Source organism: Dermochelys coriacea, chromosome 10 (assembly GCF_009764565.3).
Source record: "Dermochelys coriacea isolate rDerCor1 chromosome 10, rDerCor1.pri.v4, whole genome shotgun sequence".
Lineage (NCBI taxonomy): Eukaryota > Metazoa > Chordata > Testudines > Dermochelyidae > Dermochelys > Dermochelys coriacea.
Genome location: NC_050077.1, coordinates 66529041 through 67105756, shown reverse-complemented (window position 1 = coordinate 67105756; position 576716 = coordinate 66529041). Strand labels below are relative to the sequence as shown.

General features: G+C 41.5%; 13 protein-coding genes, 6 long non-coding RNA genes and 1 pseudogene across 57 annotated transcripts; 7 read left to right on the top strand and 13 right to left on the bottom strand.

The window, feature by feature from the left end:
* Window positions 1–24856: 24856 nt before the first annotated feature.
* Window positions 24857–45088, bottom strand: LOC122456057. 2 transcript variants are annotated; one of them, XR_006274682.1, is made up of 4 exons: window positions 44839–45088; window positions 32715–32881; window positions 25981–26156; window positions 24857–25281 (listed from the first exon to the last, which is right to left on the bottom strand). It is a non-coding gene; the product is annotated as an uncharacterized LOC122456057 (long non-coding RNA). The 2 variants fall into 2 exon arrangements; XR_006274683.1 differs by lacking the exon at window positions 32715–32881.
* A 5271-nt stretch (window positions 45089–50359) lies between these two features.
* Window positions 50360–71838, bottom strand: GATM (glycine amidinotransferase). Its single transcript, XM_038420563.2, has 9 exons — window positions 71692–71838; window positions 69651–69869; window positions 62001–62196; window positions 60152–60342; window positions 58007–58144; window positions 57551–57715; window positions 55575–55638; window positions 55339–55455; window positions 50360–51408 (listed from the first exon to the last, which is right to left on the bottom strand). Exons 1-9 carry the CDS (start codon window positions 71758–71760, stop codon window positions 51296–51298), a joined length of 1272 nt encoding a protein of 423 aa, XP_038276491.1. The 5' UTR covers window positions 71761–71838; the 3' UTR covers window positions 50360–51295.
* Window positions 71839–78285: 6447 nt separating this feature from the next.
* LOC119862974 lies at window positions 78286–87792 on the bottom strand. Its single transcript, XR_005295443.2, has 4 exons — window positions 87694–87792; window positions 82676–82851; window positions 79088–79325; window positions 78286–78554 (listed from the first exon to the last, which is right to left on the bottom strand). It is a non-coding gene; the product is annotated as an uncharacterized LOC119862974 (long non-coding RNA).
* A 2073-nt stretch (window positions 87793–89865) lies between these two features.
* On the top strand, window positions 89866–119074 carry SLC27A2 (solute carrier family 27 member 2). The gene is given in 15 exon segments (XM_038419354.2): window positions 89866–90079; window positions 90505–90570; window positions 90573–90962; window positions 90965–90994; window positions 95969–96050; window positions 96052–96142; window positions 96144–96177; window positions 97489–97647; window positions 98806–98930; window positions 106041–106235; window positions 106935–107025; window positions 109134–109332; window positions 110413–110510; window positions 116356–116486; window positions 118245–119074. Coding segments are annotated over 15 exon segments (2082 nt in total). The 3' UTR covers window positions 118422–119074.
* A 1741-nt stretch (window positions 119075–120815) lies between these two features.
* On the bottom strand, window positions 120816–132590 carry HDC (histidine decarboxylase). 3 transcript variants are annotated; one of them, XM_038420461.2, is made up of 12 exons: window positions 132401–132590; window positions 130528–130700; window positions 129880–129993; window positions 128408–128530; window positions 127125–127259; window positions 126128–126271; window positions 125800–125866; window positions 124743–124905; window positions 124552–124642; window positions 122983–123081; window positions 121952–122053; window positions 120816–121752 (listed from the first exon to the last, which is right to left on the bottom strand). In XM_038420461.2, the coding sequence occupies exons 1-12, from the start codon at window positions 132426–132428 to the stop codon at window positions 121006–121008; spliced, it is 1986 nt and encodes a 661-aa protein (XP_038276389.1). In that variant the 5' UTR covers window positions 132429–132590; the 3' UTR covers window positions 120816–121005. The 3 variants fall into 3 exon arrangements, with proteins under 3 accessions (XP_038276389.1, XP_038276390.1, XP_038276391.1); XM_038420462.2 differs by lacking the exon at window positions 129880–129993 and having other exon boundaries at window positions 132401–132570; XM_038420463.2 differs by lacking the exon at window positions 128408–128530 and having other exon boundaries at window positions 132401–132569.
* A 15994-nt stretch (window positions 132591–148584) lies between these two features.
* Window positions 148585–188601, bottom strand: GABPB1 (GA binding protein transcription factor subunit beta 1). 5 transcript variants are annotated; one of them, XM_043493887.1, is made up of 9 exons: window positions 188577–188601; window positions 177117–177224; window positions 176148–176315; window positions 175407–175601; window positions 174346–174457; window positions 173864–173977; window positions 168022–168207; window positions 164900–165015; window positions 148585–150363 (listed from the first exon to the last, which is right to left on the bottom strand). In XM_043493887.1, exons 1-9 carry the CDS (start codon window positions 188577–188579, stop codon window positions 150211–150213), a joined length of 1155 nt encoding a protein of 384 aa, XP_043349822.1. In that variant the 5' UTR covers window positions 188580–188601; the 3' UTR covers window positions 148585–150210. The 5 variants fall into 5 exon arrangements, with proteins under 5 accessions (XP_043349822.1, XP_038274339.1, XP_043349823.1 ...); XM_038418411.2 differs by lacking the exon at window positions 188577–188601 and adding an exon at window positions 188338–188490; XM_043493888.1 differs by lacking the exon at window positions 188577–188601 and adding an exon at window positions 188274–188455.
* USP8 (ubiquitin specific peptidase 8) lies at window positions 188051–235719 on the top strand. 14 transcript variants are annotated; one of them, XM_043493876.1, is made up of 21 exons: window positions 198346–198740; window positions 211914–212089; window positions 212925–213069; window positions 213793–213878; window positions 216233–216380; window positions 217089–217146; window positions 218443–218602; window positions 219013–219175; window positions 221287–221431; window positions 221619–221848; window positions 223535–224113; window positions 225852–225926; window positions 226645–226725; window positions 227104–227366; window positions 228200–228412; window positions 229357–229567; window positions 231198–231434; window positions 232010–232152; window positions 232587–232719; window positions 233065–233299; window positions 234105–235719. In XM_043493876.1, exons 2-20 carry the CDS (start codon window positions 211986–211988, stop codon window positions 233248–233250), a joined length of 3360 nt encoding a protein of 1119 aa, XP_043349811.1. In that variant the 5' UTR covers window positions 198346–198740; window positions 211914–211985; the 3' UTR covers window positions 233251–233299; window positions 234105–235719. The 14 variants fall into 14 exon arrangements, with proteins under 14 accessions (XP_043349814.1, XP_043349821.1, XP_043349819.1 ...); XM_043493880.1 differs by lacking the exon at window positions 234105–235719 and adding an exon at window positions 206520–206578 and having other exon boundaries at window positions 198459–198740; window positions 218458–218602; window positions 233065–234003; XM_043493875.1 differs by lacking the exon at window positions 234105–235719 and adding an exon at window positions 206520–206578 and having other exon boundaries at window positions 198459–198740; window positions 233065–234003.
* Window positions 235720–237000: 1281 nt separating this feature from the next.
* USP50 (ubiquitin specific peptidase 50) lies at window positions 237001–251651 on the bottom strand. The gene is made up of 8 exons (XM_043493889.1): window positions 251463–251651; window positions 248121–248153; window positions 246535–246735; window positions 244931–245126; window positions 242740–242946; window positions 239722–239864; window positions 238406–238538; window positions 237001–237282 (listed from the first exon to the last, which is right to left on the bottom strand). Exons 1-8 carry the CDS (start codon window positions 251513–251515, stop codon window positions 237091–237093), a joined length of 1158 nt encoding a protein of 385 aa, XP_043349824.1. The 5' UTR covers window positions 251516–251651; the 3' UTR covers window positions 237001–237090.
* A 7236-nt stretch (window positions 251652–258887) lies between these two features.
* LOC119863061 (migration and invasion enhancer 1-like) lies at window positions 258888–263059 on the bottom strand. The gene is made up of 4 exons (XM_038420811.2): window positions 263011–263059; window positions 260670–260756; window positions 260210–260286; window positions 258888–259159 (listed from the first exon to the last, which is right to left on the bottom strand). The coding sequence occupies exons 1-4, from the start codon at window positions 263057–263059 to the stop codon at window positions 259076–259078; spliced, it is 297 nt and encodes a 98-aa protein (XP_038276739.1). The 3' UTR covers window positions 258888–259075.
* A 2791-nt stretch (window positions 263060–265850) lies between these two features.
* On the bottom strand, window positions 265851–380464 carry TRPM7 (transient receptor potential cation channel subfamily M member 7). Of its 5 annotated transcripts, none has more exons than XR_006274781.1 (41): window positions 380147–380444; window positions 345198–345277; window positions 336169–336207; window positions 331756–331954; window positions 330856–331069; window positions 330206–330330; window positions 328229–328400; window positions 324364–324538; window positions 320385–320508; window positions 319436–319508; window positions 318977–319077; window positions 318090–318224; window positions 316323–316376; window positions 310685–310825; window positions 310142–310276; window positions 309011–309291; window positions 307499–307727; window positions 306071–306226; window positions 305848–305991; window positions 305065–305193; window positions 304096–304380; window positions 301543–301717; window positions 300837–300963; window positions 296984–297168; window positions 295405–295537; window positions 294215–294933; window positions 292038–292114; window positions 290814–290873; window positions 287172–287265; window positions 286430–286500; window positions 285422–285459; window positions 284129–284154; window positions 283474–283524; window positions 283314–283379; window positions 282355–282638; window positions 281809–281891; window positions 281269–281474; window positions 280608–280659; window positions 280408–280514; window positions 270174–270305; window positions 266650–266786 (listed from the first exon to the last, which is right to left on the bottom strand). XR_006274781.1 is itself a non-coding variant. In XM_038419651.2 (40 exons), the coding sequence occupies exons 1-40, from the start codon at window positions 380147–380149 to the stop codon at window positions 266656–266658; spliced, it is 5679 nt and encodes a 1892-aa protein (XP_038275579.1). In that variant the 5' UTR covers window positions 380150–380455; the 3' UTR covers window positions 265851–266655. The 5 variants fall into 5 exon arrangements, 3 of the variants coding, with proteins under 3 accessions (XP_038275579.1, XP_043349808.1, XP_043349809.1); XR_006274780.1 differs by lacking the exon at window positions 270174–270305 and adding an exon at window positions 268119–268259 and having other exon boundaries at window positions 266651–266786; XM_038419651.2 differs by lacking the exon at window positions 270174–270305 and having other exon boundaries at window positions 265851–266786; window positions 380147–380455.
* LOC122456109 lies at window positions 289657–290959 on the top strand. The gene is made up of 2 exons (XR_006274782.1): window positions 289657–289842; window positions 289994–290959. It is a non-coding gene; the product is annotated as an uncharacterized LOC122456109 (long non-coding RNA).
* Window positions 380465–398576: 18112 nt separating the features above from the next.
* SPPL2A (signal peptide peptidase like 2A) lies at window positions 398577–447476 on the bottom strand. 4 transcript variants are annotated; one of them, XM_038419655.2, is made up of 17 exons: window positions 447082–447476; window positions 442009–442128; window positions 438337–438522; window positions 437452–437541; window positions 430141–430274; window positions 423061–423212; window positions 417139–417235; window positions 416069–416170; window positions 413893–413974; window positions 413510–413584; window positions 412340–412396; window positions 412094–412147; window positions 411565–411664; window positions 410197–410274; window positions 409681–409841; window positions 407529–407562; window positions 398577–401220 (listed from the first exon to the last, which is right to left on the bottom strand). In XM_038419655.2, exons 1-17 carry the CDS (start codon window positions 447442–447444, stop codon window positions 401189–401191), a joined length of 1917 nt encoding a protein of 638 aa, XP_038275583.2. In that variant the 5' UTR covers window positions 447445–447476; the 3' UTR covers window positions 398577–401188. The 4 variants fall into 4 exon arrangements, with proteins under 4 accessions (XP_038275583.2, XP_038275582.2, XP_038275586.2 ...); XM_038419654.2 differs by lacking the exon at window positions 407529–407562; XM_038419658.2 differs by lacking the exon at window positions 412094–412147.
* An 11901-nt stretch (window positions 447477–459377) lies between these two features.
* LOC119862916 lies at window positions 459378–475187 on the bottom strand. The gene is made up of 5 exons (XM_038420448.2): window positions 474705–475187; window positions 465659–465830; window positions 461950–462051; window positions 461321–461429; window positions 459378–460978 (listed from the first exon to the last, which is right to left on the bottom strand). The coding sequence occupies exons 1-4, from the start codon at window positions 475166–475168 to the stop codon at window positions 461355–461357; spliced, it is 813 nt and encodes a 270-aa protein (XP_038276376.2). The 5' UTR covers window positions 475169–475187; the 3' UTR covers window positions 459378–460978; window positions 461321–461354.
* Window positions 475046–475902, top strand: LOC122456214. Its single transcript, XR_006274956.1, has 3 exons — window positions 475046–475174; window positions 475369–475459; window positions 475855–475902. It is a non-coding gene; the product is annotated as an uncharacterized LOC122456214 (long non-coding RNA).
* A 161-nt stretch (window positions 475903–476063) lies between these two features.
* Window positions 476064–497369, top strand: LOC119863060 (annotated as a pseudogene).
* On the bottom strand, window positions 483249–502410 carry SQOR (sulfide quinone oxidoreductase). 2 transcript variants are annotated; one of them, XM_038420445.2, is made up of 10 exons: window positions 502026–502410; window positions 493913–494163; window positions 492935–493105; window positions 492280–492333; window positions 490071–490265; window positions 488661–488870; window positions 488013–488196; window positions 486882–486949; window positions 484409–484587; window positions 483249–483475 (listed from the first exon to the last, which is right to left on the bottom strand). In XM_038420445.2, exons 2-10 carry the CDS (start codon window positions 494144–494146, stop codon window positions 483418–483420), a joined length of 1353 nt encoding a protein of 450 aa, XP_038276373.1. In that variant the 5' UTR covers window positions 494147–494163; window positions 502026–502410; the 3' UTR covers window positions 483249–483417. The 2 variants fall into 2 exon arrangements, with proteins under 2 accessions (XP_038276373.1, XP_043350577.1); XM_043494642.1 differs by lacking the exon at window positions 502026–502410 and adding an exon at window positions 494419–494513.
* A 2532-nt stretch (window positions 502411–504942) lies between these two features.
* On the bottom strand, window positions 504943–505622 carry LOC122456217. Its single transcript, XR_006274958.1, has 2 exons — window positions 505519–505622; window positions 504943–505300 (listed from the first exon to the last, which is right to left on the bottom strand). It is a non-coding gene; the product is annotated as an uncharacterized LOC122456217 (long non-coding RNA).
* Window positions 505623–508306: 2684 nt separating this feature from the next.
* LOC122456215 lies at window positions 508307–520698 on the top strand. Its single transcript, XR_006274957.1, has 2 exons — window positions 508307–510414; window positions 517784–520698. It is a non-coding gene; the product is annotated as an uncharacterized LOC122456215 (long non-coding RNA).
* BLOC1S6 (biogenesis of lysosomal organelles complex 1 subunit 6) lies at window positions 520389–528024 on the bottom strand. Of its 6 annotated transcripts, none has more exons than XM_038420346.2 (6): window positions 527850–528024; window positions 527394–527487; window positions 526721–526865; window positions 525147–525234; window positions 523784–523870; window positions 520389–523031 (listed from the first exon to the last, which is right to left on the bottom strand). In XM_038420346.2, exons 2-6 carry the CDS (start codon window positions 527464–527466, stop codon window positions 522912–522914), a joined length of 513 nt encoding a protein of 170 aa, XP_038276274.1. In that variant the 5' UTR covers window positions 527467–527487; window positions 527850–528024; the 3' UTR covers window positions 520389–522911. The 6 variants fall into 6 exon arrangements, with proteins under 6 accessions (XP_038276274.1, XP_043350578.1, XP_038276273.1 ...); XM_043494643.1 differs by having other exon boundaries at window positions 527941–527997; XM_038420345.2 differs by lacking the exon at window positions 527850–528024 and having other exon boundaries at window positions 527394–527776.
* Window positions 528025–550281: 22257 nt separating this feature from the next.
* Window positions 550282–576001, top strand: SLC30A4 (solute carrier family 30 member 4). 6 transcript variants are annotated; one of them, XM_043494640.1, is made up of 9 exons: window positions 550400–550757; window positions 551203–551723; window positions 560057–560203; window positions 568192–568345; window positions 568617–568818; window positions 569118–569223; window positions 572580–572714; window positions 573851–573963; window positions 575621–576001. In XM_043494640.1, the coding sequence occupies exons 2-9, from the start codon at window positions 551327–551329 to the stop codon at window positions 575633–575635; spliced, it is 1269 nt and encodes a 422-aa protein (XP_043350575.1). In that variant the 5' UTR covers window positions 550400–550757; window positions 551203–551326; the 3' UTR covers window positions 575636–576001. The 6 variants fall into 6 exon arrangements, 5 of the variants coding, with proteins under 5 accessions (XP_038275523.1, XP_038275525.1, XP_043350575.1 ...); XR_006274955.1 differs by having other exon boundaries at window positions 550401–550757; window positions 573851–575515; XM_038419595.2 differs by having other exon boundaries at window positions 550282–550757; window positions 573851–576001.
* The last annotated feature ends 715 nt before the right edge of the window (window positions 576002–576716 follow it).

The window sequence follows — 576716 nt, the reverse complement described above, 5'->3', positions numbered from 1 at the left end:
GCAGATCTGGTGAGAAAGGTACCATTTTTACATAGTCACCATGCACTTTAAATGAGTTAATTTGGCAACCTGAGTTTATGTTAATTTAAACAAAAAAAACCTTAGTGTTTAGTAGTAGCAGCTATAGACAATGAACATGATGAAAGGATGTGGAGATTGGCAGTTACCATCCAGTTTTCCTATACTAAATTGCCTTGTGCTGATTTGATACAACAAACTTCCCAACACAGGAGACTGCAGATGACAGAGTTCCTTCAATATATGACTTTCATAAAGCAATCTGTCAGGGAAATAAAGACATCAGTGGTAGGATAAAATGGATGGATGGAAGAATAAATTGCTTCAAGTGGAGGTAAAGAAGATAAACAGTCACACAGGGGAAGGAGAAGAGAGACCAGGTGACAAAAACAGAACAAAGCAGTTGGAAACAGTTGCTATTTTAACTAAAGAGAGATTAATTTTTGAGGTGAGAAATTAGAAAACCTTGAGAACTAGTGGCTGCACAATAATGAGAGAATGTTGGATCTCCCAAACTGTACCAAAATGCACTGTGCTCAGATATATTCTTAGGATCAGGTTTACGAAAGAGCTCTGCTCCACTTCTGTACCTCAATGAAGTGGCTGGAGCACTTACAAAAATCTGGCCCTGTCATTCAGGTGCCTAGTTAGCAGCTGAGGTCTCTTGAAGATCCGGACCCGAGTTATACCCTATTTGTATCAATTATAAGAAAAAACAAACTTTGATGGAGAACGCCAAAATAAAGTGGGATGGTTTTTGTTTTTGTTTTTTTAAGAAACATTGTTTTTATGCTCTTCCAGCAAGGCCAAAGCAAACAAGGAGTCAGTTGTGCTTTAGAGCATGAGCAGATTTTGACTTTTATATCGGTGCACTCAAATTGGCTAGAAGTAAAACCACTGCTCAAGCCAGTCTGTAAAGCCTCAGGGTCATAAACTTTTCAAAACCAATTTTACTGCTCATGTCATATTTAGTAATACAAAGAGCTGATGTGCAAATAATGCCAGTTACCATAAAAAATAAGTATGTTTGGTAACTAGCAGCATGGACATGGGGGGGAGTCATAGCTCAGTGGTTCAAGCATTGGCCTGCTAAACCCAGGGTTGTGAGTTCAATCCTTGAGGGAGCAAAATTGGGGATTGGTCCTGCTTTGAGCAGGCAGTTGGACTAGGTGACCTCCTGAGGTCCCTTCCAACCCTGATATTCTACAACTCTATGATATTAAAACTGCCTTCCAGTGTGAGAGTATTGCAGTACAAACCACATTCTGCACAATGACAAGCTTGTCTGGGTCACCACTGAGTCTACTTTCCCAATGCAGCCTTTTTAATTAAAACATCCATGGCATAAACCTCTAGGCACATCCAAGCCTAAAACCAGAGAGATCCCAGTAATTAATGTTTGTTGGTCGCCAGCTGCTCTACATCTCACATCAGAATTTTTTACTCAGCCAAAAAAGTTACTATGTAAATGACAGATTCACTATCTCATCCCTTTCACAAATTATTGGCAGACATAAGACAACTATCCTGTTATTTAGGGAAGCAAGTTGGAAGCCAAGCAGACAGCATATTCCCAGTTTCCATAACAAACATTGCGTTATTACCTCCACGAGTGTCTAAAATTTTTCAGGTCATGGGCAAGAAATCTACAGTAACATGCAGATATAGGGCCAGAAATTGTCCTCTTGGGAGGGGCATGTCTATGAAAAGGGGAAGGCAAGATACTTTGAAAAAAACTCTGGAAAGTTGAGGTATCTACAATTGGGGAGCTGAGGGGGTAGAGATGAAACCACCCTAGCAGGGAGAGGATGTGGGACTCCCAATCTGTGGATGTTCTTTGCTCCACAAGGAAAACATTGCACAGACTTTAAATTGCCTACGGTGCTGGCCCATCCCATCCCAGCTCCTTTGGGAGGTTTGAAGGGCCAGAGGTTGAGTCCATGCAAATAAAATTTGTAGGATCAACACTGGTGTGACAAGAAAATCCTTTTACTAGGGAATGACGCCCCAGAGAGCAACTCCCCCTCAGCCACATCCTCCTCCTCCCCATCCCAATCTGCCTAAGACTCAAAACACATGGAGCTGATTCTCCGAAGTTGGGAAAAGGTGCTCAATAGCTCAGATATGCCCTCTCTTGAACAGATTGGATGCTAAAAATGGGTTTTCTGCTCCTTCTTTTCCCTCCATTTCACTGTGTCTTTGTGGCCCATTCTCAGCTACTTATTCATAACCCTGTATGACCGTTGCTATGATCCCAGTACAAAGTAGACGTAACATGGCATACATCATGCCCGATTCATCAGCAGCCAGGACAAAGTTAATGTCTCAGTGCAGCAGTGGAGGATGTGGAGCAAAGAAGGATCTCTGAAAGAGACCTTGAATTAATGGCCCATTCCCCAGATTGATACTGGCCCAGTGATATATTGTACATATCACTGGCAGAGCACACATCCCAGGGAATAACTAGAATCCATTTAAAATAGATAAACTCCAGTCTGAAATGCACTTGCAACCACCACTGGCAAAAACCATTCTGTAATCAATCCTACCAGAGGTCTAAGCAGACACCGGGGATACTCTGATTCTTTTTCAAACTTTTCAGAGTAGCAGCCGTGTTAGTCTGTATTCGCAAAAAGAAAAGGAGTACTTGTGGCACCTTAGAGACTAACAAATTTATTAGAGCATAAGCTTTCGTGAGCTACAGCTCACTTCATCGGATGCATTACATCTTTTTCAAACTGTTCTCCAAAACTTTCACCTGCAACAGTCATAGGCAAATAACAGATCTGATTTACTCACCACCTGCATAAATGGAAGGGAAGTTAGCTGAGTAGTTAATCGTCAGTGTCTGGTCTTTATAACACTGGCCTACTACTAGTTTAAGCCTGTTCAGTCAAACCCTTCCCTCTGGTCTGTTGTGGCATTGCCAGTGGTAAGATCAAAGGCTGGATGTTCAGAGAGAAATAATGCTCTCTTCCTGGAGTAGTGGTTAGGAGAAGAACATGAACACACACAGGTTCTGCGCAACTAGACTTATGTTGCCATACTTCTATGCACTTAGACAACATGGGTCCATTCAGGCCATTGTGTTCTGAGGTCCTCTCCAGGTTAACATCCGTAGTATCTGGAAATAGTATGATGTATCCACTGCAATAAAGAGTGTGGGGACAGGCAGATAAATCTGTCATATTACACACACACACACACACACACGCACGCACACACATACACACACACGCAGAGCACATTTGGGATCATGGAGATGCAAGTTCCAATGCTGCCCAAAGATTAACTTCTTTAAAACTTACTTCTTAAATAAAGATGAGTCCAGGAGCCCCAAGAGACTCTGAAATGGTCTCTCACTTATCAATCAGCCCAAACTTCTCTCAAGGTAAAGCTCCACCTCCATGCCAGATCTCTCTCAGAGGTAAGCAGATGTGGAATACAGGTTTGCAGTTCAGATATTTAAAGCCCTAGGAGACAGTGCCTCTGGAGTTGCTAGCTTGGGTCCTCAGCCTGTCCTTGCCATCAGGGGTGCTGGAACAATTTTTATGAGGCCAGAGGTGGGAGGAGGGGGAGATAGGGTGCTGAGAGTCATTGAACCAAACTGTAAACCATGTATATAATAGGAGTACTTGTGGCACCTTAGAGACTAACAAATTTATTTGAGCATAAGCTTTCATTGAGCTACAGCTCACTTCATCGGATGCACAAATACATCCAATGAAGTGAGCTGTAGCTCACGAAAGCTTATGCTCTAATAAATTTGTTAGTCTCTAAGGTGCCACAAGTACTCCTTTTCTTTTTGCGAATACAGACTAACACGGCTGCTACTCTGAAACATGTATATAATGGAAACCACTTCAAACCAGAGAGTGTGACAGGGTCCTCAGCACCCTAGTTCAAGCACCTGTGCTTGCCATTTCAATCACTTGCAACTAAAACTGGTCAAAATATTTTCATCCAGCCATTTGGTCAATAAAAAAATGTGGGTTTTTTCCAACCAAAATTGACATTTTTGCAAGCAATTTTCCATTTTGTCAAAAAAAATCATTTTCAAAGAAAATTTCAAACTCAAAAATTCTCATTTTATTTTGGTGAGAAAAATTCCATTCACTTTTTTTAAAAAAACCCACTCCCTTCCTTTCCTGGGTGTGGGGGGGATTAAATGGAGGGGGAGAGGTTAAAAAGTGAAAGGGGTTTATCTCTCCCGCCAGAACGATTTTATTTGAGAAGTTCTGAAAAAAAGATTTTAAAAATAATTTCTCATTTTTTGGCAAAATATACTGCACATGCCTCTCAAAGACAAAGGCGCCTTTTTAGTTCAACTGCATGGCACTCCATAGATGGACATCAATTAGGCATGCGTTATCTGTAACACAATCAAAGTGACTTTAATGGGGGCCATAAAGAGTTATTCTCCCAGCTGAAATCTAAAACTGCTAAGTTAGTTAATAGCTGCCCAGCTGTTCCACATGGACATTCTGACAAGCAGGTAACAGAGGGTCCTGCTGGTGAAATAGAGTTTAGCAAAATGTTTCCTCAGTATCCACACTGGAACAGATTGCTGCCACATTGGAGTGGGTGATGTTTGGTCTGCATATTGCCCCAAGAGCAATGAAACCAGTTCGATACCTAAAGCTTCTAGAAATAAGAATGCTAGATGACTTATGGCCCGTCTATACTACAAAGAGAACCAAGCTGATACATGGCTCTCTGCTGTGAGTAGAGGCAATGGGAAAACATTTCTGCTTGCCTGTGTGATCAACCCAAATTGAGATGCCCCAATCCTTATTTCAGAGTAGCTGCTGTGTTAGTCTGTATCCGCAAAAAGAACAGGAGTACTTGTGGCACCTTAGACACTGACAAATATATTTGAGCATAAGCTTTTGTGGGCTAAAACCCACTTCATCGGACCTTTTTGCCAATCCTTATTGATGGTCTTAACCAGAATATGACTAATGTCCAGTTCCAGTTTCCAGGGTTGATTTCCATCAGGACTCTCAGGATATAACCTGTAAATTGTTCAGCAAAAGGGTGTTCCAAACCTTCACCTTATCAAATACCTGCTGGCATTAAAACGTGTTTGGTGTATGCTTGTATGATACCACTACCACCACCACCAACTGACTGCTACAGCTTCCATCTAATGATCTCAAAAAATTTAAACTTCACAACAACCCTGTGAGATAGGTCAGCAATCTCATCATCCAATGGGGAAAAACAGGACAGGGAGAAAATGGCCTGCCCAAAGTCATACACAGCAACTCTGTGGAGGAGCAGAGAATAGAACCGGGGTTCTGCTATTAATCCTTGTTTACTCACACATCAAAATTCAAGGAAAAGAGACTAAATTTGCACTCTAATCAGACTTTTTTGGATTATACTACTGTATATTAATTCCTGTTGCCTGACACAAGGCACTGTACATTTTCAACATCTCAGTTAATCAAGCAGTCTTGCAGCAATATGTGACGCAGTTTCAATAAGCCCGGTTAAGTACTTATGTACACAAGGAAGCTATTATAAGTAAGAGGATGATGAAATTATATTTTGCAAGAACTAACCAAAGATTTGAGTGTCAGGTGTGTTTTGGAAAATTTAACTGCATTTGTAACATTGATCATTGCTGTTTGTGCAGTAGGACATGTTATTGTCTAGCGAGCATGGACCTGTTTAGCTTGAAAGTCAAGATTACCCATGTGGTATTGGAGAGTCAAAGACTCTGGAAAAAATACCTTCTTACTTCTAAGCTCAGACTGTTCTCAGATCTACAGTTTCTTGGGAGCATTTTGAACTGGTTTTATTGGTTATTTGTTGGTTTTTAGTGCTGGATCAAGTTTAAAGACCAGTCTTTGTAGACATTGTTTGAGGTCATTATTTAGATCCACAAATCTTGCAACGAGAGAGTCAGCTGACTTGGGATTGCAGGGCTCGGGCTGCGGGGCTAAACACAGCACTGTGAGATGTTCAGGCTTAGGCTGGAGCCTGGACTCTGAGACCCCCCCCCATAGGGTCTCAGAGCTTAGACTCCAGCCTGAGGCCAAACATCTACCCTGCAATTTTATACCCCCCATACCCTGAGCCCCATGAGCCTGAGTCAGCTGACCTGGGCCAGCCATGGGTCTTTCATTGCAGTGCAGGTGCACCCTTAGGGTTACATTATCGTGGGTCCTACACAGAGGCGCTTGAGAGAAAGGACAGTGCAGCGAGATCATTCCTTCCCAGAACACAAAGGTAGGAGGCCACTATAACACTGATGACTGCACTCAGGAGCACAGAAGCAAGGTGGTTAGGTGCCAACATTGTTATCTGGCCCCAAAAAGCATGGAGCAAGTATCGGTTACACCATTTCTATGGTACAGCAAGTCTCACTGCACAGCTGAGCTTCTGACAGCCTTTTGCCTTACAAAGGCACCATTGCTCTGATTTCCAGAAAAGCTGAACGATACCAACTCCTATTGACCTCGACAGGCGCTGTGTGAACACTTAGTAACTTTGGAAAAAAGTTCAGGGCAACAACGCTTCCAGCACTGCTGCCTGGGCATTGTATTTGCTTCCCTCTTACTGGTGTGGCTCAGACAATGTCTACACAGCTATTTCTAGCACGCAAGTGCGAGCTCGGCTACATAAGTCTGTCTACCTGGGCTGGAAGGCTGGCTCCTAGATGCGTGTAGATGTATCCTTCGGGGCCATAACCAAGTCTTTATTGAGCCTTTTAGATTAGCTTTACTCCAACACACAAAGTTATGAGTTAACATGCACATTACACCATGACAATAGCCTAAACTTAACAATTGCTTCCTGTAATTGTCTGAGGCCACTTGTCATGCAGAAAGTCATCTCATGATAAAATCTTTTTGACCATTTACCATCATTAATCTTTGCTGTCACAATGAATTAGGCGCTGAGGCACATTAATTACAACATTGATGACACTCTAGCTTTAATTATCATGACCTCACAGTAAACAGTGTCAGATAATCAACTTTAATCACCACACATGACTATTGGAGGAAAGTGCTATTGAACTGACAGCATGAACTGACGTGCAGCTAGCAGGCTCTGCAGTGACAAGCACAACATTATATCATTACGTCCCCAAATTACTCTCTATTTCCATCCACATTAGTCAGATCTATGGGCCGCTTATTCCTTTGCCTAGGATATGGCTTAAATTAGGGGTGACCAGTTTTGTCAATACCTAGCAACCTAATTTTATTTATAGAACACTTTAGACTAAAAAGCAAAGTCTTCCACTGTCCTTTTATATCTTTTCACTTTGCATTGAACAGCTACTTATTCATTTTACGTCCCAGCCAGGGGTATGTTTTTATAGTTTGTGGTTCCCATTTCAATATTATTTTATGTTGTTTTCTGGAAGACTGAGGTTTCAGAATAAACTCAAACACCTGGTCCACATGGTTTGTTAAAACCTGGGGAAAATGGCTGTCAGCATAGTACAGACCTTGAAACTTCCATAAAATCCTTTCTATGGGTCTGATTATGGAAGTGCTGAGCGCTAGTAGCTCCAAGAACCCACCAGATTCTTTTTGAGATTTTCAAAATGAGTATCCAGTTGACAGTTTGACTGTCTGCCTTTACCATTATTATTAATGCTGTGGAAGTGCACAGGGATTCTAATCAGGGTCCCATTGTGCTGGGCACTCTATGAACTCAATAAAAAGGCAGTCGCTACTTTGAGGAGCTTAAAATCTAGATAGTGTAAATCTACCATCTTTGCCAGTGGACACCACCATTGCCCTGGAGGTGGAAAAGACTCCTGAGATCCCTAGCTACAAAAATCAGACAATGATGGTAGCCTAATGGATCAATTGTCCATTCAAGAGCCAGTCTGCTCCCACAGCCCTAAGATCCTGTTCTCCTCCCCTTCTAAGGTCACAGACTGCCATTGTGACACTGCAGGAGTTGGGGCTATTAGTATAGATTACTGTATGGTTGGGTTTGGGGGTTTTGTTTTGAATAAGGGCAGCCTGGGCTTCACACTTCAGAGATGGGGCTGCTCCCTCAGGATTAGGCCCCATGAACAAAGCCCAAGTAAAATCAAAAGGAGCATTGACCATGGGAACTATGTGGGGACTCGGTTCCAAAAAAATCCAATTGCAAGCCCGAATGACTCACATAGCTCTCGGACATGTCATCTCTCAGACTCGTGTGCTGTTCAGCATACCATTTAAAAAAAAAAAAAAGAAAAGTGAATCTTTTTGAGGATTGAATATTCAAAATGCCGATGCATAGAAATACACATGCAAGCTAGTGAAATACATGGCTTTATTCTTTACTCATTCTATAAAAACAAGAAAATAAAAAAAAGGATTAATGCAAAATTAAGGTTGGCATTTTAATCATGCAAGAGTTAGAAAATTCAGAGTTACGATTTCCACAGCAACCATTACTTAGCCATACTGCATGTGAGCATTAAACTTAAATCCAAACACAGAAGTTATTTTATAATATATATTTTACACCTATATATAATATAAATACATAAACAGACATACATGGTGCCAAGTTAAGACCACTGTGGAAACCATTACTCAGAATGTACTGACTTTTCAGCAGTTAAAAGAGTCCAGCCATAAATATAGTTTTGCCTAGACGTTAGTTAATGTGACAAAACAGATTCAGCTTATGAATCCCACACATCCCAGAGCTCAGTGTGTTCAATTCAAGGTTCCACTTTGGCCTGTTAGCATCTAGTATAATCACAAAATTTTGATCTGAATTCCAATCTCGATTCTGAAAAACCTCTACCCCATAATCCAGAGATTTTCAGATTTGTATTTAAATTTTGCTCATTGTAGAGCCATCCCTTAACTGCGAAATTCAGATGCAGATTTGAGAATGATCAGATTCGGGACTCCAGTTCAGAGCTATTGCTAGGTTTTGCATGGAACGTTACTAGGAATCAAGTAGAACTCCTTGTCTAACTACAGCAATCAAGACTGGTGCAATAGCTAGTGATAATCGGGACATCCTGTGGCTGTCTTTGACTGTGAAACCACCACTGAGTGCTGAAGTCATCAGACCGCCTTATGCTCCATTTTCTGCTAAATGTGTCGCTTGTGCTACTTTACACATCTTCAGCAATACATAGCTGTAACATTCACAGAGGCTGCAGGATTCCCCACAAAACAGAAGAGCTGTGATATCCTGGTGCCCATATACTCGCAGAAAGACTTGTGTGCTACTGTAGAGTGGAATGAAATGGGCAGGCTGATAGCTGGGTGTTTAGAAGTTCCTCATATCTTGCAAGGCCAGTTCAGAATACATCAGTTTATTGGTTTGGGTCAACAGGAATCTTGCATTTTTGAAATGTTTTTCCCTTAAGTGATGACAGCAACATCCCACAGCTCAAACACGGCAGCAGTCCAGCTCCCTCTGGGTGATCAGTTTATCTTAAACATGAGAACCAGATTATTGCAGAGTTATACAGAGCAACAAGTTTCATGAAGCACAATTTCCAACCTCAAAAAGTTAGTGGATGGAATTTTGGGGTGGGGTTTTCAGAGGTGCTTGGACGAGTTAGGTGCTCAATTTGAGATGAATTTCAGTAAGGGATGGGTGCCTTGAATAGGCACAGTTTTACTACAGGGGATAAATTTAAAAGTAATGATATTAACCCCCCTAAATTATGATCAAACGTTTGAAAGATCTGAATGTACATAACAATTACAGGTAATCCAGAGCCATCTGGGAAACCATAAGCACAGATCTAACCAGTCATGGATATAAATATTCCTACTTGAAGGTGGATGGGTAACTGTCTGTATATGTAACTAGGGCCTAGGCTGAATGATCCTAATTCCTTCTTATAGCAGTTATGGCTGCGAGCCTTCATCTCTACCTCATGTTATATAAACATCCACATGTTAGTACCATCCCCACCACCTCCTTGCGCCAAGTAACCCTTTCCCAGAACTATGGCTCAGATCCACAAACAATATTTAGCTGCCACTGGCATTTTAGCTGTTGTCTAAGCCCATAAGTGCCCCATCATCCAAATGCACCAGGTCAGCTGCTTAGGCACCTGAGGCCTCCCCCCCCCCCCCCAAGCATTTTGTTCCTGGCTAGTTTAGGTGGCTCCCTGCTCAGCTTGCTGGCTTCTGAAAAATCCCTGCCTTAGGTTCTGAACTCTCCCCATGCATTATAGGGGAACCTGGCTGCCTCCCTCAGGGCTGAGGCTTCAACTAGGTGTCAGTCCATTTGGGTTAGGTGTTGCAGCACTGAGCAGAGCAACATGGATGCATCTTTGAGGATTTGGGCCTAACTATGGTCAGAAAGAAGGATTTACCCCCTGAAGACTGATTTTTAATTTAAAAAAACTATGACAGGCCTGGCAGCAATTCAACCACTTCATACACTCAATGCAGAGAGAGAGTGTGGATATCTGATCAGATCTTTTCAGCTGGATTCTCACTTTCTTCTCCCCCCGTCCCCTTCTCTCCACCCCATCCCCTATCCTTCACTTCTTCCCTAGCTCTTCTGTTGATCTGTTACTTAGCTCTAGTCTTTTCCCACTTCTCTATTGGCACTACAGAAATATCTTGATCCTCCCAAACCATATCAGGTAATGCCCCAGTCTGCACCCACAAAGATGAAGGCACAATTTAAGTAAGAAAAGAAAGAGACTGGTATGACAACTGCCAGCATGGTCAGATCTTACATTACATTGCTGGCCTGTTCAACAGGTGTCTGTGGAGCGATTACTGACCAACTCAGCCAAGACTGGAAGTCAGCAAGACAGATAGTGACTCCATGGAGCTTTAGTCTTTTAAAAAGTCCAGTTGAATATGTTCTTGGCTCATTTCTCAATGGTTATATCTATTTTTGCTAAAATTTGGCAGATACAAATTTGTGAACACAGTAGCCAATGGCAGAAATATGACCATGCAGGAAATTAATTGCAGTCTGGGTTTTATCTGAAGCTATTAAGTGCATTTGGTTTAGTAATGACTATTTCTGTCTCAAGTCACATCTCTGGGATATTGAAGCAGTGAAAGAAATACAGACCACCTGTTATAAATGAAACTTCTGTTCCTTTCTATGCCTTTGCATAAACACCCATCATAAAGTGATGAACGTTTTATCTGTCAAATCTGGTAAGAGATGCATAAAAAGTATACAGCTGTGAATCCCTGCCTGGCTTTATGAAACAAGAATAATTGTAAAAGGGTTCCTTGCTTATTTTCAAGGAGAAAACCAGTGGCTGCTATCAAGAAAGGGAATGAAACCAGCTACTTTTGTACCCTCCTAGCCTAGTTGCTGATTAGGCAAGGCTTTCATGTGAGTCAGTCTCCCAGCCGGATGTCTACAGTCGGCAGTGCAGAAGCCCCTCCTGTAGTGAATGTGGTGGAATTACAAGGGATAAGAGAAAAGCAGATACTGTAAAAAAGACCTTGACAAGCAGGAAGAGTTATTTACACTAGGTTCTATCATTCATTTTGACAGCCCTGTCTTGCCTGTGAGATTAATAGCTCTCCACAGTTGTGCGTAACATTGTATGATTAAGTGCACGGTTTCTGCTGTAATATTTTTAATTGGATGAGGTCATGTAGTTGCATATTTTGAATTTATAAGAATGTTGTTTTTAAGTCTTTATTATTTTACTGCTAAGCCCTTGGAGAGAGAGATTTCAATGGGTGGGAAAAGAAGATCTCATGACACCAAAGGGCTAACGCTGCTAAAATTCACATTAAAATCTAATATTAAGAATCCCCAACTCTAATATAGCACTTTTCATCTGTAGGTCTCAAAGAGCTTTACAAAGCAGGTAAGCCTCATTGTGTCTCTTGTACAGACAAGGAAACTGAGGCATGGGGCGATGAAGTGACAAGTGGCCACATATTTTGGGTGCTCAATCTGAGACAACTTGTGCCTGGTTTTCAGAGTGCTGCATACCGGCTCCCATTTACTTCAGAGATGAAATACAGGGGAGAAGATAGAGAGCATTTTCTCCACCTAATCAGAAGATGCATTACCCAGGTAAAGAAACATCTCATTCTGTGACGCTGCTTTCTTGATAGGGGGCCCAATCCTGCAATCCTTGCTCAGGCAAAAATCTCTTGGCTGTCTCCGAGAACTTTACCTGAATATAGACTTCTGGATAGGGCCTGGGCTTATGCATTTGTCAAATACTAGTGTGTTGGGAAGATTTTATGGCACACATAACAGTGCAGGTAAATGCATCGGGGGATTCACAGCCTGGAGAGATGGGTCCGATCCAGACCCAACAAAGCTTCTAGCTCAGGCCCATCTCTCCCAGGAAGGGAATTTAAAGTGGCCTCAGCACTGATGAGATTACATCAGAGCTGTCACTATTGCTTATGGACGGATAGAACCAGACCCCAGTCCAGCAGAGAACGTAAGCACATGAGTAGGGCCATTGACTTCAACAGAAATACTCAGATGCATCAAGCGAGGCACACATGGAAGTGCTTTGCTCGGGCCCAGTGCAGAGACAGGCATGTTCTGGGCAATATATATTTTGCTCCCTTCTCTCACAGTCTAAAGAACTAGCTGCCCCGTATATAGAGCTGAATTCTACCTTTAGAGTAGATCGGGGTGGGCAAACTATGGCCCACGAGCCGTTTTAAGCTGGCCCGCGAGCTCAAGCTGGGGAGCAGGGTCTGGGCCTTGTCCCGCTCCAGTGCTCCAGCCAGGGCGCCGGGTTGGGGGCGGCACCATGCGGCTGGGGCGCCAGGTTGGGGCTGCACCACGGGGCTCCCGGAAGCAGCCGCATGGCCCCATTCCGGCGCCAGCAGGGCCAGGGGCCACTCCACGCATAGGAGCCAGAGAAGGGATATACCACTGTGTCCAGGAGCCGCTTGAGGTAAGTGCCGCTCGGAACTTGCACCCCTGAGCCTCTCCCCATGCCCCAACCCCCTACTCCAGCCCTGACCCCCTCCCGCTCTCCAAACCCCTCAATCCCAGCACAGAGCACCCTCCTGCACCCCAAAACTCTCATCCCCAGCCCCACCCCAGAGCCTGCACCCTGAGCCAGAACCTGCATCCCTTCCCACACCCCTGCCCCAGCCCTGAACCCCCTCCCGCCCTCTGAACCCCTCAGTCCCAGCCCAGAGCACTCTCCTACACCCCAAACTCCTCATCCCCAGCCCCACCCCTGAGCCCACACCCCCAACCAGAGCCCTCACCCCCTCCCACACCTAAACCCTAATTTTTCTGAGCATTTATGGCCCGCCATACAATTTTTATTCGCCGATGTGGCCCTCAGGCCAAAAAGTTTGCCCATCCCTGGAGTAGACACTTGGCCAGACTCCACCAGCGTCTCTGCATATGGCTATGTATGTCTAATACACATGTGTACATTGGAAGTTGCCTGTCCTTCCACAGAGGATTCATGGCAAGAGCTAAGCACAAGGAAATTCTCCCTCTTAAGCTGTAAAGTTAGACCCCTGGTGCAGGGCTTCAGTGTTTCTGCCAGTAGTTTTCGATAAACCTGAAGGTGTCATGCCACACTTATCTACCAACTGTTTGAAGGGAGGAGCTGTCTCTCTACAGAAGAGATGGGGTTTCACTTGCTCTCATTTTAAAATGAAAGCTATTACATGAATGACTGAAAGGACCATAAGGAATATCTGGGCTGTGGCAGCTGACTGGTGAGGAAAGGCAAGTGGCTATGCTGCAGATGATACTGTAACTTCCAATTTAAACTTGTTTTATATAGTGGCAAAGATTGGGATGTGGGGGAGAGAAGTATGGTACTTTTCCAAACTCCACCTACAAAATAAGCCCCACCCATGAGACCATCCTCAGCAGATTGTAGAGATTTCAAAATATAATCACACCTGCTGTCTGGGCTCAGCTCATAGGTGTGGGAACTAGGGGTGCAGGGGGTGCTGCAGCACCCCCAGTTTTACTGTGAAAAGTTTGCTGGTGCCATCAGAACAAAGCTAACATTATTTTGCAATTCTTGAGAAACCGGGAGGTGTGCTGCACCCGTGTGGTGTGAATGGGAATTGCGTTTTTTCACATTGCTTTTGAATACAGCTGGTTTACAGTTTCATTAGCTGGCTCTCAGCACCCCCTCCCCGCAACTATAAAAAGTGTCCCAGCGCCACTGGCTCAGCTCCTCCTCCAGGTTCAAATGCACCCCTGGGCTCTGCTGGGCTCCTGGAGTTTGACTTTTTGAACTTGGCTCCCCTTTGGGAGGGGAGATGATCTTATGGACTCCGATAGGCTCATTGGGTTTGGCTCCTTCTTGATTGGGCAGGTGACGTGTGTGTGTGTGTGTGTGTGTGTGTGTGTGTGTGTGTGTGTGTGTGTGTGTGTGTGTGAGAGAGATGTCGCTGCATCAGTTCCACTCAGTGCATGCTTTCGAGGCTCTCTCAACAACCCGAACAGCTAGAGGCTTTCATTGAAAAAAGTGAACTTTTTGATTCTGGAGAACAAGCCAGCTCCTCTCTCAGGTGGCTTCTTGATGGCACAGCCTGTATAAGCTCAATGCATGCCCTAGTTGCAAGACCAGAGTCCTTTATATGACCGACCATCCCCATCTCCAATGGAGCTGGCAAAATAAGAACTCCTCCATTCTAGTTAGGATTTCATATCAGGTCCCCAAAACTCCTTCACTTTTCTTACTCATGACTGTTAGTACAGGTCCAAAACCGAATTCTCATAGAATGGCAGCTTGGATTGAGCGTAGTGACTTCAATTCAGCATTACAAGGAACAGAGCTATCATCAGAATTGAGTATTTTCCTACTGGGACAAAGGGCGCCATTAAACCTGGGATATTTAACACCAGCAGTAAGTGAGGATTTGATCCTGCCAGTCACTGGGCACCTAGGAAGTGGTTGGAGGGGAGGCTGCTCGGCACCTCACCGATCAAACTCCTAGGATGGAATTTTCAATAGCACTCAGCATTGCTATTGCTGCCACTGAAATCAATGTAAGCCTGATTTAAGTCAATGGGAGCAGAGTTAGACCAACAATGAGCAGTACTGAAAATCCCTGCAGGGTAAACTGCCTCTGTATTCGTCCACTCCAGGACCACCCAGTCAGATCTCAGGCCTCCAGCCATCACCTGTCTCTGAACAGGGACCCTTGTTTCACTCCCTTCTGACCAGGGGGTTTAAAGCTGTGCAGCTCCCTATCATACACTGTGATATCCCCAGCAAGTCAATCTCCCTAATAGCCAGCACCTGTGTGCTGCTTTCTCTCCCATAGCTATGAACAGCGTATGCCAGCCACTACAAGCCACCACACAGATTTCTCAGCAGTACCTTTATTTAAGGTAAAAGCATTAGAGAGAAAACATGTAACCTCCCCCACAACAATAAACAGATTTAAATGCACACGAAAGGTACATGGAAACATCCATCATCTTATGGGGTCCTAGTAGGCCTAATTCCTTCCAACACTTCAGCAGGATTGGGGCTGCCTTGGATCCGTTTGCTAGATAAGAAATCTCAGTGTCAATGTAAACTCATGCTTTTTATACCAAAAGCCCTTTGTCTATTAGTCTATACCAGTTTGAACCAGTATATGGAAATCACCCAGGGCAGGGGATCTCTCTCTCTGGAATTGTTTAGAGTTTCAGCAACTAGCCTAGCTCATCCCCCACTACTTTTAGTTCCTGGAGAAGCTGTGAGAACCCTCCCCCATGGAGAACACCACAATCGTACAGTCCCCCAAAGATACTGCATGGGGTTGGAATATTTGTCATACGACCCTCAAAAATGGGTTTCCCTTCTAAGTATCAGGAGCACCATAAATGCCACAGGAAAGGGAAGTACAGTGGTGTGGTAAATATCTGTTTAGTAGTGCTGCCCGGTGGACAATCATGTTACGTAGTTACTTTTTCAGTCTAGCAGCTTACAGGAACAACATTACTATGCACATTTATTCTTAATTAACAACAACAGGGAGAGAAAACAGTCATTTTCACCACAAAGTTTTTTCTACTATACCAGTTTCATATGGAAGATATTCTGTGAAGCAGCTAACACAGTAGGTGCTATTGCTTCCATCTGAGCTGAGACAGAACAGCAAAGTGTAAGTATTTAATTAAGCGCCAGAGCTCATGTTTGAAGAGTTTCCTCAAGAGCATGTGCAAGGTGTTTAGCAAGGTAATCTTTCCAGCCTTCAGCTATGTTGCCAAGACCATTGTGTACTTGTGTCAAATTAACACTTACTAATACATTTGCCCCAAAATATTAATTAATGTGCATTTGAAGTATTTAAAGGTGAAAACAAAAATTAAGTGAACTATGGCCCAAACACCCTGCAATGAGATGTAACAAGCAAGTTAACTATGCCTGAAAACAAGCTTGCTGTTCACCCTTGAGTAGACTGAAAATCCAGTTTGTTTTGTAATCTGTTGTTCCCTAAAAATCAGATATTTCAGTGAGTTAATAAATGGCCAGCTTTTTTTTTTATTTAAACATCTGCAAGTGCATTTAGTATTTATAAAATCGAGGTACTAACAACACTGGCTTAAGCCAGATACTGTGTACACTTCTCCAAGCATGCGTTCCAAATCACAGCAATTCAAGCTTGCAAAAACCCTTCCCCTAAATCTCTCTGGAGCGGAGACTGACAGTTTACCTGATTATCTGATGGTCTTACAATAAGCACAAATAAGGACCAGTATAAGACCAACACACTGATTTTTCACTTGTGAGTTGAAACAGGATTTGAACTTCTGTCTCCAAAGCCAAAAGGCCAGTTCATGAAAACATCATGATCCTTACCTCTCTGATCATATCTAGCTCCATGAAATGTATCCATTGGCAATATTAAAAAGTGTATGATCTATTACCCTTGCCTGATCAGACCACAGCACCCCCCTCTTTAGAATCACTTCACTGGTTTCCCCGGGCCCATCTTAAACTTCTCAACCTATATGTCAGATTATCTTCTTCTTTCATCTGCCTTATAATGCCAGACTCAATAGCTCCTCCATACCATGAAACAACTTTCCAGTCCGAGTGTGCCAGGGCTTTGTCATTCAAATTACCCCTCAAGACTCATTTCTGTGCAAGACCCACAAACAAGAATCAAAATAGCCTCCCTGCACTAACAGTATATGAATTGGAAGGAGAGGAAATATGTACCGTCTCCCAGTGCATCTTGTTCAATCAATGTTTTAGACCATAAGCTCCTGAGAGCATCTTTCGGAGCATCTTATACAGTGATGAGCACATTGGCAGATACAGGGGCATGTTTTACATTGGGCTATAACCCAGCCTCCAATTTCCAGAGTGCAATTTTATGCCTATAAAACACTTGTATTCATTTTTGCAATCATAATGAATTGTGGGTGAAAATTTAGTAGACAGATCTCCAATTACTTGATTTTGGGTTACAAACAAGTAGATGTCTAACTAATAACTATTTGCGGACAATTATTTGCAAGGGCAAAATTGCCCCTACAAGTGAAGGCTAGAACTGAAAATCTGGTCTTAAAGAGTTAGTAAGGTCAACGTTTAGTTAGAAAATGTGCTGTAACATTTATGAAAAATTAACAAGACTATAGTACATCTTAAATAGAGTTGAAAACGTCATTAGGTTTTTCTCATTTATTTTTCATGGAAATGTATAAAAATCCATAACTTTTAGAGGGGAATGTCATATTTTAAAAGTCACAAATAGGAGTATGTAAAACTTTACCTGCTTTCCAAACCTACAGACCTGTAAAGCACTCTATTACTACTATTCAGTATGTTCACTCCTATTGCAATCTTGCATCTAGCTGAGGCTCCCAGGCACTCAGATTTTCCCTCCTAAAAGGCTCCCGATAGTCTAAGAGTGTATGCGAAAAAAAATCTTACTGAGAAAGGGGGACAGATGCAGAATGACTTATTAGATTGTCTTCAAAATAGTTAATTCATTTTATTACCCTAAGATTTTCTTTAGATATCAGGAGTGCTGGTGAATAAGTTATCCACTGAATGCAGACTTTTTTCTGTTTGCAAACTGATCCCAATTTCTATGAACATATTTTTATCTGTAACCGCCTGCCAAATAGTTTGGATGAACAATTTTCAGCTGTGTGTTTGAATATTGCTCACTTTGATTAGTCCCTATTCTTTGTTTGTGGTTTGTGATTGGTCTACTAAGTCACATAGTTTTTTTTCTGCTCCCTGATTGGATATCAAGCTGTTTAAACAGGAAAGTAAGGAATAATGAGTAGTAAATGGCAACAACAACAAATACTTGTTTGCACGTAAATATGGGGATTCTCCTGAAGAGCAGTCATTCCTTAAAAACTCATGAGAACAAAAACCTGAAGACTGCATACAGACACACACTCAAGATGATCAAATCAAACAGCTGTTCAGAATGGGAATGAATGTATGTGAATACTGTTTCTTAACTATTTGACCAGGTGTAGAAGTTAGACCTTTCCTTTTAAAAGTCAGCTTCTGTTTTCAATACGAACATTTTGAAGGAGGCATCGAATACCAAAAAATACTCTTTGAGGTCCAAGCTTCCCAGATACATTCTCTCAAAATCTTTAATACTACCACCAGGAAAAGTATTTTGATGCCATTTTGCACTGAAGTCAAAACTAGATATATAGGACTATGCAAGAATGAACGTAACACTAGTTAATATTTTCCTCAAAAAATAGCAGCGATACTACATCACCGATCCCCACCATTTCACACCCAGTGAATGCACTGGGCTGTGACTTCCTAACAAGTCAATACCCATGCTCATATTTTTCCCTGCATAACCATGAGTCACTCCAAGTATATTTAGCCCCCTGAAGAATCTTAAAGGACGACAACAAAATCAATATTTTACAGGAAACCAAAATCAAGATTGAATGCCCAGAGCCTGAAGCCTTAATCTTTGAATCTCATTTAACAGGATGAGATTAATATAAACGCATTCACCAGTCCAAATTGGAAATCTGTCAAATTTCAACACAGGAAACAAGACTTTATATTTAAAAAAAAAAAAAAAGGAGCAAAGCAGGATGTCAACATTACTGCTATGGTTATATGTGAACTGAGAACAATGTTGTTACATGCTATCAAATTATAAATACAACCAAACAACACAATCTCAGAATGTCTTTGTACAAGATTTGACAAGAAGCCCAGCTGTTCTCACCAGTAAAGTTAATTGCATCTAGGCAGCGTTGTTAGAATATTAGAAGTTTGCTCCCAGACATGAAGTTAAGTAGTCGACTTGTTTGCATTAGTAATGCATATGTTAGTTTATGCTCTCTGGGATTTTACTTAATGTATTTGACCTGCAAATGCCAAAGAGCAGCTTTGCTATAATTGTGAGAGCTTTCTGGAGTTCAGACACCTGGGAAAAACAGTTTCATTAATTTCTGTAGCACAAAAACAGTTACTCAGATATTTGAAGCTTCCAGCGTAACAACAAACTTCACCATTTAATTTGTATTTCTAAAGTTTAGCACAGCCTTCCTCCAAGGAATTTTTTTCCCAGTTGTTTAGAATGGCTGGTACAGAGGTTGTGTGTTTAATTTAAAAGGTATTGGTCTGCTGAAGTCACTTGTAAACACCACAAGGATAGAATATTTTCTTTAATTAAACAAATAAATTAATTGTCCTCACCTTGCACCAAGGACCGTTAAAGACAGGGCTGCTTTTCAAAGTACCCACTTCTTTATTCTCTTCCATGTCTTCTTATTTGAAAAGCTTTGATTTCCACTGAAAACACTTCAAATAACCCTCTCCACAAAACAAAACCACTCCATTCAGACTATAATGTTCCAGTCTGGGAAAGCATTTCAGTAAGTAGCACACAAGCTTTTTATGTTCACTTGGTCTAATCCAGGATTTCAGATCTTGGTTCCTTGCAGGTTTTCACAGGTTTGCTAAGGGGCACAGACGAGTGGCCTTTTCTTTCTCAGGATTTGACAGCTCCTGTGGTCAGGTATTTATCTCCTCAGCCTTGATCTGCAAGTAAGATCTCTCTCATAACAAATGGAAAATGCTTATCATCAGATTATTGCTCCTCCAGTATTATCACAGCACTGACACTGAACCTCTGATCACTTCAAGAGAAACTTGACAACTCAGTACTAATTCAATAGTGTAGTCACACCCCTCTGCTCTTAGAGCTAGTCTAGACCATAAAATCAGAAGCAAGGTCACCCAGCAACCAATCATTTCATGTCACTAAAGGTAATAAAGTCAACTTACATTCAACTTATTGCCTGGGTTGGTAAATATTTTTGTTAAATTAAAGTAACATGGGGTGGGGGGAGGGAGGACCCTCTATTCTTATCTGTGATAAATTTATAAAAAATTAGCCTGCCTAACAGCACTGAGCCTTCACAATCTCAGGCAAAAAAATCTCCAATATTCACCTATTGGCAATAAGGTTGTGTCCAGACTCCACAAACACTAAGGTCCCGATCCTGCCAGAGTTATGCACATGATTAATTTACTCAAGTGAGTAGTCCTATTCTACTGAATGGGACTATGTACCTGAGTGAATTTATGCACATGCACAAGTGTTTGCAGAATCAGACCTAAGAAAGACAATCCCTCTTTAACCCACTCCCCTCCACAAAAGCCTGGATAAATCGAGAGGCTTTGCAGCACAGCCTGATGGTCATCAGATTTGGACTCTGTCAAAAGGTGGTGGAGTAAGTGAGCTTTCGTGAGCAATATATTTATATGGAGGAAAAACAGCCTTGTTGTCAAAGGACACTGTCAACTTGAAATGTCAAATTTCAATGTGAAAATGTTGTACCTGCTGTTGTTGCAAGTAACAGCCAACACAACTAACTTAAAGCAGTTTGCAAAAGACTGAATGGAGAAACAGTCTGTTTATTTGTACATTTGGCAGCGCATTGTGAATTCCTAAAATTTCAGAGGTGACTAGTGATCTTGGGTGCCCAACAGGAGACACCTAAAGAGGGGATTGATTTTCAGAGGTTGTCTGCACCACGCTTTCTGAAAATCAGGACTCTTTTTGAGTGTCTCAGGTTAGGCATCCAAAACTGAAGGCATTCAAGATCATTCATCACTTTTGAAAATTAAGGCCACTTGTTTCTTCTTTGCAATTAGTTACTTTTATCAGTTTGTCCCACACTGAACAGATCCTTATAAACATTTACAGGGAAGCAATTAAAATCCTTACATAGGTTGGTTGGTTGTTTTTTAATTGCCAGGACATACTATTTATATATTGCTTGCTCAAACATGGAGTATTAAAAAAACAGTCAATTTGAAAATATTCACATTGAGAGTGTCCCTTTGAAGCACAGGAGTAAGAGTCAGGAAATCCAGGTTTAATTCCTACCTGTGCCATGCAGACTCTCTGAAGCCAAGAGACCATAGGTGCCTTGCCCAAGATCTCACAATAGATTAGATGTTCTTACTTTCATTAATCAAGTTTGTTTTTATGAGCAATTTCAATTTCCTGGCAGTTTTGTTTTATTTTAAACCATTCTTTAGGGTTTTAAGTTTAAACTTTACAAGATAATCGGTTGCTGAATCTAGATTCTGAAAGAGACACTTGTAAATCACTTTAATGAAGTAGCCTTAATACTGCAAATGGTATATAACAGCAGGATGAAATTTTTAAAATTGACTGCATTTATCTGAAACAAATGCATAGCCAAATGCTTCAAATAATTAATGAAATCTAGGAAGAAAAACCAGAAGTGTAAGGTTACAAGAAGAAAAAAAATCCATAGAGGAAGCAAATCTAAGGATTATGTGACGACCTTGGGAGAAAGGAACTCCTGAATTCTAGCACCATCTTTGCCACTGACTCTGTGTGACTTTGGATAGAAAATTTAATTTCTCTGTATCTTTGGTTTCCCCATCCATACAATGGGGCTAGTGGTGCTCAATTATCTCACCAGGGTGAAGCAAGGCTTAGTTAACTGCACAACACTTTGAAGATGTTAATTGCTTCTGATCAAACCTGCTGCCTCTGTCCACGGGCAGGCAGGCTACTAACCCCATCACCCTACACAAATTCAAGGTGAGCATGCACCATCTCAGCTAGTCACGTGTGCACAATGTGTTAGAACCAGGGTTCTGTGCTCTGTACCATTCATAAGGAACACAGGATTTGACAACTTAGTTGAGATGAATGGTCCATCCAATCTGGTGTCCTGCCTCCTGTAGCCAGCTGTATGCCTGAAACGTCAGAGTATCACTGTACCTCAGAGGCAGACAACCAACCAACCAAAGTACCATGATAAACTTGGAGATGAGACGAGGAGTGGGCTCTGACAGCAGCTGGGCTGCAGAAGTCCCCCCACTTCACCGCGCTGGCTGCTTCGGAGGTGAAGGAAGCAGAGACCTTGTAACTTCCCACAAACAGTGTTCCACCCTAGCAGCAGCTGGACTCCCCTGACTGCTTTACCCCTGGGCACTCTTTTAATCACTTCTGCTCCCAGATGTCATCAGAGCTGCATTCACAGTCCTTGCCTGCAAAGCAGGGTTACAGGGAAAACAGTCAGTATGTGGGAGTTTTCCAGATCTAAAAAAAGGGAGGGAGAGAGAGGACAGCAATAGCCACCCTTTCAATCCAGCTACAGTATCTGACTCCACCTCCTGCAGGAGTGGACTCCACAGGCCAACTATACAGTCTGAGGGGTTGTTCCTTGTTCTGAATGACTTTGAGTTCCTCTTTCTAGGTTCTTACATTGCTTCAACCAGCCTATCTGAGCAGCTCTCATTAGCTTCACCCAGTGAGGACTTGTTCATGCTATGGGACAATGTAAGTGGAGGTGCCAATCAATTTCCAATATCCGCTTGTGACGCATGGCCAGAAAGGGTTAAACATTCTGCAAAATAAATGACTCAAATTCAACCCTTAAAGACATGTGGGGAGATAATGTTTGTGTTTTTGTATATTTACATATATATGGGTAGTAGTCAACAATCCCTGTCTATGCTGTATTCTGATCATTCAGAGATCAAAAGAACATCCTAGCATTTAAATGAATTTTAAACATGCAGTATCTCCGTATTCATCTCTCTTTGAAATGTATAGCAAATCATCGGTGAATGGTGGAGGAACAAGCAATTGTCTTATGTTAATTCATATAGCTAAGTACCGGTGATGGACCCATTTCAAAGGTGCCCTGATTATCTGTTGTTCCCCAAGGAACTCCAACTTGTCAAAGAAAACCTGAAATTATATAAAAGATCCTTGGGTCCTGATCCTGTTTATCTCAGGTCTGCTTGAGCTTTCACGCAGGGGAAGCCTAAGCCACAAGGACTGAGATCCCAGTTCTGACTGGAAATATAAAGATTTGAATCTAACCTATGGACTATTTCTGAAAGAACTCTTTGCAACTACAAAGCTCACCATCTCTGCTGTGTATCTGAACCTCAAGAACTGAACTCATGTCTGTATGTACATTGATCTTTTAACCATATTTTCTCTTTTTTCTTTTTTTAATACATTTTAGTTTAGTAAATAAGAATTGGCATAGTATGTATTTGGGTAAGATCTGGAATATTCATTAACCTGGGAGATAATGTGTCCGATCCTTTGTGATTTGTAGAACCTTTTCTTTTATATGATGAAATAAGATTTTCAGAAATCTTCATATTTGACTTGGGTACCTGGATGGAGGCCTGAGGCTGGGCTACTTCAAGGGAACTGTGTTGTTGGCAACCAGCGAGGTAATAAAGAAGCTATTTTATGCTGTCTTGGTAAATCACCAGCTTTGGGGATTATCTGCCCCATTCTTTTCAGTTCACCCTAATTGAGTGATCTCAGCTGGCCCCCATTGGGACCCCGGTTACACCTCTTCAAATCTTAATTACCTAGTTAAGTCCAGTTTGCCTCTTGCTTTCAGGCAAAAAGGAGAGAATTGAAGGGCAGCAAGAAGGGGGGGAAAATGTGCAAACTCTACTGAAAATTCTCCTCTATTTGATCATCCTTCCAGCCCAACCTGATGTAGAAAAATTGGGGTGTAGCATGTACTGCAGACACACCAGCACTGGCACTCAAATAGCTTTAGCTATCAGGCATGTGCATGGGTCTTCATTTTTGCATTTGCCAGTTAGTCACCAGCAGCCAAATCTTTTGGAGGAATGAATCATCACAGGCTATATCTCCACTGCAGAGTTAACGCGAGTACTCCTCTCGCAGTAGCCTAGCTCGATAGAGAGCAGCCATGCTGTGAAACCACCCTTGAGCTGCTGTGCTTACATGGGCTCTGCACTCATTTGTGTGTTGGTCGAAGATTTCTGGGGGGTACCTTTCATGATTCTTTACCCTGCAGCAACTCAAGCAGCGCTGTGAATGCTTCCCTGTGAATTGCGTTAGAATTCATCAGTCCTTTCTGGGCACATAACAGGAATTGTGGGTAGGCATTGGAGGACTATTGGCATTTAAGTGACCCTAGCCTGCCTCCATGCTACAGAGTGGCTATATTAGCAGCTGACTAGTTGCGTTCACTTGAGTTTTAGCCTATATGCCCTCTCAGGCCAGCCAACTGAAGTTAATAGCACCACTGTAGTGGAATTAAGGGTTTGTGAGGGTGGACAGGACTCAAGTTAGGGGCAACACTTGAGTTATAACTCAAGTTGACTTTGCAGTGAAGATGAGTCCCCAGTGGCCCAAAAAAGAGCTATCCACTAGCCTAGCCCACAGGTAGTACCTTAGCCACTTCTCTCATTGCCCCTCCATCCTCCTTCTGAGACATTGTCAGATTCTGTAGGTCTCCCTGCAAACTATGTGGGGATTGGCAAGTCTGGAATTAGACTGGCTCATGTGCTGAAACCCTCTGTCTCACTACCGACAGCACATGCTGCAAGTAAGTTCTTGTTATCTCCACAGCTACTCTTGACCTTTCAGGAAAAAAGAGAGGGCCCTTTGTTTAATTCAACTGTATCGCTGTATTTCAGGTTGGCAACAAGCAGGGACATGGAGCTACAATTTTGGAGGCACTTGTTCTCTTTTGTAAGTGGCCCAGTCACACAAGTTATACCAGAAAGAAAAGCAGAGGCACTGAGCATGGAAAGTATGATCTCTACCACAGGTTCAGTTGATATTAACAGCCGGGTAGAGCGCGTGGCAGTGGAAGCCAAATCAAAAGGTCAACTTTACAGCCACATTGTTATTGACCTATGCAGGAGTGTCAACAAAACTCAGTGTGAATGACTGTGATGGCTGCCAGCGTGGCCAACACACCAGAGATTGAAGTGGTGACCTCGACAGCTAAAAGCATGAGCTGCCATAGCTTGAACTGAAGAGCCAAGGATCTGAAGCTGGGCTGTAAATGATTCACATCGGATCAGGCTCAGACAGGGACCTGTAACACACATTCACCAGTGTGGGTTACTGGAACATGCCCACTTCTTTCTTCCCCACTTAAGAATAATGTTTTACCTCCCGAAATAAAAATCACGCACAATATATACAAGCATAGCTATGTTAAGAAAAACAACATGCAGTTGTGACAGAGCACCGCAGCTTGTCAGAGAGGGCCTCATCTTCATAGTTACAGCACACAATGCTACCTAAAGCATTTAGCTATTAAAAGTGTTCTATGAGCACGAAATACTTGATACTATCATCAGCACCCTCATCAGCTGACCCAACAGTAGTGTTAACAGTAGGAGTTGCGCAAATAATTGGTAATGAACAAGTTTCACCTCTGGGATCAGCCAGCCAGCAGACAGTTTAGAACACACGTGAATTAGTTAGTCTCAATTATTGTCTGAAGTTATGATTGGATGGCCCGTTCCCAGACTGGATGATATAAGTCTTACAGTCAGATTACTGCTCCAGAAACCCACAGAAATTGTACTTTAAATTCACCTTCCACAAATATTTGCACATCCATTCACTTTTGGGGAGCATTTACACTTGTGAAATTTGCATGCCGAAGCCAATTGAACTGAATATTCATCAACACATTTTAGCATTTCCCCCAGCTTTAGCTCAAATGCTAGAAAAAGGACATCTGCACAAAAATATTATAAATAATATATATAAATGATAATAATACCATATAAATTAGTCCTTGTCCAGATATTCATATTTGCTGTTCACTGCAATTCACTCCTTTGGCATATTCCCTCTGTTTCCTTCCACTCCTTATAAAGAGCTTCTTGTCTGTGGGGTGGGAGGGGTGAAGGAAGGTCTTCCCTCTTGATCACAAATTCCCTACCGAATTCATTCATTCTAAAAACAAAGGAGACAGCGAGCCAGCCTGAAATTCTAAATTGCTTTGTTTCTGTTGTTGTGTTTAATTGGTTTCTCTTTAAAGGTCATTTGCAGTTCAAGATTCTCATTTGATGAATCAGTCTGCAAACTTTTCAGTCTTTCTGCTGTGCAAGAAATTAATTAGATTTGGCTGCATTATTTGGTTCATGGTAATGTTTTGATTTTTTAATGGCACCTTTACACTGAGTGCAGGGAACAAAAGGGTAATTATAACGATGACACAATTAATGGGTGTATTGGCCATAAAGATGCCTGGTAATTTTTAACAGAATAATTATGTACAGAATCCTGAACTGTTTCAGTGTTTGTTAGAAAACTAAGCCTATCCATTCATGGCACTGGGTCTGTCTGCCTTAATAATGTCCATTTGTGAAATGTATTGCTTGTAACACTGGATGGCAGAGGCCAAAAAGAAACTGCAGGTGAATTGCCCATTTTGCACAAGAGAATGATATCAGGTTTATCACATAGTAGGGAAAAGTGAATAACTGCCTGCTTAGGAAAGTGAACTGTTCTACCTAACAGGCAGCACTAGCAGGTAATGGCCTAGATTTTTCCTCTCTGACCTCTTTGGAAGAACTCTTTGATTTTGCTACATAATCCAGTGGGTAGGCCCTATACGTTAAAAGATCTGAGAGCTATCCCTCGTTGTGACATTGATTTTTGTTTGATCTAGGGAAAGTCACTTCCCCATTCTGTGCCATGCTTCCCTGGGGATACAGATGGACAACTTTGCAAAGAGCTTTGAGATCTACCTATGAAGAGTATCATAATTACCCTGGAGCACTGATCTCAAAACAACTGCTTAGTGTTCATGGAATAAGCCCAATAGCACTCTTGAGAGACAGGAACTTATCAATAGCACATTTTATAAACAGAGACAAGAAGAGGTTAAGGAATTTGCCTGATGCCATGCAGCAAATCAGAACTGGGAGTGGGAATAGACCCCAGGTTCCCAAATTGCTAATCCCATGCACTAAGCACCAGACTTCTGTGATGCAAGGAGACAGGAAGGAAGGGGACAGAGCTCTCCTGTTGCTGGTTGGTTATTAAAGAAAGTGGAATTAAAACCAAGTTGGGCTGATTCATTTCACATCTTGTTACTTTGTAAGATACTGATGCAATGAGCCACACAAAGAGGTTGAATTGCATTTTATTCTTTCTAACTGATGCATGAAGCCAGTCTGCTCAGCTGCCAAACCCTCACCTTCTACCTTGCTCACACTCAGACGTGCTGCACAAGCTACAGAAATCTGTCTGAAGCGCCATACATCTGACTTGGTCCATCAACGGCTACTAGCCAGGATGGGTGAGGAGGGTGTCCCTAGCCTCTGTTTGCCAGAAGCTAGGAATGGATGATGGGGATGGATCACTTGATGGTTACCTGTTCTGTTCATTCCCTCTGGGGCACCTGGCCTTGGCCACTGTCAGAAGACAGGATACTGTGCTAGATGGACTTTGGGTCTGACCCAGTATGGCCATTCTTATGACTTTGCGCAGGGCCCAGCAAAGTGTAGGAGTAGGTTTCTCTGTATTAAAACTACTGATATGTCCCCTGAGGAAGAAATCCACAAACATAAAGGTGAGAACTAGAGCTGGTTGGGAACTTTTCAACTAAAGTTTTTTTTGAGGTGGTGAGGGGGGTCAGAAAATGTCAATTGGTAGAAAACTCAGCTTCTGGCAGAAATGTATCAGTTCTGACAAAACTTTGGTTAGGAAGGTTTCCCAGGTTCAGGATGAAATTCTTGGTCAAAATCAGAAAGACAAATCCATCCCAGGACAGCCAATAGCCCAGGGGTCAGAGCATTCTCCTGGCATGTGGGAAGGCCAGTTTCAAGTCTCTGATCCAAATCAGGGACTTGAACCTGAATTTCCTATATCTCAGACGAGTGCCTTAGCTACTGGGCTATTGGCTATTCCATCATCTCTTTCTCTCTTCCCCCCTGTTTTGAAAGGCCTTGGGTCTGTTTTGCTTTGGAACAGAAATAAATGTTGAAACGTAAAAAAAAATTTCTGTGAAACAGAATTCTTGTTTGCCAGCCCACCCTAGGGATGAATAGACAATTACAAAAAACTATCTGCCATTAACAACCTTAGCCCAACAGAAGTGATCCAACCTCTTATAGTAGCCACATGATCCCCTCCTATCCCTCCAGTATGATGTTTAGTAATCATAGAGTTCTTCCATAAATGTTGGTAGGAACATAGGAATTGCCATAGAGGGTCAGACCCATCACCGAGCTAGTTCAGTGTCCTGTTTCCAGCAATAGGCAGTATCAGATGCTTCAGAGGAAGGCACAGAAAACCTTGCATTAGGCAGATGTTGGAGAATCTGTTCCCCACATTAGATCTTATCCTCATCCCTTTTTTTAGAGTTTAATTTAAACCCTGAAGCATGAGGTTTAATCTAGGTTCCAAAATGTGCTGGCATAAAGTATTAGAACTGTGGGTATGCTTGCTATCCATATAGATGTCCAATCTCTCTTTTGAATCTTGTGAACATCTTTGCCTCAGAGACACCCTATGGCAATGAGTTCCACAGTTTAATTATGGATTGCATTAAAAATAAATCTACTTCCTTGTCCTAATTTTGGATTTGCCACCTTTTAATTCAAAACCAATAAAAGGCTCCCACTTTGAAAATTTGGCAAAAAATTTCAATTGAATACTAGAAATCTATTTCCAATTGTGCAGAAATGCAGGAAGGATAACCTACTTGTTATAGTTTATTAAAGGACTAGTTTAGAAAACGTGGGCTTTATTCTTGGCTTTGTCACAGACTTCCTGGGGGACCACAGGCAAGTCACATTACTCTCTGGGTGTCATTTTTTTTTCTATCTGTAGAACAGGGATGACAATGCTTCCCCACCTCACTGTGGGTGTTAGTACTGAATATCAGATCCAAATTCTCTTTTTCTGGAGGACTGAGGCAGTCTTTGAAGGGCCTGCCATGTAGCTGTGGATTGAGACCTTAGTCCAAGCTGCTTCTACCTCTTGCTGCAGTGACACATTCCAGATCCTCCAAGATTTCCAAAGTCCTCCAGAAAAAAAGAAACAGTCAGCATGAAAGGATACCCCCCCTTGCAGCAAGCACAGGACTGGCAATCAGGAGACTTGGATTCCATTCCCAGCTCTGCCCCAAGCTTCTTGTGTTACCTTGGGCAATTATTGTCTCTTTGGGGGTACAGTTCCCATTCTGTAGATTGGGAATGGTAATATTCACCTCACAGGGGCGTTGGAAAGCACCCTCAGCTGGAAGGGGCTCTAGAAGTCGCAGAGAGGGATTGATTTCTAATCTAAAAAACAAGCAGAAAAACCTCCTGCATTTTTCTGAAGCTGTCATTATCCATCACAAAAGAGCAGAAAAGAGGGCAAACGATTCTTTTCTTTTGCTTTGCGTTTGACTTTTCAAGTTCTTTCCAGTTATGAATTTCTAAACATCTTCTTTTTAGACAGACAGTCCAGTCACTGAATTTAACCCCAATCTTACAATCCGCCACCATAGTCAGCAAGACTTCACAGGACTATGTTTCCATTAAAATGAGTTGGGGTTGGTACAGTGCCCTGATGGGACCTGTACACTATCAGAAGGGTGACCTTACTTTGAAAGCCCTGTACAGACACTGAGGGTATGTCTGAATTTCTATCAGAGGTGTGATTGCAGCATATATAGACATATCCAAGGTACCTTTGATCTAACTAGCTTGAATAACAATAGCAGGGAATCTGCAACAGCTCAGGCTGTACAATCCCACCTGGGTATAGAGTCAAGTGGCTAGCCTGTGCATCACGTATGCTACTGCAGCTTCACTCCAATTTCTATTCAAGCTAGCTAGATCAGAGCTAGCTCAGGGAAGACCATTGAGCTTCAAAGCTGGGAGGGAAGAAATTGCTTCAAGCTTGCCCAATGCCATGCAGTGCTGGCTGGTCAATGACATTGACAGCACTCCAGACCAAGGAGAAAGCTCCTGCAACACAGGGTAGCAGAGGAAGAGCAAGATCAGCCCACTAGGCAGACACATGCTTGAGGTTTGGGCCCCTGTCTATACAGGCCTTTAATTCCAGGTCCTGATCAGATTCCCCATTTATCTAAGCGGCCCTCGCCTTTCAGGAGCAAGCTGTTACTGTAAGTACACACATGTATCAGAAGAGGTTAGTCCACATCCAGTTATAACTTTGATGTCATTAGTCAACACTAACCAAGATTTGATTTTTCCCCCCTGCCAAGATAAGCTGCAGCAGGAACACACTGTCTCCTGATGTGTAACGTAAACCAGTTTGTTGATTAGAAAAGTGTTGCAAGCTGAACTCAAGGGATACGTATTAAGCTACAGCAGAAATCACTATGTCTGTAGGGTTTAAGTATTTGCTGTGCCCCCTGTCTTGATTTCTAAAGCATTTTGGCATTTGGCATTAATGAATTTCTTCTTGTTTAGAAAAGAAATCTGATTTTGTGCTGTACCGTACTTGTCTTTGGGTAAAAAGGCACAGCATGGTAACCGGAATATGCTGATATTTGTAAATAGCACAGTGTAATTCGCTACTTAGATTCACAAGGAAAACATAATGTAGAATTGTGAAAACTGACAAATAATCATTGTATTCCAGGCTACCTGGCCCTTCATGCCCAATGCCCAGTGTCCATTTACCATATTTTCAGGGGAGGAAGGATGGTTTTGTGGGTTAAGGCATAAGGCTGGAACCCAGACAATCTGGATTCTTTCCCTGGCTGTGGCACAGACTTCTCTGGGTGAACTTGGGCAAGTCTCTTAACTAAGTACCTTTAAAAAATCTGCTTCTTAGCTTTTTGTGCCTCAGTTTCCCCTTTTGTAAAAGGAGGATAATATTTTCCCATCATTCTGAAGTGCTTTGATCTCCTCTGATGAATCGTGCTTTATAAACAGGTTTGGAAGGAAGGCATTGGAAGCGTTATGAACATTTTGGGCCTTCAGAAAAGTCACTCTGCAACAGGTATGTGTGTAGTGCTGATGTGTCATTTTAACAGGCTGTTGCTCTGCAGAAAAATGCCAAGTCTTGCAATTGAGACCCTCACTCTCATCTTTGCTCAAACTGGGTGGGCAATAGCCATCTTTCACTGTCCTTTTAAGGTATGCCCAGTAGGTCAGGAACCATGTAAACCAAACCCTGGGCAGTTAGATACCCAATGCCTAACAAGTCAGTCATCTGGTGCAAGGCCAGCCAGCCAGGAGGACAAAGAAGAGTCCACTGCAGCAGTGAATGGCAGATCAGCGGAGGGAGGAGACAAGCTCATGCAAATGAACCCCCTGCACAACTCCTGAACCTTAGGACTGCGTAGGCCCCTCTCCTGAGCCATAAAGTTTGCAACAGTTACAACAGCACTAGGAGTGAAATAACCCCCTCCACTTCCCCCCACAAGGGATCACCAGCTTCCAAGCTACAGCTGGGATGTTCAAAGGAGCCTCAGGGTGTTCGACCACCTCCTTTTATCATCAATCTTCTTCATCTTCTTCTTCTTCTTCTTCTTTAAAAAAAACACGAGAGAATCAGATCCTAGTCAAGTTCCCTGTGCTGGGCACTCACTAGCTGCTGTGTTTAGATCCAAACCCTGGATCCTGCCATCTTCCAAGTCCACTGAGTCTGAGCAGTGTCCAGGCACTGTCCTGGTTTCTGGCCTCTAAGGCCCACTCCCGAGATGCAGACTCTCTGTCTGGTACCATTTCTAGGGAATGGGGCTCTGGGCCTCAGGACCAGTACTGAACCCCCACTTGCTCCACAAGTCTCCCCAGTGGCTGAAGATTGCTCCCTGCAGGGGTACTCAAGTTTAGGGATTTCTACACCAAAACACACTTTACTCACAGACAAACCACAGGAGAGTTACAGATCCATGCAAAAACCCTGCCTCAATTTGGGATTTGATCAGTGTATTTTCAGGGTCCCAGGACCCTCCTCTCGTCCTTCCTTCCTCCTACCCTGTCTGGTCTCATTGCTTTGGTAGGAGAGTTAGCTACTAAGAGCAGGTCTTATCCTTTTATATCTTCCAGTCACCTGTGTTGTCTGACCCTCCTGGTCAGCTTCAAAGTCCCCCTCCCCTGCCAATCAGGTGACCTATTGCTTGGTTACCACCCACCTGGAATCCAGGCTGGAAAAAGTGATTTCTTGCAGCTTTGGCTGCACTCTTTAGCATACCCATTGATCTGCCAAGGCAAAGTCTTTCAATAGTAACAACTCTTCATTGGTCAGCACTAGTTGCTCTGTGTTAACAACCCTTGGAATTTCAGTCCCAGATGGAGGTTAAAAGACAACGGAGAAGGCACTGGTTCATGTTACAAGCAAATGGATGCTCACAAAACATCCGTATGTATCTGTATCAAACTCCATGTACAAAATTGGCACAGAGTCTAAGATGGACTTTTCAGATTAGTCATCTTGATGTTCCACCCTGGTCTACTCTTGTGGTGAGGGTCTAGGGGAAGAGCAGGGCAGGAGATGAGAAGGTGTTTGTTCAGCGAAGTGTCTGCCTCCTCTTGAACTCACCTTCTTTTGGGTCTGAGGAGAAGAGTTGCAGATCACACGGCCTCTCTCTCACCCTCTCTTGCCAACTTGCCCTCGCTTCCTGTAGGTTTCAGATGGAACTGCCAATAGGTTACTCTTCCTGATGGTTTGGTCCAAAGAGAGGTTCCCCCCCCCACATCAGAGAATACCTTAAGAAAATTTTCAAACAGAGGAGCAACCGCATCAGATGACATTCTGGCATATCTAAATCAGAGTTTTAGAATTCTCCATCATTAACTCTTTCAGTTCTACCCATTAAAAGAAAAACATTTAGCAGTGACCAGAAGTGTGCTTTGGAGAACAAATAAAGAGGACAGGGTCCCTCCCTGGAACATTTTGCAAACTATCTTGCAGAATACAGTTAGAGTTATGCAAGCGAGTGTGTGCTGGTGGCGAGTGTAGTATTTGGTCTTTGAGGCAGGCATATACACGCTCATATAGCACAGTACAACAGCCACCATTGAAAAGTCAAACATCTGTATTGGTTCTGACATGTCAGAGCTGATTCCCCTTCAGCTCTACATTAGAAGATATCCATGTTTGCATTAATTTCTGTTATTCCAAGTTTGTTTCTATTTTACAAATCATTAGAACTTTTTAAAAGGGCAAGGGTCGGGGAGGGAGTCCACATTTGCTAACAGTTCCCAGAGTGGGATTTGAGATCCTGCAGTTATTTCCTGACCACGGGATGGGGAAAGTCTGTGATAGATTAGGTACTACTTGGTGATAAGCATGAGGCAAATATTGACATTTTAAGTGACAATAGATGGTGCTTTTAATGTGACATTAAGGATTTGTTATTGATTGTTTGCTTAAAAGAACATCAGGCATTGAATGTCTGTCACAGCAGTGACAGACATTTGTTAGTGAAATTTCTGCTTGTTGAACAAAGTACAGAATAACTAAAGCCCCACCCCCATCTTTTCTATGAAATCAGCTGTGCAAGGAGACCTAATTACAAGACCCCAGCTCCTTGTAAAATAGCTCAGTTTCACCATAGGCAGGACCAAACCCTGTTCCTGATACATTTATAAAAGCCCTGTAGTGATGGGGTCAGTTGAGATGGTTAATTTTTTAAGCACCTTGCTGATATGGCTGTGAAAAAAGCTAATGCGGTTTTGGGATGCATCAGGAGAGGCATTTCCAGTAGGGATAAGGAGGTTTTAGTGCCATTATACAAGGCACTGGTGAGACCTCACTTAGAATACTGTGTGCAGTTCTGGTCTTCCATGTCCAAAAAGGATGACTTCAAACTGGAGCAGGTACAGAGAAGGGCTACTAGGATGATCCGAGGAATGGAAAACTTGTCTTATGAAAGGAGACTTAAGGAGCTTGGCTTGTTTAGCCTAACTAAAAGAAGGTTGAGGGGAGATATGATTGCTCTCTCTAAATAGATCAGAGGGATAAATACAGGAAAGGGAGAGGAATTATTTCAGCTCAGCACCAATGTGGACACAAGAACAAATGGGTATAAACTGGCCACCAGGAAGTTTAGACTTGAAATCAGATGAAGGTTTTTAACCATCAGAGGAGTGAAGTTTTGGAATAGCCTTCCAAGGGAAGCAGTGGGGGCAAAAGATCTATCTGGTTTTAAAATTCTACTCGATAAGTTTATGGAGGAGATGGTATGATGGGATAATGGGATTTTGGTAAGTAATTGATCTTTAAATATTCAGGGTAAATAGGCCAAATCCCCTGAGATGGGATATTAGATGGAGGGGATCTGAGTTACCCAGGAAAGAATTTTCTGTAGTATGTGGCTGGTGAATCTTGCCCATATGCTCAGGGTTTAGCTGATTGCCATATTTGGGGTCGGGAAGGAATTTTCCTCCAGGGCAGATTGGAGAGGCCCTGTAGGTTTTTCGCCTTCCTCTGTAGCATGGGGCATGGTTGACTTGAGGGAGGCTTCTCTGCTCCTTGAAGTCTTTGAACCATGATTTAAGGACTTCAATAGCTCAGACATGGGTGAGGTTTTTCATAGGAGTGGGTGGGTGAGATTCTGTGGCCTGCGCTGTGCAGGAGGTCGGACTAGATGATCAGAATGGTCCCTTCTGACCTTAGTATCTATGAATCAGGGCCATAATGCAGACTGGCACAAAAAGAATGGTTCTTGTTTAGTCTACATTTGCTTTTGAAAACGACACCAGTTGATGTTCCATCAAACTGAGCTTTCAGTTGGCAGAACAAATAAGTTGTGAATCGTAGGAAATTTCAGCTCCAAGGGGATTTACACTGGGTTCTGCCCTAATTAACTGGAATTTCTTAAGGGTTTTTTTTCCCTCATTATATATCCTCTAAACTCTTGGTCACTGTCAGTTGCTTTTGTAGTTCTGAGTAAGAATTGCATTTTCATTAATGGAAACGTATATCCTTGAAATGTGATGTGATGGGTGGGGTGGAAACAGCTCAGTAAATCCCTCATTCATTGTAGTCTTGGTCATAATATAGCTATATTGCAAATCAAGATTAATTTCTTGTAAACATAAAGATAGAAATGAATCCTATGAATGGTTTTGAAAGAGAAGAGGGTAGTGGCCTTATGAATCCGGTTGTTGGCCATATGTATAAAGCTAAAGGCGTAGGGGACAAATTCTTTGCTGGCTTACGCCCCAAGCCAGTGGGGGGTTTATGAGGCACATGTCAAAGCTGAATTTTGCCCTACATGGGTATATCACAATAGCATACTACATGAAGCTTAAATTACAGGACACCGCTGCCTGACTACAGCTTAGGGCAAAAGAGCAGTAATTTTCGGTGCTCATCTGAAGAAATATGCCTTCCAGAGCTGGCATAAAAAGGCTCCCACCTCTTCTTCAGCAGTCAAAGATGTCTCTTACTCACCACACCTGAACTGTAGTGACCCAGACAAGGAGAGATCACCATGAGGGTGGATGTTCCAAGTGACATTTGGACATTTTCATTTAATCCGATTAAAATGTCAAAGGAGCAAGACAAAAACAAAGTCAGGGCAGATATTTTTGGGGAAAGTTAATGGTATCACCACAGCGCCCTCTAGTGTTCCTGTCATTGAGAGTTTGTCAGCATTCCCATTATAAAACCATATATTTCGCTGCTCTAGCCCAGCTTCATCCGCTTTAGAAGTCAAGAGCCCCACCTGTTTCCAGCTTGTGTTTCTACATTAGTTTCTGAGGCTGGGTACGGACCGATGTGCGAATATCCAGACCTCGATAGGCCATGATCCCCTTGGACATAACAAGCCAAAGGTTGGGTTAGGTCAGTAAAACAAATGGGAGATCCTGCCCAGGGGCACCCCAGTGCTCCAGGAAGTGGTTTGGTGACTCAGAAGGTGCCACTCTGCCTTCTGCACCAGTACTAAACCAGTTCTCCAGCAGGCAATGTGTTGTTTGGGGTGGGGGGAACCTTTCAGGGAAGACAGCAAACTAATGTACTGACCACGTGTCTTCATTCAGTCCCTTAATGCTTCTTACAGTAGAGGTGTTAGCCTCACAGGCCTGGACTTATGTACTGCCTATAGTTTTAGTTGTAAAATGTGTTTGTCACTTCCTGTCTCAAACGGTAGTTTGAATTGTTGTAGTAGTTTTTTTGCGCTGCTGCTTTCTACCCTAGAGGTAACTGCATTTTGGTGGTAGGTAAGGAACCCCTTTTATATCCAGTACTTATCTCATAGGGGAGTACGTGAGTTTCAATTAATTTTTGTAAAGCACTGAGATCCTCAAGTGAAAGGGGCAACGGATTATTTCATGATGAATTCAGAGCCTGAGAGAACATGGTGAAATGAAGCTTGTCATCTCATCTGTTCAGCGCTCTTGGTGAGGACAGAATATCGGAATCATCTTGTGGAAAAAAGGAGAAATGGGTGAGAGGGGAAGGGAAACCAAGGAAACTATGGGGAAAGCTATGGGATGAAGAAAGAAAAAAAAAAGGCAGCAGTTTATATGCCTTTATGGGGGGTAATAAAGTTGGGTCATTCGGGTAGAAGCAAAGCCAATGTCAGCGCTAACAGGAGCTGGAGTTATATCTAGGTTACCATATTGTTATATTAACAGCACCCAGAAGTGGAGTAGGTGCCTCCCAAAAGATTGGAACTAAGGAGCAGCACAATGCATGTTTTTGAAGTAAGATATTCACCTTTGATTGCTTAAGGGAAGAGAAATGACAGGGGGTCCCCTCAGGCTTACTAGTATTATAGTAATGCAGACATGACACCAAAATTAATGATCTTTCAGCAGATCCATTAACTCCCATCCCAGAGCATGGGGACAAGTTTTAAAATGCATCTGCAACCATATTGGATACAAGAGGACACAGACAGTATTGGGTGCAGTGTAATGGAGTGAGTGTCAGGTCAGTGTGGAATGCAGTGCCGTACTTTACACCCAGGAGGTGAAGTATATCTCCTTCAGCCCCCACTCTTTACCCCCAAAATCTTGAGGAATGCCCTCCACATGGCTACATGCTAGGTGAGTTCCATTGGTTCTTGGGGGCAGGACCCACTGGGCTGGAGAATAGCTACTCTACAACACAGTCACCTGCAGGCACCTTCCATACAGCTGTGAAGGCCAACTCCCTGCCCAAGACAGCATGGGCTGCCTTACTCCATGGACATGCAGAAGCAGCTGCAGAAGGAACCCATGAGGAGTTAATGTAGTTCCAAGCACAGGCACTCCTGCATGCATAACCTACTCGACAGCCCCGATGCAGTGTGTGCAGGGGAGCATGCCTCTAAGGGTTTGTCTACACTACGAAATAAGGTCGAATTTATAGAAGTCGGTTTTGTAGAAAGCGTTTTTATACAGTCAAGTGTGTGTCTCCCCACACAAATGCTCTAAGTACATGTAGTCGGTGGACTGTGTCCACAGTACCGAGGCAACGTCGACTTCCGGTGCTTTACACTGTGGGTAGCTATCCCACAGTTCCCGCAGTCTACACCGCCCATTTGAATTCTGGGTAGAAATCCCAGATGGGGCTAAAACATAGTCGTGGGTGCTTCTGGGTATACATCATCAGGCCCCCGTTCCCTCCCTCCCTCTGTAAAAGCAAGGGCAGACAATCGTTTTGTGCCTTTTTTCTTGAGTTACCTGTGCAGACGCCATACCATGGCAAGCATGGAGCCCGCTCAGCTAACCGTCACTGTATATCTCCTGGGTGCTGGCAGACGTGGTACTGCATTGCTACACAGCAGCAGTTTATTGTCTTTTGGCAGCAGACAGTGCAGTCTGACTGGTAGCCGTCATCGACGTAGTCCTGGGTGCTCTTTTAACCGGGCGCCTGCGCAAACATGGAAGTGACTCAGCCAGGTCATTTCCCTTGTTTCGGCTCATGAAGATTGAGTCCTACCGGCAGTGCACTGTCTTTTAATCTGCAGCTAGCAGAAGACGATGGCCAGTAGTCATACGCACCATCTTCTGCCGAGCACCCAGGAGGTGACGATGGCTAGCGGTCGTACTGCACAGTCTGCTGCCAGCAAAATGTATATAGATAGATGAAGTGGCTCAAAACAAGAAATAAACCAGATTTGTTTTGTATTCATTTTCTCCTCCCTCCCTTCATCTGTGAAGTCAATGGCCTGCTAAACCCAGTTTTGAGTTCTATCCTTGAGGTTTTGAGTTCTATCCTTGAAGCGGCCATTCAGTTTCTCGCAAAGCCACCCCTTTGTTGATTTTAATTCCCTGTAAGCCAACCATGTAAGCCATGTCATCAGTCGCCCCTCCCTCTGTCAGGACAACAGCAGACAATCGTTCCACGCCTTTTTTCTGTGCAGATGCCATATCACAGCAAGCATAGAGCCCGCTCAGATCACTTTGGCAATTAGGAGCACATTAAACACCACACGCATTATCCAGCAGTATATGCAGCACTAGAACCTGGCAAAGCGAAACCGGGCGAGTAGGCAACGTCAGCACAGTTACAAGAGTGATGAGGCATGGACACAGACTTCTCTCAAAGCACATGCCCTGGCAATGTGGGCATCATGGTGCTAATGGGGAAGGCTCATGTGGTGGAATGCTGATTCTGGGCCCGGGAAACAAGCACAGACTGGTGGGACCGCATAGTGTTGTGGGTCTGGGACGATTCCAGTGGCTGCGAAACTTTTGCCTGCATAAAGGCACTTTCACGGAACTTTGTGACTTGCTTTCCCCTGCCCTGAGGCGCAAGAATACCAAGATGAGAGCAGCCCTCACAGTTGAGAAGCGAGTGGCAATAGCCCTGTGGAACCTTGCAACGCCAGACAGCTACCGGTCAGTCGGGAATCAATTTGGAGTGGGCAAATCTACTGTGGGGGCTGCTGTGATGCAAGTAGCCAACGCAATCAAAGATCTGCTGATATCAAGGGTAGCGACCCTGGGAAATGTGCAGGTCATAGTGGATGGCTTTGCTGCAATGGGATTCCCTAACTGTGGTGGGGCCATAGACGGAACCCATATCCCTATCTTGGCACCGGAGCACCAAGCCAGCGAGTACATAAACAGCAAGGGGTACTTTTCAATAGTGCTGCAAGCACTGGTGGATCACAAGGGACGTTTCCCCATCATCAACGTGGGATGGCTGGGAAAGGTACATGATGCTCACATCTTCAGGAACTCTGGTCTGTTTCAAAAGCTGCAGGAAGGGACTTTCTTCCCAGACCAGAAAATAACTGTTGGGGATGTTGAAATGCCTATAGTTATCCTTGGGGACCCAGCCTACCCCTTAATGCCATGGCTCATGAAGCCATACATAGGCAGCCTGGAGAGTAGTCAGAAGCTGTTCAACTACAGGCTGAGCAAGTGCAGAATGGTGGTAGAATGTGCATTTGGATGTTTAAAAGCGTGCTGGCGCAGTTTACTGACTCGGTTAGACCTCAGCGAAACCAATATTCCCACTGTTATTACTGCTTGCTGTGTGCTCCACAATATCTGTGAGAGTAAGGGGGAGACATTTATGGCAGGGTGGGAGATTGAGGCAAATCGCCTGGCTGCTGGTTACGCACAGCCAGACACCAGGGCAGTTAGAAGAGCACAGGAGGGTGCGGTGCCCATCAGAGAAGCTTTGAAAACCAGTTTCATGACTGGCCAGGCTACAGGGTGAAAGTTCTGTTTGTTTCTCCTTGATGAAACTCCCTATCCCTTGGTTCACTCTACTTCCCTGTAAGATAACCACCCTCCCCACCTCCCTTTAATCAGCACTTGCAGAGGCAATAAAGTCATTGTTGCTTCACATTCATGCATTCTTTATTAATTCATCACACAAATAGGGGGATAATTACCAAGGTAGCCCAGGAGGGGTGGAAGAGGGAAGGACAAGGCCACACAGCACTTTAAAAGTTTAAAACTTATTGAATGCCAGCCTTCTGTTACTTAGGCAATCCTCTGGGGGTGGAGTGGCTGGGTGGCCGGAGGCCCCCCTACCACATTCTTGGGCGTCTGGGTGAGGAGGCTATGGAACCTGGGGAGGAGGGCAGTTGGTTACACAGGGACAGTGGTATTTGAAAAGACACATTTTATAGAACAATGGGTAAACTCTTTGACGGTGAACCTTGCTGTTAACTTTACATACATAGCACATGTGCTTTCGTTACAAGGTCACATTTTGCCTCCTCCCGCTGCGTGGCTAACAGTGGGGAACATTTCTGTTCAGCCATAGGCAAACAGCCCAGCAGGAACGGGCACCTCTGAATGTCCCTTTAAGAAAAGCACCCTATTTCAATCAGGTGACCATGAATGATATCTCCTGAGGATAACACAGAGAGATAAAGAACAGATGTTGTTTGAAGGCCAGCAAACATACACTGCAATGCTTTGTTCTACAATGATTCCCAAGTACGTGCTACTGGCCTGGAGTGGTAAAGTGTCCTACCATGGTGGATGGAATAAGGCTGCCCTCCCCAGAAACCTTTTGCAAAGGCTTTGGGAGTATATCCAGGAGAGCCACGAATGCCAGGACAAATTAATCATTAAACATGCTGGCTTTTAAACCTAGTATAGTATTTTAAAAGGTACACTCACCAGAGGTCTCTTCTCCACCTGGTGGGTCCGGGAGGCAGCCTTGGGTGGGTTCAAGGGGTACTGGCTCCAGGTCCAGGGTGAGAAACAGTTCCTGGCTGTCGGGAAAACCGGTTTCTCCGCTTGTTTGCTGTGAGCTATCTTCCTCATCCCCAAAACCTGCTTCCGTGTTGCCTCCATCTCCATTGAAGGAGTCAAACCCAGTTGGGGTAGTGGTGGCTGAACCCCCTAAAATGGCATGCAGCTCATCATAGAAGCGGCATGTTTGGGGCTCTGACCCGAAGCGGCCATTCGCCTCTCTGATTTTCTGGTAGGCTTGCCTCAGCTCCTTAAGTTTCAGGTGGCACTGCTTCGGGTCCCTGTTATGGCCTCTGTCCTTCATGCCCTGGGAGATTTTCACAAATGTTTTGGCATTTCGAAAACTGGAATGTAGTTCTGATAGCACAGATTCCTCTCCCCGTACAGCGATCAGATCCCGTACCTCCCGTTCGGTCCATGCTGGAGCTCTTTTGCTATTCTGGGACTCCATCATGGTCATCTCTGCTGATGAGCTCTGCATGGTCACCTGCAGCTTGCCACACTGGTCAAACAGGAAATTGAAATTCAAAAGTTCGCGGGCCTTTTCCTGTCTACCTGGTCAGTGCATCTGAGTTGAGAGTGCTGTCCAGAGCGGTCACAATGGAGCACTCTGGGATAGCTCCCAGAGGCCAATATCATCTAATTGCGTCCACAATACCCCAAATTTGACCCAGCAAAACTGATTTCAGCACTAATCCCCTTGTCGGGGATGGAGTAAGGAAATCTATTTTAAGAGTCCTTTAAGTCAAAAAAAAGGGCTTCGTCATGTGGACTGGTGCAGGGTTACATCGATTTAACGCTGCTAAATTCGACCTCAACGCCTAGTGTAGACGAGGGCTAAGAGCAGCTGCTCCCTAGCTCCAGGATATCCTGGCCCAAGCTGCACCATCTACTCGCATACAACCCAAGTGCCACAGAGCTCTCAGGAAGAGGCTTCTGAGGGAGGGGGAACTATGTTACAGAGCGAGCCCTTCCCCCTTCCAAATTCACCCCCAATCTTCAAGGCAGGTTCCAACAGTCTTAGTTCCATTCCTACAGCTTCAAATAGGAGGTAACGCCATGCTTACAATATTAATAAAAAGGGGAGTGTATATACACCTCTCTTCCCTGCAGTAACTGAACTAATTCTCTGAAGACACTAGGGATGAGTAATAACTCTGTACCAAGAGATTCCAAACCTACCATGAGTGGATAGCTCCAAGTGTGGTGGATGCAGCTATGCCAGTGAAGGGAGTTGGCATTCTGCACTTACACCTTTAAATATTGCGGCATTTCCTTGCTGCTTTGGGCCAGCTATCATTCAGAGGTTCAGTTCAGAGGCAGAACATTACAGAGAAAGTCATTGCACACATTTGTACTCTCACGCACAGAAACCACTTGCTTTTTTGCCATCTGAAATAGTCTGAAAAATATGTTTTTTGTGCGTGGGTTTGGGTGGAAAGAATATACACAAGGAGATGTAATTTATAGTTGTGCTCTCAAAATGGTGGGCTCAGGCAGAAACGTTATAGGCTTGATTCTCCACTGCTTTGTGCCATCTGATTTGGTAGCATGTAACATCCAGTAAGGTGGAGGACCATGGGAATCATGACCTATAACTTGACCTTAAACTTTTGCTGCAGTGCCTGTTTGTTTCCCACAAAGTTTGCCTGAACTACCCAATCACTTATTGGGAAGTTGTTTGGGAATTTATCTTAAATAAAAGAAGGTAAGGTTTGTTGTTTATCATAATTTTACAGAATAATGTTAGGTTAGCATATAGAAAAATGCAGGTCACACTTCTAAATTGCATTCCAGCACTTTACCAATTACCACATACAACCATTACTACCCATAGCTAGAAATCCTCGAGTCTTTTTGCTTTGTTTAAAGGAAAGAAATCACAGCCTAAATCTAGGCTCTCTGGAACAGTGTACAATGCAATGGTTTAGATTTCTCAGTGCATTTCTTTTTTAAGAAGGATGGCAGCTACTTGCACCGTTCCAAATTCCCTTCTGGATTCCTAGAAGACTTCTCATTGTTGCCTTAGTCCTTGAAAAACCCTAGACCATGTTTGACTCACATGTCCTAGCTGTATTGGAAACCACAAGCCAAAGCTGCCCAAAACTTTAACTCTAAAGCTCCTTAACTGGAAACTAACACATTTTCTTCTTTCCTTCAAGCAGTGCCATAACCCAGATCAAGCCCTTTGCCAAACTCTTATACAGGGTCTATTCACTTTCTCAGTTTAATTAACAGCAAACTGTCACTCATCTCTGACTTGACTGACATAATTGATACAACTAACCCCAACACCATGAGAATCTTATTTTGTTACCGATTCTCCTCAGAAATATTGAGTCACTCTGCTGGGACTGTAACCAGGGACTGATTGTCTGATTCATGCCCCTCATAGCATATTTTCCTCAAGAGTAAATGCCAGAGGTGAGTGCCTAGCACTGAAAATGCTCAATTCACTCGAAGCAATCACCGTGGGTTTAGGGGACATTCTGGGGCATTGTGAATTCTGAAATAACTTGGACACTAGGACTAGACTTTAAAAGGTAGCTAAGTATCTAAAGATGCAGGAAGATGACTAGTGGGACTTTCAAAGGCCCCTCTGTGCCTAACTCCCATTGACAATCCCATTAGGCACCTAAATCCCTCTTAAAGAGACACTAACCTGTACATTGAGTTTCATTTGGCAATTGGAAGTGGACTGGCAACCTGTCCAGAGCACAAGTGTAAGGTGCTTACTCAAAGCGGGAGCAGTGCTTTCTGCACTGTCTGAAGCTACCATGGGGCCTTCAAAGTTAGCCCCAGGGCATGCAATCCTCTACCCTTCATTCTTTATCTTTGAGGTGGCAGGTGGCTAATCGTAAGTAAGGACCATGTCTGAAAAGAAAAGAGGGGTCTTTCTAGCCACTACTGCTATCCAGGAATCTGAAGGAATAGAAGGGGAGTTTAATAAGATCTTGAGATTATGAACCACTTAACTAATAGACTGGCAGATCCCCACAACAGAAAGCAGCCATGATTCCTGCAAGTTCCTCCAACTGCTTCTTCTCACTAGAAAGAATTACCTTCATCCTAAACTGCTTCCATCTATCTCCCTATCACTGCTAGATATTGGGACAGCAAGAAAACAGTTTGACCTGTTGTACAATGGATACTTACTTCACCACATTGAGCTGGTTCTACTGTGGCAATGGGATTTGTCACGCTGACAAGTTACTGGTATTTTCACAAAGAGGTCTGTTTGAAAATGTTTGTCTGTCAGCCACAATATCCAACATTATTAACCAATAAGCCATAGATCACTTCAAAATGAATGTGTCCGGTAAATACACATAATTAGTTTTCACAAAGGCTTTTCCTGTCCATCAAATTCAGTCCTAGTCATTTTCTTGCAGACACAAAGCAGGAAAAAATTGTCCCAAATGTTGATACTTTTGAGACATAATGAGTGCAACAGAACTCATGTGCTAGAAACGGGTTAGCAGATGATACCAGGTTCTTTATATAAACACACTGAAAGAGTCTTGTCTGTTCCAAAAGATCCTACTGGCCTGGGAGAGACTAGGACAGACAATGCAATACAGTGATGCTCTCTCTAGGTGTAGAGAAGAGTCTTGTGCACCCCACTGGGTCACTCCCCACCAGCACAATGTAAAACAAAAGAGGAATTTTTATAGCAGGCCCAGTTTTCAACTTGGGCACCTAGGTTAGGATGACTGGGTTCACATTTGGGCACTTAGCTACTCAAGTATCCATTGTAAGCACCTAGATAGCATTTTGGAGTTTGGGTACTCAATATTAACAATGCCCAAAGACACAAAATTGAGGAAGAATACCTAAACCAAATGGGAAAAACATACCCACAAAGGCACATAAACCAAAAGGCAAACGTACTCTACTACTGTTCAGCCTAAAACTATCTTCCCTCTTCTAATACATCAACACACTGAACATATTCCAACAATCCAATCTTTTCAACTGTTACCCATTCTTCATATCTGTATTACATTAATGCCTAGAGGTCCGAAACATATAGTAAGAGACAATCTCTGCCCTGAAGAGATTACCTTCGCTCCAGGTCCTCTCTTTGGTGGAGATTAAGGTGTTTTTACACTTTTGGGGTATATACCATCAGTATTATCCAAGGGTAAAGAATATCCAACTTCTTTGAGCACCAGCACAAATACAACAAGCTTCCAACAGCCAAAGTCCAAGGGAAAGGGCTAAAGTGAAGCTTGCTTCAAACAAATTCCAGAGTAAAAGTGGGAGAAAAAATTGGCTCTCTGGATTAATTGATTCTCTGCAGCTGAGCTGGCTGGCTCAGACCATCTCACCCCTGCTATGCTGCAAATCCCTGTATTCAGGGCAGGTAACTATGATCCTTCCTTTAACCAGAGGAAGTGGATTAGTTTCTTCCTTTAACATACCTCCTACAGTTTAATCTGGGGGAGAAAAGTGGAGAATGTGTGTTGGGTGTAGCACACAATGCATTAAAAGCAAGAAAGTAAAGTAGAAGATAAAAGCACAAAACTAGTCTGTGTTGAAACACTTCCATCTAATTAACTTCCCATCCCATGTTCCTTAATACTGTTGCTCTTTCTTCTGACATCACCGTCCAGTTTTGACACCTATGTTGCCCCTCTGTTGAGCAGTAGAAGTAGCCTTGCAGGTCAGCTTCCCAATGGAGGAGAAATCAAATACATGGAATCTGGGGATAATCAAAGTGAAACTTGTTTTATTTACACTACATCCATTAGTCCTGGAACAGAGGTGGGTCAAACAACATCCAGGCAATCTTTTCTTTTAGCAACCTCAACCCAATGCCAGTGCCCACATCTCAGGGACAACTCTGCCTCAAGAAATATCTGTAATCAGACACCAAAGCTGGGAGCAAACTCCCTTGCACAGTCAAAATGTAAAGCAACACAGCTTGACTTTTCAAGAATAAACAGTTACTTGCACACCAAGAAAAAGAACTTGGAAGATTATTTGTAACAGTGCCACCTGGTGACATCTGCCATAATAATAACATACATTATGGCCCTTCAGTCAGTTTGCTCACTCTCTCTTTCATTCTCTGCATTACTGTTTCAGCGTCCAAAGAATCAGTTACTTTTCTTTTTTTCTAAGTAACCTGAAGTGCTAATTCTCATTTTTGGCTCAAAAAATGTTACTAGCCCTTCATGAAGAGATCCTGTACACTTGAAACACTGAACTGACTAGTCTAGAATAGATGCCAGAGCTCTAAAATGTGTCCTTGGTGGTTTCCCCTCCACCCCGCTCCATTAAAACACTCTTCCTATAAAGATTTATGCTAGGGAGCTTGACAGAGCAAGGTTCTGTATCTGTATCAGAGCAAGGCACTTATTGAAGGAAAGAAATGATTCAGTGGTGCTAGAACCATTCTTATAGTGGGGGTGCTGAAGGTGGAAACCATGTATTTGGGTTGTTATTACTACTTCAAGCCTGGGGCCCCGGGGGGTGGCAGCACCCCAGCAGCCTTAGTTCCAACACCTATGAAATGATTGAGAGAATAAGTGTGGATTTACACTGGTAATAGGGTGATACAGACGTGTATTTATACCAGTGTTTGCAGTGTTGTTGTAGCCATGTTGGTCTCAGGCTATTAGAAAGACAAGGTGGGTGAGGTAATATCTTTTATTGGACCAGCTTCTGTCTGTGAAAGACACGCAGGCTTTCAAGCTATACAGCACTCTGACCTGAAGGGGAGCTCTGTGCAGCTCAAAAGCATGTCTCTCTCACCAACAGAAGTTGGTCCAATAAAAGACATTACCTCCTCTCGCTCTCTGTTTACACTATTTACATTTCTAAACAGACGTAGGAACAAGGTCATTTGGTGGAGAAACATTGCCGTATAAGTTAGCACAAAATAGATTGTGTAGCGCAAGAGTTCTCAATCATGTCTTCCTCTAACCCATAATATGCTCCTGAATTCTAGTACAGGCTTCCAAACAACACGGTGCACTTATAGACTAGAGCTGGGGGTCTCACAAGAAATTTTTTGGTGGCCTCAGAGGGCGGCCACCAACTCTTGCTGGTGGCCAATGTAACAATTTTTTTCTAAAATACTCAATTAAGTTTAGGAAAAACAAATAAGTCTGGACAGATACATGTCCAAGTTATTGTAATTTATGTATGTAGACGGTTTTTTTGCAGACAAAATAATCTACAGTTGTCTCTATTCTTTATGGGACCTAACCAGAATAGAAACACAAATAAGGTGCTTTGCATGTTTTGCTTTTTTGGTGGTGGTTGGGTTTTTTTTAGACTTGCTAGCTAGTAAATCTGCTACTGTGGAAAGTGAAATTTGTTAAAATCACTTTTCACAGCAAACTTTACTCAGCCCTGGCAAGCTGGGGGACAAATTAAGCCCTGCATGGGGACATAGGCAGGGAGGTAGGGTGCAGTGGCAATTGGGATCTGGATGGAGGAGGCAGCAGGGGTCAGGGAAATGGTGGGAGGTGAGCCTGAGGCCAGATCATGGGGTCCCGCTGCATGGCTAGAGACTGGAAGAGGCACTGGGGGCCACGGGTGACATGGGGGGGGGTTGATCCTGGGGCTAGAGCATGAAGCCCTGTGGCTGGGGGAAGGCCAGAGCCTGCTACCTACCACCCCAGGGATGAAGCCTGAGTTCCACTGCCCCTGGGAAAGTGGAGAACTCCCACTGATCATCTGTTCCTACAGTGTTTGTGGCTCCAGAAGCAGGTAGGGACCAGCCCCTGCTGGCAGGCCTGAGGGAGGGGCCATTGCTTTGCCCCACTCTCTCCCCCATCACCACCCAGGAGGTTGTGGCCACACAAAAAGCCCCTGGTAGCCGCATGCAGCCACGGTGACTGCATTTGAGAAACCCTGGACTAGAGCATTGCACAGCATTCATTATTTAATCCTCACCACAGCCTATGGAATAGGTAAGTGTTATTGCCATTTTGCACATGAGGGGACAGATACGTTAAACAACTAGTCCACTCTGGAAGCCAGGGTCAGAGAGGGGATTAGAACTGAGAAGTGGCCAGGTAACCCTGTTTCATGTTTATGCCATCAAGCCATATTCCTCTTGAAATAGATGGCTATGACCCCTCTGCATGCAGATCTCCCTTCTTCACCCTGCCATCACTGCTAGGATTGAAGGGAAAGGTCCTGGCGATATGGAGGTAGAACTCCACTTTCTTCCATCTCCTAGCTGAGAGGAGTATTGGTGAGGCGATCCTAAAACCAGCAAAAACCACCAGGGTTAGGACCCCTATAGTGCTCCTGCCGGGGAATAGCCTCACAATGCCACTGAAATATACTGATAGCTCAGAGGATAGGAATGCTAGTGTCATAAGGGAAACTGCAGATAATATGAATACAGAGGATGCAGGATTCATAGCTGAAAAAAGCTGAAATATCTGGCAAAGTTAGAAATTTTGCATCTAACAGTGCTTAAATAATATCTGTTAATTGGGTGTGGGCATTTATTTTATTGTATAAAGACCCTAGCAAAACATCATCATGGGAACTACAAATTGAGATAGATAACTGTTCCCTTTTATATCATATAGTGACTCCTAAATATTTACATGCTGTTCAACTTATCCAAAAAGACCCAGGAAAGCATAAATCTGTTTCATGAAAAGTCAATCTATACATTCTCTCTCTTGAACAAAAGCAAGGCATTAAGTGAAGGCTCCAAGATTTCTGATTAAAAAAGGAAAAGAAAACCTGTCTAATTCCTGAAGTTGCCCTTCAAACTAGAAGTAGGCAATCAAAGCCAAAGGCCAAACCATTGCATCAGAAACCTTGAAATATGCTTTTGCCAAGGTCAAAAAGTGAAAGCATAGTGAAAAAATTTAATATTAAAAAAGGAAGCCTGAAAAAAAAGACAGAATTTTCACTCCTGATGTGTGAGTAGTTTCAGCTTCCTCATTTGAGCAGAAAAATCAATAAGAAGCTTTTACTAACCTACAGTAGAGACAGGATTGAACCAGCATTAGCGCTCACGTATTTGTCTTCAGAGAAATATGTGCCCTGCCATTTCTTTAAGACTCAGCAAAGCTTAGTTAAGGTTACTTATCTGGCTAGGGCCAAATAGGAGCATGAGGTTTCATGGAGATATATCACGTCAACAGAGAAACAGCCTGCAAGCAAGGGAGTATGTGAAACACAGTTATTACAGTCCAGACGAACACAGAAGGTGAAACCACAGGTTTCAGAGTAGCAGCCGTGTTAGTCTGTATTCGCAAAAAGAAAAGGAGTACCGGTGGCACCTTAGAGACTAACAAATTTATTAGAGCATAAGCTTTCGTGAGCTACAGCTCACTTCATCGGATGCATCCGATGAAGTGAGCTGTAGCTCACGAAAGCTTATGCTCTAATAAATTTGTTAGTCTCTAAGGTGCCACCGGTACTCCTTTTCTTTTTACAGAAGGTGAAAGTTAGTCTAGAGCTTTCCCTCAAAATGGCTAGAAAGTAAAACAAATTTGCAAAATGAACACAAACGTTAATTTTTTTAGGCCTTTCCTCAGTGGCTTTATACTCAATTTGACACCATTTCAATTTGTCTGTCTGCAATGCAGTAACTTTTAAATATCACATCCGATCAATTCCAAAATTACATGGAATGCTCTAGCTATCAATAAGCTGAACTCTACTGATTTTGGGGACAATCAGAAAGCCAAAAGAGGGGAAACTGGGGACACACGGAGTTCCTGCAATCCATTTAGAAAAGTTACGGCTTCAAGCACATCCTTAATTGTCTGTAAATCAAAGGACTGATGGGAGACCCACATTAAGAAGATGAGATTGGATGGGATGGAGATGAATAGGTATTGAGTGTATTCAGAAAGGGGCACTGCTGGCCCATCGGTGGACTGTGTTGGAGGATAGTCTCTGATCAAGTAGGTGGAAATACTCATGCCTGTAGTACATTGTAATGTGAACATGTACAGTTGATCACTTAGTGCTGCAGGCATACACATGTACAGGTGCATCACCTTCATTCACCTGGAGCTTATGGTGTCCTCAGTCATATCTTATGATCATATGAAGCTCTCTAGACAATGTACAATGCAGATGTGTACTTTCAGTACTGGGCCATGCAGAGAGATTTTAAAGAAGAATGGTTGTTACCCGCTCCCTCCACCCACCTACCTCAATTGACTAAAGGTCCAATCCTGCTTTCACTGAAGTCAATAGCAAAACTCTTAGGGGCTATCAAACAAGTAGGGCCAAGCCCCAGGAAAATCCAGAGATCCCTGTTACTACTGGAGCACATTTCTAAGTAGCACTGGCTTGCCAAGAAAAATAGACTCATTTAACTTTGCCTACTTTCCCCTTATCCTGTGCTAGATTATACTATTAAATTCAGTAAACTCCCTGATAAAGAAACATGACTACAGATGTGAAGGAGAGGACAAAATGCATTGTCTGTGTAAGGTTCAAGCTGCAATACAGTTCTTAATAAATGGGCATTTCTTCATAGCTCAAATCAGCTGTGAGTTTATCATACACAGAAAAGCGTATCCTGTCTTGGCTAGAGAATAAGCACCTCACATTTACTCATCTCTGTGTAAAACTTGCAACGAGAGCTTAAACTGTGAATGCAAAAAAGTTTATTAGCATAAAAAATACATGTCCAGTAATCAACATTAAAACTGTTTCCCAGCATCATGTGTGCTCTCATTACAGATCCAGCATTTGCTCATAAGCTTTAGTTTATTAAGAAACCATACATTTTATGTAAACATTCACAAGATGAAACTTGCAGACATAGCATCTCAGGTATCACGTGGGCACACAAAGAGTTAAATAAGAGAACCAGTTACAGCAATATAAAAGTGGTCAGTGAAGCATTATACATTTGGATAAAATACTCTAGAAGAGGAAAACATAGTAGAAACTTTTAGAACATGGGAGGTAAGTAAAAAAACCCAGATTTTTTCAAAGTATAACTGAGGAGATTAATATAATTCTGAAGTATTTCCCTTAATGCTTGTATAATCCAACTAATCTAAAGAGTGTTATACATAAAGATGTAATTATCTGGTTCCATGTAAGCTCTGGGTGGTTAAGTCTGTTTTAATAGTATTAAAAATTGTGATATATCACACAAACACTGATTGGAAAGAAAAACGAATGTTAAACTCAGGTCTAACATTTCTAGCTGCCTTTTTGATAGCATATTAAGTAGAGGTAGATGTCTAATATTAGTGGTCAAGCTATTCTAGCAAGAGCCCTAGGTGTATTGTCAAGTTTTTACTTTTGAAGCCAAGCTGAAGTGGCTTCACAAACAGAGGAAAATCTTTCAAAAAGCCAGCCAGAAGACCTGTGGTGCTGATGGGAGTAGTTTCAAATGCATCTACCTACTATGAAGAGTGGAATACCTGTTCAGACCACTGTAAGGGACACCATTGCTTAAACACTACAGCTCATGCATTCGTTTTAGCAGAAAAGTGGAAGTAAGTTTGTTTGTTTCCTATGCTTATTTCACACAAGCTGAACCATGGTTGCTCATCTGGCTGAAGACTAGTCTAAATACGACTGTAGGGTACCACGACGGCGAATGTCACATGTCCAGCAATGGAAACCACCTCCCAAGGAATTGGCATGGCGAATATTCACTTTAATTGTAGAAATACCTGTAAGTGAAAGATATACATTGGAGAACATAACAAGAAAAGAAAAAAGATTGACACGCTAGGCACTGGTTAGAATTTTAAACAATGCTCAGAGGTCGCACACGGCTGCATGTGTGTCGTATGAAATATTTCATACCCATTCGTTAAGAATTCCTCTGCTCAGTACTGACTCAACCTCTAGCCAAAGTACAGAAAGTTAGGAACTTAGTCTATTTATTCCAGCCACACCCTCAGCCATATACAGTGCGAGGAGTGAGACATTGTCTGGTGTGTGTTACAATGTCTTGGTCAAAAAACAAAACAAAAAAAAATCAGCCTTTGTTGTAGGAATGTGAAGAATAAGAAAAGCCAGTATGCATTTAGGATTGTTTTCTACAGGTGTCTCAGCATGAGTGATTGGAGTTTAGTAGATACAGAATATGCTCTTAAAATAGTGACTTCCTTAAAATCCGATATTCAAAATGTGCTCAGAGCTTACACCACACTTCCTTAGTGCACTGCAAGAGAAAGAGGCAGTTGACTTGTTCCCAGGAAATGAGTTTGAGCTTCATTTCTGAGCTACAGTTCTGCTCACACAAAACACCAAAAGGCAGACTGAGATCAGTGCATAGAAAACTTCTCAAGTGTGCATTCTCACTCCAGGGACTTCATTAGCTCATGAGTTTGCAGCACTCCAGAATACTGGCTGCTCAGAAGAGACAGTTAGGTTTAGTTTTTTCACTGCACCACTATAAAGTGACTGATAGCAAGTTTGTGAACTGGAAATTATTTGTTCTGAGTCCTGCAACTCAGTCAGTAAGCTCAAGTCTCAAGGATGTATCCTTGACTCGCACCAAAAGAGCTTTATCTTTTCAAAGCACTATACAGTAACTCCTCACTTAACGTCATCCCCGTTAATGTTGTTTTGTTGTTGCGTCACTGATCTATTAGAGAACATACTCATTTAAAGTTGCGCAATGTTTATAATGTTGTTTGACCGTGGGGGCTTGGAACCAGGGTGGGCCAGCAGCCCCCCTATCAGCTCCCTTTCACACTCCCCAAGCCCTTCCCATCCGCCGGCGGCTCCACGGATCAGCAACTCTCCCCTGCCTCCCGCCTGCAGCAATCAGCTGTTTCCTGATTCTCATACTGAAGTAGTCCTGCTCATGATCATTGCTATCATAATTTCATAGAAACATAGGGCTGGAATGGACCCTGAGAGGTCAGCAAATCCAGACTTCTTCACTGAGGCAGGACCAAGCAAATCTAGACGATGCCTGATTGTTTTAAAGAACAGGTTGGACATACAACTATGACGGGGATTCTGCAACCACTTTTGGAAGCCTATTCCAGGGTTTAGATACCCTTATAGTTAGAAAGTTCTTCCTAAAAAAACTGACCTAAATTATCCTTGCTGTAGATTAAGCCCATTACTTCTTGTCCTACCTTCAGCAGACATGGAGAACAATTGATCCCTGTCCTCTTTATAACAGCCCTTAATATATTTGAAGACTTATCGGGTCCCCCGTTAGTTGCTCCCCCCACCCCCCCCAGACTAAACGTGCCTAATTTTTTAAACTTTTCCTCACAGGTTTTCTAAGCCTTTTATCATGTTTGTTGCTCTCCTCTGGACTCTCTCCAGTGAATTGGATTCTGACCCCACTACAACTGATCAAACTGAAGCCTTATTTAACAGAAATTAAACAATGTAGTGGGGTGGTCACCTGCTCCTGCCCTTCGGGGCTTAAAACAGTCCAGGAGAGGGCTGGCCCTTATAAAGGCTGGGAGCCAGAAGCTCGGTCTGACTCTCTCTGGCTGGAGAAAGAGATAGGCCTGGCTGCAGGTGAACTCACCTGGGGACCTAGAGTAAGGCAGGGCTGGGAAAGGCCTCAGGAGCAACTCCCCAATCTGCAGGGCCTGGTCCCAGGCTCGTATAGGTATTGGGGTTGCAGAGGGGCAGTTTAAGGGTGATTAAAGGCAGCCAGTCCAAACCCCTTGTTGCTTGTGATGATTGGCTTTTACACTGCAGTCTGCCCCAGAGCGCAGGGGCTAGATGGTCACTGGCAGTAGCCATGACTGAGGTAACGTGGGGATAGTGGGTTAGGGTTCCCGGGGTGGGGAGACCCAGGGAGTGGGGGTGCTGCCAGGGGGACAGCACCCAAGGCAAGGGCACCAGGTCCTGGGAGGGACTGGGGGCCAGTGGTAAGGCGGATCACCGGCCTGTGGAGGGCGCTCTGGGCTGGAAATCAAGCTAATTCCCAAGGATGACCAGCAGGAGGTGCCGCCGGGTGAGTCCGAATACTTACAAACAAAAAACATACCGAGAGATGAAAAGACAACCTGACAGCTTCAGTCAAAATACTGTAGTTTTGTCACAATTCAGAAACCGTGAATGCTACTACTACTGCAAGTGCTTTGGGGGATAGGCTTAAAATTCAAAATGATCTGGAGAAGTGATCTGAAGTAAACAGAATGAAATCCAAGGACAAATGCAAAGTATTCCTCTTAGGAAGGAACGATCAGTTGCACATGTACAAAATGGGAAATGCCTGCCTATGAAGGAGTACTACAGACAGTGATCTGGGGGGGTCATAGTGGATCACAAGCTAAATATGAGTGTAACACTGTTGCAAAAAAAAAAAAAAAAGCAAACATGATTCTGGGATGTATTAGCAGGAGTACTGGAAGCAAGCTCTGAGAAGTAATTCTTCTGCTCTACTCTGTGCTGATTAGGCCTCAAATGGAGTATTGTGTCCAGTTCTGGGCACCACATTTCAGGAAAGATGTGGATACTTTGGAGAAAGTCCAGAGAAGAGCAACAAAAATTATTTAAAAAAAAAAAACACTATAAAATATGACCTATGAGGGAAGATTGGAAAAAAATGGGTTTGTTTAGTCTGGAAAAGAGAAGAGAGGAGATAGGATAGTTTTCAAGTACATAAAAGGTTATTACAAGGAGGAGGGAGAAAAATTGTTCTCTATCCTCTGAGGATAGGACAAGAAGCAATGGGCTTGAATTGCAGCAAGGGTGGTTTAGGTTGGACATCGGGAAAAAACCTCCTGACTGTCAGGGTGGTTAAGCACTGGAATAAATTGCCTAGGGGGGTTGTAGAATCTCCATCATTGGAGATTTTTAAGAACAGGTTAGACAAACACCTGTCAGGGATGGTCTAGATAATATTTAGTCTTGCCATGAGTGCAGGGGACTGGACTAGATGACCTCTCGAGGTCCCTTCCAGTCCTATGATTCCATGATTAGTTGCCAGCTATCTCCTCACAAGTATAAAATGCGTCTCCAGTGCTTATTGCTAAGATTTAAGTTTCTGCATACCCTTTTTCAAATGGGACTGAGGTACTTGGATTCATTGACTCCATTTCTTCTCTGGCAGCAAATTTTTACAGGCTGTTCCCCATCCCCTTCCTAATATGCAGTATGCAATAAAATTCATTTTAGATAATTAGTGAGAGTTCTCCTCTTTTCCACATGCCAGTAGTTGGAGGAATGAACTTTGCCCTGCCACAGAGTTATTCCCAGAAACTGTCACTCCTGTAACAGTTAATGGAGCTGAAACACCTTTGTCAAGTATTCTCAGCTTGTCTGAAAAGAATTCAAAGTACACAGAATATTTCAAACTGAAACTCCAAATTTTTTAATGGAGTTTGGCTACAAAGGATAAATAAGGCTATTGGAATGCATTAATGTTAGTTGTGTGCGCATGTTTTTTACAAAAATCTCTTTAACCATATTCATGTAAGTGAGTAGTGTACAGTAAGTAATTAAAATGACCAGTTCTCACCTCATGAATTCAGCAGTTGAGAGTTTTCATTTAAAGGTACAGCGCTATCTATACCACCTGTTAAGAGTGCAACCTTCATTCATAGGTACAAACATAACTGACATCTTAAGATGATCCATTTCAACCTTAGTGTGTAAACAAAATCAGGACATACCTAGATTTTCAAACATCTTCTGAATTGGAATCTCATGGGCATCCACCATCACTCGTTTTTCATCCAGCATTAAGACATTCATGGAGAGCCATTTTGAAGACATCCATAGTGGGTGGTCTAAAAGCATTAAAATTGTTCTCAGTACTGCAGTTATACATTTTGTATCATTTTTGTGTTACACACTGAAAACCAATGCGTCTTTAAAAAGAAGCAGCAGCAGAGAGAACTCAACATACCATCTGGGATAAGTGGCAATGGAGGATGAATCACTGTCCAGCCTGCTTTCTTGAAGAATTCAATCTGAAAGATATTCAATTTAAACACTCAGTATTTTATCACTGCCTCCCCAACTCTGTGCATTTTGTCCATGCTCTTCTTCATAGCACACCCTCCCTCTCCCGAATTTACCAAGCCACGACCCTCTCCTTATGCAAGTTCCTTCTATAAATCCACTTTTCATGTAAGCACAATTATGAATTCTTTCAAATTTTCGTCACTGAAATATCAGCATTAGTTTTTGTGGATTTTGCATACTACAGATATACAGCTTAAGAGATTTCATGTAAAAACAGTTCGGCCCTACTGATTAAAATGGATTTATGAATGGTGAATGGTATTTCATTGCATATTTGCAGTAGTATTTCTTTTGTGTGTTATTGCACAAAGGACTAGTTATATCAATGAAACTTCTACTTAAGGACATGGAATTTTGCAGAATATACTGCTATTCTTCCTATGAATCATGCTTCACAGAAAACATGGAGCAGGAATAAATTGAATCCTGGTGCAGCTTATTTAACAAAAGCACCAGTCTATGGGCATTCTAGGGAATAGTTTATTTTTACTACACAATATTTACTCTAACTATACAATGTCTTTCCAAAACAAATGGGACAATTTGGCTAAAGAAAACTCTCGAGATTGACAGATATTTATTAGTCCAGGACACAGAACAGCACATGCTGGAGGGTGCTTTTGCAGAATCTCCTTGCTAAAAAGGAGCTCTGCTTCTGTCCTACACAGGACTGTGTTATACCATCAATATACTCAGCAGAGTTTTCAGAAACAAAAGACAGACATTCCCAACAAATGTACTTACATAAACTGACCAAGTAGCACTGCCTCCTCTTGTGGTCAGCATTATGGGAAAAAAAAAATCCTGCTCTTTCACCTTCCAATCTTTGTGTGCACATTCATCTCTAGTACACAGGCTTGGCAATCTAAGCTGCAGGAGACTTTTGTGGGGAGGGTAGGTGAGGGCCTTCAAATATTGGCAACACATCCTGGTTGTTACTGAGTTTACAGAAGCATTTTAGATTGTAACTCTTTGGGGGTGGGGCAGTCATATCTTTGTTCTGCGCTTGTACAGTACCTGGCACAATGGAGTTCCGACTGCAGTCCCCAGGTACTAGCACATTACAAATATGTATGTTATTAAACTGAAATGTTCCCTTCTTCTCTCTGCCCTTGCACTGGTTAGAAGTATTAATCCCCAATCCCATAACAAAGGATGTGCTGGGTTTCTACGTTTGTCCTGGCTCGTTCCCTTCAAAGTATTTCTCAGATTTATTTCACAGCTGAATGGGGAAAGAGGTTTCTGAACTCTTCCTACTGGTACAGCTTCAGTAACTGTTGACAGACAAAAGGACTTTTAGAATAAATACAAAGAAAAAATACCCAGCCAAAGAACTAAGGAGTCTCTGGACTCAGAAGATGATACAAGTAATGTGCAAATGTTACAGAAGTAGAATAGCTATTTTATAGATTTTCCTTAAGATTCTATGCTGCCTAATATGCAAGGGGCAACTTTCATATATTTACAGTCTACCCACATAATAAAAGGGTGAAATTACATGCATCCCACATGTCCTTTCTAAAGGGGGAGGAAGGAGCGGTGCGGGGAGGGAAGAGCTGAACTGTTTCATTTTTGTTGTGGTCAGAGGTGGAGTTCCAATGGTAGAGCCAAATCAGAATTCAAATTTAAAGACATTCTTTACAGCCACCCAATCACTATGCAAATCCCTGCTCTCAGGTTGACTGAGGGCATCTAGCAGCTAGAGCACAAGAATTTACATGACTGAAAAAAGAACCACACGGTTATGAATCAGTAATTGCACAGCTGCCATTCACTCCAGGCAATCTGACTGCAATAGTTTTGTTCTCCCCCCCCCCCCCCCCCCACACACACACACACACTTTGTTACGGTCTTACCTGGTGGCATGGACGATCTGGATTGGACAGCACAAGACCAGGCCCAATGATGTTAAGCGTGGCATCAATGTGCATGGGGTTAGGATCCTTAAAGGACAAAGTATGCACTCTATATTCTGGTGCAAGATGTCTCCGCATCCACTCAATGCCTGAATTGTTGGTAACCTGGAAATGTGACCGATTGTAGATTTGGTTTTAGCTTTATAAGCTAAAACATACCGAACATTTGGTCTTGCTTACTTAAAAAAATGCTAATTATTTGATGTAGTTATTATAAAAACAGTTTGTGCACTCACTAACAACCTATCATGTCAGCTATGCTGTGTTCTCATCTTGCATGTCAGACATCCTATTTATGTAGGATAACTTTCACTTTCACTGTCAACTATACTGTTTTATCTTTAGAGAAATTCAGTAACTAAAATAGAGAGAAATTATAGGAAGCAGACCGTCTACCTGGCTTCTCTGCACAAAAATATCTCTTCCAGCTCTAATGAAGTCAGCAGCATCAAAGCATGGCTCAAATTCAGTTGTCACAAATTTTCCCTGAGCAGCCAGTTTATGTCGGTCTTGTACTGAGCGGATGGGGTAATCCTGGTTGTAAGAGAGAAGACAAAAACAAACAAACATAACAAATTTAGCCTGGTTGAATTACTAGTGGGAAAGCTTTGATGCTATAAGTATGTTGGAGTTCAAGAAAACCACTTTATCTTCAAGGAACATGCCAGATATCAATATAAACACAGCTATTTTCTGTTTTTGGAGTGAAAACAAAGAAAGCATGAACGAGGATCATTGGCGTACATGTTCAAGTAGCTGGAGTAATCAGCAGCTTATCAAGTGCATTCAGGAACAGGTGGTGCTTTAAATAAAGAAATACAGTCAGTTGTTGCATACAAAAAATGGACTGCCCTTGGCGGTGGTTCTCTCTGGACTGAGATTACCAAACTTTGACATAGGATGTGGCTCAGTTAACAAAAAGCCCTTGTGTAACTGCCAGCCTAACAAATTGTTGCACACACAGTGTGAATAGATAGATTGCAGGCTTAAAAGTCTAACAAAGCTGCACTTTGTGCTTTTGTCACATTTTAAAATGGAGAAGCCACAACCCCCTAGCCAAACACACAATACTTTAACCTATAAGGTAAGACCTTCCGAGATTTTTTTTAAATACTTATAGCATCAAAGAGATATAGTACCATTAAAAACAAATCATGTGAAACTACCCAGAGTGGGCACCAAAGGGCTGATGCCTTTGCTGAAAGACAGAATATACCACAAAGAACAAAAGAAGCTGAATAAATATGCCTTGAAATATGCTGTGAGGGCTGTCTAACCCAGCTCTGGCAGGCCACTAACACTGAGAAAGCGCCACCCCACAACCAATCTTACCTACTACAATGAGGCAGAAGGTAAGAGATTTCTCTTTTGTAGTCAGCCCCAGAATATTCAGGACTTTAGATAGCTACCAACACTGTGAAAGCCAGTATGTAAAACTGCCTAGAAACTGGCCTTTGGTAGATATAAGGTAGAAAGAGTCATTACAGAACTTCGAAGGAAAGCAGCTGCATGCTACATTAGCTGGCGCCTCTGCTTTTTAATTTTTAAAGCAATTTATAAATAATCTTCACAACATCTCTGCAAGGTAGGGGTTATGTTGTCCTCTTTTTACCGATGAGCAAGTCATATAACTGTTTGGCCTCTGTTTCCTCAAGACTACTGAAAGAAAGTCAGAATTGGAAGATGAGGCCACTCAAAATACTTCAAGTTAATTTTACATAAAAAGACAGCTGTAGCAACACGCCTTCGATGGTCTTTTCTTACAAATGATTTATAGAGTTATAGCCATTAACCAAATCTGTAATATGGACACTTTCCACTGACTTCTGCTGAATTGTAACTGCAGTAAAGGAAGGCTTGCACCCTAAATTAAGACAGAATTCCTCAAGTGAGAGATTTATGTCATTACACAAAACTCAAAAAGAAAATTTCAAAAGTCCCAACCAATTTCTTCAGCAAAGAATATTTTGATAAACATTTTAATTTTGAACATCTTTCACCTTAATGAACAGAGAAGGGCCCAAAGAGTCTTCAGTAATGGAAAATACAATGGATTATTCTAGCTGGTAAGTGTTAAGGACAAGGCCTGGTAAACTTTAAAAAGGAAAATAAATTCTTTACTTATCACAACAATATGACCTGATATTTTAAATCAGGTCTTCAGATTTTAGAAGTCTAGATTACTTTTCTCCACTTATGCTATTTTTTACATTTCTTTCCCTTTGGATAATGAAAATAGACTGTTCATTTATTTAGCTATAACCACTGTCAGTTTCACATTTGGTTCTCATTTAGGGCAGCTCTTGCTTTGGAGTTTGGGCTAGGAACACTGCATGAGAACATTTAAGCCCCATTTAAGCCTCACCAAACTTCCCACACACAATAAACCTACAACACTGATTTCTTTTTATTTCAATATTAAAAGAAATATGTTAATAGTTTTGTAAAGTTTCCCAAACCTAAATTGGAGGCTGAAACTAGCCAAAGCAAATTCTGTGACAATTATGAAGACAAGGTGACATTATGAAGACAAGGTGATACCTGGTCGTAGAGTTCATCGGCCATTGTGGGTTTGGGCGCAGTTGTCCACTTGGCACCCCGGTGGAAGTAGTCTTTGATGACTGGCCTGTATGCTCTGTATTCAAAGAAACGAGCACGCCAAGCCATTGGTGCTTCAATAATTTCATTTCCAACTACCAACAAGATGTCTCTTGGCATGGCAGCATACATACCTACAAGGAAAAAAACACATTAGAACTGATTAGGCTATTGGGACAGTTATTTCAGCCTAGGGATGCATTCCTACAACCAAGACAATCACTGCACTCCAGAATGAACTCACAGGAAAATGATAGAAGACTAAAACACTCTATTGCCTGTGGATGAACACTTTTCACAAAGCGACCACTCTATGTCTGACCTATCAGTCCTCATACTCAAAGGAAATTGGCACAACACTTTTAAAAGACAAGCCTGGAGCTTAAATTCATAATTTTGCTAGACATTAAAATCATGGACTGAACAGAGACAATGGATTTATGGTTTATTACAACAATCTGCAACCCACCAATCCCCCCTTTTTGTCCTATGACTGCAAAGGTGTTAATGGGCCACTCTACCTTGAATGATCCCTTAGAATACATGCTAACTACTTATGCTAAACAATCCTTTCCCAGACCTGAAGCAGAGCTCCATGTGGCTTGAAAGCTTGTCTCTCCTCAGCAGAAGTTGGTTGGATAAAAGATATTACCTCACTGCTCTGGGACTGACAACTATACTGTGTGCTACAGGCAAGAATGTCTATTATTTTAAAAAAGACAAGTTTGTTTAAAAAAAAAACACCACCTTTTAAAAATCTGTAACCACATCTAAAATTACTAGAATTGAAAGATTAGAGAAACATTTCTCTAATCTTTCAGTTTGTTCACTTTCTCCATTGGATGACACTGTGGGCTGTCATTTTTTACTGTTGCCCCTATTTGTGTGGGCTTCCAAACAGCCACAAAGAATTTTTTTTTAAACCATAAAAATTGGAAGGGCAATTCCTGATTATTTTTCCCCACTGGGTAAATTTCAAAATGGCAGTGTCCCTTTAAACCAGATAGCACACCTCACTGCAGTTAGCAATCTGAAGTTGCCCAAAGCCTGTTTCATTACCAAATCAAAGCTACCCACAATCTACAAATGTCCACAGTATCACTGGGTTAATGCAACTTAACTGGGGTAATTATTAATGAACTTCCCCAAATGCCTAATTTAAAACATTTAGGTGAGATAGAGGGGTTCGCCCCTTTTATAAAAATAGAAAAATGGAAGAGAGAAGTGAAAGATATTGAGGAATTACATTTGAGTAAGTGGTGAGCACAAACTCCAAATGAAAAATGCTAGACAATTTTTCTAACTAGGAAGTCAATATATCGTACCAAACCAGACCACTAAAGCACCATCAAAAGAGGTGACCGGTTCAGAAGACAATCCTACTCTACTGCAGGAAGATGGACAAAACCTTTTACAAGAAAAATCATTTTCCTGTCTAAGATGCTAGGAGTTTTCACCATCACTCCCTGATTCTTGAGAAATATCGGTTTAAAATAGAAACAAAAAAAAATAAATAAAAATCAATCAATGAAAGGACACATTTGACATTTAAAATAATGAGAGATCCTGCAGCTCGGTCACCACTAACAGCAAGCGGTGCAAGAGTTTCACCTATTTGTCATTTTGATCCATGTTGTAAGCAGTGTTTAGATTTCATAGAAGCTCTTGAATTAGAGGGAATCTCTCAAAGGCCTGCTAGCCCATCCCACAGTAAAATGGAAAGGATCTACCTCCTTGGACTAGATGCCCAACAGATACACTGCAAGTACCTCAGCTGGAGAATGCTATTTACCTGTAGACTCAAAGTCAGGTGTTTTATATTTGACTGACCAGTCAATTGGCTCAGGCCTCTTGACAATTACTCCTTCCATTTTCAGAATATTGCACATTTCTTCAATTTCAGCAGTAGCCTTTTTCAAGTGATCTCTGGGGAAGCTCTGTCCTCCAAACTTCTGATAGAATCCCCAGTTCTTTTCATACGTGTTGGCCTGAAAACAAAAGATGACAGAGAAGTGGCCATAAGAATTTGGCAGTGATATTTGGTTATACTTTATACAGTGCAGTTAATTTGTGGTATTTACACATTACGGTTCTTGTGAAAGGTTTCTCAACCTTGTTCCTCTATTGACTCCACATTTGCCAACTCCTATCCCTCATCTGTGCCTCAAAATGCTTTGCAGCTATTTCTGCAGTACTTCAGAGGAGGCACAGAAAGAATTGTCAGTGGTTTACAGGACCCTCTAGCATCTAGGGACTCGAGACAAAGGAAAAGGAGAAGGCTCATGACTGCAGATAATGCCACTAGGACAGGAGCTGGCAGTGCTTAACGCGTGTATTACATTTTAAATACTATTCGTGTGTACAATTGATGTGGTTTGTGCATCTATGTTCTATGGCCTGCCATTTGCACATGTCAGTTCTTGAAAAACATGTGTGCTTCAGTGAAGACCACTTTTTGGCAATCTGCCTATGAATGGTCAGTCAGGTGCGTGGCTCAGCCAAAAGTTACATCTGTGTCTGGAGTTAAATTTCAGTAGTACATGTTGAGAAGGTTCAGACATCCAGAAGATAAATAGCTCCAACACCAGTTACAGTCTGCATGTACTGTCTGCTGCCAAGATTAAGAGATCTACAAATAGCAGAAAGAGACCTGAGAATAAAAGTGGCCTGGAACGTGAGAAGAGCATAAACTTCTTCACAACCTGCAAGTTCAGCATTTATCTTTCAGAGAGAATTTTCAAGCTCTCTCTTTATACAGATGTGTCCACTCCATGTGACCTTATTACTTGTCACCATAAAAGGAGACCAGTAATCTAAGTTGAGAAATACTTCCCTCTACTCAGAAAGAGTTCTCCTCAGAGTGACCTCCAGAGCCAGCGCTAGGCATAAGCCTACTAGGCAATTGCTTAGGGCCCGAGCAGATCAAGGGACCCACTCCTTGCTTTTTATTATAAGAACCTGCCTTTTTTCTTAGGGGGGGAGGCAAAACTATTCCTGCTTAAAGCCCCCAGTGGGCTAGCACCACACTGGCTGACCTCACTGGTTGTCCTGACTAAAGCCATATACCAAAGAATAAATAAATCCATCTGTGTGTTATGGCAATCTGAGTTCAGTCATGGCCCTTTCATCCACACCATCTGTTACCATTTTTCATTTTACAAACATCTCTCAACCTGCATGCCTGAAATCTAATATTCTCTCAGAGTAGGAGCATTAAGACAGCACCAAAACTGAGAGTTTTGAAAAAATATTCACTCCACTGAAAGGAGGAACATAGTACTGGGGTTCACTTTTCTTTCACATATGCAAAGAGTTGTGTCTGCTACAGATGGGGGCACTCTGTACATGTGCAAAAACCAAAGAACTGCTTTGAAAAGCTGTAGCGGCAGTTGTCTGTCTGAACAAAGACTTGAACCCTATGTGAGTGCAAAATGAAGTGACTAAGAGCAGATATCCTTCTAAACTGCTTTTTTATGATTACTTAACATTTATTCTCCAGCATTACCCAAATGCCAATGTCAAGACAGGAACCTCATTATACTAGACACTGTGCAAACACATCAGACATGTAACTCCACCCTGAAGAGTTTATAATTTAAGAAGGCCCAACAGACAAACAGTCATAGAAGACCTGGAGGGGAAATGCCAGTGTTACTTGTTTCACTGATTTACTGTGCTCCCCTCTACCCTGTTCACCCCACAGAATTTTTTATTTTACTTTTAAATTTTCTTTGATTCCTTTCAGCCACCACATCTCAGTCTCTCACTTCAGTACTGTCATGTACTAGTTCTGTTGATATCAGGGATTCTGGAAGCGTCCTGAGGCTGATAATTGGCTCCCCCAGTGGGGCAGAAGGGGACTTATGCCCATACTTTGGGGAAAGAAAAGTGTTCTGGAGGGGGAAGGAGCAGAAGGTTAATTCATTTCCGCTTGTCAGACCCAGATTAAGACAGACACTATAACCATGTGCCTGGAGCCCCTGAGCCTGTGATGATTTTGAAATCTCAGCTTTCATTTTAGAAGGATTATGTTTCTAGCCCTCATGACGGTGAAAAAAAGCTAGAAAACATGACCAGAGGATCACTGGTGCAGTGGTCTGCCTCAGTCTGCAAACAGACAGAAACAACAGCTATGGGGGGTGTGAACTGCCCCATTGATCTAATCAGGCTGTTATCTCTGAAACCCACTGCTCCGAGAGGACTCTGCCTACCAGTAAGGGACTGTATGTATGGGCCCTCACAGCTGCCAAACCACTATGGCTCTTCTGGAGTGGTGTCAGGAGAGGTCACGCAGAGAGGAGTAGATGGAAGCTGGGATCTCCCTCCTCTGCAAGAGGCTCTAGCTCCCCTGCACACAGGGAACGACTCATGGATACCGCTGGCCTGCCTGAATAGGAGTGACGGTGAGCCCTCCTCAACAGTCCCTACCACTGCCTCCCCAAGGAGCAGCAGGGCCACAGCAGTGGGGTACAGCCTTGAGATGGGGCTGTGACCATACTGGGGGAATAGGCAATGGTGCCCATTGGAGGCTTGGCAGACTGACTTTAGCCAACCCTGCCGCTCGACTCTCTGCCTGCCTACTTACTCCTGCCATGGTCCTATAGCAGTGAAGGAAAAAATCCAGCCACTCACAAGGAAATTTTAAAATTCTATGTGTCCAAACACACTACTCAGTTCCCAGGTATGGAAGGGACAGAGGCCTCTGCAGGGCCATCCTACCCCCTGGTTCAAGCAGCTCCTCTTGCTTCCTTTTGTGAGTAAAGCTATTTTCTTTTCCAAGCAAGGTCTGGGTAATTTGATCACCTCTCAGACTTTACCAGCTGTTCAGAAGACATGTGCTGATCATGTGAAGTGCTCAGCATTCCAATGGAATCCAGTTCAGTTAACAAGACAAGTTTGTCATACAGGATGCATGCAAGTTATTTCCAGAGCCACCAAGAATATATCTGGGCACCAAGAAGACTAGAAAGTCCTTGCCCCTTTTCCCCCTGCTATACATTGTCTCACTCCGTTTCCCTCTCTCCCCTTCCCAAGAAATTACAGAACAGACCTATGAGCATGGATCACCACACTGATAGCATAATCTGGTTACAAAACTGTCTTGACCAGCCTAGATCACCTTAGTGTAAAGATGATCCTGTACTGACCCACACACCATCCCTGCTCTGAGCATAGCTGGGGAAAAGGGTGCATGGCAGGAATAATATATCACAGTGACTCTGGGCTGAGATTTCAGTCCCTGTGAAAACTTAGAGCAGTCTGAGGGCTGCTCTGATTGCACAGGGAGAACAGCTAGCAGGGCAGCACCAGAATCAGAGACAAGCAAAGAGCTTTAGAATGTCTTTGCACAGCACCCTATGACTTGTGCTCTGTGTGTTCTGCTGTACCTGAGAAATTGACCAAGTGCTTTTAGAATGTTTAGGTGCACTTTGCACATCTGCATAGTCCTCTGCCTTCTCCCAAAGCTGGCCACAACACTGAGTCCTCGGATACCATCAGGTAGTGCCCGTTCTAGGGATGGGTGATCAGGGCAGTTGTCCTGGGCACCAACTTTCAGAGGATGCCATCACACCACTGCGCTTTTTCTCCCTCTGCTCTGATTGGCCAGCCATTTTTGCTCAGCTCTGATTGGTCAGCTTCCCCCCCTTCCCTTCCCAGCCTCCTTCCTCCTCCACTGATTGGCCAGCCTAGTTCAGGTTTTGGGAGGGAGGGTGGATGGGTTGGCTCAGCCACTAGGTGGCGGGGGCCCACAAACATTTTTCTGCTCTAGCCAGCAACACGGCTAGAGCCATGCCTGCCTTCAAGACCAGTCAGACATTGTTTCCTGTGAGCTACACTGATCTTTATGCTTCTCACGATACAGCTCAAGAAGCAAGTATGGTTCATAGGCAGGACAATCTCAATAACCATACCAGAGGAACTTGAATAGCTTCCATCTCCTGAGCTCCTCTGCATCTCCCCTCTTTCACACTCACCCGGGTACGGACAAAGATTTCACTATTGGAAACAAGGCATCCCATGAAGTTTTGAATCTAGCCTTCTTGGAAGACTGCGGCCATCTTAAGCACATGGGACCCTGGATTCTGCCTTCTATCACCAGCCTTGCCTGTTCACATTTCCCTTCCCTGCTACCAAGTTTGAAATGGGAGAGTAATACCTGTGCTAGCCATATTGCAAGACAGGTGACAGACATGCAGATGAAGCAGCTATACCTTCTTACTTCTGGCTACCTACATAAAAGCTAGGATACTTCAGTAGAGCCTGAAAGAGTCATGGCTACAATGTTAAAAATGTTACCAAAACGCTATTAAAACTGCCCTATTTTTTCTTCACACTGTCAGAACCTGTTTAAAGAGAAGTTCTATCCTTTCTAAGCATCTTGCTTCTACCATATTTAGTGATGTCAGAGCCAACATTTGACATCACTTCCTGTGTAGTGAACTGTGGTTTCTAATCATGGTATTGTGACTTCACTAATGACTCCAGCTGGATAAATTTATATTTACTTACCTGAGAAGCAATAAACGGGAAGTACATTACTGGTGAAAGTCTATTATAAATATTCATATTGAGTAAAGAAAAGGAATATAATTTAATACATTTCATATCTAGTTACATATTTGATGTAAAGTTAATGTTCTCCAGTTATATGTTCAAACTAGATTAAGAGAGACATTCCATAAAGAGGAAAGAGACTCCTGTCAAAATAATGCAGAAGCTTGTTAATACAATATTTTATAATTAGCACAAAGTGAAATCTTTCTTCTCTACTTAATAAAGATATATCAGAGAGCCTCTTTACTAAGAATTCATTATTTTCACAAAATATACTACAAAATATTTACTAGCATATGCTGAAGTATAAGATACTTGTAGGGTTCAAATATTAGTTTAAAACTGAATTACCACATGCCACCACATCCAGGATGTGAGGAGGAGTTTTTTTTTTGTTTTTTTTAATTCACAGAGGATCTCTCGGTCATTAGTGTGAATTAGCAAATCCGTCATATTACCCTCTAACGCCATCTCAAATGTGGCGCTGATGCTTATGGAGATCCTTCCACATGCTTTATACCACCCAGGTGCTCATTCAGTGCCAGCTCTAATTATATTCATCTCAGACATGTAGTGGTACCATGCTTCTATTCATTCTTTCCTCCTTCTTAGGCCATGCACATCATTTACAGATTACAGCCAAAAGACCGATGTGAGTGCCAAAAGCAAGCCTCACAAATTGCAATAGGATACAGTGACTGCCGCCAGGGTTTACTGCACAACTATTTCAAATAAGCAGTTTGCATGAATATTTGAGACACACTATATCAGCAGCTGAACTGCGAGGAAAGAAAAACTATAGAAGCACAATACATGTGCATAAATGTGTCTTACTTGGGAGTGCTGTATTCGCTCACTAGACATGTTCCAGATACTCTTGCCCCACTGTCTTCCCTTTGCAGAGCAGTCTCGTTACACTATACTTTCAATTCCTTGAAGGTAGCAGTGTTATGAAAGTTGCCTGTGTTCTATGGGGACTTGTTTAAATACATGGAACTAGGATGCTTTTCAGAATAACAGGCCAATGAATGCTTCCAACAACATACAGTATGTATGTCTGCACTTCCTCCAGAGAATTTAGTACTTTAACCAAAGATGTGAAATTTTTGAGGTATGGATGAAATTCTATACTTGACATACCTCACTAAGCTATAGATATTGCAGCTGACACACGGGGCAAATTGTTAACTAAAACTAAATGCTCAAGCAAACACTAGAACTGGATTAAAATGTAGTAGCAACAGCAGCACGTATTTTAATATTTACCAGCCTTAGAAATACAGTAGTTTTAATGAAGTTAAGGGGATTTGGCAAGTGTTAAGAGGATAGAATTTTGCCCATAATAACACAAGTCAGCAACAAAGCAAGACAAAACTTTTCTCCATGCCCTTTAGAGTTCCTTCGTGACATATAGATATTACCTCAGATGTTTTTAAAATACGTTGTTGTCTGCTTTTTCTTTTACATTATAAATAGCATGTTCTGATTTCCTTCTTTTCCTGGAAGACCGGGAATCTTTTGGAGGGCCAGAAATGGGATATCAAAGCTGGAAGATGAAGAGCTGGAAGCTGCTGCTCTCCATGGATGAAATCCAGGCCCCATTCAAACCAATGGCAACATTTCCATTAACCAGTCAGTGATGCCAGGGTTTTATCCCAAGCGTCCACATGATAGGAAACAGGGGTAGTGAATGAATCTTATGTTTGGAGGTGGGGAGGACCATTCTTTACAGTTCTCCTGAAACCTGATGGTCTAATCTCTAAACTGCATTTCTGGAAGATTAAAATCCTTTTCATTCCCTTTCAGAATAAGTAAGTGAGCAGAAATCCTGTTAGAAGTTTGGCATCTGCAGTAGTTTAATTCCTCTTTTAAAAGCATTTCAGTTCATTTATAATTAATGGAAGATTTTAAACATATACACCAAAAAAATAAGTTGAAATAAAGCACCTGAAAATAGAACTAAATTTGAGAGCCAAGGGTTGGATCATGTTTGTTCTGCAACCTGAATTCAAAATACACTTGGAAAACAGACGTTTCCATACATTGTTGTATCTACTGTCTGGGATTTCCAGTGAAGAGCTTTCTATTTAAATAAAACAATCATCCTAATTTTCAGATAGAGCTTTATACTCTGTCTCAAAGACTACAGTGACAGTGGCCAGATTGGCTATGACTATAAGCCATGCACTCAGCCAGAAGGAACAGAAGGCAGATGCACCTGCCCAGAATAATCTTCCCCCTCTATGTTTTTATCTGGCCTAACTTGTACTGCAGAAACTGCCGTACTAATTCTACTAGGGAGTATGTCAGAACAGAAGTAGGCTCAAAACCCAAAGCCACAATACTGAAAAATACTGAACTTTTATGTACACAAATCTGGATGCTGCCTGAATCCTTATCACATTGCTGTTTTGAAGACAGTACATATAACTCCAGTATGATGCCTTGGCTAGTCCAGAATCAGGAAGTAAATGAGAACCTAATTACACTGGGTTATGGTAACAAGCAAGTGGTAATACAGGTGTTGATTCTTAGCATATGCCTTTGGCCAAAGAGCAAATGAGGGTCATCAGTAGAAGAGAAGAAAAAGGGAGCTTTCGAAGTTTCTGCAACCTTAGTTCATTTCCAGACTGTGCACAAGAGACTTGAATAATGCACATAATAATCAAGCTAATAATTGTCACAATTTTTATCAACTCTAGAATTTGAGTTAAAAAATTGCAGTCCTTCTAGTAGCAGCACTTTGGTTAAACATTGGTATTAAGGCATTTTGAACTCTACTTTTAAACTTATTTTTGTTAACTCTGTATGTACTCATGTACCTGAAAACTAAAAGAAATGTTACACATAAAAAGGCATTTTAGTTTTTTCATTACAAGAATTTTACCTTAACCTCCACAGAAAAAGGAGGGACAAAGGCATTTTCAGCTCTCCCCACAATTACTTCCTCCAGGGGGTCCCATTCATTGTATGAGCAGACAGGGCAGGCCTCGGGAACAGGGGCAGTGGCCTTATTGTCATCAACACCACAGGAATTCTGGGAGGCGGCAGCTGCCTGGGTGCTCTGGAAAGTTCGCTGCACCCATCCTGTAAAGGATCTTCCAAGCTTAAAGGGGAAGGGGGAGAAACAAATCAGCTCTAACACACAACTCTATCACAAAAATAAGAGGAGGATTAAGGACCCAGTGTATTTTACAGAATATTTTCAGTGCACTTTGCTTTACCCAAAAGGCTTTTTTACACCATAAAGGTTCTTTATTACCACTTTATTTATTATCATCACCTTTAAAGGAAAAAACACCCATGTTAGACAATGGTTAACTGTTTAATGGTCAAGCTTCAACAGTTACAGCTAATTTGGCCCCCTCTAGGTTCATAGGGGCAGGAATAGGAGAAATGAATGGGGCAAAGTTACCTTTGCAACAGCTGGTATTGTACCTGTTTCACTAATTTGGATTGTATGTGCCCTGCAGAACTGGGGACAACTGGGAATGTAAAGTACTGGGATTTGGGCACAATACAAATAAAGCTTTTCAAAGCTGGAAGTGAAATTGTAGCAAATTAAGCATATTCCATTAATTGTGCTAGTTCCACATCCAAACGTAGACTCTTGTAGCTCGAAAACACAAAGCAAAGTTTATAATCTGAAAAACTAGATCTCCACCCTCCAAAGATTTACATAGAAACTTCAGTCACATTAGGCTGGACCCTGCATACTAAAGTTTAGCTGGCACTAATACCTGGCTCTCCTAGATTCCCACTGCCTCTCCCCCACACTCACAATGCTCTAAGCAATTCCCTAGCCACCTAAACCCCACTAGTTGAACTAGTCCCCTGGATGGATTCCCAGAGCCCCAGCTGTTCACTTACCAGCTGCTAGCCAGCCAGTCGGACTATTCCTGCCATAGCAAACACACGAAGTGTGGCAGAGCCTGCAGGGAGCTGCTAATGTTCACACATACCCCATTACAGGGTGCGGGGTCTGGGTGGCTGCTGGGTCAGCACAACCCCTCCTCAGCCCAAGGGACCATGCAGGGTGGGAATCAGGCTCCCAGCTCAATCGGGCAGCAGGGTCATTGCCTGGCTGCTGGTTACGCCAGGTTGCTCCAGACCAGGTTAGCTCAGCATAAGGCTCTGGGTCTTCTCTCCCTAAACTGAGTAGCTTGGCCCCCACAGGCAGCAAACAGAAACAGGGCTCTGCTCAAGGACCGCGAGACCCAATGATAACCAGGGGGGCTCTGCCCAGCTGCTAAGGGGAGAAAGGAGGCTTCCTCCCAGCCAGAGGGATGTGGCTGCTATAACAACCATGAACCAGCTGGGTTCAAGGAGAGCGCTCACTGCTCCTACGATGCATACTATGCTAGCACCCCCTAATAACCCACCCAGAGCCCCCTTCGGCACCCCCAATGACCCCAGGATGGCTCCGTAACCCCTAATGCATCCTTCTGCACCACCACCAGAGGTCCCAAAGTACCCCCTTCTGCACCCTGAATAACTACACAGTACCCCCCAATAACCCCCAGTGCCCCATTCTGCACCCCCAATAAACCTCAGAGCACCCCCAGTAACCCCATAGTGCCGCCTTCTGCACCCTTAGTAACGCCTGGGCAGCTCCAGTAACCCCTAGTTCGCCCTTCTGTACCCCTACCACAGCCCCGAGAGTGCCCCTTCTGCACCCCCAATAACCTCCTAGTGCTCCCTTTTGCACCCCCACCAGAGCCCCCGCAATAACCCCCTAGAACCTCCTTTCCCCCCCCCCAATAACCCCCATCTATCTCCAGGGCAGCGCCGCACCGCACCCGCTTTGACTCCGCACACACGGCCCACCCAGAGAGCCGCCTCTGCACCCCCGGCTCACACCCTGCACCAGGTCCACAGAGCGAGCCCCCCGGGCTCTGCCCTGCAGCAGGGGTGGGCTCGGTACCCACCCGGGACCCGATGTAATGCGCCGCCTCGGCCCCCCTGCTCCCTCCGCGCAGGCACCGCACTCGCAGCATCGCTCCGGAGCTGGCCGCGGGAACGAGCCCAGCCCAACCCTCGCGCAGCGCCCAGCGAGGGCCCGAGCCGCTCCCCCGGCCTTTATAGCCGCTCGCCCACCCTCCCGCCTCCCGCTCCCTCCCTATTGGCTGCCGCGGGGCCGCGGTCAGCAGAGCGGCCCCCGGCTCCTTCCCTTTGTGCAGCCGGGCTGCAGAGGGGGACGCAGAAGAGGCCCCCTCCAGCCTCCCCCTGCCAGCCCCAGGGCACATCCCTTTGGCCCAAGCACTAACCCCCCCCCCCCTCCTTAGCCACTAGGGTGCGTGGTGCTCTGCCAAGATGAAAGGCAGCCCAGCCCCTGTGATCATTGTCATCCAGCCCCTTTTCAATCCCTATTGTTGCTCTCTACGGTGTCTTCCCCGCAGCTTGATTGACAATGCATTGGTCTGTTTCACTTCAACTAGCGAGTCCTGGCCAAATATTTTGATGGAGGTGGGGTGGGAGGGAAGAAGAGGAAGAACCTCTGGTCTGTTTTCCCGCTGCTCCTCTTTGCAATTTCATCACTTTCCAGAAATCTCTCATGCTAGTCTCTGCCCGATCAACTAATACCAGTGCTCTTAATTAGAGCTGTCCCGTATATAATGGAGGATTCTGAGATCTCAAATATATTTGTTTTTGGTCTAATTAGGAACAAACCCCCAAAAGGTTGAAATGCTCTGTAAAAGAAAATTCAGGGGGGGGAACTATTTTGGATTGATCTAAAGCTTTCATTTTGACAACACTGAAATGTTGGTTTGATTTCTACTTTACATCATACTATAAACAATGCAAAAATAAAATGATTTCAAAACAAAAAGTTGCTTCAAAGGGAAAAATTGAAATGTTTCATTCCAAGAGAGTCAGGAAGTTTTGACACCATTAGAACTCTCTCTCACCAAAACAAAGTTTTGGGAAAAATCAACACAATTTCACAAAGCTTTTGGATTTCAACAGAACTACATTCTCTGACACAGAACTGTTCCCTCAAATTTTTTCCCTCCAGCTCTCCATTTTGTCTCTTGTCATCTGTAATTCTCACCTGACATGATGACATTCTTTTGCAGGTCCTCACTCTTCAAGTTTACACAAGACAAGTTAAATTTTAAATCTAATTGGTTTTTACCTTTTACCTTTTCCAGAAGGAAAGATCAGATATGGCAAAAATGGTTCCTCCCCCCCCCCCCCCATATTATTTTGCGAAAGTAGTATGAATCTCCATCCTTCTCTCACTTTTAATCCCTTGACAGTGTCTCTTATTTACCTGGGCATGACGTAATACATGTTCCCTCCACTCTATGCCCTCATGTCTTTCCTAAGCCTCATCTACACTATAAAATTTTACCTTGTTCGGACATGGTTCTGAACAAATGAGTTTGCTGATGTGATACTGAACATAACTTAGGCCCCAATTCAGCAGAGCACTTAACCACATGAGTAGTCCCTTGAAATCAACGGCCATGTCAACACTAGGAAAAAAAGTTAAGGAGTACTTGTGGCACCTTAGAGACTAACAAATTTATTAGAGCATAAGCTTTCGTGAGCTACAGCTCACTTCATCGGATGCATTTGGTGGAAAAAATCTGATGAAGTGAGCTGTAGCTCACGAAAGCTTATGCTCTAATAAATTTGTTAGTCTCTACGGTGCCACAAGTACTCCTTTTCTTTTTGCGAATACAGACTAACACGGCTGCTACTCTGAAACCTGTAAGGAGAGCGATCACTTAAGGTGAGCTATTACCAGCAGCTGGAAATGGCCCACCTTGATCATCACTACAAAAGGTTCCCCATCCCCCCCCAGCTCTCCTGCTGGTAATAGCTCAACTTAAGTGATCACTCTCATTACAGCGTGTATGGTAACACCCATTGTTTCACGTTCTCTATGTATATGTCTCCCCACTGTATTTCCCACTGCATGCATCCGAAGAAGTGAGCTGTAGCTCATGAAAGCTTATGCTCAAATAAATTTGTTAGTCTCTAAGGTGTCAAAAGCACTCCTTTTCTTTTTGCAAATACAGACTAACACGGCTGCTACTCCGAAACCTCCACCAGATAGTGTGTTAAAGCTACAGTTTGCCTTGTCAGCACTAGGACTTTAATATCACACCTTTTTCCTAGTGAAGAAAGGGCTAATGGGATTGCTCCCTTCACATATTTTAAGTACTGTGCTGAACTGGGGCCTTAGTGATCAGTATAGACAAGAGCAACTAACATTCAGCTTTCCATCAGCTAAAAAAGATTCAAGACTGCTTGGACCAAGGTTTAGTCATTTTTAGCTGCCATGAAGCTGACCTTTTGTCCTGCCCTTTACCAACTGCAAAACTGCATTCTGCATCTCATCTAACTCTATATCACGATTCATCAATAACCACCTTTTCTCAGGCTCTATCTTTTCTGTTTCCAAAAGGCTATTCTTCCCACTAGCTTCAAAAAACCCTTTTCTTGTTCTTGCTTTCTGTCCCAGTTATCAACCAATTTCCTTTGTCCAGTTCATTTCTAGAATCTAAGTTTATTCTGTGTGTTCTCAAGTTTTTAGATTTTTCATCCTTCCCAATTCAGTCTTTGCTCAGGTCATTTTACTCAGATAATTCCTTTAAAGAGGGCTAATGATTGGCTTGCAGTTAAATCCAAAGGTCTCTTTTCTTTTCATGTCTTTCCTGACTTATCAGCTACTTTTGGAACTTTGGATCACTCTTTATCAACTTGGTATAGGTAGTTTTTCTGACTCAGCACTGCAGTATTTCTTCTCCTACTTACTGTGTTTGTCTTTAATGGAAGACAATCCTGGCCAGCTTCTTGCAGTGGGTGCTTTTTTGAATCCTGTAAACTTTTCTCTATACATTTTCCTGCTGAGTTACATTTTTTCCTATTCACAGTCTGTAGTAATGGCGCTTTCTCTTGCCCATGCCTCATAATTCAGTCTTTCCTTCCCTTCCTCTTGGATGAAAGCCAATCTTAATTTAAGTGCGGCCAAGACAAAAATCTTATTTCCCTTCCTAATTGTCTCTCTTAGGTCTCAACTTTGCAACCTTACATTCACACTGAATAGCATCTACCTGCAGAAGTAATCTCACTGTCCTAAATGGCACTACTCATATGAAGAAATATTAAAGATTGGGGAGATATGAATAGAGTACAGTGTAGATAGCATTACAAGTATATGGCCCAAAGAGGGCCCAATTCTCCAATCTTTCCTTCACTTTACTGGCTTCCAGGACACTTCAAAAAAAATCTCACTCTTCAACTTAATGCTATCACAGGAACCAGTCACTCTTGTATTTCTTTGCTCATCACTCCCTACATTCCTTCATACCTCTTCCAAGAGGCTAGACCCTCATTAAACATGGGCCTTTATCTAATGTTCGTTAAAGTCAATGGTAATTCTTCTCTTGACTTCAGGGGGGATTGGATCAAACTCATTGTAAGGATTTTTAGGGGGCCTATTGACAAGATGACTTAGGAGATCGTTACAGTATATCTCCCACTGGGTCCCCCTTTAAGACCATCTATCAGAACTGGAATAAAAGAAACCACCACATGAATGTAAACTCACAACAACACTTTATTTACTAAAGGAGAGGGAAGGAAGGGGAGGGAGGATGGATTAAGACTGGAGATTTGGAATAGAAACACACACATGCACAAACACTCGATAAGGCAAAGGTGTCCTTCTACAGGTGATGCTGATGGAGAGGCTGCAGAATCTGGATCAGCGAAGTCAGCGATGGACACCAACCCCCCGCCCCCCAATCCCTCACTGCATCCTCTATGCTTGTAAGTCTGAAGTAACTAATTGGACTGAAAAAGAAAAGGAGTACTTGTGGCACCTTAGAGACTAACAAATTTATTAGAGCATAAGCTTTCGTGAGCTACAGCATTCATCGATGAAGTGAGCTGTAGCTCACGAAAGCTTATGCTCTAATAAATTTGTTAGTCTCTAAGGTGCCACAAGTACTCCTTTTCTTTTTGCGAATACAGACTAACACGGCTGCTACTCTGAAACCTGTAATTGGACTGAGTCTGCGCATGCAGGTCTGCTTCCCAAAAGAAAATAAACCCCCAAAACTACAGTTCTGTTTAGTGAGTGGCTACCACAGGCCAATAACCAGTGTGAAAGGGGGTACCACACCACAGAGAGCGCGCGTTGGACACCTGAGCCCCCAAAGACTCAAGAGCCCCGGCCCCTCCCCTCATCTGCCTTTATAGGAACTGGTTGCTTAGCAACAACTGATTCCCACTCTTTCTACTTTCCTGCCTTTTGCTCAGCATAGGGGAACAAGAACCTGTCACAACATGGAGATCACCTTGTTCTTATGCCAGACCAAGATGAATACCTTAAAACCCAACGGGGGGGGGGGGGGGAAGGTGCGCACGCGAAAGCACCTTTCCCAGTAATTTGGCAGGGGTGAAACTGTGACTAACATCATGGTAGGCCATTCCTCCCAGTATACCCTTATGCACAGAGGAGAGATTCTACCTGTTTGTATGATTATACCCTCTTTCCCTCCCCTGCCTCTTGCACAATAAAGGTTTGATCCTACACCATTGAAGACAATGGAAGTTTTGCCATTGACTCCATTGGGAGCAAGAGAGAGCCCTAACACAGCAAAAAGCAGGACTATCCCCATGTATAAAGCGGTCTTTATAATCACAAAAGTATCCGGAAGCTGGATAAGACGGAAGGTAGCAGCTCTAGAACTTTTGAATTTTACAAGAAGTTGGGTGAATCAATTCTAATTTACTTTTATGTTCTCCTCAGGTGCCTTAGAGACTGTGTGCTCTTTAGGACAAGAAAGATTTCTTCTTTCCTGGTTGGAAACTGCCTACTGTGGAAGCTATTATATTATGGTATTTTTCTAACAACTTGTATAACTATTATTAGGACTTGACAGGTTAATCCCTTTTTCCACCGCTAAATGCAGGGTCAGATCTTATGACTTGTGAGCTACAGGTGTTGCTCCTTACGTATAATTCTGCAATTTAATCCATAAAGTGTTTGCAGGCTCAGGCCCTAAATCTGTACTGTTTTATGTCAAAGTTTTGGTTTGTTTAGTTTGTTCTATTCTAATCACTTCCCCTCTCCATGCCCCTGTTCTATCAAAAATAAAAGCGTCTAAGGGCAATTAGTAGCCACCCCTATATTTAGGTTTCCTAAAAGATTTTTGGCACCTTCATGGTTTGCATGAACTTGAAGTTTGGCAGCAGGATAATCCTGGGGTCAGGGAGGTCACTTTTACTTTCCCTATGAAAAAATCTGTTGACATTTAGACAAATTATAAGATGTCAAAAATTGCCACCCCACCATGTTTTGCTCCATAGAACTTGCTAGAAGTTGACCACTAAAATCCTTGAATATTCTATCCTCACTTAGCATGCCCCATAGCATCTCGCTTCAGCATGCCACACAGACCTGAGTTTTAGATTGCAACACAGACAAATGCCAGCAATGCCCCTCTGCCGTACATTGGCCAAACCAGAGAGTCTCTATGCAAAAGAATAAATGGACACAAATCTGACATTAGGAATCATAACTTTCAAAAACCAGTAGGAGAACACTTCAACCTCTCTGCTCACTCAGTTACAGACTTAAAGGTGGCAATTTTGCATCAGAAGAGCTTCAAGAACAGACTCCAACCAGAAACTGCTGAACTAGAATTAATTTGCAAACTAGATACCATTAACTTGGGCTTGAATAGAGACTGGGAGTGGCTGGGTCATTACACAAATTGAATCAATTTCCCCATGTTAAGTATCCTCCCACCTTCTTGTCAACTGTCTGAAATGGACCATCTTGATTATCAAGACAAAAGTTTTTTTTCCTCCTGCTGCTAATAGCTCATCTTAATTAATTAGCCTCTTATAGTTGGTATGGCACCTTCCACCTTTTCATGTTCTCTGTATGCATACATATCTTCTTACTATATGTTCCATTCTATGCATCTGATGAAGTGGGCTGTAGTCCACAAAAGCTTATGCGTAAATAAATTTGTTAGTCTCTAAGGTGCCACAAGTACTCCTGTTCTTTTTACAGACAGACAAAACTGATCATCAAACTGCTGTTGCTTTAGCCAAGGGAAAGGTACACTGGATTGGGAACCAGAAGGTCATGAGTATAAGTCTCACTACTGTTAATAAGTGCTGTACTTTTCATAGCACTCATTATTCAGAAGGGCAATACTGAACAGTCACACAAGCAGCAACTGGAACCCAAATCTCTATAGTGGCAGAGCCAGCTGTCAGCCATGCTGTTTTTAATCTACCAAATCTACGTTCTTGGTTATGAGGTCTGTAAAAATGCAGCTATTCAGGAATATATAATTATAAAGGATCCAAACAAGGGGAAACCAAAACAAATGTATCCCCTTTAAGAAAATCTCAGGGACAGAGCAGCCTTAACAAGGTTCTTTAGACCCTTACCTCAGGGCCCCCACTTCAGAGTGCCTAAACTTAGAATCAACAAACAAACCCTCCAAGCTTGTCAGGCTAATTCCCTAAAACATGAATGAATGAATGAAGAGACCACAGCAACCAATATAGCTGTTAACCCTCTCTCTCTACTGCTTAGCTTCCTCTTCCTGCTTAAATAGCCCAGGAGGCCTCTTTGATCACAGCCAAGCTGTTCTGGTTGCTTAAAGAAGTAGTACACTCCTCCATATTGTACCACTGTTTCATTGTCCCCCCCATCCTTCTCTAAAGGCAGGTTCCTCATGTTGCCCTCCATTGTTGTTAGTCTCTTAGCTTTAGTAGTAGTGATCAATGCTGAAGGTCCAGGTTTCAAAACCTGTTAATGATATGTGATGGGGTTGTTAGAAAACAAAACCCTGTGCAACTCTTTCTTAATAGAGCTAGGAAATTGCATACCAAAAAAAAAAAAAAAAAAAAAAAGTTAAAATAATGTTAGTAAGATTGCAAATTCAAGTTCAACAATTAGGAAATGCCTGAATTAAGGTTGTCCGTGTAAACTTAATTCAGCCCCCTGATAAGTATGCATTATGGTAGTCTTTAATTACATAATCACATTTTTTTCTACAGGGTTTGTGCCTCATTTAGTGAGCAAAAGGTGGAATCTTAATTCTAGCATTCCTGACTTATGAGTGCTTGGTTTGCAACCTTAACATTATATTAACAATATTTAACATATCAATCAACATGTTTGTATGATTTTTTTAAAAACAAGGATCTTGTATCAAATTGCAATTATCCTTGTTAAAAAATAATACAATATAGTTTTCATAGTAGCATTTTACAAATGAATGAAAATGAAGTAATATTACTTCCCAAAACGAAAGATAGAATTGTAAGTAAAAATTTCACAGGACTTTGATGGATTTTAGATAGCAAGTCAGATGTGATACTGCAATTCCAGTTAAAAGATGCTTCAGAATTATATCCTTGTAATGAAAGGGTTGTAGATACTTATCATATTGCTGTTAGCCTTAACTGCAAGAGTCACAGTGAGTGAAGCTCTAAGTATAAGCTCAAACTGTCCTTCACCATCACCATGTATGGTCTTTCCCTCTGGGGTCAGTAGATTCTTCGGTTAAAGATATACCTGTTAGAGAAACGGAAGTCTTAAAGGAATGCACTGTTGACTAATGAGAATGTCTATCCCACATATGTTCCACAGCACCATAACAGGTGAGCACACCTGTAATCATTTATAGTTGCAATGCCTAATGTGCTCTGTGGCACCTGCTGTGAAAGGCCAAGCAATAGATGAGCCTGTCTGACCAGTATTTTTGCTGTATTACTAATTTAAAGAACCTGGTGTCAAATCATCTTGTCTCAACTAGTCATGTTTTTATATGCATTTATTTTACAAGTTTAAATTGAGCTAAGTGGCTTTTAGTATTCAAGAAGATTGAGAACACTCTTTTGCCGAACAACTTAAAAATGCTTTACTATGAAAATGGGACATACTTAACAGAACTTTTCTCCACCTGCATTCCATCATATTGTACAGCTTTCTTCTTCTCTTAGCCCTGCAGAGCCAGCACCACTGTTAGGGGGTTCAAGTCTTTTTAGTGCATAGTCACTGTAATTGTTTATTAAATTCCAGCCAATTATACCTGAGGGTTTGAACACATGTCACTTGGGACACAATTTGGCCTGCAGAACCTTTACTATTGGAGATGTGGCGCAAGATGAGAGAACCCTGCCTGACTCTCAGATTCCAGGTTAAATTTTCAGGATTAGCAGTTAAAAAAACCAATAACATATTTTTGCTTTAATTACTTGTATATTTAAGATCTAGTTTCAAATTTCCTGAAGATCTTCAATTGTTTCTTTGGGATGCCCAAGTTTGCACAAAATGTATCTCAGAATCTCAATATTGCAGTTTAAGCAATTTCCCTTTTTGCCTCATCTTTCAATAGGTAAACATACATTTTAGTAATAATCAATGCATGTATTCTATTATGCAATATTTAAAACCAAATATATTAATTTAATATATTTTATCTGCAACTCTTATGAAAACACAATCTTTAAAAAACATTCTTATTTAAATGTTTCAGAATCCATTGAAAGGGATTCCCATTTTATCCAAGCGTTATGTAATATAAAACCTTGCTTAAAAGCCATATAGGAAATAATACTATGTAGGCTTCACGGGGACCTTAAGAGAAACTTCTTTACTTCCCTGTTCTTAATCACTTATAAAAATGAAAGGTGGGTGAGGTAACATCTTTTATTGAACCAACTTCTTTTTGTGAGAGAGACAAGCTTTCAAGCCACACGGAGCTCTGAAGAAGAAGTTGGTCCAATAAAAGATATTACCTCACCCATCTTCTCTGTTTAATATCCTGGGACAGACATGTTACAACTACCCTGCATGTAAAAAGGAAAATCAAAGAAAGAGCTCTTCTTTTATTGTAATTTATTAAAAATACAAGTGAAAAATAGAGCTGAAAAACTTTACTGTACTTTTTCAAGGCAAACCAGCATGTGTACCAGTTGGAGAAGGCAAAATATTTCTCATCTTGCATTCTAGAAGATTTAAATTACATAAAGGAAAAACTATAATTTCCTTCTTATCTTTAAGAAGTAAAAAGGAGAAAAACTAGTTAGATCTTCTCCTGTCTTATAGGGGATGACTTCTTTGCAGGTGTTTTACATGCAAGTTATGTAGCAGTAAGTTAAAATTGTCTTCATTCATCCCAGTAGTATGATAAAGATCTCTCTAATTGTATTACTTTATATTTTATACAATTAGTGCTTTACTTCTTCAGACCTTTTTGCCTTATAATTGTACCTCTTCAATTTCATTATTAAATATAACCGAAGCATGCATATAAAGCACATTTCAAGATGTATATTTCAAACTTGTGTATCAATTTCAATATTAATATATGTGCATATATGTAAACATTATTTCTAAAAAACATGTAAATATTTGTTTAGCTTCTACCACAGGGCGAGGTGACTGAAATGGAGTGTATTCCAACACAAAGAGAGTTTGTGATCATAATATGTGACATTTTACACTCTACCACGCTACAGTACCGACTGCTGAAACGTTCAGGCAGATCATACAACATAAGGCAAGTCACTCAGTGGGATATATTTCATTCATACCAACATTCCCATGCTCCCAGTAACATGAACTGCCTACACTTTCCAGTGGCCAGTACGGTATCAACAATACTTTCTGTCAGGGCTGCCAAGAGAACTTCATGGTTGCGGGGATATTTGAAATCCCATAAAATCTCATACTTATCCTCTTTCTGATATACTCCGCAGCATGTTTGGGCCTAAAATTTGCAAAGTGCTCAGATTTGTTTTCTGCTGGGTACTCATGGGAATTATTTGCCTTAACATAATGTGCCCATTAAGTGGACTCAAGGATTCCCAAACTGTAGCATGTGTATCACTGGGGGGAAATGAGCTTGATGTTCTACCCAGTCACTGCACACCAAGTTTTTAAGAAAGTCAGATGTGACCCAATAAAGCTGGGGAGCCACTGGGTAAAGAATATGGCTAGTGGGCCAAATTCTGTTCTCACTAACGAGTAAATACAGAATGATGTCAGTGGAGTTAGTCCAGAATTACAGCAGTGTCATTGAAAGCAACTGGAGTCCAGGAAAATGATATTATCTTCCTTTAACCAGTGAGCTGGAAGCAAATCACCATCCCTCCTATTGGAAGAGTCTTTGCAGGAGTTTGCAGCTCTGGCAAAACAACCTCTGTACTACTCTGCAGAGGAGCAATACATGTTCCCTTCTTGAGGAACCATGCTGCCATTGGCTCCCCACTCAGCCCAAGACCTACTCCTCCACTGCTGGGAGGGGACAGCACAAAGCACCAGAAATATTTCCCCTATTTCCACTGGGAAGCATGCTACAAAGAGCAGCTTTTTTCCTTCCTCCTCCCATCCCGATACGCTTCCTTTATACTGAGCCACAGGGTATGTCTACACTGCAATGTAAGACCAGCATTAGCAGACCCTGTGCTTGTTAACCTAGGGCTTGAGCCTCTCCACTTATTTGTAATCCCAGGTTAGGAATTGTTGAACCCTGGGTCCCAACCTGTGGCTCCAGTACCTATGCTGAATTATGTGGGCCCGAGTCCAACCACTCGTAGCGCAGACTTGCTAGTGCCTTCCCAAAATGTGGCCTCTCTACATGATGCAGTGTGGGAAACTTGACTGTCTGGAGGACAAAGGAAGTCAGCCCGTGAGATTGTGGAATACTTTTGGCAGACTCCGAGAGCATGAGTCCAGTGGGGTTGTATCTACACTACAAAATAATAGGGCTTGAACCCTGGGTCCCAGCTTGACTGAGTCTCAGATCCTCCACCCTCATGGAGACTTGGGACCCTGGGTCCAAGCCCTGGATCAGCATAATTTGTGTGTAGACAGAAGGAGGAGGTAGGCTTGAGCCTGAGCTTGAACCCTGGACTTACACTGCAGTGTAGACATACCCCATCAGTACTGAACACACACAGTACCCTGGAAGGGACCACTGCAGGCTTCTAGGAAGGCAGAGCCACCACCACTCTTCCCACTCCTGGCAGCTTCGTTGCTCATCTGTTCATCTCTGCTCCACTGTGCACTTCATGGCGGGTGAGAGCATAGGGCCCTGAGAAGGAACAGAGCCAGTAACACGCACTCATCTGAATAATTCCTTCCTTTGATAGGATAGACAATTTTACCTTGAATGGGAGCCCATGGTACTTTAGCACTATTCTCTGATGATGCACAGGCCTGTTACTCCCATTAATTGCCACAGAACATGCATCCTGTATGACTAAATTGGGATTATAACAAGCTGTCTCAATAGGGTTTGCTACAGCTCGGTAAATCTGGCTGTGAGACTAAAGCCTTCTCCGCCCCGCCTTTCTTTTTCTTAGAAAATACTATACTTTGATAAGTCAGTTCCATTATTTGATGATCTGCTGGCAGCCTCTGTGACTATGGTTAATATTACTGCTCCTTGCAAAAGTTACCTAAGCTAAAATAGAAGCCTGCTTTGATTGTAGGCTGGAAACAAATTACACACATGGTTTGATCCGGAACACTTTGCTGGGCCACAACTCTCATTAGCTTCAGTGGGCGTTCTGCCTGAGTAAGAAGCTCAGAATTAGGCCCTAACACTGGTCTCAGTTCAAAAATAACATTGTACTGGGCACGTGTCAGATGTCATCTGCCTTCATTGACAGCAATGGAAAAAGTGACAAGGATGACTTTTGCTGGAGGACGGCAGCTTTAAGTTCTGCAGTGTGGATGGCCCTGATCCATGTACCGTCAGCTGCCCTAGACCTCCCCAATCTACCACATTTGGGGCTTCTCCAGACACATGAAGGTCCCGAGTCGGTTGCAGGTGCCTTGCATTACCATAGACTCTACGGTAGGACTTTTTACCACTGGGGTTCCTACACCTGTATGTAACCTAGTGCCTGTTGGTATAGTCTTGGAGTGACTCTGGCTCTGTATCGATAACAAAATTACACTTTCAAACCCTAATTAACCTAATGCAAAACCTAATGAAAATATCTTTATAAGAAAAATACTGCTAGGCCTGCCTAGGTAGGATCTTTTTTTAACACAGTCAACCAAGAATTGTTGCTAAGATTTGGGTAATACACATTCTCTAAAGCAACGACTGTCAAACTATCTTAATGATATATTTATACCACACACAATGAGGCCTGATTTTCAAAAGAGATCATTGTCCACATTGGGAACAGCTGTTCAAAAGTGCTCAGCAAGCAGCGCCTCTGACTGTGACATTTATGGGCAGATTTTCAAAGAACTCAGTAACTGGTGTGCTGAGCTCTTTTGAGTATCTAGACCTTTATTTTGGTGTCTAAATGAGCTGAGCTGTTTTAAAAACCTGGCCCCACCAATTTCAATAGCTATTTCAAACTGTCATAGTACAGTGGAATCTTGCTAAAAGGATCAGTTTGGGCAATTCTCTTTTCAATGTTCTGTCTAAATGATTAACATCTCCTGATTCATAAAAAAAAAGTCCTACTAGAATCAGACACGTGTAGCAAAGCCAGGCCACCATCTTGCAACAATAGAGGGAATTCTGCAAGGTGAATTAGTGCCACAACAGGTAGACCAAGCTAAAACTCAAGCTGTAACATTACACTAAATTAGCACAAGAGATATCCAATAATGCCAGTATTATATTTTCTCCCTGGCTGTCCTGTGGCTTCAAACAAGGTTTCCACAATTTATCACCTTGTATTGTGATCACACACTGTGGGGGAAGGAAACTCCCCTCCCCTTTCTAGAGGAGCTCACCAGCTCTGCAGCAATCTCACTCCTGCCCATCCAAGGCACAAGAGGGTCTGTGCCAGGAATCCAGTCTTAGTCCAGTGCCAGAGGTTAAAGCTGGCACCTCTCATATGGCAGTGAGAACACTATCACTGGGCTGCTAGGGTTTCATATCAGTTACCTCTAAGATTTCTGAGATGAACTTCTTTATGGCTAACATAGTTTCTTTTAGGAAGAACTACTCACAGCCATAAATTATCTGAAAGCCAATTCCAAACTGGACATTAAAAATAACTTGAAATTGACTTAACCTTTGCTCAATCTACAGGCAAATGTAAGGACCCCTGACCAAGCCAGTTAAGGAAAGAAATACAAGAGAGAAGGCTGACACCACAGCTTTCTTCCACTTAGAAGCTTCCACAGAAAGTTCCAGCCAAGAGCTTCATGTGATAAGTAGGTGTAGGGAATTTATAGCTTCCCTGGGCTCTCTGGCCCCACACCATCCCCTTAATTTCATACATCCTGAATTCTACCTTAACATAAACTGCCTAGCATAAAGAAAAGGAGGGCGCATGTCTACCTAGAGTGCGCCAGGCTGCAGCTCCTATTCCGGCTCCTCACGAATATTTTGTTAAGATTTTGTTTGCACTTTTCCCCTCACCTCCTTATCTATGCACTCCCTACCATGGCCCCACTAAGTCACAGGACCTCCTGGTCAACCTCCTCCTGACCCTGGCTAAAGTGGCCATCTATAAAACCAGGGTGAGGAGGTTGGCCGATGGAGTCTCCTGTGACTGTGGGGCCTATTTCCGATCCTCCGTCCGTTCACGCCTCCGGGCAGAGTTCCTCTGGGCAGCGTCCACTGACTCCCTTGAAGCCTTCGAGGAGCAGTGGGTGCTGTCCGGGGTTCTCTGCTCGGTGTCCCCGTCCGGTTCCCTTCATTTGACCCTTTGACCGCACTCCTGTCCCTGTTATTCATTAGTTGTCCCCCGTAATTATTTGGTTTTCCAGGTCCTGTGGATCCCCCTCTTAGGCTGTTGACGAGCTTCGCCCTCCCACTTCCTGGATCCCAATAAGAAAAAGAAAAGGAGGACTTGTGGCACCTTAGAGACTAACAAATGTATTTGAGCATAAGCTTTCGTGAGCTACAGCTCACTTCATCAGATGCATGCAGTGGAAAATACAGAGGACAGCTGTAGCTCATGAAAGCTTATGCTCAAATACATTTGCTATTCTCTAAAGTGCCACAAGTCCTCCTTTTCTTTTTGCGGATACAGACTAACAGGGCTGCTACTCTGAAACCTAGCATAAATTGCCCTCTAGTGACCCCTGGTGGATCATTACTATATTAAATAACCGCATTACTTTGAGCCTAGGGGTTATCTGTACCGCTCAGCTGGCAGCATTTTTATTTCTGGGCCTGTAGGATTTGAGTTTAATTCCCACCAAGGCTCTAACACAGGAGAGCAATATGAAGGGGCAGCTCCACTGCTGGACACAGAGCCCTTCACGTACTATATTGACTAAAGCACTATTTGCTCCACTCTGGTGACCATTCTGCTGGAAGTTAAATATGACACGGTGCTTTCTGCAAAGAACAGTCATTTTATTTGTGATAAAACAACGAGCAGTTCATCAGAGCAAACTTTGGGGTGTGATGCAAGGGTTAATTAATTGGTTTAGCTTTTCTTTCATTTTTTCCTATCCTAGTTATATGTGGATAATGTAACTAACTCTAAATAAGCACCTGAGTGCTAACGCAACAAGCCCTCTACGGATCATTGAAATTAGTAATAACTAAAATCACCCCCTAAAGTAAAAACAGAGCAAGTCCTGCACCAGAGCAGAGTATGGAAGGGCAGTGAATAAACTACCTAGACAATGCTTCCTCTGTCAATAAGGCAGGTTCTAATGTCCAAGATTGAGTATAAATAAGAGTTGAGCTCTTGCTACCTAATCCCACTCCCACTGAAGACAGTGAGAATCTGCAGTGACTTCAACAAGCATTGGATCAGGCTGATAATCACTGTCACACAAACCATAATACTGTACTTAGCACTCTGCCTCTTCCAAGTACCATGCAAATGTTATTAACTAATCCTTGCCCTAGCCCCGTGGTAAGCTAATATACTTAGGATCAGTTGCAGAGGGGGGGAAACTAAAGGTTCAGTCCTGCTTCTATTAAAATCAATAGCAAAATAAAGGAGGAGTAGGACTGAGTCCTCGGGATATGTCTACACTGCAATAAAAGTCCTACTGCATGGCCGCAGCTGGTATGGGTCAGCTGACTTGGGCTCCTGGGGCTCCAGCTGTGAGGCTATAAAACTGCAGTGCAGTTGTTCAGGCTCAGGCTGGAGCTTGGGCTGTGGGACCCCATGATGGGAGACAATCTCAGAGTCCGGGCTCCAGGCAGAGCTTATGTCTACATAGCAATTTTTTAGCCCCACAGCCTGAGCCCCACGCAGCTGTCCTGGGCTCTGAGGCTCGGTGCCGGAGGTTTTTCATCACAATGTAGACATACCCTCAGAGACCAATAGGTTAGGGATCATATTTTCAAAAATGCTCACTAATTTTGGGAGCACCCATTTCTGGGGTACCCCGCTTGAGATACCTATGTGTTCTGCTATGGAGAATGAGACAAAAGTCCATTTTTCACTTTCCTCCTGGTAGAAAAAATATAAAACAAGCAGGCATGTGATTTTCATTAATTTTTATGCATGCATGAGAGCTTAGGATGAACTAGAGAATGCACTGTCTTTAAACTCTGCAGTCCTTATATTTTAGTATTCTTACTGTCAATATTTCTTCTGCATTATATTGTCCCTTTGACCTGAGCAGTAAGCCAGTATTGAGAGCCTTGCCAAGTTGTTTCCTTCAAGAGAAGAAACTGATGATATGAGTCAAATACTTCTTTGATGCAATCCTGTTTCTGTACATTCTTTGTAAATAAAATCCTGTTTCCCTGAACACAGTAGAAACAAACAGCATCAGGCTCACAATTCCATAGCTTGCCGCTCCAGTCAGTTCTATGCCCCAAGGAGCTCTCTCCTCTCCGCACCCTTTCAGGGCCATACCTAAGACTGCTCCTCTCGCTGTCTATTGGCTTTCTGCTTCTAACATGCACACATTTGCCAAACAATTCCCTATCCCCTGCATTTGCAATCAGTCCCTGGGAAACTCCTCAGACCCCATAGCTTACCTCTGTTCATGTTTTGCTATATGCCTGGTTACCTGGAAACCTTCTCCCCTGACCCTGGCTGCTCTTTCCAAAATCGTGTGTGGACCAGACACCGTTTCATTTCTCATTTGCTAATTGTTTTTTCACCCCCAGCATTCCTAGTTCCAGCTCCTATGATCCCATGTGAGCCTTATTTTGAGAGATTACATAGGTTTAGGTGGTGCATTAATCCTTGTGCTAGTCTGGACTGCTGTTCCCTGACTGGATGCAGTGCATAGTTCTGTCCTAGCAATTAATCTACATACAGCTTCAATGATATGCACTGAGCAATTATCTGACAAATCCCCACCCCCCATATCCCAAACAAAATTATTGAACAGGAATGGGGACTAAGAAAATAGTGTTGGATTTTCCTTGACACAGAAGCAGTTCCAGAAATCGTAGTTTGTGGCAGTTTGGGCATGCACTCCTGTAACTATTACTACAGTTATTTGGGGAGCTTCTTGGTAGATTTGCCAATGAATGAGCTGATGGAGGCGTTCTGTTTTCTAGACAGCTGATTATTGTTATCTGTAAAGACTAGCGCTAACTTTGGGTTGTCTGCACCTGGGAGTGCTTGGGGAGGGTGGCTCTTCCAACATACCTGTGCAGTATCCAAACACAATGCTGACACTAGCACTCTCTAAGCTCGAGGGCAGAACTAGCTACTGTACTTGGTTACATTTCAGAAGGAGTGGCCAGACATGCTGTAAGCACAGCTGAAGTCAGGTTGAATGAATTTGCAGTCACTGAGCTAGCGCTTTTCCTTTGGGGTTCCAGAAAGGAAGAGACGAATCGTCCTGATTGCTATAGAAGCGTCATTTGCCCTTGTCTGAGCCCCTGTAGTTGGCATGTACATTAGACAATGCTCAAAAAGCAAGATCTTAATTTTCAAATTATGGTATTGGAGCAATTTAGCAATACACATTCATGTCCCTGAATCCTTTACTCTGTAAGTATTTTGAAACACAAAATTCCTTCTCCAATCCCACCCTTGCCCTCTCTGCTCTCTCACACTAACATTTTATTAACTTTCGCTAACCATCGTAACCCTGGTCCCTATTGAGAGAATGCCAATCAATGGTAATGCCTGAAATGAATGAAGTAACATGGCTGCAAACTCTGGTCCTGATTCTGACACTGGTGCAACTCAGGGGTAACGCTACTGAAATCACTGGGGTTGGCCAAGTGTAACAGCAGTGTGAAGTTAGAATCAGGCCATCAGTGTAACAGAAATCAGAGTCAGCCTGACCGCAATTCAAAAATGATGCTTTTGCTCAGAACGGCGCTTGTCTGCCCGGAAAGAGAGGAACCTAGGCAAAGTCATGGACTTTAGGACTTTGACCCCACGCCTTAAAATGCCACTGGCCTTGCACAGCAAGAAAATTTTCAGAGAGCCCCCAGCTCAGCACCCAAACAAAGGACCCCGGATACTCCATCTAGAATGCTACGCACTTTGTGCCCACCAAACCCCCATCATGTGTACACAATGGTGTGAATTGAAATAGGACACAGCTGTCCTGTGTGTACGCTATTGCTGCAGCTGATGTCCTGTGCCTCTGGTAATGTGCTTCCCCTCTACAGACAAGTCCTCGTTGTCTTCATAGACTTTCCCATATGCCTTATTTTCACAGCCTTTTGTGCTATAGTCAGTAATCATACTTTGCCCTAAAAATGTAATAAAGGAACCCGTATTTTTATTTGCTTTGTACGTTTTTTTACACGTTTCAGATATGATTTGTACTAAGTACTAAGTATCCGGTCCCCTTCCCTTTATAAGAACATGAGAATGGCCATACTGGGTCAGACCAAAGGTCCATCCAGCCCATTATCCCGTCTGCCGACAGTGGCCAACGCCAGGTGCCCCAGAGGGAGCGAACCTAACAGGTAATGATCAAGTGATCGACAATACAATTGTTAAAAGAAAAGGAGGACTTGTGGCACCTTAGAGACTAACAAATTTATTAGAGCATAAGCTTTCCTGAGCTACAGCTCACAATTTGTTAGTCTCTAAGGTGCCACAAGTCCTCCTTTTCTTTTTGCGAATACAGACTAACACGGCTGCTACTCTGAATACAATTGTTGTAGCTACGGAAATCAGAGATATGTAATCATGCGTACAAATCGCTGTTTCCGCTTTGTTATCCTGGTGATATGGAGCTACCTAAGCTGGGTGTGAATCATCCTCGCCAGCCCCACGTCGCCTGCAGCAAAGCAGGGAGGCATCTGTCAGCCGTTGGGGCGCCCTGTTCTGGAAGGGGAAATCGGAAAGATAACTCGGGGTGCTACTATCCTTATTCTCTGAAGATCAGCCTCCCTTCCCAGGTACCTAACCACTTGGGGGCGGAGGAGCGAGTCGGGTTTGGCGGTACCGCTTGGCAGGCGAGCCAGAACTACGAGAATACTTTGCTTTTTAACGACAGGAAGAGATCGTACTTCGCCAGGCTCTCCCAAAGGCATTTCCCCGATCTCTCACCACGTCCCGCTCTGGAAAAGTGACCCGGCCAGGAGTCCTCCCCCCCGTGCCCCACGCGGCAGGTTTCGCCTGGTCTCCGCAACCATCCAGCCCATGTGGCTGGTACCTGGTCCTGACTCCTCCTAGTTGCGATTCTCCCCCAGGCAGCCCACCCGCCCGCTCCCTCCGATCCCCCCCCCGCTCGGGCACCGCTTCCTCCCAGGGAGGATGGGAGCGCTGGGCCCGCCTCTACCCAGCCGGGAGGCGAGCGGCGGGCCACGGCGCAGCGCCGCGTTCCCGCAGCTCCGCTCGGTGCGCTCCGAGTACCTTGCGCTGAGCCCGGGCCGGGTCATGGTTCTCCGCCTTCTACACCGCGCTGGCGGGGCTGCTGCTCCTGCCGCTGCTGCGCACCTCGCCTGCCCCTACTTCTTCCGCGACCTGAGCTTCTTCCTCACGCTAGCCTGGGTGTCGCAGCGGACGCGCAGCTCCGCGGCGCGCAGCCCGCCGCGCACCATCCTGGAGGTGTTCATGCAGCGGGCGCGCAGGACGCCCCGCAAGCCCCTGGTGCTGTTCAGGGAGGAGGTGCACACCTACGAGCAGGTGGACAAGCGGAGCAGCCAGGTGGCCCGGGCGCTGGCGAGCACGCCGGGCTGCAGGCAAGGGGACTGGCCTGGCCTTTTCCTGGGCAACGAGCCTGCCTACCTCTGGATCTGGCTGGGCTTGGCCAAGCTGGGCTGCGCCATGGCCTGCCTCAACTGCAACATCAGGGCTAAGTCCTTGCTGCGCTGCTTCCAGTGCGCGGAGCCAAGGTGCTGCTAGCAGCCCCAGGTGAGACCCGCCGGCGGCCAGGCTGCTCAGCGCGGAGCTGCTCAGGGTGGGGGGACCGGGAAAGCGGCTGCCCACACCGGCTCCCTGGGCTTCTCCTGCTCATCGACATCTGCTCAGGGGGAGAGCTCACCTGCCCGGCAGCCCTCTGAGGCAGGAAAGTGGGACACGCCCCAGGACTGGGGATGGGGGGAGCCCAGAATATGAGAATTCCCCAAGGGTGGGGATGGGGGTAGCCTGGAATCGGAGACAGTCCCCAGGGGATTTCTGGGCTACCCCCATGAATGTGAGCCAGGCCCCCTGGGACCCGGAATATGGGACAGTCCCCAGGGGATGAAGGTAGCTTGGAATGTGGGACAGTCCCTCTGGGGACAGGGGTAGCCCAGGATGTGGGACAGTCCCGGGGGGGTGGAGCGGGTTGAGGAGAAGGGTTCTTCCTTTAACATGTACAATAACCTCTGCTACGACTTCATTGTCAAGACTTGGCCAATCCAGTGTCAGTAGTTTGGAACAAATAAACAGCGAGGAAACTGCAGCTTGGTGCAGGACAGAGGTAACTGGGTCAAAAGTCAGTGAACATAGTAAACGGAGTCTTATTGTAAGGTCTTTCTGATGCTCTGTCTCAACTCTCAACTCCCACAGCTTTGGTGAGGCATGGCAAGGGAGATGCCCTGCCCAGAATTTTTTTCCCCCGGGGAGGGAAGCGGGGTTCTGCACCTATTTAGCCCGTGCAGAAGAGCAAGATGCAGTCTGTAAGGCCCTAGTCCTACCAAAGCACATGATTAGCTTTACACATGAGTAGCTCTATCAGCATCAAGTTTGGGGCCTTAAACCTTAATCCTAAAATTGACTGTGTCTAGATGGTCCCCTGTGCCTTCACTGACCCCCACTGACTTAATGGGGCTCCAGATGGGCAAAGGAGGATCTGTCCAGATGAAAGAGGTTGTAGGATCTGTGCCATAGTGCTGCAGGTTTTTGTCAAAGAGCCAGGCAGTCAAAGATGTAGCATTTAAACATCCAGGTGCTTTTTGGGGTAAGCAGAGGATGCATCAAGTCAGCTGTAAGAATGAAACATACCTTCTGTAAGTAATTACATGGGGAACAAATATTTAATAATGGACGCTTCACTCTAGCAGAGAAAGGCATAACACACCACTCAAGAGCTGGAAGTTGAAGCTAGACAAATTCAGACTGAAAATAAGGTGCAAGTTTTTGATGGTGAGAGTAATAAATCATTGGAACAATTTACAAAGGGTGGATTCTCTGTAACTGACCATTTTAAAATCAAGATTGCATATTTTTCTGAAAGAACTGCTCTAGGAATTATTTTGGGGAAGTTCTATGGCCTGTGAGAGACAGGAGGTCAGAGTAGATGATCACAATGGTCCCTTCTGGCCTTAGAATCTATGAATAGATGATGTTCCCAAATGATTGCAATATATTTCATTTCCAATTTATTAGTAAGGGGAAATCTCCAGAAAGAGAGAGTTTACTTAGGTATCAGGTGTTTTATATATCTATATATAAAGATAGAGTATCTGCATTAATGTTTGCAGGGTCAAGACCATTTCTATGCAGATGTTTAAATGCTCCTAAATTTTATTAACTCAAAAACAAATCTTTCAAGCCTAACACAGGAACTATACCTCAGTACGAATTGAATTCCGTGCTACATTTGAACTTTCAAATAATCAATTTATCCTGCTTATCAGCATGGAAAAAAGCTAGTGTTTAGGACAGGAAAATGTACTTTTCCAAAAAGTATTCAGCTCTGGGAAAAGACCAAACCAAGGAGGTTTCAGCCCAAAGTGAGATTTTTTTTTAAGCTGAATGTTTGAAAATAGTGGGTTATTAATGACATAATTTCCCCAATCTTAGCTGTAATAGTCACTACTAGCAGCTGTTAAAATAATATAAGTAGAGGACCAAAAAAAAAAAAAGATTTCTCCTCTGTGAAACATTTACTTTGTTGTCCCTGATCTGAGTTTTGACCCTTAGTCTGCATTTCTGTGCTACCCTTGGTCAAAGGTAAATCTCTTCTGATCACAGCTATATCATGATCACAACTGTACCACAGCTGTGACCATCGTTGTTTACTTGCATGGATATTTGGAAATAGGTTTCCTGCAAAGGATATGATTCAATTATAAACAGGAGTAGAGTGTATTGTATTTACGTCTGTTTGGTGCCAGACCATGGCTCAATAGATCTACATGCAGAGAAAGGGGGTTCAGGTGCCTCTGCAGAACATTCCACTCCCTGCTACCCAACCCAATTCTCCATTCAGTCCAGGGTTTGTGTAGAAGGAGGGGATGGAGTGAGAGTGGGCAGGAACAGGAGGGGCAGGCCACCTGAATGCACATCATTTTCCCTTCCAGTCCTGCAGATGTCCAAAAATGTTAATACAGCCTGAAGCCATATTAACCATTTTTAGCTCCCCTGCCTGAACCCTAGAGGAGGCTATGGAGGGTTGGGGGGGGATCCTTGGCAGTACAGCACCAATGGAGTTATGTTGGCAGGGAGCCAGGGGTGTTGGTGGGAGCCAGAGTAGCAACAGAGGTCTGGGGTCTCTACACAGATAGCCCTGCGACCTTCCAGATTTGGGGGTAACTTTGGGGGGGGGCCAAATTTTTTACAGTCTGAGCCTTGTCTTGGTATATTTATAAATACCATTCCCAAGAACATCGACAGGCAACTACCCTAGAAATATTGGTTCCAATAATACCAATACCAGTTGCTAAATTCAAAGTGAATGGCAGAGCTGTTTGTTTTGGGATACAGCAGGTTGGGTTGCTGAATCCAACAGTAGGTTGCTTATTAGGAACAGTTCCGACTCTTTTGATGGCATTTCCACACAAGAAAAATGTACACAGCCAGCTTTTGCAACATTTCATGACTTGGGGGAAGGGATTGATATAAATTAAATGAAAGGACTCTTGCAAATTACATGAACATCTAAGAAATGGCGTGTGCAAGAATTCAGTCCTTTGAGTGAAGAGAAAAGGCCTGGGATATTGAGTCAGTCTCCTACAGTGAATACTGACTCTTTTATATCGGCACTACGTAACCCAGCTACCTCTTACAAGTAATCTCTCACTTTTGGTTTTAGTGATATAAAAGTTAAAGCGCTACGTAAATTAACTGTGGACATCAAATTGGACAGCATGTCAGGGTTTTGTTCAGACATTAAAAAAATAGTTCATGCTATAAAACATGCTAGAAATGTGGGGCCAGATTCTCAGCTGGTGTAAATCAATGTAGCTCCATAAAAATCAACACAGCTTCTTCCCCCAATCCTGGTGCTGGCTTGACACTCAGGGCCCTCAAGACATCCATTGAAGTCAATGGATCTATGACAGATTACGCCAGCTGAGAATCTTGTTTGTGTCTCTCTACACATCAGCAAATTTGATAGCATGTGCCTGGAGCCAAATTTTTCTCCCCTTGCTTTCATAAAACTCCAGTTGATTTGACTTCAGTGGGAGCATTTATGTGAGTAAATCAACCCCAATTTGTCCCTGGGTGTGAATGTTCCCTGGTTTGATTTGTGTGCGAGTTTTACAGTTTGATTCCCGTAAATTATTCTTTCTACAACATGAGTCTTTTAGAGTAGCAGCTGTGTTAGTCTGTATTCCGCAAAAAGAAAAGGAGTACTTGTGGCACCTTAGAGGCTAATAAATTATTTGAGCATAAGCTTTCATGAGCTACAAAGCTTATTGCTCAAATAAACATGAGTCTGTGATTCCTTCTCCGCCCTGCTTCAAGCTGTTTTGAGAACGGAAACCTGAAGCAGTAGCTGTTTGAGTGAAATTGGTGATAAGGGTCCATGTTAAATTATTGGAACTTGCTAGTTCAAAGGGGAATTGTCACACCCGAGATTTGAAAGGTCTTTTTGTTTGCTTTGCAGGGTGCTTGTCAGATTCCACCCAACATTATGAAAATGTAGACTCTCTTTTCTGTTTTCATGCATATAGCCATTTGCTGTTTAAAGGAGGACTTTGAGTTGCAAAAAAACCAGCCAAGACACTGGTGACTATACCAGCCAAAGCAGATAATCTTATTTTTCTAATAGAGCAAGTGAGCAAGTAAACGTTGTGCTGTATATGAAGAGAGCCTGTGCATTGTCATTTCTCACACGGGCCCCTTTTATTGTAAATGTCTACTTTTTTTTTCTTTTGCCATCCAGGCTCAGTGTGGATGAAATTCACTTTTATACAAGGATGGTGGGACGTAAGTGGTACGTAAGTCCTCTAAGGGGGAAATTCACCACCCTTCAGTGTCCATTTTGTCCATCCCCTAGCTAGCACAAAACGGCCACAAAGAGTGCCTAGAAGGTTCCCTAAGGAATACCCTCAGCATGAGTCTCTATTCAGCAGACACAGAGCTGGCAGGGCGAGCTATATATTCCTCCCCCCAGCCCAGGGATCATGTCCCTGGTGGCTGCAGGCAGGAGGAAGTGTGTCTAGGGCATTCCTACTCCCTAGTTCTTGCAAGGCCCATACCTCTCAAAGGTGAGCTAACCTGTACTGATGATTGAGTCAGCCCCAGGATCAGGGAGGCACAAAGTGTTTTTCCTCAGGCCTGGTCTACACCTAAAATTGAGACTGACCAAGTTACCTTGGTCAGGACTGTGAAAAACATCATGCCCTGTGCAATGTAGTTAGGTTGACCTAACCCTCATTGTAGTAGCAGCTCTCAGGCAGGTGGATTATCTACATCAAGGGAAAACCAACTTCTGTTGATGTAGAAAGCTTCTATACTACAGCACCATGCAGCACAGCTGCGGCAGTGTAGCTGTCACTATAGCCACTGTAGGGTAGCCATGGCCTCACTCCTTTTATTAGACACTGAACCGACATAGGCATGAAGCATTCCTGAGTCCAGTTAAATACAAAATCTCCCAGGCAAAACTTGGGACACAAATTTGGCCATGCAAAATTTTCTTAGAATTATTTTCTATTTTCTTTGCTCCGTAAGAATTGAAAGCAGCTGTTGAAGAAATATTGCCAGCCCTGAAAGAAGAAAACATCAGAGTCTTCTACCTAAGCCGACCTCCGACACAAAGGGGTTGACAGCTTCACTGACAAATGGAAGTGGTTTCAGATGAGCCTATTCCCACACTCTTGGAGATCAAATGTCACTTCTAAAACCTCCTGCCATGTATATTTATACCTCTGGGACTACAGGTATGTAATGGGGTTAAACATCACAGCGACGGAGGGGAAGGAATGATTAGAGTGAGATTTAATTTTTCCTCTTTTCTGCTTAGAATTCCTTACAAACCATCTTCAAAATCCCATTTCTGTCTGAACATATTCACCTGCTACTGTTACAAGGAAACCCAGAATTCTGGAAATGAAAGAGATTAGAGACAAAGGTTTTTTTCCTTTTCTTTGGCACTTGGAAAGCATTTGTGTATGGTCAAGTTCCCTTGTGTGTGGATCATCTGACACATCATGGAGGGAGAGCACATTTGGGAAGAAAAATGGGCAGATGTGGACTGTCCAATCTCCAAACCCTGCCGGGGGGGCTCAGAGATCGGTACAGCCCTAGAGGCTATTTTTAACCACTTTTTTGGTTTCATTGACTAGATCACAAGGTGATGGGGCCCATTAACTATCGCAAGCACTTTTGGAAGTAAACGTCTTCCAAGGTGTATGTGAATCAAATTGTATCTTGAATCAAACTGTACCCTCATATTTTACTATAGTTGACTCTGTGCTTTCTTTCCCATACAGCGCCACTCCCCCACCAGTGTGACCTACTCTGGCATTCCTGTATATTTTGCATCCTGGTGCTACCATGTCCCATTGATTAGCATTGTCCCCCCAAGTTTCTGTGATACCTATCATATCAATATCTTCATTCAATAGCAGGTCTTCAGGTTAAGCCATCTTAGTATTTGGACTTCTAGCAATTGTATACAAACACTTATAAAACTTGTTAATATTTAGTTATATACCTTCACGTGATGTAAATGAACAGGACTCTTTTTCATTTAACTCTTTCTCTTTAGTTTCTATCTGTACTTTATCAACTTCAAGCCTCTGATAGTTATGAGGATATAGAGCAGGGGGTGGCAGCCTTTCAGAAGTGGTGTGCTGAGTCTTCATTTATTCACTCTAATTTAAGATTTCATGTGCCAGTAATACATTTTAACATTTTTAGAAGGTCTCTTTCTATAAGTCTATAGTACATAACTAAATATTGTTGTATGTAAAGTAAATAATATTTTTAAAATGTTTAAGAAGCTTCATTTAAAATTAAATTAAAATGCAGAGCCCCCTGGACTGGTGACCAGGACCCGGGCAGTGTGAGAGCCACTGAAAATCAGCTTGCGTGCCGCCTTTGGCACGCATGCCATAGGTTGCCTACCCCTGATTGAGTATCCCCTTCACTAACTCCACCCGCTAAGTGATGTCCCTGTCCAAACCACCTTGGTCATTAGGTGTACCAATCATATGAAAGAGCGCACCTTTTCTATTGTCTTTACACAGGTCTTCCAAAGGCTGCAGTGATTACCCATGAACGCATGCTGTTAGGTTGTGGTTTGTTCGTTATAAGTGGCGTGACCTCTGAGGACATTGTGTATAATACCCTGCCACTGTATCACAGTGCTGCCCTCCTGATCGGAGTTCATGGATGCATCATGCAAGGTACAGTGCACCTTACAGTGTAAATGAGTTACTGTGCATATGGGAAGAAACAGCAAAATTCATACCCGGAGCCAGCTTTCCAGCCCTACATGGCAGTGTCACAGTTTCAGGGTTAACTGCACCTTTGACTCCACTCCTGGTCTCCTTTGAAGGCACCCACTTAGAAGCTTCAGGCTTCTTAGCCCTCACCTCTTTTGGATGGAGACCTGCATCATCCTCCCTCCAGACTGGGGGTTTACACTTGCAGTCCTTCTGCACTTCATTGAGATTTCCCCAGAATGACTAGGATCCAGCCTCTGTGGTTAACCTTTCTCCAGGGGCTACAAGCCTGTATACCAGTTACCGACCAGCCCTCACAAAGCAAAATACACTTGTTCTAAGGGAAAAAACATTACAGGGAAAGCATAAAAAATAATAAAAATTCCTATCCACAGGCCAAAAGCTTGTCTGTTTGCTGTATCAAAAAGAAAGCCCTTCAGACTCAGCCTTTTTATACCAAAAGTGCTTTCTTTGTCTGCTGGTCTCTGGAACACTCAGTTTGAAATAGTATAGGCAAACCTCCCTAGGGGTAGTACCTCTCTGCAGGTGTTTACAGCCTGAGTGAGTTGCTATAATCTCTCTCTCTCTCTCTCTCTCTCACACACACACACACACACACACACACACACACACACACACACACACACACCCTCTGTTTTTAGTTCCGGGAAGAGCACTGGTAACCCTGCCCCCTAGAGTTGCATACAATCTCTGGTCCACCGTGAGACAGAAACCACTGATCAACTTAACACAATGTGATTCCCCACCCCCCATAAAGATACTGCATGCACCTGCAATGTCCGTCACAAGCAGCTCCTCCGGTGCTTCACAACCACAGGGGTTACATGGTGCAGAGTGCCACAAAGTTCATGCACTATGAATACACCCATACTTTCTGATGGACAGAATTAAAGGATACAGCTACTTCCTGGCCATGGATTGTACCTGAATTTATTTTAGGAAAGGGTCACACACTTTTAAAATGAAGTTATATAATCGGTCATCCTGCAAATTTCCTGTACTCATCACTGAAACTACTAAGCAAATTGTACCATTTTCTCAAAATCTATTTATTATAGCCCAATTCTATTATTTCCCCCCTTCTTCTTCTTTGTGTAGGTGCAACCTTAGCTCTACGCTCCAAATTTTCAGCCAGCCAGTTTTGGGTTGACTGCAGGAAATACAACGTAACAGTCATCCAGTATATAGGGGAGGTGCTTCGGTATTTATGCAACATGCCAAAGGTAATATCTTCTATGCGCCAGAGTTTTTTGAAAACTGATTATAAATATTGTCTGGATTACCTGTGTAATACTTCTAATATTTTCATGGACTATAATGACCCTCCGATATTCCACAGATTAACCCAGGGGCCAGATTCTCTGTTCCACCAAGTTCATTTTGCACTGTCTAATGATACATCGGGATGGGGGGCGGGGGGGAGAATCCCCTGGCGGTGAATCTAAGGCTGTGTCTACACTAGCACTTTTGTCAATATAATGTATGTTGCTCAGGAATATGAAAAACCACCGGTCTGAACAACATAAATTACACCGACAGATACGCCGGTGTGGAAAGCACTGTCGGAGGGAGACACTCTCCCGTTCCCACCGCTCGTTGGAGTTGGTTTAACTGTGTCAATGGGAGTGTTGAGATGGAGCGACTACACGAGCAATCTTACAGTGGGGCAGCTGCATTGGTACAGCTGTGCCACTGTAAGCTTGCTAGTGTAGACATGGTGTTAGAGTCCAGGTTAGCTCACTTGGGCTTGTGCTATAGGACTAAAAATAGCAGTGTAGACATTTGGGATCAGACTGGAGCCCAGGTTCTGAAACCTGGTGAGGGGGGTGGATCTCCAAGCCTGCGCTCCAGCCCAAGTGGGAATGTCTACCCTGCTGTTTTTAGCCCCGTAGCATAAGCTCGAGTCATTTGACCCAGGCTTTAAGACTCGCTGCCCTGGTGGTTTTTCTTTGCAGTGTAGACATACTGAGTGTGCAGAGATTGCAACTAGGGAATTCCTCCAGCATTAAGACGGCTTATTCCTGTGCAATAAGCCTCCCCCCAGCATAAGAGGAAGAAGGGAGGAGCATTGGGAAGGGGAAGGAAGAGTACGGGGCACATTGGAGCAAAGCCATAGTTTCTTTGTTAAAAGCTGTTGCCTAGTTTCAGAATCAAGGCCCAGTTAATGAATCTGTGTTCTTGGAGGTCTTAGCCAAAGAATTCCCATTACTGATAATGCAATACATTTATTTTATTTTAATATTGAGAGGCGAAGAAACCCCTTAAGTTAATATCTGCTTATATGGACCGACTCATTTTCCCGTTGCCTGCTTTACTGCTCACACTTTACAATGTATTCTCCCATTAGTGCAAAGGACATATGAATCTGTTTTGACATTAGCAAGTATGTAACATGCTCTCCATATTGTGAAGACTCAATTTATAAAAACAAAAAGTATTAAAGTGAAAAGCAGATGGGCCTTGGTTTAATATTTTACCCATCTACATTTTCAATATTTTTAAAATTATTTTTTTAAAATAATGACTATTTAGGTGTAATATATTATTTTACATCTTTTTAGATAGCTCTTTCCACCCGAGGAACTAAAAGCACTTTGCACAGAATTTTACAGATACAGAATCAGGACAAGATCCTGGACCCAAGGAGTTTCCAGTCTAATTTAGATTAACATGAAATGTCTTTCAAACTAAGCGCCGCTGATTTAAAGTGGGAATTTCTTTTGCACAATCTTGACAAAGAGTACTACAATATGAACACGTCATAATTAGGCTCTCAGCTTCATATGCCATAACAATGAACAGAGAAAGTGCACACCTGCTATAATCTAGCTAGCTGCAGACCAAACACAAAAGGTCCCAGGGGGAAATCAAGGAGCTGGTCATTTAACATTTGGACATGGCTAGAATCAGGTTTTCAGCAGGCAAGAGGCACTAGACCAGGATAGTCTTGTGACCATCCCAGATGAAAAGTTCCCCAAATAACCAGACTGAGGGAGCGCTTCATTCGTCTGGCATAGTAGCATAATCTTTGAGATACTCATAGTCCAGCACGATATATGCTGCCTAAATAACCCATCAGCATTTTCTGTCATATTCTATGGGGCCACAGGTACCTGTGTATTGGTTAGAGCAGCCATAGAATAGAAGCAGTGTAAAGATGGTGAAACCTCCCCCCATTCTGTGTCTGCATGCAAAATCAGGCCTGAGGTTTCTTGCTGTTTGTTTAGATTTTTGAGTGTGTAGGGCATCAACTACATTGGACTTGTTGGACTATGTAGGACAAGTACATGGTTATGAATGGGGAATAACTTCATTGAAATCAATGGAGTTACTCTGGGTTTAGGGTGTAAGTGGGATCGCTGGTCCTGAATACCATTTCTTCATTACAGTTTCTGGGCCACACTGAGCAGTGAAATAAAGTGGTAGTGTAAGTGGGTGTAGTGGTCTCACCCTCAAGTGGGGAAGGGGGCCACTGCGCCTTACTGTATTAGGTTATAACTGCTGGGGTTGAGCCACATGCAATCTGTAATCCTGTAGCCACCTAGCAGAGGTAAACCAGCAGGGACAGTCTGGTGCTGTTGGCCCCGTTGGCAGGGCAAAGCAGTGAACAGTCTTTAGCCCACAGCCTCTTGGTGGGGGCAGAAAGCAGTTAAGAGTTTAGGCTCTGGCCCTTTGGGGGCAGGGCAGACCAGGGAGCAGGCTTTAGTCTCAATTTGTAGGCTAAGGCAGCCAGCAAACACAGTCTAGGCTCTGACCCTTTGGGGCAGAGCAGAGCAGGGGTGAGCACCCAGATAGTCTATGGGCTCAGGTAGGGGTGAGCATCAACCGAGTCTAGCGTCCTAGCTTGATGGATAGTAGACTTACACAGGCCTTCTGGTCCAAGATGGCAAGTCTGACACCCCAGGGTTGGCGTGGCTGGGGACAGGAGGATGTAAGCCCACCCCACTCCACCGCAGTGGAACCTATGGAGCTGGAGCAACAGATACAAGCTGAGCTAGAGAAAAAGTACACTCTGAATCTATTTCTGCAGGCAGTAAACTTACCCGCACGTGTGTCTAACATCCAAATGCCTAGCCATTCATAAATAGTTATGACCATTCTGCCAGGATTTGTTAACACAATAAATACTTAAAACCACTGCAAGGATCCTCCTCTCCAAGAACTCCTGATTGTGCTAGCATTGGTTCTGAGAGTTATCTATTTTAGTGAACAGGTGGCTAACTCTTCCCCACTCCATGCCTTAATATGTTTTATGTACAAATTACTTCTCTGGTTGCAACATGGAGTTTGCTCTTAATGTAAATAGGTTAGTTTATAGTTGCTCATAGTTCACGGAATTTTATCCTTTGGCAATCATGCCCCGTTTAATCATAGACTACAAAGGAATCACAAGCCATATTGAGTTTAACCAAGGTCTCAAGGTCTCTGACAGCTGGTGGCAGCTTTGCCGCCTGATTACAGGTCAGTTGCAAATGCCTAGAGGGGCGAAGGTCCTCAGTAATGTTTGCAGCACAGGCAAAAACAGCTGAACCGCTAACTGACATGTTAATGAAAGAACTGGGAGTCTTACATAAACTGAGAAACTTGCAAGGCTGACATTGAAGCCAAGGGAAAGAATTATACTCATGAAAATGATAGGGCAGTGTAATTGAGTGGCGTTTCGTGGGGGAAGCAGGCTTTCCTATGGGCGTTCCTCGGTAATAGTGGCAGTTTATATATGAAGATCAGACTTTAAAAGAAAACCAACACACAGCTTTGTTTTAATTATTTAACACAGGATTTATCATCGCCCCAAGTACATAGGATTCAGCATCTTTGGAGAAAGCATTTCCATACAAGCAGGGCCTACAGGCTTCTCTAATGTCTGGTGCTGGGGCCCATAGGCACACCATGTTAAGTGGATGAGCCTCTCCCAGAAAGCTGCAATTAAGACCTTAGAGAGAGCATGCAAGAGCTTGACATGGCGGAAGCTCTTATTTGTAGTGCGCTAGTGCCGAGAGGTACCAGTCTCATTGCACTAGGCACTGAACAAACAAAGTGACTGTCTGCCTCAGAGAGCAGGCAGCCTAAGTAAGTTTATACCTGGCTGTAAATTACCCTCTGCCTTAATTTACACCCTCCCATAGATTCTCCATCACTGGAAATCAAGATTGGATGTTTTTCTAAAAGATTTGATCTGGGAATTATTTTGGGGAAGATCTGTGGTCTGTGTTATACAGGAGGTCTGACTAGATGATCACAATGGTCCCTTCTGGCCTTGGACTCCATAACCAACAAATGGAAAAGAATGAATGATATAGAGCGATTTCAGGACCCTGAAAGAGGAAGGACAGACTGCTGGTCTGGAGCTAACCAACAAACTGTCCCCAGTGAAACATTTCAAAATGGAAACACGTTTGGTCTCAAAGCCCTACAAGTCCCCAGTCAAGCAGTATAAGAAAAAACCTCCCAGGACACATGAACATATTGTGCAGGGCTCTATAATATGCAAGTTCCTGTCAACCCAGAAAGACTTTTGGAATAACTGAACTCTACCATACAGGATCAGGGCACAAGTGTGCAGAACTTCAGCAGACAGTCTGGGTTGTTTTATACGCTACTTGGCTCTGCTCAGACATTTTAATGGCAAATCTTTCAGTAAATCAAAGAGGAAAATCAATCAGGACTACTGATTTGGATTATTGAACTGACCTTTCAAGGCTGGACCAAGTGTGTAGAAAAGTAACAATAACCCAGAAGCTACATAACTGAAGTCCAGAACAGTGTCATGTGCTGGAATAATCAAAAAATAAAAGCAAACTCTAATTAGAGTATTTGCATATTCAAAACTTGCAACCTCATTTCCATGGTAGTTTCTTGTCCTTTTTTGTTGTGAACATCTAACAATGTAAATGGATCCAAACTGGTGTCTCACTGGGTCCAGATTCCTCCCTGGAGTAACTCTGTCTTTAATGGGCTTGCCCGAGGGAGAGATTTGGCTCATTGCCTCTGTAACTAGGCAGACAGCAGCATAAACTTTGAAGCCTGATTATGAACATTTAAATGACAAGAAATTGCTTAACCATTTCACTGCTGGCAGTTGGGTGAGAAACATTCAGCTAATGCAATGTTTCCCAAACTTCTGAAAGTTGAAGCTTCAGGAAAATAAAACTAATTGTGGTCACTTTCACCCTCTCCATGCTAGCAGGGCAGCCTAGGGAAACTGGCAGTGGCACTGCCACGGTTCTACATACTTCCCTTCCCCGCCTGGCTGGCCCTGCACACACTATACTTTGAGATGCATTGAGCTAATGTATCCATCCAATCCAGCTGGACATTCCTGTTTCTTGCTGATGTCCCACTGGAGTTAGGGTTCTTGAGAAAATGCAAACATTCTATCAAGCAGAATTTCATTTGTTCAGATAACTGAGATGCCAGCTGCTGCCTGGGAAAAATTAGGATTGAAGTGTAGGTATAACAGGTCCCCTTAAATGAAATCAAGTCCAGCTCTCCTGTTCCACTCCAGGGGCACCCTAGTTTGGTGTAATGAGGAGGGTGGGGCTGCTTCTTGGAGTTATAAATGAGAGACAGCCCAATGGCTAGAGAGAGTCCAGAACCCAGTCCTGAGAGAGAGATCGTGCTCAGAAGAAGGGCTGAGCTGGGTTGAGAGCATCAGGAAGGGGATGCCCGGGAAGAAGGGAGTGATAAAGTGTTCCCTCATGAGGAATAGAGCAAGAGAAGGCTTGTGAAAGCAGAAGGCAGGAAGGCAAACTTCCCCAGGCCAGAGAGAGATGGCTAGAGAGGGCTGAAGGCTGAGAACAGCAGACAGAAATGCCTGCTGGCTCTCTGAGGTGTAAAGCCAGAGGGCCAGAGAGGGCTGAAGGCTGGAGAATGATGGAGGGGTGAGCCTGCTGATGTCTCCAGGCAAAAACTGGAACCATACCTTCAGGGCGGAGAAGCACCCCGCTAGAGGGGCTGGGGTGGGGCAAAGTGAGAGATGCTGAGGTGTGGTGAGAAAAGACGGCTCTGTACCTGAAAGGTGTGGTGTGGGGAGAGATGCCAGAGCTGTAGCTGGCGTGTTGATGGCATGTTGGGATTTGAAATGTGAATATACTGTGTGTACTGTGCTGGAGAAATCTGAATTGTGGCTGTGGGACCTTTTGTAATAAACTAACCCTGCAAAAGGCTATTTATACTCTGAAAACTTATGTGGAGTTCCGGGGGACTCTGGAAGAAGGGGGGAAATGAGATATGTGCACAGGACACCAGAAGAGGGAAATCGAGACAGAGGGCCACTTTCTGGGCCACCATAAGGCCACGAGGGGGTGCCATGGAGGCAGCCATCCTGTGATAGTGGGTTTACAATAGAATTTGGGCCAGTAGCAACAGTGAAAGCAGTCCAGGTTAATAAGCCAACATGTATTTTTAAAAAAACCTCTCCCCTTGGGCCTTGAAATGCTATTGGGTATTAAGTTACATAACTATGAGGAGCAAATTCTCCTCAGAAATTAGAAGATCTGGAAGAGCAATGTCCACAGATTTTGTCAAAATTCCCAATGTACTATTGCTCCAGTTCATTGTTTCTTAAAGCCCATTAGAATTGCTTGTGTTTTATAGACTATATGTACAGCAAATTCGGTTCTCTTTTATTGCTGGGATGTAAGTAAATAAATAAGAACAATTCATCTAAGCAACCAGGTGAACTATCACCCTTTTCTTTGTCATCTCCATATTTGCTGTGTGAAGAGCACATTTATGGCAGCATATTAAAAAATGAGAGGATAATATTCTTATTTTAACGGGCTCAGTTCTGCAATCCTCACACAGGCTAATGTATTGCCTAGGTAAAGACTTCAATGCTGAGACAGCTTTTTTTCCCCCCTTGAATGTCATTTTGAAGTATAGGGAATTTGAAAATCTGTCCATTTTTACCTCCTAAATCGTTGACAGCACTAAGGGTGAAATTCAACCCATGCAGAAGGTCACGACAAGTCTTGTGCACAAAACAGGTTTAAGTGGAACATAAAGTGGGGCATAGGTTTCATATTGACCCTCTGCAGGTGGTGAATTTCACCCTCAGGAGCCAGCCCTGCCCCCTGATTTTGCCACTGATTTCAGCTGAAGACAGATATTCAGCCTAATGCTGCTCCAACATTCCTTCTCCTGTCTCCGATATTAATCGATGTAAGTATCAGGCCATCTATCCATCTCATAACTGCACGTGTAGCTGTAAAGATGCGTATGCCTGTTATACTTCAAAATGTGCTTTATGTTTGCAGACTGATGTCTTCTTTAAACTTGTTCATTTATCTAACCTAATCATTAACCTATGTCCGTTGGGTTTTCATGTCTAGAAAGACAGCGATGGTGATCACAGAGTAAGGATTGCCATAGGCAATGGGTTAAGGGCTGATGTTTGGAGGGAATTCGTCAGAAGATTTGGAGACATCCGTATATTGGAGTTCTATGCTGCAACTGAGGGAAATGTTGGGTTTTTTAACTACACTGGAAAAGTCGGTGCTGTGGGGAGAGTAAACTACTTCCATAAGGTAAGCAAAATAACATCAGTGCTGGCATTCTGTCCCTCAGGGGTGAAGTTCAACTCATTGCCAAGGGCTCACATGGGCCCTCCACATCACTTAAGCCCTAAGAGGCAAATGCATAGCCCAGTGCTCAGCTGAACCTTGGGCAGATATACCCAGGGAAGGGTTCCTTGCACTCCCCAACTTTAGCTTATACCTGTCCCATGCTAGACTGATATCACCCTAACTGCTGCCATCTCACTAAGAGTATGTCTACATTGCAAACACACATCTGTGGCTGGCCTGGGTCAGCTGACTTGGGCTTGCAGGGCTCAGGCTGCAGGACTATAAAATTGCAGTGTAGGTGCTTGGGCTGGAGCCTGGGCTCTTGGATCCCACGAGCGGGGAGAGGTCCCAGAGAGGCTGGACTCTAGCCTGAGCCTGAATCCAAACATCTTCACTGCAGTTTTATAGCCCCACAGCCTGAGCCCTGCAAGCCCAAGTCAGCTGACCCGGACCAGCCACAGGTGTTTTATTGCAATGTAAACATGCCCCGGGAGCCCCATACAGCTGCCAGATTTTCAGACAGAAGAGCATTTGGACACTGAACATGTCAGAAATATTATGAAGTTAGCACCTTTTAAAGCAATACTTCAATATGTAGAATATATTGAAAATTCAATTCAAGGTATTCACGTGTATGTATATTTTGTAAATTTTCACTAGAAAATTATACGCTATGAACTGATTAGATACGACGTAGAGAAAGATGAACCAGTCCGAGATGAAAATGGATATTGCATAAAAGTTCCCAAAGGTACCAATGTTTACTCCTTAAAAAAATAAATCATAAAAAAATTTAATTCTTTAAAATCACAAATTAACCTCTCTATGCCCATTTTAATGGGAAAGGTCATTTAGGACAGTTGTTGGGTAATCTCTAGCTTTTAAACACAAACAGGAAAATTTGTTGCTAAGGGAATGAGATCTGCTATGCAGCTTTAAGGAAAGACAAGGGATAATGCCTGATCAAATAAATATTACATGTTGTTTTAATAATTCTATCTGCCTTTAGTATGTTTGCAGTCTCTTTTAGTTGAGGGTGCTTTTACCTTTGAGCTAATATCTTTTCATAGTACGGACCTTGGCCTTCAACTTGAGCCATCTTGTTTTTGTCTGATAAATTTACTTAAATTTACTTCTGCCACCAAAAGAAGCATTTTCAAAATTATTGTATGGTAAAATCTGTGCCCCAGTAGATTAAACTTTCATCGTTTTTAATAGAAAATGCAACTATGAAAGTGAGGCAACTACTTTGATACTTTACATGTGTTAGGCATTTTCACATGGAGGATGATTTTATAACTGGAATGTACAATTCTGAGTTCAAACTGAACACTCCATACAGCTGTTGATTTCACATACAGGATTCAGGCAATTATATTTTTTTCAGCTTCATCTCCCTGTCGGTCCTTTTCAGTCTCACACATGGAGCTGCTCAAAAATTCAGTGCTGAGGCCAGATTCTCCTTTCATTTACACTAACGCAACTCCACTGAAGTCAGCAGAATTGCACTGATATATCTGAGAACGGGATTTGGCCTCTGGACTACAAAAATGCCAGATACATATTTGGGTGAGGGAGGAATGTGAAAAGGCTGGGAGGTGGAACAGAAATGCATGCTCCCGCTGTATGTATGGGGGCAGCTCCTCCACCAGTGTAAATTGGCATATGCCACTGAAGTCAATGGGGCAATGACAATTTACACTAGCTGAGGACCTGCCTCATGGTGTGTCTCCTCCTCCCTCCTCCAACCACAACACCATATCACGGACTGGCAGGAAGGAGAGAGTGCACATGCCTGGTATTGTGTGTAAATGTTTACATCAGGGGAGGCTGGGGTTTTAGCCATTGAGCTGGGGGATGTTTCTGGCATTTGGTTATGAACGATTATAAGATGCTAGAGAAAAACTCTGTATCCATAAAATGGATAAACATGAAATCTCCACCAAATCCCAAGCCAGAGGGCAGGATAGAGAAGGCTGCCAAGTGTGCAGCTGCAATTTATTTTGTACACAGTATGGGTAACTTTCGCTCCAGAGCACAGCACCCACACAAGGCCCTATCTTCCTGCTGAATGTGGATGAATTTCACCTTGCATATTGACATAGGTACAATACCGCCTCCTTCCAAACGTCACACTCCCACCCCTCAGGAAAAGTCACTTCATAACTATAGCTTCTCCTGGTCTAGAGAGCAACATACTGTAGCTGTGGATGCTCTAAGCAGCTTTTTTTAATGCATTCTGCATTCACAGTGCATGGGCTGAGTCCTAATATGCATTCTCCCCTCACAACTGGTTCTTTGTGCTGCTTGTGGGATGGCTGAGAGGTGAACAATCCCTGAAGCATCCAGTACAGCATGGAAGTAACCTGGCTTGTAGGGAACTGGAGTACAAGTGGCCCGCTTCAGAGGATGCTAATGGAGTAATCCTGCTTATCCCCAGGTGGGATCAAGCCCTATGTAGGCTGAGATTTTCAAAGCTGCCTAGGGAATCTAGACACCCAGTTTCAATGAATTTTAATGGAAATTGGGCGTCCAAAGTCTTAAGAGGCTTTGCAAATCTCAGCCTAAATCTTCAATGACTCTGTGCTCCTGTCCGCTAGCGTACAGAGTGGTAGTATCGTATAACTTGTAATATCCACTGTATTTGTGAGAGCCCATGGTATTGAAAGGATGAGACTGAGCCCTTAACTTAGAGTTACATGGCTAATTTTAAGGGCAGGTGATTATGAAAGAAGCGTAAAATGATTCTATGACATCTACAAACATCATCACTACTATTATATCATTTAAAATCATGTATATAGTGTCATTACATGGTGGTTTGCAAATACATGACAAGACGTTTTTTCCCCTTCATAGGTGAAGCAGGGCTGTTGATCTGCAAAATCACACAATTTTCTCCTTTTAGTGGCTATGCAGGAGCAAAAAGCCAGACAGAGAAGAAAAAACTAACAAACGTCTTCCAGAAAGGGGATTTATATTTTAATAGTGGTGACCTTTTAATGGTTGACCAGGACAATTTCATCTACTTTCATGACAGAGTCGGAGATACATTCCGGTTAGTTTATTAAGATACTTAAGACTGAAGAAAATGTTAATTCATTCTCAGTTCCTTCTGACTCCTTGTCCAGCGTCTCTCAATGATTGATGAAGAGCACTCACTTGTCTCACTTCAAAGTGAGAAAAATGAGGACCCTACATCACTTACTTCCTTTTCCTGAAGCTCAAATGAGGATTCCAGTTAACTGCCCGAGTTATCTGTCACATCTTTCTCAAAAACCTGCCTCCAAAAAGGGAGATTAGATGCAAGCTGCTAATTGGCAAGATTGCCAAAAGCTTTTTTGAGCTACATAATAGCTTCTTTAAGGAAAACTGGTACCCTGCCTTCCTAAAGTTTGTGTAGGGAGTCTCTACCTACAACAAGCTTAATGGGTTCTAAGTGCCTTCACCATCTAGAGAGGACGTGGGTCTAGCTCAGATTGTAGCTGGAACTTCCCCAACATGTCCAGCAATTTGGAACTCAAGCCTTCAACAGGCCCTGTTGTGTCAACATGGAGGCAGACAGCTCCATTTGGATTCAAGAGATTTCATCCTCAAAGTAACATAAAAATCTCGACAGCGAGACTCATCTCTACTATCAGGTAAGGGCAGCTCAGCTTGACCATGCTGTCCACCACCAGCACCAGGAATGGTTCTATAGCATGATACTGCCCAGGTGCCATGGTGGAAGTAAAATATCTTTCCTTCACCATCTGCATAACTACAGCAGAAGACTTCAAAATATCTGTATGTTTCAATCTGTTGGACTCAGCCTGGGACTCCCCTCTCTCACTGTAAGCCACCGAGACCCAAAATAATAGAGCTAGGGAGAGGGTGTTTAGGGCCCACAATATTGACAATTGAGAAAACAAAATCAGAAGGCAATACACTGGGTTACCAGTAGAACAAGAGTCCTTCCTTGAACTCTCTGGAACCTCACAGGTTCCACGTACCCCAACAAGTCGGGCATTAAAACAGGTCCCTCGTGCCAATAGGAATGTGCACCCAGATCCCAAAGTGAAAGTGCAATGGTAAGCCTATGACAAAGTTGTTGTTGATCAGAAATGATGAAACCTGCTCACTACTGTATGTTTTCCAGATGGAAAGGGGAAAATGTGGCCACTACTGAAGTTGCAGATATTTTCGGATTGATCGACTTTGTCCAAGAAGTTAATGTGTATGGAGTGCCTGTGCCAGGTATAAATGAATCATTTGAAAATCTGGTAATGCAAGATCTCTTTTCTTTTTTTTTTTTTTTTTTTTTTAAACAGAGTACCATAATTTCATCACATACTAAGTGAACTGTACAAAAAGGCTCTCTCTCTTTTGGCTTCTCTATTCTTTGTGTGCTGCATCTAGTAAGCTCAGTCATTTATGTGTGTACAATGTCTATTAGCTGCAGAGCCTTAGCAAAAACTTCCTTTTTAATCTAGTATTGGGCAAGGGTTAAGGGTTAAGTAGGAGAGGATTTGAGATTTAGAAACTTCATTAGAAGATAACTAGCCATTATGTTTTATAGCAGGGATTGGCAACCGTTGGCACATGGCCCGCCAGGGGGCTTACCCTGGTGGGAGGCATGCCAAAGGTTGCCGATCCTTGTTTTATAGCTACCAGATTTGCACTTACTGTAGAATGAGAGAGGGAAAATACTGTGAAAAGAAATTTTGGGGAAAAGGAAGAAGAAAGTAGTTTGGGAAATTGGGTTTCCTCCCACCTCTCTTCAATGAGCTGAATCCCCAAAAGCAGTTCTAATCACTTGTACAGTCTCTTTTGTACCACATGCACAATTCTCTACTCCCCAGATAATCGGATGGTCCTCAGAATACTAAATAAAGTCCCTCACCCCCATTTAATCTGTATCATGGCAATTATCATTATGTACGTTGAAGAGCATTGAAAGAGGGTCAGATTCTCAGGTGTGGCAGATTAACCTTAGTTGACCCAAGGGGTCAGAGTATGTAGCATTACACCACCTTTCTGTCTCCTTTATCTTGGAACTGCCAGGGGCCCAAATGTCCCCCTCAGCAAGTTAGAGCAGCCCCAAGGCGGTTCTAGTTTGTTCCTGTGGCTGACAGATCCCAAAGAGCCACTCCACAGACCAGGATCATTGGAGCACACTGCATTCCATCAAATGCCCCCTATGCCTCAGAGGGTGAAGAATTGCCGAGGATCTGGCCCAGTGTGTTTGGCGCTGTACAGAGCACAGATGAAGATGATGTCCCTAGCCATATGGGTTTGTAATCTAATAACTGAGTAGAACAGAAACTTTTCAGATACCCTCACATGCCATGCAATGTTGCTTACCTGATTTGCACACCTCTCCCCGTATGTCAGGTCTTGTTGCAAAGGGCTTTATGATGGCGGATCCCAGCATGATCCATGTTGGGGGATCACAATGAAACTTTGGGGGACCCTAAAGCAAACAAAGAGAAGGTCAGTTTAGAATCAGTTACATGGTGAATGTTCTCTAACTTGTCTTACATTTACTACTTGCAGTTTTTGTGCTCCTGTAAAGGGGTGGGGGTAGCCTTAGGCTTGGGCCCATATTTGCTTTTGGTGATATATAACGAAAGCACAAAAAGGTTTTTCAGAAAGAGCTTTTTTTCCTGCTTTGAAATTCAGGCCCTATCTAGCCTAGAATACATTATGATGTGTGTAGCTTCAATGGCTAATTAATGCTTTGGAATTAGGAAGTCTTTGTTAAAGATTTCACACCCCCATCTATTTCTTGAAAGTGTGAGAACTCCCAATACAGTCTCTGACACATCCAGTAATTCCTCTGGCCAAAACAGGGCTCACCATAGTGGACATTCCTGATGTTTCCAAGATTCAAACAAACAAAAAAAAAAAAACAGCAAAACCCCTTAAGCCCAACTACCACTGTTTCAGGCCATCTGTATTTATCCAAAAGAAACCATAAAAGGACAAAGAACCAAGATTTCTTTGCATATCACTATTAACTAAAGCAAAATTAGGGTTTGTCTCTTTAAATCATCATCTTTGTTTGCACCTGCCTTTGAGATAGAGATAAACACACAATTGCCACAGGAGAGATTGCACAAGCCAGGTTACCATGTGAATAGTCTAGAGTTCCTTAGCCTCTTCTCAGATTACATTGTAGGAGATGAGGGAAATATAGCCTAATTCCCACTGAACTTGTAAAACCAGCTAGAAGAGTTGTTCCTATCCAATTACTGACCGGCCTCACAGGAAAGCAATAGTAATTGTTCAAAACAGTTCTGTTCTTACCATACAGCATTATACAGTTATTGATTTTTTTGCACGTAAACTTGTTTTTATATGGTACAAATAATATTTCTATTTCAGTCTCTTAATGCACCAGGAGTTAACCACACAAAATAAAATACACAAGCTCAGGGAAGAGCTAACTAATACAGTGTGTTCGGATACAAAAATATAGAGCCCCAAACCAGACCTTTCACTAACATGAGAAAACAAATCTGAATGCCAGGTGGCTTCTTTGAGCAGGTGATCTGGAAAGAGGAAGAGAAACATGCTTATGATTATGATGGGTTTTTTTTTTTTCCACCAAATGCATCCGATGAAGTGAGCTGTAGCTCACGAAAGCTTATGCTCTAATAAATTTGTTAGTCTCTAAGGTGCCACGGGTACTCCTTTTCTTTTTGCGAATACAGACTAACACGGCTGCTACTCTGAAACCTATGCTTATGATGGTGGCTATAGGGGAACTATATGCCCATTGCTCTCAATAAACTCCCATCTTTTTCTTTTGCTTTGCACTGCCTTTAGCTGCCACTTTCCCTTTTTGTCCGGATAATGGGACCTCTGCACAGCCCTATGTCAAGAATTAACATGACTGCCAGCTGCAAAGCCTTTTGTGAGGATATTAGCTTTGTCTTCATGTGGTTCCATTTGTTTGTGGAAATGTCTTTGTCCTTTTTATAGTGCTGCAAAGCCACTAAAGAAAACCTATAATAGATGTATGCTCGGGGGGGTGGGGGGGTGGTATTTATGGGACTGTAGTATTGCTAGGGCTGGCATGTGTTTGTGTTCCTGGGTGATAGAAATACCATGAAAAGACCAGCTCCTTATGCTGTTTTGTCCCCCTCCCTCTCCCCCCCCCCCCCCCCCCCGCCTTCAATCAATATCTCAGGTAAGAAAACACCAAGAATTTAACAGATAAATGCAAAGTAATGCAAATTGGAAAACATAACCCTAATTATACATATAAAATGATGGGTTCTAAATTAGCTGTTACCACTCAAGAAAGAGATTTTGGAGTCATTGTGAATAGTTCTCTGAAAACATCCACTCAATGTGCAGCGGCAGCTAAAAAAGCAAACAGAATATTGGGAGTCACCAAGAAAGGGATAGATAATAGGACATAAAATATCATGTTGCCTCTATATAAATCCATGGTACACCCACACCTTGAATACTGCATGCAGATGTGGTCGCCCCATCTCAAAAAAGATGTATTGGAATTGGAAAAGGTTCAGAAAATGGCAACAAAAATGATTAGGGGTATAGAACAGCTTCTGTATGAGGAGAGAGTAATAAAACTGGGACTTTTCAGCTTGGAAAAGAGGCGACTAAGGGGGGATATGATAGAGGTCTATAAAATCATGAGTGGTATAGAGAAAGTAAATAAGGAAGTGTTATTTACTCCTTTTCATAATACAAGAACAAGAGGCCACCAAATTAAAGTAATAGGTAGCAGGTTTAAAACAAACACAAGAAAGTATTTTTTCACACAACACACTGTCAACCTCTGGAACTCCTTGCCAGAGGGTGTTGTGAAGACCAATACTATGACAGGGTTAAAAAGGGAGCTAGATAGATTCATGAAAGATAGGTCCATCAATTACTATTAGCCAGGATGGGCAGGAATGATGTCCCTAGCCTCTGTTTGCCAGAAGCTGGGATTGGGTGACAGGGCATGGATCATTTGATGATAACCTGTCTGTTCGTTCCCTTTGGGGCACCTGCCATTGACCACTGTCAGAGGACAGGATACTGGGCTTGATGGACCTTTAGTCTGACCCAGTATAGCCGTTCTTATACAAATACCCAGTTATTTGGATTCCTGCAGAACTCAAATGCACAGCCCTGTTAGATGGTGATAAATGAGGAGAGACTGGATTTTATTCCTCTCCATCCTCACCCTCAGATAGATGAGTTTGAGCAAAAAATCCAGAAGGACTGTCCAGAATTACAGTATTTCTTGTTGACAGCCGCTAGACACCAGATAGTCCCATGCTGTTTTGTCTCTTTTTCATTTGTGGATTAGCTTGCTATTTATCAGCAGCTTGCAGAACTGAATCATGTTTAAAGTGACACTTTGCTTAAATTTTATCTTGCAAAGTAATTCATGAATTATGGGCCATATTTACCACTTGGTTACCCTGGTGTAAATCTAGACATTGATTTACACTGGTGTAGCAGATAGTAGAATAGGGTACTAAATTCCTTTTTAAACAATAAGGGCCAGATTTTAGAGTGTTTGGTGCTCTTGGTTGACACCAGACTTTCAAAAGGGCTCAGCTGCCACTTTGGGATCCAATAGAAGGCAGATTTTCAAAAACACTCATCACCCAGCAGTTCCCATTGTGATGCTTATGGTCAGATTGTCAAAGGAACTCAGTACCTGACATGCTGAATTATTTTAAAAATCTGGACACATGTTTTGGTGCTTAAATGGGAATTGAATTCTCTGATCTTGAAAAAGGCTGGCTCTAAATACCTATTAACAACAAAATAGGATTTGAGGGAAAGATTCAGCTGTGGAAAAAATAGGTTAGTATGAAATCCAAAAAGAATTGGGTGTCAAACCAGTGTAACTCTCACGCAATTTGACCTAAACTCTACAGTAGAATGTAAACACAGACTTTTGTGGTAGTTGCAGGTGTCAGGACCTGCCAGAGTTTGGCCTACTGTAAGCAGTGCATGAGAAAAATCAGGTCTAGCAGGTTCTCTATTCTTTTAGGGATTAAAATTAATTCCATAATGTCCCCGTTTGAAAATCCATTTAGTCACAAAATGACTGTAGGAATTTATTTAAAAATATTAGGTCTGATGTTCTCCTATTGAAACCATTCTGTCCCCTCCTTCCCTGTCCTAGTTGTTAAAGTATTTGCTGTATATTAAATATCCTGAGTGATTTTTTTGAAGGGCTAGGGAGGAGGCTATTGAAGGATTGCAGAGAAGGAAGGAGAGGAAGTCCCAGCTCCTGACTGTATCTGCACAGAACTCTTGGTGGATGGGGGCAGAAAAACACTGGAGATTTGTGGATCTGTAACAGTTCCACATTAAAATCCATTGTGTACATTCCTGAACCATTTATGCCAGAAATACCAGACCTGATGAACGTAACGGCCATATTGGGTCAGACCATTCGTCCATCTAGCCCAGTATCCTGTCTTCAGACAGTGACCAATGCCAGGTGCCCTAGAGGGAAAGAACAGAACAGTCAAACATCAAGTGAGCCAACTCCTGTCACCCATTCCCAGCTTCTGGCAAACAGAGGATGGATGGATTTAAATGAGACCTGATCCATGCTCAGTCGCCTGGTCCCTTTTTTTTTTTTTTCAGCAATTTACAGTAGAGTTCATATTTCTGCTACTTAAGGATCAAATTCACCCCTGTGCATAAAACTCATGTGAAGCTCTCTGCACAACTTAACCCCAGTGTTAAAAGTCAAGTTCTGAGATTTCACTCAGTCCCAGCCGAGTGCAATTTCTGCCTAAGGGTTAAAGTGGTGTGGGGATCCTGCATAGGGTTGGGTTTTACCTAGAGTGACCAGATGTCCCATTTTTAAAGGTACAGTCCTGTTTTGGGGGACTTTTTCTTGTATAGGCGCCTGTTACCCCACACCTCCTGTCCCTTTTTTTCCCCACAGTTGCTATCTGGTCACTCTAGTTTTACCTCAGTTCTATAAATGTATTGTTCCCATCATTAGAGATCTTTAAATAATGAAATCGCTGAGAAACATAAGTGTTGGCATTTATACAACAGGAATTTAGATATCAACCATTATTTTTGCCTATATCTGTTCCTCTAGGTCATGAAGGCAGAATAGGAATGGCATCCATTCGACTAAAGGAGGGCTGTGAATTTAATGGGGAGCAGATATACAGACACGTTGTAGACTACCTGCCGAATTATGCAAGACCTTACTTTGTAAGGATTCAGGTAAGGCAGCCTTCCTACATGTCTCCTGCCTCACTGCAAAAAAGAGGACACTAGTCTGTCTTCTCCCTTGTTTCCATGAGGATCGCAGTCACTTATAATTATGCTGGCAGCACTCTAGGGTCCTCTTTCTTCCCTCGCTTACACTTGTTTTACACCACGGAGAGAGGAGAATCAGGCCCATGATGTTTTCATTCTGCCTGGAACCAAAAACCTGGGTAACCATATGAGAAGGCAGGATGCCTGTCATGTGTCTGAATGTATCATGCATGTCCCTATGAACCAGAAAGATCTCTTGGTGGAAATATACAGACTTTCTCTTATATACCCTTAACACGGCGAAGGGAGCCAAGTTTCAAACTTAGACTGTGCTGGTCGGCAAACTGCTCTTGCAGACATAGGGCTCCACCCACCTGGAGCACTCTGCAGGCTAGGGGCCATGACATGTCTAGATTTCAATACACTGATGAACAAACAACCTCAGCCCTCCTTGTCTATATTATTCATGTGGAAATGTTTAAGCTAAACTGAGGAAGCCAATCCTGAGGGCAATTTGATTGTATGTATCTATTTATTACAAATAAAAGAATTCTCCTCAAGAAGACCATGTACTTACTGGGATGGTTCATCAGAAGAAACACAGAGATATTAACATCCCAAACTATTTAATCCAGCCTCTGTCTTTGGGTAGCTATTCAAATAATCACGAGGCAAACTATACTGTGCTTTACCATCCACAACGCAACCCCTTGAGTCTTACATAACTCCTGTAAAGATTTCCCTCTCCTTCCTTTTCTGAGCGAAATCCTGCCCTTTTCATACCCCACCTCTCAAACTCAGAACAGTGTCCAACTGGTCCTAACTGCACCAGGCCTCATTGGGAAGCCAGCAGATTTGTTTTAGCTTCCCCGCTCTCCAGGAAGGATTCCCTTGGAGCCAACCTTCTGTTGGCTTCACTCTCGTTCCTGGAGGCCACTTTGTGCTGTAGCCCAGATGGTTAAGATCTTGGGATGGGGGATGTTATGGCTACAAGGCACCCTTTGTGGCCTGAAAGAAGCTATAGACCCTATCATACTGTTTAATAGACATTAGTAAGGCACTGATTCAGCAAAGCATTTAAGCACATGCTTAAATTTAAGGCTTAACTTTAAGCACATGCTTAAATGCTTTGCTAGATCAGGCCCTGAAGCAATTGTCTCTCATTATGTTACAAATGGAACATGCATGAGTATGCTCACAGGAGTCTCCTGGCCTCGTTGCTGAAGGCCATAGAGATCTGTTCAGGATGTGGGGCAGTGCAGAAGGCCTTATGTGGCATTTGGCTGCTGTGGCCCCAAACATTTCCAAGGTCCAGAACCAGGATTATGTCCCACATGCTGAAACCTGCAGAAATAATTCTTGGGTAAATTTAGGTACTTATGCATTTTTGTTAGCTTGTCTCTGACTCCTAGCTATGAGGCTACAGAGCTGCATCAAATCTGAGTCCCACATCTCAAATATATTAACTGTCTACACCACTAGAGATAGGATTTACATTTTTCTTCATGTTTCAGAGGGGTAGCCGTTTTAGTCTGTACTAACAAATTTGTTAGTCTCTAAGGTGCCACAAGTACTCCTCACTCATTTTTCTTCATGTAACTATTGCACTTGGAGAAAATGCAAGACAGTTTTCTTCTGAATGGTTTGACTTTTCCAGCTTTAAAAATAGTACCCACTGTTGGTTGCTTGTCAATGTCAGAGAATCCTTTTTGTTTTTTCTAGGATGCTATTGAGATCACAGCAACTTTTAAACACTGTAAAGTGCAATTAGTGAAGGAGGGCTTCAACCCAGCAGTCATCAGGGATGGCCTGTATTTCCTGGATGACAAAGAAAAGACGTACGTGCCGATGACGCAAGACATTTGTAGCGCTATAAATAACAATAGCCTAAAACTATAAGTGTGTCCAAAAAAATCACTGTTCTAGAATATTCAGTTTTCAAAACATTATTGAATCCAAAAAGCCATTTCGGTGAGTTGATCAATGTTACCAAGTGCCTGTATCCAAAATTCTGTGTGATGGAGATGTTTCAATAGTGACAGGAGCTACATAAAACTACTTTTCTTTCTCCCTGTGGTCTGTGTGTTAACCTTCTAACTCCCCAACTTCACTCAGGACACACAACAACTCTGCCTCCACTTACCTCTCAGCCTGGCTGCTCCTTCCTCTTCCCCTCTCGAACCCAAAACTGTCCACTCCCATCACCATATTGCTCCCTACCTCCACTGGTTTTTCTGTGCCTCTCTCACACTGGCCCTTGTGCCTTGAACAGCCTCCATGACCCAGCGCACCATCATTCCTGTTCTTGTGCGTAATCTTGTGCTCAAAGGCTTTCCTGAGTTAGGGCCTCAAAATGGGACAGGAGAGGAAATTCAGAATTAGCAAGACACATACACTGCTTATTAGGCAAATCACAGTCAACTTGTGCTCTGACTTGTGTTATTACATATGTAGATTGTAAGCTCTTTTGGAGCGGGGACCTGTCTTCGATTGTCATATACTTTCGTGAATGACTCTGTGGTGCCGTATAAATAATAAATCAGAATGCTGTATTTTTTGTGGTTTGTGTGTCCAAACACCACCCAATCTCTGCAGATAAAAACACAGAGAACTGGGTCCCTTGTTAGGCTTTTTGCCAATACATTGAAGTCATTGTAAATCATTATATGACTCCAGGTAATTCACATTCAGGATTTTAGTTCTGAAGCAGTTAAAGTTATGTGTTACCTGTGATCCACTCCACATTTTTAACTGATTTCATCTGGAGTGAAGAGCGGGCCACACGCAACCTGTGTACACACAAAAGTCATACTGGTTTAACTATACCACTAACTAAAGTAGTATAACCTTCCCCCGCCCCCGAGTATGGCAGCAGTTATACCAGAATAGCTTATTCCAGTACAGGAAGGGGAATAAGCTATACCAACGTAAGGCACCTTTATACCAGTATAACTGTGTCTACATTAAGCTGTTTACTGGTATGACAGTATCAGTAGAAAAGAAAAAAAAAAATCACACCCCTAACCAACATTATAGAGTTACACAAAGTGTGTGTGGATCAGGCCTAAGATTACTATCTTATCTGCTCTCAGAACCTTGGATTAGATGGTTTCAATCATTTTTCTCCATTGTAGCAGAGGTGTTCTTGCTTTAAAGTATTTTTAATGCGCCAAATAATAAATGTTCTTAAAAGCACTGATTTTTATAATAATTCACAAGAATTTTCCTTGCCAGAGTTACAGTGGAGCATCTATAGGGCTGTGTGGCAGGCTAGGGTCTGCATAATGAAATGTGTTCTTAGGATGGGTTTAGGTTCTGCTAGGGTTAAAAAGCCAGACAAACAGTATGAGAGAAATACGGGACAAGATTAATAGGCCAAACTCTGCCCTTGTTTATATCTGTACAGCCCAATTTACCCCCGGGGGAGTTTGACCCCACTGGTGCTGCATGTGGGTAACTCAGGCAAAATTTGGTGTTACTGACCAGAGCTGGTGCTAGCTCAATGGGAGCCCTTAGGCAGGAATATTTTTGCCCCAACCCTGCCCCCCACATACAACACAAACAAATAATTAATAGGGAGCTGCTTGGGGCCCTAAGCAATTACTTAGTCTGCTTATTCCTAGAGCCCTGTGCAGAAACAAATTTGTATCTGCATTTGGGCCGCACTCCGCAAAAACAATCCATGGATATCCACAGCCGGATGCAGATATCTGCAGATATAAACCGGATATCCATGGATTGGCAGGGTTCTACTTATGCCTCGCGCTGGCTCTGTTACTGAGCCAGAGTCCCTGCCTAGGTTGTGCTGGCACATGTTCCAGGTGCCAGCAGTGGTACATTTGCCTGGAGCAGGGTTTGCAATGGTGTAGGCTGCCCACCACCCCCACTACCCTGAGGGCCTATAACTGATTGAATAGATATGCAGGCAGGGCTCCTGCAAAGCCCTCCCTGACTTGAAGCTGCCTTCGTCTGGCAGCCCCTCCTGGGAAGGGCAGCATGAGTGAACTCCTCCCTCTGGCACAGTGTGGAGGAGCTGTTAGATCCCCCACTCCCACAGGGATGAATCAGTCCCAATAACGTTTTAATCAAAATCAAGCCACTAGAATAAATGGTCCAAATTCAGAGCCGAGCTGCACCGCATGCATTCCCATTGAAGCCAGTGGGATTGCTCCTTGTTTAAACCAGCAACTAACCCAGATTGCTAGCTATGAACAGGCTTCTGGCAAAGCAGAAATTAACAATCCAAAATCTAATTCAAACCCCACCGCAGTCTGGAAGGAGGAGCTTTACAGAACAAGTTTAAGAGGTTTATTTGTCATTTTAATCAATAAATACACAGTGTTTTGCTTCAGTACAAGCACAGGACTTTTCTTAATGATCATTCACATTGTTTCTATATCGAACATGGGTAACAGGTAAGATTGCATATGAATAAGCAAATTTTGGTTCTCTTCCACCTGGGGAGGCCAATCTATTTCACCTGTTAAACAATTGCTTGCAGAGGACAGCAAGGCAGCTGAATGCCACACTGAATGCTGCATTCGGGAAAGCTAGGGACGCTGTAGAACTTGATTAGTTTTCTGAAGGCACTTTTTTTGAGCATCATGACCTCTTTGGGCAGTTTGGAAAGAATTTTATCACAGGGGTGAGAGCCATTTTTCTCAGAGGCTGCTGCCTTCGGGTGGCTGATGGTTGGCACACTGTTGCAGCTGAGGGAGCGGGCTGTCTTTTTCTTGTCTTGTACAGATAAGTAACTGAATAGGAAAGAGGATAATTTATGTTTGGTGACATCTGGGACATCTTCTGGAAAGCAGTCATCCAGAGGGTCCACTTGGGCTTCCAGGTGTTGACTGACCACACAAGTAGTGGGACTGACTGCTACCTTTTTAGGTTGCACTATTATCTTTCTGAAAGATACTTTGTGTTCTCCTACCTCCGTGTGAGACGGAAAAGTACCATGATCAGCAATAGGACTGGGGTTACTTATTATGTTGGGGATTTTGGCCCCATCAGCAGAGTTGCTGGGATGCAGCATGTAATGCTGGCTAATGATTTGGGCTGCAGTTTGTTGGATGATGTGCCAGTCTCGCAGAATGTCCTCTCTGGTTGTGAACTGAGACGTTACAGTAAAGCGGATGATGAACTTGTCACGAATGATAGCTGGAATTAGGAAGAGGCTGCCAGATTTACTCAGTTCTTTCAAGACCTTTTCTGTCAACCAATTAGGACCCTGTTTTAAAAATATATAAGAAGAAATATATATTACAGTGGACTTTGCATATTAGAGATCTACAACAGTCTGTAACAATTGCCAGTGATCTTGTTACATTCCTTCATATAACCCTTACCCATAGCAATCAAGCTGGGAGACATGATGCTGGCTACTGCTGATTCATTCCAGAATTAATACAAATAATCATCATCTTTACCTTTAAACGAAATACAACCAGTCCGAGGTGTCTCTTGGCAGGAATTTCAAAGAGGGGATCACTTCTGACCAAAGATTCAAAGTATTTAGCCATCTCAGTGCCCTGTAATTTAAAATTTTTTTTAAAGTGATTATTTCTCATGAATAACAAACAATGCATAAGATGCAAAATGAAGTAGATAAATAAAGCCAACTCCCCTCCGCAGCCACAACCCCACACACCTAATGCCAAAACACTGAGGTTCTCAGCTTTGCATAGTAATAAAGATTTCATTCAGTTGCCAAAATATCTGGCCTGATCATTCACAGCCTGATCCACAACCCACTGAAGTCAATGGAAAGATTGTGACTTTGATGGGTTGTGGATCAGACCCTTACAGATGAACCTTTTGGATATGTGTACAAAACTAGAACAGCTGGGCTTGGCTGGGGTTTTCTAGAGGAACGCTGGAGAATGGAATCTGTTCCCATGCTTCTGGGCTGTGGATCACCAGTAGAGACACTCCACAGCTGATGCTATATCATACTGTGGCTTCCTGTACTTAAACTCAGGGGTTTAGGCCTGTGGATTTGCATAGTTGTAGACACACTGACCATGAAGCCCCTCTTGCCTACTTCCAGAACTACCCCCACATTTTTCCTAAGAAAGCCTCTGTAGTGTCCTGCTTTGTGGAGTGCAGGGGGGTGTTGGATCCGCTTGCCAGGCCTCTCCATAGCTCACCCACTTCCCCACGGAGAGTGCTTTGTGTTTGTGGAGGATTGAAAAAAAGATTTTGTCTATATGCCCAATCCTGTAACCTTATTTAGGCAAAACTCCTAGCAAATCCAATGAGAATTTTGCCTCCCTAGGAACTACAGAGTCAAGATCTCAAACAGGCTAAAAGCAGCATACATTTTTCAATAGCATTCAGATTTATACAAACTTCATGTGCAAGAGGATCTCTGCTACCCAGCCTCAGAACTGTGTTTAATGGACTCAGATGCTGAAAAATAATATCAATATGTTAACACTTGTCCTGTTAATTCACATACATGTCTGACATGGGCTTGAAGCTTTTTCACCCCAAAGGAACGAATCACAAACCAGAGCTTCAAAGAGCGAAACCGACGACTCAGTGGAATTTGCCAGTGCTGTGAACAAAACAACAGCACATCAACAAGCTGAAAAAACAATTTTAGGGAGAGTCCCGCTTCAGCATAATAGAGTGTGGTCCTGCACCCCTCTTCCCATGTGAGTAACCCTTACTCAGACAAGGAGTTTGACCTGCATAAAAAAGACTGAGGAAATTGGCATAACAAACACTCATTAAAGGAAGATTCTGTGTAGTTATTTTCCCAGGTGTTCTGAAAAACCGTTATATTTTGGCTACTGCACTCAGATATTACAGTGGTTGGTGCCCTAGATGTGTCTAACTTTTTGTAAAAGATCACTAATTTTTATTATTCCAGTTCACAGTGCAGAGGGGGGTATAAACTGATTAAAGACCTAATTCAAGAAAACACTTAATATGATTAGTTCATCGCAGTTGAGGACAGCAATGCTTAACTTTAAGTCCTATTGACTTGTCCATGTGCTTAGCTGCTGTCCTGAAGAGGGACAAGGCCCAGATCAGGGCCTAAAGGATAAATGAGACTAGAAAAATTAGAAAAAGCAATGGCAGCCATCTAATGCGGGGACCAGACTACATTAAAAAAAAAAAAGAAGAAGAAACTATATCAAATAATCCACAAAACTACATGGGTCCAAATTAACCACCAGAGGGAGCAATGTATGCTAATTAAAGAAATAAGCTATACCTATACCAAGAAAGAAAACAATTGCCTTTTTCAGGAGCTTGATGAGCACATAGCTGAAACACTGGTCTTATAGAATATTATTTTGCAACATGGTATTCAGATTTAGTTAGCTAGATCTGAAATGATTTGCTTCTTAGCTCCCCACCATCACCACCACCAGCTGTATTTACAGCCCAATGAAGATTTAACATTTTATTATTTTACTGCTGTTTCAAATCAAGGAATTTCCATTGTTTACATGTTTTCCCATAACTATGTCATGTATCAGAATAATTGTTGTAGTTTAGAGTAGGAATAAGACAAACAGAATAAGCTCTGCAAACATGTAAGAACCCCATCCACTGGAACCGTTCTGACAATACGTTACATGGAAGTGACCTTTTTCTGGTTGAGGCAGTGGACTAGATCCTCAGCTGATGTCATTTAATGTAGCTCCAGTTAAGTTAATGGAGCTTTGCATCAACTGAAGATCTGGCTCAATTTCTCAGTACATGGACAAAAAAATTCCAGGGCAACAGAAGATTGTAATAGCCAGGTGATGTTTGACTAACCTAACTAGCGTCTATATTTATCGCTTCTATATTTGATCTAGAAGAGTTTCTGTGCAATTTTACTCTCAATGCAGGCTTACTGCCAGAGCTCCCTGATTTAAATTGTATTTACACTTCACTATGATTGTTTCTATACTCTGCATTAGAGATATTCTTATCACATGAAACAAGTTCCAGGAGTATTAGCAATCTGGCAATTTCTGTTCAAACATTTTGTAGGAAATATCAAGTATTGGTTCGGATAGCTACTTACCATGAAATCAATAGCAGCCCCTGAATTGGCATGTCTGAGGTAGAGGGGATTAACACTGAAGGTTTGCTGTAATTTGTATTTGTCTTTGACCCTATCAATAATAGAATGAATTGTGCTTAGTAAAAAAATTCCGTAGAGGAAGACCTTGCAATTTGTATGTTAGTTCCCTTTGCTTGTTTTGCTCTACTCACCAGAATGCAGTACAGTCAAAGTGAACCATCATCCATTTGGAAGGATTGAAAGTAAAAGAATCTGCATATTCAATGCCATCCAAAAATAATCGAAATTCAGGGCAGAGAAATGCGGTTCCAGCATAGGCAGCATCAATATGAAGCCAGAGTCCCTCAGCAGCACCTGGAGAAATAGAAAATATTCTGTGGGGGGTCATGGTGGCTCAATGGGTTAACATGTAGCTTTTCTGGAGAAGTAGGTTTAAATTTTGTTTAGGACACAAGAGAAAAGAGTTTGGAAGCCAGACAGACCAGTCCACCTCAAAGATGTTTCTACATCAAACACCTGGATCCACTGGAAAAGATTGGATTTGGATGGGCCCATCTCTACTCCACGACAGAACTTTGGCTAATCCTCCCCCCCTCTGTAAGGCAGCCTCTTAAAGTTTGAGGTCCTGTCATCTGTATTGATAGTGAGTGAAATTCCTCATCACATCCCCAAGACAAAGCCAGAGTCGGGGGATCGCAGCAGAATGGAATCCCCACCCAACCAATGGCAGTGTAAGAAGCAGCACCCGAGTCTCTCTGCACCCACTAGTCAGAACCTGGGCTGGAGTAGGATCCACGATCACTTCCCACTCCTTTGAAACATAGACCTGGTGACCACAATGATGTCCTGCCAGCCCCTACTTTCAAAATCTTTTCTAGACTGGGGTAAATGAAGCATGGACAAAGACCAATTCCACCTCCTGCAGAAGTTGTGGGGTACTCGTGCACACCCATTCTGTCACTGTTCCTCACAGGGCAGAACGCCTGTGGTTCTTTGGTATTGGGACATCCATGGAACCTCTGCTAGTGGGTGAATTTCATGCATTTTGAACAGGACATATTTTAATGGCTTAATTCAAATATTGCAGACATTAATGAAGAGATTCCCACTGACTCCAAAGGTCTTTCCATCAGGCCCTAAAAGGTCAGCTGAATAGTGGTTTCCTGTTTGCTCTTGGCGCCACAAAAAATCCCACACTTGCCTCCCTTTACTGCCTGTATAAGATCTTATGGTTAAAGAGATGCTTACAAATTGGACCCAGCTCTGATAGACTGTCAAAAGCGCAGACACCAGTTGTACCCAACGTCGCACAAACCTGGAAGAAAACAAAGGCTTGTCAAGATGGGATATTTAAATAATCTTTTTTGACCCACACATTCAAGAACTAATCAGGCTAAGAATTCAGTCAGAATGGAAATTGTACCTTCTTATTTGAATAGACCAAAGTGTAAATTATTCACATGTATTTCTACCTTGAATTATTTATTGTTTACCAGAGTAGCAAAGTGATTCAGACACATTTTTAAATGGACAATAACAATACACCAATATGTCAGTACCCGAAAGCAGAACTTACAAAGACAGGCACTAGGCCTTGGTTTCTGTCTTCTTCAATGGCTTTCTTCAGAGTTTCACCTCGGAGGGCAAAGTTCTCATCCACAGGCAGAAATTTCATCTTCACAAGAGCAATCAAACCAGCCTTTTCAACTGAGGAATGAGCCTAAAAGAACAGTAAAAGAAGAAAGTGTGAACCTACACAAGCCCAGCAAGTTGTGGGCGTTAGAAAGGAGAGGACAACAACAAAAGTTAGAGATGCAATAACGGTAATAATTTAAGTTAATAAACACTAAATAATTGTGTTTTACTATTCAGTCTTGTAAGTTCCGTTGAACCATTGGGTAATTTACAGTTATTTCATGGAAGTCGCATGCTCCAGTTATTTATTAATATTTCTAAAATGAAGTGATAGAGATCCATGCTGTAAGGTGTGCACCTCTTGCTTAACTTCAGATCCCGAAAGGACTACCTAGAAATACAGCTCCCTCACTCTATTCCCTTTTCTGGAGACGTAGGAAGGAGAGAACAGAAATGGGCTTTGCAGTGTGCCTAAGAGGATAGCAAATCTGTGCACAGATGAACCAAGGGAGAAGAGGAATTTCCAAAAACAAGGGGCCCTTACCAAGAACATCCCTCTCACTTATAGTGAGGGAGATCCAGCTTGAGCATCTATGCTATGGCAATATGTTTGTCCTGGGGAAACAGATGATCTCTCAGATGCTGCGCTCTGGATGGAGCACATGGGAGGTTTGGCCAATAATGGGAAGGAAGAAGGGCTAACTACAGGAGTGGAAGTCAGGTGAATGGGGATCTCTTAGTGCCACTGTGACCTTAAGAAAGGCACTTCACTTTGCTGTGACTCAGTTTCCCTCTCTGTAAAATGGGACTAACACCGCCCACCTCAGGGTTCATTCACAACAGCACAGTACTTTGACTACTGATATAAAATTGCAAAGTGTTATTATTCAATCTGATAACACAAGCTAATTTGTTTATTCATAACAGTGGGAACCTACCTGATCAGATGCATAAGCAACAAGACAGGAGTTCAGTGTGGATTCATCAGTATCCGTCTCTGAAACCTTCATTTCCAGAATTTTGTTTTTTCTCGCTGCTAGCAGAGCAATCAAAGTTGATTCACTAACAGTGCTCTGCAAAGAAATAGCTGCTTATTAATTGTAGAATATCCAAAAGTGTTTTCCTCCTTTCTTGCTAGTTTGTCATGGATTTGCTAAAGTCACTGAAGCAATCATCTTATCCACCCCCTATTTTATTTCCATCACAAGTTATTTCATGTGCAGGGGAACCCCACTGATTTTCTCCATCGTGCTACTGGTCTCTGTGGGCCAGCGTCAGAAAGTGATGCATTTTAAACGGTGTGTGCTTTGAATGAGCAGGAGAGCATTAACAAGAAGAAAGTACTATACATTTTCCTTTGGCTATAAAGTAGTATAATCCACAGAAATTATGGGCCTGATCAAGGCCCACTGAAATCAGTGGAAGTTTTTCCATTGACTTCAGTGAGCATTGGAGGAGGGCTTATGGAAGCAGTTAAAAATGCAGAGCCTGATCCTGAAATTCTTATACATTCAAAGTACAAAGGACTTGAAGTAAATGGGGCAGGGTTACTGGCATGAAGAAAGGTTTCTAGAGAAGTGTCCTCTATTCCCAGGTGGTTTCACATAATTTTGAAGCATACAAGGATGAGGTGAAATGAAGAAATCAGAAGGAAAAGTTATGTTGGCCTCATTTAGCAATAACACAGGTCCCAAGAGAAATAGCTCCTATTTGTAACTCAGGGACCCATTCTGCAATGGTTCTACATAAAAATTGGATTTTAAAATTACGGAATTTAACCAGTTTAAAGTTTCTCCTAATATATACCCTAAATCTCCCTTGCCGCAGATTAAGCCCATTGCCTTTGGTCCTACCTTCAATGGACATGGAGAACAACCGATCACCATCCTCTTTATAACAGCCCTTCACATATTTGAAGACTTATTAGGTTCCCTCTCAGTCTTCTTTTCTTTAGACAAAGATGCCTAGGGTTTTTTTAACCTTTCCTCATAGGTCAGGTTTTCTAAACTTTTTAACACTTTTGTTGCTTTCCTTGGACTCTCTCCAGTTTATCTACATCTCTCCTAAAATATGGCACCCAGAATTAGACACAGGATTCCTGGAAACTTTATCCCAGGTAAAAACTTCCACTGACTTCTAAAGGGAGTTTTGTTTGAGCAAAGGAATAGCCATTCTGAAGTGTGCAAATCAATTCTGCAAAACACCCACTGAGCTCTCCTACCTGTAATACCCCTCCTCCCTGGCTGTCTGGGTGATGGTGCAAGAACGGATCTGGAAGGCCCAGCATTTTCGCCAGCCAATCCATTACATTCATTTCCAGTTCTGTACAGGCTGGACTGGAGGCCTAGAAATTGGAATAAATAGATTCAGTCTGTTTTAATCCCTCTGATAGTAAACCTTCTGATAGTAACCGTCTGATAATAAACCTCATACCCTAGGCTTTCCTTAAGTGACAGTACTACAGGTTTTAAAATATCCATTACAGTAGGCTAGTTTGGATTTGACAAGGCATGGATTGCTGTGGTAACATTCATGTCCAGGGAAAATGGCAGGATATCCCATAATCCCCAAAAGAAGTTACTGACACTTCTCAGGTTTCAGAGTAGCAGCCATGTTAGTCTGTATTCGCAAAAAGAAAAGGAGTACTTGTGATACCTTAGAGACTAACAAATTTATTTGACACAAATTTATCTGACACTTCTGAGAGAGAAGCAATCGTCTATGGTTAAGATACTAGGCTGGGACTCAGGAGATCTGGATTCAATTCCACATCTGGCAAAGACTCTCTCTGTGACCTTAGGCATCTGTAAAATATGTTTAATAACATTTCCTTTCCCCCACCCTTGGTCTGTCTTGTCTGTTTAGATTGCAAACGCATTGGACAGCATCTAGTACAATGGGGCCCTGATCTCATCACTACTGCAATACACACAATAATTTTGACCACTTTTGCAACATGAGCCTCCATGCTGAGAAAAGGCGATCTCCAAACTCCCACTGACCTTGTCTAAAACAACATAAGCCCAAGGGACTTGACAGGGACTGTTACTAGAGGTTGCTATGCTACTTCCATATTAAGAGCAAAGAGGAACAGGAAGCGGGACCAGTGCCTTCCTAATGGTTGATTTTTGACATTTTGACATTCTTAGGGCTTTTCTATACTTGCAGGTTAGCACACATTAAGGTAGTTTAGTTTAGCCCCGGTTGGGTTAAGCTAAATAAGCACAAGGCTTTTACAGTTGCCAACCCTTCAGGATTGTCCTGGGGTCTCCAGGAATTAAAGATTAATCTTTAATTAAAGATTGTCATGTGATGAAACCTCCAGGAACACGTCCAACCAAAGTTAGCAACCCTATTTTTGTTCCAGATTAAGAGTATCCACACATGGAGTCATTTAGGAACAGTTAATCAGGAACAACTCTATACGTACACAAGCCCTTACTGGTGTATCATTCTTGTTCTTGCCGCCATTCATTGAAATTATTGCATCTAAAAACTGGAGATTCTTTTTTTTAAAGCAGTTTTATATTTTAGTTGTGCAAACAGCTTAAAATGGTTTGAACTAAATACATTAATTTATTGATTCATAGATTTTTAAAGCCAAAAGACACCGTTATGATCATCCGGTCTGGACTTCTGCATAACACAGACCAAGGAACAGCATTTCAAAACTATATAAAAATCAACATTTACCCATGTGAATCCCAAACAGTTAATAGCATCAGCCAGCATGTCCCCCAGCAGGGAAGGCCAGGAGGTAAGAGCTGGAAAGTAGGCATGCATATGTGGACTCTGCCAATGGACAACCTAGATCAGAGGATGCAGAGAAATTATATCCAGAACAATGTCACAAAAATCTGAACCAGCCATACAAATTAACGCAAAGTGATGGGAAAGACTCACAGCTCCCTGATGAAGATCTGAAAACAGCAAGTTTCAAACGTAACATCAACAGCAAAAGAGCATTGTCAAAAGATAGTAATATGCAGTAACTAGATAAACTCCAAACTAAGCCAGAAGTATTTATCTAAATTAAACATACAGCCATATATTTTCAAACAGGAAATAATGGTCCTCTGGCACCCATCCATGACAGTAACTTTATTTTTATTACATCAGATTATTCAGGGAGGCTTATAATTGTATTTTATGGAGTTTGCTGCAACAGTGACTTGTTGATTTCACCATTATTGAATTGTAATCCCACGGATCTTCTTCCCTGTTAGAATGCCTGTGCTAGTTAAAGTAGAGTTCACTATGAACTACTCATTCACAGGGTGCAGATATTCACACTGGATGGTAATGATACTTTCCTGATTCCGGTTCTACTCTAGTTCTTACCCCAGGCATAATAATCTTCTCAATGTCTCCGAAGATGTTGTCCCAGCTGTCTGGCTCTACAGGAGCACTGGCTGGCAACTGGGCTCTCATGTAACCAGGCTGCACATCTGGAGTCACCCGTCTCTCTCTCACGTTGCTCAGATACTGGCAAATGTAATCCACCATTTCTTTCCCTGGAAGAGGCAGGATGTGCCCTTTGAAGTCAGGCCATAAGAACAACGGCACACAGCAATTCACACATACTCTTTGCATGTGATAGGGCTCAATTATCAAACTGCTCAATACATAGCTGCAGTACCGAATACAAGAGCCATCAAGGCTTGGAAAACTCAACTGAGTACATTAAAAGAGCCATGTTTTCCCCATGTAAGTCACCTGCTTCTTGTACTGGATCTCACACATCTCCTGGGACCGACCCAGTGATGGCAAATCCTGAGTGATGGGCTTTGGCTTTCAACGGAACCAGTGGCATGCGTCCCCCCCAGGTACAGTGGCTGGAAACTCTAAAGTGCCTTGGTATCAACTCCCCTAACTCAAGAGCAGGTCAGAAAGACAAAGGAAATCCACTGATGTCTGTAAAAAGCTTAAAATGCCAACTACATTGAAACCTACACTAAGGACCCCTGTGTTTGGCAGTCGCTTCTTTTCAGTGACCATTTTAAAGTTGCCCCAGAGTTTCCAGTACAGATTGTTAGAATTCATTTAAAAATGCATCTCTACTCAGAAACTGACTTTGGCTAGTGCCTTAAGAGTTTGTTTAAGACTCTCTCTGCCCCCAGGAAGAACCCCCCTTGATAGCATTTTCTTGGCAATATACTTGTTTCCTTGCCCATATAATAAAAGATCACTATACTATCATCATGGTAATAGTTTCAATTGCTACACTTAGTTTATAACAGCGTTGTGGACCTTTACTCTCCTATTTCCCTAAGAACACACACAGTGCACACCACAGTTGAGATGCATTTGTGAAACAGCCTCCCGAAGGCAGAGGGATTCTGAATATTCCTCAAGAAGGAAAAGAGCCTTTTCTCTGGAAAAGGCAGGGAGCCCAGAGCCAGGAGACCTGGGTTCTGGTCCCAGCTCTCTCTGTCAGTGGGTCAGACATTTAACTTCTCTGTGCTTCCATGTCCCATCTGTAAAGTGGCCTAGAGCCCTTATAGCATATCTGTAAAAAGCTCTGAGATCACAGAGAAAGAGAATGTCGGTGTTAAGTAACAGATGGTATTTCTCAAGTGCCTTGTAACTTGGTGCAGGGTCTAATCACCGATGGCTATTCAGATAGTCTCAGCCTCAACTGAAATTGTCTGAAATGGTGTATTTCAGAGAAATAAAGATCATGCTCAATCCTTTCATAGTCCTCTCTCACTGTGTGCTGGTGAGGCACTATCCTGTCACTCCCTGAAAGCAATCATGTCTCTGGGTTCCTTCTCCACTTGCTAGACACTCTCACCTTTCTGCATCAGACATGGAGTGTGCCTGACTTTTAAACTATATGACATGTTTTAATGGGTCTGAGCTGTGCCCTGATTTACATCTCTGCAACCACACTGATATCAGCAGGGTTTCAGGGGTGTCAATGAGGCTGGCGGTTGGTCCACGGTACATAACACAACCCTCTCCCATAAGGTTATTCTAGACTGCAGGGCTATGGACCATTGCCGTAGGCTGCTGTAGTATTTTATTTATAACCGCAAGGAAATGAACTGACACAGAGCCATCCTCTGAAACTCATCTTTGGGGGGATATTCCACAGAACCCACCTGGACTGCCATGCACCACTCCGAGCCCCACAACAGTTCTTCTCCCTGCAAGAAAATGCCACCCACTTTGATAGCCTGGAGAGGCCCACAGGAAGATCTGCCTCACTCACCTCTCTGTCTGTATTCCCCTGGTTCCATGATGGCTCCTTCCAAAATCACCCCCTCCAATCTGAGCTGTGAATCTTCAGTTAGCTGCAGGCAGCGCTGTCCTCCTTCACTGCTGGCTGCTCATCCTTCAGCCTTTATACGGCTTTTTATCTGCCAGACCCACGCATTTCAGAAAAGGGTTAGCGTAGGCAAGTTAACATATGTATCTAACTCCTCCCCACTGTGATTCTCAGAGTGCATGTGTGTTTTCCCTGCACTCTTTTGATGTCTAAGATAATTTCCTCCAGATGATTTGTTTCTGCATTAACCCTTTTTACTATTGGGAATGCAGCTGGTGTTCAGTCTCTGTCAACAGCCACAGAGTAAATCACTCCCCATGAAATAAACCAGACACGCAATTTACAATTTGGGTGAGGATGCGAGTGACAAGGATGGTATCAAAAGCAGCCCAACACAGCATGGGGATAAATAAAAGCAGACTGAATCTTTTCCACATTGTCTGTGCCCACTGGGAATAGTCTCAGTGGCACTTACTTTCCTACCCAGCCTAGTATTGTTAAAACTTAGCATGTTACATCATGGGCTAGGCCAGTCTTTGATGGGCTACAGCAGACAATTGCATAGTAGCCCAATAGCCAGAAGCAGCGTTGCCAACTCTTGCAAGCCTTGAAATATTTGGTATTTTTCTTAAAGCTCCTGGAGGCATGAGGTGATGTGAGAGTCTCAGTTTTCTTTGGGGGGAAAAATTTTTATTAATGCTTACAGTTGGAAAGAAAAGCTTGAAAATCTGACCCAAGTGTACCCTAAAGCCTCAACAATGAGAAAGGAAATGAAAAGACCCCAACCTTCCTACCTACCATCCTTCCTTTCACAGTCTCATGATTTTGGGTGGCCTGCCTCATGGTTTGTAAATGGCTGGGGTTGGTAATACTGACAAATAATAAATGTGAGAAGGGACTGGATGTCTCGGAGTGGGGTGGGGGGAGAGGAGGGATTGCTGTGACAGTGGATTATAGAGGCTGAACCGGGCTGAGGCCAGTAGGAACCAAAATCATTACAGATAGCGATCTTGTGACCTCAGGGCCATATATTGGTGTAGTGCCATGAAATTCTGCATCCTGGTAAAGGCTGGACCCATGGAGGATAAGAGCCTGCTACTTACGGGCAGCTAACAATTACTGTTTTAATTCAAATTGGGTAGTTTGTGTGTTAAGCACTGAAGGGGTGGGATTATAGCTCCTTGGTGCGTGCCTATAGGAACCCCTGTTCAATACATATGTGCTAATGGAGGGGTTCTCCACTGAGTTCTAAGTGGTAAGCATCTACATTTACAAAAAGTCATCAGCACAGCCAGCAGCTTTGCTGGCAGACCCAGCACAGTGGCCAGGAATGGTGTGGTCCTTGGAGATCCAACTGCTCTTCCTACCTTCTCCTGCCTAGAGCTGGTCTCTCCAGAACAGGGCTGAGGCACATTGGCAGGGTGGAGTGGCAGGAAGCTCATACAGCTGCTGTCAGGTCTGCCATTTCTACAGACCAATAGAAGGCTCTGGTCTCCAGGGCTGTCAACCCTGCACTTTCCACCAACCCTGAAGATCACTCACAAAAGATACCAGAGGGTGGAAGCACAGAATAAAATAAGAAATCCATACATTGTTATGAGAATGGTTAAAGGATTTTGAAACCTTGTCTTTATAGTGATAGACGCAAGGAGCTCAATCTATTTAATTTAACAAGAAGAAGATTAAGTGGTGACTTGATTACAGTCTGTTAGAACCTATCAGGGGGAACAAATATTTAATAATGGGCTCTTCAGTCCAACTGAGAAAGGTACAACATGATCCAATGGCTGGAAGTTGAAGCTAGCCAAAATCAGACAGGAAATAAGCTCTGTTTTGGACTGTGTTTCTGTCGTCTAATAAACCTTCTGTTTTAGTGGCTGGCTGAGATTCACGGTGAATAGCAGAAAGTGGAGGGTGCGGGGCCCTGACTCCCACACACTCCGTGACAACTGGTGGCACTCCCCACTTCCTGTGATTCACCATGACTCTCAGCAGGTTTATTAGACAACACAGTCCAAAACAGAGCTTGTAGATACGGAAACCAGGACCACTCAGTCAGGTCCACCTGCTTTTCCCCAGCCAGCTCCAAACTGAAACCCCCTCCAGCAGTCTCACCAAGCCACATCCCCCAGCTCCTCCTCCAGCCTTTGTCCAGTTTCCCAGGCAGGGGATGTCACCTGGCTCCAACCCCCTCCTGGGCTCAGAATACATGCTCACACATCATCCCTCAAGTGAAGTCACACCCTGATATTCCACCACCATCCAGCACCAATGCAGACAGTACCAGTAAAACTCCCACGCAACATTCCCAGGTCAAAACTCCCCACTCCCTACTCCGTCACATAAGGCATAAAATTTTAACAGGGAGAATAATTAATCACTGGAACAGTTTACCAAGGATCATGGTGGATGCTCCATTATTGACAATTTTTAAATGAAGATTGGATATTTTTCTAAAAAGATCTGCTCTAGCAATATTTTGGGGATGTTCTATGGCCTGTGTTATATATCATTCTCATGCCCACCCCATGGACCAGACAACCCCTAGAGAGCTGAGCTGGGAGCATGCTGTATATCTGTTCTTGCCCTTCCCAGGTACGATGTGCTTGAGAACTTTTGCTTGGTCTAGTGTCCCCAGCATTCCATCAAGCACATCTCGGCCTTAATTTGGCCCTCAATATGGAACCATAATCAGCCCATGAGATCGCTCTCAAGAGACTCACCCCTTCCAACTTTATGGATCAGAACATCTCCTGGCCTGCCTTTGCCACTAGTGTATTTCCCGTTGTATTTTAATGTTGACTGCAAAGTCTTTTCTCCCCGGGAGTGCTTGCAGTTCCACACTATCACTAAGCAGTCCTGGACTGTACCTAGAATCTTACTTGAAATTGTCTTTGTTAAAAGGGAATAGTCCCATAGTGACAGATGGAAAAGGCAGAGGACTGGGTTTCAAAGAAGCTCGCCTTTCATGCCTGCTTAGTAGATGTACTAAATGGAAGCCTGGACACTTTGAAATAAAGAGAAGTTTCAAGTTAGTTTCCCCTCATGCAACCTATAGCATAACAACTCTGGGTATCTCTCAGAACCTCCGCTTCCAGTAGATATTTGATAAGGAACAGCAGTTTTGGAGATATGACAAAGTTTCTCTGAGAAATAATGATACAAATCAAGATATTGATATAGTGAAGGAAGGAACATTGATTCAAAGGCATTCACACCAGAAGCATGAAAGCAGCATATAAAAATATGCCAGAAATGTATTTATCTGCTATTAGCTCGTGAAAGAGCCTTTAGCAAATGAACGAACAAAAACTCTCACAACTAGAATTTGGGGAATGCTACAAAAACTTCATTTCTCTCTGCTCTGGCCAGAACAGCCTGAACAACAGAGAATTATAATGCAGATTAGTCAAGCTCCGAGAATAGCCCAAGATTCTTTGGATTGCATGCATGGAAATAACCCAGGTAATTGACAAGAAAACACACTGAGTTTCTTCTCACAGAGTCTCCTCCAAATTGTCCCCTTGGAATATGGGCTAGGAACTTGCCCTTCAGGAGAATAAACAGGGGAGACAGCCCACAAAATCCACAGATCCTGTGGAACTGCTGGAGGAAAGGGTCACTCCAATTCTATGGAGTCTCTGTGACTCTGCACTGCCTCCTATTGACCCTCTCTATGGTAGCACAGCTCCATTGATTCTGTGCCGCCAGGGCAACCACCACTTGCTGGCTGCCCCCAGAACTTCCCCCAGAGGATCCAGACTCAGTATGTATGTAAGGAACATCCACACCTTTAATAGGAACGGGGGAATGATGCAGAGAATTCCCATCCCACCACCTCTCTCAGCCCTAACCCAGGCTGAGGTATTTCTGTGGTAGCTATGAGCTCTGCAACTGCTTTGCTGGTGAGCAGAGCAGATAATCGTGCTCTGACCCCACTTAGACGTGCCTCCTCTGGGGCACTAAGTGCTGCTGGTAGTGCTAGCAGGCACCCCAATGCACTCAGCATCTCCAATAGCTGCTTTCTCACCATGAATCTCAAGGAGAGAAAGGAGCTACCTGAGCCCATAACACACCCATGCTTAAAGCGTCTGGCTCTAAAAGGATTTATTCCTTATTTCCAGTATTTACTACTGAAAACTAATGACAAAGGGGTATATGTTTGTACAGTTCCTAGCACAAGGGGTCCCTGATCCCTTACTGGGGCCTCAGGAGTCTAGCATAACAAACGAACAGCAGTCATTTCACTTACGTGATTGAATTATGGGCACATTTCCAAGAGACTGTATGTATTCCTTTATTTGTAATGCAGACAGCAAGATGGTCCAATAGTTGTGGTAATAACCTGAGATCTGGGTTTAATTCCTTGCTCTCCCACAGACTTCCTGTAGGCACATCACTTAGCAGCCTCTCCATGCTTCAGTTCCTCATCTGTAAAATGGGGAGACTAATATTTCCCCACCTCCCTGGGGTGTTGTGAGACTAAAAACATTAAATAGCATGAGGTGCTTTGAGACCTACTGATGAAAAAACACCATATAAGAGCTACGTATTACTATAAGAACCTATTCAGATCCACACACTTATAAAACCTTCCCAAATATTTTAAAAGGTTTTTAAACCATGTAAAGGCAGTATGTTAATTTTCTCTGATTCCAGATCTTATTATAAGCCTCCAACAAGTTTCTTTAATAAAGTGGGCTGCTGATTACATTTATGATTTCAACATGGAACAACAAACAGAGCAATATTTTACTCCAGCATGTTTTCGGACCTAGCCTACATGTAATAAATGATTCACATGACATTTATCTTACGTCTCTCACTCCAAAATGACACCGTGTGAACAAGCATTTTTCATTCAGTGTAGGAAAGAACAAATAGTAGGTCTTGTTCAGGACAGGTATAAGTTAGATAGATGATAATGAAATGCATATATAGCAAATATTATCTGCAGTAAACAACAATTCTCTGTTACAGTTACCTTGCACTCAAACTGATTTGGTTATAGACTAAGAAGGATGGACTATTTGCTCACAGGAAGCAGTGTGAATAGAAAAGCTTTTTTTTTTTTTTTTTTTTTTTTTTTAGTTATTTGCTAAATAGGTCTGTGTTGCCAAAGCCTTGGGAAACCCTCCATATGGACACAAATGTTTCCACTATCACTTTACAGGCTAGAGCTGAATTTGTTATCATTTCTAGGCGTTTACAATGATTAAACTGTATTTAAGTTATGCAAGATGCAAGGACATGGACGTTATTTTGATTGTGAAACAGTTCAATTGGAGCAGTGCCTAATCAACAGGTAACATTTCACTCTATTGCTGGGTTTCTATATTCTTTACTGATACTGTATCAGCTACCAATTCCAAAGAGACATGAAAATGTCACATACTCTCCAATTTCATGTTAAAAATAGTTTTTACCCAGTGCACAGGCTCCACACACAGTCCTATATGCCAATTAAGCATCAATTAAAGTTCAGTACTGCTCTTGAAAATAATTCTTGTAAAAATAGCATCATGGCAATCCATGTTTACTGTCTCAGGATGATTTCCAGGTCAAATTTTCTGAGTTTAACACATTCTTTTTCTAACTGCCAGCTCTACAAATTCAAACAAGGATCTGAAGAGGAAGCTGGGTGCCTTTTTTTATACATCATGAAGAACAAAGATTTCACAGTGTCATTTCCCTTCCTTCCTCATACATGTGTAATCTTTCTGTTGAAGACAGTTAGTGGCACCAGAGTGGGTCTGCACTGTTGCAACTAATTTGACCTTAGTCTTCTCTCCCTTGCTCAGCTGAAATTCAGGACTAATTCCATCAAGGTAATGGAGTGGATAAAATATTAGAATTTTTAAAAACAATATTTAAATGGAAAATATAAGCTGTCCATCAGCACATAGAGCAGCTCTGACTGGCTTGTGAAACTGATGGTGGGATGGAACAAGATGATGTGACAGTATGGCATATAAGCACATACAAGCTGTTTCTGAGTCCTGACCGGGAAGAGAGAAGACCAATGTGACTAAAGTAATCTGTGCTGAAGCCAAGTCTATAATCAAATTGACAAAGGTCAAGGAGATCAGAGGAATCTAGATATTGAGCATTTTCTTGCACATCCCATTTCAGCAATCTGAGTCAAAAATGGAACATGCAATAAAGGGTGAGAAATAGAAGTTACTTGTAACTGGAGTTCTTCAAGATGGACTCCGACACTCATGGGATGCGCTGGTGCAGTTTAGATGGTAGAACTGTCCTGTTAGAGTGCTCACATGCCCCTCCTATCCCTTTCTTCCAAGTTCTCAGCTGTTTCCACTGCTTCCTCAGACAATTTTAAAAGACCTGCGAAGAAGATGGAAAGGTAAGCAGGGAGTGTGTTTACACAGAATCCACTTTGAAGAACTGCAGTTCTTCTTTGATAGTCCTTGACATAGTCCTACTCAGGATAGTTTGGCAAGCAGTATTCCATGAACAGATGGTGGGACTTGGAGTCCTAATTTAATAGGGATGAAAGTCTTGGGAATAGTGTTTTGTAAAAGTATGACTAGAGCTCCATGTGGAAGCGTTACATCTCTCAACACAAAAGTAGTAGTCAATGCTCTGGTCGAGTGTGTTAGATTCAATCCTATATCCCTCTTCTATACATTGTCTAACCCACATAGAGCGTGACTGTGAAGAAATAGCATGACTTTTGTAGTTGTCAGTGTATCAAAAAAAGTTTAAGGGACTTTCAAAATTCTTTAGTCTTATTAAGATAAGCTTAAACGCTCTTTCAATGAGTCTTTGAGGAATCAATCATCTTGATAAGACTAAACAAAAATTCAGTGTGGTCTAAAATACACTGCTGTAGGCATTAGAAGGGAAATGATCTTGCCCCACTGTTACAGAAATATTTGCAATGATACAATCTCATAGAAATATGCATCCTTTAGATTCTAAGCCGCAAACAAATCTAGGGTTGAAAGGCAGGCAATTACTAAATGCTAACGTCAACATATGGAAACGGAACTTTGTGATATAAGCTTGCTCAAGTCCAATATTGTACAAAGACCTCCATCTTTCTTTGGTATCAGGAAATATCTGGAATAAAAGCTCTAATTCATGAACTCCCGTAATAACGCTGCCATTGCTCCTAACTGTAGCAGAGAGTGAATTTCTGATCTTAACATGCTTTCATAACAGAAGTCCCAGAATAGGAAAGTGTTGAGAGAAGGAAGGATTTTGAACTGAATGGGATTGCCTTTTTCTATCATCTCTAGAATCCATTAGTCCAATGCAATAAATTCCATGGGCTGATGAAACAGGAAAGCCAGTTTCCAAAGGATGGGGAGGAAAGTTCATTGCCTATTAGTCTGAAGGTCTTGATCTTATTTCAAACTTGAGGCCTGACATTTAGAAGAGAAGCTGAAGCTGAATAATATTTTGCTCTCACTTGAGGCTGAGGTTGAAAGGAGGAAGGTGATTACTGTTGTGGATGTTTTTTCTGAACATAGTAAGACAACAAAGATGGAGGATAAAACTCTGTTGGTAGCTAAAAAATGATCCAGGGATTCCTCTTTCATAAGGTTGAAAGAGACCCAAAGATCTTGCTCTGGATCATGTTTAATCTTTTCCAATATTTCATCCACCATCTTACTAAATAGCCCATTGGCTTTCAATGGGAAGAGTCTCTATTTTAGATTTCATTTCAGGAGGAAGAGTAGAAGACTTCAGTGATACATGTCTATAGAGTAACATAACAGAGGTGTTGCTCTCACTGCAAAACAATGAAAGAAGCTCTGAGTGCACATTTTGACATTGTCTGGCTTTCAGTTATTAAAGCATTCATCAATTTATGTTGGTCCTCTGAACAAGGGGGTAATCTTGTGAGATTAATCCCAATCCAAAACTTTAGTCTTTGGTTTAGGATCCATTAGTCTCGGCTCCTCTTCTGACAGATCCAAGGAGTCTCCCAATTATGATTTAATTTCAGCAATCAGAGCCATCTCATCCTGCAGTATCTTCTTCTTCTTCAGAACTGAGAGAGTCAGACCCAATGACTTCTATCATGGTTTGGCTCTTACCTTAGTGGCTGACACAGGCTTCGGTGGTAAGTGCTTAAAAGTCTGATCCAATGACTTGGGAATGGATCCTGGAGCTGAGACTTGTACCTTTAACAAAACAGTCTTTTTCTTAGACTCAGAAGTATCTGAAGCCAATACTGGCCTTTCTTCCTTAAAATCAGATCCTTTAGCGGTACTGGATCCAGGAAGCTTTGCACCGCAAGCTTCTAGAAGGAATAAAGATTGTAGCCAGTTCTGCTATTCTTTGTGTGCTTGCAAGGTGAAGGTGCTGCAGACACAGCATCTCAAACAAGAGTGGCTCTCACCAAGACAAACTAGGCATCTAGGATGAGCATTCAATGCCAAGACCACCTCTGGAGAAGATGCACCTTTTAAAACCAAGTCTCTTCAACTTTGGATCCACCATGGAACTGGTAAATGAAACTAATGATCTCTCAGTAATTTTTCTAAACCACTAAGGTAACTTAATCTAAGGCTAAACGAAATAATAAACCGTAACTATACTAAGCTAAGATACTACTAAGCAATGGATCCAGAGAGGTTTGTGTCCATCTGCTGCTATGGTTGGAAGGAACTGAGTCAGCAAACAGTACCATGCCCCCTATTCTAGCCTTGCCCTCAGAACATTCGAAACAGTGAAGAGAGGGGTAGGAAGGGCGTGTGAGTGCTCTAAAGAGGAATGCTATGAGAAAGTTCCACTGTCTAAAATGGTGCATCCCATGAGTGGGAATATGCAGAAGACGTTCAAAAAAGAATTGGCCAGATTCTTAACATCAAGCAATGATTTCTTGAGCAGAGGCTTTACTAAAACTTCCTTCAAAACAAAAGGGAGTCTTGCCCTCTCTAAAAAAGATGTTGACAATCCCCACCAGCACAGCACTAAGTTATTTCCCCACTAGCCTTCACAAGACAGGAAGGGGATGAGGAGCAAAAAATTGTTTCAACACCTCCAGTACTTCTATGAGCACTGCTAATTGACATTCTAGTTGGGAAGATAAGGCTCTTATCTCCCCAAGACCTTGCTCTGGCACCACAGCAGCAGACAACTCATCCTTAGTCTGATCAATCTTATCCACAAAAAATATAAGGAATTTCCTCACAACAGGAGTGGTTGAGCCTGGATTACCAGATTATCTACAACCCAGATAATGCCTTCTGTCTGAGTTTGTGGATACTATGTTGGAGAAAATAACTTTTTGAAGTCCTATCAAACCACCAAGAGAGTGGTCTGTCAGGGAACAAGATTCCCCTGAGCTCTCCGGAACCTTCTGTGGTGGACCAAACAGGCTCCAAGCAATGGCTCTGCAGTGCTGATCGCCATCTTGATTCATTATGTACTGAATTTGTGACAACTGTGCTAAAACTGGCCCAGCAGCAGCCAACCAGATTTCAGTGATGCATGCAAAGTTGGGAATCTCATCCTTATTAAGTTACATAGCATACACAGAAGATTAATGAACAGTCTGGTCCCTTTAAAATTCTACCTTTCCTGCAAGAAAGGAGAAGTGGTTTTGTTTTTGTTTTGTTATAGGTTGTTTTTTTAATAGGCGCTCATTGTTATTTGATGGAATTCACCCTGCAGAATAAGCGAGATTTGGAAGACCAGGATTATGTTTTGAAATGATCTGATAACCTTTATTTGTCTTTCCAACAAGAAATGGAAATGTATGTTAAAACACAGCAAATACATAGTACAAAAATGAATCTCCATGTTGATAGAACAGTATTGAAATGGTGCTGTCATGGGGCCTGCTGTCATGGGACCTACTGTACTCCCAGGGGAAACGTAAGAGTTTAACCTCTCCTCCCACAATTCTCCTAGCAGTATCTACAATCCTGATCAACAAGTACCAAGAACAAAACATGACATGGAACAGAGCCAGGAAAGAGAGGTTACTCACCTTGTGCAGTAACTGGAGTTCTTTGAGGTGGGTGTCCCTATGGGTGCTCCACTTCAGAATTTTCACTTCAAGTATGCTTAAACTCCATGAGCCTTTGATCAGAAATTATTGGTAGTAGTGCCCCTTTGGCTCATGCATGCATCTTACACATCCTCATGCCCAGCGCTGAGGACATATAGGGCTGCACAGGCAAACGACCCTCAGTTTCTTCTCCACCACAAAGTCCCATAGAAGAAACTATGGAGCATCCATAGCTGGACACTTCTTGAAGAACTCCAGTTACTGTGCAAGGTGAGCAAACTCTCCTTCTTCGAGTAGCGTTCCTATGGGTGCTCCACTTCAGGTGACTTCTGAGCAATATCCTCAACAGGAGGAGGGAGCTTTAGAGTTGAGTCCAATACTGAAGACAAAACTGCTTTTCCAAGAACAGCATCTGTTCTAGAAAAATGAACTACCATGTAGCACTGGGAGAACATATGCATCGAAGACCAAGTTGCAACCTTGCAGACCTTCAACAATGGGAACATTTGAGTAATGCTGTAGAGGAAGAGAGACACACCATGGAATGGGCTAAAATCTTCAGAGGAGGCTGTAAATTAGCAGATCCATAACAAGAAATAATACATCCAGAAATCCATCTGAAGTCTCTGGGTGCAGATTGTGAACCAATCTGGACTTTTGGACCAGTCAGCAATTGACATGAACATTTTTGAAAATTTTCTAAATGATTTATTTCTGTCCAAATAAAAGGCTAGTGTCCTCCTGACATCCAGGGTATAGAAGGTAGCATCTTCCTTGCTCTGATGTGGTTTCAGGAAGAAAACTAGGAGATAGATTACTTGATTGATATGAAATTCAGACAATACTCTAGGTAGGCATTTAGGATGTGGCTGTAATGAGGCTGTGTCCTTAAAAAAACACCACAGAGGGAGGGTCCACCATTAAAACTCCCAATTCCCCAACTTTTCAAGCAGAAGGAATGACCATCAAGAAAGTTGTTTTCTTGGTTAGGTGAAGAAGGGAATAGGTAGCTATGTGTTCGAAAGGGGATTTCATCAGATTCTTGAGTATGAAGTTTAAATCATGGCTGGGTTCTATAATATGAGAAGAAAAGTTCCTCAGCCCCTTAATGAATCTCATTGTGGTGGGATGAGCAAGCAATAAGAATCTCTCAACCAGGGAATGAAAAGCTGTTATAATCGCCAGGTGAACCCTGATGGAACAAGAAAAACATCTCCCAGTGAGTGAGGGCCCAAATCCTCTCTCATGCAAAACCATTTGCACTTCCTTTTGGTAATGATGGCAAAGAGATCCACTTCTGGAACTCCCCAACTCAGGAAAATGTAATTGAGAGTCCAGGAGTCCAACTCCCATTCATAGTCCTGGGATAAGTGCTTGATGAGGTCATCGGCGATTGTGTTTTGTACTCCTGAAAGACAAAACAACTGCATCCTAATTTCAGCAGCCTATGTATCAGTGCCGTATCTTACCACTTCGGCACAAAGAGAAGGGGATCTCCTCTTTCCCAGACCTTCACTGGTTGATATAGAACATGCAAGCTACGTTGTTTGTTGCACTCTTTAGGGGGATCTGTTCTTGATTAGTGGCAGGAATTGGATACAGGTATTCCCGACTGCCATCAGCCGCAAGAAGCTGATGTGCAAATATGCTTCATGGGCAGACTGTTCGCCCTGAATGGTGTTGATGCCTAAGTGTGTTCCCCAACCCACCAGAGATGCATCTATTGTTATGATTGGGGAGGATTGGATAAATGGAACACCTGCACAAATGTCTGGGTCTTTCTACCAATTGAGAGAGTCTTGTACTTGACAAGGGACTGACACCTGCTTGTTCAGGGTGTGTTTGTTCACAGTATAAAACATCCTGAACCAGTCCTGGAAACATCAAAGGCATAACTTGTCATATTGCATCACAAAGGTACAAGCTGCAATGTGTCTTAGTAGCTGAAGGAAATTTCTTGTTGATGTCTGTGGACTGATCTGCATTTTTGAAATTTTTGTTTGTTTATGTCATGAGGACTGTCCGTGGGAAGGTAAGCTCTGGCTGATATGCATCTAAGCAGGCCCCTAGGAACTCTATCCTTTGCAGTGGGCTCAAAGTAAATTTCTTGATGTTGAGCTGCAGACCTAGCCTGCAGAACAGAACCATTGCTGTCTTTATTGTGGAGAGAACATTGTTTTAAAACCAGCCCTTGAATAGCCAGTTGTCAAAGATAAAGAGCGACCACTGCTAGTACTCTGGAGAACACCTGCATGGCAAAGAAAGGCCAAAAGGAAGCACCTGATACTGGAAGTGAACTTGACTGACTAGAAACCAAAGTGCATAGGCTGAATCGTGACATGAAAATATGCATCCTGAAGGCTGAGGACTGAGAACCATTTCTTGGTTCCAATGATGGAATTATAGCTACAAGAATCACCATCCTGAATTTTTGTGTTTACATGAAGTTGTTTAATAGTCTTAGATCTAGAATTGGTCTCCACTCCCCCATTTTTGGGGGACCTGAAAATACTTGGAGTAAAAACCCTGCCCCTGTGTTGATATGGAACTGGTTTTGTGCCTCCTAAGTGTAAAAGGGAGTCCATTTCCTGTTTCAGCAAGTGCTTGTGAGAGGGTCCCTGAAAAGGTATGGAGAAGAGAGGCGAGTGGGCGGGGGTGGAGGGGGGAGGAAGGTAAAATTGATGGAACCACTCAATCGTATAACTTCCAACACTCGTTTGTCTGATGTAAAACTGCTCTCATGTGGATTGAAAGTGGGAGAGGGCCTCCAAAGGAGTGTGTGTGGCGGGGGGGGGGGCAGGTAGAATTGTATAGTTGCAGCTCAGTGGTGTGGGGTTGTTCCAGACTCTTGACCTATCCATCAAAACTGTTGTTTTAATGATGATGAAGGCTGAGTGGTGTATGCAGATGAAGAGGGTATTTTATTTCTTTGAAACCTTGGCTTCTTTCTGGGCAGCACTATGGGTCTCTGAAATCCTGAAAATGGAGCAGGATGCAATCTGCTAAACTTTCATTTGCTTGCTTGGGGGGATCTCCAGGGGGCCCTGAAATTCCTGCAAGGATTTGTCGGTGCTTGCCACAAAAAGTTTTAATCCATCAAAGGGGAGGACCTAGACCTTGTTTTGGACCTCTCTTGGGAATTCAGATAGCGGGAGTAAGGATGTTCTATGCATGACCACTACTGTAGAAATGGAGTGAGACACAGTATCAACTGTGTGTAAAGAGGCCCTCTGTGAGGTCCTAGCTAACAGTTGGCCCTTGTTAATAATAGACAGACGTTGCTCGTGATGTTCTGTCAGCAAGTGCTCAATAAAGATGGTAAACTTAGAATAATGTGTATGGTTATGTTTTGCTCTAAAAGCCTAGTAATTTGTGATGCTAAACTGAAGTGTCACAGACAAGTAGTTCTTACAGCCAAATAGGTCAGGACATTTTTGTTCCTTACCATCAGGTATAGATTTTAGATTGTGCCACTTGCCATGTTCATTCACTGCTTCCATAACCAGAAAATTAGGTGCAGGATAGGAAAATAAAAGTTCGGAGTCCTTAGCCAGGACATAATATTTTTTACTGGCACTCTTGCAGGTCGTGGTATCGTTGCTAGGCTCTGCCAGATGAACTTTGCAGGGTCCAATAGAGCCTCATTAATTGGCAAAGCAACTCAAGCACAGGAAGTCCACTGAAGAACGTTCGGGCGCTTATGCTCTCTAACCTCCTCTAAGGCGATCTGTAAAGAGTCTGGGTACATTTCATTCAGTCCTGAAACTGTCTGAAATCACCAGCCAGAGAAGCTGGAGCAGGCATTACCGTCTCATGTGGAGATGAGGAGATATTTGCAGAAAAGCTTCCTTATCTGCTTTGGCCTCCTGCTCTTCAAAGGATTCCTGCCCTTGAGGTAATAGAGGAGGGATAGATGTGGTAGGAGAATGTGCAGCCTAACGATCCCAGTATGGCCACTGAGTGAGTTCATAAGGCATGGGAGTGGCACGCAATGGTGATTGAACCAGTGCGAAAGGATGTGGGTCAGTCCTGAGTATCTCTCTCCTCTTTCCCCAAAAGTGTCAGGCGGGAGGTCCCTTTGGTGAATATGGGAATCCTGCACTGAGATTTGGAAGTCAGAAGAGAACTCCTTCTCAACTGAAGGAGGAACTCTGCCACTCTCAGAGGGTTGGAGAATCGAATGGTACTGAAGAAAGGTCCAATCTTGGTGACTGTGTCACTCGTGGTACCAACAGACATTCAGTACCCGCTAGCCGGGGAGACTCCAGCTCATCTAATATGAGTAAGTCCCTGGAGAATCTGAATTCCTGTGGTACTGAGTTTGTTGGCACATGGCAAGGTTCCACAGTTGGTACCATGGGCATAGACTGCTCTGGTAAGTCTCATATGATGGAAATAGATGGCTCCAACAAAGATGGCTTAGGCGGATTTGAGACAGTATCAGAAATGGGACGTCTGCACAGTACTGAGGATGTCTTGGTGGCTGGCTTAGTCATGGAGGGTACTGAGGGAGTTGTAGGTATCACCCTTTTAGAAGTAGAGCGCTTAAACTCCTTTGCTGCAATGTCTTGCTGGTGTAGGATATTGATACTGAGGCATGTTTGGTGCATTAGCCTTAGAAAAGCTTGGAGCTCCATGCACAGGGTCAGCACTGACAGCACCTGGAGCCTCAGTGGTACCCAGAGCAGGACTTGAGGTCTCCAATATGGTCTTACTTTGAGAAGACTGAGGCTTTCTCAAAGCAGACTCTTTAAAAATGAGAATGAGTCCTCCAAGGATCTCTCCTGAGTAAGTCTGGGTGAGTGCAGATGTTGACAGGGCACTATGGTCCGCCTCTCAGAGGCTGATGCCTGGACCCAAGGCCAGATGGAGATAAAACTTAAGCTCTTAATGATGTAGTGTTATCTCCCAATTCTTCCTGGCTCTGCTTTTAAAAGCTGGATAGTACACTTCTGAGGGATATAAGTTTCCCCCAAAGCTATAGGTACACCAGGAGTGCCAGTCACTGATCAGGATAGCTTCCTGGCAAGTCAGGCGATGACAAACTCAAGACAGCAGATTTCAAAAGAAAAAGCCCCCCTAGAGGTGAAGGGATTATAGAACAAAATCTCCCTACAAAATGAAATAAGCATAAAATTAAATTAAAGGAAAAGAAAAAAAATAGACTAAGGACAAGCTATGAATAGTAAAGCAGACACATTAGCACACTCTCTCAGACTGCGAAGATAGGGTTGCCCAGGCAACCCTATATGCCCTCATTGCAGGGCATGAGGATGTGTAGGACACACACAATGGGCACTACCACCAAGTTTCCAATCAAAGCGCATGAGGTGTAAGCACACCTGAACTGAAGCACTCATAGGGACAATACTTGAAGAGCAACTCTTGGACATGTACCAAGACAGCAATGAAGCACTATGCTAGTGTGAACACAGGGCAGAAAAAACAGTGTATGTTTACGCCAGTGCAGCACCAACAATCTATTGATATTACAACAGACTTTTCTAACATGGACAGGGCTTTAGTACTTAGATAGCACCTAGATATGCCAAGGATTGGTGCTGGAAGCCAAGCTCTGGGACAATGGAAGGTTTGGATGTGTTTACAGGTACAAGGAGTTATTCTTTTGCATACACTGCAAGACACAGACTCAGTCCTGCAGTCCTTAATCATGAGTCGCCTAACTGAAGTCTGTAGGGGCTGCTTTTTCTAGCTCTAGCCTCCATGCTGTGTACTTACTAATATTGCACAACACATTTCTGTCAAGCCCCATGCAAGAGTATATTGAGGACACTTTTCTTAGTGAAATTTAAGTAACTATTATTCACACTAGCCACTAAATACTTAAAGTGTTTCCAAAGAGCAGCTAAATTGCCTTATATACATTCTTCTTAAGCCCTTTTGCTATATTAAAACTTTTGCAGAATACTGGTTAGAGCTTTTTTCTCATGATAAATGAATGATACATTTACATTTTGCCAATTCAATTCTCTCCTCACTCTTCCCGCCACCCCAAAGGACATTCTTAACACCTAATGTGTAACACAGTGTTTTCATATTGTTCAGAACCATGATAAAAATTCAGATATTTTAATGTACATATAAAACAATTTAAATGTATTTGATTCTACACCGTGAATATGTGGAAAAGATATTTAATTGTAAAATAGAAAAAGTAGGCCAGAGTACAGTTTTAAGGGCAATGCCTTTGAATACAGTATAGGTAAACTAGACTTTGTTTAAGTTTATATAAACAATATCATAAAAGCAGTGAAACATAGAAAGACAAAGCAAAGCACGAATAAAAGACAAGTTATGTTTTACAAAAAAGGAATCCGCACAATAGTTCAAAGTTGAATGTAACACAGCATCGAACAGTCTTAAGGCAGCATGACTTAAGGATGGGACTAGGAGCCAGGAACTCCTGAGTTCTAATCCCACGTCTGCCACTGACTTATGTGGCCTTGGGCAAATCACCTAACCTCTCTGTGTCATGCTTATACCAATTGTAAAATGGGGACAATAATGTCCATACCATAGGGGACATAGTGAGGATTAATTCTTTACTGATTATACGACACTTTGAAGATGTAAAGCACTATATAAATGCTAAGTATTCATACAGATCACTGCACAGAAACATTTATCACAGTGAAGCACAATGATGGTAGGTAACAAGAGCACCAAAACAACATCAAACTTTCAGGTCCAGCTGCATAATTTAAATGCAAAAAGTCTGTTTATAAAATGTGTCCTTGAGATAATCTGAAGATTATTGGGGAAACAATTTAAGAATATTTAAAAGGAATTGCTATGTGGGTTCCTGTGGAGACAGTCTTTCATACTTCTGTACTTTAAAAATGTTTGCACATGAAAGTTATAAGACACACAGAAAAGTGAAGTTTCAATGCCCTCCACTGTCAACATTTTCAAATAACGTCTGTATTACCTAAATTAAGGTTGTTTTTTTTTATTTTTACAAATTACATTCTTCCAAGAAATATACCATTCACAATAAAACTGGCTGCTAGCTTACTTCAAATGAGATTTAGGCTAAACATTTTTTCTCATAATTTTCCTCATCTTTGCTGAAAAATATCTATGCAAGATGTGTTTAGAAATTATAAAAACATGCAGCATATGTACAAACTGAAAAGTTTAAAAAATATTAGCTTCATATACATGTAAATCTACTTGGATATATTGGAAATTAAATATAAAATTTTCACTTTCTAAAACAAGGGTTTTCAGACAATCTAAGACAACTACTTAAAGTTGTACAAAGATGTCCATCAGGAAATGTCTTATTCAAAAAGAGGTCTAAGTTGTTCCTAGTAGGAATAACTATTAATTCATTTTTTTCACATAATTCATTTTCAAACTGTCAATCTTAATCTGCAACATCACCCTTAAAACTGTTCTGTTTTTCAGAAATTAGATTTATACTAAAATCCAAAATTTCACAAAAACATTGGCTTCTTGTGTTTCTGGATCCCTTCAAAAAGATTTATCAACTCACTTTGGAACTGTAAAAAAAAACAACTATTTACAGTATTTCATTTTAAATACTTTTCACAATTTCTAAATTCAGCTTTTATGTTACAAGAAATTCATCAGAGCTCATGGCTTAAGTCCAGTTATCAACCTGTAGCATCTTTGCTATTGTGTAATCCCATTTCTGTACCTATAGAATGTACAGTTCAAGATTGTACTGCAGTTTTCTTGACTGAAAGTAACAGACTTTACAATATGTCCATTTCAATATTTAAACAGCTTCTTTATTAGTCTGGAGACGGGTCATTGCCTCTAATTTCTGCCGATAGGCTTCTGCTTCTTGCTCTTTCTTTAGAAGCTGCTGTCGATACTTTTGTGCTTCTCGATTTGCCTCATCCAGCTGTTTCTGTAGAGTTTCTCTCTCCTATTAAAAACAAAACAGCAATGTTTTGTCTAATGCATGTTAAGGGCAAGATAAAACGGCAGTTTTTGGACAGCCAAGGTACAAGGCATCATCCACTGAATCAGAAGCTAGGAGGTCCAGTCCTGCAGTTTACTCGGACAAAACTCTCACTTAAATACTTTTGTGTAAGTAAACAATGAAAGATTGGGCCAGACAATTGCTCACAAGATTTAAAGTGCAAATATACCAAAAAATACTCTCTTTTTAAGAGTATGCTCTTATGACATTTGCTCAGGGAAAAAAAGCAATCTTTGGCAAATATGTTGAATATTCAGGCACAGTTGTCCGACTCAGTTTCCAGAATCGGAATTATTTTTTTAAAAAAAGTTCAAACTTCTTAAAAAAAATCAATACACAGTTCATATCCAAGCAGGTTTCCCCGCTATGTGTGTCTATATAATTAGAAACGGATGTGACAGCATAGAAATAGAACTTCCAGGGACCAATTCATGATAAAAGTAACTTCCACCAAGGTTTTTATAAACAAACAAACAAACAAACACAAACAAACCAGGTTATTTCTCCTACAAAACTACAGAAGCAATTAGACTGGCAACCTATTCTTTCCCCCTGATGAGGTGAAAGAGGTTTTCCACCTGACAACACATACATCTCTAACTGGAGGGAGAAAAAGTTTGCTCATCGTTGAAATTCTTAACTAAGGGCCCATCATGCATCTGCATCCATGCAGGCACAGGGGTTTGCCCACACAGATGCAGCTGTAGGACAGAGACTAAGTTCTAGTTGCAGAATCTTTATTTCTAGCAACAATGCAGAAACCAGAAGGGGGACAGCTTGACTTTCAGATCCACAGCTAATGGAAAAAAACTATTTTACTTGTAAAGTGAGCAATCCAATTTAGAAATTAATGAGATGCAACAAACATGGAAATTCACAAGAGTACGTCGAGTCATATTTCAGACTACAATAGGTGATCAAATAAAATAGTGTGCTGGCTTTTTGTGTACACTGAACAATTAATGAACACTGCATTCTAATGATGTAACTGTTTTTCAGCCCATCAGAAATACATTTTTAAATCTACTAAATAATTTAAAAGGGACTCAGACACCTTAAATCTTGTTTGAATTTTTTTTTTAACCTAGTATTGTTACAAGGAAGTTTTGCCTAGAATTAGCCCTTATGATTACTGTAACTAAAAGGAATTAGAGAAAAATATTTTTCTTCCTTCCCTCCCCGCCCACACGCCAGCTTGTGCATTTGACAGTGCTTACTATATACAGTTAGTTTGATCAGAATATAACATCAGCTAACAGTTGCTTGCTGCTACTCACTATAAATGTCAGCCAGGCTTTTATGGAAAATAAACTTGGGAGACAAAAGCAGAAGCATGCTGCTCAGATACTATTACAATCAACAAAACTCCATTACAATTACTTTGAGTGTGATCCGCTTCCCATTGAGGACAAAATTCTTACTGACTTCAATGGGAGTAAAACCATGCTCTTTATTTCTATTCAGCCAATTGGATGGCGTAATTTTAACATTTTAACTAGTTGCTCTCTATGCTGTAAAGTGATGGCTGCTCACAATACAATTATCGAACTTCTATATTCTCATTCATTCAGTCATTGACTATATAATCTATAAGAATATTTTGGATTGTTTTATGTACTGTATTGTATGTACTGTACTTTTATGAATGAACAAGTGTTTGGCTAGATTTATTTTTTAAAATCTGTATAAAGTGAATTATAGTTGGCCATCCTACAAACCGATTGTCTGGCATACCATGCATCTGCTATATTTAAATATGATGTCACAGAATGGTTTCAAGGCTAAGTGAGACACTTCATTTCAAAGCAGGAGACATTTCTCCTGTGTCCTAGGAAACATAGCTGAATGTATTTTTATTGTACTCAGCTATTAACGACGTAGATGCTGCCATGCCGTTTGATGCAGAAGAGCCACCGTGACAAACTGCATCCCACTGAAAAATGACTGCCTTGGAAAATAGCTTTGTTTTGATCTTCACTCAAGCAGAAGCCATCTTATTAAAATAAGTGCACCATACTATTACGGAGAAGCCAATTTCTGATTCAATCACTCTTTTTACTTTAATCACCAAATAGTAGTTGTGGAAGCGAAACTCTCCAAAAATTAAGCTGCCAAGCTATCCCTCAGGAAAATGTTGGTCTATCAAATAAGACAATGACATTATCACCATACTCCCTCACACTTTCTCCTTCACTCTAGCAGCTCAAAACCGTATTACAATTTCAGACCTTAAGCAGGTCTGAAATACTTTTCTATAATACTTAAAATACTTTTCTTTCTCAGCTCAGTAACCGTACTCCTCACCTGTTTGCATGATTAGTACCTAAAAATGTTAAATAAATACAATACACATAGTACGCCTTCCGCTTCCTACTGTCCCCAATGCTAGAGCTACATTTAGCTGCCACGTGTGGTGCTGAATGTCAGAGTATGACGACAAAGGTAATTGATTAGTGCTAATGTTAGCATCTGTGTAGCAGAAACAATGGGCGAAGGAGAGATTTTAAGTTTCATAAAGGTTAGTCATCAAAATAGAGAAGAGAATAAACTACATATACAGTAGTTGCTTTATATGGGGCTTTACACAGTTTTGAACACTGGGCTGAAAGAGAAGCTAAAAATCAATAGATTTCAGAGATGTACTGTGTTAATCTGTATCAGCAAAAACAATGAGTAGTCCTTGTGGCACCAGAGACTAACATATTTATTTGGGCATAAGCTTTCATGGGCTATAACCCACTTCACCAGCATCTGATAAAGTGGGTTATAGCCCATGAAAGCTTGTGCCCAAATAAATTTGTTAGTCTCTAAGGTGCCACAAGGATTCCTCGTTGTTAAAATCAATAGGTTTCTCTCAACTGGAGTATACACGAATAAAATGACTGCTCCATCTTAAAAGGTGATTATCTGGATCGCTCACTTGACAAGATAATTTGGCATCCAACTTCTAAGTTTATCCTCTTGGGAATCGGAACGCTGACTTGTAAGACACCACGTGAATGGTTAAAAAGTAAATCAACCCATCCAACAATTGGACTGGCCAATTATAATTGCCTTTTGCAAAATAAATATTTAAATTCACGTCACAGGACATGTAAAGTGCAATTATTCTCTAAAAAAGTATAAAGTGAAGTTAGCACTGTGGGGTACAAGTTTGTGCCTCAGGGACATCCAAGATCAAATTTTCTCAGTTTATTAGTGAAAAGATGGCTTTTCTAACTGCCACAGCTGCAAACTCAACCTGAAGTCTGAAAATCAAGTGTGTTCTTTCTGGCTTGTAATTATCACCAGTAAAGATATTCTACAACTGGAACTTAGTGAACTGATGATGCAAGATGAGAACTGAATTCACCTCTCTCCCACAGGTATATTTTTCTGCAGTGGAAACAGGGGAAGTATAAGCTTATTTAGGGGCTAAATTCTGCTCTTAGTTATACTGCTATAGATATGGATTAACTAAAGCAAGCACACTTGATTCTAAATAAAAGGAGCAAGTCTACTGAGTAAAAAATTGTCTTTTTAAAAAGTCTAATGGAAGGGAATGAGACAAAATGCAGATACACCAATCTCTAAAGTAAATGGAAGATCTGATGGTGTGTACTATTTTAAATGCTTAAATTAAAAAACTATGTCAGTAATACAGGAATAATATGAAAAAAATAATACAAAAGTAGAGTTAAACTTTTTGTTTTATGGCAGATTAGTCTTCTGGTATAAAGGTACGTCAAAACTATGATATTCAGGAATTTGATGGGGAAAACAAAAAATCTTCCTCTTATTTGGAAAGGGATTTTTTGCACAATAAATATCCACACACGGCTTAGAATTACATGGCTGAGAAATGCAAGATTATTTTACAAAAAGGAGTTAGATCTGGTTCAGAAATAGGTAATTTTATTTTATTCAGAGCTTTGTACTATTGAAATTAAAACAGAAGTTCTTTTAAGTGCAGATAAGAATTTTAAAAATTTTACTAACTACTGTACATATACAAACCTTGAAAACATAAAAGATACATACCAAGCTTCCTCTAATATGAAACAATCCACATAAATGATCATTCCTTGGTTTTAACTCAATCAGTTTATTCTAACATTATCTGAGCCTAAAGTCAAGTCTGCTTATTAGAGAACACAATTTACTTAAACTTGGATTACCTCCAAAATTGAAAAATACATGAAAAATGACACAGAAAACTCCAAGGGAATAATGTTCCAGACTGGCCAATCCATAAAATCACCAATTAACAGGGAAGACAGAATTTCCCTGTTTTCAGGGAATGGGCACCTTCCAATCTGCAGCTCCTCCTGGGAAGCAGCAAGAAGAAAACAGAAAGGGAGGATACTGGAAAAGATAAATACTATATACACACATGAAAAATATTTTGTAACAAACAAACAGAGCAGACAGGTTGAAGAAACGTATGGCATAAGAATGAAGCAAGCCCTAAAGGAAGATCTTCACAGATGTCTTAATCAGCGGATCTTTTCTTCCCTGCCATGAAGGTGCTAGAGGTCTTGTAGAATGCACATGGATTCTTGATAGATGAGACTTAAACTTTTGTAGGATTTATTATGGCAATCTTGACTCCTCTGCAAATAGATGTTTTAAAACCTCTCCTGGTGCAGCTCTAAATCAAAAAGACAGCATCAGGCTTCTGCCACCGCTATACAGTACTTAAAAGGAGAGAAGAATCACTTCTTTGAAAAGAATGGATTTCTTGATTAAGAGGAAATAGAGAATATATCTTGGATGTGAATTCCACTAGTCTTCTTTTGGAAGAAACAGAGAAAAAAAATTATCTACCTTTCGTAACTGTTGTTCTTCCAGAAGTGTTGCTCATGTCCATTCCATTCTAGGCGTGCGCGCGCACCCACGTGCACAGTCATCGGAGATTTTTGCCTTAATGGTATTGGTATGGTCTGCTGTGGCATCCCCTTGAGTGCCACGCTCATGTGCTGGTATATTAGGAGTCGCTGACCCTATTCCCTCTCAGATCCTTCTTGCCGGACAGAGGGGTAGGAGGGTGGGTAATGGAATGGACATGAGCAACACATCTCGAAGAACAACAGTTACGAAAGGTAGTTAACCATTTTTTCTTCTTCTTCGAGTGCCTGATTCCATTCTAGGTGACTCACAAGCAGTATCCTCAGGAGGTTGGCTTAGAGTTCACAGTCTAGCTGCTTGCAGTACTGCTTTACTGAAGCCAGCATCATCCCAGGTCTGCTGGCTAAGTGCATAAAGGGACGTGAACATGCGGACAGATGACCAGGTGGCCGCCCTACAGATGTCCTAGATAGACACTTGGACTAAAAGCTGCCGAAGAGGCTTGAATGGGCATTTACAATCGCTAGATGTGGCACCTTTGCCTGATTGTAGCTGCAACAAATGCGGGCAGTGATCCAAGAAGAAATTCTTTGAGCAAACACTGGATGACCTTTCATCCTGTTGGCCATCACCACGAACAATTGTGTCGACTTGCGGAATGGCTTGGTCCTTTAATATAGAAGGGTAGTGCCCTCTGGACATCTAGGGAATGCAACCTACGCTCCTCCTCCGACTTATGTGGCTTTGGGGAAAAAAAAAAAAAAAAAAAAAAAAAAAAAAGACAGGTAAGTAAATGCCCTGGTCCATGTGAAACTGTGAGACCACCTTGGGCAGGAAAGCCAGGTGTGGCTGCAGCTGGACCTTGTCTTTGTAAAAGACTATATAGGGCTGTTCCAAGGTGAGCACCCTAATCTCAGAGACTGGCGGGCAGATGTTATTGCAACCAAGAACACGACCTTTCAAGAAAGGAGAAGGAAAGAGAAGGAAGCAAGAGACTCGAAGAGGGGGCCCTGCAAGCCGCAACAGCACAAGATTCAGGTCCCATGCAGGAACGGGGTCCCTGATGTGCGGGTAGAGGCGCTCAAGGCTCTTGAAGAACCTGGCAGTAATGTCCTGGGCGAAAACCAACCTACCCTCAAGTGGCGGATGGAAGGCCAAGATAGCAGCCAAGTGGACCTTGACAGATGAAAGGGACAGACCTTGGATCTTGAGATGCAGAAGGTAGTCCAGTGTTAACTGCAACAAGGCCTGCTCTGGCCGAATGCCTTTATCTGAGGTCCAACAAGCAAACCGCTTCCATTTTGCTAGGTAAGTCGCTCTGGTGGAGGGCTTTCTGCTGCCCAACAGGACCTGTTGGACAGTGGCCAAGCACTCCTGATCCTCTGCATTTAACCGTGCAGCAGCCAAGCTGTCAGGTGCAGTGCCGCCAGGTTCGGATGCAGAAGACTTCAGTGGTTTTGGGACAGCAGGTCCAGCCTGAGCAGTAGCTGTAACAGAGCAGCCGCCAAGAGCTACAGAAGCGTGCCGAACCAGTGCTGGCGCGGCCAACCTGGTGCTATGAAGATCACCTTCACCCTGTCTTGCTTGATCTTCATGAGGACCCTGTGAATTAACAGCACTGGGGGGAAGGCGTACTACAGAGCCCCCAACCACGGGAGTAGAAAAGCATCCAACAGGGAGCCTCTGTTGATCCCGGGAATTGAGCAGAAAACATGGCATTTCCTGTTCTGCCTGGACGCAAACAGGTTCATCTAGGGAGTCCCCCACCTCTGGAAGATGATGGTGACCACTTCCAGATGGAAGAACGATTCATGGCAAGACAGAAAGGTCCTGCTAAGGTGATCTGCCAAAGCGTTCCTGGCCCTGGGGAGGTGTGCGGCTACAAGATGGATGTCATGTGATACACAGAAGTCCCAGAGCCTGAGGGCTTCTTGAAAAAGGGCAGACGATCTGGCTCCACCTTGCTTGTTGATTCAGAACATAGCTGCTGTATTGTCTGTCAGGACCTGGACCACTGGGTTTTCTATGTGAAGTAGGAAGGCTTAGCAGGTCAGGTGAACCACTCTGAGCTCGCTGACACTGATGTGTAAGGAGCGATCATGACTTGACCAACAACCTTGCAGGCTGAGATCGCTCAAATGGGCTCCCCACCCAAGGTCTGAGGTATCAGAGATGAGGGTCATTAATGGGGATGGAGCCGCGAAGGGAACTCCCTCCAACACCAATGCAGGATTCTTCCACCAGATGAGTGGTGACAGTATCTGGTCTGGGACCCTGATCACACAATCCATGCTGTCTGTTGGGGACATAGACCAACGCCTGCCATGCCTGCAGGGGCCTGAAGTGGAGCCGCATGTGTCAGACCACATAAGTGCAGGCCGCCATGTGCCGCAACGATTGCAGGCACGTGTGAGCAGTGCCAAGAGGGTGGGCTTGCATGCACAAGATGAGGTCCACCATGGCTTGGAACGGAGCCTCAAGGAGGAAGGCTCTTGCCTCAGTAGAGTCGAGGACTGCTCCAATGGACTCTATGGATGGCATGCGCTGGAATTAAAGTCAACTTTTTCTCTTTTCCTTAATAGCCCCAGGTCACAACAGGTGGAGCAAACCAGATCGAGATGCTGCCACACCTGATTCCGGGTCCTTTATTAGCCAGTCGTCGAGGTACTGGTAAATTTGAACACCCCTGTGCCTCAGTAAGCAGTCACTGGCGCTATGCACTTTGTGAATACTCTTGGGGCTGACGAGAGACCGAATGGCAGTGCCATGAATTGGAAATGGTGCTGGCCCAGCACAAAACGGAGGAAGCTTCTGTGCCCTGGGAAAATGGAAATATGGAAATACAGTCCTTCAAGTCAAGGGCAACATACCAGTCTCCCGGCTCTAGGGAGGGGATGATGGATGGTACGGAGACCATGAAAAACTTCAACTTCTTGAGAGACTTGTTGAGGAAAAGCAGGTCCAAAATGGATCTGAGGCCCAGTTTTGCTTTCAGGATTAGGAAGTAGCGGAAGTAGAACACATTTCCTTTCATGTCCCAAGGGACCTCCTTCACCGCTCTCAGGTGAGGGAGGTTCTCGACCTCTTGGATGAGAAGTTGCTCGTGAAAAGGGTCTCTGAAGACGAATGGGGAAGGAAGGGTCGGCCACAAACTGCAGGGTGTAACCTGAAGTTCTTATGTAGAGCACCCAATGGTCCGAGGTCAGCCGAGACGAGGTCAACCGGAAGGGACTAAAGCAGTTGAGGAAAGAGTGGGAGGGTGGATCCTGGAAAGTGACTGGGGCACTGTCCTCAAGCGCACCCTCAAAATGTCTGCTTCTGGCCTCCTTAGTTCCTGGAAGGATCAGACTGAGCAGATGAACAGGAAGACAACAGGTATCTCCGCTTAGACCTCTTGTATCTATCCTTCCTCCTGTAGGTGCTCAGCCGGGTAGTTCCCCAGGACCTAGACTGGGGAGGTGGAGGATGGAACGGCTTCCTGGCCTACTGAGGAGTACGAAGGCCCAAGGAGTAGAGGATGGCACGGGAGTTTTTAAGGCTATGGAGCCTTGAGTCCATGAGCTCGGAGAAGAGCCCCGTCCCCTCAAATGGGAGGTCCTGAATTGTGGCCTACATCTCCTAGGATAACCCAGAGACCAGGAGCTGTGCCTCATGGCCACCACAGAGGCAACCACCCTGGCCTCAAAGTCCGTAGTGTCCCAGGCCATCTGGAGGGCCCCTCTGGACACCGCTGTCCCTTCATCCACTAAAGCAGTGAACTCATGGGCTCAGTCCTGAAGGAGGGCCTATTTGAATTTGCCAAGGGAGTTCCACAGATTAAAATTGTACCTGCCAACAGGACCTGGTGGTTAGACACCTGAAATTGCAGGCTGGCCATCGAATAAACTTTTCTGCCAAACAAATCCAGTCTCTTAGTGTCTTTGTTTTATGGTGTGCCACTGACTTGACCCTGCCTGTCCCTTTCATTAACAGTGGACACGACCAGTGACGCTGCTGGACAGTGTGTGTGTACACAAATATTCAAACCCTTTTGCATGGATGTAGTACTTCTTTTCCGCCTTCTTAGAAGTAGGCAGAATGGAAGAGGGGGTCTGCCACAGCGATTTCGCAATCTTAAGGACCGCTGGGTAGACGGGCAGCGTGGCCCAGGCCAGGGTGGAGGAGGTCGTCTGACTCCTCCACGGACTCCTCAATTTTTAAGTTCTAGTTGATAGTCACCCTTTTAAGGAGAGCTTGGTGCTCCTTGAAGTCATCGGGGGGGACTGCCCATTTGGGAGGGACCCGCCACCACTTTGTCAGAGATGACGACGATGACAGCACTGCCAGGGAAGGGATGGATTCCCCTTCCTTCTCTGGGGATGGCTCCGTAGGTGTTGAACTCTGCTGCACTGCCCCTGCGTCAGATTCGGTGCTGCGTTCCAATTATGGTGCCGACAGTGGCTTGTCTGAGGCAGACAGGGAAGCCTGGTGGGAATATGGAAACGGCATTATGGGCACACCCAACAGGTTCCAGTATGGAGTGGGCTACTGTCACTGCTGCCAATGCCGCATTGGTCTTGCGGGTCGTCGGCGAATCACCCCCTCGGGCTGAACTCCCAGTCCAACTCATTGCCCTTCCGGTGACCAGAGCAGAGCTGTCAAGGCCTGAGTCTGCTGACTGACCCTGGTTGGCGATCGGTGATACGAGAGAGAGAGAGATCAATGCCTGCTCAATGAGCGGTACTGAGGAAGTTGAGACCAGTGCCGTGATACGGAGAGAACCCGCCCCAGTGGGGACTGACATCTGGGAGACCGCCTAGGTAAAGGTGACCTGAGCCACGTCGATCTTTGGCGGGAAGCTTGCCGATACCAGGGATATGGGACCAGTGATTCAACTCATGTCCATGCCTCGTAGGGGGAGAGCGCTGCGTTGGGGACCTGGGCCTTCTGACTGGAGACCGAAGGTGCGATGCCGGGGTCCTAGGCCATGGAGATGGGGACCAAGGATGCTCCACTACCCTACCCCATGATCGGCTTGCCCTTAGGTGTTGGGGTCTTAGCTGAGTCTGGCACCTAGCGCAGAGTCTGCAGTGCTGGTCGACCTGCTTGTTCTTTACTGCCGGGGCTGCTTCGGACAACGAGGGACCTAGGAGAAGCCAAAACCCCCTGATGCTCCCAGGAGTCGGATCCCTGGCCAAGCTAGGGGTCCGACCTCAGCAGTACCCCCGTGAAGCCTCAGGGCGGGCACATGGCCTAACATAGGTCCTTTGCCCAAAGCCCCTTTACTTCTGGTGCCAGGGGGCTCGCCTTCTTTTGCTGCTTCTTAGGTACCGGTGAGGGGGAATAGTGTTGGGCGAAGCATGATGCCAATGATGCGCTCCTCACAGATGCCAAGGTGCTCGGCGTGAGGTCCAAGCAGGAGGGTTCCAACACAGGACGAAGCACAGCCTCCATCAAGAGAGCACTCAAGTGGCTATCCCGCTTCTTCTGGGTTCTAGGGCAAAAGCTTTTACAGATTCTTTCTATGGGACTCCCCCAAGCATTTCAAACAGCTATCATGGGGGTCACTAATAGGCATTGGCCTGTTGCATAATGAGCATGGTTTGAAGCCAGGAAAACGGGGCATGCCCCACTCTGGGGCAAAGCCGGGACTCTAACTACCACAATAACCTAACACTTAACTTAACGGCTAACTAAGTACCTACAAACTATATACAAAGAAGATAAACAATGGGCTATAAAGAACTGCTAATGCTCTTGCAATGCTAGAGGAAGCGCTCTGACCATCACGGGCAGTGAGAAGGAACTGAGAGGGCGTAGGGTCGGCGATTCCTGATATATCAGTGAATGAGCGCAGCACTCAAGGGGGCACCACAGCTGACCCTACAGATACTGCTATGGCAAAAATCTCTAATAACTATGCATGTGGGCACGCACACACCTAGAATGGAATCAACATGAGCAAGTACTCAAAGAATAGCTCCTTGCAGGAAAGGACTCAGACCATCTCACATTTCTAACAAGGTGATTTCCACAAGAAAGATAACTTTGATTGCTATGAAATATAAACAAGATTCCCTCATGGGTTTGAAAAGAGCTCTGGTATGAGAACAGAGGTTCAAAAGTAAAGTACCAACAAGCCATCAGATAATTTCCTATACATGCTCTTACACAGCTGACAGCTCTGTGGAAGTAGGAGACATGAGGATGTACAGCAAGGGTATAGCAACAGTTAATTAGGTCTAGGGCTCCAATGGCTGACATTTGAACTTACAAACAAATGTAGTTAAGTAAGAACTCAAGGGTGCTTTGAGTGGCTGGAATTTCTAAAACTTGCACCAAGTCCAGTGGCTAAAGGACTGTAGCTTCAACCTTTTGGCTGTTAACTTTAACCTTGACAGGTTGAGGTGAAGAACTAGATACAGATACAGCTGATCCCTGAAGAATGAGAGGGGCTATAGGCTGAAGATGGATTTTTGAAGCACACTGGAGAACCAAGACCTTCAGATTCAGAAGAGAGCACTTAGAATAATCTTTGCTTGAAACCTCTTGCTATATTCCTGGCCATATTGCCATAAGCGAGGAGGGGGAGAATCCAATACCTACATCCAGGCCCCCAGCTAGCTGAATGACAGGGCACTCATCCTCCAAACATGGGGGTCCCAATGCTTGGTACAACAGAGAAAGAATTGTTGATCTCTAATCCCAACAAACAAGCCCACTTGATGAAGAACTCAGTTTTAGAATACGCAGCATCAACAGATTTAATAGTCATATCCTTGGCTGAATGGTTGTTCTGCGTGAGCCATTCTCTCTGCATATTCTACTTCCCTTAAGTGTAGATGGCTGAAGTGAACAGGAGAGCCTTTTCTAATTAGGCTACAGAGGGACTTGCTCCTGAGTGAGGAACTCATATCACTACCCTGTATGCTGCATATATGCAATTGAGACAGAACACAGAGAAAGAAGAATCTCACCAGAAAAAACAAAGAGATAAACTGCATAAAGCTGTCTACCAGAGACAGGAGGACTGGGGACTGAAAGGAACAACATCAGTGCTAGGAATCGCTACAGAAGATACAGATGATAGTGGTTTTGAGTAGGCAGAACATTCTCAGTTTCCCTGAGAGAAACTGAGAATGAAGTGGTTTTTTTTAACTGTACAATATTCTACACAAGTATTCATCTGAAGTCTGGCTGTATTTTAAAGAGATACTTCAATTTAAAAGAAAAAAAAAAGTGAGTTAGGGGTAGTTTCACTAACTACAAATGCTCCTGAACCACCATTGCCAATTTTTATGTTTTTACAGAGAGAATTTTGTTCAGTTATAGTTATATCAGGTGTTATTATGGGCAGCACAGATAGTGCTGTGTATAATTAGAAATAATGGAAAATGTCAGGTAATATTTAACAGCCGATAAAAAAGAAGAAATGTGATCCTTTAAGATGAACTTACGACTAAATTCAATTAAAAAAAAGACTTATGAAATGATCATTCCATTTGCTTGGTGTTTCTAATGTGTGTTACACTTTTCCTAAGCTACTCTGGGAAAAGTGGAAGTCAAACTCAATGGTGAATATGAATCATTATAAATTAATATATTAAGTTATGGATGGAAGTCAATATTTAACTCGAGCAGTCAAATAAAAGTTTGTGTAAGTTAAATTTTGCCACTTACTAAGTACATTAAAAATGTTTGTGACTTCTGAAATTTTTGACATGCTTCACAAAACTGCAATTAAGTGAGTTATATTCCTAGCAATTCAAACTTTGATTAATACACTCTTATGAGAGCTCAGAAGTCAAACTGAAAAAATTAACCGAAGTCCTCATCCTGCAACCACTAAACAAGAAAGTGTCTCACTGAAGTCAAAAGGAGTTTGGTTTACATAAAGATTTCAGAAATAAAGCCCATAATATATAGATGTGCTAAGAACTTAAAATGGTGAAGAAAGCTGTTATTAGCCTTAAATAATGTTATCCCCTTTTATTTAAAAATCTATCAAATAACTGAAGGCAATGTTAAAGACGTTTGCAACATTCAATTCAAGAAGAGAAAGTTTTGCTCTTCAAAGATATTGGGTTATTTTCTTTTCTTGTTTCAAGCATTTATCAGCTTTTGCTCTCAAGCTATGACAACAGCATGAAAGGGACCCTAACCAATACATTTCCGAATCCTACCATAAAATGGATGCAATCAAACCCCTGTGGTCCTGTCCCCCAAAGTCAGAGCTGAGTGCAGGTGCAGAGATCTGCCTGTACACCTCTTATTTCAAAATCAAGACCTAAATTTAGCTTGATATTTAAATTTTTTGAAAATGTAAGTGAAACACTTAAGAAAATCTATTAAGTATTTTTTAGTAATAGTTAAAAAGGCTTGTTTAAAATATATAACTTAAGCTAATAGAGTCACTTTAAAAAAGTATTTATATTACCATGCTCACCTACTATATTTAGAAATGAATTGATTCATTTCTTAATCTGTTTTTTTGTCTCTGACTAATTCATATGTTAAGTTATTGAGATCAAGGAACTATAATTTTCTTTACTAAGAAAAATTCAGGCAGATTTTTAAAAGAGTGTGAACAGAAGTTTTGTTTTTATTACAAATCATACATTAAAAAAGAAGTGCAGCAAAAAAATCTCAACTGTATTGATAGTCTAATGATCATACAACTAAAGGCAGAATGTACTTCATGTAATATATTATGGAGAGAAAAAGTCATTGAGGAAATATGCTAATTATAGCTATTAGTCATGCCTGAGGTATCCTTCCACACACTGTACAATAATGAGGCACAAAACAGTATTCAATATAACAAAACTAGTAGAAATACATTTGTGAAGCAAAATACTGTAAGGTTCACAGAAACAAAATAATTTGGCATTTACAGTCTAATCAGGGTAGGTAGCAGTTTTCACAGACTTTCAATCAAAGTAAGTAGCAGGGATAGAGCAAGGAGTAAAGAGGTTGCCAATGCACAATTGTGGATTGCAGAAAAATGTTTTGGTTTTAAATGAATAAATTTATATAAAAAAGGATAGATCTCACTTTTATTTTAAGTTAGAACTTTTGCACCAAAATTTCAGTATACCAGATGGTGCAATTAGATGCTTTATTCATATTTCTGCACACACAGTAAAAAAAAAAAAAAAAAAAAAAAGGTAAAAATTTGAAACATTTTTGTAACAGCAAGATAGAATCTTATTATTTTGTGCTTTCACTCATTAAATATCTTACCTAGATGTCATTAATGGTAAAATCACGATATATTTTCAGTAATCAAGGTAAATGTGTTTTTTAAGAGAGATGAAAGGACATTATTCTCATTCATTGTTTATGAAAAGTCATATTAGATGATGATATATCAGTATCTAGTTTTAGGAATTTACCGGTGACATTAAAAGAAACAAAATTAACCAAGTACAAAAATAAGTAACATCTATATGCACAAATCGGCAACCTGAGGATTGAACATATCTATGCAATCTACTTCCTATAGCAATTTTGTAAAACACAAGTTCTAATATAAACTAACAAAGAATATGGGAATACAAACAGGTTATCGTCATTCTGTGGCTGCATAGAAACTGAGCTATAAAACAAGAAACAACAAAACATTCAGTTTTGAAAATTCTGGTTAAAACACATCAGGTAATAGACTCCTTACTTCTATTTCTGCAGACTCCACACGATTTTCAACAATCTCAATGCACTGCCTCTTGATTGGTGGTTCTTCACTGATCACAGTTTCTTCAGCAATGTCTGTTGCTGGTACTGTTAATACTTCAATAAAAACATTTATATAGATAAATATGAATACAGGGCCAGTTTTACATTACATAAAACTAATATGTAAAATACTTTCAAGAGTAAATGGAAAAGCCAGCTTTTCCAACAGTAAAACCACAGCTCAATGAAATACTCATTAAGTTCAAAATGTTATACTACTTCTTTTACTATGACAGGTTTCAGAGTAGCAGCCGTGTTAGTCTGTATTCGCAAAAAGAAAAGGAATACTTGTGGCACCTTGGAGACTAACAAATTTATTAGAGCATAAGCTTTCGTGAGCTACAGCTCACTTCATCGGATGCATGTGGTGGAAAAAACACCAAATGCATCTGTAGCTCACGAAAGCTTATGCTCTAATAAATGTTAGTCTCTAAGGTGCCACAAGTACTCCTTTTCTTTTTACTTCTTTTACTGCATCTTCTATTAGAGATTTCAAAGTTCTTTTTTAAGTTTAGGTTCACAACACGGCAGGGGTGATGGAGTAGGTATCATCAACCCCATTGTATTCATGGGTTAACAAGGCACATACATTAAGTGACCAGTCACAAGATCACAGAATATCTGTTTGGCAGGGCTGGGAACAGAAACTAGATCTCCCTACTCATAATTCTGTGCTTCAGCTACAAGATCATACCACACGATCCATTGTCTATAGTCAAGCTCTACGATATAACCGCATTTGCTCCAACCCCTCAGACAGAGACAAACACCTACAAGATCTCTGTCACGCATTCCTACAACTACAATACCCACCTGCTGAAGTGAAGAAACAGATTGACAGAGCCAGAAGAGTACCCAGAAGTCACCTACTACAGGACAGGCCCAACAAAGAAAATAACACAACGCCACTAGCCATCACCTTCAACCCCCAACTAAAACCTCTCCAATGCATCATCAAGGATCTACAACCTATCCTGAAGGACGACCCATCACTCTCACAGAACTTGGCAGACAGGCCAGTCCTTGCTTACAGACAGCCCCCCAATCTGAAGCAAATACTCACCAGCAACCACACACCACACAACAGAACCACTAACCCAGGAACCTATCCTTGCAACAAAGCCCATTGCCAACTCTGTCCACATATCTATTCAGGGGACACCATCATAGGACCTAATCACATCAGCCACACTCTCAGAGGCTCGTTCACCTGCGCATCTACCAATGTGATATATGCCATCATGTGCCAGCAATGCCCCTCTGCCATGTACATTGGTCAAACTGGACAGTCTCTACGTAAAAGAATGAATGGACACAAATCAGACGTCAAGAATTATAACATTCAAAAACCAGTTGGAGAACACTTCAATCTCTCTGGTCACTCGATTACAGACCTAAGAGTGGCTATCCTTCAACAAAAAAGCTTCAAAAACAGACTCCAATGAGAGACTGCTGAATTGGAATTAATTTGCAAACTGGATACAATTAACTTAGGCTTGAATAGAGACTGGGAATGGATGAGTCATTACACAAAGTAAAACTATTTCCCCATGGTATTTCTCCCCCCCACCCCACCCCCCACTGTTCCTCAGATATTCTTGTTAACTGCTGGAATTAGCCTACCTTGCTTGTCACCATGAAAGGTTTTCCTCCTTCCCCCCCCTGCTGTTGGTGATGGCTTATCTTAAGTGATCACTCTCCTTACAGTGTGTATGATAAACCCATTGTTTCATATTCTCTGTGTGTGTACATCAATCTCCCCTCTGTTTTTTCCACCAAATGCATCCGATGAAGTGAGCTGTAGCTCACGAAACTTATGCTCTAATAAATTTGTTAGTCTCTAAAGTGCCACAAGTACTCCTTTTCTTTTTGCGAATACAGACTAACACAGCTGCTACTCTGAAAGCTACAAGACTATCTCCTTTTAAATAATTTGTGAAAAGTAAGATGGCTTATATATTTGAGGTCAATCATTTAGGCAATTTGAAAAAAATCTAGCAGTTCCGGAACCCTGAGAAAATTATGGTCATATTTATAGTACATTGTATACATATTTCCTAAATATTCATTTGGTTGGCTATATGGCAAATGTAAGTGCTCTTCTAAGGGTCAGTTCAATTAGTGACAGTATAGATTCATGTTTTGTGATAAATGGCTGTATCTGCCCACAGACCGTGGACCAAATCCTGGACCACAATGCATGGCTTTAAGAAGCCAAGCTCTGCACTCGGGATCCCAGGGGGTGATCTGATGATGGGAAACCAAGAAAGGAATCATTTCCATCAGGAGTAGCTGTTACAGGAAGTATTTACACAAAACTCCACAACCATTATTGCAGCGTCAGGGTAGCAATAGCTCCCACAGTAAATGTACTCTTGCTCCAGTGGGTACAAGGTGCATTCATGAATCCACCAGCTCTGCCCCATCTCCTCTCCCAGACAGCACTCAAAAGTCCTGTGCATCCTGGAGTCCAGAGAGAGGATCCTCATAGAGCAGATCCCCATGGTATGCAAACGCTGCTCCTGGCATTGGGTCCTCAAATTTTACATCCCACTTCTCTGCCTGAGTTCCTCTGAAGAAGGGTCCTAACTACTGAAAGACTTTTACTGTTGGTGTTCTATATTTTCTATTTTTGATACTGAGTTTATAACAACCCAGGTTGAGAGAGAGAAGTCAGAGGGTCATCACCTTTCCCTTCAACATCTTATCACTCCTACTTACACCTTAGAAATTTTTCCTCCTCCCCCACTCTTATCTTAATATATTTGCATGCTCAAATCTCACTGGTTAAATTAATTTCTTAAATTTTATTTTTTCCCTATAGTCCATTTCTGACCCATTTTAATGGACTTGCACAGCTACAGAAAAATGCAATTAAAATGGCACCTTTCTCAACCGCAGCAGATCTAGAGAAATAATTCACTGCATACAGCAAATGTCGATTCTATCTGCTGTGCACATAAACAGATCATGTAAAAAGTCCCACATTTTCCTGAACTATCAAGATTTTAAACTAAAATTATTTCTGAAGTTCACATTGAGCATCTTGTTTCCACTCACCTTGCTGTCCATCTGGCATGGTAACAATGATTGGCTGACCTATTCCACTGGTTGGAATTGAATGGAGATTACTAAGCTGAATGCCATCTGTAACTATAGTAATAACTTGTTGACCTCCAGAACTGACAACTTGCTGAATTGCACCATCCACAGATTCTGCAGTCACTACTTCTTCTGTTGCCACAACTGTTGATAAAGTGTAAAGAAGGTCAGGATATTTATAATTTACAAATTGGGACTCAGAATTTACGAACTATTAGAAGCCTTTTACATGCCATTTCAAATTCAATGTTTCTTCTACAGCTATAAATCTAATGCATTATTAACATACTAATTATGCTTATATGATCTAATCCTAAATTCACTGAAGTCAATGGTAATCTTCCATCAGTGCAAGAAATGTGACATTTCAAAAATATATGTACTGGTACAAATTCTGCCCTGACTGCAATCAATGGGATTGAACAGGGCAGAATTCAGCCCAAAAGAATATAATCTGATTTAGTTAGCATTTTTTATACTTTGTAAAATAATTTTGGGATATTTTAAGTACCGAGTTAGGTATTGTAGCAAGAGTGAGAATTTTTTTTTTTTGAAGATCCCAATAGCTGTTGTGTTGTTTGCACACAGCTACGTCCATTAGAAACTGTGAGATGATTAGTAATGAAACAAATGTTTTGTTCAGAGTCTGCTGAAAAGTGCTCTGAGGTCCTTAAAGGGTCAATTTGAATTTTTTTTTAATTCACTAATTCTTTAAAAAAAATTTATAGCACACACTATTTACAGTGCACTCTAACATTCAAAACAGAAAATTTCTAGAGTTTTTCTGCTTTCCTTTTGATGTTTAGGAAAGCCATCTGGGTGGGTCCAAGAGCAGTACTACTGCTACTATTACTGGCAAACATCCCTTGCAGAGCCTGGGTAATAGCATGCACACACAAATCAATGAACTATATGTAGGGCCCTACCAAATTCATGGTCCATTTTGGTCAATTTCAGTGTCATAGGATTTTAAAAAAATCCTAAAATTTCATGATTTCAGCTATTTACATCTGAAATTTTACAGTGTTGTAATTGTAGGAGTCCTGACCCAAAAAGGAGTTGTGGAAGAGTCGCAAGGTTATTGTAGGGGGGGCTGTGGTACCGCTACCCTTACTTCTGCACTGCTGGTGGTGGTGGTGGCGGCACTGCCTTTGGAGCTGGGCAGCTGGAGAGCGGCACTTGCTGTCCAGGAGCCCAGCTCTGAAGGCAGAGCCGCTGCCAGCAGCAGCACAGAAGGTTGGCACAGTATGGTATTGCCACCCATATTTCTGCGCTGCTGCCTGCAGAGCTGGGCCATGAGTCAGCAGCCGCCACTCTCCAGCCACCCAGCTCTGAAGGCAGCAGCACAGAAGGGTGGCATGCTATAGTATCGCCATCCTTACTTCTGCACTGCTGCGGGGTGGTGGGGGGAAGAGAAAGGAGTGCTACCTTGAGAGCTGTGCACCCAGCCAACAGCCGCCACTCTCCGGCTGCCCAGCTCTGAAGCCAGCGCAGAAGTAAGGGTGACAATACTGTGACCCCCCTCTAAAATAACCTTGTGACCCTCCTGTAACTCCCTTTTGGGTCAGGACCACCAATTTGAGAAACACCGTCTCCTCTGTGAAATCTGCATAGTATAGGGTAAAAGCACACAAAAGACTAGATTTTACAGTCTGATGCCTTTTTCATGGCCGTGAATTTGGTAAGGCCCTAATTAAATGTTGTCAAATTCCTGTCACATGTATAAAGTAAAGAAACTGGAAAAAATAATATTTTGTTCTTTAATATTTTCAGTTATATTAATCTCAGGGTGACTTGTAAAAAGTTTTGGATAGAAATGTGGGTCTAGATCCTCATGTGGTATAAATTCACATAGCTCCAATGAAGTCAGTGGAGCTAAGTTATTTTACACCAGCTGAGAATCTGGCCCATGACCTGCAAGTTATGATATCTTCTTCCTAGGCAGTAATAGGTAAAAAGACCTCTGTAGGATCTTAAAGTTGTATTGTATGTGTGTTCCACACACAGAAAGCCAATCCATACCTAAAAGGTCGTGGTAGAGGATATCAAGCAGGGCTAAGTAAACAGTATTGGATAATCTAGTTTGTTTTCCACAGAAATAAAAACTTGGGAGACAAATAAAATATTTACTTTGGGAAAGTAATAAGAAGAAAGTGAACTTTAAAAAAGGTAAATTAAATGTTGTATAACACTTTTGCAAGATCAAAAATAATAAAAACAAACCTTTGCATTTCAAACCCATGATTCCAGAATGTATATATCGCAATGACCCACTCAAATTCTTCTATATTACATTTATGAATCAAGCTAAAAACCAGCAAGATATTATTCAGAGCACTGATAAACTACGTGTTATCCATCTCAGGTTGTTTTAATTTGCCCTTTAAATTATAGACCCCGTCACAGTATCCCTTATTTTTGAAAATGTCAGGAGGAAAAACCCTATCCAAAAAATCAAAAAAATACTAAGGCACAAAGAGCAATGTAAGCACTAGACAATCATGAACATTTTCAAGCACATTAAACCTATGTTTATGTTCATCCTATGTTACGTTAAAAGCAGAGGCTTTGATTTAAGCAGTAGACACTAGAAGGCTTTCTATCAGAATAAAATTTAAAACTATAGCCTATTTCATCTCAGAAATGTCAGAGATCAGATATACACAACTAAGAAGCTTTCATCTTTGCAATTAATGACAGCACAATTTAAAATGACTGTGCCATTCAAATAATGATTGCAATCATTGCCTTCTGAAGCCTTCTCCGTAGAGATCCCTAACCTAAGGAATTACGAAGTAAAAACACTCTTCAGGAAGTGTTTATGCAAGAAAGCAAAGTAGTATTAACTATATTAAACAATGAGGATATGCAAAGAAATAATTTAAAATAAACCAAGTTTATTTCAAAGACATTTATAACTTTAAAAATAAAAAAAGTCTACCATAATCTTACTGCTCAATAATAGCCAAAAATGATGACTCTACTGCCACGCAGCCCAACTCTAAAGGTTTGCTAAATTCTTTTACATATAATTATGACACTCTTGCTAATTTTACTAAGGACACAAAAAGTGTAGCCTTTTATTTGAATATACCGGTGTTGATACACAGGTAATTATTTACTTATTTTTCCTGCTATACTTTTTAAAAGCCATTGGAGACTTCAGGTTGGTTTATTTATAAAGCTTATTTTTTTTCCAGGGCTTTGCACCTTTAACAGATTTCTGGCATTTGGCTTGGGTTCTACTGCATCATAGGAAAGGTGGGCCTACGAGAGCTCTCAGCCAGTTATCAAAGAACATCTACCACTGAGTACTAAATACACTGCTAATCTTGTAGATCTTCTCCAGCATTTCAACTCTGAAGTATTCTAAGAACGTACTCTGATTTATTTGAAAGAGAAAGATTACCCAGCTCAAATCTCTCTCCTTAGTTACTTTTTTCCAAATGTCAGACTACCGACTTTTGTTGGATGGGGTTGGGTTGCCTGATGGATCCATTAGGTGAAAAATTTTTATACATCTGCTAAAAGAAAAGGAGTACTTGTGGCACCTTAGAGACTAAAATTTATTTCAGCATAAGCTTTCGTGAGCTACAGCTCACTTCATCATCTGATGAAGTGAGCTGTAGCTCACAAAAGCTTATGCTCAAATAAATTTGTTAGTCTCTAAGGTGCCACAAGTACTCCTTTTCTTTTTGCGAATACAGACTAACACAGCTGCTACTCTGAAACCTATATATCTGCTGCCATCTTCACAAGGTCTAATAATCATAGTCTTTGAAGCCACTTCTGTGCCACCAGATTCACAACTGCCCTCTCTTTCTTGACTTTCTGCATCATAAATGGACAGAAGTGGCAATGGGGGAAAGGCAGCAGATTCTCTGGGTAAGATTGGGAAAGCATGTTCATGGCAATAGGATTGGCAATTTCCTGGAAAAAATCTAGTTGAGGACAGGGTGCTGGTAAATACCAGCTTAAACTTGGTTTAAACCAGGACACTGGGAAAAATAACTGCATCAGTGTCCAGCAAGATCTCCAAGCATAGAACAAATCTTTTCAAACTTCAGATACATGCATTCAAAACTGAGGAATAGGCTCAGTCTACTCACTACATCAAAACTGGTCTTCTGCTACAGAATGCTGCACAGCCAAATGAACCTGGATTGGTAGTCTGCAACTCTGCATGCTTCTGATTGCTTAATGCTTCAAGCCTACAACTCTGCATTATTGTCATTTTCATATAATCAAAATGTTTTCGACTATAATATTGAAAACTGAAATATTAATCATGACACATACAACTTACTTGAGAAAATACCAAACCAAAAATGTATAGACATTCCAATGTTCAGTATTATAATTACAAGTATTAGTACTACATCAACTGCAGTTTTACTTTTTATTTGTACAACCCTAAATTAATCTATGAATCTACTGCCTTATGTAGCCACAATTTGAATATGTAACTAAAACTAAGGGTAATGTGGTGTGCATTAATGAAACAGTTTTTAAAACAGAAAATGCCTTAAACTGGGATGAAGTAGTTTTTCCCAGGGTGCTAAAAACTATAATTTTACCTGGTAAAAACCGCCTCTGGAAAGTATCAGGCCATCCCAAGCCTTCTTAAGAGTTACCAAAAAAAGAGAAGGTGCTGGCGACACCCCATTTAAAATTTTTTTTTAAAAGGGAATAAAAGATGTAGGCTATTGTATGTTCAGAGTAATTGGGGCTAATGGCACTTTATACTATCTTGGCAGCCAACTGATTCTCTGTCCTCCCACAGCCTTGCAGAGTGAGACATGCTATAGATGGCTGCAGATACTAGCTGAAGATGCATGTTGCTCCTTTTCAGTGCAGCAGCAGTGTGTGCCCAGAAGAGTGTTCCCCAGTCCTATCCCCACTGGCAGGATTCCTAGAATAGTGAATACATTTTCCAGCATCCTTGGTCACACTGGTAGTGCTATCCAGGCAGGATTTAGCTCTACATTCATGTGTTACATTTGCAGGCAAGGTGCTTCAGTGTTTTAGGAGAGAGGCCACATGTCATTTTATGGGCTGCACTCAAGTTGGTTAACCATTTAATCCAATATATTTAAGTTTATTTAGTGGTCTTCACATGACGAGTGTGTTTTGTTTGAATGCTGTATTTTATGGCCATCTTTTCCTAGTTTAAAAACAATGAACTTAAACAAAATGCAACTAGGAGTCCGATGGCACCTTAAAGACTAACAGATTTATTTGGGCATAAGCTTTTGTGGGTAGAAAACCCACTTCTTCAGACCATGCATTTGAAGAAGTCGGATTTTTTACCCACGAAAGCTTATGTCCAAATAAATCTGTTAGTCTTTAAGGTGCCACTGGACTCCTCGTTGTTTTTGTGGACACAGACTAACACAGCTACCCCTCTGATACTTTAAACAAAATGCTTAGTGTTCAGATATTACAAGTTTTTCTTCCAACTAGTAATACAGCAGGTCAGAAGCGAGTTTTTGATCTGACTATATAGGCTCTTGAATGATGTCACGTTTCATGAAAATAAGTGCCGCTTCCCAGCGATTCAGAAATACCAACAGTAAATAAGAAGTCTTACTCTGAAATAGTTATGACTTATATGTGATAAGTACTTTACACGACGTGATCCTCATTCATTGCTAGTTTGAGCAAAATGGGTATTAATTTATTTTCAGTATTTTTAAATGAATTTCAATCCATTTTCAGACAAACTGTACTGCCGAAAGCTTTATCTCCACATTCTTTGTGTTCGTTTATTCAGTGCAAATAAATGACTTTGCTTTCTAACCTGGTGTTTCTGAAGAGTTAGACAATGGAGCGGACGCTTCTGCTAAAGCTGCTAATGTAGCTAATACTGATGTTGATGAATTTCCGAATTGTACAGCAGATACTCCCGTCTCATCTAATAGGAGAAAAAATAAAGTCAGTTCACGAACTTGTATTAGAATATTACACAAGTCCCTAACTTTTACAGTGAAGAAATATATTGGTCTTGTTATAAACCAAAAGTGATGTTCTGAAGACAAGTTTGTTAGGCTAATGCAGTTTCTGAGGAGTTACCTCAATTTACATTATTATTCTAAGTACTTGGATATTTATAATATGCAAAAGACAACAAAGAGGAATAAGGCACCTGCTGCAATCTTACCATCACTGTTCTTAATAATCTTTGCATAAAATGGCAAATCAACTAAGTATAAAATCCCAATTGCTATCCTAAATGCATGTAAATAGCTGTTGCATTTGATATATTTGCAGAAGATACCAGACCTGTTAGGTTCACCACGCCTCCAGGTCCAATAATAAACTGTGGTGTGGCTGCATGTATTGTCACAGTGTCAGGACTCTCTGGATTTGTATTGATTTGGTTCTGCATTGCAATCTAGGAATCAAGGGACAATAATACTATTCAGTCTGCAAATAAACATTAAAAACAAACATATTATACTTCTATAAAAACATTATTTTAAATGACAGCTTCCTCCACAGGAGAAGGTAAATAAAACTAGATAAAAATGCAAATCTACAGTCAACCCGAGTAATAATCTAGGAGCAATTTCAGGTAGATTGGAAAGAGCAAGGATAGATGAGGACTCCCCAAATTATGTAAATTGTGGCCAAGAGGCTGCAACTTTAGACTATCTTATTAGTTTCATAAAGGCAACATAATCTGACTGAAGTAAAACAGCAGACTGCCACCAACACCTGTTTCCCTAGCATTTCAAGACTGAATACTCAAGACCCTCACTTATTCTCGGCCAAACAGGCCCATTTAACCATGAAGTTTATATAAAACTGCATAACCTCAGCATCTGAAAAGGTCTGAAGCTACCATGCAAGTGACTGTACCGGTAAACCAAAAAGCCTGGCAGTGTGAAACTGGGCATTCCAATGGATCCAATCCTCACTAGTATAGAAAGCTGGGAGGGTGCCTCGTCAACAAAAAAAAAAAAAAAAAAGGGCTAATCTAGCCCCCACACGGGAAACTAATCTAACACTGAAGCCAGGACATATTGCCAAAGATACCCATAGCTTAGAGTTTAGTTGCCATACCTCATCTGCAAACTAGCCCAGCTATTCTGTAAGTCAGAATGAGCAAGTTAAAAAGACTAAAGGCCCTCACTTCTTGGATTGGCAGGGGCTAGAAGCATTCTTCAGCCAATTTTTACACAAATAATGTGTATTAGTATCATCTCACTTCTATGCTATGGACTGGAGGGGAGAAAAATCTATGTTCATCACCATGCAACCTCACACAGCTACTAAATTAACAATTTAGGTGATCAGCATCTTTCTGTAAATTTCATCAGCATCATAAATCAAAAAGTTACCTGTAATATTTCTGCTACATCTTCATTTCCGTTGTCTATTGCAATATCTAATGCAGTTTTGCAGAATTTACTTTGCGTGTGGACGTCTGCTCCATATTTTATTAAGAGCTCCACCACCTCCTGGTGATTGTGTTCTGTAGCCCAGTGAAGTGCAGTCATCTTTAGCATGTCCTTTGCATTAACATCAGCACCATGCTGCAAACAAAAACATTACATAAATCAAATAAGCACAGGCTGTTTGAACTACAAAATGCTGCAAATGGAACCATGTCCAAGATGATGAAAGTACTCTCTTTCACTTGCATGCTGCAAGGAACTTTGAGCTGTCTTACAATTACTATTTCATTAAAAGTACTTTACAGTAATTATCACACACATTAACACAAAGGATTAAATAATTCCTAGGACCACATGTGTAGGTTTTAGAAGATTTTTATTTATATAGTACTGCATTATGAAGAAGTCTTATTTTTGGATGCCAATAAACAATTTACCTGCAAGCACACTAATTGTAACAAATATTTAAAAATAAAATACAAAATTGAATGGGAAAAAGAATGTATGACGTGTACCTTCAGTACAGATGTTAAATTTTTAAAAAGCCCTTAAAATTATTTAAAAAGTCATTTTCAGCAAATTGAGGGATTAAAAAAAGTTACACCTATGCAGATTTATAATTAACTAGTCTTCTAGATTCAGGTTCAGTTTCAAATGGCAGATAACACAAAAAGAAGTTTCTACCTTAAGTAAGACTTCTACTATGTTAGCATGGCCTTCAGATGCTGCCATATGTAATGGAGTTCTGTCCACTTTGGTTCTTGCATCCCGACTTACACCAGCTCGAAGTAACACTTCTGTTGTTGAATAGTGCCCGTACTGTGCTGCTAAATGAAGTGGTGATGTTCCCAACTGTAATGTGGTACAAAAGTGGACTATTAACAAAAACAAAAACCCAGCATGAAGTACTCACTTCCAACCCTCTCATTTTGTCTCTTATCCTGGAGGTACAGAACCCAGGCATCAGTCAACCACTTCTAACTCTATAATTAATAATCCTATCTTTTCCCTTTCTAATATCATTGAAAGAAGGAACAGCAGGTTGAAGGAAAGAAATATAAAAAGAAAAATTTCCAAGTTGAGATTTTCTGCCAACAAGTTCCCATCATCCAGAGAGGAGAGCACTGTCTATGGCTTGCCTCTTCAAAGTCACATATATGTTCAAACTCTACTAACTTCCACCTTTGGTGTTTGTCATTGACTCTACTTCTGCTGATCATCAGCAATTAGAATAAAGCGATTAATTGGGCCCTCTTCCTAAACTAACACATGGTCATGTAATCAGGATGAGCTTTCTTTCTGAATGAAGGATGTACTCATTTTATTATATTTTCCAAAGTTCACCTGGATTGCCTTTAAAAGATTAACTCATTCAGAGTTCACGATCATCAATTACTTTTGAGTGCCCAAAATAGTCCTGGGTACGTAATTCCTAGGTCAACAATACAATTAACTAGACAGTTTCAATTTGCAATACCATAGTCCAATGTCCAACTCCAGATTCAATATGGGAATATAAATAAACCTCAATGTAGGTTTATATGATTATACAGATTTCCGATCATTTAGTTACACTATTTTCCAGGGAAGATATCACAGAGAAAACAAAAATAATGTAAAAACATTTCAAACAAATGAAATTTTTTTTATTACCCAGTCTGTGGTAAAAGGTGCTCCATTTGCCATCAAAATGCGAACTTCATCATCTTGACCTGCTCGTGCAGCTTCTAAAAGCTTCTTTCCCAAATCTACCAAGGACATCTTGTGAAATAATGTAGGAGGAAAATGTTGAAAAGTTAACATTAAATTGACACTACTTCCTAGTGTACAAATGCTACCAGAGTTTTTAAAAAATACCAATCATCATTTTTCCTTCTCCATAATTTTTGTGGGTTTTTTTTTTGCAACGCTTTTAAAAATTAGATGGTACTTTAGGCACTATAACAAGTTTCCTCACCTGCTTAATATACAGCCAACCTGTTCATGCAACCTTTTTTGGTCATTCAAATAGAGTTGAAGTTGAAAATATTAATACTTAATAATCCTTGCATTATTGTCCAAAGCTGTTGAAGGTTTTTCTTTTTTAAAAGTTACTGCAGCCTCAAATTAGACTGAACTGGCTATATACTCTCTAAATAAACAATGATTGATAATCTCTGACTTGGTATCAATTGCAACCTAGTGCAGCAACATTGGTACCAAGGGTATCAAACGGTACCAAAGGTTTCTGGCTACTTATGTCCCCTGTTCATATTTCCCACTGGCATTGCATATATTCAAAAAAGATATTTACTTTGATTAATTAAGGATCTGCCATGCTAAAAATACATTATGACAGACAGGAAGCACAGTACTTTTGATAACTTTTCTACAGAATTCCCTCTAGCGTACTGTATGGTAACACTAATATGTCAAAAAAGTTAATTTGCACTGCCAAGAAAGGGAAGACAAGGAATTTGGGGGCAGTTGTGGCTTCACCTTGTAAATACACCAAAGCCAGATCAATTGTCAAAATTAACAAAACAAAAAAGTACAACTTGCAAGGGAAATCCATAGCCAAGCACTGGAAACAGTGGACACGTTCACTATAAGTGACTCAAAATGACTAAACTAAAATTCAAAATAAAAACCAAAAATCCAGAATTCATCATTTCAGAAAAATAAATCAGTCTGAAAGAGAATTCCCAGCTAATCTGGCAAATGCCCATATAAACACACACAAAACCGCATACTTTCTAAAATTTATTAAATTCATATTTAATATATCTAGCTGCTTCACCGCTTTCAAATATACACGCTACCTTATCTGAACATTCTCTTTCAAGCTGGAAAGGGTTTGTTTGTTTGACAATAGACTTAATTGCTGGAACATTTCTTCAGGGGAGTATTTAAACATTTTTCTATTTTCTGTATTAATATATTTTCCATATGAAGAAGATTTGTTAAGAAATATTGTTGAAAGCATAAATATGTGAATAGTATTTTATTTTTTAGTGTATACAATGTTTGAGTGATGGCAATAGATAGTACTGATATCAATTTGATAGGGCTTGTTCAGCATATTATTTTATTGTAAATATGCAGAATTGGTAGAAATAGTAATTTAAGGACTTATGGATAAAATGTTTTCAATTTTGGACATTCTGATTTTAATAGTATACATGGCTATATTTCTATGCATGTTTTAGGAGCCTCAACAAGGTTGTGGACTTCACAAGGCAAGTAATAGATAGATAGATCTATGTTGTTTGTGTATACTGTACCCAGAGTGAAGATTTTGTATGACACCCTGTAACTTTGAAAGACGCTGGCCTCAGTAACTTTCTTTTATGCTCCCTTTACCACAAACATTTCCATGCCTTCTTCCATGCTCCTTATGCTCAGAATATAAATCTATCTGTGATACTTCAATAATCATCTCATTTAGTCCACCCTAAAAAACTCATTTCTGCAGCATTACCCACTAACAGAATGGTAGACTTTTTTTTTTTCCTCCCCGCACCACACATACTTACGGCTAAGTGAAAAGCCGTGATTAAGTAAAAAGCCATTTTGCTATATTCAAAACATCAGCTAAGATAATTAAAAAGTAGTAGGACAGATCAAGTGCGAAGTTTGCAGGTTAAGTCTTTTTGAAGATAAAAGCTAATAAAATTACCCTAGGAAACTTTTCAAAGATGCTCGAGAAGAGCTCATATTTTTAATCTGCCTCTACAAAACAGCATGCAAGGCTTGGTTGAATCTTTCCATAACAGTTCCTACACAAGATATGACATGTTAAATTACAACTAGTAATTGCTAGTACTACGTGTATTCCTCCCAAATTCACACAGCATATACAACTCTAAAAAAAGCACTTAATATTTCCCTTCTGTATAAAACGGGTGTCTTTGAAAAGCAGCACTTTATTTTAGGTTTCCATGATTTTCAAGGCAACATATGGACTTTTGCATAAATTTGGCTAATCACTGTCCCAAGACAATGACTATAACAACTTTTTTCACAGCTGAAAAAAACAGTTAAATTACTGATACCTGTACAGTTGTAAATATACAGATCTTGCTTTTTTGGTGGGGAGAAGAGGCAGAGGGAAAAAAATAAACCTATGTGGCAAAACATTCCTAAACGTATGCATTTTCTACAAGAATTCCCTGGAAAAACAGCTTTGCAAAACCACTGACTGACCTTAGACCCAATATTAAAAATTAAATAATTAGAGTATTCAGAATTTAAAATATAGTTTAAACTACCAGCCAAAATATGTAATGAATTTTTCATTCTTTTATCTATGCTTCCATCTGCAAAGATACTAAGAATGAGAATGGGTTTTACCAATTTACTTTCCAGTCATGCATGCCAAATGGTTCAGACGGTATTATATTAGTCATAGTTTATGAGAAGCATGATATATATTTCTTGATGGAGTAATTTACCGATGCTCATGGTTACAGATCTAGCTGTTCCTCTTTTTTGGTCTCTTTCAGTGCACTTTGTCATGCCTTTATCTGTCCTGGGGTGGAATTCCGCAATTCATTCTCCCACACTTAAATCAGGGCCTGGGCTACAGTACCCTGCACGTTAACTTTTCTCACCTTGCAGGTCCAACTGAGTTTGGACACTTGAGGTTCTTCCCTTTGGAAGTCCATACCTAGTGATGCCCAGTGTGCAGACAGGCTTCTTAAAAACAAAGCATTATTTATTTATAAATAGGAACAAAGCTTTTAGAATGAAGGGCACATTATTGTCTCATGGAAACTTAGGCAGGCCTTAACTTCTTCAGACACTCAGTCTAATGGGTATCTGTGTCAGCCTGGTTGCTCTGAACAACTGCACCCCTCACACCTTCGATCGAGAGACCCTTACTAAATCTGCCATAGTTCTTTTGACCTTCTGCATTCCCAGAATTTTCCTGTCCTGAAATTGTGAGCAAACGTTTGAGAGTTGAGAGGCAAGTGGATTATCTTGAGACATTCTTTCCTTTCCTGCTTGCTTTTCCCTACAGTCCCCTATTAAACAGAAACAATATATTCATACAGTAAAAATTCCAAGAGCCAGGTCAATATACAGTATTTATAAATTATTACAGAACAGCTCCATTTCCATCACACAAATGATAGAGCAGTTCAGGAAGAAATACCATTAAACTATTAATTTCATTTTCTTTAAATGGAGTCAAAATCAGTCACAAAACCAATGAATTTGTAAAGTTTTCTTTGTGACTTCTTTAACTATGGTAGTTCCTGACTGAGAAATGGAGGAGAGAGGACAAGATGACTAGCACTGTAGACATCTATATTACTTCTAGTATCAGGAACCAATCTGTCTTTTAGTGTAAGAAAGTAAAACCAGCCCATGTAAGAGAAGGGACAGTGTCTTTTTTACTTTTGTCAGGAAGAATCTTTGCAATGGAAAACATCAAGCTAATAAGTTCTTAATGGCTGTTCCACAATAAACTCATGAACGGGAGAAAAGTGAAGAGTATATTACTGAAAGGCTACAGTATAATTGTGAAAACAGTTTTGAGGGGGGAACCTATTAATGGATAAAGCTGAAACAAAGTGCTTTAACCTTTGATAAGGTCATTTAAATAATTCCAAAACAAAATTGTTCAGATATTTTGTTTCACAGTGAATTTCAACTTTTCATTCCAATATGAGACAAAAGGAAATTCTGAAATGTCAGAATTCAAATTCCAAATTAGGTTGAGAATTGTTAAATTCCAAGTTTTGACCAGCTCTCAACATAATTCATGAACATCACAGTCTTATTTCTCTCCTTTGATTTTGTGGTTTTATTTTTAAAGCCCATAAGGAGGAGGAACCTAGCTGTATTTAAAAAAAAAAAAAACCTTCATCACTCTTGCCATGGGGTGTCAGAACGCTGATGCAACCTTCTTTTAAGAACTTCCAAGACCATCCCTCAAAGGAGCGAGTAAATAAACTTTTTCTCTGGTGCCCTGTGGGGTTGCTCCCACTAGGTATTTCAGTCCACCCTCTCAAAGATATTAGAAGATACCTTCTCAGGGGTTTGTTTTGTTCATTTGAATCACTGCTTGTAGCATTCTCTTTCAAATTATACTACTATATTTTGCTTTTCTTAACATTTGATTTTGATGTCTTAATTATGTTTAACTGAATTGTACTACACTTAATAAGTAGTTTCCCAATCAAAGCAAAGGAAATGACGTGGAAGACTACAAATAAAATTAGCTTTTTTGTCATGTCATTTATCCATTATATGTTTATTACAAGCTAGCTTTAAAGTTAGACTTAAAGTATTCTTTTTCAAGAGTTTACATATTGCATCTAATTTGCAGTGACCTACAAGTACAGTTAATTTTATTTCTCATAGGATACCCAAAGAAATGTTCATGGAGCCATCTTGTGGAGACAAGAGTAAAAATAACCCTAACAAAAATTACATTTCTCAGAGTAGCAGCTGTGTTAGTCTGTATTCGCAAAAAGAAAAGGAGTACTTGTGGCACCTTAGAGACTAACAAATTTATTAGAGCATAAGCTTTCGTGAGCTACAGCTCGAAGTGAGCTGTAGCTCACAAAAGCTTATGCTCTAATAAAAAAATTACATTGTCGGCCAGTTACAAAATAAAATCAAATTATATAACTTGCAGCAGTGAGCAGCAGTGATACTATAGTTGTTGAGAACCAACTAGTTCTTTCACTGTAAGACTTTCTATGCACTTAGAAACTTTCCACAAACAAAAAACATATCACTAATATTTCTCATGACTACTCAGCTAAAGTTGATTGATTTTTTAATTAAAAATGACCTGTGAAAAACTGTTCTAATATTGCTTTTGGAGGCTGTTTGTTGCACTTACATAAACTCAAAATGGGTTATTTTTTTAAAATAAACTTTTAACTTGTGGTTGATTTTCTTGTCAATGGGAATAAATGCAGTCTATATCCATAGAGTAAGAACCCTCACATTTTGCATGTAAATTATGGACTGAACAGAAAAATATGTTTGTACAAATAAACTTGTGCACAACCACATTGGACCTTAAATTATACGATTTTGCAGCTTCTCTAGATGGTACTTCCCTGAAGCTACTGTAGATTTCTCAGCATATTGGCAGCTTTTGGAATTCAGGGCTGTTTGGAATTCAGGGCTGTCTTAGGAGCTGAAAAATGTGTGTGCAATTCTCGGCGGTATCAAACCCATGCCTGTTGCAACCGTGAATGTTCTTATACGGGGGCGGATATTGGCAAGGGTGGCTCTTCACCATCTTTTATGAACTTTCCTGCTTCTGAGCTAGTCCTGGCATAAAAGAGCAACCAAAGAGCTGTTCTAATGTACAAGGGCTAGAACAGCCCCATACAGACTGTTGCACTGACCCAAAATCTGTTCAGCACAACCCTCCGCCCCAGAACAATTCCCCACCACTCCTCTGCCAGCATGACAGCATCCCAGGAAGGGTTTTATACCAGCTGCCTAGGATTTTTCCCCTGCCAGAGAAATCCTTAGCTGCGCCTTTAGGAGAGCTTTAAGGTCACTTTGTGACACTCCAGCTGCTTAAAGTGACACAAGCAAGACCAAGAATCTAACCCTAAATGCAGTACAGTAAAATATTATAGTCAACGTTGAGTTAGGTTTTGCACTTAAAACAGGAATCCACTATAAATTAAGTGCTTCCACTGGATTTCCATAGAGTTGGGACTGAGCTTTATAGAGAGTAGGGAAAGAGGCTCCGTTTCAAATACTGTATACATCCTTTTCATCTGACCAGTATAGTCTAGTCTTTGGGCTCTCCAGCTGCATTACTGAAATTGTAACTTGAAAAAAAAAAAATGAATCAAGAGGCTTCTTCCAGACATGACAAACAAGATATCAGGAGGTTGAGGACAATATCTTGAGCCTATAACATGAGTAGTTGCTACATCAATTGTTTCTAAGGCCTTTTCTACACTAGAAAGGGTATACTGGTATAGCTAGACCAGCACATGCTCCTAGTTAATACACAGCTTTTATCACAAGAGTTCTTTTTCTGGTATAGCTTATACCAGCTCCCAATTAAAACAGCTACACTGGCAAAAGGACTTTGATGATTTAACTGTGTCTACATTAGGGCTTTTGCCAGCATAGTTATGTCGGTTAGGGATGTGAATTTTCTCACACTCCTGACATAGCTATACAACCAAAACTTTTAAGTACAGACCACACCCTAGCTGAGGGTGCTCTTGTACTCCAATAGCTCCTGCACTACCACATGGGGTCATTGGCCAGCAGCAGTGTTTTGCCTGTGACTGATTAAGTGATTGGGATGCTCTTATTTGTATTGGAAATTCTTCACAGTGATTCTTGAGTTTTTGGACTTTTAGACTCAGTTACTGCCATACACTTCATATGGCTACCTTGAAGACCACTTAGGCACCACAGCTGGAACAAAAATCAAATACACACCTGTGAGATACCATCAACATAGTACATCTGTTTTGTAGGAACTGTATTGGCTTATTTACTTTCAGTTATAATTCAAGTTATTAAATTTGATGTATAAAGCTCTAAATAGGTTGGACTGTAGATAACAGTTCATCTCTCTTCCCCCATGCAGCAGTACCAACACCAGCTAGGGTGATATGAAATGAGGCAGCTGGTAGCAGAACTTTTTAAGGCCTTGCTTACACTGAGATTTCAGCCACCAGTGTAGCTGTACCAGAGTGAACAGGAGTTAGGCCGGTATAAGAGTCACTCAGGGGTTTGGATTTTCCATATCCTTGAGCAACATAATTATATTGACATACGTTGGTAGCACAGACCAAGCTTTAGCTACACTAGAGCAGTGTGATCCGCACCAATACAGTTTACTGCAGAGTAAGCTGTGCCAGCAATATATAGTATCTATGCTAGGGATTTACACTAGTGCAGTTATACGGATGTCTGAAAATCCAAGGTAAACAAAGCCTAAAGAAATAGAATATGCTACCCCACTGGTCTGATAAAGACCAAGAGAATCGTGCTTTGAAACGCATGTAAGGCCCACCACTTCTCACAGCCACTTGTTATTTATTCTTCAGAAAGTCCTTTTCTTTTGGTGCTTCAAAGCCAATCTGCCTATATAATCATTGACCTGGTTTTCAGAGGAACTGAGCACCGCAACTCCCACTGAACTCAATGGAAACTTATTCGTCATCTCTGACGAATCAGGTTTTTCAATTAGATTTAGTATACGTGCCCTGGGAAGTGTCAAAGAAAACATTGAAAATTCCTAACATATATTGATATATAAATGTGTTGGAAAAAATTAATTCATTAAATAAAATACAAACATCTCATTTTATATTTCATTATCTAACCAGTGTTAAATATCATCACTGAAGCCAACTTGTTTCTGGTTTTCGAAGGACGGACACAATACCACAATGGTTGAATTCAGGGCAAGATATTGCCCCCATCACCACCAATAAAAGAAAACCTTCTTTCGTCTAACTAAAAATGGTTTTACTAGTACCTGCTTGTTTCCATACGGTAATACTTCTTAAGACCACTTCTGATGCCTTAATTTTATTTTCACATTTATATATCATCTAACAGGTTGCATCCAATAATGTCTAAGGAAATAAATCCATCAAATTGAGTAATTTCCTTGTAAATCGTCATAACTCACTGATTATTCTATAATTCCCACACATCATCGGGGGATCAAAATAAGTATGCAGGCTGATATTAAAGATCTGAGCTAGAGTGCAGAATTAAAATTTTATTTTAATATAGTTTGTCAGAAGTAAACCGTTTTAATTTACGTTTTATCATGCCAGTCTTTTAATCTAACAGTGCAGCAATTCTGCTCCTACTGGTAGCTAACCACTGTTTCTAGATAATTTAACCAAAAATTCAACATGATATATGCTTCAGAAAAGGTTTGCTCTCTCAGGCCACGTCTACACTACCCGCCAGATCAGCGGGTAGTGATCAATCTATCGAGGATCAATTTTTTCGTGTCTAGTGTAGATGCGATAAATCGATCCCCGATTGCTCTGGCATCAACTCCATCACGGCAAGAGGCGGAAGTGAAGTCGACGGGGGAGCGGCGGCCGTCGATCCCGTGCCACCAGGACGCAAAGTAAGTGATTCTAAGTCGATCTAAGATACGTCAACTTCAGCTACGCTATTCTCGTAGTTGAAGTTCCATATCTTAGATCGATCCCGCCCCCCCACAGTGTAGACCAAGCCTCAGAGAACAGGTGATAAATAGTCAAAGGTCAAATGATTTAATTTTGTCAGTAGTTTCATTCTTTCACCCTTTTAATTTTAAATATGCCCATGTATCAATAAGACTCCATTGTACAGTTCAGAACTATAGAAAATATTTTTTTCCTTGAGCCAGAAGCATACATTTGGCTCTTATGTATGTTAGAACTGTTATTTCCCTAATAAATGCTATCTTGTTTTGACAGCCAAGAGCTAGTTGTGTTTTAACTACACCCCTGAACTGTACTACAGCTTTGAACAGAACAGGTCTTCAGTATGACTAGAGGATACATGTGTTGTCCCCACTTCAGATTAAAACACAGTTTCTTAAGGTACACATCTATAATGAGGACCCTTGACAGTTACTATTCTGTGAATAGGCCCAAAGCCTGGAAGCAAACTATTTTCAGGAAGAGCATACAGTACTTGGCTTATCTGAATGGTGGGTGGCCACGTGCTACTAATTGAGAACTGATTCTGACTCCTTACTTTTGGACTTGTGTTTATTACCGTATATAAGGGAAACTGGATTGGGAGCAAGAGTTAGATTTGGAGTATATTGGGTATTCAACCTGTGTTGTATATATCCTTAACACTCTGAAGGAAAGAGGGCAGTTTCAGTTTACATGGATTTTATTTTAAATCGTACATTTTATTCAAACCAGCTTCTAGCCTAATTCGAGATCCCTAATACGTACATTGAATTTTAAATACAAATTAAAACAGATAACTATTTCAAAGTTCATTTTACATAACTATCCATGTAAATTTAGGACTAATACCTACTGTTTTCTCCAGATTACACCTAACTAGATCAAGCAAAAAACACTTTAGTAGAGGGCATAAGAGATCATTAAAAACTGATTTAAGGGGTAAATTCTTAGAATCCTAATCTGGGTTTGATGCGTTAACAGCCCTAGATTTGAAAAGGGGTCTGATAGTATGTAAACCAATTTGATTCCTACAGGTGACAGGCAATACAACTGTTCAAACAAATGCAATTTATGAGAATGATTATTATTATATCTTTTATCCCAAAAGATTCCAAGCATTTTAAAATGATATACTACAAAATGGGGTAATTTTATCCTCAGTAAAATGTAAGCACTTCTGGGCCTGAAATACTTCCAAACAAGCTACAGTAGATACAAACGATAATAACCTGCATGCCAGCCCAAACCAAGGCAGGAAACGCACAGTCAGATAGCCAAGGTGGGAGCAAAAGAATGGAGCGATGCTGCAACCCTGGAGACAACACCCCTTTGAAAAAGTCCACTGCTGAGCTACTAGAGAAGTCCTGTCATCTGCCCACTAGCCCGCTTCTCGCTATAACATTGTATAGGACAAGTAGATGGGGCCACAGCAGCATACACACAACTGGGCTTTAGAGACAACTATTATGCGCACTGCACTCACTGGGGTCACAGATCACAAATATGAACCAAGCCAACATGCTTGGCACTGGCGGGGAAGAAGGTAATACAGGCATGACCCATTCCTTGGATACACATCCCACATGCACCTCTGCCACACAGACCCTTACCTTCCCCCCACAGTTCTCAGCAAGCCCCTCCATCACCTCACATACCACAGCCTTCCAACTCCCACACATCCAACCTGCACCCTGCCACACACACCCCTTATCCCCCAGTGCTCAGCAGGCCCCTCCATTCCCTCTCACACCACAGCCTCCCCACCCCCACATCCATCACACACCCCACCAGAGACCCTTTACCTCCCCGCGCTCAGAAAACTCCCCATCCTTTCACACACCACAGCCTCCCCACCCCCACAACACATCCAACATGCACCCCACCACAGACCCCTTACCCCCCCAGAGCTCAGCGAGCCCCCATCCCTTCACACACTGCAGCCTCCCCACCCCACACCACACATCCAGCATGCACCCCGCCACACAGACCCCTTACCCCCCCAGAGCTCAGCGAGCCCCTATCCCTTCACACACTACAGCCTCCCCACCTCACAACACACATCCAGCATGCACCCCGCCACACAGACCCCTTACCCCCCCAGAGCTCAGCGAGCCCCCATCCCTTCACACACTACAGCCTCCCCACCTCACAACACACATCCAGCATGCACCCCGCCACACAGACCCCTTACCCCCCCAGAGCTCAGCGAGCCCCCATCCCTTCACACACTGCAGCCTCCCCACCCCACAACACACATCCAGCATGCACCCCGCCACACAGACCCCTTACCCCCCCAGAGCTCAGCGAGCCCCCATCCCTTCACACACTGCAGCCTCCCCACCCCACAACACACATCCAGCATGCACCCCGCCACACAGACCCCTTACCCCCCCAGAGCTCAGCGAGCCCCCATCCCTTCACACACTGCAGCCTCCCCACCCCGCCGAGCCCTGCCCGCGCCCAGCCCCCGTGCGCCCCCCGTGCGGCGGGGTCCCCGGAAGGCCGGCCGGCCCGCCCGCCCGCTCTCCCCAACAGGAAATCCTGGCTGGGCTGGGCGCTGCGGAGGGAGCCGCGGCGCCGGGTTCCGGGGGAAGTGGAATTATTTTTTACCAGCGAAGAGATCAACTTCCACATCCGGTAACAGGGCCCTACAAAGGCAGAGACTGACCTGGAAAAGCTTGGCCGGCCCGGGGGGGGTGGGGGAGAGACGGGGCACGGCAATGGGGCCTTACCGTGCTGCCTGCCCGGCCGCCGCCGCCGTCCACAACAACAACCACGGGCGCCAAAGGCCGCCTCTCAACGGCGCCCAAAAGCCCCACACAAAAGTCCCTGCTGCTGCGCCTGGCGGAGGGACACAGCGGGCGGGAGGGGAGAGGCGGCTCCGGTCACCACAGTGCGCCCCCTCTGTGCTGAAGCAGGGGGACCCCGGGACGGCGAGGAGGCAGCGCTTTGAGGGGCGCATGGCACTTACCATTGGGGTGCAGGGATTATCTTATTACACAAATATCCCCGACAAAAGGGGCTTGGCGGAGGGATACGGCCTCTGTGCTCCCTACTACGCATGCGCAGATATCGGGAGCGGGGGGGGGGGAGTTGGGACTTGAGAGCCCGCCATGTTCTGTGGCTGCGCTGCTTCCCGCCCGCAGGGGGGCGAGGGGGCGATGCTGCCTTAGCGAGGCAGAGGCGGGCGGTGTGGGGGGTGAGGGAGGGAGCGAGCAAAACCCTTGTAAAAGCACAGCCGCGAAGGGGGCTCCCTGCGAGTCTGGCGGGCCGCCGGCGTTCGCCGCCCACAGACCTGCTAAGGCCGGGTCTGCGCTGCCAGCCCCCGGTACAGCCGGAGCGCTCCCCCTGCGAGAACCCGCGGAGAGCGGGCGCGGGTAGTTTGCACCTCACTGTAGCGGGCAGAGGGCCGGCGGCGCTGTGCCTTAGAGGGGTTTGCCGAGGCTCAGTGAGGTCAGAGCCAAGTCTGCGGGGCCTTGTCCGCACGGGGGTTCGCAGCGAGTTCACTGGCTGTGAAAACGCACCTTTTTTGGCGGGGAACGTAGCGTCTGAGCGGTGCACATACCGCACGGACCTCCGCTCCAGAGTGAGCCAGTCCTGCTGCTCCTGCCCTCCCCTCTGACTGCCCGACCTCCGCCCCAGGTCCCCAAACCGCTTCTCCCAAAATCTCCTGCCGTTCAAGACCTGACCCCCAACTGCGCTGAACCTTGAGCCCTAGCTACCACAATTGCTCCAGTTCCTAGCCCTATAGCTACCAGGAAAAGATACCTGAATCACAGGGTTTTTTTGAGAGAGAGAAGTGGGTGATCTTTTATTGGACCAACTTCTGTAGGTGAGAGAAAAGCTTTTGAGCGACTGAGCTCTTCAGGTCTGGAATAAAGGTACTTAGAGTGTCACAGCAAAATAGAAAGTGGAACAGATTATTAAGCATAAATAGTTAACACATAAGAGACCATCAAGGTGAAGTGTCCCGTTAAGACCTTGGAAGTCATAGGACAAAAGGGGATTAATGGGTTACAGCTTGTTGTAATAAACTATAAATCCAGGGTCTTTATTAAATCCAGGATTTATAGTGTCTAGAAAAATTAGGAGTACTTGTGGCACCTTAGAGACTAACAAATTTATTAGAGCATAAGCTTTCGTGAGCTACAGCTCACTTCATCGGATGCACGAAAGCTTATGCTCTAATAAATTTGTTAGTCTCTAAGGTGCCACAAGTACTCCTTTTCTTTTTGCAAATACAGGCTAACATGGCTGCTACTCTGAAAACCTAGAAAAATTAGGAATTTAAGATCCCAGGCTCATCTTTTGAAGGTGTTGTGCAGGTTTCCTTTGAAGATGAGGACTGAGGTCAGGTCTACACTTAAAACGCTGCATCTACATCAGCACAGCTGCACTGATGCAGGCACAGCTGTGTCTCTGTAGCACTTAAGTGAAGATGCTCCTACGCTGATGTGAGAGCTTCTGTCCACATAGTTATGTTGATGGGAGCAGCTCTCCCATCAATATAGTGCTGTCTGTGGGGGGGAGGCTGGGTTGGTATAACTATGTTGCTTAGAGGTATGGATTTTTCACACCCGAGTGTGATAGTTAAACCAATTTAGGTCTAGTGTAGACCTGGCCTGAGAAGTCAGCTACGGAGTGATAATTTTGTGAAAAGTGTTTGCCACTTTATTTTTTGTTGGTTTTGTAGCCATTAATAATAACTAGATTTCCTTTCTTAAAAGATAATCTTTTTATTGTAATTATAATAATATTTTTCAGAGTGGTCTTTCTTTTGTCCTACACATTGCCTTGGACACCTCAGGGAAAAGTACAAATCATCATCATCCAAAGATCTGAAATCACCTCAGAAACATTAATGAATTAAACTTCACTATCCCTCTGAAATACTATAGGTCAGTTTAGTATTCCCATTTTACTGATGGGAACTATATTACAGAGAAAATAATTGAGTTGCCTTACTGGTAGATGTGCAGACGGAACCGAAGGGTCCTGGATAAACATATGCTCAGACCACTACACCATACTGTCAGACTTGCACATTTCCTGCCTGCGGAGTCCTCCACACTTATCTTAAAACCCCAATGAATCCCATTTTACTCCACCACATTCAAAAGCCTTCCATTGTGTTGACACTCATTCTGATGAAAGGGGACCAGTTGCTTGTCTTTCTAGAGCTCGTCAGTGCTGCTCCATGCATCAGCCAGAAGGGGCCACTACAAAGCAACATGAGATACCCCCTTTCTTTTGGGGGTTTGCAATGCTTGCAAGCAGAATGAGGAAACAAAATTGAATTTGTTCAAACCTTAATTGAATTTTTTAAAGTAAGGGCTGAGGGAATGCTGACAGGTACGGAAAAACACTTCAGATAGATTTCAGAGTAGCAGCTGTGTTAGTCTGTATTCACAAAAAGAAAAGGAGTACTTGTGGCATCTTAGAGACTAACAAATTTATTTGAACATAAGCTTTCGTGAGCTACAGCTCACTTCATCGGATGCATGTATTTTCCACTGCATGCATCCGATGAAGTGAGCTGTAGCTCACGAAAGCTTATGCTCAAATAAATTTGTTAGTCTCTAAGGTATCACAAGTACTCCTTTTTTTTAGTTCAGATAGAGACATCCCTTAGGGTTGAATTTATTAAAGCGTGAACTATAGATTCCTAGTATAGAGGATAGGAAAGAAGTTGGTAAAGTACAGATAGGAACTAGCAAGGAACAGTCAAACACTACAGAGTCCCATTTAAACAAAACATATGAAGGCATGCAATTAAATATTGACAAAATGTACAAGTGCTTATATACAAATGCTAGATGTCTAAATAATAAGATGGGTGAACTGGACTGCCTGGCATTAAATGAGGATATTAATATAATAAGCATCACAGAAACTTGGTGGAATGAGGATACTCAATAGGACACAGTAATACCAGGGTACAAAATATATAGGAATGACAGAGTAGGTCATGCTGGTGGGGGAGTGGCACTATATGCTAAAAAAAAGCATAGAGTCAATAAGATGAAAATAAATGTATCAAACATTATACCATAGAATCTCTATGGATAGAAATTCCATGCTTCAATAATCAGAGTATAGCAGTAGGAATATATTAGTGACCACCTGACCAGGATGGTGAGAGTGATTTTTAAATGCCAATGGAGGTTAGAGAGGTTACAAAATCACAAAATCCAGCAATAATGGGTGATTTCAACTATCCTCATATTGACTGGGTAAATGTCACCTCAGGATGTGATGCAGAGATATAAATGATCCTTGGAGCAGCTAGTTCTGGAACCTACAAGGGGACAGGCAATTCTTGATTTAGCTCTAAGTGCAACACAGAATTTGGTCCAAGAGGTAAGTATAGCTGAACTGCTCAGAAATATGATAATGAAGAAATTAAATTTAGCTTGTAGGGGGGGAAATACCAAAACAACCCACCACAGTAATATTTAACTTTAAAAGGGGGGAACTACACAAGAATGAGGACACGAGTTAGAAATTAAAAAGAGCAGTCACAAGGATAAAATGCCTGCAAGTAGCATGGAGACGACTTCAAAACACCTTAATCGAGGCTCAGACTAAATGTATATCCCAAATCAAAAAAGGCAGGTAGGAGGACCAAAAGAATGCCACCATCATTACTCTGCTAGAGACCAAAAATTATGGACTGAACAGAGGCAGTGGATTTATGGTGTCTTCTTAGTGTATGTGCAATGTGCCTCATGTGATTTATGGTTTATTACAGAAATCTGTAATCCACTAACCCCTTCTTTTTATCCTATGACTGCAGAGGTGTTAACAGGCCACTCTACCTTGAATAAAGAACAGGAGTACTTGTAAAAAGAAAAGGAGTACTTGTGGCACCTTAGAGACTAACAAATTTATTTGAGCGTAAGCTTTCGTCGGATGCATTCAGTGGAAAATACAGTGGAGAAATTTATATACACAGAGAACATGAAACAATGGGTGTTATACACACTGTAAGGAGGGTGATCACTTAAGATGAGCTATTCCAGCAGGAGGGGGCGGGGGGAGGAAGAAAACCTTTTGTAGTGATAATCAAGGTGGGCCATTTCCAGCAGTTGACAAGAATGTCTGAGGAATGCGGGGGAGGGAGGAGGAGGAATAACACAGGGAAATAGTTTTACTTTCTGTAATGACCCATCCACTCCCAGTCTCTATTCAAGCCTAAGTTAATTGTATCCAGTTTGCAAATTAATTCCAATTCAGCAGTCTCTCATTGGAGTCTGTTTCTGAAGTTTTTTTGTTGAAGAATAGCCACTCTTAGGTTTGTAGTCGAGTGACCAGAGAGATTGAAGTGTTCTCCGACTGGTTTTTGAATGTTATAATCCTTGACATCTGATTTGTGTCCATTTATTCTTTTACGTAGAGACTGTCCAGTTTGACCAATGTACATGGTAGAGTGGCATTGCAGGCACATGATGGCATATATTACATTGGTAGATGCACAGGTGAACGAGCCTCTGATAGTGTGGCTGATGTGATTAGGCCCTATGATGGTGTCCCCCGAATATGATATGTGGACAGAGTTGGCAACGGGCTTTGTTGCAAGGATAGGTTCCTGGGTTAGTGGTTCTGTTGTGTGGTGTGTGGTTGCTGGTGAGTATTTGCTTCAGAGTGGGGGGCTGTCTGTAAGCAAGGACTGGCCTGTCTCCCAAGATCTGTGAGAGTGATGGGTCGTCCTTCAGAATAGGTTGTAGATCCTTGATGATGCATTGGAGAGGTTTTAGTTGGGGGCTGAAGGTGATGGCTAGTGGCGTTGTGTTATTTTCTTTGTTCGGCCTGTCCTGTAGTAGGTGACTTCTGGGTACTCTTCTGGCTCTGTCAGTCTGTTTCTTCACTTTAGCAGGTGGGTATCTTAGTTGTAAGAATGCTTGATAGAGACCTTGTAGGTGTTTGTCTCTGTCTGAGGGGTTGGAGCAAATGCGGTTGTATCGTAGAGCTTGGCTGTAGACAATGGATCGTATGGTGTGATCTGGATGAAAGCTGGAGGCATGTCGGTAGGAATAGCGGTGAGTAGGTTTCCGGTATAGGGTGGTGTTTATGTGACCATCGCTTATTAGCACCGTAGTGTCTAGGAAGTGGATCTCTTGTGTGGAACTGGTCCAGGCTGAGGTTGATGGTGGGATGGAAATTGTTGAAATCATGGTGGAATTCCTCAAGGGCTTCTTTTCCATGGGTCCAGATGATGAAGATGTCATCAATGTAGTGCAAGTAGAGTAGGGGCAACAGGGGATGAGAGCCGAGGAAGCGTTGTTCTAAGTCAGCCATAAAAATGTTGGCATACTGTGGGGCCATTGCAATGCGGTTGATTTGAAGGTATACATTGTCCCCAAATGTGAAATAGTTTTGGGTGAGGACAAAGTTACAAAGTTCAGCCACCAGGTTGGCTGTGACATTATCGGGGATACTGTTCCTGACGGCTTGTAGTCCATCTTTGTGTGGAATATTGGTGAAGAGGGCTTCTACATCCATAGTGGCCAGGATGGTGTTTTCAGGAAGATCACCGATGGATTGTAGTTTCCTCAGGAAGTCAGTGGTGTCTTGAAGATAGCTGGTAGCGTAGGGCCTGAGGAGGAGTAATTGTGGCACCTTAGAGACTAACGGATTTATTAGAGCATAAGCTTTCGTGGGCTACAGCCCACTTCATCGGATGCATAGAATGGAACATATAGTAAGAAGATATATATATACATACGGCGAAGGTGGAATTTGCCATACAAACTGTGAGAGGCTAATTAGTTAAGATGAGGTATTATCAGGAGGAGAAAAAAAATTTTGTAGTGATAATCAAGATGGCCCATTTAGACAGTTGACAAGAAGGTGTGAGGATACTTAACTTAAGGAAATAGATTCAATATGTGTAATGCCCCAGCCACTCCCACTCTCTATTCAAACTCAAGTTAATGGTATCTAGTTTGCATATTAATTCAAGTTCAGCAGTTTCTCCTTGGAGACTGTTTTTGAAGCTTTTCTGTTTCAAAATTACAGGTTTCAGAGTAGCAGCTGTGTTAGTCTGTATTCGCAAAAAGAAAAGGAATACTTGTGGCACCTTAGAGACTAACAAATTTATTTGAGCATAAGCTTTCATGAACTACAGCATCCGATGAAGTGAGCTGTAGCTCACGAAAGCTTATGCTCAAATAAATTTGTTAGTCTATAAGGTGCCACAAGTACTCCTTTTCTTGTTGCAAAATTGCCACACTTAAATCTTTTACTGAGTGACCAGAGAGGGTGAAGTGTTCTCTTACCAGTTTTTGAATGTTATGATTCTTGATGTTAGATTTGTATCCATTTATTCTTTTGCGTAGAGACTGTCTGGTTTGGCCAATGTACATGGCAGAGGGGCATTGCTGGTGCATGATGGCACATATCACATTGATAGATGTGCAGGTGAACGATCCCCTGATGGCTTGGCTAATGTGATTAGGTCCTATGATGGTGTCACTTGAATAAATATGTGGACAGAGTTGGTATCGGGCTTTGTTGCAAGGATAGGTTCCTGGGTTAGTGTTTTTGGTGTGCGGTTGCTGGAGAGTATTTGCTTCAGGTTGCGGGGGCTCTCTGTAAGCGAGGACTGGTCTGTCTCCCAAGATCTGTGAGAGTGAGGGATCATTTTTCAGGATAGGTTGTAAATCTGTGATGATGCACTGGAGAGGTTTTATTTGGGGGCTGAAGGTGACAGCTACATTCATGCAATTTCCCCACCCAGATGTGGCCCTCAGGCCAAAAAGTTTGCCTACCCCTGGATTAAACTGACAGAGGCGGATTACTGTTTTGTGGGGCCCTGGGCCAGAGCAAGTGGGTGCTCCTGCCAGGGAGCAGGTTCGCGGTGTGGGGGCTAGCCCAGCTCCACCCACCCAGCACTCCTGCTGCGGAGTGGGGTCGGGGCACAGGGGTTTGCCCCACTCCCCGCAGGAGCACGGGCAGATGGGTGGAGTTGGTCTGGATGCGGGGCACCCATTTTTCTGCCCTCCCCGCCATTGGCCAGGGCCCCGTTGACCCAGGGGCTAATCCGCCACTGTTAGACTGGATATGTTTTTCTCACTACTCCACTTTGGACAACAGTTAGCATGATATTTATCATTTATTTCCACACAGGGGGCTTACCCTGGCGGGCCGCGGGCCAAAGGTTGCTGATCCCTGGGCTATCTTATTGTATACAAAAGGTTTGAATTTTCTCTGAACATTATTTGAAAATGCAGTATTAAAAGTACTCAGTTATATATTAAGGCATGCAATCAAAATGTATATTGTATATGCATCTCAGGCCTCTACTACCTCCTGCGACAGCTGCATGCCCACCCAGACATGGGAGGAGAAATGGGAACTTGGGATAGTTGATTTCTCTTAGGCCTTTCTTCCACTGATATAAGTCCCTGGGGAACTTTATGCCAGCGCTGTATGTTACAGCTGCTCCCCTGCAGCTCTAACTTGCAGTGGGGCCAGGCTGAGCCCCCCACGCTTGGAAAGAGTGGAGAATCATTTCAGTGTTTTAATAGCCATATACACAACAAAGCCAAAATATCTACACAGACTTAACTTCCTTCTTTGGTAGGCATGAGGCCTTGCAAAGTAATAAGGCTACGAAGTGCACAGAAGCATAAACAAAAAGAAAAGGAGTACTTGTGGCACCTTAGAGACTAACAAATTTATTTGAGCATAAGCTATAAGTGAGCTACAGCTCACTTCATCGGATGCATTCGGTGGAAAATACAGTGGGGAGATTTATATACACACACACACAGAGAACATGAAACAATGGGTTTTATCATACACACTGTAAGGAGAAAGAAAAGGAGTACTTGTGGCACCTTAGAGACTAACAAATTTATTAGAGCATAAGCTTTCGTGAGCTACAGCTCACTTCATCGGATGCTGTAGCTCACGAAAGCTTATGCTCTAATAAATTTGTTAGTCTCTAAGGTGCCACAAGTACTCCTTTTCTTTTTGCGAATACAGACTAACACAGCTGCTACTCTGAAAACTGTAAGGAGAGTGATCACTTAAGATGAGCCATCACCAGCGGGGGGGGGGAGGGGAAGGAGAAAAACCTTTCATGGTGACAAGCAAGGTGGGCCATATCCAGCAGTTAACAAGAATATCTGAGGAACAGTGGGGGGTGGGGTGGGGTGGGGGGGAGAAATAACATGGGGAAATAGTTTTACTTTATGTAATGACTCATCCACTCCCAGTCTCTATTCAAGCCTAAGTTAATTGTACCCAGTTTGCAAATTAATTCCAATTCAGCAGTCTCTCATTGGAATCTGTTTTTGAAGTTTTTTTTGTTGAAGAATAGCCACTCTTAGGTCTGTAATCGAGTGACCAGAAAGATTGAAGTGTTCTCCAACTGGTTTTTGAATGTTATAATCCTTGACGTCTGATTTGTGTCCATTTATTCTTTTACGTAGAGACTGTCCATTTTGACCAATGTACATGGCAGAGGGGCATAGCTGGCACATGATGGCATATATCACATTGGTAGATGCGCAGCTGAACGAGCCTCTGATAGTGTGGCTGATGTGATTAGGCCCTATGATGGTGTCCCCTGAATAGATATGTGGACAGAGTTGGCAACGGGCTTTGTTGCAAGGATAGGTTCCTGGGTTAGTGGTTCTGTTATGTGATTGCTGGTGAGTATTTGCTTCAGGTTGGGGGGCTGTCTGTAAGCAAGGACTGGCCTGTCTCCCAAGATCTGCGAGAGTGATGGGTCATCCTTCAGAATAGGTTGTAGATCCTTGATGATGCGTTGGAGAGGTTTTAGTTGGGGGCTGAAGGTGATGGCTAGTGGCGTTGTGTTATTTTCTTTGTTGGGCCTGTCCTGTAGTAGGTGACTTCTGGGTACTCTTCTGGCTCTGTCAATCTGTTTCTTCACTTCAGGAGGTGGGTATTGTAGTTGTAGGAATGCATGATAGAGATCTTGTAGGTGTTTGTCTCTGTCTGAGGGGTTGGAGCAAATGTGGTTATATCGTAGAGCTTGGCTGTAGACAATGGATCGTGTGGTGTGATCTGGATGAAAGCTCGAGGCAGAAGAGTCATAGAATATCTTGGAAGGGACCTTAGGAGGTCATCTAGTCCAACCCGCTACTCAAAGCAGGACCAATCCCCAGTTTTTGTCCCAGATTCCTAAATGGCCCCCTCTAGGATTGAACTCACAATCCTGGGTTTAGTAGGCCAATACTCAAACCACTGAGCTATTCCTTCCCCCAATACAGTCAAAGTATCCTGACTCCTAGTGCCCAGCTCTGACCGAACTCCCTCTATATGTCTACACTGCACATTATGCCCACATCTGCATGACCTGGGTTTGTGAACTTGGTGTTTACAAGAAAATGCTCATGTGTCCACAGTGCATTGCAAAGAGTTTACAATTGCTAGACCTGGGTCTCACAGGTGTACTAACACGTCCATATTGTCCTACACAGACCTTCTGACTCAAGTCTGTGGCTTGACCTGTGTCCACGCTGAAAAACGACAAGGTTCAGACTTGAGTCACAGTTGGATCGGGCTCCAACCCACTCCTCTAGCAGGGTCCTTGGTGGATCCTGAGGACTTCCTAAGCCAAGCTGGACTGATTTGTGTACGGACAGAAGGGGGCTTTGTGCTCAAACCTGAGTCATGGGCAACTTAGTGTGGAGTGTAAACATGCACACGCACACGCACACACCCCGAGGCTGGAATCCCGAGTTCTGGTGCCCAGTTCTGACCACGCTTCTTCCTACAGCCTGCTACAAGGGCCGCATCACTGGGCTAGAGCCTGACTCACTCCGCCACGCGCCTTCCCACAGCCTGGCGCAGAGCCCAGGCCTCCTGACTCCAGCTCAGCGCACGCTCCTTCGCACACGGCCTAGGTTCGCATCCCGGGGTCCCGACGCCGGTATCTGGCTGGTTCACCTGCCCCCAGTTTAGCCCGGGAGTGTCTCCCCGCCCCAGGGGGACGTGCCCTGGCTAGGCTGCGGGAGAGCGCCCGCCCTCGCAGGGGGAGCTTGGGAGGAGCCCACCCGAGTTCCGCCTCAGCAGTGATGGCCGCGTAGAGTCTCCTCAGCGGTCCTGCTCGGACATGGGCCTGTCCCGAGCCGGCAGCCTAAGGCAGCGAGTCTCCTCGGCGGTGAGTAGGGACCCGGCCGGCCGCCTGGGCCTGGCCGCCGGGCTTGAGGGCAGAAGGAGAGTGAGAGGCCGGGATGGAGACGGCCTCTTCCTCCGGCCATAGAGCCGCTGGGGCTCGGCTCTGAGGGCTGGCGGGGCTCCCTTCTCAGCAGCCGGGGGGCAGGTCCTGGCGGGGGGGGGCAACCCATCGCGTACCCGGACTCCTGAGGCGATCCGTGCGTGCTGGTGAGGGAGAGGGGCTCGGTGTGGGTGGATGGGGCACAGTGGGGCTGGTCGGGGGACAGGAGGAGAGAAGGGCTGGAGGCTCTGCAGGACAGGAGGGGGTGGTGGGGGTATTGGTTAGAGCGGGACACTGGTAGCCTGGGGGGGGGGGGGGGTCCTTTTACTGACTGCTAGTAACTTGTTTGTGTGACCTGGTCACTTATCCTCTTCAGCCTCAGTTTACTAGTAGGTAAAATGGAAATGGCTGTAGGCACCTTCGCGGGAGGCTTAATATCTGTAAAGCACTGTAAGAGCTTCAGGTGAAGTGTCCTGGGGAAACAAGCTGTGATTTTATTTTGATAGTTTAACAAGCATTATGAATGCTTCATGCTGGGTGAAGTATGCAGATTCATACTTTTGGGAGCTGTCATGATGTGGTGTCTATTTTGATGGGCTTAGGGTGCTCACAATTATATCAAAAGGAAACTGTCTGGTTTAAAAACCAAAAACTAAAGTGGCCTTGTATTACCACTTCAGTGATTAAAAACCAAAACAATTTTTAAAAAAAAGTCTACGTTTCTACCACTTATTTTATTTATTTATTTTTGGCATATCATGCACTTTGGATAAATATACAAGTTAGCCAGTTTCACTTTCTGGTTCCCTTATTTTTACAGTAACTTGTTTGGATTGAATTAATTTTCACTGAATTTTTTTTTTAAATTTTTTAGAGTCACTAACTTTTTTAGTAGTTTGGTTTGGTAAACCATTGTTGTGTACACAAATCTAACTTTCTGGCCTAAACTACCTGACAACATGTATTAATCTAGCAGTCAAGTAAAGGGCTTCCTCAAAAGTGCTAGAGTGCTTTTGAACAGTTGATAGGTATGAGCCCTGACCCTGCAATCTGAAATCTTTTCATGCGGATCAGTGGGACTCTGCACTGAAGGACCATATACCCATGTGGAGTTCCAATGGAATCTGTGTGATTGCATGACTGTCCCTAGAACTGTAAAACATTAATCTTGAAAATTTTAGGAGTAGATTTACAAATCTCATTCTAACAAAACAAGATATGCCAAGTGTGCAATACTTGGCATGTCAATCTAGGTCAAAAAGACAGCACAGAGGGCGTCATGTTGCAAGTAGCATATTCCATTATTTCCACTGGTTATTATAGTTACTGCTTACTCATATCCTCTGTAAATACAATCATGTTAATTAGCTATGTAAAAGATCTTTTACATGTAGATTATCTAGTCTAGAGCTTGGGGTTGGGGTGGGAGGAGTCCACTCGAGTTCCGCCTCAGCAGCTATGGCCACATAGGGTCTCCTCAGCGTTACTGCTTGGACATTGGCCTGCCCCGAGCCGGCAGCCTGAGGCAGTGAGTCCCCTCGGCGGTGAGTACAGACCCTATCCTCCTAACTCTGTCAGTGCAGAGTTGCCCAGTTATGCTTTAAATATTTCTGTTAGTAATACCCAAGCAAATTTTTTTGAGGTGAAGGGCTTGATCTTGGGATGTACTAAGTACCTGTATCTCCCATTGACATCCATTCCTTGGATCTCAGTACCTCTTGGGATCAAGATCTAGATTAACAATCCTCAGGTGTGGAATTGGAGTCCAGTGTAATGTTCCATCTCCAAATTAGTAAGTAAATAAAATATAATGACTTGAGAGCTATTTTTACTGAAAGTTCTAAAAATTCACAATCAACCTAAAGTAGTCCCAAAAAAAAAAACAAAAAAAAAACCCCCAACTAAAAGTAGATTCAAATATTGCACTGGCTCCTGAGTTGTCTTGCTGGTCTTCATGGTTTTGCAATCTCACATTCCTTTCTTTAAAAAGTGTCTACTTTGTGGATGTGTGAAAAACCGAGACAAATGATTCTAAGATCCTTTGTGCTTTGGGTTGTGGAGGGGAGCAAGAGAGTAAAGAGGCAGAAGAGGAAATGGGCATGCCCTCACCTTCATAAGAGCAGAGCAACTCCAGGCACTCAGGTCTCTGCTGTGTAGGAGCCTAACAGCCACTCTGCCCAGCATGCTCTCCTCCCGACCTAGTGGGGATTTCACTTAAATTTTTAGATAGATATTAAATGCTAACATGTTTGAAAAATCAAGTAAAAATGCTTTTATTAGCAAATTGCTTTTGAACTGCACTGCCCACCACTAGGGGAACTGGCATTAGTAGAGCAGGGATGGCCCCGGGCCGTACTTTGCCCACCCCTGGTCTAGCAGATGTTCTGACATCTGCCAAATGGAGGCCAAGGTCCTCCTTGGATGTTGACAGGTTTCAGAGTAGCGGCCGTGTTAGTCTGTATTCGCAAAAAGAAAAGGAGTACTTGTGGCACCTTAGAGACTAACAAATTTGTTAGTCTCTAAGGTGCCACAAGTACTCCTTTTCTTCTTGGATGTTGAGTATCGCTCCCTGTCTCATTGAAAGGAATTTTTGGGGAACATCAGTGAGGTGAACCTTGTAGAATTTCTAGAGGGTGTCTCAGCCTTGCTTGACCTTTACCATTGGAGCCAAGGATAGGATCTGGCCTTTTAGTTTTAGTGGACTTTAAGTCACCTGGTTAAATCAAAATTCTGTTTCCTGATCTAACAGATTAAATGCTATTTACAAAATGAAGTGAAAATAGTATTCTATGAAAACGTTTGTTTACAAAGAAGTCCCATGTCTTTCCCAGTTAACTAGCCCCCTAGTTTTTGCAGTATTCAGATGCAGTAATATGGAAATTTGACAGCAGCTCAGGTAAATATTTTTTAAAAAGGAAGTGTTACTTGCATTAAATATTTTTAAAGGATCAATACAGCTCCTGTATATATTTTAAATTCAGTTTTACTTTGCCCCTAAATTTTCAATATGCTGCAGTAACAACAACGTAGAACTGCGTTGTCAAAGTTGAAAGAGGGAAGTTTTAGCAAGTAGAGGCCCAATCCTAAAAGACATTCACATGTTTAACTTTACTACTGGGAATAATCCCTTTGAAATCATTGCAACTACTCATGGTAGTAAAGGTAGGTACATGTGTAAATCTATGCAGGATTGGGGCCTAGGTAGGCTCTTGGCACTGGGGATGACATTGGTGGGGGCTTGGGATAAATAAACACTAATTGGATAACTTGTTAAGATGACAAGCAATTAAATAGTTGATATGGATACTTGTTTTTCTTCAGTGTTAACGCTTATAAGTAGAGTAGTTTACAGCCCTTTGAGCTATTGTTTTATGCTGTCTGCAGACTCAGGAAGACACTTGATTGATTTAAGTCTAGTCTACCTTCAGAGGGTTTTGCTGATTTAGCTATATCAGCGTAATTAAATCAGCAAAAGCCTTCTAGTGTAGATGCAGATTATTGGTATTAGAGTGCTTATGCTGCTATCGCTTATACTTTTATCATATCTCTGTTGACAAATAAAAGTCACACCCCTTACCGACATAACTATGCCTGCAAAACTTTAGAGTGGTAGTAGTGTTGATGTAATATTCTTATACTTCTACAAGACATTTGACTTGATACAGCATGACATTTTAAATAAAAATCTAGAATAGAAAATTAACATTGCACACATTAAATGAATTAAAAACTGACTAATTGACATGTCTCAATGTAACTGTAAACAAGGAATCATCATCTAGTGATTATGTTTCCAGGGATTCCTGCAGGGATTGGTTCTTGGCCCTGCACTATTTAACATTTTAATCAATGCTCTGGAAGAAAACATAAAATCATCACTAATAAAGTACGTAAATGACACAAATTGCGGGACTAGTAAATAATGAAGAGGACAGGTGATTGATTCAGAGCAATTTGAATTGCTTGGTAAACTGGGTGCAAGCAAACAATATATTTTAATATGGCTAAATGTAAATGTATCTATCTAGGAACAAAGAATGTAGGCCATACTTACAGGATGGTGGACAATCCCAGAAAGCAGTGATTTTGAAAAAGATTTGGGTGTTGAGGTGGATAATTAGCTGAACACGAGTTCCCAGTATGACGCTGTGGCCCAAAAAGGTCAAAATCATTATGCAATCCTCTGATGCATAAACAGGAATCTTGAGTAGGAGTAGAGAGGTTATTTTACATCTGTATTTGGCACTGGTGCAGTCACTGCTGGAATACTGCTGGAGTTCAGTTCTGGTGCCCACAATTTTAGAAGGATGTTGATAAGTCAGAGGGTTCAGAAAAGAGCCACTGGACTGATTAGAGGATTAGAAAACACGTTTTATAGTGATAGACTCAAGGAGCTCAGTCTATTTAGTTTAACAAAGAGAAGGTTAAGGGGTGACTTGACTACAGAATACAGTAAAAGCTCTATTATCCAACCCTGTATAAACTGTCTTATCCGACCCACTGTATAAAAGTGTCTCACCACTTCCAGTGACTTTGATTCACCTCATTCAAACTCCTACTGCTCTAGTAATGTAGATTCATATTCATTTAGAATTCTGATTCTTAAGGAAAAACAACTTCATGGAGAAATTCAAGCCACATTTTTATAAAATAGTCTAGGTCGGGAGTTTTCAAGCTTTCATGGTGGGCCACCCTTTTCCCACTCAATTGCATGGAGCACTTCCCTGCCCACTGCCAATCAAATTATATTTCTATGTTAAGAAGAGCAATTTTAGAAAACTAAGGTATTTTAGCTTCTTTTAATATGCTTTAGCAGCTTAAAAAAAGGGGGCCTCCAGAATCAGCTGGACTCTGTATGGCCAGTTCTCTGGAGACCACCATAGAGTACTTCTTTGACCACGAGTAATCCATAGCCTATAATTTGGGAACCATTGGTCCAGAAAATTATGAAGGTGTCAGTCACAGTTACATACTTAGGGTTGAGTATTGCATTTATTGCAAAGCTAAGTTAGAAATTACAGTAGAAATCTTAGATGAATTTATGAAATCCACAATAAAGTCAAAATGTTTATCATGATTGTATCTGATACCAAAAGTGTAATAAGTAATCTGTTGATTTCTTTTCAAAAAGAAAATTACAGTACTCCTACATCCTTTCCTTATTAATTTTGTATTTAGTGCAGTAGCTTCTGGAGCACCAGTCTTAAACCAGTGCCCCATGTAGAGATAGTCAAAACCGTTAAGTGTTTGGCAATTAATTTACCTTTACACTACGAGTTTAGGTTGAATTTAGCAGCGTTATATCAATTTAACCTTACACCCATCCACACGATGTAGCCATTTTTGTTGACTTAAATGGCTCTTAAAATCAATTTCTGTACTCCTCCGCGACGAGGGGATTAGTGCTGTAATAGACATCACCAGGTCGAGTTTGGGGAAGCGTGGATGCAATTTGATGGTATTGGTCTCCGGGAGCTATCCAGAGTGCTCCATTGTGACTGCTCTGGACATCACTTGCAACTCAGATGCACTAGCCAGGTACACAGGAAAAACACCAGGAACTTTTGAATTTCATTTCCTGTTTGGGCAGCATGGTGAGCTCATCAGCAGACGTGACCATGCAGTCCCAGAATCGCAAAAGAGCTCCAGCATGGACCGAATGGGAGGTACTGAATCTGATCGCTGTATGGGGAGACAAATCTGTGCTATCAGAACTCTGTTCCAAAAGACGAAATGCCAACATATTTGAAAAAATCTCCAAGGGCATGATGCACAGCGGCTATAAGAGGGACCCGCAGCAGTGCCACATGAAAATTAAGGAGCTCAGGCAAGCCTACTAAAAAACCAAAGAGGCAAACGGCTGCTCCGGGTCAGAGCCCCAGACATGCCGCTTCTATGATGAGCTGCATGCAATTCTAGGGGGTGCCTCAACCACTACCCCACCCCTGTCCGTGGACACCTGCAAGGGGGGAGTCTCATGCAAAAGGGATGAGGATTTTGGGGAAGCCGGAGAAGGCACCTCTGGTGAGTGTATCTTTGTAAATATAATAGATGGTTTAAAAGCAAGCGAGTTTAATGATTAATTTGCCCTGAAGACTTGGGATGCATTTGCAGCCAGTATAGCAACTGGAAAAGTCGGTTAATGTGTCTGGGGATGGAGTGGAAATCCACCAGGGACATTATTAAGGGGACATTCAGAAGTGGCCATTCTTGCTGGGCTGTTTGCCTGTGGCTGAAAAGAAATCATCCCCGCTTTTAGCCACGCGGTGGGGGCGGGAGGTGTTCATGCTGAGCTGTTTGCGTTTGGCTGGCAGGAATCTTCCCTGATACTAGTCATGCGGTGGGAGGAGGGGTGAAGTGATCATCCCAGAGAATTGGGTAGGGGGAGGGTTTAGTTGGGTTTGTGTTGCACGTTAACCCGAAAACTGCAGCCCCTCCTTTTAAATGGCCAACCCAACAGGTGCTTGGTATGGGAAAGGAGGGCGCTGCTTTTGGAACCATTCCCACATGTTACGAAGGCTGAAGAATCTGAAAGACTGTGGCTTACCACGGCTGCCTGAAAGCAGAATTCCGTTGCCCGGCCCTGCGTGTGGTGATCTCTCACACCAAACCGGCAGGCCCTCAATACAAGAGGCAAAATGCGACCTTGTACCAAAAACATACGTGCTATGTAATGTTAACAGCTTGGTTCACCATGAGTCTACCCATTGTTCTCTAAAATGGTCTTTTTAAATACTACTCTTTTTTTTTTTTTCCTTCCGCAGCTGCAAATGTTTCAATGTTCCCCCAATCGTCTCCATCCCAGAGGCTAGCGCAGATAAGGCGGTGAAAAAAAAAACCGCACTCACGATGAAATGCTCTCAGAGCTCATGCAATTCTCCCACACTGAAAGAGCTTAGCCGAATGTGTGGAGGCAAACAATGTCAGAGTCCAGGAAAGCAGAAAATGAACGCGAGGACAGGAGGGACAAGCAAGATAAGAGGTTGCGGGAGCACGAGGAGAGGTGGTGGCAGCGTGATGAGAGGAGGCAGGATGCAATGTTGAGGCTACTGGGGGATCACACTGATATGCTCCGATGTCTGGTGGAGCTGCAGGAAAGGCAGCAGGAGTATAGACCGCCACTGCAGCCACTGTGTAACCGCCCACCCTCCTCCCCAAGTTCCATAGCCTCCTTACCCAGATGCCCAAGAACGCGGGGGGGAGGGAGGGCCCTCCAGGCACCCAACACTCCACCCCAGAAGACTGCCCAAGCAACAGAAGGCTGGCATTCAATAAGTTTTGAAGTGCAGTGTGGTCTTGTCCTTCCCTCCTCCCCTCATTCACCACCTCACCTGCTGCTTCCCTCCTCTTCCTCCCGCACCCCTCCCGGGCTACCTTGGCAGTTATCCCCCTATTTGTGTGATTGAATTAATAAAGAATGCATGATTTTGAAACAACAATGACTTTATTGCCTCTGCAAGTGTGATCGAAGCGGGGAGGGCGGTTGTCTTACAAGGAAGTAGAGTGAACCAAGGGGGCGGGTTTTGATCAAGGAGAAACAAACAGAACTTTCACACTGTAGCCTGGCCAGTCATGAAACTGGTTTTCAAAGCGTCTCTGATGGGCACCGCACCCTCCTGTGCTCTTCTAACCGCCCTGGTGTCTGGCTGTGCATAATCAGCGGCCAGGAGATTTGTCTCAACCTCTCATCCCACTATAAACATCTCCCCCTTACTCTCACAGATATTGTGGAGCACACAGCAATAAAAATGGGAATATTGGTTTCACTGAGGTCTAACAGAGTGAGTAAACTGCATGAGCGCGCTTTTAAACATCCAAATGCACACTCTACCACCATTCTGCACTCGCTCGGCCTATAGTTGAACAGCTCTTTACTACTGTCCAGGCTGCCTGTGTACGGCTTCATGAGCCATGGCATTAAGGGGTAAGCTGGGTCCCCAAGGATAACTATAGGCATTTCAACATCCCCAACAGTTATTTTCTGGTCTGGGAAGTAAGTCCCTTCCTGCAGCTGTTCAAACAGACCAGAGTTCCTGAAGATGTGAGTGTCTTGTACCTTTCCCGGCCATCCCACGTTGATGTTGGTGAAAAGTCCCTTGTGATCCACCAGTGCTTGCAGCACCATTGAAAAGTACCCCTTGCGGTTTATGTACTGGCTGCCAAGGTGGTCCGGTCCCAAGATAGCAGCCCCCACAGTAGAATTGCTCACTCTAAATTGATTCCCAACTGATTGGTAGCTGTCTGGCGTTGCAAGCTTCCAGAGGGCTATCGCCACTTGCTTGTGAACTGTGAGGGCTGCTCTCATCTTGGTATTCTTGCACTTCAGGGCAGGGGAAAGCAAGTCTCAAAGTTCCATGAAAGTGCCCTTGCGCATGCAAGAGTTTTGTAACCACTGGGAATCATCCCACACTGTGCAGTCTCACCAGTCTGAGCTTGTTTCCCAGGCCCAGAATCGGCGTTCCATGGCACGAGCCTGCCCCATTGCCACCAGGATGTCCAAATTGCCGGGGCCCGTGGTTTGAGAGAAATCTGTGTACATGTCCTCATCACTCTTGTCACCGCTCTGCCATCGCTTCCTCACCTGCTTTTGCATGTTCTGGTTCTGCACATACTGCAGGATAATGCACGAGATGTTTACCATGCTCATAACTGTGACGGTGATCTGAGTGGGCTCCATGCTTGCCATGATATGGTGTCTGCAGGAGAGCAGAGTTGCAGGGGAAGCAGTGGCTGAAGACGGATGTCCTGAGGATAGATATTATAGAGAACGACGAAAGGACCTGCGAGGTGGATTCATGAGAGCAGAGTTGCAGTGGAAGCGGTGGAGGACGACGGTTAGCACTACACACATTTCCCGAGGAAGAACACGCGTACCTGGGAGCCCAGGACAGACAACATGGAGAAATTCACTATTGAGACCATAGCAGCACAGCAGAGTTGCAGCGGAAGCGGTGGATGATGACGGTTAGCAGTCCTACTGCACCGTCTGCTGAAAGCAGTACGGTGTCCGCACGGAAAAAAGGCGTAAAATGATTGTCTGCCGTTGCTTTCACAGAAGGAGGGGTGACTGACGACATGTCCCTAAAACCACCCGTGACAATGTTTTTGGCCTATCAGACATTGGGAGCTTAACCCAGAATTCCAATGGGTGGCGGAGACTGTGGGAACTGTGGGATAGCTACCCACAGTGCTCCGCTCCATAAGTCGATGCTAGCCACAGTAGTGAGGACACACTCCACCAACTTAATGCGCTTAGTGTGAACATACGATTTCTAAAAATCAACTTCTATAATATCGACCTAATTTTGTAGTGTAAACATACCCTTAGAAAAATCTTGAAAAAAGATAAGGGGAGTGAAGAAACATTTGATAGGAAAAGAAAACTAAATCTAGCACTGTGTGTACATGGCATGATCTTGAGGCTCATAACCATAGCAGAAGAATTGTAAAATCTGGGAAGACCTTCGCTTCACTACTGAGAAATTGTACAAATGAATAAGTGGCTAGACTGCTACTTACCTTATTTTCTCATAAAAAAAAATCTTTAGAGTAATTTTGGACCAGATAGAACTCTATATTTATGTAGATTAGATCTCAAATTGAAATTCTAATGTCAATTTTTGGGAGATATTAGCATCTTTCCCATTTTACAAAATAATTGTCTGTTTTCCATATTGTTGTTTTTCTAGACTAGGGTCGTTTTCATACCTGTGTCAGAATACACACTTATAATACTTGTAAGACAGTTTATAATACTCAATTACCTGCTACTGCTAAGAGTTTCAGAGAACATAAAAGTTATGTAACACATTGAACCTTGAAGATATATTTAGAAAGGACTTAAAGCTTCAGGGAAATTAAGTCTTTATTTACAGTCCTTAGAAAAAGACAGAAGCCAGCAAAGCCTGTCCTCTGAAGATGGATTGAACAAGTAATATGAAAATCTTATTAAAAAGAGAATGAAATCTTCTCACGTAACTGCAGCATTACCCAGAATTTGCTTCACCCTATGCAGAAAAGGCTGTTACCTTGCAAGAAATACTTTGTTTGTGTGGGGGGGGTATCCAAAGTTATCACATCCTTTCAAAGCAGTATTTTAAAAGTATTGAATATCTTTGCATATGCCTTTTAGGGAAAGGTTCTTAATTCTGTATTTCACTTAAACTAAACATTTGATGGATTCTTAAATTTTGATGACTTCAAATCAAAACTGGATGCCTTTGTGGAAGTTATGCTTTAGTCAAATACAAATTATACTTAGTCAAACACAAATTGTTCAAAACCAGGGTAAGTGGGTGAAGTTTCATGGCCTCCACAGTATATGCAGGAGTTCAGACTAGGTGATTTAATGATTCTTTCTGGCTTTAAACCCTGTGAATTTTTGTTGTTAGTGAAATGTGCATGTTTGAGAACGCAGGCATTTGAAGTCTTCCATTTATTCCCATCTGAGAATGAGGGGGTAGTTCATTCTCCTTTCCCATGCAATCTTAGGCTCACTGCTAAGACTTACAATTGGGGCTTTTAACATTGCTAGTTTTCTGATATAAGCATCTGACTACTAGGAAATGGGCTGAGACCATCAATTAATTTCACATAGGCCATGAAACAGCCAGATGTGGTAACTGCCATAGAGCTCTTTATATTACATGGTCATAACAATCACGGAATTTCTGTTGATAACCAAGAGAAGTTAGGCTTTTAACTGGCTTATTACTCAATTTTGATAGTAGCCATTCCTAAATTATGGCTTCAAGTTTGAAGAGATAAGTAACAAAGCTTCTTCCTGATGTCAGACCTTGAGGTGTTAAGGTATGACCTTAACTATATTAAAGATGAATTTAAGCATTGCTTCGGATGACTGTCAGATAATCAAATCAGGAGATAAAAGCAAGAATGTAAAATTACTTCTAAATGATAATACTTAGCACAGAGCAATTTAGGAGATTTGTTTATTCCTTATACAGGGCTAACTGGTTTTCTCTTCTTGATACTTATTAATTTTTACTCCCCGACTAATGTAAGGGCAAGTTTTTAGACTGGCCCCTTGTGAACCAGTATTCTCTGTGGTTAAATTAGCAAGTCAAGTCCCCGTTCCCCCCTTCTGCTTGAGTAAAGAAAAGATACCCTTAAAAAAAAAAAGTTACAATTTGTATTTTCTCTTTCCATCAAAATTGAACAGTCCGATTCAATTCAGAATAAAACAAATAATAGTTACTGTAATATACTAATATCGGATAAGGTGGACACATGCAAGACGCCCAGATGTTATGCTGATGGCTGCCTGGAGGAATCTCCCATATGAAAAACATAAAAGCAATTATGTCTAAGCTAGTTATTAATACCTAGAGAGGTGTGGCAAAGATGTTGCCAATTTATGGATTATTGAGTCTTGCCTTCTCTTGGCATGAGCTCTCTGCTACTTGTGTATTGCTGGTCACGTTTCTTGGGTAATGTCTGTATGCAGAGGTCAGCCATAAGCAAGTCATACATAATTATGCTTTTAAGATTATGAATACATGAAAGGTCGATTTCTTTCTGATATACATACTGGCTTTACATTAAAATGAATCTTCGCAGGATAAAGTAGTTTTTCTTCTCCTAAATTTCAGAATTCCTTTCTCTCTCCTCCCGTTGTGCCATGGAAACATCAGATTGCTTCCTTAATTATTTTCCTAGAATTATATTTTAATAACTCCCTCATCATTTTTGAGGGATTTATTTATACTCATCCAAAAAATCTGTCTGGCATTGCTAACACACAAGACTAGTAACAGGACTCTGAGGCAATTAACATTTAAATGGTTAGATCCTAAACTTCTATGGCAGTGTTTCTCCTCTTCTGGCTGAGGATTAAAAGCTCAAGGCAATACCAGACAAATTAACAAATCTGGTATTACAGATACAAAATGTAAAAGTATGATAGCTTTCTGTAGTACATGACAATTCGTCTGGTTTTTTTATGTTTAAATTTAAAACATTTTCTGTGTATTTTATTTAACAGGTTACACTTAACACTATGAAAATAATATAGATAAATTAAAAAAAAATAGCAGTGACACAATTTTGTCAATTCTTTCCAGTTCTATAATTGACAGATTAGGCACTACAGTTCTGTTTCATAAATCAAAATATGCCCAATGATTCAGTTAAGTTCAAAACTGTTCTTTTACATTTAATTAGGTTTTCTTTATTGCATAATTTCCAGAGGGTTCTATTACTAATGAGCTCTTCATTTGAAGTTGAGCAAATCTGTATGTTAAGTTATTTAATCATATAGACTTACTGCATTTAACTCTTTATGCTTCATGTTAAAACCTTGTGACAGAGTTCCTCCTCTACTTTGGTGGGTCATGCGCTTATTGGCAGATTTTGCTCGCCTCAGAGATTCACAGTAGCCCTCAGTTTGGCCACTTTCGTGGCTCAAATCTGCCATTCACTCAGATAACCTCATCACTGGCCAGCCTGGAGAAAAGGAAGGAGAACAATCCCCACAGTCTCTGCTGGTCCACTTAGTGGGTTGGGGGACAGGCCAGGGACCTTCCCCTCTGGTGGGACCCACAGTCCAAGTCAACTCCTCCTGTATCCAATAGGGAGTTGGGGGATGTGGGGAACCCGGGCCTGCCCTCTACTCCGGGTTCCAGCCCAGGGCCCTGTGGATCACAGCTGTCTATGGTGTTTTGTGTAACAGCTGTGTGACAGCTACAACTCCTTGGGCTCCTCCCAACACCTTCTGTAACCTCACCACAGGACCTTCCTCCTGATGCCAGATAGCATTTGCAATCCTCAGTCCTCCAGCAGCACACCCTCTCACTCTCAGCTCCTTGCATACACCTCACTAACTGGAGTGAGAGCATTTTTAAACCAGGTGTTCTGATTAGCCTTAATTAATTCTAGCAGCTTTCCAATTGGCTACAGGTATCTTAATTAGCCTGCCTGCTTTACTTAGTTCTAGAAAGTTCCTGAGTATTCTGACCTGCTTAACCTGGGGCTAATATATCAGTCTTCTGTCATTCTCCTGTAGCCATCCAGCCCGAATCTGTCACAACCTACATTTTAAAAATCACTTGAGGACATTAACAGAATGTGTTAAATAATATCCTATCCTTCTATTTTCAGAAAAACATCAATATTAGAGACATTTAAAAAGCCATACTATCCTTGAAGGGATACAAGTAACCATACATTAACATGCCTGCTGGGACTTCTGTACCTAAGGAACTGTACCTCTGTACTTCACTGAAAGATCTTAACAAGAAGACAGAAATAAAAGCAGAGAAGACCAGTACAAAAAAGTATGTGAATTTCCTTGTTTTATTGGATTTGTATTAATTGTTCAAATTCCACAGCTAAGTAACAAGTGATGCAGTGTTTAGTACTTTTATATGCAGATAGTGATAATGTAAACCAGTTTTCTAAGTAAGAATTAACTCACTAAGTAGCAATGCTGCACTTCTGACCAAATTCCAGCTCAGGTAGTTGTGTTGTGTACATTAATTCCCTCTTCAGTTTCAATTCGACAGCGTAGCTTCCCTCAGTGTAGTGTTGCTGTGGACTGTCAAACTAAATATGGAGAGATCATCCAAGAGATAATGTTTCAACAGTGAAGTGAACATGAGATCTGTGACAGTTTTTAAAGTGCATTAGGATTCTTCGAGACAACAGGCTATATAAATGCAAGTTATTAACATCAGTTGAAAAATTCAGTCATCACATAGGAATAGAAACAGCCTAACTTTGGAATTTGTAGACTGAATCTTCATGCATTCCATTGTATGTTTTCATAGGACTAGTGCTTTAAATAAAGAACCAGTCCACTCTGCTTTCGAGAGAGAACTGGTTCTGAACAGGCCCTCTGTAGATGGGTTCTTGTTTGAAATGTTTTAAACTGCCATTTTATTTATTACTGAATCATTTATTTTCAGTACTTTAATTAGCATGCTAACAACCAATAATAGCAAAGAGAAATATAATTCAGTGGAAAAAAATAGCTGTGATTTATTTTAACCAATAAGCTTGGATTGTGATGCCAAAGGGCACAGAATCTGAACATTTAAGTCAAGAGTTCATTACAAAAAGGTAGTTCAACAATTGTGGTTTTTTAATTGACCCTTTTCTTCCCATTTCAAGTTATGTGCAGAGTGCCCTTAAGATCTTCAAGGCAGCGGAGGAATGCAGATTGGACAGAGATGAAGAAAAGGCCTACATCCTATATATGAAATATGTGACTGTATATAATCTTATTAAAAAAAGACCTGATTTCAAGCAACAACAGGTATATATCTTTCTGACTGCGTTTTTTATATTAACAGAAGTACTTCGAATCAGTGGTCGTTATAGCTGAAGTTTTTAGATGTAGTTGAAAGAATTACATGGGTGTACATTACTGAAACAGTAATTCCAGTAAAGGAATTATATTTATTTAAATAAACTTTTGTAGCTTGTGTTGAAAGGTGAGGCAATCTGTTATTGTAAGCCTTCTTTATTACTTTCCAATACAGTACACTTTGCTAATTATATTGGCATATAATCTACTGGACATCTAAATAGTATGAGTCCCGTTGTTATCTTTCCTGGTAAAGTGCTTTTCTGGTACAAAACAAAATTGATTATTATTTATTCCTTTAATTAGGATAACCTTAGTTAAAAAGTGGATAAATGTTTTTCTCTCTCCCAAACTTGTGACCAGAGCTTGTTAACATTATTATAATTAAATATTAACATACTTATGAATATTTGCCTTGTTTATATATAGTGTGGTATTTTTCTTAAAATATTGAAGAGAGGAATCTCTCACTTTATCTACAGAGCAACTATGGCAATAATATAAAATTACTTTTAGTTTTAGATAATTTTTTTCCTTCAGTAGGTAATCTTTAGTGTGCTGTAAACTAGGTGCTAAATGTTGTTCTTGGTAGTGTCTGCAGAAGTATTCTATCCTGTATGCACATTGTGCAGTATTAACTGTATGCTGGGGTGGTCCTTGTTGTTGTTTTAGGATTACTTTCATTCTATACTGGGACCTACAAACATAAAAAAAGCTATTGAAGAAGCTGAAAGACTCTCAGATAGTCTGAAACTGAGGTATGTGCAACATTTTTTTACAAAGCAATATGTAAATATTGCTGAATATTTGAAATTTGTGCATCTTCTGCTGTAGTTTTGCCTTTTTTTAGACTTTGTCAGCAGTAGTTGCTGATACCTGTAATCTAGAGAGATTAAACTTTCTGACTGAGCCTTTTATTCAAACTAGATTTCATTTGCCATCATTCATCCCAGTCACTTCAAACCCATGTACTTAGATCTACCTAGTTTCTCTCTAACTTTTAATAAACAGAATTTTGTGCAACCATCAACAAATGTTTCAGAGTAGCAGCCGTGTTAGTCTGTATTCGCAAAAAAGAAAAGGAGTACTTGTGGCACCTTAGAGACTAACAAATTTATTAGAGCATAAGCTTTCGTGAAGTGAGCTGTAGCTCACGAAAGCTTATGCTCTAATAAATTTGTTAGTCTCTAAGGTGCCACAAGTACTCCTTTTCTTTTCATCAACAAATGTCAGCTATTGTTTTTCACTAATGTATACACAAATCAGAGCCTCCAATGAAAACCTCTCGATAATTGCCGTTAGTCACTCTATCACGAGTCCTTCCCTAGTATTCTTTCCTGTCCCCTGATCATATTAAGCCCAGGTGTATACCACGAGCACTTTGCCAGTATTCATATATCAGTATATTCTACTGGGAAATCGCTGCTAGCATGGATGCAGTTTTTACCAGCAAAACTGTACTTTTGCTCAAAAGCAATGTTTTTGAAAGATTCTTTTTTGGTAGCTTATGGCCTGTCTCAAAGGAACAAAGCGTGAGGGTTGATACACTAACTAATTGTTTCAAGTGTATAGTGCAAATACTTACTTGAGCAATTAAAATATGTATTGACATGTTTAGAGACACTTACAAAGAAAAAAGTGGCTCCTGTACAGTCACAGAAGCCACTTTACAATAAGTATATGAACCAATTTACTTTACTATTTTTCTGACATAATTTTTTTCCTGGAGAGTAATTAGTTACCAAATTTAAAACTCTGGGAGGTTCAGGTAGTAAAACACTATTTGCCTTGAAGTAAGAGAATTCCGATATGGATAATCCAATTTGCACATCATAGAAGCAGTAGAAAAATTTGACTTAATTCATTTTGTAAGAATTGTATTCATATTTTTAAGTGATGGGTAGACATTCTGTATTGCTGAGATTCAATAAAGCCCTTAAACGCGTGCTTAAGTCTCCCTTGAAGTTAAGGGAACTGAAGCATGTGCCTATGTGCTGTCTCAAATAGGTATGCTTCCTGAATCAGTGCTTGCGTCACTAACTAGAAAGTTACATAGAAACGTCAGATTGCAAACTTGCAGCCTCATGCCTGTGGAATGTCCGTTACACTGATAGTGAACTAGTATGTGACAGGTACATTTGGCATCAGTGATGTAGTTTACTAATTGAATGTTCCTGATTTCACTTGGACAGTCCAGTGGTTGAATTGATGACTTTCAAGTATTCCTAATTAGCTAACATCTCATTAAGGTAAATGGTCATTCATATGAGTCCTTGTTTACAATACTAGAGCTAACTTCATTTTTTTTTAAATAGGGTAGGCCAAATGTCTTAAAAAAACAGGCACCTAAATAACGGACCTGATTTTTTTTTTTTCCCCAGAAGTCCTGAGTACCCAGTAACTCTTAAAGACTTTATTGGAACTCCAGTGTTTGAATTCTTTAACAATGGCTGCTGGGTGCTCAAAACTGTTGGGGGGGGGGAAAAAATCAGTCCACTTATTTAATGATGCACATAATTAGTTGTGATTTTTCTGATGCAGTCAGTCTTAAAAATATACTGAATAAAGACTAGGCTGAAGACTTCTCTGGCTGAGAAAATATAGAAAACTGTAGGCTCAGTTATTCTTACAGTAATAAGCTATTAGTGATATTGTTACTTATTAGATGTCAGACTAGATTTTCTTAGCAAAAATGTGCACAGGGAGAATGACTAATACATTCTGGTGTCAACATTACTTAAATTTTATAAGTAAACCTTTACATATAGTTGTACTTTGTATAAATGCAGAAGAGGGTGGGAAATTTAACATTTTCAGTGATGCCAGAGCAGAAGTATTTTACATAAACAGCTGAGGTGGAGGGGAAAAAATTGTAAGCCTTGAGAAAGGCAGAGAACATCACTTGGTCCCAAAAAACAGGTTAGTTATGAAATGCAAAAAGCACAGAGAGGAATAATATCAAACAGCTACTGAGGAACATAGGAAGAATTTGGGAAGTCAAGAATAAGTGTTGTGAGACCTCAACATTTAAAATGTTTGGGGAAAAAATTGCATAAAGCTACTTGAAGCCCAAGTTAAAAATGTTTTTTAAAACTGGACTTTTTCCTACTAGATATGAGGAAGCTGAAGTTCGGAAAAAGCTTGAAGAAAAAGAGAGACAAGAAGAGCAACAGAAAAAGCAAGAAGTAAAAGATGATGGAAAGGCTTTAGCCAAAAACGCTTCAGAAAATGCAGTAGATTTCAAAGGAAAAAAACAAAGGGTAATGGAGGGGGATGTTTACAGACATGCTAGTAAATCTGTAAATGCATGATGTTTAAATGAACACTTCATTAAATCAATTGTTAATATGAGGTCACTTATTTTATTGAAGAAACTGATTTAACTAGTAACGTTGCACCCATGACTAGATTGTTTACCTTGTAGAAAGTTAAACCTTACCATTTTAAGTTTACTTCTACGGTTTTGGTAAAAGGCTTTATATTTTTTATGGCATAATATGAAACTTTTGAAAGATATAAATTTTTATTCAACATAATTTTTGTCAGAGACCTTTGTGTACATATTTGATACCTGCAGAACCCCACAGAACTCTTAAAGCTCAACAGAACAATAGACTTCAATTCTTCTATAAAGCTCAATTTTTTCCTTAAATTAAAAATTGTTATTCATTAGTATACAACACTTGTACCTTCATGTACTCTGAGGTTTAATGGTAACAAAATTGAGCAAGTTCAAGTGAAAGCTGTGTTCTGTCCTTTTTAAGTCCTCTTAAAGGCAGGGCTGGCTCTCCACGTGGCTGATGATGATGCCATCAAATGGCTGGGCACATTGTGCATATGCAGAGAGAGAGAGAGAGAGAGAGTCCATGCATGAGTGGACATTGTTTTTGCTGCTCTGTCTAGATATTACAAGGTTTCATAATGAATTCCTTTGCTTTATCATTGTATGTCCATTGTATGTAATACAGATCAATGGTGAGAAGAATGGTTCAGCGGAAAGAAAAGATCAATTTGACAGATTGAGTGGTAAGTGATGCAGTGTTTCACAGAAAAAGTCTTCATTGTTTAACAGGAAAAAAGCTTCATACAATTCAGTTAAACAGTGAGAGCAATTAACCATTGGACCAACTTGCATAGGGGCATGGTGGATTTTCCATTATTGGCCCTTTTTAAATTGTGATTGGATATTTTTCTAAAAGATAGTCTCCAGACATTATTTTTGGGAAGTTTTATAGCCTGTTTTATGCAGAAGGTCAGACTAGACCAGAGGTTCTCAAACTGGAGGAATTTCTTTGGGAGGAGGTGCGGGGCAGAGGCTACTGTCCTAGAACCCAGCTCTCCACTCTGCCTTCATAGCTGGGTGACCATATATGTACTTGTGTAACAGAAGCACGGGAGAGAGGGACATAAACAACCACAGACACAAAGAAGGAGGAGGGCATGGTCAAATAGGACTAGACAATCACAGTAGTCCCTTGTGGCTTTGGATTCTCTGATAGCTTCCCCCCATTATGATTTCATCTCTTTAAAATCAAAATTAGTGCTCCACCTTAATTTAGCATTGTACTTGTTAATTATGACACTTTCAGTATATCAGTTGAGCCTCCCTAGTCTGCTTTTTTGTTAAAATTACATTTGACACTGAGGTTTTTTTATGACTTCTCTCTCTCTTCCCCATGATTTTCATAAAAGTTGTCCTCAATTTATGTGTCATCAGGTGATTTGGTAGTGGTTGCTTTAGGAATTATTGAATTTTGATCATTACACAATAATTCACAATGTAGTTATTTCAAATGTAAACTGAACCAACAGCGGCATGGTCAAACAGGACCAAAAAACAAAAAACAGTCACCAGCTACAACTGGTGTGAAATATTCAAGGCATGTTTCTAAGAGACTTTTGTAAGAAAATTTTGATTTAAATAAAAGGAGTCGTTTCCCCAGGCTCCATTTCTACGCTATACAAACGTGAAATTCTTCTCTTGAATTCTCCTTCAACCTATAAACCAGTGCAGACTAGTGTGACGATATTGATCATTTTAAACTTTTGGTTTTTAAATATTGTATAAAATCAAAGAACAGCTACTGACTGTTACAGTGGAAGCCAAGAGCTGTAGATATTCATGTCAGATGTCCCACCTTCACAATTTTGTGGGCAGAATTTCGCATGGGAAATGGGCCTCAATGTTCAAATTCAGTTTTTCCTGAAACTATATTATTCCATGGTCTTATTTATTTGCAAACAAGAGTCTTGACCTCTCCCGTGAGATGTGATCACAAGTGATTTCTGTTTCTCTTTGTAATATATTTTTGCATATAATAGCTTCTGTATCTCAAGGAGCAATCACTGCTGAGAAACTGTTTCCAATGATGATGGACAAAAACATCGAAGTGCTCATAATGGATGCTCGAAGCTTGAAAGATTATCAGGAATCTTGTATTCCAAATTCCATCAGTGTTCCAGAAGAGGCAATCAGTCCTGGGTATGGAATAACCTTTATGTGGTAGAATCTTTTGACTATGCACTGATTTTAATGAACTCCGTCCATTTGGTGGTAGAGAAATAAAATATATTTCTCTGGTTTACTTACTATATTCCATTTAGACTGATTGAAAACCATTTCCTTATCTAAGAATTATGAGCAACTTGTTAAAGCGCAGTAAGCTTGTGCTTTCAGTTTCAGAAAGTAACTGGCATGAGTGAATGAATGAGTTGTGAACATTTGGCCAATTTAAGCTTCTAGGTGCACTATGAACAGATCTAGGTTCATTGTTTCTTTGATATGTATTTCATATAGTCATACCTTTATCATCTATACGCAGTTTAAATGTTTTTAGGCATTCTTGGACAAAATGTGGTGTTTGTACTCAAACACGTTTTCCTGTATTTCAGAGTCACTGCTAATTGGATTGAAGCTAAACTCCCAGATAGCTCTAAAGATCCATGGAAGAAGAGGGGACATGTTGATTATGTTGTACTGCTTGACTGGTTTAGTTCTGCAAGAGACTTGCAGCTAGGAACAACTCTTCAGAGCCTGAAAGATGCACTTTTTAAGGTACACAGGTTTGGCATTTTATATTTGCCTAACTTTATTATCCTAGTTGATGAGAAGTGGGTTTTAAGTAGCTGTAATTCTAAAGTGCAGGGAAAACAGATAAAACATTCTGGGTAAACACCTTAGCATCTCTTCCTATGGTTTTCAATGAGATTGCCTGGTTTTGATTCCACAAATGTGTGTCTTACATTTTTTCACTTGCTTCCTCTTTCTGGCTGAGGACAGCATAGCTAACTGTATGGGGAGGGTAAAAGTGATAAATGTTGTGAACCATCTCTAAAAATTCTTATCTGCGCGACCTACAGATCATTTGGGGAAGTGGCTGTCCTTGTATTAATACATGGGTGGGCAAACTTTTTGGCCCGAGGGCCACATCTGGGAATAGAAGTTGTATGGCGGGCCATGAATGCTCACAAACTTGGGGGTTGGATTGCAGGAGGGGGTGAGGGCTCTGGTTGGGGGGGTGGGCTCTGGGGTGGGCCAGAAATGAGGAGTTCAGAGTGTAGAGGGGCTCCAGGCTGGGGCAGGGGAGTGGGGTGCGGGGGGGAGGGCTCCAACTGGGGGTGTGGGCTCTGGGGTGGAGCTGGGGATGAGGAGTTTGGGGTGTAGGAGGGTGCTCTGGGCTGGGACCAAGGAGTTCAGAGGGCAGGAGGGGGATAAGGGATTGGGCAGGGGGTTGGGGTGCAGGCTCCAGGTGGCGCTTACCTCAAGCGGCTCCCGGAAGCAGCAGCATGTCCCCCCTCTGGCTCCTATGTAGAAGCACGGCCAGGCAGCTCTGTGCACTGCCCCGTCCACAGGCACCGCCCCACCCCCAGCTCCCATTGGCTGCGGTTCCCGGCCAATAGGAGCTGTGGGGGTGGTGCTTGGGGCAGCATGCAGAGCAGAGCCCTCTGGCTGCCTCTACCTGTAGGAGACAGAGGGGGGACATGCCGCTGCTTCCAGGAGCCACATGGAGTGGCTCCCAACCCTACTCCCCGGTTGGAGTGCCAGAGCACTGAAGTGGGGCAAGCCCCAGACCCTGCTCCCCAGTGGGAGCTCGAGGGCCAGATCAAAGCGGCTAGTGGGCCGGATCCGGCACCCGGGCCGTATTTTGTCCACCCCGTATTAGTATGTCAAGGACATGTTCAGTCAGTCGCTCTCCTCTCTCTTGCTAAGTCATAATACATGATTCCTTGGAGCTCTGGGAAGTGGCCCACTACCAAATGTCTAATGAGAAAATCCATGGCGGCCAGAATGGAGGTAAATCTCTGTGAGCCAGAAGCCTCCAAGATTGGAGGACTTGGGAGAAAGTGAGAAGCCCCCCATCAACACTCATGGCCGTCTTCTCTGGTTCTGTTTACCGGGGGAGCACGGATTAGAATTGGCCTGAATTTCAGTTATAGTAAGAGTTTAGAAATTGAACAGTTCTATTTTAAAATTGTTCAACGGTGAAAGATAAAATTGATAGAATTTACATACCACAATTGTAAGTGTTCTCCTCTCTGTTTTCTTGAAATAGATTGAGGTTGTAAAAGGACTCTTGTGCACACAACACTTTTTATCACCTAAAACTGCAAAGTTAGAAGGACTGAGAATTAGTGCTGGCATAGCCTGTTTTCTATATTTATTGCTACACACATTTTGTGAAGACCACAAAGCTCTCTGGTCATACTAGTGAGCTGAGGACAGGGTGGCAGTCTCAACTCTGAAATTCTGGGCTTTTGTTTGTTGATGGCAGATTTTTAAAATGTTAAAGCTAATACACTTATTCACAGAACAAAGTTAACCCATGAGAGGCATTAGCAAGCATATGGTTACTATAAATGGCATACTTTCAGAATTCGAGGGTTGCTGCTAATAGTAGTAAGTATTTGTATTATGGTGGTGCCTAAAAGCTTCAGTTGGGATTAGAGCCCCATTGTGCTGGGTGCTGTACAAACACAGGAGGAAGAAGCCTTTCCCTAAAGGGTTTGCAATCTAAATAATAACTAATTAACTGACTGATTGTCAATCTGAACAATAGCCTGTCTGCTAAAATGTAACAGCCAGGCATGTACATTTCTTCAGCATAATTTGGGTTGTAATTTAGAGGCTTACTTTCAGAAGGTCTGTCTCATTTTAACTTTTTCCAGTGGGAAAGTAAAATTATACTACGGAGTGAGCCTTTAGTCTTGGAAGGAGGTTATGAGACCTGGCTTCTTTGCTATCCCCAACACACAACAAATGCCAAAGTAACTCCACCCCCGCGTGGCAAGAGTGAAGTAGTCTCTGTCTCTTGTAAGTATAAGGAAGACATTTTAAATACATGTAGAAGAATAAATAAGCAATCTAAGATTATATACAGTAATTTAAATATATATTAAACTTAATAGCCTGCTCCTGGTCTTCATAGATTAGATTAGGAGGCTAATTACATACATAATTGTTTTTTTTTAAAAAAGCACTATATTTCTGTGGTTTTCAGTGGATTTTACTTATCCCTCTTTGGAAGAGCCAGCTCCTCCTCCACCACCTGTTGTCCATATAAAGCCCACTCCAGTAGAAGTGACTGAGAATAATGAAATGCAAAATAATCAAGAGGGGAGGACAGGATCACATAACGCAACAAATCCAAGTGCACCACTTGCTGCTATCCCTCAAACTGACAGTTCACCTGTAGTGCACCCAATATATGCTGTGATAAATGTCCCACAGGTAAGTTATGGTTTTTCTTGTTTAAACTTTCATTTAAAAGAAAACTTCTATGTAGCTCTGTATTGTCTATGTTAATTAAAAAGAGACCTGCAAATGGGAAAAGTCTAGTTTTACTGTTTCCTTGCAGCTTTCTGTATTTGATTGAGCATTGCTGACTTAATACAATTAAATTCCCAATTACTCTGATCACACAGCATGTGGTGAACTTTAGCATTTTGGTTCACATCAGGGTATGGCTTACCTCTTAGTTATCTCAAACATCAGTTTCCCAGTCGTCATACCTCTTGAGCCTGTCTTCCCAGGCTATTAAGGTGTTTTAGTGGTCTGTGTGCCTTGGTCTTCTAACCGAAGCAAGAATGTTCCCCATAATGACAATCAAAAATAAAAAGCACTGATTTGCTCTTCTCACTGCAGGGACTCCACAAGGTTCTTCGCTTTCCTTGGGTCACAAACCTTTCTCCTTGTTTGGCAGGAGCTTACAGCAGTCCTGTTCCCCCTTCATCTCAGGAGCAATAGCTTCCTTCACTTGGCAATGTAGTTGATGCATAATGGGAAACTGGGTCTTCCCTCTAATTTAGACTTCAACCCAGGAACCCTAAACCATGAAATGGCTTTCACTTTTTCTTATCCCTAGGCTTCTTTCTATACATTGGTCATAGCCTCAAGGGTCTTCCCTAGGCTGCCATGAAAAGACTCCTAGGACACTCTGCTCTTTCCTTAGTCTCTCACTGGTCTGAGCCACAGGTAGCTCTTAAATACCTGCTCCCCCACTCAGTCACATGTTCTGTCAGAAGAAAGGGAAGAATATGACCAAGTCAGAGCTGGGTCTTAACCCACTTAAAGGTCCAGCTCACCTTGTGACTATTTGAGAACTAGCGTTGAGTTCTAATCATCATCAGTTTTAACTCTACGTACCTTCAAAGTGCTGTACAAACTGTTAATACTCACCTAATATCCTGGTTTTATTAATGGGTAAACTGAAACAAGCGTGGTGTGTGATTTGCCTGAGGTCACTCAAGACTCTTAACACTGAGTTCTCAGCTCAAGTCCTGTTCCCCAACTACTAAACAACATTGCCTTCTGGTTTCTGGTGGAATATGCAGGTCAAGAAGAATTATACAAAACCATTTAAAAATCAAATGAATGACCAAACAAAATGGGTGACACAACAGTCTGCTTGCTTCCATCAGGTTTGTTTTATCTGGCAGAAGTAGACTTTTTTAAGTTGTCTGTCAGCATTGCCCTTTCACATATCTTTTCTTAAACAATTTTTTTTTAACATTGAAGAAACATTATTATTTTCATTTCTATTCAGGGCTTTCTACTGAAAGTTTAATTATTATAAATCTATAGCATAGCAGCCAAGATGTTAAAAGTGAGGAGTACAAATCTGAGGTGTGTGTTTGTTTCCCTTTGAAAATGTCTGCTTCAGCCCTCAAGGAATATTAATAAAGGCTAGGAGTAAGTAAACTGAAGTCTGCACAGAACTTTCACTCATAGGTTCCATAAATGGAAGTTTTGAAAAGCAAGATGGCTAAAACTATGTGGTAGGCTTTACTTATTCAAGTTCAAAGGCAGTTTAGTTAAATAAAGTAGTGTTGCTAGAGGATTCTAGTGCTATGTGATATTAGGGACTATAACAAATGTTTCTAGTTAACATTTTATACTTCATTTTTATTATTCCAGATTGATCGTACTAAAAAGCCTTCAGCAAAATTTCTTGATGATGTTAATAGTCCAAAATCTGAAGTTACAACTGTTGACAAACATCCTATTCAGAATGGAAGAATGATTCCAGACCGTTCCACAAAGCCACCATTTGATGCAAAGACCATGCTGACGGAAGAAGAGAAAAGCCGTATACACGCAGAAACGGCTTCCCTGTTGGAGAAGAGCAAACGGGAAAAAGAATTGCGGGAAAGACAACAAGAGAAACAAAGAGAGAAGCTCAAATTGGAGAAGCAGGAACGGGAAGAAAAGGAGCACCGAGAAAAGCTACAGCAAGCAAAAGAAGAGAGAGAGAGGAGACTGCAGGAAGATCAGGCAATTAAGGAACAAAAGGAAAAGGAAGAACAAGAGAGAGCACACAAAGAAGTATTAGAAGCAAAAAGACAAAATAAAAATGAACATGAAAACACTGCTGCAAAAAACCCTGAACTTGATAAAATATCTGCGGATGAAAGAGAAAAGGGGATTCGAACACCAGAAATGCAGAGGCGTGCGTTGGGAGATACATCTGTGACAGGGGTGTCAGTCTCAAGCAAGGTTAGTAAACGAGCAGTTCAACAGCCACAAAATGAAAATAGAGTAATCGCTTGGCACAGTTTTATCAGTGTGTATCAGATTGCTTGCATTGCGAAAATGCCAGTGCTGACGTATTTAACTGATAGTAACTTTTGTTTGGGGCCTGACATTTTGATTTAAAACTAGAGGAAAAACTCAAAACAAACCCCAAAGGGGCAGATCCTCATTCCCACTGAAATCTCTGCTGATATAGAGCCAATAGAACTGACTCATGTTCTGTCTATCCTTTCATCCCTTGCACAGGGAGCATTTCAGAGGCATGGTGGTAATCTACTGTGTTATACCAATCCTCTGTTGAAACTTGTGCTGGGGAAGGACAGAATCACAGAGCCATAATTTATACCCAAATGCCCCAGGTTAGACAGAAGTCTTGCAGGAGAGGATAAACGTCATAGTATTGTTAACGAGTGTGGGAAGGACAAGTAGTCTATTACCCCCATCCAGTGTTTTGTTTGAGAGCAGGTCTGCTCCCAACTCTCGTATCTTCTGGCATCATATCTCCTTCCTTTATCTCACTAAAGCCTGAGCAAAGTAAACAAGATCAGTCACGTTTACCTGTGACGGGTTGGGTCACAGAGACCCCCATGAGACTGCCACCTGATATACTGAGACTACCTCTGAGCTCGATTTCTCTGGCAGTTTGGGGCTTGGTCTGGAGTCCCAAGTTGGCTGGGAAAATGGGCTCAGAGGTAGTCTCAGCACACCAGGTGACAGTCTCTAGGGGGTTTCTGTGATCCAACCCGTCACGCTATCAGAAGATCTGAAAAAATAGGTTGGGCTTCACCGCAGGTTAATAGCCACATTTACAACTTGAAAATGCACCATAAAAAGATGTTGAACTTTTCTCTAACCTTCAGCTTAGGGGAGTGGAATTCATGGCTAACATCAGTGATATTAATGCAAAGGAAGTCTTTAATCTTTCAGAAGCTCCATAAACTCAGATGAATAAATGTAGTGTCTTTTAATTTTGACATATATTTTGCGCAACTCTAATAACTGTGGGATGTTAGAAGTAAACATTTCTACTTTATATAGAAATATAAAAAACCCTACTTTTAAACTTTCTATACCATATTAAATGTAAGCAATTAGTCCATCAAATCCCTTTTTGTTTATCCTTTTTTCTTTATCAATATCATGAAGGTGTGCTAGCAGCTCCATAATTAGACTTGCACCATGATTTTGTCTTAGATGGGACAAGAAGCAATGGGCTTAAATTGCAGCAAGGGCGATTTAGATTGGACATTAGGAAAAACTTCTTAATTGTCAGGGTAGTTTGGCAATGGAACAGATTGCCTGGGGAGGTTGTGGAATCTCTGTCATGGGAGGTTTTTTAAGAGCAGTTTAGACAAACACTTGTCAGGAATGATCTAGTTATTACATAGTCCTGCCTTGAGTGCAGGGGACTGGACTAGATGACCTATTGAGCTTCTTTCCAGTCCTACACTTCTATGATTCTCTATTTCATGCTTTGTACGGAATATATCATAATTATATGACAGGAGTGAATATGGAGGTTCCAGGGTGCTGATTTGAGGTACAGAGTGCCACAGTACGTACCTGTTGTAATCACTGAAACAAACTGAGGTTTACCCAACAATCTTTTACTATAGTGTAATTTGCTTTTGTGAAGTGCCACTCACTGACACTCAGTAAATCCATATGAAAATTGAAAGTCTCTTTTCAAAATTTTTTACAGCATACTGGGGTTAAAGGACAACCAGAAAGTGGAGCTCAAAGAGAGGATACTGAACAAGATACTGAAAGACTTAAAGTAAATACAGTGTATCGTATGTAGCTGAAAGAAACCCAGAGCAGATGTCATATCATTGTAATTTTATATCATGTTAAATTCCACCTCATTTATTTTTAAGATCTTCTCTTTAGGAGGAATCTGTGCAGTGTTCTGCGGCTGTATGTAAAGTAACACAAACATTTTTCATTTTGTCCTGTAAAAAGGAAAGCATATTTAAGACTTTCAAGTGAAAGTATTTTATATCTCCTCTGGGATTAACAAGTGTTTCATGTCTTTTTATATTTATTTATTTAGTCATCCCACTGTTTTCCTTTTTTTCCTTTTTGTGGTGGAGTTTGTTTGATTTTTGTGGGGAGGGAGAGAGTCATTCATAAATATTTCCTGAGAACACACAAACACACACATCCCTAAAGTGATTTTGATAATAAAGGAATTGGAGAATCAAATTGTTTTATATGTTCAATTAGATGGATTTGAATTATTTTGGTGTGTGACAATGAATGTCATTCGTTTAGATCAATTGATGCTAAATAATAGAAACATACTATCAGTTTTCTGCCCTAGACAAAAAAAATCCAAATTTCTACTTAGAACACTAATGGTTCTTATTGAATTGTTCTATGTGTAACCTTTTAGCTAGATGGAAAATTTACAGAATACTAAAGACAAACTAGACATGCTGCTCTGCATAACAATAACTTCATGTGCCTTTATATTTCAATTGTATTACATTTAGTCCCAGCGGGAGCCATTGATGAGAGCACGAAGTGAGGAAATGGGGAGGATAGTACCAGGATTGCCTGCAGGCTGGGCAAAGGTAATTATTTCCTAAAATCTAGACAGTTAAGTCACCTATCTGGAATGTGGTAATGGCTTTTATTTGCACATTCATTATAAAATAGATTTGGGTTGACTTTTTTCCCCTCTTTAAATTTCTACGTGATTGTTCTTATTTTCTAAACTTTAAGATTATTGTTAATGAAATGACTGGAGCTTTGTCAGCAATATTTAATACATACTTTGGGAAGAATGATACTATTCACTAGATATTGAGATCAAATCACATTACTGTAATCTGCAATCTCTTCATATTAGAATTATTCTGACCAGTGTTTTTAGTAGTTTAATCGTATTAACCAACTAGTCTATTGAGGGATTTTACTCAGCTTTTAAACTTTAATTTTTGTCACCCAAGTTTCTGGATCCAATCACTGGGACCTTTCGTTATTACCATTCACCAACAAATACTGTTCAGATGTATCCCCCGGAAATGGCTCCTTCATCCACCCCTCCGTCCACTCCACCAACTCATAAAGGCAAGCCACAGGTGACTACTGAACGGGACAGAGAACACTCCAAATTGAAGCGATCCTACTCTTCACCAGATATAACCCAAGCCATTCAGGAGGAAGAGAAGAAAAAAATTCCTGTAACTCCTGCAATCAGTCGTGAAAATAAGTATGTCTGATAAATTAAGTCAAAACATCACAGCTGGTACAATATTATAGGGTCTCAAGTTTGCCCACCTGAATTGTATTAACTCTTTCCCCTTGGTTTAGATGGAATGTTTCTGATAGACTTAAACTACATAGCTGCAAAGCTCAAAGCAGAACACAGTATACAGTGATCTCCATTGAACAGTGATTTCTCCTTGTTTACTAACAATAACAAATAGAAATTTTAGAGTGTTGGTAAATACTGACTTTTAAATGGCCGCCATTTGTTTGTCTGCGTGCTATTAGGCCTTAGGCTGCTGTTTATTGTGGAATGGAAAGATTTTCCATTTCTAAATTATATTAAGTTCAATTCCTTGACCCCACAGTTTGGAAATGTTGATCTAGTCTATTCCTGTGCATCACTGCAGGCCACTATTTATATAATGCTATAGAATCTCCCATGATTCCCTTGTCTAGTCTGGATTACCTTAAATGATGGCACTTTATGGCTTCCTCAGGGAGGATACTTTATTTCCTAGTGAGGAGCGTGGGTCTGTTGATATACTATGTGCTCTGAGCATACGGCTCTTCATCTCCAACCAAGGACAGTTATCTCTTCAAGGCTAGTCAACACTACTTGGTTGAAGAAGTCTGTTAAATGACACGAGGCATACTGTTTAACTCCAAGGGCTAAAACTCACTGCCTTCTCAGAGCTCCCAACTTGTTCTGACCTACAATATGAGGGAAGGATATAGAGCCCACATGCAGAACAGAACATTATGATAGGCCATAAGGCAAGTTTAGTAATAAGAATAGAAAACTCCAGTTTGCTAACAACAGTTTCTTCCTTACAGACCAGCATGTTACACTAAAGCTGAAATCTCAAGGCTCTCTGCACCACAGATTCGTAATCTCAACCCTGTGTTTGGGGGATTGGGACCAGCTCTCACAGGGCTTCGTAATTTAGGCAACACTTGCTATATGAACTCCATATTGCAGTGTCTCTGCAATGCACCACTTCTGGCTGATTATTTCAATAGAAATTTGTATCAAGATGACATTAACAGGTAATAAATATTCTTATTCTATCTTGGATTATTTTAATTAATCCATGGCCAAATTCAGAATGTGTATTTACCACTGTTACTATTTTTCGTTCAAAACATATAAAATGGGGCCATTATGTTTTTAAAACCTCAGTCATATTAAAAGTAACAGATGTTAGAGTATAAATTTGTGAGGGTATTTCAAATGTTTGGATATGTGATAGCGTGCTTTGCCAGGGAAACTCTTTATATTGCACCCACCATCTCGGTGCCTGGGTGTATTGCAGAGATTAAAAAGAGCAAGTCTTGTTAACAGTTAGTGCAAATCAGAGAAGTGGAAAATCGCTGCATCCACCTCCAATGAACCCTCTGGCTGTGGAATTAAACAGCAAAATATCAAGGTAAATAGAAGTTTTAACTGCTTCAGCCTGGTGTACTTAAACTGTATCACATAAAAAGAAAAGGAGGACTGTATCACATAAAAAGAAAAGGAGGACTTGTGGCACCTTAGAGGCTAACAAATTTATTTGAGCATAAGCTTTCATGAGCTACAGCTCACTTTATCAGTGCCACAAGTCCTCCTTTTTCTTTTTGCAGATTCAGAGTAGCAGCCATGTTAATCTGTAATGTATCACATAAGACTCTCAGTAAGACCCCAGTCCAGCAAACTCTGTATTTTCCACTCCATGCATCTGATGAAGTGGGTTTTAGCCCACGAAAGCTTATGCCTAAATACCTTTGTTAGTCTCTAAGGTGCCACAAGTACTCCTCGTTCCATTTGTCTCTGTGTGTGTAAAGTTAAACATATGCATGAGGGTTTGCAGGATTAAGACATAAGTGATTGTCTAATCTTGAGAAATTTTACTTCATCTTCACACAATCATGGATTAAAAAAAGGGAAATTAATACTTTGTCTTGTTTTAATGGCTTAATATAATACTTAGTATTTCAATTTAACTGTGTAGGTTAAACCTCTTGGGGCATAAAGGCGAAGTGGCAGAAGAGTTTGGCATCATAATGAAAGCATTGTGGACAGGACAATATCGATATGTCAGTCCAAAAGATTTTAAAATTACAATTGGGAAGATCAACGACCAATTTTCAGGATACAGTCAGCAAGACTCCCAAGAATTGCTCTTGTTTTTAATGGATGGACTGCATGAAGACCTAAATAAAGTAAGTAATCCCCTGCTGATAAATCACACATCTCAGTCAGATTGTAGAACAGAAATATAAAATGTTTACTTGAGTTTAGTGGCAGAAGTTTTGTGCTATTATGAAGATGAAAATAAGTGGTACAATGTAAGGACCCGATTGAAAAATGTCTATGTATGCAGTTGCATACCTATTTTGTGCACACAGGGCTCAAATTCTCTGCTGTGCTGAATTTACACTTGACTCAGGGGTGTGTATGTGTTTTTTTTGTTTTGTTTTGTTTTTCTCAAAGCCACCTTTCCCATCCCCTGATCTTGGGCTGCCCAAGTTGTATCCAGATACTGTGAGCCCTGCCCCGCCACACCTCCTGTATAGAGCATATGGGACAGGTGGTGTAGCGTCAGCTATGCTAGCTTTGCATTACCAAGAACTTCCTTGTATCGGGGGGAATCCTGAGCTGTCCTGTTAGGGGTAGCTTTTGGGCTGCTTTAGGGCAAAGTAGCTGGAGGAGAAGCCAAGAATTGAGCCTAAAGATACCACAATTGAGAGGTTAAATGAGTAATTAGACACACAAATGGCCATTTAAATGTGCAATTTGCACATTGTTACCTATGTATAGCATGAGCCCATTTTTAATTTTAAGAAGAGAGTTTCCATGATTTCAAAACGGTGATCTCTCCACGGGCCTTATTTGATTAAAGCAAAGTCCTTTGAAAAATGTTGTCTTTTCTCACACTTAAAAAGAATATTGTTTAAGATAATTATGGACCATTATCTTTTTTATATTTTTCCTTACACTTGTTTTTTCCTGAGTTAAATGTATAATAAAGCCAGCAATACAGTACTATGTATTCAGATGTTTCTTCATTTTAAAGGGTTGTCTTCAGTCTGTCTTTTTTCCTTATTTTTACCACCTATTTTATGGCCCATTAGGAAGTAAGTAAATTGCAGCATAATACTTGTTCCTTTGGGTGTCTAGTGATGTTTATACATTCTCCATGTCATGATCATGAGTTAAACTACTTTACCTCATTTTATTATTTTAAATTAATATATCTGTTTTCAGAATTTTGTTGTTGCATTTAAATCTCTGTTTCCCACACAACACCCCACACAGATATTGGAGGCATAGCTTGCCAGAAAGGGTGACGTTTTCATGCAATAAATAATGGCTTTTGGGGGAAAAGATGACTTGTTGCTCCCAACTGGATTCCATCACAATTGATATTCACAATGGGGATGGTGTGAATCTTTTTAAAGTATATAAACCGGAGTGTTTCAAATATATTATCTGTACGGCAAATGATTTGTGCAAGAAGCCTTCAGTAAACTCTTGAAAAACAGGTTGTTAATTATCTAAATCAACTTGTGCTAATAGTGAAGCATGTGCTGCTATTGCTTATGGGATGTTTTACAGATGGCAGTAAAATGAGGTGTGAAATCTTAACAATAGTGTTTATCCTGTGCATCTGTAGGAAGTACTAAAAAGCACCACACAGAAATATGATTAGATAACAATTATATAGCTTGTTGACATGTTTAAAAATTTTTGCATAGTGTATAAAACCTTATCGTACAACTTCACATCTTTCTACTTGCATATAAAATGATACTATATGGTGATAAGATATTTTAATTTTATAATATACAGGCTGACAATCGGAAGAGGTATAAGGAAGAAAATAATGATCAGATTGATGATTTCAAAGCAGCAGATCTAGCCTGGCACAAACACAAGCAGCTTAATGAATCTATTGTTGTGGCACTTTTTCAAGGCCAGTTCAAATCCACAGTGCAATGTCTTACGTGTCACAAAAAGTCCCGAACATTTGAGGCTTTCATGTATTTATCATTGCCACTTGCATCCACTAGTAAATGTACACTACAGGTAAGTTAGTAATAGAGAGAGAATGTGTGCTTTTACTGCAATAAAATAATTACTCTTCAGGTTTTTTTGTATGGTGCTACTTTTGCTTTAGCTTTTTTGGTTGGGGGTATGTCAATATGGCCAGTGTAACTTGCTCTAGGATGAACCATGCTATATATGGTTGGTTTTTTTGTTTGTTTTTTTTTTTCAATTTTTTTTTTATTTGGGAAGGATTAAAAAAATCAATTCATCATTTTTACGTATATGACTACACTGACAGATGTAGGTGCCTTTTGTGCTACTGTAGTTTAAACAACTTTTTTGTAGTAACTAAACTCTTTATTGCAGGTCATAATAGGATACTTGCTTTTTTTTTTTTTAAACGAAAGCAGTAACTTCATTTAGAAACATAACCACTATCTATGTGGAGTAAAAGTTATTTTTGTGAATAGATTCATGTACTAAAGTCTCCTAATTATTCTTATGAAACATGGTGCACCTGTAGCTCCTGTACAATAGCAGACAAATATTTGAGCTACATCTTTATTTTTTATAAACACCAAGCTTTTAAGTGTGTTTTCTATGTTTTGTCCTAGGAATGCCTTAGATTATTCTCCAAAGAGGAGAAACTTACAGATAACAATAGATTTTACTGTAGCCATTGCAAAACACGAAGGGATTCTTTGAAAAAATTAGAGATTTGGAAATTGCCACCTGTTCTTCTGGTGCACTTGAAACGGTAAGACAATAAGTTGTGAACATGTATCTATAAATACAGTTAACTTGGCCTTAATTGAGATTTTAGGCGTAGTAAAGAAATAGACATTTTTTTAAAAATACAGAACGTTATACAAACAATCTGAGCCCATGGATATCAAGAATTTCCATCTAGTTGTCATCTGCTTCCTATTTTCATAGGCTCCCCTCCTGGAAACACTCATATGAGTTGTCCCATTGAGTTCAGTATGTAAAGTTACACACACATGTAAGTTTTTGCAGTAGTGCAGCCTTAAATTGTAAGGTACCCCTGACCCACTGTTTAGCTGTGAAATTTACTGTTTATTCTTATTTAGCTCAGATCCCAGTTAAAATTAGTGAGTAAGAAATAATTACAAACATGGAACATCTCTTGAACCATTGCTCTGGCTAGTGCTGATTTTGTGCTCTCTCTAGATTCTCGTATGATGGAAGGTGGAAGCAAAAGCTACAAACATCTGTAGATTTCCCTTTGGAAAGTCTTGACCTGTCACAATATGTTATTGGTCCAAAGAGTAATTTGAAGAGATACAACCTATTTTCCGTATCGGTAAGTAACCACAGCCAACTTTAAAACTTAGCTGTAAATCCATCTTGTTTAAAAAACGTTTATCTGTATGTCCAGTATTACAAGGTCACTTTGAGTCACGTGGGTTTCTAGGCCTCCTGCCTGGATACAAATTAAACTGTAGAAAAAGGAGAGTGAGTCTGATATTTACTGCAATGGGATTTCATGTTGGTCAAAATATGGCATTCAAGTTTATTATTCTAGCTAAAGGCTGAAGTGGTAGCAAAGCACAGATTGGTTAAATCATGAATCAGGCTATAAGAAAGGCTTTTGCCAAAAAGAAAAAGTATTGTTTTAATCTCTTTTCACATTTTCCCCCCACCACAGAATCATTATGGAGGGTTGGATGGAGGGCACTACACAGCTTACTGCAGAAATGCTACAAAACAGCGCTGGTATAAGTTTGATGATCATGAAGTATCTGATATTTCAGCATCCTCTGTGAAGTCCTCAGCTGCATATATTCTCTTTTACACTTCTTTTGAACTGCGAGCAGCAGATATAGCCACATAAAGTGTTTTGAGTGAAGAAAATTGGTTCTCTTTATAAATGCACAAAACAGGTATTGAACTGCATATTAATATGCAAAACAGGAACGAATATATAGTCAGTTAGGGAAAGGTTGCAGCAGCTTTTCTGCAACAGGATCTTTCTGGTCAGTGCTATTGTTTAAGTCAGAAGACTGATGGATAATGCTTTTGGTAACAGCAACTTCTATGAAACCTTAACAACAAGCATACTTAAGTTACAGCTTATTTCAAAACTATATTTTTAGTCTGCTCCAAAATGAAATTCTAGCTTAATTAGCAACTAGATTTAAATGTCCTAAAAAATCCTACAGCATATCTTGATTTGTCTTCTTTTCTATCACTGTTATGGCCTTTTCACATTTCTAACCTTAAGCTTGATTCTACTGTGAATACTCTAGAATGATGGAAACAGTTAGGAATGTAAGTGTACATATTGATTGCATACTTGCACATCAGAGCTATGTATATAATAAAATGTGGTCCTTTTGTGAAAATCTCTAGAAATCAGAGGATTGCTTTTATTTGCCAGTTCTAAATAACTGCAATACTTTAATTCTTATAGGTGTAGAAAAAGCAGAGCTGTATTTTTCTGTTAGCCTTTGTGAATATTTCTGCATTTAAAATTACTTCTAAAGAAATGAGATTTTCTTTAATTTTTAATAAAAGATTTAATGTACACATGCATTAAGAATATTAACAAAGAAATGATTTAAAATACACTATCCTGTTAAATGTTTGTTTGGGGGATTTGGTGGTTTTTTTGCACATCTACAAAATTTGAGTCAGTCAAAATCCCTGTGGGATTATACATGGCAACATTTTGTACCTCTTCCACAGAGTTCAGGCGGCTCCACCTGGAAGGACAACCATCTGCTAGGAGTGAATTAGTGTAGGAGCTATTTGGTTCAGTTCTACACATTTCCATTATCTGGCAACAGTTCATAGTTTCTACTCCTGACTTGCATTGGTCCTTGGAATCTCAGGCCTCTGTGATGAGCTTTTATCAGTGTGTCACTCTGGTTTGTTTAAGAGCAGGTTTGACTCTTGTCCAAAAGTTAGGGAGCCGTAGCATGTGAACTCATCCCAGAAGTGAACCCAGGAGCACCGTACTAGGGAGTACCACACTCTTAAAGTGACTTACCTGTTGATGAGGTGGTAAAAGCTTTAAAAGAGTAAGGGATAAACTGGTGCCCTGGTCAACATTGCCTTTCTCAGTAAAAATGGTGGCAAGGACTTAAGGTTGTTTGAGAGTGAACCAGGGAAACACAATTTTACAGATGCTAAAGTACTGTCTACACTGCATTTGGCAAGCTGAACTCTGCATTCTGCAGGTGCATATGTGATGAAAAAAATGTTAAGGCAACGTTAATGTTAAATCAAGCACCAAAAACCCAGGCAATGCAAAATTAAGGTTGAAAAATGGCTTAATTGTGCCTTCGCCCTGGGTACAATTTCATAACATATAAAAGATCACCTGCATAAGATCATCACAGAGGGTTCTTTTGCTGAATCCAGCATAGGAGACTTTCTTCAGTCAGCATTAGCAAAGGGTGATTGCCCTAAGGAGAGGCAGTTAGTGTTTTTCACCAGTCAGGCTAATTAAGCTTTAATTGCTTGTTTCTCCTGTTTGATGCTGTTCTGACAGGGCACAAGCACAGACATGGCATGAGTGCTATCTGTCCTGTCCTAGTGCTGAGACTGCCTCCAATTACTTAACTTTGCTCCAAGATGCAACATTTGAAGAATAAATCCTCCTTCTAAGCTCTAAGCAGAATAACGGAAGTCTTGAGGCAAACAGGGACCCAGAGTAGAGAGAAGAGCTTTGTTTCAGTTGGTCAGATGCTACCCTAGTCATGCTTCTGCCTCTCACTTGATGCAAATTGGATGCTGGATGCTACCCTGTCACAGGCGTTACTGTGCGCTTTAATTTTATACAGTGCTGAGATATTACACTGACGGTGGGCTGTGTGGACTCCACATGTTCTGCTGCAACTTAAATTATTCCAGCACCATGAAATACCCTTCGTTTCATGCCTTCCTACCCGTGCAGAAGGTTTTTCCACCTCGCAAGGTACAAGCATTAATGGAATATGAATTCAATGAAAATTACCTCTGATTATCTCTATAGAACATGAAATAGTGAGAATACTTGGGGATCGTGATCTGTACACAAAGACAGCAACTATGCTAGACAGTGATATTGTGGGACAAGTTCTTTGCATTGTGTTTAAAGGCACATTCTCAATAACAGATGCCTTTGTCACATACTTGCTCCCATTATACTAGTCTGCAAGTGTTGGTATTTCACCTGACATGACCACAGAGAGACTGAAATCTTGTATATCATGGCAATGTCTTACATATTTAACTTCTGTGCTATTAAACCTCTGTGAATAAGCATATTAATAGCAAAACCCAGTAATAATAATAAATAAATATTCACATTTTAAAATGTTCATAGTCAGGCTTCATCATTTACAACCAGTGATGAACTGGGAAGTTCAGAGCACTGTGACCATTTATATCTCTCTAGCCACAGCTCCAGAAAGACAACACAGCATGTGTTCACATGTGGAAGGCTTCCTTCACACCTACAGGACTAGAAACAATTTTAAAACAAAGTTTAAATTTTGCATAAATTAGGGAGAGGGAGGCATATAGACCACAGAGTCTGTGCCCCAACATTAACTATTGAGCCATTGGAGTTTTCCATTAAATGTACCAGTTAGCTGGAATTGGGTTATTTTAACATTTTTATTTTGAATGTAGACTTGGAACACTTCACTCTGTTTTCCAGTGGCAAGGGGAAAGCATGGAGATAGCAATAATAAATCTAGGCAAGAGGCCGTAGTAAAAAAATTCTTGTCAGTTCGATGCTTGATTTAAGCACTGGCTTCTGTGGGGGTTATTTTTATTATTTTCCTTTTGATAAAGTGCAACTAGCTCTATAAAAAAAGAATACGTACCACTCCAGTACAACCAAGGTGCTTCTCCCCAGATCAGCTGCTGCATTCATGCTTTTTATGCAAAACCCAGAGTGAGAAAAAAAGCAGTAGGTGCCGGAGAAGGAAATGGCTTTTTCTTTGAGTGAGCCCACCTTCCAGTTCTGGTGCTCTGTGCCACTAATAGACAATTGCATGCTGCATAAGGAAGGGACTAGGAAGGCCACACAAAGAGAACTACGAAGAGGAAGTGTGGGGGGTGGGGGAGAGAGAGGTTAGAGCAAAGAGTATAGGACAGGGGTGAGGTCATGTGAGCTCTTTCCTCAAGGGAGCCCCCTGCCTTTAAACACTATCAGCACTGTCAGCTGGCTGTTTTTGTCCATAGCTTTCATACTGAATCTACTAATGCTATGGGGTGGGCAGGGTGGAAGGAGGTTATATTTGGGAAGCTCTGGCAGAGCAAGTGGATTGGGGCACCTGGACAGTAGAGAAGAGGGGAGCGCTTGACTGGAGGAAGCCATCATGTATTTGATTTGTCTCTAAGCAAGCTCTATATTGCCCCTATGTTTAGAATGGGCGCTGCCATTGTGCAAATCATAATAATAATGGTGCTAAGAATATTAGTGAGAGGCTTTTTAGAAATAACTTAATAGAGGGAAGTGATGTGCTTTGTAAAGGGACACTCCTCCGCTTATTACTGAAAGTTGTGCTGCAGAAGTCAACTCTCAGATTTCTCCCTTGAAATCAATTCCTAAGCATAATCAGAAAGATCACAATAGACAGTCAAGCAATGCAGATGCACTAGTTTAATGGCAAAATGGGACTTAGTTACCATTGTCCGTGAATTCTAATAATTGGACTGTTCTCACAGAGACATTTTCCTAGTACTTATGGGTTTTGGTAGGTACAGAGAAGGCTTTACAGCTGTAGAATAGGAGATAAGCTGCAGCAGACTGCACTGAGGATTGTGGAATCTCGCTGACCTGTGCATCATCGAAGCTGTACCAGTTCTGGGTGAGCGTGTGCTTGCAGAATGCCGTATAATGGCCACCATCCAGATAACCAAAATGGTTCTACAACAACAAATTTGAGAGAGAGAGAGAAATCACTTTCAAAGCCAGCAATCTGGTGATCATTTTTATTTGCACTCAGCTATTATAATGATGGGAAAAAATAAGATTCCAGTTTCCCTTTACCCCAAAGAAACACTTGAAATAGGTACAGCTCTGCGGAAGAAGAGCAAGTCAATGCTGTCTGGCCAGTAATTACATTTTTTTCACATTGGGAGATCAAACTTACAGCCCAGCTAGCAGGTCTAACCTGGCAATCCATCATCCAGCAAAACTTACATTGACCAGGCCCAGAACCTGAACATTGTTTACCCACGTTCAAGGGCTGAAGGATCCGTCCTTGTGTTTAGAAGCTTTCAAGTGGAAGCACTTTCAATCAGCGTGAGGAAAAGAAATAAGGTATTTACTAAACAGCCTGCATCCAGAGTTAGACAAAAAAGTGCAATTAGCTTGAAGGGATCACTGACCTGTTCTGTCTTTCAATGTTTGCCCTGTATTTAATTATTTCACTGGCTTGACACAGGGTCTATCTACACAGGAATTGGCACCCTGTGGGGTACTGCATAATAATACCACAGTATCATGCCCAAGTAATAAAATAGGTTTGATATCACTGTACAAGTAGTACCAAATTGTGTTAATCATTGTACAGACCTGTAACACAATTCTAAACCAGTCACAGTTAAACAGCAATTTGGCTCCATCACCACAGACAAGACCAAGCCATGTTATAACAGGGTTGGGGACTAGCATGTTTATTCCATGATGCCCTGATACTCAAATTGTATCTGTGTACAGGCCTATAACTAGAATTCAATCCTGACAGGCAGAGAATTTTCAGTCGGGGTACCCAGCCATCTTCCATTAGCCAATGAAAAATGTGTTAATTTTATCAGTAATGGGTTAGTTGAGGAAGCATCTCCTAACTCTGAAATGCCAGCTGTGTATAAGTCAGTGATGGTTGTATCTGTACCATTTTTTTTCGTGTTGTGTAAATTTTGGGTGCTGAGGCAGAGAGGACTTGCCTGCTTGTTTGCGTAGGACCAACATCAATGACTGATTTCATTCAAACAGACATTCATAGTATTCCCAATAAAGCTAGGCTATAACTTTGCATCCAACTTACCACCACAGCACACAAGTTGTATTTTGGATTCTTCCGAAAGAGTGGATAAATATAAGGCGAAAGATCCAAGTTGGTTAGTGGATAGTAGATGTTAGTCCCCAGTTTCCTTTTGTAGCTGCCTTGATAGTCAAACCTGAAAATAAAACATTCTGAGACAGTATTTTCCACTACAAATGCTTTCAGTTCTTGTAATGCTGCATGTGCTTACCTTCACATGGGCATTGGAAGGAATAAATAGCTACTGCCTGCTCAGCTCTTTGAAATGTAAAGTGCTCTCCTCTTAATGCTAAGTATTATTGCAAGCAGGTAGAAAATTACTGCCCCAAAGAAAAATTAAATAGATTGCAAGTGACATTTTATAGTAAAAACAAGCAGGTTCGTGCTTTGTGAAATGTTCTTTTATTAGAATAGAAGTGTTGGGACTGAAAGGAAGGGACCAGTGAGTGCACTGTCAATCTGTCACAAGATGCATGCTTAACGGGGGACACTAAATCCAACTTTAGCACTGATTCTGGCCATTGCAGCACTAACCATGGCAGAGTAATACTAGCTGAGGAGCTAGTGAGAAGAATGGAAGGAACGAGATGGATACACGGAAGGAGCAGGAAATGATCACTTTTTAAAAATAATTGATACCTGATCAAGCTTAACAAGAAGTGCTGGGCATTGAAGTAAGCCAACTATGAAGTTGTAGCCCAAACTTGCAGATTCTTTGATTTTCTCACCCACTCCACTATTAAGGACAAAATGACTACAGAACACACAATTTTAAAATCTTGGGCTCAAATGCAATTGTACGTTCCCCTCCCCCCCGAGCTTTGTAAAGGGATTGGTCAAGGAATAATGCCCTAATTGCATTGTTGATGTGGCAGAACACTATTCTCTATTTTTGTCCATCACGGTAGCTAGTAGCTCTGTAAGTGGCTATCAGGACGAGCATCATTTGTACTGTAAAATTCCATTTATTAATGTGATCCAGTTTTATAAAAACACCCATCTTTCTTCATTAATTTCACAATTCTATCACTTTCCCGTCTATGACCAACCCCTCCCCTTTCAGAATTGTCTCTATTGCAAAGGGAGAAGCAGGACAAAAATGCATGGAGTGCACTTTGATGGATTCGATAAAGTAACACATTTTCTGGGTTTATCAGGAGTCCGACTCGCATGCTTTTCCTGTTTTGTAACTATCCAGGTAATGTATGTGCAAAAAGACTACGTGCAATGATTTTCTCTTCCCTCTGAATGGAAGTGACCTTCTTACATCCCATGTAAATCAGAGGAGACGTAGCTGTCCTACCAGATGCAGTCTGTACCTCTTTAAGTGAAAAATAACCATCTTTGGCGCCTTGCCTATGTTGGCCTTTACTGCAGCATCTTGCTTAGTTCCACAGAAGGAGCAATGAATTTGATTGTTCCAGGTCAGTGTGTCTTGTTGAAAGAAACATTCAAGACAGTCCTGTAAAAGGAAAACGTGTTTGGTAAAACAACCACCACACCTCTGTGTAGAGATGTGAATTTCTGACCACTAAGCCGGGTTAGAGAGGGTGTCTCAATAAGCCTGTTTGCAGAAGTCCTCTTGTTCAAGGCAACTTGTGCAGTGTTGTTTGAACACTGCAGAGAACATTTGTGCCACGTGATTCAGCGAGGGTGTGACATTATGAGTGTACAGGGCCATAAGTAGGGAGGGTGAGTGGGGCAGGTGCTCACCAGTGATCCCTGATGGAGCAGGCTCCCCAGCACTAGGACCCTGGTGGGGCTGCAGGCGGGCTAGGCGCTGAGTGCCGCTTGGCCCCCACTGAGCATGCTCAGTAACATCAGCTGAAGCTGCTGCCCTCAGTGGGGATTAAAAAGGTTAAAGGGGCAAATTGGGGCAGTAGGGAGATGGGCAGCTCTGAGCACAGGCTCTGTGCTTGTAGCATTCTGGGCTGTGACGCAGCTAGTCTGTTCCTGACTCCCTTCTCTACGAGACCAAGGCCATCACTTCGCTGATATGTCCATCTAGCCACTATAACCATGGCATTGGCATTGTCTCGCACTGAAGCACAGCATAATCGGATTTCACAGTCACCACAGCCATATACTTTTTTCTGTCTCCACACTTAGGCCGTGTCTACACTGCAGAGTTTTGGCGGCAAAAGTGTGGAGTCCTACACACTGCAATGCCACTTTCGGCAGCAAAACCCCCTCAATGAGAGGCATAGAGCGCTTTGAGGCAAAGTTAAAGCGACAACGCCGCAGTGTAGACGCTGCGGTTCGCTATGTTGACATAACTGGCCTCCCCCAGTATCCCACAATGCCCACCATGACCACTCTGCTCATTGGTTTGAACTCAGCTGCCCTGCATGGGCAGCTTCAACATTCTGCAGCCTGGAGAGCTCACAGAGCTGCTGAGGATGCTGCTCCCGCTCCCGGCAGCTGAGGAGGCTGTGGGAGAACTGGGAGGGAATCACAGAACCATTAATGTGGACTGCAGGTAGGCAGAGCCGGCGGCGGCTGGGCAGGGGGAGGGCGGGAGGGGCAGGTTCGGGGGTGGAGAGATCGCTCCACCTGCTGTCTAAACTTAAAGAGACAGCATACAGTGCGGACGCACGCTTCCCGAACAGACATTGTCTCTCTCACATCTACACTCCTCCCAACACTCTCAACACAGTCTCTCCCCCACACACACTGTCCCCCTCCCCACCACACTTCAGTTGAAAAGCGGCTGGCAATCTACTAGGATGCCCCTGGAACGATGCGATTGAGAAACTGCATCGTGTGATGCTGTACCTGCCCCCATGAGGCATTGCAAACCCTTCCCAAAGCATCCTGCAGCCAGTTGCGCAGTGAGATAATTACCCACAGTGTACTGCTCTCTGTGTTGATGCAAGAGCTGCTAGTGCAGATGTGCTCTGCTGACACAAGGAGCATAGTGTGGACATGCACCAGCTGTTTATTTAAAGGACCTGAATTAAACGTTTGTCAGCAAAACTCTGCAGTGTAGACAAAACCCTAAATGTGTGTGTTGCCTCGCCTGGTCCGAAGTCAAATGTCATAGAACCATAGAGTTAGAAGGGACCACAAGAGTCATCTAGGCTAACCCCCTCCCAAGATGCAGGATGTGTCATGCCTCTTATAAGCTGTCACAACTTAGCTTCCCCAACTCAATGATACTTCTCACACTGGCCTTATACAAACAAGCCATGCTGCTATAATCCTTCACCTTTAAAGGGGCATAATCACAATTTGCTTGGCAGGATTCAGCAGGAGAAATGATCAGGTATAAGCCAACCATAATATTATACCAGGAAGCAAACAATAATCAATACTCTTCTTAGGAAAATAAAATTACAATGCATAAGGTAAAAGACAGAAATCTTACAAATTCCCCCTCCCCCTCCTCCCTGTTTTCCTTATATAAAGGACAGAAAAAAGGATGGCTTCTGCTTATACAGAATCAGATGCTATGGTGGTAATTCAATTGCTAGATAATCCATCTCCATAGTAAATTCATTCTTTGTTTACTTTTGAGTTTCTTTTATTCCCCGTTGAAAGAGGCGGCTGTTTATTCTAGCCACAGTCTCACTGTGAGATGGAAAACCATCACTATCACTTCTTTTTATAAACAGAAATGCAATTTTATGTCTTTCTGAATATGTTTTATGCCATTAAGTCAGTGCAGTATCCATATTTATGTTACAGTTATTTTCAGTCCATATCAAGTTTACTTCTTAAAGGTTCTATAGGAGGATACTATAGAGATGTTAAAGGATTGTGTGAAAATTAATGTGGCACCTAAAAGAATCATACAGTAGCTTTTATTGTCTATGTACTGTACCAATATGCAAAAATAAAATGATTATCATTATTCTATAATATCCTAACTCGTATCATCTAAAAAAAAAAAAACAGTAGGGGGCCAGAATGCCTAGGTACAGTTCTGTGAGTGCACTTAGAATACAAAGCAGCTAAAATTTAATGTGTTTTCCTCTAAGGAAGCATTTTTATAAGTGAGAATTTGAAAGAAAATGCCTCACAGTTGCTTTCTATACAATACAAAATAAAATAGACATTTCTCTGGCCATCCCTCACTCCACAGCAATTCAGGGACATTTCCAAACACCACAAGCTACACTATTAACAGACAAAGGGACAATGTAAGTCTGATCTAGCATCTCCTCTAGCCCTAGGGCCAAATTCTCTATTGAAAAGAATGTGTCCCTTTCAGATGATGCCCTGGAACTGGCATGTGCTGGGAACATATTTCCTAAGATGGTCTGTTAACATAAACCTTACACCCCTATACTGAGCAGAGACCACCAAAAGGTGGGAGGAGCTATTAGAATTCCTACCTGTAGAGAGCATGTACTCTCAGAAGGGATGGGAACAGAGAGAACTGTAAAGACCTCGTTCTTATCTGTGGTGGTCTGACACGCCAGGCATGTAATGTCATAACTGAGCTGCCCCTCAAAGAGCTGGGTGATGATTGATGTTTCACTGCCAGTTCCCCCATCTTCCCTAGAAGTGGATGTGTTCCCATAGCATCTCCTTTTGTATGACTGTAAGAAAAAAAAAAAGAAAAAAAAAAACCTAACAAACTACTTACACTGACCCTTACAAAAACATCTAAATATGCTTTGTACTGGTTGTCAAGAAAGTACTCATGATCCTAGATGGCAGTAAAAACATATTATTTATAATAATCCATTATTTATTCTGCTTCTTTATAAGTCATTGCAATCCATATTTATAAGCAGGGCCTAGTTGAATAGAATAGTGATTCATAAATAAAAAGCATCACTGTTGAGTTCACTCTGACTCATGGGGAGAGATTAGTTAAATTGTGAGAATTCAGTTAAATTCCAATGTTTTCATGAGTCTTAGCATGAAGTTGTCTGAAAAGCCAAACCAGAAGTTTATTAGTCATATGTTTAAAAAAAAAAAATCTTCAGTCATTCATTCAGGAAGCAGAAGCTAGATCAGTCACACAACACAAATAATGAACAGTTGAGGTCAACAGTTTGTGAAGAGCTTATTCCACATTAATTTAGACAGAAAATTATTCTTCAGAACTTCTAGCAAATACTTACAGATGAGAAAATACCTTCCTGAAATGAGGACTGGGTTTGTAAAGGATGAGCTAACCAAGAAAGGGGGAATATTTGTAATAAATACTATTTGAAATGTATGGTTCCCCCAGCTCCATTTATCAGCACCTCCAGCCATCAGCCCCTCCCCGTTTGAAGCCTTTATTTGGCCAAGTCGTAAACATGCGCTTAACATTGCACACTGAGTAGCTCCACTGACATCAATAGGGCTACTCATGGTATGTAGAGTTGAGCAAATGCCTAAGTCTTTGTGGGGTCAAGGCCTTGTTAAGATCTCTTTAGCTACAGCCTCGCATTGTTTTCTTTTGTACAAATTTCAAACACCTCCCCAGTCTCACATGTCAAACACCCTGCCCTTCTCTTCCTTCCAATAGTGCTTCCCTGGGAGGCATATTCTTTTATTTTCTCTGCATGAAGGAACCACTTTCTATTGCTTCTCACAATAGGGTCCAGCATGGAGCACTCCCTTGTTCCACCATCTTCAGGATTCTCAATCGCAGAGCAAACAACAAAGGTGTAAACTGGAGCTCTAGGGCTGAGCTAACTGAACTGAATCCCCTGCCCAAGCAGCACATAGCAGGGATAGAATCCAGAGACTGTCAACGTTTTCCTGAACAGCAGTAACACTTGACATCACCATAGCAGCTTTCTATCTTCTAACTTGCTGTCCAAGTTAAGTAATCACAGTGCTGAAATGTCTAGCCTGGAATTGTAAATGGGGCAAGAAAAATCATCTGATTTTTTTTCTCTACGATCATTCTAAAGCAGAGCTTTGGTACACAGATAACTTCTGTGAGAGAACTTGGTGCATTTACAAATCAGATTACCTGACAATTGGCTACATAAGTTAGCATTTAGTATTAATGATGATTTAAAATGATGTATAGAACCTTGTTACTATGCAGCACTTTATATATCCACCGTAAGCCATGTCCCCTATCGCAAAGAGCAAAAAACCAAAGGAAGATGAGAAACCACTGGACAGTGCTGAGAGCAGATAGGCTGGAAGGACTTAATGCTGTCGAAGTGGTTTAAGGAAGAATTTGAAGGAAGAGAGAAATAGAGGTGGATCTGGGCAGACAAGATTCTTTGCACAGGGAGGAAGCATGATAGGGAAGAGTATAGAGACTAGAGGGTGAGGAGGAGGAAATGACAGCAGAGGTGTAGATGGGGGATTAGGTAGGGCCTTGGTGATGTAGATACAGAGCTTGAATTGGATCTGGTAATAGGAAGCTAATGAAGGGGTTAAAGGTTGCACTGTGTGTAGTTGTTGGAGAAAATGGAGAGATGATGATTTTAACAGCACCATTTTGTAGAGTATGGAGGGAGAGAAGAGACAATTATTGTATCCATGCTCTGCAGTAATGAACTGCAGAGAGGAGGCAGATGTGCACCGACACTTCACAGTCCCAGAAGGCCATAACTGCAGTCTTACCTTCTTAAGAGCCTCATGTAATTCGTTCAGTACATAAATCAGAAACTCCTGGGCGTCCTGCTGAGTCTTCTTGGTAAAAGCCGGGCATAAGTCACCAATGACTGAACGAAACACCTCTGGTGAGATGCACTCAAACTCTCCCAGCCACATATCGGCCATCAAATAGGCAAAGGCGGTAGCAACCTCACCATTTTCCCTGAGTAGAATAAAAGGGAGCTTTAGTTGGAGTACAAAGATGTGGTGGCTGTGCTTAAAATGTGAACACAAAAGCCAAGCTGAATGGGCAGAAAAAACATTCTGAGGAGGCCATAGCCACAGTGCAGGCTCTGCTTGTTGAAGGGTCACACTCACAATAGGCTATTTCAGTCTGTAGTCTAGGAATACTCTTGAATTCCTCGCTGATGCTAAGCTTTCACGTAGCAGCATCCATGAGTAATGCTCTCTATCATCTGGTTGTCTAGAAGTCTCCCTCCTCTGCTGGTGAATGACCTAACCTCAGTTATTCAAGCCTTGGTCCCTTCCCAGCTGGACTACAGCAATGCAACATACTTGGGCATGAAGTCTTCAGCACTTGGGAAACGCCAGTTAATACGAAACGCTGCAGCCATTCTCCTCATTAACAGAGGCTATCACAAGCACATCAGACATGCCCTCCCCTCTCTATACTGGTTTCCCATAGAATATCAAATCAAATGCAAGGTCTTGATCCTTATCCTTACAGTGTTCCATGGCCTGGGCCCAGGATATCTGAAAGATTATCTAAAGCTCTGGGACCAAGACCCTGGTCAACAACTTCACTCTTTTGGCATGAAGAACTCTCCACAGGAAGGGAAAACTCATTTGTGCAGGAGACAGAACTTTCTCAGGGGCCAGTCTAAGTTTGTGGAATGAACTCCCCCAGGAACTAAGACTTATCATAAACCTTACCACTTTCCAAAGCTCCAAGTGTAAGTTGCATTGCTTTGATCGTGTCTTCTCTAACATAAATACACAGTAGCACATATATTCAAACCAAACCAACTGCCTCCAATAAATACATAAGTAAATAAATAAACAGAATGCAATGCACTGCACATGCTTTACCCCAGTGGAGGGGATGAGAGAACAAATGGGGGATGAGAGAACACGTTAGTCACATTGCTAACTGCACCACAGGAAAGTGCTCAGATCCTTCAACAATGAATGTGGTATAAAAGCCCGGATAGGACAGAAAAGAGGGAATTCAGAGAGAAGCCAGAAGGTGAACATTGGCTAGGAAAAGCAAGTTGAGGAAGAGGCAGAGATGGTGTGTGGGGCCTGGGAAGTCAGAGCAAAGTGTGCTGCTTTTGGTTTCCTTGTACAGATGAGTATTTATGTGCTTTCTAATGCCAGGCTCCCGTAGAAACTTCATTTCTTTTGGAAAAACTTGCAATACTGAGATGGAAAAATACATCCCAAATACTTTGCTTGTAAGCTGCTTGGCACTGGCAAAGTCTTTTTATTCTGTGTTTGTACAGCGCCTGGCACAATGGGTTCCCAGTCCATGGGACTGGGGCTCCTATGAGCTTTTGCAATACAAATAATAAATAGTAATAATAAAAGAGAGAGCAAATAAATCTACTTACTTGCGTAGGGCAGTTACATACTTCCCTGAGAGAAAATACTCCACCAATGGGGATATACTGCAGAGGCACTGCAAAACTGCATTCAGGTAGCAAGTGTTGCCCAAGTTACGCAGACCAGTGAGTCCTTGGTACGGTTGGCTTGTCTCGTCGTTGGATTCCTCACTAGAATGCTTCGAATGCTCCAGGTGCACAGTTTCAGAACTGCATTTCCAACAAGAACAAAATCCAAAATTGTATTTTTGTCACCTAAAATGCAACCATCTCTTTGAATGCTACCACATTCAAACCAGCCTCATCTCAAAGAAAGCCATTTCCTGTTGCGTCAAGGTCTCTTTAGCAAGAATACTCAGTCATCGTCATAACTGTGGTTTATTTATTGAATCTAATAATATTCATACAGCCACTGATCACATGCAAAATAAAATTAACAAATTCAGAGCAAGTCAGAGTAGTTGCTACCAAATGTATTGGACAGATCAGTACTGAATGTTGTGTATATTGTTATGTCTGCAAAATTAATACTTAGTTGGGGACCAAGCCTACATCTAAGTTGTCTCTGTTTTCTTGGAATGTTAAATTGGGATGTTAGTGAGCCAACCTCAATTTGGAAGGGATTCAGATAATTAGTTTGCAATTATCTTTTATTTGCCATTACTCACAACCTTGCAAACCTTCTATTCCTGGAGCTCCTACTGACTTTACTAGGAGTTTGCAGGAGACTTGAAGGATCAAGTTCTGTTTGTAGCATCCTGCTAGAAATTGGGAAGTACATTTTTTCATAACAGTTTTTCTTTGGCAGGTGGATAGATATTTCCCCATGTGATGCCAGTGAAGCTTGACATTGGCATTTTATGGTTTGTTTGTTTTTTGTTTTTTTCGTTACCTCTTTGTTAGGGCACCAGAATTACTAATTACAAGCCCATTTGGTGAGGGATCAAAAGCCTGCTGGGCAGTACTGACTGCACCTTTCAGGATTGAACCCATGTCAGCATAGAGGGTGGCAGCAGGGCTTGCCTCGACCACCTTTCTGCTCCACGTCTCTCCTACAGGTCACCCTATTCCCGGAATTCCACATTCAGTGCCCGGGTCCAGGTTTCTCCCTGCCTTGGATTACTTGTCTATCCCTGTTCCCTGCCCAGTTTCACATGGGCCTATAGCCTCTGAGCACAGCTAGCACTGTGGGTTGGGTTGGATATGGGATATGATCAGGGCTAGTGGGAACTAACATGAGTGGAGAGGGCAAACCCATCATTAATGAGGGATGTGCTGACAGGGACCTAACAACATCCAGGGCAGAGTTTAAAAAAAAAATCAATGTTGGTGGAACAGGACTACAGCTATTTCCATTTTAACCCAGCTAGACACACATGGCACTTGTGTCAGTTCGGCAGAGGTGGAGAAGTCCGGCCCTCCTCCTCAGCCAACTGCCAGCGGGATGCTGCAGCCAAGCCTTATTTCCATCCCATATTTCCCACACAGTCAAAATGGGAGTTGTTTGCTGCAGCAACTCAGTCAGTTCACACAAAAGGTGTGAGAATAGGATAGAATAGAATAGAAAAGAATAGAAGCACTCGGACATTACCAACCTGTGAGGGCGTGTGGGTTGCGATAGGAAGTGCCTAGATCGGATGTAAGGAAACACAGGTCAGCATAAAATACTTGCAGGTGTCAAAGCCTCTAAAAATGTAGGGACCATGTTTGGCCTCTATAATTGAGGAGAGGAGATGCTGGAGAATCACATTAGAGCCAAGAATGTCTGATCTGAGGGGTACTTCCACAGAAAAGAAAAACATGGCCCATCTGCTTTCAGAGAGAAATTGAGTCCCTTCTGGTTAAAGTCTAAGGCAAGAAGGGACCATTGTGTTAATCTAGTCTGGCCTCCTATATCACACAGGCCATTGAGCTTCCCCAGAATAAATCCTACAACAGATCTTTTGGAAACACATCCAATCTTGATTTAAAACTCACCTGTGGTGGAGAATCTACCACAACCTTTAGCAATGAAACCAACAGCAAGCACAGCAACTGGTGTTGAGAATACAGCAGATGAAGGAGACTGAGATGGTGACTGGGGTTGCCAACTTTCTAATAGCACAGAACTGAACACCCCTGCCCCGCCCCTGTGGCCCCGCCTCTGCCCCACCCCTTCTATGAGGCTCCGCCCCTGCTCACTCCATCCCCCCCTCCCTCCATCGCTCACTCTCCCACACCCTCACTAACTTTCACCAGGCTAGAGCAGGGGGTTGGGTTGTGGGAGGGGAGTGAAGGCTCTGCCTGGGGGTGTGGGCTATGGGGTGAGTCCAGGGATGAGGGGTTTGGGGTGTGGGAAAGGGCTCTGGACTGGGGCAGGAGATTGGTTGGGGGGGGGTATGGGCTCTGGGCTGGGATCATAAATTAGGGGTTCAGGCTATAGGAGAGGGCTATAGGCTGGGGCAGCAGGTTGGGGTGCGGGGTGGTGAGGGCTCTGGCTGGGGGTATGGGCTCTGGGGTGGGGCTAGGAATGAATGGTTTGGGGTGCAGGAGGGGCCTATGGGCTGGGGCCAAAGGGTTCAGAGTACGGGAGGCATTGCGGGCTCCAACTGGGGGTATGGGCTCTAGGGTGGATCCAGAGATGATGGGTTTGGGGTGCAGTGGGCTCAGGGCTGGGGCAGGGTGTGAGGGCTCTAGGGTGGGGCCAGGGATGAGGAGTTTGGGGCGTAGGAGCAGGCTCAGGGCTGCGGCAGGGGTTTGGAGTGTGGGATGCGCTCTCTGGGGGAGAGTTTTGGTGTGGGAGGGGACTCTGGGGTGGGGCAGGAGGTTGGGGTGTGGGGACGGCATGAGAGCTCTGGGGAGGGACCGGGGATGAGGGGCTTGGGGTGCAGGAAGGTGCTGGGGCAGGGGATTGGGGTGTTGGGGGTGTGCAAGCTCCGGGAGGGAGTTTGGGTACAGGAGGGGACTCCAGGCTTGGGCAGGGTTTTGGAGTACGGGGTCCCAGCAGTGCTTACTGTGGCTCCGAGAAAGGGGCCACCAGGTCCCTGCAGTGCAGCCCACAAGCGCATGGCCAACCAGTGAGGCTCCGCACGCTGCCCTCCTGTCTGCAGGCGCCACCCCCGCAGCTCCCTTTGGTCGCGGTTCCTGGCCAATGGGAGCTGCTTAGCTGGCACTAGGGGTGGGGGCAGCATGCAGAGAGTCCCTGGGCACCCATGTGCATAGGGGCTACAGGGACCTGGCATCCACTTCCAGGAACCTGCTTCCAGGAACTGCATGGAGCCCCGAGTCTCTGCTGTGCCGCCAACGGGATTTTTAATGGCCGAAAACCAGACACCTAGCAACCCTTGGGGAGGACAGAATAATCTTAGAATAGATCATTAAAAATGCTATGGGCTGAAGGGTGTTAGTGCTGTCTCCCCCCTCTCCTACCCCCCCCCGCCCCGAGGACTAGGTGTGAAGTCTCACACTTTCACAGCTGGCTAACCAGGGAAAAGTCTTCCAAGCCAGTTAATAGTAAGCTGCTCCTCAGCAGATCCATAATTAGCTGGGCCCAGCTCTCACCTCCTGCTAGCTACTCGCACAACTGATTCTGAATGAAAGAGTTGGAATGAATAGCAGGAAAGAGCCTGAACAGTCCCCTTCCCTCCACCCCAAGCAAGCTCTGAAAGCAGATGCAACCTCACCATTAATAGCAAACAGGGTATCCTAGGGAGGCAACTGCATGCTATGCTATGGAGAGCTAACATGGGGCCATCGATTGATGTCTTGTTGGGCTAATATCAGAGGGGGATGATCATTCTCTTTGATTATCTTTATATCCAGCCCTGCAAGGTGCTGAGCACCCTCAATTCCCGTTGAGTTTAATGGTAGTGGAGAGTGCTTAATAGCTCACAGGAGACCTCAGCAGCACCTTGTATGGTTAGCCCTGAGGTATAAAAAGCCTAATGTGTTTCCCACTGACTTGGTTTGTTTTGTCACCTGTGATGGATCCTGCATGCTTTTTCCATGTACATTCATGACATATGCCTCCAAGGCTCATTGAGACCATTTTTCAGGATAGCGGATGAATTCCCCTCTCCCCTGCTCTGTGGCACTCTGATATAAACACTCTGTCAATTCGCTGCATTTTCCATGCCTGAGCCCAGTGCTTTGTTTTTGTTAATGAATGAATGTTAGTCCTATAGTTTTACCCTAGGATACTCCCCGTGTTAGTCCTACAGACAAGTCTAGCGGCAGCAGCATCGCCCAGGGTCTCTGTTCCATGTTAGTCTGGTTCACAGTCAAAAGTTCTCACAGTACTGTAGCAATCCTCTATCTGTTTTCTCTTAGGATGCCTGCATGGAGACCTATGTAAGGTCATAGAAGTGCAAGAATGATAGCACATCTCCCTGGTGCCTCCTCGCCATTTGGGAATGGTGCTACTTTAGCAGGCTTAGCTAGAGGGGAATAACAAAGGAGTTTGGGAGCTTGTTTCCCTTGCTTTTGTTCCGCTAGCTCTATCCCCTTGGTCTCCTCGTCCCCTGACTTCCCAGCCAGTCCCAGTAGATAGACTGATGTATAATTAAATGGTAACATACTAAAATATGAGGTCTTACACTGACTCCATTTTATGTAATGTACGTACTCTTGGAAGCTACATATGACGGAAAACCACCACCAGCTGGGACTGGTCCTATTGAACTTTCCTATATACATATTTATTTCTATCTCATTACCTTAGCAATGTTGCACATATACATTTGTTTTCCCCCCAAAACCTCCTCAAGCACACCAATACTCCCAAACTGCTCTCGCATTTTTTAAAAATTCACTTACAAATGAGAAAATTGTTACCACTTTCTAATCAGCTCTGCCCATAGCCCCAGCTCCTTTTAAAATGCTCAGATGAATTCCATCTACTCTATTCAATAAAAGTTCATCACCTCTTTCACAGCTTATGTTATAAAATGAAGACTCACAAAGAATAAAATATATTGAAATCATCAGGTGTCGATGTTGATTGGGAAGCCATCTCTTGGCTTGCAAAAGAGCTTGTTACTTCCACTGGCTTTGGAAAGCTACCTCTTACCCTTTTTTCTTCATTTCACCACCTCTTTTCTTTCCCTTTTCATACAGTCATTTCCTTATTTCATAGCATTTCTAGTACAATTGCCCAAAAGTATGTACTTCCCCTAGAGTTCTCATTGTACTACCCCTACAATTCCAGTTTGGATTCTTCTGGCATCATAAGACAACATTCTACCTTGTTGCTATGTGATGCTGATGAGTTCCCATAAGTTCTAGTTAAGGTCAGAAAACTGACTACATTGCACATGTTTGTTCACATGTATCTTCCAGTTCATAGCTGCCAGTGGTTGGGGTGAGGGGTGTTCAATCTTGTTCCCACAGAGATGAATAGCAAAACACCGATTGGCTTTAATGTATGTAAGACCCAGCCCTGGTTTGTTACCCTAAACTTTTCCACCTTGACAAAACTACTTATTGCGTTCTGATTGAAGAATTGTGCTGGTTGTTGTAAATAGGAGGGAAAACAGAGCTGGGTTTTCAAACACCATTTTAGAGCATCTCTGAGGGTTAAGAAAAAAAACTGGTTTTTAAAATTTTATTAAAGTTACAATAAAACGTTAACATGGTACATCCTGCAGGATCAGGTTAACATTCAAGACCTGGCTAAAGATTCTGGCTTGCTGGCTGGGGAGCCTCCTCCTCTGAGTAAATCACAAAATGTGACACACATACTAAACTTTGGGATGTTCAAAATTCAATTTAGACATGAATTTTGTAACTGAGCTGTAATTTTGTAATGGACAGAACCAAAACCTTCAGATGTTGGAAATCTAGATCCAAATTTTGCAAGTTAAGCCATCTTCTTTAATAGATATATGTAGTTGTAAATAAACAGACACATTCTCACATGCATACACACTTTGTTTACACACAATTTTTTTTTAATATTTCAAAAAACTAAACTAACATTGACTTCCTTCATATGTAAAAACTGTTCTGTTCAAATGTGCAAAATCTGAGGGTTGACTAAAGTAAAATGTATTCATCCCCCAAGGCAGAGATTTTGTAAACTCACCTTGAGATCCTTTCCTAGAAGACTGGGACAGCTGCAGAGAATACAGAAGACAAGCATTGATGCAAGCAATGTGGATGAGAAGCCAAAAGACCTGCAGGTAAATGAATGGAGAGGCATTTTTCCTTTGGATAATAGAAATACTGCAGGCATTGTCCAGCCCTTCAGCTGATCTGCAGTTGAAGAATGTTCATACATTCTATAGGCATTCATGTGTAGATTATGTCTTGGAGATGATACATACCCAGAGTTGTGAGGGTCTTCCCAATAGGCAGTAAACAGAAATCCTATATCACCGGTAGAACATTCCTCTCTTATTCCCTTAATGGAAGCAGAACTCTCCAACTTCACAACATATCTCATATAGTAATAAGATGTAAGAAGTTTGAGAAAGACATAAATCAAGGGGATATTTTCCCCCATAGAAAGTAAATATGTAACAGAATAAATACAGATATTTCATATATACCCAGTTTCCAGAACCAGGAGGAGAGCCAGGTGCAAGTCACTATTGGACTGTGCACCACTCATCTGCACTTGGCATTTTTTGACACGTGGAGTCTGTGCACAAGTGTAAACCTTCTGGAAATTCCTTGTAAGCCTGGCTTGCAGTAGGTGGATTTCTTGAAACACCTTTGCATCAGCATCTTTCCGATTCATCTCACATAGATGGTGCAGATTGTCCTGACAGCATACCCTGGAAAACTTTTACACTCTAGCTTGGAAAGAAGCAACAACCATAGTCTCTTGTGGATTTCCTTGGGAATCTTCAGACAAGGCACATTGAAGAATAATGTCTATCTAAGCAAGAAGTTCCTTTTTTTCAACTGCCTTCCAAATTACTGGGCCCTTTTTAGTTTGTCAGCATTACTATTAATCTTCTTCCTAACTTTATCCAGTATAAACATCATCTACTAGTAGGAAGTAGTAGTAGTCTCTCTTCATTAGCTTCTGATGAGAGTTAGACCCAGGTTTTGCTTAGAAGCATCCCTGTTCTACTTCCCTGAGAGCTGCTGTTTTCACTTTATTTGTCTTAAAAGTAATGAACTTGGCACAGAAAGTCCCTAAGTCAATTCCGACACCTTGACACTCCTCAGGGACCCACTGCACCTCCTGGATTGTTACAAATGCAGCGTCCATATTAGGACCAACATAGTTTTATTGCCCATGAATCAGGTCCCAACCTTTCAGCGGTGTCACAAAAGTTATTGCACATTTATACTAACTGTAAACCACAGTAGTAGCTGTTTATTGAAAGAATCATGTGCATCCTTTGACTCCCAATTATAGAAATAATGCCTAAGCTAATTTAGACTAACATGACTAACTACACCACCTTACACACCACAGGATCAAATCATGAGCCCTTTAATGTATCAACAAAAGCGCAAATCCAAACAATCCAAACAAGGAAGGGAAAAAGTGAGTAGTGAGTAATAAATGGTCATTTAGCATGATAGGTTAATTCTTTCTTATACAATTCATAAATATCCGACAAAAATTAGCCCTTCCTAGTAATATGAAAGGCATAAATATTTCACATTTATCCATTGTGCTAGATGCTGTACAGACCTAGGAAGAGATGGTCCCTGTATCAAAGAGCTATCTCAGCGTCATGTTAGCAGTGTCTGGTCATTGGCTCTTCTTAGAGTATGTCTACACTGTAGCTGGGAGTGAGCTTCCCAGCCTGGGTAGACGGACTCATACTAATAGGGCTTGTGCAAGCTAAAAATAGCAATGTGGACGTTGCTGGGTCTGAGCTCGGGTCTGAGCTCGAGCCTCTGCTGGTGCAGCAACATTCACACTATTTTTAGCATGCTAGCTGAAGCTCCACGGTGCAAATCTGTCTACCTAGGCTTCATCCTTGCTGCAGTGTAGACATACCAGTAGAGGGCAGAACGGGGAGGATGGAAGGACCAGCAGTCAGTAGAATCCTCAGGCGTCTTTTGCAGGCGTTATCTGATGCAGAAAAAACTGATCTGGCACAAATAGCCAAGACGACATTTCCTTCCTAATTTTTTTATATTTCAGTAGCGCATAACCCCAGTCAAGGCTCAGTGTCCCATCGCAACAACAAGAGACAATGACTGCCCAGACAGCTTACAGTCTAGGTATCAGATAAAACATGATAGGTGTATGAAACAAAAGTAGGGCAGGGATGCTCCACCTTTCATACCCCCCTGTGACCGAGGTCCTAGTGTGGGCCAGCTGCGGTCACTCAATTAGGGTGAACTGCAAAGAATGGGGCAGCCAAATCCCCAAAAGCTGGTGGTTATTACAATACTTAGATTTACCAAGCCAGAATAAAACAGCTTCTTTATTACCTTACTGGCTACTCAGAAGTCCAAACAACAGTTCCCTTAAAGTGATCCAGCCTTAAGCCTCCATCCAGGTACCCGTGTCAAATATGATGAAAATTTCTGTAAATCTTATTTCACCATATAAAAGAAAAGGTTCTACCAATCCCAAAGGATCGGACACATTACCTCCCAGGTTAATGAATGTTTCAGATTTTACTGTTCCGTGAACTCCTAGCAGGCCCAACACACTTACTACACCTAACACACTACTATCATCGTATTGATCTGTGAACCTGTCATGTGTCGTATCAAATAAAAGCCGGTGACATACAGTCAATATCATCATTGTGTGATGTATGGATGGATGGTGTGTATGGATACTCACTGGAGGACATCACCATCTGAACTCCAGTAGGTCAACCTGACTCTTGAGACTAAGACTTTTGGGGAATATAAAGAAAATAAAATAGGGCATCTCATTCCCCATCACTTAGGGAACAAAAAAGGTCAACTCTCTTTGCATCTATGAATGATGGCTCCCCAGCTATGAGGGTTGGTGAGGCTGAAAAAGGGACTGTAGAGGTGAGAAAACTGCTTCAGACAAAGCTTGGAGCCTGCTAAGGCTACATGTAAGTTCTTAGAAGCGTGTTATTATTTTGTTTGATTTGTTACCAGTTTCCGTCTATGATCTCTGCTTAGTATCACTGAAATCTCTGTCTTTATTAATAAACTTCTCTTTGTTTTATTATAAATTCCACTCAGTGCTGTTATAACGAAAGCAAGGTGGGCATCCTTCGCTGAGCCAGCAGGCTGGTTTCTCTTCTGTCTCTTTGAGACAGCGGACTCAGTATTCTGTGGGCATCCAGTGACAGGGGCTGGATGCTGCAGAGGAATGGTTTTTCAAGAGGGTTTGGGAAGTAGGTGCACCAAGAGTTCCCTGCAAGGCAAGGAGTCCTGAGGAGTTTATTGGAAGCAGACACCCAGCCTAGCTGCAGCAAATCTCTCGCTCGCTTAGGCAGAAGGGTAACAAGGTGACCTACCATTCTGGACAACCCAAGAACACTACATAGAAAGAAGTTACCAAGTGGAAGATAAATAATGAAGTTATAAGGAGAGTCACTTCTCAGCTGCTGGCAGGTAGGGCCAGGATTGAACCTAAAGGACACTCATAATGTGATGTCAGATTCAAGGAAAGAAGTCAAAGTAAAGTTCTGGTAGTTGAATTCCAACAGCTTAAAAATCTTTCATGTAGTGAACCTCCCGTCTGTTTCATTTTACTGGGAATTTGTGCTGTTGTGTGATCGAACTGCACAAGCACCCCCCTCAAAGAATGATATGAAAGTCATCACATCACTGGGTTGTGTAGCTGTGCCTACAAAAACCTTAACAAATCTGAAAACTGCTCCTATCAATGGGTCTATTTACCCCCAAATAAATCACAGATCCCTTCAGAGCACTGGTAAGTTTTTTGTTGTTGCTGCTGCTGTTTTTGTTCTGTTTTAAACACAAAAGCAGCAATAGAAGATATTCCTAATTATCTGCCCTGAGAATAATTATTTTGAAGTGTGAAAAAATGTGCTAGGCCCTTGTCACAACAACATGTGAAAATGGATGCCTTATCTTGGATTGGTAAAACAAACATTGCAATTTGTTGTGAGATTTGTTTGAACACAGAGAATGTACCATAAGGATTGATTCTTTACATTAACTTGGAGATATGGTTTAAAAGTGTCAGGATTTGATGTTTATTTAACAGCCTAAAAACTTTATAATCTTTACAGCCAGAAGTCTGAGTACAGTTTCTAGTAGCCATTTATGTAAGGTTATTCTTTGCTAAAAAAAAATTCCATCTACTTTGGTTTTGCTTTCCTCACACTAGAGCATGTTTCCTGAATTGCACAAGACTGTTATTAGTCAGTTTGATGGTGGTGTAGAGTTACATTTCCTGCTTCATCACCCAGTGATTTCTATATTTTTAAGCAAATGGAGGAAAACTATACCAATCAGTCCCATATGAAAGTCACATCACACTGCATGAAAGAGGTCACTGTAATAACAATGAACTTTTCAGGAACACATTTACCAGTGTACGTGAACTGCACTTCCTTTAAGTGTCAACTCAATGGCATAGCTATACAGCAGTTGTTCTGGGGGAACCAGAGGAGTGATGCTTCAGATGACTCAATGCCCTACTGCTAGACAACTCAAGAGCAGTCAGTCAGAGGAGAGCAACCCCGTAAGATATCAGAATCAAGAAAGCCTCAGAATAAAGAAGAATTTTGCAAGTTAATATCAGGTTTGTACAGGATAAGCTAGAGGGGAGTGTATCTGTGCTCTGCAATTGACTGGGCTGGGAAACTTATTAAAAGAGAGGGAATATAATGCCCTAGACACCCAGTGCTCATCCAGAAACTTAGTTTGTAAAAAATCTATGGCAGTATCCATTGCTGCTGCTCCTGACACTAGATAAGTAGAAACTATATGTTCATTTCAATGTCCCTTACTAAACTACAAGATGACAGGCTTTCCCTTAAGTAATATGCAAAGCCCCATCTGTTCCAGGATTCTGTGACTAGCACAATTTGCCACAAATTTCACTGCCAGCCACAATCCTGTGTTTCAGAATCTAAGCCTGCAAACAGCTGGAAGCAATAGCTCCAAGAGGTGTGAATTTCCTCATTCCTCAAAATGGGTTAATGCAATGATGACAATTTAACACTTAGCTATATTACTGCTAATCAGTCTTCATTTTAGCAAGAACATCCACCTAATATGCTTATTAAACAATTTCAAACTGCCTCCCCAAATGCCAAAACTCCAACATGTCCCTTCCCAGTTGCCAAAAAAAATACAGCTTGCCCCCAGTGTCTTACATGATGCAAATCTGAATTGTCAGGATATAAGTCTACATGATACTGAAATAAAAAAGGGGGGTGAGGAGAGTGTAAAACTAAACTGAATTTAATATCAGGATAAATAGGAGCTACTGATCCTACTGTATTATTCACCTTCACATTTAACTACTTTAAAAGCACTTTCTAAAATTTATCTGGAGCTGCTACATAATTCTGAGTCTGCCATACCAGAATGCTGCAGAATCCAGAAGACCTGCCACAGAATTCTGGTTCAGCTTGCTGGAGTGTGCTCATGCCTTGGCTATGTAGAGTAAAAGGTGGCTCTTTTTAACAGCATTTTGTGGATTTCTTACTAAGCATTCCTAGAAAATGTATTTTCTACAATTATGCTGTATGTAAATATTCTGAATAGTTCTGTCACCAGTTCTAAACAAATCAGAAGAATTGTTGTTTTTTAAAATTAAATTAGACTAAAATATGCAGTTCTCCAGTTGCTTGCGGTATCTGATGACCCTGATGTGAATAATTTTAAGAATCAAGAGGCACCTGAGTCCCTAATTGGCTCTTCTGCCTTAATGTCCCACCTGCTGGCTCTGCTTTTGGAAATGAGAAATTTAATTTAGGACTGCAACTACTGACGTATAAACTTGTAAAAAACCAACATTGGACTTCACTTCAGGAAGAGAGATAATAAAAAAAAAAAAAAAGATTTCCCATATCTGTAAATGGAAAAACCTGTTGCACAATAGCTTTGAACTCCATGAACGTGCATTCCTTTCTGTGCAAACAAACATACTAGAGTGAAGGCTTCATTAGATAACTAACAAATCTGACTGCTCTAGCATAAGGTTCACTAATTGTCTGCAGTGCTTTGATTTAAGTTAAGTTAAGCCATGGAGCATCTCAGAGATCAGGGAATCTATGACGGAGCCATCCACTCTCAGTGACAATCACAGTTCAGTTTGTCTGTTTCTCCCATTATCTGTGATTATCCCTTTAATTTCCTTGCAAATTAAGACCACTAAAATAAAACTACATTAATCTTCTGATAGCAATGCATAGTATAGAAATGCTATACATAATATAGGAGTTCAAGCAGAAATTAGGATAAACAAAAGTTAAGGGAAAAAACCACAGGTGGAAATTAAATTGCAAAGAACTCATTTCTCTTTATTGTAGTTCAGTAAGACACACTTGAGCTCTGCATCCCAGGGAATAGTTTCTTGGTTTTTTTCCTGATTTTTATCATCTTTTTGACAAAAACAGTCATTAAAAGAATCTATTCCCAATTTGGAATCCAGGTGCCATTTCTAGTGGTTTAAATTCCGTGATTCCTTCTACTGAAGGATGCACATTTTTTTGTTCCTGATGATCTTCTCACAGCTTCCTCCATCCTTAATTTTTTTGACCGCTTCCACGATCTAAAATCAAGCCAAGACAGTAATACATCAGAATCAAAACTGCTATAGTTTTAGTGTTGGGGTGGGCAGCCCCCACGTCGTCAGGCAGGAAAGGGTTAATGAACTGCTTTGAGTCCCAGAAATTAAGACTAGCCCCGGCTCGATTTACTGAAGTTCCTTTGGAATTAAGATATCTGTGAATATTCTAAAACACTGCTCTCCATTTGGATTCCAGTGGCTTTTTCCACCATTACTATCTAATCCACTTGACTATGCACTTAGCTGTCCTAATCTTGGCCTCCTCTCCCCTCACTGTGATGGAATCCTCTTGAAGACATATCTGGTTCAGTGTAACAGCACACAGCTTTGACAGCTTGATGCATCAAGTGCTAAATAGCAGCACTATTTTTTAAATCTCACCTTATAAAATATCCTTTTCTCTTCAGCCTGGGACTAAGCTGTATACGGGATTTTGTGATGTATGCATAATAAAAATAATTACTTATCGTGATTGGCCAGGAGACAATTGGAGCTAGTGCTAAGCGGAATGCTACTAGTAAAAGTGGGGATGGCAGTGAGAAGAGCACATGGTGTAGCTGATACTGGGAAGGAGGCTGTGCCCTGTAGTGGGAGGTGAAGAAGTAGCCACCAAATGCTGCCAGGAGGAAGGAGAGAACTCTGCTGAAAGGGATGGAAAAGCAGCCTGCAACCTCTGGTTTGAGGAGTTTGGCTGCTCAGCTGCAACAGGGGTGTGGAACAGGAAAAGGCCTACATCTGCACGGTAACATCTTTTAGGGGTGGCCACCCAGTGCTTGTCAAAAGCACTGGAATTTACCAATAACCCTCCTAAAAAGGGTGGCCTGCCATTGGCTAAGGGCTGCTGACACCCATGCATGCAGGAATGTGACTAACCTTTCTAGCTTCCACCCACAATCTGGGCCCTTTATCTGTGACCATATTTTTTTTTGGTACTGGGTCAGTCAAGCTGCTGCCTTTCTGTGGGGTGATGCACAGGCACATTTGCTATCTGAGACTGTAGTATGCAGCCGAACATCAACAATCAGAACTTACATCTTCTGAAAAAGGAAAGCCAGAGGTTTCAATCTTAGAAAATATCAGCTTGCCATTTATCTTCACTTCAAAGCTTCCTGCAAGAGAGAGATTTTCAGGTGCTATTCTAACAACATTTGTTGGGCCCATTTCTAATTAATAATGGTCTACCTCAGTTGAAACCCCATCTCCCTGCCCAAAGTTTTTGGGAAAATCAGCTTTTGCATGTGAATCTGGGTTGGACCCCGTCTTTTATACTGCTAACACATTTTCCATGTGACCATCAGCATATCTTACTTGTCAACTCACTAATGATGATGCAGCATTCTGTCATAAACAGGAAAAGGCAAGATCAGGACTTCCCTATGATTAATATACAGTTTACTGAAACTCCAATTGACGATAGTGTTTATACATTTTCTACAAACTTAGTAGCACTTGGTACTATTAATAAAACCTGTGTATTATTGCAATATCTTACCTTTCCTTCCCACTTCGCCCGAAATCTCCGCATCAGGAACTTGCTCCTTGATTTTCTTGGCAAGCTCCTGATAACGGGCTATGTACCCTCATCCTCCACTATAAAACCAAAAAGCCAAAAAAGGTTTAGCATCTATAAATCACTAATTAGCTTTAGGTTAGCAATTATGGATTAAGGATACATAGTTATACTGGAATTTCTAGCGTATACGTACAAAGTGAAATCCTGGCCCGATTGAAGTCAGTGGCAAAACTTGCAGCAACTTCAATGGGGCCAGGATTTTACCCAAGTCTTTTCTTACAGTGAGATCATCATCTATGGTCAGTCACCCACAAGGATCAGCATTGTTGCTGTGCTACTAAACAGCAACACTACTAAACTGATTTGGGAATTTCTAGTGCTGTATGTCTCCAGGGAGACACTTCTGTAATCACAGACTGGTGATTACAAACCTTTAAGTTTACCAGTAACCTGCAGGTTAAGATTCCTTTATTGTTGCAAGCTGATATGTATTAACTTGCCAATTAATACAGTCTCTCTCAGATATTTCTTAAAACTACAGTACATATAAATTACCCTCCGGTAGGATTAAGTTTTATTTTTAAAGAGTGTGGGTGTAAATTATTTTCTTCACTATGAAAAAAGGTGTGGTTTTAAAATAATCTAATTAACATGTGTTAAAAACCCTATTGTGTTATGGCAATTTGTATTTTAACACATTCATCAAGTTTCTTGGAAACAAAGACTGGTTCATAAAAGAAGGAAATCTTAGATATGTTTCCAAACTGGTCTTCTGGAATTTGCATTATGAACCTTCTTTTGTGGTGGCCAGTTTAAGAGGTTTTCTGATTGCCTACTCCAATTCAAGAGTTATTGCTGGCTTAAGTTTTCTAACTTTTTGTGATTCTAGTCTAACAGAGGCAGAGATCTGAATATAGCAATGATGTTGCTCCTACTGCAACTTCTTGGGCAGGATATCAGGAGAGCCCAAAACTACATTGCTTATGGTTACTTTGTAATTGTCACACAAAATGCAGTTTAGGGCAGTCTATTTCTGAGGTTCTCAAGAACCTCTCCCGAACAAGACATGCAGAAGAGTTACATAGGCAGGAATAAGATGAGACAGACAGAACAAGGACAATACACAAAATGGGCAGAGGGAAGAAAAATGGAAAAGCAAAGGTGTTATTTTTAAACCATGTAGGATACACCTTAAATATAATAATTAGCATTAACAGATCTGTTAACAAATGATGTACCTACCAACTCTGATTTATCTTTAGAACACTTCTGCTAAGATAGTTAAGTACTATACCTTCCACATTACAAATAGGGAAACTGAGGGAAAGAAGTGAAGTGATTTGGCAGTAAGGGGCAGAGTGGGATTTTAACTCAGGATTTCCTGACTCCCATTCCTGTGTTATTCCTCCAGCCCACACTGACACCACCTAAATTTACATTAACCAAGTTTGCGACATTATAGTGCAGTTCTGGAGATATGCACGAAGTGACATGCTTTATTCAGCTTCTGCATTCCACAAAAAAATTATAGCCCTTTTATATAAAGTCAAATACACTGTTATTCATACTATATTCGGACAATGACTCATGGCAGCCATAAAAACAAGGCACAGGGAGGAAGCAGACATTAAGAGTTATACTGAAAGTTACTGTAGATTAAAAACTTTAAAATATGATTTTGTTCCTTGTACAAACTAGCAGAAGTCTATTTTACATTCTTCTCAATGAACTCCTGCAAATTATATATTTTTAAAAAAATATAGCTAATATATATATTGATAGATCAAAATTCTCATTGGCTGGTACTAATCTGAAATACTAAAATGTATAGACCCAGCATATAAATTAATGTTATATGTTTAACCTTATTTTGTGAAATTCAAACTAAGGCCCAGATCCGATCAATAGCATCTGGGCAGACTGCAAAGCATGGGTGCAGCAAATCCACCTCTATGCCGAAACTGACTTAATTTTCCACACAAAAAACTCATAAAAAGGAACAAACATTAACTATAAAAAGAGAAATAGTTGCATAATATCCAGGAGCCTCTCCAGAAGTGTCATTAGTACAATACATTTTAAAAATCTAAGTGATCTCTTACCAGTATTCAACATGCACTGTTACTCCCATGCTTTCTGTTAAAATCTCTTTTTCCTCTTGCCGTTATAAATTGTGTGGTATTGATTTAGAAACAACCAGAAAAAACTTGGGTAGCTGTGGAAAAGTGCAGTCACAGGCTGAAAAACAAGTACTGCTCTTCTCCCAGGTCACATGGCTGATCATCGGTAGCTAGGGAACCAGCCCTCTGGGTAGACTCACCTTTTATGTACTTTCGTGACAGTGCAGTTAGATTGTTTAGCTCTGACATACGTCAGCACCTAAATACTGCAAGGGAACAGTCTTTAATACCTTCTGTTGCATTTGACTGATTGTTTTATTTAAATTAACAAATTAATAACATTAAAAGGTCCTGGATGAAAGGGATATTGATGGCTGAGGAAGTGAGATTGCACTTTATTTTACAGGAAGTTGAGTCAACAGCAAAGAAAATGCCTAGTCATTTTATGATCACATATTATACGCATCAGTCCATCAGAATGCTTTTAAAAAAATAAACAAACAATGAAAAAATATTGGAAAATGTAGCTGAATGTGTCAGCTAAAGAATATATATTCTGGGGAAAATATTTCTTTAATTGTGTAAAGTCAACAACAAATGCTCCTTCAGTATGAAGATCAATTCAGGGTTCCATATTTTCATTATAAAAGGGAAAATTTTAATACATATCTTTTAACAATAGTTTAAGAACATACTAAAAATCACTTAATTGCCATTTGTTTTCAGATGGTTCAGAACAATTCTCCTGAAATACTGGAATAGATTTTAATCTTTTATTTTAAAAAATGTAGAAACTTGTTGAAAATATGGACTTTCAGTATTGTACCTATTTCTCCTATCTGATATTTTAAAAGTATGCAGTGGATAGTTTAAAGCAGCAGTCTGAAACCTGAGGTAAAGGCACCAACTATGAATCTGTTTTTGGGGATAGGGAAAGGATGTTGAATGTACTTTGCTGAATCTTATCCTCAGTCATGGAGAAAAAGAGCAATCTTTACACACTTAAATTTAAACCTGGCCAGTTATGATCTTGATCCCTGCCCTTTCTAAATTTAGCTGAAACCAAACCAATTACCATTGAATATCATGCATGTTCCAACAGGGAGAATTATGTTAGATAATTTGAGGTTAGTGGGACAATGCATTTGGCACTTAAGAGTATTGAAAATTAAGGGCTATTCACTTTTGAAAAAGTCCTGCTCTTTTTTCACCACATCTCAAACAGCTTGGTAAACTGTTTGCTTTTAATTTTTGTTGTTGTTGATCTCAAGGAGAATTAGCGCCTTAAGGACTATATTTGAAATTGTGATTTTCTTAATTCTGGAATCAGAGCCGTCCCGTCCATAGGAAGGACCGGGACAACTGCGCTTTGGGGGGCTCCACTCTTTGGGGTCCGAAGGGCCTGGGGGGTTAGTGGGTAACCTGCAGGGGTGGAACGGGGGTGGAGACTGGGCTGGAGGGTGGGAGGGTTGTCCCTGGCCCAAGGATGGCCCTGTCTGGAATTATTTTATATTTTATCTGGCACAAAGAAACCTGTAAATCTTATGACACAAATGTGTTCTCGAGATGGCAATGCACATGGGGTTAGACTCACCCACAGCTCAATGCTCAAACACCTGCAGGGAATTCCAAGTCCTGCACATAACTTGCAAACTTTGCAGGAGTCCTGGTCCTAATGCATTCTCTGCTCCATAGTGGAATGGCTATCTACTGTCACACATCAAGGTTTCAAAAGTTCAAAAATGGGTTTCAAAAAATAAATTCACAGGCAAAACATTAGTTGAGTTGGCATGAATAAAAACTCCATATTGTCAAATGTTTGTGTCAAACTCTCCTAGCCTGCAAATTTTGTGTTTGTACATATGGACACACATACCCACACTCACCCAGAGTTCTATTACATTTTTTCCTGTAGTAACTGAAATATTTTTATAATCTTGCTTCTATTATATGTCCTTCCAGGCCCTTGATCATATCTCTGAAGAACTGCCTGTGGTAGACACTTCCTCTGAACACATCCTTATCTGGTTCATTAAATGTTAGTTTTGCTTGGCTAATATAATGATACAGGAATTAAATTTGAAAGACCAGATTTACATATTAAAACTTGTCTTCCAGTTTACTTAACAGCAATAAAGTCAGAACTGCAACCACACCTACTGCTCAAGCTACCCCATAATTTTATATTCATATATCTCTAATTAAGCAATGTGTTTCTAATTCTAAATAAAAATTTTAATTAGCTTAAAATTTTTATACTCATGTTTATTCATTATTCAAGTTATTATATAGTTGTCCAATAGGGGAGTTTTTACATTTTCCTCAAGCTTCTGGCATTAGCCATCTTTGAACAAGGATACCTGACTAGATGGATCACTCGCCTGATCTAATATGGCGATTTCTATGCTACTGCATAAACTCATATTCACCCCAAGAAACCTTAAGACATCCCTTTCAGATAAGGACAGCAGAAGTGTGTAAACAAGAATAAATTTATTTTAGATTTAAAAGATTTAATGATATACAAAATGTATATAGTATTATATCTTTAATACACTTTACCTTTCCCCCATCAACATAAAACACAATTTAAACAGCTATTGTGTTCATGCCTTAGGTCTGTATCTATAAGATACACTACTGAATAAAAAAAATTTATAGAGCTTTATATTGCCCTTCAATTAAAAATTACAAATTAGTACCTATGTAACAAACAAAATAAAAATCGCAGCATGAAACTTCAGTTGGACAACAGGTTTTTCTTGTTGAATACTCAACAAGATTTGGGACAGTTAAATTACATTTTATTGGAATAAAGTTGCATTGCAATCTCCCGTACTTTACATAATGCTAATCCAACCCTAGTCTTTTTTTAAATAAGTACCACAAACAACATAACATTAAAAGATCTTTCTATACAATTTTAAATACATTTAAAAGTTCATGTGTACATTCTGCTTTGATATACTGGTTTTATGAGATTTTTGGAAGGCATAACTTCAGAAGCAGTCATTACAATAAAAAGCACTTCCCTGACTTGTTTCTTTTTTTATACAAGGCAACTTCTTGTTTGGACCAGTATGTACTCTTTTCTACTATATGAAGTAATTATACCAGTCTATCCTGGCTTTATTTGTTACTATTTGACAGTGACTTGATAAAACTGAAATGTACAAAACAAGAAATTTCATTACACAATTAAGGCTCTATTCCATACAAACTGGCTTCACACCTATGAAGCTGAATCCTGATTCAGGAGACAAACTCTTTATTGGAATAGATCCATTTCTGACTTCAATCTCAGCATACTGGCATGATATACACAGATCCTTTGGATCCGTTCCCTTCCAAAGGCCAGATGAAAATACATGGCATCTAATGAGATGGGTCACTTCTGATAATGCCCAGGGAAATCTGACAATGAAGGAGGATGCAGTCTCCCATTTCTCTAGCTGGCTGACAGTAAACCAGCTGCCAAACAGACACTTTGCCTTAGAAGATCCAAAAAAAAGTCCTTTTAGTCAAGAGCCTATTGCACCACAGGGTTAGAGGATTAGACGAACCTCCACTGAACAAAAGCAAAACTAAAAATAACCTTTTCCTAAAAAGACCCTTTAAAAACATTTCATAAATACTTGTCATTCAACCCTTAAAATAATCAGCTGCCAGCTCATCTCTGTAAATGGTTACCCCAAATTGTTAGGTCCTTAGATTATGGACCAGACATCAAAATTCCACTTATAATGCTTGGTTCTTTGTTTTGATCTCTCTTTTATCTGATTTTATGGAAGACAGATAATTTACAACTTAGTGACACTGTGTAAAGCCAGTGTTTGCTCATGTCATTACAGCATCAGGTGAATAGAACTAGTTGATTCTGATTCTTTGGTGCAGCTTCCAGGCTGAATTGTCAATTCGGGAGAATCATCCTGAGGAAATATAATTTTGTCAGGCGTATAGTCATTTCTCTTCAGATCTACATTAATAGAAGAAAAGACAAAACAACAACAAAATGAATGTTAATATTTCTTGGTTTAGTAAAATCAAAGGGCCATTAAAATCTTTAGAACACATTTAAAGATCTACGTATGCTTATATAACAAACATCTCCTGCCATGCCCCCAATGTAAAAAAGGGAGTTTAAAATGGGTTGTTAACTGTTTAGGCTACATTAAGGAAACTCAGTTTTAAAGTCATTTTCAGAACCTCTCACTTCCTTTCTCTTCTGAACTCACTGTATTATAACAGAGCACTAAGGTTAAGAGCAACTTTTCTGTTTCTAGCTTGACTCTTCCAAGTGCTCTAAAATCTGCATGGTTGCTTGGATTTCCCTGACATTTGGTATGCCTCATGCTGTGGTGGGATGCTGTTAGTGACCCAAATTTGGGACCATCTGATGCCATCCCTAGAGAAAAAAACTGCTTTTATTAAAATTGACATGTTTTGGCAACAAATTTTTGCACACAGATAAAGATCAACCAGGGCTGAAATCATCACACCAGCGTCTCAAACACCTTCGACAGAAATCTGGAAAAGGTTGGAGGGCATATTGCTAAAATCTTCCTGTCAAGGTTTTATTATTATTTTGGGGGAATGTAATCAAAGTATTTTTGTACACAAAATAATGCTTGCTAGCATGGAAGAGACACATTAGGGGGTAGAGGAGTTGGAGGAAATAGGGGTTAGAGGGGCTTGGGCTGCATTGAGGGGAAGGGGGTTTATGGGAAAGGTGACTGGGTGGTAGGAAAGGTGAAAGGGTTGTGGGGCTCACAGGGGCAAAGACACTATGAAAGGAACATGGGGGTAAGTGATATGGGGAAAATAGGGTCAGTGACATGTCAGAACCACATTCTTCCCTTTTGTGATTGTGCCAAGATCTGCCCCCCCATCCTACTATGTGCAATCTGAACCCTCTTCACAGCCCCCATTATGGGAGCTGAAATATGGGAAGCCATGCCTCTTGGGTGGGTATCTGAGCCCTACTCCTCCCCTCTGTGTGAGAGCCAGGTTCTGGGGTTTGTTTTTCTGGGTGAGTGTCTGAGCCCCTCTCCCTGCCCCCCTCATATGAACTAAGATCTAGGGATATGAGCCCATTGCCCTCCTGACCCCTCCCCTGCATGTAAGCCACAGGAAGCTCTGCCCCACTGGTGGAAAGCTTTGAACAATCATGCTCAGTCCATTAACCTGGAACACACTGCTGAGACTGAGGTGAGGAACCGAGAATGGGTATGTAAGATACATATCACAAACTCTCCAGAACTGAGGAGGAGGAATAGGAACATTCACTGACACAAATGGATTAGCTCACCTGTCTCAGAGTTATTGTTTTAGGTTATATGCACCTCCACAGAGTGTTCTCATTCATCTGAGACCATCACATGGATATGATTGGGCCACTTCAGACCTCTCTGAGTCTCCTATGCCTTCAGGATTATCCTGTGCTGGATATCTGCATATTGCAAAGCCACTGCTGATGATTTATTTTATACAATATTATAGTGGAGCACTAGTTCTGCTACTGTTAAGATTGAGAAGATTTTTCTGTTTAAATTTTTTTTTAAGTGTTCCAAAATCCACATGCACATCCTGATGGTCTTGAAATTTGCTGTGCCTTTTAGGGGCACAGGATAGGGTTATGATCCAAATTTGGGAACATATGCACAAGATGTTCCTGAGATCCCACCTCCCCTGATTCTCCCCCCAGCTTTTCTTACAATTCACAGATTGTACCAACTTTTTTTGTGCACACTTGGCTTCAAAAATGTTAATGGTTTAATGGGACAGAAAGGGGAGAGTGAGCTGGAAATGGTGGGTGGGTGGGTGGGGAGGTGGAGAGACACCAGTCTTCTCTCACATGCTTAAAGTTACTGTAATCACCATGTAACAAAACAATCAAATTCTGGAAACACAGACCACATCTGAGATTTCTCTCACTGGCTCTGTAAACAGCTACATGCTCCAAACATTTCAAAGTAAGAGTATTATTCCCATTCCACTTAAACAACAAAGTGTACCTGCGGGGTGAAGTGAGTGTGTGTGTGTGTGTGTGTGTCTGAGGAGTGGGGGAACACTTAGGAAACACATAGCAACCATGTGACCTGTTGGAGAAAGGCAGTGAACTGGGAGCTCTATTCCTGGCTTTGCCACTGGCCAGGTGGTGACTGGCCAAGGCATATCAGTGCTCTGTACCTCAGCTTCTGAATCTCTATAAGGGGAATAATGATGTGTCCCTCCTTGAGATCTACCAAAGACTTATGTAAGAGCTAGGTATTATTACCTGTTCACAGGAGTATCTGAACTGCACTTCTCAATGAAAATTACAACTGTCTAAATGACCATTAACTCCTACCAACAACATTTATCTTTCTGTTAAAAAAATCTGGGAAATTAAATGGCAAAAAACCTTTGTTAATGCAGCATTTCAGTTGTCTGGCAATAGCTTGTGCCCTTCCAGAAGCTCAAGTTCAGCAAAACTCAAGTTGTGAAAACCAGGAAATACAGAGTTAAGATACACGGCCATGTAACCTTAATTCTGTCCTCTGTGTGCAATGGCCAATACATTCATAGCACACATACTCATATTCTGCCTTTGTCCTGTACTGAAGAGAAGCGCCCTACACTCATACACTTAGCCTGTGCCAACAGTAAAAACATCACCTTACTTATTTTTACAACTCCTTCAGCCTTTTACTACCTATTCACCCTTATGCACATGATGCCATCTAACACTTTCACTTATCCTTCATAAAACCCTCAGACCATACTCATCTCCCACCTAAGACCTCACAATCCCCACAACAAGACCACCCCTGTGCCCTACTAGTGACACAACCTATGCAACACGGTGCTGAAATGAGGCATACTGGATCTCTCAAGGTACACGTGCACCTTTTTCCTTTGATCATACACACAGGGTTCAGGGAGAGGGGCTCACATACACCACAGAAGGCCACAGCACCACAGTTCATCTCAGATGACAATCACAGCTCTTCCACCATTCCAGCTACATTTAACACAGTGAAAGCAGGTGGAGTTCATGTAGCTAATTCCCAGTGACTATTGCCAGCTCCAGGGAGGAAGAGTTAAGGTTTCTTGGGTGTGTACCTTAACTCTGTATTTCCTTGTTTTCACAAGTTTTAGTTTTGCTGAATTCAATGTTCTAAAAGGACACGAGCTATTGCCAGATAACCTTAACTCTGCAGTAACAAAGTTTTGTGCCACTTAATTAAAAATATTAACACAGCCATTCTACTATGGAAATTGACTCATTTTGTTGCCAATTATAGTGTATGATATTAAAAGTTTCAGGACAAGCCTAGAAGGCAGAACTGAGATTTATCGGTTACTGAAGTTTTCTAATTACCTGTAAAACATATACAATTCAGGCAGCAGTAGTGCAATCTTCCCTTCATTGCTTTACCAACCCTGACATGGAAGAACCATGTCTAGGATTGAGGACAGTTTAGATTCTATATCCATTCAATCCAAGACCTGTCTATTGTGATAGTTCACAAAAGGAGTAAATTAGTTCCAATTATGGTTGTGGCTTTTTTTGTGATATGGTCATCACTTCAGTACAAACTAGATGAGGAACACCAACTCATTTTACATAAATCATCAGACTGCTATCAGGCAGTGGTAGCTTTCAGTCACTGCAAACTTAGACTGGATTTGAACTGGCAAATGAGACATGAAAGACTCCATTACACTATTACTACTCCAAACTGAATCTTTGTAGAAATAGCATACTTATGAACTAAAATAACTCCACCACCTGATTTAACATGCTGTAAGTTTTTGTGCTGATTTTATGCTATTTTTCCTGCCTTTATACCTCCCCACATCCTTTCCTAATAATTTGTTTTGTATTCGCTGGTGTACGCTACAGGTTATTTCGCTATAATTTATATTGCTCAGGGATGTGAATAATCCACACCCTTGAGCGATGTAAGCTATACCAATTTAAGCGCTGGTGTAGACAGTGCTATGTCGACAGGAGAGCTTCTTGCTGACACAGCGACTGCCTTTTGCGGAGGCAGGGGTTAAGAGCTCTCTCCCATCGGCTTAGAGCATCTCCATCACAAAGCTCTACAGTGGCACAGCTGCATCGGTGCAACTGTGCCACTGTAAGTGCTGTACTGTAGATGTAGCCTATGTTTATTTCCTTTTGTGTGAAATTGTTCTGCCTCAATTCTCCAGTTTAGCTTTCTATTTTTTAGATTGCCCTCAAACTTTTCAAGCCCTTGGCCACTGTGAAAAAATTATTTATATTTTTTCAGTCCCCTTTATAATTGAGAATTCCCATTCTTTTTTCTCCTCCCCACCTTGCCTTGGAAAGTTGCAAGGGGTGTTAACACAATTTCAAGACAGTTAAGGAATTTAACATTGTTTGAGACTGTGATAGAAAATTTAGACAGATTAAAATGTACTTGTGTTCTTTGAAGACTTATCTTGTTGGAATAAAAAATTGTTTCACAGTGATAAAATCATAGCCATGAAATTAGCTATTAGGTTGCCAGACACTTCCTTTTACATGACCCAAGTTGGAGCAGGAAGGGGAAGAAGAGAATCGGTGCTCACAGGAACACATTCATCTCCAGAGCCTGAAATGGAACCCAAGATTCCTGAGTCTCACCATTCCTCTGTGAAGGGTTAAAATCCATTGCTAATGTAATAACCTGGCATATGGATTTGTGTACAGGCCAAAAGTCCAGAGTTTGGTCAGAGGTCTAGCAAATAGGGATTAGCTAAGAGAAAGCAGAATAACCAAAGATAACCTTGCTTTTGCTAAAATATGCCTGGTCAGCAAAATGCTAGATGTTGGAAGCAATAATTGTGTCTTATTCAAAGTTGCAAATAGAACAAAAAAGCCCTGTTTCTGTTGTGTTAGCTTCTTCCGTAGGGAGATGTTCTTCCCACAAAGTCTTGGATACATCTAGTGTGTAATTTCTTTTCTCCCAGTCCAGAGTGTGACTTCATGAAGAAGATAGGCAAGCTAATCCACTTGGTTTAGATGACATTCTGACACTATCTTCCAAATGAACTATAGGTGAGGTCCACCATGTTCCTACTGAATGTAATATAGGGAGGCTCAGCCATAGGTGCCTGAAACTCACTCTGTTGGCTGAAGTAATAGCCACTAGAAAGCCTGTCTTCAGAGTAAATGATGCTGGGAGCAGTCCAACAGAGGTTTGAATGGAGGTTCCATTAGTTTCAGGAGGACCAGACTGAGGTCCCAGGCAGGAGTAGGTTCTCTGACTGGTGGGTAAACATGCAATAGTCCTTTGAGAAACTTTGATATTATGGGGAGCAAAGACTGAACATGACTGTATTGGCAGATGGCAAGCTGAGACTGTTGTGAGGCAGACCTTAAGAGAGCTGCACAAGGGGCCAGCCTGTTTTAAGTGCAGTAAGTAGTTGAGAATCTGTGGTATCTAGGCCTGGACCAGATCCAGATCATGTTGGGATACCCTTTTCAAGAACCGCTTGCATTTAGATTAATTCATTCTTCTGGAAGATGTTTTTCTGCTCTGTACTAAGATTTCCTGGACCTGCAGGGAGCAATCTGTGTCCATGTTAATCAGCCACCCAAATAGCCACATAGGTGCAGCAATTTCATTTCTGGATAGAGTATCTGACTATGGTATTGTGAGATCAGGTCTGGGTAGTCTGAGAGTTGGATTGGAGGCTGGGTGCACATTTGTAGTAGGTCTGTCAACCAAAACTGTCTCAGCCAATACACAGCTACAAGAATGATCATGATTCTGTCTCCTTTGATTTTGGAAATGACCCTGAGGAATCTGTGAAAAGGTACATACAAGGCCTTGAGCCCAATGGAAGAAAGCGGCACCAGTAACAACCTAGACTCAGAACTGCTCTGGATCAAAAGCTCATGCACTTGGTATTGACACTGGTAATCAACAGGTCTATTACCAATATTCTCCAATGTAGGAATATTTGCTTTATGATGGATTTCTGCAACGATCCCTCATAAGTGGTGACTGTTTGCTCAGGAAATCTGCTAAGGTTGTCGATGACCTTAGGAGGTGAAGGACCATCAGGGTTATCCCAGGTTGGTGGCACAATGTCCATTAGTTTGATGGCTTCTAGGTAAAGGGTAGATACACGTGCACTTCCTTGCCTCTTCATGTAGTGCATTGTGCAGGTGTTTGTCAGGATCTGCACTGAAGAGTTTTGAAGAACTGGTAGGAAGGCCATGCAGGCTAGACTGATGGCTCTGAGTTCCAGGGCATAGATGTGAAGCCCCATGTCCTCTGGGGACTAAGTCTCTTGCATCTGTAGGTGGTCTAGGTGGACTCCCCAGCCTGTTCCTGATGTGTTAAATATTAAGGTCTTTGTTATGGAGGGGCTAGAGAACAGTACCCTTCCACACACACTTCCAGGTTTCTTTCACCAGCTCAGTACTGTGACATGAGACCACCACTTTCTTGTTTATCTGGTGTCTTGTTGGAGAACAAACTGAATTGGAATGGTTGTAGGTAAAATTTGGCAAGAAGTGTCACATACGTGCACACAAACATATGGCCTGGCAACTCCAGACACATTCATACCGTCATAGTCAGGCTCAAGTCTATCCCCCACACTAGCAACTGCATCAACAGGAACCTGTCTTTGGTAAGAACACTCTTGCTGAATGGGAGTCAATCAGGGCTCTGAACTCTATCATCTGTGATGGGATGAGAGACTCACTAGGAAGCCTAATTGGGAGAATAGGAAAAGAGTGAATTTTAGGTGTGCTGCAGCCTCCTGCTTGGATCTACTCTGATGAACCAATTGTCCAGGTAATGGTAAAAATGAATGCCTTTTTAAAAAAAAAAAAAAAAAAAAAAAGTGTTCTGCTACCAACGCTAGGCATTTTGTGAAGATTCTGTCTGCCATGGAAAATCCAGATGTCAGTACCTTGTATTGTCAATAGTTGGATCCTACTATGAATCCTAGGTACTCCCTGTGGGCCAGATGGATGGCTGTGTGGAAATATGAATCCTGCAAGTTGAGAGCCACAAGCCAATCTTGAGCCTGCAGATATGGGATGATGGAGGCAAGCATTACCATCCTGAATCTGAGGAAATATATTTATTTGTTCAGTCTCCTCAGGTCTAAGATAGGAGAACCACCCCTTTCTTCTTTGGGATAAGGAATCCTGGGGAGTGCAGCATTTTCCCCATGTACCCCCACAGTACAACTTCTACAGCTTCCAGATGAAGAGGTCATTTCTGTTTGTAACAGGATCTCATGGATAGGGTTCCTAAGAAGGGTTGATGAAGGGGGGCACGTAGGGAGTAGTAAATTAAACTACACAGGGTAGCCTTGAGTGGTCATGTCTAATGCCTATTTGTTGGCTGTGATAGCAACCCAGGCTCAGTGGAACATGGCAAGGCAGTTCCTGAAGATAGGTGTAGGCTTCTGATAGGCTTAGTTGCTGATATTTTGGCTATCACCCGAGGAATAAGATGGCATCCGCTGCCTTCCAGGGATTGCTGTAGAGACAGACAGACAGACCTGTGTAAATTCCTGAGGATCTTAATATAGTCCCTTGAATCCTTGAGGGAATGGAACACTTCATCTGTTTTCTGGCTAAAGAGCTCCATTCCCTTGAAAGGCAGGTCTTCTATTGTGGCCTGTACTTGACATGGTATTCCTGTTGCTTGGAGCCAAGAGACTTGTCTCATAGCCATGCCATGGCCTTTGATCTTTCGGCCATATCAGAAGCATCCATGGCTGATTGCAGTGATGTTTTCAAATCGTGCCCCTCCTTGATGATATCTTCCATTTCATCCCTGCCATCCTGCAGGATTTTTGAAAGGAAGAGTGATGATGTCCCACATGGGGTAATTGTATTTGGAAAACAGTGCTTGGTAGACCACCACACAAAGCAGCAGTGAGAATGATAAATATGAGTTTCGCCCATACAGATCTAATTTTTAGGGTCCTTATCCTTAGGATTGCCTTAAGTGGACTTCAGCTGCTCTTGTGCTGCAAAGACAACCAAAAACCCTGGGTTTTGGGGATTCAATCTTTCTGCAGCACCAGATATTTTTTTCTCTGCCTGTTTGGGGAAGAAAAGAGTGTCCAGGGTCTGTCTGCCTTAGTCCTTTGGATAGCCCAGCAATGCTTTCATTTTTAGGGGGTGCGATTCTGGCCTATGTTGTCATGTTCAGGACATCAAAGAGCTTATGAGACTTTTCCTGAATAAATCCAATATTAATGTCCAGGATCTCAGCAATTTTGGACAGGAAGTCCTGGAACATTTTAAAGTTGTCTATTGCTGGAACAGGTGCTGGTGTTATTGCCTTGCCCAATGATAAGGTGGATTCCCTGCGAAGAGACTGGAATTGTTTCTCTATTGACTCCTGTTCCTGTCGGCCCACATCCAATTCCAGTGCAAGTGGTCTTGCCAGTGAAGCTGCATGTTTTTTTTTTCTAGACATGTGGGATGATGATCTGCTCCTTCACACATGGGAGGATGGTCCCAAGTAAGGTCAATATGGCCATAGTAGCATGCCATATGTGTATTAACCTAGTTGAGGCTGGCCAGCCCAGTGACACTCCCACACTGATACTCAATGCTGGCAACAAGTAGTATTTTAGTGATAGTGAGGAGCAAAGTATCTCCTCAAGGAAGGGCGGATATCCATCCACCTTTTTGGTACTGGGCACATCGCTAGGGGTGATATAGATGCCTCTACAACATATCAGAGTTTCTTGCTCAGCTCAGTCCGTAATGAGTCTATTGTTCTGCCCAAATGCCTAGGGGCTTTGTGTTTTGAGGAGTGATGTCTCAAGTCCGTCCTGCAGTCTTGGACCTATGCTTATGTTTGGACTGACTACATACATTGGTGTCCCCTTTATGGAGAGGGCGGGGAAAACGGTGCTGGCTTTATTGTCTGTGGGTGGGGCAGTCTGCACAGGAGCTGGAATTATCTGCATCAGGTCTATGGTGCCAAGGTAACCAGTGCTGGACTGCTGACATTAAAGGGGCTGGTGCCGAGGTTACTGAGACCAAGTTCTTGTGCATTGGTGACTTTGCGGACGTTAAGGTGGTCAGCATTGATGGTGCTGACTCTGCTCACGTATTCATCACCTTCTTTCCACTGCCTGATTCTGGAGTATGAAGAGAGTTTGAGGGATTACTGGTCAATACTCATTTATCTGGCGTTGCTCTAGTCATAACTATCACCATTGGGTCTTAAGTGATCCACATGGATCACTAAAATATATGTAGTCTGAGCCTAACATACCTGAACATATGGGTACTGGCACAGAAGAACTTACACACAAAGCACTTATCCAGGATATGGCTCCCTCCTAGATAGGAGCAGCATTGGTTGTACCCATCCTTTATAGGGATCAGTCCATTGCAGGATGGGCAGAATTTGAACTCGGAGTTTGGACTGCCATGCAGTGTGGTGGTTGGCACAAAGCGCCTCACCTCACTATATCGGGGGGGAAGGGGGGGAGGAAGTTTGACAACCCTCTTGCAATCTATTTTCTTATTTTTAGAATGGTCCTTATACATGAACTGTGAAGAGAAGATATCACCAGGGATCCTAGTTTTCTGTGATTAAAAAAACCTGAAATTCTCTGATAAAAAAAAACATATAAAGATCCTTATTTTTCCGTGATTAAAATGAAACGCTGAACTTGAGTTTCCCTAGCCATTATTTATAGCTATCATTGAACACAACGTTTTATTGATATATTTACAATTTTAAACAAGTTCAAAACCTGCCAGTGCCAATCATAATAATAAAATAAAATTAATAAAATAATGCAGTCACAGTGAAGCTTCTTTACTGTTGTTGGTGTCCATGCTGTTTCAGCCTCTTGTTTTCATTTCTTTTCATTCAGTTTATGTTTAGTGCTTTCCATGTGTTCTACAATTGTCTGCCTTCAAATGTAAGCTACAGCCTTGCTGCATACAGTACAAAACAGCACATTACCATCAACTTGAAATTTGTCCTTGCCAGGCTCATTGACAGTCTTTATAGGTAATTTTTAAAATTTTCAGCATCTTTTCATAACTTTAATTACTCACTTCTAGAGGCTGAAGTGAAATTTGAGATGCATTAAAACACGAACCCCTATACACCATTGAGTAGCCTCTATACACTGGAAACAGTTGATTGAAGTACCTTTAGCTATGTACATTTAAAGCACATTCAAAAATCAACCACAAGAGGAGGAGGTTGCGCACACTGAATAAGTAACACTGGTACTTTCACTAAAATTTAGTGAATAGTTAAGGCTAAGATTTGGTCACGGAGGTCACGGATGTCACAGAATTTGTGACTTCTGTGACTTCAGCCTGCAGTCATCAGGAGCTGCAGGGTCCCCCGCCACCCATGGGGGCAGGGAGCTGCGGGGTACATAAGAACGGCCATACTGGGTCAGACGAAAGGTCCATCTAGCCCCAGGGGAATGAACAGAAAAGAATCATCAAGCGATCCATCCCGTCGCCCATTCCCAGTTTCTGGCAAACAGAGGCTAGGGACACCATCCCTGTCCATCCTGGCTAATAGCCATTGATGGACCTATCCTACATGAACTTATCTAGTTCTTTTTTGAACCCTGTTATAGTCTTGGTTTTCACAACACCCTCTGGCAAGGAGTTCCACAGGTTGACTTTGCGCTGTGTGAAAAAATACTTCCTTTTGTTTGTTTTAAATCTGCTGCCTATTAATTTCACCCCTAGTTCTTGTGTTATGAGAAGGAGTAAATAACACTTCCTTATTTACTTTCTTCACACCAGTCATGATTTTATAAACCTCTATCATCTCGCCCTTTAGCTGTCTCTTTTCCACGCTGAAAAGTCCCAGTCTTATTAATCTCTCCTCATATGGCAGCTGTTCCATACCCCTAATAATTTTTGTTGCCCTTTTCTGAACCTTTTCCAATCCCAATATATCTTTTTTGAGATGGGGCGACCACATTGCACACAGTATTCAAGATGTGGGCATATCGTGGATTTATATAGAGGCAATATATGATACTTTCTGTCTTATTATCTACCCCTTTTTTAATGAGTCCCAACATTCTGTTCATTTTTTTGAGCCGCTGCACATTGAGTGGATGTTTTCAGAGAACCATCCACAATGACTCTAAGATCTCTTTCTTGAGTGGTAACAGCTAATTTAGACCCCATCATTTTATACATATAGTTGCAATTATGTTTTTTAATGTGCATTACTTTGCATTTATCAACATTGAATTTCATCTGCCATTTTATTGCCCAGTTACCCAGTTTTGAGAGATCCTTTTGTAGCTCTTCACAGTCTGCTTGGGACTTAACTATCTTGAGCAGTTTTGTATCATCTGCAAATTTTGCCACCTCACTGTTTACCCCTTTTTCCAGATAATTTATGAATATGTTGAATAGGAATGGTTACAGTACAGACCCTGGGGGACACAACTATTTACCTCTCTCCATTCTGAAAACAGACCGTTTATTCCTACCCTTTGTTTCCTATCTTTTAACCAGTTACCAATTCATAAAAGCACTTTCCCTGTTATCTCATGACAGCTTACCTTGCTTAAGAGCCTTTGATGAGGGAACTTTTCAAAGGCTTTCTGAAAAATCTAAGTATACTGTATCCACTGGATCCCCCTTGTCCACATGCTTGTTGACCCCCTCAAAGTATTCTAGTAGATTGGCGAGGCATGATATTGACTCTTCCCCAAAAAATTATGTTCATCTATATGTCTGACAGTTTTGTTCTTTACTATAGTTTCAACCAGTTTGCCTGGTATTGAAGTCAGGCTTACTGGCCTGCAATTTCTGGGATCAACTCTGGAACCCTTTTTAAAAATTGGCATCACATTAGCTATCCTCCAGTCATTTGGTATAGAAGCTAATTTAAATGATAGGTTACAGACTACAGTTAGTAGCTCTGCAATTTCACATTTAAGTTCCTTCAGAATACCATCTGGTCCTGGTGACTTATTACTATTTAGTTTATCAATTTGTTCCAAAACCTCCTCTAATGACACCTCAATCTGGGACAGTTCCTCAGATTTGTCACCTAAAAAGAATGGCTCAGGTTTGGGAATCTCCCTCACATCTTCAGCCGATGCAAAGAATTCATTTAGTTTCTCTGCAATGACCTTATTGTCCTTGAGTGCTCCTTTAGCGTTTCAATCGTCCAGTGGCCCCACTGGTTGTTTAGCAGCTTCCTGCTTCTGATGTACTTAATTTTTTTTTGCTATTACTTTGAGTCTTTGGCTAGCTATTGTTCAAATTCTTTCTTGGCCTTCCTAATTATATTTTTATACTTCATTTGCCAGAGTTTATGGTCCTTTCTATTTTCCTCACTAGGATTTAACTTCCACTTTTTAAAAGGATACTTTTCTGCCTCTCAATGCTTCTTTTACTTTGTTCTTTAGCCACTTTTTTGGTTCTCTTAGTACGTTTTTTAATTTGGGGTATACATTCAAGTTGAGCCTCTATTTTGTTGTCTTTAAAAAGTTTCCATACAGCTTGCAAGGATTTCACTTTTTGCCCTCGGAGCTCCAAGCCACCACGGGCACCAATATACCCCGCAGCTCCTGGCCGCCATGAGCGCTGGGGTACCCCGCTGTTCCCGGCCGCTGTGGGTAGCCCCAGACTTCCCAGCCGCTGCTGGTGGCAGGGGAACCCCATAGCCCTCAGCCACTGAAGGAACCCCCCCAAGGCCTCCACGGGCGTTGGAGGAACCCCCTGAGCTCCTGACCGCCTGGTTGCCACAAGTGGGGTAAGCCCAACTGCTGCGAGCCCCCAGAGCCATGGGCTGCAGGGGTACCACACAGCTTGCAGCCCCTACGGGCAGCAGGGGACCCCCAGCTGCTGCAGGCAGCTTCAAGCCCCTTGTGCAGCTGCCCTGCTTCAGGCGGTGTGGGGACCCGCAGATCCTGATTTTGTCAGGGATATTTTTAGTAAAAAGTCACAGGTCACGGGTTCCCTAAATTTTTTCTTTTTTGCCTGTGACCTGTCCATGACTTTTACTAAAAATATCCATGACAAAATCTTAGCTTTATTAATAGTTAAGGTGTTTTTATTTTTTTTCAAAAAATACAAAAACTAAAAGATTCTCTCTAAAAAGGCAAATTCCATATTTTTCTGCATTTTTCCATGGCAAAAGGATTTTTAGGATCTCTGATCATCAACAAATAGCTTGAAAAAGAACTAGTTTAGGGTCTCTGAAGAGAGTAGTGGGTTGGACATTTATTGTGTTCATCTCACTGCCATGGGTGGCAAGACGTAACTGAGGGACAGCCAAGACTGCCTCAGACTTTATGCCCTTGTATGGGAGCTTAAGGAGCCCTGGACACTGCTATTCAAAAAAAATTCACTCTTGTGCTCATGAGGTGCATTCACACCTACATTGTGATCCATGCACTGACATGCTTGAAGAATTTTTTTTTTAAACCTAGGAAATAAAACACAAATCTACATTACAAGATTACATGGTGAAATTATAGAATTAACGTTAATATTTTCTATATTCTTTAATTCTTTAAGTTGTCAACTTGTGACATAGCTACACACAATTTAATGAATAGTAAGGGTAAAAAAAGAAGAAAAAAAAAAAACTCTCACATACCAGGAAGTTTAAGTTTCCTGCAGCAAGAATTGCAGTGGTGCTTAGCTCTGAAATTTTTGATTGCATCTTCTCCTAAATTGGCTGGACCAAACACCATATCATATGACCTTTAAAATAAAGCACGCAAGCATGGTATGTATTTGTCCAAGTCAAACATTAAATACAGGTTAATTTTTTATAATAAAACACATTAATCTTACCTTTTTTCTCCAGCTTTTATCACAGAGGGATCTGTCAAATTTTCACCCACACCTTTACACAAAATATAAGAGTTAAACTGGATACAGTATACGAATAGATTAACACTGTAAACCAGAATCCCTCAGTAGTAAGGATTTCCAAATTTATCACCAAGAACGTAAATCAAGATAGAAAGTCAAAATTTATGGGATGATATTCACTCCTGCACAGATGGCTCCCACCTAAGCTCTCTGCACCACTTAAATTCCATTCAAGCCCTATTTTGAAAGCTGAAGTGGTTCCTGAACAGCATGCAAGGTGAATTTTGTCCAGAGAGAATAAGATTCCTACATCTTAGCTGTGAGAGTTTCCATGTCTGATGAACACTTGAGGATAAATTAAGATACTACAGATATGGACTGAAAATGCCAACACATAAATGTTAGTATTTTTTATTGTATACACCCTAAGAACATAAATAAGAATTCAACTTTTTTCCTAAGTGTTTCCTATAGCATTGTAATGGCATGTCAACTAAGCCCACTGCTCATTCAAGTAAAGTAGACCAAACTTATTATGTAATGCTATGAACACTATTCAGAATAATTCATTAAGGTGCTACTGTAAAGAGAATTTAAATCTACCTTGCCCCTAATCCCAATTTCAAAATAAGTATATTACCTTGCAAGTCAAGTACCAGCAACTCCCCTCTTGTATATTCATAAGTCCAGTGGCTGAATGCTAGCATGACCTCTTCTAGCATGTTAGTTGGAATTATTTCATCACCGTTGTTATTATTGTATTTTCTAAATTCTCCAGTCATGCACTCCTCAACTGCAAACCACTGTCCAGCTGAGTGGCAATATAATAGGAAAACTTCCAGGAACCTTATAAAAAATATATTTCATAAATATTACCAAAACGAATAAGATAAGGCAATTATGCAGTTGCTGGCTGATAAATATTTTAGTTTGACAAACTTATTTTTAAATCTGGCTACGTTATAAAATATGAGTTAAGTCTAGTCCTTGTTAAGTACCAACAGGAAATATTCTTCCCCAAGGTGGTGGCTGAAGGTTTGCATGTTGACACTTCTTAAATATAGTGTTTTTGCAAGGTGTACTGAATCCCAGGATGCACTTTTTTAAAATGGTAATATGCATAAAAGTATACTTCGCTAGTAGAAAGTGTGCAGTGTCACAAATAATTTAACACATTTACCTTGGAGAATATGGAATGGATTTAGGCTTCATTTGATTGAAAGCAAACGTGAGTTTCTGTGCTGCCCTCTGCTGTTGAATTTCCTACAATTGAAAATCCATACTTCAGTACTGCATTAAATAATGTAGGGGAAAATTTGGGGAATAAAATATCAGCAAGAAGGTTAATGTCAATCCTTTTACTCCCTATCAGAAGTTGTGTACAACTACACAACTGTTTTAATTCCTTCTGTATCAAGAGATTGAACTATTTGACACAAAATAAAAATCTATTGAACAAGAAATGTTTAAATTGGCCTTTGGTTTGTGTTAGAGTGACCAGATAGCAAGTATAAAAAAATCGGGATGGAGGTGGGAGATAATAGGTGTCAATATAAGAAAAAGCCCCCCAAATTGGGACTGTCCCTATAAAATCGGGACATCTGATCACCCTAGATTGTGTAGAACATTAGAAGCATCAAAACTTTGTTGTATACTAGTTACTGAAAATTTATTTTTAATATTTTTGCCTGTCAATGTCTAATAATTTGTCAAGAATAAAACTTACTCTCAAACAGAGGTGTAACACTGTGTCCTCTTTGTAAATGCTTGACCAAGTATTCACAACTTCAGGAAGAAAAGATTTGATGATATAAAGATGTCCTGATTTCAGAATATCATATTCTGACCACGTGCATGCTACTTTAACGGCTCGACGTAATCCACCTCCCATCTCCTCTTTACTTAAAAATTCAATTTTAGCACAGAGTCCTAGCTGTGACCAGGAAGACATGCTGTTGTTCAAGATGCTGGGAGAACTTTCTTCAAGGCGATACACAGTGACTGGCTCACCTGTAACATCACAGTACAATAGTACATTTCTTTTCAGAGTTTATGACAAACAAGGCTGTAAATATTTAAATATGCTTTAGACATGGATAAATCAAGATGTTAAATTTCTAATTCAATTGGGAGCTCATAACATATTGGAAAAACCCTCTCTAATCTCTTTCTTAAACCAGCAGGGGACCATGATGTTTTTGCTTCTCTTATTGGAAGTATTAATCACGCAGTTTAAATCGAGCAAAGCATGCCTAGTTACCACAATGATGGAAACCTTATGAAATAAGCATAACAAGGCAGAAAAAAGTGTCAGTTTGAAGAGCTTTTCCATACAATTTACATCATGCTTTTCAGAGAAGTTTTATTACTCTGAAGACTACTGGAATTAAGTCATACAGTTTCCTTTAAGCAAACAAGCTGCATTAGTAAAGATTTGACGACATAATTGAAGTCTGCATTTTGGGAGTGTCTTGTGAGATACTGATACTAGACTTCCATTTATTGTCCTGTAATCTATTTTTGAGATGCTGCCAAAATGGTTGATCAAGTTTGGTCTGCCCATTCTGTATTTAAATAACTGAGCAATTTTTTAAAAAGTTTGCCAGAGTTCTTAACGAACCAACATTAAACCCTCATTCTGACCTCCTTCCACCTTACTCCATTAACAAAGATTAAGCTTCTTACCTCTTGGAGGCACAGGAGTGAATGGAATGCTTTGTGATAATCTCATCAAGTTATTTCTTTCCACAGCTGTAGAGAAAGGTTATAGAAATCATGAACTCTCAGACCTAATAAAAAGAAATGTGAATTTTTAAACTTAAACTATTAGTTTTATGATACTGACCTGAGTAGTAGTAAGTGGTATCCATGATCGGCTTGAAAGGAGAAGCAATACCTATAAAAGTCAAGAAAAAGAGACGAGACACTGTATACTGCATGAGCATGTGTCTTAAATCCGCATACAGTACATGCAAAGAGTGCATTTCTTTTACTTTTTGCTTCCTATGTTCTCAAAGTGAATACTGAGCTAAAAAATAAAGTTGCTTTGCAAATCTCAGATATTACATTTAGTTCTTGAATATCTGATAAATTATGAAGCCTGTATGTGCAATATGAATGATTTTTTAAACCTTATGACAGTTATGGATTGTATTAGTCATGTATATCTACGACTGAGGATAACTATTTAACACTCACTTTTACGCTTTCAAAAATGCAAAAAAGAGCACACATTCCACAAGCAGAAAAAAAAAGAATTAGTTCTCTCGCTAATTACTGCTTTCAAAGTCCATAACTTTCTTTTATTTTAGAGTGCTAGAAAAAAAAGTGTGTCACACTCTGTTTGGTTTTCACCTTCATTCATTTCCACATCCTATCATCTTGTAATTCATTTCTGCTACCAAATGTTAAATATATTCTCATATTAGAATATGCAGTACATGTGTTGTGTATGTTGAAAATGTTCGTCTGCTTGTTTGAATTAAGGCAAAAAAGCTTACCATTCAAGGCATCTTCTTCCGAAGGCCTGTAAAAGAGAGAAAGAGAGAGTGTGACACACAAAAGTATTGGATGTCACTTGTAAAATAGACACTTGTTTTATTCTTTATGATTTTCATACAGCAGCCTGGAATAACTTTGGGGAGCTTGCAGTATTGTTTTACTACTTTACTCTACTTTTCGAGGACAGTAGCAAGTTTCTTAATTATTAAAACACACACCCACACACACACACCCCCGATTAGGTATTTGTATGTTGTCAAAGTGTTACTATAAACTCTTCATGTATGACAGCATATCACCTTTTCATTACAAGAGCCAAATCCCATAGAGGTATTGAATTGAAAACTACCTGTTCACAGTTTCTATTTCAATTATCAGATAATTAAACCTATGGCTTTATTAAACAGTTAACTAAATGGGATGAATTACTAATGAATGTACTAACTGAGTAGTTTCACGGGAGGATTCATAATAAAAAGTAGGTTAAGGATCCAGGAAGCTAAAAATATATAGTTAAAAACACATATTCACTAACTAGTGCTAGCATCAAATTACACCATGTATGCAGTGTAGCTGTAGCCCTTTCAGTACCGGGATATTAGAGAGAGACAGAGATGTGACTCAAAAGCTTGTCTCTCTCACCAATAGAAGTTGGTCCAATAAAAGATGTTACCTCACCATCCGGTCTCTCTAAATTAGGCCATTTTAGAATGGTGCACATTCTACCCTCAGACGTATGTGTGGCTCTGTTAACTTAAATGGAACTTGTCAATGCGTTTCAATGAATAAAATTAGTCATTTTTTAGGGAAAAAGACCACAAGCCAGATCTTTTATGTAACTTACATGAATAGCAGTCATTCAAATGAAACAAATCATGCTTGTAAACAGTTTAATGAAAACATAATTTACTCTATTTTTCACTTTATTGTGTTTAATTATTGCTCATTGAATTGAAAGTATATGTTCTCCAGTGCATATAAAAAAATTAATAGGGCATTAATGCAAGACTATTGTAAGACTTGAACCACTGCAAAATAGTTGACTATTTGCAATATGGTGTTTCAGCTCTCCCTTTGATTTTTTAAAATGCCTACCATTTTCTAGTTTTTAGAGATTACACTTCAGAGATTCATGCTCTCATATTAATTTTTTAAGTCAACTAGAATATTTCAGAGCCACTGCCATAGTAACTTAAATGCCAAAATTAAAAATCAAAGCCCTAAAGAAAGATAACAGTGCATCAGAAAATATTTGGACAATTCTACCACTACTGATTAGAAAACTTACTTACATTTGATTGCTACTTGAAGGTCTACCTTGTAACCAATCCTTTAAATCAAAAAGAAAAAAAGACAGGTATTTTTCCCCCCAATACTGAAAGCAGAATGAGTTTACTGAACTTCTTTGTATAATCTATGTTAAGATATGAAAATAAAGGTACTACTGGCAGTATTTCTCAGGACTGTATTGATAAAGTAGTTGAAGTGAAAGATTCAAATATAGTGGAAGAATATCCTAACATACTGCAAGGATAATATATTAAGATATACAAGAACAAATAACCGATTAACACAATAGAAAAGGTGACTATATCCATTGGTTATTTAGTGGATTATTTAAACTCTTTTACTTCTACGTGAGAACATTCTTTATAAAAACAGTGAAGCAGCACAAGTTAATGATTATCCTCACAGAACTGTACCAATAATCTTCACTAATCCTTATCCTTCCTCCCACTCAAAACAGGATCTCTGCTGTTTCCTCCTGAACCTACTGGAGAACACCCCAAACTGAGCATTACTCTTTCCATGTAGCCCATCTATTTTTTTCCTCTCTGTACATCACCTTGTTTCAGCTTCGTAACGATTTCCTTTAGACCTAACAGTCATATGTTCCCAGCATTCCCATGATGATACTTGACCCAACTGTTGAGTATCAGTAGGGAATCTAGTTCTGCAGGGAGCATGTGTCAAGAGATTGGGGGCAATGATGGATATAGTCAGATCTGGATTCCTTTTTTTTTTTTTTGCTGTCTAGCAAAAGCCCTCTTTGAAATCCTGCACTGTATCTCTTACTGAGCATAATCTCCTCAGAAGACAGGCAGAACCCAGTTTTATAGAGGTACACTTTTTTATTTTAACTAGGCAAGCAAGTTTACAGTGAATACCGCTAATGGATGTCAATTGGTCTACATCTGAAGTAGTTATTAAACTATATCTTAATAAAATGTTTTTTTAGTTATAATTTTATAGAAATTATTTGAGAAATCTGATAAAACTGTCAACTGGAATATACAAACCGTGAGCAATGCAGCCTTAGAGTCTACTTGCTGAGTATCTTCAGCTGATGCTCTTCTACTTTTGTTGTGAACTAGAAAAGAAATTAATTTACAATCTGACAAGAGAACCAGACAAGTATGTGTTTACCAAAATAGAGGATGTCTTAAATCTTTCCTAACAAAGTGAGCAACTGAACCATTTAATCTAGCCCCTAAAAAAAGAATTTAAACACTCACAAAATTTACTTTGTGTTACTTGGCATGTCTTTCAAAGGACAAAAACAAAACGTTTTGAAACATATATGTAAAGTAAGTTTAAAAGGAAACACCCTCACCTTAAAATCTAGTAATTTGTAAATAGATTAATTATTAGTTTCAAGTAGTAACATCTATATTGCCCTGTAATTTTTGTCATTTTAAAGTTACATTTTCAATTTTTTTTTTAATATAAGAAACTTGATTCTCTCCTCAGTGTAACTATGTGAAAAAGTACATGGACAGGGGAACCTGACTATCTTTGGAAAAAATAGTACAATTGACTAAACAAATACACAAAGTTAAAAACTTTTAGAATATACAGAAGATTCTTCCCTACTCTCAGGTAAGAGTACTCTGGTGTTTCAGGTAACACCAGGTTAAATATATATTCAGAGACAAGTTTGATTTTTATGTTGATGCACCCTTTGAAATAATGATTATGATTATGCATCATTTATAAAATTCAGAAATAAAATTGGACTACCAGAAAAATTAGCACACTTACATTGTTCTGAATGAACTGCCAAAGAGTTTTTGTAATACTCTGTAAATCCATTAGAATTAACCTCTCTTAGGTTGCAATCAACTTGAAGACCAGCCTGTATTATAAACACATACATTGTGATGAGTCATCATTCCTGAAGTACTTCCCCCTTCTTGCAGCTTGGCAATTTGCTTAGTGTTCAGCATATAACTATTCTCTCTCTCTCGTACCATCTTTAAAATTTACAGCATAAATACATTTTAAGGGTACCTTTACAGCTTGCTAAAAATCACACATGCTTTCTTGTTAATTCAGTACAAATTTTAAAGATTAACACCTATTTATAGCTACCTTGATTCTAATAATTTTAGAATAAGTAATAAAAACTAGATATATGTTTGAGGAGAAATAAAAAGAGCTACAGTAAACAAAGATAACTGAAAAATGTATTAAACATCTCACACCTTTAGAAATACTAAGTTCTGCTACTCATATCTGTACATATTTGGTAATATTACTAGACTATTCAAATATAAGTTAATTATGGTACAATTTATAAGTTAATTAACATTGTATTTTTCAAATCTAACTCTTAAGCTCTGTAAAATTAAACCAAGTTAAATTTTGAAAGGAAATATGAATTTAGGATTTACTACCCCAGATTCTGAATATTTTCTATTAAAGAAAAATAAATTGACACTGATATTGCACTGTGGTAAAAATACTGTAGCCATATATAAAAAGTGAATAGCAGCTCCCATTGTATAATTCAGTGTTACAAATTAAAACTAATTTTCAAAGACATCAATGAGTCATTTAAATATTCTAAGTCACTTTCTCCAGAAAGCTAGAAAACTCTTAACCCTACTTCTCTACCTCTAAATGACAATTTAGAGGCTGCATATGTTTAACACATTTGATCACCAAACAACAAGCAAAGACAGGGTTAATGTTTACAGACTTAAAGAAAGCCAAAATGGAATGAAAAGGAATACACACACTGACTCTTAGTAGACCAAAGTGGAGACACTTATTTGGGTTGATTACTAGAAAGTCTGGCATTGATCAATCCAATTGTTTAAATACCTTCTCCAGCAAAGACTAAAGGCTTGTGCTTGTGCTTCATCTTAAGGATGTGAGCAGTCCAACAGAAGTCAGTGACACTATTCACATTACATCTTTGCGGCATCATGGCCTATGCAGGGAGTAAGTGCATCCTCAGTTTGTGCAGGTGGTAGGTTTTAATGATAATTAAACATTTTCTGAACACATGCAGAGCCACAGCCAGCCCTCAAAACAATACTCAACTTCACCTTTTTCTAGCAAAAATTAGAGACAACCTAATCACAGAATATACTCATATATGTTCACGCATTTCAACTCTAGAGCACACTACCAGTCACCAGAAATCCAAAGATTACTTTAATAAAATCCACAGATCCATGATTCTAAAGAGCAGAGGCAGAGAAGTTGGAAGACTGTAAACTGGACTGATTTTCAGGCCTATGATTGTTGGGAAGTTGTAAGCCTTTTTAAAACCAGTTCTACTTCTAAGGTTGGCTTGACAAAGATTATTTCTTTCATATTCCAAAACAGAAATTTTATGTATGCACTTAGAGGGGGAAGTGAGTGTCATCCATAGCTCCAGTCTCATTGCGGTATCTAGGCTTCAGTTACTCACTATCATCATTATATCATTTGGTGTCTTGCAGCCATGGCTTTGCAGTGCTTACATTAGAAGTAGGAACCCATCTCCCAGTCAATCAAGCAAAGGGTAACTCTGTTAAGTGTCCTGAAAATTCTGGTATGCTCAGAAAGGAAGCCATAGTACATGTCCTGATTCTACTGATATTGGAAACGCTCAGAGCTATCAATATCAAGAGATTGTTCAGTGGTGTTCGATTCCAGAAAACAGGTGTCCCTAGCTAAGTTCCCTCTAAGCTGCGCGGCTGCGCAGCAGCCTATCAAGGGTCACGCAGGCGCTCGCCTCTCCCCAAGCCCTGGAGCTTCTGAGGCCAGGAAGAGGCACCTCTCCCCTCACCCAGCCCAGGTGCTACTGTGGTGAGAGAGGGCTGGGGGGAGTCCTCTCACGACACAGTGGCCCCGGGGCAGCCTGCAACCCAAACCCCTCATCCCCGGCCCCAGCCCAGAGCCCGCACCCTCAGCTGGAGCCCTCCCCCCGTCACCTCAACCCTCTGCTCCAGCCCCCTTCCGCACCCTGAACTCCTCATCCCTGGCCCCAGCCCAGAGCCCTTCCCCACCCCCACCTCAACCCTCTGTCCCAGCCCTGAGTCCCCTCCCGCACCCTGAACCCCTCATCCCTGGCCCCACCCCCAAGCCTGCACCACCAGCCAGAGCCTCACCTTCCCCCCCCCGAACCCCAACCATCTGCTCAAACCCTGAGCTCCCTTCCACACTCAATCCCTCCCCCACCACACATCACCTCCATATTGGTGCACATAATAAAATTCATTCTGCACGTGCCTGGGAAAAATTAGAGGGAACATTGGTCCCTAGAGACTTGCAGCTAGAGTGCTCCAGCTGATGTGCTGACTTTGCAGCCTCCAAAGGTAAAGAGGCAGCATTTGCCTACAGATAGAGCAGAGGGAAACCAGCTTCAAGCACCTACACAGAATCTGTTGTCGCCTCTCTTATTCAATGTGCCCCCAACTGCAGGCTCTCCTTCACCAAGGTATCAGAGTAGCAGCCATGTTAGTCTGTATTTGCAAAAAAGAAAAGGAGTACTTGTGGCACCTTAGAGACTAACAAATTTATTTGAGCATGCTCAAATAAATTTGTTAGTCTCTAAGGTGCCACAAGTACTCCTTTTCTTTTTCACCAAGGTAGAAGTGCTGCACATCCAATCCCCTGTGGTACTTAAGAACCTCTAGTACTGCAGAGGACCTTCTAGCTCCCAGCTTTACAAAACTTGCTAGATTGCTGGGCCAGCTAAAATTCTCCAATACTCCCAACAACAGTAAAGCCTGCAAGAGAAGGGATTCCCTCCTGAAGACAATCTAAGGGTCAGGGGTGTCTGGCACCTAGCATCCTACTTGCAATTAAACATTAACTTTTAATCAGCTTGCCTGAGATCTGGCCCTGGTCAGTAAAATTTGAGATTAATTTTACATCCTTTCAGATTTTTTGCTTGTATATGGCAAACAACAATTAGAAGAATTTGCTAATTTTGGTTAAGCACCTTTTTTTTTTTAAAAAGGGCATAATCATTTATGAACAGTTTGGCAGATTAACTTCAAATTTGGTAGGGAAATTCTCAGTTGGTCATAGACCAGACTCCTATCTGAGGGGGTATAAGGATTTGGGTTTTTTTGGGGGGGGGGGAGGAAAGGGGAAAGGTAGAGGGAGTGTTGAGAATGGAATTATAATGGACAGAAATTCAACCTTACCTATGATGCAACTGCTACCACCAATTGTGGGGGGTGGGGCTATAAACATGCAAATCAAAAAAGTGATTCACTCAGATAAGTATCAACGTGCTTCTGCTCTTTGGTGTAACCTCCACTATCTCCAAAGTTTTCCTCTTCACACCAGGGATTCTTGAAGTTCTCCCATACTTCATTTTAGAACTCATGCATGAATGAAAGCACCGAGCCAGATGCAATGGTTCCTCAACTGTAACAAAATCAAAGGCTTTCCACATACCTGATGTTTGGTCATCTCCATCTCCTCCAGAATAGCTTTCTTAAAGTCCTCCTGTTGCTCCTGTGCAAGAAAATGATATAATGGACTGAGTTACACAAATTAAAAGGCTTCAAGGTCACATATTGTATTAATTGAGTGCTTCAGAACTCCAGTTTTCTAGAAGCGTTATGAATGTACACTAAATTGGAATTCTCCCAACTACATATCTAAAGCCTCACCTCATCTATTTGAGAATCTGTTGACATGCCTGCAAGTGGTACCCTATTCTCTCTACTACAATGAGCAAGCTGGATCTTCCACTTATAGTAGCTATAGATTAAGATATCCCTCCCATATCCACCTCTTACTTTCAGTGGAAATTCAAGTTATGTCTTGAGTCTTGACTATTTAAAGCGGACGTTTCCAGTAACATAAACAGATGCATACTTTATATCAGCATTCAGTACAATCTTTTAGTTATACTCTTGGCTAGCTCAGTGCAAAGTACATCATCTATTCACGCTCTAATAGCAAGGGTCCATCACAAGGTTGGTCACAGATAACCATCTAATCTTGAAGTTAATTCAGAAGTAAGATTTTCTCCTTGGAATTAGGTGTGAACAATTTTAAAAGAAACTGTCTGCCAGAGGAAGTGAATTACATTATGTCATCTTATTTTATAAGTTGTAAGACATGCAGTCAAATAGTGAATTTCAATCTTAAATACTGCAGTTTGCTTTTAAGTTATGAATTTCAAATTGGCAATGTTTCATTTTATAGCAATGTTGATAAATTGATAATGTAATAAATCAAGATTGGATGTTTTTCTAAAAGATACAACTTCCCCAAAACAATTCCTAGAGTGTATGGCCTATATTATACAGGGGTAAGAACAGATGCTCACAACAGTGTCCCTTCTGGCCTTGGAATCTATATTATTATTCTAATTAAAGTCAAGGTATTATTTTTAATTTACTTTAATGGCAGGACTAATGTTGGCCTCTGTGAGGTTACACAACATCAAATCCTGTTAATATTTACTAGTTTCATATTTTTCAGCAACAGTAGTTCCTCCATAGTTAAGGCTGCATTGTTACTGATTGTTAGTAAATTTCTTTTCAGATTAGTTTTGCAAAAATCTATTGTTATATTTTCAACAATGTACTATAAACTATACATGAAAAAGATATCAATGTCCACAATAAACTACCGATTGCAATTTGAAAGTAAAAATTTCAGTCTTACCTCAATATTAACATTTTTTTCTTTAATTTTAATCGCTGACTCCTTAAATTGTTGCAACTCCATGCTGTCTCTGTGACCTTTGATCCAGTAAATTGAAAAATATAAAGTATTCAGTATCAACGATAACAATGAAAAAATTTGGAACATGCCAGATACTGTTGTTATGATGGGGACAGAAACTGTAATACATGCTGCCAGTGTTTTCATTGAGAAAGACTTATAATGAAGAACTCTGAAGTAAATGGATATAAATGATAGGTTAGTAAAGATAAGGAACTGTTGCTTTTCCTACATTAAAAAGTATAGGAATAAAATCCATACAATTTAAAAATATTACTCCTTCAAGAAAATAAATTAGATTAGTTTCAGAGGTAACTTCCATATACCATTTTATTTGATATTCTGAGTCTCACTATTTTTACATAAATGTGAAAAGTATAGAAAGAGCATAGTTTCCTGTGGTAGGTTTTTAAAATATACACTTCATCCTAATAGTTACAGGAAATATTTTCAGAATTCCACCAATGCGCATGGTTTTATAATGAAAACAAATATAATTGATTGACAATATAAAGCTACACCGTATCTGAATTTCTGTAAAACATGTATATTATGGATGAAGAATATATTCTAAATTCCACAATAGAAAGGACCATATAATGAAGGCATGGCTCAAGTAAAATAAGTATAATTAATACTTAACCTTATTAGTGCTGTGGTACATTTAATTAAAGACCTGACTGAGCTATACGGTCAGATTTCAAATCCTTTGTGTTTTCTGCTTTAAAAAAAAACACCACCACAAAGTAATAAAGTATAAAGGTTTTTCTGTGTTATAATGAGCCCTGTTAATGATTACACAATTAAATGCCTTGCCATCTGCCTACAAGTCAAAAAAATATTACTTTTTGAGCACCTAAACATTATGGCATCAGAATACACCTCGTTTAAATTTAAAACTTAACTTTAAATAATAAATATCACTTGGAAAATATGTTTTAGGATACCCATAGTCAATTGCTTTTGCAAGATAACACTTGCACAGGTGCCTGACAGATTAAGACGGTGATCCTCTACTTGTATTTTGGTCTAATTTAACGTATTTGGTCTCTAATTTACAGTATTTAGTTAGTAAACCAACACCTTCTTTCGAAATGAATCTGCCACTGTTTTATTAATCAAAGAGTGTCTAATAAAGAGTCTAATAAAAAACATGCACCTTTTTACTGTTACGTAAAAGTTGAAGCAGCATGTAACGTTGGATTAAACAAGGACTTTGGAAAGTTTTCAAAATACTACCGTACTACTACAGTGTTACTGTAGATAACAGTGGTAGATCCTGGTCACATAAGTGTTGAGGGGGATAGCATAGTAAGGATCCCTGAGCTTGACACAGATACCACAAAGATATTTATTCATGATTCCATTAGCCAAAACAAGTCTTTTGCAATTTCTCAAAAATAGACAATATTTTTCGCATGGGCAAAAAGTAGGACCTTAAAATTAGTCCTATGAGAGTTCACCTGAGCTGTAGAGCTGCTAACATTGTTAAGAAACTGTTATTTGTCAATAGCTGTCCAATGTAGTCTGAAAAATATTGTCTATGTGACGGAATTATAAAGAAATGATAATTTTAAAGTTAAATATCCATACAGTTTAGAGAAAATAGAAAGGTTTAAAGCAAAACAGCAAAGCACAATGGTAGAATAAAGTCACCTGCAACCAGAATAAACCCAAAATACCATACAATTCTTAGTAAATCAAACCTTCTGGTTTTGACTGGGTCCACAGTTTTTGAAGTAGTCCTGTAATGATGTTAGAACTTAAATCTCTATATGGTGGTTCCATTGCTTCAACATGCTGGCTTTTGGAAACTTCATCTTTAACATTCAATTTTTCATGTGAGCCCCCACTTGGGTTACAGTTTACAGTTGATGCTTGGTTGCTGGATAACTTTTGGATACTGTTCTCAGAAGACTGCTCATCATATGTATCAATTCTGCTGCTGCAGTTGTAATCATTAGTGTCATCTTCATCATGAATAAAACCACAATTAATGTATCCTCCACTTTCAACACAAGGCTGGGTGAAAGCAAGGCAAGCAGAGCCAGAAGCAAGAGGATAAGAGCAGCTACTAATGACTTCAGGACACTCACAATCTACTTTGTTATACTTACCCACAAATGCACCAAATTCTATGTTACTATCTCCTTCTGTAGTCTTAGACAAAATTGCTGCTTCATTGTTTGCTGTAGATTCCAACTGACTTTTGCAACTTGGCTGAGATGGAGTGCTAACAAATAATTTAGCTGTTGGGGATGTTAGATGTGGCATGCTGTTCGATGAATTGCCTAATTTTTTATTTTTATTAATGGATTTTGAGATCTCTTCACCCTGTAATCTTTGTCGAAGTTCTGGAGGAGAAACAGCACTTGGAAATAAGGCACTGCCTGAGGAAACTGCCTCTTGAAAGTTTAGTTCTTCCCCCCTGGAAACTGGAGCTAAATCCTGACCAATTGTCTTATGTTGAATATCTCTTACACTGTGCATAGAAATGTTACATAATAAAGCATTACTATTTTCGATGTCTCCTTGTGGAAATGAAGAACCAAACACATTTCCGATGTTGTGTTTTTTCCATACTGAAGATCTGAGAGAACTATCATCAATAAGGTTTTGTGCCAAATGTTTTGAAATGCTTAACTCCCGGGTAATTTCATTATGGACTTTGCTGGCTTCCGAAGCCTTTTGTGCAGTTAGTGTTTTTAGAGTATCGACAGTGAGAGCAGAGAGATCCTGTAGGTGGCCAATCTGAGAATCTAAAGAGTTCAATGACCGTTTGATGTAGTTGACTCTATCACCAACTTCTTTTATCTGAATGCACATTTGTTCAACCCTAAAAAAAATCAAATTATAAAAGGTAAGCTTTTTATTCTCAAACTGTAAAGAAGAAATACTTTTGCTATACTTCTTTTTGACAGTTTGAGAAAGGAAAATGTATTATTTGTAAATTTTAGGGTAGCTTAATTGATTTCAGTGGATTGTTGTAGAAAAAGGGATACTTGTACATACTTAAGCAACAAGGAACAAATGCACATCAGCAACTTGCCTACAGTACTATTGTTTAACACCCATTCCAATACATTTGAGAAGACCTCTTTAAAGAGACAAAGTCTCAGTCTGCTATGCACTAGCAAGTGTCAGGAATATAGACAGCATAAAACAGTCTGTAATAATTTCTATGTAGCCAAGAAAAAGTGTCATGCAACATTGTCATGAATACTTTGTACATGCAGCTATATGTATTGTACTTTTCCTGATAACAGGTTTTAATTTAAATTTTTAAGTTTCTACATAAATTTTCTACCGTTCAAATGTGACTCGAATTCTCTCTTCACTTCCAGAGTGGAATTTATCATCTTTTTCATTGAAATACATCTCAACACACAACTCTTCAAAGTCATGAAGTTTCTTTTGATCTTCTTCTGTTAAGAAGAGTTCTAAAAAAGAGAAAGCAACATTTCAGGAGATTAGTAGGCTACGATACATCACAAATGCTTGAAATAAGTAGCCACATTGATCAATGAGATAGGGTAAATGAAGATGCTACCTAGCTCTCTAGGTCTGGTTGAAAAATGGGTTTTACCCATGGTGGAAAACTTCAAATTTTTAACAGGGGGGAAAAAAGTTGAAAACTGAAAATTTTCAGAAAACACACACACACACACACACACACACACACACACACACTTTTTGGTTGGAAACCAAAAATTTCAATTATGAAATCCCACTGAGGTTCCTCATGGAAGTTATAGTTTGGGTGCCTCATGTTACCATTCCCTTCTTTTGGTTGAGCTCCCTGGCTAGACTATATCTCCCACAATACACCATGGTCTCTGCTCTTGCTGAGCCCCTAGCCACAGTGCATCATGGTAAATTAACTTTTTGGTTTTGGGGTGTTTTTATTTAAAAAAAAAGTTGAAGTTTTCCAAGGAAAGCAGATACTATTCATGAAAAAATTTTGTTTAACTGAAAACCCAATTGTCTGTCAGAACACAGTTTTGTTTAAAAAAAAAAAAAAATTTAACCAACACTACAAAACACCATGGAAGTAAGACGTCTTTGCAAGATTTATTTAAATCTAAATGGAATTAAAGCAGAGTGTAGAAAGATAGCATTGTATAAAGTCAATATTTTTAAAACTACTTTAAAACAGGAAAACTGGACCAGGGCTTACAAGGAACTACTACTAGCAAAATGAAACAAGACTGTGAAAAGATAGTAAATAATGAAATATATGAAAATAATCAGTAAACAGGATGGGAAGAAGAAGAAGAAGAAGGAAAAAAAAAAAAAAGATTGACCCTCATCAGAAAATTGGACACACTGATAAATAGGACAAGGGACTATTTTACCTACCTACAGTGTCACGCAAATAGGCAGCTATTTTCTCCTAGTTGTCTACTACTTCACATTCAGTTTCAATATAATGGGAATCTAGTGCTCAATTTAACTAGTGCTCAATATTAACTCCAAATGCAATAACAGAAGGATTATTTTAATGGATACGGGACAGAACTGAAATCTAAGGCTTGGCATAGAATGTTACTGGTAACATGGCAGTAGAAATTGCCAGATACAATAGTTGTGGTTCAGTTCCATAAAAGGACTTACAAACTAACTCTCACAAGTATTTTTTTAAAAAAAGTTCTTTTAAGGTATTCGTTTTATCAGAATGCAAGAGAACTCAACCACTTTACATTAGTTAAATGATAATAAAATATAAACAAGTTACCTGCTTCATTATTAATGAATTGAACATTATATTGTGCTCTCTTTGCATTATAATGAAGAGTAGTAACCAAAGAATAATTTTCTTGACAACTTACTTTAATCATAGAAAAACAAGAAAAACTAATAATTGCTTGGATAAAATTTGTTCTTACTTGGTCCATCTGAAGTCTTGTCTTTCTTTCTTCTTTTACATATACAACAACATAAGGAAGCCATGTGACTAAGAATAATAAGAGGTGGAGGCAGGACAGGTTTTTCATGGTAGGCCATAATGAAATGATAGCGCTGATACTTCCATACGATGTTTGAAATTGCCTTTACTTGTAAATATACATTGCTGAAGGGGGGGAAACATAAAAGTGTTTTAACACAAAGATTTTAGATATGAGACATAATTGTAGGGAAATGTACAGATTGTACATAACTGTGTATTTTAACTTTACTGCAAAAGTAAAGTCATTCAATTTTTAATTAGGAGTTAGAAGTGCATCAAGGGAAGGCTATCGCGATATAGCAAGTTGTTCTTTCAACTTATAGGATATTACAGTAAAACCTTTTATACCCAACATGTTGGGGGAATGGCCCGGTGCAAGTGAAAAATTCTGGTAACTAAGAGGGAAGGAGTTTGGCTGTGGGAGGAGGTGCGGGCTCTGCGAGGGCGTTTGGGTGTGGGAGGTGACTCGGGGCAGAGGGTTGGGCGCAGAAGGGGGTGCAGGGTGCCGGATCTGTGCGGTGCTCACCTCAAGCAGCTCCCTGCAAGCAGCCACATGTCCCAGCTGTTCCTAGGCAGCTCTGCACATTGCCTCTGCCCACAGGTGCTGCCCTCACAGCTCCCACTGGCCGCAGTTTTCGGCCAATGGGAGCTGTGGAGGCTGCGCACGGGGCAGGGGCTGCGCGCAGAGCTGCTTATCCGCGCCTCTGCCTAGGAGTAGCTGGGTCATGTTGCCACTTGTGTGGAGCTGCCCAATGTGAGCGCTGCCCGGATCCAGCACTCCGGAACCCCTCCCATACCCCCCAACCCTCTGCCCCGAGCCCCATCCTATGCCCAAACTCCCTTCCAGAGCCCACGTCCGGCATCTCCTCCCACACCCCAGCCCCACATCCCCTCCTGCACTCCGAACCCCTTGTGGCCATTCTTCCACCTAGGAGCAGCAGGGATGTGTCACTGCTTCTGGGGACCCACACAGACCAGACTATAAACTGGACTTTCAATGACTATCAGAAATGCCGGTTTAAAGAGCTTTATGGTTGGTAAAGTGCTGGATAACACAGCTTTTCCTGTATTTGGGAATGGTGCTCAGGATATTAATAATCACATGATTTTGCCTATTGGTTATTTGTTTGTCTAGACTGAGCTGGTAGCGACGAAGCCATCAGGATCTGACTTCATGGCCCAATCGTTGTTTTCATTCTGTTTCTTATGGACAACACTAACCACCAAAATTCACCACTATTTTAGCAGTCTCACAAATGCTAAGGTCTGAAGCAGTGGAGAGAAAACAGCAGAGGGCATGTTTACCCTCTCATCTCTAGGATCCCTTCTGTAATGCACTAAGAATAAGTCAACTGTACAAATTTAAGTATCATAATGTAACTGATGATCACTGGGAAAGGAATAGCTATCTAGTCATAGTTACAATAATTATTCACCTGCTGTTGAGGCATTATAGAACAAGCAGCAGCAGTTTTGTAACTGCAAGGCAAAAATGCATGCATGTTGGCATGCATATTTGTTGTGACTGTATGTTCAAACTAGATTAAACACACAATCAGTTAAATGTTTAACTAGCGAGTTGCACATGCAATCATCCTGTCTGCATGCACAAGTGCAGCTCACTGTGCGCGCGCACACACACACGCACACACACACACAATATCCCAGTAATTTGTGCAAGCTGGCCCAATAAACGTAATCATTGCTTGTAGTAGTTACTGTAGTAAGAGCACCGTCTGAGCCACCTAAAGCACACCTGCCCTTTATTTAAAAAAAATTATACCATCTAATCTTATTTCTTAAATTTGAAATATGCAGTTTCTTAACAGGTGTAAATAAAGCTCAATTTGTATGATTAAAAAGTGTATGATTAAAATTAAAAAGTGTAGGACCACTTTTATTAACTGAGAAAATGCCAGTTTTCAGTATAAAATTCTGCATTGTGTTCTTGAACTAAGATAGATGCAAAAAGCCTAAAGTCAAATAAGTTTGACAATCTAAAACTTTTTTTGTAATGTTAGGTATGCAGATTCAGATGTAAAGTCAGAAATGTAAAACTTGTGGAGATTTGTTTCATGTATAGGCATAAACTAGCAACAATGACTTGTTACAGGTAGTGTTTCTGCAAAAGTACAGCAGGATGTTACTAATCCATACGTGTTACACTTACACAAAAACGGCACTCTTTTTTCACTGTCTAGTAACATAAGAACACAAAACAATGCTATTAAATCTTTGCTGAGACTTCATCGTATACTAGTAAACTTAGTATATTTGGAAAACTAATGAAGAATAAAATTGAAATAAGCTTATCAAGTTAAATATAATGACATTACAATTTACCATCTTTGCTTTTTATTAATTTTGATTGCTAATTGAACTGCATTAATTTGCAACAGGTTCCCCAGGCAGTGTTAAAGTAGGAAATTTAAAAGTAATATTTAAGTAGGACTTTTTTTTAAATTTTACCTTTTATTTAGTATTGATCATATTTCTTAAAGTACTATACAGGGCACCCTGCTCTGCCACCATGTAAAAACAAGAATACAAGAAACGACATTAAAACATCAATGTGACTCTAAGGCACTACCATTGTGTTTGTAGTTCACTGTGCCTTCAGATATGTCAATTCAGTGAAAGAATTATGATTTCCCTGTAACATGCTATTCAAGTTATTAGTAATATAGATTTGCTTCATGCCTCCAGATAGAGTTAATGCAAACTGTACTCCCCTGTGCTTGCAAGGACAGCTGTGCCAGCAATTTTTACCTATAGGCAGGACAGAATGTTGTAGTCCTGGCATTCTGTCAGAGAAGAGCAGCTTTTAAACTTCAGCCAGGACTCCACAAGAGTCCTGCCAGTGGAGGATCCCAGACAGATGCACTGAATATCCCTTGCCAGATCTATAAACTTTTTGCGTAAAGCTAGCATATTCCAGGCCCAACAGTGAGACAGGGATTGTGGAGACCTTGCACGCTGTGTATTGCCTGGTTTGTAGTTAAGAGGTGCGGGGGAAATCATTTATCCTATTCTGCTTGGTCCCTTTCATCAGAAAGAAGTTCACTTAGGTCAAATTTCATTTTTTCAAATTAAAAAATTTGATTTTTTATCTTTAATGTGGTCTGGTATACTAACCCCCTAATTATTGCAAATTGGAAGCAGGCCTACTAATCATGGATTAAGCAAGTCTTCAGTTTTAATGAGCTGTGTACTATTACAAATGCTTTTTCAAAATAGTTTTTTTAACGGATTAGAAAGATAACCAAAATTTGATTTTAAAATTTCTCTATAGCTATCCCTAGCCAAGCTTATTTAAAAAAAAAAAAAAAAAAACAACAACCCAACCAACCAACCAAACGTTTGTACTTTGGAATAACATTCTGGCTATGAAGTTAAGCCAGTGGAGCAATAAACCCAAGAACTAATTTTGTTTTTTATTTTTGGAAAGGAGAGAAGAAAGAGGGCAGGGGTGCCCTCAAATTCCCCCTCTCTTACCTTCCCCTATGTTACATTTAGCCTCCCTGCAGTTTTGGGCTGGACACAGTGCTTTCAGAAAGCATAGCATCACGAGGAGGGTGTAACACAATACCTCTGCCCTAGGAGCTGGGCAGACTGTCCCTACAGTGCTGAAGAGTAATGGATCAGGATCAGCATCTGAAGAACACACAGCCACCAAACAGCAATGCCTTCCACTGCCATCAGACCACCAAACTATTTTTAGTTAGTTTATTCAAGTTAGCTATGTACTTATCACCAGATTAATAATTATCTGAAAGTAACAATATACTTACTTGAAAAATGCAATAAGGAGATTAACCATAATAATGTACTGTACAAAGAGGTAGACAGCTTGAAGAAATGGGGTCAGCCATGTTCCAGGTCCACAGAGATGGTTAACTTGTGTATCATTTGCACATACTTTGGTGAGAAAACACAGAGACCATATTTTCTTTTAGAGAGGACTTTTAATACTTATAGCAGATATAGATGCTGAAAGAATCACTCAAAGACTGTGCAATAACCAGCTTTATGCATCTATCCTGTAATTTGTTCTTTTAAAAAAATAAAATTAGTAACAGTTTTTAAAAAGTTACAGGAGAGAGAGGCATCCTGTAGTTACTGAGTGGTCTTTATCAGTTAAGTAAAATGCTTTTTCAGCTCACAGCAACAAAATCTTTGTATGATGGCTGCATATGGGATAAATACAGCTCTACGCTTAGCCCAATTGGAAGACTCTTCCCCTTTTGGCCAAAAAAGGAACAAAAGTTCTCATTCTAGGTCATGTTTAAGCTTTTTTCAGCATAAGCAAGACACAGGGTTCCCTACATTTGGACATCTGGGATTTAAATGGGTATACCTCAAGAAGAAAAGGTAATCCAATACAACTAACTAAATTCGTGTTTCATCAACACACCTCAGGCTATCAGCATCTGGAAAAAAAAATATCCTTAATCCTTGAGAGTTTCCATAAATTGTTCTAAAATTGCATCATCTTACCATCAATTTCATATGCATAAACTTCACCAAAAATCATCCAGTATGGATGAAACACAATATCTCTAGCAAGAGTCCAAGATGGTGCTTCATTAGGATAGAGTATTGCCTTCCGGGGAACACCAAAACTAAGCAGTACAAGTGCCATAATCACTACAATGTAGAACATGTTGGCCACCTGTTTAAAAAAAGTTCAAGTTAAGAAACTCAAAAAGTCAAATAAAAGCTTTGGCAATTATTGTTTCAAAACACTTGTATAATAACTATCTCCAAAATGTATCAATATTTAACTTTATGTGTAGCTATATATAAACAGATTTGGGGGTTAGCAAACTGAGGATAAGGATTTATCATACTTACTCCTTAAACGAGAAAGAATAAAACATACAATTCAGTTTTGCAGCAGTCTGACATACTATTTTAATTCTTTTTATTTTTAAAATATTAACCAGCACTGAAGTATACCCAGCTTCCAAACGATTAAAGCAAGCTTTTATTCAGTTATAGCAGCAATTTCTAATGCAAGCTTAAGGAATTTTGTGCATTTTTCAATTTTAAGCAGTTTTTGAGGAATTTATAATGGGGTTAGAGGATTCAGCCAGCTAAAACTCAGCCCAAGACCACAAACCTTCATCTTCAGTTTTTCCTCCACCAAACTATTGTATGCTCTTGCAGCTTGGAACGCTGATTTACTGTAGCTACCAATTTTTATGAACATGATATACTCCCCTCTACAACTCCTCCCTCCTACACTCTCTGAGGCTAAACACAGTGTAGGTACAGTTTTCCCAAGCTCGGAAAATGAGAGTGACACAGAAATAGAACCAGGTCTCATGCACTAGATTACGGAGCAACAAGCAGAGTTTCTTTTGCAGAAGGCGGGGGGGGGGAGGGGGGAGGGAAAAGAAGGGGAGAAAAGGAGGAATTGGGGAATCCAAACATTGGGAGAGCCATTTTTAAGGAAGAAAGCAGATGTTTTTAATCTCAAACTCATGTGGTTAAGCCCAATATCAGTGCATACATTTTACTCCCCTAGTTCCTATTCTATTATCCATCAGTTCATATATATCTCACAGAGAGATGATTTTATTTCCATTATTCACTATGGCAGAGTTATTTAGATGACCTTCATAACTCCTAACACTCTGTGTAAATTCCAGATGCTATAGAAAAGAAATGTATTGAAAAAATTCAGTTTATGCTGTCTGATCAGGAGGAAGGAAATCTGCTTTGAGATATGATTATTTGGGGAATCTGCCTATGCACAGTTAATGACATATATTTGAGATTCTAAACTTGGTATATTTACCTTTATCAAGCTGCAAACTCCATTTTGAGTGTAAAGCTCTGTTTCTGCCTTCCTACTGCCTTTTTATTACCCCCATCTTGGCTAAAATTCCAAGGACTGGTGTGACAAAGGGCTAACAATGGAAGGACATTAAACTTGGATGATTATCTGTTTAAATGGAGCACCTTGAGATAAATAGAAGGCTGCCATCCAGGGTAAACCAGTTTTCAAATCTGAACTCAAGGGGGTGATAACTAAGTAACAGATCACCTGGTAGAGGTCTCTGATCACCTGATGAGGTTGATCAGCAAGTCACCTGACAAGGGGGCTGAAGGCTATAAAAGAAAGGGTTTCTCATCAAATTTGAGAAAGAGAACACAAACAAACAGAAGGGTACTGACTAAGTGATTCTCCCTCTCTGATCTCATGTTTCAGAAGAAAAGCCATGAGAAGCAAGAGGGAGGGGCTTGGGCATTGCCTTCAACCCCAGGCCTCAGCAAGTCTAACGCCAGCCCTCGCAACCCTATTAGAACACGGTTGTGACCCACTTTGGGGTCCCGACCCACAGTTTGAGAATCGCTGATTTAAATGCTTTAAATGCTTCAAAATCCTTTTGATTCCATAAATAAATAGAATGTCTCTTTCCTTTAAGGAATAAGGTCAGTAAGGCAGTTAGCAATAAAGCAGAGATTCCCATGTTGTGGGTCACAACCATCTTTCCCTTCCCATATTGATAAGTGCATGGGAGGTTTTGATATGGAAAAAGAACTACTGCATTAAATATACAGATTTCCAAGAAACCCCAAAAGAATAAGAGTAGTATCATCCTAACCCTACAAAAGAAAAGAAGCTAGATGGAAGGACTGCTGCCTTTTCTTCAGTTCAAATCTCTGACACATGTATAAAAGTGATTTAGGAGCAGGGTAGAGGAGGAACTTACAAATACTCTCCAGTTTCCACATCTTTCATTTCTGAGAGATGTTTGTAAAAGAAGAGGAATAATGGCACCTATTCAACAAAATGGATTTTCTATATATCAGAAGGGCAGATATATCAGACTATAACCAAATGTTTGGGAAGCTACTCTTATCCCCCACTGTTCTGAGGATCCATGAACAGAAATTATATCTTAAATTAACACATTTGCACATTTAGATTTATGGGAAATCACCTCAGTATAATGTAGCCTTTTTCTAAATAGATTCTTAAAAAATTATAAATGGATGCAGTGAGACAAAGAGGTACGTTTTCAATAAAACAAAACTTACCATTTTGCCAATCATCATCACATAAGGGCCAGCCTGTTGATTTACAGCTAGAAAATCCAGTAAACGCACATACCAAAATATAATATTTAGGCAGTATGTTATTCTTCCAGCAACAAAAACATAATTTTCTCTGTAGGTATTGTCACCAAAGTTCCCTTTTGCTCCAAATCTTAGTGCAAACCCAATGAAGAAAGTAATAATGGCAATTGTATCACTAATGTTGAAGTAATCACTGAACCACACTTTAATCTTCTGATTAATTTTCCCAGCCTCTGACATAAAGATCTACATTAAGGAGAAGAAAAAAAAAATAAGGTATCTGCATATTTATCTCATATCAAGACCATTGAACCATCTGAACATTTTATCAGTAAATAAAATTTTTATCAGCATGTTTGAGCATGCTTCCATGTTAAATCGATAAACCTTAATATAAAAATATTTACTGTCCAGATTTTTAGATATACATATGCGATTACCACAACTGCATGTACAACCACAATTCCACATTAAAATGTATCAGTTTGATGGCTAACTGGTCAATTGTGTGTACTTTTATTGAGAGTCTATGCACAATACCATGCACATTTTTTAAAATCTCAGCTCTGCTCTGAGGTTACCCCTTGTAGAAAAAAGGTGTTTCAGCACCAATGCTGAAAGACCATTCATTTTCATATTTTTAATGGTACTTCAGTATGATTGCTCAAAATATACCACATCCAAATCCACTAGCCTTTTTTGAGTGACAAGGGATTTGATTCTTGTAGTAAATTATTTGTTATATAAAGGAGATATCATAATGCCTTTAATAAAATAAAATAGTTTAAAATACAGATATTAGTAAGTGCTCTATAATACTTTTAATCTGCATCACTTACCTTATCTTTTGATAAAGACCATTTAAAGCAAACTGCTCTACTTGACATTAGTGAAGTAATTTAGAACACAATTGAGATTACAAAAACATACCTCACGAATCTTCTCAACAGCTGATGTAAAAATATAAGCTATAACAATCCATTCTTGAACTGATGGTATTTCTTCCATTTTTACAAGGACTACAAATGTGTAAAGCATCAGAAATCCTATGTATGCCAACTAAAAAAAAAGCAAGTAAGCAAATATGTTATCTTTATATAGTTACACAATTTATTTTCAAATGGATGTGGATTATTTTTGATAATCTGATCAGATATAGTGTGCACAAAACAGTAAGTAGGAAACAGTACTTGCTTACAGAGACAAGGATAGTAAATGCCAGTAAATGGGAAAAATATTGTATATTGGCTTTATATATCCCTCAAGAGCAAAAGAAAAAAGTAACAATAATCTACAATAATTTAGGATGTTAAATACAAATTTATGTAAATTATCTAAAATAAATAAATTAGACTAATGAACAACTATGTACCGTCTGCTAAACTGGATGAGGCAAAATAATACACCAAAATAAAATAAATCTGAGTGCTAAGTATTCATCCTGAGTTACCTTGCAGGAGGAGGACATATCAGGACAAATAGGGTGAAGAGTAAGTATAATATATTTTGCACACTGTGTATGCACCAGCCAGCTTCTAAGACTCCAGTGAGTCTCATTTCTTAGGAAGATAGTTTTAGAAGGACAAGAGCAGTTAAACTCTGCTGCTATTTGTAACAACTGTATGCTGGTCAAAGAACCAGCCGTAAATATGAACTACTTTTGAAAAGAGGTCTTGAGCATGTCATTTTACACAACGTTCTTCAAAAACTCACCGTATTGAACCAGAACTTCACAATTGGCGCATGATAGAATGCATAAAACTTTCGTGTAATTGGAAGTCGTTTTGGTTTTGTTGGCATCTCCATGTCATGTTTTCCTTCAGTACTGTCCAAGATCCTTACTTCTTTAAATACTTCCTAACATAAAAAGGATAGATTATGAATTTATGTATAGAAATACTTCTTTGTTCTTTGGGTTTTTGTTTGTTTATGTTACCATGGGTATCTCTTCTGCTATATTCTGGAAGTTGTTTTCACCATCGTCCATTGTCATCTGATGTGCATCTTGAGACTGTGGAATATGGGACATTTCTGCCTTGGTTTTATATTCCAGCATTAGTATGGCAGGGGGTAGTAAGATGCTCAGTATCACCTATAAGAATTGAAGATGAGCAATTTTAAAGATGTACTTCCATTTAACGTCAGCATATTAAAATGTCAGGCATATTGGTACACAGACTATCCCCTGTAAAAATATAATTTTATAATCCCAATTATCCTTGTGAGGTAGTTGGTAGAAAAAAATGGGGGTGGAGAGAGATTTTTTGTTATTTATACATGTAACTTACAGGCCAAGTGTGAGCATATAAAAAATGTTCCATGAAATTCTTGAGGAAAAAAAAAAATCAGTGGGTTCCAAAACTAAACATCACTGGACAGAATGTATTCCAAGATTAAACAACAGAGAGCTACAGCTTAATTGAATTCATAGGTCATTTCTTCTTCCCCTAATTTTGGCAAGAACATGGCTGAAGTCTTAGAGACAGGGCATGGTTAACTGTACATGAGTCAGTTTTTCTAGTCACGGTAGAAAAATCATGATGTCTAAAACATGTATAAAAAGTACTAGATAAAATAGCTGTTTATTGAAGTTAGTCCATTACAAGGCAAGAGAGGTAAACAGATAAGTTGGCATGTAAGATTTTAGTAGGTCACATAGTAGATGATGCTTGTAGAGGTTTTGTATGAAAGTTGCACTTTTGGGGTGATTTCCCCTTTGTTACTCCAAATAATGGAATAAATTTTCAGTATGATGTCCATAATAGATATGCACTCTTGTAATTGTTAATTAGAGCTGCATGACTTTTTTTAGTGCACTATTCTGAAAACTTACACCACCTGATCCTGCAGATTTGTGTGCCAGTGTTCCACTGTATGCCCTCCATTTGTTCATCCTGGGCCTCCGAAATAAAAGTAAAAAGCTTATTTCTACATGAAGATTTACTTACTGCCTGTAGAAGGCAGAAGCACATGAAATTGTATTCTTACAGTGGATTTTCTGTTGTTAATTTTTTTCACCACTATATTTTTAGTAGTGGATTAGTATTCACAGTAATCTACATATGCCTCTGATTAAGGGCTACTTGCCTGTTTTCTGCCTTCTACATTTCTGTACCTTATTTAAAAAGATAATAGAGCATCAAAAGAAGAGTTTATAATAACATGTCCAGATTTGATTAAGTTAAAAAAGTTACAGTAGAACAGTTTCACAACATTTATTAAGGTAAATAAGGGTTACAGTGATAAAAGTTTTATAGGAATAGTACTTTGTATACAACACACTTTTCTTCCACTTCAGCATAAACACAATAAATAAGAATGGCGGGTAGGATTAACACTAACAGTGAATTGTAAGGATGTTTACCTTGTACCATGAATTTTTCCTCATGTTAAGTCTTCCCATCCACATATCAGATAACAACATCTGTGTACAAGTATGAGCTACAAATGGGCGGAGTCTTGAAGACACTGCTAGCTTAAGACAGGTTGAATTACTCCAGTTTTTCAGCTCATAGGTTAATAACTTCATAGCCATGGTTTCATCTTGTCGGAAGGACTGTTCTAGTAGTTCAACTGCAAGTTGTCCAAACTCACTACAAAAAGGAAAAAAACCCAAAATACCAATTTTAGGTTCTGGAGAGTTTCTTCTTTCATACAAAGTATCAGGGATTTTGAGGAGTTCCCTTCTTCCACTGCAACAACTGGGATATGTGCGGGGGTGTTCAATTCACACCATCCTGTACGTGGTTTGTGAGGCTAAGAGGCCAACTAACCAGTTAGGCCACCTAATTCCCCTCACATGAGGCCTAAATAATTCCCTGAATGATAGCACCCAGCTGAGAAGGAACAACAGGGGTAGGATAAAGACAAGAAGTTGGCAGCAGAAAAGGGGGTTCAGGGAGATAATTTGCAGTCACTCCTTGGGAGCAGGGAAGTGTGATCAAGGCTACTGAGTTCAGTAGTCTGCAGTTACTCTCTGTGAAGAGGGAGTTTGAGCTGGGACATCCAGAGAGAGGAGCTGGCAGAAGCTGTAGGAAGGAGTCCCGGGAAACACAAGGACGTCTGAGAGAAAGCAGACCGCAGTAGCCAGGTATAGGGTCCCTGGACTGGAACTTGGAGTAGTGGAAGGGCCTTGGTTCCCCTACCAGCCAGCGGGGGAAGTGGTACCATCAGGGCAATGCACAAGAAGACTGCCTTAGACCACTGGTATGGAAAGTCTTAGATATCCAAGAAGGGGAAGACTTTAATGACCTGGCTGGAAAGCCAAGCCACAAAGACAGAGTACTCTGAGTCACAGAGAGTGAGACAGATGGCAGGGCGTGCAGAAGGGGACATCAGACCTGAGTGGAGCTAAACTCCAGATGTAGTCACAAGGAGGATCCCTAGAGGTGAACAGAACACCCAGTGTCATGGTAATCCCTAGATCAAGAGACTATATCCCATATGATCAAATTCTTGCGAGTGCAAGAGGATGGGCTATACCGGGCATTGTTGGAATTTCAATCTGCCTTGTCATCTGATAGGTGTGCTTACATTATCTAATGAACACTAATTCACACACAGTACATATGGCTTTCCTTAAAATGTATGAACACTACATATGTAATACAATAAGTTTAGGGTAAAAGCATCTCTGTCAAGGTGCTCAAAGTTCTTTTAATATAAACACCAGGTTTGCCAACAGTAATATAAGTAATGCGCTGATATGCATCTTGTATTAGAATACAATCTAATAACTTTGAGAAGATCCTTGTTCTTCAAGCATGCTAAGTAAACAAGTAGCAGAAAGGGGAAAGATGTTTTCTATTCATGTCTACTTTGCTAGTGTTATAAGAAGGATTATAAGAAAGATTTAACAAGATGAAAAGTAGATTACTTGGAGTACTGTTTCAGTTCTTCAGAGGTATCATCAACAAGGTCACTTTGTTTTGCCTCATATGCCATTGAACGATACACCTTGCAGGCAACTAAGGCTTTAGCCATGGACTCTTCACCATGCTGCCAGAAGAAAAGGGCCATTTTCTGTCTTTTCATTAACACTGCCCAAAGTAAGAGTTCATTAAGAGGATAATGAAAGCGTCTAGTTTCAGGATCATCAATATCTACGACTTCATCTTTGGTTCTTTTCTTTTTTCCTTCTTCAGCACTTGAATCAATCTTTAAAAAAAAAAAACAAAGGAAAGGTTAGAAAATTACATTTTATCAGAACAAATTTAGATTTAAAGTACTGTTGACAGTGATAGAGCACCAATCACCATTTCTAGCTGTGTAACATATTTGTAAGTCAGCTGGGTTTTCCTTTTAAAACTCAAGTTAAATCTTGCTAATTCATGCTTATATCTGGGACACATTGCCCATATGTTTTGCAAATTATTGGACAAAGAAGCAATGAACAAAAAGATTCCTAAAGTAGGATAAAGAAACTCACTGGTAACAAGAAAAGGAGTACTTGTGGCACCTTAGCGACTAACTAATTTATTTGAGCATAAAGCTTTCGTGAGCTACAGCTCACTTCATCGGATGCATCCGATGAAGTGAGCTGTAGCTCACGAAAGCTTATGCTCAAATAAATTTGTTAGTCTCTAAGGTGCCACAAGTACCCCTTTTCTTTTTGCAGATACAGACTAACATGGCTGCTACTCTGAAACCTGTCATTGTTAATAGTTTTTTTTTACTAACCTAGAGCCAAATCCTGCTCATTTTACTAATGCAGGTAGTTTCAATGGGACAGATTCATCCCTGTTGTAACTGTGTTCAGTGATGTTACACCAAGGATGAGTTTTTTGCCCTTAAATACCACTGCTTATAAATAATATTGAAAATAAAATAAATGCATTATTTATATAGCCCTTGCAATGGGCTAAGCAGTTTACAGGAAAGTATGAAGTCAGAGGATCTATTGACTATATTTTGCCACAAATTTCAGTAGGGCTAGGATTTCACTCTAGGTTCTTACCTTGAAGAATTTACAATCAAAAAATGGTGAAATCTTATGACACAAACTTACCTTTGGTTTGTAAGGCTGTGCAGTTTTGATGAAATGATTATGTCGCATTTTCTCTTTTTTATCTGCCCTGTTACCAAAAGGCTCATGGCTTTTACGCAGTTGAGGAGTATTATTTGAAGGATTACGCCCAGACCGCTGGAAGTAAAAAAAAAAAGAAGAAGAAGAAAAAAAAAAAAAAGATGTTAAATGTTGTTTTTAAGTTTCTTAACACATTTAGATAAAAAACACAATATGAGACAGCTATACAAATGCGAATGTACGACTATTTAATTGAAAAATTATGTAGTTGAAATGGTTATCATTGATTATAAATTTGATCTCCATATGGTAGCTAAAACCTTAAATAGTAAAATATTTTTCACATGAGTAATTCTTAATCACACAGCTAATCCCATTGCCCTTAATGGACTATAACAAAGATTTACAAGACTGGGCTATAATTTTCACAAGCAGTCAACTGTTGTTGGTGTTTAGACATTTTAAAACACGTTTTCCTAAATGTAAAGCATTTTAAGCAATTTCTCATCATCAAACTCCACATACCCGACTGTTCCCACTGAGACTGTTGTATATGACTCTAAAGCGTTTTCGCGTATAGGTGCATCTGTAGGTTCCTCCCATCAAATATTCAATAACAAGCCCTACATCAATCAGGTTGATTTTATATCCTGGAGGAAGGTTTCCCTAGAAATATAAAACTACTCTTAGCGTTGCAGATATATTACAACATAGTTAAACTTATTTACAGCACTTTTACATGTATGTCTATTCCAGATAACGAGTGAGTTAAGCCTTTCATTCTAAAAGCCTGTTTGAGGTTTAATATATAAACTATTTCAAAGCAGAGTAGATTCTACTTTGTCAGGTACAGTAATTTTCCACCTGGAGATTGTATGTATTTTTTGGTTTTGTAACTCAAGTGCTATTAACCTATTTTCATTTAAACAGCCAAAATAAGTTAAAGCTGAAAACCTAACGTTTTGTGGAGGAAGAAACAGAAAATACTCTTTTTAGAAAGATCGTTTTTAGATTCAAGCAGCTTAGATTCAAACATTTCAAGCTGTGTGACAATGAGACATGACTGATACAACTGCAGACCTTGGAAGGACAGGAGTTTGCTAGAGAGGCTCTATTCTTTCCTGTCAAGAGGATCCAAACAGCAGCATCATTTGTTTGCTTCAATAAGCCTTTGCATTGCGAGTGTATCTCACATCTTTAAAGTTGTCTAGAATCCATTTATATTCCTCATAATAATCAGCAATTTTCTTCCAAATTCTGGAACTTAAACACAAAAGTATTTTCCCATGGAAGTTCCATTAACATTTGTTTTGGGTTGTTTTTTTGTTTTTTTTTGTGGGGGTGAGGTTAGAAGAGAAGGTGTTGGGGGTGAATATGGGTGATGGTATCTTTTCTGCCCCTCTATGGCTTGAAGTGGAAGATTCCTGCTCTAGTCTCTCCTTCCCTCAGCAGGCAGTGAACTAGGGTGGAATAGGAATACATCATATACTAATCTCCTAGTCATGACCTTGCCCAACCAATTAGAAATCCTGTGTTAGGCCCTTCTGCTCCCCCCCAATTGGTTTCACTGCCTAGAGTCTTCAAAATTGCTAGAGATTATACATATGATGGAAGGATAAGGATAAGCAGGACTTGCCCCAAAAGATCAGTGCCTTTATCTTATTGTTATGCTAGTTCTCAAGCCCCTCATTTACACTACTTCAGGGATACCAAGTGTGTTGGCCAGCTAGAGCCAAGTTATACTTCTAATGAGACTCCATGGATTAAGTTAAGGCTATGGAAGACCCTTACCTCACAGTGAAACATCTATTAACTTCAGTGGGATTCTGGGAGCAATAGATCAGAATTCTCATTGCACATCCCATGAGTACCCAGTTTATAATGGGAAAACTAATGATCCAACCAGTGGACTGCATTCAAAGTCCTTTCTAGGGCTGAATCTCTGTGACTTGTAAGCCAACTTTCCTGTTGCAATTCCTCCTCCTCTCCCCTAACATTTGAGACATTGGGCTAGCCCGGAGAGTATTGCAGCTCAGTGTTGAGAGATTGTCAGCAGCCAAATGCAGCACATTGACATCATCTGCCAACAAGAGATGCACATTGCCACTGCAAGATGTAAGGTGCTTCAAGATAATCAGTTTTGACCTGCTGTTCCACACCCCACATGGCAAACACAGCCACTCTATTTAGATCCAGTGAAACACCTCAGATGCAGCTCCACTTACATCTGCTAGTACCTGCGATATGATTCAGGTGGGAGGTTTCCAAATCGCAAATGTTTACAAGCCAGTGAATGTTAACTGGGACCAGTAAGTTCTGCCAAGAATAGCACTCCCAGGTGTCTAAGTAGGTGACTTCAACAGCCACCATCCTGACTGGGGATACCTGGCATCAGATGCTAACTGGTGGAGTGGGCATCTAACAATGATCTTGCCCTCATCCAGGATGCAAAGCAAGGAGGCACCTTCCACTCAGTCAGATGGTCTCATGAATATTTCCTGATTTGAACTGGGTGTCATCTGTGGATAGTCACTCCCAACTTGCATCATGTCTGGTCTTAGAAGACCTCCCACATAGCCAACACAAACCTTTCATTATCCACATCGGCACATCCACAACTCCCAGTCATTAGATCCTTTAACAAATAGAAACAGAACTCCAGGAAGGCAAACTGGAAGAAGTACACAGATGCTCTAGTAAAAAGCGTCATCACCATACCATCACACAGCATTCTGGTCAACGAAACTTTCGGTCGACTCCAAAAAGACATTTTCAAAGCTGCCTGCATGTCCATACTAGGTGGCCACCATCCAGTCTACATACCATGCCTTGATGTTGAATGTGCTAAACTGCTCAGTCATTGTGAATCCTGTGGTGATCCAGATATTGCTGATCAGCTAATCAGGTCACTGGATGCTGCCAGACATGCACAATGGGATGAGATGATTTGGAATTTAAACGTCACTCACTCAAATGGGAAACGTTGGAATTTGATTGGTCATCTTGGTGCAGATCAGCAGCCCTAAGCTGAACCACCTGTCACACCAAACCAAGCTGCCAGCCATCTGGTGAATGTGTCAAACAACCCAAATAAGAAGCATGTCATACAACAAGTCCATGACGAATAGCATCAGTCCCATCGAAGTAACATCACTCAGCAAAACAGAGCCGTCCACAGCCACAGAGTTAGACAAAATTCTGATATTAAGAGCAGCACTGCTGCTGGCTATGACAACATATTGCCAGAGCTCCTAAACATGAGTACCAAGGTGCTTCATCAGTGGCTGGCACAGTTCTTCACACGAATGGTCAACAAAGAGTAACTTATGAAGACATGTCAAAAGTCACTGCTCTCCTGAAACTGGGGAAAGACCCACAATGTTGCAAGATACCGAACTATATCTCTGTCGTCCGTGACATTCACAGAGCTGGAGTGTCTTCACTTCTGGGGAGTTGCGCGGAAGAGTCAATTCTCAGCATTTGGCAAGCAGGCTTTCAGAGGGAGAAGAGCACCTGCGATCAAATGCTAGCTTTGACAACATTCACTAAAAACAGTTTTAAAACAACAACAACTGAAAATGGGAGTTGTATTTCTGCACCTGAAAGCAGTATATGACACAGTCTGATACATGGTACTCTTAGTCAAATTGTCAAGAGCACTCCTAGCATGGGTAGTCAACTTTGTTGACCTTTTAATCTGCAACAGACGTTTCCAAGTGTATGTGGAAGACAGAAATAGTGCTTGGAAAAGACAAACCAACAGTCTACCCCAAGGTTCTGTGCTGGCCCCGACACTTTTCAACCTGTACACAAACAACCTTCTGTTTCCCCGGTCCTGCAAGTTCACATACCAGATGGCATTTGCCTTAGATGTCCAAGCAGTTGCCAGAACTTGAATATGCCCTAAACACGGACTTGATTAAGATGGCCAATCACTGTAGTGGTTGGCATTTACAACCAAGGACAAAAGAACAGCCATGCTCGGTCAGACTGATGGTCGATCTAGCCCAGTATCCTGTCTTCAGACAGTGGCCAATGCCAGGTCCTTCAGAGGGAATGAACAGAACAGGTAATCAAGTGATCCATCCCATTGCACATTCCCAGCTTCTGGCAAAGAGAGGCTAGGGACGCCATTGATGGACCTATCCTCCATGTATGACCAAGACACTTTTCAGTATGTTCCATCTTTACAACACCAGAGCAGTCCCAGAACCGAATATCTTTCTCAATGGACACCACTTGAAATACGAATCCCATCCAGTCTACCTAGGAGTAATCCTACATAGATCTCTCACTTATCCTAACCGTCTGAGCAAAACATGATGAAGGTGAGGTAGCATATTCCTTCCAAGCAAATTGGCTGGCACTTCACTGGGAGCAAATGCTCAAATGCTTCAATTATCTGTTTTAGCCTTCTGTTACTTTGTACCATAATACAATACTCCGGTCTGACTCGATCAGTCTCACATCAAGTTGGTTGACACACAACTACACTCAACCATGTGCATTGTAACTGGGACGATTTGACCCACAACAGTACCATGGCTCCCCGTATTAAGCATCGTCACTCCCGCACACATTCGTCATAAGGATGCTATGGCCAGAATGGTTGAGAAGATGAGGGAAAACCTGAGCCTACCACTATGCAGAGATCTCTTTGACCATCCAAGAGTGCACTTGTTGTTGAGGCACCAGTGTGGGCTCATTTACCCTGTCCAGATTTCTCTGCAAAACTAATGATCCAACCAGTGGACTGCAGCTGACATCAGAAACTCGTCTCCATGCCACTCCTGGGCTTTTCTGAACTGATTTCAAAAGAACTGGGTCAATGTGCAGCCAGATTTCATACCTGGGGCCAACAAGAGGATCCCACCTGCAGCTGTGGCCAAAGACAGACAATGTCACACATCACTGACAACTGCCCTCTGACAAGATTGGATGGTGGTCTGAGGGCTCTGCACTCCACTGATGAGGCTGCTGCAAATGACATTGGCAAGCTCCACATCTGACAAGAAGAATGGGAGCTCTGCCTCATAGAACATGCTCCTTGGATACTAGCTTTACTACTGGTCCAATCCATAGTGACTCTGCAAGCAGAACTCTTACTAAGATCAATGGAGTTCTACCCAGAGATTTTACAAGACTGGGCCCTATTTAACTATTGCTGTAATTCAATCTCTGAGGGAAGAAAAATTGGACACTAAAAGGGTAACAGACTAGGAACAGGTTTCAGAGTAGCAGCCGTGTTAGTCTGTATTCGCAAAAAGAAAAGGAGTACTTGTGGCACCTTAGAGACTAACAAATTTATTAGAGCATAAGCTTTCGTGAGCTACAGCTCACTTCATCATCCGATGAATCATCCGAATGCATCCGATGAAGTGAGCTGTAGCTCACGAAAGCTTATGCTCTAATAAATTTGTTAGTCTCTAAGGTGCCACAAGTACTCCTTTTCTTTAGACTAGGAACAGTCAGTCTTCTTTTGCCTAAAACTCTCTGAAGATGGTGCTTACTGCAAATGGAAACTAACAGTTTGTAGTACTAGCATCTTCTCTTTTGGGAACAGAATCTTACAGAACAAAAACTAATCCTAGTTCAGTTTCCTCTTCATCAGGCTCAAGACTCTTCCACAAGACTCAAACAAGGAGATGGCTGAAAAAGGTAGCTGACTAGGATGATCCTCATCCATTTTCCTTTGCATATTGCTCTAGAATACTATTTCACTACTGTTGCTGCAATGGCAGACGAGTCTTAAATTAACGATCAGATGGCATAAGGCCTGTGGATCTGGAGTTTTGCTTGGACTAAAATTTTATTATCCCACTGATTTTACTTAAGCGCTTTTGAAAATTTTACCCTTGATTATTTAATTATAGGTATACACCTACTAACTTATCTCCACAGATCATCCTTCCAAAACTGTTGTGAAAATGCTTTCAGTGTGGCCACAGTAATATCATCTACTTCTCAGAATCAATTCTCCCATCCCACCTGACTGTATGTTCTTTCAAAATCTGGGTTTAAGATACTCATATGTAATTAATACAATTAGGATTGGCTAATTGTTGTTGATATTAAAATAAACCTAACAGTCTAAAACACTAAGACTTAAATTGCTAGCAAAACATCTTATTTCACTGTTGTTTGATACAAGTTTAAAGCATACCTGTTTGACATCCCGAACAAGGTGAAAGAGTGTTGGGTTAGTTGGGCCTTGTTTCTTTACATACACACACACACAAAGAAAAAAGACAGAATTTTGGACAGTTAAATTGTAAGTAATCGTAAATATGCAAGACTGACATGAAAACATGGAAGCAAAAGCAAAAACCTGATATTTGCATATTGACCTTAATCAAAGAAGTTGTCTCTCTAAACTGTTAGCAACCATCAGATACAAATAGTCCACCATCTAGCAATACTATGTGTTAAGCATTTTCCCTTTGTTTCTGGTTTTCCTTTCTGATTTTGTAAGAGAGAGAGAGAGAGAGAGAGCGCACGAGAGAAAGATCAGGTCAATGTACTGTAGCTCTTGTCTCACATCCACAGAATGGACCACCACTCATCAATGTATGGATTCTTGTAAAATTTTATGTATAATTTTACTTTTTAGCTCTTTTAAACCACAGAAATCAATTCCATTCATGTTTACAGAATTTAAAAATGAAAATAATTGAGTAAAAGAATTTGTCATGTGGTAAGTTACTAAGTAAAAGTAGTTTTTACTTTGATACAACAGTCTTCATTTCCTAAACTGCTGTATAGCGTTGCTGTTAGAACATTTGCCATGCTCCATCCCAGAAGTGGCTGTACATCAGCAGTGTGTGAAATCATCTCTGTACAATTCACTTAAAAGTGTGAAATGCTATATATTAACTATTTAAACACTTTAACAAATATTAATTGTTAACTATTTATTTACATATGGCAATAGTATATTGCCTTTATATAGTATCTTTTACTTTGAGAGTGCTTTATAAAGATAAATATTGTTCACATTTTACAGATGAGGAAACTGGGTACAGATTTTTTTTTTTTTTTTTGGACAAAGTTAAACTATTTACAGAATCGGGTGTAGAACCTGGTCTCCTAGTTCCTAATCCTTTGCTTTAATCACTAGACCATACCTCTCACTTACAGAAAAAGGTTTCAGAGTAGCAGCCGTGTTAGTCTGTATTCGCAAAAAGAAAAGGAGTACTTGTGGCACCTTAGAGACTAACAAATTTATTAGAGCATAAGCTTTCATCCGATGAAGTGAGCTGTAGCTCACGAAAGCTTATGCTCTAATAAATTTGTTAGTCTCTAAGGTGCCACAAGTACTCCTTTTCTTTTTACAGAAAAAGATTATTTTTGTGCTTTCTAAAACAAAATTCAAATTATTTATACCCTCTAATTTCCCTTGAAAGATCCAAAAGTAACTGTCATATAGTTACCATAGGGTTTGTAAAAATACTCTGAAGATGTAAAGCACATTAACTGCTAAAAAGCATAAAAAGTTGTTTCTTTCATTAGATGGCTGTCCTCCATGAGTGCCTCATCTTGGGTCACAGGGACTCCTGCATGCAACTTTGATAACCAGTGAGTTTCAAGGCTTCCTGTACTGATTAGCTGTCAAATGCTGACACTCAGAATGTTCTTATCTCCTTCAGTGCATGCCTAAAACTTAGTTCTTTTATAATGGATCACCATAGAAATACATGGTTATATGTTGCACCTACGGTTAGTATGATCACCTAGTAAAGTAGTTAAATATATGGAATAAATGCCCATGAAAACAATGTTTCTAGGTCATCTTTAAAAATAAGTAGGCATACAAAGCAAGAGTTTTCTAACAGCTATTTTCACAAATTTTTCTAATTATGACAAGTTTACAGCTGTGACTTTATAAATTGAATACAGTATATAAAATTCTCTACAATTGTCATTAACTTACTGTGTTGTAAAGCTCTTCCAGCCTGGGAATTGTAAGGAACTTGTGCATGCTTACTCCGTTTTCAATAAGAAGTTTCACAAATGCAACTCGATCCATCACAAGGGCATCCAACATAGCCTGTTCCAGGGATCCAACCTGAAGGAGATACGGAGGGGAAGAGGAGGGGAGAATGGTAAACGAATTACTTATTCAAAGACTATTACTGAGGTAAATGTACCTCTACTTATCCAGCAGAACTAAATTAAAACTGTCTCATTTATATACAGATAAGGTAAGCAAGGAAATAGTGAGAGGGTATTTAACAACTTTTAACAAGTTGCTTCAAAAAAACAAACAAGGTCAGAACTGCCATTAGTTCCAACAATGTCCCTGTGCTTTGACTGCAAAGTACTGTAAGGTTATTTTATTAATGGAAAACCAAAATCTGAACCTTAGTACCCAAGCCAATTTACAAGCCACAGACAATAGAAGAAAAGAAAGATGCCGCTGTTTAATACCCCATGTACGTTTCTTCCAACTGACAACAAGAATCTGTTCCACTGGCTTCTTTTTAAAGAGTTTTATAAGATCATGTAATATGAAAGCAGAAGAAGCTAATGAGTTGAGGTATCTTTAGATGTTACAGCTCCTGATAAATAAGAGAGTAAAGTTTTAATCTTTTGTACTGAATATTTTTCCCCTGGTACTTGGAACATTTAGCACATTAAAAAAAAAAATCCAATAATTTTAGTTAAGTAAAAAAATGAAGTAGCTAAATGTCCAGAAATTGCTCTCCTAAAAATGTCAGTATTCTACTATTTCTACAAAATCAAAAGGTTCATTTTTTGAAATAATTTAGCTTCTGTACTATAAAATACCACTATGTTTAATCTAGAATATTTACATACCAACCATTGTTGTCCATAAACAAAAACATGATTTTTGGCAATATCAACTCTGTCCCATGCCAGTGTAAGGACAAGCTGGTCAAATGCAGAAGCATTTGTACCTAAATCAAAAACAAAGAATGTACACTTATAAATTTAAGTTGCTCATAAAATGAAGTCTTATTTCATAAATTTTCAAATTTTAAGGTGGGATATTACACATTAAGATACCCTAAAATTGTTTGAAACAAATATTTTTACCTCAAAGGAAACACATAAAATTACAATGTATTTTTTATTACTTAACACCATATATCCATGTCATAAGTAAGTAGCTGTAACAGAACAATTACTCACTTTGGAAAAAATTTAAACAAAAAATACATAAATATCACTTTACTATATAAATGCTTATATTTTCCTTCATATCACTAAAGTGCAATTTTGGGTTATTAAATGCCCTTAAATTTAAAACCTCACCTTTTAGCAGCGCTGTAAGTATTGCAACATCAATATCTTGATGTTCATCTGACCCAATATGGAATACGGTAATCTGTTTTATTAAAAAGAAAAAAAAAACCAGCATAATATTGAAATAAGTATTCCATCTCACTTTTAAAAACAGCATCTCCTCTATATTTTGTAGCACAAGGGATAAGCCTTTCACCATAAAGAATATAAAAATCTAAAATCAGTTTGAGTTTATGAGAACTTTGTTAGCTAATGTGTTTAAATACTGACACAAGATTGGGATTAGAGTCTGGGATGCTACTATTGCCCTCATTCAGAAAAAAACTTCAGTATGTATTTACATCCATCTTAATCAGTAAAGCAGTTAAGCAGTTTTCAAAATACCATCCCATAAGCAAAACACCTAAATTCCACTGACTTCAATAGAACTTTATGTTTGTGCTTAAAATTAAGAATGTGCTCAATTACCCTGCTGATTAGGGAACACTTTCCTGAATCATGGCCACTAACAATAAACATTTTACCATGATACTGACCAAATAACATTAAAAAATTATTTCAGTTTTTATGCCTCTAGTAGCAACAATATACTTCTTTAACTACAACATCTTGGGTTCACTTTATATTGTAAAATATCTTTTATTACACCATTTTGTGTTGATTAAAGAGAAAGCAATCAAGCTTACACCGAGCTCTTCTACACGTCTGGTTACAAAACCATCATTGATCATCATATGTAATCACAGTAAGCAGAATCACTTGACCAAAGGTAAGAAAAATGAACAAGAAAATTGGAGTTTGACTTTTATTTGGGGCCATTCTATCTTTGCTAGTTGTTCAGATTCCATCCCATAAAGATAAACCCTGACTGATACAAAAAATCTGAGATGAATCTAAAATAGATCTTACAAGTGCACATGCTTGAAATAAAAGGCTTCCTATGCTGAAATCCACTTACAAGTTCTTTTTTTTTCATGCATTCCAACAACGTCTGAAACAGATGAACTGCCTCACTCTGACCAAAATTAAATGTCTTTTTGATGGTTGAAATGATTTCAGGTTCTGCTCCATCAGGAATATTTCTAAGATTACAAAAACAACCAAAAGCCCATATTGTTATACATGAACTGTAAGCATGTCAATAAATATATTTCAAATGGTCTAAGACATGCCTATTCAAAAGCTCTAGGTACATGTAAGAACTTTACCAATATAATTATAACAATTGTCCAAAACTAAAGCAAGTCCCCCTTCTTCCTAAGGGCCACACAAACCGAGACTTTTCCCACAGTCTCCAAAACCAGCTTAGCACCTCCACCACCCAATAACCTCCAGTAAAATCCTGAGAGAACAGCTAGGCTGTGTAGCATGACCTGGTGATAAAATCTGGACTTTGGCAGATCAACAGGACCAAAGTGAACTCAAAAATCGAACTCTCTCTCTCTGAATATGTCCTACTTCATAGATTCATAGATACTAAGGTCAGAAGGGACCATTCTGATCATCTAGTCCGACCTCCTGCACAGCGCAGGCCACAGAATGTCACCCACCCACTCCTATGAAAAACCTCACCCATGTCTGAGCTATTGAAGTCCTTAAATCATGATTCAAAACTTCAAGGAGCAGAGAAGCCTCCCTCCAGTCAACCATGCCCCATGCTACAGAGGGAGGCAAAAAAACCTCCAGGGCCTCTCCAATCTGCCCTGGAGGAAAATTCCTTCCCGACCCCAAATATGGCAATCAGCTAAACCCTGAGCACATGGGCAAGATTCACCAGCCAGATACCCAGGAAAGAATTTTCTATAGTAAATCAGATCCCATCCATCTAATATCCCATCTCAGGGGATTTGGCCTATTTACCCTGAATATTTAAAGATCAATTACTTACCAAAATCCCATTATCCCATCATACCATCTCCTCCATAAACTTATCGAGTAGAATCTTAAAACCAGATAGATCTTTTGCCCCCACTGCTTCCCTTGGAAGGTTATTCCAAAACTTCACTCCTCTGATGGTTAAAAACCTTCGTCTGATTTCAAGTCTAAACTTCCTGGTGGCCAGTTTATACCCATTTGTTCTTGTGTCCACATTGGTGCTGAGCTGAAATAATTCCTCTCCTTCTCCTATATTTATCCCTCTGATATATTTATAGAGAGCAATCATATCTCCCCTCAACCTTCTTTTAGTTAGGCTAAACAAGCCCAGCTCCTTAAGTCTCCTTTCATAAGACAAGTTTTCCATTCCTCGGATCATCCTAGTAGCCCTTCTCTGTACCTGCTCCAGTTTGAATTCATCCTTTTTAAACATGGGAGACCAGAACTGCACACAGTATTCTAGGTGAGGTCTCACCAGTGCCTTGTATAACAGTACTAAAACCTCCTTATCCCTACTGGAAATGCCTCTCCTGATGCATCCCAAAACCGCATTAGCTTTTTTCACAGCCATATCACATTGGCAGCTCATAGTCATCCTATGATCAACCAATACTCCAAGGTCCTTCTCCTCTTCCGTTACTTCTAATTGATGCGTCCCCAACTTATAACTAAAATTCTTGTTATTAATCCCTAAATGCATAACCTTACACTTCTCACTATTAAATGTCATCCTATTACTATTACTCCAGTTTACAAGGTCATCCAGATCCTCCTGTATAATATCCCGATCCTTTTCCGAATTGGCAATACCTCCCAGCTTTGTATCATCTGCAAACTTTATTAGCACACTCCCACTTTTTGTGCCAAGGTCAGTAACAAAAAGATTAAATAAGATTGGTCCTAAAACCGATCCCTGAGGAACTCCACTGGTAACCTCCCTCCAACCTGACAGTTCGCCTTTCAGTAGGACCCGTTGCAGTCTCCCCTTTAACCAATTCCTTATCCACCTTCTGATGTTCATATTGATCCCCATCTTCTCCAATTTAACTAATAATTCCCCATGTGGCACGGTATCAAATGCCTTACTGAAATCTAGGTAAATTAGATCCACTGCATTTCCTTTATCTAAAAAATCTGTTACTTTTTCAAAAAAGGAGATTAGGTTGGTTTGGCACGATCTACCTTTTGTAAAACCATGTTGTATTTTGTCCCATTTACCATTGACTTCAATGTCCTTAACTAATTTCTCCTTCAAAATTTTTTCCAGGACCTTGCATACTACAGATGTCAAACTAACTGGCCTGTAGTTACCCGGATCACTTTTTTTTCCTTTCTTAAAAATAGGAACTATATTAGCAATTCTCCAATCATTCGGTACTATTCCTGAGTTGACAGATTCATTAAAAATTCTTGCTAATGGGCTTGCAATTTCAGGTGCCAATTCCTTTAATATTCTTGGATGAAGATTATCTGGGCCCCCCGATTTAGTCCCATTAAGCTGTTTCAGTTTCGCTTCTACCTCTGATATGGTAATATCTACCTCTATATCCTCCTTCCCATTTGTCATGCTACCATTATCCCCAAGATCCTCTTTAGCCTTATTAAAGACTGAGGCAAAGTATTTGTTTAGATATTGGGCCATGCCTAGATTATCTTTAACCTCTGTTCCATCCTCAGTGTTAAGCGGCCCCACTTCTTCCTTCATAGTTTTCTTCTTATTTATATGGCTATAGAACCTTTTACTACTGGTTTTAATTCCCTTTGCAAGGTCCAACTCTACTCGACTTTTAGCCTCTCTCACTTTATCCCTACATCTTCTGACCTCAATTAGGTAGCTTTCCTTGCTGATCCCTCCCATCTTCCACTCCCTGTATGCTTTCTGCTTCTTCATAATCACCTCTCTAAGATGCTTGCTCATCCAGCTTGGTCTACAACTCCTTCCTATGAATTTTTTCCCCTTTCTTGGGATACAGGCTTCCGATAGCTTCTGCAGTTTTGATTTAAAGTAATCCCAGGCCTCCTCTACCTTTAGATCCATAAGTTCTTCAGTCCAATCCACTTCCCTAACTAATTTCCTTAATTTTTGAAAGTCAGCCCTTTTGAAATCAAAAACCCTAGTTGCAGATTTATTTTTGTTAATCCTTCCATTTAGTTTGAACTGAATTAGCTCATGATCACTTGAGCCAAGATTGTCCCCTACTTCCTATCTCCTTCACAATTAAAACTAGTGGGCTCTTAGTTTTAGCTCCTCATCTCATCTCTACTGCCTCAGAATCACAATAGGAAAGGCAGTCTCTGACAAATATTTAATACTTTTATATATATATATACACACACACACACACATATACACACACACACACACTTTTATATATATACACTTTATATACTTTATATATATATAAATACTACATATTTAATGCTTTATGTATACCTGAAAACTAACTGGAAGCCAGTGAGGAATATGGAACACAAATGCATTGTTTTTCCTGTATGGAACACCACTTCACAAGTGGGCAGCCACATCACATACCATCAGAATAGTCTTAAGGTGAATTTGTTTTCAAACAGTTCATACAGAATAATTTCCTTTCTCTTTTCAGTCAAGCTCTTACTGTACATACAGCTCATTAAATGAAATGGTCTGACAACTAAAATGCTTTCAAGTGGTATTTTCAGGTAGCTTGGTAACATAGTGGGACTACTTTAGTCTTGTGTCTCTCAGAATTCTGGGTCAGTTCTGATTTCAGTCACAAGCAAAAATGAGTTTGGGGACTTCATCCTACTGTCCCCATGGAAGCATTACAAAAGCACCACACAATTTACAAAATCTGGCATGATTGGCAGTCTCTGCTCAGGACGAATCTAGAAGGAAAACAGTGTGGCAGCTCAGGACTGAGGTTTACTGGTACAGCTGTGTGGGAAGTTTGGCCAGAATGCACGATTGAAGTCATTGCTCTGACTTTCATGAACATGAGGCTCCTACAGCAGTTTGTTAATGGAAAGTGCTCTCAAACAAGTCTAGCACTATTAGTAAAAGTATTAATCATATGTAGGCTTACCCTCCCTCTTCTGTTTGCTTATGAACATATGCCAGTATGTCTGCAGCTCTCCCAGTTCCCTCACATACTACTACTGGCACTGGAGGACTTTCTTGAAGGTATTCCAAAACTGTGAGGATAACATTGGGACCACCTTCAAATATCAGTGCTACCACAGGGACACCCTGTCCAATTCCTACAAAAAGGTAAAAAACATCAAATCAGTACTGAAGTCAAAATTAAACTTCCTTTAAAAAAAAACAACAAAATTTCATGTTCTTTGATCCAAGCTTTACCAATATGCTGTGATGCAAGCTTTTCTCAGTTTACTTCAGGTCTTCAAGTAACATGAAAAAGTTACTACATCTCACACATAATTGCTTTGCTACAGCAGTTGAGATCATTACGATATTTGTATGTGAATATACAGCCAACAACTTACACAGTGCATGAACACATCATATTAACACCCAGTCTTGCCTCACAGTATTTTACACCACTTGTTAAAACAATAAGATTAGAAAATGAACCATAATCCTTTTCTGCCTCACAAAAGCACATTGTCACTATGAAAAAAATGCATACTTTGTAACAAGCTAATTTTTAAAAGATTAATAACGTGAATAGTGCCTGTATTCACGTTACTAATCTTTTAAAAATATACATAAAGGAATCTAGCATGATATAAAAACTGTCTGGAATTCTTCAGAGGGAAAGATGTCAAAAACTAGACCAACATATTCAGTGCCTTCAAGTACATTCTTATCAGTAATGGTTCCATTACCAATAGTGTTTTGGGGGTCACTGACACTCGCTACTTCTCTTTCCGGTTCTTGACTCCCATTTTTAAATATTCTACTCTAGTTACAGGGCAACTTGAAATAAAATCAGGGAATTTTTGCTAACAAAACTAGTTCATGCAGCCAACTTGTCACACTACTGTATATCAAAAACTGTTAATTAGTTAACAGGATGGCAAGGAGGGGGACAGAAAGGAATTATCCTCTACAACAACAAATTTGTTGGCTACATTTCAGTCTTTAAAAACATTCAGGTAGTAAACAATTACTGTTTTTTTGCATTCCAGTACTCTAAATCGTTAAATGAACTAGGCTACATAGTACAAATAGTTTATTTCAGAGTATCCAACAAAAGACAGCTGTTGGAAGTTATGGTAAGGCACTCTGGAGTTGTATCCAAGAAAAATTACATTAATGCTGGATACATATAGATGAGATCCCCATAAATCAAATGAGGACAGACTGCCTCTTTTGGAAAAACAATAGAAGTCCTCAGTTACACAGTCTGAGGAGATCACTGCTTCCAGTTTGAAATAAATTTATAATCAGTCATATAAAATACATTATAAACCTTTGCTAACTACTTAATCAGAAAAATACTGAAATGGACAAAAATTAAAATGCTGATTAGCAGACATTCTCACAGTCTCAAATAAGAGTATATGTGTGGAGAACATACTCCTATTGCTAAGAAATCAAATAAACTCAATGGAATGCAAGAATCATAAAACTTTATTACTTTGATAGCTCTAAAACCATAAATATAGAATATGGGAGTGTTTTATAACATGAGCCCTCACATGGGGATCTCTCTTCAACTACTAGACAAAATATTTTTAAAGAAACAAGATCAATTTTTGTTTATTGATTTTTTTTTTTTTTGCAAAGCAACAAAACACAGTTTCTACAGGAAGGGGAAAAAAGTATATAGCTGACAAGTACAGATCAGTCTTCATGTGACTAAGGATTACGAGTAAGGCTGCGAGTCTTCACGGAGGTCACGGAAGCCACAGATGACATGACTTTCCGAGACTTCCATGACTTCTGCACCTAAGATTTAGTCAGGAGTATTTATAGTACAGGACATGGACAGGTCAGGGGCTGTGAATTTTTGTTTATTGCCCATGACCTGACCATGACTTCTAGTAAAAATACCCATGACTAAATCTTAGCCTTAATTATGAGGCACTAACTAGAGAAATATTCTTAAAAGACAGATACCTTTATGTTAATTTAATACAGGAGAATGCAGATCAGCACAAAATACCTGGGCTTCCTTTCCCTAAATGGCAGTGACCCTTAATTCAAATTTCCGAGTCATTCCCTACCATGAAACTACAAGTGATTAGCTTCAGAGGAGATGGCTAATCAGATCAGTGAGGACTACCAGTATTTGCAGGGCAAGACGTACAACCTAGTCACTCCAAAGCCTTAGGTGATACATCCTGGTTTGATCTAGTGATGCTACACTGTCAATTCTAGAACTGGCTGGTGGCTAGTGCCAGCCCCAGTGGGCCACAAAAGAAGCCTCCTAGCTGCAGCAGGGTCAGTAAGAATCCATAAGCAGTGCCCAGGGTTCAAGTCAGCAGCTGAAGTGATGTCCAGAAAAGCCAAGACATGGATTTTACATGGGCAACTGAGTTCCTGAAAGTGTCTTAAATTCAGGGCTTGTTTACACACAGAGATTGCACCAGTTTAACTTAGATCAGTTTAAAAACCAGTTTTCTTAAACTGGTGCGTATTCCTGTGTGGACACAGTTTAAAACTGGTTATATCGGTTTTGCTTGCATCTTTAAGTTTCCTTTGAGAGGGATCTTGTGTCCAATTTGGTTCAGTTAGATCAATTTGTCAGACACAGTAATGGCTGTGAAGTAGGATAAATTTTTAGGAAAAGTGAAAGAGGGAAGCTTAGCCTCACATGTTTCATTATACATGGAACTGGCAGCACCACCTATTGGGGCTCATAAAGGGAATTGTTGGGCAACTTTGTTTGCCGTTGCTTAGACTAACTTCAACTCTTTGGCTAAAATATTCTATGCCAGGTGTCCACCTCAGAATGATGATGGGGACGGGGGAGAAGAGGGTATTTCAGCCAAAAGAGTTCAGCCATTTCTAGCATTTCTTTAAGACACTTTAACATCCCCATGCTTTGAAATTTTGCAGAGATAGGCTTTGTTTGTGACGGTGTGTTTTTAATTTTCTAGATGCATGACTTGAGATGCTGCAGTCTGATTTGCAGAAGGCAGGGCACTCACAACTACAAGTGAAGTCAGTGGGGATTGTGCTTTCAACATATAAAGTAGAGTATAATGTTAAGTATTCTGAAAAAAAATCAGGTCCTAAATGCCTCAAACTGGACACCAAAAATTAGCAGGTTTTTTTGTTACAGATCTGGAAATATTTTAATTTATTTATAAATAAATTAATTTATTTAATTTATAAAATATTTTAATTAAATTTAATTTAATTTATTTAATTTAATTTATAATAATTTACTATATGAATACAGTAGAACCTCGGAGTTACGATCATCAGAGTTACAAACTGACCAGTCAACCACACACCTTACTTGGAACCAGAAGTATGTAATCAGGCAGCAGCAGAGGGGAAAAAAGCAAATGCAGTACAGTACTGTGTTAAATGTAAACTACTAAAAAAAAAAATAATAAATAGAATAAAGGGAAAGCAGCATTTTTCTTCTGCATAGTAAGTTTCAAAGCTGTATTAAGTCAATATTCAGTTGTAAACTTTTGAAAGAACAACCATAACGTTTTGTTCAGAGTTATGAACATTTCAGAGGTATGAACAACCTCCATTCCTGAGGTGTTCATAACTGAGGTTCTACTTTATGTTGATTTAGTTTAAAACAGAGCTATCATGAAAAAAAACACACAGGAAAGAGACATTATAGTAGTAAGGCAACCTGGATTCTGCCATTTCCTAACTTGTGAGAGCTTCACTTCACAACCTTAATAATGTGGGTTTTTTTTAAAAGCATAGTTTGTGTGTGTGTGTGCGCGCGCGTATAATATTTTTCAACAGAACAGAGCAACATTAGTCATTGCCAGGACATTATGATCACTTACTTGCATGGATCCGCTGCAAATTGATAGTTTTTTCCAGTTCTCTTCGCAAATTAACTTCTGCTCCATACTTTCCAACTGTTCCATCATCCACCAGTATGAAATGGGAATGGAGATTATTTAGGACATTTAGTTTACTTAGAGGATTTAACAGAGTTTGATATGGAGCAACAACCTAAAAAACAACATACAACAAGCATGATTTGCCAAGTTCCAGTGTGATTAACACAATTTTGGCTATTTGGTCAGGTTAAAAATTAAAGGCAGTGGTGAGCTGGAGCCGGTTCGCACCAGTTCGTGTGAACCAGTTGTTAAATTTTGAACAAGTTTTAGAACCGGTTGTTAAAAATTGTTACAGCTCCCTGAGCTCCCAGCCGGGCAGGCTTCCCCAGCCCCTCCCTGGCCTTCCCCCCTCTCGCAGAGCCTCAGCGTGCCGCGCTGCCAGGGCCAGCACTCTGGACCGCTCCGGGGCAGCTCTGCAGCTCCTGCCGATTTCAGCGGCATGGTTAGGGGGTGGGGCTGCGAGCTCCAGCGGGCCATGCGGCATCCATACAAGCTGCCCTGAGCAGCATGGTAAGAGGGCCGGGCCGGGGCTGGGAGGAGGACTGGATAATGGGCAGGGAGCGGTTTGAGGGGGCGGAGGTTCTGGGGGGGGTAGGGTAGGCGTGAGAGTTCCGGGGGGTCTGTTGGGCAGGGCCAGTGCAACCACTAGGCAGACTAGGCGACTGCCTAGGGCACTAAGTGAGCAGATCTAAAAGAACACCTGCCAGCACATGTCTTCACCCAGCAGTTCTGCCTATAGGCTGCATTTTTGCAGGAAAGCGGGTTACAGTACAACACAATAATTCTGCTCTAAAGCACTATAAAGAGGGGGCCTCTAGCAAATTAAAACCCTGACTGCAGATAAGAACAAAACAGACAGCAAAAAGTATATGCCTGAATCCATGAAGATGTCTACCAAGCTCTCTGCGTTATAGCTGCAGATACAGTGAAATATCCTTTTCAGAGTTGAGTCTCAAGATGTAGAGGACAATTTTAAGAAGTAGTTTACACAACGTCTGACTTTCCAGTTAAAGTTACAATAGTGCAGTGGTGACTATGCAGTTATGAAGGGGGAGAAAGAGCTTTAATTCTGCTTAACTCATTCTACATACTGCCAAAACTCTACTCAGGCAATGGAGTGGGTGGAGAGCTCTAATCAGGGAGTGGCTCCCTCCCTGAATCCTGAGCTGCCTGGCTGTGGCCCAAGTTGAGCTGCAAGGAAGCAGCTCTAGTTTACGCCAGGGAGAGAATCAGGCAAAGGGGAGCTCTGTTTTGCTGTGTGTATTTCTCACCTTGCTCCCCAAATCCTGCACGAAGTACAAGGTGGGCAGCTAGCATAGGAGGCAGAAGAGCCACCTCTGCTAGTAGAGAGTTCCCACACGCGGAAAGGGCTGGCCATTGCCACTGGCCATTTCCCACTCCTTTAAGTCCACTTTGCTCCCTAAGTTAAAAGAATGCAGAGTCCCTAAAGCCCTAGACACTTGAATATCCCTCTAAAGAGTTTAGGAACACACGTTTCATTTACTGTCTATGGGACTTGTGCTCCTATGTCTCTTTGCTACTTTTGAAGATCTCACCACTACGGTAATGTCACATTTTATAACTTTTTGGAAACTTTTCCCTAGACCTGTAATTTCTTATGCTTGTTCTCAGATCACAGAGTATGTTTTCTGGAAATTCTGTGGCTACTCTAACCTGCTCTTTGGGGTCATACAAGCGTACAACAGTCTATTCTATTGAATTAGCATTTCATAATTTCGTACAGCAGTAACTCCTCTGTAAATCACAACAGATGTCCCTATATCTCCCAGAGGAAAGGTAGAAGTATCTCTGTATTACAAAAGGCAGAGAGACAGCAAGCCTGAGCAGATTATTAAAACACAGATACAAAAGATCATGCAGTTAAAAGTTACTTCAACTGGATAAGCTCATTCTTACATCTCTTCCAACAAGGTCATTTCTGTTTTCAATCACCCCCCATGGGGCTATCCCAATAGTGCAAATCTTTCGAGATGATCTGGAAGCATGTTCTCTCAGGGCATCACCAACATGTTTTGCAACACCTGTTCATACACAAAAAAGCATTCTTTATATTGAAACTACATCCTATTAGCATTAACCTCACGAATTACTGTGACGATTAGAGAACTCATTTAGTTGACAGCATAAAGAAAGACCTACTGTGCACAAAACATATATTAACAGTAAGAGAGTACTGAGAATTTTTAGTAACTTTACAACATATATGCCGGCCAGTCTTGTCAGGGCAGAAGACAAGTCGCACTATAGTACTGCATATTTTGAAGCAACATACACTTTTCTCACAATTTCTATATTGTTACATAATACCACAAGATTTAAGTTCATATGCTCAAGATAAAATTCAAACACATTAATTTGTTTAATTGTAAAGTCAAATTTTAGACAGTATTTTAGAGATACAAATATTGTGTTCCTCCAACTAGACAGTCATTCTGGAATCTGCTTACCTTTATTTAAAGAACTAGAATGTGGTTAAACTGTGCACATGAGTCTGTACTGTTATTTGAAGGTTTATATTATATAAAATTTATACTTTATTTATTTACCTGTGTTCACTCCTCCAGTTATAATCCATGCACCTGTTGTTACTGCAGCTTTAATAAGACCTTTGCCAAGCAACTGTTTGATGCGTGGATGAAGTTCAAATTTCTGCATCCCCCCATGTACAGAGATAAGAAGTCTGGGCAACTCCATTTGCCATTCTTTAAGAATAAGTTGTAGAATGGCTTCAGGCTTAGTGTCATATGACAATCGTACATACTAAGACAAAAAAAAAAAAGTTGTGAGGGTTAGTAGGTTCCCATAATAAAACATTACATAATTGATTAGGAAGATTCATGAGAACAAATACTATTGAATCCTGAGCTACAGAAAAATATGCATCTGTCATACTTTATGAACAATGGATTACAAGACCTGGGACAAGTATTTGCAGGTTCTCCAAAAATTCAAGTAGACAATGGCAATAAGATTTTGAAGGACTGACGAAGGCTATAGGTAGGTTACATGTAGGCCCATCACAATAACACTGTGTTCTACAAACTTTTATGTGACAATTTCATGAACATTTCTAAATTTGAGTATATTAATGAAAATCTAAAGTATTGCCAAAATATGACCAGTTCAATTGATGAGGCTGAATGTATTTTCTGTCCGTATATCCCAGACAGATACAAATACATTTGTATTTTCTGTCTGTATATCACAAACAGATTCCATTACTGGTAAAGGGGGAAGGGGGGGGCTGAAGGGGACGACAGGAAAAGTTTGGACACCACTGGACTAAAGAGAAGGACTCCTACTGATAGTAGGAAGGCTGTCATCTCACAACACAGGTATAGGCATTTCATCTACTTGCCAAATCTTTCATTTCAAGATTTAAATGGCGTATCCAAACATCTTTGCCAATGGGTCAAGGGAAGGACAAAAAGTCATTTTGTACATACCTTTGCTCTGTACGAATGAGAGCCACCTTGAAAGTTAATGACACCATAAGCATCAGTTGAACTCTGTTCTGTGTGTTTTTCCACTGACCATTCTTCTATTTCCCGATTAAAATTTTCACCCAGTTTGACATCTGTATATTTCATGGCAAGACTTGCAGTAAAGCAAGCATGTTGCCTGACCAAGCGACCACAGCAGCACCTATACAGGATTATATATTACATTTTATTTTTAAATTTGTAGTCTTTAATCTCATTGTACTTGGATGTATGGAGTAATTAAAGGGGACAAATCTTTTTATTGCAGAGGCAGCAGAAAAAAGTTAGAATTTTCATGCCTATAAAAACTATCTGAACCTCAGTTACACCTTTCTAGGGTTATGTCTACACTAGCACTTTTGTCGGTAAAACTTTTGTTGAGCGGGGCATGAAAAAAGCACCCCCCAACCAACAAACATTTCATCAACACAAGCACTGTTGTGGACAGCACTATGTCAGCGGGACAGCATCTCCCGCTGACATAGGTGCCACTGCTCGTTGGGGATGGTTTAATTATGCCCAAAGGAGAGCTCTCTCCCGCCAGCATAGAGCCGCTACACAAGAGACCTTACAGTGGCATTGCTGCAGCAGTATAGCTATGCCACTGTAAGATCTGTAGCGTAGAATGATAAAGTATAGGAAAACCTTTGGATGAGTCACTCCTAACAAAAGATTGGCGGGCTGATGTAATCAAACCTGGCAAGAGATTTTGGCACTTCGCATTAACTCCCACCTATTTTCTTTACCTTTCCACAGACAAAAGTTCCCGTAACACTCAGAGCAAGGTTATATACATGATTCATAATTATGTCAAATACTGATGGCTCTTATTCAAAGTTAAAGAGTGAGGTGAACTGGAAGCCAAAACATATTAATAGTAGCCCACAGACTAGCAGTGTTCAGAAAGGTTTGATTATTTAAGTTACTTTTTCCTAGGTATTATAGGTAGGGCTGGTAGCGCTGCCTATTATTAAGGTTGCCCAACACTTTCCATTATAAGACCCTGTTTCCAGTTGCCTATATCTTTGCCACATTAATCATTTGGGCTGAAATTTTACATGCCAACTGAATGATTCAGGCTGAATATTTTTGAAAATTTCAGCCAAAATGGCTCAGCCATTTCCAATAATGACCCCCTGCCGGGGACAGTGCTTGGACTTCGTTCAGGCTTGGGAGCAAACACACATGAATCAGTGGTTAGATCCCCGCAGCAGTCTGGTGAGTATCCAAGAGGGTGGGGCTTGACCAAGTGGGGAGACAGATTGGATGAGGGGCCTGGAAGGGGAGACGAAACATATTGGATGGAAGCTGGGAGAGGTGGTTGAAAGGGACAGAATAAAAGAGGCTATCCCCACTGAAGCACAGTCCCCTTCAATACCTGAAATTGAACTCCAACCCCCACAAGTCTCAGCATTCCTCTGCTTGCAGGAAAAATCTGTGAAACCCAATGGCAAAGTGTGTGTCTCATCCCTCCTCTATCGCCTGTCCCCGGAGAACGACAATCACCTCCTGCTCTCTGTTACTATGTTAACTCAAATGGCAGAGTTCTGTGCTGTGGATCTAAAGGCTCAATATAATACATCCTGGAGTTTGTTTTTTAAGTTCACTTTTATCAAAACCTAGGCAATTAAACACAAAAAACTACGTTAAAAGAACATTGTTAAGGTTGCAAAGTCAAGCATTCAACAGTTAGAAAATGCCATAAATAAAGGTTGCCTTGAGTGCAGGGCCATCCCTAGGGGGGTCCAGGGCAGAAGTGACGGATTTGTCTCTTCTGGGACCAACCATGCTGGCAAATCACACTGGCCCGCAGGGCCCCCCAGAGCGTGGGGCCCGGAACGGTCGCCCCAATTCGCCCTAACCAATGGACGGCTCTGTATGCATGCATGATGATAGAGTCTTTAATTATGTAATCACATACTATTTTTTTCCACATGATCCCTGCCTCATTCAGTGCACAGGATAGATCTGCTCTGGGAATGAACCATATTGTGTAATGAAAGAGACTGTTGCCTTTAGGACCTTACCTTATTTGTGGCAGAAACTGAATGAGACAGGAGATGGCAGGAAGACAGAGTATGGCCTCAGGGTTAAGGCAATTGAATGCTGCCCTGGCAAACTGGATTCTATCCCTGCCTCTTCCAGAGTGTTCTTATGTGATGCTATTCAAGTCACTTGAACAAAATTTTTCATGGGTGGCCACTAATGCATCCGATGAAGTGAGCTGTAACTCATGAAAGCTTATGCTCAAATAAATTTGTTAGTCTCTAAGGTGCCACAAGTACTCCTTTTCTTTTTGCGAATACAGACTAACACGGCTACTACTCTGAAACCTATCACTAATGATGTGTTCCTCATTTTCTGGGTGCCTGATTTGATACCCTCAGGTCTAATCTGCAGAAGTGCCGAGCACTTACAGCTGCAACTGAAGTCAATGGGATTTGTGCTTTCAATGTACACTGCTATGTAATGGTAAGTACTCTGAACAAAAAAGATAAAAAAATTCAGGTCCTCGTCATCTCAACTTTGTCACCCAGAATTAGTGAAAGCTTTTGATCTTATTCTCTGTGCCTCAGCTCCGCACTGAAAATGAAATAATACCAATACCTGACCTCACAGGGGTGTTGCAAAAATAAATTAACACTTGTGAAGCACTCAGACATTGTAGTGATGAGCACCATAGAAGAGCCCATGAGGAAATTAATAATTCTGTTTTCAGAGAAGGGTTTGAATAGCATGTAGTTACATAAAAACATAAGAACGGCCATATTGGGTCAGACGAAAGGTCCATCTAGCCGAGTATCCTGTCTTCCAACAATGGCCAATGCCAGGTGCCCCACAGGGAATGAACAGATCAGGTAATCATCAAGTGATCCATCCCCTCACCCATTCCCACCTTCTGAAAAACAGGGGCTAGGGACACCATTCCTGTCCATCCTAGCTAATAGCCATTGATGGACCTATCCTCCATGAACTTATATAGTTCCTTTTTGAACCCTGTTATAGTCTTGGCCTTCATAACATCCTCTGGCAAGGAGTTCCACAGGTTGACTATGCGTTGTGTGAAAAAGTACTTCCTTTTGTTCGTTTTAAACCTTCTGCCTATTAATTTCACCCCTAGTTCTTGTGTTATGAGAAGGAGTAAATAACACTTCCTTATTTACTTTCTCCACACCAGTCATGATTTTATAGACCTTAATCGCATCCCCCCTTAGTTGTCTCTTTTCCAAGCTGAAAAGTCCTAGTCTTATTAATCTCTACTTATATGGCAGCAGTTTCATACCCATAATCATTTTTGTTGCCCTTTTCTGAACCTTTTCCAATTCCAATATACTATTATATGTTATATTAAAGAAGGTTGAGGCCACATGTTGAGCAACAAAGATTGAACAAAATATCAAATAGATGCTCATTAAAGTGAGCACAGTCCATTCTGTACACTGAATGAGAAAGGGAAAAAATAAAAATAAGATCATTTAATTAAAGACTGCATCATAATGCATATGCATACAGTGGCTTTAATTCTGGTATTCCCTAACTGATGAGGGTTTGACTTTGCAACTTTAATAATGTTTTTAATGTAATTTTTGCATGTAATTTTATACAGTAACTACCCTATAGTTAGGGCCCTACCAAATTTACGCTCCTTTTTGGTCAATTTCATGGCCATAAGATTTTAAAACTAATAAATTTCATGATTTCAGCAATTTAAAACTGAAATTTCACGGTGTTGTAATTGTAAGGGTCCTGACCCAAAAAGGAGTTGGGGGGTGGGGGGTGTTGAAAGGTAGGAGGGGCTGCGGTACTGCTATCCTTACTTCTGCGCTGTTGCTGATGGTGGCGCCGCTTTCAGAGCTGGGCAGCTGGAGAGTCACCGCCAGCAGCAGCGCAGAAGTAAGGATGGCAAGGTCTGGCCCTCAGTCAGCAGCTGCTACTCTCTGACCACCCCCCTCTGAAAGCAACAGCACAGAAGTCAGGATGGCAATACCACAGCCCCCTAAAATAACCTTGCGACCCCCCCTGCAACTCCCTTTTGGGTCAGGATCCTCAGTTTAAGAAACACTTGTCTCCCCTGGTTAAATCTGTGTAGTATAGCGTAAAAGCACACAAAAGGACAGACTTCACGGGGGGAGGCCAGACTTCACAGTCGGTGATGTGTTTTTCATGGCCGTGAATCTAGTAAAGCCCTACCCATAGTGCATACAACTTCCATATAATTCTGTTTATTTTATACAATCTTCTATTTCTAGTCTTTTGCTGGCTGGTCATTTTGTAATATTATTAAAATTCTTTTTAAAAAGTTACAATAAGTCTCTGAATCAATATTTAACAAGCCAAAGTCATCATAATTATCACTAAAAGTAAAGAGTTGCTTACCTGACAAGTTGTTGACAAATCTGACATCCTGGGAGACATCTATGAAAAAGAATACACAGGTAAACACAAGATTAACATTTTTTGTACACTTAGTATGTATACAGAACAAAGATTATTGAACAAAAAAATAGATCTATAATGATACGGAAAACGTGTACATAACCTTTCACCAAAAATATATGTTTCAAGCTTTTCTTCATGTATTTTTCCGATTAACATTAATATAGTAAAGCATGGCAATGCAGGGATGGTTAGCGCAAAAAATATATGCTCCATATCTATTTGTTAAGCTACAAAGGATAACTTCTATTCTAAAAGTTTCTACTTGCGCTCACTGAAACGTTTGTGAACAAACTTAGACCTTGTCTACATTACACAGTTTCGTCAACAAAACAGTGGAGGTGTACACACAACAATGTTCCTCTGCTGATTTAACTCTCCTGCTAGGCCGACACAATAAAACCACCTTGATGAGCCGCACTAAGCTTTTTGCAACAAAGTTAGAGCAACACAGTGACAGTGTAGACCAGGGAAGGGCAAACTATGGCCCGCGGGCCGGATCCAGCCCGTCAGGCACCACATCCCTGGGGGATGGAGGAGAGCAGAGGGCTCCGTTCACCCCGCCGCAGCTCCCATTGGCAGGGAATGGGGAACCACAGCCAATGGGAGCTTTGGGGGTGGTGCCCACAGGCGAGCACAGCAAAGCCACCTGCCCCACCCCACCCCACCCCAACCCCAGGAGCCGCTGCTGGACATGCTGGCCACTTCCGGTAGCAGCGCGTGGCCAGGGCAGGCAGGAAGCCTGCCTTAGACCCACTGCACTCCGCTGCCACCCTGGAACCGCACCAAGTAAGCAGCGCCAGACCAGAGCCCGTACCCCGAAACCCCTCCTGCATCCCAACCCTCTGCCCTGAGCCCCCTGCCGCACTCTGCACCCCCTCCTGAACCCCAATCCCCTGCCCTGAGCCAACAACCTCCTGCCTCATCCCTCCTGCACCCCAACCTCCTGCCCCAGCCCTACAGTCATGGCCCTGCATACAATTTCCCCACCCAGATGAGGCCCTCGGGCCAAAAAGTTTGCCCAGCCCTGGTGTAGACACTGCATTTGCTTATGTTTCCCTAAGTGATCTCTAGGAGTGTCCTACAATGCTCATTATGACTGCTCTGCTAAGCAGTCATGGGCAGCGAGTTCTATGGGCCCATAGTGCCTGGGCACCAGAAATATTCCTGGCCTGGGGCCCAGCTCCAGCCATGTCTGAGGCCGGGTCTCTCTCTCGGCCCCGCCTTCTGCCCCTGGGTGTTCCCCCCGCGCAATTTAAAATGGCCCATGGCCCCCCACTCACCACCAGCAGTGCAAGAGAGCTGAGCTGCTTCCTACCTGCTCTCTCCATATGGCTGCCAGCCCCTCCTGTATCCTGCCCCAAGCGCCCTTGGGGCCAATAGGAAGCTGCGAGGGCAGTGCCTGGGGGCAGCAGCACACGGAGGGCCCCTGGCCCGCTCTGCCTAGGAGCCCCAGGTAAGCACCGCACCCTCCCCAACCTCCCCCCCAGAGCCTGCACCCCCTCCCCCTTCCCACACACCCCCTCCCGCCCCCAAACTCGCTCCCAGAGCCTGCACCCCCAGCCCGGAGCCTGCACCCAAACTCCGTTCCAGAGCCTGCATCCCCACCCTCTTCCACACACCTCCTCCTGCCCCCAAACTCCCTCCCAGAGCCTGTACCCTCACCCCCTCCTGCACCCCCACCCCTTGCCCCATCCCGGAGCCTGCACCCCAGACCTCCTCCCCCACCCAAACTCCCTTCCAGAGCCCAACCTCTCACCCCTTCTGCACTCCCTCCCAGAGCCTGCTTCCTGCACCCCAATCCCCTGCCCAGGCCCTGAACGCCAAACCTCCCTCCCAAAGCCTTAGGCAGGTGGAGGGCGGAGTGGGGGGGGCGGGGAGATGGGCTCTGGGCCTTCTGGGCACCACCACCATTTCTACAAACCTGCCACCCCTGTAAGCAGTTTCTATTCTGCTGCCCTGCAGACAGGTACACAGGCATGCACCCCTCCCCCTTTAAAGTTCCGGGAATTTTTGAAATTCCACTTCCTGTTTGCTCAGCTTGGTCAGCTCACATCTTCCCAGCTGACCCTGCCAGCTTTCCACAGCAAATGGGCTCCCACGTGGAATACACTGGAGTTGCTGGATCTGTGGGGAGAGGAGGCTGGGCAGTTGCAGCTCCAATCCAGCTGTAGGAACTTTGACACCTAGAAGCAGATTGCTCGTGGCATGGATGAGAAGGGGCATGAAAGGGACATGCTGCAGTGCCCTACTAAGATAGAGGAGCTGAGACAAGCTACCAGAAAGCAAAGGAGGCTGACCATCACCAAAAATATGCCGCTTCTACAAAGAGCTGTATGCTATCCTCAGTGCTGACCCACCTCCAGTGCCAAGAGCTCAGTGGATACTTCAGGGGGAGGGCGGGACTGAAGGCAGTGCCCAGCAGAGTCAAGCTCGAGAACAAAGTGGTGGATGAGGAGGGTGAATTGGAGGAGGATGTGGGACAGGCAACAGGCTCATCTGGTGGTGTGGCAAGCCAGAACCTATTTCTGACTGCAGAGGGGTCTAGCCAGTCCCAGCAGAGAGGTTTAGCCAGTCCCAGCAGCAGTCCTGCAATGGTGCCTGAGGCAGGAAAAGGGAGCTCCAATAAGTACTCATTTTTCTTTGATAATGCATGGTTACATGAGGTAGGTGTGTCCTTTATTTTGTTACATGGTACATGTGAGAGAAGGGATCAAAATTAACACCACTAGGTACTGTTTGTATCTGCTTCACATTCCCCTGTGCAGCTACGTAATGGGAGCCCTGTGGAAAAGTTTGTTAATGCACACCGAGAACTCCTAAGAATCCTCCATAGAGATCTCTAGGAAACTTTCCTGCAGATACCCTGCAATCCTTTGCCGAAGGTTCCTTGGCAGAACTGCTTTGTTTCTTTCTCCGTTGTAGGAAATTTTGGCAAGCTAATTGGCAATTACTTCTGGAGGAATCAAAGCATCACACAGGCCAGCAGCATATGGTCCCAATCTGAAGTGACACATATGTAGGAGATGCATCCTTGCATCTTCAGTTACCCTCAATAGTATGATTTCAGCTTCCTTCGCCACCCACCTGTGGAAAACGGTTCTAGTATTCAAAATAATGTCCCAGGACCCTTATACTGATCCCCTTTTGAAACCACCCAGACCCTTTATCCTGTCTTGCACCTTCTCCCCCCCAGGCCAAACTCACCCTGTTTAGTGCTCTGGACGTGCTGTGTGCTTAACAAGGGAAAGTGAGAAAGAGGTGTATGTAACTTTTATGATTTAAGACTGAGTGCACATACAATAATGACACTGTATACTGTTTCTTTTGCTTCTGCAGATGTGCCCTTGAGGGCGAACTCCTACAAACCAGCAGAGCACCTCCATTAGATAAGGAGGTGAGCAAGGAGGAGGAAGGAGGACATGTTTCGGGAATTGCTGCAATCATCAGATCAGGCCAATAGCAAGCACAGAATGTTGAGATAGACAAATGAGAAGCTAGAGGGGAGGAGAGAGTCAGGAGCGGGTAATAAAGTTCACAGAGGACCAAACAGAGATCCTGAGGTCCCCGATTGCTCTGCAGGCGGAATACAGGAGTGCTCAACTCCCCGTTACTGCTGGGGGAATTCTGCATCACTAAGTGTTCGCAGAATTAATGTCCCCCACAGATTTCTTTGCTTCCCTGCAGAAGCAAAGGAAAGGCACAAGAGCGGTCATATACCCCTCTCCAACAGCACAGGCAGGTCGGTTCAGGCACCAGGAGCAGCTGGTAGAAATGTAAATGAGATGGGGATGGGCAGCCATGCATGCGTGCGTGAGAGAGAAACTCTGTCCCTCTCGCTTGCTATTGCAGCGCACTTGGGGTGAAGGGACAGGGCTTTAGGGTGTTTCTGAAGAGGCAGGCTAGGGGCAAGCTCTGTCCCCTCAGGCAGAGCAAAATGTAGGAGCCTGCCTGCTTAGTAATTGTTCCCACTGTCTTTGTGAATTCCCCCAGGAGTACAAAACAGGTGTAAAGTTTTTAAGGCTCCTTTACATTGCCAGAGTTATGTAGTTATGTAAAGGACATGTGACCTTATAAATGCTAAGGTTACTTTAGTGATTAGATAGAACTGGTCTAAATTTTTGGACTGAAAAAATTTTCTATCAAAATGTGCTCCATGAACTGGCTTGCAACCTACCTTTCTGGAGATGATCAGTAGCCAATATAAATTGTGGGTTTGATTCCCCAGCTTCACTTGCCTATGGTGTAACACTGAGCATATGATTGCATACATTTGTTGACTAATAACTAGAAATAAAGGGTCAAACCTAGCTACATTAGTATAAGGCAAGGCAGGCTGGGGATTTCCTCCAATGCTCCCCACTCCCATTCTCCATCCACTGTACTGTAGTTTAAATAAATCACCAAAATAATTGAAACCAGTGTGATAGTGTTAGTTTGACAAATAAAACGTGGAATTTTGCAGATTTTTAAAATATTGTGCACAGAATTTTTAATTTTTTGGCACAGAATTCCCCCAGGAGTATCCTCCTCCAGCCCATACAGAACTGCATTCCTTGCCCTCCCCAAACACACTCCTCTCGCATTCCTGACCCGTAGCAGTACCGCTTGCACTCCACTGCAAGGGACTTTTTCCATAATGACAGCTAGCCTTTCTGAAGTGAGGATCTCATAGCTGCATGAGAGTGCTGTTCACTGTCATGTCCCTTGTAAGAATTATTAATCTGTGTATTGCCTTTAATAAAAAACGAGTCTTACAAAGACAGTGATTCTTTATTTGTGACCTACACAGGATGGTTGCAACAAAAATTCAAACAGTGACAACTGCCACATTTGCAGACTACAATTCTACTCAGGCAGAAATCATTACAGGGGTCATTCAAGGTGACAAGTAAACAATGCCTGACTTAATTCATTACAGAAAGACATTACTGGGGCTCATTGTCAAAATGCTGCTTCAAAGCCTCCCTGATTCAAATAGCCCCTCATTGAGTCCCTCTAATAACCCTGCTGTCTGGCTGCTCAAAATCAGCCACCTGGCAATCCACCTTAACACTCCCTCCCTCGGGAAACTTTTCCCTCTTGGTCTAACCTGCCAAAAAAAGCAGTGCCAGAAACCCTTTAATCTTCCAAAGGCACATTCTACGGTCATTCTGTACCTGCTGAACTTATTATTGAAGTGCTCCTTGCTGCTGTCAAGGTTTCAGGTGTATGGATTCATGAATCACAGGAGTAAGGGATAGGTTGGGTCTCCCAGGATCACTATGGGCATTTCCACATCCTCTATTGGAAAGTCCCTACTTGCAGCTTTCTGTACAGGCCAGGATTCCTGAGATGCATGCGTCATGCACCTTCCCTGACCACTCTGTGTTGATCTCAGTGACACGACCCTGGTAATCCACCAGCATCTGCAGTAGCATAGAGAAGTAGCCCTTTCTGTTGATGTACTCCCTTGCAAGATGGTCTGGGGCCAAAATTGGGATGTGTGCACCATTTATAGCCCTGCAGCAGTTAGGGAATCCCATTGCCGCAACAGCATCCACTATTTCCTGCACATTGCCCAGAGTCACAGTCTTTCGTGGCAGAACGCGATTAATGGCCCTGCACACTTGCGTCACTGCAACCCCCATGGCGGACTTCCCAACTCCAAACTGATTCGCGACTGACCGGTAGCAGTCTCCCACTCCCAGTTGCCCACTCCCACACAGCAATCACCACTCATTTTTCCACCATTAGGGAAGCCCTCATTTCTGTGTTCTGGCACCGGAGGGCAGGGGCGAGCTCCACATACAGTTCAAAGGTGGTGACTTTGCACATACAAAAGTTCTGCAGCCACTGCTCATCATCCCATACCAGTCCGCATCACAGACTGATCCCACCACTTGCTGCTTGTTTCCCAAGCCCAATAATGACGGTCCAACTTGTGCAGCTGCTCTGTGAATGCCAAAGCAATCTTGAATGGTTTCTTTCCATGGCACACAGTAGTGCAGGCAGCACAGATACCTGTTCAGATTTGCAACTTATGAAATTCTGAAGGTCAGCCTTGTTGTGTTCCTAATACTTATCAAAGACTGTCGAGCAGTGCAGGATCCATGCTTTCAGGAAGAGAGGGTGGGCACAAGGTTTACAGGGGCAGTTGAAAACTGTGCAAAATCCAGTCAGAAGCCCTTGGAATTATCGGATGGAGAAAACTGCATCAAAGGGACGGTGATTTCACCCCTATGATGCACTGCAATCCATTCCTAAAACTCCTAACGGGAGGTGGAAGTGATCTGCATAGGGGATATTGACAGTGCATACTCTCTTTGTCGGTGCTAGAGCACTAACTGCGGACATGTCCTACCGACACAAGCACCACTTTGTGAAAATGCACAAGCAATATAATTACAGCGGTTTATGATCATTGATGTAATTTAAGTAGACTTAACTCTGTAGTGTAGACATGGCCTAAATTATAATTTTTAGGCCCTGATTCATCAACGTACTTTAGCACATGCATAGTTCTGTTTAAGTTAAATAATGGTCTTTAATCACCATTAACCTGAATGGTATTATTCACACTGTTTCAGGTTAAACCAATGCTTAAATGGTTGGTAAACTAGGGTCTAAAAGTAGATAGTATGAAGCTTTTTTATTTTTCTTCAACTCTTGCGAGGCGGGGGGGGGGGGGGAGGAAAGAGGTAATATGCTGTCTTTTTCATTGACTCTATAGTTTAAATACTGTGGCATCTCTCCCTCAGAGTTGATCCTTCTCATTCCTGTGTCATCTTGGGATTTTTTGTTTTGGGGTGAGAGTCATTTTGCCCTGCATGTGCATAAGGCTAAGCTGGGTCCTAATGAACTTGTACAATGTTCTGTTAATGCAATTAATGCATTGTGAAAAGATGCAAAAATTCTAATTCCACCTGTTTCCAAATCTCATTTTAAACATCCTTTCTCCTTTGTCTTTGCCTCTTACTTTTCCCTTCTGCTGCTAACAACCTTACGAATAAATCCTTCAATTAAAAAAAACAAACAAACAATTAACTAACCTGTATTATTCAAGTCCATAATAAATTTTGGTATAATTGTACAAAAAAATACTATCTAAAATAAAATTATATTGTAGATTCACATTTTTATAACTATGCTGAAAATAAATTAAAGCATAAAGTAAGCTCTTTAAAGTGTAGTTATTTTAGCTTTCGCTGAAGCTACATTAAGTTATAAATCTTCTGGATATTTAATATGAAACTAGATTTCAATAATTGTCAAAATAGGTTTTTAACTATAGATCACAACTTATGCTAAGCAAAATTATTCTGCAAAACATCTAAAAATGTTTTTTTTCTCTTCTATATTTGATTCCCTCATGCATATTTCAGGAACTACAGTCAGATAAAATCTAAGGAATGGATTGGCCAAATGTGAAAACTTCATTTGTAGCCTACAAATGGATTAAACTTAAAAAAAGACAAGTGTTGAAAGATTGTTTTGTTCCCTGGGAAAAGCTCTGGAAATTTTAACAGCTTCCTAATTACTCTGCTTGCATTTGCAAGTTTTCCATGTGTTTCAATCGGATCGTGGCAGTAAATTCTAAAACCTTCTCAGGGTCCTATGGTTTCCAGGAATTTAATGAACCATTTGTGATACATTTCACAGAGTAGAGTTCAGTTCCTTTATTCTGCCTGAAACAAATTCTCAAAAGAAACTAATATTAGTCTGAATTTAGCAAAGCTATACAAGTGTTTTATGTGCAGGACTTGAACTAGCAGTTTTATGGATCCGAAAAACAGAAGTTTAATTCTAAAAGTCATGTGAACATGTGTAACACTTAACTTGGGGCTGTAGAGCAGTTAAATTGCAACTAGTATTTCTAATTTTAGCAATTTTTTAAATTGCCATGTAACATGAAGTAACAATAGATTTAATCTCATTTGTGATTGGAGGTGGGTTTTTTTTTTTTTAAATATATGTGTGTGTGACAGCAAGATGTTACAGCATGTATAAATTATATCTGAATTACTTCTAGAACCAGTGAAATCCACAAACTAACTAGATGCTTGAGAGGTCATATTTCTATGTTGACTGCACATTTGAATTTCACATCATCTTGTTCAGGTATTGGGAAAGACTAAATTAAAAACAGCATTTAAATCAGTTTTATTACACCCTGTAGTGTTTCATATACCTAAAGTCAGGTCTCTGCTTACTCAATGCTTACTAAGCAAAATACTAATATCATCATACTTAATGCCCTCTATAGCTGTAACCATTTTCAATGCCCTTTCTGACCTTTCCTCCTGTCTTTTCACATTGTTGTTTTTCCCCCGCAGAGGTTTTGAATGATGAGGATGGAGTGGGGAGGGGAGGGGGAAAAAAAAAAAAAAAACTATCACATGCCACATCCTGATATCAGAATCGAGTTTTCTGAAAACACAACTTTCCTCCACCTTTGAGTCTGTATGGCCCATGTCAATTTTGGATTTCTCTCTTTTCTCTTTCCATTGGATTCTTCATCTCCTTCTGCATCACACTCTCACATTTATTTCTCCCCATTTCCTTAATGTCAACTGTTCAGCATGAAAGGAAATGTATTTCTTGCAGGCTCACAGTCTTCTTTCCTCTACCAGTCTCTGTATGAAGTGCATCTTTACAGTGCTTTCTGATCTAAAGAAATGTGCAACAAGAAGCACTGTAGATAGTTATGCCCACTACAGGGACTAGTAGAAAAAGAAAGAGGTGACATACTCAAATGAATAGGCATCTGTGGTATGTTGAGGGACTTTCAATAAAGTCAGAGAAGCCTTACAGACACAATTGCGATGCTTAGGCATTACGGAGTGAACTAAAGGGAGAGTTTCATTTTATGCAGATAAAAAAATCGAGGTTACATGAATGTTTTAAGAACAGCAGTTACTGTGCCAATCTATTTTATATCAATTTAATTAAGAAGTACTAAGGAAGCCATGCATAAAATTTCTAGTTACCTGTGAGGGTCCTTTGAACTTGGTATAATATACACACATTCCCTCTTGGTGAAAGTGTTTTCTATCCAGGATTTCTGGGACTGTAAAAATAAGAGTTATACAAGAATTATCATGATATTTTAAAATTATCATATAAATCACTGTCAATGTTCTTTAAAAAAAGAACTGTATGATACAATAGCCAAAAAGTAGGCATTAAAGAAATATAATTCCCCATTTAAATATATTTTTCATTGATGAAAGCATACATTTGCAGTTTTGACAAGGACAAACAGTAAAGCAAGATATTCAAAAGCAAGAATGATTTTGAGTGCCCATGTGAAGAGATCTGATTTTCAATAAGTGTTTTCTCTCTAAAAAATCAGGCCCTTTTAAAGTGCCTCATGTTGGGCACCTAAAATTTGAAGCAACCAGAACCACTAGTCACTTTTTAAAAGTCAAAATGTTTTGATTAACTACATTCTGAAGTTAGTTTTCCAACAATCAGCTACTTATGAAAGAAAAAAAAAAAAGATGTAACAAAAGAATATCCACTAGTGAAAAACAGATTGCAACTACAATAATTTATGCCAAATTACCCGTCTATTGCTAAAACTTCTATCAAACTGCATTAACGAAACATCAAAAGACAGACAAAGATTATAAACTCTGTTATATTTTAACGATTACATAAAAAGAATAAGTTATAATTTTGAAAATCAGATAAGTGCACTTAACGATAGCAAGCATTTTAAATTACATACACAGCAAATTGAGATGCAAGCAAACATTCTGAAATAGTTCACTAAAGGGTGACCAAAATAGTTGTTATATGGTATTTTGAAGTTACAAAATATTCACTATTTATTTCATGAAGCTAGTTGGAAATTTATATCACTGTTTCACTAATGTTTTATCTATTCTATTATAAAATAGTCAGTCCTTGCTAGTGGCAATAAAATAGGATAACTAGTTCTTTGTCAAGTAGCACATCTTACCTTTTTCCCCCCCCCACTTTGATAAACAATTTAATGAGCATCCTCAACAGATATTCCAAATCGAGTTCAAAATGTGCTTGAAAAATCTTAAATTAGATGTTGACTTCCTTAAATGTTTACCTATTTTAATTGCTGGCCAAGATTCTGTTTAGCTTGCTTTAAAACAGGGACATTATCTTACAGATCCAAACTTTACTTTTGCCAAGTGATTTGGATGATGCACAGTCAGCATGTTATTTCAGCTATTTACTGGGAAGAGATTCAATTCAGTAGAATCTCAAGAAGTATACCCAGAAACAATATGCAACCGATGTTTCTTCTGCATTCTATGCAATATTATTATAAACCTTAATTAAATTAAGATGCTATTCTGATACTAAGTGAAATTAGTTGGAAATATTAATATCATGTGCTGTTTTGGTCTGCATCTATTGAAGTCAATATAAGAAAAAAGTTAGCCAGGCTTCCTTAAAAATGCTTTGTTAGGATGGAATGCTTCCTTCACTGGAAAAGGAGAGAAAATGGACCCTGAAGTATATTGCTGCTTTAAGATATCTACCAGAGTTCACTGTGAGTCTTTGCAGAAATGCTATTTTTCTTGACTTCTGGTAATAGAGGGCAGGAATACAGATAATTCAATGAAGCTAACCATCTTTAATTTATCAAAATTCCAATTTACAAGGAAGCATATAACAAGCAAGTTACTACAAACAGTACTATACAAGTTAATTCTCATGACTGGTCTATCACTTCTTGCCCACCTCTTTCAAAGCCACACCTAAAACTGTTCTTCCAGTACACCTTTCCTACTTCAGTCTTCACAAGCACCCTACAATCTTGTGTTGGCTGTATTTGATTGTGAGTTTGTTGACACAGGGACTATGCAGTCCGTTAACTGCCATCCTCATTTTGGGAAATTTATAAATAGTTGTGTTTTAAAAAAAAAAAAAAATTTCCTGAAGCCACTTTGTGATGTGATACTATAGCTTTCACATATTAGGCAGGGCTGGGCTGGTTAATGATTGAATGGGAGGCATCTAAGAAACAATTAGATCTGGGGTGCCCAACCTGTAAGGCATGCACACATCCCCAGAGGGGCACCAGGCTCCTCCATAGGGCATTGGAAGCTGCAGGATTACCACCATGGAACACATAAACGACCCTTCCTAATGGTGGCTGGGGATGTGGGGAGGAAAGAATGCATTCCTTACAGCAGAAACAGGTAAAGACCAGTATAAAGTAACGGAGGGAGGGAGAGAAGGGAATGGAGAAAGAACTAGGGGAAGCAAGATGGGGGGAATAGAAAAATAAGACAGAGTTGATGAGAACTGGGGAAAACAAACAGTGAAAAGAAAAACTCGTGGAAAAAAATGGGCAGAACTAGAATTGAGTGGAAGAAGTTAAAACCCAGAAAAAAGGGAAAAAAAAAAAAACTTAAGAAGAGACAGAAAGAGAGGAGAAGAGAGAGAAATAGAAGCCACAAGAACGAACGATGAGGGGGACACAAGATGGGAACCCAATCACTTATTTTCAGTGCTTTCTGATCTAAACTCTCAGCACTGTAGATAGTTATGCCCACTACAGGGAACAGTAGAAGGTATTGAACCAATGACCTTTCTTCGTTGGCCCTTCAATTCCTCCCCCTCACAACAGAGATAAATTCTACTCCAAGTGGGAAAGGGTAAACGGCCTGCCAGGAAAGATCAGTAGTTTCCAACCTAGGTGTTGAAAATAAGTGGCATCTGAGATAAAGAAGCTTAGTGCTAGGAACTCAGTCAATCTGCTGTCCGAGAAAAGGCAAGGCAAGGGCAAGAGAAGCAGCAGATGCTAAACATTCATTCAGTTAGCAGTGAACTTTATAGAGCTGCAATTCAAGAGACTATGAAACAAACTATGAAATCCAAAACAAGTGTTGCTTACAGTTTTTATTTAAATGAAATAAAATTATAAATAGTATTATGAAAAAGATATGCCAAGTTTTTATTGTGAATTTTTATTTCATTTTCCTTTCACGCTTGCAACTCGGTGAAATAAAAGTGACCCACTAGCATGGAGAGTTAAACAAACAATCTGAAGTTCTCAGATTAGGGAAATGCCCAAAGATTTACATGGGAAATACTCCTAGCAAGTATTAGTAGGACTGACCCTTCACTGACATACTGCACATTTTGCTCTACATTCACTTTTTTCCTATTAAACTTTTCCAGAAAAAGACTTCACATGAGAGATGATTGAAACTACACATCAAGAGACACCATACAAGATAAAATATACCTTGTGAAAATAAAAACATTTCAGCAGCACACAGATTCCTAATGCTCTCGTGGGCAAGATTGTTTTAATTTACTTCTTAACTCTCAGAGGATTATGCAATATACTGTATGTTTGCTGTGTACAAGGAATTTCAAGAATGGTGAAAAAACACAATGAGACTTCATTATCAGTATAGAAATTATTAAAACTATACTAAAAGTGACATGGATTCTTTATGATTAAGTAAAGAAGTTATTGGTATGTTCACACTCATTAAAAGATTTATTTGAAATATTCTCACAATTGGCACCTTTCTGACAGTCCTTGCTTACAGACAGCCCCCCAATCTGAAGCAAATACTCACCAGCAACCACACACCACACAACAGAACCACTAACCCAGGAACCTATCCTTGCAACAAAGCCTGTTGCCAACTCTGTCCACATATCTATTCAGGGGATACCATCATAGGGCCTAATCACATCAGCCACACTATCAGAGGCTCGTTCACCTGCGCATCTACCAATGTGATATATGCCATCATGTGCCAGCAATGCCCCTCTGCCATGTACATTGGCCAAACTGGACAGTCTCTACGTAAAAGAATGAATGGACACAAATCAGACGTCAAGAATTATAACATTCAAAAACCAGTCGGAGAACACTTCAATCTCTCTGGTCACTCGATCACAGGCCTAAGAGTGGCTATCCTTCAACAAAAAAAGCTTCAAAAACAGACTCCAAGGAGAGACTGCTGAATTGGAATTAATTTGCAAACTGGATACAATTAACTTAGGCTTGAATAGAGACTGGGAATGGATGAGTCATTACACAAAGTAAAACTATTTCCCCATGGTATTTCTCCCTCCCACCCCACCCCCCACTGTTCCTCTGATATTCTTAGGTTTCAGAGTAGCAGCCGTGTTAGTCTGTATTCGCAAAAAGAAAAGGAGTACTTGTGGCACCTTAGAGACTAACAAATTTATTAGAGCATAAGCTTTCATGAGCTACAGCTCACTTCATCGGATGCATTTGGTGGAAAAAACAGAGGAGAGATTTATATACACACACACACAGAGAACATGAAACAATGGGGTTTATCATACACACTGTAAGGAGAGTGATCACTCAAGATAAGCCATCACCAGCAGCAGGGGGGGGAAAGGAGGAAAACCTTCCATGGTGACAAGCAGGTAGGCTAATTCCAGCAGTTAACAAGAATATCAGAGGAACAGTGGGGGGTGGGATGGGGAGGAGAAATACCATGGGGAAATAGTTTTACTTTGTGTAATGACTCATCCATTCCCAGTCTCTATTCAAGCCTAAGTTAATTGTATCCAGTTTGCAAATTAATTCCAATTCAGCAGTCTCTCCTTGGAGTCTGTTTTTGAAGCTTTTTTGTTGAAGTATAGCCACTCTTAGGTCTGTGATCGAGTGACCAGAGAGATTGAAGTGTTCTCCAACTGGTTTTTGAATGTTATAATTCTTGACGTCTGATTTGTGTCCATTCATTCTTTTACGTAGAGACTGTCCAGTTTGGCCAATGTACATGGCAGAGGGGCATTGCTGGCACATGATGGCATATATCACATTGGTAGATGCGCAGGTGAACGAGCCTCTGATAGTGTGGCTGATGTGATTAGGCCCTATGATGGTATCCCCTGAATAGATATGTGGACAGAGTTGGCAACGGGCTTTGTTGCAAGGATAGGTTCCTGGATTAGTGGTTCTGTTGTGTGGTGTGTGGTTGCTGGTGAGTATTTGCTTCAGATTGGGGGGCTGTCTGTAAGCAAGGACTGGTCTGTCTCCCAAGATCTGTGAGAGTGATAGCTCGTCCTTCAGGATAGGTTGTAGATCCTTGATGATGCGTTGGAGAGGTTTTAGTTGGGGGCTGAAGGTGATGGCTAGTGGCGTTGTGTTATTTTCTTTGTTGGGCCTGTCCTGTAGTAGGTGACTTCTGGGTACTCTTCTGGCTCTGTCAATCTGTTTCTTCACTTCAGCAGGTGGGTATTGTAGTTGTAGGAATGCATGATAGAGATCTTGTAGGTGTTTGTCTCTGTCTGAGGGGTTGGAGCAAATGCGGTTATATCGTAGCGCTTGGCTGTAGACAATGGATCGAGTGGTATGATCTGGATGAAAGCTAGAGGCATGTAGGTAGGAATAGCAGTCAGTAGGTTTCCGATATAGGGTGGTGTTTATGTGACCATCGCTTATTAGCACCGTAGTGTCCAGGAAGTGGATCTCTTGTGTGGACTGGTCCAGGCTGAGGTTGATGGTGGGATGGAAATTGTTGAAATCATGGTGGAATTCCTCAAGAGCTTCTTTTCCATGGGTCCAGATGATGAAGATGTCATCAATGTAGCGCAAATAGAGTAGGGGCATTAGGGGACGAGAGCTGAGGACCTTGTTCTGAGGACGTTGTTCTAAGTCAGCCATAAAAATGTTGGCATACTGTGGGGCCATGCGGGTACCCATCGCAGTGCCGCTGATTTGAAGGTATACATTGTCACCAAATGTGAAATAGTTATGTGTCAGGACAAAGTCACAAAGTTCAGCCACCAGGTTAGCCGTGACAGTATCGGGGATACTGTTCCTGACGGCTTGTAGTCCAACTTTGTGTGGAATGTTGGTGTAGTGGGCTTCTACATCCATAGTGGCTAGGATGGTGTTTTTAGGAAGATCACCAATGGACTGTAGTTTCCTCAGGAAGTCAGTGGTGTCTCGAAGATAGCTGGGAGTGCTGGTAACGAAGGGCCTGAGGAGGGAGTCTACATAGCCAGACAATCCTGCTGTCAGGGTGCCAATGCCCGAGATGATGGGGCGTCCAGGATTTCCAGGTTTATGGATCTTGGGTAGCAGATAGAATACCCCAGGTCGGGGCTCCAGGGGTGCGTCTGTGCGGATTTGTTCTTGTGCTTTTTCAGGGAGTTTCTTCAGCAAATGCTGTAGTTTCTTCTGGTAACTCTCAGTGGGATCAGAGGGTAATGGCTTGTAGAAAGTGGTGTTGGAGAACTGCCTAGTAGCCTCTTGTTCATACTCCGACCTATTCATGATGACGACAGCACCTCCTTTGTCAGCCTTTTTGATTATGATGTCAGAGTTGTTTCTGAGGCTGTGGATGGCACTGTGTTCTGCATGGCTGAGGTTATGGGGTAAGCGATGCTGCTTTTCCACAATTTCAGCTCGTGCACGTCGGCGGAAGCAGTCTATGTAGAAATCCAGGCTGCTGTTTCGACCTTCAGGAGGAGTCCACCCAGAATCCTTCTTTTTGTAGTGTTGGCAGGAAGGTCTCTGTGGGTTAATATGTTGGTCAGAGGTGTGTTGGAAATATTCCTTGAGTCTGAGACGTCGAAAATAGGATTCTAGGTCACCACAGAACTGTATCATGTTCGTGGGGGTGGAGGGGCAAAAGGAGAGGCCCCGAGATAGGACAGATTCTTCTGCTGGGCTAAGAGTATAGTTGGATAGATTAACAATATTGCTGGGTGGGTTACGGGAACCATTGTTGTGGCTCCTTGTGGCATATAGTAGTTTAGATAGCTTAGTGTCCTTTTTCTTTTGTAGAGAAGCAAAGTGTGTTTTGTAAATGGCTTGTCTAGTTTTTGTAAAGTCCAGCCACGAGGAAGTTTGTGTGGAAGGTTGGTTCTTTATGAGAGTATCCAGTTTTGAGAGCTCATTCTTACCTTGCTTGTCACCATGAAAGGTTTTCCTCCTTCCCCCCCCCTGCTGCTGGTGATGGCTTATCTTAAGTGATCACTCTCCTTACAGTGTGTATGATAAACCCATTGTTTCATGTTCTCTGTGTGTGTGTGTGTGTGTGTGTGTGTGTGTGTGTGTGTGTGTGTGTGTGTGTGTGTGTGTGTGTGTGTGTGTGTGTGTGTGTGTGTGTGTGTGTGTGTGTGTATATAAATCTCTCCTCTGTTTTTTCCACCAAATGCATCCGATGAAGTGAGCTGTAGCTCACGAAAGCTTATACTCTAATAAATTTGTTAGTCTCTAAGGTGCCACAAGTACTCCTTTTCTTTTCACCTTCTGAAAGATGTTATACAAACTAAAGATAGAAAGAGTTATAGAACAAACTACTACTAAATACCATACACAAGTATTTTTTAAACCTTAATCTTAGAATATTTATCTTAACTGAAGTTTACACAACAGCCCTGTATTTCCACACTGTAAAAAGTGTGTCTCAGTGCCAAAAAAGTGTTATTTTTTAAAACAGGTGTGTAGCGGGGCAGTCACCCTGCTCCAGTTTAGAAGGGGTTAAAACCAGCTCTGGGAAGGGGCTGCCCCAAGGAGCCAATCAGGTGAAGGCAGGTAGCAGCCAATCCAGGCCCGGTAGGGCTGGTATAAAAAGGGCTGTGAGCTAGGAGGCAGGGAGTCTCACTCCAGACTTGGGGTGGGAAGGACCGGGCTGCTTGGGAGCACAGGGTACCTTCAATAGAGCAGTGCTAGGGAAGGGGCAGGCTGAGCTAGGGAGCTCAGACCTGGCAACTTCCCAGGCTGAGGCCTGACAGGAAGGCCTAAGGAGGAACTGGAGGTGCAGGGAAAGGCAACAGGTCCAACGCCCTAGCCAATGATGAGTGGCCACTTCAGACTGCAGTTTGCCCCTGAGGGATGGGGCTAGATGAAGACTGGCAGTGGGTCACTGAGGCGAGGTGGGCTCAGGAGAATGGGGTTCACTGGGTGAGGGATGTGCGGCCTACACGTGGTGGGGATAAAGGGACTGCACTGGGGCAGCAACAACAGTGGGCAAGACACTGGCCCATAGAAGCACTCCTGAGCTGGATAAGCTAATTCTCGGACTGACTAGCAGGAGGCACTGTGCCAATGAGTCGGTGATCTGCTACAAGGTGACAATTTATAGTTAACCTTGAGTTCAACAACTCCCAAAATGTCAGTTATTTCTGCTTCTAGCAATAAAAATTAATATTTCAAACAGCACTAATAAATAGTAACAAATATTTTATAATACCTGCTCAAGATACAAGGTACATCTTATTTTATCTTTAGTGAAATCCATGATGGACACTACTAGCAGGTTTCTTTGCAGAACCAATCTTATAACAGTTATCTTCAACACCTTAAATTAAAAAAGTTAGCAAGTTACAACAAGAAACCACTGCCAAAGTGCAGTATGAAATCAGGTCTCAAATCAAAAATGAGAAAAGAAAAAAAAAAAGTCTTCATTTAACATAAGATGGAACCTATAAATACTCTCATTTACTACACTGTAACAGAGAGAAACATACTTTTGACAAACTCTTTATCCTGCTTGATTGATAAACAGCAGTATTTCATCATGCCAATGTGGAATTCTTCAGAATTAGTGAACAAACTGTCTGGACTACTTTCCACATAAAAGGCTGTCCTATTCCACAAGATCCCTTAACAAAAAGTAGTATTAATAAGTAATGTGTATAAAAGTTTTTACAATACAGTAAATTATATGTTTAATATGGCCATATGTTTTAAGACTATCAAAAAATTTATTCGTTGCTATTTGTTTCCTACTTTTCTGAAGTACAGATGTAAAGCAGGATTCCATTATTCGGCTTGACCTTCCATTTACTAATAAGGTTACATATTGCTGCAGGCTTTCAAACTCTGAAATAAAACTATAACAAAATTGTTAAGCTTCTTCCCCACAAACATTAGAGGATTAACCAGTCTGTGCATTTATTTTTTATTAAACTGCAGATTACATATTTTTGGAACGAATGTGAACTACTACTTTCAATATAGAAAATGCCTCTCAGTGTCAAGTACACAAAACCTTTATACAGAAAAGACAATTAACTATACATATGGTGAACAGGCGTCTGGTTTTCAACCAGAACACCCAGTCGAAAAGGGACCCTGACGGCTCCAGTCAGCACCGAAATCTCTGCAGCACTGCTGACCAGACAAGGCAGGCTAGTCCCTACCCTTCCTGGCTCTGTGCTGCACCTCAGAAGCAGGCAGCAGATCCCATTCATAGGCAGAGGGGCCACGGGGCTCTGCACGCTGACCCCACCCCGAACACCAGCAGGCGAGAGCAGTGCTTAGAAGCCGGAACTGCTGGCCGCTTCCAGAGCGCAGCACAGAGTCAGCACAGGCAGGAAGCCTGCCTTAGCCCCCCTTTTGCACCTCTGACCGGGAGCCGCCAAAGGTAAGCCCATCCCCCAACCCCCTGCCCCAGCCCCGAGCCCCCCCAAATCTAAAGCCCCCTCCTGCACCCCAAACCCCTCAGCCCCAGCCCCACTCCGGAGCCTGCACTCCCAGACGGAGCCCTCACTCCCCCTGCACTCCAACCTCCTGCCTCAACCCACAGCCCCCTCCAACACCCTGAACCCCTCATCCCCAGACCCACCCCAAGGTAGAGCCATCACTCCCTCCTGCACCCCCAACCCTCTGCCCCAGCCTGAAGCCCCCTCCTGCACCCTAAACCCCTCATCCCTGGCCCCACCCCAGAGCCCGCACCATTTTTTCAGAATTTCTAATTTGCAAGAAATTTTGAAATATCAAAAAATTTCTCACAAACCTGAAATCCTGAGTTTTGGCCAGCTATGCTTAGGAGCACAAGTCCCATTCACTTAAAACTGTAAACCCTGATGAAGAAGTATAGCCTGGTCAAAATATTTCAGCTTTCTTGATGTGTGTAAGTTAAATATATCAAAAGGTGGTGTTGGTTGCAAATACAGACTGTGCTATTTGCTGTTCAAGTTTGTGGTGTTCTCAGAGTAAGGATGTTAAGGCTCTGGACTTGTCTTTTTCAGCACTGATGAGCATCTTAAATGTGAAACAGTAGTAGAAAAAAACCCCTCTATGTAAAATATGAAATTCTACTAACAATTGGAAAACAAATTAGAAGAAAAATATAAAACATTCATCCACTTTATCAATTTAAGACTTAAAATTAGAAGTACTATCAACATGTAAATCAAAAAAACTGATCTAAACTAATAAGAATTTTTTCAATTGTGATTTTTAACCACCTGTCTCAAATCAGAATCATGGAAGATTCGGGGAAGGGGTTGAAAGGGGGGCAGGGAAGGGATGGGAAGAGGCGGGGCTGGGGCGTGGCCTCCTAGTAGGGGTGGAGTGGGGGCAGGGCCGGGAGCAGCAAGGGGGGGGGGTGTCAGTGATGCAGCCCTCAGGCCAATGAACTAGTCCTCATGTGGCCCTCATTTGAGTTTGAGACCCCTGCTCTAAAGTTTTACTTTTTGTTTTGTTTTTGAGTGCAACTATGTAACGAACTACATTTGTAAGTTGCACTTTCATGATAAAGAGATTACTCTACAGTACTTGTATGAGGTGAATTGAAAAATACTATTTCTTTTATCATTTTTACAGTGCAAATATTTGTAATAAAAAATAATATAAAGTGAGCACTTATATTAATTTCAATTAAAACACAATACAAAGTGTATTTGAAAATGTAGAAAAACATCCAAAAATATTTAATAAATATCTATTGGTATTCTATTGTTTAACAGTGTGATTAATCAGGATTCTTTTTTTTTTTTAATCGCAATTAATTTTTTTGAATTTATCACTAGTTAATTGCGATTAATTGACAGCCCTAGTATATAGTATAAGTCATGGAAAAGTCACGGAACAAGAATTTTTGTTTACTGCCCGTGACCTGTCCATGACTTTTACTAAAAATACCTGTGACTAAAACGTAGCCCTATTAATGAGCGTAAGCATGGTGTACATAGACAGTCTGTGCTTTACAGCTTCATGCTTGGTTCCAAGGTGGAAAGTGAAATCCATGTCTCCAGCCTCAGTTTATTTATCACTCAAAACCCATTACTCTAGTTTTACACCAAGTAGCAACTTTCAAAATTCAATTGTTTAGATTGTATGGATGTTCAATCCATACAATAGTTTCTTATATAGTGGGAAAGTAATTCTCTCCCCATTCTCCTCTTCCAGAAGCAGAAACTATTCCCCTCCTCACATACCCCATCTTGCTTTCCAAGATGATTTTGCCTTAAAAGCAGAGATCAAGTACAAAAAATTTCAGCAAGCTATGAAAGACTGAAAACGGGGTTATAATGGAAACTGTTTCAACATGACTGTTGCAGTCAATACCATACACCTACTACAATTCTCTTTCTTGTTTAAGACCTCTACAACTGAATATTGCAAGCTGATCTGTTCTGTATAGAAGGTTTTTAAAACACACTGTGGTGAAAAGTATCCAGTAGCTTGGCTCTCCACAGCAACAGTTCCCAAGTTACTATTTTATCTACACTCACGTATTTCCACTATTTACGAGATGTTGTCTGATCTAAGAAAGCAGTTTTCATTAGCCAAACGTGCTATATCATGGGACTAAACCGTGATCTCTGCCCAGTTGACTGTAACGCATCATATACACCAGACTCCTGGAACAATAGCCGAAAGACAGAATTTCTAAATAAATCTGTATCTTCCCATCACCATTTATATCCAATAAACCTCATTAAAAAAAATGAACAGCCAATTCAGACATCCAAAGCAGCTTACTAGTCTTACAATGTATTTCTCTCCTCTGTTCACAAAAAAAAAAAGTATACATTTCATACATTTGTCTGCAAGTTTCAGACAAAACTTTAACAGTATTCTAAGTACTTAGGTACCAAGGACAAGGTGGTAAAAATCATGTTGGCTGGCAAAAGTAGTCTAACTTGTCCTTAGTCCAAGTTAACCACAAAGTGTTCAATATAGGTGTCCCAATATAAGACGAACTATTTTTAAACAAAAAAGTTTTATATTAGGGGACAACTTATTTGGTTTGTTCGGAGGACAGATTTACTTCCCAGGAACAATGCAGACCTTTTACATTTTATTTAAAAAAAATCCCAGACTGTGGACCACCACCCACCCCAAAAGGAAAACTTTTATAACATGACTAATGTGAAATAGAGTTAGAAGGTTAGAGTTTTGTTTTTTGTTCGTTTGTTTAGTTGTGAAGGAGGGAAGTAGTTAGGAGTAAAAAGGGAAGGTAGGAAGTTTGATACTATATATTTTCTAAAGTTGTTCAAAAGTCTTGGCTCCAGGAAATCCCACCAGACATTTAATTCACTTGCTTTCATTGCAATTTAAAACTGCATACCTCTATAACTACCAGCTTTTAGACAGGACAAAAAGTTAGTCAGATAGTATTACAAGATATATTTAAAATCACTCTCCAAATTTACTGCTGAAAGACAGCAGAAGTGTCCAAGAAGCACCCCCAAAAAATTAGTTTGCAAAGAGCGCCATTAAACCAGAGAAAACCTTGTTATAAACACCTACAATTCAAATGGATGTGTCTAATATGAGAAAAAGCTATGTTAAACAGTGACACCATTATATGATATTTATACACAGTGCTTCAGGGTAACCATACTGTAAAACAGAGGTGGGCAAACTACAGCTCGCGGACCACATCTGGCCTGCAGGACTCTCCTGCCTGGCCCGAGTTCCCTGCTGTTCCCCCTTCCCCACATCCTCAATGCTCTGTGGGCGGGGCTCCGCGCTCTTGCCGGGCAGCACAGCTGCAGTGCTCTGACCCAGTGCTCTGTGCTGCGTGGTGGCATGGCTGGCTTCAGCCGGGTGACACAGCTGTCTGTCCTGGTGCTCTGGGCGGCGTGGCTGTAGCGCCGCCAGCCACTGGTGCTCAGGCAGCGCAGTAAGGGGGCAGGGAGCGGGGAGGGTTGGATAGAGGGCATGGGAGTTCAGGGTGGTAGTCAGGGGGTGAGGGTGGGGGTGTGGATGGGGTCGGGGCGGTCAGAGGGTGGGGAACAGAGGGGGAGGGCTCCAGGTGGCAGTCAGGAAGGAGAGGGGGAATTGGATAGGGCAGCGGGGGGCAGTTAGGGCCAGGGGTTCTGGAGGCGGTCAGGGAGAAGGGGTGGTTGGATGGGGCAGGGGTCCCGGGGGGTGGGGGGGCATGGCAGTCAGGAATGAAAGAAGGGGTTGGATGGGTGGCAGGGGGCAGTTGGGGTGGGGGTTGATCAGGGGACAGGGAGGGGTGGATGGGGCAGGAGTCCCCGGGGGGGGCTGTCAGGGGGCAAGAAGCGGGGAGGGAGTCAGATAGGGACCGGCACTGCCTCCCCAATCAGCCCTCCATACAATTTCGGAAACCCAATGTGGCCCTCAGGCCAAAAAGTTTGCCTCCCCTGCTGTAAAACCATCATACTTTGTTTCCATAGAGCGGTGGGGTTCATTGCTTGAATAAATATCAACTGTGCACGATTAGATAACAAATACCTCACTAACTCACCTAAAAATGAATGTGTAATACGCACTCAGCGCTAGTGGCTCAAGTCTATTTTTAGAGATCTGGTTCATCTGATTGTTTCATTGATCAAGGCTCAACCTTTATACACTTTTTCCTTATTTTGGGGACAAGTACTATCCAGATGAACAAACATATACCTGTCAGCAGCTAAAAGAGTACAAATAATTCACGTATAGATAGAATATAGAAAAATCTCCATGCATGTACATAAATCACACAGTGAAAATAAATAAAATCAGTTAACTGAGCCTATGTTTTCTTTCATAATAGAAATGATCCAAAGGGCATCACATTTTGGAGGAAGACACATTGGCAGAAATAAATGAAGAATAGAGATAATAGCAGAATATTGCAACTCTGGATCTTTCACAGTTAAACTCAAGAATTCTTAGAGCACATTGAAAATATGGGTTGTAGTTCACTATAGTCAATATTTAGTCAAAGATCACAAATGAAGTATAACTGATGTGTTATTTCCAGCAACAGTGAATTTCATTTAATGAGCATGTACGCGCACACAGTGTTGTGTGTCAGTTAAATTTGCTCTACACCTTATACTTTGTTCTTTAAATGAAGTTAAGGTTACCAACAGTACATTTCCTCTGCCAAAGGCATACACCTCATTACTAGCACAACACCATACCACAATCTGAACTCTGCTCTAGTAGGGATGCCAGCCTTCCAGTGCCCTCAACCCAAACTAAGTCCACCCACCTCTACCACAAACCAGACCAGACTCCTTCCCCCTCCACCCTCACAGTCCCTTCCAAACACGCACAAGTTTACAAGGTTTTGCAAGTTTGGACAATGGAGTGCTGGAAGTCTGCCAACACTACTTCGGTACAGCTACGTTTCTGGTCTGCAGCGTATGGTGATTATGTTGGTGTTAAAGTGCGTCTCTCTGGGGAAGGGAGTAGATCAAACTGCAGCAGAGAGCCTTAACTTTTAATGTCCTTGCTTTTTAGTTTTGTATGAGCATGTGCAGTTCTTTGTGTTTTTTTAATTTCCCAACTCCTGGCCAGTTATTTCTTTTACAGAGAACAGAACCATTGGCCTCAAATACACAAGAAAATTGTACCACCTTTAAGTTAAAACTGAATTTTTTTTTTTAAATAGTCACATTTTAAGTTCAACCAGTGCCACTTGCTTGTTTAGACAAGACTTTTATCCAAGAACCCAACTGGCTCAGGAGCAAATAAAGGTTTTCTGCTGCATGAAAGGAGCCATTGCTATATTGAAGACTCTGTTCTTTATTAAACTGTACACAATTGGCTTAAGACCTCTGCTCATGAATCAGCAGAACAGTGCAGCTGGTTTTTCATATAAAATATTTTCCATCAAAAAACGGCCTTGCACCTGAAACAGAATTTTCAATTATATTTTTTTCAATAGTATCATTAAAGTTATTTTAAGAAAAAGAAAAAAAAAATTTTCAACCTGTTCTACTGTTTTACAGGCAGAGTTCACTCCAAATCAACAATTTAACCAAGACCATGATCTTCAACATCACAATGGCTCCTTTAAACACAGAAAAGAATCTTTGTCAAAGCAACAATCAATCACTTATTGACAAACCTGTTATTCAGAAAACGCTTCAGCCAGTTCAGGAGCTTTGGTGATGAACAGTTTCACAGAGATCCTGGCCTTTGACAAAAGTAACCATTATTTTGTCAAACATTTTATCTGATGCACGACACAAGTGCCACTTGACTTTGAGAACATACATCAGAAGGCAGTTTTATATTCATCTCCTAAACCATTTTAAAAAGCTTCTGCTACTGCATTAGTGAGCTGAAGTAGCTGTTGTGGAAAGTATTCTCCAGTTAATCACAGTGCATGAAATTCAGTTGCGACTAGGGTTGTCAAGTAATCACACTTAACTCATGCAATTAACTCAAAAAAATTAACTGTGATAAAAAAAATCATGATTAATCTCAATTTTAATCACTGTTAAATATCAATTGAAATGTATTAAATATTGTTGATTTTTATCTACATTTTCATACATATTGTATTCTGTGTTGTAATTAAAATCAAAAGTAAATATTTATTATAACTATTTGCACTGTAAAAACGATGGAGAAATAGTATTTTTCAATTCACCTCATACAAGTACTGTAGTGTGATCTCATCATGAAAGTGAAACTTACAAATGTAGATTTTTTTCTTACATAACTACACTCAAAAACAAAACAATGTAAAACTTCAGAGCCTATAAGTCCACTCAGTCCTACTTCTTGTTCAGATAATCACTCAGACAAACAAGTTTGTTTGCATTTACAGGAGATAATGCTGCCCTCTTCTTGTTTGCGTCACCAGAAAGTGAGAACAGGTATTTGCATGGCACTTTTGTAGCCAGTATTGCAAGGTATTTACATGCCAGATATGCTAAACATTTGTATGCCCCTTCATGCTTCGGCCACCATTCCAGAGAACACGCTTCTATGATGATGGAGCTCATTAAAAAATAATGAGTTAACTATATTTGTGACTGAACTCCTTGAGGGAGAACTGTATGTCCCCTGCTCTGTTTTACTTGCATTGTGCCATATATTTCATGTTATAGCAGTCTTGGATGATGACCCAGCACATGTTGTTCATTTTAAGAACTCTTTCACTGCAGATTTGACAAAATGCAAAGAAGGTAGCAATGTGAGATTTCTAAAGATAGCTACAGCACTCGACCCAAGGTTTAAGAATACGAAGTGCCTTCCAAAATCTGAGAGGGACGAGGTACGACGCATGTTTTCAGAAGTCTTAAGAGAGAAACACTCCAATGCAGAAACTAAAGAACTCAAACCACCAAAAAAGAAAAATCAACTTTCTGCTAGTGGCATCTGATTCACATAATGAAAATTAACATGCTTCAATCCGCACTGCTTTGGACTTTTATCGAGCAGAACCCGTCATTAGCATGGACACATGTCCCTTGGAATGATGGTTGAAGCATGAAGGGACATATGACTCCTTAGTGCATCTGGCACGTAAATATCTTGCTATGCTGGCAACCACAATGCCATGAGAACGCTTTTTCTCGCTTTCAGGTGATAATGTAAACAAGAAGAAGGCAGCATTATCTCCTGTAAATGCAAACAAACTTGTTTGTCTGAGTGATTATCTGAACAAGAAACAGGACTGAGTGGACTTGCAGGCTCTGAAGTTTTACATTGTTTTGTTTTTGAGTGTAGTTATGCAAGAAAAAAATCTACATTTGTAAGTTTCACTTTGGTAGATTGTTTATTCACAAGATTGGGATGCTTTTTTTCCTCTGAGATCCAATGGTTATAGCTGCCTGCTGTGTCCCACATAATATCTGTGAAGCAAAGGGGGAAAAGTTGCTGCCAGAGTGGAGGGTAGAGGTGGATCGGCTATCTTCTGAGTTTGAACAGCCAGACACAAAGGCTATTAGAAGAGCTCATTGTGGAGTTATACAGCTCAAAGAGGCTTCAAAAGACCACTTAAACAGTGAGCCACAATAATGCATTGTGATGTACTGTGCTCTACCTGACCCTGCTGATTTGGGACCTGTTAGGAATTGTGTGGTGCTTGATGCACATTATGAATATAACACTGTCATTGCACCTATTAATTGTGTGCTTGCTGTATATTTATGATTATTACACGGTCTGTCACTGATCCTATGAGTTGAGTCACACTACAGTAACAAGTAAGGGAGTGTTTTCTGAACTGCTAAGTACTCTGCAGCATATGTTGTGAAGCAGTAAAGATGGCTCAGGTATTCCAAGCGTGTGGAGGGTGAACCCCTCAAAGCTGCAACAGCAGCAGATAAAATACACAGCGGTACCATTGTCATTATAATCACAATAGAAAGTTAAAGTTAAGATTCACAACTCCCTTCCCTTGCTCCCATAAATTTTAAACAAGACGTGCTTATAGAAACGTCTGCTTCAGAGTGCTTGTGCATGGTAACACTCACAGAACTAGTGAATATGGCCTGCCAGGGATGAGAAAAATGAGAAGGGAACTGCTCAGTTGCATGAACTATGAGTATAGGGCAATGGCATTGAATACCAGCATTATTTTCCACAGGCAGTGGTGGTTTTAGCCCATCTCTCACTTGTGAAAGTAACAAAGGTAGAGAAAGCACAGCTGCTGCTGGCGTCCCGAAGCTGCCTAGAACAGTATGCTGCTACCCTGTGCTCTGCATTGGTGTCTGCTGAAGTTATCAATGACTAGCGTGGGAAAGCATCCTACCATGGAGGAAGAAATAAGGCTGCCATCCCTAGAAACTTTCAGGACAGATTGCAGAGTAGCTCCATGGAAGTTTCATAGAGATCTCTCAGGAGGATTCAAGGGACATTCCTGTGTATGTAAACAAACTGCTCCACACGCCCCTCCCCCTTTACCTAACTACACGGGAACAAAAAGCAAAACACCACCACTACCTCTCTTTGTTATACCACTACCTCTTCTACTACAAGTAAATTAATGAAAGGTCAATAGCTGTTTCCTGTTAACTTGGGGGTGCCATCAATACATCATTGTAATGGGAAATACAATTACACACTTACCCAAGGTTTCCTCCCTTGTATTGGGTTCGCCCATGCTCAAATACCAGGAAGTACTGGACTATGGCAGAATCTCAAACAGGTCTTAGCTTGCAGCATTAGAGGACCACCCCGCCCCCGGTCACATGTTCCCCATCCTCCTCCATCTTCTCCTCATCCTTGCTCTTCATGCCAGGGGTCTGTGACTCAAGCTCCTTGGAGGTATCCACAGAAGTCTACAGGGTAGTACTGGGGTTTCCACAAAATATGGCATGGCGCTCTTTGTAAAAGCAGCAAATCTGTGGATCAACTGTTGGCCTCCCTGGTCTTCTGAAGTGCCTGATGCAGTTTCTTCACTTTCACACGGCACTGCTGCTGTTTCCCTGTCATACTCCTTCTGCATTCCTCATGTAATCTACTCATAGATATCCACGTTTCTATGGCTGGTCCGTAGCTGTGCTTGCACAGCCTCTTCTCCCGATAGGCCCAGGAGATCCAATGTCTCCCGTCTACTCCAAGCTGGAGAGCATCTGGAGCATGTAGCCAGCATGGTCAGCTGGGCACACAACAATGGAGAACTGCTAGGTGGTCTCTGTGACGTCTGAGCAGAGGAGTTCACAATTGTGACCAGAGCGGTCACTGTCAGGCTTTGTGAAACAGCTACTGGAGAACTGCTAGGGTCAATCTAAGTAACTGCATCAAATTCACATCAAATGTGCCTTAACACAGCTCAGGGAAGTGGAAGGTCACTGTATGTTGGTGGGTGACAAATTTAAGTGTAGACACATGCTCAACTAAGTCAATGCAAGGCGGCTTACATTGACCTAACTTGTAGCGTAGGCCCGACAGACCCATGATCATCAATAGTAAGTGGAGTGGGGGGAAGCAAACAGGAAAAATTAAGTTCTCGACCACTCAGTTTCCTACCTCCAGATTACCAAGTTAAAAAAATTCAGCCCTTCCAAAAATTCTTTTGCTCGTTTTATAGGGGCTCCTGGATCAAATTCAAGCCTCTCATTTATGGCTTCTAGGCTCTCCGTGGCTTATTCTTTTATTATTATAGTAATATCTAGAGGCCCAAAATCAGGGATCAAGACCCATTGTGCTAGGCACTGTAAAGACACAAAGTAACACACATTCCTTGCCCCCAAAGAGATCACAATCTTCATTTGTGACAAGATTGATAAAAGAGATTAAAGGGGAGGATGATGTAACAATGAAACAAGCAAGTTTTGCCTGATAAACAGTAGTCACACTTTACCATCTATTTAGCCATAATCCCTAACTCTCAACTCTGCACTCCCATACTCTTTGCTCATCCCAAGCTGTTTGACTATACCTTTCATATTCATTTCCTACTGCCTCCTCTGTGCCCTCTTTCGTTTACTGTAGCACTCCGAGGAGCCTTCCATCTTGCATCTGCCATGCTTCCACACTCTTAAGTCCTTTTTCAAAACTCACCTGTTCAATGAGGCTTTCAGCCATAAGTTTCAACTAAAACCCCAAAATTATGTAACCTTCATGACATGGGCACTACTTCCTACATCCTCACCCCAAGTGCTATTATCTTACTATCTCCATCCTCATCTTCTCTTAACCCCAGTGCTCTGTTCTTGCAGTCTACTCTTGTCCTGGTCTTAATTTTGATCCCAATCCAAGAAAGAGTTAAGCACATCCTTAACTTTATACATTGCCACTCACAGTATGTAAAGGTAGGGACATGCTTACATCTTTACAGAACTGAGGTTTTAATGTATAAACTCTTTACCACAGGGGCTCCATTGTTGTTTTGTAGAATGTCATGCATGTCTACAGTGCTATATAAGTAATACTAATTAATTGTGGACATGGCCTGTCGAAACACTAGTAATAGAAGAGTAAGTTGTAGGAGTTAACTTAGTCCAGCTTTAGTTAGAGTCATCTCAAGGGGCTCCATTTGCAGATTTATTTCCTTTTGCGACATCAAAAAAAAAAAAAAGTCCTCTATCTCCACAGTGAAGAATTCAGTGTCTGCTGATTTGAGCAGATTATTAACTGTCAACAGGGGAATGGAAATAGAAACGTGTTATCATTAGGGCATAAATGTTTGGCATGCCTAACACAAGGGCACTATTTGAATACTTCTGAAGCTATAAATGTAAAATACCTAATATTCATCCTCTGATGCTCATGTCTAAGTTACTACAAGTTAGATTCAGTTCTTCCACTTATCTGTCAAGACCCAAGTTCTACATTTCTCACACTAGAATTGATAACATTAGCAACTGCTCAGTAGTTCTCCGCTTTGCACGTAAGTGGTGTTTACAGTGCGCTACCAGAGATCCCCCTGGTCCTAATTTCTGGTTTTAGATGGTACACTATACTTGTTTTCTTTCAAGTGTATTTACTAAACCTCTGCACTTTCAGAGGATTAAACGTTAAAAACACATCTAAAACAGCTGATTAAAGACCATGACAGATATGCAAATGATTTGGCTTGCAACTGGAGAGGAGTACCTAACTCACTAAAGTGCTTTTGAAATTCCACCATCTGTTTCTAAAGGGGACAAACCCCTGGCAATTTTTCTACTTCATCTTTATTGGGTTTCTCATAACGATAACCTTGTACCCAATCCCAATTATCTAAACAAGTATTTGTATGTCTATCATGACTTGTAATTGGCAGTTTGAAATCTGCTTAACTTTCCCATTCAGAGATAATTTTGAAAGTCTCACCTACTGTATTGTCCTCTTCTCCTCTTGGAAATAGACATTACCTTAAAAGTCAGTTTACAGCCCTAGCAATAAAACCCATATAACGCACGCCATACATGCATGGAGCTCAATGCCATTCATTTTATCCTCAAGCCAAGACTAAGGCTGCTAGGTACACCCCTACTTTGATTGTACAATCTGTCAAGTACTGTGATAGGAAGTAATGCATAATCCCCTGAAGTGCACACACAGCACTGCCATTTAAGTAGAACGCAAAGTCTAGGTGAATTAATTCCTGACTAAAAATCGAGGAGTGACTAGCACTAATTTACAGTAAAGTAAGAGAATCCCTGTTGGTGCTACTTTTATCCATTCCTTTATTTGTGGCTGCTATGGAAGTATAAATCCCCAAGCTGAATATCCAGTTTCCCACTCAAGAAAACAAAATCCTTTTCAAAGATATCTCTCCTGAAATGAGACATCCCCCGACTCATCAAATAAACCACGATCAGCTAAAAGGCTGAGATCATCCAATGGACAAAAAATAATTTAGTCTGGCAGGAGAGTTAAAATATCTGATAAAGACAGACCAGCACAGGAAGAACATTCTTGCATATTAAATATATATTTTATGGAAGTCATGTTTAACTAAAAACCAATATCCAGACCAACTATCCACTTCCTAAAGACAGAAAAACAAGTGAAGAGCTCAGAACTTATACCTTATTATCTCTCAACTCTGTTTCTTTGTCAGTTGCATAGAAATAAAACTATCATCTTGCTAAACAGATAGCAGACAGACAGACAAAATAGCTTGACGCCTCCCTGAACTCTGACTCAGGGACCCCAAATTACCACAGATCTTGCCTGCCATGCCCAGTGGTACCCGAAGCAGCAGATCCTGCAGTGGGGCTGGCTAGGATTGGCTCCCTGCATTGTTATCTCCAGGGTTGCAGTACCATTCAGATTTGACAAGGCCCCCTAATGGGGAAGCCGGCCAGGCCAAATTTGCGAGTGGCATTGCAATCTGCTGAATGGGGTTGCAGCGCCACTTACTCAAATTTGGCCCAGTCAGCACCCTCATATCATTACGGAGGAGTGGCTGGGCCAAATCTGAGTGGTGCTGTGACGCCTGTGCCACATTGCAATGCCCAAAGAAGGGAGCTGAGCCTAGACAGCCCCATGGGACTGGGGCTGCAGCTGCAGAGTGAGCCTGCCCCACACTCAGTAACCAACTCCAGGGGCAGGATCCAACCCATACTGCTTGGGTTTCTCTTCCACCTACCCCTGGGGGCAGGACCACCAACACCACCACCACCCGGGTGTCCCATCTCCCCCACCCAGGGGTGCATGCCATGGAAAAAATTTCTGGGGGTGCCCCTAGTTATACCTGTTTGGACAACTATCTGCCCTGGCAGCATACAAATGCATACCAGCTCCACTATGCACTGGTACTGATACCCCACGGGTACCCCCACTTTTGTTCCAACTCACCCCCTCCCAGACCAGGGGCTACCACTGCACTACGGGAGTGCCAAGGGAAAGTGAGAAAGATGTGCTGGTTACTTATTTGGATCAAGAGTAAGTGCACTGACAAACACACCTCTGTCTTTTGTTTCTTTAGCAGCTGCAGGTGTGCCCTTGACAGTCTCCCACACAGCAATGGAGTACCTCACTTGGATAAGGAAAAGAAACTGGAGGAGTAAGGCAGACATGTTCAAGGAGGTGCTGCAGTCATATGGTGCTTCAGATTGTGAGCAAAAAGAGCATGGAGGGAGACATCAGTGAGAAATTGCAGAGGGATGGTCAGGATCGGAAACGGGCAAGAACTGATGATAACGCTGCCCAGGGAGCAAACAGACATGTTGTGGTCCCTCACTGAACTTAAGGCTGAACATATCCATGCCTGCCTCCCCCTGCTGCCTATACAGAACTGCCTTCCTGCACCCACAGTCTCCCTCCCCCCACATTCCTCATTTCCTCAGGGGGCTGAGCAGTACACTAGGCTCTACACCCCATGGGACAATTTGCACAATGACAGCTGGACATACACCCAGCTCTAGGAGTCTCATTGGCAAATGTGCGTGTGAATTTCCTGTTCCTTCCCCTATAAAGATAACACACTTTTCCCTGTATGTAGGAAGTTTACTAATACATAAATATGTTTGCATGGGTGTGGAATAAAACTGAACTTATGGAAAGTGAACAAATCTTTATTATTCTCCAACATATGGTGACTACTGCTAACATTCAAAGATAGTACCAAGATGTGCATTTACAGTAGCGCACATACAGAAATGTTATAGTAGCGCACACAGAAACCATTACAAGGTTCATACTACTACAGTGCAAACACAAAACACAAAACCCTGGCTAAATACATTACAGCAACACACATTACTATGGCCCATTGTTAAGATGCTCCTTTAAAAGCCACCCTGATCCAAATACCTCCCCGTTGAGCCCCTCTTACAGCCCAGGTATCTGGCTGCTCAAAAGCAGCAGATAGCCACTCCACCTCCACCCCTGGAGAAACTTCTCCCTCTTTGATTCACATATATTGTGAAAGGCACAGCAGACAACTATAACCATGAGGATATTTTCCTCACTGAGGTCTAACCTGCTGAGAAGACAGTGCAAGAGCCCCTTTAAACAGCCAAAGGGGCATTCAACAGTCATTCTGCATCTGCAGAGCCTGTTGTTGAAGCACTCCTTGCTGCTGTCAAGGTGGCAGCTGTAAGGCTTCATGAGCCACAGGAACAAGAGGAAGGCTGGGTCTCCCAGGATCACTATTGGCATTTCCACATCCACAACGGTAATCCTCTGGTCTGGAAAGAAAGTCCCTGCTTGCTGCACAGGCCTGTGCTTCTAAAGATGCATGCATCATGCACTTTCCCTGACCAGCCTGCATTGATGTCGGTGAAACAACTCCAGTGATCCACTAGCGTCTGCAATACCATAGAAAAGTAGCCCTATCTGTTGATATACTCCATCGCAAGGTGGTCTGGGGCCAAAATGGGAATAGGCATGCCATCTGTCGCTCCACTGCAGTTAGGGAATCCCACTACTGCAAAACCATCCACTATTTCACACACATGGACCAGGAAGCAGGAAGCAATTAATGGTCCTGCATTAATTGTATTACTGCAACCCCCACGGTTGATTTCCCCATTCCAAACTGATTTGTGACCGATTGGTAGCAGTCTGCTTTGCCAGCTTCCACACAGCTATCACCTCTCACTTCTCCACTGTTAATGCAGCTCTCATTTCGGTGTTCCTGCACTGGAGGGCTGGGGTGAGCTCCACACACAGTTCCAGGAAAGCGGCTTTGCGCATCTGAAAGTTCTGCAGCCACTGCTTGTCATCCCATACCTGCATAATTATGTGACTCCACCACTCAGTCCTTGTTTCTCAAGTCCAGAATCGATGGTCCACTGTGTGCAGCTGCTCGATGAATGACAGCAGCAATCTTCAATGGTTTCTATCCATGGCACACAGAAGGGCAGAAACCAGCATCAGAGTCTCATCTCATAAAACGCAGAATCAGGCACACAGTATTCACAATGCTCATCACAGTACTGGAGAGCAACACTGGATCTATGCTTTCTGACAGATGGCAGGTAGGCAGTTTACAGGGGCTGTTGAAAAGTAGCATGAAATATATTAGGAAGCCCATGGAATGATGGGATGGAGAAAGCTGCATCATGGGACACTGAGCCTACCCACATGAGGCGTTGCAAACCCTTCCCAAAACACTCTGCAGCAGATGATGGCCACTTGCACAGTGGAATAGCTACCCATAGTGCACTGCTCTCTGTGTCGATGCAAGAGTTGCTTATGTGGATGTATTCCACAGACATAAGGAACATAGCGTGGACATGCACCAGCAATTTAATTACAGCGGTGGCTGTATGTCGACGTAACTCAAGTCGACTTAAATTTGTAATGCAGACATGCCCGAAGTTTCAACATGGTACAGGTACCTTAACCTTGACTTAATGCTTAGTCTACTTGCTAATAGGGGTCAGGTAAATTTTTCAAGTACTGAAAATTAAGTAGTTAATTTTAATACATTCCTCCCTAAACTTGGCTTCAATATTTACTCCTGAGGGAATTCTGAGCCAAAAAATTATGTGAATAATATTTTAAAATTCTGCAGATTTTATTTGTCAATAAATAAATGTGGCTCCAGCATGGCAGTGGGGAGCACAGGCCACTGACTGCATTGAGGTGGGAGATCACCATGAAGCCCCCACCTTCCCGGTACAGGGACTCGGCAGTGAGGCTGCACCTGACCCGACAGTACAAGGCTGGGCCTGCACCAGAAACACCCTGGGGCCCATCCCCTCTGTACCAGGTTCACTAGGTGTGGATGGGAAGGCTCAGCCCAGCAGGATCCAAATGGGGAGAGGCTTAGTTTGGGGGGAATCTAGGTGTGGGTCAACCTGGGTGGGGGCAGCTCAGTGTGAGAATTGTATGCAGAGGGGCTCGCTGGGGGATTCCAGGCGCAATGGGATTCTGTAGGGGATCCAGGTGAAGGTGGTTGGGCCTCAGCTGGGGTCTGGGTGTGGGGGGCTCATCAGAGGGGTAAGGCTTGTTAGGGGAATCGCGGGGGGGGGAGGGGAGCCCGGCATGCAACTTCCCCTTGGTAGCAGCTGGAGCTCCCCAGTTAAGCATGTCTATTAGACCCTCACCCTCTCTCTTTTTCTTCTCCATCCTCCTCCCCTCACTCCCACATTCCCCTTCCCCACTTCCCCCCACTCCCACTTCCCCAGCCTCAACCTAGGCACTCACAGTTACAGAGAAAACAGGAAGACTCCCAGCATACAGAAGGGGAGCACTTCTGGCACTAGGAGGCGGCGTTCAGGCTGCAGAGTCAGCGAAGCCAAGAGGCAGGCTCCTTCAGCTGGGAAGCTCTGCGCTTGCAGAAATTGGGAGGTTGGCAGGGAGCGGGATCCAGTGGCACGTAATCCCATGTGCACCCCATGCCTCACCTGTGGGTTTTGGTTTTTTTGTTGTTTTTTGGGGGGGAAGAGAGGGGGAAAGCCCCCCTCCAACTGTGCCCACAGTCATCCCCCACACGGCTTCCCTTTTTTTCCCCTGCCGTTATATGAAGGGAAGCACAGGAATTCTGCAGGGGGGCATTTTTTGCAGGCCCACAATCACGCAGAATCCCCCCAGGAGTAAATACTGGAGAAAGTGAGGAAAAAAAAAAATCTTACAAAACTCCATATCATAAAAGTACTTCTTCCAAGTAGTTTTCAAACTTGCATATTATGTATTTATTAGACCCGCTGATTATATCACATTATGCACTTGTTCAAAGAAGTTCATGTGACCTAAAATATCAGCTTACTGCCTTTATTAATTAGACAATCTGCTAAAGAACACAAAAGCATAGTCATATGAAGAACAGCCCTTTTACACTTTTAAAATTACTAATGTTATTACCATCCCCTTCTCAGAAGGGCATGCAATGGAGTATTATGTATATGTTCACTTATCTCTGTGTTTCCTAAAACCAGAAGCAAATGAGATATAATGAACAAATACAAAAACAAGGCTTCCATAGAACAAAAACAGCCTGTTTTGATATCCACAACTGAAAACCTATATGAACATTTAGTTAAAAACTGACAGATACATTCTGGACATTTCATAATAATATACATAGAGTATGGTTTTTAACTTAGAGGAACTGTAAAGTTACCGGAGCCACATTTTTCTAGAGATATGTCAACAGAAAAAAAAGAGTTTGGATCAAAGCTCTTCCCGCCCCAAACACACACACACACACACACACACCCTGCTGCCACTCCCTTCCCACCCCACACCTACAGTTGGGTACAGGAATACACAGTTAGTCCCATTCACACTCCAATTTTTAATCAGGAGATCTATTCAGGTCATCTGGTGCCTTTAGATGTAATATAGATGGGTCAAAAATTAAACAGGGTGGCTCCATGCACATTAAGGAGGAATAGAAGAGAAGCGAGAACAACAAAGGTAGACAAGCCAAATAAGCTGATTATAGAAAATCAGAGGGGAAGAAGAGGGCAGAGAGTTCATCATGGCTTTTCATAGGCACTAGCTATGCTAGATAGAAGAGTGACACTGCTTCTGGCACAATAAAGGCTGGTCTGGTGACTTAACAGAGTTGAAAACTGCACTGGGGTTTAATGCAATGTGTTTCTGCAATGTCCATTTTTCTGTAGTCACACCCTCCAGGCCTGAAGCATTTGGGAGGAGGAGGAGCATCTGTGCAACAGAAGATCCTCCCCACATTAGGGTAATGCTCCCAATGCTGAACAGAGCAATTGTATGGCCAAATTCCAGTTCAAAACCCAATTTTATACACCAAGGATAGTTCCATAAGGATAAAGCATTCATATTTTATATACGATAGCTGAATCTACAAAGGTTGTGTAAACATTTTTGTCCAAAGTCTGGACATTTTGTAGAGACCAAGAGCTAGCTAAAGACAAATTTCCTATCAGGACTGCTATAGAGATTATTGTTTATAAGGGCAAGAATTCCAGTTTTAAATTCCTGTGTTTTTCAAGAAGTGCAAATTTGACAAGAAGCGATTCTCTCCTTGTAGTACTTACACAATTATTTGTTTTTTAAAAGGAAGAAAAAAGCAGATCTTGGATTTCAGCTGTCAAACATACAAGAAATCCTAAAAATTCATCAGGCACATACAAGCAGACTATACAATGAGAGAAGCAGCAAGTTCCTCCATCACCTCTAGATGTAGTTTTGCATTAATACCAAACAAGATGGAAGTATGAAAGGAGTGACTGCAGAAAATCTAGAAGCCAAGGAAACAACCAACCATTTGAGCAGGGGAAGGTAAGAAGAACTACTGCATGATATAAAATTCAAGCTATCACACTTGCCATTTTGATTTTGACTGAGTTAGGTGAACATATTTTTTCTACTGTGAAAAAAGTGCATATTTACCATATTAAACCATGACTAGAGTGTTCATGGAAAAAAAGGCAGTACCAAAGTTATCCCACCTATAGCTATAATTGAAAAGAAATTTACATGAATGAATTCCTGCTTATGTCAAAAATCGCAAGAATGTGATGTTACGTTACCCTTACAAAAATTGGGAAGGAAGGAAGAAACAGAGAAAGAACGAAAGAAAAAGAGAAAAAATAGCAGCAAGTGGCATCAGTTTGGCCTTTATTTAGGACTTATAAATGAGCTAGTCATTGAAAAAAAACTTTTGAAATTATATTGGTACATATTTCAATGATACTATTCCCTAAATAAAACGAACATGCAAGTAATGTATAATTTTTCCAGACCTAATTCATAATTTGACACTTAGCTTCAGTAACATGCAAGAGGCAACTGTTTCTGCTATTAGAGCAGTTTATCTATGTTAGGTCCTAGACTCTGAGAAAACTTATACGTTTGAGAAAAGTTACACACACAGTTTTTCTTCCATTGGTTTCATTCACAGAAAACCTTCTCTAGTTTTGACATAGTACCGGTGTCTTAAATAATTTTAATATTTTTGTATATAAAAACTGCTTGTAAAAAAACAGAAAAAGCTACCTATAATAAAATGTCACAGTTTAATGTGATTTCACTGGAAAGACAGAGGGAGACAAATATCATTAAAAACAATGAGGAGTCCTTGTGGCACCCCAGAGACTAACATTTGGGCATAAGCTTTCGTGGGCTAAAACCCACTTCATCAGATGCATGGAGTGGAAAATAGAGAGGTATAAATACAAAGCATACGAAAAGATGTGTTAATGAGCCAATTCAATTAAGGTAGAAATGGGCTATTCTCACAGTTGACAAGAAGGGGTGGAAATCACTTTTGTAGTGCTAATGAGGCCAATGTAATCAAGGTGGCCCATTTCAAATAGTTAACAAGGTGTGAGTATCAACAGGGGGAAATTAGTTTTTGTAGTGACCCATCCACTCCCAGTCTTTATTCAGGCCTAATTTGATGGTGTCCAATTTGCAAAATTAATTCCAGTTCTGCAGTTTCTCGCTGGAGTCTGTTTTTGAAGAAATACCATTAAGATATTTCACCAAAAATATTAAGAAGTGTTTTAATCTCCGTACATTATTATTAATGTAATAGAGTATTCTCAAAATTTTCAGAAAGCATTCTAGTTTTCAGAGCCAGGACTGGAATCGTGGACCACTAGTTCCAATACATATAGGCCTCCATTACTTGAGATGGTTAACAGATCTCCTATCAGCCATGTTGGCTCCCATACTTTTTTCATGCTGCTGCCAATCAGTAGAGGGCACCATGCTCACAAACTGTGCCCAATCCTTTTCCTACTGAAATCAACGTCAAATAAAACAAGAAAACCTCATGCTGAAGTCAATGGAAGCAGGACTGGACTCAAAACTATCCACAACTACAACCTATTTCTTTTCACATATATACAATGCACAAGTTGAAGACATTTGTGTATGCAAAGAGTTTGAAAGGGTAGTAAGCTTTTTTAAAACAAGGTCAGGCTAAGATCATTAAAACAAAATCATTTTCAAATCAAAGGTTTTTTTAAGTGACTTGAAACAAGTCAAACTTTGCAGAAACATTGTCAGAGTAAATCTGTCAGTTTACAGGCCTTATCAGTCTTGGGGATAAAAACAGGATTTTATAATGGAACCTGGCTGCTTAGCATGGATGCCAAGACCCTAAGTAAGATTTCCAGTAAATCTATCGAAATAGATCTACAACAAGCACTTTAAAATTGTGTAAACCCCTCTGATCATGCAGTGAATTCAAAGTCCTAAACAAAGGCGGCATACTACTAGTGCTACAAAGGTGATATTCACACTACTAGAAATACGTCAGCACCTTCATAAATATCTGTATTTTTCAAAGTTCACCAGAAAGTAAATCAACCAGTGATTGTGTATATATATATTTCTGTTGATATCCAAACCCAGTCCCTGCTTTTTCCTAATGAGTAGGCGACAGAATCAATTCTGCCACTTTAAGATTTTAGATGCTTTTTTGTACACTTGTGTTTTAAAAAACCATTCATTCAGTTTAAACATTAAAAAAAAATGGGAGAGAATAAACCTTAGCAAAATTACCTTGAGTACATACTGTACCTATATTTCCATAAAGTATTATCAAGGTAGCACATGACCTAATTACATAAAGTGCACAGGATGCTGGAACTAATCCAAATGAACCCTTTGTTTTATCTGACCTCTAAAGTATGATTCTCTACCCGGAACTACAGATTTAGTCAAGAGAGTTACATCTATTCTGGTCCATCAGGTATATAATGCACATTTTATATACAGCCTCATGTGAGAGACTGGGGGAGGGGTTAAAATAAAAACTACATCATAATGCCAAGTTCCTGTGACAAACCAATAAGACCTATACCTATGATGTACTCTTTTTGCATAGTGATATGTTACTCAAAAAAATCAAGAGCCATATTTAGAAATGCCTTGATTTTTCAATTTTTTATGACCTTAACATTATATAATCAGTTTCTTGTCAGTTTACTCCTAAATTCACCCTCCCAAATAAATAAATGCAAGGCTAGTGTACAAAAAGTCCCAAACAGTTTGAGAACTGCTGTTCTATATAAATTAACAAACTCTGGGGCAGGACTTGGACTTAGACTTGCTGGCTTAGACTTGCTACGTCCTGGGGCTGAAGCCCGAGCTCCACTCCACACAGTTCAGGTTTCAGGCCCTCTGCCTGCGGCTGAAGCCCTTGGACTTCAGCTGTGCCCCTCATCCCCCGTCCAGAGTGATGGGGCTCCAGCTTTGCCCCCCCCCCCAAGACACTGGGGCTCAGGTGGATTCAGGCTTTGGTCCCCCCTCCGAGGGTTGCGTAGTAGTTTTTGTTCTCAGAAAGGGGTTGTGGTGCAATGAAGTTTGACAACCCCCGATATAGAACTTTTTACTTCACAAACTAATTATAAATCAAAATGATATGTCGCTCCGGGAGGGCTAGGGTAGACAAGCCCTAAGAGACAAACAAGTGAGCTAAGCTGGGGCACAGTGGAGGCAAGGTAAAAAATACAACAGGATGTGCGCAATTCTCAGCCATTTAGCAGCAGTGATCACAACTTTCCATCTGCCCAGTTGCTACCTCGTTTAAATTTCTGTATGTATTGCAGCAGAGGTGAATTTTAGGAGGGATCTGAAGCAGATTAAGGTGGTGGCTTCTTGGATTTTGACTGGGAGCTTTTCCCCCACTCATGAGGAGCACCCTAAGAGTAAGTGTTTCAGTGCTTATCAGAAAAATAGGTGGTCAAGACTGGCATCATTAGCATAGCAAAAGTAAGAGTCAACCTTGCCATTACACAACAAGCTGGATAGAAAGGAGAAGTTTATGTTTGGTACAATGGAGGAGGGTACCCAATGAAAGGGCTTGGGGGTGGAGCATTACAGCAACAAACCAAGAAGATTATTTTAGCAGTCACATTTTTAATGGATTTGTGGGAAGGCAAGGTTGCAGGCATACAAGCAAAAGAAAAAGACTACTGTGGTAAAGGAACCAGACACACAGAAGTAGTAAGCTTCCTGGTACTCAATTTATCTACTCAAAAATTGGCTGCCTGGATTTGAACCAGCGGTCCTAAGCAAATAAGTATTTTTAAACAGTCCTGAAGCGTCTACCTAGATACCCAAACCACTTAAAAGTGTGCCATCCTGAGATACATTACTAAGCAAAGAGTTGCAAAATTACTTAATATTCACACTATTCTAAATAAACTAAATATCCAATAATGTTTCAAATTTTAATACGTGAAAGGCACAAACATAAAAGCTGAATCAAAGCCCCCATCCAACCAAAAAAAAAAAAAAAATCACTAACTTTTTGCACAGTTATTTCAAACACTGGTCACTGCAAGATGGGAGAAAACATATCCAGGCATTGCATCTTAGTTAGTTTTTTTGCCGTCGACTAGAAAATATGACAGCTTTCCTAAGTAGCTTTAGCTACACCTCTTCCGGTAATTTTAAGCAGACATCCACCCCACTGCTCAACCGTCCCTTAGAAGAGAATTATTTAAATTGGAAATTGGATACTTTAATCTCAAAGACAATAACTAATTCTGGACAACATGCACTATTTTACTGCCAACTTGCATTACTAACTCTTACTTCATACTTGGGAAAAAAAAAAGTTAATGTTTCACCAGATCAATACAGCATGCAAATACTATAATAAAAGTAGACACCATTGAAGAAAAGAAGAGATTTCAAAAGAAATAAATCCATCAGTAAAATACATCCTTTTTTGGGTAAAATATACTAAAGGATCATTTCCTTACCTTTCTCTTTCAAATTTTAAAGCTGAATTCACAAATACCAAACCTCCCTGTTAAATACTGAATTTTCAAATTTAGTATCAGCATCTTGTAATCACAATCTAAACTATATTCAAATATTGCTTTAAGGGACACTGTGTTCTTCCTTCCCACCGATATACATAATAGTCTTTCCATCAGGGAGAAAGAAAAACTGACTACAGTAGAACCTCAGAGTTATGAGCAACAGGGTTTCAAACTGACAAGTCAACCACACACCTCATTTGGAACCAAAAGTACGCAATCAGGCAGCAGAGACAAAAAAACATTACAGTATTGTGCTAAATGTAAGCACTTTAAAAAATAAAAAATAAAAAGGAAAGCAGCATTTTTCTCTACATAGAAAAGTTTCAAAGCAGTATTAAGTCAATGTTCAGGTGTAAACTTTTGAAAGAACAACAATAATGTTTTGTTCAGAGTTACAAACAACCACCATTCCCAAGTTGTTAGTAACTCTGAGGGTTCTACCTGTATATAAAGTGCTGTCACAAATTGCCTATAAATTGTAAATAAATTGAATATATAGGAGGGGGAGTTTTAAACCACACTTCTTTGCAAGCTACAGGTGCTATTTGCAACAACAAAAGGTACAATATTTTCAAACAAATGTGGTCATCAAGCTGATTGTTTCATTTTAATAAAAACATAAAACCACCATTAATAATCTTACCCTGTGAAACAAATAGGTATTGGACATTCTTTTGTTTTACATAACTTGGAATTGAAGTATTCCATGTGAGTTAGTTTATTTACTGAGCACAAAAAAAATGCATCCTATGTCTTCGCCTCAAAAAGTTTACAATCTAAGTGACACAATACAATGAAGGGAAAACAAAACAGTAGAGTGGGGAAGGAGAGAACGTAAACACAGCAACAAGATTATATAATTACCCAACAAAAGCATATGTATGAACTCCTTATGCTTTTAGGTCCCAGGTTCAACACCCACAGGCTAGTTGTAACCCAAAACCAAAAACCTCTACTCCTCAAGCCAGAGGACCAGGTCTGTTAGCTGAGGCTATGTCTACACTGCCGCTTATGTCAGCATAACCTATGTCACTTAGGAGTCTGAATAAACTACCCCCCCGCCCCCCAGCGACAAAAGTTACATTGACAGCTACTGCCACTTGCAGGGGCTGGAGTAGCTAAGCCAACAGAAGAGTTCCCTCCCATCGGTTTAGAGCAGTACATTAGAGAGCTTACAGCAGCGCTGCTGTAAGCTCTCCAGTGTTGCTGTAGCCTCAGAAAGTAACAAGATTCAACACCTTTGCCTCTTTTAAAGATTCAACATCTCTCTCTTTATATCTGTGCATCTAGTCTCTCTACTAGAGGAGTACAAAAAGCCACATTGTGTTAGCATTACAATCTAGGTGGGTTTTAAGGACTCTGAAGGAGAAGAGGATGTGAATTTGGGCCTACTGCATCAGTTTAAGGAAGGGAAGGAATGGAAAAATGGTAGAGATGATTGCGGGAGAAGCAAATGAATGGGGCATCCAGGTTTATTTATCATTAGTGGAGCAGAGAAGTCAGGGCCAACATGATAAGAAACAAAACTGGATAAGCAGAGGGAATTATGCAGAGCCTCAAAGGACAAGAAGCTTAAATTAAAATGTGAGAGACTAGGCAGAGCTAGTGAAGAGATACATAGAGGGAGGAGAATTACATGGTTACATTTTAAAACAAACATTTACGCTTATACTGCTTTGTCATATTTCCCTGCTGAATGAGAAGTCACATTTTAAAATGCCTTCAGACTTTCCCAGTTTAATGAGAATTACGAAAATAAGAACAGCAAAAGATAAAAGGAGCAGATGAACATCCAACCTGAAGCCTGCTAATAGAACAAAATAGTGATTTTTCCCCCTCTGCACAACAGATTAGAAAGTTTACCAAACTGAAACAAATTTAAGGTCTGACTCTGAAAACACTTAAATAACTTAAATAGTCATGGAGTAATCACGTTGATTTCTAACTAACTCACCTATTTAAAGAAAAAGAGTACTTGTGGCACCTTAGAGACTAACAAATTTATTTGAGCATAAGCTTTCGTGGGCTAAAGCCCACTTCATCAGATGCATGCAGTGGAAAGTACAATAGGAAGATATACATACAGAGACCATGAAAAAATGGTTGCCATACCAACTCTTACGAGAGTAACCGATTAAGGTGGGCTATTATCATTTTTTCATGTTCTCTGTATACATATCTTCCGACAGTATTTTCCACTGCATGCATCTGATGAAGTGGGCTTTAGCCCACGAAAGTTTATGCTCAAATAAATGTGTTAGTCTCTAAGGTGCCACAAGTCCTCCCTTTCTTTTTGTGGTCAAATTGACACTTGTTGGTAAAAATCAAATCCTTCCAAGCCCACCTACGATAAATGCCGAAAAGTACCGTGCAATGGCAGGCTCTTGCCTATCTAAAGTATGACGAAACTTGGGTTATTTAGTCCCGAGAGAGGCTAACGAGACAACACAAACAAAACACTGAAAACTAGCAAGAGGGTTATTCTGACACCAAACTCGCTTTGTTGGAGGGCGCAGGGTGAAGGAAGGCACCAGCCGCTCCAGGAAACGTGCGGCGACCTCTCGGAGAGCCGCGCGCCCCTCTAGGCGAGCCGGCACCCGGGCGCCTTACGACGGAAACGCCTGAGCCGGCTCTTCCCCCCCCCCGCAGTAGCGCGCATATGACAGCGCGGTGTGAGGCGTCAGTAACCCCCCTGCTGAACAGCCCTGGGAGCCGGGGCGGGACCGCCATGGGCTAGCCCCATGCCCCACTCCGCCAAGGGGGCGGGCGGGAGCGGCCCTGGCCGGCTCGGGCTCGAAGCAGCCGGCGGGGACCGGTTCGCTCCAAGCCGGCGAACCCGCCGCGGTTCCCCGGGGCCGAGTCGCAGCTGAGGTAGGACAAGATAAGCCCAGCCACCCCCGCCCCTCACCATTCTCCTCAGGGTCGGGCTGGGTCTCGGCGCCGGCTCTGGCTCTCCTCGGCCCGGGCTGCTGCTGCTCGTGCTTCGGCGGTGGCGGGGCCTGTCTCCATCTATCGGGGCTGAGCTCGGCGGCTGCGGGGGGCTGGGCAGGGAGAGGCCGGGAGAGGACAGCGCTCCAGGGGCGAGGAGGCGAGCGGGGCGGCTCGAGGGCGGCTCTGCTCCGGGACCCGGCGGTGGCGGTGGCGGTCCGGGCCCGGCGGCTCCTTCTCATAATTGTGCGACTCCCCTAGGCCGGGAGCAGCAGCGCTGCCGCGTCAGCGCGCACCGCCCCCGGCGGGGAGGGAGACGCACGGGCGCGGGGGGAGACGCCGGCCTCTCCCCCGCTACCAGTGCCCCCTGCCCGGCCCCTCAGCTCTCCCCTGCCCGCAGGGCTAAGGTCGGCTCGGGCCAGGGTCACCCGAGGGACAAAGACCCACCATGCGGGAAACGCTGCTGCGGCAGCAAATCTGCACCGCTGGGATGCTGCCCTGCCGCGTGACCAACTCCCCCGGCGCTCGTAGCCAGCGTCGCCCATTCCCACCGGGGAAAGGGCTGGGGCACGGCGGGCTTTGGGGCTAGCACTGCGGGTCGCTTGAAAGACGCGCCTCGGCTCCGAGACGGGAAATGTTCTTCTGTGCGTGGCGCGGAGCCAGCTGTCGATGTTCCCAGGCAGCCGCCTCTGCCCCCCCCCCCCTCAAGGGCTGGGGTGGCCCTTAGAGCGAGCGTCCCAGCGAATTGGCGTGAAATGGAGGATCGCAGCCCACCCTCTTATCTTCACTGCCAAGAGAGGTTTTCCAGCAGGTCCCAGCGTATGAGTGGGGCATGTTGATCTGAGTGTGTTGTGCACAAGTTATTCTCTGCTGTGTATGGGATGAGGAATCATAACAGAATTAGGGATCCTTAACAGGTCAGCTGTTCCAGCCCCCCAGAATTGACACTGCTTGGCCTGCAACAATCAGAAGTTCTCCTGGTTAGTACAGTCGCCTAAAACCAGCTGTAGTGAGCTCTCTCACTGCCGGGAAAAAAACCTACAGGGACAGTCCAGCAGGCTTGTACCTTACACTGCTGCTCTGGGAAAGATCAGATTTCAGGTCCCATGTTTCCCTAGTAGCAAGGACTGAGAGGCTAGCTCTCGACTGTTGGAGTGAGGAAATGTCTTGCATCAGCCTTTAGCAACTTAACTTACCCTGTACAGCATAGCTGGGGCTCAAAGAAACATTTTAAAACTAAAAAGAAGCTTTTAAAGCTAGCACAGGGATTTGCCAGTTCTTCAACATGGCAAGAGTAGGCCCCTCTCAAAGTTTGTTAGAAACCAGTTTAACTGGAACCATATTATTCAAAGGCAAGTCACTTAACTCCGTTCCTGATGGGGGCCTACCATGCCTATCTCTTAAAATTTTTAAGATTTTTCATGCAAAAACAGAACTAGCTTTGGGGAATGGGTGAAACGTTTTAGGGCTGATCCCTTGAGGCACTGATGGCATGCAGAAAGTAGCTGCTCAACTCTATTAAAGTTGCTGTGATATGAGGGTGTTTAGCACCTCAAGGAAGTGGTCAGGACATCAAAGAATCAAGCCCTAACTGCTGTGTTTCTCAATGTTGATACATGTGCCTCCATAGAAACCGGTCACTAATATGCACCCAGTTCATAATGCACAGTACAGTTGGTAAAAAGAACAGGAGTATTTGTGGCACCTTAGAGACAAATTTATTTGAGCATAAGCTTTCGTGGGCTCAGCTCACGAAAGCTTATGCTCTAATAAATTTGTTAGTCTCTAAGGTGCCACGGGTACTCCTTTTCTTTTTGCGAATACAGACTAACACGGCTGCTACTCTGAAACCTGTCAAATAAATTAGTCTCTAAGGTGCCACAAGTATTCCTGTTCTTTTTGTGGATACAGACTAACACGGCTGCTACTCTGAGTACAGTTGGTGTATTTCAAAAGTGAGCTATGGTAATTCAACTTATTTAAATTAAGTTTAAAAAAATCTCATAATCACTGAAGCTTTCCCTGCAGGTTACACCCATATGCTTGGATAAGGGAGAGAATTCTTCATTAACACTATGCTAGAGTGTATGTCGTGTGTGTGGAACAAAATTTGCAGAAAAATGTACTATGGTTGGAACTGATTGCTTTTGTCAGTAATAAGTCCTGTTTGTATTGTAAACTCCTCAGGGCAGGAACCTTATTTTATAGACAAAAAATAAAACTAGCACACTTTGGAATCTATGCCATTAATTTAAAATATAGCAGAATTTCATTATGGATTTCCATGGTAAATCCTCTGTAAGAAATTTCAAACTGGAATAATCTGCAGATTGTTTCCAGGAGATAGCAAAAAGCGTGTTTTCAGTTAAGAAATTAATCCTGCTGTCCTGACCATAACAAATACTAATGGTCTAGCAAAACATCACTCTCCAAAAACAGATTTCTAACATTACTGTTTTGTTAACTACTGACTCTTACCTAATCCACTTATTTGCAGTACTTTCTTTCCAGTGACAAAAAGCAGTCTGGAGGCAAATCACAGTATCAAGAACAAAATTGATTTACTAGGCACAATGCAAAAACACCAAAGTTATTACAGAAGTAGGGGGATGGGGGAATCTCAGACTGAGTTGCAGCTACCTGAGGACCAGATTTTGCCACTCTTGTGTACAATGTGTGGTACATTCAAATCAATGTGAGTAAGGATAGAAGATTTGGACCCTAAACACTTAAGTATACCTAAATGTAGCAGAAAACACAAATCAAAATACTTTTTCAGGAAATTGATTTATATTCCATGAGAAACAAGCTCTGATGTAATTACGTGGAACTGATCTGCAGATATTTCCCTGCATTGACACTCTTATAGAGTCATAGAATATCAGGGTTGGAAGGGACCTCTGGAGGTCATCTAGTCCAACCCCCTGCTCAAAGCAGGACCAATCCCCAACTAAATCATCCCAGCCAGGGCTTTGTCAAGACTGACCTTAAAAACCTCTAAGGAAGGAGATTCCACCACCTCCCTAGGTAACACATTCCAGTGCTTCACCACCCACCTAGTGAAAAAGTTTTTCCTAATATCCAACCTAAATCTCCCCCACTGCAACTTGAGACCATTACTCCTTATTCTGTTATCTGCTACCACTGAGAACAGTCTAGATCCAGCCTCTTTGGAACCCCCTTTCAGGTAGTTGAAAGCAGCTATCAAATCTCCCCATTCTTCTCTTCTGCAGACTAAACAATCCCAGTTCCCTCAGTCTCTCCTCATAAGTCATGTGTTCCAGTCCCCTAATCATTTTTGTTGCCCTCCGCTGGACACTTTCCAATTTTTTCACATCCTTCTTATAGCATGGGGCCCAAAACTGGACACAGTACTCCAGCCTCACCAATGTCGAATAGAGGGGAACGATCACGTCCCTTGATCTGTTGGCAATGCCCCTACTTATACAGCCCAAAATGCCATTAGCCTTCTTGGCAACAATGGCACACTCTTGACTCATATCCAGCTTCTCGTCCACTGTAACCCCTAGGTCCTTTGCTGCAGAACTGCTGCCTAGCCATTTGGTCCCTAGTCTGTAGCGGTGCATGGGATTCTTCCGTCCTAAGTGCAGGACTTTGCACTTGTCCTTGTTGAACCTCATCAGATTTCTTTTGGCCCAATCCTCTAATTTCTCTAGGTCCCTCTGTATCCTATTCCTACCCTCCAGCGTATCTTCCACTCCTCCCAGTTTAGTGTCATCTGCAAACTTGCTGACGGTGCAATCCACGCCGTCCTCTAGATCATTAATGAAGATATTGGACAAAACCGGTCCGAGGACCAACCCTTGGGGCACTCCGCTTGATACCAGCTGCCAACTAGACATGGAGCCATTGATCACTACCTGTTGAGCCCGACGATCTAGCCACCTTTCTATCCATCTTCTAGTCCATTCATCCAGCCCATACTTCTTTAATTTGCTGGCAAGAATACCGTGGGAGACCGTATCAAAAGCTTTGCTAAAGTCAAGGAATAACACGTCCATTGCCTTCCCCTCATCCACAGAGCTAGTTATCTCGTCACAGAAGGCAATTAGATTAGTCAGGCATGACTTGCCCTTGGTGAATCCATCCGACTATTCCTGATCACTACCCTCTCCTCTAAATGCTTCAGAATTGATTCCTTGAGGACCTGCTCCATGATTTTTTCAGGGACTTAGGTGAGGCTGATTGGCCTGTAGTTCCCTGGATCGTCCTTCTTCCTTTTTTTAAAAGATGGGCACTGCATTAGCTTTTTTCCAGTCATCTGGGACCTCCCCCGATCGCCATAAGTTTTCAAAGATAATGGCCAATGGCTGCAATCACATCCGCCAACTCCATTAGCACTCTCGGACACAACGCATCCAGCTCCATGGGCTTGTGCCCGTCCTGCTTTTCTAAATAGTCCTGAACCACTTTTTTCTCTGCAGAGGGCTGGTCACCTCCTCCCCATGCTGTGCTGCCCAGTGCAGTAGTCTGGGAACTGACCTTGTTCGTGAAGACAGAGGCAAAAAAAGCATTGAGTACGTTAGCTTTTTCCACATCCTCTGTCACTAGGTTGCCTCCCTCAGTAAGGGGCCCACACTTTCCTTGACTTTCTTCTTGTTGCGGAAGGTAATGATTTTTTCCATTTAAAGTTCCAATAACAGAGACAAATATCTGTGAGAGTAGCAGTGGATAGCATTGTTGTGACAAATTCAGGGGCTGTAAGCAACAGACACATTTTTGTAACAGTCACACAAATGGATAGCTGGAACTAACATCCTGGTCCTTCAGCTTCCAAGTCACACAGCTCTGCAGGTTGAACTGAAGGATAACCAACTATTAACAGGAGCAGTACATCTGATCCTCTCTGTGGGCCAGCCACTTTAGAACATCACTCATTCCCACATGCCAAGCTAACACATAATGCACCAAGAACTGGTAGCAAGTTGCAACAGATCTGAATACAAGAAGTGGAAAATTGCACCACCTCAGCTCTTTAGTGCTGCCACCCCAGCTGGGTGAAACTGACAAGAATGGTGTCCATTTTATTGTAACCGATATGCTGGGTGAGAAAGCACAAATGGTAGCAGCAGAGGCAATCTTCCAGAGGAATTTCAAGGGCTTTCCCTGGGGAAAAGCAGCAAGAATGTGGAATTCCCATCAGTGCTGTAAGTACTTTTGACAGAGTGCCTCTAGTCTGTCTCCTCCTTTTCATGTCCCTCTCTCATCTCCACAGGTTAAACCAATCAAAGTTACCAAGTTTTGGTTATGACAACTAGGTCACACTCTTCTTCATATGGTATCATTTTGGGCTAGTCTTGCTTATTTCCCATGTTCATAGCACTGGAACATAGACTCTTGGGGCTTGATTTTAAGAAGTGCTGAAACCCTCAACTCATCTAAACTCAAGAGGCTCAAGGAGTTCATCACCTCTGAAAATCAGTCCCTTAATTTATGCAAATCCATTTATTTCCTCCTTGCTCTTTTCCACCTTATCACTTCATTAGCCAGAGTATTTAGTAAATGAATACACTTCCTTCGCCCTCCTCCTTCCACTTTAAAGTCAGCCTAACAAATCTAGACAGCTTTGAGCCCAGGAGAATAGCATCTCATCCTGACTTGAAGACAATACAGCCTCCTCTCTCTGCAGAAGGTACAGGTATTTTAATGTGCTGTAAAGCCAAAAGAATCAAGAAGAGGTAGGTAGCTGGAGGCCAAATTAGAACTTTGATTGAGACATTCCTGTACAAGCTATCATTTTAGGAGAACATATCTTGAGGCCAAGACTAAACCACATCTTTTTTCTACTGCTTCTACAGAGTTGCAATTAGATTGACAATCTAGCCCTTTGCTAGTTAAACAGTTTGTGATCAGCTGAGAGTAAGACGGGACAGCCGCTGCTGGAGTAGCCTGGGGGGCAGATTGTAACTAAAGGAGTCAGTCTCCCTTTCTGTTTCACCATTGCTCCCAGGAAGCAGGGTCACCCGTTGGTGCGAGGTGGGGGAATAGCATCTCCACAGAGGCTACTACTCCCCATGCCATGGAACAAATGGTATGAGGCTCAAGGAAGTACCTTGCCCCCTTTAATCCTTTGAGTTTTCAAGCAGGATAGCCTACAAATCGGTAGAGTTAGTCACCTAGAAAGAGTCAGTTGTTCATAGATCATAAATGAAATCTTCTGTTTTTATCCCTGATATTCAGACTTCTTTTTAGATGCAGGTGGTGAGGAGAAATACATTTTCAGGCATGAAAAGTAAACTTCAGAGTGCCTTAGAAGGTTACACATTTACTTGTTCTAATTAAGGGTTTATGGCTTCCCAACCACAATACTCATTAATTTTAGACACCATTTTTTTCTTCCAAGTGAGATGTCCGTCGTCAGCAGTCACCTGTGAATAAAGGGAAAATAATGAAACGTCATTTTATATTCTACTAAATTCCACGTCCTTTAGCTGATGCAATCTCCTCTTGTCATTAAATTCAAAACAGATGCTTTATTCCTTTAAATTAAGGTGTTTTTTATTTCATTCTTACATCTGAAAATCAAACGAACAACCTGTCACTGACTGTTTATTCTGGGCAATTGTTTATTTTGTAATTATCCTGGCTACTAGCGAAGCTGAAATATAGTATCACAGTGATCTAATACTTGCCATAGGTTTAGGAATCTCATGCCTACTAAGATTTATATCTCACTAAACCAGTTGTAACTTGATCTCATTGCAATAAAAAGTGCTAAGAGATAATAAAGAGGCTCTTTAAAAATGCCCCTTGTCCCTATAATGCAATATAATCAGTAACAGAGCAAGCAGACAATATTTGGGAAAGGTTGCTTAACTGCTCTCATGTACATGCAGAAGAAATACTGACTTTCCCATTGAAAGACAAATGGAAATTCCTTCTTATAGTAAAAGAAGTGGGTAATTTATGAAAAAGTCTGGTTTTGGATACGTAGTGAACCTAGGGATGTACATTTCAAGTTGTTGAAAGTATGTGCTGGTATGCAAGCAGTTAAGCCAAACACAATTACTAACTGATAAGGAAATCAGGTTAATACCCCAGCCAAGGTCAAATAGATTATGTGTAGAAACATTTTTTCCCCTTATTAGAGTCATCGATGGCAGAAAAGGTAATTAACAAACCTCATTTACTTTCTTAACAAGGTGGAGTTTCCAAGCCTTCTCCCCCAAGCACATGTTTGTCTTTCTCATTTTATAAGTTGGTCACTTTACAATATGTTTTTTATAGGGCAGGTGGCTCAGTTTCTAGAGGGATACAAACATAGAAGGATCATTCTGTGATCTTCAGTTAATTCAGAGTCTGATTATTTCCGTGTAATTCATTTCAGTTACTTTGAGCCTTTTTCAAAGAAGTGTCTGTGAACAGCATTTTATCTTCCAATAGTGATATATTGGAAAGGTTCCTCCAACTTACACATAACTATTCACAATCCCCAAAGAGCTATTACAGTGGCTCAGGATTGTCAGAACAGGATGACACTCTGACCATATCCCCTTTTCAGGAAAAGACCCTGCTCCGGGGGCTGAGAAGAGGAACAACTGTTGCTAGAGTTATTCTATAACTTTATTAGGTAGGTGATTCTCCTTACATTGGGCCAGAACCTTAACTGGTGTAAGTCAGAATAACTCCATTGAAGTTAGTGAAGTTACACTGATTTACACTAGGTAAAAATTTGGCACATTATAGTTTAATTATACCTTAAAGTGCTTGCCATATTGGTTAAGGGGTAGGACTTGGGAGTTCTCAGCTTTGTTGCCAATGCTGTTTGCCCAGTTACAGGTTTCCTTTGGGTTTTTTGCACAAGGTTGGTTCATTAACAAGGTAGGAGCACATCTTTTCACATTGTGACAGTTGCAGCTACACAACAGAAAAAAAGACAAGCTTGATTTTTCAAAGTGAAAATTTTGAATGTGTAGAATATTGCAGAATGTAGCAAAAATCACATGACTCAGGATTTTTTCCCATTCCTAGGGTTTCCTCCTATTCCTGAAATAGGGTTTTAGAAGAGATTTTTCTCAAATTTTACACAAAATATACCTTCACTTATGGACCAAACATAGAATATTTCAGCAAGTTACTATATGGCAAGTTGACTTCAATGGAGCCAGGTTTCACCCCCAAAGTATATTGGCTGTTACACAGTTTTAAAACTATTAGCTATTTCATTTATATTTATACCAGATTTTGTTTTCTGGTATACAGTTGACTCGAGAGTTACACACCTTGTTTTCAAGAGATCTCAAGGATTCGGCAATCTCTATCTTGCACTAACAAACATACTTTAAGACAGCAAACATAATTAATGTATGAGCAAAGGGTTAGTTTTTAAAATCCTTTTACGGAACAGTGTTTCAGAGATGTATATTTGAGAAACAAATTATAATAGCTATGAGATTGTCAATGACAATGTAGAGAAAATTATGCATATTTAAAGCTAACTAGCATGTCTTAATAACCGTTAAAAAAAGTCACATAATACTGATTTAGATCCCAATCTTGCAAACACTTAACACGTGTTTAAGTCTAAGCAATGGGCTTACTTACATCGCCATGGGCAAACTATGGCCTGGGATCCACATCCAGCCCTCCAGATGTTTTAATCTGGCCCTCAAGCTCCTGCCGGGGAGTAGGGTCGGGGGCTTGCCCTACTCCATGTGGCTCCTGTAAGCAGCGGCATGTCCCCTGTCTGGCTCCTAAGCGTAGGGGCAGCCAGGGGGCTCTGCAGGCTGCCCCCGCTCCAAGCGCCGCCCCCACAGCTCCCATTGGCTGGATGGGGGATATGCCGCTGCTTCTGGGAGCTGCTTGAGGTAACCACCACCCAGAGCCTGCATCCCTGACACCCTCCTGTGCCCCAACCCCCTACCCCAGCCCTGATTCCCCTACCGCCCTCGAACCCCTCGGTCCCAGCCCAGAGCACCCTCCTGCACCTCCAACCCCTCATCCTCAGCCCCTCCCCAGAGCCCACACCCCAACCCCCAATTTTGTGAGCATTCATGGCCCGCCATACAATTTCCATACCCAGATGTGGCTCTTGGGCCAAAAAGTTTGCCTACCCCTGACTTACATACATAAGTTTAAGCGTACATAGAAATGTTTGCCTTCAACGTGAGATGCAGAAAACATTACATTTGAACAAAAGCATAAATTGCTATTAAAAGAAATATAAAGACATTTCTTCACAGTTGAATTATTGCCCCTAATCCCCCTTCTGCCCACACACAAAACACTCTCAGCCACATTTCATGTTGCTCTCAACCCCAGCTAGCTGACTCAGCCCCCAAGTGCTGTATTCACTCTGGCTGGTAACCCACCCACTTTATAGCATGGTGCAGTTTAACCACTTGAGCGCTGATAGTCCTCCAGTGCCCAGAAGCACAGATAAGTTCTTCCACAATTCACTGGTAAAGAATTATAGATCGGCTCATTTTATTGCAGTAGAAAGAACCATGAGCTATCCTGTCAGCAGTCTTCATGACATACATTGGCGAGTTCAACACCAGTGTGGATTCAGTAATTTGAGTGTTGCTGCTCATACACCTGAACTAGACAAACCCATGTGCTCAGACTAGTTTAAGTCTGGGGTGAAGACACACCCTCAAATGTGGTAATAGGAGGGAAAATTTACATTAATGAGCAAGGTAGTGCTGGATGACTTGCAAATGTACACACTTTTTTCTGAAAATCTGATTTTATATACATAGAATTGTGCCTGTTCCCTGTCCAGTAATGTATACAAAAATTCCTGCAGTAGTAGCCACTTACATTGCTGCTATGAAAATATTTTCCATGATTTACATATAGTGTGCCATACTTGCTGCTTACGAAATACTGTTTTAAAATTTAGTTTACATAGGGCAAAGTCTCACACAAGAGTTCTGTGTGTGCGCCTCCATGTATCTGCATTTGTATGCATAAACCCCTGTAGCTGACAAGAAGTGCATGAGGGCAATTGCCTATTTTGGATGAGAGCAAGTGTAGGGTGCCTTTTGTTGAAGAATCAGCTCATGTATATTTACTCTATTTCCTCCCTTTCTGCAATTTTGTTTCATCACAGCTGTATGGTTTACTAAGTTTTGCTACAAAATGATTATTTTTGTTGGAATCTTTATGATTGTGACTGTTTTGTCTGAGTTTTAACTGGCTCTGTCCTTCCCAGAATGACCGACAGGTGTCAAATATGTTTGTTGCAGCTTGTGTATCAGTCACGCGTGACATACTGGTCATTGGCTCTGCTATGTCTGTAAGGCTACTGTTTTGCTTTGAATCTTTGAGAAAATACTTAGTGTGGTGCTGCAAAATGCACACTATGATATTGGAGAAATAATTTACAAATAACTGACTTTTAGAAATCAGACATTTGCAGTAGATGGTTTACAAGTTCACAGGTGCCCTTATAGAGCAATATTTCTTCATAATGGATGAAATTCAGGTCTCCAGACCACTCAAAGCCAAAAAGTGAGTTTTAAATGGCACTTAAGCAGTGCATAGGTCTTGTTTTGGCCCTCACATTGGACTGTGGTTCCAATCCTGGAAACATTTGAGGACTCCTGTCTGTAAAGATACCTGTGTATGTAAGTATTTTTAGGACCAACGTCTATATATTTAAACTATATGTTTCAAAACTTTTACACAGATCTGAGTTTGAACATCTATTCAAAACAATATTTGACAGAGTTTATTATGGCAGGTCATGAAAACATTTCTCAATTATATCCTAATACTTTCAAACAAAACCACCCCAGGCATATATTAAAAGACACTAAAATTCAACACCTTGACATGGTTTAAATGTACAATATATATTTTATAAATAATATACTTATTATTATGAAAACATTTAAACACAATGGACTGAATTCTTCCCTGTTGTAACTCCACTGACTTGAGTAAATTTAATGCCACTGGTGACTCTGGCCTATTTCCCCTGAAAAATTTAGTAATGATATCTTTCTTCTATAGAATATTGTTAAATTAAAAACAAGATTTTTATTTGTACAATACTGTCTCTTTTTAATAACTGCTTTAACAATATTAGACCTTTTAATCGTCTGATCATTCAGTCACACTAGCCACCAAACTTTAATTAATATCAGTAGGAATTCTGCATGTGAAGTAACTGAGCGCAGGGAGCTGTACTTTTTAAAAATTGATACATTGCATCAAGAAAGATGGTGGATGTCCAAGATGTATTAGCTGGAAAGAAGAGAAACTGCCACTGAACTTTGGATGGGTTCCAGTATACTGGAAAGGAGTTTCCTAACACCAAAATGAAAACGTGTAAAACTTGGACTAAACCTTATAGTAGTCTGCACCTACCCTCTTGAGAGACTGCAGATTCTAAGTAGTATAAATGTGGCAGCAGCACACACACAGGTTTCATATTACTCTCAAGAAAGCATCCCATGGTTTGCTTCTAATCCAGTTCCCATAACATATCACATAAACAAAGAGATGCATTAATTAAATGGCTTTTATTTGGGTCAAATCTCTGTGGCAAAAGTAACTTTCATACTTCTGTCTCATAGGAGCACCATAAGGATTTCTTCTTCAGTCTATATTCCATTTATGTGAATCAGTGAAGAAGGAGAAACAGCGCTCTGTGTTTTACTCTCTTGTTCCTCAGTTAGTTCCTTATTATTATTTATTTGCATTATTGTAGTAGCTATGGGGCACCACGTTCTAGGTACTGGATAAACACAGAGTAGGAGAACAGTCCCTGTCCTGAACTGCTCACTATTTCGTATAAGACCTGGGTATAGCTAAAAGTGGGAGGGAGGGAGGAAGGAAGGACGAAGGAAGCTAGTTCTTTTGTCAGTGCTGAAGCTTCTTCTCTTATTTTGCATCTCTTTGCAGCTCAGGTAAGAAAATATTTTTTACTTTCTTGTGTAATTGTGTATAACTTCTTTAAAAAAAAATGCAGCACAAAGGAGAAATACCTGTTTGCTGGTTTTCTGCAGCCGGTAGTCATAAATCCATAAGAATTTCGCAAGATGTCCAATCACCATCTTTTGATAGCACTCTCAAGGGAAAGAATCCTACCCCGTCTCTCACAGTAATGAGAATAAACCATATAATACAAATTAAGTGCAAAATATATTACTGTTGAGCTTTTAAGTGTACCAAAATCGGGAAAGTCCATTACGATTCCTACTGGAAGAGTAACTCAGGCCTCTCTTGTATTTGTAACATGTTTAATGTGTTACTTTATATGACATTAACCTTTATGACAAATATATGTATGTCTAATATGGCTGCATTTCAGCTGTGAGAGAACTGTAATTTTGAATTTCCTATCTTTTGTGCATTTAAAAATTTCACCATTGCCCTGCACTTACATAGGGCCAGAGTTGAACATTTTTAGCCATTCAATTAGCCCTTGAAGCCAGTAGGGCTACAGACATGAGTAAGGGTTTGTTCCAGGTTTCAGAGTAGCAGCCGTGTTAGTCTGTATTCGAAAAAAGAAAAGGAGTACTTGTGGCACCAGGGAGACTAACAAATTTATTTGAGCATAAGCTTTTGTGAACTACAGCTAACTTCATCAGATGCATTCGGTGGAAAATATAGTGGGTGTGTATATAAATCTCCCCACTGTATTTTCTACCGAATGCATCCAATGAAGTGAGCTGTAGCTCACAAAGGTTTGTAGAAGATCTGCTACAGCATATTAAAGTATTATTTCTCTGTTGTTTTAAAAAAAAAGTTTAAAAAAATAGAGCAGTTGTTTACATAGTACAAAAAATGTGCTACTGAGTTTATTTGAAGTTAAAGATGGTGTTCAGTGCCTCAATACATCATTAAAAATTAGCAGAAAGCTTTCTTTACACAGTATACCTTGTCACTTTTAACTTATGAGACACATTTATCCTCATTGAGGATTAAGTCCAAAGAAAACTATTAAAAAATAAGTTGTTTTGGAGTTAGATAAGTGCAAAGGAGTTCCAGAGGTGATTTGAGCTAGAAAGAAGTCATCTGTGCCTTAGGATTTGTAGCTGTTTTATATTACATGTCTTGCTCATCTCTGGATGTGTCAGAATTAATTATTCTGTGCTGCTATGGAACATAAACTCTTTGTGGACTGATCAGTGGTGGTGGAGGTTGAAGAATTGTTTGATATAATTCACTGCTTTAAGGCGACTGGAAACTCCTCTCTTTCATACACCCCTCCCCATCCCAAGTTGAGCAGATATGTATTTACTGTTGGGTTTGGGCTTGACCTGCTAATGGTGCTTTCATTGGAACAAAACAAGGATAAAACTATTTCTAAATGTAATTGGTTACCCTGAAACATTTTGTGTTGACAAGGAACAAAAAGGAAAAGTTAAGTAATTTATACAGTACATCTAGCAGCTGTTGACTAACTTTTATGGCTCATGACCTGATTCGAAGGCTCCCATGCCTACAGGCTTGCAGCAGAAGCCTCTGAGATTTACAGCTGAGTTACCACAGAGGGGATGCGTCATCTACTGAGAAAGTACGAGGCTATAAGAATGGCCTTGTCTACGCTACAGGGGGAGATTAATTTAAGTTATGCAACTTCAACTACGTGAATAACATAGCTGAAGTCAACATACTTAGATCTACACTATTCTATGTCAACGGGAGATGCTCTCCCGTCGACTCCCCTTGTGCTTCTCGTTCAGGGGGAATACAAGAGTCAGCAGGAGAGCGATCTGCGATTTAGTGGGTCTTCACTAGACCCGCTAAATCGACCACCGATGCATCGATCTCCGTGTGTCGATCCCCCGGTAAATGTAGACAAGCTTTGGAAATTCAGTCTGTAGAAATATCACTAAAGTTACATATGGCCAGCAGCAGAATGGAACTCAAATTAGAAGCCATTAACACCTCAATAAGCAGAAAGGAGATTAAAATCCATGCATTTAACACAGATTTTTGAACACTTAAAGGAGCAGAGGGTTGAAAATCAATAGCAACTATGCTTCAGGCTTGGCTCAGTTCCCTAATGAAGACTTGTTAATGCAAAACACAACATCTGCAGAAGGCTTCCACACATTCATAATGGTGGTTAGTAAATTTTCCTGGATTGGTGGATGACAGTAATAATTTAAAAAACCCACTTGAGTTTTATTTACATCATTGCTGCGAGTATTTAATATTGCAGAAGACTAGTTTACCCCAGTCACAAAAATAAGATGACTGTTCCTAGAGGTCAAACTTCAAGCTTATAACCCAGAAAGATCAGGTTTCCAGGACAAGATGGATTTGAATCAAGCAACTATATATTTCCGGGGCACCTATTTAAAGCCCTTTGTGTTCCAAAATGAAGAGTAACAGGCTGAGGTACCTTTTTAGGCAGCAGAGTGTTTAGTTTTTTCCCCTGTTAGAATGACAGCATCTTAAGAAAGCTGATTCTTGGCCTTCAAAGAAAATATGCCAACTATTCAAGGGCATTTGAGGGTAATATATCCTTACCTGTGTCAGGTTAGATTGATGGGCCTGATTTATGCATTTTATATGTTTACCTATTGGCCATCTTTCTCCTGAACAGAGCTCTGAGTAAAAAAATAAAAGTAAAACACTAGCTATCTTATCACGAGACTATTCTTCAAAGGTTTAGTGATTTCTTACTCTATATCTGTTCCCTTATTTTCAGGAGGGAAACTGCCAGTATCATTTTGTTCGTTTATTTTCAGTGAAGATTGATGTGACTTGCTTTTCTCCTGTCTTCTGCTAATATTCCTGCTTTCCATTCATTTTTCAAATTATATTTAGTAGTAAACTTATCAGCTAAATCTTTGTACTCTAGAATACCTATAACCTGAAGTAGACAATCTATGTATGTTGTAATTTTTCAAATATTATCTAATTAAAAGCTATTTTGGGACCATACTATGACATCATGAGGCATTCTGCCTAAAATTGGGTCAGTGGAGCCTCTGCTTAAAAATGGATGGCTGGTCTTTAATACAGGACATGCTTTCCCCTTCGTTGTCTAAACTTTTTCTTTCTTGTTCTTGCTAAAGATAGATTTTGTTTTTTAAAAAGTTCACTATCTGTGACCCACAGAGCTCCTAAATGCCAGCCGGCAGAGGGCTCACCATACCATAACTCACATCAGGCCTGACATACTCATTGCTCAAACTCACTCTTCGCAGGTGTCATGTAAGGTATCACTTGCAAACAGATAACACGCTGGTCATTGGTATTATTGCATAATGCAAGTATGTGTGGTGTATAAAGAATTAGATGTGTGCTGGAAATACATTCAGTGAGCAATGCATAAACCCAGCATGTCCTAAACAAAAGAACATTGTTTCACCTGCTTGACTGTGTCTCCAATGTAAACTGAGCAAGGAGAGGCCAGAAAAAATGGAAGTATATTTACATAAGGCAAACAAAGCTATCAAACTAGCAAGGGGGGAAGGTGACCACTTAACAATCATGAAGTGGACAGAGGCTTTACACCACCAGGAAGCCTTCCTTACACTTGAAACAGACAATGGACTTTGGGAAATTTAAGCAGAAACGGAAAGCCATCGAGGCACCCATCAGCTGAGGGACAAAAGAGGCCAGAGTTCTTGAAATCTGAGAAAGGTGGATCTTTCAGCTAAGGGCACTGACGTCTTTGGGAACTGACTACAGATGAGAAACCTGCTTAGACAAAGATTGTAACTTGCTGAAGTTAAGTTTTAGTCACAAAAAAGCGTGTTTTGTTTTATCTGTAACCTTTCATCTCTTTCACTCTTATTTGAAATCACTTAACCCTATTTCTTAGTTAATAAACTTATTGTTTTATTACAAAGCCATCTCAGTGCTGCCATCTTGAAGTGAAGTGTAAGTCTTCAGATAACTTAACAGCCTGTTGTGTGCTCTGTCTCTTTGGAGGCAGCAAACTTAACTTCCGAGTGTCCAGTGAGAAGGACTGGACACTGCAGAAAGACGTCTCTGAGGAACTTGGGGATTGGGATTCACTCAGTGCTACCTGGCAGAATTTAGAAGAGTTTGCTGACAAGGCAGGCAAGCTGGTGGGTCAGGAACCTGACACACAACTTAGCAGAAGCCAAGCTCACTCTTGCTAGGGCAAAGTAGTAACACAGTAGCTCACAATTCTGGGTGACTTAAGCAAGTCATCACAGTATCTCAGCCAATTTTGAGTTATCTGCATCCTGTATTTTTCTCTCATCACATAATAAGCTCCAACAAATGAGTTATTTGTTCCCATCTCCCTATTACATGGTTAAGACAGACATTTCTGGAAGAGGCAGGCCTGAGCAACAAAGCTGGGATATACATTTCTCCTAAATTCAGCCATATTATGATTCAGCTTATGCTAGAGATAAAGGCCAGCTGCAAAGGTTTGCCGTGAATCCAAACTGACCCAAAGTTTGGAAGGTTTGCCCCTGGGTTTCAAGTTAGGCACAGCATTAGTTAATGATCAGACCTAATCTGAATACATGAATTACAGCCCAACAATGATTTCACAATTTTGTAAAAATCTATGAATGAGACAGTATTAGTTATTCAAGTTCAAAAGTTACTCTGGGTATGAAATATTGTTAAATTCTGCTTCCCATCTGACTTTAATTTCCATAGCTGTTGACTAGACTAGACTAGTGTTCTGAGTCAGTGCATGCATACAATACAAAATGCATTCCTGTAACAGTTGTATAAATTTTCAACACAGCAATAGCAAGGTTATGTAGGGCAATGATGGGAAAACACATTTGATCTTTAGTTCTGAATATGCCACACTGTGGTTAAGGTTGGAATTTGTAGAGACCTGAATGAGAATAAACAGACCGGGATGTGGCGATGCTGCTGCACCCCATCCCGACATGCACATGGGCCAAGGGACAGTGTCGCCACGGTGATTTACCTCTCCGCCATGGCTGCTCTGGGTGCCCAAAACAATGCATCACCTTGCTGAGAAGGGGCATGCTCACTCTTGTGGCTTCCCGTTGCTTCCCCATCAGAAGTCATTTTTCTATGGGGAAGCAAAGAAATTTGAGGGAGACAAATTCTGCACGTGTGCAGTGGCACAGAATGCCCCCAGGAATAAGCTGAGGTCTGTAAAATCATGACTGGTGTGGAGAAAATAATAAGGAAGTGTTATTTACTCCTCATAACACAAGAACCCCTATTCCTAGGTCACCAAATAAAAATTAATAGGCAGCAGGTTTAAAAATAAACAAAAGGAAGTATTTCTTCACACAACGCAGTCAACTTGTGGAACTCTTTGCCAGGGGTTGTTGTGAAGGTCAAGACTATAACAGGGCTCAAAAAAGAACTAGATAAATTCATGGAGGATAAGTCCATCAATGGCTATTAGCAAGGATGGGCAGCAATAGTCTCGCTAGCCTCTGTTTGCCAGAAACTGGGAACGAGCGATAGGTAATGGATCACTTGATTACTTGTTCATTCCCTCTAGGGCACTTGTCATTGGCTACTGTCGGAAGACAGGATACTGGACTAGATGGACCTTTGGTCTGACACAGTATGGCCATTCTTACATTCTTCTTTCTTCTCTGGTAATAAACTTTTCAGGCTGAACTATATTCTTAGAACTATGCAAACCACTCATCAATTGAAGTCCTCTGTGACATATGTAAAGCCATTACCATCAAGAGGTGCAGAGGTGTAATGGATTAGAAATTTGTAAAACTACTGTAGTGGACTACACTAGAATACAGAGGGACTTCCCTATAGCTAGATTGGAAAAGTATAGTAGTTAAAATATAGGGTTTGATTCCGCAAATGCTACCAGGCACAGTACTTGTCATGAGTAGTCCCACTAAATCATGCCCCTAAAAGCTACACAGCAAGTGTTTGCTGGACTCTTAGTATTGCCAATAAAGTAAATGGATTTGACTCAGAATTCACACAGAAGAGACCAGACTTGATGAGTACCTCCCCTAAACAAGAAGGTGCTATTTTAAAACAAGACAGTTCCTTTTCAAAATAGGATTGTACTTTAAGAGGCTTTAGGCAGTGGATAAAGTTTTCAGATGTCTGACTTAAAAGCCTAGGGCTTGATTTCACGTATAGCGCTACAGCTGTACTGCCGTAGCACAGAAGTGAAGATGCTTCTAACCAACAGGAGACCTTCGCCCATCAGCATAGTTAATCCACCTCCCCCAAAGGCAGTCCACCTACGTCAAGGGGAAGATACTCTCCTGCCGATATAGCACTGTCTATATGGAAGGATAGGTTGGCATAATTGGATTTTTCACACCCCAGACTGATGCAGGTTTACATAGATCTAGTTCTGCAGTGTAGACCCATGAGACTTAGGCGAGGAGTTAGGTTCTCAAGTTACTTGTGTACTTTTGAACATTTTACCATGAATCACTATTAATATGGTCAATAGTACTAGTTTTTGTTTTTGTTTTTTATAGACAAAGAACAAAGCAATTACTCAAATTACTTTTAAAAAGAATTTATTAAAAACATTCTTAATGTGATCATTTAAAAATTGCATGGGAGGGGGCTGTTGTCAGTATTCAAACAATGAAAAAAGTTAAACTACAATTTTATATTAAGTAATGCTAGTAAGGCTCTTAGTGTAAAGAAAACCCCAATTGAAAGTATTAAACCACCAAAACTTCTTAAAACAAATTGAAAATACACGTCCTCTTGAACTATTCATAAAATAAGTTTCAGTAGTCGACACTAACCACTTACGTACATCAAACTTTAATCTTACTGATATTTTCCCTAAATCAAGCACAAGCATTCTAAGAAAAAAATTGTTAGTTTACATCCCATCAAACTGCAGCGTGTGTGTGAAACCTCAGAGAATAGTAATTAGGCCTTGAGCAATACAGACTTCTCAGAGCAAGCCGCTGAACACATTGTTAAACAAGCTACCAAACAGCTCCTTAATTTACACTAGATTGGTTATCAACTAGTTTGGAAGTTTAATAAGATAAAATTAGAGAGATTCCTCCAGAGGGAAAAAACACAGGATCATTTTACATGAGTTTATGAAGCCTTTAAAGTTTGAAAGTCCAGCAAAATGCCAAGTTTTGATCTCTTAATTGCTTATGAAATTTTGAGATACTTCTCCCTCATTACTACTCCATTTTTACTTAGGTTGGGCATGTCAAAGCTAAATTTCACTACAGCAATTTAGCAGTTGGCACTAGAAATAGAAAGTAATTTAAAGGAGAAAAAAAAAAAAAAAAGGACTTCTTACCCTATTTTTCTGTAGAGAATTTTTTAAGCTGATTTCAGATTACCTCAACATTTACTGTAATGTTATAAGCATTGAGGTATTTCCAGTGCCTGAAATTGATTGTAATGACTAGAGTCTACTGAAGAGGTATTGGATAGCTCAGAGAATCGATAATGGAATAGGACAGCATTTCACCTTGATGTAGCCTGGGTATGTTTAGCTCAGGATAGTATGAAGTGACCACTACCACTGTCTGAAAGTGGTTTTGTGGCCATGGTTGTTTCAGTGCAGTTACAACCAAATAAAGCAGCTAAATCACCCACATCAGCTGGCATCCTTATGGTCAGTCTCTACAGAAAGGTCAATGATTGACTGAGTTGTGGAGACTAAGTGAGATGGTTGAATCACTTAAGTGAGATGTTACAGGGAAGCCTACATTGCCATTGCTCATGTTGTGTCTGCTGTTGAATTGCAGTTTCCAGGGCTCTCACTCTGACACTTACTGTAAGAACTTAATTCACTTATAGAAAAGGAAGAAGATTTGCATTTAAATGCTACCTGAAATTAGCAGTGGGTGCACTTCAGTGGTTCACAATTGTAGGCTTCTGCAAGTCTCTTTGGTCAAAAAGTGTTAGCATAACTGCTGTTGTCATATTATGGGCCTAATCCCTTGGTATCTCCTCCATTTGCAGTTTCCACAAGAAAATCAAGTGTTCACAAAATCAAACTCTCCTAAATGTGGATTTAGGTCACTGTCCTTTTTAATATTTTTAGAACATTTCAATAAAACAAAACAAATTAAGATTAAGTGACAAATTAAACACATGCTTTGGCCTTAACATAGGAAGGATTACTGCTACTTATTTTGTACAGTATCAACTACAAATAATTCTTAAAACTTCCTCTCCAAACTTCAGGACTGGGTGGGTGCAAAGCTGGAGGATTCTTCTCCCTCTATAGGGGCCTGATCCTACACCCATTGAAGTCCACGGATGCAGGATCAAGGCCTGGGGTTCCAGGGCAAATTGCCAGGCCAGAGATTCAAGGCAGTCAAGAATTCCAATGACTTTTTTTTCCTAATTAAAGAAATTCTAAGAAAGAACCAATTTGAAGTTTGGATTTTGCTGTTCTCTTGTTTATTAGCTTCTGACAGCCTGTATTTAGATTTCTAGGCAATTGGATAAAGAAACCAAAGCATCAAGTTTAGTTTATATTATATATTGTAGTACTATTTTCACTTCTGACTGACAGAAAGGCCAATGTGGGGCAGAAAATAAAAGCATATTGAGTTGCACCATATCCACCTTTATGGCTTATGTCAGGTAGTTTAATATATAGACCTAAATCAGTCAGACAGTTGCACTACTATTTATAATCTAATTAACACAATCTCTGCATTCGAAAGTTTGAGAGAAGTCCTGTGAAGGGAACGTCTAATTCCTAGTAGTGGAAGCCAACCAATTTTAAACAAATATCAGTCAGAAAGTCACTTTGTGACCAATGGAGATGGGGGCAAGATATACTTGTATAAAAATATATTGTATATAACATGTTTAGAAAATTGCATAGACAACATTTTTAAAGTGATATAAGGCACAGTTTTACTAAATATATTGTCTGTTAAAAAAGCAAATCTATTTTAATCTCTTCGATATAATGTAATTAATAAGTACCCTTTCCATAAAAATATGTGCAAGTGTAAAAAAAGATAATTTTCATTTGGAACATGAAATACTCTAGTGTAAGTGTTAAAATCAGTCAATTTTCTAAATTTTATTTGTATAAAATCCGACCACTACTATTTTAGTTCACAATCTTCAGTGTTACTGTTCTCCGGACTGTTCACTGGCGGTCGTAGTGCTTTCTTCATTCGCTGTATAATCTAAATGTTCCATCATCTAGGCAGAAACAAGATTATTATTTTTAAAATACTAACTTCTTATTGGTCCAAACTTTTCATCTAGTTAAGAGAAATTTAATTAAGTAAAGATTAGAGTGGAATTAAGCAGCATATAGTGAGGAAATTCTCTGCACAAGACTGAAAAGGAAATATCCAAGCTTATTTTAATTAATTAGCACTTTGCACCATGCAAATGCTTTTCATTTAAGGATCTCAAAGCGCTCTACAAGAAATTAATTAAAAGCTTCTGAACACCCCTAAGAAGGAGGGAAACATCCATTTAAAAAAAAAAAAAAAACAAAACTGACAGTTGCATAAGCAGATCAGAGAAGTGAAGCAACTTGTTCAAAGAGTCAGTGTCACTGGAAGAACTGGAAATAGAATTCAAGCATCTTATTTAATATTTAAACTTCGGAAAATCCTTTCTGAAGAGGAAAAAAGTTAGACTCTGGCTTCACTGCAAATAAATACAATTTACAACTATGTAACTTATCATTTAAATCAGCTTTTGTACCAGATGAATGGAGGATAGCTAAAGTGACACCACTTTTTTAAGAAGACTCCAGACAATACAAAATTACTCAAGATAGTTAAGTCCAAAGTAGACTGCAAAGAGTTACAAAGGTATCTCACAAAACTGGGTGACTGGGCAACAAAATGGCAGATGAAATTCAGTGTTGATAAATGCAAAGTAATGACACTGGAAAACAATCCGAAATATACATACAAAATGATGGGGTCTAAATTAGCTGTTACCACTTGAGAAAGATCTTGGAGTCATTGTGGATAGTTCTCTGAAAACATCCACTCAATGTGCAGTGCCAGGCAAAAAAGCTAACAGAATATTAGGAACCATTAGGAAAGGGATAAATAAGACAGAAAATATCATAATGCCTCTATATAAATCTATGGTACATCTTCATCTTCAATATTGCCTGCAGATCTGGTTGGCCTCATCTCAAAAAAGATCTATTGGTATTGGAAAAGGTACAGAAAAGGGCAACTAAAATGATTAGGGGTATGGAACAGCTTCCCTATCAAGAGAGATTAAAAAGAATTGGACTTTTCAGCTTGGAAAAGAGACAACTAAGGGGGGATATGATATAGGTCTATACAATTGTGATTGGTGTGGAGAAAGCGAATAAGGAAATGTTATTTACTCCTTCACATAACACAAGAACTAGGTGTCGCCCAATGAAATTAATAGGCAGCAGGTTTAAAACAAACAAAAGGAAGTATTTCTTCATACAACACACAATCAACCTGAGGAGCTCTTTGCCAGGGGACGTTGTGAAGGCCAAAACTATAACAGGGTTCAAAAAAGAATAGGTAAGTTCCTGGAGAATAGGTCCATTAATGGCTATTAGCCAGGATGGGCAGGGATGAAAACCATACTCTGAGTGTCCCTAGTGTTTGCCAGAAGCTGGGAATGGATGGCGGGGAGGATCACTTGATGATTGCCTGTTCTGTTCACTCCCTCTGAAGCACCTGGCATTGACCTCTGTCGGAAGACAGGATACTGTGCTAGATGGACCATTGGTCTGACCTAGTATACCCTTTCTGATGTTCTTACATTGTTCTACCATTCTAACTATACTGTTTACACACTACTTGTCATCCATAGCCAACCCTTGCCTGTTTTTGAATCCTTTGTACAATTCTTCAGCTTTACAACAAACAAGTCTCTTACCTACAGAAAAACGATTACAAACATAATTATGGTTCATATTTGTCAAGCCTAGAGGTGATTAAGATCATCCATGTATTTAGGTACTGGGGGGAAAAAAAAATTACTGATTCAATTCAAAACCAACAGATTTCTGTTTTGTGATGGAAATTAATGTTCAAATTGGGACATTAAAAAGCAAAGCTGGATTTTTTGTTGCCAATTTCCATTGACAGGTAATAAGCAAGGCAAAACAAAGGTATACTTCCATTTTTAGTTATACCTGTAACATGCACATACATACACTCAGGGTGAAATCCTGACTCACTGAAGTCAGTGGAAAATTTCTCACCGGACTTCAACAGAGCCAGGATTTCATCTTTGCAATCTGATCTGAAAGGACACATCAAGAGCTTTCTGTGAGATTCTACAGATGCAAAATCCAGTGTCCTGACAAATCATTCAAAGCCAAAGTCCCTCCTAGGTGTGTCTACACAAATTAAGCATTGGAATCTATGTTCAGAATGGTGACAATTTTTTTTTAAACACGTCTTTCATCAGAAGTCAAATCAAGCACTACCACATCACTAACGATGCATATCCTCCTCTACCTCAGTTAGTCTGAGATCATACATGCAACACTGAGTTGGAAAAGAACTTATTAACTGTTTAAAAAATACCGCTAAACAAGCCAGTGTTAATAATGGGACCAATTCAAAATCCACTGAAGTCAATGGGAGCCTTTCCAATGACATCAGGTGATTTGGGATTAGGCTCATATTAACAATAGTGATACAGCTACCACACACACACACCCCCCCCAAAGATCCAAATGCCGGATACAGAATGAATGGGAGTATTGCAGATTGCTTAAAATGACAGGCAATTAATTTCTTCAGAATAAATGTTCTATAAACTCCATTTCAGGATCCTGTATTATTTCTTATATACTATACGTATGATGTGATATAAAATGTTTTGCCTCATGTTTTCAGGATGGCTGCACTACTCATGACCATGTATTTTGTACTTTTTTTTTTACAGAAGCTATTTTTGAAATGTTTTCGTTAACTGAACAATGGTTATTGAAGCTTTTTCAAATCCCTTCCAATCTGTAAATAAGGGTATTGAAGTTACCATGGATCCCCTAATGAGCAGACACTGGAGGAAGAGACAAATGATAAATATATTTGAGAAACATAAGCTACCTAATATAGCTTTTCCATATGCAAGTGTGACAGTTTTACGGTCCAATATCACAGGATCCTCTCAAGCCAGAGGCAAGTGCTGAGTCCAACACTGAAAAGCGGAGACTCTCCCATTTATAGTGACACAAAGCTCCTATTTCTACCACAACAGGCAATGAGATACTTAACCCAAGATGTTAAAGTCCTGGGTCACAACACTTGTTTCTAGCTCTGAGAGGTACTAAGATATCAAACCTTAAGATAGTGACATTTTTGTACATGGAAAAACTCAATTAGGTAGTTTTTAAAATGTGTTATTTTCTTCTGTTTTGGGGGTTTGTGTAGTAACTCGGGCAACCTGGCTTTAATAGGTGGAAAGTTAAAGTGCCAACTAAAAGTATGATAGAATTATTTTAGAGATTTTGTCTGATGTGGCAGATACAGAATACTTAGTAGTATGGTGTAGTATAAAGGTTTTTCTGGCACCTGTTTCAGATGACCAGCTAACTTGCCTGTGAACAAGTCAGTCATCCCAAATTCAAACCAATTAAAAAAATCCCCCCAACCTTATAAAATGTACATGTAGACATGCGCACCATAATGCTAAAGTTTGATGATGTTACAAGAAACTACTGCTAGTTAATTAAATCTGTAGCTTGCAATTATGACCTTGTGTGATTTAAGTTACAGAACTAATAAAATGCATACATTGTGCAACATGTCATGTTATTCATATACTGTACTTGTTTGTCAATATCCAGTATAACAGACAGATGGGTGAGGAAGGGCTCACTACATAAGCCAATGACTTATGTTTACAGGTTGGGAAAAATCTGGAGAGAGAAAAACAATGATCTCCTAAGTCTCTCAGACATTATACAGTTTTAATATTGCATTATTTTTTTCTCCAGTGGGAGAAGTTTTACTTTAAACTATTTTTTAAAAAAATAACTTTAAAAACACCAAGAACAACTTTATAGGCTCCACTAATACAAGCGCAGTAAAACAGGTTTTGGAAAAATATTTGGATTAAATCAATAACGGATGATAAATATCAGACCAAAAAAAGGAAACATTTTCCATTTAGCTACACTTGTGAAACATAAGCAATCCAAAAGCCCAATTCATTTTTTAAAAATCTATGCAACCTTACACAGAATTGCTGCATGCTTAAAAAATGAACAATTTACTTTTCCAAGTAAATCATGTATTTTAGTGAATCATGAAAGCTTTTCTTGTGTGCAATGATTCATTACAATTCCCAGCGAGAGTACACCTTAAAAGGTCAGAATCTGATAGTAGGGTTGCATCGTGACCTGTGAAATGTATGCTGTCATGCTCATTTCTAAGATCTGAGCCTCAAAAACTAGCTCAATGTAACATAAAGGAAGAATTCCACAGGAGAGGTTTAAAATTCATGCTGATAACACTGTCCAAAAAATAAGAACATGTACTCTTGTGGCAGAGTGAAGGGAGGAGGAAAGAGGGAGAAGAAAGTGAGTTTAAGGTTAGAAATCCAGACTGCCCATCCCATTTTAATTTGCATTTTAAGGCTCCTGCCTAGTTATTAAACAAACAATACAAGTAATCTTGGATTTGTAGCATTCAGCTGACTCTTTACTTCTGTGAAATTTGATCTGACTATTAATGTTGCTTAAGCAAGTTCTGTATTTAATTTCATGTTTCTCTTTTCAGAGGAGAGGAAGATAGATGAGGGTTCAAAACACCACATTTGCCCAATAGTGTGCAGTCCCCCTTCAGAGTTAGTTCAGACTACTAGCAAATAAAAATTAGGATGTTTTTAGAAAGCATAATAATGGGTGGAGACTGTGGATAGTATTCCAGTACAAGACCACTACATCTGCATCTAGAAATCTCTATGAAATTTGACTGGAAAATGTATATTGCTCACACACTGTAATCCTTCTCAAAACGATAACACAAAAAAAGTAAACAGAAGAAAAGCAATTAATTTACATTATGTAGTCAGGCATGCATTTTTAGCATTACAATTGGAATTATGGCCAAAGTGATTACCATTAATGTTAACAGCCAAAAGCTGTATGTGTGTGAAGTAGCATGTTATTCCAGATACTGCACACTTAGGGTATGTCTGCACTACCTGCCGGATCGGTGGGCAGCGATCAATCCAGCAGGGACCGATTTATCGCATCTAGTCTTGACGCGATAAATCGATCCCCGAGTGCTCTCCCGTCAAACTCCTGTACTCCAGCGCCACGAGAGGTGCAGGCAGAGTCGATGGAGGAGCAGCAGCAGTCGACTCACTGTGGTGAAGACACCATGGTAAGTCGATCTAAGTATGTTAACTTCAGCTACGTTATTCATGTAGCTGAAGTTGCATAATCTTAGATTGATCCCCACCCCCAGTGTGGACCAGGACAAAGATACTCATCTCAGGCTGTGGAATAAAACTGCTTAATCATCCTCCTGTAAGCTTTGAAAAGATGTGCAACAAATAAGGGGCAGGGTACTGTGCTGAACCATGGTCTTCACAGGATCTAAGACAGTCAAGAAAGGCAGCACAATGTGTGGCTGGATGTGGAAGCTGTTACCCAGTAATGACTATGAGAGAATATTCACACACAGACAGTAGTATACAAGAATTATATGAGGCACTGAGCCAGATGGAAATATCAGTGGGGTATCACACAGGTAAGGATAGCAAGCAGTGTAATCAAACACCAATCCAGTGACTCTCATGGCATCAATGGAGATCTGATGTATTGAGTAATAGTGAGGTACCCCAGGCCCCTCCACCACTCTTATGAAACATTGTTCCACTTGCTCTCAGCCTGCATGTGCCCTGAATTTAGACTAAGTTCTAACAATACTCTCAAGAAAAACGTGATACCTAGAAAGCAGAATAACTCACGTAATATGTCTTCAATTTTACATATTAGAATTTTTAAATCTTTCTCACCCTCTGTCAAAAAAGGGCACACTTTAATTTTTGACAAAGGATGGGGGTTGTTAGGGGAAAGACAACAGAAGGGCATCCTTCAGTTAGTTCCATGATACGTTTTTATTGCTGTGACAATGCAGCGGAAAGTGGCTGCTGCTGCTGCCGCCATTACCCTACCTGAGTGAAAAGGTAGCTAAGTTACTGAAGAAAATGTGTACAATTTGGTTTTGGTGGTTGTTTTTTTGGAGGGGGACAGACTCTGTCCTTTAGTAATACTCATTTTTGATACAGTTATTACCAGTAGTTTGCCTAATAATTCAAATTCCACATTAAAGCTGAAATCTTCATGACTCTTATGCTACTTAAAGTATATAATCAGAAGTTCTCATCTGCCTTATATTTTAAATGAATTGTATCCAAAAATGGAAGGAAAGCAGGTGGAAAAAAAGATTGAAAAAAAGAAAGCAAAAGAAAAGAACGGATGAGCAGATTTATACAAATTTCACTAAAAGAAGAAGACTATATCACACCTTGTAGCAAAGGCTTCCTGGAGGAGTCCAACACCTAAATGAAATTCACTCCATTATTACAGTCATATACAACAGGAATGTTTCAAGACAAAACTAACAAAAGAATTATTTAGTGATAACAGCATCTAGAAAACCAGAGCTATTGTGTCAAATGACTAAGTCTAGCTTACTTTATACATTAATGACAAGATATTAGGCATCTTCAAAGGTGATTTTCTCAGTGTGGGAGAATCCTCACAGGCATAAAGCATATGCAGCAGGTACATCAAGGGTCCCCATTCAGCCCAGTAAGGACTGCTCCAGCTAATGTATTCCAGTGCTATTTCAGCCCCCAGAGGCCTCAAGAGAAGTTTACCCAAAAGATGGCTGAAAACACACCTTTCCTCCAGCTGCACTGAGCATTAGTGACTGAAGATCTGGCCCCAATATATTTTTTAAAATAAAAGGTATGTAAAGAAACCATTTCTAGTTCAAAATACGGAATATGCATATACTACAGGAAGTTAAACTATGCAATAAAGACCTGAGATATATAGGATTCTCTGAATCTGAAGAAGCATTGAATAAGATCCTCTGAAAAATATAAATTGGGTGAAATAAAGGCAAAGAAATCCTAAAACTGTACAGAACAAATTGAGTAAGTGTCTCATTAAGATCACACAGAATGTTTAAACCTCAGCCAGATCTCCAATATGTAAATCAATTTGTGTGTGCGCGCCAAACTTTGACCCAATAACAGGGCCAAGTTCAGAGCAGTTTTAATCCTTAAAAAACAAAACAAACCCCATTGTTGAAAAAGTACATACAATAACTACTATGGCAACATAAACCTTCGAAGTATGAAATTTGTTAGAGGAAGTGTGAGAAAATTTTTTGGTGGCTAAAAAACTAGAAGTTTTTAGACCAAACATACTAACAACTTAAATGAGGAACATTACATTGTTCTCTCAGAATTAAGTTAACTATAACTCTCTACTCCTAGAGGCAGCAGACAGGCAATATAGAGAGGCTACCTCCATGCCATGTCAGTTCTACATCTGGATGAGTGTCATCCTATATTATATATTAGGAAAAAAAAAAATTCTTCCCACTTTCCTTAACACAGCTATCTGAAAGTCAGTTAGTAAGAGCAATTTCTCTCAACATAAGTCAATTGTTCTTAAAAATAGTGATCCATATTCTGGCCAGAGCTATCACACAACTCTGTGGAAGGAGATACAAAGATGGCTTTAAGACATCTTTAAATTCTCCCAGTATTCTTGGATTGTCCTACTGCTGAGACAGTTCCCAGAATAAATCAGAGCAACATCAAGGCTCCTTTTACATACGCTAGCTACCAACAGCTCCCAAGAGATTGCAGGGACATAGAGATGCTCTGTCTGTGACCCCTTTCCATAGGCCTGGTGCCTTGTGCCAGCAGCCAAGAGGTGAATGGCATATGAGCCACTATAATTCTCACCACCCAAGAAAGAATCAATTTAGGCAGGGGAAATCCTCAAAGTGTTAGTTTACAACTGCTTTGTGCTGACACAGTGAGACATAAGTTTTTGATTGTAATTGATATTTCTAAGCCCCCCCCGTCACAAATGGTCACTTTGTTGCAGAATGGCATTTGTGATCATGACAGCATAAGATCAATGCAGAAAACATTAGAAATTAGTTTCTAAACTACTCGTCAAACCAACATTAGTGTGTGTCCAATTTTTTTTTTTTAAAGTATATTCTAATACAAAACTATTGCAGACTGGAAACTGGTTTCCAATTTAACATTTGGGTGCCACATTCAGTGTTCCAAATGATAACACTTTGCATTAAGATGATGGCTCAAAGATACAGAAAATAATACACATTCTGGCAAAATTCCTATTGTATTCATGTAAAAAATGTCATCTGTTTTGATTTTTCATATTACTGGACTGAGCCAAATATTTGTATTTTCCTTTAAATCTTGTTCTATCAAGTTGACTTATAGACTAAAATATACTTAGCTTCTACAAAAAGCTTTTTTTTTTTAAATTAAAGAAATGCAATAAGCACCACTAATACAGATGTAAAGTGACTGGCTACTAATATATTACCACACACCTATTCAAGGAAGAATACACACAAAGTTACAAAACTGTTTTGACAGTTCTCAATGTATTCTACTTACCTGATAGCTGCTACCTTGCCAAAACTTCTTCATCTCCTTGCGTCTCCAAGCAACAAGTGAGCTGGTAATGAGTGTACATGGTACCAAATAGAGAAGAGCAGGTTGTCCCATCTTCATCAGTGCCAGAACAACAAAAGTCAACACCATGCCAACAGCATAAGCTATTAAAAAAAAATTCAGGACAGCTACTGAATAGCATACAGCAGTACATCACTCCATGTATTACAGATATCCTTTGCATACAGGACTAATACTATAGCTATTACAGGATTTTCCATTTGATTATGTAAATGTGCAAAAATAGTAATTTCAGTGCACTTTAAATATTCATTGACTTTTTCAAGAGTACTGATTTCTATAATGATGCAACTCAGATACAGACAAGTAAAAAAAACTAGAGATTAAAATATTGGAAGTATTCACTTTTGTAAAATTGAAGAAAATCATCTAGTAATCTCACAAAAGCAGTTTACAGAAATACACACTTTGCCAAAATACTGTATTAAAATTATTTACCTATGGTGCAGGAAACATAATATACAGAACATGATCTTGTCTGAATATCAAATCTTCGACAATAGGCAACCAGGAGACCTAAAGAGAGAACATGCACAAAGTATTTATTGGAAGAAGTTTTAGTTGCCATAACATGAATTTACATTCATACTTCGCATTAGAGCAACAATATGGAAGAAAACAGTTAACTATAAAATTGTAAGTTAAATATCGTGGACAGCTAGAAGACTATTAGTTTTATTTAAGAAATCTTAGGCCCGGGTCTATACTTAAAAACTTACATCAACATAGCTACTGTGCTCATGGGTGTGAAAAATCCACACCTGACTCCCGTAACTATGCCAACCTAACCCCAGAGTAGACAGAGTTAGTTCAACAGAAGAATGCTTCTCTTGACCTAGCTAGTGTTGCTCAGAAAACCCCCTTCCATCACTGTACTAAATCACAGAGGCATGGCTAGAATGCTATCGCTATGCTGCTATAGTACCTGCAGCGTAGAGATAGGCTTATTCTAGAGCCATGTCTAAAGTCAATATCCCCATTTAAATGAGCTAATGTGCTTTCCATTTAATTAAATATAAGCGACAGATCTGCACAGCGGTAAGAAACACCCAATACTTTGCACGTATGCAGTGCCTTCCATCAAAGACTCTCAACACACTTGAATTAAATTTTGCCTCAGGACAGTAGAGAAAAATTAACACTCATATTTTACAGATGAGAAAGTCACGACAGAGGTTAAGCGATTTCTGCAAGATCTCAAAAAGTCTATGGCAGAGCCAGGTTTTCACAAGACAAGCCTTCTAATCTTTTGTAAAGTGCTGTGAGATCTACTGATGGAGAGCTAATTATTAGTATGATGTTGATTAAAATGCAAATACATTTTCTCCTTCTATAAACACCATAGAAATAATTTATGTAGTATACACTGCTCTTTTACTATGAGGATTTTGTATTGTACCATACATCATATAATTAGAAATTAAGTGATGATAATCCTTTGCCATGTTACATTTCCTGTAAAAACTAGCTTGATTTAAGATCACTGATCCTGATTATTATTAATGGCACTATATTCTACAAATACAAGTGCCATGAAAATAAAATACATATATATTTGTAAAACAATCTGCTATATAAATAAAAGCAGATTGTTTTACAAATCTTAAAACACCAATTGTACTTAGACTACAGACTATTATAAAAATACAGATTGTTTTACAATGCATGTACATAGATCAAAAGCTAGAAATCAGAATTAAATTCTGGAGCAGGCCTGAAATATAGAAAATCCACTTTGAGAATCAGGTTCTTATGAAAAAGGTTCAAAGATAATTTTGTTTATAGCTGCCAAAAACATTTCTTTACCTGGTACAATGATGTCTCCGAAACCCAGTAGTGAAAATGGCATTCCACATAACGCCAGTGCAGAGTATTCAAGTCTAGGTACCCTAATAACAACTGGTAACTGTAAAACAATATTTTTAAATTCCACATAAATCCAATCTAAATCGTATAATTTTTTTTAAAGAAACATTAAAATGATATTAGAACTACTTATTCATCTAGTTTCTGAAAAACATCAAATTAGGAAGAACCTGAATTAAGAAAACAGGAACCAACAAACAGTGTTTAAAATGTGATTTTAAGATTTAGAGTAGAAAAAATGAATTTGCAATTTTACAGATCATATAAGTGAAAAAAATTAAGAACAATGTAACCACAAACAATGGGAATACTAGATATGCCTTGTTATCCTGACTATAAGCTATTGATCAACAATGATATCCAGGCCCTGAAGAGGAAAATTTTGAGAGTCAGGTTTTCCCCAAAAGAATAGCCTTTTCAGAGGATGCAATTTAAAGTCCAGTGAACATATCCGAAATACAATCCTTACTTTCTCATGGGGAGCTGAGCGTTCAGTAGGGCCTTCCACCAAGTTTCCATCATTCTAGGATCAAACCCAAGTCAACAGGTATTTAATACTTAAACAAAAGTAGCAAAAGCTGGCTATATTTTGTGAGAAAATTATACCAAAAAGCTACTTGAATTTACTGACTTTCCATAGCTAATTCAGTTAGTGTTATATGCTGCACATATGTATTCACATTGCATTCATACTGCAGAAAAAGACTATTCATACCTTTTCACTGTTTCCAAAAGGACCAGCTGCAACTTCAATCATTATACTTTCCCCATTCTGAAATTTAAGGTTATTTTTAAAATTAGTGAATTAATACTTAAGTATATAGTGTAACACTTCAATATTACAGATAGAATTGCTGCTTGCACCTCAGTGTCCTATAATCCCCTTAATGTACTACTGTATGCAGGATTATTTTGTCCAGGACATCATCCAGCAAACCCATTTAAAATGGAATGCACTGTTCCAAAACAGAAGCTGTTCAAATTCCAGTGAAGTGCACAGATTAATGAAGTAAAGATTTATGCTTTCGTTTTGTATTAAAAACACAGTCAGACCTAAACTGGCTACTATAGTTTGTTTTCTAATGAAAGCAGCTAAAGTTTTATTTAGCTGAAGAATCTGTCAGCAATCTACTCCTCTGCCATTGTATCCTTGTTCTTTCTACTTTGAAACGTGGGCACTTGCAAGTAATTTGTGCCACAGCACGTTAAAGAATCCGCATTCTACAAAGCGCCAAAACCTCAACTGATACATAAGGGTCTGAAAGCAAAGGATGGGATACAGTAATAACACTCAGAATTTAGACAGGATGCAGTAATAAAACTGAGAATTTGGAAAACAGCAGGCTGCTGTATGACACTGACAACATTTATTAGAATGTCACTATAGCAAGTAAAAACAGAGCAGGCTTTTGGGGGCTGTAGCAGAAAACAGATATACAATAATTTACTGTGAGATACATTTTTGAAGGATTAATGACCATCCTGAGGCTGGTTCCCTTCCCCCGCCATTATATTAGTGCTCCTTATATCCAAAGGGATTATAGTAGAAATAGGAGGTATCCACTGGTACTCATCCCCACCCCAAGGCTGCATTTAGCTTGGATCCACTTTATTTTCGCTACATTGTTTCCATTCTTTCCCCTTTGTTTCGAAGTTTAAATTAATGGAGACAAACATTCCTGTGCAACCCTTCATTAAGATGTTGGTAGACTGAGAAACTGAGGAAAAATTACTTAACAGACAAACTCTTGGGAGTAACAGACTGAGCATCTAGAATGGTAGCCATGTCCGGACAATATTTAAATGCATAAAATTCAATCCACAAAATATAAAATGCACCAGCAGGCATCCATACCACAAATCTTTATCAAAACTGTGGACCTACCTTGGTGATAAATGGAGTTATGAAGACGAAAAATACATCGTACAAAAGAAGAAGACCTAGAAGTATCACACATGACTGGCAAACAGAGAAGGAAACATTAAACACAAATTTTCAAAGACTGCATGATTATCATTTATACATCAATCCTTACTAAATGCCTAGAGGTTACCTTTAATGTTTTCATAAATTTTATGAGAGAATATTTTCTATTGGTAGTTTTAGTTTATGATTTATAAGAACAACATTCTGTTGAGTCCTTCTGCTAACTTTAATATTTTTGGAAAAAAGGAAACATTCTTTTTCATTCTTTAATTTACCTCCGGGTTATTAGTATTTCTACATGCATACCAACATGCTTTATTTAAGTAAACTGTTTACTGTACCTTAAAGTTGGGCATTTTCAGCGTTTTAATAAAGTTTAGGCAGAAAGCAACTCCCAAGATATCTTGTAAAATCCAAGCCCACCTACAAACAAAAACAACAAAAAAAACCCACCTTCTTTACATTTTATTTTTCTATATTTTCAGAGTACTGTAGGTTTGTTTGGTCTTGTTGGAAGAAAAGACCAATTCTATAATCTTACGGCAAAATATTATAACAATGACTGAAGTCTAGTTTTTATACCTACTTATTGATGTTCATTAATGGAGCATTGTCTTAACTTAAAAATTCACACTTCTAACTGCAAGTCTTTTATCTGCTATTGTAACAGGTAATATTTAAGACTACTTTAATGGAAAAAGGAGCAAAAATATTCCAATTTTGTATATAGTCAGTTTCCTATTCACCATGTATAAGCAATTAGGCTTCATTCCTGCAACTTCTTGGAAATGGGTAGGCTGCTGTGCCCATGCTGAGCCTCAGTGGAAATCTGCAGGGCTGCAGTAGTCAACTCACTCAAAAGAAGTTTCAGGATTGTAATCTTAGTAAATTTCCTCAATTGTGTGGGGGAGAAGAAAGTTTTTTTAAAATGGGAAAATATGGTTTTAAGCCCCACAAAAATGGACAGTGGAACTCAGGTACTAGTGCAGTACCCAAAACTACTGTCAACTTATTTTAAGAGTAGATTTCAAGTTCATGGTGTCCATTTAAGGGCCTGATCAGAAATGCCAAGTGTTTCTAATTCCCACTGAGATCCCTTCAAGTTGAGGGTTCTTCAGCACCTTTCAAGAAGAAGTCACCTTGAAGCCCAATTTTTCACCTCAGAGCTGTATTTGAAAGCTACTCCTGGAGCCTGCTACTGACCGGGATCTGCACCTTCACACCACCTCACTATTTTACGTTTCCACCATTGCATATGCAATCAGACAACTGCAGTTTTGCTGGTATGGGAAAAATACATAGCTTGTGTTACATTCATGCCAGCAGCTCAAGATAAATTGCTCTGCACAAATTATATCTAAAAAATAATTCACTAAGTGAATTTAGAATACGTTATCAAGCTTTTTTCAGCATTTAAGCAACTTATGGAACATTAACAGAATAATCTTAAATCATTGCAATGCCAGGAAGGTGAAGTACTGAGATCTATTTCCTTACTCATACCAAAATTAACTCAGGAATTCCTCATTTTCTTCCTCAATTAAGCCACTGGGAAAGCACTAATGGGTGGAGTTTGTCTTTATAAACTGCAGCACTGAGCTTATGTGTAAACAATCCATCCTGCAATATGAACATTATTTTCAGTAACTTAGCTGTTAGGAAGCAATGTTAATGAAAACATGGAGACTTGTTTCAAGATGGCACATTTACACATGAGCAACTCCTGATAGAATTGTCAGACTCCCCTGACCAGCATGCTGTAGAGTACATCAACTGCACAGATGAACTGGATGGGAAGATACTGATGAAACAGCTGCCGCTGCCCCTCACCTATGTACACTCTCTTTTCCCCAAAAAAAATCTCAGCCACAAAGACTAGTAGAGCTATACTTTGTGCCAACCCATGGTATGCCACCTCTTTTAGTTTTGCTTCTTTGAGGCTAATATTAGCCTTATATGTTGTTCTGCACAAGGCTTCAAGAGACTTGTTTTTAGTAGAGAATGGTAGTGGAAGACTTATTAGCTTAGTCAATCTTTTCCCAAACAACATGTTCCTGTTTTTGCATCCTTCTTTCTTTCTTTTTTCCTCCTTCTTTCAGTAGGTCAGGCTTGACAAAACACTGGCTGGGATGATTTAGTTGGGGATTGGTCTAGCTTTGAGCAGGGAGTTGGACTAGATGATCTCCTGAGGTCCTTTCCAACCCTGATATTCTATGATTTATTCTTCCGTTAAGTAAGAAGGAATTATGATTCCCCCTCACCACTATGAATTTATTTTGTTAGTAACTACAAATAACCATATAACCATGAATTGTTTAGCTTTGTTTTAATGTTACCAGTTCTTTTCATTCATCTGTTTATTAAATTTAGTAAAGTTTTGTATACTTTTTAAAAGCTAAAAATAACAAAAAAAACTTAGAAAGAACACTGCTGCAGGATTTTTCTCTACGGATAGGTGATTTATACATTTGAGTTATTTTCATTACACCTTTCAAAATTTTCTCCAAAATCACATACCTATCTTCATTTCGAAACACTGCCCAAACAACAGCTGTTGCTATGCAAAATCCAGCAAGAAAAATAAGTCTCACTTCAATATTTTTGTTGCAACATGAAATCCTAAAAAAATGAAATGGCTAAATTAATTTGTCTTAGATACAAAAAAGGCCTACATCACAACACAACAAATAAAATTTACAGTTAAATTCAACAGAGGTGCTCACAAGCACTCTCTCTCTGAGGAGTCCTTCATTTTGAAACTCACTCTGCCCACTTGCTTCAGCAGAATCCAGATTTATTAACTTTGTAATCACACTGCAAATCTCTCAACAGCTCAGGAGAAAAGCAAAGGCACGGGTACCTATGGGCAATCCTTTGCTTGTTTTGCATTTTAGATTTATGGGATAGGCCAAAACATAGCTTGCATGACTTTTGGGATATTATAGAAACGTGGAAAAATAAATATTTAACACAACAGTGCAAATGAAGGACTGTTATGGCTTGAAATGTGCATGGAACATTTTTAACAGGTTAAAGAGAGAAAATTATAATTAAATGTAGTGAAAATGAGACTGGTGGAATAGGAAGAGTGTGCAATCAGGGAGACTCATTATTTACATGCCACACATGCAGTTCCATGCTCACCACTAATGCCACAGCATGTCTGAAAACAGATGAGTCCATATGACCATAACACACAGCTTGAAAAATACATCTTGGACATTACAATTTAAACCCACCACAGCTACCAAGAAAGCATAGGTGTGTTTGTTCAGACATGGGTTTTCAACATCCCAGATTCTTTATGGTAGTATTCCTTGCTCATACAGTAGTCCTAATGAAGTAAGGACTACTCAGGAACCACTACTTTAAAAAATTTTGCATATTAAAGAGCCTTATCTTACCCCTAGGCACCCTTACTTTGTGTTATAAATCCAAAATATTGAATACTGTACATAAGCAGCTACAAACTTAAAGCTTACAGTAGTTTTTCAAACCATCAGCACATTTCCTCCCAGGAGTTTTAGTAGCTACAGAAAAATATCCAAAACAAATAAACCATAACAAGGTAAAGAGATGTACAATACCTGCATTGCCCAAATGATATTTTTCTAATTAGTGCAGAAAGACAGTTGTACAGGCTCATTGCAGATGCCAAGCAGAAAACGGATATTATTACATACACTAGAAGGAAGAAAACTGAAAATAAATAAGTGACAAAATGTATGCAAACACAAAGATGCTCTGGCAGGAAGGAGCCAAGAGCTAGGAAATACCTGTGACAATAGTAACAATGCCACTAAGAAGCAGAACAATCCCTTCCTTGGGCCACAAGAGCCTGGATTTGTAAACCTTGTGTGCACGCTCCAAGACTCAACTTTTCTTTCAGGCATTTAGGAAAGCTGGAATTTCACAGGTGGAGGGGCTGAGCGTAGGCACCAACTCTGTGGGACTCTGGAGCACCCATTGGAAAAAAAAAAAAAAAAAAAACCACAGTGGGTGCTCAGCAACCACCAGAGGGCCCTGCCAATCAGCTCCTCCCCATCACCCACACCACCTCCCACCTGCTGCTGATCAGGTGTTCAGCAGCAGGCACTGGAAGGGGAGGGTGGGGCATGCTCGGGGGTGGGGGTGGAACAGGTAGAAGCAGGATGGGAAGAGGGGAGGCAGGGCAGGGTGGGGCCTTGGGGGAAGGGGTGAAATGTGGGTGGGGCCAGGGACAGAGCAGGGCTAAAGCACCCCCCAGGAAATCAGAAAGTCGGTGCCTCTGGAGCAGAGGACTGAAAATTATTCAGGTAGGCTCTTATGAGATAGATTATCTTTAACTTCCTAGGACTCTCACTTGGAAAAAAAAAACCTAATGAACTAGAATATTGTACTAAAAATTATGTGTTATTAATTCTGCGTTTCAAATTTTGAGAGGTCCCTAGAGTTTTGGAGAGGCAATAGAAAAACAGAAAAAGTGAACAAGCAAATAAGACATGATAATTATTTGTCGTTACACTGTGTTTCCCAGTCAGTCTTATCCTACCCCAAATGAAGGGCTCATGCCTGTTGCCATGGAAGTTAGTGGTGAAACTCCCTCTTGCTTCAACAGGAGCAGCTAAAAAAGTTAGACTTTGATAGAAATGGATATTCACAGACATGCCTAATAGATGGATTAAACACTAAAAGGACCTATTATGTTCTACCTAGCCTGTGCCCCTCTGAGCCCCTCAGTGCCCACTGGCAGAGAGCCAACTATACTGTAACTCATAACAGGCCTGACACACTCACCGTCCCCAACATACCTTTTAGAAACATATTAGGATGGCAGTATCTTGTAAGATACCGTATGTAAACTGGTGATTCACTGGTCAGGAATTTCATTGCATGATGTATGTACGGCTTGTGTATAAAGAATTACGTATGCATACTGGAAATATGTTCTTAAAACATATTTGAGAGGCAGTTCCTAAAATAAGCCTGCCCTGGACAAAGGAATGGGGGGGATTTACCTGTCTGATCAGCAGAGGACAATGAAAATACATTTATATAGAATGTAAACAAAGCAATCAAGGTAAGCAGAAAACAGCTAAGTGAGCACACTAGGGGACAGAAGCTCTATCCCCAGGAAGTCTTCCCGGCTCGAGACAAAGACAATGGACTTTGGGTAAATATAATGGGGGGGACAAAAAGATATTTTAGTTTTCCCATCACTTAGGGAACAAAGGGGACAGTATCCTATGATTCTGTGAAAACTGGCTCCTCCAGCCTGGGGAGCTAGAGATGCTGGGTAACCTGATGTAAGTAAGTGAGAAAACTGCATAGGCCAATATTGTAACTTGCTAAAAATTTAATTTTAGTCACTAGAAAGTGTGATTTTTGTTTAGTTTGTAACCATACCTGTCTCTTTTACTCTTCCTTAGTATCACTTAAATCCATGTGCTTTATCGCTCAACCTATTCTTAGTTTTACATAAACTATAAACCTCAGTGCTGTTGTACTGAAGAAAGCGTGAATTTTCAGCTAAGCTAACAGGCAGATTTGTGCTCTGTCTCTTTGGAGGCAGCAAATTTAATAATTTTGGAGAGGGAGATGTCTCTGAGCAACTTAGGGTTCACTGATTGTTACCTTCAAGGCAATGTTTAGCCCAGCAGAATCTCAAGGAATTTGCTGGCAAGGCAGAAGGGATGACATGTTAGGGAGCTGACAAGAGTTTAGCACAACTCTCGCTTGCTGAGGCAGAGGGTTAACACAGTAACTTCCACTTCTGGATGTCCCGAGCAGAGCATCACAAAGCCATTGGTGTATAGAATAAGGATTTACACAATATGTTCCTCATGAGTCAGTTACATATAACCAGGCTTAATATGCAGATGATTTTCCTCAAAAGACAATTTATACCAAAATACACATTTATTAAATCATGTAATTAACAGTTAATATATTTTTAAGACACAGTGTTACATGAATATTATTTATTCAAGCTTAAATGTGTGTTCTACTATGTACCTAAAAATAGTTTCCTCTAAAAGTACCATAAAAAAGATCAAATACCAAAAAAACCCTTCTTCCATTTAGACATCTCTGGTCCTTCACCTGCAAGAATCGATGCACCTGTGCAACTTTACACACAAGTGAAGTTCCCCAGGTGAATAACTGCTTGTGAATAGGTTCCATCATTGTAACAGAAACCATTAAAATTCAAGTTAAGGCAGACACTCCCACAGTACACCATCTTGTTTGTTTGTTTTTCCTCCATGCCCAACAGATAATTAGAGCATTAGCATCTGATTTGCATTTCCTGGTTTTTTAATCCATTTAGGCCACAACATGAACCTGCTGAAGGAATTCACTCCAACTATTGGAAGGATGTCAAATAAAACTCTCAAGAATGCCATCTAAATTCAGATATGTGTAAGGAATTTACCAAACAACCCAGAAGCCTAGAATAAAGACAGACCCAAAAGCAATCTATATTAGGTATTTTTATATAACAAGAACAGTAAGGTAGCAAAAACATGCACTCAAAAAGTTAGGAAGTGCCAGAATTATTATGGTTGCATGAGCAACCTTAATTCAGCCTCCTTGTAGATAAGCACAATGATGCAGTCTTCAATTACACATATTATACCATTTTTTCTACAGGACCCCTGCCTCATTCAGCACACAGGATGGACAGTGCTCTCTGAATGGATAGCTATTTAATATTCATTTTTATCCTCGCCATTTAATATACGATCCCATGTATTATTTACTGCACACCATCCAAACCCTGCACTGTATACAGAATTATTAGTTCCTTCATGGGTCTCTCTAGGGTGCTATCATCATATCATCTTAGCTCTTTACACACTTTATTTTAATCTCCCTGTGAGGTGAGGCACAATCAACAGCCATTGTCGAGAAAGGCAATTACAGTTCAATGACTCACCTGCATAAGGTCACACCAGGGGAATTGCTCAGCCTTGCTTGGAGACTGGGCAATGCCCTCCAGACATGCCTGGACTTGTGTTCTCCAAGCACGTGGACTAAGGATATAAAACAGAACACAAGGGCCAACTTCTTGGCCTTTCTCCTTCCCCCACCTATGCTGCTAGCAACAAGAACACCCAGAAACTGAAGACTCCAACAGAGGGACTGGCCCTGGTTTCAAGAGTGAGATCTGTGTACTGTGAACCGCAATATCCAGTGGGGTGAGAAAAACTGATTAGACTAGGTAACATCTAGATTAATAGGATTGAAAGTTTAGACTGGCTGCTTATATTTTCTTTTGGTAACTAATTCTGACTTTTTGCCTATCACTTAATATCTATCTTTCTTAGTCAATAAATTTAACTGTTTATCTTTACCAATGAGTTTGCCTGACGTGTTTGGTAAGGGCGTTTGCTTAGGTTTACAAAGGCTGGTGTATATCCACTTTCAATCGACAAAGTGGTGAACTAATTAATAAATTTGCACTGCTCATCTTGAGCAGTACAAGACGGTATATTCCTGAGGTTCAAAGCTGGGGGGGATTTGGCTGGTCCCTCTCTCTGTGTGATTCATGAGTGGCGCTCGGAGCATTCATACAATCTAGCTCAGTGTGGGGTCCACATGTGGTTGTGCTGAGTGATAACAGCGCCTGGAGGGGTTTGCTGCTTGTTACTAGCAAAGCATTGTGAGAGACAGCCCATGCTTGAGAGTTAAGGGAGCACAGTGGTCCCACAGTCCCAGGCTGCACCGCAGAGATCCCATCACACCTAGGATGTGATTTTTTCAAGTACTTTGCATTTTTTAGTACTTAATGTGTTCAAAAGAGAACTCCCATGGATTTCTGTTGCAATTGCGAATACTCAGTACTCTGCAAATCAGATTGCAGGAGTCTCAAGTTGGCAACCCAGAAAATGAGGAACATACAGTGGCCACCTACGGAAATTTTGGGCAAGACATTTCCCCAGCCCAAGAAGGATTAATATCATGCCCGGAGTCTGTTTAGGCCTTTTAGTCAGGACACCATTTACGGGGGGCACTGATGATCAGAAAACCACAAAAGAAACCAATTCAACATAAATCCATCAGCTAACTTACCCCTGACAAAGGGACTTTTTGACAGATCATCTCTGCTCCTGGCAACTCTTCTTATAGGCCTGGGTAGTCCCGCTGCTCAAGGGCCTGACATAGGAGCCAATCTCCTTCCTATAGCTCCTCCAGCCCTTACGGGAATCAGGTGCTCATTAGGCAATCACCTAATCCCTTCCCAGCTGGGTCTGATAAATTCTTTCTACCAGGTCCAGATGCTGTTCAAGGGGCTCTGCCTAAGAACGGAGCTGGCTGGCCTCAGGTTCCTGGCTGTAGAAGGGGTAGACCACCCAGTTACACTCAACATCACACAGAACTCTGTGGCAGAGGCAGAAATAAAATCAAGTTCTCCAAGGCAGCATTCAACTGCCTTAATAACCAGACCATCTTTTCTCTTCCTGCTACCCTGCCTTAATCACCACACCCCTTCCAACTTCTGTAACAAATGAGGCAGGGATCCTGCCGACACCAGCTTCATTCACTACACAACCCACTGAATGAGGCAAGGAGAAAAACAGTAGGTGATCACGCAAAAGTTTCCTTAGGATTGCATCATCTCGAAGATAATTACATCATTGGTAACATGTCCAACTTTGCCCAATTAGACCAGGTTTACTTAGACCATTTGGCCCTACCACAAGGCATCTGATGAAACTACAAATCCAAAGCGAGTTTAGATACAACTCATAAAATGTAGGTAGGCAGTTGCTCCAAGTATTCAGCTACCATGTTTCCTCTACAACAGGGATTGGCAACCTTTGGCACGTGGCCCACCAGGGTAAGCCCCCTGGTGGGCCGTGCCGGTTTGCTTACCTGCAGCGTCTGCAGGTTCAGCCGATCGCAGCACCCGCTAGCAAGGGTTCGCCATCCCAGGCCAATGGGAACTGCGGGAAGCAGCGCCCAGCATATCCCTCAGCCCGCACTGCTTCCCACAGCCCCCATTGTCCTGGGATGGTGAACCACGGCCAGCAAGAGCTGCGATCAGCTGAACCTGCAGATGCAGCAGGTAAACAAACTGGCCCGGCCCACCAGGGGCCTTACCCTGGCGGGCTGTGTGCCAAAGGTTGCCGATCCCTGCTTTACAAGGATGAAAAAGGGGCATCGTATGCTCTACTACTATTTTTACCATCAAGGCAAAGGACTGTCTCTCACGTATACTTTATCCAAAATAACTATTGCCTTGGCAACCTTAATGAAGAAAAAAATTGGCAGGTGGGGGTGAGGGAAGACAGAGAGAGAGATTACCTCCTCTCCACCCCCCCTTTTTCTTTTCTTTTTTTTTTTTTTTAAACGCTTTATTCTGCTCCCTCAATAAATTGAGAGGGGAGTTATTTAAAAAGAAAAAAGTTAGCTGAACTTAGACTCCAACTCTGAAATAAAACTAAATTCCATAAAAACTTAATGGCATTCAAGGAGAAAATATATTTAAATAAGAAATCAAATGGGAATTGCATATTAGTTCTTACCTAGCCATTTGTAGAAGAAATAAAGTAAGAGTAGCATGGCACAACAGATTACCACAAATATGATAACTGTTAGAGGGGTGAAAGTAACGTTTTCCTCTTTCTTTCTTCTTGTTTCTCTGTCTTCAGGGCTTGCCACTGCCTTTAAATCCTCACTGTATAGACAAAAAAAATAATTCAGTTATAGACACTGACCATGGACTTGAAAACAAAGTGTTTACCTTGAGCCCAGTTTTTGCTGTGTTAAGATTTAGGTAAAAAGAAAAGGAGTACTTGTGGCAACTTAGAGACGAACAAATTTATTTGAGCATAAGCTTTTGTGTGAGCTGTAGCTCACGAAAGCTTATGCTCAAATAAATTTGTTAGTCTCCAAGGTGCCACAAGTACTCCTTTTCTTTTTGTGGATACAGACTAACACGGCTGCTACTCTGAAACCTAAGATTTAAGTAGTCACTGGTGGCCCAATTCAGCAAGGTAATTAACATATGTCTAACTTTAAGCATGTGCATAGAGCCATTGACTTCAAAAGCTAGACATATGCTGAACTACCTTGCTGAAGTTGGTCTTGATTTGTAAAATAACCCACGTAGCTGTAAGGGTTGATCAGGCAGAACATTAAGATTTGATAGCCTAAAGGAAAAAAAAACTTGAGTATTTTTTCTGATCTTTCATAATACTATTACTGCAGAAAAATATGAAGTTGAAAGAAAATGGTATGCCAAATTCCCATCATATCCTTTGATATTCTCTTCCAAGACTTTACTTTTCTATAGGCCCATGCTGTTGTTCCACAATAGGTCACGATGAAATATTTAATTCCTTCTATTAATCTCTGTTTTTGAGAAAAGGGAGCGTCAATCTTTAAAGAAAACATTCCAACAAAAGAGTCCAAGTTATCTCTAACAGAACAGTCTTAAATGGAAGGAACCTCTCATGCCTTCCTTTTTAGGAGCCACTGGTCCAAAATCTACCACCATCTGCATTAGTATAAAACCAGAGTAACAGCTAGTCCACACTTGAAATACTACAACAGCCCAGCTGCAGCTGTGCCACTGTAGCGCTTCAGTGTAGACACTACCTTTGTGAACAGGAAGGGTTCATCCATCAACATACCACTGTCTACATAGGGACTCAGACTGGCTTAACTAGGTCACTCAGGGGTGTGGATTTTTCACACCCCTGAGCAACACAACTGGGTCAATCTAATTTTCTAGTGTAAAGTAGCCCCAATTTCACGGATTTCAGTGGAGTTTTCCTGATTAAGCCAGCAGTGAATTTAGCCCAAGGGTGGGCAAACATTTTGGCCCAAGGGCCACATCGGGGTTGTGATGGAGGGCTGGGTAGGGAAAGCTGTGCCTTCCTAAACAGCTTGGCTCCCACTCTCTATCCACCCCCTCCCACTTACCGCCCCTGACTGCCCTCCTCAGAACCCCCAACCCACCATGCTCCTTGTCCCTTGACTGCCCCCTCCCATGACCCCCACCCCAAACCGCCCCCCCCGTTCCCCATCCCCTGACTGCCCTTCCGCCAGAACCTCTGCCCCATCCAACCGTCCCCTGCTCCCCAGGGCCCCTTGCCCCTTATCCAACCCCTCCAGCATTACGCCCCCTTACCATACTCCTCAGAGCAGAAGGAGCTTGCAGCCCCGCTGCCCAGCTGGAGCCAGCCACTCCGCCCGCCAGGAGCAGCAGGCCAGAGCACTGGTGGTGTGGTGCACTGAGGCTGCGGGAGAGGGGGGACAGCGGGGGAGGGGCCAGGGGCTAGCCTCCCTGGCCAGGAGCTTATGGGCCACGCAGGACGGTCGCAGGCCGTAGTTTGCCCACCTCTGATTTAGCCCAAGAACTCAAAACCACTGAAAATATATCTGTCACTGACAGGCACAAGATCTGGTAAGTGTTTTGGAGCTTGTTCTCTCTCATCAAGTGTCTGCAAAAACATTAGTGTCAGCAAAATCCAATCAGTCAACCACCAGTTTTTCTGCCTCTACAGTCCATAATTAAACAAGGAGGGAAAGAGAAATAAAGCAGTGTCATTAAAAGTAATATTTCTTCAAGGTTGTAATACAAATGTGCTCCATATTTACACCTTACCACAAGAAACCACCACACTGAAACTGTTGCACCAAACAAAACAACTAAAACCCTTTAACCATACAGGCAAACTACCTCTCTCATAGTATGGACGCTTGTGAAACTTTCCATCAGGCATCTCACTCCCCCCAGTCCTAAAGCCAATGTATCTTCAAATGCTGGCATGCTGAAAAGGCAATAGTTATCTTACAAAATCAACAGGAGAAAGAATTTCCTAGGTGTATTACATACTTCCTGTGAGGATGTGTTTTAAATTAATGGTTTACAAATCTGGAGGAGCATATTTTCAAGGTGTGCAGATTTTAATATGTTTCTTAAAGACAAATTAGCTTCATAAGTTTCCCTATAAATGAAGTGATACCACATTTTTTTTTTATTTTTGACACTTTGAATATACAGTCCAAGTCCTGCATACATGTGGCTCCAACTCCCCCCGCCCCCCCCCCCAAAATGCCGTTTCCACTTTCCATTTCCCCAGCCTCTCTCAGGGGAAAAATCCACACCCCTGAGAGACATAGCTATGCCAACCTAGCTTCTAACATACAGTGCTAGGTTGATAGAAGAATTCTTCCATCAATCTAGCTACCACCTCTTTGGGAGGTGGATTACCTACACTGATGGTAAACCCCTCTCATTGGTATAGGCAGCGTCTACACCAGGGGTGACAAACTTTTTGGTCCGAGGACCACATCTGGATGGGGAAATTGTATGCAGGGCCAGGGTAGGGGGTGCAGTGTCAGGAACAGGCTCAGGGCAATGGATTAGGGCAGAAAAGGGGTACGGACTGTGGGAAGGAGCTCAGGGTAAGGGTGTAAGAGGGGTGCAGACTGTGGGAGGGAGCTCAGGGTAGGGAGTTGGGATGCAGGCAGTTTGGTGCAGGCAGGGGGCTCAGGCCAGGGAGTTGGGGCAGGGTATAGGAGGGATTCGGGCTCTGGCCCAGCTTATGTAAAGCAGCTCTGGGGTGGCAGCTGCGCACACCAGAGCCAGGGCATGCTCCCTGTCTGCCTGCCCTGGCCCCATGCTAAGCCAGGAAGCAGCCAGCACCACATGACTGCGCGGTCCCCGGGAGGGGAGCCACAGGGCTCCACACGCTGCCCTTGCCACACCTCCAGGTACCTCCCCTGAAGCTCTCGTTGGCCAGGAACAGGAAACTGCAGCCAATGGGAGCTGCGTGGGGGGGGGGGGAAAACGGACAGTGCCTGGAGGCAAGGGCAACGCACAGAGCCCTTAGGCCCCCCAGGCCCCAGGGACGTGGTGCTGGCCATTTCCGACAGCAGTGCAGCACCATGGGGGGCAATCCTGTGGCTGTAGTTTGCCCAACCCGGTCTACAATGAAGCAGTACAATGGCATAGCTGCAGCTGTGCTGCTGTAACATTTTACGTGTAGCCATGCCCCTATTCCGCACTAAGCGCACCTTTGTATGGATTAGTGTGAATTTGGAAGTAGTAACCTAACTACTACATTCTCACTTCTCTGTGTAGACAAACCCTTAATGATGAGGAATGTCACACATGGGAGTTTCACAAAACTTCACTTCCCCCAAAAAGTCAATTGCCACTGCCACCCCTTCCCCCCAAAAGGAAATTAGTCCCCCCTTACCATATTGCGGGCCTTGCCCTAATCCTGCAGGAAGTCCTCATTCAAGCCCTTTCAAATGCTTTCCTTAGTGTCAGAGGACCCCCTCTGCTCATATATGGGCCACCTCCAAAGGGAATCCCCATCCTGCTGCAGATGTCGCTTTCTACCTCTGCCTTTAAAAGACTGGGTTGTAGAGCTCAGCTGGCTAAGTGTGGGAGCCAGCTGCACTGGACCAGCAGACAGGGAAGAATGCCTCCCCGATAGTGGTATCTCATCAGATTGCGGAGCAGTGGCTCTCCTTGGCAGCCACCCTGAAGAAGAAGATTCAGGGCACAGAAGTTTGGAGGGTTAGGGGAGCAAGTGACTGCAAGATCTGGGAAGAGCTCAGGTCAGCAAGTACCTAGTGAGGTGTCCAGAGTGGACAGGGAAGAAGCCAGGGCAGCGAAGTAGAGAGGGCTGAAAGAGGAGGGCGTGGGAGAGCACAACTGTACAGTAAGTAGGACTTGGGGCAGAAGGAGGGGAAGATAGCAGAGATATTAAAATATGTTAAAAAAAAATCCAGTATCGTTTATTTGGCAACAATCATCTAACTGGTAACTCTCAATTCTATTTATAGAGCTATCCTTTCTCCGAGAGCTGTATCACATCACAGTTATTCTTAACTGTGGCTAAAAAAACCCCAGATTTTTCAACCCTCAGATGGGCAGATAAGAGAAATCCCCTATGTTACTGATATGGAAAAATGTTTCTGATATGCCAAAGAAGAACAAGAGGCACATGGGCTGGTGTATGCCACAAGCCTCTCTTAGGAAGATTTCTGAAGATAGAAGTTTTTTTTTTTTTTTTAAAAAAAGGGCTGCTGGTGGCCAGCTTCTCTTTTGCCTCCAAAGACAGCAGTATCTAGTGACTTTCTCCCCATGTAGAGAGACACCAACTACACATTTTACTTCCAGAGAGAAAGAGAAGCACTCTCCCCCAGGAAACACTGCTCTGCATACCCGTTTCCCAGAAGCATTTATACCCCCTCCTAGATAAATGACCGCTCTCTCCATGAAAGACAAGCACCGTCCACGCTCTCTCAATGTCTCTCCTCTCCCACCTGCGGGCTTCCATTTTTCATATAAGTCTTTACACAAAGACACCAACATCTGCTTATGCATACTGCCTTCAGTGGGATACTATTTCTCCCCACCCTAAAAGGGAACAGCAGGGGGGAAGGGTTTTTCTCAGTTGGATTCCAACAAAAGAGAAAGCAAGAGAAAAAGCTTCAGCAAGGGAGTGGTGGAAGAGAATTGGCTGAAGCACAGACCCAGGGGTATATGCCCATGTTAGCCTGATGCTCTCCACCTAAACTATGAGATAGAGTATGGAAGACCTGAGCTCTGGCTTATGCTTCTAGCTGTATAGGATATGGACTCATTGACCGAGAACACTGGATTTAAACTGAGCCCAAGTGAAGAAGTGATTGAGGGGGGAGGAGGGGGGAACCTGAAGGAAAAACCCCACGAAGCCATATTGAATTAATGTTTATTTTCAGCATGAAGTTAACACACATTCAGAGATTATAAAACCAGAAGGGACCACCTTGATTATCTTCTCACCTTCTGCATATCACAGGCTATAGAACTTCTCCAAACTAATACCTATTTGAACTAGAGCATATCCTTTTAGGAAAACATCCAATTTTGTTTTTAAAGATGCCCATGATGGGTAACCTACCACAATTCTTGGTTAACTTGTTCCAGTGGTTAATCACCCCTCACTGTTAAAGATCTGTGCCTTATTTACAGCCTGAATGTGTTCAGTCTGAGATTCAGCTATTAGATTGTTATACCTTTGTCTGGGAGACTGACACAGTCTCCGTTATCAATCTTTGATCCCCACGTAGGTACTTATTAGATGATAATCAAGTGTAACCTTCTCTTTGTTAAGATAAAGAGACTGAACTCTTGGAGTCTATTGCTATAAGGCATTTTTCCAATCCTTTAATCATTCTCGTGGCTCTTCTCTGAACCCTTCCCAACTTATCCAAATCCTTCTTGAATTATGGACATCAGAACTGGACACAGTATTCCAGCAACAATTACACCAGTGCCAAAGGCAGATAATGCAACCTCCTTACTCTTGCTTTAGATTTCTGTTTTACACAGCCAAGGATCACATTAGCCCGTTTGGCCAATGTCACCATAAGTGACATGTAGTGCAATACTGCATTCCATAGATGCACTAGCTGTTTATCTGGCATTGGGGCTTTGTTTTAAAAAAGGCTTCCTACTACACTGTGAGTACCTACTGGGTTTCCCCTCTGTAAAAACAGAATCATTTTTTACTGCAGTTAGGTGGATGAAGTTTTTGTAGTTACTCACAACAGTTAATATGAAGTCTCTGTCTTTTCTAATTTCCTAGAATTCTTACATTTTCTTCACAGAAACATACAGTTGATTACCTCCTTCCCCTGCATTGGGATTTAGCCAGATGTGACAAACCTTATTCACACCCTGTGCTGTACGTGAACAGGATTTAAGACTATTCAAGTTTTATTTTTCTCCACCTTCAGTTACACAGAAAGTTTCCCCCTTTGAAGCATGAATGGCTATCCTGGTTTCCTTTCAAGTATTTATTGTCAATTTACACATACTTTATGCCTCATTTCTAGATATACGAGGTTAGCACCATTTAATGGACTCTCAAGACTATGCAGGATGTTATTTATTTATGCCTAATGCAGTTAAAAAATAAACTGACATGCCAGCCTTTCTTGATGGCGAGCAATGCATGCAGATGAAATTATGGTGATCAGCTGTCATAACAGTATGGGGATATTCTTACACTGCCTTATTCTCGCTATTGGCTTTCACTTTCAATGTCATTAATTTATTTGTTAGATTTATGCCTTTCAGTAGTTCAGACTTCTCTCTTTTTGAGCTTAGCCCAATTCTTTAGTGTGGGAATCAATTTTTTAAAGAACTGGATATGTCTTTATCCTGCCAGTGTTCCTGAGAGAGCACTACATTAGGTGAATTATATTTTTGAAGTGAAAGAGATAAAAAGCTAAGGCCAATATCTAAAAATGGCAGATTTCTTAATGTCCTATGCATTTATATAGTCCCCATTGCCATGTGCAGCTGAGCACCTCCCAATGTTTAATGTATTTATTCTCACAAAGCCTCTGAAGTAGAGAAGTACTACTATCCATTCTACAAATGGAGAACCTAGGCACAGGGAGACCACGATTGCCCAATGTCTCACAGGAAATCTGTGGCAGAACAGGGACTGAACCTCAATCTCCCAAATCTCAAGCTGATGCCCCAACAACTGGACCATCTTTCCTCTCATATCCATTACCACTACCACCAGATATTTAGATCTGCATTTTACATTGCTTAATAGATTATATGGTTTAACGGAACTTACAGCTCTGATACTCCACTCCAGTAGCCTCCCAGTGCCACAGTGAGCACAGCAATTAGAAAGATGACAACCATACTGTAGTCAAACTCTGGCAAAGATGGTGAATAGAGTGTCACATTAATCCTACCTCCAAGGGCCTGAAAAATGATAAATGTATCAGTTACATATAAAACAGCATAGGCTCTTTATGACAGGCAAAGTATGCAGTGCTAATCCTGTTTTAAAAATGAGATGTTATCTTCACCTTCTGCTACAAACTGGATCAGTGTGTCAATTTTACCTACCTACCATGTACGAAGATGTACTGTACGTGACAGATATGACAAACCCAGATATAACTTGGGGACTATTGTAGCAACTTTATAAATGTTATCTGCATTTTTGTGAGTTAGATCTCAGAAGCATGAAAATATCAGAGACTTTTTATTGAGACACACTAAATGATATGGGGTCCATAGAATATTTATAGACCTTTGTATCAATAAGTTACATGTGTGTTCCTGGCTCTATGGTTGCGTTTCCTGTGAAATCTGGAAACACTAGAGTGGTTAATTCAAAAATCACTTGAGGCAGTGCTGTTATACAGATACCCAGCTGCTGAAGCTCCACACTCTATATATTTTCTGTGTAATGTTTTTGTTCTAAAATAAGTGCACAGTTCTCTGTGAAACCTGCCTGATAACTGGTAACTCAGTCACTGTTCCTGGAGAGACTCAATTGAGCTACATCAGACCTTCTGGGATAATCACAGTGAATTTCAGGAAGACTAGAGCCTACATCCCTGTTCTGATGGGAGACAGACAATGACCCTGTCCCAAAAAAAGTAATGGCTAGAGGCTTAAGACGGAAGGAAGCATCCCTAGAATTCAGAAAGTGGGTAAGAGGCACAGTTACCCCCAAACTGTGCCATATGTGGTGGTAAAAAGAAAAGGAGTACTTGTGGCACCTTAGAGACTAACAAATTTATTAGAGCATAAGCTTTCGTGAGCTACAGCTCACTTCATCGGAGGTGTGGTGGTATGTGGTGGTGGTGGTGGTGGCGGTAGTGTGTGCAATCTCAGGCAGTGGTGAATTGATAGTAAGTGCCAACAGCAGTGAAAGTAAGTACTGTAGAAGGGGAAGGAGGGGGAAAAAAAAAAAAATCACACTGACAAGGATCTCGTAGTCTTTTTGGGAAAAGAACAGTGACAAGATAGACAAAAAAAATGAATAATGAACTACTGAAGAAAAATCATCTAGTTGAGATTTGCAAAGAGAGACAGAGGAGTTCTCAGGAGCTGACAAAAGCACAGCTAATACATCTACTATATATGGAGGACCTGAAAAGAAATGATGGCAGAGAATCCAGCAGGAGGGGAAAACCTTGGTTACAACTCCTGAAGGGAAGCAAGGAAGAGGACAATAGAGGCAGCAACCATACTGCACCCAAACCAAATCCACCACTTTTGCAGAGTTCCTGGAAAAATATATAGGTAGCAAAAAAAGTTGCAGCTAGAAAGAGAGACTGAACTTGAATGCCCAGCTGCTTGCAGAACAAGAGTGGGAGAGAGCTAACCCCAAAAAGCAGTGTCAGCACATGAGCCGGAAGAGAAAGAAGGAGCACCACAGGAACTCAACAGGGACAGACTGCACCAGCAAAACCCTATTCCAGTAGATGGAGACAGACCCTATATAGCTGGTCCAGGGGGAAGCTCAGACTCCAAATGATTTCCTTGCTCCTATTGGGATCCGGGACCAAATGATTTCCTTGCTTTAGAGAAGGGGAAGACATGGATGTATTTTTAAATGCCTTTGAAATGAAGTTTGAATTGAAGTAAGTGGGACGGGCAGACACACAGACAAGGTGTGGCGTCTGGTTCTACTACCAGAAGTGAAGGCCTTAGATCAGTGGTGGGCAACCGCGGTTCGCCATTCCCAGCCACTGGGAGCTGCGGGCAGCTGTGCGAATGTAAACAAACTGTCTGGTGGCCCGCCAACAGATTATCCTAACAGGCCACAGGTTGCCCACCACTGCCTTAGATGCTTTCACCCATATAGAGAGAGGGCTATAAAGATTACAAACTACGTAAAAAAGCCTAATTGCAAAAGTTTAAACTGACCTCCCCTGGCCTAAAATCATGGTTAATAGACAAAAGCCCTAGAAAGTTGTGTTTAGCAGGGAAACTGGCAGACCATTAGCCAATAGTCAGCCTGGGAGTGATGGAAAACTTAATAGGGATGGAATTGAATCACAGAGCCTGGACTGGGCCTAAGCAGAGACCTATCTTCAAGGGGGAGGACCAGCTCCTAGGCAGAAAGGCCAACTCAGAGAAAATCCTGGAGAAGATGCGGAAAAGCAATGTCATAAGTGACAAACTGCAAGGGATTTCCTAATCCGACTACCGAGATCCAGAGCAGTCCTGCAAAGCCATCCTGCACTCCAAGCTTACAGTTAACAGGGTAACAATTTCCAGAGGGAGCAAGTTCAGTGGAACGGTTCACCTGTTCCATATGATGTGCATGCTGATGTGGCTACACCTCAAACAACTGCACCCATGTCCTGCTCACCCTCCTTGGTGCAGACCTATCCGGTTCCCAGTGGGAAGGGAAGGTGAAAATAAATGGAAAGACATTCTGAGACCACTGGGACCATAATTAAAACCCAAGTAGTGAAAGCCCATGAAATGCTGAAAGGCTGTAAAATCTGGTTTAAAATTCCTGGTGTAAAAGCCTCCACTCTACTTGCAGCACAGATTTCTGTGCAGCCCCAGGAAGAGTCAGGAGTATTAGCTGTAGGTGTCTGAAAGGATACTATTTTTAATCTGCTTCTTGGAAATTACACTAATTTTAAAACAAAGCCCACACCCTTTCTCCTTGTGAAAGTGACAGGCCTGTATCAGGTGCTGACAGCTATCTGTAAGCATGCAGGTAAGGGGGTCAGTGACTATGCAAGTGGAGAGAATGGGGGGAGGTGTCAATTAACTCCTAATTGTAACATACGGGAAGCCCTGTTAAGTTCAAGTCACCTTCCCAGCACAGCCAAACAAATACCTGATGCTAGGAGGTGGGGAAAGAAAGTCAAGGTGAATTCTCTGACATCTGGAGCCCAGGTGAGGGGGATCATTCTCTGCCCATCCATACCAGGGACCCCGAGACAGAACAGAGCCCGGTGGTGGCTAAGTCTTCAGCTGAAAGTGGGGACACCGAGGCAGCTAAAGAGCACTGCCAAAACTGTGTCACCCACCCAAGTAAAGCGTAAAACAGTTTCCTGAGATATTGCAGAGGTTACTACAGCCAAGACCTGGGGAGGGGAATTTTCTTTCCGGTGTCCGTGACTGCCCAATGATCTGTGAAAATGTAAGTGCTCTGACCAAGGTGGAGGAGAAAACACTGCTCGCCTCATCTCGGTATAGGATCAAAACGCCAATGCAGTGGAGTAAGGGATCAATTCTCTTCCTCCTTCCCCCCCAGAGAATGAGGTAAAAAACACAGGAGTCCCCAGGCCTGATTTCTGAGGTGATGAGGCAGATAAATGAATTTGGCTATGGGGGAGGATTGAAGATACCCTTGCCCAAGACTTAGGAAACCTCAGCTGTTAAAAGCAGTATGTGGTTAAGAGCTACTTCATAGGGAGCCAGATCTAACCTAGTTCCCCCTTCTCTCCAAAGAATTGCTTCCTAGGCTATGCCAAGGAGATGGAGGCCATCATGGAAGCAGATGACTCTTTGAGGAACAAAGGGTTAGCATCTTCATTCCCTGAAAGCTACATGGGAGCTGGAAGTGCGAGGACCAAGTCTCAAGTTACCAAGTCTCAAGTCCAAAGGTTTTGGGGTGACCAGGGTAAGCAGGAGTGCATGAAAGCTCTCCCTGCAGATCCATCCCATAGGTTCTAAAGAAAGAAAATACATGCGATGGTCATCAAATAGCATCAAAATACATGCATCTGTATGTGAATGATGCATGCCAGCTTGTTGTGAGAATGTTTATTATATAAGTAGGTGAAACATGAACTTGTAAGAGGTAATGGCAGACATACCATCCAGGAAATATGCCTGTGTGACCCACTAAGATGCTGGTTGGGCACCCTAATGACCATAGAGAAGGGGTTGCATCTGTCTCATCTCCCCCATCGTAGGCATAACTTGGAGACTATTTTATCAACTTTAAAAATGTTATCTACATTTTTGAGAGCCAGCCTTCAAAGCATTAAAATTTCAAAAACTATTATACTGAGATGTTCCAAATGACATAGGTCTATGAATATTTTAAAGACCTTTGTATCAGTAAGTGTGATATGTTCCTGGTTGAGTTTCCCACGGGAGACCCAGGGACCGCGTTGTGCCAATTGGCAGAGGTCATGGGGGGGGGGGGGGGGAAGATGTGGGCATACAATGTCTGAGATCTACATACTAGTTCCCCATATAACATTATGTAAGGCCTCCAGCAAAAGTCTGTGTCAATACTGGTCATCATAATCATTGTGAGATGTATGTTCAGAAAAATGTGAGGAGTTACGTGTATATATACACACACACTAAAAATTATACTCTAAGTCTGAGAGTTAATGCAAATCATCAAAAGGTGATCCACGCACTGCCATCAGACACCTGGAAAGAGAGGAAAGCTTCTCTCTCTTTGGCTGGTCATGTGCAAACTGAGTATTCTATGGTTCACAATGGACGCCCATTTATAGACTGGGCAAAATGCTAGTCAACAGATTGCAAGCACTGCAGTAAAAAACAAAAACAGCAGGGGTTACCACATTTAGAATTAAAGACAAAGATTTTTTGGAACCACATCCGGGGAGCAGATCAAGCCCCAGTTATTCTTCACCAGGGGGAGCAGGCTGCCAGCGTCCTTGGCCTCATGAAACAAGGGTCAGCCATCCTGGTCACACTGTGAGAAGGACTTTGGGTTAAGCAGCATCTTATTAGACAAGGCAGCATCTTGTTAGTTGAGTTTAGGCTTTAGAATGCATGTTATGATTTTCTCTTATATGGAACCTTACATACAAGAAGGTTTGGAATATTTCTGTTTGCTACCATATGAATCTCTGTTCTTTGTTAAATAGACTTGTTTTTAAATAAAGAAAATACAAGTTTAAAGTGCTATATATTGAGCAGAGCTTTGTTCTAAGGTGCAACTAGTAAGCTGTGGAGTACTGTTCGCTTGGGAACAGCAGGCCTGGTAATTCTGAGAGTGTCCAGGATAAGGGGCTGAGCACCAGAGGGAAATACTTGGAGGACTCAGGGGTTGGAGTGTACCTATTGCATGCTGGTGTGCATGACAGACAGTAGAGCCCACATCGGTTGAGAATGCTTGTGTTGCCTGTGGCTGTGAGGGTCAAGCAGCTGATCCCTGGCAGACACAGCTTCCTCACACTAAGGGCAGGTGGTAGCAAGGTGCCTCACAACCTTGGGTAACCCAGGAAGTGTCACATTGTGGAATCTGGAATTACTAAGGGGTGATTAATGCAAAATCTCAATGCTGTTATGCAGATACCCAGCTGCTAAAGCTTCGCTGCCTAAGGAAAGGGGCACTAATCAGTTTTACCTGTTTCAGAAGGCCTGGGAAACAAAGGCCCCAAAACCATGTAAAGTATCAGACTGAGCTGACTAAGCAGCCTTGATTTTGATCCAACAAATGGACACAAACCTTTAACCAAGGGGGCAAACCCTACTCAAAGGGTTTGAAGGACTTTGACCTACTACATCCCCACATGGAAGTTGGGCAACATCTGGTAACCTGTGTTTAGGCTGTACTGTTTTGTTATAGATTTTCTGTATAACGGTTTTGTTCTAAAACAAGTGTATTGTGCTCTCTGAAAACTGTTTGGCCACTGTCATTGCTCCTAAAGAAAGAGAGTGAACTGCAAGTGCAGAGCTAGGTCAGATCTGATGGGATAATCACAGTGAATTGCAGGGGCACTGTAGCCTAAATTCCAGATCTGAGAGGATATGGCACAGGACCCTGCCCAGAGAGAAGAGACAGAAGCCTGAGACCTAAGGGGGCAGCCATGGAGCAGACCACAGAGTGGGTCCAAGGTGCTGTTACCCTGAAACTGTAACACTATATACTTAGAATTAATTGATATAGTGGGATAACAGCATTTCCCACTGCAATGCAGGAGACCTGGAAACAACCTTATAAATCATGCTGTGGGAGTACACTAGGCACTCCAAGAAGGCATGATACTACTTCTCGACCCCTAAAACAACTTGAGAAGTTGTGCACCTGGACCATGTACCTGTTAGTCCACTATAATATATTTAGTGTTGTCAAAGTAATCTGCACTATACAAATACAAGCAGACACAAAAGAAGGAAGCTGCAGTAGTCAAGGTAAAACATAACCATTGCATGGAAAAGACATTCTGCAGTGGGAACACAGAAGGAAAGACAGATATCAGAGATAATGCAGAGGAAGAGCGAACAGATTTCTGAATAGCCTGGATGTGGGAGAAGAACAAGAGAGGAACCAAACATGACAAGCAAGTTTGGCCATAGGGAATACAGTGGAGTTGCCAGTAGAGATGAGGAAGGGCGGATTCAATAGTGAATGAATGGAATATGCTAGAAACATATTGAGGACTATTTTACTTTCTATTCAAGGAATATCAAATTTCAGAAAAATATAATCTCAATTATCTGAACATCACAGGGGCATTGAATATATTTGGAAATCTGAAGTACCTTTTGATGCAGTTAATAGAACTAAGGAAAAATTACCTTGTTTTGAATTACCGAGCTTCAGATAATCAAGATTTGTATATAACATGAAAGAAAAGTCAATTGCTATCTGTTATTGGAACATTAGCATTACATATTGCACTGTCGCACTATAATGAAAGTGATTCACATGTGACGTTTGTTTTGTCCGACACAGCATCCCATATGTCAAAAGGAAGAGTTGCTGGCTATTGGTCATGATATTTTCAGTTCTATATTCTCTTCTAATTCAGTGTCAGTCTTTTTCTAATCTGTACATTTCAATAAAGTGTAAAGACAGATCACAGTCCATGAACAAGTGGACAACTGAAACAAAGTCTGCTCTATACTATAAGATGAAGGAACACTCTTACAGATTAGCCTGAAAGAGTCAAAGAGCGGGTTAATGCTTTCATGACTGAAATCTCAATCTATCTTCATTTTCAGAGAAAGGGGAAGGCAGATATTGTCTAAACACGTGAATCAAGGAAAAAATATAATATGCATGCCTAACTGGGCACTACCTGATAAAAATATTGGGGCAGATCATCATATAATGATCATAAATATAATTATGAAAAGATTTATACAAATCATAAATGATTACAGTATTTTATTAGTCACTTACCTGCTGCATATCCATTATATCATTGTATCTTACAAGAGCAACTGGAATGGTTACATTTTGTACATCAGTCTTGTTACCTGAAGGAGAAGACTAAAACATAAAACCTATATGAGAGGACTTGATAGCATATTTACAGGACACAACTCTATATGCAGATTATCCTCTGAATGCCAGTATTTATGTTCACAAACAAAAATCAGACAGACATGATTCAAAGCTACAGAGAAAAACTCTCAAACAGTTTAAGGAAAATTTTGTTACACACACTGAAAGGCTGACATTATTGACCCAGAGATATTCTGGTAAATGTCTTATGCTTTTACGCAGATAATCAAAACCCAATAGTTTGACTCTGATAACCCACCTTTTAGAACAAGTTTGACTCAGTTTTTTTAAACTAACAATTATCAATGATAATCTACTATTAATATTGTATTTTGCTGTATTGAAATGTATTTGCGCAAACTACAAATGCAAGTATAATGTACATAAAGAGATATCCAGTATTTTAAAAGAGCAAGAAAAACAGGACATGCATGTCTGGCAAAGTGATAAGACATGATCTAAAATAACTGTTCTTATCTTGCAGTTGTTGCTGTCAATTTTTTTCCTTTTGTTCTTCTGTATTAGTTGATATTTTTAGTGATTTTGTTTTCTGTAGCAATGATTGTGTACAGGTACTGGATTATATTAATGCTTAATAAAATGTAAAATTTTCACTTAAAAGATTATGCAACTAAAATTAGTAGAAAACAACAAAGATAAGCCTTTTCATTTAGTAGTTTGAGTATAAAGAATAGGCAACCACAGAGGTCAAAATACAATAAATGCAACTAAGATAATGTCACTTTAATGAAGATTAAGCCATAGAATGTTAGAACTTACTAGACCAGTTTTACTGGCAATCAACAGTATTTTAGCACCATGACTTTGAGCAGTTCTCGCTTTATCCACAAATGAGCAGTTTCCCCTCATCACTACAACTGCCTTGTCCTTTATTACAAGAGTAGAAGGAACTTCAGAATTACTGCAGAACACTTTGGAGGTCAAGTTCTCCAAACTACTGGAAGCCTACAAAAAAAAAAAAAAAAAAAAAAGTTGTATAAAAGTTAAAACTAAAAATCAAAGATTAGTTTCCAATATGGTTTCTCCCATTTATTTATCACACAAACATTCATTTACAGAGAGTAAATAGACCTATTAAGAAATATAATGGGATAGTTGACTCAGCAATGTGGATTCAAAATAGGAAATCAGTAGCAGGAGAGGCATAAACTTTCTGGGAATGTTCATGTGGAGTCATTGCAATACTAAGATCACAAAACCAATTTAAAAGTATATTTGAGATTTCTGAACCAGTCTTAACTGCTTTACAGCCTATTCCAAGGCCAATGCTACTCTGTAAATTAGTCTTCAGAATATGTTATTATGAGCAACAGACAGCAACTCTCTAGAGAAACCAACTATGTCATACACAAGTTTCACCAGCCAAAGAAACAGTGACTCTCATATATACCCAAACTCTGGTTCTATTGCAACACTCACATCAAGACAGTAGGCTAAGCCCTAAAACAAAGTAGTAGTAGTTTAAATAATTTTTCCATATATTTAATTTTAGTTTTTAAAACCTTTTTTTTTTAAAATAGGACTTAATAAACAAGTTGTTTTCTTTGGCTAGTCAAGTTGTTTGGCCACAGTAGGTCCTTAACAGAAACATGGCTGTTACACTTCCTCTGATTTTGTACTGAGTCAGCCTTGTTTATGAATCAAGGGAAAAAATATTTCTCTCAATTATTTCCAAACCTATAGCATTTACCAATCACATCAAGGGTAGCAAAAGGAAAGGAAAAAACCTCTTTAACATGTATATGAGAGATTTTTCTAATCTTGGCTCAAGGATAAGTTTTGACCAAGAGTAAGACATGGCAATATAAATTCCAAATAATCATTAAAATACTGTTTTAACATATATATTTTAGTATTTTACACAAATGCACATGCTGACCAATATTGGCAATTCTCGTTTTAAACAGATCAAGTTCTAAAATAAGGTGTATTCCATACAAAATCACTTCACTCAAAGTGTCTCCAAGAACACTTAACTGAAATAGTTTTAAATTCTAGTTTATTTTTCTCCATTTGTGACATTTATTTTTTTGAGATTCATTCAGTCTAGAAAACAACAAAAGTCAATTTTACTTTCATTTATAGCCATTTAACTTTTTTTTTGCCAAGAACTAAGTTGACACTAAAATATCAGTGTTACGAACACTTGGGGAGTAGGTGAGTGTTTAAATCTAAACATGATACTTTGCTGATTTTTATTTCTCTCAACTTTCATTAATGCATTTCAATATTAGGTTTTGAAAGTTTTTTTTTAAAAACATTAAAATTTGGTGTCTTAACAGCATGACTGTATCATTTTGGGTATTGTGGAAGTTGGGCTTACTCTTAAATAGATATTTACAGTGCTAAATTTAAGAACATTCTTTTTTTTATGATTATTCTTGACAGAAGATAAACAGTGGTACCCATTTAGAAGTTATCCTAATGAGAACACAGAACATAAGAACAGCCATACTGGGTCAGAGCAATGGTCCACCTAGCCCAGTATCCTGTCTTCCGACAGTGGCTAGTGACAGATGCTTCTGAGGGAATGAACAGAATACAAAGTCATCAAATGATCTATCCCCTATTGCCCATTCCCAGCGTCTGGCAAACAGAAGGTAGAGACACTCAGAGCATGGTGTTGCAGCCCTGCCCATCCTGGCTAACAGACATTGATGGATCTATTCTCCAGGAACTTATCTATTTGTTTTCTTCTCCAAGATGAAGTCCCAGTGTTTTTAATCCCTCCTCATACAAAAGCTGTTCCATACCCCTAATCGTTTTAGTTGCCCTTCTCTGTTCCTTTTCCAATTTCAATATATCTTTTTTGAGATGAGGCAACCAGATTTGCATGCAGTATTCAAGATGTGGGTGTACCATGAATTTATATAGAGGCATTATGACATTTTCTGTCTTATCTATCTCTTTCCTTATGGTTCCTAATATTGTTAGCTTTTTTGACTGCCACTGCACATTGAGCAGATGTTTTCAGAGAACTATCCACGACTCCAAGATCTGTTTGAGTGTTAACAACTAATTTAAACGCCATCATTTTGTATGTATAGTTCAGATTCTGTTTTCCAATGTGCATTAGTTTGCATTTATCAACACTGAATTTCATCTGCCATTTTGTTGCCCAGTCACCCAGTTTTTTGAGATCCCTTTGTAACTCCTTGCAGTCTGCTTTGGACTTAACGATCTTGAGTAATTTTGCATCATCTGCAAATTTTGCCATCTCATTGTTTACCCGTTTTTCAGATAATTTATGAATATGTTGAAAAGTATTGGTCCCAGATCCCTGGGGATACCACTATTTACCTCTCTCCGTTATGAAACGAACCATTTATTCTTATCTTTTAATCAGTTACTGATCCATGAGAAGATCTTCCCTCTTATCCCATGACTGCTTAATTTGCTTAAAAGCCTTTGGTAAGGGACACTGTCAAAAGCTTTCTGAAAGTCTAAGTACGCTATATCCACTGGATCACCTTTGTCCACATTTGTTGACTCCCTCAAAGAATTCTAATAGATGGGCAAGGCATGATTTCTCTTTATAAAAGCCATATTGACTCTTGCCCAACAAACTGCATTCATCTATGTCTGATCATTCTGTTCTTTACTACAGTTTGAACCAATTTGCCTAGTACTGAAGTTAGGCCTACCAGCCTATAATTGCTGGGGTTGCCTCTTGAATCTTTTTAAAAAATTGGTGGTCACATTCGCTATCCTCCAGGCATCTGGGACAGAAGCCGATTTATATGATAGGTTACATACCACAGTTAGTAGTTCTGCAATTTCATATTTGAGTTCCTTCAGAGCTCTAGGGGAATATCATCTGGTCCTGGTGACTTATTACTGTTTAATTTATCAATTTGTTCCAAAACCTCCTCAAATGACATCTCAGTCCAGGACAGTTCCTCAGATTTGTCACCTAAAAAAGAATGGCTCAGGTGTGGGAATCTCCCTCACATCCTCTGCAGTGAAGACTGATGCAAAGAATATTTAGTTTCTCTGCAATAATTTTATCTTCCCTGAGTGCTCCTTTAACAACTCAATCATCCAGGGGCCCCACTGATTGTTTAGCAAGCTTCCTGCTTCTGATGTACTTAATATTTTTTATGTTAGTTTTTGAGTCTTTGGCTAGTTGCTCTTCAAATTCTTTTTTGGCCTCCCTAATTAAAACCTTTAAACTTCACTTGCCAAAGTTTATGTGCCTTCCTATTTTCCTCAATAGGATTTAACTTCCAATTTTTAAAGGATGCCTTTTTGCCTCCTTAGCTGTTTAGCCACAGTGGCACTTGTTTGGTCCTCTTACTATGTTTCTTAATTTGGGGTACACTTAACATGCATTGGATTTTACTCAGTACTTTCTCCTAGAAATTCCATTTGATCCAAAACTGTTCTTGGTTTTTGTTAATTCGTAGACACTGTAGCTACATAACTACTTACAATGTTATCCAGGGTATTTGGAAGAGATACCCACGAAGGATTGTAACGTACGCAGTAGTCCTTTGTTAATGGGGGTATCCCATTTCCAGAAGCATGCAGGATTCCCTCCTGTGCATTTACCTACAATATGAAGTTTCTGCATTAGACAACACAGTTTACACTATTGGTGGACAAAAGGTATTCTTCTAAATAAGAATAGGACAACTTAAAAGTTTCAATAACCAAAAAGAGAAATGGAACAGGTAACAAGATTAACCTTGACAGCTTGGTTTTGATTCTATAATGCAGGTCGAAAAGTTGAAAACTGATCAGAGTTTGCATGGCTAATCATAGCAAGGAAACAGTGAGCCTCAAGTACATTTCAGATGCTGCATATTCATTTTACACACACACACACACACACACACACACACACACACACACACACACAGCTGTGAAGAGCAACCTAAAGAGACAGAAACCTCCAGGAAAGCATTCTTAGATTAACAACCAAGATTTTACATTCCCTTTAAACTGGAAAAAAGGTTATTAAAAAACACACCCTATGCTGGCTATATCAGTTATGTGGTGTACAAATTTCTATTACAAGTCATGGGCCACATCATAAATACCTTCTCTCATGGGCATAGTCCTCACTGGGAATGCTCATATAAATTTACTTTTGTGAACAGGAGATGTATGATTAAGCCTTATGTTTTTCCTGGAGTTATAGCAATTCTAAAGATTCAGTCTTGCCCGGAAGTTTTGGTTTGCTGGTTGGTTTGGGGCTGAGGTTGAGGTTTTTTGGTAGGTTGTTTGTTTTGGGGGTTTTTTTGTGTGTGTGTGTGGGATGGAAGAGAAGGGAGGATAAACACATCACCCCTGTATTTTATTTAAATTTTAAACTTAATTCTAAAAATTGTGGGAATACTTGGTTGCAGATTATTTTGGGCACCTATAAATCAAAGTAGCTATATTTTATACAAGGTCGATTTGATTTAAATCAAATTGATTTAAATCACTAGTCAGGAAGACTTGATTTAATCATGGATTTCTACATAAAAGTGCATTTTTGTTGGTTGTTATAAACTTAATACATATTCTTCTCAACTCAGAGATAGATGTAGGATTCATTTTTAGAAAGTACACACTATACATTTTCAAACAGTGATTTATTTTTAAAACTTTTCGGATTTAGTTTTACAGCTATATTAGAAAAATGAACAATCGTTTGGTTATTTCATTTAGCAAATGTAATTGAAGCAGATATTTATGAAGTAATTGGGAGGTGAACTATCTCCAATTCAACAGGTTAATCATTAATATTTGGAGGATTTTCTTGCCATGCTGTATTACACCACTAGACAGACATTTACATTGTTTTATTTAACTAAAACAACAATGTTGTATAGTCTGGATTTTGTTCTTCAACAGCAAACATATAATATTTTAACAAAACAAGCATATGAATTTTTGAATTTAGTTAAACATTCAAGTTTTTGAAACTTTGAATTTTGAGAGAGAGATAAGGGATTGACTCTGTGAACACAAATTTGCAGAGTGACAATAGGGTTGAGGTCTTATTTATTTATTTAAAAACATTTTTGCTGTTAACAAGCATAGTATCTCTGGAGACACAAATCCACAGTTTGAGAACTGCAAAACTAAGCATCTTTGACAGTATCTTCTAGACTGAGCACTGCGTCCCATTCGGTAGATAGAAAGATTTAGGTTAATCTATACAGAAGCCTCTGGAACCCCATAAGATTGGGTCCCTAATCCATGAACTACCGGAACTCATTTACAAAATTTTTCTTAAACATTACGTGAATATATTGTCTCATATGATGGGATTAGAATTTATAATCCCTATTCCATGATGAGATATCTTTGAGCTATATTGCATTTTAATTAAAACTATCTTTAGATTGGATTTTTTTTTTGATAAAAAATGCTATTTAAATAAAACCCAATTTTTTTAAATTTAAAAAAAAAAAGTCATTTAGTTTCATCCACCCCGATTTTATAGGATTTTTAAAACAGGATTTTATAGCGTATACCATGATGTAATCCTTTTCGGTGTGTGCAGGCACAGAATTAAAGAAAAATGAAGATGCTAAAGTCTGAAAACTGATTTCTGAAAGTGCTCTGTAACCAAAAATTTCATAGTAATTTTCTGATATAGCACTTTTCACCTGTATTTCTCAAAGCGGGCTATTAACTGACAGAGGCAAAGCAGAACTCCAGCTGTGGACAGATTATTGTATGGCAATTCCTATAATTATGTTTTTTAAAAATGAATATGTTATTCACAATTCTTGCCAACAGTCTTTTGGCAAGATTGTTGGAGGGGCACATTAGAAAATGGATTCTGAAACTATATTTATAATAAATACTTCAAAAAAAAAAGGCTTTTAAGTTAAATTCTTAATTTCCCAGTTTGATACATACTTGATTAAATATGAAACAAAATGCACACTCATAAAATTGTCAGGCATTATATGAAGTTGTCCACAATAAAAGAAATATGTAACTTTTTTTTCCATGTTCCAGATAAAGATCTATAATTTTAAAAAAATTATATCTTAAAGGTGACTATGAAAGAAAAGGTGTCATTTCTTGTTTCAGTTACGTGTTGCCAGAAGTAAAGTAAAGTAATTGACTGGGAACTAAGGAAAATTATGCCATAATTTAAAGTTGGTCATCTTGACTCTTCTTGAAAGAGGCACTTACCTTAACATCAGGAATGAATTAATAGAGCAAAAGTAGTCGGTGAGCGCTGTTGTAGATTTTAGATTTCTTTTTGTTTTGTTATCTGTTGTTTCAGAGTTCTAGGTCCATCTGGTTTGAATGGCAAAAATTCTTACTAAGAGCAACCCATTTTATCAGGTTCCGAGAGTGAACATCTGCTCACCAAGCAAAGCGTTAAAATAGCTAGAGCCTGTTAGTATTTTAAATGTACAGTCCTTCAGTTATTAGATAAAGTTAAAGTTATTTAATGATTTATGATAAGCAAAAGAAATGCCAATCTTTACCTCTTAAACTAAGCCCATTCATCTAAAAATATAAACTGTTGGCAAGTAAAATCTGATCATCTTACTTCAAATGGAGACAGGAGCGAGTCTGAGCAACAAGAACTACAGACTTTCACATTAGCCCCTTCCAAAGTCCCCTTCCAACTTCCTTGTGTATGAATGAGAGAGGTATAAATAAATATGGTGTTATGAAAGCTGTAGTGTTAATTTTTCATAAGTAGTAATCTTTTTTCTAAACAAGTGATCATTTGTTCTTCAACACTACACTACACAGCAATAGCCATAGTTTGATTGTTAACGTATACAGGCTCTAGGTGACAGCCAGTGTGTTAAGCATGTTGCGTAATCTTACTAAGAGCATGTCAACACAACACTGTACTTGAAACACCAGCTATACTAATGTGCCCACTGTGAAACTGTTAAGTAGCAACAATATGTTTATATAAAGTTTCCTCCTGTGGGAGGAGGCCAATCAGCACTGACCTATGGATGAAATGGACCTCAAAAGATCAGTTGTGAGGTTAAGAAGCATCTGAAAGTTTGCTTATTTATCTAACATTTTTCTGAACTTTAGGGTGCAGAGTTGGACTGGAAATACCCGTCACAATCCAGGCCCAGCTAGAAATACTACCAGGATGGCCTCTGTCACAATGTTTAAAGCAAAAAGAAAAGGAGTACTTGTGGCACCTTAGAGACTAACAAATTTATTAGAGCATAAGCTTTCGTGAGCTACAGCTCACTTCATCGGAAAGCTTATGCTCTAATAAATTTGTTAGTCTCTAAGGTGCCACAAGTACTCCTTTTCTTTTTGAGAATACAGACTAACACGGCTGCTACTCTGAAACCAATGTTTAAAGCAGATTTACTTCTGATCCTGGATAGAAACTGAAAAACCCAAGAGAGCCAATCCACCTTTTTCAGACAGACGTTTCAGATCTTCAACAAAACAAGCTGTGATTGAGTTTGGTTCTGAAAGGGAGCAGAAGTTCCCAACAGAAGAGAAAGTGACTGGTTCTCATCACAACCAGTTCACCAGCTAGGATAGAAAGACACCTTTGGCACACCGCAGAAATGACACAGAGTCATATTAGCCCACACAAACAGTCCAACACCCAAACCCATTCACACCAGTCCACCACCACCTCATCACCCTACTCCACAGTCTTGCAATTGTGACCCCCACTCACACTGCAGAGTCCAAGACTGTGAACTCAACCACCCTCCATATGGTACCAACCCACCTCTCCCCAACAAGGCATCATGCCACACCCCTCCCCCAGGTCTACCACCCCACTCCACCCCCCCCGCTAGCCCTTGCCCTCCCACTCCCACAGCTCCCGTCCTCCCCCACAGGCCCTGCCCCGCCTCTGCTCTTCCCACAGCCCCCTGCCGGCCCTCACCCTCCCCTCCAGCTTCCCCCCCCCACAGCCCCCTGCCCCCCCTCACCCTCCCCTCCAGCTTCCCCCCCCACAGCCCCCTGCCCCCCCTCACCCTCCCCTCCAGATTCCCCCCCCACAGCCCCCTGCTCCCCCCACCCTCCCCTCCAGATTCCCCCCCCACAGCCCCCTGCCCCCCCCCACCCTCCCCTCCAGCTTCCCCCCCCACAGCCCCCTGCTCCCCCTCACCCTCCCCTCCAGCTTCCCCCCCACAGCCCCCTGCCCCCCCTCACCCTCCCTCCAGCTTCCCCCCCCACAGCCCCCTGCCCCCCCTCACCCTCCCTCCAGCTTCCCCCCCCACAGCCCCCTGCCCCCCCTCACCCTCCCCTCCAGCGTCCCCCCCCCCACAGCCCCCTGCCCCCCCTCACCCTCCCCTCCAGCTTCCCCCCCCCACAGCCCCCTGCCCCCCCTCACCCTCCCCTCCAGCTTCCCCCCCCCACAGCCCCCTGCCCCCCCTCACCCTCCCCTCCAGCTTCCCCCCCCACAGCCCCCTGCCCCCCTTGCCTCCGCAGCTCCACTCCTGCCCCCCCCCCGCTCCGGCTCGCCCCCAGTACCCTGCAGGCCCCGCCGACTGCCCTCCCCACGATCACAGGGGCCGGCTTCCGGGCACGGCAGCCCCTTACCCGCGGGAGCAGCGGGGCCCAGAGCGCGGCCCACAGCAGCCAGGCGCGCCTCATCCCGCTCATCCTCCTCCTCCTCCTCCGCCCGCCCGGGCAACAGCAGCAGCAGCAGCAGCCGGCACCGCTTCGCCGCCACCCGCGGCCTTCCCGGACCCGCCGCCAGCTGAGCTCGCGCCACTTCCTCTTCAGCCGGCGCGGGGAGGGGCTGCCGCTGCCAGCGCGTGACAGCCCTTCCCCCCGCTTCCGGGAGCGCTGGGCGGCCGCCCCCTGCTGGGCCGCTTCCGCCCGGCAGCCAGCCAGCCAGCCCTCGCCCGGCTCTGAGCGCCGAGCGCGCCCCTCCCCGTAGCGCCGGGCTGCCCTGAGCATGCCTTGCCCAGCCGGGGAGCGAGGCCTCGCACGGTCCGAGCCCTGCTGTGCCCCCCAATCCTGGGCAAGCCTTTTAGGCGGCGAGGGTGGGGATGACGGGGGAGGTCTTTGGTGAACCAGGAAAGAAGGGCAGGACTGTTGTCTCTGTTGCCCTCCAGCAGAGGGTTTGGCTGCTGCATTGCATGCCTAAGGCCCTGGAGAAGACCAGCCCCCCCCCCCCCATCCTGCTTGCTGCTGCCAAGGTGGCCCCTAGCTAGGCCCTAAAACGAGGCCCTCCCCCAATTGAGTCCCCCCCCCCCCCCGACAACTGCAGCACCCCTCTGGAGTGTTGCTGCTGCAACGTTAAACAAGGAGCCGGTGCAACATGCAAAGGGCTTGTGTGATGGCTTCAGTTTATGTTGCTGAGCTTGCAGGTGGCCTTCACTGCCCCCCCCTCTCCCCAAACGTGTCTGCACTCAGGCTGCGCTCCTTTCTGTATTGCCGTCCACACTTTGCTCCCTTCTGGAGGCTCCTTTACTGCTGCCTCTATACTCTGCTCCTGTAACTAGGGAAATAGTTGATATGCCTCCCACTTAGGGGACCAGATAGCAAATGTGAAAAGTCAGTACAGGGGGTTTGGGGTAATAGCCTATATAAGAAAAAGACCCAAAAAATCGGGACTGTCCCTATAAAATCGGACATCTGGTCACTCTACTCCCACTCCACACCATAGCTCTGTCTCCCACTGATGCTTTTCTTAAAGTCCCAGCAGTCAAGTAAGAACATGACATTCTCAGCTTTTGTTTTTTAAAGTTTGTAACTCTATATCCCTACAAGGATAATAGCATATTCTAATGGTTTCTTCATGGGAGACTGATTTCTGTGTTTACTCCTTTTCCTGCCAAGGACAGAGCAGAAAGGGAAAGAGAAACTCTTTTCAAAGACTTTGGTCAGCAAGGGTTGATGTACAATCCCACCGAAACTCAAACGGGCTGTGAAAGAGGCAGGGGTACTGGAACAATTTGTTTAGTGGGGATGCCGAGAGCCATTGAACCAAACTAAACCCCATATATCATGGAAACCACTTCAAGCTAGGGGTGCACCAACACTCCTAGTTCCAGCACCTGTGGAAAGAGGGGAGGGGAAATAGTGAAACAACTGGTAAAAGGGGATTAAATTACACTCAGCACAGCTGGAGAGGGGGAAATGGCTAGAGTTGTGAGGGTAGAGCACTTAGAGTGAAGTCAATCAGTCCTTTGGTTCTTTGATGAAAATTGCTTTGACACTAGCCACTGGAGTGAGCCCACCAACTCTTTACATAGAGCTTTGTATCAGGGTTGGGATGGTTCCAGAGGAACACAACTTTGGACACTGGTTTCCATCTCCAACTGCATATGAAATAGTGACCTAAAAATGACAAAAAGAAAAGGAGTATTTGTGGCACCTTAGAGACTAACAAATTTATTAGAGCATAAGCTTTCGTGAGCTACAGCTCACTTCATCGGATGCATCCGATGAAGTGAGCTGTAGCTCACGAAAGCTTATGCTCTAATAAATTTGTTAGTCTCTAAGGTGCCACAAATACTCCTTTTCTTTTTGCGAATACAGACTAACACGGCTGCTACTCTGAAACCTAAAAATGACAAACTCTGTTACCAATAGTCCAGGCCATCAAGTCCCTGATGTATATCTCAGTGTGTGCTGCCTTTTCTTTGTGTCACCTGACAACTTCTGGATAATAAACTAGTAGCCTGTCTGTTATTCATTTTTAATAGAACTGCTCTGAAACTCTTATTTATTCTTTATACATCACTATGGTTATATGGAGCTAATCAAAACTGAAAACAAAAAGCCCAATCCTATAAGATGCTCAGCCCCTGCCAAAGTGGGAGTCAAGATACTTAGCACCTCTCAGCATCAGGCCCAAGATCCCTACAGTCTTTTCTGATGAGCATATATGACTTCATGAACCGCATTTGAAAAGAGTTTAATCATATGGTAATGGGAATGATGACTGATGAAGGCAGAGATTTCTTTTATAGCAACAACACTGAAAAAAAAACCAGGGAAGACCAGTGATACTATTAGCCTGTATATTGGTTTCAAGAAGATGAAGTAACTGGGGAACAAACTCAAAAATTTATATAACTACTGTATTCATGAACAAACAATGGTTATTAGTTGTTTTATGGGGGAGGGGAGAAAGGGAAGAGAGCTTGTATACATGTGATTTCCCCCTCGTTGCATATGGTGGATTTAAAAACCAAATACAAATAAAAATGTAGCATCCAGAGGCAATTCCCCACTCTATTATTGCAAGTTTACAGTAAATCACATTTTGGCCCTAGGAACTTGAATCATCTTGAAATGTAATTCCATAAATAATTACTATTTTGATCTACAGAAGGTATTTTTACTTTGACTATGCCAAACAGAATTTTTTCAAAACTTTGTTCATGTGTCAGCAAAAGAGAGACTACAAGTGGTCCAGTGTCCCATTTTAGCATGCTTAAACAGTGAAAAGTAATGAGGCACTAGGACAGACTGACAATATCCTGAGCAAACCTTGTGGAATTAAAATAAACTGTATTGAATTAGGGTTAATCCTGTTGGGGTACTTTGTATTCAAAATGCAATTGTGCAGGTGGTGTTGTGATATTATATGTACCTTCTCTAGTAGGGAGTGGGCTGCTAATGAAGTTCCTCCATTATCTGCCTTTGAAATCATTTCCCCTGGAAAAATATGGATGTACAACTTGTTCAAACTGGGATTTTCTAGAGATCATGTATTTCTAAAAGTTATTCTCTAGGAATTTGGGGAAGTTCTGTGGCCTGTTTTATACATGAGATTAGATGATCACAATGGAACCTTCTGGCCTTGGAATCTATGAATTTCTTTTGTTGAAGAATCTGGGTGGTTTCCATTCACATGTTTTTGCTGGTATTTTGTAATGCTGAGTTTCTTGCAAATGTCAACTTCAACAAGGGAGATATTTTCAGGTAGCAAAACCCACTCCTGTTAATTATGAGTACATTTCAGATCAGGTTCTGGCCTTAGTTACAGCAGTGTAAACCTAGAGTAACCCTACTAATTTCATTTTAAATCAGTGGGACTATTCCCATTCACACAACTGTAATTGAGATCAGAATTTCTGTCCCTCTCTCTAGATAAGTAGAAAGATGATCCCCTTTATGTTGGCAGTGGCAGTAGGTTAATATTTTTTAAGTCAGCCACCTGGATTGGTACAGAAAAGCCATCTCAGAATTAAAGTAGAGCCCACATATTCTTAATAAATTATTGATTATGTATGTAAATGAAGACAGTCCAGCATTGCCTCACTTAGAGGAAAGTATGTTATTATTTTAACATAATATGTGGAAATTAGCATTGAAGGGCATAATTTCAGTGGGAACTTTGCTTGAATAAGGAGTGGGCCTTTAGTGATTTTAACATTAGTCAATGTGAAAAAAAAAATATCTAGAAAAGCTTCTTGCTTACATTTTCATTAAAATTATTTTAAAATACAATAGCCAAACCCTCTAATAATTAGAATATTTGGAATACAGGTTTGAAGCCTGTAATTACTGTGACATTTCAGATAGGTGACTAGGAACACACAGCTGGCTGCTGTGTACATAGACCACTGCCTTCTACTAGACAAAATTTGAGCTACAAGGTGGGTGAGGTAATATCTTTTATAGGACCAATTTCTGTTCATGAAAGAGATACACTTTCCAGTCTTTCAGGTCTGGGAAACTTCAGACTGTCACAGCTAAATACAAGGTGGAACAGATTTGAGCAAAGTTCAGTTTGTTAAGGTTAGAAAGCATTTTATCTTTATTTTTCATTTCTGACTTTAATACCTCATTACTTGTACTCACTTAAAACTCTCTCTCCGTTATTAAATAAACTTGTTTTGTTCTTGAATCAAAAGTAATCCAATGTTGTGAATTGTTTCAGTAATTTCATTTAAGGTTTCAAGCCATTGAGTATTGAGCCCCTTAAAGGGACAACAGACCTAGTATATCTGGACTGTTCAGGAGAGGGCTGGACAGTGCAAAACATATGGTTTTTGGGGAAAATCCAGGAGTGAGAATGTGTTGGGGTCACCCTGCAAATAGTAACAAAAGATGCTGGAAGCCAGAGCGTGGCTGGTATTTGCTGACACGCTGCTGGGGTCAGAACTGCTAGACCAGGGCTGTGGCTTTACACAGTCACTCAGGGTGTGATCTGCATGCTGGTAGGCCGATTATGAGTGACCCAAGTTGGAAGTTACAACAGTGAAGCACTGTGAGGCACCCAAGGTTGCAGAATTGGGGAGCTAGTCGCCAGCAGATGTCAGGCTAACAGCTACAGGAGATTCTGCCTTAGCTGAAGTAGGAGGGACTTACACTTTTGGAGCAGATTTATAGCCTTTTGGTCACTTGTTTGCAGTGACCATGGTGTACAACATGAACAACAGCCATGAAGTAGCCGCTATAGTAATTCCAATAAAATAATAATAATAATACAGGGCCAGATATGTTACAGTATTCATTAATGTCTTCAGGGCTGGATTAAGATAATACAGGACTCAAGGCACACCATGGCATGAGGCCCCTCATGGCTCTGTCCATGTAGCCCTGTCTCTGGGCTATGGTCCCACCCCTGACTTGGGAGTGGCAGTAGCAATAGGTCCCTAACCCTAGGCTGCACTTCCCTGGGGGAGCAGCAGCAGGTGTCCCCCTCTCTCCTTGAGAGTAGCTGGGTACCTTCTGTCCCTCAGAGAGCAACAGGGATGTACCTCCCAGTATTTTACACTCTCAACTCTTCTTGGATGGGTCAGTCTAGCCCACTGCACACCTTTTCCCTTATTAGACCACTACTGGCGGAGGGCCCCAAGTGCAGTAGACCTTGGAATTAATACCACATTGAGATTCATGGGGCAATTCATACTTCTTAAAGGCATCACTTCAAGTTCTCTGCAGACTTAGGTAGATGTCACTGCATCAGTTACATTCAGATTAGGTTTTGTTTTGAAATAAATTAAATGGCTGGAAACTATGGAGCAACAGAAGGATACAAGTTGTGGCAGTGGGTCTGTAACTAAGGAGCCCCTTGGTCAAATGACCCCAAATCTGGGTCACTAGTGCTACCCTGTCACCCTATGAGGGACCCCAAACTTCAAAGCAATCTGATTAACGGTTCGGATTTTAGAGCATTTCCAAGCGTTGAGCTTCAGAGCATACTAAATGGCTGGGATGGAAACATTCTAACTGTTTTTCTGTGTTGGCACACGTACAGTGTAAAAATGTACTTTTTCTTAAATATTGTTCTCACTTTGGGTCTCTCAAAAATTTAGTGGGATTCATGCACTACCGTGGGAAAAACTCTTAATACCGTTTTAATCCACTAATAATGAATAGTTTGATCTCTAACCCTGGGTATAAATAACCAATCAACCAACCTCACCTAGAAGCTTTTTTTTTTTTTTTTTTTAAAATGGCTATTTTTTTCCACAGGTCATATCTCCAGAACCCCACACTCAAATTTTTCCAAATTTGGATCACTAACCCTATTCTGACCCTCCAGAGGCATACTAAATTTCAAACAAATCCAACTAAGCATATCAATTTTTAGAGGATTTAGAATAGTCAACCTTTTAACAGATGTCTTGATACAGCTTTAATTATGGCAGTGCTGACGTGCTGCTATAATGAAAGCTAAGATTCTGAACATTAAACTTAACCAATTACCATATTCTCCTATGCCCAGTCATTGACCTGCAGCAGTAGTACAGTAATACCATAAAAAGGAAGCCAGTTCCTGTGTTAGAGATTATCCTATGATAGGATATGCTGACTCATTAAAAACACAGCATAGCACTATGCAAGTGTTATTAAATGCTTACATGAGATATCTGATAACACTTTGAAAAAGAAAATAGTATTGGAATCTGGATTTTTGATAACCTGCCATATTAGACTTTAGAGTAGCAGCCGTGTTAGTCTGTATTCGCAAAAAGAAAAGGAGTACTTGTGGCACCTTAAAGACTAACAAATTTATTAGAGCATAAGCTTTCGTGAGCTACAGCTCACTTCATCGGATGCATTTGGTGGAAAAAACAGAGGAGAGATTTATATACACACACACACAGAGAACATGAAACAATGGGTTTATCATACACACTGTAAGGAGAGTGATCACTTAAGATAAGCCATCACCAACAGCAGGGGGGGGAAGGAGGAAAACCTTTCATGGTGACAAGCAAGGTAGGCTAATTCCAGCAGTTAACAAGAATATCAGAGGAACAGTGGGGGGTGGGGTGGGAGGGAGAAATACCATGGGGAAATAGTTTTACTTTGTGTAATGACTCATCCATTCCCAGTCTCTATTCAAGCCTAAGTTAATTGTATCCAGTTTGCAAATTAATTCCAATTCAGCAGTCTCTCGTTGGAGTCTGTTTTTGAAGCTTTTTGTTGAAGTATAGCCACTCTTAGGTCTGTGATCGAGTGACCAGAGAGATTGAAGTGTTCTCCAACTGGTTTTTGAATGTTATAATTCTTGACGTCTGATTTGTGTCCATTCATTCTTTTACGTAGAGACTGTCCAGTTTGGCCAATGTACATGGCAGAGGGGCATTGCTGGCACATGATGGCATATATCACATTGGTAGATGCGCAGGTGAACGAGCCTTTGATAGTGTGGCTGATGTGATTAGGCCCTATGATGGTATCCCCTGAATAGATATGTGGACAGAGTTGGCAACGGGCTTTGTTGCAAGGATAGGTTCCTGGGTTAGTGGTTCTGTTGTGTGGTGTGTGGTTGCTGGTGAGTATTTGCTTCAGATTGGGGGGCTGTCTGTAAGCAAGGACTGGTCTGTCTCCCAAGATCTGAGAGAGCGATGGCTCGTCCTTCAGGATAGGTTGTAGATCCTTGATGATGCGTTGGAGGGGTTTTAGTTGGGGGCTGAAGAAAACAACAGAACGCCACTAGCCATCACCTTCAGCCCCCAACTAAAACCCCTCCAACGCATCATCAAGGATCTACAACCTATCCTGAAGGACGAGCCATCGCTCTCTCAGATCTTGGGAGACAGACCAGTCCTTGCTTACAGACAGCCCCCCAATCTGAAGCAAATACTCACCAGCAACCACACACCACACAACAGAACCACTAACCCAGGAACCTATCCTTGCAACAAAGCCCGTTGCCAACTCTGTCCACATATCTATTCAGGGGATACCATCATAGGGCCTAATCACATCAGCCACACTATCAAAGGCTCGTTCACCTGCGCATCTACCAATGTGATATATGCCATCATGTGCCAGCAATGCCCCTCTGCCATGTACATTGGCCAAACTGGACAGTCTCTACGTAAAAGAATGAATGGACACAAATCAGACGTCAAGAATTATAACATTCAAAAACCAGTTGGAGAACACTTCAATCTCTCTGGTCACTCGATCACAGACCTAAGAGTGGCTATACTTCAACAAAAAAGCTTCAAAAACAGACTCCAACGAGAGACTGCTGAATTGGAATTAATTTGCAAACTGGATACAATTAACTTAGGCTTGAATAGAGACTGGGAATGGATGAGTCATTACACAAAGTAAAACTATTTCCCCATGGTATTTCTCCCTCCCACCCCACCCCCCACTGTTCCTCTGATATTCTTGTTAACTGCTGGAATTAGCCTACCTTGCTTGTCACCATGAAAGGTTTTCCTCCTTCCCCCCCCTGCTGTTGGTGATGGCTTATCTTAAGTGATCACTCTCCTTACAGTGTGTATGATAAACCCATTGTTTCATGTTCTCTGTGTGTGTGTGTATATAAATCTCTCCTCTGTTTTTTCCACCAAATGCATCCGATGAAGTGAGCTGTAGCTCACGAAAGCTTATGCTCTAATAAATTTGTTAGTCTTTAAGGTGCCACAAGTACTCCTTTTCTTTTTGCATATTAGACTTTATATGCAATGATACCTTTGCTTTGCTCTCTACTATATCTAGTTCTTACATCTACAGTATAAAACATAGAAACTATTCAAAACAGCTACCTCTGATTCATTTGAAGAAATCTATAGGACTCCAGCACTGTTACATATGTAGGGCCTGATCCTCTTCTCCCTTACACATTGTGTTATTCCTTAAGCCCGTGAAGAGGGAGTATAAAATGCTACGGTCAAGGTTCCTTCCCCACTCTGAACTCTAGGGTACAGATGTGGGGACCTGCATGAAAAACCCCCTAAGCTTATTTTTACCAGCTGAGGTCAAAACTTCCCCAAGGTACAAACTATTTTACCTTTTGCCCTTGGACTTTATTGCTGCCACCACTAAGCGTCTAACAAATATATAACAGAGAAAGGGCCCGCTTGGAAACATCTTTCCATCCAAAATCCTCCCAAACCCTACACCCCCTTTTCTGGAGAAGGCTTGATAAAAATCCTCACCAATCTGCATAGGTGAACACAGACCCAATCCCTTGGATCTTAAGAACAATGAAAAAGCAATCAAGTTCTTAAAAGAAGAATTTTAATTGAAGAAAAAAAGTAAAAGAATTACCTCTGTAAAATCAAGATGGTAAGTACCTTACAGGGTAATCAGATTCAAAACATAGATAATCTCTCTAGGCAAAACCTTAAGTTACAAAAAGACACAAAAACAGGAATATACATTCCATTTAGCACAGCTTATTTTATCAGCCATTTAAACAAAACAGAATCTAACACATATCTAGCTAGATTACTTACTAAGTTCTAAGACTCCATTCCTTTTCTGTTCACAGCAAAAGCATCACTAAGACAGAGAGAACCTTTGTCCCCCTCCCCCCCCCAGCTTTGAAAGTATCTTGTCTCCTCATTGGTCATTTTGGTCAGGTGCCAGGGAGGTTATCCTAGCTTCTTAACCCTTTACAGGTGAAAGGGTTTTTTCTCTGGCCAGGAGGGATTTAAAGGTGTTTACCCTTCCCTTTATATTTATGACAGCTACCAAGTCAGATTTTGTACAGATGTGACTATTCCAGGTACAAAGGAGCGAAAAAATGAGGCCCTTTACATCTAGGCTTGTGGTCGACCATATTTCACCTAGGCAAATTTTAAAAGAACTTGAAGTGTGTGGATGAGGAGACCCAGGGGAGATGAGGACTAAAGGAAGGAAAAAGATTGCTCTTTAGAGATTGCAGAGATTTGATTTCTTACAACATAATGGGGACAGAAGGATGCAGGAGCAATCAGAGACTTAGCAGGAGTATCCTCTTTCATATACTTGAGGATCTCCAGTATGGCCTGCATGGACACATGGAGAGTGGCAGCTTCAGAAATCAGCAAGGATTCCTTATACAACTTTACCAGGGATTTGTGGCCCTAGGATCGCCATCCCCCAGGGAGAAAGAATCTCAGTTTCCACAGGACTTTGGAGCAGATGGGAACCACTAACAAGCCAACTATTCTGAGGAGGTGAACTGGAGAACAGACACCTCATCCTGGACTGAGAAGGAGACTAGGACAGGGATATTGTGGTGTATAGGACTGAGGACCTCACTTGGGACCCTTCACCTGCCAGGCAACAGATTCTAAGAGTTTGCCCCATCTGCATCCAGAGATGATGCCTAATCAACTATGGGACCTTGGCTTCTGACAGCCATAGGACTAGTTGAGAATGTGGTTGCCTCTAAGGCCTGCCCTCCCAAGTTTATGGAGGTTAGAGTTCAGGAAGGGCTCTAGTATCTGTGGCCCATTCCTAAACATCAGGTAGTGAGAAACACAGGTTAGTACCCTCCACTATATTGTGCCAGCTAGCTGGCTTGTCCTTTTGGTGTAAGCTAGCAGGGTTCCCAGACCCATATAGAGATTTCATTGTGCAGAAGCTCTTGGAGGGATGGTCCAGACAGACACAGGAGAGATGACAGGAACCCCATAACCAGAGAAATTCTTGCAGGGTTATTAAATGCTCTGCCCAGAATGTAGGGCAGAGGCCATTTCATTAAGGCAGCATTTGTTTTGGCCTTCTTTGGTACTTTCATGGTAAGTGAGCTGGTGCCTCTGGCAGGGATGGATTAACCTTTTGTGGGCCCAGCCCCAATATATTTGTGGGCCCCCATGGAGGCAATGGAGCATGGTATGGGGATGTCAGTCCCTGGAGCAAGAGGACAGACAGGGGCAATGGGGCATGGCATGGCAGGGGTGGCCATGCTCTGCCCAGCCCAGTGCAAGGGTACTATTTACAAACCAGCAGTTGCCAGATGCACAGTGGCCTGCCCAGCCCTGTGCTGCCAGCGTGCCCCTTCCCCTCAGGGGCAGGCCTATGCCATGCCACACAGCCTCTCCCCCCCCAACACCCCCTCAATTCCCTATGGCCAGAGCCCCTCAGGACCCACTATTCCCAGTGCCCCCCTGAACTCTCTGCACAAATGCACAGCACCCTGCGCAACACCACCCCTGCCTGCACCCCCACCACAATTGCACATCACCCCCCACAGAACCCCTACTCCCTAGGACAATACATACATCTTCCCCACTCCCTCACAGCCCAGCATCCCCCCCCACAGACTCACTTGTTGCCTCCCAGCCACACTAACTGGCCCTGCTGGGAGGCAACTCTGTCTGCTGGGCTGAGCTAACAGTGAAGTCAGGCTGGTCCTGGGGCCGGGAATCAGTCTGACCCCTTGGGAGTGGCACGAGCAGCCAGGCCAGGGCCTGCCACAGCTGGGCTCCTTTAGGACCTATTTTATTGGAAGGGCCCAGCCAAGCCCCCAACACCTGGTTGAGACTGGCCAGGCTTCTGCATCAGTCCCAGGCAGTTCAGCTCTGGGGAGACAAGCAGGGTCCACAGGTGGCAGCAAGCAGAGACTGCCCAGAGCTGGAGGTGCACTGGGGTCTGGCTAGGGGGCACAGAGGAGCCAAAGTTGCCCAGTTGGATCTTGTGCTTATGAGAAGCACTTGAAACCTTTTTGGACTGGAGTTTCCCCTGCCCCCCCTCTTGGCCTGTGTCATACTCCCCCTCATTATATGAGGGGGAAGAGGTTTCACAAGTGAAGTGAGTCAGTGTGGTAAACCAAGGAGGGTCTACCCTGACTGCGTGGCTTACAGTAGAAACCCTGTATCCTGCATTGGAACCAAATAAATGCCTGGTACATGAAAGCTGGGGGGGGGGTAGCGTAGTGCCCCTCCCCAGCTATAATTAATAAAGTTGAAGCCTGCTGTTTAAGCCTATCCTTGTCAACTATTTGGCTGCTTGTGCTGATCACACAGAAGGGGGGGTGTAGTGAGAGCTATGGATAAGTAGCAAAGGGGACAGGATTACAGAAGAGCTCATCTTACAGCCTCTCAGACTAGTAGTATTGAATCAATGCATTATTCTGTTTTCATCCATCAGCATCTCATGTTAAAACTTGTCTTCAAGAAAGTGAAGGCTCTTAAAGCTGTACAATTTTCATACCACAAAAGCAAAGTTGACTAGTTGACCATTTAGACAGCATGAATCTGCCAGTAGAGCTAGCCACCTCCCACTGTTGGCTCCATCTCCTCTACTCATGACACTTTCACTACATTGACTAGAGGGAATGAATGTTACCCTGCTAGCTTGTCCAGAAAGTGTGGATTCCCTCAAGACTAGGTCTTAAATTCAGTTGGAGTAGAGCTGTAGTAAATATTTTCAAAGCCCCTGGAGTTTTTAATAGAATGGGGGTGGGGAGAGGGGAATGAACCCTTGCTCAGTCCCATAAAATCAGTAGAGATTAAGTGCTGTCAGCATGAGTTCCTCATTTTTACACCACTAACAATAAGATACGTTCTTTACCACAGCTATTAGAGTTCTGAAACTAGTTATGCCTTCTCCTTTGTCTAAGATGTGGTAGACAATAAAGTGTTAATCCAAGTTAATGAGAAGGTACAGTGGAACCTGCTCACACCTAGCTATTAAGGGAGTATAAGGTTGTTTTTCAAGTGCCTATAAGATACAAGCAGAAGTAGTTGAGTTTGCAAGGTGGTGTTTATTGAACAATTACAGTATTTATGATCCAAAAACCAAGCTGGAAAAACTTCAGTATGACAGATCTTGTGCTTGTCAGAATTACAGATAAGATACTCATGCTAGTCTATAGTTTGCTATTTAAAAACAGGGCATGTATTCTAATCTGATATACACATATGCCAAAAGAGTAATTAAACTTTGCTTTGTGTAGTTACTGTACAGTCACTTTGGAAAATCATCATAAGAATAGTGTTCAATTCATTTGAAAGAAGAATGTTTCTCTACTCTGAGTGTACAGAGACATGGAACAGCCCCTCATCTCAGGCCTTCATGTCAGCTCTTATAGCAATATGTATAAGCTGATACACTTCAGTGAGAGAAGACCTCTAATGTATAGGAGAGTTGCATGACAGTGGTCAGATCATGTTGTGTTGAATGATATTTTAAGAAGTGAAGGCCTGTATTTAAAGACAAACCTGAAGGCCTGATCCTACTCCTGTTGAAATAAATGAGAGTTCCACTGACTTACCATGCATCTTGTCATGCTCTAAAGTTGGCAATAATTCAAGTTCATGAATTTAGTGAAATCAAGGAAGCAAGTTATGATCACTAAGTTGCTGCATCCATACCAACTGCACAGTTTGAGAGGACAATTGTCCATTACCCAAGATAAAGGATATAGATGCACTTGTGACAGTGATCATGGACCTAGTCACTTCAAGGGATACTTAAACTGGTTGCTTCTGGCCTGCATATGACTATTTAATAGAAGCAACATCTCAAAGTGCCAGCACTGTACATATATCAAGTATACCCAGACTACAATTTAGCATTTAAGTGTCATGTGGTATGTTTCTTTGAGAAGTAATTTAAGACTAATCTACCTAAGATTGAGAGAATCTTTAATTTGGGCCATTATATCATCTACTTCAGTTAAAAAAAAAAAAAATCTAAGAACTTCCAATGCATTTAAAAAACAAAATAATCAGAGACCGGTTTTATTTTTTTTTAAGTGTCTGGAAGACAGGCTGTCACTTATAGTTAGGGGTCACTACCATTGGAAAAAACCAAAACCACCATACCAATCAGCTACCAAAACCAAACAACTACAGTGCTACATGACTGTTTGATACCTAGAATGCCATCTCTAGATGAGAGTTTAAAATTCAATTGATACTTAAATTTATGCAGCAGCAAGTCTAAAGAAAGTCTTGAGCATTCTGTTGAGACCCATCCAGCATTACCTAGCCACTTGGAGACTTTGGCACAGTGAAGATCTGTTGCCGTTATTATAGTAGTGGGAGAGAACATGCTAGGCACTTACAGCTCAGTGATGGAAAAAACACTTGATTTTCCAGTCACCTGGACCTACTTTAGGGTGGAGTTGTGGAGACTTCACTGGGCTTTAAGACAGAAAAATGGAAGATCTAATTTATAAAGTTAAAAGCAACACCAGTGTACAGTTCCAGAAAAGATAATGAATTAGAATGTGGGCATCCAACTACTAGATTCAGAGAAACAATACTCCATTCCCGGGTAGCATCTTTTACTATTAGTGAAAACAAGTGAGGTCTTCCAATAAGATCAGTTTCCAGAATTTCTGTGAAAAGAAGAAAGTCAAGACTGTTTTGATGCAAGTGCTTTTAGAGTAGTAACAATGCCTACAAAAAAAAATGCCATACAATCTAACACTAAGTTCTTTGGGGTAGGGTTGGGGGCTTCCCATTTGGAAGACACCTAGGATAGTGTTCTAATTGGTACTGCACCATCACCATACCAGGCTGGCAATTATAATAGCCGCCATAATTTGTGTAGAAGCCATTCTACAAAGAAAGCTGAAGCCTGAATTAAACTACATAATATAGTTGGAGTTTTCCCTACCAGTTGCTAGCTCACATAGCCTGTATAGAACTTTAGGAAGCCCTCAGAGAGTAGAGCATACCAAAAATTGGTGCATCAGTCTCCTTTTGACTTTTCTATAGCTGTGCACTTGCAGGAGTACCATTTGTGTAGCCACCTTTTGACTTCATATGGTCCTGAATTGACCCAGCCTAGAGAAGAATACAGTAGGTTAGTAGATGACCTTTATTTGTCAAAGCATTAAGACTTAAGTCAGAAAGGTAGAGAAAATACTTCAAACATTAATCCTAATGGGCAAGACATACTTATTCACATACAGAGAGATGTCAGTACTCAGGGCATCAGTGACAAAAAAAACTGAGATTAGCAACATGCTGCTCTTTCTAAATGGGTGTGAAAGTCCTTGTACTTCAGTGGAGTGACAGAAGAATGAGGCCTCATGAGTACAGACATGCTCCATCCCCCAGACTGTATATGCCAGGACTGCAGTGTGTCAGATGAGAAAGTGCTATGAATTAGTGTCAAGTTAAGTGAGCTAAAATAAGTCTATTCTGGGTGTGTAGGATGTAGATGACTATGGTCTGTCCTGATGCATTCTGCTGCATTCATTCTCTCTACATGGGCAAGTGATGCTCACAACTCTGAACACTTAGTCTTAGCAGTTAGGCACATCTCTCACATTTCTGCTCATCTTGAAGAGCACATACTTACAGATGTAAAACCACTATTAATATCTCTTGTTCCAACATGGGCAGTATGGACAAAGTTCATTGGCTCTCCTATCATATTTCGGTCTAGTTTCCGACGTCTTTTCTTCAAGAGAGAAGAGGAAAAAAATTTTAAGTTCTTATGTAGAAAATCCTTTACAGAAGACAGTCAAGGTTGTGTCTGGGAACTATTGCCCAGTTGATAAGAAACTCATCAATACTGACCTTTCAGTAACTCCTAGTGGAAACAGAATTTAAAAAGAGCAGAATATACTAAGGTTTTGTTGAAGTATGAATCTGTTTGTCAGCAGTAGATTTGAAGCAAGCACTATAAAGCTGTTTTCTAGCACTAAAGGAACAGACTTATAGTCTTTCACTCAACATAACTGAGGAACCTATAAAAATAGGCACTTACACATGTGGTTTAAACTAGACACTTCCTCTGCCAATTCCACTTGCTCTTCATCTGATACTAACAAATTAGGAGCACTAGAGGACTCAATGTGACATTTATGCCATCAGCAGGACAGCTATAGAGAAGTTACATAACTTTAAACTCTTACTGTCGTCACATAGGCACCAATCCTGCAACAGGCTCCTTTCTATGGAACTTTGGACCCTAAAGAGTCTCATTGTAGTCAAGAGGTTCCATCTTCGGATTAGTTTCCAGGATGGGGGCCTGAGGATTGCACGTTTAATTTGAGTCTATATAGAGTTGTTTTGCACCTTTGGCTATGTCTAACCGACCATTTGCAGATGCATTTTTGCAAGTCTGGGCCTCTTGGGTTAGAGGTCTATGCACCACAATGCTAAATGCAATAAGGGACATGTATTTTTTTTATTATTATATAAAAGATAGCTTCTCAACTAGTCCTTGAACAATGAAGTCAAGGTTCCAGGAGTCAGATTTAGTTAAACCCAATTTCTCTCCTGTCTTGCATTGGGATAGCTTAAGAAAGCTTAATGTTGCTGATAGGGTTGTCAATTTTGGTTGGACAAATTCCTAGAGATTGCCTCACATGACAAGCTTTAATTAAAGATTAATTTTTAATTCCTGGAGACTCTTAGGGTAGGCAACCCTAATGGCTGGTGGAACAAATCAGCTGAGTGACTGTTGCAGCATGACCAGCAGCACACTGTTTGCATGCAACATCTTTCCCAAGAATTTTCTCTATCCCAAGAAAATGGTCTTACTGAGATTAGAGGACCCTATGAGTATTTGTTAGAAGTTGTTTGTTTCTTGGGGGGAAAACTAAGGAGTTCTAAAAGAGAATCCTCTTCAGTTCCTTTGCTAGAAGGCTATGAGATCTGAATGCTGAGTGTAGAGCAAGAAGAGAGAAGTTATTTCTATCAGGGAGGCAGAGTACATAAATACAGATTTCCAGAACTATTACTGCTGCTGCTTTGGACAGACACTCCCTGCCTAATTAAAGGCAACTGAACTGGGAGCAGAGATACCCAGTAAACCTTTATATTTGTTTTAAAAAAAAAAAAAAAGCGCACTTTTGAGGAAGAGAAGGTCAAGTGTCCACATGGCAGTATGTAGGGGAAGAGCAGGACAGTCAAAAAATAATAAAATAAAATAAAAGAGCAAGTATTCATTTTGCTTCTACCACAGTAGCTTCTGTAGTGTTATATATTCCTGGGAATATATTACAGTAGCAAGACTTACCTTCCTGGTATACAAGATACCCAAGGCTTGCCAGAGTGATGTCCTATGGGACTTCTCCAGTATCTAGTTAGTTATAAGACCAGAGAGTTTATTCTTGTGCCACACAAGTACATTAGCCAGTGATTAAGTTGGTGTGACAGATGTGGGGCTGGTCTGTAATGATTTATAACTACTGCATGTTGATGTTATTGGGATGTTTTCTATATAGCCATATGGTTTAAACGACAAAGTAGTATATTAACCCTTCACTTCAGGATATGTGATTTGCCATCACAACTTAGTTTCCATTTATATGCATCACAAAGCCGGTTTGCTTGTCTCTAGTCAATAGTGGTCAATAGTGGACCAAGCCAAGACTAAGGAGCATTTACAGAGCCCTTAGAGTAATAGTCAAAGAAAGTGTACTTTCAGAAGCACTAAATCTCAGTCTCCCTCCTTTGAAGTCTACAAGTAGAGACTAAGGGTTCCTTGAGTACTTCTACCACTGAAAAGCTCAGCCTTAGAGACATTTGTTCAAATGTTTCAGTGAGAACCAAGAAGGATGTTGGCCTTTTCAGATATTACTGTTCCAGAGGCAGTAGCCACACCTCAAAGGCAGTTTGGTTTTAGAGTAAAATGCAGTGCAGAAACATTATGAATTATTGGTACACTCCAATATTTGAAGTACTGTTCTATTCCAGAGAACCTAAATTGCACCTTTTAATTTACATCTGGTTCTTGATTATTCCTAGTCCAGTCTGCTAACCAAGGACCTCCCCCCCCAGATTTGGAACTTCATCTGCATGGGGAGACCCAGTGAAGTCATGGGGGACTCTGCAGAGGCACAAGAGGCCACCCACAGATCCAGTTTCAGGATCAGGGATTTGGTGACCAGTTTAGTGCTTTTCACTCTCTAGCCCTGAAGAGGCAGCAGAGCCAAGAGTGAGCCAATTCTTGTCCTTTTTTCTGCATCAATAGATTTTGACCTGTTGAAACCTATGCAGAGCCATTGAAGGCTGTTAGTTGCCCAGATGTCACTGTGGGCAAAATTTGACCTGCAGAGATTTTCCATGTTGCAAGCCCAGGCTGAATTTGCAGAGTTGGCAATTTTTAAACATTTGTTACTACAATTAAAAGAAAATATGAGTGTAAGCTAAACACATTTGTCTCGATTAGTTATCGGACATGGAAGACTTTTGTAGCTCTCTTCCTCAACCCCCAGTCTGGAACTGAACTTTAAATAAAACATATTAGAAGACTTTTGCACAACTGTATGGGTATGTCCCATATTTAGATAGTGTTTCAAGTTTTTAAAATCAAGTATTAAAACTGCAGATAGAGGTTGATAATTGAAGTGTTACTGAATCTTCAGTTATAGCAAAAATGCCAGCCATCATATTGAATAAATAATCCACTCCCCCAGAAAACGCCACTGACTGTATATATTTTAAGAGTGGCTATGTACCCTTGTTTTTCCCCCATTCTCCATTAATAGCCCACAGGTAGGTATCTGAAGGTTATATAAGGGTTCTAGAGTTCTCATCAACTCTTCTTACCAGACACAGCCATTAAAAACAGTTATTACAAGAATTCTCCCCAATTCACAGGGTTTAATTATTTTCACTTCCCATCACATCTTTACAAGACATCACATTCTAGATTGTTTTGAAATATACCCATGTCATATTTCATTAACAGAATCTGCAGCCTCCCATCTGGTGCAGTTTATGCTAAGTCCTCATGAAACTACATCCTAATTGCAGAGTAAGTATTCAGCAACTATTTTTCAATGTAGGGAAAGCTTACAGGTGCTTCTGCTGGCAACACTAATGTGAGTTAGATGATTAATTTCCTATGCAGCTAGAAAATAGCAACTAACTAGTGTTATACCAGATCTTCTGGTAGAGCTCATGCCTTTTACTAGACATAAGGTTCCCCTATCAGTTTTTATATTTTGCTTTCCTTAGTACAGCTGATCACAAGAATAAAGGCTACACAGAAATGAAAGCTCTCATCGTAAATTCAAAAGCATCTTAAAAATCCAACTCATGCATTAACTTACTGGCTGGGGCTGCTCACCACTGCACCAGTTAAAGCAAACCAAGAACTCAGCCATTGTGTCTTTCAGTAGCTTCCCTACACAAGGTGGTTCGGAAATCTTGTTAGCGTGTTGATCTTGCCACATCAAAGGGAACACTGGAACCAGGAGGCCACTTCTACACAAAATCCAGTTCCTAAAATGGAGTTTTAAAGGAATTGCTTTAGTAGATACCCAGAAGGCAGCTAAGTCAGATGAACATCTGGGGATTACGCACATAGAACAAGTATGTTTATTTTGACTGATATAAGCAAGAAGTACCACAATACTGTTATCTAGCACTTACTGAACAATAAAGGCTTCAGTAGGTTTAAAACAAAAAACAGAGATTGTAAGAAGAAATAGTTCTAAACATAATGCCTCTAAAAGACAGTGTTAGAATACAGTTGTCATAGAAAGGACCAGAACAGATTAGATGCTTAGAAAATCATACTTCTTCAGAAGATAATATAGGCATGGTATAAGAAACAGATCCCTTTCTTGCCTCTCAATAGATTAGTTACACAAACTTCAAGTTTCAGAAACCTAGTCTTCCCATCTAGGACTAGAATCAAAAAGACTACACCCTTTATAACTGCAATGAAGAGCTTTTTATGATAGAGAAAATGAAGAGATCAGCAAGTTATCATTAGTTTTATATACTCACTAGAGCATACAAGAACATGAATGAAAAACCAATACTGAACTAGGGTCACAGACAAGAAGTCAACTGAAAATAGCCCTTAAAGCTACAGCATAGTCTGCCTTTTATTTACTCCCTGGTTATGCTTGCTTATTCTGTTATAAACCCATCCCTCTTTCAAACAACTTTACAGAGGACCATAGAAAAACATAAACCACACAGTAGCACCTGCATCTTGGTGATATAGATTAAAATATCACAGCTGCTTTTTAATTTACAAAACAAGTAGAGTAAACATAAGCTCACAAGCAACTTCATTCATTCTGAACCAAACCAACCCAACAGCCTTCATCAAGAAACAAAGTAACAATAATTAGCCACAAGCATTCTTTATATAGTGCCACAATTACCCAATTATCACATTTATCTTACTCTCCTTTGCCTATTACTCCTCCCATTTTATCCCTTTCTTCTTACACTTCTGATTTTTTTTTAATGTTCTGTCATTAATTGTTCACAGCATCTATCTTATTTGCCCATTAGTTTTCAGTGTTCTATATGGTACATTGTTATAGAATGCAAAGCCTTAAGTTTATCTTTGGTGCTTTGAATACTATTTATCTGTCTTAATTATCATTTCCCACCTCATTTAATCTACTCACTAAGGGTCAAATGATCAAAAGGAGTTATGCCCCTAAATGCCATTGATTTCAGTAGATGTTAGCAGTCTAACTCATGAGCATCCACCCTAAGGTCCTTACCATTAAACCCCAGTGCAGAGCAGAGGGACTGTGGACCATGCAGGTGTCTGGATGCTGGACTTTCATAAGGTGATGCAGAAGTCTATGGCCCAAGTGCTATACTGAGCTCTGTGAATGCAGATCCCTGCACCTCTGCTGAGCCCCATTACAGCCATCTGCAGAATTGGGGCCTATAATAGGAGCAGGCCAAAAAAGGGGCCTCAGACCTGATATTTATATGGATCCTGAAGGCCCAATGGCTTGCATAGTTGCTGGAGAGAGGCTAAGCTTGCTATTCCAGACTTTAGTAGCAGCCCTAGTCACTGACTCCAAATTGAGGGAGTATTTTTCACTTTTTCAGTTGCTTTACACTCCCTCCACATGGAGCCAGAATACTTGGTTTATGTGAATGAAGTGTACTTCACCATAATTGCACCATTCTAAGGAATTACCACTGTCTTTTTTAAGGGAAGTCTCCTTCTCCCTGCTTTTATTTCCTTTGTTCTCTTATTGTTATATACACACTGTTAAGATCCTGGAATAGAAAATTCCATGTTTGCCTGTTGAAATATTTCATATGTGGCTCCTTTTGTGATTCCCTGTTAATATAGAGTCAAAATCTGACACCCCTACTCACCCTGAATGTTTTATATGCTGTTTATATGCCCAATGTTTTATATGTTGTTCAATTTTTGCCTCCATCTTTTGTTCCCCAGCCCATTGGAATACTGAATTAGGATCATAGCCAAGAAGTTAACTGAAAATAGTCCTTAGAGCCAGGGCATAAGACTGCCTTTTGTTTGCTCGCTAGTTATGCTTGCTTATTCTGTTATAACCCCATCCCTCTTTCAAACAACTTTACAGAGGGCCATAGAATGACATAATCCATTCCGTGAAGGCAGCTGGACAAATTTTGGTCTCAGCCAGACCAGTGTAAATGCAGACTAACTCAGCAGGGTCAATGAAGCAGCTACAGATACAACTGAGTACAGTCAGAGTGGGTGACTGGGGCCAGCTGGTGATTCCCCTCCCTTTGGCTGAGTTCTCAAAAGCTCTCTTACTGATGCCCATGAACAAATCCCTGGGCATTAATGGGCTGGTCTTTTGTAGTGCCTATAATCTGGCATGGAGCCTGCTGGTGCACACCTTTCTCCTCCACCTTTGAGGGTTTTCATATGACAACAGCTCTTCCATTTCCATCCAAGAGGTTCTATGTGCTTGAGCTATGTGCTCATCAATTTTTCTTGCCATCATGTCCCATCCTATCATGAAATGGCAGCACATTTTATCACACAGAGAGGGTGAAGATGCCCAGTGAGCCACCCTTTATTGTACAGGCATACCTATTTGAAGAACCTCTGAATCTTTCAGAGATAACCTGATTAGATAGACCTCTGAGTACTATATGCTGTCTTTGAAGGATTGCAAGTTTCATGATGTAGTGCTGGGTGCCCTGTTGGACTGAGCTGAGTTGTCTGAGTCAGATACTGCTGCAGGGTGTTGGCATCCTCTATTTTGTCTGCAGGGAGTTAGAACAGAGAGCTGCCACTCCCCTTTGGGTCTGGGCTGAGGAGAAGATCATAGAATCATAGAAGATTAGGGTTGGAAGAGACCTCAGAAGGTCATCTAGTCCAACCCCCTGCTCAAAGCAGGACCAACCCCAACTAAATCATCCCAGCTAGGGCTTTGTCAAGCCAGGCCTTAAAAACCTCTAAGGATGGAGATTCCACCACCTCCCTAGGTAACCCATTCCAGTGCTTCAAAACCCTCCTAGTGAAATAGTTTTTCCTAATATCCAACTTAGACCACCCCCACTGCAACTTGAGACCATTGCTCCTTGTTCTGTCATCTGCCATCATTGAGAGCAGCCTAGTTACATCATCTTTGGAACCACCCTTCAGATAGTTGAAGGCTGCTATCAAATCCCCCCTCACTCTTCTCTTCTGCAGACTAAATAAGCCCAGTTCCCTCAGCCTCTCCTCATAAGTCTTGTGCCCCAGCCTCCTAACCATTTTTGTTGCCCTCCGCTGGACTGTCTCCAGTTTGTCCACATCATTTCTGTAGTGGGGGCCCCAAAACTGGATGCAGTACTCCAGATGTGGCCTCACCAGTGCCAAATAGAGGGGAATAATCACTTCCCTCAATCTGCTGGCAATGCTCCTACTAATGCAACCCAATATGCCATTAGCCTTCTTGGCAACAAGAGCACATTGTTGACTCAGATCCAGCTTCTCATCCACTGTAATCCCCAGGTCCTTTTCTGCAGAACTGCCACTTAGCCAGTTGGTTCCCAGCCTGTAGCAGTGCATGGGATTCTTCCATCCTAGGTGCAGGACTCTGCACTGGTCCTTGTTGAACCTCATCAGATTTCTTTTGGCCTGATCCTCCAATTTGTCTCAGTCACTCTGGACCCTATCCCTATCTTCCAGCGTATCTAACTGAACTTGCTGAGGGTGCAATCCATCCCATCATCCAGATCATTAATGAAGATGTTGAACAAAACTGGCCCCAGGACGAACCCCTGGGGCACTCTGCTTGATACCAGCTGCCAACTAGACATCGAGCCATTGATCACTACCAGTTGAGCCTGATGATCTAGCCAGCTTTCTATCCACCTTATAGTCCATTCATCCAATCCATACTTCTTTATGTGACGAAGTCCTGTTGTTGAGTTGCCAGGGTTGAAGACACTCGACTAGGGTTAAGACTACACTACAGCTGACAACTGGCTAGCACAGAGTCCTACCTCATGGATGCCTTCCCCACAAGTAGGCATTGATAGAGGAAGCTGGAGACTGTTGATTGTGCAGCAGATCTGAGTTTGGCTTACAGACAATTGAGGAAAATGTGAGTTAACCCTGTGCTCTTGCTCTCTAATATAAAAACTGTTACTGCCAGCTAGTGCTGTGCAACCTAAGTTGGTCACAATACAAAATTGCCTCGCTCCTTGTTTCACCTGGACTGCCTCTGCTGGACTTACAAAGTGCTGGCCTAATTCCCACTCACTCAGCACACCACAGCAAGCGAGAGCCCAAGACTATAAGCATAGGGAGAGTGAGCACTTAAAGTTAGGGTGGATCAGTATATAATGCCAAGAATGTTGGTCAGGTTTATGTTGCAACTTGCTGTTGAAAGCTGCAGCGATTAGCTGACCCAACCAAGATAGATCCATGGGTGTATACAGTGCCTGTCTAGGTGGAGGCATTGGCTATAAATATTCATAGGAGTAAGAGGATCACTGCAGATGGATGACTAGAAGATTCTCAGCTGGGACCCCCAGGATCTCTATTATCCTTAATAATGTAAGGTGCCCAGGCAACAGATGAGATTTGCCTGCTCCTGAGTAACCCAGGAAGGAAAGGGGATTAAAATTCCACCCTGGTTCCATTGCTCACTGGGGACATAAATTGGAAGCTCCTCCATGGAGCCATGAGCACAAGCATGTTGCTGGCATAGTTAATAGAATCTACTGATACTTGTCCCTTTTACAGCAAGAGGGAAACACTGGTGCATGTCTACCTAGTGCACATCAGGTTGCAACCCCTTTTTGGTTCCTCCAGAACCTTCTGCGGAGATTCTGGCTGCACTTTTCCACACATCTCCTTGTTTTTGTGCACCCCATCTATGGCCCCACAAATTTCATAAACTTCTTCCTGGTTCTGGCCAAGATGGCCATCTAACAATCCAGAAGGAGGAAGCTCAATAGGGAGGGTGTCTATAATGTTTGATCTTTACTTATCTCATATATCTGGGCAGAGTTTTTCTGGGTGGCATTCACTGGCTTGTTGGTCTCCTTGGCAGAGCAGTAGGTGCTGTCTGGAGTTTTCTGCTCAGTGTCTTTGTTCAATAATCTGAACCTTGGACTCCTTCACAGAGCAGAGGGTGCTATCTGGAATTGCCTGCTCAGTGTCCCAGTCCAGTACTCTTATTTGGAACTATGACCCTTACTTCACTCCCTGTTTTCTTATTTTTTGTCCCTCAGAATCTACTGTCTTTAGCAAATAGGCTAGCTCGGACAGCAGAATTTGGGAATGATGAAGTGTCTTCTGAAATTCAGCAGTGATTCTTACAGCCATGGAGGAGGAGGAAAGGATTGTGAATAATAGAAGGAAGAGAAGACATTAAAGCCAATAGTGGAGAGAGAAAACTGAGAGATGAGGAAAACAAAAGTGTAGAGAGAGAGAAAGTCCAGTCACACACAGGAACTCTTTCCTTCAGAAACTCAGTGCAGGGGAGGCAGGGAAGTCTAAGTAATCTAATAAAGTAGGAAAAACAAAATCAAATAAAAATGACCAAAGGAAAAATAAAGGTATCTAATTTCTTTTGGTATGAAATTGCTTCCAGATTCCATCTTCTTTTCAGAAGTGTTCTGGGTCAAGATTCCCATTTTGTTACCTCCCCCTTACATCTCTTGCAACTAGATCATAGAAGTCCCCACAAGTTGCTTTACAATCTTCTCAAAAATAAACATAATTCTACACAGTTTAAAATGGGACTAGAACCCTTTTAGATTAAGTTAATGAGCTACCCTTACTTATGATATTATTTGTAGGCATTTCTGTGGTACTGATCACCATAGTATCTGAGAATTAAACGATTGTTGACAAATGAAGCTTCATAACTCCCTGTGAGAAAAGCAAATATCATTTACTGCACTGTATAAATGGGCAAACTAAAGCACAAGAATGATTCACATAGACTGATATCTAGCCCTATGCATTGGTCACAAAACCAGCCTTCCTTGCTATAGCGTTATGATAAAAAGTATAATGTAATCAAGTACTCTGAGGATCAAATCCTGCCTTCAGTTATGCTCAGGCACCTGTAACTTGGCCTACCAGAATCGTATCAGTGCACCACCATATTCAAGAGATATAAATAGGAGTGTAGAGAAAGAAAAGATGGTGGTATGGCTATTAAGGGTATGCCTACGCAGCAAAGAATAACCCACAGCTGGCCCATGCCAGCCAACTCAGGCTTGTGGGGCTTGGGTTGTGGGGCTATTTCATAGCTGTGTAGACTTCCAGGCTCAGCTGGAATTCAAGCTCTGGGACCCTCCCACCTTTGTGTGACAAGTCATTTATTAATCTCTCTGTGCCTCAGTTCCCCATGTGTAAAATTAGAATTATCTGTCCCTATTTCAGAGAGACATTGTGAGGATAAATTCATTATTTGTTAGGTGCTTGGCTACTACAGTGATGGCAGCTATATAAGTACCTAGCCTGCATGTAAATTGCTGATAAAATGGGGGTAAGTGGGTGTAAATAGGAAAGTAGTGTAACTTGTCCTGAGTTGGCATTCTCCTATAGTCTTGGAAGGGAGAGAGAGAGAAAAACCACTATTTCTGTTTTCAAATACTTAGGAGGCATTCAGAAAGTACAATGATGGAGATTATATATGTGCCTAGATAGAGTAGGATTTTCAAAAGTGAATCCAAAAAGTAAAAGTCCCAAAGACTTTCCAATTGAAAGTCCATGGGCCTTGTGCTCTTAAATCATACAATTGCTGTTGAAAATCTCATCCACAATGTACAAAATGAGTACACTGAGAGGGCTGAAGGAGGAGTAGCAAAAAAGCTACTAAAAAGAGGGTGTAACTTAAGGCTAACCCCATTCCTTTTGCAGTCTCTCTCCCCTCCCTGCAAAGCTTCCAGAACCCAAGAGTCCAAGAATTAACTGTTGCAATCCAAGTGACAAACTCCAACTGCCACAGAACCTCACCGATGTCAACGTTCTATATCCTCTCCTAGTCAATAGTTCATTTTTATTTCTTTTAAGATTCAGGACTGTAATCCCCATTTTGGCAAGGGGTTAGGCTAGATGACCCTTGTAGTCCCTTCTAACTCTATGATTCTATAGGAGTTAAGCACCCTAAACTATGTCTGCTTCCTGGTCATATTGCTACTGTACTTAAGTGCTCATTTAACAACGTCACTGGTTTCACAGGGCATAAATCAGCACAAACGTTATCCCAGGGTGTAGAAAGTGTTATGCTGTTTTTACCTTTGTCAGCATGTTGCACATTTTGAAAACAGTAGGTGTCACTCTGGCATCAAAACAAACAAACAAACAAACAAAACCCTCTGTCCGTTAAATTTATCGTCTGACTGAGAACTGCAGCTGCACCATGTTTTCCTCAAGCCCAATAATAAAAACAGTTTTACTGTGCTAGTTATTTCTGTTGTTCCAGCCTCAGTTACAACACTTCTAGATAAATATTTCTTGCTTTGAAACTTTCCATTGGATTTTTCTAATTTTGTGCAAGTGTTCATTTTTTCCTTCTAACTTTGGGTTTGGGGCAGTTTCTGGCTTCCTTCTGTTCTTGCTTATGTATGCTCTATTTGGGTTGTAACTTAAGAGTTACTGTTGATCTGATGATACAGCTTTGCATCTGTGTTGGGAATTTGGGGTTCCATTTTCTCCTCCTGTTGAACTGAATTGGTAACTTAATTTGTTTAATAGTAATATAATCACTTGAGTATTGCTGGGATAGCAGTGTAGGAAAGGTTCTTGGCATCTTTGCAATGGAATTCTCTGATAGATGTGTGCACTGCTATTAAAAGTATACATTTGTGGCTCTCTTAAAGTCATGTCTGAGTATAAATTTTTAAGACTCTTGCACAAAGTTAAGACTTGTGTACAGACTGATTAACTCAGTACCTTAATATTGGAAGAGGAGTACGTTTACAGCATGGTGACTTATGAAATTCAGTTATGCTTTTGCTCAGCCCTACAATGCATTTTGGAATTATGTTCTCTGTGTTTCTAGCAACAAGTGCTAATGATGGTAGTAAGATTTAATTCTTGTTTTGCAGGAATGTTAACTAATTAATCTTCACAATACCCCAGTGCCAACGAGGTGGTGGATATTATCCTCATTTTATAGCTGAGGCACAGCCACAAAGGAATATACCCAGACCATAGTCAGAGCTAACATTAGTATTAGAAACTGGGCGAATCTGACCCTGAGTCCCTTCCCCTGCCACCTGTCCCTTAAATTGTAAATCCTTTAGGCCAGAGGCAAGGTCTTTTCTGATTTGTTTGTACCCTACTAAGCACCCTGGAGCCCCAACACTGACTAGGGACACTGGTTGCTACTGGAATAAAATAATAATAAAGGTAATTCTCTGAGGCAAGCAGAGGACGCAGTGGGGTGAGTTCTGCCTAGCTCTCCCATGCAGATGGGAATGGGGGTTCCCCTCTAGGGTGACCAAATAGGAAGTGTGAAAAATCAGAATGGGAGAGGGCAATAGCCGCCTATATAAGACAAAACCCTGAACATTGGAACTGTCCCTATAATATTAAGACATCTGGTCTCCCTATTCCCCTCTTCACAGCTCCTCCAGGCACTGCCTAGGGAGCCAGATTCCCCCTGCAGCTAGAATTAGCAGGTCCTTGTTCTGCAAGCCCTCAAAGACCCCCAACACGCACTCAGCAGGAAGGCAGAAGAGTCCCTATGAAGCTGGCATTGGGGGATCCCCCAATCACTTTCCCTCCTCTCCCCAGACCCGCAACTGCCTCCAGCCACCGACCGCTCCATCCCAGCTAGGGGCACGGTTTAAACAAACTACTTCACTACCAGGCAAGGCTCCCAGCCCTTTGGGGGCGTGGCCTGAAGGGAGGAGCCAAGGCATGCCCTTCTAACTCACGGAGGCGTGAACGACGTGTAGTTCCGCTCTCTGATTGGACGAAGAGCGAGATGGCCAGGCCAATGGCCTTTTCGGGATCTGTGCGGCGTTACCAGTAGGTGAAGCTGGAGCCCCGCCCGCCAATAGGTGTTGTAGTGTGGGCGGTGCTGTGCTCTCATTGGGTATAGACTGTGCAGGCGCGGGGTGTTGTCGTGGGCCCGCTGCCCAATGAGCGTGCAGCAGCTTGAGGGACTCTTGGCGCGGCCGTTGAGTTCCCCTTTTGCGGCGCCGACGGGTCTGGCTGCTTCCGGGACTATGGCGCTGAGCCGCATCTTCTTCTTCTCCTCCCTGTCTCTCTGCCTCCTCCTCCGGCTCCCGGCTCGGACGAGCGGCCGCTCCCGGACCCCTTGTCCTCTCCGGCTCCCCCCATAGGAGCAAGAGGCTGTAAGGGAAGCGCGGGCGGCTTGCTGCCGCACCGTGAACATCGGCGGGTGAGAGCCGGGGGATGGGGGCGTTCGGGGAAATCCCTAGTGGGGGGCGGCCGGGAGGGAACCCTCATGAGCAGCCCCTGGTGACTCCTCCCTCCCGCCTGTGGCCTGCTGCAGCCGCCCCAGTGAGGCGGCGAGGTCCGCGCACGGGGCTGGGGTCGGAGGTGCCCGTGGCCTGAGGATCTAACAGTCCCTAGGGTCACCCATGGAGGCAAGACCACTCTGACCCACAAGCTCATGCAGGCCCTGCTCAACTGCAGCGTGGTGCATCAGGATGACTTCTTCCAGGTGAGTGGCCTGTGGGGGAGCCTGTCCGCGAGGAGATTCCTGGGCCCCACGCTCCGCTTCCCGCTCATAGCCAAAGTTGCTTGTCACTGGCGCACCCTGCGCTGCTGGCTGGGTGGGCTGGGGCCAGCTGTGCGGCTGGTGGATAAGCTCCGGGGCAGTGTCCTGATGACTTTCCACTTTCTTGGAGCACTCCGCGCTAGTGGGAAGATAAAGGAGCCACACGCTTTATCACAGTCTTGTTACTGCTTATCTTGCCACAAACAAACCTGGTGGTGGGTTAAGGCACTCGCCTGCAATGGGATGTTTTCCAGTGAAGTTCAGATCTTTAATCTTGCTTTAAAATGAATGTTGAGCTTTGCAGTAGCCAGTCAGACTGAAGCGGTTCTCTTTATCAGCCCCAGGACAACATAGAAGTTGAAGATGGATTTAAACAGTATGATGTAAGGCCCTGCTTATTGAACCCTCCATGTAGAAATTGTAACTCTTAACAGGATATCTGTTATATCTATCCTGTTCACGTTGCTTTTCTTCAGGTGACTTTTCTGATAGTCATAGCACTTAATTACTTTTCTGGGCTTTTGTCCTAGTTCTTAGTGCCTTGGATATGAAAGCTATGATGAGTACCATCAATGCTTGGATGAAAACCCAATTAAGTTTGAATGGTCACATGGCATCAACAACACCTTGGATGCCAAAATACTACAGTATTCACAAGAGAGAGAGATGAAACAATCCATATTCTTATTGTAGAAGGATTTCTTCTTTACACTTACAGGTAACTAAAGACTTACTCGTTATCAGATATTGTAATTCTGGGGTGATACGTATTTTGTTTTCTATCAGGTAAAGTTGCAGGAAGTCAAACTGATACTTAAAACTAGAGGTGGGCAAATAACTGATTTTTCTGTTTGCTGTAATTCTGAAAAATACAAAATTGGTTTGAAACAAATCTAAATATTAAAAAATAGTTGGCAAATTAAAAAAAATCCATATTGGGTCATACAAAACATCCTATTTGTTCCAGAACATATTGTTTCAGGCATTTTTAAAGGGCCAGATTAATGAAATGGGGCAGGAGGAGGAGGAGGTTTCCCCTCATAAACTTTAGTCAAGTGATTAGGGAACTCACCTGGGATATGGGAGGCCATGTTCAATTCCCTTTTCTACCTGATGTGGAGAAGGGATTTGAACATTGATCTCCCCCATTGCAGAAGAGTTCCTGACCCTCAGGCTATAGGATATGCTGGTGGTAGGTTTCTCAGTCTCTCCTGTTGAAACTGTTCCACTTTCTGTAATTGGTCATTGGAGCAGAGTCTTGAATATTGGTCTCCTACATCCTTTGAGTGCCACAGCCACCAAACTATAGGGTAATTCTCACTTTCTCTACCTCAATGAATAATTGTCATTATGAAGGACATACCTCAATAGTAACCACTAAGCTAAAGATATAGAACATACCTAGCTCTTATACAGTGTATTTCATCAATAGATCTCAAAAGCATTTCACCTTCTATTTCTCGTTTTGATGCCCATGAGCTAGGGAAGTAGTAGTCCTATTTTATAGATGGAATTGAGGCACAGAGAAGCTAAATGATGTGCCACTTGAGTCTCAAGTCCTAGGCTAATGCCCTTACTACTGAACCACCCATAGGCGCCAACTTTCCCCGGTGCTGGTGTGCTTGTGCCCCCCCAACTCCACCCCTGCCCTGCCCCCATTCCAACCCCTTCCCCAAAGTCTCTGCCCCCTCCCTGCCCCTATTGGACCCCTCCCCAAATCCACTCCCTGGCCCTGCCTCTTCCCTGAGCGCATTGCATTCCCCCTCCTTAACAGTGCTTGCCGTGCAAAACGGCTGTTTTGTGGCAGCAAGTGCTGGGTGGGAGGGGGAGAAGCAGGATGTGGTGTGCTCAGGGGAGGAGGTGGAGCAGGGGCAGAGACCCGCCAATTTTTCCCTATGGGTGCTCCAGCCCCAGAGCACCTACAGAGTCCGTGCCTATGGAATCACCCAGTCTTGCTCTCACCATTTTGTGAATAGCATCTAAATCCTGGGAGGAAGGGAGAATTTTGGCCAAAACTCTTTGGCATATTATTGTTAAACTTGCAAATAGTTTCAGGTTGACTGAAACTGCAGATTTTATTAATAAACCACCTGTCTGGAAAAACTTCACTCAGCTCTACTTAAAATGATTGGAATTGTCATACCATCGTCAGACAGCCCATGTAACTGGGTACCCTGCTGACAATCAATCAGAAATCTTAGGAAGGTGTAAAAATTCCCACTAATGCTCTTACTAATGTTGCACTTTAGTTCTTATGCAGATTAAATAGAGCAGCTGTAAAATGTGCAAAAACTAGAGGATTTCTTTTTCAGACTATTGAGTGAGATATTCAACCATTGGTACTTTCTTTCCATGCCATATGAAGAATGCAAGAGGAGGAGGAGGTAAGCGTTGATTTTTTTCCTTAAATAAAGTAAATCAATAAGGTAATCTGGTAATTACTACATTTTATTTATAAAGCTCTATTTGTTCAGGCAGTAGTAGAGAGGACACTTGAGAGAGTCTATTTACTGGGTTAGGCATGTAGTTGCATACTCCTTGGTATCTGAGAAGTTCCTGCAAAGTTCTAGAAATATGCTAGCTGGTACCAAAAGCCAATATTTCACTAAAATGGGCTGAAAGCTCAAAGGACGAGAGAGGCAAAAGAACCAGTGAGGTCTGAATTGTTTGGAATATGGCTTTCCAGACAATCTCTACCATGGTCTTCATTATTGTGTCTTTGGGATTTAAGAATTGCCTCAATGAGAATAGTTTTCTTTAATTGTAAAATTGCCCAGTACTCTGTTTAAAATTAATAGTAGACAGCTATCTTTTCCCTCTGTTGCTTTACCAGAAACTAAGGTTTTGGGCCTTGTTTATATGAGGGATTTGCCCAAATTTCAGCTACAGGTATAGCAGTACTGGTGCAAACTCCTTCTGTAAGAAGGCAAAGCACTCTTTGCGCTGCTGGAGCTTACCTTTTCCTGAAAGCAGGTTATGTTCCCCTGGTGAAAACAGCTGCTTGGCCTACATCCGCTAGGGACTGGCCACTTTCAAAGTTCAAAACATGAAAGCTTCTCTTCTGCTTTATGCCATAATTTAATGCACAATGTCAAAAAGCTACAGCAATTCTTGATATGAACTAGCATCATATAAGTAAGGTCAGTTGTAGAGTTCTGAGAATCTTAATCTGTCACTCCTGGAACTTCACATAAGTGTCACCACACTTCATTATTCTGTTTTGTCTTCAATCTCTTGGCAGCTTATACATAATATCAACTTTGACAATTCAGAGAATTAATGTCAAGATAACTAGTTTTGATTTGGTGGCGGCTAAAGAGATTGAGTACACTGTATCTAGTCTTCCTACTTGTAACATACTTATGTACAGTACTGTCTTTATAATCTCTAGTTCAAGGAACTACACTGTACCAGATCCTCGTGGCTTGTTTAATGGCCATGTCTGGCCCATGTATGTTAAACAAGAAAATAATGGAGGAGCTCAAAGCTGATGTGGGTAAGTATCTTGGATGGTGGAAGCTCACAACTAGTGTATACGGAAGTCTGTCTGCTCTAGGAGAGAGGGTACAATCTAAATAACTTATTTCAGTGAGTAGATTTGAACCAGTGCTACTTGTGATGTATGTAAGGCAGTTAAACTTCTTCGAGATTGGTCTAGTTCCTATCCTCCATTTAAATAAAAAAAAATTAAGATTGTAATTCTAGGCTATTAGGTTTCTTTATTCAGAAATGTCTCAATTTTAAACACACTTAAATATTTAAGTTCAATTGGCTAGAACAAAATCAAAGGAGGAGCTGTTTAATGAAGTTTATGAACAGATCCAGAACAAGATTGAAAAACTGCTGATTATGCAGGTAAAAAACAAAACACTATAGTTAAGCAATGGCAAACTGGCTTAATGTTTCTAAAATGAATGAGTGACTTTACATACTACTTTCAGAAACTCAGCGATTGGTAGTTGTACTCAGTCGAAGGGGGCCTACTAGTGTAGTCAGATAGGAAAACAAAGCTGTTGTATAGACTATTGTAAATAAGCCTCAAGTGTATTTAAATATATATTGTCAAACACTGAAATTTCCTTATTTTTACAGAGACAAGCAGCTGATGGATTCCTATGATCTAAAAAAGCTTGTTAATGTTAACTTATGTATACCAGACTTTGGCAGCTAAACTTCAGCTTTTGTTAAGATTTCCTTTTGACTTTTTAAAATTGGACTTTGTTCAGCTTTAACTTGAAACTCATGGAGTTAAATGGGTCTTGATTAAAGCATTTCCCCTCCATGAAGTCTCTGTAGCTTAGTTCATTCTTAAAGTTTGAGACAAGCTTCCCTATCTCAGATATAGAGAAAAGCAGCTGTGTCCTTGAATGGGCCTGTATTTTAAAATTACGCATTTTACTTATTTTGACTTCTTGAATATGGTAGCATACTTGCCAGTTGGAAGTACTATGGCAGTGCCATTGTCTAAGTCCATACTCTAAGTTACAGCTGTATGCTTTCTACTATTAACACTTCCCAGTCACTGCTGAAGGAAAAAGCCTAACACTTATCTAAAAATGACAGTACACTTGAGTCTATTGGTCAGCACTGATGTGATAGAGGCATGTAAACTTGAAGAAATTCTCATCGATTAAAAAAAAATGGTCTGTGGTAAAATGGAACTCAATCTGGGATTAGGGTAAGTTATTTTCCCCCCCCAAAAAAACTTAAACATCTGCTATCTTGAATTAGAAGCATGGGACTGTTGTGAAAAGCAGTAATGGAGAAAATAAGGTGAGTTTGTAAAACATATCCTTTGCTTCTTATAATACAGCACGCCCCTCTGCTTACAAGGGAATGTATTATAAGAGCAAAGGCTAGCTGGATCCTAAAATGCACCTAGTAATTAGTATGACATCTATCAAATTCTAGCATGAGCAGAAGTGACCAAATAAACACTTTTTTCTGTGCTCTGACTCAAGTTTTTTTTAAATATATAAAAACCCACCACACACCAGGGCATGTTTCTTGAGAGAAGATGACTGGGGCATGGGGGAGAAGAGGGGACTTAAAGCATGCAATTAGAGCACTGATCAGTTGTTTTCCATGTCCTTTTTGGTATGACAAGTAGTAATGGGCTTAATCTACAGCAAGGAAGACCTAGGTTAAAAAAAAAACTTTATCAATAAGGTTAGTTAAGCTCTGGAATGAGTTTCCACAGGAGGCTGTGGAATTCTGATTGGAAGGGGTTTGTTTTAAAAATATAGGTTTGACAACTCATGGATGCTATAGGTTTATTTGGTCCTGACACTGCACAGAGGCTTGGACTTGACTTCTTGAGGTCCCTTCTATTTCTACATGTCTATGAAACAGTATAGCACCACATTCTTCCATTGAGGGTAAGAGCAAAACATTAATGTGACAGAAGTTAATCTTCTGCACTGCACAAGAAGAGTGGATTTTCCCCACAAATAGTGTCCCTTGTTTTGCCTTTGCTTTCCCCCTGATATTTAGAACTTCATTTTCACCTGTTGCACCAGTCTAAGTCAGGTATAATCTGATTTGCCAAATACTGGTGTAAATGAGATCAGAATTTGGGTTCAAGTTCTATTTCAAGGGGAAAGTCTAGGCAGTATGTATCTGAATCTCCCATGTTAGGGGATCTACCCTGATCAAGAAACACTAATGACCTCTTCCTGCTTAAGTACAGAGGCTATTTGTCTTTATTCTTAATCTGTAAGTTGCTGCTTTTGCATTTCTTTGCTTTCAGAGCTTACTTCTCCTACCTTGCTGACTGTTACTACAGTCAGTGTTTCGAACAAGTGGAGGAGAAGGTTAGCATCCCTCAGTTCTCTTCTGATTTCATCCATTTCATGACTATTGATCACATCTAAGTCTAGAAGCTGCAGCTCTTGGCTGTCAGTCATCTCAAACTTCTGATTAGCACAAGCTGATAACTGGAAATCAAGGACATTCTACTGGTGAGGATGCTAATGTGGGCACTGGAAGATCCAAATTCAAGTCTCTTCTCCATGACAGATTGATGCTGGGCAAGTCACCTAATCTTTGTTCCTTACCTCAGAGGAACATTGAGAGGCTCATTCCGGTGTAAGCATTATAGCTAGAACTCTATCCTTAGTCTCCTAGGGTTGCAACTGCTGTCATTCTGGTCTTAGCTCTCCTTCCCTTCTATGTAATGTTTTACCAAGATGTGCCACTTGGGGCTGTTATCATGGATATACAACTGTCTTGCTATCACCATTGCTTAATCCTTTATGCAGCAGTCATCTCATTTGGACTACATGAAGTATTTTTGGCCTCTTAACTTTCCCTCTGTTTTATCTGAAACAGTTGACAATTCTCTCCACCATTCTCCCCTTCATGGGCTGCCTGAACTACAAGATTCTTGTCCTTTTTGATCATCTTACCTCCACCTGGGCCTCTTTTTGCCCTATTCTTGTTTGCTTTGGATGTTGGTTCCTACTACTGCCTACCATAGTTGTCTACAGATCCCTCCTTAACACAGTTTAATAGTCATCTGTTCTCCAATCTATTCCCTATTCTTCCCTTGTTAAAGAACTTAAGGAATGTTAACATTGTGTGCATTTAAAGCACTTTTTTTGGGGGGTGGGGCCTGAGTTTGACACCACACCCTCAATTTAGCAGTTGTCTATCTAGGGTAGCTTCCATCAACTGCCACCTCAGATTAAGTCCAATATTTCACAGTATGGGCCAGAACCCTATTGATGTGACATCTGAACTTCCTCTCATCCATGGCTTCAGCAGACTTACAGCTTGACTTGGCTCTGCAATTGCCATTGACCACTTCAGTCTATCAGCACACAATCACCTTCCAGCAGAATACCCCTCACTGCTGTCTTTCCTGTGGAGTTTGACACCCTGAAGAGAAATAATTGCTCTTACATGGTTCTTCCCCACCCCCCCCCAGACAGCTATGGGGCAGATCGGTGAGAGGGAGAGGAGGATTCATTCCTTCCTGCTTCAAAACCTATGGAGGGCAGGGGGGGAGAAAGGAGGAAATGGAGGAATGCAAGAAGCCCCTGCTTTGTGCAGCAAGCTTGACCTATAGAAGCAATAGCATGCCTTAGTTAAAAAGTACTTAAAATTAAGGGAGGGCAACCATTTTAGTATTACACAAGCCATGAAAAACTAGTGAATAAAGGAAGTCTCATCCATCAGTATTGCAAACATAGCTGAACTTCCCCTTTGTTCGTTTAAGTGTGGCTCTAGATTTGTTCATCCTGACTGGAGTTTAGACAGAGGCAGAGGCCTGTTCTGTGATTAGTGCTGAAACCAGAGCTTCCTCTAACTTTGTAAGAAGCTAGATCATGCTGATGGGTGAATGACAACTCTATTAAGCCACTTAGCTGAAAATAGGTAATTTATTCTATGCTAGATAATTAGAGATCCAGTGTTTTGAACCGGAACACCATTTAGAACACTTATCTATTCTGCATATGCAGGTGTCTTACATTTAATATTGGAAGTCTATTGCAGTTATGTAGCTCCCATTGTTTCCATGCTAAGTGTACAAAGTAACAAAGATGTTGTAGGCTTAAGTAAAGGTACATAGAGTGGGATCTTATTAAAGACAATCTGTTATTGAGTTGGGTTTAGACTCATTTGTGTTACAATACTCTGGTGTGGTACCAATCAGCAGTAGATAATTACTGTCATTTCCACCCTGCTGTTCCACCGTTAGCCACAATGACATTTAACAGGACATCTTACATTAACTTTGAATTAAAGGTTTAATTCTCACCAGAAGAGAAACCTGGCCTTTGATACATCAAGTACAATATCCATAGAAGGTTGTGCTCCTATTTGAGAGGACAGGTTTGTGTTTTAAACATTGTTCCTTTTCTTAGACTTCTGGCCAGTAAGCAAAGTAGACTGGATCATTATTTCAAACCAAGATGCAGCAGCTTTCTTATAGGAGCAGGACCTCCCCAGTAGCCCCTAAGGGGTGGGGGGGGGGGGGGGAGAAAAAAAAAGCGTTAGACAGCCTTTCATTGCAACTGAGTAAACTTTACTATTGCTCCTAGCTACCACCACACCTGTAACAAATACAATGCTTCAAGTTTGCTTTCAGGGAACAGGGGTCTTTCTGGATATAGTTTCATGGGTTTACGAGTAGATTGCAAATAGATGAGCAGGAAAGTAAGGAGAGTTCTAAGAGCATGATTTTAGTATTAGTGTTTTATCACTAGCACTAATTTGGGGAAAACAAATTCTTGTGGTTGCCTAAAATGCCTCGGATGATCGGAAGCAGTCTTGGTCTTTTACTGAGCTATTAAAGTGGGAATATTTAGTATTGCTGGATGCGTCAGCCAAAGTAGTTTAGATATGTTAGATCAGGGGTGGCCAATTTGAGCCTAAGGAGCCAGAATTTACCAATGTAGATTGCTGAAGAGCCACAGTAATACATCAACTCGCCCCTGCCCCCCCCCACAGTCCCAGCACCTCCCACCCACTGATCAGTACCTCCCCTTCCATCCCTGCACCTCCTAATCAGCTGTTTTGTGGCAGGGGATGGGGGAGGAGGAGAAGGAGCAGAAAGGGCACTGCAGGCTCAGAAGAAAGGGTGGGGTGGGGGCAGGGCCTGGGGCAGAGCCAGGGGTGGAGCAGTGAGCACTCCCCAGACATTGGAAATTTGGGGCCTGTAGCTCCAGCCCTGGAGTCTGTGCCCATACAAGAGGCTGCATATGGCTCCAGAGCCACAGGTTAGCCACCCCTGTGTTAGATGGTAGTGACATGAAATGAAAGCATTCTGATGAACATAATCTGCTCATTTTAAACCACAGTACAACCTGTTGCATGGGTATTATGTGTATGTTTGAATGGGGATCACCTCAGGAGCCAAAATTAGTTTGTATTTGTTGGAGTACTTACTTTAGTAATCCATTCCAGTAAAGAAAAGGCATTAGATCAGCTTTCATGTAGTACATGAGTAGTCTCTCCTTACTCTGGTCAATAGGAAATGTTTCCAGAGGCTGAGCATTGTAGTCAAATTCTGCTAGAATCACACTATTGTAGCTTGTTACAATGGGACAGGAAGTGTATCCATCGTACTACAAGGAAACATCTCTTATCATCATGTACATTTTGTACAAAGTGCTACAAGCAAGCTCTACCTGAATAGAGTTCATCTAAAAACACTTCAAAATGAAAGTTGAGCTTGTGAAAAGTTGCAGCATAAGTGCACTACAGTCTGAAGTTTTTAAAATCATAACAGATGCAGCAATGCAAGTTTCTCTATAATGCTGTAGCAACAGGCCTCAACCCTGATCTAGAGCAGGAACCATTCAATCCTTTTGGGGCTGTCCAAAAAAACCAGTATATATAGTCAATGACAAATATCCTCAGAACTACTTTTCCCTCCCCCACAACAAAACCTGAGCCAGTGATCACTAGACAGGAGCTTCTGTTCTTCCTCACACAACAGGAGGACATAAAATGTAATTGTGGCAAACTCAAAGGATATACTTTTCCAGTCCAATAGGTAATTAGACTGTTGGACTCACCGAAACCAAGATTTTAGTATGATTCAAAAAGATGGGACATTTATATGGATAACAAGAGTATCCAGAGAGATATGATAAATGCTATCAAATCTTGGAAGGGATATTAAATTTCAGGTCTTAGGTTGGCTCGTGCCTTCATTTCAATCTCTATTTAGGCTTCCTCGAGAACCCTAATTTGCTGGCCTCAATCTGGCCACCAACTCTTGCTGGTGGCTGCTTTCACATGGTTTTCCTAAAACTCCTAATTAGCTTTAGGAAAAACATAAAATTTATGCACATGTAAACATCCAAATTGTAGCAATGTATTTATTCCTACCTAGTAGGTAGGTTTGTCACTTTTCACAGCAGACTTAATTTGTCCCCAGACTTGCCAGGGCTGAGTAAGACCTGGATTGGGGGAGGGATGGAGCCTGAAGCCCTGTGGCTAGTGGGCAGAGCCCCAAGCTCCACATCTGAAGACCTGATGCCTGGGGCTAAAGCCCAAAGCCTGAGCCCCACCATCTAGGAAGGTGGGGAAAATCAGCTGCCTGCATTGTGCCCCAGCTGTACCCAGAGGTGGGGCAGAGCCCAACTCCTGCTGGCAGCCCCAGCAACCAACACCAAAGTGGTGCATCCAGGAGCAACAGGGAGAGGAAGAGGCTGCTGCTTTGCTGCCCCTGTAAGTCACACCCCAGGAGGCTGTGGCCACAAGAAAAGCCCCTCGTGGCTGTATTTGAGAAACATGACTAAACTCTTTGGGGGCAGAGACAGTCTTTTCTGTGTTTGTACAGTACCCAGCACCATGGACCCCCTTCTTTGGTTTGCCCTTAGGCACTACTGTAATAAGCAGAATAAATGGACTATTAGAACAGGACGAGACTTAATTGGGGGGGGGGAAGGCAAAGAGAAGCAGCTTAACATCAGCCTACAGTAGGCATCTTTGAAGCAGCTACACTAAAGAAGACTGACAAACCCTCCATTGCAATGGGCATATCTTTAACTTTGCCTACTATCATCAACATATAGCAACTTGTATGTTTAATTAAAAAAAATTAGAACAAGGCATTCCATTGCTCATGCTTCTCCCACAGGGAGTGGATAGTAGAGCAAAACATACGATAGTGGTGTAGTCTATAAACTATAAGTCTGTAGCTTAATGCAGTGCTTGTAGGCAATCAGATACTACAGTGATTAGCAGTTTAAGACTATGTATAATAGAATTATTGGTCAATTCAGACATTTTCCCCATTCTCCCTACTTAGTGAGTCAGTAAAGCAATCATTGGGGCTAGACAAGGCTTTGTGCATGGGGGTGGGGGGGAGATTTTAAGCTTAACACACATTGTCATTTTTTTTCCCCCCTTTAAAACAGGTCTCTCTCCCTCCTGCCCCCCCAGTATTATGCAGCTTGTTAGCCTTTAAAAAAAAAAACCCATATCAAAAGTATGATACTTATAAATACTAGTTATTTGATACTAAAACTAAGTCCCCTCAATTATTTTCAGTTTCTTGGATTCTCCATAATCTTAAGTATCCTTTTCCCAGAAGGGCTTAACATAATATTGATTTTGGGTAACAAAGTTTTGAAGTTGTACTGAAGGGGGGGGGGGGGGAAAAAGTATCTTTCTCCTTTAGAAAGTCAACTTAAAAATTCTGGAGTGGAGAAGAGAGTAGTACCCAGTCTGTTCTTCAGCACCTGCTACTGCTGACAGGGGGATAGAACTAAACTAGCTGCACATGAACAATTAAACTGCTGTATTTTAAGAATACAAACACTTAAAATATAAGCAATACTCAACTCACTTCTTTATTCAAGAAGTTGGATAATTCTAATAAGGCAACTTCTTAGAAACATTAAAATACCTTTTTAGTTGGCAATTGGCTCTTCATTACCGAAGAAATTGTTTTATCAAGCACTGCAGACTGGGCAGCTATGCAAGAGATAAAAAAGTTACACAACTTTGGCTACACTACAGTTGAAGCATTTTCCTGCTATAAATAGTATTTACACTAACAATAATACAGTATGTGGAAACAATTTTACAGTTCTGTTTAGTAGAATGGGAATAATTCAGCTTTTTTTTTTTTAGGTTGTATATTCTCCACTATAGTCTAGTTGGACTTCTTAACCTTTAATCATTTTTTTCCTAATTATTTCTACAACAGATAAGATATTGGTGCATGTTAGTGAAGTCTGAACTTCCTGTTTTGGGGAAAGGTAGGGGGAGTTTTCTAATTCCAAAACATTTTTGGAGTTTCATATGAAAGTTCCAGGCTGATTATACAATTTTATTTATTTTTTAATATAATGTTAGAGAGCTGACAAGCTATGGCAACATTGCTTGTGCTGGGTTAGTTCAATACACCACTCATTTTAGGTGCATGGTTTTTCTTATACCAATAACTAAGATTTTGGAAGCCTTAATCTATTTAATTATTGTATTTCCATTTTCTACAGCCAGAGTATTTAACATTCAAATTTTAACCATGATAGGCATATACCTAATGTCCATTTTGTATAGTTCAAATTCAGTGACTGCAAGTACAGAATATGAGATCAGTTGACTAGGACAGTCTTAGCACTCAGCTAGCATATGCATGTACTTTGAGATCCAGTGAAGACTTGCATAACTAAAGGACAGAATAAGTGAATTAGTGTTATGTTCATTTTTCATAGCTTGTCAAACTATCTCTGTCCTAGAGACAAATAAACTCAGATCAGAGGTGTTGGGTATGAGAGTGCTGAAATTGCATGTTAAGAACAGTTGAAACCTGTTATCTGTAGTCCATGTTGTAAGTTTTGGGAAACAGCATTGTTACTTTGCAAACAAGCAAAAACTTTAATCGCTACAAGCCAATTGTACTTTGTCCGAAGTTTCTCTATTACCACAAGGCTTAAGTCTGTTTTCTGAAAGATGGTCCAGCTGGACCACGCAAGTGTAATTATGTAAACAAAAACATAACCATTAAAAAAACCAAGACACTGAACCATACCTATTGCTGCAGCTGTTTTTGATGTTGGAAGGTTCGTGCAGTCTCCAATACCGAACACATTGTGGTATTTTTTGTGTTGCAGACTTTCATTATCTATGTCTAACCAGCCAGCTGCATCTGAAACAGGACTGTTCATGAGTACATCAGGCGGTCCCATAGGTGGTGTGACATGAAGCATTTCATACTGGGCAGAGAAAGAAACAAACAGCGTTGAAATTGATACCCTTATTATAGCAGGTCAAATCTGCATTGGGATGAGGGGGAGAAACGCTCTTCTGCCTTGTTACAGACACATGTAAGGTTCAATTTTAGTATTTGAGTGTGTGCTTGCTACTTGCTTTAATATTGCTAGCTACTGATCCACTCCAGCTGTGCTATTCAAACAATTTTAGTCAGAGCAGAGCTTCTTTTGACCACTCAGCTACATCTGCTGAGAGTGTGGATCCTGCTCAGAGGATTTTGAGGGAAACGTTACCATTTTAGCTGGAATAGCCCCAGTTTTTGTTTCCATGTTTGAAGTTACTTAGTTTTCCTACATACTGGGAGGTGGAGGGGAAATCTCAGTATTTAGTATTTCAGTGTACAGTAAATAGTGATGGCAAAAACAGAAGACAAAACTAAAGACCTGAAAGCTTCTACCTTACTGACCTGATAAACCTCAGTCACTCCAGGTGTGTCCAAATTCTCAAATACAGCTTCTTGTTTGTCTGCTCGAACCTCAATGAGATTGTGTTTGTAGTTAACAATAATATTTCTAGCCTTAATTATGTCCAGCAATCTATTAGCATACTTCTGAACAGTAAAAATTGATCCAAGTGAAGTATTGAAGATTATGTTGGCTTTGGATCGTTTTCCTGTCTAGGTAGAAAGAAATTTAAACAGTGAACAGACTACAAAAGCAGTAAAACTGGATAGAAACACCACACTATTGTAAATGAGAGCATATACTGTGCAACTAGCAGCTGTTTTGAATTTTTATATATTAACATTCCAACAGTTAAAATGTTTATTGGAGACACACCATCTCAAGGTTTGATCCTCTCAGCTATCTTATCAGAAACTAGGCAAGGTCAGCGCTTCTTTGGGTGAGACCTCCCAGGAAAACAAACATTGGTGCCATGTGAAGTGGAGTAGCAGTCAGTCAAACAACAGCTATTACCCAATAAATGAGTACTAAACAAGTAAGAGACCTAGCACAGAATAAGGGACCACAGCATTTTGGATGACATGCAAAACTGAGTGTTTAAATACTTGCCTATTCAAAGTCCCCTGACACTGTTTGCCTTAAGGTCTTAGCCAAACACCTATCTAGGTTTTGCATTCTGTCTACATAAGATTCCCCTTGTACTTTTAGTTGGGTCAACCATATTCTTCGCTTCACTTCCTAAGCTGTGGTGTGTATTTTTAATAGCTAGTGCATTTAAGTGGCTCCTGTCAGTGGGGTTTGTGTGTAGCATGCATACTGCTTTTGGAATCCCGTAGCATGAAAAGTGTTTTATATAGAACAAAGATTTTAAACATTACAGGCAGGATCCTGGTCCTGCGATAGCCCCTTGGTACCACAAAGCTTTACTAGCCAGCTGGGTGTTCCCACAGCATGGGAAAGTCACCAGGTAATATAAAGCTGGCCAACTCTATACCACCCTTCCCTCTCAGCCAACCTGGTTGAGTGGAAGGGGGCATGGTGACAGTGCTGCTGCACTCCATCTATTCCAGGCATCTAGAAGGCACAAAACTGGAGCCCATACTAGCTAGTGCAATCCTGACACTGCTGTAAGTTATGTTGGGGACTGAATTGGCTCTCTGCTGGCCACAGCATTGTAGAGCTGCAATGGTAGCTTAGAGCATCCTTTGCTCCTCAGCTGCACTGAGCCCTAATGGTCTGCTTCATATTGATAGAAGCTCAGAAAAGTTAGTCTGCAAACCAGTTACCTTATTAACCTTTTTTCCACGTTAGGGCTTATTTTTGTCATAATTACAACATGATCCCCATAAAATAAGTCTGGTCTCTAGCAGTGGTAACACAGGCATCAGTAGGGGATGTGATGAAATATCTACCTTTCTTAAGTAGGCCTCTGACAAGTACATGATTTTCTGAGGAGCTCCTCCACATTTCACTGGCGTGTTTGGAAAAGTGAAGATGGCATTTCCTTCCTTGAAGTCTTGCAAAGCCTTCCATGTTTTCTCTACTGTGTGGACTGAATAATTGGAACCAATTTTAGGATAATTAAAACCCTCAGGCAAACCTTTAATCTACAATGAAACAAAATAAGACTTATTAAAACATGTAAAAATCTTCAGTTGTTTTCAGATATTTTGTAATCTATAACATAAATCATTTGGGAAACCAAAGTTTGAGCTGGAGGTAGATCTATTTTCCACTGCACCCACAGAGTGCTTAGTTTTTAAAAATGGGCCCTGTCAGGGGGTGAATCCCCAAAACTTTGTGTTTGAGAAAATAAGCTGTACAAAGCAGAAGGCACCATTAATACTGGGCTATGATTTTTTTTTTAAAAAAAAAAAAAAAAAGTATAACAGGTTGTAACCATAACCATTGCCAGCAGAGTGTGTGTGTTATAGAAAATACTGCATCACTGGGCTCATGCACAGTCAGAGCCTGGAAGTGAAAAGGATTGATCTGTTTTCATTGTTCAGAGTGAACTTGAAGAAAGTAAACAAACAGCTTAAATAATGAGAAGTAAATCTGATATTTTTAAAATATTTCAGTTTTTGTCATCTGATTGTTATCTGTAGCAGAACTAAAGAAATCTTGGGCATTTTTTAAGGAAACTATTTGTATCCTGAAGTGTCTCATCATTGCCATATCAGCATCTCAATCAATTTATTTATCCTCATGACATGCTTACAAGGAAGGGAATTATTCTCTGTTTCAAGAGAAGGGACTGGGGCATTTCTGTGGGACAACTCTCCCGAGTAAAGCTACACATGTGCATCACTGTTTGCAGCACTGAGACCTATGCCAAGACAACAGGCCTGTTCACTCTGATTAGCAATCAACTCCCTGGGACCACTTGCAGCGAGTTAAATTATGCCCACACACAAATCCCTTGCAAGATAGGGGCCTACCTATACCTGTCTTGTGGGATTTAATTTTACTATTTTTAAACCCAAATAGTTTGAGATCTAGCTATAAACAAGTGATTGTTTTGCCACACTGTGCTTTCCCTGGATATTCATTATACTTGTCTTTATCAGGTTGTGCTATAGAACAGCAAACATTGACAATCACTAAATATTGTGCAGTTTGGTTTCAATAGAACTAATCTACGTAGGAGGTAGTTGACTTTAGATAAGCAACAAGCTGCTTCCCACTCAAAAGTAATGGTTCAAGTAATTGTTTCCATTCTGCTTCTAGAACTACCAGAGCTCCATAGATCATCATCATTTTCCCATTTATCAAAAGCTACACCACATGCTCACCCAGACTTAGGACAACAGTTGATGCAGATCCCACATATGCCTCCCACACCAATATCTAGGGGACTCAAGGCTTTAGGCTCAACTTGTCTGATAAAATGTAATAAAATTTTAAGAAAAAGTGGCACCAGCACCAATGGAATCTAATGCACCCTAATACCATCACCTTCCCCAATGCTCCACTGTGGGATTTAAGTTCCCGAATAGGCTCTATGGTGCCTCCCCCAAATCAGCAAAAACTGCCCCCATGAATCAATGTCTCACTTGGGAGGCCTTGCCAATCTTCCACATCTGGCCTGGGCTAAGCAGGGTTGCAGGCAGCTGCATTACGTGCAAACCCCCTCTAGTAGGGGCCTGAAGGCTGGGTGCTGCTGATGGAAGCTAGGCTGCAAATCAAGCCTCTTTTCTATATTAAGACATTGGACCTCTTGAGATCCCTTGCAGTCCTACATTTTTAGGATTCTACAATTTATTCAACCAGCCAATCAAGAGTTATTTCTGTGTGTAATCAGAATTGTATCTCTATAGAAAGGCATAATGGATAAATAAGAGGATAGCTTTGCTATGTAATTTGAGAGAGGTCATTTATGCTGAATGGTTTGAGAATGGCCCCAAATTGGAGCCCCTACTATTCAGTGGCATTTACAGCCTATATAGCCAGAACAAGACGAGACATGAATATTCATCCAAGATGCTATTACTGCGAGAACTATTAGACACTTTATATACTGTATTGAAAAACCACTAAAATTTAGAGGATCACAAAAATATAAAGTGCAATTTCTTGCAATTAACACCAGTAAAAATGTATTTGGTTTAAAGTGAATACCTTTTCGTAATGCAGCTGAAGCCCAAGGGCAATTATCAAATATTTGTAAGATATCTATAGTATAAAAAAAAATAGATGTCATTTTAGACATAATGACCTTTTCCTCAAAAGGTTTGTTTAAACAAAAAACCAAACAAAATAACGAACACTGAGATAATACAAGTTACAGAAAGCAAACTAAGCCATGCATTTTAAACCATATGAGGTAAATGTTAAAGCGTAGAATGCTTAAAAATGTATCACTATGAAATAAATTAATACACTGAACATTCAAAACATTTACTCTATTGTTCTGCAAGGTAATTATTCCATATTTTGGAGTATCCAATTCATTAAAACAAGTTCTGAAAATATGCTGGTACTTGTCATCTGGAGAGAAAAGCATCTATTGATCTGGAGGGTTTGGTCATCATTTTTGTTTATTTAAAAAAAAAAAAACACACACACCACACAGAAGCAGTTGTTATTATATTATAAGTGTAACAAGTATTTTCAATACATTTTCAGGACTTGTTGGATAGTGTACAATGACATTTTCATGGCATCCATATAGGATGGGAAATTTTGTATTTATGGGAGCCCTCTGGAGTGGGAAATCAGAAGTAAGTCTGACACTATCTTAAGCCTCATGGATATCCATCATTATCACAGTTACCTTTTTGTCATCCGCTAAACGGATGCAGTTCTTGTCTGGATCCAACTCTGTGACTGTAGATTTGATCCATTTTACACCTGAAGGAATCACGCTGGCTGTTGGACGTCCAGAGGTTGCCAGCTGTTTTGCACCAGCACCAACTAGTGTCCACATGGGTTGATAGTAATGTTTCTGGAAAAAAACAAAAAAAACAACAACAAAAAAAAAACAACAACTCACATCTCCATGAATCGGCCTCCATTTAACAGGACTGCAGAGGTAGCTCTGAGACCCAGGAAAAGAGAAAGTAGGACAAAGTGCCTCTGATAATCCCCCTATTGCTATAGGGGGATTAACTGTCTTCAGAGGGAGTCCGGAGCAGAGAAGGGCTGGCTGTGATGCAGTGCATTAGGCATGTAGCTCTGGAACCCAAGAAGATATTTCACTTCACAGAAGATAAACTCTTCTAATCAGATCATGAAGTTCATAAACATAAGGGCAAGATTGATTGGTGGGCAACTACTCAATTGGTTGCTCAACCTAGCCCTAAGGGTGCAAGTAGGGTGACCAGAGGTCCCAATATTATCAGGACAATTGTATTATATAGGATACCTATTACCCCCCCCAAGGCCTCCTACCCAGACCCAATTTTTCACACTTGCTATCTGGTCACCCTTGGTGCAAGGCTTCTGGCTTCCTCTCTGAAGCAATAATATGTTGCTTTTTGATCATCTGAACTTCACCTGGAGGGTGTGTCACACTTTGTTCCTAATGAAAGAAGCTGTATAGACAGATATGTACTTTAGCTATGGCGTGTGAGGCGACATTTACAAAGGCAGTTTTTTTATGGCCCATTATATGGTATTCTCCTGCTGGGAGACCTGAGTGGATTTTAATTCTACATTGCATAACAGAGGGAAGGAGCAAGAACACACACAAACCAGCTCCTCAACTAAGGAAAGCTAGTACCTCATTCTCTACATTTAAAAAGATTTTTACCTCATGTGGTTCAACAATAGCCACGTTTTCAGCTCCCACTTTCCGCTTCATCCGAGCGCTCATGGTGATTCCACCACTGCCCCCGCCGAGCACCAGCACTTCGTAGTGATTCTTAGCACCACACCTGAATGTAGTGTGCAGTTGGCAATAGCCCATTTTCTGCACTCCTGGCCTAAGCAGGTGTATGAAAGAACGGACGCAGAAGCAGGTGGACACCACTCCCATGTTTGGCATCTTCAGTCAGCATGAATCTACAAGATAAGGAAAAGCATTGGTGAGGGGAAAAAAAAAAACCCACACACCACACACCCACCACAAGCTAGGAAATGCATGTTCTGTGGGAATGAATTGTGGTTGGTTGGTAGTGGATTCTAGAGTTCACCGTAATTGACTGTGTTGTTTTAAATATTAGAAGCACCACCCAGAGCATGGGATAGATGCTCACAGAATGTATATGTTAATAACCAAAATAAATAAAAACATACAAGCATTTTTCCCCCCCTTACGTGCGGAGACTCTGCTCAGGCTTCACAAGCCATTCCGCTTTTGGGACGTGTGTGTTGATAGCAACTCTTGCAGGAGAAATGAAAGACTCTCAGCTTGGGTCTTGGCGACAAAGAAAGCAGAGGGAATTCAGTATAATGACAGCATGGCCCTTACCCGTTTTAAGACCCTAAACCTATTATTTATTTTAAAAAGATTCAGTTCCCTCCCTGCTACAATCACTTTTTAGTATCTAGGTCAACAAGTTATTGAGATGAATGTTACCAGATACAGAGTTCAAACCTGTGCCCATCCACCCCTGAAATGTCTAAAACAAAATGTGAATCAGAATCATAAAAGACAGTGTTCCAGTCTAAAGACATAGCAAGTTATAAAGCATTACCAAGATTTATCTGATCTTATTGCAGTTAACCCAATATCAACATTGATGACTTTAACAGAGAAAAAAGCCAACTATGAGAATTTCTATGATAAGTGCAACACCCTTTGATATTTTGCACCTACTAAACACAGATGAGGAGAAACCCCTTTTGCCTTTTAAATACTTTAATCTATAACCACAATTGACTTTTTTTTGGTCTGCATATTAGACTAGCAAAATGTTTCCTACTAAGCCGTAAAAGTTGGCGACAGCAGCGTTCCCAACTCTTACAATTTTAATCACAAGTCTCAATATTTATTTATAAATATATCCCCAGCTCCTTATTTACTTAGCATGTGCATAGTTGTCTAGCCAACTGATGGCATCTTCAGTGGCATGATGCAGTTCTTCTAGGCCACTGCTGAGCCTAGTCAGCAGGCATTCATCAACAATGTGTGTCATGGTCTGTTTTGTGCCACAGCTGCACAAAGGACTGTCACAAAGGCCCCAGTGATACTGGCTGGCTGCAGAGACCTTCAACAGGGACCACTGACAACGGGGCAGGTCAAAACCAGGCAGGCAAATTGTAGGGTCGGCAACGAGGGACTGGTTGGGGATTAGAACAGATATCCATTCCTCTCGCCAGAGTGTTTCTGCCCCAATATCCTGGTGTGGTGAATGAGACCATAATGGGTGATGTGATGGCAAACGTGCAACTGGTGGTTTAAAAAGGTCATTGTGCAGTGGCAGGCTTGAGTTAGCGCGTACTTCTCTAGTAACTTGCCAGTGGCAACCTCTCAGCTGATATGAGGAGGAGCAATATTTCTCAGAACTGGAAGCCATGGGAGCAGAGTCAGATGCAGGGTGCCAGAGATGATACGCATGGTGACATGTAACTGTATCTGCCAGTTTGCTGTGTGATGACAGACTCCAAACAGGTGCGCAATACTCTGCCACCAAATATGAGGTGGCAAGAACTGCTGTCCTCAAAGTTAGAGCACGAGCACCCCCTTATGAACCTGCCAGTTTGCTATGAAGATTATTGCGCGTCTTAACTTTAGCAGCGGTCTTCTTCAGGTGGGCATAACTCAGTGTGTGGCCCAAGGTCACACCTAGATAAACCAGTTCTACTTCATGCTTCATCTTCTGACCATTCAGATAAACATTCAGTTCTCAGGTTGTGCTGGCATGATGAAGATGGAACAAACTGGAGACTGTTTTTATGACACTTGGCTGGAGGTGACAAGTCTTACCTTAGTCAGCTAACTTTGTCATGTCCCAGTTTAAGATGGCATCAAACTTGTGAAACGCCCGGGCCTGGGTACCACAACAGATGTCTGAGTAAAACTTTTGTGACTCCGTTGTTGGCAGGTCATTGATGTAAAAGGTTAAATAGGGTTGGAGAAAGCACAGAGCCCTGGGGTAACCCATTGCTCTGTCATCTTCAGGCACTCGTCTTCTCCCCCTTATGGGCTCTGAATTGCGTATCATGAGGAACAGTTCAACGATGCCTGTGACCCAAAGTAGCAGGACCCATGATACCTTCACGAGCAGGCCAGCGTGCCATACCATGTCATACGCTGCTGTTAGATCGATGAAAGCAGGTTCTGTTTTCAAGTTTCTCTGGAAGCCATTTCAACAAATGTGGTCAGCATGAGTACTTGGTTGCATGTGCTATGACCTCAGCAAAAGCTTGTGAAGTCATCTCAGCAATTTAAAAAAAAAAAAAAAAAAAAGAGCGATGGAGGAGTATGTTTCTAGCCAGGGCTGGCTCCAGCGAACCAAGCAGGTGCCTGGGGAGGCAAATATAAAGGGGCGGTAGGAGGTCGGGCTCTCGGTTGGCAATCCGCCCTTGGTGCGGGCGGGAATTTGGTGGCCGCTCCGTTTTGTGTTTGGCGGCAATTCGGCAGTGGGGACATGACTCTTCTTTGGTTGCTAGCAGCAATTCGGCGGCCGCACCGTCACTCCGTGTCTGTGTTTGGTGGCAGGGGGTTTTTTTGGCCGCTTGGGATGGCAAAAATGCTGGAGCTGGCCCTGTTTCTAGCCCCTCAGAGATGCAAAGAAAAGCTTGAAAATACAAACCCCAAAGGCTCAAAACCCGGAAAACAAATAGAAATATATATATAAATAAAATAAATGTTGGGTTAATATTTCATGACTTAAATGCTTGGAATTGGCAATACTGATCCAGTCAAAGTCTGCAAGAGATAACACTGCATGCTAATAGTTTTGAAACAGAGAATCACTGATCTATTTGCCCCTGAAAATATCCTACTTTTTTGAAGGAAAATGGAGGTTTTTCCCTGGATAACAAAACCGTAACTCAGATTTCCAGTTTAAGTACTGTAGATCTTGGTTTGGGAGATTTCAGGGACTACATAGTTACTACTGGGTGGTATATTTTAGGAGTCTGATTTGCAGAAGATTCAGGCCTCAGAATGAGAGATTCAGTGGAATAATAAACCCTACTTTCATTTTACAGGACTATTTCCTGTGGCTCTGGCATAAGTAGCAATTTTAAAAGGTGGACTAATGACCCAAGCAAGGGGGACAAGTTGTTTTAAGCCTTAAAAAAAAAAAAAAAAAAAAAGACCCCCCACCTGGTAGTGGCAGTTCCTGTTCTCTCCAAGTCACGAAGGAGGATTACAGGGAAAACTAGTTATATAAATGTATTCTATCAGGACAAACTGGGAATCCTGTTTCTGGAACATCATGAACTGAGCATATTTAGACTATGATTTTTAGGATCTTTGTACACAAATAGTAGCTGTGGGTTTGCTGGCTATATTTGTTAAGTGGTAATATACAATATATACATTTCCATCAGGGAAAAAGACCAATTTATATAAGGTGCTATGTAAATGATAGTGTTATCCTCTATTTGGCTAAATGGAGTTTAGAAGGAGAAGCAAATCTCTCCCCTGCCCCCTCCCCAAAATCTTTTGTAGCTCTAAAAAAAAAAAAAAAAAAAAAAAAAAAAAGTGTTTCCCTTTTAGTCACACATGTCCTACTAGATTAAAAAATGTAATATTAACATTTTCATATTGTTATAGAGACCATAAATAGAAGAGGATTTCATAGGTATGTACTGTGTATTACCAAGTGCAAATCCATTGCTGCTTTTTGTGATCAAGAGTCTAAAAAGATTTGAGTTCATGAATAAATTAATATGGGAGAAATTCCCCAAGGTATTGCAGAAAGACTCTGGCTAATAACATATCAACCCTAGTATTAGAACATTGGCAGAAACTAGGGGCTAACAATGAAACAGAGGAACTGCACAACACAAGAGACAGATGAAACTAAAGCAACAATAGTCAGACTACTTAAAACCTACTGAGCTGGAAATTTACACTTCAGCAAATGTCATTTAGCCTGTGTGTTTTAAAAAAAAATTTGAAATAAGCTACTGTAAACAAAATATTCAACTTTAAAATAGCTTTGACCATCACATCAAGACAGCTACGTTTTATGTACCCCATGAGCATTTAACTGCACCTTCAAGAACGCAGTATTTCAAACTCAATTTTAGATAAATCTATTCTACTGCTGCACCTTATAGAGCAAAACTGCCTACTAAAAGAAAGGTTTCAGAGTAGCAGCCGTGTTAGTCTGTATTCACAAAAAGAAGAGTACTTGTGGCACCTTAGAGACTAACAAATTTATTAGAGCATAAGCTTTCGTGAGCTACAGCTCAATAAATTTGTTAGTCTCTAAGGTGCCACAAGTACTCCTTTTCTTTTTACTAAAAGAAACTACTCATTGCTTTATACTTCCAGTTTTAAAGTAGCTGTCATTCTAAGAAAAGTGAAGTTCTATTTTAACAATGTTTTTAGTAAGGGTTTAGAATGTCTTTCCCTCCTTTTCTGTGGTTTGTCATTTTGCTGACATGTTCTTCATCACCTACTCAAATACGCACATTTTAAAGCATTACAAAATCTGGGTCACAATCTGAATTGTAAACTTCAGTTCTGCTAAACTCTACTATAGTTGCACTCACAAAAATGTTTAAACAGCATTGGAATGTGCTCCTGGGAATGTTTTTCTACAGACTTTTAGAAGTCTCAAAACAGTAAACGTTTCCTAAAGCTTAATTATGCTGCTGATGTACCATAATAAAATTTGTTTCCCCATTTTACGATACAAAATTAACCAAGAGGGACGAGTCTAAAGCAGCTAGTTTGTGTGATTGATGGAAACAAGACCTTCGTGTCTGCATTGCTTAAATAGCTACAGGCTTTTGGAATGCACTGACCACCAGAAGACAGCAGAACTCAGTGGATATGCTGAACTTCCATTAAAAAAAAAAGAGTTAGTTTTAAAGCCCCACAGGTGAGCTAAGACAATATGAATAGTTAAACAGCAATGCTTTTTCAGGTCTTGAGAGGAGCAGACAGGAGCAATTTATCTATATTCAGGATTTTAGTTATTAGGAAAATAAGATAATGACTGTGAGAACTGGACTCTATTTGTCATTAGAAAAGTCACCCTTTGTTCTAAGTACCATGGAGGAAAAGGGGCTTGTTACTGGATGGGCCTCCTCAAGGCTACAACATGCCAACTCCCATCTCTCCCAAACTGTTACATCCCAAGCTCCCCTAAAATTGCTCCAATTAAATGACCTCACTTCTGGCCACCCCAAAATGTCTTAACATTGGCAGCAGGAATAGGCTTAAACAAGGTTTGCTATCAACACAACAGAAACAGAGGTAGCCTCTTAGTGCTGCAGCAATTGGTTTTCAAAGGAACCAGACTAAACAATCAACCCTGCAAACGCTTATTGGTGTAGCTACAACTTACTCATGTGAGTAATAAAGATACCTAGCCCTTCATCAGAAGAGCTCAAAGCGCTTCAAAGGAGGTCAGTATCATTAGCCCCATTTTACTGATGGGGAAACTGAGGCACAGAGATGCAGTGACTTTCCCAAGGACACTCAGCAGCAGAGTCTAGAATATAACCCAGCTCTTCTGAATCCTAGTCTAGTGCTACATCCACTAGGCAACACTGTTCCAATTAAAATGATCAAGACTCCACTGGTGTGTAGCTCTCTCTTCTTTAAAAGAAAAAAAAAAAAGCCAAAAAACCAAAAACACACTCCTGGTTTACAAAACCAGTGCTCCAATAACCCTTATGGTATGGTAGTCTCAGAACTACTCCCACTGACGTCATTTACAGGAGCAGAGGTTTACAGGATCGGGCCCCAACAGTTTTGCCTTCCATCAATTTGCATGGCAAAAGCATGGCCCATGAAAGGTAAGTGGGGTGGAGGGCACAAATGCTATCTTAACAGTGAATCAAGGGACATGTTCACAGTCGCATATCACTATCAGCTAATTCTAAACATTATGGCTACCCCTTGCAGACATATGTAGCCATTTAGTAAGTATTCTGAATACTGTATCTAGTACCCCACCACCAGCCCATATGCACTAGCTAATCCACCAAAGAGCTAACAACTCTAAACATGTTTGGTAGTAATTCCGTATCATGTAAATAGAGGTAGGTCCTTTAGGAAGGCAGCAAACTGGTCCCTGGTATCAAAAAGGTTGAGAAACTTAAAACGGTCAAGGAATTCTCAGGGACTTGCACGCGGCCATAGACCAGTTGTTGAGAAATCCTGCTAAAGGAGTCTTATCTCAGGACAGAGGAATATCTTCCAGCAACAAACAGAACATACAGAATACAAGATGCAAAAAATCACCATATTTATAGAGTGGATAAATTTCCCATCAACAGACTGTGTGGGCACTGTCTGTCACAAGAGTGACTAAACACCATCACAGAACAAATACTTCTGAAGCAAGCTGTGAAATCCAGGGAAATTCAGGGATAACTATACACCAGAAGAATTACTACTTTATGTGGGGCAACCAAAGATAAGTTAAAAAAACAAAAAAACAAGCACTAGTTTGATTCAAAATGAAAAGATCTGCTGCACAATAAAGAGCCTGCTAGAAAGCAGTGCTCTCCTAACAGCCTGCCACTGATTAACACTGTTTGTACAGTGTAGAATCAGCATTCTGTCCTCTTAGCTCAGATTACTGAATTGTACATGGCACACTCCAATTTCAATATTCATTAATCTTGTGCATATTAAAATCTGCCTCTAGGTGAGAGTTTTTCTATAGCTGCAGTACTTAATCCTAGTCACATACATGTCATCATAAACATTTATGGACGGTAGTCTGAAAGAGCCAGCACTGGGAAGGCTAAAGATGAACAGAGCTACTTTTCCTGTCCTGAAAAAAGAAAAGGAGGACTTGTGGCACCTTAGAGACTAACAAATTTATTTGAGCATAAGCTTTCGTGAGCTATAGCGCACTTCATCGGATGACTGTCCTGATAACTCGTGACTTTTTTTTTTTTAAGTTATGGGCCTGAACATGAATATTACACATTCAAAACGTGCAATAATCTCACTGCCATACCCTCCCAATGAGCCAACACACTAAGCTCTCTGTTAGGGTTGCCAAGCCTCCAGGAATTAAAGATTAATCTTTAAATTAGTATTATGTCATGTGATGAAACCTCCATGAATAGATCCTACAAAAACTGGCAACCCTAGTCCCTGCCGCCCAGGGCTAGCAATTATTTCACAAGAAATGACACCTCCCAGGATACTTTACAGAGGCTGGCCGAAGGAGACTGCCCTGGCCAACGCTCCCTCGGACTCAAAACTAGTTCTAACGGCCCAGGCTGGGAGTCAAGCGCTGCCCGAGGGGCACACAGGGCTCTGCACGCCTTCCCGCGGCAGGCCCCTGGCTGCTTTGCAGAGCAGACCGGCTCCCCCGGGGAGGGGCGGGCCGCGCGCCGCGGAGCGTGCGGCCACTCAAGGCACGGCGGGCCGAGGAGGCTGGGGCGGCGCCGGGGAGAGCGCAGCCCGCTTTCCCCCCCGGAAGTCAGGCTGCAGGGCTGGGCGAGGGGCCCGAGCGGGAAGGAGCCCAGCGCCCAGGGGGGAGGCAGCCGCAGGTCGCTCCCCGGGCAACTTCCAGCTGCCCGCGAGCTGAGCCCTTCCCCCGCCTACGGGAGTCTCCAGGGCAGCGTCAGCGGGCTCGGCCGACAGAGCGGGGCTCCCCCAGCGGCGAGCGCAGAACCCCCCCCGCCCCCCGGCCGTCAGCCCGAGAGCTCGGCCAGCCCCGGGGGGCGCCCCGCGCCACTGTGCGCTCTCGCTCAGGGCCGTGTCCTGGAGCGCGGCCAGCGCCGGACACAGCTCGCGGCACTGACCCCCGCCCCCGGGACTCGCCTACCTGTGGCGCTGGAGGAGCCCCGGGTGCCCTGCGCGGCGCCGCCGAGCTTCTGGCCGCTTCTCCTCCCCCGCGGCCAGCGACCGCTTCTTATTCTTGCGCAACGGGAGCGATCAGCTGGGCGGGGGCGGGGCCGGCTCTCCCGGCGGCATCGCCCCGCCGGGCCGCGGCGCTGCCTGCCAGGGGTGGCGGGGACCGGAGTCCAACAGGCTCAGGCCCCGAGCCAGGGCGTCTTCCCGGCTCAGGCCATTGAAAAGGAGCGGGAAAGCCAGGAGCGAGCCCGGGGGGGGGGGTGCCGCCAGCCCCAGCCCCAGCCCCAGCCGCTCTCCCGGTGCGGGGCTGCACACCCTGCGCGCCTGGCGCTTGGCGAGTGCTTCGGGGTCCGCGGTGGCACGACAGCTGGAGGCAAGGCGCACAATGCAGGGTCATAGTGCAGAGCAAGCACCCGTCAGGGCCTCCCTGAGCCTTTGGACAACGAGCTCGTCCAGTGCCGCTGCACGCTGCCTCCTGCGATAAACCTCCCTGCCGCTGCTGTTAAATAAAATACAACTGCCCGTCCCTGAAAAGATGCCGAGGAAGCGTTTTGCTCTTAGGAGCAGATAGGAGTTATTCTGATCCTCCCTTCATGGCTTCCCTTTGTCCTTACAACCACACAGCTTTGAAATGCTTCAGCGCCCGCAAAAGGTGAAACTCATTTCAGCTTTGGAGAGGTTATTCCCAGCTGGTGGGTGGTTTAAATCTCCTTTGTGCTGGAGCTGTGATCTCCTCAGTCTTGCACTGGCTCTCACTTTTAATCATCCCAGGATGCCTTTTGGTAAAATACATGAATGAAGCTTGATAAGAAGTGTCAAGAAACTACAATTCTAAGGGAATCAAGATCTAAATTGCAAAAAGAAAAGGAGGACTTGTGGCACCTTAGAGACTAACAAATTTATTAGAGCATAAGCTTTCGTGAGCTACAGCTCACTTCATCGGATTTGTTAGTCTCTAAGGTGCCACAAGTCCTCCTTTTCTTTTTGTGAATACAGACTAACACGGCTGCTACTCTGAAAAAAGATCTAAATTGTAATTAACCAGAATCCCTAAATTAAAAACTGTATTGTGAAGCTTTGGCCTGAGGGGAGGATGCATCTTGTAAGCTTTCAGAGTAGCAGCCGTGTTAGTCTGTATTCGCAAAAAGAAAAGGAGGACTTGTGGCACCTTAGAGACTAACAAATGTATTTGAGCATAAGCTTTTGTGAGCTACAGCTCACTTCATCAAGTGAGCTGTAGCTCACGAAAGCTTATGCTCAAATAAATTTGAGTCTCTAAGGTGCCACAAGTCCTCCTTTTCATCTTGTCAGCTGACATTCCATTTTACTGAAGCCCCATTATTGCCAGACATGTCTACATTTGAAAAAAAAGACATATTTTCTTTTAAAATTGTAGGAAGCTCTTACCCTCTGCCCCGTTATCTCATTTGACTGGCTTCTGTATGCCTCTTTAGTGTCAAGACATTATGAAATTATAATAACCGATCTACCACTTATGTTTAACTGCATGGGCAAAAGGAAGCCAGAAAAGTTCAGAGTGGCCTAATATGTAAGGAAGCGATAATTCATCAGCATGTGAGAGCAAAATATGCCTTGCAACCAACAGGCTCTAAGCCGCTATCAGTCTGTATCCTCTGTATTGTCCTGACCCGCCCTTCTTGGTGTTAGGTTTTCACCCACTGTCTAGTCTGTTCAACTGCTGCATTGAAATCTAGAGATAAGTAAGTCATGGCTGGGGATAGATATGACGAATGTAACACTGAGGCAGGCCTCAACTGGTCAGAGTTGTAAGAGATCATAGGGCGTTCCAGTTTACTCATGCTAGTGGGAGAAGGGTAGATTAAGAACTGGAGGAGAGGAGTGTGAGAAAAATGTCAAAATTCAAGGCATTTTAAAGAGGAGCCAGGCACATGCCCTGATCATCTGTGGGTTATGCATACTTAGACACAGCCTTTGCTATAGGACTTGAACAACCTTTTAGTCTCAGAACTACTTCTGGTACATAGGAGTATTGCAGTTTGTAATACTGGGCAGCCAGTAGTTTACAGGTCATTGTTCTGAGCTCTATCTTATTTTTGGTAACTTTGAGCTTCCACTTGTAGAAAGGAGGCTCCAGATGCTTGTCACAGCTAATGGCTGCAAGCCCATTATCGCAAAGTTGAGCAAAACAGCTTACCCCTCTTCTCCTGAATGTTCTCTGCCAGGTACAGAGGACATCTGTGATTAGCTGCAACACTAAAGATTTTGGTTGATATGCTGCAATTTTGCCTGCTTTATAAACCTATATGATACAAAATTAGTAAATGGGATATTTTTTAGCAAAAATGAAAAGAAATAAACCCCAAGAAACATCTTTATTTATATCAAGTTGCTATTAATTTTGATGGAATACAAGTTGCACTTGCAATTGACCATCCTTCTTGGTATTTTGTATTTCTTTGATCTTTTATAAGATTCTGGGGTTCTATTAAACTGTAAGTCTACAATATAGGATATGAATTCCCATATGAAACCCTTATCCCCCGGTCGTCAGTGTGCATTCCTTCAGATAGCTACTAGAACCAGAGCAAATTCTTGCAGAACTTTTTGTTTTTTAAGCACAAGCAGCCCCTTTTTCCAGCTGATTGAACTATACCTAGTTCTAGCCAATGCCATGACTCTTCTTGATAGGATCAATAGAATGGTTACAAAAGTATCCCTCTCCCCAAAAAATCAGAATGTGCAATCTCTTCTACTTTGCTGATACATTATCTGTTTTAAACTTCACAGGTTTTAGTTTTCTATCCCCATGCATTCCCCTCGCTCCCTTTTAGTTAGTCTAAAATGAACATTTTTAGCTGCACAAGTTTCTAAGCCTCCCCTTGTGATAAATTCAAAAAAACATTTGACAGGGTTGTTGTTTTTTTTATTTGTTACCACCCTCTACTCCTAACCATTTGAAGTGGAATCACTCTACATGTAAAATGAATAATTATTACAGAATTTATCAAATCAATTAATTTTACTCTTTTCATTATCAGACACTTGAGAAAAAGAGACAGGAAATGTTCACATACACCCATCCTCTCCTTTAGACTAGGAATGTAAGATGCCAGTGTCTGCTTAGACACAATAATAAGTCTCAAAAGCTTGTCTCTTTCACCAACAGAACTTGTTCCAATAAAAGATATTACCTCACCTACCTTGTCACTGAAAAGGTAGCCATTCTCTGTCTTCTGGTCCAAAAGGACTGATCTTCAACTGTATCTATTGGGAAAAGACTTCATTTTTGGATAGTTTGAAAACTAAGTCTTTTATTCCCCTCCCTCCCCCCCATACTTGGGTGGAGCGGTTCCCACAGATTTTCCCACAGGGCATTTTACAATCTTAAACAAGTCATTTAAAATTGGTATGTTTATTATTCTGATTGATCAAAATATTTCTAGAAGCAGTAGATGTAAGCTGAGCATGAAGAAAACACTTACCTCTAGCAGTAAAGGGAAACTCTTCCAACAGCAAGTCAGTGCTGCCAGAAGTGGCTGGCAGCTGTAGTGTCCTAGCAGGATTAGGGCAGGCTGGAGAGAGAAGGACTGCTGTATGTGTGGCCTTTACACACTGCTGGCCACCTGATTGGCTGCAGTTGCACAATTCTCTCAGAGAGACTGGTCCCCTGACTAAAGCTGCAAGTAAGGGCTGAGACTGTGTTCATCATCCCTTTTCTCCCTTCCTAGGGAGTCCAGACCACTCCCCCAAAGAGACTGACTGACCTAATATTTGTATTACCCCGTTCCACAGAAAAATCAGGTGAGGTTTAGGAAAAACGGATTTTAATTTAGTTAGGAACTGATGGTATGTTACATTTGCAACCACCTGTTGCAAATGTTGTTGGATCTGAGATGCTGCCCCATAGGAGTATGGAATCTTTGAGGACAGGAGGCCCATTCAGCCCACTTTAGCCCTACCTTCTCAGGGACAGTTCAGTATCTGAGCAGCCAAATCTCTCTCAGCAACATGTGCCTGTCCCTGTGATACAATTTTCTCACATAAATTGTTATAAATTGTGCCAGACCATAATAGAGAAGTGGGGGAGGAAAGTACAGTATGTGTTATTTCCCATTCCTAAATGTGTCTACTTGTGTAGACATATGTCATTCTAAGCTTAAATTGTAAACTCCCCTGCACAGAGACTATTCCTTCTAGTCTCTCTGGAAAGTGCCTAGCAGAAAGCAAGCACTACCATAAACAGATAACAACAACAGGTGGAGATAGGCGAAGAAAAGAAACTGTAAAGTCATGTCTGATTTCTTCAAGTCTTGTTTCTTTATTGAGAAATTTAAAACACACTCCTTTTTGGAGGCCTCTAAATTGCAGCACCTACCCATCAAAAGTAGAACTAACAAAATAGACAAATTGGCAAAATACACAAAATATAGTAACAAATATATTCCCAAGCAGGCTACCAATGTCATCCTCCATCCACTTTTGAAGGATAGGAGGGCAACAAATGTGGGTGAGCAGTTAAATTTCTTCATGTAGCTATGAAAGATCATGTGAGGTGTATTTTATATGTAGTTATTTTTCCTAAATTTCTAACTAGACTCAGGAACAATTACAGAGATTGCCAGTAGTAAAACCACCATATATGCCACAATTGTGACTCATTTCCTTAATTTAAATCTCTTAAGCACTTAGACTTTGACTGGAATTTCTTCCGTGTGAGCCACCCTCTTCCCACCAATAAAACAGAACTTGCACTCTAAACTGCACTTTAAAAATATTGAAAAATCATTCATGTCCTACAGTTACTATAAGAAAAGAACTAAGACATATCTTTCCTACACCATCTTAAATCATTTTAATCTGCAATTATAAAGCAGAAATCAGAACAAATTAAACATCCAAGAACAACTCCACAAGGAAAAAACAGGCCCAGAATCTGTCTCTCTGCAAAAGACTTATACACGCATATTTAGTAACCAAAGAGTAACCTGATCAGAAATCATTTCCTTTTGTCTCTAATCATGTGGTCCACATTATACAGTGTGTGAAATGCTGTATCACACAAAAGTAACAAACTGACAACAAACAACAAATCTCAGATCAACTAATCTATTAAAATTTCATGGATAAAACAAGTTTTACATAATTTTGAAACAAACAATTATTGGGCTTTTCAGAATATATGATGCTCATTATCTGGAGACTATTGCAACACACACAAAGAAATCAGAACTTGGTTTAAGATTAAGTACTGCTTTAGTGGGTTTTAAAATTTCAAGTCTCATATTTCATTAATAGCATGCAGTATAGGCCTGCTCATGTTACCACTTAAATCCATATCAAAACTCCCACTGACTAAAATGAGATTAGGGTCAAATCCAACGTATAATAAGATATTCAACTAACTTGTTTGAACATGTGATATCAACATCACATAAATACAAATGACTAATTAGTACGTGACTAGTAGTAAGAGGCAGTTAGTAATACAAGTGGGCTTACTGCGGGGTCGAAATCTGTTGAAAACCAGACACATGCCATGAGACAGATGTATTTATATGCGGAGCAGCTAATTAATATACCTTGAAGCTATGGAACTCACAATTCTGGACTCAGCAAAATATAAAATCTCTGCTGTGGGAATAGATGAGCTTAAGCAGCCTGAGGATTGCGAACTCTATTCAATATTTAACATTAGGGAAGGGCTTCAATTTCAAATTCTGGCCCTGGTTATTTAACCCCTAAAATCAACAGTTACACCCTATCTGCCCACATACTGGCCTGTATAATGAATGTATTTGCTGAAAAACAATTGTAGCCATTACTTTCTTAAATGGAGACTGTGGTTATTACTCTATCAGCTGACGCTTATGGGTCTGCTGAGAAAAAGAGCTATTAAAATCTCAGTGAAATCAGTCATAATTAGGAAGAGTAAATGAGAGAGCAGGGTAATCTCCATACAATATATTTTAGATTTCACATTTACACATTGGGGTATTAGCGTCCAGTTGCTGGCATCTAGCGCTCACATAACAAACAATGCCTTTTATATAGAAATGTATGGCTAGAAGAGACCTTGGGAGGTCATCTATTCTAGCCCCCTGTGATGAGGCAGGACAAAGCATATCTAGGACCCTCCACTGTAACCTATTTCAGTACTTAACTATCCTTATAGTTAGAAAGTTTTTTGTGATATATTACCTAAATCTGCTTGCTGCAGATTAAGCCCATTACTTCTTGTCCTGCCTTCTGTGGACATGGAGAACAAGTGATCACCATCCTCTTTATTAACAGCCCTTAACATATTAGAAGACTGTTATCATGTCTCCCCTCAGTCATCTTTTCTCAAGACTAAACATGCCCAGGTTTGTTTGGTTTTTAACCTTTCCTCATAGGTCACGTTTTCTAAAACTTCTATCATTTTTGTGGCTCTCCTCTGGACTCTCTCTGATATGTCCACATCTTTCCTAAAGTGTGGTGCCCAGAACTGGACACAGGACTCCAGGCCAAATCCTTTAGACTTTGCCAAATCCTGTAAACTTCCACTGACTTCAAAAAGGACTCTCTCCAATTTGTCCACAGGGTGGTGCCCAGAACTGAACACAGTACTCCAGCTAAGGCCTCACCAGTGCTGACTAGAGGGGGACAATTACCTCCCATGTCTTACATACAACATTACTATTAATCCACCTCCCCCCCAATATTAGCCTTGCAATTGCATCATTGCCTCCTAGCCAATTTGTGATCCACTATATCCACCCAGATCCTTTTCAGCAGTACTTCTGCCTTGTCAGTTATTCCACATTTTATATTTGTGCATTTGATTTTTCCATCCTAAGTACGGTATTTAGCATTTTGGAGGGGGCCTGGATCCGGGGTCTGCCACCAGCCAGGGGGTGCCCTAACCATTGGAATTCCGACTCAGTTTTGCTCTCTCACCCAATGACTATTTAAGTATTTACCCACACTGAAATAGTCATTGGGCCAGAAAGCAAGACTGATTTGGTTTAACTCTCTTGATAAGAGGGAAATCCCAGTTCAAATAATTTCTCCCCTTCTCACAGGGAAGTGGAAATTGAACCTGGGCCTCCCCCATCCCAGGCAAGTGCTATGATCACTGGGCTAAAAGTTATAAGGTGGGCAGTGCCTTCTCCTCCTCTTCCACCAGCTAGATTTTGAATGGTCCCAATCTGATAGACCACCTCTGAGCATGCCTACCAGCCTGGGCCCTGCCCACAATTTAGGCAGCTGAATACTTTTCTTCCACTAGTTCATGAATCACTCTAGGCCCCAGGCTTAGGCAGGAGATAGATGTCGAGGGAGGCAGAAGTACAGGTGCTCGGAAACATAAGCACCTAGGAAACTTTTACTTTGAAAACCTGGGCACTGGCTGAGTTTAGATGCCTATTAGGTTTGGCAGGAGTTTTGTGGATTGCTGTGGGGCCAAAACTGGGATTTAGGGTAGATCTACACTTACAGTAGCATGTAGAGTATAGACATTGGATATTCAGCTAGCATGGGCATAAATAGCACTGTGGCTGATGATGCACTGGTTAGGAAAATAGAGTACAGGCACACCATAACCCGGGGTATATACCCTTCATGTCTCTCTACATGCCCAAGCAATACCTCCCCAATCCACACTGCTGTTTTTAGCAGTGTAACATCCCTGCTGCAAGTGAAAGACTCCAGCCACCAGGAAAGGCTCTGGGTGGGGGGAGGAAGCGGGGAAAAGCTCTGGCAGATTCCTGCTACCTCCTGCCTGCCAGAGCCTTTCACTGCGGTGTGTAGCTAAACATGTAGCAACATCTTTTGCAGGATCAGGCTCTAAATTAAACACTGCAGTGTGGCTGCAGGCTGCTTTTCATTGCAGAATGTAGCTACATGTACCTACATGCTGCCAAAAGTGTAGACAGGGCCTTAGTTGCTTGACTGTCTTTGTGGATCTAGGCCCAGAAATTCAGACCAAAAGTCACCTAAAGTTGGAAAAGAAAACCTGTTAATGATGTCTGAGGCACTTCAACAATTAGCAGAATTTTGTTCTAGAATCAATATATGAAACCCTTTGAAAAAACACTGCAAGAGAGAGCCAGAGTCAAGACAAAGGCAAACCATCACGATGGAGGTCTCATAGTAATAATGAATACCAGTCATTTATAGCAAAAACCTATTACTGAGGAATGACTTTTGTATTGAACTGAGTGAATTTGTACATTTATGAGTAACTTAGATACCACATTAGAAAGGGGGAAAACCCAAGGAAGGGTGCTTTATTATGGCTGATGCGTAAACAGCTTTTTCCAATTACATGTACTGTAGGCAGGGGATCTGAGATTGGACAGTGACTATTAGCGTCACAAGTTTTTTGGATTGCTAATGAGGTCTGTTAGGGGAAATCAACCTAGTTAGCATATGTGACTCCATTTTGGGTTTCCTGTCAGCCATTAACTAGAAGCGAGCACATCATGTACCAAGGAAGGAAGGGTCCTTCAAGGTGGACAGCTGGACAGTTTCAAGATAAGGGAAACAAAGGAGACAGGAACCAGCCAACATGCCTGAAATAGTTGCCGCTTCAGCCTTTTTGCATGGGGAAGGTGGCTGCAGGGGATTGGTAATAGATAAGGAGAAGGCCTGTTTATTGGTTTAGGCCCTCCCGAGGCACACGGGCAAGATGTTTTGCCAACAATATGTAATCTTTGTGTAGCCTGTAATTGGGGTCCCATTTTGCTTAACAGAGCAGTACCACGCTCGAGCGTAATAAACCTGCAAACTTTGAGACACTCTGCAGTCTGTCTTTATTTGGTTGCCTCAGCCTAGAAACGAACTGTACGTGTCCTAACTGGAATAATTCGTAACAGTTTTGGCGACCACAAAGGGACCACTAGGCTCGCCCATGTAAGCGAAGCCGCACTCCTTCCCTCGGACAACTCCAGCCAGCACCGGGTGAGTTCACCTTCGAGAACTCCAAGGAACGGGAGTGTGGGCCATCGCTTAGGCAATAAGGTGGCACATTAGGTGTTCTTTTGGTAGCCTTAGAATGGGCTCTGGGCAGAGTGTGAGCAGGGGAACCCCTTTGGCTGAGATTCTCAAGAATTGGAAAAATATTCCTGACACCCATGGGTTAGATAAAAGGAGATCTGTAATTTTGTGTAAAGTTGAGTGGCCAGCACTGACTATTCAGACCCCTTTGGATGGCCACCCGATGGAACTTTTGGACAGGATGAATTAACCTGCCTTAGACAACAGCTGGAGGACAAGCATCCAGCTCAAATGGATTATTGCTATGTATGGGATAATTGGGCATACGCCTGAGGTAAGGGGCGCCCCCTCAACTTTGGGCTCTGGTACCAGAATTAAGGTTTGCATGCCGATTGCGGGTTCCGCTCCGCCCTATGCTGCTTTCCCTCCTCCGTCTCTCCCCCACTCCTCCTCCTGTTGCCCCTCTATACCTGTCTCTAACCCTACCCTCTGTTGCTCTTCAAGCACCCCGATACAACAGCCCGTTGCGACGGGCACTGACCGTGTCACTATGGTCACGGTCTACCGCCATTTTGGCCCTGGGGACCTGGTAACCTGGCAGTCACAGATGCCGAGATTGCACGACGATCTGGAAAGAGTCCTACAGACTATCCGTTCAGTCTTTATGGCATTTAACCCTAACTGGGCAGACATCCAGGCTATTTTGCAAACCCTTTTTACCCCTGACGAGAGGTATTCTATTCTAGACGCTAATTGGCGTTGAGTGGGGGACGCTGAGAATCGCACCCCTTGGCCCGAAGCTGATCCAGGTTGTAATCCTAACAACCCCTATGGCTGGGCCCACCTCTCAGCTGCCCGGGAAGGGCTCCTGGAGAGCATCTGTAGGACGGGTAGTAAGATGGCAAATTGGTCAAAAATTAGAAAGTGCCAGCAAGACCTAAACGAGCATCCATCTGCATTTTTGGCCCGCTTGTTTAAGCAGGTTAAAATGTATGGGGGAGGGCTGGAGCCAGAAGCCAAAGTTAGCTGCACGATGATGGTCTCTTACTTCGTGGATCAAGCAGCGCCGGACATAAAGAAGTATTTAACTAAACATGTTCCCGATTGGCCAGTGAAACCCCTAAGCAAAGTAGTTCGCCTGGCCACTTTTGTGTTTAATGGTAGGGACGAGGAGAAAGCTAAGGAAAAACGTAAGCAAAAGAAGGAGGAAGTAAGTATGTTGACAGCCGCATTGCAGGTTCCTTTGGGGAATCAGCACTGGCAGGGACATGGGAATACAAGGGGGAGGGGACGCGGACGTGGGACAGGACGGGGAGGAGGCTGGGGTGGGACAAGGAATGGGAACAGTAATTATTGAAGCAACCGGGGCACTGGAAGAGGGAATGCCCCCTGCTTCCACGAGGAGCTCCTTGGCAGGATCAGCCGGAGACCGGTTCTTCCTTTCCCCCTAACGCTCCCCAGGACTTCGCTAATCCCCTGTGACTAGAGGTGGAGATTTTAGCAGTGGGAGAGTCGGAATGGGATCTTGGATTGCAATCGCAAATTTACTTGAAAATTGGGGAACAGTTTGTGCCCTTTTTTGGTGGATACCGGAGCCACCCTTTCCACTTTAACTTTTGTTCTGGGCTCTCTTTCTAATACCAAGGTCTGGGTGCAGGGTATTGAGGGCAACCCGTGCCCGGCTCCCCTATCCTGCCCCGTCCCTGTGGAGCTGGGTTCTTTAAAATTGTCACATAGATTTGTTGTCATGCCAGAAGGCCCCACTAACCTTCTTGGGCGGGATGTGCTTAGCAAGCTGGGAGCCCACATATATTGTGCCCCCGAGGGGCTTCGCGTGTCTGTCCCGGACTCGGCGGTTGCTTCTCTTATGGCCTCGGTTTCCCTGATTCCCGATCTCCCCACAGAATTGTCCAGCGATCCACCCAATTTGTGGAGCATGAGTTCCACCGACGTGGTCCTCCTTAAATCAGCCACTCCAGTCAGTCTGCAGGTGAGGGATGGGCCGCCTCCCTCCGTAAAACAATATCCCTTGCGGAAGGAGGCGGAGGAAGGTATTTCCCTTCTTATCTCTAGCTACTTAACCCAGGAGGTCTTGGTTCCGTACAGTTCTCCTTGTAATACTCCTATCCTTCCTGTGAAAAAGCCAAAACCAGGCCCGAATGGGCGCCCAGTTTATCGGTTCGTTCAAGATCTGCGTGCGATAAATAGTTATGTTATAACCCCCACCCAGTGGTCCCTGATCCGAGTATTATCCTGACACTGATTCCCCAGTCGGCTACTTGTTTCATAGTTGTAGACTTGTGTGCTGCATTTTTCAGTATTGCTTTGCACCCTGACTCCCAATATCTGTTTGCATTCACTTGGTGGGGGGGTGAGCAGCTAACCGGGACGCGCCTCCCCCAAGGGTTCTCAGGCTCTCCCACTATTTTTTCCCTAATTCTAGCCGATTATTTGAAAGACATTGTTTTGCCTAGCTCCTCTGTTCTAGTCCAATATGTGGATGATTTGTTGATTGCTAGCTCTGATTATAATGCATGTTTAGCTGATTCTGTTACTCTGCTTACTGCATTAGCTAATAAGGGCCACTGTACATCTCCATCCAAGCTGCAGCTGTGCCGAACCCAGGTTATCTATTTAGGTTTTGTGATTCGGCCTGGAGAGCATTTACTCTCCCCTGATAGGGTGCAGGCAATCCAAGATTACCCGCGCCTGACTACAAAAAAGCAGTTGCAGGCTTTCCTGAGGGCTGCGGGGTTCTGCCGACCCTGGATAGTGGTCTTCGGGGAACTGGTGAAACCATTAGTCCAGGCCACCACAACTTCTAATCCTGATCCTATTCTCTGGACCCCAGAGATGGAAGCCACTTTCGCATCCACAAAGAAAGCCTGATCTCTGCAACCCGCCTTGGGACTTCCGGATTACGGTAAACCATTTTTTCTCTTCAGTCACGAGCAGTGGGGAGTGGCCAGCGGTGTCCTATTGCAGTACCTAGGGGATTGCCCATGCCCCGTAGCTTACTATTCCGTACAATTAGACCCTATCATTCGGGGATCAGTCTCCTGTGTGCGGTCCATTGCCGCTGCAGCCCTTATGGTGGAACGGTTACGCCCTATTGTTCTGGGGCACCCTTTGACTGTCTGGGTCCCCCATGAGGTCGAGGTTCTCTTAAAACAGCATACAACACAGGCGCTGTCTCCGCAGCGGGCACACAAATATGAGCTGATTCTGCTGGCCGCTGACAACATCACCCTTCACCGCTGCAACATCCTCAACCCCACTACACTGACACCCCTTCCAGAGGATGGCACGCCTCACCATGTATGTATGGACGTCGTTGCTGAGATTTACGCGACCTCCTTCTGAAAAACCCGGACCTGTCCCTTTTTACCGATGGCTCCTCCTTCTATTTGGAGGGCCAGCGGATATCCGGCTATTCCGTCACTACTCAGACAACCGTTGTAGAAGCAGCCCCCCTTCCACCTTCCTTTAGTGGGCACGGAATTGCATGATCTTACTAGGGCTTGCCTGTTGTCTGTTGGGAAAACTGTTACTGTTTATACAGACTCTAGATATGCCTTCGGAGTTTGCCATGCTACAGGCCAGCTCTGGAAACAGCGAGGGTTTCTAACCTCCTCAGGCACTAAGATTGCAAACGGCCCTTTAATCTCTGCACTTTTGGATGCCATTCAAGGTCCTCCTTCACTGTTGTCCATTGTTATGCTCACCAGCAGTCTGAGAATCCTGTCTCTCAAGGTAATGCCTTGGCTGATGTGGCCGCAAAGACTGCTGCCCTTCAGTCCCTCCCAATGTCCGCAACTCTTCTTCTGGATACGTCCTTCCCGCCGACGGACTGGACGCATGCTGATGTGCCGCCTGACGAGCTTCAGGACTGGAAACATTGGGAAGGCTCTGAAGGCATCGATAAGGTTTGGCAAATCGGGAACAAACCTATTCTCCCCCGTTGCTATCTGCTCTCGGCCGCCCACTATTTTAATTTTTTGGGTCATGCCGGCATTCAGGCCACTGCAGCTGCTATTCTTAAATGTTGGGCAGTGCCTCATGTCTATCCGGTGGTGAAGCGAGCTCTTGGCTCCTGCTCTACTTGCCTGGCCTTCTCTGCTCAGTCTCGGCTTGATGCCAACACTGGTGGCGGGAGAACTTGTGCTAACTTCCCGTTTCAGTGATTACAGATGGACTATGCAGAAATGCCTAAAAGCTCGGGGTTTTGCCACCTCCTTGTAATAGTGGATCAACTTTCCGGATGGCCCGAAGCAGTACCAACCAGAAAAGCAGATGCCAGATCTGTGGTAAAATTTCTGCTGAAAGACATTGTGCCCAGATTTGGAGTCCCTGAAGTCATCGACTCGGACCAAGGATCACACTTCACTGCAAAGATTTTAGAGGAGCTGTACCGGTGCCTGGGGATTGTGCAACAACTCCACACCTCTTACCACCCCCAGTTGGCAGGGCAGGTGGAGCACATGAATCGAACCCTGAAGACGATGGTAGCAAAGTTTTGTAAAGAGACTGGACTGAAGTGGCCAGAGGTTTTGCCGATAGTCCTGTGGCTCGTAAGGCGGGCCCCATGCATGCCTCTGGGCTTGTCTCCATTCGAGGTATTGTTTGGGAGGCTGGCTTTGGTTCCGGGAACCTATATTTCCGCTCACACTAGCCTCTTGGATGGAGATGAGACCTTGGCCAAGTATGCAGCCAGATTACAAATAGAGCTCAATAACAACCAGTCTGCGGCTCAATTGTTTCAAACTGCCCCATTGGGGTTACAGGTTCATCCCTTCAAACCAAGGGATTGGGTGGTGGTGAAAAAATTCCCCTGTACAGACCCCTTGGAACCCCAATGGGAGGGGCCATACCAAGTTCTGTTATGTACTTATTCTACTTTAAAAGTTGCAGGTAGAAGTTCCTGGATTCATCACAGCTATGCTAAGTTGGCACAGGGACCACCGCCTGGGCCCGACAAGCTGTCTGACGAGCCGCCCCACGAATGAACACCACTGGCAGTCCCTGGGCTGAACTCCCCAACTATTGGGATCTTGAGACTCCATTAGGACTTCTTGTTTTCTTGTTACTTGGACTTATATTTGTTGTCCTGTTTTTTGCATGGTACACGGGAGGATGCAAATACTGGTATGGGTGGCCTGTGGAATGCCCTCTCTCTTCCCAAGTTCAGTACACGGATGGGAAGGCAACAGCTTCCTGGATTTAACCTATGCTATAGCACAGGGGGTTAATCGAACGCAGTGTTGGGTCTGTATTCATACCCTCACATACATAGGTCAGGGAATCCCATTGGTAGGGGTGCCTATCCCTCTCAACCAAACCCTCCAGGCCGGATTATGGACAGACACTCCATTTAACTGGAATGTTACAATCCAAACTTGGCCCAGGGTAGTTATGCTTTATGTGTGTCTCGATGTAAGAATTTCAAAAATACCGTTTTTGTGGGTAACTTTGAAGGGTGCAATGATACCACCCACATTAGCTCTGGTGAGGCAATTTCCCCCAAGTATTCCACGGTGCCGTGGCCGGTCCCTGAGGGATCAGGCTGGTTCTGGTTGTTCAACCACACGGCTTATAAGGTCCTCTTGGCAGGTTGGTGTGGTACATGCACCTTAGGAGCCACAGTACCCGCTGTTGCAGTACACCAGACCCTGCCCCAGGGGGAAATTCAGAACCTGGTATGGAGGAACCGACGAAATGTCCCATTAAACCCTCTCTCTGAACGGCCTACAGGCTTTCACTCCTTTGTTTGTTGGTTTTTACCCTGGATGGGGGTGAGTGAATTGGAAAAGGCTATAGTTAATATTTCTGCAGCCTTAGAATTATTGGCAAATGCCACCGCAGATGCCTTGTCTACCCTTCAAATTGAGGGGACTCAGTTATCTCAGACCACACTGCAGAACCACTTAGCCTTGGACTATCTCCTTGCAAACCAGGGGAGGTTTGTGCTCTTGTTAACTCAAGCTGGTGTGTCTTTGTGAATCAACACCGCAGGGTGGAAACTGATATCCACACCCTTATGCAGCAGGCCACCTCGCTTCACCGTGTCACCCTTGACGACACCAGTACCGGATTCCATGAGGCCTGGAGCTGGCTCACCTCCTGGCTGCCAGACTTGGGGAAGGCATATTTTGTACCTCATTCTTATGGCTGTTTCTGTTTTTGTATTATTCTTTGTATGCCTACAATGCTGTAGTATGTGCTGCCGGCAAATTTTAATCTTGCATCGAGGTTATTCTGCCCCGCTATAGTTTACTGACGTACATAAGAAAAGGAGGGACTGTTAGGGGAAATCAACCTAGTTAGCATATGTGACTCCATTTTGGGTTTCCTGTTGGCCCTTAACTAGAAGCGAGCACATCACGTACCAAGGAAGGAAGGATCCTTCAAGGTGGACAGCTGGACAGTTTCAAGATAAGGGAAACAAAGGAGACAGGAACCAGCCAACATGCCTAAAATAGTTGCCGCTTCAGCCTATTTGCATGGGGAAGGTGGCTGCAGTGGATGGGTAATAGCCAAGGAGAAGGCCTGTTTATTGGTTTAGGTCTCCCGAGGCACACAGGCAGGATGTTTTGCCAACAATATATAATCTTTGTGTAGCCTGTAATCGGGGTCCCATTCTGCTTAACAGAGCGGTACCACGCTCGAGCTTAATAAACCTGCAAACTTTGAGACACTCTGCAGTCTGTCTTTATTTGGGTGCCTCAGCCTAGAAGCGAACTTACGTGTCCTAACTGGAATAATTCATAACAGGTCTTGTCTACACTAGAAAGTTATGTCAACAGAACAGTGGCACCGTACCAGAGAACGACAAACCCATTTTGGGAGAATGCACTCATACTCTGCCTCTTGGGGCCACACAGCTCATGTTGCATCAGCAAAAGCACACTGTATAGTGAGTAGGCATACCACTGCCTCCATGTTGCCTTCAAGTACACTATTTTTGGGGGAAATGTTGCTCTGAATTATGGGGGAGTCAAATGTTTCTTTCTTTCTCTGTTATCTCTAACTCATCCGAAACAATACCAGTGTGACTCCCATCAGTTTTTCTTTTACAATCCCTTCTTGTCCATACCTCAGTCATTTCTCACCTCAAGTGTTACAATCTTCTCCTCTCTGGCTTCCCAGTTTCCCACCATGTATCCTTCCTTCCAGAATGCTGCAGCACAAGTTATCTAGCTATCCCAACCTGTTTACAGGTATCCTTTCTTATTTGTTCCAGATTCTAACTCCTTCTTTAGACTTTCAATACTCTGTCCCTGCCTACATCTCAGTCCTCACCGCATAGTACTCCACCCCCTTCCCATTATAGTTCTCTTGATTCTTTTTCAGAAACTGGCTCTGTGTGATAGGTCCCCTGCTCCCACATGGAACCTGTTGTAGGGGATGCTCTTAGTCTCTTTTACTCACTCAGACCTTTGTTCTCCCCACCCCACCAATACGCCCAGAAAGCAAACAGCTTCATCAGTTTCTTTCTACTCCTTCATCAAAACTCATTTTCTTTCATCTAGTTTCCACCACCCTGTTGTCAACTACCACTCACCCCACCTTGCCAAATATCTATTGTGGAAGTCAAAATTTACAAATTCAGTAATGGTATCACAATCTTATGATATTTAGTGTTTTTCATGAAACCCCAGCTCCTAGTCATGGGATTGTAAAAATGTCAGCATTTAAAAAAAAAGATGGTTAGCTCTGATAGTTGTAGAGGAAAAGTAATATAAATCTTAGATCAAAACCCATAGCAACCTGCCCCCGTTTATTCTTTTTAAAAATCTCACGATTTTTGCACATGCCTCATTCATGGTTTCTGAATATTTGAGATAGGCAACACTGGAACATTGGCAAGTGTCTACAAGTATTTATGGTTTCTTTTTGTTGCTTGGCTATTTTTGGCTAAAGGGAGATTTTCAGGAATTTGATAACTGTAGTTAAAATATATATAATTACAGCTCCCTAGAGCCAAAGGCAGTTACTCTATTTTGAGTTATATAAAAATACAATACACGCATTTAGTCAAAGGAGCTGTACCAAAATAACCACTCACATATGAGCTTTTCTTCCTTCCTCTTGTTTTGTCAACTCACACCTTTTCTATTCTCTTCCTTGGTTTGATGACATGTTTTGCAGGATCAGGCTCTAAATTAAACACTTACTAAAACATTTCTTACTGGCTATGGATAGTCCCATTAGCTTATCTGATTACACACTCTCCTATGGTCTGTCATGCACATACTGTTAGCCTCAAGTTCTGCAGAGATTTATTGATGTGCTTAATTTTACTCACTGAAGTCAATGAAACTACTCACATTAGTAAAATTAAGCACACACAAGTAGATTTTTGAAGAAATTGAGTGAAAAAAGGAGAATGGTGGGGTACTCTTGGGATTGGTAAATAGGAGCAATGTTAAGGGAATTTTTTAAGTCTACCATTCACTTCTGTGATGATAGTCTCTAAATGTATAGACTTCTCAGAAGATAAAGGCTAAAGAGCAATTGAATAGCTGAATGAAGACATACATCTGATGTGCATTAGCAGTTTAAAAAGTAAACTGGATACTTGGGGCAAGTAATAAAGCCTTGTATACACACAAATTGCAACAATTTAACTGTATGTTTCTAAAAAGATAGTTAAATTGGTTGCATCCCCCTGGCAGGGACGTATTTATACCAATAAAAAGGTGTTTACTGAAACACACTCTATATAAACAAGTAATCAGTGTAACTGCATTCACAATAGGGGGTTGTATTGATTTAGAAATCAATAGTTAAAAATCTGTCTAAACACAAAATTGGACTATGTCCACGACACATGCAATTATACATCTTCAGACTGCTTCACAAACGTTAATCTCACAACACGCTTGTGAGGTAGTCAAGTAATATTATCTCCATTGATGCAATTGGGAAAAAGACACCCCAGCACACACACTCTTACCATAAGGATGATGGAAAAATAATTAGAATTTTGCTTGCCTATAAAAAGAAAGTTTCTTGCTCCAGCCAAATAGAATTTTGCAAGGCTGAGCTCTAGAAAAAATGGTTGGGTTGGATATTTCCTCTCTATGTCATATTGGTTTGACTTAACTGCAACAGGACAATTTGAAGAAGAAAATCCTGTCCATTAATAAAGAGATTTTACAGAAGTCTGGGCAAAAATTATTACATTACCTGTGAAGATGCAATTTTGTGAGGCATAATTCTCTGCTCTACAGAATCTGAGTTACGGCTCTGACTGGTATCTTATTTTTTTAAAATTTCTATGTAACCAAAGTTATATCAAATTCCACATTTGCCAAAAGTTTCCATTTATCCTATTTACCCCACTACATCAGGGTTCTTTTTTTTTAAAAAAAAAAAAAAAAGTCTCAGCTGCTTATTTGCTGTTTTTTTCAGCAGTGGATGGATGTTGTCCAGTTCATTTTTACTTTTCCTCTATCCAGGTGCAATTGAGGTTCTTCAATAAAGCATTGTCAAGTTAACTTTCCTCAACAGAAGACAAGTTAATCCAAAATGAGGAACCATGTAAATTGCCTACTCATTAATTTCAATGTTTGGATTTCTCTATTCTGCAGAATAGAGAACAAATCACAATTTTTTAAACAGTTCTTAACTATTAGAAACCTACTATGGCCTGAAAATGTTTTTTTTCCCCCCCTCTACCAGAGTACAAAAAAAATGGTTAGCAGAGGAAGTTAATTTTGATTTGAATGTGTGACTGACGCATCTAGTTTCCTACTATAAAAATAGTTCTTAAAGTATATTTTCAAAATCTAATTGTGCAATACATTTAATTACAAAACAAAAAAAGAGGTTAATATTTAAAATTACTTAATTTATTTACACTCTGTTCCAAAAACGGATTTTAGCATTTTGTACATATTTTTTAGAAATGCATTAATAAAAAACCCACACAGTAGAGGTCAACAATTCTCCTGCAAAGTCAATTAAAAAAGAAACAAAGACATCTATTATTGCTACAAGTATCTACTTAATTATTGCAACTGAAAAATTAAAGAGTTTCATCCCCTCACCTCCTCTGTTTACACTGTGAATTGGAGCGCACTTTACATATAAAAAGAATGAGGACTACTTGTGACACCTTAGAGACTAAATTTGTTAGTCTGTAAGGTACCACAAGTACTCCTCGTTCTTTTTGCCGATACAAACTAACACGGCTACCACTCTGAAACTTTACATATAGTTAGTTTTGCTATTTCCCTGTTTGAGAAGGTCATTCACATAACAAGAAAAAGGAAAACCATTTAAAAAATAGGGAAAATTTGGTTGTAATATCATAAATATTGAGAAATCAGGGCAGGCAGTATGTAATATTTGAAACTACTTTTAATTATTTTTTAAAAACCAATTCGATTTCAAGTTGGTGTCCCTTTAAATGTCTTGCCATCCATTTTTATAAATAGTTTACACAAAATTTACACTTAATCTTACTTACTTCCTGATAAGCATGTCAGCTCAGGTGACATTTATTTTACTAATACTGATTCAAAAGGTACAGATGTAAAATAACTACTTTGTCAGACTGCAGAAATGAAATAGTTAAAAGCTTATCTAGACTGTTAAACAGTGTATATATTCATTTGTACAGGAAGCTGTACCAAATTCTATAAGAAAGCAGTTACACATTCAGAGAAGTTGTAGTTCATCCCCACCCCACATTTACTTAGGCGCATTCCAGATACAGTTTTTCAGTACTAGTTGTCTTCAGCTTGTGACAAAATTTAACCATGAGAAGTAGATTCTCCCATTTAAGTCTAAGAGTTAAAACTAAGTCAGCTGCATTAAACAATATCACACTGCAAGAATTTTTCCTGAAGATGTAAATGAATTTAAACTAGTGTCTATTACATAGAAAGCAATGAAATCTACAGATTTTGAACCCTTTGAGATCTGTTTAACAATACAACTGACTTGGCTTCATAGTCTCCCTCTCTAACCTGTACCTTAGTTTCAATTACTTTGGTCTGATTCACAGCCTTCCAAGAAAGCACTTATCCAAGCACAAGGGCTGGCAATTCCATTATAGGATCACTCTCGTACCATGCATGCATCAGTTTTGCCAATCTTAATTTAACAGGTTTTTCACATTCATCCTGTCAGGTTTGGGGAATATTCAGTAGTGATCATCTCAAAGTATGTAGTTATAAGATCCAAGGAAGACTGCTGAAATAAAGGGAGTCTCCACCCAAATAAACTGGGCCCGTCAGCCTAAATGTGTGTGGAGAGTGGGGAAGAGAGGAGGAAAGAGTCCCAACATAAGGATGTGATTTGTATTTCTCACACATGATCAGTAATATCATATGGCTTTAATGCTCAGTTATATAGCAATTAAGAGAGAGAGAGATCCACTGTACCTAACTGGCACAGAAGGCAGATATTTGTGACGTGTGGCCTCAACAAGACGACAAATACATCTTGGACAGCTGCGGATGTCCAAGGATCACAGCTGAGCTCCCAAACTGCACCAACCACATTCAACATTTTGTTTGAAAGAATACATAGCCTACTATTTTTTAGCCAATATTTCAAACATCAGAAAAAACAAATGGAAAACGAACAGATACGTAATTAAAATTATGACATTTAAATTCTCCTGCATAGATCAAAACTAAATTTACATTATGATTAATATCAAACAGCAAAGCATTAGAAAAAAGAAGGCATCCTGTATGGCTGAAATGGAAAAGTGGCAATTTACCAACTGGTTATTAGTATTCTGGAGTTTATAATACTGTACAAGAAACTATTTCCCCAACTTTACAGCTAACAACTTTAGCTCACCAGTATAACAGACTCTGCCTTAACAAGTCCAGAGAATTTAAAAATAATTAATTTGGACAAGTTGATGTATGCTCAGCTTTCATGTCCTTCTAGCTGGTTTTGCTGTTAATTGTTTCTCTCTTTCAAGTTCCTTCTCACGTTGCTGTTCTCGTTCTAGTTCTTCTTTCTGCCTCTTCTGCTGCAGTTTGAGTGCTCTTTTCTGAGCCAGAAAAAAAAAACCAAAATCAAATCAGAAGTTCTGTGGTTTTTGTATCCTAACTTAAACGCAAGACACATGCACCCACAACTGAGATCTTGCCAAAACCCTCTCAGGCCCTCTTAATCCAGAGGACCCCTCCCTCTTTCTTACCATCTTCTTTCCCTGCCCTTTACCCCAGGCCCTGCATCCTGGTGATCTATTTAGGGGAGGGATGAACTGGATTCCTCCAAATCCCGCTATCACTGCTCTTTACAAACACCAGAGGCGTATATACTATGCAAATCGTTGCCTCCAGAAGACTTAATTTTTTGTTGGCCAAGGACTGAGGGACCAAATTTAACACCTGAATGAAGTCAGACATGCTATACACAGCAGCCCACCATATTGGTAGAGGTTATGCCATTGTTAGTGTTATACTAAAGGATGGAGAGGCAGAAGAAATTCTTAGCCTCAGTTTTCAGACAGAATCTAGCTTTTCTTAATGGTTCATCATCACCAGTGATGCTAGCGTACAAATATATTTTAACATAAGGAAATTTAAGTGAAGGTTAAAAAGAGCCATGGTTAGTTTCAGTGCCATTGGAAATACAGGGTAAACAAGTTTACACAAAGAAAGGGGATATAAAGAACCAGGTTTTTCTTACAATCTCCTAACGTATTAAAAATACTGATTAAGAGTATGTGATAGTATGCTGTTAAAATTTTACATTGATAGGCAGCGGAAACGAGGAAGCGAAACTCACTCCACTCACTTTTAACTTTGATGTCTTTTCATGGAGCATCATCATCTCTTTTCTAATATTCACTAGCTTGTTGTGATAATGTTTAGCTTCTGAAAACTTTAAAAACACAAGACAGTTGAATGGTAAGATTCAGTAGATCAAAATGATTGTTAGTCTGGAGTATGAAGCTATACCCTAAAACAGCAACTTCAGAAAACAGGCTGAAGATCAGTCAGTCAGTTTGAGATTGGCTTGAATATTTTAGGGTCTTAATTCTAAACACTTAAAACCATTTTCATAAAATTATTATGTATCAAAGGGTACAGATCACTATTTAAATATTCATTAAGGGAGAAGAAAGCATTATATCACTTGTATGCTCATTAGTTTTCAGTTTTATATCCTAATGTGCCAAAGCTTAGCAAGTGCTAGTCTTAAAATTCAAGCTCTTGTACGGTTCCACACTTAATTAATTCTCAAGCTTACAGTTCTGGCTTCATATGTCACAATTTCTGTGAGACACTGTCATTTTCCTTAAACTGTGGCAATCATGAAGTACAGATGTGATTTTTTGTTGTTAGAATATCGCCTCAAGTTACCACTAACAAACTCAAACTCAGAAAATATGCAACTAAATCAAAGGAACAAATGCTGGTCAACCGTGCACAGCCTGAGCAAATGTAGGAGAGTGAACCAGAATCCTTCCACCAACCTGGGGGGTAGGACACAGAGTATCATGGGCACCCTATGGCTGCTGCTGGAGCCTCAATAGCATATGCAATCTTTATGCACTGATTTTGGCTTCTAGATTTATAGAGCTGGACCCACGGTCTATGCCTGCTAATCCCTCATCTGCACGCCAGTAAGGTTACAATAAAAGACCCACACTACAATAAAAGACCCACGACAGGGCTGCAGCTGGCTTGGGTCAGATGACTTGGGCTCACAAGGGTTGGCCTGGTGGCTATAAAATTGCAGTGTAGACATTTGGTCTCGGCCTGGAGCCTGGGCTCTGAGACCCAGTGAGTGGGGAGAGTCTCAGAGCCTAGGCTCCAGGCCATGCCCAAAACTCTACACTGCAATTTTATAGCTTCACACCCCAAACCCTGCAAGTCCTCATCAGCTGACCCAGGCGAGAAATTGCCATGTGGCAGGTCTTTTATTGCAGGTATACGTACCTGTACAGACCTGAGCAGTCCTCCATGTTCTCCTCTTCCCATTTAATAGAATTATGTTGGTTCTGTTGTATTTTCCAATTTACAAAGAACAGACTTATTGATGTAATGATTATTAGTAGTCTATTTATAACATTTTCTCAGGAGATGAAAAACAATACATGTACATGATACAAATTTTTGCTAAAAAAGGCAAACTTATAATAGAATACACTTACCAAAGCATTGATATCAAGAATGGAATTACATTCTTTGAATTTTGAGATTTCTTGCTCTAATGTGTCTAGTAACACTACTTGATTCTGTCTGAAACAAAAATACAAAGACTTTAAGACATACAGAAGAAGTCAGATTAAATACACTACCTTGGATTGATTAAAGAGTACTCACAACTTTGAGTTTTACTACTGTTCTCTTCACTGAAATCTTAACACATTGATTGTTAATGATGCTATAAAGCCAGAAATAAGTTGTATAAAAATCAATATTCCAAGAGAAATTTTTCAGATTAACTATTTCTTTTGTACTAAATAGTTTTTTTGTCCATATTAGTAGAAGAAGAATCAGGAAATCTACACAAGTAGATAAAGGAACAGAGTCTTTTCAGATTTTTTTAAACTGACATTTAAATGAATTCTAATTAAACAGTTATAAAGGACTCTGCTATCTCTCTTCCTGCTACTAAAATGTTCTTGTGCACTATTTGGAAAATTTTAAGCACAGCAAAGACATTTGCTGGAAATCCCTAACAGTGTCTTAGAGCAATGCACACAGAGGGGACCCTTATAAATGTTAAGCAACAAAACAAAAAAGCATATGTTAATTAAAAGTAGAATCTGGGAGTTTCATACATGTAAGAAAAACCTTAAAAAAATAAAATCTTTCTTGCAATCACTGCTTTAATAGAACATCCCAAATACTGGATGTTTTTCTCCAAATAGAGTTGTACAGCACAATGTCACATGTCTCCAGAAAAAGAATGAGCATTTAGAAAGTTGATGTGTCTTTTGCTGTGACTGGGTGCATGGATTTCAGTGCTTTAATATTAAAATTCTCCTTCATCTTAACAGCTGGTAGGTTACATGGCTGGCAATTCTTTTAAAATTATACTTATAATCTGCAGAATATTCACTCACTGTTCGAAGTGCTGCACTCAAAGCACAGAAAAGTTTACAGTAACTCCTCACTCAACGTTGTAGTTATGTTCCTGACAAATGTGACTTTAAGTGAAACGATGTTAAGCGAATCCAATTTCCCCACAAGAATGTAAATGGGGTCGTTAGATTCCAGGGAAATTTTTTTTTTGCCAGAAAAAAGGACTTGGCACGCCTCCCCCATCCCTCCCGCGGCAATCAGTTGGCTTGCAGCGTTTTGGAGGCAAGAGGAAGAAGCGAGGACTTGGCGCGCAGGCTCCCCCTCCCTCCCGCACATGGCAATCAGGAGGCAGGGGGGAGGAGGGGGAAGGCGCTGATCCATGGGGTCTGCTGGCGGGAGGCGCTCGGGGGGAGGGGGCGGGACAGCAGCTATCAGCTGTGGAGAAAGCAGGCAGCCAAACAACATAAGAGTGGAGTATTGCACAACTTTAAACGAGCATGTTCCCTAATTGATCAGCAAGGTAACAACGAACCAGCATTAATTGGGATGACTTTAAGTAAGGAGTTACTGTATTTTATATGTAAACCATACTACAGGAAAATATATTCCACTTACATGTAAGAAGGGGATTTGAGTGAAGAAATTCTAGAAAAGAAATGCATGTATTAGAAAGAGTTGCTTTTTTCCGTTTGCTTACGTGAGCTCTTGGAGGGCTAGTTTTGATCGCTGAAGATCAGGTAAATAATGAGAAATCAATCCTTCAGTTAGTTGCTCCACAGCTTTCTTATCTACAATAGCCAAATCTTCTATTAGTCCCTCATCTGGAGATGCCTGGCAGGAATCTGCAACAAGAAGTAGCAATCTTCAATTGCTAAGAACCATTGCCATCACTTTATCTGTTAGTACTAACGGATTTTCTATTTTAAAATAAAAGTTGGGCGTCTCAGCAATGGAGTGTAAATTGCAGTTCCTTGCACTTCAGCAATTAAGCAATGCTCCTTTCACCTCCCTACATTATGAGGTTTCAGTTCCAAAAACATGCCATGACAGAATACTGCAGAAGGGTGAGATTTAAACACAAATGTACACCGTGCATACAAGCCCCTCTAAATCGAGTAAGCCAATTCAGACATGCCAAATGCTCTTCCCTCAGAGAAGTCAACCATGGACAAGTAATGGTTGCACGTGCAGCTTCCCCAGTTCAACTTCCCAATCCGAACACTCAAACGTTAGAGGAGAGCCAGGCAAAAAGATCCCTCCTCCCCCAGCCACCATGACAAGAACAACAAGGTTTGCACGAGGCCTGGCCTTCAACACAGATGCGGACGATCGATCAGTAGCCGAGCTCCGTGTGGCCGCGGCTCACGTACCCAGCGCGGGTCCCGTCTGCTCCGGGGCGGCGGCCTCCAGCTGGAACCCCTCCTTCCCCTCGGGCTGCTCCATGGCGCCCCTCGCCGCTGCCAGCTGAGGGCACAGAGCGACAGCAGCATGAGCGCGACCCCCGGCAGCCGCTGCCTGCTCCCGCGGGGGGGGGGGGGGCACCGGGGCTCCCCGCCCGGCGGCTCGCGGCCCCTACCCCGAGGCAGAGCCCATCGCTCGCGGCCCCCCGGAGAGAGAGGTTGGTCCGGCCGGAGTTTGGCTGAGGGGGCGGGGCTCCACGGGGACCGGCCCGCCCCTAGGAGTCGCGTGCGGCGGGGGCCAGCCCCCGGTGTCTCGTGGGAAGCGACTCCTCGGGTAGACCCTGGTCCCTAGGGCGCCTGGCGGGGGGAGGGCGAGGCGGGGGGAGGCTCTCAGCAGACCCGGGAGCGCAGCGGGGCCGGGCCCACCTAACGCGCCTTCCCGTATGGCGGGGCGGGGGCAGTCCGGCGGGGCGGCGCTCCGACCCGCTGAGGCAACCGCGCCTGGGCCCCTCCTGACCGCAGAACCGGACACAGCAGTTGGGTTCGGAAGGGGACCCGTCCACGACCCCGGATGTAGATGGGAGCCGAGCCCGGAAGTGACCCCGCTCCCAGAGAGGGGCAGTCAGTCACCTGACGCTGCTGGTTGCTAGGACGGGGCCCTTAGCAACAGCGGGAGATGGGGCGGTCCTAGGCCCAGCGCTAAGAGTGGGGGTCGCCTGTAACTGCTGCACGTGCCGTTTTCAGACACGTTGATTTTCAAGTTTCAGAGGAGCAGCCGTGTTAGTCTGTATTCGCAAAAAGAAAAGGAGGACTTGGGGCACCTTAGAGACTAACACATTTATTAGAGCATAAGCTTTCGTGAGCTACAGCTACATGCATCGGATGAAGGGAGCTGTAGCTCACGAAAGCTTATGCTCAAATAAATGTGTTAGTCTCTAAGGTGCCCCAAGTCCTCCTTTTCTCTTTGTTGATTTTCAAGTGGACGGTCTTGGGGAAGGTCCAGTTTTCACATGTCAGCCGCACAGTCCTTTGCTGTACAGCCCTGTACATGAGCCTTGCAGGCAGCCCCTCAAACTCCATTTTATTGCAGTGGGAGCTCAGGGTGCGCTGTCCCCTGGAAGAGGTGCCCAGCACCTTGGAGGAGGGGGCTCTGAAGGGATAGCCCGATCTGTGACTCCCAGTTTCCTTGGGGGAAAGTATTGTGATGTAGGCATAACCCCAATTAAAGAATGTGGCAGAGGAAGTAGTGGAACCATCACAGACCTCCACATAGAAACAGAAACAAACAAAGTGTAATGGGGAAGAGCGAGTCTTCTGAATCCTTTATTTCCTTAGTAGAAGGGGATAGGTTTCTGTGGCTTCCTCTCAAGCAGGGGCTACTTAGACAGTGTTTCAGGAGCCAAACTGGCACTCAACATTGCCCAAAAGAGCCACATTAGTGTGAATTACAGGGGAAATATTTAGGTTTTTATATATATAATTCTCATAGCAAATACATTAATAACTTAGTGTAAGTTGATAACTTAATTGGTTAATAACATAGTAAAAACATCCTGATTAATTATTAACCAATCTGAGTTATTAACCAAACCATACCGTGTTTTAATATCATGTGCTACAAAGAGCAGCAGGAGACATATTAAAGAACACTTGTGGCTCAAGAGCCACAATCTGTGTATCACTGCTCTAAAGGCTCGTCTTCAGGTACAGTGCTACACCTACACTGCTGTAGCACTTTACTGAAGATTCAACTACATGGTGTTAAATGTTAATTCACCACCTTGGGGAGGTAGCCATGGCAACAAGAGAAGCTCTCCCATCCACTTAGCGCTGTCTATGCAGAGGGGTTAGGTCAGCATAACTAGAAGTTATACCGATTCAGATCTATAGTGTAGTCCTGGCCTAAGATTTTTCTCCCAACTCACTATTCTCGTCACAAACTTCTATTTGTAATTACCAAAACAAATGCAAAGTAAAGTTTGAGATTGTTATTTGTAGAAAGCAAATTTGTTTGTTCAAAAAAGTAATATCAGCAAATTGCCATGTCAGGTACAACCATGATGAAATTTGAATAAAGGAAATAAGGAAAGGGGCCAAATTCGAGGTTGGCCCAGGGCTAGCTCCACAAAGGGAGTCTGGCTACATGAGAGGGGTGGCTGCTAATCAAAAGCTTTTTGATGCACATCAGGTAACTTGCAGTACGCAAGTTGCACTAATTGTGTTCCCACAAACGGCTTATTCCATTTGCAATTTGCATCACATAAAAACAAGGTGTTTGCTGCAAACTGCGGGCATTGTATTCTCCGGGGGCATCCCACTGTCCTTTGCTTTACTGCTGAGCAGCGTGCATCCTTCTGGGACTATTTTTGTTTCAAACTGTGCGAAGCTAGGCAGGTTCAAATTTAAAAGAAAAATCCCATATTTCTACCATCCCTGCCCCATACTTCCTTTTTGGGCTGACTCATGCCATTTTCAAATTGCTGTCAGCCAGTATGGATCCAACAATTCTCCATGTTGCTATGGTGACAAATGCAAATATGCATCGGTAGCTTGGTCGGTATTACAACACGCAGATGAATTCTACATTGGAGTTGGCCTGTTTTACCACTGAGCAGATGACGTGGGAACAGCAGGAGCTCCTCCTCGTGCAACAGGAGGATACTCTGCAGCCCTGGCAGCAGGATGAGGCAGGAAACACTGAGCTGTTGGAACAAGAGGACTGATTCCTGGATCACATACATACCATTCAGTACAGTTGCTGGACCCAAGAAACCACTGTGGATTGGTGGGAAAGGATTGTTCTGCAAAGCTGGGGCTACTTTTTTTGAGATCTATGGAGAACTGACCCTGGAGCTTCAGTGACAGCATACCAAGTTGTGATGCCCCATATCCGTGGAAAAATGGGTTGCCATTGCCATCTGGAAGCCCCCTCACCCCAAGAACAGTATCAGTCTGTAGCCAACCAATTTGGCCTGGGGAGGTCAACTACTGGGGCCATTGTCATGCAGGTCTGCTATGCCATTGATAAGGTACTGTCTAACTGGGTCACAAGGCTCAGAAGATTATTGATGGCTTTCCACACGTGGGGTTTCCAAACTGTATTGGGGCAACTGATGGACCCCAAGTGCCTATCATTTTCCCCACATATACAGCCAGGGCACCTAATTTATAAAAGAAAGGGTTATTTCTCCATGGTGCTCCAAGGATGGGTTGACTACCACAGCAGGTTTACCAACAAATGCAGGGTGGTCTGGGAAGGTCCACAATGCTAGGAACTTTCAGGACTCAATACTATTTAAACTATTGCAGAAAGGATAGTTTGCCCACAGGAGCACTATAGACATTAATGCTATGGAGGTTGGTCCAGTTATACTGGGAGACTTGCTTTATCCCCTGATGCCCTGGCTAATGAAGCCATACACCAGTGTCTTGGACAAAAAAAAGGAACATTGTAACTATCACCTGAATAGTTGCAGAAAGGTAGTCAAGTCATTTGGCCATTTGAAAGGCAGATGGCTCTCTTTACGGAATAGGTTGGAAGCAACAGAAAAAAATGTTCCAACCATTAGAACTGCATGTTGTGTTTTGTACAATATTTATGAGCGCAAGACGGAAAACCTTATCAATGGGTGGGAGGCTGAGGTGCGGCGACTTTCTCAGAGGTTTGAGCACCCAGCAAGGCTCCCATAAAGAACACAAACGTGTGGGAATGCTGTCAGGGATGCCTCCTGTTCATATTTTGATGTTTGCTCATGGGCAGGGGGCTGGCGGTGTTGAGATACAGACTTTGCGAGCACTGCGGTGTTGGGTGTGGGTGGTTGAAATTTAACATTCCCTATGTGCTTCTGCAAAACCCTATGAATGATTTCAGAATTATTTAAAGGATTTTCTGTGTTAAATGCAATGATGACTCATAAAACCATTTGCCATACATCCATTATTATGAAAGAATAAAAAAAAAGTCAATTAAACCAATGGAAAAAAATTTTTGTATTTGGAAGTACGTTTAACAAACCAGTATTCTTAAGTAACCAGCTACACACAACCCTTCAAAATCAAACAAAAATCAAAGTGCAACATTAAGAACATTTCAAATATAACTTTTTTTTTTGGCAGGGTGCATAAAGTTAAAGGTCATATATGTGGAAAAACCGGTAGAGCACGGATTACACTCCACAGCCATCTTAAATCTCATCACTGACTTTTCCCTTGGCAGACATCATCCCCTTAGCACGGGATAGCCGATGACAGCACATTAGGCAATGGGAGACTTGAACCCAGTTCTCCCACATCCTGTGGGACTGGTCTAACCCCTGGGCTAAGAGTTATGATGTGGGGCACGCACACTGGCACCACCACCAATGGCATTTTACGTGTGTCCTGATCTGTTAGGCAGCCTCTGAGAATGCCTTACTGGATCAGGCCCTGCAAGAGACAGGTGGGGCAATGCCTAGTTTAAGAATCCCACTGGGGTTTAGGTGTGAGCTAGGCATCTGGATTGAGATGGCTGAGCACATGCCCAGCCACAGACTTTGAGGTGTCCTAAAAGACTTTATTAGTGGAAACGTAGGCACCTAGAGAATTTAGGCACTTATAAGTTTAGGCAACACTAAGGAGAGGTTTTGGGGACCTGGATTTTGGACTTAGGTGCCTAAGGCAGCACAGACCTAGCTCTGTTTACTCCCCGCACAGGGGACATGTCAGAGTGTGTCAGGAGCAGGCGGAGAGCCTTCCAGGAGTTGGATGAGTGTGGCCTGGGTGTTCCTGTGCCCCAGCTGCCTATTCTCCAGCTGTCAAAAGGCCCATAGGAAACATAGTAGCCATGCACAAATTAAAACAACCTTGCCAGCTGTCCCTACTGCTGTCCCAACCAACAGGGGACAAATGTCTCCGAGCAGCTCCAGCATCAGGAGGGTGCAAGCCTCCTTTATCCACTGCCTAGCACCCCCCATGGTCTTCACCAACACAAGGATGAATTCCATCGAGGGTCACTTCATGGATTGTTTTCATTAAAGAAAAGTCATCTCATGAATAGGAAATATTCTAAGCTGTGACTATTCAATTGACAGTGCAGCTTTTGCTGAGTTCTAAGTTCAAATGACTGCATAAAAAACAAAATCGCTCCATTTAGCCTTTTCACACAATACATATAAAATATCTGGGGCAGGAGAGTCTTCCAGGAGAGGATTTTTTTCCATATGTTAAGGAACCAATGTTATAACAAAATTTGCAGAAGCCTGATCTAGTCTCCTGCGATAAAATCACTGGCAATGAACAGGAAAATTTCTCTCTCTGGCACTTAAAACTGTATATGCTTTTGAGAAATTGATGAATTGTTAATTAGAGATTTCAAGTTGTCAGTGTAACTTTCATTATCATAATAAGGTTGGTGCACTTACAAAGTTTCTTGTGGTTTGAAAGCTATTAGCAGTTTGACACATTCTCCATTTTATGTAATCTTCAAATGGCTGAATTTTTCAATTTTTTTAAAGCTTGACCACTGTACCTTGCATTTATACAACACTTTTCAGCTCCAAAGCACTTTACAGGGGACATGTCAGAGTGTGTCAGGAGCAGGCAGAGAGCCTTCCAGGAGTGGGATGAGTGTGGCCTGGCCTCATCAATCTAATCAATCACTTATTGGCTGTGAATATGCTATTTGAAATGACTCCTTCTGAATAAGACCTTAGTGACCTGAAGAGTCCTGCCTCTGGTGCCTTTGGATCTTTTGGGAAGGATTAATTCTTTATACCATCATAAAGGGTGATCCCACTTTTTTAGAGCTGTCATGAATCTTATGGCAGTACCACAATATGTGTAAAAGTAATATGAAATCATTTAACATCAGTGTAGAAAGCTGGGAGGAGTGCACAGAATCCAGTTCAATCTGGAGGGAACACTTGGCACTGGGTGCAGTTCAGCATGAAGTGGCTTTGATACAGAGGATGGAAGCAAAGCAAGAAAGAAGAAAGTAGTGTGCCGTAATCTTGAATTCCAGTTCAGACAATACATGAATCTGTGAAACTTGTAACAATCTGTGTCAGTCTCAAATTGGGCTTGTCAGCCATAAGTGGATTCATCAGGACCTGACTAGACATCTTACATGTATACTGTGGTTCAGCAGACCAAAGGTTGCTATACAAGTCCTTATATTATATCTGCAAATCAACCCACAAGTTTTTAAGACCACGCAGTATTGGTTACCATGAGGCTCAATCAGTACCTATCCTACTGATGCCATTCAGGAATTTGGTGAGGGAAAAAGATGGGTATTTGAGATCATAGGACTGAAAGGGACCTTGAGAGGTCATCTAGTCCAGTCCCCTGCACTCATTGCAGGACTAAGTATTATCGAGATCATCCCTGACAGATTCCACAACATTCCTAGGCAATTTATTCCAGTGCTCATAGGTGTTGACGCCATGGGTGCTCTGGGGCTGGAGCACCCATGGGGAAAAATTAGCTCCCCTCTCTTCACCTCCTTCTCCACCTCCTGCCCCGAGCATGCTGCTTCCCCGCTCCTCCCCTTCCTTCCCAGCACTTCCTGTCCCTCTACTGCCTAACAGCTGTTTGGAGGTGTTTAGGACTTTCAGGGAGGGAGTGGGAGGAGAGGGGATGCAGAGTGCTCAGGGGAGGAGGCGGAGAAGAGGCAGGGCAGGGGCAGGGACTTGGGGAAAGGAACGGAATGGGGTGGGCGAGGGCAATGCAGGGGCGAGAAGAGGTGGGGCAGGGGTCGATCACCCACCAGGCAGAGGGGAAGTCAGCGCCTATGCCAGTGCTTAACCACTCTGACAGTTAGGAATTTTTTCCTAATGTCCAACCTAAACCTTCCTTGCTACAATTTAAGCCCATTGCTTCTTGTCCTATCCTCAGAGGTGAAGAAAAACAATTTTTCTCCTTCCTCCTTGTAACAATCTTTTACGTACTTGAAAACTGTTGCCATGTGCCCTTTCAGTCTTCTCTTTTCCAGACTAAACAAACCCAATTTTTTCCAATCTTCCCTCAAAGGTCATGTTTTCTAGACCTTTAATCATTTTTGTTGCTCTTCTCTGGACTCTCTCCAATTTGTCCCCATCCTTCCTGAAATGTGGTGCCCAGAACTGGACACAATACTCCAGTTGAGGTCTAATCAGTGCCGAGTAGAGCAGAAGAATTACTTCTTCTGTCTTGCTTACAACACTCCTGCTAATACATCCCAGAATGATGTTTGCTTTTTTTGTAACAGCATTACACTATTGAATCATATTTAGCGTGTGGTCCACTCTGACCCCCAGTACTCCTTCCTAGGCAGTCATTTCCCATTTTATAAGTGTGCAACTGATTGTTCCTTCCTAAGTGGGGTACTTTGCATTTGTCCTGATTGAATTTCATCCCGTTTTCTTCAGACCATTTCTCCAGTTTGTCCAGATCATTTTAAATTTTAATCCTATCCTCCAAAGCACTTGCAACCCCTCCCAGCTTGGTGTGTCCGCAAATTTTGTACTCTCTATAGCATTATCTAGATCATTGATGAAGACATTGAATAGAACCGGATCCAGAACTGATCCCATTCATTATGTCCTTTCAGCATGACTGTGAACCACTGAAAACTACTCTGTGGGAACAGTTTTCCAACCAAAATTGCACCCACCTTATAGTAGCTCCATGTAGGTTGCATTTCCCTAGTTTATTTATGAGGAGGTCATGCGGGACAGTCTCAAAAGCTTTATTAAAATCAAGATATACCACATCTATCACTTCTCCCTATCCATAAGGCTTGTTACTCTGTCAAAGAAAGCTACCAGGTTGATTTGACAGGATTTGTTTTTGACAAATCTGTGCTGTTACTTATCACCTTATTATCTTCTAGATAATTGATTGCTTAATTGTTTGCTCCATTATCTTTCTGGATACAGAAGTTAAACTGACTGGTCTGTAATTCCCCAAGTTGTCCTTATTTCCCTTTTTATAGATTGGCACTATATTTGCCCTTTTCAAGTCTTCTGGAATCTCTCCAGTCTTCCATGACTTTTCAAAGATAATAGCTAATGGCTCAGATATCTCCTCAGTCAGCTCTTTGAGTATTCTAGGATGCATTTCATCAGGCCCTGTTGACTTGAAAACATGTAATTTGTCCAAATAATTTTTAACTTGTTTTTTCCCTATTTTAGTATCTTCTGATCCTACCTCATTTTCACTGGCATTCACTATGTTAAACGTCCAATCACCACCAACCTTCTCAGTGAAAACCAAGACAAAGAAGTCATTAAGCACCTCTGCCATTTCCACATTTTCTGTTATTATTTCCCCCCCCCAACACCCCCATTGAATAATTGGCCTACCTTCTCTTGGACTTCCTCTTGCTTCTAATGCAGGGGAAAGCAAACTACAGCCTGTGGGCCGGATCCGGCCCAACAGGGCTTTCAATCCAGCCTGCGGGATTGCCAGCCCTGTGGCGCAGCGGGGTTATGGCAGGCTGGCTCCCTGCCTGCCCTGGCACTGCACTGCTCCCGGAAGCGGCTGGCACCAAGTCCCTGCAGCTCCGGGAGGGGGGGCAGGAGCAGCAGAGGGCTCTGTACACTGCCCTCACCTGCAGGCACCGACTCGTGCAGCTCCCGTTAACCAGAAATGCAGAATCGTGGCCAATGGGAGCTTTGGGGATTGTACCCACAGGTGAGGGCAGTGCACGGCAGAGCTGCCGGCCCCACTGCACCCCCTGGAGCCACTGCCAACATGCTGGCCACTTCCAGGAGCGGCGCAGGGCCACAGCAGGCAGGGAGCCTGCCTTAGCACCACTGCCACCCCGGAGCTGCTCGAGGTAAGCGATGCTGGGCCGGAGCCTGCACCTGCACCCCTCCTGCCCCCTGCACCTCAACCCCCTGCCCTGAGCCCCCTTCTGCACCCCAACCCCTTGCCCTGAGCTCCTTCCTGCACACCACACCCCCTCCAAAACCCCACACACCCTCCCGCACCCCAACCCCCTGCCCTATCCCTACATTCATGGCCCTGCATACAATTGCTCCACCCAGATATGGTCATTGTGCCAAAAAGTTTGCTCACCCCTGTTCTAATGTATTCTAATGTAATGTTGCTTAATATTACTTTTATTAACAGCATTGGTGATTAATAATGGTAAAATAAGTCTACATATTTGTCTTCACTTAAAGATCACAATTAAGTATTCTTAGGTCCTCAAATTAAAAACTTTCCCTCCTTGTGCTTCAGAAGGAATCCCAGAGATCTGAAAGACAACACCTGAAGTCTCATCCGAAGCCAAGTGAACTATATGATTTAAAAAGATTAAAGAACAAACATGTTAGTTTTACTGCCGTCAAAGATTTACCAAGTCATTGTTCCATGGGAGGAATAGGCAGGGCTTTCTTCCAACAAAAACAAAAGCATGAAAGCGAAGTTAAGTGACTCTACAGCTTGGAACTTAAACTCTTGCTTAGGTAAAGTTAACAAGGATAATTACTTGCTGGCTTGATTGTCCAACTCTAAAAGTTGCTACAAGACATTCAGAAGGACAGAGTTATTAAGGAGTGAATTGAGACAAATTTAATGAGAGCACTACTGTACTATCTGTTCAAGATTGAATTTGAGGATCAGAAAAATGTATGCAAAAATACCAACCCTCTTCCCCATGACACAAAATTTTTTTTCTGTTTCATATTATGAAGGTGTTGTCTCAGGTTACATACAACAGTAAAGGATCTTTGTGTGTGTGTGTTTTTTAATACAGTCCACCTCACTCAAATGTTGTAAACATACAGTTCACCTCAAAAGGTGCCTTGTGTAGGGCATTTAGCTAAAATTTAGTAAAAATCTTGTTCTTTTCATCTCACTTACTGAAGAGGCATATGACAGATTAAATTAGGTATAATCCTTATTAAAAGTGTTCATACTTGTATGGCTTGGGAACACATTTTGTTCAAACGCTGTAGTACTTATTTTCAAGATAAAATAGTTTTCCGAATGTTTAATATGTTTTAATTTAATGTATTGAATATAGGCTGCTTCTGATGGCAAAAGTGACAAATTTTCATGGATGTTAACTACTAGGCTAAATGGCTCATAGACTGACTAAGCTCAGAAGGGACCATTCTGATCATCTAGTCTGACCTCCTGCACAATGCAGGCCACAGAATCTCACCCACCCACTCCTACGAAAAACCTCACCTATGTCTGAGCTATTGAAGTCCTCAAATCGTGGTTTAAAGACTTCAAGGTGCAGAGAATCCTCCCTCAATTCTTCTCCCACTGAAATCAGTGAGTCCAACTCTCAAAGTCCCTACATTTTACTTTGATATGACTGGGAATTTTGCCTGAGTGAAGACTGGTGAATATATATGAGCAAAGTCTTCAGGATTTGGCCAATTGGGAGTTTTAACATTGGTTTCAAATTGGAATCAGGAGTTGACTCTGTCTGCCACTAAAAATAATGAGTTCAGATCCTGTTGTAGATGCAATTTTGTTCATAGCTCTTCATGTCTTTCTGCTGTCAAATTTTTTGCTCAATTTTCAACAATTCATTTTGTTATGCAAAAATATTCTGCATTTAAAACAAAATGTTTAAAAACTCATTGTTAAAGAAACAAAAATATACCATATAGTATTAGGCTTTTATCCTGCAAGTGACTCCACACAATTATCCACCCTTTGTGATTCATAGAGGAATTTCCCTATGTTGAGAGAATTCCTAGGTTTCCAGTTCAGTTGGGTTTGTGGCCCTTTTACACCAGCACAGCTAACATAAAGAGGTTTGCAAGGAGTCCTGAATCCTAACGTGATCCCTCTTCCGACAGTCCATGAACAACTGTGTTCCAGTCTGACCCCTGTATTTCATGTCCAGAGGTCTTACATTCCCTCCCTTTGTTCTCCATACAAAATTATGATCTTCCATGTCCCATTTCCCATCCTCTATACCTCCTGGCCGTTCCTGCACCTCCAGATACTATTACAATCCCAGATTCCCCTCTGAACCACCAGATCCCTGCCCAAGCACCTATGTAAGTATCTCTCTTGATCTACACACACAATTCTTTGTATATCTTACTTCTCCAGCACGTGCAGGGCCTCAGCTGTTAGTGTAGAACTGATCAATGAAATTGTTTACTTTATTAATATAACTTCATAAGTAAAGTTTTATGAATGAAACTACATTCATTCATAAAACCAGGTACCCCAATAACTGGCTAATTGAGGTTCACTTTCAATCCAATTGCTGCTTAAATCATTGAAACTTGCACTGCTTCAACATTGTAACTTCTGCTCACTGTTTGCCATTCCTTACACTTGTCCGTGTTGTAACCCATTTTAAAATGCTCACTTCATTTTGCTAAATCCTGCTGTAATCTTATTAGTTTAGTTTAGATGTGTGAATGAGGTATGTATGGACGATGGAATCAACCTTCAGCCCCAGCCTGTCCTGATGAAATAAAGTGTAAACACCTACAGCTGAAGATGCAGACAACAGCCCTGACAAAGCAAGGAGAAAAGGAGTACTTGTGGCACCTTAGAGACTAACAAATTTATTAGAGCGTAAGCTTTTGTGAGCTACAGCTCACTTCATCGGATGCATGAAGTGAGTTGTAGCTCACGAAAGCTTATGCTCTAATAAATTTGTTAGTCTCTAAGGTGCCACAAGTACTCCTTTTCTTTTTGCGAATACAGACTAACACGGCTGCTACTCTAAAGCAAGGAGAGTCCACCCTCAAAAGAAAAGAACAAAAGTACAATTGAAGGAACATCAAAGCCAGGTCTTAGGTTGAAAGTCATGTCTGCAATTGACGGGTGATTAATCACACCGGACCCAGAGGTAGCATGACACAGCAAGACCGATAGACTCTGGATTCAAACTAAAACTTACAAAAAGGATGGGTGAGATGGAAGACTTTGGAGGGTAACATTCTGCTGCTAACATGGAAGGGCATCGGTGCATGCCAAACAGAGACCCCATTCTTCTTTGTGCCTGGCTTTCCTGGCCAGTTAGCTGCCACAAGCTACAAACCCAAGCCACGAACTCAAGCTACATTCAGGACTGGTAACTATCTAGCAGCTGCAGAACATTTGATATGTGTATGTATACACATAGGTATTAGTTCTTGGTCTTAAATCAAATTGTGTTATTATAATAAATGTGACATCTTGTCTTGTCCCCTGAAACGATCCTGTGCAGTTTTGTCTGTATAACATTAGAACACTGGCATGTTTCAGACACTGGCATGTTTCAGACTGCTAGCCACACAAATGCTTACATATGTGTCAATGAAACAGCAGAATATTAAGTCAATTTTTCATCTGCGTAGAAATTTCCGTTCAGATGTTTACATGCATCTACATTACTTATAGATTCTGGGTTTTACTTTATATGTAACTATGCACAAATGAATTACAGTAACATCCCCAAAAAGAAAAGGAGTACTGGTGCCACCTTAGAGACTAACAAATTTATTAGAGCATAAGCTTTCGTGAGCTACAGCTCACTTCATCGGATGCATTTGGTGGAAAAAACAGAGGAGAGATTTATATACACACACACAGAGAACATGAAACAATGGGTTTATCATACACACTGTAAGGAGAGTGATCACTTAAGATAAGCCATCACCAGCAGCAGCGGGGGGAAAGGAGGAAAACCTTTCATGGTGACAAGCAAGTTAGGCTAATTCCAGCAGTTAACAAGAATATCAGAAAAAAAGAAAAGGAGTACTTGTGGCACCTTAGAGACTAACAAATTTATTAGAGCATAAGCTTTCGTGAGCTACAGCTCACTTCATCGGATGCATTTGGTGGAAAAAACAGAGGAGAATGTGTATATAAATCTCTCCTCTGTTTTTTCCACCAAATGCATCCGATGAAGTGAGCTGTAGCTCACGAAAGCTTATGCTCTAATAAATTTGTTAGACTCTAAGGTGCCACAAGTACTCCTTTTCTTTTTGCGAATACAGACTAACACGGCTGCTACTCTGAAACCTAAGAATATCAGAGGAACAGTGGGGGGTGGGGTGGGAGGGAGAAATACCATGGGGAAATAGTTTTACTTTGTGTAATGACTCATCCATTCCCAGTCTCTATTCAAGCCTAAGTTAATTGTATCCAGTTTGCAAATTAATTCCAATTCAGCAGTCTCTCGTTGGAGTCTGTTTTTGAAGCTTTTTTGTTGAAGTATAGCCACTCTTAGGTCTGTGATCGAGTGACCAGAGAGATTGAAGTGTTCTCCAACTGGTTTTTGAATGTTATAATTCTTGACGTCTGATTTGTGTCCATTCATTCTTTTACGTAGAGACTGTCCAGTTTGGCCAATGTACATGGCAGAGGGGCATTGCTGGCACATGATGGCATATATCACATTGGTAGATGCGCAGGTGAACGAGCCTCTGATAGTGTGGCTGATGTGATTAGGCCCTATGATGGTATCCCCTGAATAGATATGTGGACAGAGTTGGCAACGGGCTTTGTTGCAAGGATAGGTTCCTGGGTTAGTGGTTCTGTTGTGTGGTGTGTGGTTGCTGGTGAGTATTTGCTTCAGATTGGGGGGCTGTCTGTAAGCAAGGACTGGTCTGTCTCCCAAGATCTGTGAGATCCCCAAAAAGGACTGACTGAAAGACTGGCGCAGTCATACACTACCAGTTATCTTGAGCTCTAAAGCAAACACTGTATTTTCTGGCCTTTGACAAATTGTGTTCCTGGAACTAAATCAGATAAGTCTGGTGGATGATTGTATCTGTACAGTTTCTACAGTGACCATGTTTGCAAGAGAGATAAGGGGAAATCACATGAAAAATAAGGAACCATGTTTTATTTTAAGAGAAATTTCAGGGCCATACCATTTCCCTTAGGATATTGTGTATTTTTCTCTCTCATGTACATTTCTCCTGCCCTCATGTATACAATGCAATTATCAGAAGCTTTGATTTAATGCTTAAAATGGTACTTATCATTTTAATACATCTTTGTTTTTTAAAATCAACTCATAAACCTCTTTATATATACACAATTGAAATTAACTTTAATTTAAAGCTCAGTCTTCACAGACTCAATATTTAGCAGGTTTCTTCAATCTATCCAAGTCTGTTCACACAGGGAAAATACTTTTTCCACTACTGCATTTGAAGTAGAAATGGACATAAGTTCTGCAAGTTAAGAAACTGGGAGAACTAGAATTTGAAGATAGGAAATGGTCTAACACTCTAATACAACCAGACTCCTGAAGCATGCACACACTCTCCACTAATTTTTCCATGCACAATATTCCTTGTACAAACAATATCAAGCCTTTTGTCAAGTTTCAACTCTTCAATAACACTTAAGATTTCCTGAAAAAGTCAGCATTTTTTTCTGAGAAAGTGTCTGAATCAGATTAAGGTGGTTTTATTCACTGAAATCAAAATATGAAGTAATATATATCACTGAATGAAATCCATTTCCATTTTTTCTGCTTTGCCAATGATGTGTTTTTAGATAAGACTTAAATTTATGACTAAAGAATTTGTCATTGATCCTTTGTTATAACTTAACCTTCAATGAATGCATTATGTCAAATTTTAGGACCTACAAGATCAGATTGTTCTAATTTTAAGAAAAGGAGTACTTGTGGCACCTTAGAGACTAACAAATTTATTTGAGCATAAGCTTTCGTGAGCTACAGCTCACTTCATCGGATGCATCTGATGAAGTGAGCTGTAGCTCACGAAAGCTTATGCTCAAATAAATTTGTTAGTCTCTAAGGTGCCACAAGTACTCCTTTTCTTTTTGCGAATACAGACTAACACGGCTGCTACTCTGAAACCTAATTTTAAGACTGTATCATAAAAAATAACTTAAGACCATGATGAAAAAGTAGTATTTAATCACTGTAAATATCTCTTCATCATTCCCATCTTCATCATCCTTAAAAATTGCAAATGGGCAATCCTCACCAAATCTACACAAGTAACTTCTAATAGCTGGAAAACTTTTTAAGATCCTTTCAACTACAGGGTATGTAATTAAACATCCTGTGGGGACATAGCCTTGAATAATGGAAATGTTGAGGTAACAAAATGAAATCTCTTGTAATCCTGAAACTCTTTTGGCAGATGAGGAAAAGTGATTGCGCACTTTTGCTACAAGATCTTCAAGACGAAATGATGAATTATCTATGGAAGGCTTTGCTATATTATGCAGTATATGAGCTGGGCAATTAGCTGGAAGCAAATATTCATTCTAATTTTTCATTAGTTTGTAGACTGAATGGTGTCTCCCAAAGTTAGCATGAGCATTATCACAGGTAAATGATGATTCATGTCAAAGTTCAAACCTATTGTAGTACACATTTTCAAATATTCCTAATGCAGTTTCATTGTTGTCTTGAAAATAATCAGATAATGGATTATTCCCCTTTCAACTGCATAGTAACAAACACCATTTTGATATTTCCATGGTTTGAGGCATCATTGCCCACTGAGAAAAAAAATTCCCTCTTCAACCAAGTCTTTAATGGGTTTCTCAGTTGAAATTGGAGCTAATATATTGTTGACAATACACAAAGCTTTTGTCCTACCAAGATGTATCATTTTAACTATGTGTGAAGCTTGGAAAAACAATATTTAATTTGCTGTCACAATCAAGAAATCTATATGAATAACTATGGATAATACTATGGTACACTTTTGGTGCTTCTGCAGCAGCTACCTTGCTTTCTGTATTTTCATTTTTTTTTTTAAGGTACAAAAAAAGTTTCAGAGTTTTGTTCTTAGAAACTATGCTAGAATTATTTTTATGATCCGCTCTGTTAGTATGCTGTCTGATGTCTGACAGTCCACCATAAGCAATTGAGAAACTTCTTGTGCATAAGCTACAGTAAACCTTATAGCAATTACTGCTTTCTTTACCGAGCCACACAAAATCATTTCTCCTCTCTTTCCAGAAAGTGCAAAGCCTCTTCTTTTTAGGGGGTGTATCTTGACTTGCTGATGGAATGTTATCCTTGCAGTCGCTGTCAGAGTCATGATCCATGTAGGGATGTAACTCTATCAACTAAAGATTTAGAAACATGATCAACCTTAGATCATGATCATCTGTCTGCACCCCCTTGTGCACTGGGCCAACAGACCCCAGATACTGTGCTCCATCCATCCAGTATTTAGCCCATGATAAATATATGGGATAAAATCATCTTTAGATATCAAAAGGTTGAGCATATAGGGTAATCCTAGCTGCAATTCTTGTTGATTTAACTGTTTTCTACCAATTTAATCATAGATAAATTAACTCCTTCCACCTTTCTGAAGTAAAAGAAGAAATAACAGCTGGTTGACATATTTAAAAAAGCTCATCCATAAATATCTAGACACTCATTTTTCCCATATTAGGAAGGAGAGGGGAAAAAAAGCCACCTCAGTAAAAGCTTATATGGTCAGAATAAAAAAACATTTGGAAAGAGCCTGGTTTTACTTTGAAACTCATAATTCTATGTGTGACTTTGTTTTTTTTAAGCACATTTTATTTTTCTCCTCCATTTTTCCTGAACAAATTATATTAATAGCATATTCTGAATACAAATTAACCTAACCAAAGATGAAACTCAAATATGTTCAACAAAAAGAAAGATTATTACTTTAAGTGGTTTAAGAAAGTACAGATCAAGTTATTTCAGGAGATACAACAGTTTAATACGAGTACTCCTGTTCTTTTTGCCGATACAGACTAACATGGCTACTACTCTGAAACAGTTTAATAGTTTACCCCAGTCCTCTCCCTCCCATTTTAGAAAATATTACCAGATTCAACAGAGTGAAGACAAATTAAAGTCAAACAGAATCATATTTTAAACAAACATAAAGTGATGTTAATCTGACCCACAGATTGAAACATTATACACTCTCTCTTTCCATTCAGTTATTTGTGTAAAAACTGACCTTGGATGACCCTACTGAATCCAACATACATGCAGTTAAAGGCTGAAATATTTGAGTCAATTTACTGCATTTCCAAAGGATTCACTTTAAGTTAGCTGCTATCTTTTCCAAAAGCATTGTTGAGATAACTTAATTCATCCACATTTACAGCAGGAGCGAGCAAGATTGATTTATTTCCTGCTGAGTAGTATCACTCTTAATGGAAACAAGTATTGTGGTTTGAAAGTTAAATGGAATTATGATCTGTCAGCCTTATCACTTCATTGTCCCAAAACAAAGTTTATCTCCTCCCGCCTCACTTTTTATACAAACACTTTTTTTTTTGCCACACTTGCAGCTACTGGCCCATACTTTCCCAATCTGCCACACTAATAATTTCGTATTCTTTCATTCAAATTGAAAGTATGTTTTTTCTTCAAAGAGTTATTTATGCTTTCTGAAGTGTCAGTTACTTGTACACAGGTTTCCCATTAATCATATTTTTTAGGCCTGAGAAAACTGAAGAACATGATAAAGCTTATAAAAGGATGAGTTTGTGGGTCAAATTTGTGACTGGCATAGGAAAGAACAACTTCCTTGACTTCAATGGAGTTGCGCCCACTTATGCCAGAAGTGAATTTGAATTACTTTCTACAACTTCTCTTTGCTCCCCTGCAATGCTACTGTAGCTGGTAGTTATTCTTTCTGAAGAAAGGGCAGTTTCTGACAAAAGCTTTCTTGGTGTCCTTAAATGAGCTGGCTTATAGCTCAAAGATGACCTCCTTTTCCAGTCACGTGTTTATTTACAAAAGGCCTGGTTTTATGGCCAATTGGCATTCATTCACTAATTATCAAAGTGACTATCTTCCCTAGAAAAAGAATATCATCATTGAATCACCTGAGAAAGATTTTGGAGTTAATGTGTGTTCCTTAGCTTCTTGGGCTAATCCATCTGTTACCAATTAAAAAAACCAAACCAAAAAACAATGCACATATTTAGTTTATATATACTAGAGTGAAAGGAGTAGCCCCCCTTTTGCAAGATCTGAACACTGTCTACACATCTGACTGTAACCTTTCATGTAGCTATGCAACAAGTGTTAAAACATTACACTACCCTAATTCTGGGCATAGATGCCTGTAGCACACCTCATGTCTACACACAACATGACTGCCAGTAGTGCACAGGCATTTGCTTCACTATCTGCATTAATCCTGCTCTCAGCAAGGTTATCCACCATGTTGTCCTCCATGTATCAACCCTCACTGATGTAGTGCTAATGTAGACAGCAAGTGTTGCTGTTGCAAGCAATTGCCGCTACATGCTTGGTCCTCCCTGTGCAATCCCAGAATGGTTTGGCAGCTGTCTACAATGTAGGATATATAATCTCCCAACATCCCAAAGAAAATATGACCAAATCTAAAGGAATAAACAGTCTCTGAGAAAATCTTCACAATCAGGAGTGATCAGCACATAAGAAAATTGAGGCCTATGTCTCCTGTGCCACCACTTGGCTTCCTTTTTGCCTACACCATCAGCTTAATTACTTTGAAAGTATTGTTGAATTTCAAAAATGCTTAGTCAGGAAAAAAAAAAAGCTACTATTAATGGACAAATGGTCAGTGGCAAAAATATATCTTTCTCCCGGATTATGTTACTTTGAGTTAGTTTTAAACAAAGAAGATACTGTGCAAAGGGCGATGATGGCTTTGCCTCCTATGTTCAAAAATGGATTGCTAGAAAAGTCATTAGTAAAAAGCTGCATTGAATACAAATGCTTAGCTTTAGAAAGATACTTAAAGACAGTCAAACATTTGGCAATGTTATAGATTGGGTTTAAATCCCTTAAAAATGGATGAAGTTAACAAACACCATTCATTCAGGTTAAAAGTAAAAAATAGCAAGCTCCAAGACAAAGGAACACCCACGGCCACTCAGGAACTCTAATGATTCAGGCAGAGAGGTTTTCACTGAGTAAGTATCCACTAGGGATGTATGTTTATGTGGGTGGGACAGACACAGTACCAGGAGGAAGAGGGAGAGAGTCAGAAGCAAACACAGCCTGCAAGAACAGTAATGTGGCCCTGAAATAAAGCTGAGAGAAAGATTTTGGGGGCAGGGCAGAGTTGTCTGTAAAGATAGGCTTGGAGCAGTGAACAAAAGAACGGTCTCCTGCTATTTGAGGATTTCTACTGTGTTCAGAGAAACAGGAGTTTGTACATTCTTTGTACGTAAACAAGATTGCATCAAAGAAAATGCCAGGCTCCATCATCAATTTCTGCTCCTCACAAAGTCTCCATGAACCCCTTCTGGGACATTAAAGAGTCCAAAAAATAGACAGTATATTTGCCCTCACTACGGTCTTCAACCCCAGCTCTGGGCCCTTTAAACTCAGCCATTTGGTTGGGTTCTCAACTAAGCCCAGTCCCTTCCCTGGGGTTATGACACTTTACCTGGGGGTGGCAGGGGAACCCAGACCCACCCACTACTCCAAATTCCAAACTAAGGGCCCTATACACAACAGCCATGTACTGCTTACTCCAATTCATTGTTGCTCCTTCTCCAGGCCACTTTCTACAAGGACCCTTTTATCTTCAGACCTATGTCAGGGCCAGGATAATCAGGTTCTTCTCTACCTCCAGGCCACAGAGGAGCCCCTTTTTTCTCTCCTCTAGTCTCAGAAGAAACTGACTTGCTAACTCCCCTGCAGCTCCTTTTATCTCAGCCTGCTGGGCTCTGATTGGCTGCTTCTGTGAGGCCTCTCTAGGCAGGGCTGGAGCACCCACTTTTGCCACTCCTTTCCTATCACTTTGCAGCTTTCTGGAATGGGGGAAGTGGAACTGCAGGGCAGCCTGTAGGGAGCTGCAAAGGCCAGGTGCACCCCACCACAATTTCCCACATAAATCGTTGGTAAAGCTCTAATCAGCTTCAAAGGGAAGAAGCTCAGACCCCTTATTCCTTTAAGGAGAGTCATGAAAAGGGTGTGTGACATTGCAATCCATAATGTTTTATGGAAATATGCTTATGAGTGTAAATATGATGCAACTGGAATATGCTTTATGCAAAAGGTCTCCACACAAAAGATTATAAAGCATTACAAAGCTTATAATCTACTGAGTATATTCATCCTATTTATATGTATGTATCATTCTCTTATCTGAAGCTAGAAATATGAAGTATAACTCTGAAGTCCTATCATAATTATGCAAAGTGTGGGCCATTAAGGGTGGTTTAGAATCTTGATGGCTCCTTAGTGTGATCAGATGTCCCAATTTTATAGGGACAGTCCCGATATTTGGGGCTTTTTCTTGTATAGGCTCCTATTACTCCCCACCCCCTGTCCTGATTTTTCATGCTTGCTGTCTGGTCACCCTAGCTCCCACTGACTAGGACAATTGATTGTAAATGGCTCAGTTTATCTGCAAGCCTTCCTGTGTTTGTGTAAGCCAGCTCAGGAAGAAAGGTGGAATAAACCTGGTGCTTTTCCATTTAGAAGGAGGGGTGGGGATCCAGAGAGACAAAAGATTCCCGCCTTGTGCCAAAGCTATAAAAGAGGGTGGATGAGAACAAAGGAGGTTGCCAGTCATGAGAAATCCCCTAGTTACCACCTGAGCTGGAACTAACAAGGACTGTACCGGGGAAAGCACTGGGCCCAGACTAGGAAGGACTCTAGTCTGTGAAAGAAGCTTTTTGGAACATCTCTGAGGATGAGATTTTACCTGTAAACAGTTTCTTAGTGTATTAGGCTTAGACTTGCATGCTTTTGCTTTATTTTGCTTGGTGACTTACTTTGTTCTGTTATTACTTGAAACCACTTAAATCCTACTTTTTATGCTTAATAAAATCACTTTTGTTTATTAATGAACCCAGAATAAGTGATTTAATACCTGGGGAAGCAAACAGCTGTACATATCTCTCTATCAGTGTTTTAGAGGGTGGACAATTTATGAGTTTACCCTGTATAAGTTTATACAGAGTAAAATGGATTTATTGGGGGTTTGGATCCCGTTGGGAACTGGGTGTCTGGGTGTTGGAGATAGGTGACCTGCTGAGCAGTTTTTGGTTAAAGTCTGCAGCTTTGGGGGCGTGGACCTGACCTGGGTCTGTGTTGCAGCAGGCTAGTGTGTCTGGCTCAACAAGGCAGGGTTCTGGAGTCCCATGCTGGCAGGGAAAATGGGCTCAGAGGTAATTCCAGCACGTTAGGTGACAGTCCCAAGGGGGTCTCTGTGACCGAACCCATCATAGGGTGCACATAGCCTTCCCCAAAAGTACCAAACACGAGGATATCACTGTCCCTAATCATATGAACAGGAACGTGAAATAGAATGTAAACAACACTGCCTTTATTGCCACAAATACTAGAAAAAAAGAAACAAGATGCAACATTCAAGAAATTTTTGACATGATGTCAGACTTCAGTACTGTACACTCTAGTCATTGTGAAAAGAACTCTGATATGTGCAAATCTCTCAAGCCTCCTGGACTTCTTAAAATTCCACACTTAAAATACAATATAGGCTTTATATATAATTATCCCTTATGTTAAACCTACTTGTGTGCAGATCGTGTGGTAAAGTGGGCTTGCATAATTAACAGTTTATATAGCAACAGAAAATATTTTAATTTTATGTTGTGCCATTTATAGTCAAAATCTTTCAAACCACATTACAAATATATGAAATATTAATGAGTACTGTATGCTTACCCAGAACAACAATTTTCCTATCCACATAGTCATGAACCTTACAGTTGGTCAGATAACAAGGAATAATTGCATAGATGTTTGCAAGATTGGGACATAAACTAGACCCACACTGCTGACTAGCAAGTTCCAGCACTTTCACTATAAATGAGATTGTACTGTTATCTTTTGGAAGTGCTGGCAACAGGTGCATATTAATTTATTAACAGTATTGTGGGGTTTTAATCTATGTGGGCTTGAAGTACAAGGCCCTGATTGTGCAAAGACTTTAGCACATGTCCAGTGCCTAAAGTTAAGCATGTCTTTGAAGGATCAAGGCCCAACATGTAAAGCAGCACAACTAGAGTAACTGTATTTAAAACTATAGCAATAAAATAACATTGCCCTTCTATAGCATCTTTCATCTGTGGATTTCAAAGCACTTTACAAACATGAAGCCTCGCAATATTCTTGTGAGGTAGGGAAGGATTGTTATTTCAATTTTACAGATTGGAAAACTAAGGCATGGAGAGGTTAAGGCATTTACCGAGGGAACAGCATCGGACGTAGAAACAGAACTAAGAAATTTCTGAAAGTTAAACATACCACAAATGGACAGAGGGAACGCGCCCAGTGCAATAGACAGACCGTGGGCCAAATCCAGATGTTTTTGAACGGACCCCAACATCTTTTTATTTACTTATTATCATTATCGTTGGGGTTTTTAAAAATTATTTTCTCCGGAGTCTGGACCTTGACTATACCTTAACCAAGAAACTGGGACCTTGACAAAAAATAATTGACTACCCTCCCCCAGTGTATGTGTATAAATCAGGGTTGCACAAGTGTGCAGTTAAACACGCACACACACCCACGATGCGTGTAAGCCATCAGGAGTATAAGATGTGGGGCTGTAAGGGACTAATTACCCTAAACAGAGCCTGTTGGCACATAACAGGAGCCCAGCGTGCAAGACAGCAGAACAGGCTAGCAACCACGGGCCCGGATGGAAAAGGTGTCACTTTCCGCAGAGGCAGCAGGCATCTCAAACAACTTCACTACAACTCCCCAGGACAGGAGCCTCCGCTGGCTACCGCGCCCATATTTCAGGAGGTCCAGGCTGTACCCCTTGGCAGCCCGTCGGGCGGGTGCTGAGGGCAGGCAGCCCGCACAGGGCACGCGAAGTGCTTCTGGCCCGTGCAAGCCAGCAGCATGTTCACGAGCCAGCAGCATGTTCTCCACGGGCGCCCGGCAGAGGCCCAGCGGGAGAACCCCCGGGTTTAGCTAGCGCGCGCGCGGGGAGGGAGGGGTTGTGCCAAGCGGGGCTTGCACCAGCCGCAGAGCAGAGGCGGCTGCACCCCGCGCAAGGCCTGAGCCCCGACCGAGGAATGCGAACAATGCGCCCGGCCAGCCCCGGTTCCGTGCCGGCGCACGCGCACTCTGTGACCGGCGAGTCAGCAGCAAGCCTGATTGTCTTGAAAGCAGGAGAGAGAGAGAGAGAGAGAGAGAGAGATGCAGCTCCCGAGAGCAAAGGGGTGACCGCCCGACGCCGGCTTTCCCGGGGGAGGTGCGGTTCCCCCCTTCCGCGGGGGTTGCATGCTCCGGTGGGAAAGCCCAGCTCCTCGTTGGGTTTGTGGTTCTAAGCTGGCTTTGCCCGGCCCCAGAGCCGGGGGCAGAGTGCAGGCATTTCTGGCGAGGTGTTATCACTTACAAGGGACTTAGGAGAATGACCTGAGCCAACCCCCGAAGGATCGGGCTTGCATGGAGGCAGCGGTGGTATTGGCCATACAAAGGTACCGTTCAGTTTCTGTATTTTAGCTTTCCTGTATATTTCAGCAATATAAACCTGAGAGTCTTGAGCAACAGTTATTCAGCGTTTTGCATAATCTTAAAAATGACAGTGTAACAATGTGTTACAGTCTATTCCGTGCAAGGCGATTTAGATTCGGTCAGTATCAAACATGTCTTTGCTACTGTAGTCACTGCTCTGTGTTCAGCTGCATCGCGAGTAGGCCAGTGGGCATGAAAGTGGCTGTTTAAAATAGATTATTTGTGTGCTCCTATTAGCTGTTTGGCATCCTGGAGGTGAGCTGTCTGGCCTAAGGGTTAGTACAACTGTCTTGGAAGAGGGCTGGCTTGCTTTAGTAGGATTACCTGGAATAACCTCCTCCCTGGTGCATTTTAACTTGAATTTATATCCATTGATGAACTGAATGTTTAACTCTCTGCTTTCCTCAGGCTTGGAGGAAATGTCCTGAATGGACGATGAAATGAAGCATTTCTGTCTGCAAGAGGAAGTTGCATGAGAAGAATTTGCTGTAGCTAAGCAGCAGCACCCGCTGGGCTCCTAGCTCCAGCTACTATGGCCCAATCCAGGGTCTGGAATAGCATCAAATCCATGCTGAGAAAGAACGATGACCCCTTGTTCTTGAACGACTCCAGTGCCTTTGATTTTTCAGATGAAGTGGGGGAGGATGACTTCCCCCGGTTTAACAAGTTGCGAGTTGTGGTTTCTGATGACACTTTGGATGCAGCTCCGGACAGACCTGTCAATGGGGCTCACCTAGGTCTGCAGTCCGATGACGACTCCTTGCTGGACCGGAACATTGCTCTGCGGAGCACACAGACTAGCTCCCCCAGGACGGATCCTTGTAGCAATTGCAGTAAACAGAGGGAACTAACAAAACAGAGGAAGGTGAAAAAACGGCTGACCCTGGCTGCTGTTCTCTATCTCTTCTTTATGATTGGGGAGCTCATAGGTGAGTTGGGCTTGTTTTCTTACTCCCTCAAGGGTTAATGGAAAAATGCTTCGGTGTTTTTTAGGACATTGTTTTATTACACAGTTGTCCTTTAATTATTTGCTAAACGAGACAGTGTATCAGTTACTGAGACCCACAGATTTCAGCGGCAAGTCCAGAGAATGCTCACAGTAAAGAAAGTCAGCATGCAATTAGCATCTAAGGAAAGAAAGAGTTTAAATGGACACTGCCAACATTAACTCTTCCCTGTCTGATGTTTATAAGGATCTTATCAACAAGGAATCAAAGAATATCAGAGTTGGAAGGGACCTCAGAAGGTCATCTAGTCCAACCCACTGCTCAAAGCAGGGCCAATCCCCAATTTTGCCCCAGATCCCTAAATGGCCCCCTCAAGGATTGAACTCACAACTCTGGGTTTAGCAAGCCAATGCTCAAACCGCTGAGCTATCCCTCCCCCCAGAGCAGCTATTTTAAACCATGTTTAGGGACTCAGAGAGAGAATCATAGAATATCAAGGTTGGAAGGACCTCAGGAGGTCATCTAGTTCAACCCCCTACTCAAAGCAGGACCAATCCCCAATTTTGCCCCAGATCCCTAAATGGCCCCCTCAAGGATTGAACTCGCAACCCTGGGTTTACCAGGTCAATGCTCAAACCACTGAGCTATCCCTCCTCCAAAAGAAAGTGATTGTTGAAATTAACAATTAAATTGTCCATATGCTATTAAATGGGGGAAAATACAGATTCCCCCCCAACTTGTTTCAATTATTGCCATTTTTTTCTTGTAATTATAGTAGGTGCAATATTTTTAGACAGAAATGTATTTCTTTAATAGCAGAATACCAGTGTCTGTATAAGATTTTAGCGCCTTCAAACATTATTTATGTTCTTAGTCCCCAAATACAGCAATATAATTTAGTTCTACTATTGAAAGGGAAAAAACCCCTCATGAAACTATGAATTATGGATAAAGATCAATCCCTTACAGCTTCCTGTTTTGCTTCTCCCTACTGGACTAACAGAGTGTCTACACTAGCTATTTCTGTATCTTAAACCAGCTGTTCTCACAACAAATTTTTTGGTGGCCTCAGAATGAAGCCACCAACTCTTGGCCGTGCTAACAATTATTCCTAAAATACTTAATTAACTTTAAGAAAAACAAATAAATATGCACATATACTGTCCAAATCATTGTAATTTATTTATGTAGGGTTTTTTCAGACTCAGTAATAAAAATAATTTACAATTGTCTTTATTCTTTACTGGGCCTAAACAGAATAGAAACACAAATAAGGCGCTTTGCATGTTCTTGTCTTTTTATTGTTGTTGTTTATTTTGCCTTTTTGGTTGCGTTTTTTTCTTCCAAGACTTGCTAGCTGGTAAGTCTTCTGCTGTGTAAAGTGATATTTGTATGTGTACTAATATCACTTTTCACAGCAGACTTACTCAGCCCCAGCAAGCCTTGGGACAAATCAAACCCTGTATGGGGAGGTGGGCAGGGAGGCAGTGGGGCCCAGGGACGATGGTGGGTGTGGTGAGCCTGGGACCAGAGCCTGAAATCAGATCCTGCCACCACATGGACAGAGCCCACAGCTTTGTGGCCAAAGCCTGCCTCCCCAACCCCAGGGAAAGTGGGGAATTCACCTGCACCTCCAGCTGCCTGCATCTCCAGTGTTTGTGTCTCTGGAGGGGGGGCAGGGCCCAACTACTGCTGGCAACCCTGGGAGAGGGACCACGGCTTTGCACCTTCCAGTATATTGTTAATAGTTGGGAGAAACCACGTTGATTTTTCACTACAAAATTGCTCCTGTTATGGATTCATTCAAAACAGTATCAAATTAATTTTCCAAGTTCATGTTTTATTTATCTCTGACAAGCTCTTTTGATATCAAAGCATGTTATCTCTTGCAGTTCAGGTTCAAGAGCACTGTAATTTAAACCAAAACAGCATGATACAGCAGTCTGTAAATCTCAAAACACATATGGCTGTATATTATGGCGGAGCAGCAGCTCCAGTATAGTTAAGGTTAAGGCCAGCTCTCTGTTTAAAGCTCAACTATTCTAAGTGTTCTAATATCTGGACCGTTACTTGGATTCACTTACTGTGAAAAGACACAGTGCAAGTAAGACACAGGCGCTGTCTGCACCTGCCCTGTGCTCAAACACTGAGCCTGTTCCCCCAACAGAATACCACACAATTCTATATTGAAATGATGCAGACTGAAACCTCAAGGTACACATGCACCTCCTTCCTTTGATAAAATGCATGGGGTGATTCAGACCCAGATCTTTGCATATCACAGTCACAGCTCTATGACCCTCCTCAAACTAATCCCCAGATCTCATATCACAAACACACCTTTACCGAGCTACTCCACCTGCTGCCTCCACCATTCACTACAGCTACCCTTACAACTCTGAAAGAAACTAGAATGCATACAGATAATTCCCAGTGGCTATTGCCAGCTCCAGGCAGAGTTAAGGTTGTGTGGGCATCTACCTTAATTCTGTATTTCCTGGTTTTCAGAAGTCTGAGTTTTGCTGAACTTGAGATTCTGGAAGGGCACAAGCTATCATTAGGCATCTTTAACTCTGCATTAATGACAGGTTTTTTGCCATTATTCTTGGAGAGCTTATTGTGATATAACAATGAAAGAAACTCTAAAGTTGAAAATCACAAGGCGGTGGACACAAAACTACATCATCACCAATATTTAATCATTGTTAAGAGGCATAGTATTTACCTTCTAATCTCTATTAACTTTTCATTTAAATACATAATGTGCTACCATGTCTTTTGGAGTTGTTCATGCCATTTAAGTGCCTACTTGGTGCCACTTAAACTCTTGAAGAACACAAAGTATTTCTGCCATCCACTTCCCCCTGACTTGTTCTATTGCCACTTTGTTTTCAAAAGTGGAGAATGGTATGATGTCAGTGCATCAATGTATCTATCAGTCATTAGACTTTCAGATGCACTGAACTGGGTTTTTACTTATGACCACACAACTTCTTATAAATACTTCTTTGTAAATATTGTAATTTCAATACACAACTGTAAATCTGGAAGCACGAATTAGTTATAATTTAAATTAATTATTAAAAGGGAAGGTTAAAAACTTTTGAAAGTATAGGAACGGATGGCTCAAAGGACAGGTAATAAATAGTATAGATCAGTGGTTTTCAAACTTTTGTACCGGTGACCCCTTTCACATAGCACGGCTCTGAGTGCGACCCCCCCTTATAAATTTAAAATACTTCTTATATATTTAACACCATTATAAATGCTGGAGGCAAAGCAGGCTTTGGGGTGGAGGCTGACAGCTCGTGACCTCCCATGTAATAATCTCATGTCCCGACCCCCAGTTTGAGAACCCCTGGTATAGAGGACTTGCTACCACTTGTTCACCATTCAAATTAATTTCAGTACTGACAAAGTCTGCTGGCTGTTCAATGGCCTCTGTGAAATGAATTAGTGGTCTCAGGAGAGTCATTCACATCACTAAACTTGCTTCCCGGTCATTCCTTGAGTTGGTCTCCCAGGGGAGTTTGTGTTACATTGGTGAGCCAGAAGTTAGTACAAGATGGGCAGTGGCAGTGCCTGAACTATGGATAAATAAATGGCTTCATTCCTGACAATCTGGCACCTGTCAAGAGTACTAAATTCATTATTTAAAAAAAAAATGGTTGGAAATTACTGTGCCATTTTTTCCATGATCAGCATTGCCATGGCTTTCAGGAGCATTTTATCTGTATCTGTATCTATATTTAGCTAAAACAGAGGTCCCGAAAGTGTAGGGTGCGCCCCCTAGAGGCGTGCAAAGAAACATTGGGAGGGCGCGGCAGGACCAGGCCAGCACCCATGGGGTGGTGGAAAGGGAGCACAACCCAGCTCCTTCCCACCCCCTGCTCTGCTCCAGTACCACCCCTAGCCACATCCCCGGCTCCTGACCCTGGCCCATCCCCAGGCTCAGCATAGGTCTGTGCCTGGTCCCTGCCCTAGTCTTGGCAGCTGGCTGTGGCTCCGTTCGCATTCCGGGGATAAGGCTAGGGGGAAGGGCAGGGGCAGGAGTGGAGTTGTAGCTGGCCGCAGGCCCGGCTGCTGGCTCCCACCACAGCCCGGCTGCAGCTCCGTTTCTGCCCCACCCCCAACCTCGGACCCTGGCTCGGACCCCACTCCTGGCCCGAGACCTACCCACAGATGCAAGCCCAGCCTTGGCCCCCTTACCCCTGTATGTGTCCCCCATCCACAGCCATGGCCACACTCTGGGCCCTCGCTCCGGGAGTGGCAGGGGAGGCAGACACAGGCGAGGGGTGTGTGTGCGACCCTCAAAAGTGTGGTGACCACTGAGCTAAAAATAACCATTTTAAAACCAGGAAGATTAAACTTTTCTTGATTTAGTTTTTTAAAAATAAGTGTAGAAGATGGTGGTGGTGAAGCAGCTTCATTTTATACAGTGGAAATCGTAATTCATGTGCCGTAACAAATACCTTGTGTTGACCGTATACCTTTGAATAATGACTTTATCTGCACTACATCTGTGGTGTATTTGACAACGCCATTGTTCAGATCTAAAAATATATATACTCTACCAAACCTCTCAGGGAAGAACTAGGAGACAGTCCATTTGTCAGACATACACTAGGTAATTGACATTTGTTGTCTATTCCATTTAGTTTAATTAGAGGCCTTATCTCAGGATCACATGGTAATGACAAGCAGTGACCTTGCCCTTTAGCTTCTACTTCAATGGTTAGTCATTGATAAGACTGCCACAATCCATGAACTAATTATGGATGAGGCTCTTAACTTTGAGCATATTACAGAGACCTGGTTGAATGACAACCCTGTTCTTTTTGCGGATACAGACTAACACGGCTGCTACTCTGAAACCTGTCAACTTGCCCTGTCAGTTGGTTGTGCTTTTTCTGACTGTGTTTGTGGTTCAGCATGATCAAAAGGTGAATCTGGCAGAGTCTGATCTCAGGTGTAGAAAATGTCTTATTACAAGGACAGATTGATGTAGTATGAGACTCCCAGGATAAAATAAGGAGTACTTGTGGCACCTTAGAGACTAACAAATTTGTTAGTCTCTAAGGTGCCACAAGTACTCCTTTTCTTTTTGCGAATACAGACTAACACGGCTGCTACTCTGAAACCAGGATAAAATGAATTTAGGAATTTTGGCTGTGTACCAATCTTACTACTCAATGGAATTCCTGGCTGAGCTTGTTAAGCCTGCTACTGGAGTCACTGACTGATGCCCAGATCCTCAAAGGCATTTAGATGCCCAGCTCCCATTGATTTGACCTTTGAGGATCCAAGTCTAAGATTTCTTCATGGGGTTGATTTCAGTATCATTCACCATGCCTCTTGTGGATTTGTTTGAGACTTCCTGGCTTCTAAGTGGTGTCTCAGCTTATGCTCATGTGTACACCACACATCTGATTTAGAGACAGAACGGAAATAGGGTGGCTTTAAAATAAAACTACACCTTAATCATGATCAGATAGATCATCATTGCTTTTTGCTTGAGATCAGCACTTTTCTAAGCTCGGTCAAGGTGGTGGATCTTTCCAACTAAAATACTTATATGGCTCCCATCTTCATTGTAGCTGAGTACCTCACAATCTTTTGATTTATTTATGCTCACCTCCCTTGTGGGAAGTATTATCCCCATTTTATAGATGGTGCACTGAGGCATAGAGACACTAAATGACTTTCCCAAAGACTCTGGAAGTTTGTGGCAGAGCAGGAAATTGAACTTGGGTCTTCCAAGTTCCAGGCTAGCCCCCTGAACAATGGGCCTACTACCCTAACCAAACTTCATCTCCTGATCTGTTTCTGTAGCCCCTCTGGGCCTCAAGTTTCAAAACATTCTGAGGAAATTTGCTCAATCATTTCGGTAGCTTTGCATTTGATCCTATAGCAGGGGTGGGCAAACTTTTTGGCCTGAGGGCCACATCGGTGTGTAAAACTGTATGGAGGGCCGGGTAGGGAAGGCTGTGCCCCTCAAACAGCCTGGCCCCCGGCCCTGCCCTGCCCCCTATTTACTCCCTCCCACTTCCCGTCCCCTGATTGCCCCCTTCTGAAACCCCCTGCCCCAAACCGCCCACTCCGGGATCTCACCCCTATCCAACCCCCTCTGCACCCTGACTGCTCCAACCTATCCATACCCCTGCCCCCTGACAGGCCCCCCGGGACTCCCACACCCTATCCAACCAGCCCTGTTCCCTGACCGCCCCAGGACCCTCCGCCCCATCCAACCGCCCCCTGTTCCCTGTCCCCTGACTGCCCCCGGGACCCGCTACCCAACCCCTCCACCGCCCCGTTACCATGCCACTTGGGAGGAGGAACAGTGGGGGAGGGGCTGGGGACAAGCCTCCCGGGTCAGGAGCTCAAGGGCCGGGCAGGACAGTCCCGCGGGCCGAATGTGGCCCGCAGGCCGTAGTTTGCTCACCTCTGTCCTATAGGATATTATAACAGTCTGTTTTCTGTGAACTTTGACACACTGGGACTGTGATCAGATTTGCCTTTGCAGCATCCCCTTGTGGTCCATCAGGGCACGACTCACCCAGCTGCATGTCTCTGTAGGTAGGTTCACTGTCTTTTGAAAGGGTTGATGTAGCAGTGCTTTAGTCATCTGGCCAAGGCACACATCAGTCCTTTTGGGATGTTAAGGTCCAAACAAAGTCAGGAAAAACCACAACTCAAAACCAGGGTCACCCAGTGAACATTCAGCAGGACCCCACCCATATGTTAGAGCTCATCCTCAAACAGTCAGTATTTCAGCCAGTCACCCAAGATCTGGTTGTCCCTTCTGCCAGGAGGCTCAACAAACCAGCAGGCTATCTCAGGCTATGTCTACACTACAGCTTAAGTTGGCATAATTTATGTGGCTCGGGGTGGGGATAAGGTAAATAAATCACCCTCCTGAGCGACGTAAGTTACACCAACGTAAGCGCTGGTGTGAACAGCGCTATGTCGGCAGGAGAGCTTCTCCTGCCAACTTAGCTTCTGTCGCTCGCGGGGGCTGGAGTAGTTAAGACGACAGGAGAGCTCTCTCCCATCTGCGTAGAGCAGCCGCATTACAGCCTCAGAGGAATGTGTCTGATAAAGTGATGAGCAACCAATGTGGGAAGGAAGCTAGATTGGAAGTTGGATCTCAGACTTAAGTATATAGTGATCAATACCACCACCAACTATAATGTACACTATCAGTGCATGCGTATGTGTGTAAATAAAGATAGATTTTTGTTGTTTTGTTGATCAGGCAATCAACCAATTTGTGAGCTTTCCTTTGATATACCTGGCCCTTAATGGTCTGTCCAATAAGGATCCTCTGGTTTTCCTGTAATGCAAATTTTTAATATTACACAAAGACCAGGCAGTGAGAAATGATGGAAACAAACGAGCTCTTATCAGAGATTTTTCATTTCTGAAAATGGAGATTCAGGCCTGCAAGGGGGTATTTTATATTTGGTTGAAGCTGCAGGTTCAAGGACAATTTCAGGCTGCTCCCAGAGCCGTGGGGAAACCTGACCCATTGCTGAACAGACACTGAAGATGTAGTCTCTTTTGAGTGCATGTACAGAACTCCCATTAGCATTGTGCATGAAAGGAAGACGGCATCTTTATTACGTTAACCCCTTCCACACATCTATTACAGATATTGACAACTGCTTTAGGACAAATTGATCATTTTGACCTTGTGATCTGAGGAAATTTATCTCAGCACAGCCCACAATTTTGAGAAGGGGGTTAAATTACATAGAAATGGAAAGAAATATTTCAGAATGGAAGGGTTGGCAATGGCTGCTGGGACAGGGAACAATGAGGCTTAAGATTTAATGGTAAAAAAAGGAGGACAGGCTGAATTTCTTTGCCATTTAGTCATTGGAGCTCTGCCCATGTTTCAAAATGTAAAAAAACTTTTCAGTCTTGGCTTAATAAATTAATCAGCTGATTAAACACACACAAAATAACAAAGAAAAAAGACATTAAGCTACTTTAGGCCTGATCCTGCAGTACCTTATTCAAGCAAGTGGTCTCACTGACTTCAGTGAGACCACTTGTGTGAGTAAAGCTTGGAGGACTGAGCCTTTTCCACTTACCTAATCTGTTTAAGTATTTATACTGTATTTATCACCATGGAAGCTTTAAGAAGTAGCATGGCACATTGATTGCAATGGGAAAAACCACCAGCTCCATCACCGCACTTCATTACTTGCTCAATGCACCATTCTGAATGCATTTTGTTGTAAACTACACCCAAAGGATGTTTTGCAGAGTGGTTCATATCACATGCCCTAACTTTTCCAATTTCATTTCAGGTGGATATGTTGCTAATAGTCTAGCAATCATGATGGATGCACTTCATATGCTAACTGACCTCAGTGGTATTCTTTTGACTCTGCTTGCTTTGTGGCTCTCTGCAAAATCTCCCACAAAAAAGTTCACATTTGGATTTCACCGCTTAGGTATGTAGCTGCCAGAGTTTACTCTTATAGCAGTGTTGTAAATGATAACTGTAAGGAAAGTTTGACTGCAGAAATGTAGTGTAGAGCATTAAATAACTATCAGAAATGAGGTTATGTAAATCTAGAAATAACTTTATATTTTAGGGGCCTGATTCTCATTTACCTGAAGGGCCCCTTACAATGTTCTGTCCATAGCAGGTGGCAGACAGCTGGCTATGCTTGCTTTATGACACCTGGGAATTTCCCTAGCCACAGTGGCACAAAAGTGACAGACTGGGGCCCATGATTTGACCTGGTTTCCCCAGACTGGGACCCATGATTTGACCGAGGTTGTGTTGCTCCTACCTGTGCTGTATCTATTTGTGTGGCCAAATAGGAGACTATGTTCTTCTTGGCTGTCAGACCATAACCTTTCCTGAGAACTAACATCACTGAAAAGTTTAATAAAATACCCAAAGTGTCAGGCATGTCTTTTTTTTTCTTTATTACTTTGCTGTGCATTCAGAAGGCTCCATTTCTGTTGATAGTATCTTTTTAATAACTGTGCATTAGAGGCCTATTTAGGAAACTCATGTCACGTGATTATTTCATGTTAAATTATGTAGGAAAATTACAGCCTTTTCCTTGCAAATAACTCAGCATAGTGATTCATCATCACCTGAATAAGAATCTTCCAATCTAAAGACTTATCTACAGAGAGTATTCGCAAAAAGAAAAGGAGTACTTGTGGCACCTTAGAGACTAACAAATTTATTTGAGCATAAGCTTTCGTGAGCTACAGCTCACTTCATTGGATGATAATCAAAGTGGGCCATTTCCAGCACTTTACAAGAACAGTAGGGCACCTGGAGGAACCCCATGTGCTTGGTGTGGTACATACACACAATGTGGTAACAGGCAGTCACCATCCAAAAGTGCTTACAATCAGTGGGCCAGACTTACTTATGCTGAGTAGTACCTTACTTCACAAGTAGTTCTATTGACTTCCATTGACTTTGGAAAATAAGGTACCACTCAGTGTGAGTGATAGTCACCACAATCTAGCCCTAAATACACAAGGCACACAAAAAGAGTGTGAGAAAGGAAGTATAGACCTGTTTTACAGAGGAGGAAGTGATATACAGAGAGATTAAATGACTTGCTCAAGATCACACAGGAAGTCTGTGGCAGAGCTAGGTCTCAGTCCTTTTCAGTCCTCAGTGTAGTCTTGCCAGGTGTCCAGTTTTTGACTGGAACGCCCGTTCGAAAAGGGACCCTGGCTGCTCTGATCAGCACTGCTGACCAGGCCACTAAAAGTCCAGTCGGTGGCACAGTAGGGTTAAGGCAGGTTCCCTGCCTGCCCTGGCTCCGTGCAGCTCCCAGAAGCAGCCAGCACATCCGGCTCCTAGGCTCAGGGGCAGCCGTGGGGACTCCACATGCTGCCCCTGCCCCTAGCACTGGTTCCGCAGCTTCCATTGGCAGAGAACTGTGGCCAGTGGGAGCTGTGGAGATGGTGTCTGCAGGGATGGAGCCCACTGGCCCCTCTGCCTAGGAGATGGATATGCCAGCTGCTTCTGGGAGCTGCCTGAGGTAAATGCTGCCTGGCCAGAGCCCACACCCTGAACCCCCTGCCCCAGCCCTGAGCCCCTTCCTGCACCCAAACTCCCTCCCAGAGCCCGCACCCTGAACCCCATCCCACACCCCAACCCCCTACCCCAGCTCTGAGCCCCCTCCTGCACCCAAACTCCCTCCTGGAGACCCCTCAAACCCCAAACCCCTCATCCCTGGCCCCACCCCCAGAGCCCACACCCCCAGCCAAAGCCTGCACCCTCCCTGCACCCCAACCCCTGCCCCATCCTGAGCCCCCTTCTTCATTCTGAACCCTTCATTTCTGGCCCCACCCCAGAACCTGCACCCCCTGCTGGAGCCCTCACCCCCACCCCCTGCCCCAGCCTGGTGAAAGTGAGAGAGGGTGGGGAAGAGTGGGGATGGGGCCTAAGAGAAGGGGAGGACAGGGGCTGGGCCTCTGGGACGTGGTGGGGGTCTACATCCCTCGACCATTAATTAGTCACTCAAGCAATACTGCGTAATACTATACAGTAGCAAGGCTCATTGGGGCTCTAACAAGAAAAGATCTGCCAGCATTTCCATTAGAATCATTTCTTTCAAGAGTTTTTAATTTTGTTGTATGAGTTACCTTTACACTGAAACATGACCTTTCAGGTTTGCCCCAGAGCACTTTTTGGGCAATATGAATACACACACAAGTCTCTTGGGTACTGTTTTGAGTTATTAAGCCTCATTTTTAAAAAAAGTAAATTTTTTTCAGAGGTTTTTGTATGCATTTAGAGCTCAAAAACTAATGTGTATATAGAAATGAAGTGAGCTGAGACCAACCTAAGACAAAAATGAAGGGTCGGGGAAGTTCATTTAAAAAAAAATTGAAAGCTATTTTTTTTAACCGTTTTCTTGAAAATATTTGACAATCCTGGAAACTTTCACTAAGATTGTTCTGGGATCAGCAGGAGACTTGCATCTCATTGGGTTTTTTTACACTAGCAACAAATATTTGAGAGTTTAAGTAGAGGAAGAACAATTGTGTCTCAGGGATTTTTCCACAGCTTTTCTATGGGAGCTTAGTTGGCTCTATCTCAATTATTCTACTTTCAACTTATGTAATGCTTCTCATTCAAGGATTTCAAAGCACTTTACAAACATTAATTCAAGGAGCCTCACAGTACCTCTGTGAGCGATCTAAGTATATTTTTCATTTTACTGCTGGGGGCACGTAAGAGGTTACACTATTCAAGGATTCACTTGCTTAATCTGAGGCATCCAAATTTGATCATTCTGGCTTAAGTGCCCAGTGCCACACAAATCAGTTGTACAGTTGGTAATGGAACAAGAGATTCCCCAGCTCTTTGACACATTCTCCTAAAAGTCTTTACATTAAGAACCTTGTTATCAAATAATTTAACCCCACCATTAGTCTGAATTTCATAAAAGATATTATATAGAGAGAGCAGTGAATAATAAAAATTCAGCAAAAAAGAGTGAGCGTCACTGATTCTGGTACAGAATAAAAAGCACCCTTTTCAAAAAAAGCTGAGAATATGCATTAAATATCTCATGGCTTCTTAAACTGATGCACTCTGCACTTATTTTTTAGGTTACCTATATAGATATTAACGTTGGCAACATTACAAATACAATTAACTGTATTTCTAAACTCCAGCTTTTGAAACTCTGAATTTCCAATACTTGAGAGAGCATTTTCATTTGTAAAAGGATTCCAGCAGCATCTAGCACATTAGCACTATTGATTAGCTGTTTGCATTTCAGAGGAAATTAGCACTGCTATCACCTATTCCACCAAATAGAAAAGGAGTACTTGTGGCACCGTAGAGACTAACAAATTTATTTGAGCATAAGCTTTTGTGAGCTACAACTCACTTCATTGGATGCGTTCCGATGAAGTGAGCAGTAGCTCACGAAAGCTTATGCTCAAATAAATTTGTTAGTCTCTAAGGTGCCACAAGTACTCCTTTTCTTTTTGCGAATACAGACTAACACGACTGCTACTCTGAAACCTATTCTACTGCTATTTAAATGCAGAATGTATGTTGTGTCCTAGGCTTAATTCTCTTTGCAGTGATGAAAAGTAAGTGGATAAACTCAGAATCCTAGAATGGTTAGAAAAAATGGGGATGAAATATGGACAGAACATGCAAGTTTAGAATGGGTTACTACACCTTTAAAACCAAAAGTACTTCAGTTTAACCATGATTTAAGTGGAGATATCTTTTTTCAGCTAATTGATTTAACCATAGATAGAGAATTTGGTAGCTCTCCATTGCTGGTGAGATTACGTCAATAGCTACAGAACCGACTGATCCATTTAGACAGTGCTTGGTTAATTTAATGAGAAATGGGGGATTGCAGACAGACCAAATTTACATTGCCAGCAAGAAAGGGATTTCATTATAATCTTTTGCCAGGAAAAGCACTGGTTTCAGGCAGCTACAGAGAAAATTGCTTTGAATTAAAACAAAAATAATAAGTACTCTGCTGGTGTACGGTAATGGAATGTGATTCATCTGCCAACATTTCACATGACTGACGAATCTATGAAACTATGTTGTTTTAAGGACATCAGCATGAATAATTTTTTTCATAAAGAACTCCTGAAATTGCATGGATAACTCCAGGATTTTTTAAAGATGGGTATCTTTCTGAAATCATCTGAGATCATGATGGCTGCCTCTCAGTGCCTGGTTAGAGCTTTATAATACTGATTCTTATCCAGGCAGTGACAAACTGAACAGCTGAGTGTGTTCTGTGAGTTTCTTCCTGCCAACCCGATTTTAAAATTCAACCTACAGCCCAAGTGATTCTGGTGACATCAAAAGCTTGTTCAGAGCACACTTTTTACTATCATGTTGAATGAGTAAAACGAGGACAATTCCTTGGTAGAAACAATACATTCTGCAGCCATCAAAGAAACACTGTACATGCTTCAGAGTAGCAGCTGTGTTAGTCTGTATCCGCAAATAAAACAGGAGTACTTGTGGCACCTTAGAGACTAACAGATTTATTAGAGTATAAGCTTTCGTGGGCTACAGCCAGTGACAAGCTGCCAAAAACTGAAGAACCGGTTAGTTCAGTCGCTCCGGGTCTTCAGCGGCACTTTGGCAGCAGGTCCTTCAGTCGCTCCGGGTCTTCGGCGGCACTGAAGGACCCGCTGCCAAAGTGCCGCTGAAGACCTGGAGTGAGTGAAGGACCTGCCGCTGAAGTGCCACCTAAGACCTGGAGCACCGCCAGGTGAGTAAAAATTAAAAAGGGATTCTCAGGGGAGCCTCCCCAGCTGAGAGCTCAGGTGGGCTGGACAGCACAGTCCCGCGTGCCAGATGTGGCCAGTGGGCTGGAGTTTACCTGCCCCTTTAACAACTGGTTCTAAACCAGCTTCAAAATTTAACAACCGGTTCACACGAACTGGTGCGAATCAGCTCCAGCTCACCACTGGCTACAGCCCACTTCATTGCATGCTGACAGATCTAAGACATGGGGAAAATTGAGGCAGTTGTCAAATGTCAACAAAGAACAACACTGTTGGAGTATATTATGCATCTGAGGATAGAATTTTGCTGCAGCTGTGCAAGAATTCATTGGAACATGTGTGGAATACAAGGAAATAACAACTATACTTCTACATCTCAGAGAACAAATGAATATCAACTCTGATCTTTGAGGAATTGATACAGAAAGATAGAGGCTCTGGTAATTAACTGACAATGAGATTTTATCAGCAGTCCTGAATGACATTACAAATAATAATGATACAAATCATGCATACAGTCCTGCAGATTTATATGCATTATAGGCTGGTCTGGGGGCACTTAAGATTTTCCCAACACTACTCATTATAAGACCCTGTTTTCAGTTACTTATGAAACTTTGCCAGACTTGACCTGTTTTCCATGCCAGGGATCTGCCTCAGGCTGAATATTTTGCAGTAAATAAAGCCTGGGGCCATACACTGAACAATGAGGAGAAAACAAAATATTGAATGGCTGATTATTAAGTGAATGCTATCCATCCTCTGCACTGAATTAGGCAGGGGTCCTGTGGGAAAAAAATAGCATATGATCATGTCATTAAAGATTGTATCATAATGCATGCAAATAAGGGTGGCAAATTAAGGTTGCACAGGCAACCTTAATTCCCCAACTTCTGAGTGCTTCACTTTGCAACCGTAATAATGTTCATTTAACATAGTTATTTTATGTGTAATATTAAGCTATGTTTACTGACAGTCCAAACTCCGTGTGCAGGTAATAACATTACAAATGAAAAGGAAGAGGACAAAATTATAACAAAATTCCAACGAATTGTGCTTCCAATAATATGTAACCTGGCTAGAGCTAAATTGTCCATCTCCCCCACAGTTTCCACCAGTTTTTAAGAAACAGTTTAACTTGGCTGTAAAAACTGTTTTGCTAGTATGGTTGTGCAAACCTGTGTGGATGGGGCTCAGAATGTTCAGCTGTTGTTGAGATGAAGCAATTATTTTTTAATAACAATTTTTATGTTATGTTTCCTAATATGGGAAAAATTGTCATACAGATGGTGCCAAAGTAACACAGGTTGCTTACAGTTTCTGTTATCAGGGAATCAGGAGGAACAAAAACAACAAAAAAGAATAAGCCTCTCTCATTGAGTTCTTCATGCTATAGTTACAGTAACATGCAGATATTCTAAGAACTGCCTATGTGGATCTTATAAAATGCACATTCAGCTCCAGTTTTTATAGGCTAGTTGAATTACATTACCTACACACTAATTGCTCCTCCTCTGTGGATGTCCCCCAGGTGGTTACACCAGTGAGGTTCCTCTGTGCAAGGGCTCTGTGTAGGAGCATGCAGATACCCTATGTGGCATAATGCAGGGGGCAGAATGCAGAGAGGACTCCTCCATTGGATAGATCCTTCCATCCTCTTCCCTTCCTGGGAAAGAGAGATGCATCAGAACCCACTGAAGCAGCCTCTGTGGAGTGGCTGCAGACACACTTCATAGCTTCAGTGTCCAAGGAGATTTTTCTCTCTACATCCATCTAGTGCCTGGCTACTTGGGCTGGCTATTGTATTGTTGATTTGCTCCAAGAGCCTGCTTATACTGAAAAAAACGTGTTGGGGCATGCACCTACAGCATGGTAGTCCTCCAGTATGGTTAGCCAGTTGATCTTACAATTTAGACAGGAAAGAACTGTGTCACTAAATTATGTTACAGCCTTCGACAGCTTTTGAGTCCTTCCTCCCTAGTCCCCATCGAGGCCCTATGCACCAAGCCCTGCTGCTCATACTCAGTATTTGGGATGTGATTTTGCATAAAACAGAAATCTCTAAAGGGTTCCCAAACCCTAAGGAAGGGGCCTTTCAGTAACTTATATTTATTAGAGCAAATTTATTTTAAAAGTTGGAAGAGCTAATTCAAGTCTTGCATGATATTTGTTGTCTAGGATTGGGGCCTGATGCTCCACTTTCTTGCATTTTGTGTGTCCTGAACACTATTGTAAAGCCACTGTATAATGTCACCAGATCAGGATGGCAGTGTTTTACACCTGCTTTGTACAGGCATAAATCATTACAAAGGTGCCAGGCACTGCAGAATCAGGCCCTTTGATTCCTACGTTTATTCACTTTTTTATTTTCTTTTCATTTAGAATAAATGAAAAGCACCCATATACAGGCTCTGTAGGCCCTGCAAGTTATTTAAAATTACAATACCAAAATGCAATACAATCAAGGTTAACAACATTCTTAGCTCTCTGAAAAGTAGAGATTCATTAGCCATTAGGTAACAGCATATTATAGCAAATACAACAGATTTGTTGAGCAATTAGGTAACATTTTATGTACAATAAATCATATATACTCACACCTCTCAAGAGTTTTGCTCCCAGTATGTATTCTGATTTTGTATTGTGTGGTGCAGTGATTATTATCTTCTTTTGTCTCTGTCTCCATCAAAAGCACAAAACTGTGCATCTTTAAAACAATACAGCACCAATTAATAATTCATGCAAAATATTCAGGTTGATATAGTGTACATTTAAAAAGTAACTGTGTCTAATTTACAAACAGATCAGTCTTATGGTTTCAAAGCTCCTAGCTTTGGCCACATTGGATCAGGCCTTTATCTGCGACTGCATTAGGCACAGCTTCCAGTTAGCTTGGGAATCTCCTGAACCCACCTAAAAATAATGACCTAAACAGAGAAAATATATTTCCAGGAACAAAGCTGATATGAGAGTGTGTATTATCTGATTAACACAAATTGTTCAGTTTGATGACTGTATCATCTGAATTTGACTTGATTCACAACATATTTTAAGGCATGAGAATCTACTGAAAATCAATTATTGCCTTGTAAAAAATGACAAATAAAATTTTAAATAGGCTATAGTAGATCTAAAAGTCACTCTTGTAATGTTGTTCCCTTTTTGTTTGCAGAGGTGTTGTCAGCCCTTGTTAGTGTATTGCTGGTATATATCCTAATGGTGGTATTCTTGTATGAAGCTGTTCAAAGAACTATCCATATGGACTATGAAATTAATGGAGATATAATGCTCATTACAGCAGCTGTTGGCGTTGCAGTAAACTTGATGTAAGCTTTGTTTCCCTACATTGATATTCCTTGTATACATTTACAAAATACAATATGTAGATGAATTCATTCACAGCTTGTAATATTTATCTTTATTGAATCAGTCTCAATCACTTGGGAATTTTATTTGTACGCTAGTGGGGTTTTTTGGGGTCTCTTCATGCTCACAAAATGAGACATGCAGTAGTAATGAATGTAATATTTTTCTCCATCTTTTGGTCGAAATATTTTAAAATCGTGTCAATCTTATTCCTTTTCCTTTCATTTTCAGAATGGGATTTCTACTGAATCAGTCAGGTCACTTTCATTCCCATTCACACTCCCAAGTACCTGCATCAAACACTCCTAACACAGCCCATGGGCATAGCCAGGGACACAGCAGCCTTGCAGTGAGAGCAGCATTTGTCCATGCCCTGGGGGACTTGGTACAGAGTATTGGTGTGCTTGTAGCTGCATACATCATACGTTTCAAGGTAGGACGTTGCTAGTCTTTTGTGACTGTGGACTTTCTTATGTTAACCCCTATACTAGATTAAAGGACCTTTTTTTATAAGATGCAGAGATATTCAGTGTTTGTTGTTTTCTAGTAATATAAATTCATCCAGAATTAGTAAAGATTAGACCTCTACCATGCACATATTTTCTAAATAGTCTTCAACAGAATATAAAATCAAGTGAGAGCTAAAAGTGGTTGAATCTTACTGGACCAAGATTTTTTTGAATCTTTACTAGAAGCCTATTTCCTTACAAACTTTTAATCTATACCCTGCAGCCAGAATACAAGATTGCTGACCCTATATGTACTTACATATTCTCAATACTTGTGGTTTTTACAACAGTCCGAATCATACGGGACACAGGAGTTATTATACTGGAAGGTAAGATCTGTATGAATTCTGTGATATTCTTATTTAATTTTACATGTCTGCTAACAGTGAAAGTTGCATTTTGTGGTAATGGCTAATTCTTTGTATTTCTCTGTTGTACAAAATGTTCACTAAGTATATTTAAATCATATTGAATAAGTGATCACAGACATCATGGTCCAGATTCTTGGATAGGTTACAACCATTTACATGGCACAACAAGCAGAACCTCGCCACAGAGCCAACTTATCCAGCCATTGGAGGATTGCCCGAGTGTAGGGGGATCATTAGTGGCACAGAGGTGTCATAATGGCCCCTATGACTTCTCTGCTGCTATATAGGGGGCATGTCTGTGGCTTCTCTTTTCCCCACTGTTGTTTTAGCCTTTGGGGTCACTGGGAGCTGGTATAACTTAGAGTAGTCTTCAGGCTACTTTAACTTATGCCAAATTGCTGGGTGCCTGCCTGGTACACAACTTGCCCAGAATTTGGAAGGCAAAAGTGAAATATACAGCACCCATGCATGTTCCCTCCTCCAGCCCCAATCCTGTACTATAGGCTTCTCTGCCGTAGCCAACACCTGGCTCCACATTTTACTTTAACTTGAAAAGTAAATGCTTACAAAACACAAAGAGATAAACCTGGGTCAAAAAGCTGTACACACAGGCTGTGTCTACACTAATCTTTTCCCCCCTCAAATTTCCCACCATTGTTATTGCACCATTGGTGCAGTTCTACTGGTGGTAGCAACAGTGGAAACAGAGGTGTAGATTGGTCATTGCTTTTTAATTATTATATCGTCTTAGCCTGTGCGGAGCAGATCTAGACAACATAGTGGTTAAAATGCCAGCAGCCTCCAGTGCATTGTTTTAATTAGCAATCCGACTGTTACTACCCCTAGTGGAAATGGAACTATGGTATCAGGGAAGGAAATACTAGGGAGAAAGGGCTAATGCAAACATGGCCATAAAGTTGCTGAGTATCTGACACTCTGCTTTGTTGAATTATGGTTCAAGTCAAAAACTCTGAACAGCGCCTCACCAATCTTGATTGTCAAATGCTTTTTAAATAAATAAAATAAAATAAAAATAAAAGGTTCATTGAGAGGGCAAAAACGGTGAACTGTGCCTATTATTAAGATGTCTCAATTAGTTCCAGGGTAGTGGCATTGAGATTTAGCCAAAGAAAATAGACAATGAGTGGCTGCATTGCTAAACATTTATATAATTAAAATCAGCTACTGTACCATAAGACTGGAGGATAGCTATATTAGATGTATATTTTAAAAAGGGATGGCTATGGGGATTATTTTAATAAGACGATTATTGGTTGGGAAAATATAAATATAAAAATAGCATTAGAAAAATATAGAGTTATAACCATCTATGGTAGATGAACATGGTAGGAACAAAACTACATCTTGAATAAAAAAAAATCATGTTTCTCTAGCATATCAGATTTTTTTGAGAGCATCAACAAAATAGTAGATTACTTTTATATATTGATGGGTTCTCAATTAATTATAATCCTTGAACTGAAAGACAGAGGAGTCAATGGAAATAGATCAATAAAACATTGCTCAATATTTGTCATCCTATTTCTAAAAAGAGAGCAGAAATGGAAAAGTTTCAGAGAAGAGGAACAAAAATGAGTGAGATCCATGGAAGAACTGGTCACACTTTATATTAAGCTTCCATTTATAGTTTATAAATTTATAGTTTATTAATACTCGATTAATAGATGTTTTACTAAATGGTTAAATTGGTTGTTATAAAGTCCAAGAGATCAAAAGGTTTTTTGTAAATCATGTCTTATAATCATCTATAACACCTTCTAATGATGTGCTTAAAGCCATCTATAACATATACTCCTCATGTCTGTAACATGTAGAGCTGGTTAAATTTCCTAGTGGAAAATGTAGTTTTTGTCAAAATTGAAAGCTTTCATGAGAAATAGTTAATTCTGGCAATTTTTTAAATTTTCTAGTTGTGAGAATCATATTGAAGAATTTGTTTCAAGTTGACGTTTTGAAATGAAGCAATGCTTTTTCTTTCAAAATGTGAATTTGAAACTTTTTTTCATTTAAAGGGTTATTTGAAAAGAAAAAATTGTCATTTCAAGAGGAAAAAATGTTTCAATGTGTTGAATAATTTTGATCAAAAATGCCAAAATTTTCATGTTGACATTTCCAGTTTGAAAATTTTTGGAATCATTCATTCCATGTATTTTTTTTCAATATTTTGATTTTCCATTCTGATTCAGAACAGAAACAAAATTTTGAAATGTCAAGAGTTTCCATGAGACAAAAATTCCAGTTTCTGACTAGTAACATGTTCATAGAATGTTAGTAATCATTTATTAACCTTTATAAATGATTTATGAATGGAATCTTAATATAAAGTATGACCAAAAAGCTTCCATAATAGGTTAAAAAGGTTAAGAGTATTTAGAAAGGCTATTAATATGTGGCATGTTGGATGTATATATTATTTAGTGACTGGTGTAGAAAGGTGCTTCTATTTTTTTCCCTCATGACATGATGAAATTAAAAGGCAGCAAATTTCAAAAACTGATAAAAGGAAATACTTTTTATACAACGTATAATTAACCTGTGAAACTCACTGTCTCACTAAGATCTTGTGGCAAAGAACAAATTAGGACTTTTTAAAAAGGATTAGAAAGTTACATGAATAATATCTGCAGTTACTTTAGGTAGAATAAATATCTGTAAGTGATACCAATCCTCATGCTTCCAGATGTACATATCCACTGATTTCTTGGTTAAGAAGTAACTTTCCCCAGAGTCATGTTATTACATAATTGTCCATCATGAGGGGGTTTTACACCTTCCTTTGAAGTATCTGGTACACAGCACTGTCACATGAAGGATTCAGAAAAGGTTGGGACAGTTACATGGAGAAGAAGAATATCCAGAGTAATGACAGTTAACACAAAAAATGAGTTTTGGAAGGGATGTGCTTCAAGATCTAAGCTAGTCTCTAGCTAGGAGGAGGTAGAATGAGACTGTCGGGGTGACAAACTATTCCATAGATGCCTACCGCAGGGTTTCTTACATTTTCTTGTGAAGCATCTGGTGCAGGCAACTCTTGGAGACAAGATTCTAGACTGGATGGACTGAGATCTGAGCTAATAGGGCAGTTCCTATGTTACTGGATTGGAAGGATTACTGTCCTGATTCAATGTGGCAATTCCTATGTTCTTCGCTGATAACTTAGATACTACTAGTCACTTTGAATGTTCCAAGAACTATTTGTTTGTCTTCTTGTGACCTTTCTAATAAATACACACACTGATTTTCAAAGTTAAATATTATGAAACAATTATTTTTCCCTCATTCTAATACTGTAGGGGTTCCAAAGCATTTGAATGTGGACCGCATTAAAGAAGACTTAATGAAAATTGAAGATGTTTATTCAATAGAAGATTTGAATGTTTGGTCTCTCACTGCAGGAAAAACTAATGCCATAGTCCACTTGCAATTAGGTAAGTAACTGCATAGTACACCTACAATAGTACAGCTATAGATAAGCCTTAGCTGCAGAAAGAACTTTAACTCTGTCTTTATGCTTCTGATTAAATTGAGCTGTGAAGTATCCATTTTGGGAACAAGGCTTTTAACTATCCTTCACATAGAAAATGGCTTGCTGATATAAAACTTCTACTATCCTGGGTATATTATAGAGAGCAGTGCAAGAAAATGCTCTAGCCCATCTCATCTAAGTTGTGTTCCTCAAAAAGGACAGTTCTTACCACCTTTGAAACTGTCTTAAAGACTGGTTTCAGAGTAGCAGCCATGTTAGTCTGTATTCGCAAAAAGAAAAGGAGTACTTGTGGCACCTTAGAGACTAACAAATTTATTAGAGCATAAGCTTTCGTGAGCTACAGCTCACTGCATTCGATGAAGTGAGCTGTAGCTCACTAAAGCTTATGCTCTAATAAATTTGTTAGTCTCTAAGGTGCCACAAGTACTCCTTTTCTTTTTGCCTTAAAGACTGTCAGACAAGGGACTTTTTCCTTCTAAAAACTTTATCCATCTAAAGGGGAAGGGGACAAGGGATGTTGTTAAAATGAAAGCCTTACTTAATATTTTCTCTTTCAAATGCTTTAACTATTTTCCTTCTTTGTGATGTCTTTCATAAAAAAGTTAAGAGGATTTTTAATGGTGTGTTTCCCATGATACTAAGCAGGCTGAGGTTTCTGTATACCAAACTGTGAAGCTTGTTTAAATCTGTTAAATGTTGGACAGTGACTGGCCTATGTTAACGCCATTACTCGTTGGGCCCATATATTCCAGCTAGATTAAAACAGCAGATATCTGTCCAGTACAACCCATGAGGGTTTATGTTTAGCGGCTATGTAAAATATTATATAATACAGCAGTAACGTATTTATCATATTAATCCCTTTTTGTATTGTCCATAGAAAGCATAGACAAAAAATCTGGATTTTTTTGTCTATCAGATTCTTAATTTTATCAGCTTTAAGAATCTGAGTGCAGGATCAGGACCTAAGGGCACACAATAATGGGGCAGTCATGCCAGCTGTAATGCATAGTGAAACAGGTGGATTGTCAGATTTTTGAAGGATGACATGTATTGATGATTTTTTTCATTTTCTAGTTCCAGGTAGTTCACGTAAATGGGAGGAAGTTCAGTCCAAGGCCAGACACTTGCTGCTGAACACATTTGGAATGTATAAATGCTCTGTCCAGCTTCAGAGTTACAAGCACCAAGTAAACAAGACCTGTGCAAGTTGTCAGAGTTCCAGTGCCTAATTTCATACATTTTGGGAACTGCTGCCTTATTCTTTATCTTGTAGTCAAAGACTAAAAAGCAATAAATGCAAAACTAAAATGATTGAATGGAATCCCATATGTGTGGAGTTGTACCAGTATTTGATGCCAGAGGGAGAATTGGTCCTGCAAAAAGTGCAGGAGGACCCCACAGAAAAATGTATTTGCTCTCTCTCGCTCTGACCAATTTATTGTCAGCTCGATATGATTTTCAGACAAAGATGTTTCCACAATATTGTTTACAGGTTGTGATATGGCTCTGCAGATACCTCATCAATTACACTTCAGTTTTATCAATTGTGTATCACTAATGTACCTGCGTTCCAAACGGAGCATAAAGAATTCAGTATTTGAGTTAAAAAAAAATTTAAAAGTTGATTATGTCAGGGGTCCATAACACTTAAAGATTCCTAAAGTGGTTATACAGTATTTTTGTAATACAGTTTTTAATATATTAACTTGGAAGATGGTGCATACAGTGCTAGCTAAACCATTTGATAAACTGTCTTCAGAAAATTGCCAAATATAGAATTTACTGCGCCCATACCAGAAATTTAGATTTAATGCAGGCATTCAAAGGTCCAAATCAAAAGGGCCTTACCCAGGCAAAATTTCCATTGCCTAATTAGAGATTTCAGAACTGGACCCAAAATGTTTTAAGTGATCAGTTATCTTTCATGTATTTTAGTATGGCATGTATACCTTAGAAGCACTTATTTATTTAACAAAGTTTTGACTCTTAAAATGATTTTATTATTAGTGAAATTGAATGTGTAAAACCTTTTAACTTGATTCAAAGGTCAATTAATTAGCATTAATTCTAATTAGAATTAATAAATGTGCTGTAGGAAACATTTTTCATGATTATTTTGCATTGTGAAAAGAAAATTATAGAAACCATGTTAACTATGAAGATACTGTCAGATAATCAGACATGCAACACACAGATATTCTAACAGGAATGTAGGGAGAAGAGATTTCAGATATGTTCCCCAAATTTAGAATTTTAATAATCTGTTAATTTCATTTTTGCATTTCCTTTAGAGAAATACATTCTGTGCGTGATATATGATGTCCAGAATCCCATGGAACTGAGTCTCACAGGCTCTCTATAAATCCTCTGCACTTTGATTTTATAGGGGGCAAATCTAGTCAGTCTCTCTGATCTGCCTGTGGTTACAGCCACCATGTATCCTCCTCACTAAAGTCTGGAAGAATATAGACTGCAAAAGCTGAAAAGAAAACCAGAATTTGGCCTCAGATCTCTGTTGCACTTTGATCTCTATCCAGAACTTCCACTGACATCAATAATAGTTTTGTGCATGTATCAGAAAAGTTAACTTTTGCCCTACATTGACAGCTTTGCTGTTCAGCTATAAATACCAAGGCAACATACTGTTTTGAGACCTGCTACTGTTTCATACTTAATTTCATCAAATTCGTTCGTAGCTGCAATTAAAACTAAAACATGGCTTGTTTGCTTTCTCTTGAGGTATGGAATCAGATGATAAAATTTCAGAGATACTAATTAACAGCACAGTATTAGTTTGGACAAAGTGCGTATAACACTGGATTATGTTTGTATTTCTTCTAACAGAGAGAGGGAACGTGACAATACACCTTCAGCTCAGAGGTAGAGTACTAGTGTCTTCTGGATGCTAATGCTTCAGTACATACAGTATATCACCAATAAAGCCATATCACAGTTTATGAAAAATTGTGTATCCTTTCTATATGAACTTTCTGAAAACCAGATATTTTGCACATACTGGCTATTCAAGTAGGATTTTATGAAGTTGCGGTTTACAGTCAATGTAGTTAGAAGTTGGAGTATGATAAACTTGTATTGTATTTGGAGTTTTTTATTGTAATGATATATTATACATTTGTTTAACAGAAAAAAGAAAAAATATGTTGCTTTACTGTGGGATTTATTAAATCAGTTATTAAACTACACATTATAAAATATTTATTCATACTGCTGGCTCTAGCCTATTTCTTTTGATTCCCCTTGCAATTATGTTTTGTAGTATTCCTTACATGAAGTCATGTACTCAGTTTTGAGGTACTATATTTAGATCATTGGCTTACTTCCTTATACAGTGGTATCACCATAGTCTTTTGTCTTCCACCATGTAGTGCTTATTCTTTTAAAAACACACACATACATTAAAGGTTGTTCTGTTAGCCACACTTTCTTTTAAGTACCTAGCAAGACCATTCTTGGAACACTGTGTTTAGTTCTGGGCCTCTCGTTAGCAGAGCAATATAGAGAAAATGGAAGAAGCACAGAAAAGAGCAACAAAAAGCTAGAATGTTGATTCCATTGTCCCATCTCAGGGAAACTCTCAAATATAAATTCCTGTAGCTCCTTCTAACTAAACTCAACTATAATAACTGAGTGGGGATCACTAGATGAAAATTTAGATTTGATTGTCCTACCTCCAGACCTCTACTTTGTCCTTACAAAATACTGAGGGTAAAGGGCTTTCCCTTTGTATTTCACTCGAGAGAGCAGTGTATTGATGGCAGCCCATTATTAGCCATCAATAATGTAGTAACCCCAAGGTAATAGGAATACAATGATTTGTTGCTATTTGTTGCTATTGCTATTGCTCAGAACAATGGAATAAATTAAGCATAATAAAGGTATAAAAAACATCACAGTAGGAATGTGTATTACAGAAGGTAAC

What these genes read in the sequence shown, in the direction of transcription:
- GATM (XM_038420563.2), bottom strand. Translation starts at nt 71,760, where the DNA reads ATGCTGCGAGTGCGGTGCCTGCGCGGAGGGAGCAGGGGGGCCGAGGCG. An exon ending in TTTTTGTGCAGAGAAGCCAG is followed by an intron (nt 57,716 to 58,006) that starts GTAGACGGTCTG and finishes TCACATTTCCAG; the next exon opens with GTTACCAACAATTCAGGCAT. An exon ending in CAGATCGTCCATGCCACCAG is followed by an intron (nt 55,639 to 57,550) that starts GTAAGACCGTAA and finishes AATATCTTTCAG; the next exon opens with ATTGAATTCTTCAAGAAAGC.
- HDC (XM_038420461.2), bottom strand. Translation starts at nt 132,428, where the DNA reads ATGGAACCAGGGGAATACAGACAGAGAG. An exon ending in AGGGGAATACAGACAGAGAG is followed by an intron (nt 130,701 to 132,400) that starts GTGAGTGAGGCA and finishes TGCCTCTTCCAG; the next exon opens with GGAAAGAAATGGTGGATTAC. An exon ending in TTGCTTATGCATCTGATCAG is followed by an intron (nt 126,272 to 127,124) that starts GTAGGTTCCCAC and finishes CTGTTCTTTTAG; the next exon opens with GCTCATTCCTCAGTTGAAAA.
- GABPB1 (XM_038418409.2), bottom strand. Translation starts at nt 180,109, where the DNA reads ATGGACTTCCAAAGGGAAGAACCTCAAGTGTCCAAACTCAGTTGGACC. An exon ending in AACTCAGTTGGACCTGCAAG is followed by an intron (nt 177,225 to 180,055) that starts GTGAGAAAAGTT and finishes TTATTTCACAAG; the next exon opens with ATGTCCTTGGTAGATTTGGG. An exon ending in CACCTTTTACCACAGACTGG is followed by an intron (nt 176,316 to 177,116) that starts GTAATAAAAAAA and finishes ACCACATTACAG; the next exon opens with TTGGGAACATCACCACTTCA.
- USP8 (XM_043493876.1), top strand. Translation starts at nt 211,986, where the DNA reads ATGCCTGCTGGGACTTCTGTACCTAAGGAACTGTACCTCTGTACTTCA. An exon ending in GAGAAGACCAGTACAAAAAA is followed by an intron (nt 212,090 to 212,924) that starts GTATGTGAATTT and finishes TCCCATTTCAAG; the next exon opens with TTATGTGCAGAGTGCCCTTA. An exon ending in TGAAGTAGTCTCTGTCTCTT is followed by an intron (nt 221,432 to 221,618) that starts GTAAGTATAAGG and finishes TGTGGTTTTCAG; the next exon opens with TGGATTTTACTTATCCCTCT.
- USP50 (XM_043493889.1), bottom strand. Translation starts at nt 251,515, where the DNA reads ATGGCTTCCCAATCAACATCGACACCTGATGATTTCAATATATTTTAT. An exon ending in TTCAATATATTTTATTCTTT is followed by an intron (nt 248,154 to 251,462) that starts GTGAGTCTTCAT and finishes CATCCGATCTAG; the next exon opens with GCACTTCCTATCGCAACCCA. An exon ending in GTTATTTTTCACTTAAAGAG is followed by an intron (nt 238,539 to 239,721) that starts GTACAGACTGCA and finishes TTTTATTTTCAG; the next exon opens with GTTTGACTATCAAGGCAGCT.
- LOC119863061 (XM_038420811.2), bottom strand. Translation starts at nt 263,059, where the DNA reads ATGTCAGAGCTAAACAATCTAACTGCACTGTCACGAAAGTACATAAAA. An exon ending in GGGCGAAGTGGGAAGGAAAG is followed by an intron (nt 260,287 to 260,669) that starts GTAAGATATTGC and finishes TCTCTCTTGCAG; the next exon opens with GAAGCTTTGAAGTGAAGATA. An exon ending in GCTTTCCTTTTTCAGAAGAT is followed by an intron (nt 259,160 to 260,209) that starts GTAAGTTCTGAT and finishes GCTTGATTTTAG; the next exon opens with ATCGTGGAAGCGGTCAAAAA.
- TRPM7 (XM_038419651.2), bottom strand. An exon ending in GCATGAAAAAAAAAGAACTT is followed by an intron (nt 319,509 to 320,384) that starts GTAAGTGGATTT and finishes TTAATAAAACAG; the next exon opens with ATTACCGTATTCCATATTGG. An exon ending in GGAAGAAGATGCCTTGAATG is followed by an intron (nt 283,525 to 284,128) that starts GTAAGCTTTTTT and finishes TGACTTTTATAG; the next exon opens with GTATTGCTTCTCCTTTCAAG.
- SPPL2A (XM_038419654.2), bottom strand. Translation starts at nt 447,444, where the DNA reads ATGCTCAGGGCAGCCCGGCGCTACGGGGAGGGGCGCGCTCGGCGCTCA. An exon ending in ATATAATGGATATGCAGCAG is followed by an intron (nt 430,275 to 437,451) that starts GTAAGTGACTAA and finishes ATCATTTTTCAG; the next exon opens with GCCCTTGGAGGTAGGATTAA. An exon ending in TGAAAATGCCCAACTTTAAG is followed by an intron (nt 413,585 to 413,892) that starts GTACAGTAAACA and finishes TCTGTTTGCCAG; the next exon opens with TCATGTGTGATACTTCTAGG.
- LOC119862916 (XM_038420448.2), bottom strand. Translation starts at nt 475,168, where the DNA reads ATGTTCACGGTGCGGCAGCAAGCCGCCCGCGCTTCCCTTACAGCCTCT. An exon ending in TACACGTCGTTCACGCCTCC is followed by an intron (nt 465,831 to 474,704) that starts GTGAGTTAGAAG and finishes ACTCCATTTTAG; the next exon opens with GAACTGGATTTTGTGTAGAA. An exon ending in GTGGTGAGCAGCCCCAGCCA is followed by an intron (nt 462,052 to 465,658) that starts GTAAGTTAATGC and finishes TCTCTCTTGAAG; the next exon opens with AAAAGACGTCGGAAACTAGA.
- SQOR (XM_038420445.2), bottom strand. Translation starts at nt 494,146, where the DNA reads ATGCCAAACATGGGAGTGGTGTCCACCTGCTTCTGCGTCCGTTCTTTC. An exon ending in CAGAGGCCTACTTAAGAAAG is followed by an intron (nt 488,871 to 490,070) that starts GTAGATATTTCA and finishes CTTTCTACCTAG; the next exon opens with ACAGGAAAACGATCCAAAGC. An exon ending in GAGTGACTGAGGTTTATCAG is followed by an intron (nt 488,197 to 488,660) that starts GTCAGTAAGGTA and finishes TTCTCTGCCCAG; the next exon opens with TATGAAATGCTTCATGTCAC.
- BLOC1S6 (XM_038420346.2), bottom strand. Translation starts at nt 527,466, where the DNA reads ATGGAGCAGCCCGAGGGGAAGGAGGGGTTCCAGCTGGAGGCCGCCGCC. An exon ending in CTAGCCCTCCAAGAGCTCAC is followed by an intron (nt 525,235 to 526,720) that starts GTAAGCAAACGG and finishes TTTTTGTTTCAG; the next exon opens with ACAGAATCAAGTAGTGTTAC. An exon ending in AAAAGACATCAAAGTTAAAA is followed by an intron (nt 523,032 to 523,783) that starts GTGAGTGGAGTG and finishes TTTCTGGCTCAG; the next exon opens with AAAAGAGCACTCAAACTGCA.
- SLC30A4 (XM_038419595.2), top strand. Translation starts at nt 551,327, where the DNA reads ATGGCCCAATCCAGGGTCTGGAATAGCATCAAATCCATGCTGAGAAAG. An exon ending in AGGAGTTATTATACTGGAAG is followed by an intron (nt 569,224 to 572,579) that starts GTAAGATCTGTA and finishes CTAATACTGTAG; the next exon opens with GGGTTCCAAAGCATTTGAAT. An exon ending in CATAGTCCACTTGCAATTAG is followed by an intron (nt 572,715 to 573,850) that starts GTAAGTAACTGC and finishes TTCATTTTCTAG; the next exon opens with TTCCAGGTAGTTCACGTAAA.